This window comes from Odocoileus virginianus, chromosome 11, assembly GCF_023699985.2.
Source record: "Odocoileus virginianus isolate 20LAN1187 ecotype Illinois chromosome 11, Ovbor_1.2, whole genome shotgun sequence".
Taxonomy (NCBI): Eukaryota; Metazoa; Chordata; class Mammalia; order Artiodactyla; family Cervidae; genus Odocoileus; species Odocoileus virginianus.
The window spans coordinates 15,052,467-15,493,240 of record NC_069684.1 but is presented as its reverse complement, the minus strand read 5'-3'; the positions used below and the strand labels follow the sequence as shown (position 1 = coordinate 15,493,240).

At 41.8% G+C, this 440,774-nt stretch overlaps 4 protein-coding genes, 2 long non-coding RNA genes and 1 other non-coding gene across 10 annotated transcripts; 1 reads left to right on the top strand and 6 right to left on the bottom strand.

The window, feature by feature from the left end:
* Nucleotides 1-30,056: 30,056 nt before the first annotated feature.
* ARPC5 (actin related protein 2/3 complex subunit 5) lies at nt 30,057-39,489 on the bottom strand. The gene is made up of 4 exons (XM_020898489.2): nt 39,113-39,489; nt 36,779-36,851; nt 34,361-34,537; nt 30,057-31,446 (listed from the first exon to the last, which is right to left on the bottom strand). The coding sequence occupies exons 1-4, from the start codon at nt 39,253-39,255 to the stop codon at nt 31,384-31,386; spliced, it is 456 nt and encodes a 151-aa protein (XP_020754148.1). The 5' UTR covers nt 39,256-39,489; the 3' UTR covers nt 30,057-31,383.
* Nucleotides 39,490-39,684: 195 nt separating this feature from the next.
* RGL1 (ral guanine nucleotide dissociation stimulator like 1) lies at nt 39,685-311,906 on the top strand. 3 transcript variants are annotated; one of them, XM_070473949.1, is made up of 19 exons: nt 39,685-40,119; nt 146,576-146,739; nt 183,248-183,358; nt 225,952-226,160; nt 242,345-242,422; nt 261,463-261,647; nt 265,849-265,973; nt 267,826-268,041; nt 271,721-271,824; nt 275,067-275,151; nt 282,110-282,199; nt 285,944-286,030; nt 287,733-287,765; nt 289,900-290,021; nt 292,979-293,068; nt 297,700-297,886; nt 301,642-301,896; nt 306,661-306,775; nt 309,443-311,906. In XM_070473949.1, the coding sequence occupies exons 2-19, from the start codon at nt 146,608-146,610 to the stop codon at nt 309,628-309,630; spliced, it is 2,412 nt and encodes an 803-aa protein (XP_070330050.1). In that variant the 5' UTR covers nt 39,685-40,119; nt 146,576-146,607; the 3' UTR covers nt 309,631-311,906. The 3 variants fall into 3 exon arrangements, with proteins under 3 accessions (XP_070330050.1, XP_070330052.1, XP_070330051.1); XM_070473951.1 differs by lacking the exon at nt 183,248-183,358; XM_070473950.1 differs by lacking the exons at nt 39,685-40,119; nt 146,576-146,739 and adding an exon at nt 182,181-182,286.
* Nucleotides 49,921-59,694, bottom strand: APOBEC4 (apolipoprotein B mRNA editing enzyme catalytic polypeptide like 4). Its single transcript, XM_020898490.2, has 3 exons — nt 59,605-59,694; nt 59,070-59,404; nt 49,921-52,452 (listed from the first exon to the last, which is right to left on the bottom strand). Exon 3 carries the CDS (start codon nt 52,420-52,422, stop codon nt 51,319-51,321), a length of 1,104 nt encoding a protein of 367 aa, XP_020754149.2. The 5' UTR covers nt 52,423-52,452; nt 59,070-59,404; nt 59,605-59,694; the 3' UTR covers nt 49,921-51,318.
* On the bottom strand, nt 164,590-169,324 carry LOC110140191 (uncharacterized). The gene is made up of 4 exons (XR_002314677.2): nt 169,244-169,324; nt 165,788-165,856; nt 165,449-165,674; nt 164,590-165,360 (listed from the first exon to the last, which is right to left on the bottom strand). It is a non-coding gene; the product is annotated as an uncharacterized lncRNA (long non-coding RNA).
* Nucleotides 172,104-182,162, bottom strand: LOC110140192 (uncharacterized). Of its 2 annotated transcripts, XR_011490272.1 has the most exons (3): nt 181,835-182,111; nt 176,138-176,246; nt 172,104-172,483 (listed from the first exon to the last, which is right to left on the bottom strand). It is a non-coding gene; the product is annotated as an uncharacterized lncRNA (long non-coding RNA). The 2 variants fall into 2 exon arrangements; XR_002314678.2 differs by lacking the exon at nt 176,138-176,246 and having other exon boundaries at nt 181,841-182,162.
* LOC139037568 (U6 spliceosomal RNA) lies at nt 245,443-245,546 on the bottom strand. Its single transcript, XR_011490454.1, has one exon. It is a non-coding gene; the product is annotated as a U6 spliceosomal RNA (small nuclear RNA).
* Nucleotides 311,907-321,310: 9,404 nt separating the features above from the next.
* Nucleotides 321,311-433,493, bottom strand: COLGALT2 (collagen beta(1-O)galactosyltransferase 2). The gene is made up of 12 exons (XM_020890211.2): nt 432,890-433,493; nt 364,583-364,693; nt 361,777-361,894; nt 359,742-359,876; nt 354,998-355,202; nt 348,563-348,682; nt 341,404-341,480; nt 337,832-337,938; nt 331,554-331,686; nt 331,221-331,348; nt 325,881-326,087; nt 321,311-324,222 (listed from the first exon to the last, which is right to left on the bottom strand). Exons 1-12 carry the CDS (start codon nt 433,150-433,152, stop codon nt 323,946-323,948), a joined length of 1,881 nt encoding a protein of 626 aa, XP_020745870.1. The 5' UTR covers nt 433,153-433,493; the 3' UTR covers nt 321,311-323,945.
* Between the last annotated feature and the right edge of the window lie 7,281 nt (nt 433,494-440,774).

The window sequence follows — 440,774 nt, the reverse complement described above, 5'->3', positions numbered from 1 at the left end:
CATGCACACTCGTTTCTGTCCAGTTTCCCCGTCCCCACCATGAGCCTGTGGATGAACTATTGTCTAACCTCTTGTCACGCATCCATCTATTCGCTACAGAGTAGCCAAACTAATTCTTTTTCACAGCATAAACACTTTATATCTTTATAATCTATTTCTTTTTAAAGACATAAGGATGATTGCTTTACAGTGTTGTGTTGGTTTCTGCCGTACATCAACATGAGTCAGCCATAGGTATACACGTTTCCTCCCCTTGAAATATGTACATTACCATGTGGGAAATAGACAGCTAATGGGAAGTGCTGTATAGTGCAGGGAGCTCAACCTGGTACTCTGCGACAATCTAGAGGGGTGGGGTGGGAGGTGGGAGGGAGGGTCAACAGACTAATCTTTTACAAATAGAGGTTGGCCCACATCATGCCCCTACTTTAAAACCTTCAGTGCCTTAGTTATTACTCTTAGGATACAAACCAAACTCCTTCCCACGCTGCAGGAAGGATCCTCTCTACACACCGCGCCCCCTCCCCTCCAATCCCTGCCACACCATTTCCCATCCGTCCCTCCCTCACCCCTTCCCAGTGTTTCCATGCAGCGTCGTATTGTCAAATGGTTTCCTCTGCTTGGAATGCTCTTCCCGCAACCCTCTGCCCAGCTGGTTCGGTTCTGACTCGTCTTTCACTCCCTCAAGAAGGCCTTTCTTAATACATGACCTTCCTGGGTTCACCCTTTCTCTCTCTCACAGCACACAGTTCTCTTGGGTCACGGTGTTTGTCATAATTTGTATTACAATAGTCATCGATACTATTAGTAGATGACTTTCTCAACCACATTTCCTTCCCCATTTTTCCTTTGGTAGAACCCCCATTCTGTTCAAGTCTCCACTCTCTGGAGGCCAAGTGCCTCAGGAGAGATAAACTCCCAAAACTGCCCCGAGGAGTGGTGTTCTGACTGGTTCAGGCACAAGTGTGAGATAGAATTCTAGTTAATAAGACATTAGGAGAAAGGTGCTGAGGATTTCTGGGCAAGATTATTTCCCCTACTGATTAAAAAAAACACACATGGGAAGAAACAAGACACAGTCTTTATTTTTCTCCTAGACAGTATTATGAAGCTGCGCCTGGAACAGTGGCAGCTATCTTGTGACCATGAGGAAAACCAGCTAAGAATAAGTCATTGTTTTGAGGAAAAGAGAATGAAAAACTAAAAACCTGGATCCTTAATTATGTTGATGAGCTCCTAAGTTAATTCTGATTTTCTCAGAATTCCTTTGTTGGTGAGATAAGTCTGTTTATTGTTTAAGCTATTTGAATAGTGTCTTCTTTTTTTTATCATTTGAAACATTCTGACAAACATACCACTATATTTTCGATTTTTGGCACAGCACTTAATATAGTAGGTGTTTAGAAAACTCTTATTGAGTAAATTAAGACACTGGTTGAATCTCACAGTTTTAGCTCAGTGTTTGCAAAATTGTTTCAAAGTTCTGTATAAGCAAGATTTGTATTTGCTTTGCCCACAGATCATAAACTCCTGTTGGATGCACTCATTCAATGGGAAGCTAAGAATATTCCTAAGGCTTTCCTTTTTCTGGAGGGAAGGGCCCCTGAAATTAAACACATTGTTCTCGTTATTCCTTGGCAGTCAGCAATTACTTTCTTCTCCCTACCCACGCTGGTATTCTTGCCTAGAAAACCCCATGGACAGAGGAGCCTGCCAGGCTACAGACCATGGGGTTGCAACGAGTTGGACATGACTGAGCATGCATGTATGCCCCACTTTTGGAGCTTAGCATTTCATCATTCAACTTTTTCTAACTTTTTTGCGGCTTCACTCTCAAACTCCCCAAAGGGTGGAAACAGGTATCAGTTCTCCCTCATTCTTTCACGGTCTAGGCACATAGCAAGTGTTCTGTAGACCACTGATTGGTTAAACGAATCAAAATGAAGAAACTGGAACCCTACTTGAAAAAATACTTTTATGGAGTTTGTCATTATCACCCTTATTTGCATAGAGTGCAGTACATTTACAATAGTAGGGAGAGTGTGTACATCCTGTATCCTTAAATCTAACATCAGTAGATACTGATATTGGGTACGAGACAGGGACGCTTCAGGAGGTTGGTAGGGAGACCTCGTTTATTACATGTGAACTTGGCCTGAGTTTCACAGGGAGGACACAGAAAACTCAGTGTGGGTCTCCTTAGTCAGCAAGGCTGGTTGAAACCCTCAATGCTAAAAGGCTTCCTTCTCCAGGAAGACGTCATAAGTTAGTCCTATCTAGCCTACCAGGTTAGTAGGTTATTTCTGCATAAAAAGTCATCACAAACTTAGTGACTTACAATGATACACATTCACTCTCACGGGTTTCATCGAGCAGGTGTCTGGGCATGGCCCGGCTAGTCCTCTGCTCGGGTTCCGCCAGGCTGAGATCAAGGTGTGGGCCGGGTTGCATTCACCTGGAAGCTTGACTGGGGAAGAGTCCATCCCTAAGCTTCCTCCTATTGTCGGCAGAATTCACTTACCTTGTAGCCGTAGAATATACGAGGCTTGCTTCTTCAAGACCAGCAATGGAGAGAGCATTTCCACATCGCCAAGTCTCTGATTCTAGACCCCTTTTTAAAGGGCCTGCTTGACTAGGTTAGGCCCACCCAGGATAATCTCTCTTTTGGTTAAAGTTAGCTGTTTAGGGTCTTTGATTACTTCTGCAAAGTCCCTTCACCTTTGCATAGTCTGTGGGTAAGAAGCAAGTCTCAGTCCCGGCCCACACACTGGCAGGGGATTACACAACGGCATCTTAGGATTGGGGTCATTTTAGGATTCTGCCTACCACCACTATAGAGTTCCAGTCTTCTCCTTCCCTGACTCACCAGCTAGGTCATTATTCCTGCCCTGTGCTCTCATAGCGGCTTCTCCACCTCCCCAATCACGTGTTCAACCACACCTGATTGTAATTACTGTTTAAGTGGCTGTTGCCCAGCTGGGCCGTAAGCTCCAGGAGTAGAGGACCTACATCTGAGTTTTCCAGTGTTATCTTTTGTGCCTATCACATAATAGATTCTCAAATTTATGTGCTAAATATCAGTGCTGTGGAAGGTGTGTTTAAAGTCACTGTAATTTTTTAGTTTGGATGGTTACACATACCCATCTTATCATCCAGATGAGGACATGCATAAGGCTACTCTTTTAAAGCATCCTCATATTAAGCACACTAGACATGAGGATCATTGCCATCTTTGAACTTTTATACACAAGGTACCTGGGCTTCCCTGGTGGCTCAGCGGTAAAGAATCTGCATGTCCATACAGTAGGCAGAGGTTCGATCCCTGGGTTGGGAAGAGCCCCTGGAGAAGGAAATGGCAACCCACTCCATTATTCTTGCCTGGGAAATCCTCTGGACAGAGGAGCCTGGCAGGTTACAGTCTATGTGGTCACAAAGAGTCAGACAGAGCTGAGCATGCACAAATACACCACAAATTTGAAAAATTGAAAAATGAAAAAGAGCCTTGGCTAACAAAAAAAATGAAAAATAGATGTTCGCCCCTCGCCCAAGACTCTAAAATGACAGATTGCTACAGAGGGATGGGAGATTCTCAGAAATCAACACAACCACCTAGTACACAGAGATCCGAGATGAAGGAAATGGAGAGGCATTGGGATCCCACAGGGAATTCTCTCCAGAGGTCAGACACACACAAATGATAGATGACGTGGCTCCTGGCAATGAGAAATCCAAATGCTGGCAGCGATCAAAGAAGGTGTACGGGGAAAGCTGAAGCCCAGAGTGAGTTGAAGCTGCAAAAAGCACTAAGGATGACACAAAGAGCTTAGTGTCAGAGGATGAACAGAGAGGCTCACTGCTTGGTGCAGATGACGTCACATCAGCAGATGTTGGCAAGAAAGCAGAATTCTTCAGCTCCGACTTTCTTCCTGAGTCACACAGGGAATGAAGACCCAGACAGAGGATGGTGAGGAAGCTGACAGCTGGTCAAAGAAACTCCAGTCATCTAATCCAGACTCACTGAATCCCAGGAACAGAAAGATTTCGTTTGTATGATCCCTAAAGCCTTGTAAGTTGAAGCACCATAAAGACTGGGATCAATGCTAGAAAGCCAGGATGAATGGGTAAATGTGATTCTAGGTGTCTAAAAGTCATAAATTCTTAAAATGATACCAAAGACTTACCAGTTGATCCCTGGAAAGAATTCTAAAATATAGATTATTGAACAAAGGCACTTAGAAACAAAAGGGAATTGGAATTTTAGGAACGAGAATGAGTTTACTAAGAACAAGTTGGCCCAAAACAAACTCTTTACTTTTTTTAAGAAGGTTTTCCTGATAGGTGAACCAGGATGGTGCATATGCAAATATAAAAGGGTATTTGGCCAAGATATTCCCTAGACAAAGTAATTTAGATGATTTAGTTGGCCTAATTTTATGTCCCTAGAATCTTCTTGAGGTATCAATGTCAATTTGTGCTTTTAACCTTTTTATAAACAACTTGGATCAGATTTACAAGTGACTCAAAGCTTGGAGAGACTATCAACATGTAGAATAACAGAATCAGAATTCAAATATTGCCTGACTCATACTGAATCACAAAAACTCCAAGTTGTAATTTAACGGGAGACATGTAAAGATTTACTCCTACGTTTGAAGATTCAATTGCCCCAATATAGGAAGGCAATTGTTCTTTAAGAAAGATCTATTTGAAGATGTCTAACCATTTGAGTTGACTGCACACTCAACATGAGTCAACAGAATTGCATGGTTGCCAAAACAGCTAATGCAATCTAAACTAACAGAAGTGCAACCAACTCTTGTGTCAGCTGGCTCTTGACTCAACCACCCACCCAGAAACCCGCATGATCTCTCTGTTGACCAGTGCAGGAGATGGCACCAGTTCTCTGACTCGGAAGATTATTGTACACATCCTCTCCTATCCACAGTGCCTGCTTCAATCAGAAGGGCTCCCATTCTGACCTGGCTGGTGTTCACGTCTTTCTCCAGATTGCTTGGCTCAGATAAGAAGACACTGTCTAGAATGCCCCCCATTTCATCCAGTCCTTTTCCCCATCTGATCACATTTCAACAGCCAGAGCAGACACAGCTCATATTTCCTTCACAAGGGACACAATTCCTCATCTCCGGGCTTAGCTTCTTTCCTAGGCCTCAGAGCAGTCAGCAACAGGGACTTGATCAGTATCTAATGACTCAAGAGCCTGGCTTAATGAAGGGCTTCTTCTGTGTCCTTCTGAGTATTCAGGTTGACACACCTGTCCAGGAGTTCACCTGCTTGACATAGGTCTACCAAGGCCATCACTCCATTCATGTGAGTCAAATCCATCAGAGCCATATTCCCCAAGTAAGGATACATGCATACCGCCCATGGCTCATGAGATGATTTTAGGCAGTATGTAGACAAACAGTTCTATCATCATAATTATTGTATTATTTTAATTCACTAAAACTTTTGGACAAGTAACATGCTCACGTGGTTCAAAATGAACAAATATGAAAAATTATTCTGATCACTGCCAAACACTTCCCACCCACCAGGAACCACTTGAGTTAACTTATCGGCATTCTCTCAAAAGAGGTTTTAAGTATATAGAAATGTAAACCCCTGCATGCGTGCATGTGTGCTAAGTCACATCATTCATGTCTGACACTGTGACCCTGTGGACCATAGCCCACCAGCCTGCTTTGTCCATGAGATTCTCCAGGCAAGAATACTGGAGTGGACTGCCATGCCCTTGTCCAGGGTATTAACCTCTTGGTCACTCCCCTTTTATGCACATACCATTTGATACACAATTCTGCACCTTGCTCTTTTCTCTTAATATTAAGGACTATTTTTCCATATCAGGACATAGAGCACTTCCTCCCTCTTTTTTTTTTTGTTTCCTCCCTCTTTTATGACTGTGTAGTTTTCCATCTTCAAACCGGTTTCCCACTGAAGGACAGACAGGTTGTTTATAATTACGTCCTCTCATGACAATGTTGCAATGGATATTCTTTTGTACTGTGTGCATCATTTCACACATCTGTGAACATATTTAAAGGACATATTTATAGAAGTAGAATAGATGGGACAGAGAGTTTATTTTAATGTATATTAGAGAAAAAGTATAGCTAGCATACCAAACCCACAAATTCACAGCTACATTTTATAACGAGGCAGTTTTTTAAAAAAGTGAATTAATGAAAGAAAAATGCCATAAATAAGAGCATAGGTGAAATTAATATATGGCTAACAATTATGGAAGTGATAAAGAGCTGGAATCTGATAAACACTGACCTCGAGTGGAACTATCAGCTTTCTTGGACAGAAGCCCCTCAAATCTCCATTTCTTGCCAGCTTCAAAGGCAGAGGCAATGCACAGAAGTGGGGAGAGCTCTGGAATCCAGAGACCCGGGTTCGAACCTTGACTTTCCTCTAGCTGGCTGTGGGTCTTACAGCCTCTCACAGCCTCCGTTTTCTTGGGTGGAAAGTGTGTTGTGGGGGAGGAAAGATAGCACAGTCAAGGGTTTGGGCCACAGTGCCTGCTTGATCAACAGAGGTTGATATTATTCAGCTATTTTGAGTGAATTTGGGAAAGGAGACGGCAGAATCCTTGTTCTGCTTTGCATGTCTCCCTCTCAATAATCCTCTACACAGACATTGATCAGGGCAGTGAGAAGTGAAACCATGTACAATGTATAATAGGATGTATGACCTGTGCAGTCACTCTGAGCCCCAGGCTTGAAAGGTTCCCACGCTAGGTTTAATTCTCCGCTGTCACCATCTTGGAGTGCTTAATGATTGTGAACAAGAGGACACATTTTCACTTTGCACAAGGCCCTGCAAATTCTGTAGCCAGTTCTGCACATACTGTCAGTCACACATGGCCTCCTCCCCCTTGCTGCCACCCGTGACAGATGAGCTTCTGTGGTTCCTAAATGTTACTGGGGGGAGCCCATCCCACTGGGGCATCTACAGAGGCTAAAACCCCGCTGCTTCTCTGGGGCCTGGGTGACACTTTCTGTCTTAGTCCACCATCCGTAACAGACTTCTCAGCACATTCCTAAGCATTCCTCCAGGGGCAAGTGTTTGGGAGCCACTGTAAGTTCCCCTAGGTTTCCCAGGGGACGTGAGCTGGTCAGAGCCAGGGTTGAAGATGCCTCAGCGACTTCTGTCCCATCTACGCCCCTAAGTTCTATAGAAGCACTCAGGCACGGCTGGCCCTCTCTCATCCTGGGTTTTCACCAAGAAAGCATTGTGAGGTCAGAAATCCTGGATTCAAACCCCAGCTCTGTCTTGTACTACCAAGCCAGTTTTCCTAAGTCCTGCCAATTCTCAGAGCCTCAGTTTCCACATCTGCAAAATGGTTCTAAAAACAGTGCCTTAGAGACTGAAATGAAATTCCATATAAAAGTGGCACGCAGCTGCTCATAGGCGGTGGGTGCTTTCGGATTTCCAGGTTCATGACAGAAAAATAAACGAACAACCTTTGTTTGCTTCGTGAGGTGCTGATCCCCTGTTGTGACATTCCCACCTCCCACTCCAGGCTGCTGTGAGCAAAAGCATCTCGGCATGCTGGCACCTCCTCCCTGCCTGGACCCTTGGACCCCCAGTCCCACTTCTGTCCCAACTCTAAGCGATTTGCTCTCAGCTTCTAGTTTGCCGGCTCTCAGCTCTGTAGCTGTTTCCGCCTTAGAAATTCCTAGCACACGAAAGCTTTGCAGAATGCTTTATCATGCCAAGGTACAATCAAAGCCATAAAACTCATGACACTCTGTCCAGTGTCATCAGAGCCTGAGAAAGTCCCCTTTTATACAACATGGTGGACTTCTTGCTTTAGAATGTATCATAATTTTCCACTGAACAGAGATTTTCATCCTTCGTTCTCTCCCTCTTTCCACTGTCTGCCTATGAACTGTAGGTGAGACATCTATTTCTTGCAGCCACTGTCCTTCCAGATCCTCTCTTGCTTTTCCCTTCCATCTCTGTCTATTGGGACACAAAATCCTGGAAGGAAGATGAGGGAATAAGGAGTTTTGAAGGCTGGAGACGTGGTTCTTATCTGGGCAACAAAACATCAAGAATCTGTTGTATTTGAAAAAGAATAGATACATGTATATGCGTAACTGAATCACTGTGTTGTACACCTGAAAACTAACACAACATTGTATATCAACTATATTCCAGTATAAAATAAAAATGAGAAAAAGAGGCTACTGTAGTATCTCAGGCAAGAAAGAGTAATGTTAAAGCAGCTGCAAGAAGAGGAAGGGAGGGAATAAATGCCAAAGACAATTTGGATCTGCACATGGAGACAAAGAGGAGGAGGAATCCAAGATCAAGGCGTCCCTGGGGTTTTCAGCCAGCCTGATTGGGAGGCTGGTGTCACGGTGGCTGCCACAGGAAGTGGAGGAGACAGAGAGGTAATTCATCCGCTCCCACAGGTTTATGCAAATAACTCTCAGAGCCTGCTTCTGGCCACACTGTCTCTGCGAAGCATAAATCTGAGATGGGCTGACACAGCTTAAGAAAATGAGGGTTGAGATTTAGAGATTTCCTAGGTAAGACAGGTGGAATCAATGCAGCGTCCAGTGAGCCAGGGTTCAGGGAGGCAGGTAAGAGTCTGGGTGATGCAGTCACACACGTCAGGAGGTGAAACTCTTCAAGGAGGTGGTGAAAAGAGGCTGAGGGCCGAGGCGAGGGCATTGGCAGAGCTGGGGCCTTGCACAGAGCGGCAGAAGTCGGGTTGTGAGGGGCTGAGGAGACAAGGGGAGGCAAGGTGCCAAGGCCGTGCCTCATAGCATGCGGGGCGTGTCCTAGCCCCTCCACCAAGGATCGAACCCGTGCCCCTTGCCGTGGAAGTGCAGAGTCCTAACCACTGGGTCTCCAGGAAGCCCTTCCACACATGGGTTTGATGCTCTGGGCAGGTAGGAGGAGTGACATTGTCCTGGGACTTCCGCCCACACCCCCTTGCCCTAGGGTTCGTGAGCCCCACCAGATTCATGAGTCTTTCTGAAACCCTGCTCAGCGTTTAGTAACACCACTCCCATGATGAAATGTTTTGGTTTTTTTTATCCTTCTTCTCCTTGCTGCATAAGCTCTAGCTGCCTTCCTCCTGAACAGAACTGAGTAGCTAAATTAGGCTAAAGAAACCCCAGCCCATTTCCACAATTGCACCAAATAGGCCAAGAAAACACCCAGGGTTGCAAAGAAGGGCTTAGTGAGAAGCAGTCAGGATTCTGACTTCTCCAGAGCTCACCTGCCCCAGGGGCTGGGTGGGTGGGGGGGCATCATGGTCTGAGACAGACTTTTCCCACAGGTACCTCCTCCCCTCTGGACTCAAGAGTGAGGCGCCAGGCTTCTAAAGCAGTGTGGGTGTGGAGGAGGGGTGATGACAGAAAGACAATCAGGAAAGAGCGTGCTGAGTCCAGTGACCCACAGAGAGTGTACCATTCTCAGATCTTTGTCAGAAGTGGAACAGGACCCGCCTAGTCCCTTCCACCACCTCTCCTTCCCAGAGTGACTGCCTATTTGCCACTGTGGGTCCCCAAAGATGAGTCCGAATCCACATTTGCCAGCTTCCCCCTGAGGACAAATAGGCATCTAATTGCTGTGGTTGCAGAGGCCGAGATCCTGCAGGGAGAGAGGAGTGCCGGCAACTAATGCGGTAATAATCTAACAGTCAATCTCTACTGAGCTGTTACCATATGCCAAACAAGTTCAAGCCCTTGGCTTGCATCCTGTCATTCACTCCTCACCAAAACCCATTGTAGTAAAAGAAGCCGAGTCTTAGCCTCAGTAGTTTGTTCAGGCTTACAGAGCTCATCAATGACCAGGATTAAAACCCAGGTCTGTCTGACTCCAAAGGCAATTTATGCTCATTAAAGAAGGCGGGGGGGGGGGGGGGGGGGCTTCCCTGGTGGTCCAATGGTTAAGAATCTACCTTCAAATGCAGAGGTTTGATCCCTGGTTGGGGAGCTAAGATTCCACACGTCGCAGAGGCGACTCAGCCTCGGCATCACAACTACTGAGCCCGTGCGCTCTGGAGTCTCCCCCCACAACTTAGAGAGAAGCCTTTATGCCACGGCAAAGATCCCACGCGCTGCAGCTAACACCCGACACAGCCAAAGAGAGAAAGAAAAAGGAGGGAAAGAGAAATAACCACCGCAGGGCATCTCGCCTGTTCTGGACGCTGCTGTTCAGTCGCTTCAGTCGTGTCTGACTCTTGTGACCCCGTGGACTGTAGCCGCCAGGCTCCTCTGTCCATGGGATTTCCCAGGCAAGAATACTGGAGTGGGTTGCCATTTCCTTCTGCAGGGGATCTTCCTGACCCAGGGGTCAAACCCAGGTCTCCTGCATTACAGGTGGATTCTCTACTCTCTGGGCCACAAGGGAAGTTGAGGTCATTCGCCAAAGTCAAATGGAGACAAGCTCTTAAATGAGTAGATTTTCTCTGCTTGGAAAAGAAGCAGGTGAATCCTTGCTCCCTTGGGCTTTCATTTTAACTCTGGAAAAATCTGTATCATCTGCTGAAGCTCCCACTGAGCTGTTTCCAAGCCCCAAGCAGGGACTCCTCAGACAACCTCTCTCTTTGAGTTCTGCTCCTAGGATCTCCATAGCAACCTGGGTACCAGCTGGAGGACCTGAAACTCAGCAGGGCCCTGGTTACCAGCCCTGAGGGAAAGCAGAGAGCAGGTGACAAACAGGAAGGATCCTTTATCAGAGGACCTTTTTTTTTTTTTTTTTAAAGATACTGTTCTGAGGGTATAAAAAAAATGTGTTCAGTTGACCATGAAGTTAGCTTTAAAAATCAGATTCTTTTGCTCAATTCTAGGTAAATTATTAACAAATTGGCTGTTGGTTATATTTTTAAGTCAAATGTTCATGTTTTAAATTTAGCATTTCAAGGTCCAGCAATTCACTTTCATTTTGTTCAGGCAAAATGTCACAATACTAATACCCCCTGAATTAGCTCTAAAACAGCTCAACTGCACTGTAATCATTTTCTTATCTGTCTTTATACTTGTTGCTTTAACTGAGAAACAGAAATGGAGAATTGAAATCCAAGGTTGAGATCAAGCTTAGGGAAGTCTTTAAATAATGAGGAAGCCCCAGTTTGCATATTCCGGTGAGCTCTTAAGCAAAGGTTGTCTCCAGATCCTTGCCCAGGGTGGGACGAATTGCAAGCGCAGCACTGACATATATACACTATTGCGTATAAAACGGTCAGCTAGTGGGAAGCGGCTCTATAGCACAGGGAGCTCAGCTCGTGCTCTGTGATGACCTAGAAGGTGGGATGGGGGTGGGAGGGGGGCTCAGGAGGGAGGGCATACATGTACACACATGGCTGTTGACTTCGTTGTACGGCAGAAACTAACATAACATTGTAAAGCAATTATACTCCAATTAAAAATTAAAAAATAAAACACTCTACATGTGACTGGGGGTGATAAAAAGAGCCAGAGTAAAAGACAGGAACAACACTCATTCCTTTGAAAATACGCTCTACATAGTATAGACTGGACACATTCCCAGATGAAAATGTCGTCTGTGTAAGGTCTTAGGACTCTGAACAAATGTATTCAGATGGATTCTGCTTTCCTCCAAAATTCAAGTGTTTCAGCCGATTGGTTGCTCCGATGTGCCATCTTCCATGGACCAAAGGGATTTCTTCTCTTTTGGCTGTCTTTCAGCCACCTGGCTTTCAAGAAGACATTCTCTACTTCTTAGAACATGAGAAGTGATAACACCTGTCTAGACCGCAAATGATTCTTCTGGGTCCAGTTTGCAAAATCTTGAGCCTGTATTTGATGATTATCATGATTGCTCTAACTTCAGAAACGATTTCCGTGTAAGCAGCAGAGGTGGGGTTTCTGCACTTCAGCTGATTACTCCATGCTTCCGTTCACCAAACGCCCATCTGGGGAGATGAAACCCTAGAATCTTAAGTTTATTTGCTCCCTGTAAACTTGAAAAAAAGCCCATCTGTTACCTTTGACGGTTGGTCCTCCAGTTTAGCTCTTAGAACTAAAGCTCCCACGTCAAGGGTGAACCAGGGGGATGTTCCCACTCCAACTGGAGGGCATTGCACGGCTGGGGTGTGAGGCAGGGAGGGGGTCAGGTGTCCAGGGGTGGATCCAGGCTGTGGAAGCCGTTATTCACAGCATTTCTTTTTGCTTGACCCGCAGCTGGCCATCAGGCAGTTCTCAATGACCTGAACGCTGTCTCCCTCAGCCAGTTCCTGGGAGTCCCTAGAGTCACAGTCAGAAATGAGGAAGTAAAAAGGGCTGTGTAATGAGCCTCATTGTCATACGGTTCTCTTTTCCTAATTTGGTCAGGCAGGCCTGGGCACAGGAGCCTGGGAACCATATCTGTCTTGGCAAGGGTAGAAGGGGAAGCTAGTGCCTTCTATTTTCCCATTTGGTATCTGAGGTGACATTCTGGATGAAAATCTCCAGAGGACAAGAGCTGAGCCATAACTATCCTCTTTGTTTGTTTCCCCTTTTCTCTTCTTATCTGTCCTAGTTAGGACACACATGCGCTTTCTAGGCTTGGAATATGCATCTTCGTGATACAGAAGGCAAGCAAGAACATCCATTCCAAAAAAATTATACTTTAGTGTCAAATATTCATTTTCCCACAAATAGAGATATCTGAAAAAAAAAGTCTATATTTTTCCAAACTTTCTATGTTTAGCTCTCTTTTTCTTCTGGTGGCAGAAAATGTAATCTTATGAAGTTCCAGGCATACTCAGACACTTCAAGTTTAAACTTACTCAGTTCGCCTCCTCTGAGGTTTTCAAACTTGTCTAGACTCTGTCCTTTCCTCCCTTTTGAAGCTAGCTAACTCTGGTATACCTGGCCTTCCATGCCTCTCCTATCGGTCCCCATCCAACTGGTTTCTCTCCCTTCTTTATCTTCTCCCAGGGGTGGGGAGGTGCAGAGCAGGGGAGAGAGTTTGGAAGGAGTTGGAGAGCCAGTGAGACCTCCCCTCCAATTCTCCAAACCTCCACTCTATCCTTCCGTGTTACTTAGGACCACTGCTTTTGAATTTAAAAGCCAACAATGTGTTGTCTTTCTTCTCTGTCTCCATCATGACAAGTCTCCTCTGACAAAAAATGGCAGCCCCCTGTTTCTACGCTGGAATGTGGGGAAAGGTCACAAAATTAAAGGGGGGGGGTGATTCCATTATTATGCCATCCCTTGTTGTTGTGAAGAAGCTCTTATTCTAAAGTTCCATCCCTTCTACTATTGACTCTCCACAATGGATACCCTACTGTTGAGCAAAGGGCTCAGGGCCTCCACTAGTGGCTCACTTGGTCCAGGCTGGAACCCAGGGCAGAGGATCCCCGGGGTCTGCCCCTCATCCTGGGGAGAGGTGTGCTTGGACGGGCGGGTGCACTGCGGAACCCTCTTTCCTCTTATCCTTCCATTCCCTTCTCTTCCCTTTCTTCTTTCTCTTTTATGCACCCTCCCTCACTCCTTCCCATCTCTCTTTTGAAATAAAACCTACACGTGGAAAAATGCACACGTTCAGTGTACACCTCAGTGAGTGATACCTGTGTGTCATCACCAGAGTGCTCCCTTTTTATAAGAAACGGTGACGGAGGTCTTGCAACTGGGACAAATACAGCATGGATTTGTGCACAAAATGGTCTGACTTTGGGTGCCGGCTGCTTATAGGAGGTTTTGGCTTTGGAGTTCCTTAGTTCCTTCCACCACAGCTCAGATGCCTGGGTCAGAAAGGCTCCACCAAGGAAACTTCCCCGCCCAGAGGCCCTGCAGGGTCCCCTCTGCCTGCTGGGGAAGGAACTTGTCACCATCTGACCTCTGCAAAGTCCCAGATGGGAGTATCAGTGGATCTGTTGTAGACTCATCCTCATCAATCACATGAATGTCCTGTCCCAGATGAGGAGCTGTATCTTGTGGGAGCATCTCAGGGTCACCCTGCTGTGGCGTGGGCTGAGCTGTGGGTGAAGGCCACAGAGCTGCATTTCCTCAAGCACTAGCACGGAGCCACAAAGCAGAATCAGAACCGGACTCAGCTGAGAATAGATCTGAAGTGTTTGTTTTCTTTTTTAATTTCAACCATGATCTTTGACAAATTTTCTTCCTTCTCTCAGATGTTCCCACCATTAATAGGGTCTTGGGTCCCCTCAAAAGTCAATAGACCAATTCATCCAGGTACGTCACTCTGAATAATGCTCACTGCCAGCTTTGGAAAGTTTGAAATTGGTACAAACTTTCTGAACATCACTTTGATTCAGCATTCGACTTCTAGAAACCGGTTCTGTTGAAATATGCAAGTATGCAAATATACCCCCACCACAGCGCATATAGACAGTGCAGCAATGTCTATAATAAGTATGTGAAAGTGAAAGTTGCCCCATTGTGTCCGACTCTTTGTGACACTGTGGACTATACAGTTAATGGAATTCTCCAGACCAGACTACTTGAGTGGGTAGACGTTCCCTTCTCCAGGGGATCTTCCCAACCCAGGGATCGAACCCAGGTCTCCCGCATTGCAGGTGGATTCTTTACCAGCTGAGCCAGAAGGGAAGCCCAAGAATACTGGAGTGGGTAGCCTATCCCTTCTCCAGTGGATCTTCCTGACCCAGGAATTGAACCGGGGTTTCCTGCATTGTAGGCGGATTCTTTACTAACTGAGCTACCAGGGAAGCCCCGTAATAAGTATAATAAGATTTTTTTAAAAGCGAAGCGACCACCAATAGGGCGATGTTTAGATATATTATGGTATATGTGTACAGGATGAGGTGTATATGTGTACAGGATGAGGTCTATCTGTGTGGGCTGATATTAAAAGATGGCCAAGCCTAGAAGACCTGAATAGACATCTCTCCAAAGAAGACATACAGATGGCCAATAGGCATGTGAAAAGATGCTCAATGTTGTTAATTATCAGAGAAATGTAAATCAAAAGACAATGAGGTACCACCACACTCCAGTCAGAACGATCAACATTAAAAATTTACAAATAACAAATGCTGGAGAGGATATGGAGAAAAGGGAACCTTCCTACAGTGTTGGTGGGAATATAGGTTTGTGCAGCCACTCTGGGAAACAGTGCAGAGGTTCCTCAGAAAACTGAAAATAGAATTACCATATGATCCAGCAACCCCACTCCTGGGCACATATCCAGACAAAACTTTAATTCAAAAAGATATGTGCACCCCTATGTTCATAGCAGCACTATTCACAACAGACAAGACATGGAAACAAGCTAAATGTCTATTAGCAGATGAATGGGTAAGGAAGTTGTGGCACATATATACATACATACAGTGAAATACTAAAAAAGAATGAAATAATGCCCTGTGCAGCAACATGGATGCAGCTAGAGATTATAATACTAAGTGAAGTAAGTTGGACAGAGAACAACAAATACCATATGATATTACTTTTATGTAGAATCTAAAATACGATACAAATGAACCTATTTATGAAACAGAACCAGACTCACATAGAAAAGAAACTTGTGGTTACCAACGGAGAAAGGGAAGGGGGTAGGATAAATAAGGAGTTTGGGATTAACATATACACACTACTATATATAAAATAAGCCTCTAGTGTATAACACAGGGAATTATATTCAGTATACTGTAATAAACCATACTGGAAAAAAATTTTTTTAATGATTATTGGTTTAAGCTACTGTGTTTTAATTTGCTATGTGGCAGTAAGTAGCTAATCCATTCTTGGTCATTTTTATTGTTTGTTGTTGCTGTTGTTCAGTCGCCCAGTTGTGTCTGACTCTTTGCGACCCCACGGACTGCAGCACGTCAGGCCTCCCTGTCCCTCACCACCTCCTGGAGTTTGCCGAGTTCATATTCACTGCGTCGGGGATGCTGTCCAGCCATCTCATCCTCTGACACCCTCTTCTCCTTCTGCCCTCAATCTTTCCTAGCATCAGGGACTTTTCCAATGAGTCGTCTGTTTTATTGTGTGACATTCATTTATTCAATCAACATTTTCTGCACTTCTGCTATATATTGTGTATGAGCAAAACCAGACATGACTATTTTCATGGAGTGGATCATCAAATAATAAATATAAATAAATATAAATTACAATAGTGTGAAGTGCTGCACAAGAAAAGGGCTATAGCTATGCAGGGATATGAAGGGAACCTAATTCAGATCAGGTGGAATTAGGAAAAGTTTGCCTGAGGAACTAAACTGAAGGAGGAGTTGGTCAGGTCAACGGGAAGGAGAGGAGAAGAGCATTGCAGGCAGAGGAAGTAGCAGATGCAAAGGCCCTGTGGCTGGAGCTCAGAGATTGAGGACCAGCAGTGAGGCTCAAAGACAGAGGCCAATCCACACAGAGATTTGTGGCCATGTTAAGGAGTTTGGGTTTATACTAAAACCAATGGAAAGCCTTTTAAGAAGTAGAAAAATAAAATATGATTTTGATTTTAGGATCTTTGATTTAAATCTGACTGTGAAGGAGACAGATTGAAAGGCATCTGTGAGAGGATTGTTTCAGTAATCCAGGTATTTAATGTGTTGGTTGCTCAGTCATATACGACTCTTTGCAACCCCATGGACTATACAGCCCACCAGGCTCCTCTGTCCATGGAATTCTCTAGGCAAGAATACTGGAGTGGGTAGCCATTCCCTTCTCCAGGGGATCTTCCCAACCCAGAGATCAAACCCAGGTCTCCTGAATTGCAGGTGGATTCTTTACCATCTGAGCCACCAGGAAATCCAGGTACTGTTACCATCAAATAGCATGTTTACAATTCCCAAGCACAGTCAGTTTTCTTCTCAATATTCTATAGAAAGAGTAACATATACAGACATAATATGTAATGTCATAATATTATATAGACATAATTTTTGGCTTCTCAGAGTCTATCATGTAAAAAAATCAGCAATGGTAGGACCAAATGGGATGACATACAGACAAGTAAGAGAGCTGGAAAATTGAGAAATAACTCCAGCAAAGACTGAGATCAATCAGTTGATTAGTACAGAAAGGAAATATAACTAATATTTCTTGAAAGTTGAATAGATGTCTTAGACATTTGACACTCCTTATTGAATTATGCCCCATAACAACTTAATGCTGCAGATGACATTGTATTTACCTTACAGATGAATACACAGCCTCAGAAAGGTTAAGCAACTTGACAGAGATCACATAGCTTGTGGGGTCTGTTTATTTCAAAGTGAAAGCTTGTTTTATTCCATGAAATTACCCGCACTTCCATTTGAAGTCCCTTCATGTAGTGGAAAAAGTTTTGTTTATAACCAGACACTTACCAGATTCCAGGTCATCACTATAATGTATGTTTCTCTAAGCAGAATAATTCTCCAAGCTACCTTCATTAAAATGAAGACAATAATATCAATACTCATGTATTTAGCTTTTAACAAAAGGTGCCTGGTCCTTCATTAACATATATAAGGGACCCCAGTTATATACAAGTTTTATAAAATGACCAAAGATAAATAATCTATGGACTCTGCCATAGAAGAATCTATTCATGAAACATTTTTATTTTCTAAAATGAGAATCCCCTGTTTCTGAGAAATTTTCTTCCCTTATGCTCCATCCATGGAGTTGCAAGGATAGCATGCATTTTAGCAAAATGTGATCCAGCCTATTCCTCACAGCTGATTGGTCCAGAGGTTGGTTCTAAACTCAAATTGGGCCAATCGAATCCTTCCCTGGCACTTTGGAAGCTGAACTGAGAAACAGAAGTCCGTTTTGGTCCGGACATCTGAGCTTCAAGATGAAAACTCACAGCCTTCTGGTGGACACATTTTGTCATGTGACTGGTAAAGGCGAGGAAACTGGTCGGCAATAAAATTAAGAATGGAGTAGACCTGCATACTTACATTTTAAGTATCAGTTTTAGGTGGTAGGTGCATAATGTTAAACAGAACTTTAGCCAACTTTTTCTTGCACAGCATCTGGTAGCACCATTTACACCAATTTCCTGTGAGTGGTGCACGTTAGAACATGACTGTGTGGGCATGAATGCAGTTCCCTGGAGCTGTGATATGAGACACCCCCATTTTTAGTTGGAGATGGGGCTGTAGATAAAGGCCAGGACCAAATCACTCAAGTGGTGTGGTGGTGGTGGTGTTTAGTCGTTAAATCATGTCTGACTCTTTGTGACCTCATGGACTATAGCCTGTCAGGCTCCTCTGTCCCTGGGATTCACCAGGGAAGAATACTGGAGTGGGTTGCCATTTCCTCCTCCAGGGGATCTTCCCTACCCAGGGATCGAACCCATGTCTCCTGTGTCTCCTGCATTGGCAGGCGGGTTCTTTACCACTAATGCCTTCTGGGAAGCTCAAGTCAAGGATATCTTCTGATTTTTATCTGAGGACTAAGAAAATTTGGAGCCAGTGTTCAATCACATAGTGGAATCCAGTATCCGTTAATTTACTTATTTTAATACCGATAATGAACAGAATTCTGGGGCACTGTGCTTTCTGATACCATTCTGTTCCCTCAGCCTGGTATTCCCTGGCTGCTCTTGTCTGTCTGGCAAACTCCTCTCTTTTTGAAAGAATTTACATTTATTTGCTGTTTTTGTCTGTGCTGGGTGTTCTTGGCTGTGTGCAGGCTGCTCTCTAGTTGCCGCGTGCAGGCTTCTCTTTGCGGTGGCTTCCCTTGCGGGCACAAGCTCTAGAGCATGATGGGCTTCAGGAGTCGCAGCCCCACTCCGGCTCAGCAGCTGTGGCATGTGGGATCTTCCCAGGCCGTGGATGGGACCTGTTTCCCCTCATTGGCAGGTGGATTCTTAATCACCGAACCACCAGGGAAGTCTTGGTAAACTCTTACAGCCTTCAAGACCCAGTGGAATGGTTATATTCTCACAGTTTTCCCCTAACATTCAGTCTTGGAGAGGTGTTGCTCCCCATCTGATATTCTACATAACTTTACTCCTTTCTCTATTCTAGCCTGTTTCCTACAGAATTGTAGTCGTTGCTTATTGTGTCTGTTCTCTAGAATCTAGGACCTGAAAAGGATTGAATCTTACATATGCCAAATAGCCCCTGGCATGTAGATATTTGATTAAATGACAGGGAAATTGTACCTTAATGTGAGAAATACTTTGGGTAGTGTTAGCTGCCCATCTAAAGAAAAATACCCTTAAATTACGAGAAAGACAAGCAAGCTAGTCAACTAGGAGCTCTGTGGGACTTCTGCCTGAGGACAAGCTAGTCACTGGGATTCTTAAATCTGCAATTATTAAGAAGGAAAAAAAGATCAATGTTTTAAAATAAAAAATCTGAAATGTAAGATCATAAAAACAATAAAGGAAATTTTAAGAAAATGTATTTTTTAATTTTGAAGCCAGGAAAACTTTTCTAAATATGATTTGAGTGCTAAAAGCTATGAAAGATTAATAAACTCAATTACAGAAAAAGGAAATAACTTCTTTATTCATAGTAAAAACCATCATAAAGTCAAAAGACAAACTGTAAGAAGATATTTGACATTTCTACAACAAATAAAAGGCTCACATCCCTATGAGAAAAAGAGCCCACACAAATCAACAAGGAAAAAAAAAGCCATCAATTGGGCAAAGGAAGTATAGAAATAGAGAAAAGAAAATACAACTGGCTAAATATATGAGCAGATGCTCAACCTTATTTACATGAAAAGAAATGCAACTATATGATACCATTTTTTAACCTATCAGATTTGCGAAGATATAAATGTTTGATTTATAGACACACAGGGAAGATGGGGGAGAGGGGATAAACATTGTCCTACATCACCAGAGGAAGTGTAACTGATGTTCTAAGGAAGGCACTCTATCAAAATTATACATATACACCCTTTGACCTAAAATTTCACTTTTAAAAAATTATTTATAAATAGGCTTGAACATACGTAAAATGGTTTATGCAGTGTTGTACGTCATTAATTCATCCTAGTGTCATTTATAAGTTCAAAAGATCAGAAACCACCTAAATCAGAAAGGAAATATTTAGGTCACTTACAGTACATTTATTTATATGATAGAATATTACACAGTCAGTTATAAAAGAGAATAAGGAAGTTCTTTCCATATTGACAGGAAATTATTGCCAAAATAGTTTCCAAATTATTGCCCTGGTGGCTCAGACAGTAAAGAATCCGCCTGCAATGCAGAAGACCCAGGTTTGATCCCTGGGTCAGGAAGATCCCCTGGAGAAGGTAATGTCAAGCCACTCCAATTCTTGCCTGGAGAATCCCATGGACAGAGGAGCCTGGTGGGCTACAATCCATGAGGTCACAAAGAGTCGGACACAACTGAGTGACTAAGCACACACAGACATACTTAACAAAAAAATCAAGGTGCAGAACACTGTTTACAGTATGCTAGTATTTATATAAGCAAGGGGGGGGGAATATATGGGTATTTGCTTATAAATGCATACACTATCTCTGTAAGGATGCCCAAGAATTGAGTACTATTAGTTGATTGTTAAAAGGGGAACTAGCGTGGGAATGGAAAATAACCACAGTACATCTTTTTTTTGCCTTTTGGATATCGAATCATACAAACAAACTACTTATTTGAAAATAAGTAAAAAATTAAAATGAAAAAAATGACAAAATACACTGGCTTTTAACTCAGCCACCAAATAGAAGAAAATCTTATTTACAGGTATTTCTGGAGCCTTGATTCAATTTTTGGATAAACAAAAGAAGGCATGGTGTTATTCAGCAGCACTGTCCACTTACAACATCCATGACCCCTAAGAGCTAACATGATTAGATAATCCTAGGTATAGAATGGAGAAAGTAGCATGGAAACATATACACTACCATATGTAAAATAGATAGCCCATGGGAATTAGCTGTATGATTCAGGGAACTCAAACTGGGGTTCTGTGACAACCTAGAGGGTGCGGGATAAGGTGGGAAGTGGGAGGGAGGTTCAAGAGGGAAGAGACATATGTATACCTATGGCTAATTCATGTTGATGTGTGGCAGAAACCAACAAAATATTATAAAGCAATTATCCTTCAATTAAAAATAAATGTATTTAAAAAGACAGCAGAAAAAAAAAAGAAAATCCTAGATATAAACAGAGTCAGAAAAGTGGTATAAGTTCATGCATACGGTTTCATCCCATCTTAACCAGTGATGCCAGAACGGAGCTGTTCCATGAGAATTCCGACGATGCCACTGGAATTCTGTCTTGATTGGATCTAGGCTATTTGAACCTAGGAGGGATTTACTCTTTGCATAGCTTTCAATTTTTTTCTTCTAATATGTTCTCCTGTTCAGGCATCCTAGGACCCATCCACAGAACTCGGGGATATCTTAGTCAAATGATTTGGCTCAGTCAGTATTATACAACTGATAACACCTGCTGAATATAAAATATGTCAAAGGATTGTGGAGAATTAGGGAGACGTGGCTACTGTGACTCTAGGAAGGCCATAGAGTCTGGTAGGAAGGTCAAGAGGGTGTCCTGGAGAACATTAGCCAAATGCTGGGCTAGGAAATAAGCAAGTCTTAGAATGCTGGCCTGTGAAATTCAGGTGAGTCATATACCATTCAATTTGTATTTCATGTATCCAGCCTTCAGGCTACTGTCTCGTAGCAAAAGAGATGTAAGCATAGATAATTGATGTTTATTGTCTTTAAGCATCCAAGTAACATAAGTGATGAAGAAAAATGGAAATAAGAGTGAACTGTGTGTCCTGCGGGGCTTGTGGTTCATCAGTGTAGGGATGCAGCGCCACCTTGAGGCGGATATTATGCTGTAATTCCGGGTGTCCCAGGCTTCTGTAGCTTGACTGGCTGGTGTAAGAGGCACCTGCGTTTTAGCTCACAGAACATTTTAACACAGGAGTTTTCATGTATTCTGTCAATGATGTTGGGCTAGGCAGAGAAGGGGTAGGGCAAGGATCCATGGCAGGAATATGAAGGAAAGAAACTTTGTTTAGAGCACCCTGTTTCTAAACTGTTCTGAGCCCCAATCAGTTTGTTTTCTAATTGGGCTCATCCTCCCATTCCCAATCATTTTGGTGTGCTTTTGTATATTTTTTTTTGTCTGTAAGTCGACGTTATTCATAAATCTAAAGAGAAAATAATGTAATTAAAACTTTGTCTTAGATTTTGGGTTATATGCTCAGTTACTGGCCAAAGCAATCTATAGAAATAAAAATCAGCATTTTTGCAGTTTAGAAAGAAGCATTTCAAGTATTCGGAGCCATTTGGGGAATTGTGGGAGGGCATTACTTAACATGCCTGAGAACTGAATATTTATTTATTAGAAATGATTCTGAGAGCATGAGCATTAGATAAACTAAGGAGAGAGAGAGGAGAAAGTGGAGGAAAGCAGTAGATGCAGGGACTGGAGAAAGAGAAGAAAATAGAGAAGTAAAGAACTAGGGAGAGGAAAGGCTACAACGCAAAGGCAAACAAGAAGTGGGGAGAGTGGGGGTAAATCACAGCGGGTCAGAGCTTACCCAAACCCAGCTGACCTGTGATGGTGCTGTGTGATGCTGGGAGACATGTGACGGCAGCATGCACGAGGAACGCAGTCAAATGTTTGTTATTGGGTTAGTGCCTGGTGAATGGCGGCTTGGTTCCTGATGCATGCCGTCTGTGATCATGATCCCAACTTCCTCAAACTCAGAGTTATCTCAGGAATTTCCCATTCCTCAGGATTCCCATATAAAAACTCTAATCTGAAATCTTTAAACTGGATTGTGAAGGCACTCCAGAAGTGTGGACAGAAATAAGCTTGCAATTCAGGGTACTTCCAAAATGGAGCACCAGATGATTATATTGAATGTGGACAACATGGATCAATTAAGCAAATAATTTTTAGTTTATGACCAACAATCTGTTTAACTTGACTAATGAAATGACAGTTGTAGCTCTGCTTCTTGCTAAATGGAATTATGATGAAACTAATGAAAACAGAAGCTCATTAGTTAAAAGACATCATCTAGGGATTTCCCTGGTGATCCAGTGGCTAAGACTCCATGCTTCCAACACAGGGGACCTAGGTTCAATCCCTGGTCGGGAAACTAAGATCCCATATCACCACAACTAAGACCCAACATAGCCAAATTAAAAAAAAAAAAGACATCGTCTATGAAAATACAGAAAACAGGAATCTAGTGGGAAGCTGCTGTGTAGTATAGGGAGCTCAGCTTGATCTCTGAGATGACCCAGAGGAGTAGGGTGGTGGGGGTTGGAGGGAGGTTCAAGAGGGAGGAGATATATGTATCCATATAGCTGACTCACTTCCTTGTACACACTATCATAATATTGTAAAGCAACTATCAGTTCAGTTCAGTTGCTCAGCCATGTCTGACTCTTTGCGACCCCATGGACTGCAGCACTCCAGGCTTCCCTGTCCATCACCAACTCCCAGAGTCTGCTGAAACTCATGTCCATTGAGTCAGTGATGCCATCCAACCATCTCATCCTCTGTCATCCCCTTCTCCTCCTGTCCTCAATCTTTTGCAGCATCAGGGTCTTTTCCAATGAGTCAGTTCGTCACATCAGGTGGCCAAAGTATTGGAGTTTCAGCTTCAGCATCAGTCCTTCCAATGAATATTTATGACTGATTTCCTTTAGGATTGATTGGTTTGATCACCTTGCAGTCCAAGGGACTCTCAGGAGTCTTCTCCAATAACACAGTTCAAAAGCATCAATTCTTTGGCGCTCAGCTTTCTTTACAGTCCAATTATACTCTCAACTATACTCCAACTAAAAAAATACTGGGTGAAGAGCAAGACATAAGAGAAACTATACACTTTGAGGAGCCTAACTCTCAGTCACTTTTCTCTTTTCTAGTGGAGTTACATATGTTATGGGAATTGGCCTCTGCCTCATACTTTAGGAATCATCAAAGGCAAGTAAAACTCACAATGAAAAAATAGCAATGCCATGCTTTGTGTGCTGCTGAGTATGCCTCTAGCATTGCAGCACTTCTCCAAATCTCTCTTCTGATTTCTATGATTGTTAACTTCTGCATCTTTGAAGGGCTCCTGAGGAGGTTTTGTCTCTCAACAGTAACCCTGGAGCATTAAGATTTGAGATGTCCAGAGAAAGCTTATTTGTCCTGGAAACATCTGCATTCCCCAAGCACCAGAGCTGTGTAAGAAGTGGGGTATGACTTGGGAGTCAGGCAGATCTGAGTAGGAATCCAGTTCCTACAGACTGTGTATCTTTTATCTATTCCCTAAGCTTCAGTTCTGAAAATAAAATATGATGGTACTGACACCTACTAAGTACTCAATAAAGGGTGGCTTTTGTGTTTCAGTCTGCCTACTCTCATGGGCTTCCTAGGTGGCCCAGTGGAAAAGAATCCGCCTGCCAATGCAGAAGATACAGGTTCGATCCCTGGGTCAGAAAGATCCCCTGGAGAAGGAAATGGCAACCCACTTTAGTATTCTTGCCTGGAAACTTCCATAGACAGGGGAGCCTGGAAGGCTACAGACCACGGGGATGCAGAGAGTTGGACAAGACTGAGCGAGCGACTGAGCAGAGCACAGCAGCACCAGCTACTCTCACTGAGAACCTCGCTTTGGAAATTAAAAGCCATGTTGCCACCCCACACTGCGAGCGCTATGTCTTTGGTTTCCTGCTATTTGTGCTATATCTGTATTATATTTCATACGTTTCATAAACTTGGGTAACTCTGGACCTCAAGGACCTTTTCGTAGGACTCTTAAAGTTGTTTCAATGTTTCAGACTACTTTGAAATGAACTAACATTTTAAGAAATGATGAAAAGGATATAATTATGAAAAGGATATAATTATTCATTTCCATTTTTATACATGAAACTATTTTATACTTTTAACTTAAGATGCTGTTTTTCTTATAAAATTTCCCATTCTTTTACTACTATAAAAGGGGTGAGGGACTTCCCTGGTGGTCCAGTGGTTAAGAATCTGCCTGCCATTGAGGCAGGCTTCGATCCCTGCCAGGGACACGGGTTCGATCCCTGCTCCTGGAGGTTTTCACATGTTGAGGGGCAACTAAGACCTCACGCCACAACTACTGAGCCCACACTCTAGAGCACGTGCTCTGCAACAAGTCACCAGAGTGAGAAGCCCCCGCTTGCTGCAACTGGAGCAAGCCTGCACATAGCAATCAAGACCCCGTGCAGCCAAAAATAGATAATTTAAATTTAAATAAAGGGGGGAGGGTAAGACTGAGTGACCATCAATGTCTATTTCAGCTAAAATCATTTTTTTTTAAAGGCTCGTGACTTTTTTGAATGCCTCATGGAGAAGGCAATGGCAACCCACTCCGGTACTCTTGCCTGGAAAATCCCATGGAGGGAGGAGCCTGGTAGGCTGCAGTCCATGGGGTCATGAAGAGTCGGACTCAGCTGAGCAAATTCACTTTCACTTTTCACTTTCATGCATTGGAGAAGGAACTGGCAACCCACTCCGGTGTTCTTGCCTGGGGAGTCCCAGGGATGGGGGAACCTGGTGGGCTGCCGTGTATGGGGTCATACAGAGTTGGACACGACTGAAGCGACTTAGCAGCAGCAGCAGCAACATGGAAGTACTTTACCAAAACCTAATCCTCTTAATAAATAAATTTCATAGTCTATAACATTATGTTAAAACATTAAAACCATAAAACAGCAACAGTGAAACCTACTTCAATTTTCTTATCTTTCTACTCCTTCCATTTCAGTTGGACCTGCCCCTTCTGCCCATGCAAGGCCAAGTTCAAACTGATCTGTCTCCCTTTATTCCAATCCACCCTGATCTTGCTACTTCAGATTCAATACAGATTCAGTGCATCTACAAATACTGTATACCAGTAACAGGGCACTGGAAATAAGAGGAATTGGAGAAAACAAAAGATGTTTAAATTCCCACATGTCACAGCCAGAGATGAATTTATCGTGTAGTGAAGGGTAAGCCTCAGGGTCCCCGACTGCATGTGCCCCTGCCAAGACCCTATTTCAATCTTAGGATTGTAATTCATATATTCTTTTCCTTAAAGAGAGCTCTTCCCTAGAAATCTGGATCAGTCACCTCTGGCCATAGTACTGTAAAAAAAAAAAAAAAACCCACCACTTTTACTACTCCTAATAATATTCTTGCCTTTTCTCTCAGAGGATTAGGTTAATAAACAAAAATACAGAAAAAAATACAGGAAAAAGAAAAAAAAGAAAAAGAGGAAATCCAGCATATTCACGAAGGCAGGCCTTCTCAAAATTGGGGAAGTGGTATTGGAGCAGGAGAAAACCACCAACCAACCAAGCAACTCCATCCTTCTCAGCTGGCCCCCCCGCGCTGCCTGGGGGCAGCTCTCCAAGGACCACTCAGTGGGGAAAGAATGCTAGCGCACCCCTAGGGCAAAGGGGCAATTCAAGTCAAGAGAATTCACAGGCGCTTTTAAACTATTTTAAGAAGGGTCAGATAAACAACGTCACCCCAAGGAGGGGCCGAGGCGCTGGGGCTGGAAAGGAGCCAGTCTGCAGGGAGTCGCATGGACACAGCCCACAGGGCTGACTGGGCCCCGGGGAGCAGAGCAGGCAGGGTGATGAGGGTTAAGAGCCTGCTCCAGAGCTGGGAAGACCCCAGCCCCTTTACCTATCGCCTAGGATTGTTTTCAGGACAAACGGATAATGCCTGGACAGACTGTGGAGCAGTCGCCAAGGGCACAGGTTCTGGAGCCAGCCCAGGTTAGAATTCCTGAGAGCTGATTGACCATGGGCAGCTCCATACCTCAGTTTCCTCATCTGCAACATGGGGGAAATCACACCACCTATGTCATAGGGCTCTTACGAGGACTAAAGGAGATAATACACTTAAAGCACTTTGAGCCAGACTTAGCATATGCCTGCTGGCTAATAAAATTCTTAACATCAGCCCCTAGTGATCAAGCAAGGTATCTGGTTACTCACTTGAATCAAGACGCTGGCTCAGAACTGTCTGCTCTCCAGTCTGCAAAGGAGGCGTGAAAGGTCTTCCCAGTGTCATGTTCTACTGGGAGAAATCAAAAGCCCAGCTTGCTTGTCAGATTTTCTAACTGACCCCAAACTAAGATTAGCATCCTGATGTGAGGATGAAAACACAGGGCAGGTGAATTAAATGAGGCAGACTGGGAAAGGTCTAGGGTAGGATCTCTCAAACTTGAAAAATGTTTTCTCCTCTAAAGAGAAAAAGGCTCACAGACAGAACCTCTCTTACCCTGTCAACTAATTAATCCTTATTATAATAATTATACTGCTACTCACATATACGCAGATAGAAAACTAAGATGAAGCTCCTTTAAAGCTCGTGTCATAGATTTAAAAGCAAAACAAAAATTACCAAATAATACATTCAAATTAAATAAAGGAAGAAAAAGTAACACTTATTGAACACTTAGTATAGGCTTGAAAATTATGAAATTGCCACTATTCCATCATCTTGCCCTACAAAGATAGCAGTTTCATATGGTTCAACCAAACATGTGAAGGCACTAAATGCTTTCTGTAATTCCTACAACACTATTATTACCTCCCCATTTTCTAAAAGGTGAGAAAACCGGAGCACCAAGAAACGAGGACCTGTTTTTAATTTTAATTAAAGTTTTTAATTTTAAGTTTTTAATTTTTAAAAAATTGTCTTTAAATTAAAAAAAAATTTATTTGGCTGTGCCATGCCTTAGATCGTCATTGCAGCACACAGGATCTCGTAGGTGCTGCATGTGGGATCTTTGTAGTTGGGGCAAGCAAACTCTTAGTTGTGTCATGTGGGATATAGCTTCTTGACCAGGGATCGAAGCAGGGCCCCCCACATTGGCAGCATGGTGTCTTAGCCACTGGACAGCTGGAAGTCCCCAGGGACACATTTTAAAATCTTCTTCAGAACCGGCAGGTGCCCAAGAACACATTTGCAGAAGCCCTAGGGATGAACAGACACCTCTTTGGGAAGCTTTGGCCCAGCGGGCACGCAGCACACTTCTAGAGGAAGCAGCAGACCCAGAAGAGTTTGTTCAGGCAGTGAGTAATAGAAGGATGACGTCAGGGACAGCATCTCCTGCTGGAGGGAGTGAGTGAAAGTCGCTCAGTCACATCCAACTCTTTGTGACCCCATGGACTATACAGTCCATGGAATTCTCCAGGCCAGAATACAGTAGTGGGTAGCCTTTCCCTTCGCCAGGGGAATCTTCCCAACCCAGGTCTCCCGCATTGCAGGCGGATTCTTTACCAGCTGAGCCACAAGGGAAGCCCAAGAAAACTGGAGTGGGTAGCCTATCCCTTCTCCAGCAGATCTTCCTGACCCACGAGTCGAACTGGGGTCTCCTGCATTGTACGCGGATTCTTTACCAACTGAGCTATCAGGGAAACCCCCTAAAGCTGGAGGGAAGGGACCCCAAAGACCATTTTGCTTTCATGTCTTCTTGCCTTTGTCTGGGGTGGGACAGGCAGTTTTCCCGGCTGGTCCTTCCAGAAAGACAGGTGCTAGCCCTCCTTGGGATCAATAGCTAAGGGGCATAATACTAAATTATATGACATTCACTTTAGAATGCTTAAATCTTACTTTCCAATGAGGCCGAAAGCAACTTGTGAGCAAGATCCAGATGTTACTCTTCCACTATGTCCTTTGTGATCCTGGGGAACATGGTGCATGCTTTAAAAAGACTGTTAATTTGTCCCATCTCCAGATGGATTTCACCTGTGTGTTGATGGATTCCTCTAACACATCATCATACTTAAGATAAAGTGTGACTATTACCTAAACAGTGATGTTACTGTACAACTAACAAATGGTTCTTGTTGTTGAGTCACTAAGTTGTGTCTGACTCTCTTGTGACCCCATGGACTGCAGCCCACCAGGCTCCTCTGTCCATGGTTTTCCATGCAAGAATATGGGAGTAGGTTGCCATTTCCTTCTTCAGGCATCTTGCCGACCCACTGACTGAACCTGTGTCTCCTGCACTGGCAGGCCGATTCTCTACCACTGAGCCACCAGGGAAGCCCCAACAAAGGATCTGTGTGCCATTTTTTCCCCCCTTTAAAAGTGGCAAAGACAAAACACAGAAAAATAGTTAAACCACCGAGATTGAAGTAGAAGGGCATAGGTGCTCAGAGTGCCCCTTAGCATTCATCTTTTTCCCACAATTCATATTACCTCTCACTTTTCAAGATGGTGCTTTGTCATTGTCAGCATCACTAGGGCTGATGTCTAGCTGAGACGCATCAGTTGAGCCACTTGTTTCCAGCTGGCATGCATTCTGACTCCATACCTATGCTGTTCTATTTGCTACATAGTTTCTCTCTCCTGAGAAAAGGTCTTGGCAAATTTTGAGTACAATCATTCTTGACTATAAAATAGGTAACTCTGGAATTTCCTCCAACACTACAGTCATGAAAGAGATGTTAAGGATTTTATGAAAAAGTATTGTAATCTGGACTTCCCTTGTAGCTCAGTCGGTAAAGAACCTGCCTGCAAGGCAGAACTAGGTTTGGTTCCTAGGTTGGGAAGATCCCCTGGAGAAGGAAATGGCAACCCACTCCAGTATTCTTGCCTGGAGAATCCCATGGACAGAGAAGCCTGGCAGGTTCCAAGTCCATGGGATTGCAAGAGTCGGACACGACTTAGTAACTAAACCACCACTGTTGCAATATCACTTGTTTTCATTTAAAGTTTGTATGTGGTTGTTATACCTATTTGACCACCTGTATTATCTATAGTTTAGTGTCTCTTACTCATTGCCCTCTGAACTGCTTGTAAATTTCTAAATCTTTGATGTAGGAATCTAGTCAGGTGCAGTGGTAAAAGAGAGAATGCCTTGAGTAGCTAAAGACAGTAGATGATTGGTGTAAGAAAGAGCTTGGGAGCTGGGAGTGGTGTTCATCAGGCTTCCAGACAGCTATGGAATCACTCCAGAGTGAGCGATTATAATAATCACTTCATTAATATTTATTAATAATTTTCTCCTCTTCTCTACTATCTAATATTTGAATAAGGTAGTCATATAAACCTTCTATGCAAAATTTAGTTTTTGTCAAAGAGTGTAATAACCTGGTGGTAAAAAAGGAAATCTTTCCTCTTCATTAACTATGCCTTCATAAGTATTAAAGTAAGACAAAAATAAATTATTCAACACTGACAATTTATTTTCTGAAGATTATCATTTTTACAAAACAGAACAAAAAGCAGGTATCAAAAACAGCAAAGAGTTTACAGAATTTCTGCACCAGTTTTCACACAGGTCAGTGGTTATGAAACTGGTGTCAGATGTAAATACTAGATATACTCTGATTTCCTGCTTGGTCATAAGCATTCAGGTGGTTTGTTTTAGAGCTACTGAATAATAATAATTTTTCATAAGCACCGGTCATTTTTTGAGAATCCATTTGGTTTGTCCAACAAAGTAAACACTTTTCGATGTGTGGTATTTTGTTTTTTTAAAAAAACACTGACCTAAAATACAGAATGTGTGTGTGTTTGGATCTGAACCAAATCCTCTGAGGTCCCAATTACCCTGAAGAACACTGAAGAAGACATTTATAGGACATATTAAATACTAGTTATATACCTCATGATGTCAAAGGCAGCTACTGTAAGTTTAAAGAAAATATCTCTTCATTCAGAGGCTGCCCAGAGTTTGAACTACATCATAGTTTCCACATCTTTTCTGATTGGGAGTAGTTTCCCCAAATAGGGTCATATTATTGGAAAACAAAGTTTATGCTCGTGCCAAACAGGCTCTGGCATTTTATAGATACATTTGTGTAGAGCAAGATTCGTTGCTCTGTACCCTGGGTGACCACACAGAAATCAAGAGGCCACGATTACTGGATGCGGAGAGGAAGAAGATGACTTAAACGCACATCACTTGGAGGGAAGCAGAAACACAGCTGGACTTGGTCATGGTGTTCAGCCACCACTTGTTCCAGAAACACATTTCGTTTAAATAAGGGAAGTTTGGTCCAGTTTTGCAATGTTAATAGCTGACAGTCTCTCAAACATTTTTTTTTAAAATATATATAGATCATTTCCTGGCTAGCAATGAGTTAAGAAACTGGCCTCCAATTCTGATCAAATTTCTCACTATTAGTCAAAGCCAAAAAACCCCTCCCAAAAACAAACAACAAACAGAGGAAAACCCAGCCAACAGGGGAACAACTGCACAATTAAAGTTGAGTGTAAATTATGCTATGTACAGACTGGTATCCACGGCACTGAAATCATTCTGAGATCATGACACACTCCTGTTGAAATCCTTTTTATCTCATCCCAATTTTCATTTAGGGCAAACTGATATGTATGTAATTTTCTTCTGTATAGATATGAAAAGGAAGCAAGAAGGCAAAGCTGAGAGGAACAGATGCTGCCTGCGGGGACAGCGGTGGCATTTGGTTGTTTTGGTCTTGGTACCAGCAACTCCCACCCCATGGGAGAAATCCAGTTCCCGCCGGACTACACGGTTTTCCTTGCAGTCAAGACTCGAACGATGGACCCCACTCCTCCAGCAGCAAGCGCCTAAACACAAACCAAAATGTCAGTGTTGACAGAATCGTAAAGGCTCAGTTTTCATACCAAGTAAAACATTTTTCTTCAAGGAAGGGCGTGTGCAGCAACTGATCTTGGATTTGCTAATTTTTTTAACAAGTATTTCTCAAGCACCTATTATGAGCCAGGCACTGTCCACGGCACTGGGGACACAGTAACAGCAACAACCGAAAAACCTTCCGAGTGCCTGCTCTCAGGCACTCACATTCTCCTCAGATGCTAGCTGACATTCTGGTGTGTCAAATAACAGTATGTTCTTAGAGATCTGCAGCATGATGTTCTTGCCGAAAACAGGTTAGGGCTGGGGTTAGGGTATAAATTTAAATATAACCATGTATTTAAATTTAGGACATTTCATTCTGCTCTTATTCTTAGCAGTGCCAGAAAGAAATTCAAACTGAGTTCGACCATACTAAGCTCCAGTTTAAAGCACTCAGCGTTTGTCAGATTTTTCTTTTCTTAAGCTAAGAAAATACTACTTAATAGCTAAGAACTTAGAAACTTTGACATTACCTGGAAAAATTGGAAGTTGTGATTAAGTATTAGGAATTTGAAGCTCTGGTTTTCTTGTGGTCAAAAACACTTACTGAAACACCTGTGTGTATTGCGTACTGTGCTAGAGGCTGGGGGTATAAAAGCGAACAAATACAGCATCGAGACAGGGAAGAGACAGACATATACACAGGCTATTTACATATAATGTATGAAATGACAGAGCTAGGCTCTGGGTGCTAGAAAAGCACAGAGGAGGGCCATATACACAACCTGAGGGCACAGAGGAAACTGGAATGGTGAGGTTACGGCTTCCTGGAGAAAATGACACATTAAACGGGTAAGCAGGTGACAGGCTGACATAAAAGGATAAGGAGGCACTGGGGCAGAGTGAAAATCATAAGCAAAGCTACAGAGGTGTGAAATATTATGGTATGTCCAGCTGGAAACACATTACTATGCTTACTGCTACAGTACATGGGGAAGAACCACATGGAAGAGGAGGCTGGACCTGGGAATCTGGACTCAGTTCTGCAGGGGACGTAAAAGGGTAGATCTGGACATTAGATCATTCTGGCAACTGGGTGGAGAACAGATTTGAGGGAGGAAAAACTGATAGCCAGGAGACCCTTTTACAAAACCCTGGCAACAAACTGAAAGAGGCCGAGGACAGCTGCATCAGAGATGGCTGAGTGGATAATCTGAGAAGTATTTAGGAGATAAGGCTGGCAAAAACTGGTGACTGTTATGAAGAAAAAGACTTAGTACATGCCTCAGTTCCCCATGTAAAAAAGGGAAGTAGTTAGCATTCCTCCGTAGTATTTTTATGAAGATTAATTAATTGAGTTAACATTTATAAAATGCTTATTGAGGATAATAAAGATATTTATATATCTCATAGAGTTGCTTTAAGGATCACATGAAACAGAAACTAAAAGTATAGTGGCTGTGCAAAGCAATTATACCCCAATTAAAAAAAGAATACAGTGGCTGGTGAATAAGAAGTACTCCATGAACAGAATGACTGTATGAATTATTCTCATATATATACTCATAGAGTAAAAGGGAACTATTCATAATTATGTTGGAAACAGGCATAAACTGGGGCTGTCTTGGGAAAAGTGAGTTATAATAATTCTATCCACAAAGGTTAGCTCTTTTTATTTGACAGTGTATGAGGAATGAAGTGACTTGATCCAGGTTAAATAGCAAGTTTTGCTACCTGTTCATATCTTATGTTTTCACTCAGATATCCAGACAATAGCTTCTGAAAAACTAAGTTTTTGGTAACTGTAAGATGTTAAAGAATATACACCTTATCTGTGGTTGATTTTATTCAAATATTACCAATATAATGTAAGAGCTGGATATTAAAATTACCTCACCAATTTTTCACCTAAAGCTAAAAATCCCCCATAGCCATTTTTTTGGGAGAGGAGAGACTGGGGGGATGGATAGTGTACCAGCATCTGCTTATACTGCAAAGCAAAATGCAGGAAAACAGAAAAAAAAATTAAGAATTCTTGATCCTACTCCTGATTTCATTTTTTAAAACTGATAAAATATGTAACATAAAATTTGCCACACCAGCCATCTTTAAATGTAAAATTCAGTGGTATTATTTACATTCAAATATTGTATAGGCATTACCACTATCTATTTACAATACTTTCCCATCTCTCCAAACAGAAATTCTGTACCCATTAAGCAATAACTCTCCAGTCTCCCTTCTCCCCAGGCACTGGTAATTTCTAATCCATTTTCTGTCTCTGAATCTGCCTATTCTAGATATTTCATATACGTGGAATCACAGTATTTTGTGTCTTTTTGTATCTGGTTTATTTTACTTTGCCTAATGTTTTCAAGGTTCATTCATGCTGTACCATGTATATAAACTTTTTCTAGTCAAATAATATTCCCTTGCACGTCTGTGTCAGATTCTGTTCATCTGTTTGGGCATCCCTGATGGCTCAGTGGTAAAGAATCCACTTGCAATGCAGGAGATGTGGGCTGATCCCCTGGAGGAGAAAACAGCAACCCACTCCAGTATTCTTGCCTGAAAAATCTGATGGAGAGGGGCCTGGTGGGCTACAGTCCACGGGGTGGCAAAGCTGTGCATGAATGAGCAGAGCGGCTGAGCATGCATGCACACGTGTTCGTCTGTTCCTGGGTGCTTGGCTTTTCCACCTTTTGGCAATCGTTAAATAATTCAAATCAGCATCTCAAGACCAAGGCTAGTAAGCCTAAATCTAAACTTTCATTTCTGTGCATTTATTTGTAGTAACAACCAATGTATAACCAAAGAGTCAAAACAGGTATTTATGCTAGAGATTGTCAATGTTATTTTCCATTACAAAGGAACCAGTCATACAAAGTGTAATCCATAACTTACCTTTTCATGCCACTGCAATAACACAGCACTGCTATTGTCAGAGGGGCTCTCAAAGCCTTTATAAATATACTTCATTAGGAGATCCACACCATTCTTGTCCAGGGATTGAACTGCTTTTTCAATATCGTTAGCTTTAAAAGAGATGAGCACCTTCAAGACAATGCTGCCTGCTCGATCCTGAGGGTAAATAAATCACAGATCATTCAGACTCATTTTTGTGTTGGGCAGTTTCAGTTTTTAGAACGGCTGCACTGCGAATGTGACACTCGGGTAAAGACCTGAAGAAAGGAAGAGGAAACCTTGGGTGTATCTGAGGCAAATATTTCAGACAGAGGAAAGAGTAACTGCTGTTAGTGTGTGTTCAGTATGCCCAAGGAACAGCAAGAAGACGGAGGGGGGTGGAGCGGAGTGTAGGGCAGGAAGTCAGAGAGGTAGTCGGAAGACAGAACACGTAAACCCTGCAGGCCCTTATGAGGACTCTGGCCTCCAGTCACAGAAATGAGAAGATGTTGGAAGGTTCTAAGAAGAAGAGTGATATAATCTGACTTACATTTTAACAGGACCGATTGGCTGTCATGTTGAAGACAAGCCCGGGGCAGCAGGAGCGGGGAGGGTGGGGAGAGCAGGAGACAGAAGCTGGGAGACCAGTTTGGAAGTTAACCTCGCTAAGACAGACCAGTTTTGGCTAGCTTGGGAGCAGCGGAGGTGGTCAGAAGTAGACAGAGTCTTGATATATTTGAAGGGAGAACTGAAAGGGTTTGCTTACAGATAGATGTAACAAATTATCAACTTATTAAATCAATATATTTCACTTGATTAAAAAAAAGACCAAAAAAAAAAAAAGAAACTGAATTACAGTTCTACCCTGAAGCATTCTTCAGAAATAAGTTATTAATAAATAAAAATTTAAGTTTCTAAAACTTATTTTTCACTTCATTATCTATAGTCAAGTGACTATAGATATTAGAGTGATCTTCATTTATAATGATCTTTTTCTTTGATGACAGACTGCCCAGGAAGCCAAATACAGGGAACACTTAATTTCCCCTTTCAACAATGTTTCTCTTTCTATTCAACACAAAGTGATCCTTTCCACATTTCTGCCAGGTATGATCTTACAGTATGCTTCTACCACCTGTTGCTATCTTCAGTTTAAAGACTACGCAATTATCCTGTTTAGAAAAATATCCTTGTATGGAGAGCTATAACCTCCCACCCACAAGTTCTGATTAAAAAAAAAACACCCACATAAAAGCAGAAGGTGGTAAAACTGAAATTTCAATGACGTTACTCACTTTTAAAAACCAAAGAAATATTTCCTCTTATAAAAGATTATGTTGCCTAGATAATAATTATGCACTTACCTAAGTTATTATTTACTAGTATTTAACTAAGGAGATACTTGGGGCTCCTAGGATGCGTGAATGGCTAGGGACAGTGGGGGGTCAGTGCTCTGGGTGTGGGATTATGGACGATTATATTTTTATTCCCCCATATTTCTGAGTTTTCTACAATAGTTAACAGAATTAAACATCAGAATTTAATCTGGGCTTTAAACAATTAAGTAAATAGGTTCTTAAGAACTACTGAAAGACAGTTAAGAGGTAATGTAATTTTACTTTTCTGAAGAGTAGTATGGCAATACCATAGTAGCCTTAAAAAAATGTGCAGTCTAAAATCCAGCTATTCACTTCCAGAAATTTGTTCAAAGGAAACAATTCAGACTTTACCAAGAATTGTTCATTTCAGTACTATTTATGACAGGAAAAAAGTCAATAAATATATGATCAAAGGTTATATATAACTACAGGATTATCAATATACAGATGTTAAAAAAGATATTATAGAAATAAACTTATTACCAAGTAAAGCTGTTCATATATGCTGCTATACAGATGAAAAGCAGTTTATAAAATTCCATTTTAATTAAAAGAAAAACTCATAGAAACACTGTAAGCATATAGCAACAACAAAAAGTAATAATTATCTATGGGTGTGGGGTTATGATTACTTTTTTATTCCCCCACATTTCTGAGTTTTCAATAATATTTAACAGAATTAAATATTAGAATTTAATTCTATGAGAATTGTAGAATTTTTAAAAATCTTTCAAAAGCAAGTAGCATGTGTTTATCTTGTGAACGTTTCACTTGTTCTTCAAGTCTTTGCTCAAATTCACCCTGAGTGGCCTCCTCTAAAAACACACAGATCTCTCCGTCATTAGAACTTAAGTTTACCTACCACGAAGTGTTATCACAACTCAATGTTGAAGCACTAATTTCTTATATAGATTTTCCACCTATCACACTACATTGTAAGCTCTTCTGTGTCAAAGATGGCAAACAGTTAAGACACTTTGGAGGGTTCTGGTAAGAAGACTGAGGTACCAACAGAGATCGCGTGTTGTCTGTGACTCACCTTCACGGCCTGGCTCTTGGTGTTGATGGGGGGGTTTTTCAGAGCTGCCTGTAGGGCAGCTGTCATGTTCCCTGTGATGGAGGTTAAGGGGATAGCGGCAAAGGGCAGCCCATAGGAAAGCACTGTAACTCCCAGGAACCACTGGTTCTTAAGATTTGATGTCATGCATAGAAAGAAAAATTACTATGGTTCAATACTGGAAAATTCAACATGTTTGTTTCAAGTATGTTAATCAAAGGTAAAATACTGAAAATGAAAGAGAGCATTAAATTTTTAAAAAATAAGGCAAAAACTGTTTCACCCTTGGCTCTAATTATTAACTGAACACCTTAATAACCTTTCATCTTCCAGTAAAACACATGTGCAAACATTATCCAGGGTGATATTTTAAAAAATTCTAAAATATGTATCAGAATTATTTAGGCCCCCAAATGAAACAGCCTGTCCGCCTATCCTTTAATTAGAATTATATTCTATATTAATTGAAATGCTGGTAGAAAAGTGCTGGCAATCTGAATGATATACATTAGCTACCAATCTGAATGAGATACATTAGCAATCTCTCAATATTGATGATAAGCATTACAGAAGATAAAATGATGACCTGTAGGTGGCAGCTTAATTTTTCTGTTTTTTAATATTTCCTCTCATATTTTATAAAGGTCATTCAAACTGCTTTAGGCCACACCTATTAAATTTAGTCCTGCTTTGAAAGCACCAGTGAGTTAGCAAGAATGAGAAACAGCAGGCCAATCACACTGTCAGAATGTACAGTCACTGCCCTAAAAGGAAAACCTCACAGAGTTCACTTGTTCCTCCATCTGTAGTGCCTGATCAGGGCTTGTCTCTTCTTGTTTCAACAAGAAGAGACAGTATCTTTATGTTTCAAGACGAATTGATTTAAAAGCAGATCCACTATACGGATACAGCAATACCACTGAAGAGTCATCACACGTCACCTAAAAAAAGTTAGTCTCACAAAACATCACTTATGCATCACGAAGAATGTTTTTACACAGAATAATCTTCACCACTTACGTTCTAAAGAAAAAGGTCTGACTAAAAAAACTATGGTTGGTGGCGGGCTGTCATTTTCAAGGCTTAATGGACTTCTAGAGAAGCATGCCGTTTGCAGATTGGCTCACTTATGAGACCGCTCCCCTCCACCCCAATCACTTCAGTATTTTAAATAATGCAAAACAGCAACAGCTGATTGTGAAAGTCAAGGCAATCAAAGAAACATCTGTATGTTGATAAATGTTTAATGCTGTATTTTAGGTGCCTGTAAGACCAGCTGTGGCTGCTACCAAATATTTTCATTCCTGTATTTCCCCATTTAATTTAATAGGCCACTGATGAGGAAAGTCTAAAGGGCCTTCCTAATCTTATGAATACACCCAAGAATAATTAGAAACGAGCGAATTCAGTAATTGAGAATCTCTAAAACGACTGCCTTGGTTATTGCAACATTTACATTTTTCCGAAAAAAGATCTGATGCAAATACTCCTTCAAAGTTATGAATATTCAAATATGCAAAACCCACACCAGGAACTGACAGCCACATTTTAACTTAACGGAAACGATTCCAGCATTACAAAATGATTCGGTTCTGTACAAATGATTCACCTTCTCCTATGTTATTCTTTGGGGTTTATTTAAAATATTTCCAGGGATTCTCTACATGCATTTTCCGTCTAGCAGGTAAAACGCTTCCAGCTTCTTTCTGGGCAGTTTTGTACTCATTCCCTTTCCCCTGGTTAACCAACTGTGTGCAACCTGTATTTTGTCAAATCGCTTCCTCTTAAAAAAAGAAAAGAAAAAAAAAAAAAAAGCGCCCACAGGCTTAAAAAGACATACAGAAGGGCCTCAATTCTGCAAGCCGCCCCATCTCTCCCGGCGTGAAATAACGCTGCCACAACAAAACCACCACCACAATAAAAAGAAAATCACTGAAGAAAAATGCCCGCTCCTCCCGACCGGACGTGGGTACTAATGAAAACCCGGTAAATACGACCTGAGGACCACTTAAGCGCTCTGCAGCTGCCCGACAGACCAGCACCAGAGCCGCGAGGGCGCGGCCGTCCTCCCAGGTCCCCGGGAGGCGAGAACTCCGGGCGCAACCTGAGGAGTCGGGGGCGTGGACGGCGCGCTGGGAAGGCAAGTTTCCGAGGGCGGGACCCGGGGGTCTCGGGAGAAAGGAAAAGCCCTCCTGCCCACTCACGACAGGGAGCCCACGGAGGCGGGGATCCCCGCCCTCACGCCCTGCCCGCAGCGGGGTCCCGGAAGAGGAGCCGGGTCGGGTGGGGCGCCGAGGCCAGCGAACTGAAGGATATTGCCGCAGGCAGGAGTCCACCTCGCCCTCGTCGGGCCCGGCCTGCCCGTCGCCCCCGTCTTCCTCGTCCACGAACTTGTTCTCGTCGTACTCATCCACATCCACCTTCCGGAACCGGGCCGACGACACCGTGTTCTTCGACATCCCCGCTCCGGACCGGCGGCCGAGGCCTCCTGTCGACGCTCCCTCGACCTTAGCAAGCCCAGCCCCAGCTGGAAGCCGCAGACTGGCGGCTCCACTTCCCTCTTCCGCTCAGAGGCGTAGCCGGCAGCCGCGTCTCGCGTGGTTCTGGGCCTGCGCGCTGGCCGCGCTCCTTCCTCCTCAGGCTCGCGCCTTCCTCGACCCTCCTACGCCGCCCCCACGCGCCCCACAGCGGGGCGCGCCGGGGCGGTAGCGCGCTGGACGCAGCGCGCATGTGCGGAGTCTCTGCGGGAAAGGGACGGGGCGGGGCGACAGAGGCGTGGGCGGGAGGGGGCGGGGCAGGAGGGAGGGCCGAAAGCGGTGCCGCCGGCAGAGATAAGAGGCGATTGGTCCTCCGGGTGCGTCACGTGAGCCCTAGGGGGTTTCCATAGAAACGCTTCTCTGCGGTCCAGTGTAGGGGGGGGGGTCTTAGGTTGGCGGCGATGGGCGCTGGGGGCGGGTGGCCTTGGCTTTGCTGCCGCCGCCGTCAACAGCCTGTCATCGGGGTCCTGCCTAAGGTCCGGCTGGCACGGACTTGCCCGTGAGCTGGGATGGATTGGTTGCCGGACCGAGTCTCCTGCAGTTGGCAGGAGTATGGGGCGGAGTGATGCACGCCCAGTCGCTCAGCATCGTTCGAGTTGTCAGAGACCTCGCTTCGGACCGTGTACTCCCCGTGGCTTCGTTCCCGAGCCCGGAAGCCCCTTTCTCGGGTGTGGAACTACGCTGCGCGGCCAGCTTGAGTTCCCCAAGGACGGAGTCGAAAGGTCACATCTTATCTGTCAGTGCTGTGTAATGGCAAGCGACTGCACCTGCAGAACTCGAACCTAGGTATCATAAATTAGGGAGGAGCGGGAGGGGTCTGGGTAGGGGCTAGGGTCCGGTGGCAGGACTGGGATGAGCCTGTGGAATTTGGGGTAGGGTCAGCCATTGACATCTTAAAATAAGTGGTTATTTGGAGCAAGAATGCTAGAAAAGGGTAGGGACGAGTTACACTCTGGCTCTGAGGCGAAACTAAATGTGTAAGGATTAGTTCAAACAAGATCTTTAAGATTTATCTTTATGGCTTAAGATTTATATGATCCTCCTAAAGGCCAGCTTTTTATTGTATTTGACACCCCCGTTTCTGCGAGCAAAGCTCTCACTGAGCAGGTAAGAGCTCTAAAGCACTAAATCTGAGGAAATGGTAGTTGGGTGGTGTGTCTAACACTGAAGTACAAATATTTGCAAAATGAAATTAATTTGGATATTTATCAGTTTAGTTTAATTCCACCTCTAGCTGAAGGCTGGCTGCTGCCCTGTTAAATACCTCAATCCTTGGTTTCCTGTGCTGTAGTTGAAAATAGCACTAGGTTTAGAACCAGAAAACCTTGGCTTGAGTCTTGATTCTTTCTTCCACTCATAACTTATTGATTGAGGCAGGTCATTTAAAATTCTGAATGTCAAGTTCCTCATTGCTAAAGTGGGGCTAATAATGTGTACTTAACAATATTGTTCTGAGGTTTAAACACAAGAAAGTGTTTGAAACTCTAAAATTGTGCATCAATGCAAATTGCATGTTATCTGTACCATTGATTTTGGCAGTAGTCTTATAAATTGCTTAATGATATATTGTGTTATATCTTGCCCCTGGAAGACATAGAAAAATTCTGGAGGGCAGAGACTGTCTTATTTCTTTTCTTTTTTCGAATTGAAGTGCAGTTGATTTACAATGTTGTGTTAGTTTCTGGTGTACAGCAAAGTGATTCAGTTATACATACATGTTGTATCTTCTTTTACATCTGACATAAAACTGAGCGTGCAGAAGGTACTCGATACAGACACTCAATTATTTATCGATAAATGAATAAACGTGAAAAGCAGTACAGTTTGAGGGTCACACTGAGAATAATGAATCAGAAGGAAGAGGAAGAGAGATCTCAAAGTCAAACATTTGTTGGACATATATACATATGTGTGTATATATAGCTGTATCTGTATCAATTTGTATCTATGTACATATGTATGCAGAGATAGATAGGTAGACAGTTAGATGGTAAGTAGATACCTCCAGAATGGAATGCACCCCTTCTTCTTGGGAGGAAGAAGCAACATGGCATTTTCTTTTCCCAGTTAAATTACCCTCAATAAGATTATCATTAAGTGATAGAAGTGACATTTATTGAAATCACCACTCAAGTTATGAGCCAATACACTGCTAAAAACTCCCTCAAGGGCTGTCTTAAGACAGCCAAGGAAAATTTTCTACCTGTTGGCAATATTTATTTTAAAAAGTCTTATACCAAAGTATCAGATCATTACTATGGTGAATGGCATTACATAACCTAGAATAAAGATTAAAAAATTTTTTTTCTGAGTTTAAATCTTTGGTGACTTTAGTAAGAACTGAATAATATACTTGTATATTGTATGGTTGTACTTTTTGTCTTTGTAAATCACGATTTTCTTTGAAGAGAAAATTGAACATTAGAAGCACATTTGAGAGCAAATGGAAACAAGAATTCAAGAACTAATACATCCCTTCTCTTCCATTTCTATTCTAAATAAGTAGGGCTTATTTAGGAAATTTCTTTATTCTCTTTTTTTAGAATTGGAAAAGAACACGGGAGTGGAAATCAACTTAAGGGAATAGTGAGGGGAATTTTAAAACTCAAGTTGTTCAAGGGTATAATTGTTTTGAATTTTTCTGTGTGTTAAATGTGTTAAGTATAATTAATTAGTTCTTAGTCACATAATGCATATTACATTTCAGATATAATGTTTAAAATGTCCTTTTCCAGTGCATATTTTTTGTTGTCTCACAATGATAAATACCTAGTCCACACCTCTCTATCCAATGAATTAATCTGACAAGTTAATTTTGGAATTATATTTAGAGGTTGAGATTTTTAATTATCTTCCCACCTTCATTAGCTAATAGTTAACTCTATATAAAGCTTTAGAGAAATTTCTTTGTGTGTATGTAAGTGTATGTGAAGAAACCAATCCTTCATAATCTCTTAATTGGAAAATACATTCTTCTACTTGCAAATTCCAAATTTTTATTGTTGATTGTGGCACTTAATTCATTTTAAGTAATATTGTTTTTCCTACTTTAACTTTTCAAGTGAGTGCTTATTCCTGAAATAAAGGACCCATATGGTTTTAAGGCATTTTATTTATTGTACACGTAGCCTGGTTTGGTTCAATGCTAAAGTAATACTGAATCTGAATTTTCCCAAGATTAATGCTGCAGTGGTAATATATGCCTCCTTCTGATTTCCTGTGATGAAGGGTCTTTTTAGTTAGAAAGGATTTTGATAAAACTATCCAGTAACAGATCTCTCTTTTCAGATATTTTAAACCAAGTACTCTGCCTGCTCTGTGCTTCTTTCCCCCACATTTGTCAATATTTATTAATTTACAAACTAAAACATTGAATCCGGTACACTATTTTTTTTATTTGAAGTGGAAGGGACTTCAGAGTTAATCAAATATGTTGCAAGTATTATAGATAGAAACTAAATAATTTTCAGTTCTGGTAATGATAGTTTAATACCATTGTTCTCTAGCAGCATAATTATTACAATGTAAAAAGATTTTTAGCATTTTATCCATAGATTATATTATGTTTTAACACTTGTGCTTAATATCCAAATGAGCTGGTTCAGTGTTGAAATACCAACCTTCAAATCTTCAGGTTTTTGTGATTAATTTTAGCTTTATATAACCTTGTGATTACACACTGAGGTAGAGTAGATAGGGTGAACTATTTTGTGATAGGATTTTTATTCTTCAAAGATTAAAAACATTTTAAAATCTGTACTCATGTCTCAGGCAAAAAATTTAGTGCTAAATCAAAGATTAAACCTTATTTGTTAAACATCCTTGTGAATGGGACTCTTTCTATTAACATTTTTTTAAACCTCTTCATGATAATATAAAGGAAAGCTATCAGTTTTTTGCCTGGGGAATCTCATGGAGAGAGGAGTCTGGCAGGCTACAGTCCATGGAGTTGCAAAGAATCAGATACAATTGAAGTGACTGAGCATGCACATGGGTTTAAACATTTACTTATTCTCTATTGCTTCCCATTACTGAGGTCTTTTATTAATGCTAACTATTGTTTTAAATCCACATTTATTGTCACAATATAAATCATAGTATTTGAAGTAATCATAATTTACCTATTTTCCAATATTTATATTACTTTTATTTTTCTTATCTTATTGTACTAGCTAGACTCTCAAAATCAGTGTTGAAAAACTGAATAGTAGGCTTCCTTGTTTCTATTTTTAATGGAAATGTCTTTGTTATTTCACCAGTTTTTATTTCCATTTCCTTATGATTTTTAGGAATCACAGCTGAAATTACCAAATGCTTTTTCAAGAGATCTAGTGATAAAATCTTATAGGTTTTGTTCTTTTAATTTATGAATATGATTAATTGCCTTTATAGTTTTTCTGTGCTAAATCATTCCTATTAGGTTGGTGCAAAAGTAATTGCAGTTTTTGCATTGTTGAAATTTGCCATTTGATATTGGGATACATTCTAACTAAATGTGGTTATGTTATACATCACTTTAATGTGTATTTCTCTCTGTGTTTTTTTGCTGATGACATTACTTGCTGTTTACTTTATATTTATTTTAGACTATGGAAATAATGTTAGACAAAAAGCAAATTTGAGCCATTTTCTTATTTGAGTTCAAAATGGGTTGTTAAGCAGCAGAGACATCTTGCAACATCAGCAATGCATTTGGCCGATGAATTGCTATGAACATACAGTGCAGTGGTGGTTCGAGAAGTTTTGCAAAGGAGATGAGAACCTTGAAGATGAGCATGGTGGCTGGTCATCAGAAGTTGACAGCAATGAACTGAGAGCATCATTGAAGCTGATCCTCTTTCAACTACTTGAGAAGTTGCTGAAGAACTGAACCCTGGTCATTCTACAGTCATTTGGCGTTAGAAGCAAATTGGAAAGGTGAAGAAGCTTGATAGTGGGTGCCTCATGAGCTGACTGAAAGTCAAAAAAATGGTTTCCAAGTGTTGTCTCCTCTTATTCTACACAACAACAGCAAACCATTTCTTGATCAGACTGTGACATGCGACAAAAAGTGGATTTTATATGACAATCTGCAGTGACTCAGTGGTTGGACCGAGAAGCTCCAAAGCACTTCCCAGAGCCAGACTTGCAGAAAAATGTAATGGTCACTATTTGGTGGTCTGCTGCTGGTCTGATCCACTAAAGCTTTCTGAATCCTGGCAAAACCATTACATTTGAAAAGTATGCTCAGCAGATTGATGAGTTGCACTGAAAACTGCAGTGCCTGCAGCTGGCACTGGTCAACAGAAAGGGCCCAGTTCTTCTCTGTGACAATGCCTGAACACATGTTGCACGACCAGTGCTTCAGAAGTTGGGCTGCGAAGTTTTGCCTCACCCACCATATTCACCTGACCTCTTGCCACAGATTACCACTTCTTCAAGCATCTTGACAACTTTGCAGGGAAAGTGCTTCCCTACCCAGCAGGAGGCAGAAAATGCTTTTCAAGAGTTAGTTAAATCCCGAAGCACAGATTTTATGCTACAGGAATAAGCAAACTTATTTCTCATTGGCAAAAATGTATTGATTGTAATGGTTCCTATTTTGGTTAATAAAGATATGTTTGAGCCTAGTTATAATGATTTAAAATTCATGGTCTGAAACTGCCATTATGTTTGCACCAACCTAACATATTTCAAGAATAAACTATTTCATTACTGTTTTAATTACTTGTTAGATTTGGTTTGTTTATATATATATTTTAACATGATTTCAGAGTCTCTATGTATAAGATTGGTCCACAGTTTAATTTCTTTGTGTTACCTTTGTCCACTTTTGATATTAGGATTAGTCTAGCTTTGTAAGGTGATTTGAGAAGATTTCACCATTTTTTCTATGCTCTGGAATAGTTTGAATAATAGAAAATTACCATGCTGTTTTTTCTTTAAAAGTTGTAGAATGTGTTTGCAAAATTATCTGGGCTTGCTCAGTTTTATGTTCTGTGGTTATTGACTTGTTTGGTTTTCATTTTCTAAGTAAATCATGCATTTCATTTAGATTGGCAATTTATTGGCAAGAAGTTCCACGAGATATTTTCATACAGTTATTTTAATGTCTTCCATGACCACAGATGTACTGCTTTTCTCATTGCTACTATTAACTATTTAAGCAAAATATTAAAATCAGTCAACTTAGTTTTCTTTTCCCCCACAACCTGATTGTCACAAATTCTAGTAACATATCTTTACTTCGTGTAGAAAGTCGCCATCTCACGCTTGGAGGGCTGATAAAATTTGAAAGATTCTACAATTTCTATCTGTTTCTACTGTCTATTCTTATTGTGTTAATATTTTATGAACAATAACAACTTAATGAGTGTTTACTGTGTTTTAGACACCTGGTAAATAAGCTCTTTAGTTATACCTAGTCAATAAGCTCTTTATTTTTATTATTTAATCTAGGGCCTAGGAGTTAGTGTTCCCATATTATAGATGAAGAAACTTAAGGCTCAGAGAAGTTTTGTAACTCAGCCAGTTATGCTCAGCTAGCAAGTGGCAGATAGATATGGGAATTAGGTCTACTTTCAGTAAGTCTTAATTCTCATTCTACTACTTACCTTTGTGCTAAAAATAAGGATGTAGTTAAATATCAAGAGTCTAAATAAACCCACACAGTAGTTTGAAATGAACTACCACAAATTGTGAACTTTAAAAAACCTGTTATTATAATGAATTTTTTGAAAGATATTTGGTTTTCAGATATTCCGTGAGCCTTCACTAGCTTATCTCAGTATTTTGAGACTAGACATAGAGACTATTACCTAATATTTAGTCTGTACAAGTACAAAAGATGACCTTTTTTTTTTTTTGTATATGGAGAGATCAGTAGATGTCAATTAGTAATTCCACTTAATTTTTTAAAAATTGTGGTAAACTAAATATAACATACAATTTACCATCTTAACCATTTTCAAGTATACCATAAAGTAGTATTAAGTACATTCCTACTGTTATATAACCATCACTACTATCCATCTCTAGACCTCTTTTCATCTTGCAAAACTGAGACTCTTCTAAACAATATTTCTTCATTCCACCCTTTCTCTAGCCCCTGGCGACCATCCTCTTTTTAAGGTGGTAAACTTGATGACTCTAGGTATGCCACATAATCGGAATAATGCAGCATTTCTCTTTTTGTGATTGGCTTATTTCACTTAGCTTGATGATGTCCTCAAGATTTGTTTTATGTTGTATGTGTCAGAATAGCCTTCCTTTTTATGGCTGAATAATACTACATTATATGTATACAGCACACTTCATTCATTCATCTCTGATGGACACTTGGGTTACTTCCACCTTTAAAAAAATATTTCTGCATTTATTTTTGGTTGCACCAGGTCTTCGTTGCTGTGCTCAGGCTTTCTCTCGTCGCAGCAAGCAGGAGCTGCCCTTCATCGCGGTGCATGGGCTTCTCGTGGTGGTGGCTTCTATTGTTGTGGAGCACAGGCTCTGGACACACGGCCTTCAGTAGTTGTGGCATACGGGCTTAGTTGTTCCGAGGCACCTGGAATCTTCCTAGACCAGGGATCTAGCCTGTATGCCCTGAATTGACAGGTAGATTCTTATCCACTTTACCACCAGGGAAGTCCTTCTTTCACCTTTTGACTAATGTGAATAACAGTGCTTTGAATATGTGTGTCATGTATTTTTTCTTTTTTTCTGAGACCCAGTTTTCAATTCTTCTGCATTTATACCCAGAACTGAAATCACTGGATTGTGTATATGTGTGTGTGTGTGTGTGTGTGTGTGTGTGTGTGTATAAAACCAGTTCTACTTAATTCAAAAGGGTATTAAAGCAATGTTCCACAGCCTAAGGCCTTTGATTTGGTACATTCCTGAGAATCAAGGACATCCAAGGTAAGATAATCTCAGGACTTAACATTTGTTAAGAGGTCCTGGATAACAAGGAATGGGGGTGGGGAGAATACCAAACTCTGGGGTCTAGAACCTAGAGAAGTTCTCCACCCTAGCCCACCCAGCCTACCTAGCTCCCAGAGTCTAGAGGATGCCCATTGGTGCACTACTTTGAGCAGGATACAGGAAAGCTGTAGGACCAGTACTAAATAGATACTGATTTTTCCAGCCTTTATGGTGCATCCACATTGTTTTTATTTTGAGAGGCATTAAAGCATAGTGATTAAGAACATGGGTTCTGGAGGTAGATATTCTAGGTTTGACTCTCAGCTCGACCTTTACTATTTGAGCAATTACTTAAGTTTTCCTTGTCTGTAAAATAGGTACTATAATATTAGCTACCTCATAGGATTATTGGGAAGAGTAAATGAGTTAATTAAGTATTTAGAAAAGTGCCTGACATATAGCTCTTAGTAAATGTTAAGTAGTAATAATATTTTTATTTTTTAATATAAATTTATTTATTTTAATTGGAAGCTAATTACTTTACAATATTGTAGTGGTTTTTGCCATACATTGGCATGAATCAGCCATGGGTGTACATGTGTTCCCCATCCTGAACCCCCCTCCCACCTCCCTCCCCATCCCATCCCTCTGGGTCATCCCAGTGCACAGCCCTGAGCACCCTGTCTCATGCATCGAACCTGGACTGGAGATCCATTTCACATATTATAATATACATGTTTCAATGCCGTTCTCCCATATCATTCCACCTCGCCCTCTCCCACAGAGTCCAAAAAACTGTTCCATACATCTGTGTCTCTTTTGCTGTCTCGCATATAGGGTTATTGTTACCATCTTTCTAAATTCCATATATATGCATTAGTATACTGTATTGGTGTTTTCTTTCTGGCTTACTTCACTCTGTATAATAGGCTCCAGTTTCATCCACCTCATTAGAACTGATTCAAATGTATTCTTTTTAATGGCTGAGTAATATTCAATGGTGTATATATACCACACCTTTCTTATTCATTGCTCTGCTGATGGACATCTAGGTTGCTTCCATGTCCTGGCTATTATAAACAGTGCTGCGATGAACATTGGGGTACATGTGTCTCTTTCAATTCTGGTTTCCTTGGTGTGTATGCCCAGCAGTGGGATTGCTGGGTCATATGGTAGTTCTATTTCCAGTTTTTTTAAGGAATCTCCACACTGTTCTCCATAGTGGCTCTACTAGTTTGCATTCCCACCAACAGTGTAAGAGGGTTCCCTTTAATAATACTATTTTTAATTATACAGGTTACCACGTGGCTTTCCTTAAAACCTTTGGAAATAAATAACGTTCCATTCTGTAAGTTATACTTTTTGGATTGTATGCACTATGAATCAAGAAAAGATATCTAATAGCATTTTAAAGAGGTATTATTGCTCCCAGGCTAGCAGTATTTGATTGTAGCCTGATGAAATATTAACATCTATAGAACATCAATACTAGTTGTGATAAGAATTGGTTATAGAGGTTTATGTTTTCTCTCATAGCCTTGACCCACCTAAGGTCTGTCCATGGGGCAGATGTCCTTGTGCATATCCCATCATTTCATTCCAAGTGGTAGATGTCTGTCCCTGGTAAGCAAAGTCTGACAGCACTAAATATTTGAATCACATTATGAATTCCTCTAATACACCTTGTGATTATAGTTTGGCTTCTCATGTGGCTTATATATATGGAGAGGCTATATAGGCTGCAAAGCTTGGATAGCTGGTTGAATATCCAGTTGTAAATCTCACTGGAAATCAATTAGCTTTCTGCTTTTATATGTAAATCTTGGAAGTTTTGTTAATCTAGGTTTGCCCCTAATTTATAAATCCATTTTCTCTGTAATGACTGAGTACATGGTTGAGCCTGCAGTGGTGAGACCCAAGCCCTCGACCGTGTTCAATTCACGGAGGAAATGCTCCCCTCCCCTTCCTGCACCGCCCACCCACCCTCCAGCCTGACTCTCATCAGTTTCTTGGGATCTACTCCCCTGCCTTGCTTAGGTCACCACACCACTAGCTCCTTTAATTCATTGGCTTGAATTTTCCTTATTGGGATTACCATAGATGGGGTGGCAGTTATAATTCTTTGCTACCACCTTTGCCAGTTTGCTGAGGAAAGGTGGAGCATTCTGATCTACTATCCACAAACCAGAATCCATTGTGTGGTGAGCAGGAAGACTTGATCATCACACTGTAAAAGTTACATATTGTGATAGCCAGGCTCATATTTGAAATAGAAATCCATTATAGATTTCACTCTGTTTCTAACTGGATCCTTTGTATCCTGACTGATGCTGTAGTCTTCTTGACCACTTTGGAGGCAGCTTTCATAGTAATTAATTGAATCTATTTTTTTTTTTGGAGGAGCCCACAAGGCAGGAAGTTTCAGAACTGGGTCCCCAGGTCCTTCAGACTTGCTGATGTTATTAGCTGAGTCACCTACCTGCTCTATCTACTTTTATAATGATCAGAGCTCCTGAATTTCTCATATGCTGGGGTCTTTTTTTTTTAACTCTACATCCCAAACTGTAGACATATGAGTTCATGATCTAATAATAAACTTCAACAGTACCTCTTTAAATAATAATTACTGTATACCTACAATATAATTATATTCTAATAAATCTATTAAAAATTTCAGGTTAACAGTACAAATTCTTTTTAAAATTTTGTGTTTATTTTCATCACAATAGAGATTTCTTTTCTAAACATTTTTGTTTTCTTTTCTTTCTCCCCCTACTTCCACTTTCCCTTTCTCCTCCTGCATGGGGTGCTTTAAGTTTTTTCTTCCAATGACAAAACTGTCTTACTAGACTAGAATTAATTTTTACACATATTAAGAACATATTGTGTAGTAAGTTACAAATGAATGCACATTTTTCTTGTAATGCATTTCTAAGAGGGAAGTGAGCAGCAAATATAATTAAACATAAACAAGGTACTTTAATGTACATGCTCAGAGGATTAGTCAAGGAGCACTTCTTAGAAGTGTGTTTGGAACAAGATTTTAAGAGAAGGGGTGAGAAAAGGGAAAGTAAAACAAATTATGCTTTGGGAAGCTATATCAGAAAAAGGGAGAATGGATCCTAACCAAAAAAAAGATATTCATTGCAGTATGGCTAAGCTGGCGCCTGGCTGGAATGGAAAAGGAATGTTGGGAGTGGCAATTGGTTAAGTTACTGGAACCGTAGATTCACAGACTTCCTCTCCACCTTTTGTCTGAATACTGTGCTAAACCCTAAGGGAAAACCAAAGAGGAGAGACAGTGTGACCTGCAGGAACTGATACTCTCGCTGATGCGACAGGGTGGCAGGAAGGTAGAGGAGGAATCTTGAAAGTCCGTAGAGTGGCTTGGATTTTATGTGGTGTGTGATGGAAGGCCTTTTGGAGACTCTCATGTATTATCCCACCTTTATCATCTGCTCTGGAAAGAAAGATCAAACTGAGCAGGTGACTGGTTTCAAAAATCAATTTTGGTAGCTATAGCTAATCAATTAGCTAAAGAACTTTTCTCCCCACAAACTATTTTGAACCACTTTAGATAAAAAAGGAAATGAACTGCCTAAAATCTTCTGTCCGTGGTTAACAATTAATGGAAAATCACTGGTTTGCTTTTGCAGGCAGCACTTAATGTCAGTAACTCAGGCTGTTTTCCAATTTTGCAGTAAATTTTTTATACCGAAACCAATTTAGGAAGCTATTTAGTCCATGGGCTTTTTCAGTGGAAAGATGATGTGGGTAGTGTATAATAATGACATTTTCTTATCCACATCAGAATATTAGCAAGTTACTAATGACTCCATTTTGATACTGTCAATTTCAAACTAAAGGAGAGAGATCAAGTTGCTTATGGAAAGATCTTGGGTTATGTTAAAAATAGTGTAGCCTTGTAATAGTTGAAATAATAAATAATTCATGTTTTGCTTTTAGTGTGTCAGTTTATCTCCGTCTTGAATCAGACCTAAGAGAGAAAGTTTCCAGATTTCTGCTGCCTATCTAATAAAGTCCTCTGGTAGTAGTTTGGTCTCCTGACCAGTTGTCGAAATGCAAATTTTAGTTTTTCCCTTTCTTCTTCCTCTTTTCATCTGCTTCTTTGCTACTTGCAAACTGTCCTGTGATTTCTGCTCTCTTCACTGGCATGCCAATGGGAGACTTTCTGAGATCACCGGTTTCCTGGAATGATATTTGAGGCATATTTAAATGCCTTATGCTATTCCTAGGTTTATGTGGACTTGGTCCTACGTGGATTGGTGGTAGGTCTCTGTAAGGCACCAGCACGAATACGACAGGAACCCTGGGGTCTAGGGTCAGATTGGGTGGCAGCTGTCCGCTTGGCACTTGAAAAGACTGCCTGGGAAAGACATTGTTTAAGGGGTAGCCCTCCAAAGCTGCCTGAGCCGTTATGTTCGGATTCTCTTTTGCCTGGAGAAGAACATCGGTGAAATATGGCTTCACCCCTGTTATGGCATTGATTTCATGTGCGTTGTGCCTGTCCGCCAGAGCTCTCCCGGTTAAAATGGGCTGGAAAACAGTCGCTCCCTGGACACCACTCACAAAGTTGCTGAGGAGAGAATGCCACATCCCACCACTTATCGGGCTCAGAGTGACCTGTGGCCATAAACTGGCCAGGCTCCGGAGAGCTTCGCGGTTCCACGCCGAGGCAGGAGATTCAGCCTCCGTGTGATAGAGCTGAGAAAAGTAAATACTAAGAGTGATGTCTGGATGCTTTGCCAGGAAGTTATACATCTTGCTGATGCAGCAGTGGTTGGCTTCATTGCAAGGGGAGTTACTGGAATACAGAATAACATGCCTGATGCGGTCGTTATTGTGAACGGCAGAGTCAAGGTAACCGTTCACCTCAAATAACATTGATTCCGGGTGGGTATCGTTTCTAGTGCAGCTGCTGGCATGACCCTTTTGCCCCAGGCTTCCAGAAGAAGTTTTTAGCTCATAGAACGTGAGGTGTTTCGTTGGAGGATATGTTGGCCCATAAGGGAATCCAAAAATCTGATAAAATTCTGTGTAGGGAACTCTTGCTTCTTCACCTGTCCAAATATGGTAAGGACAATTAGAGCAATCGAGAGAGAAACTCAACCAGTAATAAGGTTTTACTATCGTTCCATGACTGGCCAGGTATTCCTCATATAAGGGCTCCATCGTTAGTTTTATTGTCTTCTAGCTGCAGCCCTAAACAAGGAAGAGAAATGACATATAAAACCAGTGCAGGAAAAATGAAAGACAACGCTTTAATTTGCCGAGCCATACTTTTCTTCAGAGGAAGTAGCACAATAACCATAGTAGCATCTGACTCTAAAAGATAGTGATTCATTGTATATCAATAGTGAAAGGTCAAGATACTAATCCTGAGAATTAAACAAATGCTGGGGGAGGAGACAGAAGAGAAAGACAGAACACCTTTACCTGTTTGATAGATTCTGAGGCAGAAAAACAAATGGGTTAACAGTGCAAGTTATAGAAACAGAGTTCAGTTCAGTTCAGTCTCTCAGCCGTGTCTGACTCCTTGCGACCCCATGAATCGCAGCACGCCAGGCCTCCCTGTCAATCACCAACTCCCGGAGTTTACTCAAACTCAGGTCCATTGAGTCGGTGATACCATCCAGCTATCTCATCTTCTGTCGTCCCCTTCCCCTCCTGCCCCCAATCCCTCCCAGCATCAGGGGCCTTTCCAATGAGTCAACTCTTTGAGAAACAGACTACCTTATTTCAAATCTGGGCTTTGCCAGTTACCAGCTTTGTTACTTTTGGCAAGTTACAGAACATCTGGGAGCCATAGCTGCTGCTGCTATTTTTTCTTTTTTTGTGAAATGAGGATAAAAATAGAACCTGCCTTGCAAGATTATCTTGTGGATTGAATGATGGAATAAATAAAAAATGCTTTATTATGTGTCTGACACATATTAGGGACTCAATACATATTAGAGATGGCAAGAGTGTCAACATTTTAAATCAGCGAACTAAAATGGACTGGAATGGGTGGATTTAACTCAGATGACCATTATATCTACTACTGTGGGCAAGAATCCCTTAGAAGAAATGGAATAGCCATCATAGTAAACAGAAGAGTCTGAAATGCAGTACTTGGATGCACTCTCAAAAATGACAGGATGATCTCTCTTTGTTTCCAAAGCAAACCATTCAATATCACAGTAATCCAAGCCTATGCCCTGACCAGTAACGCTGAAGAAGCTGAAGTTGAACAATTTTATGAAGACCTACAAGACCTTTTAGAACTAACACCTAAAAAAGATGTCCTTTTCATTATAGGGGACTGGAATGCAAAAATAGGAAGTCAAGAAACACCTGGCAAATTTGGCCTTGGAATACAGAATGAAGCAGGGCAAAGGCTCATAGAGTTTTGCCAAGAGAATGCACTGGTCATAGCAAACACCCTCTTCCAACAAAACAAGAGAAGACTCTATACATGGACATCACCAGATGGTCAACACCTAAATCAGATTGATTATATTCTTCACAGCTAAAGATGGAGAAGCTTTATACAGTCAGCAAAAACAAGACTGGGAGCTGACTGTGGCTCAGATCATGAACTCTTTATTGCCAAATTCAGACTTAAATTGAAGAAAGTAGGGAAAACCACTAGACCATTCAGGTATGACCTAAATCAAATCTCTTAATGATAATACAGTGGAAGTGAGAAATAGATTCAAGGGATTAGATCTGATAGAGTGCATGATGAACTATGGACAGAGATTCGTAACATTGTACAGGAGACAGGGATCAAGACCATCGCCAAAAAAAGAAATGCAAAAAAGCAAAATGGCTGTCTGAGGAGGCCTTACAAATAGCTGTGAAAAGAAGAGAAGCAAAAAGCAAAGGAGAAAAGGAAAAATGTACCCATTTGAATGCAGAGTTCCAAAGAATAGCAAGGCGAGATAAGAAAGCCTTCCTCAGTGATCAGTGCAAAGAAATAGAGAAAAAGAACAAAATGGGAAAGACTAGAGATCTCTTCAAGAAAATTAGAGATACCAAGGGAACATTTCATGCAAGGATGGGCTCAATAAAGAACAGAAATGGTATGGACCTAACAGAAGCAGAAGGTATTAAGAAGAGGTGGCAAGAATACACAGAAGGACTGTACAAAAAAGATCTTCATGACCCAGATAATCACAATGGTATGATCACTCACCTAGAGCCAGACATCATAGAATGTGAAGTCAAGTGAGCCTTAGGAAGCATTACTATAAACAAAGCTAGTGGAGGTGATGACATTCCAGTTGAACTACTATTTCAAATCCTAAAAGATGATGCTGTGAGAGTGCTGCACTCAATATGCCAGCAAATTTGGAAAACTCAGCAGTGGCCACAGGACTGAAAAAGTCAGTTTTCATTCCAATCCCAAAGAAAGGCAATCCCAAAGAATGCTCAAACTACTGCACAATTGCACTCATCTCACACACTAGCAAAGTAATGCTCAAAATTCTCCAAGCCAGGTTTCAACAATACGTTGAACTGTGCGCTTGCAGATGTTCAAGCTGGTTTTAGAAAAGGCAGAGGAACCAGAGATCAAATTGCCAACATCTAATGGATCATCAAAAAAGCAAGAGAGTTCCAGAAAAACATCTGCTTTATTGATTACTCTAAAGCCTTTGACTGTGTGGATCACAGTAAACTGTGAAAAATTCTTAAAGAGATCAGAATACCAGATCACCTGACCTGCCTCTTGAGAAATCTGTATGTAGGTCAGGAAGCAATAGTTAGAACTGGACATGGAACAACAGACTGGTTCCAAATAGGGAAAGGAGTACATCAAGGCTGTATATTGTCACCCTGCTTATTTAACTTATACACAGAGTACATCATGAGAAACACTGGGCTGGATGAAGCACAAGCTGGAATCAAGATTGCCAGGAGAAATGTCAATAACCTCAGATATGCAGATGACACCACCCTTATGGCAGAAAGTAAGAAGAACTAAAGAGCCTCTTGATGAAAGAGGAGAGTGAGAAAATTGGCTTAAAGTTCAACATTCAGAAAACTAAGATCATGGCATCTGGTCCCATCACTTCATGGCTATTAGATGGGGAAACAGTGGAAGCAGTGGCAAACTTTATTTTTTTTGAGTTCCAAAATCACTGCAGATGGTGATTGCAGCCATGAAATTAAAAGATGGTCACTCCTTGGAAGGAAAGTTATGACCAACCTAGATAGCATATGAAAAAGCAGAGTCATTATTTTGCCAACAAAGGTCCATCTAGTCAAGGCTATGGTTTTTCCAGGAGTCGTGTATGGATGTGACAGTTGGACTATAAAGAAAGCTGAGTGCCAAAGAATAGATGCTTTTGAACTGTGGTGTTGGAGAAGACTCCTGAGAGTCCCCTCGACTGCAAGGAGATCCAACCAGTCCATCCTAAAGGAGACCAGTCCTGAGTGTTCATTGGAAGGAATAATGCTAAAGCTGAAACTCCAATATGTTGGCCACCTAATGTGAAGAGCTGACTCATTTGAAAAGACCCTGGTGCTGGGAAAGATTGAGGGCAGGAGGAGAAGGGGACGACAAAGGATGCGATGGTTGGATGGCATCACTGACTCAACGGACAAGAGTTTGGGTGGACTACGGGAGTTGGTGATCGACAGGGAGGCCTGGCGTGCTGCAGTCCGTGGGGTCACAAAGAGTCATACACAACTGAGCGACTGAACTGAACTGACACATTAGCTCAGTAGTAAAAGTGTGAATCTCCCAGATTGTCTAGTTGGTTCTGGTTTATAAGAGTCCAAAGATACAAGCATGGGTTTTGCATTTTGTTCATAATATTCTTTGTTTCTTTTCTGACTATGAAAGTATCTAATATACTGTATGGATATTTTGAGTGTGCTTGCATGTTAAAGCAGCTATTTCTTCTAATCATTGGCAATAAGTAGGAGATGGTTATCCTTTGGCAGGGACTAGGACCTTGGGATCTATTTTATTTAATGGTAGAGACTTCTTGGAGAAGGAATGCTTGAGTATTCTGTGGGTCATGGACCCTCATTCATTGATATTTGAGAGTTTTATTTCTAGTAGGTGGGCCTTGTTAGAGAATTTTGGAAACTTTACAGTTCTGGAGAGCAAAGATGATCCTTCAGAATATTGCAAATAAATAATTTCTTGGACGTTAAGCCCTCAAAGTTGAAATTTTAAGTAATGATTTTTCCTTTACAAAAATATTCCTTCAGTATTATTGTTCTCATGCAGCAATGAAGGGAATTATAGAAACATTTTAAAGTAATTTATTTTGCAACTATTACATGTTTCTACAAAAGAAACTCTCCCAGTTTTGTTAATTATTAATATGCCCTTTGTCAGTTTAAGAAGGGAACATCAGTATCTCTTTCTTCTTCAGTCTAACGCTCTCCCAACTGAGCTATTCCGGCTGCCTATCAGTATCTCTTTATGGTTATATTTTGTACCTTTTCAATTCCTGGTGAAAAGGTAATACCTTTTTATATGCTTATTGATCTGTGTACTTATTCTTCTGTGAAAGATGTATGATTCTTTACCACTTTTTGTTTGAGGTTTTTTAATGGATTTACAGTAACTCCTTATGCATCAAGAGCATTAGCTGTCATGTTTCTTGTTAATATTTTACCTGCTTTATAGAGCCTTTTAATTATGCTGGTGGTATTTTTAATTGAACCAAATTTTACATTTTATGTGGTCTAATTAATGTTATGATTTTTTTAACTATTGTATTTAGAAAAGACTTCTGCATCAAAGAGGAATTTAAGTATTCCCCATATTTTCTTCTACTATGTATGGTTTTTACATTTACCACTTTGTCCAGGCGGCACAATGGATAAAGCAGAAAATTTAAAAGGGACAAACTGACCATTGCAACAAAATTAATTTCTCACTTTTCAAAAGTTAATTTACCACTTCAGAAATATTTATTAGAGCCTCTCCTATAGACGCACTGTCTTCTCAACCCAGGTCCCCTCAGTCATTGCTGTGTTTGATACGGCCTGATCTCCAGGCTGAAACCTGCAGAGGTCCTTTACTAATCCTTTCCTGGGCAGAAAATACAGCGTCAGTCCAGCTGTTGATGGAATGTGACTTTACTCATGTCACCATTAACCTAATGGCTGGTATCTCTGCTCTGACTCTGGGCACTACATACGCTTCAAATTCCAGATTTCTCCTGACCTCTGACACATGTTTGCCTCGGATGGCTCCTTAGGGCCATCTTAGTGCCATTTTCCTGCTCCAAGGCTTCTTACACCCTGCCTAGGTTTTCCCTGGGATCCTGACTCTCCTTCTGATTAACCCTTGGTAATGGACCGATCACCTAGAACCTGACACCGTCTCCTGCTTGACCCTGAGCATTATTTTCTCCTTGGATCTGCGCCTCTCTCAGCCTTACACATGAGACTGGACCTCTCTGAATATCAAAACTTGCCGAAACCAAGCCCAAAGTCTCACTTTCTTTTGAATATTGTCTGCTGAGTGTGGTCTGCCGTTGGGTGGTACACCCAAAATCCAGGTTATAACTCAAATTACAATGTCAGCTCACCCACAGAAAATTTACAGATTGATTTGTCTAAAACATTATGGAAGCAGTACCAAGAGGCCCTTTTCTGCTTTTACTTTTTTGAGGGGGAAGGGAGTGTGAAGATAACTATATGTAATAGTCCCAGAATTACCCTTCTTGTAAGGAGAGGTCTTTGGGTTTTCAAGATAAGGGTGATATGGAAAGTCCTGATTGCTTTTCTAAGCATCCTTCCTTTGCATCCCTCCCTTAGGCTATCTTAGCCACGAATGATGCATCATTACTGTCTTAAAGGGGATCTTGAGGACTAGTGGCTTTTATAGGTAATGACGGGAGTTTTGGAGTCTCATTCTTGCCGATGGCTTTCAGGGCCAACCAACTGTGGCTCCCTATTGGCTGCTGCTGCCAAGTCGCTTCAGTCGCGTCCGACTCTGTGCGACCCCATAGACAGCAGCCCACCAGGCTCCCCCGTCCCTGGGATTCTCCAGGCAGGAACACTGAGTGGGCTGCCATTTCCTTCTCCAATGCATGAAAGTGAAAGTGAAAGTGAAGTCGCTCAGTCGTGCCCAACTCTTCGTGATCCCATGGACTGCAGCCTACCAGGCTCCTCCGTCCATGGGATTTTCCAGGCAAGAGCACTGGAGTGGGTTGCCATTGCCTTCTCCCTATTGACGTGTCTTCACTTTTTCAGATCTTTAATCACCCTTATCTGAAGGAGAAGCAGGAAAGAATTCCTGCCCACTTTGAACTCTTGCAGAATTTCTGGTTTATATCAGCAATTTGCCACTGACCACAGACCGTCTTGTCGTGTTAACCTTTAGTATCTGGCCTTTCATTTTCCCCTAACCAGGTTGAGACCTGCCCTGTTTAGCCCCGGACTACCTCAGGAACCTTGATTGGTTCATGGGCCGGGTTGGCTAAGACTTGTTTCCCCACCATCCTGTGTCCCTATCACCCACTTCTCTTCCTTCTGCTTTGTCCGCACATGAGAGATAAATGCATGCCGCCCTCAGATGAGCGGATCTAGTGGCGGTAGGGAGTGGAGAGCTGCAGAAGCCAGCTCCCGGTCTCCACTCCTTGTGAGTGGCCCCCTGGGCTATGGCTGTGGGAGGACTGCCTTCCTTAGTTTAACACCAGTTAGCCATACATGAGGACAGTCTGCTTTCTCGTCACTCAGCCAGGATTTAGTGAGTACTGGTAAAGCACAGTTTGCACCGGAGTAGTTGGGAAATGGAGTCTGCCCTTCCCAATCTGTGCGCAATCTGTTAGCAGCTAAAAACAAGTGTTAGCAGTTATAATTACCATCATTTTGTCTCCACGCTTGGATCACATTCCAGGTGTTCTAGGAGTTGGTCCATTTCCTCTCTTTCCCCCTTCAAGTCTCATGCCCTGTTTCAAGTAGCTGTTTCAGAGGGCAACTGTGTTGTGAAGATTCACCTCCTGTATTGGTTCAGAACTGTTTTTGCGGTTTTCGTCCATTAGTTCTTTGAACTTGGCTGTCCCGAGTTAGAAAGACCTTGCCGAGGTGTGGCTGCGTCTAAGAACACTGTTGAATCGGTGCCATGGTAACGTTTGCAAAGCAGCTACTGCTAGGATACGGCTCTGACACTTATTACCTTATTTGCATTTCAAGCCACCTGTTCCGAAGATGAAAATATACATGAATGCATATTCCATTCTGGATAAAAGTGTAATATCTTACTGTTTAAGTGAACATGTTGGGTTTTTTTCCCTCTCTCTCTGGCTGTGAGAATCAAGTTCTGAGCTCAGAGCCTTTGTTCTGATCTAAAATAAGAGCCAGGCTTGGGATGTGGACAAGATCTGTTGGTTTCGTTACCTGTGGTGGTGCCAGGGCCCCTCCTTGGGAGGCTCTCCCTTCTGTGAGAGGGAGGCCGCTGCGAAGGGAGCAGAGACTTGACTTCCTCAAAGGGAGGCGCTTTCTACTAATAGCCCCGCAGCGCCTGGCGCAAGGAGGAGCTCTATACTTTTGTCAAACCTGGGTTACTACGTGCTAGCGGTTTCCCTTCTCTTACACATTCCCTGGGATACTCTTGCTATTGATACGCTTGTGGTTGCCTCCAGTGTTAAGACAAGCTTTGCCCCTGGATCAGCTGGAAGAACATCTCGTCGCTCTCCTTCCTTCCCCTCCAGCCCCTCCATCTCCACACCGTCTCCTAGGACACTAGACGTGTTGACAGTAATGACTCATGTGCTCACCCTCATTATTCCCACCCTCCTCTCCCGCAGCCCACTTGAAGGACTGTGTGGTGATCACTGTCCTGTATTTCCATTCGTTGCCACCCAAAGTCCTTAAGCATGTATCACTTCAACCGCTCAGTCATGTCCGACTCTTTGTGACTCCATGGACTGCAGGACGCCAGGCTTCCCTGTCTGTCAGCAACTCCTGGAGTTTGCTCAAACTCATGTCTGTTGAGTCGGTGATGCCATCCAACCATCTCATCCTCAGTCATTCTCTTCTTCTTTAGCCTTCAGTCTTTCCCAGCATCAGGGTCTTTTCCTGTGAGTCAGTTCTTCATATCAGGTGACCAAAGCATGTATACTATGCTAAAATATATGTATGTATTTTTTTTTTTTAGTTCTACCACCTTATTGCTACCAACCCATCTCCCTCCACCCTCATTCACACATGCTCAGTAACCCCATGGACTGGAGCCCTCCAGGCTCCTCTGTCCATGGACTTTTCCAGGCAAGAATACTGGAGTGGGTTGCCATTTCCTTCTTCAGGTAAAATATATGTATGTATACTACATTAAAAATAACTAGCAGGGATGATGGAAGCACCCAGAAGGCTTCGTACAGCAGCATCACCGCTCAGGTCTGTTTTTCATGGTTAAGCTTCCAGTCTCCACAACAGCAACAGTCCTTTCCCTTCTCCTCCTCTTGAGGGCTCCTTCTAGCTTGAATATTTTATGTTGATCTCTGTGTCGTTCATGGGTCTTAAGCATATTCATTCCCTCCTCAGCTGGCTAATTTTCAGTGAGATTTTCTTTCGTTGGTGCTTGTTCACTCTATTGAATCTCATTCCTTCCACATCATTGGCCACTGGTCTTGCCTTTCTGTCCTTGCTTCTTGCCTCTGTTTTTACCTCCTAACTCAATGAACTGGTAAATATAAAACCAAAAGTTGATCCTCTAGGTTTACCTTTTATTTGACCTCAGTAAGTGATATTCCATTTAAAAATATTACCTTAAAAATGAGCCTCTACCCACTAGTGTATTTACCAATTGCATTTTAGGGTAATTTGAGAAATAGGCAATCCCAATTAGGCAGTCAGTTTTTAAGACAGCTCTAGTGAGGTGTAGCTGACAAATAAAATTGTGTATATATAACTTGATCTTTTGATGTTCTTGTACATTGCGAAATAATCATAACAATAAAGCATATTAACATATCAGTCATCTCACATGTGTAAGAGATCGTGCAGTGATTGTCTTTCTGTATTTGATTCATTTCTTTTAACATAAAGCCCTCCAGATTCATCCATGTTGTTGCAGATGGCAGGGTTTCCTTTTTAAAGGCTGGGTAATATTCCATTGCATGTATATACCACATTCTTTAACCATTCATTTGTCGATGGACATTTAGGTTATTTCCATATCATCACTGTTGTGAATAATTCTGCAATGAATATAAGGGAGTACAGATATCTCTTTGAAATCCTGACTCCAATACTTTTGGATAAATATCCAAAGGGTGGGATTGTTGGATCATATAGTAGTTCTATTTTTAATTTTTTGAGGAACCACTGTATTGCCTTCTTATAATGGCTGTATCAGATTACATTCCCACCAACAGTAGATGATGTTTCTCTTTTCCCCATTTTCACCAACACTTGTTATCTTTTGCCATTTTGATAATGCCATCCTAACAGGTGTGAAGTGATATTTCACTATGGTTTTGATTTGCATTTCTGTGATGATGAATAATGTTTGAGCACCTTTTCCTACATGTGTTGATCATTTGTATGTCTTTTGAGAAATGTCTCTTCAGGTCTTTTGCCCCCCCCCCTTGTTTTAAGTCAGAATGTTTTGTTTTTGCTGTCAAGTTGTATGAGTTTCTTATATATTTTGGACATTAATCCCTTATCAGATATGTTGTTTGCAAATATTTCTTGCCGTCCTGTAGGGTTTTTTTCACCCTGAGTTTCTTTTGTTGTGCAGCAGCTTTTTAGTTTGATACAGGTCCACTTGTCTATTTGTATTTTTGATGCCTGAATTTTTGGTGTCACATACAGAAAATTATAGCCAAGATTAATATCAAGAAGCTTTCCCCTTATGTTTTCTTCTAGTAGTTTTACAGTTTAAGCTTTCACACGTAAGTCTTTAATCCATTGTGAGTTGATTTTTGTTAATACTATAAGTATCCAATTTTGTTCTTTTGCATGAGTCACCATTTTTAAGTTACAGTTTTTAAAATACCTGTTTGGAAAACTCTAAAGGAGACTGACTTTGCAAAACTTCACTTAGATTGCACAGAACGACTTTTAAAACTGAATTTAATCACAGAGAAACAAAAACCTTGATCATAGGGTTTCTGCTCACAATTATTATTGCTGAGTTGAGATTTACAGGAAGGAAGGAAGGTTGTAGAAACATCTAGATTCCCAGATAGACTTCTTTCTTCTGTCTTTGTTATTTTGCCATGTTTCATCTTTAGTCAGATGAGTTATGCGATATATTATCTATATAAAGTAATATGAAATTATGATGAAAATGCTTACAGAGGCCGAATTCTTCTCCATTGATATATGTAATAATATACTTTTACTTAGTTTAGTTGTAAACAAAGATTTGTTTCTAACCTGTATCCTGGCATCCCAGTTTGGGATGTATCCAAGATGGCTTATGTATTGCTAGCTGCTGCTTATAAGGTGACATTTTTCTTTGGATGGCAAGAAGTAAAGTAATCTCTATTTTATTGCTAAAATATTTTACTTTTATTTGAATGTACTGTGCTCAATTAATTCATTGCTTTCATTGCAGTTTGGTTGACACTGAATAATAATGCCCACATTCATATAGCAGTAACAGACTACTTAAAACTACTTAAAAAAGAAAGAAGAAAAAGAGTAAGCATGATATAAATAAGAGCAGAGTATTCAGTAGATTTAATGAAGTTCACTATAGAATTAGATGGGATGAGAGAAATGTTAGGGTTGAGAGGAAAGAGATATATATATGTATATATATATATATATATCACATATATATATTTGTATATATTTATACATACACATATATGGGTTTCCCTGATGGCTCAGATGGTAAAGAACCTGCCTGCAATGCAGGAGACCCTGGTTCAATTCCTGGGTTGGGAAGATCCCCTGGAGAAGGGAATGGCAACCCACTCCAGTATTCTTGCCTGACGAAATCCATGGACAGAGGAGCCTGGCAGGCTATAGTCCATGGGGTCACAAAGAACTGGACTCGACTGAGCTAATATATATATATATATATATATATATATATATATATATAGCCTCTCAGGTGGCGCTAGTTGTAAAGAACCCGCCTGCCAATGCAGGAGACAGAAGAGACGGGTTTGGTCCCTGGGTCAGGAAAATCCCCTGGAGGAGGGCATGGAGGAGCCTGGTGGGCTGAGCTACAGTCCACAGAGTCACAAAGAGTTGGACACGACAAAAGCGACTTAGCACGCTGGCACATACATACGTGTATAGCAAAGGATGAATCTTCTCGTTTGGGGTCATAAGAAGAATGGCCACAGGGTGGCAGCACAGTCTTAAGAGCAGGAAACTTTCTGCTGGACCCACGGTTAGTTTGCTAAAACCACACTGTGTGTGTGTGTGTCCCAACAGTTTCCCGCCCCGCGCCCCCCAACCTCGTTGAAAACTTTTGATTTTATATTGGCGTATGGTTGATTAATAATGTGTTAGTTTCAGCCGTACAGCATAGTGTGTGCGCGCATGCGCCTAGTGTTTGACTGCGACTCCATGGACTGTATCCACTGTCTATGGGATTTTCCAGGCAAGAATACTGGAGTGGGTTGCCGTTTCCTACTCCAGGGGTCTGCATCTCCTGCATTGCAGGAGGATTCTTTATCGCTGAGCCACTGGGGAAGCCCATATGCTATACAGTAGGTCCTTGTAAAACCACATTTTTTTTTTCTCAGAATTCCTCCATGTTGCTTTCCCCATAATCCTAGATAAACGTCAACAAAAGTTCAGAATCAAAGGTCACTCCTAAAACTTAAACTGAGGAAAACTGCAGGATGAAGCACTATCTTTACTCCTAGAGTCTGTAAGCTATTTTGGCCTAAGCTTTTTGATGTCATATCCAAGATATTACTGCCAAGAATAATGTCATGAAGCTTTTCCTTCTAGAGATTTATAGTTTCAGGCATTAAATTTAAGCATTATACTGGAGTGGGTAGCCTTTCCCTTCAGGCATTATACTGGAGTGGGTAGCCTTTCCCTTCTCCAGGGGATCTTCCCAACCCAGAGGTTGAACCCAGGTCTCCTGCATTGCAGGCGGATTCTTTACCAGCTGAGCCACAAGGGAGGCCCAGGAATTACTGGAGTGGGTAGTCTATCCCTTCTCCAGTGGATCTTCCCAGTCCAGGTGGATTTTTTACCAACTGAGCTATCAGTTGGTAAATAAATAAAGCCCCTTTATTTATAGAGTCTATACAGAGGCTCTGGAAAATGGTTTCCAACTATCTGTGAGGAAGGTCCAACTTAAGTTACTAAATCATCATACACTAATAATTTTGTAAAATTTGATGAAAATTATTGTATTAAAAAAGAACAAAAAACATTGAAATCAGAAGATTATTTTAAAAATAAGTAGTTCAACATATATAACCAGATCAACATATACAAATTTTAAAATTATGTTTTAATAATTATAAACAGAACACTTGTCTCTTTTTGCTATTTTTGCCTGAGCTTGTGATGTCATATCCAAGAAATTATTGCCAAGAGTAATGTCATAAAGCTTTTCCTTCTAGAGATTTTATAGTTTCAGGCTTTAAATTTAAGTCTTTATAATCTATTTGGAGAAGGAAATGGCAACCCACTCCAGTATTCTTGCCTTGATAATCCCATGGATGGAGGAGCCTGGTAGGCTACGGTCCATGGGGTCGCAAAGAGTCGGACACGACTGAGCGACTTGACTTCACTTCATTTCTTCAATCTCTTTTGAAGGTTTTGTATGTGTGTATGTGTATGGTTTAAGGGTCCAATTTCATTCTTTTGCTTGTAGATATCCAGTTTTCCTAACATTATTTGTTGAAGAAATTATCTCCTCCCCATTGTAAAATCTTGGGCATCCTTGTCAAGATTACTTTTTTATTGGCCACGCCATGTGCCGTGTGGAATCTTAGTTCCCTGACCAGGGATTGAACCTGTACCCCTTGAATTGGGAGTGCAAGTCTTAACCCCTAGACCACCAGGGATGTCCCCAGGATCATTTGACTGTGTTTGTGTGAGTTGTTTATGGGCTTTCTAGTCTGTTTACACATAGTTGGTCTATGTGTCTATGTAAATATAAACAGAACAATCATCACACAGAAGAAAAGGAAAAAAAGAGTTACCAAAACTACATGTTGTTTATTGAAAGTATATGTATAGATGATTAATGTATATAGATGGTTAATATAGAGAATTGCTATTACTGTATCCTACAATTGTATTAAAACATTTATGAAGGATATAGTGAATCTCTATATTCAGTGTCTTATACATGTCCATTTTATTTCCACTATGTATATCCATTTAAAAGGTTTTCACTGTGACCAACTTGCTTCTTGCTTGTTACTTTATCTAATCTAGGTTGAGCAGCTTGCTCAAACTCAATGTTTGTTTTAATAGCATCATAATAGAGAAAGCCGGTTTCTAGAGGTATGCTAATAGGAATAAAGAAAGAGGTTTTAAAGCAGTTTCACCACCTGAAGATACTCACTTTTAAAAACATTTATTTACTTATTTAATTTTTGGCTGCGCTGGGTCTTCATTGCTGGGTGGGCTCCTCCCTAGTTGGGCGAGTGGGGCGCTGTCTAGTTGCGGTGTGTGGGCTTCTCATCGTGGTGGCTTCTCCGGCTGTGGCGCATGGCTCTGGGGCGTGTGGGCTTCAGTAGCTAAGGCACGCGGGCCCGGTAGTCGCGCTCTCTGAGCTTTAGAGCGCGGGCTCCGCAGTTTCGATGCACGGGCTTGGTTGCTCCGCGGCACGTGGGATCTTCCTGGACCGGGAGTGAACCCACATCCCTTGCATTGGCAGGTGGATTCTTTCCCACTGAACCTCCAGTGAAGCTCTAAAGATACTCATCTTTAATGCTTTTTAAAAACAAAGCAAGTGATGTAATATTTTAAAAATTCATTGTCAATGCTTCATCAGTGGCCAGTTCCAACAATTTATCCTGTGAAAGTGAAAAGTGAAAGTGTTATTTGCACAGTCAGGTCTGACTCTTTACGGCCCCAGGGACTGTAGCCTGTCAGGCTCCTCTGTCCATGGGATTTCCCAGGCAGGAATGTTGGGGTGGGTTGCCATTTCCTCCTCCAGGAGGTCTTCTTGACCCAGGGATCAAACCTGGGTCTCCTGCATGGCAGGCAGATTCTTTCCCATCCAAGCCACCAGGGAAGCCCTGTAAAATAATATTAACTTTAAACTACCTTTCAACGAATGGTTTCTGGTTCCATGAATTTCCTGTGCATAGATCTTGATGGAGTATAAAAATTTTAAGCATTCTATCAGTTCTGTCAGGTGTTTCGTAATCACTTTGAGTAGACGAGCAATATCAAAATCATTACCTTCTGTATGGATAATAGTTGTTAAATTATGAAACATGACATCATCTGTGAAAACTGTCCTTTTATGCTTCTAATGTTTATTTTGACTTTTCAGTCATCTACTACTGGAAAATATGGTGCATTTCTTCCTTGTTTGGAAATATTAAGATTATTAACTTGACAAATATATTTCAGAAAAATAGGGAAGTCTGGCTGTCTAAAACATATCTTTACAAAACTGAGCCCAAGCATGTTTCTTTTCTATTAGTAACTCTTGAGTTTCTTCAATGTGCAGACATTCTCTACAGAACTTTTTTCCTAGATAACCAGTGTACCCAGTATACCATTACAGTTGTTTGTGATTGGCTTCCATATTATCACATAAAGAGAATACTCTCAAATGGAATACATTAGCTTTTATGTAATTTATAATTTTTATTATGTCACTAAACACATTGTTGAGTTTGGCTGACTTTTCATAGTAAGATTTTCTTTTTTTTTTGCAGTGCAATTTTTAAAAAATTTTACTGGAGGATAATTTCTTTACAGTGCTACGGTTGTCTCTGCCGTACATCAACTCGCATCAGTTATAATTATATATATATCTCCCCTCCCTCTTGAACCACCTTCCCACCCGTATCCCACCTGCTTAAGTTATAGGGTGCCAGGCTGGGCTCCCTGTGTTATACGGCAGCTTCCCACTAGTTATCTATTTCAGAGTGTTTAACTGATGCTTAAAATAACATAGCTAATAATCGGTAAATCTGGGATTTGAGCACTCTAAAATTCTTCTCTTAATACCACAATCTCTCCATCATATCCTACTTTTTAGAGCAAAAAGAAAATAATCTCAATTTAATGACCTAGCCTTAAGATAGGGAAAAATCATATTTCAAAAGTGAGACAATGATAAAGTCAACAAAGAGAAGAAAGTGTAGGAAGAGCATGTCATGAGAAAATGATAAGTATGTGTGGGAAAACAGCTGAAAACGTTTTTGGCAAGAGGAAAGAAATTTTAAAAATCAGCTTTATTGAGGTGTAATTTACATATAATGCACCCATCTCGAGTGTACAGTTTTATGAGTTTTGACAAATGCATGTACTCGTGTTACCATCGTTACACTAAAAATGGAGAACATTTCCATCAGTCCCAAATTTCCCCCGTGTCCCTCCCTTCCCCATCAACCACCCTCCTTCGTGGCTCTAGGGAAGTATCATCTCTTTGCCATTACTATAGACGAGATTTGTTTTTTCCAAAGTTTCACATAAATGGACTCACGAAGCATGACCTCTGGGCCTTTTGCTTATTCCTTAGCATGATGTTTTTGAGATTCACCCTCATGACTATGTATATCAGTAGTTTGTTCCTTTTTAATACCAAGTAATATTCCATTGTATAGATATACTATATAATTCATTTATCTGTTGATGAACATTTGTATTGTTTCTAGTTTTGGATGATTATGGAAAAAGTTTCTATGAACATACATGTCCAAGTCTTCATGTGCTTCGACATGTGCTTCCTTCTTTTGGACAGATACTTAAAAAGCGGAATTGCCAGGTTGTATGACAAATGCATCTCAAATTTCTAAGAACTGCCAAACTGTTTTCCAGAGTGGTTTGTTATCTGATATTCCCACTGGCAACATATGAGCATTCCAGTTATGCCACATGCTTGCCAACACTAGATATTGTCAGTGAAAGGAAATGCTTAACATTATCAGTTTAGAAAGACAAGTTCCTTTTTTTAAAAAAAATTATTTGTTTATTTGGCTGTGGTGGCACACAGGATCTCTGTTGCATCGTGTGGAGCCTTTTATTGCGCCACATGGACCCTCTAGAAGTGGCACGCAAGCTCGAGAGTGTGTCGGCTCAATAGTTGCAGCGCACGTGCTTGGCTGCTCCACGGCACGTGGGATCTTAGTTCCCCGACCAGGGATTGAACCTGCATCCCCTGCGCTGCAAGGAGGATTCTTAACCACTGGACTATCAGGGAAGTCCCATAGAAAAACGAGTTTCTTTTAAGCTTATCATTTGACGAGAAGGGAATGAAGAGCGAATAAGATTCTGTAGTACTTCTGTTACTTCATTTGGATAGTTAATGCCCAGTGAATTTCCAACAGCACCATAATTATCAAGAAATTTGATACTTATCACTGCTTTCATCTGCTGCTGTCCCTGTCCCTTCCAAATGAAGTCACTGATAGTGCTGCGCTCAGTTCAGTCTTCTCCTTCAGTTAGGAATGAGTATGTGGCAGCTGAGAAAAAATTCTATGATCTTAGGCTCAGTAGAGGATAAGGTGAGCTCTGAAAATGCTCCAAGCGGTTACTGTTGAGAAGCCTATTGAATCTAATTGTTGTTTCATTATTGATATATATTTTTTCTTTATAATATTGTTTTGATTGTTGTATAAGTTCAGGTATATAGCATTGTAACTCGACATCTATATACACTATGAAACGATCACTATCACAAGTCTATTTACTATCCATTACCATTCACAGTTGACGTCTTTCACCCATTTCTTCCACCCCCCAAGCTCCTTCCCCTCTGGTAACCACTAATCTGATCTTGTATCTATGAGTTTGTTTTTATTTTATTTTGTTTGTTCATTTGTTTTAGTTTTTTGGGTTTCACATAGAACTGAAATCATATTTGACTTATTTCACTTAGTATAATACCTTCAAGGTCCATTCATGTTGTCACAAGTGGCAGAATTTCATTCTTTTTTATGGCTGAGGCCTATTCTAATGTGTATATATGCTACATCTTCTTTATCCATTTATTCATTGATAAATATTTAGGTTGTTCCTATATCCTGGCTATTGTATATAAATCTGCACTGAACATAGGGGTGCATATACCTTTTTGAATTAGTTTTTTTGTGTGCTCTTTAGATACCCAGAATGGAATAGCTGAGTTATATGATAGTTCTAGTTCTTTGAGGGACCTGCATACTGTTTTCCGTAGTGGCTTCACCAATTTATAGTCCCACCAATACTGTAGGCTTCCCTTTTCTTCATATTCTCTCCAACACTTGCTATTCTTTGTCTTTTCAATAATGACCATTCTAACAGATGTGAGACAACGTCTCATTGTGGCTTTGATTTGCTCTTTATAGGTAATTTATCTTTTCTCTGATAACTTTTGAAACACTTTCTTTGCCTTTCATATTTTATAGTTTCCAGTGTGATGTATTTAAGGTATAGATTTAGTTTTACATATCCTGCTTGAAACTCAAATTTGCTAATTTTTGCTTCCCATTAATTCTGGAAAATAGCCATAATTTCATAGAAAATTTAATACATACTTTATTTGGAAATAGTTTCAAACTTAGAAAAAAGTTGCATAACTAAAGATAGTAACAAGGAACTATCCTAGACCTTTTATCCAGATTCACCTGTTGTTAATGTTTACATCATTTGCTTTGTCACTGTGCTCCTTGATATTGCCTTTGTTATCTCTCTCCATCTCTGTCTCTCTCTGTATTTTTTGAAGTATTTTAGGTTATTCATTATTTTTTAAAATATTCCTCTCTTCCATTTTCTCTTCTTTTGTAACATAAATTAGGAACGTGCTGATCTTATTTATCTGCATGATTCAGGTTGTCTGTTGTGATTCTAATTATTCGTCTTTTAGTGCCACACTTAGGTATTTTCTCCAGAACAATCTCCTAGATCTCCCCTTTTCTCTTTGTTGTTATTGTTTAGTCACTCAGTCGTGGCTGACTCTTACTTTAATCCCACAGACTGTAGCCCACCAGGCTCCTCTGTCTACGGGATTTTCCAGGTTTAATACTGTAGTGGGTTGCCATTTCCTTCTCCAGGAGATCTTCCTGACTCAGGAATCAACCCACAGATCCTGCACTGCAGGCAGATTCTTTCCCACTGAGCCACCAGGGAAGCCCTCCACTTTTCTCTACAGATCTGTTAATCTGCTGTTTAACTCACTTGTTGAGTTTCTAAAATAAATGAATGTATCCTTTCTAGAATTTTATGTTTTCCTTGTATTTTCCTCCATTTTATATTTTTGGATTTTTCATCTTTAATTATTTTAATATTATATCCGTTCAGTTCAGTTCAGTTTAGTTGCTCAGTCGTGTCTGACTCTGCGACCCCACAAATCGCAGCACGCCAGGCCTCCCTGTCCATCACCAACTCCCGGAGTTTACTCAAACTCATGTCCATCGAGTCAGTGATGCCATCCAGCCATCTCATCCTCTGTTGCCCCCTTCTCCTCCTGCCCCCAATCCTTCCCAACGTTAGGGTGTTTTCCAATGAATCAACTCTTCGCATGAGGTGGCCAAAGTATTGGAGTTTCAGCTTCAACATCAGTCCTTCCAGTGAACACCCAGGACTGATCTCCTTCAGGATGGACTGGTTGGATCTCTTTGCAGTCCAGGGGACTCTCAAGAGTCTTCTCCAACACCACAGTTCAAAAGCATCAATTTTTTGGCTCTCAGCTTTCTTTATAGTCCAACTCTCACATCCATACATGACCACTGGAAAAACCATAGCCTTGACCAGATGGACCTTTGTTGGCAAAATAATGTCTCTGCTTTTTAATATGCTATCTAGGTTGGTCATAACTTTCCTTCCAAGGAGTAAGCGTCTTTTAATTTCATGGCTGCAGTCAACATCCGCAGTGATTTTGGAGCCCAAAAAAATAAAGTCTGACACTGTTTCCACTGTCTCCCCATCTATTTCCCATGAGGTGATGGGACCAGATGCCATCTAATATTATAATATAATGGGACCAGATGCCATATAATATTATACAGTCTATAACAAATAATTCTGTTATCTTTAAAGTTCTTGGGGAGTTAATTCTGTTTTTTGTTATTTCTGCCTGTTCTTGGTGGATTGTTCCTTTGGGTGTTGTCAAATTTTGTTTTCTCAGTCATGCTTGGTGGGGATCTTGTGTGGCCAATGTTGAAGCTATATCTCTCCAGAACAGTGGTTATCAATCTTTGCTACTCACTGGGATCACCAAGTGAGTCTTTAAAATTAGGATGGCAGGTTGAACCCCAGTCCAGTGAATGCAGATGCTCTGAATGTGAGGCATCAGTGTTTTTAAAGCTCTACAATCAAGGTTGAGAACCATTGCTTTGGAGAGTGTTTGCCTTCCATTTTTACAGGAACTATAAATGTGTTTCCCAACCCTGATCACTTTAATTTCTCAGCTCTGGGTTCTTGAACACAGAGTAATTTTTTTTAACGGTAGAAAGACATTTTTAATAAAGAATATCAGCATACCAATTTGATTCTTTTTGTTTTATTTTCTAATTTCATTGAAAAATAACTGACAAATGTATATATTTGAAGTGTAAAAGGTGATTTCAATTATGTATACATTGCAGAACAATTATACAAGATCAAGCTAATTAACATATCCATTGCTTCATGTATTAAGTTAATTCTCTATTTCTTATGGTGAGAATGCTTAAGATCTGCTCTCAGCACCTTTCAAGCATACAAGTATACAATAGCATATTATTAACTATCATTACCTTGCTGTACATTATTAGATCCTCAAGACTTATCTAATAACTGAAAGTTTGGCCCTTTGACCGGCATTTCCCCATTTGCTTCTCCTCCTAACTTGGTAATGTAACAGAGCAGGACAAGCACAGCCCTTAGCAGTCAGCCGCTGTGGTGCCTCCTTAGTCCAGCACCCTGTTACTAGGCAACGAGTCTTGCTCAGCCACTGGTCAGTGCCTCAGTGGTCCCTGCCCACAGACAGCCGGTTGTCAACGAGCGACTGTTGGTTGTCCTGCTCAGCTGTCGGGCAGCACCGCAGTGGGTCATGCCCACAAGTAACTGTCAATGAGGGACCAGTCCAGAAGCAATTCAGCCAGCTGTCAGGGATGTGGTGGTCATCAGGTGGAGAGTGAGGTAAGAGACAGATTTAGGACTTCTCCTGGGGGTCGTCCAAGAGAAGGAGGAGGGCTCCTTGGGTCAGTGGGTGAGCTGGCAGGCCCAGGGAGCAGACTGGGGCTTCTGTCCTGTAGGGCTCCAGAGCCTTCACTGACGCCCTCCATTAGCCTTGGTCCAGGCCTTGAGGCCGCGGTGAACCTCTCCCTCATATCTGTCTCTGTGACCTAATAGTAATGGCTGTCTGCATGGTCACAGTCTGTGAGACCTGGTCTCCCCCATTTGGGCAGCCTGAGGAGACTGAGGGCCTGAGACTGAGGAGACTGAGGGCTGGGCAGGGTGTGGGAACCTGGCCCTGAAGTAGCTACCAATTGAGATCTGCCTCTTCTTAACCAGGACCTGGGAACTTGGAGGCTGAAAGCTGTGCCTTGGGACCGTGCCCTTTCTTGTCAGGCAGAGAATAACTTTCCTTTGGTAGAGATTTACAGGAACTTCGTTAACCTGACCATGACCTGACCTCAAGAACAAAGGATCTGACACCAAGAAGTTTGCAACAACTAACCACACTTGCTCCCTCATCTTTTGCTTTTAAAGGGGTTTGCTGACAACTTTCAGTAACTTGGGGTCATTGGGGCATGAGCCACCCATCTCCTTGTATGAACCTGTAATAAATCTCTCTGTTCCAAACTCTAATGTTTTAGTATTGATTGGCCTCACTGTGCATCAGGCACATGGACTTGCAATTCAGTAACAGTAATTGCCATTTTATTCTGTTTCTATGAAATCAGGTTGGTTTTGTTTAGGTCCCACTTATAAGTAATACCATACAGTATTTGTCTTTCTCTGCTGCCTAGATTATTTCACCTAGCATAATGCCTTCCAGATTCATCCATGTTGTTGCAGATGGCAGGATTTCCTTTTTTATCACTGAATTAATATTCCATTGTGTAGATATACCACATTTTCTTTATCCATTCATCTTTTGATGGGCATTTAGGTGATTTCCATATCTTGGCTGTTATGAATAGTGCTACAGCCATCATAGGGATGCAGATATCTCTTCCAGTCACTGATTTCATTTCCTTTGGCTATATACCTAGAAGTAGTATTGTTGGATCTTAGAGTAGTTCTATTTTTAATTTTTTGAAGAACCACTCTCCTGTTTTGATAGTGGTTATATCACTAATAGTGTGTAATAGTTCACTTTTCTCTACATTCTCACCAATGCTGGTTAACTTTTGTCTTTCTGGTAATTGCTATCATAACAGATGTGAGATGATATCTCACTGTGGTTTTAATTTACGTTTCCCTTGAATGCTGGGAAGGATTGGGGGCAGGAGGAGAAGGGGATGACAGAGGATGAGATGGCTGGATGACATCACCGACTCGATGGACATGGTTTTGAGTAAACTCTGGGAGTTGGTGATGGTCAGGGAGGCCTGGCGTGCTGCGGTTCATGGGGTCGCAAAGAGTCGGACACGACTGAGCGACTGAACTGAACTGAATGATTAGTGATTTTGAACACCTTTTCCTGTGCCTTTTGGCTATTTGGAAAAATGTCTATTCAGTCCTTTACCCATTTTTAATTGTTTAATTTTAATTGTACCCATTATTTGCTTTTTTCTATCATTAAGTGTGTGAGATCTTTATAGTTTTTAGATATTAACCCCTTATCAGATATATGGTTTGCAAATATTTTTTGTCTTTCTGTAGGTTGTTGTTTCAATTTACTGATTGTTGCTTTTGCTGTTCAGAAGCTTTTTAGTTTGATGTAGTCCCACTTGTTTATTTTTGGCTTTTGTGCCCTTGGTTTCTTACCCCCAAAAATCACTGCAAAGAGCAATGTCAAGGAGCTTTCCCTATAGGTTTCCTTCTAGGAGTTTTATGGTTTCAGGCTTTACATTTAAGTCTCTGATATTTCACACTAACTTTATGAGTGGTGTAAGATGAGAGGGGTCCAGTCATTCTTTTGCATGTGAATATCCAGTTTTCTTAGCACTATTTGTTGAAGAGAATGCCGCCCTTCATGCCCTTACCGTTATGTGTTCTTGCTGTCCTTTTCTAAGGATGGATGCATAGGTTTATTTCTGGGCTTTCTCTCATGTGCCAATGCCATACTCTTTTGGTTGCTGTAACTTTGTAGTATAGTTTGAAATCAGAATGTGTGATGTCTCCAGCTTTATTTGTTCAAAAGTTTGCTTTGGCTACTCAAGGTCTTTTGTGATTCCATACAAATTTTAGTATAGTTTTTCTATTTTCGTGAAAAATGCCAGTAGAATTTTGATTGGATTGCTTTGAATTTGTAGATCACTTTGGATGGTATAGACATTTTAACAATATTAATTCTTCTGATCCAAGAACACTGGGTTCCCAGTATTCATGTGTGTTTTCAATTTCTTTCATCAGTGTCATATAGTTTTCAGTGTACAGATAATTTGCCTCCTTTGTTAAAGTTATTTTTAAGTATTTTGTTACTTTTCATGTTATTGTAAATGGAATTGCTTTTTAAATTTCCTTTAGACAACTCATTTTTTATGTATAGAAGCACAAATGATTTTTCTTTGATGATTTTTAATCCTGTTACTTTGTTGATTTCATGTCTTAGTTGAAACAGGTTTTTTTTTGGGTGGATTTAGGCTTTTTATTATTAGATCATCTCATCTGCAAACAAGGATAATTTTACTTCTTAATTTCTAATTTGGATGCCTTTTGGTTATTTTTCTTGTCTAATTTTGGCCATGACAGAGTAGTACTGTGTTGAAAAGAAGTGGTGAGAGTGGGCATACTTATTTTTTTCCTGACCTTAGAGAAAAGGTTTTTAACTTTTCACCATTGAGTAGGATGTTAGCTGTGGGCTTGTCATATATGGCTTTTATTACGTTGGGGTATATTCCTTTTATAACTAATTTGTTGAGAGTTTTATCACAGAAGGACATGTATTTTGTCAAATACTTTTCCTGCATTTATTGAAATAAGCATATGATTTATACCCTTCAGTCAGTTCAGTTCAGTCGCTCAGTCATGTCTGACGCTTTGTGACACCATGGACTGCAGCAGACCAGGCTTCCCTGTCCATCACCAACTCCTGGAGCTTGCTCAAACTCATGTCCATCGAGTCGGTGATGCCATTCCAACCATCTCATCCTCTGTCGTCCCCTTCTCGTCCTGCTCTCAATCTTTCCCAGCATCAGGGTCTTTTCTAGTGGATCAGTTCTTCTCATAAGGTGGCCAAAGTATTGGAGTTTCAGCTTTAGCATCAGTCCTTCCAATGAATAGTCAGGACTGATTTCCTTTAGGATGGACTGGTTTGATCTCCTTGCAGTCCAAGGGACTCTCAAGAGTCTTCTCCAACACCACAGTTCAAAAGCATCAATTCTTTGGCACTCAGCTTTCTTTACAGTCCAACTCTCACATCCATCTGTGATTACTAGAAGAACCATAGCTTTGACTAGACGGACCTTTGTTGGCAAAGTTTAATACGCTGTCTCGGTTGGTCACAGCTTTTCTTCCAAGGAGCAAGTGTCTTTTAATTTCATGGCTGCAGTCACCCTCAGCAGTGATTTTGGAGACCAAAAAAATAAAGTCTCTTAATTCTGTTAATATGGTGTAGCACACTTATTGATCTGCATATGTTGAACCATCCTAGTGTCCCAGGGATAAATCCCACTTGATCATGATATATGACCCTTTTACTGTGTCCTTGAATTCGGTTGCTAGTATTTTGTTGAGAATATTCACGTCTATGTTCGTTAGGGACCTTGGCCTGTAATTTCCTTTTCTTGTAATATCTTCACCTGGCTTTAGTATCAGGGTAATGCCAACCTCCTAAAATGACTTTGGAAGTGTTCCTTCCTTTCAATTAGGTAATATAAATTTGATCCTGTGTTCGGGGAGACTCTCCCTGCCCCAGTCACCTATGCTGAGATAGACAGATTCCTTGTCATCTCTTTACTGAGAAAGGAGCCATTTGAGGGCTTATAGGGGTAAGCAGGGACTCTGATGCACTTTTTCATATTGAACAAAGCCAAGTCTTCGTCATCTACTTCCAGATGACTGTGAAAACCCAAGCTTCCTACTTATTCATATCAACAAGCACTTTCTTGATAGCCTGAATGTCAGTGCCAATGTAACCTCTCTACGTTTATTCAGCAGGTCCAGGTTCTGAGTGTGAGTGTGTGTGCTTAGAGCATAGCATTGCTGGAAATAGAAGTCTTGCTCTGTGAGTCTGTCCTCCAGGGTCATGCCCTGCCTATCCTTGAGTTCATTCTCCTGTCACCAGGTCTGCCTGAACTGAGTGTGAATTTGCTTTGTCTTTGAGCACTGTACACTGGGTTTGCAAGCATCTGCCTGGCAGCCAAACTGCTGGAGCTTGTATGCGTTTCTCCAGACTCTGCCTGGCCTCGTCTTGGCTTCTTCTTGATCCAGTTGGTCTGTGTTGCCAAAATCCCGTCGTGCTTTGAATTCCAGCCTACCTGAATTATGTCAACCTTTATTCTTTTTCTTCTGTTTCCAAGTCTCTGTCTTCATTGGCTTGTCAAAGTTAGGTCTGGTGTCAGTTTATTTCTTGGATTCGTCTTTCCGCAGAGGACTCTGTCCCTGATTTGAGAGTTTGTAGTGTGGTTTACAGCAATGTGGGAATGGGTCCAACTCAGGGTTTGGGGTTTTTAGGATGCCCAGATGGGCTTAGCAGCAAACCTCTAACTTTCTACTTCATTTCAAAAGCACTTAACCGGAGTGTGTAAATTTCAAAGACTTTCTATTACATGTTGGTAATATGTGTACCTATAGTATTAATTGAGAATAAATACTGAATTACTCATTTTGTCAGAAAGAGGAGTTTACAGTTGAGGATATCCTTTTGTTTACTTCTATTTGCTTAATTCACGAGTAGCCATCTCCCTGTGTTACCAAATGCAACCAGCTGTGGCTGGATTGTGACTGTTGTGGTCCATGCGCCCTTTTCCTCCGAGACCTTCTGAGGAAATCGAATTTGGTGAAAAGCGTCCACTGAGCTCTTGGTAGTATTGGATAGATCATTTACCCCAGTTTAGCTTTTCTTATTTCTTTTAGGAAGTCCTGTGGAAACCTCAATCTTACTCAGAGAACAACCCCTAGCCATGTACCAATGGTGTTAGCGTTCGATTATGAATGTGGCTCTAAGTTTTAAACAAAGTATCTCATGATGAGAGAGCACTCTATGCTAGTAATAACCCCATGGAATCGTGGGTTGTATGGTCAGTGAAGTCTAATAGAATTTTTAATCTTCATCAGTTGCACCTTTGGGGTTCACATGAGTGTCTTCCCTTCCACTGTTTTGTTGTTACTTAGATTTCTCTTATTACTTTCTCTCTTTCCTTTCTTGGCAGCATCATCAAAAGGAGTTAGCAGGGTCTCCCGGAAGTGACCTTTGAAGATTGTTGCAGTGTATATACCTGTCAGAAAGGATTGACCAAACCCTGCTGAGAGCTATTTTATGCATCAAGTCCTGAGGCAGTCTCTGCTCTTCTCTTCTGATCTGATCATCCAGAATGATCTGAAGGAAAACCGGCAGAGCTCGTTATAGAGTCCAGAGTAATTTTCAGATGTAATTTTTCTTGTTTTTTCTCAATGCAGGGTATTTAGGAATCTTGCACTCTTCGTGTAAGATTTTTTTGTTGGCATTGGGAAAGTTGGGTTTTAGACTTTTTTTGGGGAGGGGGAGGTAAAATTCTTTAATTTACTTAGGAAACACTTATATTCTATTTATTTTTATTTTTCTTCTCCCTCTTTCTGTTCTCTCTTTCTCTTTTTTATTCTTTCTTCCCTTTGCCTTCCTCCCTTACTACCTCCCTCAGGGAAAGAAGAAGAAGGAGAAGGAGAAGGGGGAGGAGGAGAAGAAACGGAATAGAATAGAAAGTATCAGAGTGTATCACAAGTAGTAAAGTTTTCATGAAACTTTTGTCTTGATTGCATACTTTTTAAATTATATAATTAACAACATATGTGAACTAGATCTCAAAAAGCTAAAAAAGTTTGAAAGCTGATGAACAGAATGTGTGTAAAACAAAAATAGAATGTGTTTAACCTTTCTTCCCTACGATCATCATATGGTTGAGCCATTCTCATGGCCTACCAAATCTTTCTTAGCTAAGTATTTCTTTTTACTCATCCATGTGTATCATCATCTCATGTCTCTTTGCCATCTTTAATACAATCTAATATGCCTAGTTTGTATAAAAAAACATGGACCTGGAATCACAACAATGTCCTTAGATATGCTCGGACTGAAACAGAAGCAAGCAAGACTATCCATTGCCTGGTTCAGTGCATTTCAGTGCAGTCCGAGGTTATCTGAGAGCAGCACATACCCAGAGGCCACTGGCTTTGGTGTCTGTCTCTTCAGTTACTGTAAATCTTAGGGCAAGCTAAACAGTAACCTTGAGCAAGTTATTTAATCTCTCTGTGACTCAGTTTCTTTTTCTTCCTACCTAAGAAACTGTTGCCTAACCCAACACCACAGAGATTTGTCTCCTTTATTTTCATCTAGAAATGTTACAGTTTGGGCTCTTATGTTTATATCTATGATGTATTTCAAGTTAATTCTTACAAAAGATGTGAGGTAAAGTTCAAGGTTATTTTTTTAAAATATATATATATATATTTATATTCATGTTGATTCAGCACCCGGAAGGAAGGCTATTCCTTCCTGCATTGAACCTTGGCACCTTTGTTAGAGATCAGTGGCCATGTATGTGTGGATCTGTTTCTGCACTTGATACTCTATTCAATTGCTGTCATTTAACAAGTATTGCACTGCAGGTGTATTGTAAGCCTTAAAATCAGGAAGTACAAGTCCTCTGAATTTTCTGCTTATTCGAGTTTACTTTGGCTATTCTAGGTCCTTTGTATTTCTATATATATTTGAGAATCAACTGATTATTGTCTATAAAAAAGTTATGGGAACTTTGGGATTTCACTCAATCCACAGATAATTTGAGGGAGTGAGATTAATATTTTAAGAATATTGATGTGGCTCAGTTTCTTCACCTACATCGTCATTATCTATTCTATGAAGTAGGATAATGATACTTCATAATATTTCTGTGAGTCTTAAAGGAGTCAGTATATGTAAAGAACTTAGTGCCAGGCATATAGTAAGCACTTAGTGAACTAACATTTTTAAACCAATTACAGCAAATTGTTGATCTGTTTAAATTATCCTCAACTCGGATGTCCAGAGCTTTTGGAGTGTGCTGTAAATAGTGTGATTGTGTGTCCCAGTTTGCTGAGGGCAGCCCCAATCTGCACCTGTTGTCTTAGTGCATAATTAGCAGTGACCCCTTTTACTCTTAAAAGTGGCCCAGATAGAATCTCACGTCTGATTATGCTAAGCTATCTATTTTTGTAGTATGAATTAATGTTTTCCCCAGTTACATGCCACTCTATCATCTTCTCTAAGTACTTGGTTAGTTTTGGATTTATGTTGAAGACCTTACTCTTTTTTTCTATTGAAACTGCACCTCAGTTCTCTGCCCGCTACCCGTCTTTCCCTTTCTGACAAGTGGCAGAACAGAGATTGGAACCACAGTGCACCTAACTACAAAGACTATGCTTTTCCTTCTGGGTGCAGTTACCCAGGTGCAATTTGGGCCATTGTTCTGTTCCGTGAAGACCTTTTGGTTTCTGATTAAGTCATTCCAAATATTTATTAATCCCCTTAACTTCATATTAGTCACACACTTTTAATTCATTCACACAAGTATTTAATGAACTCCTACAGGGTGCCAGGCCCTGTTCTAGGAGCCAAGGACGGAACAAGGGGCCAGCTGACAAGTCCCTTCTCCTGGGGAATTGACATATTTTAAAGGCTGCTGTGTGGCCCAATCCAGGTGAACTGGGGTTACCAGAATAGGACTGACCAGTCTAGAGACTGGTCACGAGATACTTCCTTCTGGATTAAAATTATGTATCCAGCAAAAATAGCATTTGGTACTCATTTAGTAGATAATGAGTCTGTTTGTATTACCACCCAATTTGAATTTTTTCTTCTTATCCAAAGTATAACATAAACCTACTGTCAGAGGCTTTTTCTTGCTATGTAATATCTGTCATATTTCCTAGATGTATTAGCCTGCTGTGAAAGAAGGAAGTGGTGTTGTTTGGACTAACTCAACCTTAGTGGTGGCCCCATAGTATTCTTTAAGTAACCCTATATTTTAATAGTCTGTTTAGAGTCCTGTTGTGTCTGCATAACTTGAAATCTCTGTCATTTTGAAAATTGGGACTCTCCTTCTTTCTGCTAGTTTCTTCTCTTGTTTGCTAAGATTCCTTGAAGATGTTGGCACAGTGATTCGCTAAGTTTTTTCCATATCTTAGAATATAACATGGCCAGGCCAGGAGACTTAAGTTTCTTTACAGAGCCCGATGCTCTTTTCTCTTTAAAATCTTACTCATCATTGGTTTCTGTTCTTGCTGTGAATACATTAATGAGATTCTAAAGTTTAGATACTGTGACAGTTGCTGTTTATAAAGCCCTCATTGTGTGCAAAGCACTATTGCAAGCATTTTACACACCTATCTCCCTTAGTCATGTTGTATCACGATGACATAGGGATTATCTCCATTTGAGAGAATAGAAATACAGGGCCACGTAGGGAGTGAGGTATCGGGCAGAAACTTGAACCCAGTCCGTCACGTCAGGGTGGTTGAAGACTTGGGAACTCTTAGGGCTAAAATGTGGAGAGGTTCTTGATAAAGTAGCCTTCTAAAAGGGAAACTTTATATACACACTAATATATATGTAACAAATAACATGTAAGAATCTACTGCGTAGCACAGGGTGCTCTATAATGGCCTATATGGGAATAGAATCTAAAAAACGGTGGCTATGTGTATACGTGCAACTGATTCGCTTTGCCGTACAGCGGAAACTAACACAACAGTGTAATTAGCTATACTTCAGTAAAAATTAATTAAAAATAAGATGGAAGCCTTTATTCTAACGTGATAAAATTGTATTTGTAATTTATCATTTTGTTGATGATTCATAGTCCTTATTTAGAATATTATTTTACTTGCCTAGAGATGAAGCTATTAAAGCAGATGTGGATGAGGTGAAACTTTGGGGGGAAAGGAGTAATAATTTGAGGAAGATCATCCAGTTTGTTTTCTTATAAAGCATCCACAGTGTCTGTTTGCTTTTCTTCATAAAAATGAAACGAAGAGTATGCGTAGCTGTCACATGACCGTGTAGGCAGTGAAACACAGTTTGCTTTCTGTGGGGCACCAAAGACCAAAGTGCTTTCTTTTAAATTGTTTACTCTCTATAGATTCATGTTCTTTTCTGCTGTGATACCAGGATCAGTGAGTTAAATTTTCATTGGTTTGTATCAGGCTTACTTCCAGAAAAGATTTGAGGTGATATCAGGGTCTGTTGACTTGTTAGTGATATTAAAAATACAGAAATAATTTTCTGTATTACTGATGTTGTTTAGTTGCTAAGTCGTGTCTGACTCTTTGTGACTCTATGGACTGAAGCCCACCAGGCTCCTCTGTCCATGGGATTCCCCAGGCAAGAACACTGGAGTGGGTTGCCATTTCCTTCTTCAGGGGATCTTCCTGACCCAAGGATCTAACCTGTATCTCCTGGGTTGGCAGGCAGATTCTTCACCACTGAGCCACCAGGGAAGCCCTGTTACTGACATTTTCTATACTAAATAGTAGGCCATGTATAGACTGGGACCCACATCTCTTCTGTGCCCTGACACATTACTAGCTCTGAGCACTCTTCATGGCTCATGGCCACGTTAATTGAATAAATGAATGAACTGGTGAGTCTGCATGTCATGTTTAAGAGATTTTCAGTATCACTTGTATTACTTTTGTTGATGGTAAATTCAGAAGCTACTTTGTATCTCTTTGTAAAAGAGTAACTTTCTTAAAAAAAAAAAGAAGTTGTGATGTTTCAAAGGTCAAGATGATTTCCTGAGACTTTTGATTTTTGAAAGGTTTTGTTATCTTGGTGAAGATCTAATCCTGGCCCTGGCTGTTTATCTGAACAACAGAAGGAGTTGAGAGCATTTGCAAGGGTGGGGTAAGAGCCCTGTCATTGTCACCATCAGCCCTCCCTTTCTTGCCCAGAATAGGTACCGACGCTGCCCGATGCTGCAGGAGTGGGCCACTGGCCATGTTGACACTTCTAGTTTTTAAGTGGAAAGACCAGGAGACTTCAGTCCCAAGGTGGACAGAAGAGCCTTTATACAAAGATCCTGAGACCAGCATAGAGGTGAAAGGCTAAACCCATAATTTGCTCCCTGCCCCTCCTGCTCTTAGGATGTTAGTGGCAAGTTGTTTTAGCAAAGCCGAACACTTGAATCTTTCCTTTGGAGAGCCTTATTTCTTTCCACTTAAACTATAATTGTCATCTGAAAGTACACCAATATTTGATTTAAATATTTACATTTATAGTTATTTATATGAAGTTTTATATTTAAAACCTCATCTAGAGAACTTGATTTAGAGTAATAGCAATTTGGGAAAGGTTTAGAGTAGAGAACATCCTAAATTGGCCAAAGGCTTTTTTTCCCCCCTCTTTGATATGTTTAACATTTCTTTAATTACTCCAGAACTTGAATGTTGTCAGTAAGATTCTTAAGTTTAGCATAAAACCTGGAAAATCAGCTGCCTGGTTATGAATCAGCAGTGCCATCTAGTGCTTACTACCTTGAATTGCAGTCAGAAGTGCTAGCGAGGGAGACCTTGAAATTCTGCTATATGTTCAGTGATGGACATAGAATGTGAAAATTTCTCACCTTGCTAAGACTTTAGGTTTATCTCATTAGGAGAGGTATTCCTTTAAATTCAAAATAGCACAGATTACAGTTTTCTTTAAGGCCCCCTTAGTGCTGAATTTTTAAAAACTTAGAGTGACATTACAGTCAGACATGATTGAGCGCCTAAACAATAGAAGCAAAAGTGACTTTAAAATGGATTTTTTTCTTTTACTAAATTTTTAAAATCAATTCTTATTGGAGTGTAGTTAATTACAATGCTGTGTTAGTTTCTGTACAGCACCGTGAATCAGCTATACGTGTACACATATCCCTCTTTTTTTGGATTTCTATCTCATTTAGGCTACCACAGAGTATTGCATCAAGTTCCCTGTGCTGTACAATAGATTCTCGTTAGTTATCCATTTTATACTTGCTAGTGTATATACGTCAATCCCAGTCTCTCAATTCATTCCACCCTCTCCTCCCCCTTGGTTTCTGTATGTTTCTTCCCTATGTCTGTGTCTCTCTTTCTGTTTGGCAAATAGCTTCATCAGTGAAATCACAAGTGATATTATACAGCGCTTGTTTTTCTATTGCTGACTTACTTCACTATGTATGTCAATCTCTAGATCCATCCACATCTCTGCGAATGGCATAGTTTTGTTCCTTTTTATGGTTAAGTAATATACCGTTATATATATGTACCGCATCTTTACCCGTTCCTTTGTTGATGAACATTTAGGTTGCTTCCCTGTCCTGTCTACTGTAAATAGTGCTGCAGTAAATATTGGGTTGCATGTATCTTTTTGAATTATGTTTTTCTCTGGGTGTATAGATAAACCTAGCAGTTATAATTTCATACGTATTGTATGAAATCTTTTCTGAATAGCAGCTCTCTAAGGTGTTCTAATAAAACCATGGATTATAGGTTAAGTTGAAAAAAATCTATAACATAAATAGGGTAAGCAGATAAGTAAACAAAGGCATGGCAGGAATATAATCAGAAAATAATCTTGCTTCCTCCATACTTATTGTATGGTAGTACAGTAATTTTGTCTGCTACTTTTAAAAGTGCTTTCCAATAGTTAACAAATACTGATGGGTTCAATCAGAAGAAAGTTCTTGTTCGTTAGTATTATGTTTATAATAAGTGAATATTAGAGATCTTTTATATTTCCTGAATAATTATGTTTTAAGACCTTAGCACTTGTAAGAGTATTCATTTGATTTTTGTTTTACTTTATCAACACACATTAGTTTACAGTTTAGCAAGAATCACCATTGAGACCAATTTTAACAGTCCTTTGGTAATTCCAGTTTTCTTATTAGAAGTGTCTCATACTGGAAGCTTTTTGAAAATAGTTCATGAGTTGCTATTTTTTTCCCCCATTAGTTGTATATGTCATCAGTTCAGTTCAGTTCAGTCACTCAGTAGTGTTCAACTCCTTGCGACCCCATGAACCGCAGCACACCTGGCCTCCCTGTCCATCACCAACTCCCAGAGTTTATCCAAACCCTTGTCCATCGAGTCGGTTATGCCATCCAACCATCTCATCCTTTGTCGTCCCCTTCTCCTCCTGCCCTCAATCTTTCCCAGCATCAGGGTCTTTTCAAATGAGTCAGCTCTTTGCATCAGGTGGCCAAAGATTGGAGTTTTAGCTTCAGCATCAGTCCTTTCAATGAACACCAGGACTGATCTCCCTTAGGATGGACTGGTTGATCTCCTTGCAGTCCCACAGACTCTCAAGAGTCTTCTCCAACACCACAGTTCAAAAGCATCAATTCTTCAGTGCTCAGCTTTCTTTATAGTCCAACTCTCACATCCATACATGACCACTGGAAAAACCATAGCCTTGACTAGAAAGACTAATACATGTTCATGATAAAATTGCAGGTATTAACCATTCTCTATAAACTCAACCCCTGGAAATAGTCACTGTTAATAGCTTGGAGTACTATTTTCAATTGCTGTATTTTTAATTAAAATCTTTTCTCTTTCTGGTGGATCAGAGGTAGGGGTACCCTGTGTCTGCTTTCCTCAGTGGTACTTTCTTCCAGGGGATTTGCTGGCATTTTTTTCTGCTGAGGTAACTGGTAATTTATTACTATGGTCAGGAGTTTTGTTCCTGGTTTTGCTGTTTCTACCTTGTTATGTATTTCAGTTTCTTAAGAGCTTGACAGCAACATGTATTTGTGTAGTGCTGTGCAGATTTTTTGGCCTGTTCAAAGGTATATCAACCCTGCGTGAAAAGGTTGTAGAAAGGTTGAAGACTTTGCCCAAGTTGGCTAATGTGTGGCAAAGGCATAATTTGAATGCCTTCTGATTACTCATGTCCTGAGGTGAACTCATCTGATCCTATAACTTTAAATGCTATCTGAATTCTGATGGTTCTCCGATTTGTATTTCCAGCCCTGACTTCTCCCCTGAGGTTCAGACTTGTATATCCAACTGCTCTCTCTTCCTCCTCACCCTTCCCTTACTTCTTTCCAACCCCCTCCTGCTCCCCTTCCCCCTGCGTTCTCTTCTTCCCCTTCCCCTCTCCTCTTCCTCCTTCTTCACGTCCATTTTGATGATCTCTCAAACTTGACTTCACAGTAAAGAGGATCCTTGCTGGCCCTACGCCTATCTTGTTTCTCTCAAGGTCTTTTCCATCTTAGCTAATGGCATCATTAGCCACTTATTTGCTCAAGCAAAATCTTGAAATAATCATGTTTGTCTCTTTCTCAAGCTTGATATTGAAACTGAGCGGGACCTGTGGGGTTCCTGGGCATGGAAACCTATCGGTGTCCCCCATTTCTTATTTGTTAGAAATAGACTCCAGCCTCCATGACCTTCCCTGAGTTCCAAAGGGCAGGTCCAAACAGCTGCTAATCAGGGAAGAGAGGGGGACGTGGAGACAAAGGAGGAGCAGTCAAGAAACAATAGTGAAGCCTTGGGGCAGGGCCCTGGTTCCACCCTGCAAGATACGCAGAACAACGTCTCTGTGCCTTTAAACTCAAAAAAACCCCAACAAATGAAAAGTGTTATTATTCTTCATTCCACATTGAAGGAACCAGAGAAGTTCATCAAAAGGAGACCACCTGGGACCAGATGAAAAGAGTGCAGCCCCTGCACACACCCTAATCTTATCAGCAGCTCTACTCAAGAACCATTGCTGTTCAACTCCTCACCCAATTCTCCCAGGATGGGACACATGGTTTTCAAGAGCAGGAGCCCACTGTGTCCCCCTTTGCCTGGAAAAGCAATAGAACTATTCTTTTCTACCATCACCCAAAACTCTGTCTCTAAGAGGCCCAGAGGCCAGAGGCCGAGTTTTTGGCATCAAATCCATCAGTGCCTGCAAGACATGGCCTGCAAAACCTGGTGGTGCTAGTGGTAAAGAATCCACCTGCCAATGCAGGAGACGCAGATGTGGATTCGATCCCTAGGTTGGGAAGATCCCCTGGAGGAGGGAATGGCAACCCACTCCAGTATTCTTGCCTGGAGCATCCTATAGTCGGAGGAGCTTGGCCAGCTACTGTCCATAGCGTTGCAGAGTTGAACACAGCTGAAGCAACTTGGCATACACGCAAACCTATTTTTTCATCAATGTCGGCTATCACAAGTTACTTGTTCCAACTGGTTTCCCTGCTTCCACTCTGTTCTCCATTACCTTGTTTAATTATTTTACTGTGCTTAACAGTATTAGATAATTATTTGTTATGGATTTGTTGCCTGTCTCGCTTTCTCTAGAATGAAAGCATCACAAGACAGAAACCTGTTTTGTTAACCACTGAATCCCCAAGGCCTAGAACACTGCTGGCAATAGTGAATTTCATGTTGATTGAATGAGCAAATATGTGAATGAAAGGAAGAAACCTGGTGCTTTTCAGTGGTTGAGGATTCAGGAAAAATTATTCCCTTGCTAGTTTTATCAGGGCTTTTTGGTAAAGTATTAAGAGACTTTAATAATGTGTCCTTGAGCTTTATATTCAAGTCTTATAATCTGAAATATTTGATTTCATTTGAGCCTTGGTGCATGCATCTTGTGCTCCCTGAGATATTTGAGAGGTTTTCTGTGGAAACCTAAAAATGAAACCGATTATACTATTTTCTGGAAAAGGCCTGGCCCAATAAATGAAGGGGAAGAAACTGTTGCTAGTTGAGAGAAGCGCTCAGTTTGCCCTTCAATAGAGAATCAAAAGAGAAAAAAGAAAAGTGACTGCAGAACATCTTTATTTGCTTTGGATTGCCCTTCTTCCAGTAAGGTTAACTTTGAATAAAGAGGAAATTGATATTGGGCTGATTAATAAATTTTTAAAGCTGGAAACTTAAAGGTCTAAAGATCCTGAAATGTTATATTAAGGAAAAACCAATGACTCTATTAAGAAATGCAAAGCAAAATGAGGGAAAGGTGGGGAAAAATTGATTGGTTATTCTATATTTGGTATAATGGAAAATATTTTTTTGCTGCAGCAAGATCTGGGCTTTGATTCTAATCTTGCTGCTAGCTGGCCACATATACTTGGGCACATGGCTTCTGGAATCTAAGTTTGTTATCTCTGTTGGAGGTTTAGTATGATTATATGTGCTGAATCTTGGGAAAGAATTCTTAGAAGTAAAAGTATGATATAAATACAATGCATTGGTATTATTTTTAATGCTAAAATGCTTTAATGAGATATAACTTATAAGTATAAAAGGTACAAATTTTTAAAAACTTGTTTTTCTTTTCTTCCCCTTTCAATTTTAGTGAGATACAATTGATACACCTGTGACTCAGTGGTAAAGAATCCACCTGCAATGCAGGAGATGCAATGCAGGAGACACAAATTTGATCTTGTTGGGTTGGGAAGGTCCCCTGGAGAAGGAAGTGGTAACCCACTCCAGTATTCTTGCCTGGAAAATCCTATGGACAGAGAAGCCTGGCAGGCTACAGTCCATGGGGTTGCAGAAGAGTCAGGCATGACTTAGCAACTAAACAAGAACTGTGTAAGTTTAAGGTATACAGCAAATTATTATTGCACACATCATCAAATTATTATCATAGAAGTTTAGTGAACATTCGTCATCTCATATGAATACAAAATTAAAGAAAGAGAAAAAAGAAAAAAAATCTTACTTCTGATGAGAACTCCTAGGATTTACTCTCTTAACAACTTTCATGTGTAACATAAAACAGTGTTAATTGTATTTATCATGTTATACCTCCCTAGTACTCATTTATCTTGTAACTTGTTAAAGGAGTTTGCACCTTTTGACGCCTTTATCCAGTGCCCACTCAAGCCATCTCCACCTCCTCCACCTACCCCCCTAACCCCAACCCCCACTTCTAGTAATCACACATATAATCTATTTTTCATGAGTTTGTTTGTTTTTGAGGTATAATTGACCTACAGTGCTATCATTGCACAACATGATCACGTAATAAGTTTAGCTATGATTTGTCACCATACAAAAATATTCCATGGTTATTGGCTGTATTCCCCCCCCTCACTGTATATTTCATCTCCATTACTCATTTATTTTGCAACTGGAAGTTTGTACCTCTTAATTTCCCTCATTGATTTCTTTCTTCCCTTTACTTCTCTCCCCTCTGGTGAGTCCTCAGTATCTATAACTCTGTTTCTGTTTTGTTTGTTCATTTGTTTTGATTTTTAGATTCCACATATAAGTGAAATGATATGGTATTTATCTCTGTCTGAATTGTTTCACTTAGTGTAATACCCTCTAGGTTCATCTGCATTATTGCAAATGACAAGATTTAATTCTTTTTTATGGCTGAGTAATATTCTATTGTATAATATCTACCATATCTCCTTTATCCATTCATCTATGATGGCACTTGGGTTGCTTCCAATTTTGGCTGTTGTGAAAAGTTCTGCAATGAACTTAGAGGTCATATGTCTTTTTTAATCAGTGTTTTTGTTTCCTCCAGATAAATACTTAAGTTAGGAGTGGAATTTCTGGATCATATGGTAGTTATATTTTTATTATTATTATCAGTATTTCATCCTTCTAGTATGATATCCAAGTCTTCACTATTGCTATTTTCAGCTCTGGGGTGCTAGAACTCAAATGGCTATGAAGATGCCAAGATCTGAACTCAGAGTTTCATGAAACAACTTAAAATAGTTTAAAATGACTTTTCTGGGAAATTTTTGGTTGCTTGTTTATCTGATGTTTATGTGCATCTGGATTAACAACAGAAACAACAAAAGCACCTTTTATGTAGCACCATTCAGTCAGCTCAGTTCAGTTCAGTCGCTCAGTTGTGTCTGACTCTTTGCGACCCCATGAATCGCAGTACGCCAGGCCTCCCTGTCCATCACAAGCCTCCGGAGTCTACTCAAACTCATGCCCATTGAGTTGGGGATGCCATCCAGCCATCTCATCCGCTGTCGCCCCCTTCTCCTCCTGCCCCCAATCCCTCCCAGCATCAGGGTCTTTTCCAATGAGTCAGCTCTTCGCATCAGGTGGCCAAAGTATTGGAGTTTCAGCTTCAGCATCAGTCCTTCCAATGAACACTCAGGACTGATCTCCTTCAGGATGGACTGGTTGGATCTCCTTGCAGTCCAAGAGACTCTCAAGAGTCTTCTCCAACACCACAGTTCAAAAGCATCAATTTTTCGGCACTCAGCTTTCTTCACAGTCCAACTCTCACATCCATACATGATCACTGGAAAAACCATAGCCTTGACCAGACAGACCTTTGTTGGCAAAGTATTGTCTCTGCTTTTTAATATGCTATCTAGGTTGGTCATAACTTTCCTTCCAAGGAGTAAGTGTCTTTTAATTTCATGGTTGCAGTCACCATCTGCAGTGATTTTGGGGCCCCCCAAAATAAAGTCAGCCACAGTTTCCACTGTCTCCCCATCTATTTCCCATGAGGTGATGGGACCAGATGCCATGATCTTAGTTTTCTGAATGTTAAGCTTTAAGCCAACTTTTTTCACTCTCCTCTTTCACTTTCATCAAGAGGCTTTTTAGTTCCTCTTCACTGTCTGCCATAAGGGTGGTGTCATCTGCATATCTGAAGTTATTGATATTTCTCCCGACAATCTTGATTCCAGCTTGTGCTTCTTCCAGCCCAGCGTTTCTCATGATGTACTCTGCATATAAGTTAAATAAGCAGGGTGACAATATACAGCCTTCACGTACTCCTTTTCCTATTTGGAACCAGTCTGTTGTCCCATGTCCAGTTCTAACTGTTGATTCCTGACCTGCATCCAGGTTTCTCAAGAGGCAGGTCAGGTGGTCTGGTATTCCCATCTCCTTCAGAATTTTCCACAGTTTATTGTGATCCACACAGTTGAAGGCTTTGGTGTAGTCAATAAAGCAGAAATAGATGTTTTTCTGGAACTCTCTTGCTTTTTCGATGATCCAGCGGTTATTGGCAATTTGATCTCTGGTTCCTCTGCCTTTTCTAAAACCAGCTTGAACATCTGGAAGTTCACAGTTTACGTATTGATGAAGCCTGGCTTGGAGGATTTTGAGCATTACTTTACTAGCGTGTGAGATGAGTGAAATTGTGCGGTAGTTTGAGCATTCTTTGGGATTGCCTTTCTTTGGGATTGGAATGAAAACTGACCTTTTCCAGTCCTGGGGCCACTGCTGAGTTTTCCAAATTTGCTGGCATATTGAGTGCAGCACTTTCACAGCATCATCTTTTAGGATTTGAAATAGCTCCACTGGAATTACATCACATCCACTAGCTTTGTTCTTAGTGATGCTTCCTAAGGCCCACTTGACTTCACATTCCAGAATGTCTGGCTCTAGGTAAGTGATCACACCACTGTGATTATCTGGGTCGTGAAGATCTTTTTTGTACAATTCTTCTGTGTATTCTTGCCACCTCTTCTTAATATCTTCTGCTTCTGTTAGGTCCATACCATTTCTGTCCTTTATCGAGCCCATCTTTGCATGAAATGTTCCCTTGGTATCTCTAATTTTCTTGAAGAGATCTCTAGTCTTTCCCATTCTGTTGTTTTCCTCTATTTCTTTGCAATGATCACTGAGGAAGGCTTTCTTATCTCTCCTTGCTATTCTTTGGAACTCTGCATTCGAATGGGAATATCTTTCCTTTTCTCCTTTGCTTTTAGCTTCTCTTTGTTTCACAGCTATTGTAAGGCCTCCTCAGACAGACATTTTGCCTTTTTGCATTTCTTTTCCATGGGGATGGTCTTGATTCCTGTCTCCTGTACAATGTCACGAACCTCTGTCCATAGTTCATCAGGCTCTTCTGTCTATCAGATCTAGTCCCTTAAATCTATTTCTCACTTCCACTGTATAGTCATAAGGGATTTGATTTAGGTCATACCTGAATGGTCTAGTGGTTATCCCTACCTTTTTCAGTTTAAGTCTGAATTTGGCAACAAGGAGTTCATGATCTGAGCCACAGTCAGCTCCCAGTCATGTTTTTGCTGACTATATAGAGCTTCTCCATCTTTGGCTGCAAAGAATATAATCAATCTGATTTTGGTGTTGACCATCTGGTGATGTCCATGTGTAGAGTCTTCTCTTGTGTTGTTGGAAGAGGGTGTTTGCTATGACCAGTGCGTTCTCTTGGCAAAACTCTATTAGCCTTTGGCATGCTTCATTCCGTACTCCAAGGCCAAATTTGCCTGTTATTCCAGGTGTTTCTTGACTTCCTACTTTTGCATTCCAGTCCCCTATAATGAAAAGGAAATATTTTTGGGTGTTAGTTCTAAAAGGTCTTGTAGGTCTTCATAGAACTGTTCACCTTCAGCTTCTTCAGCATTACTGGTTGGGGTATAGGCTTGGATTACCGTGATATTGAATGGTTTGCCTTTAAAACGAACAGAGATCATTCTGTCGTTTTTGAGAGTGCATCCAAATACTGCATTTCGGACTCTTTTGTTAACTATGATGATTACTCCATTTCTTTTAAGGGATTCCTGCCCACAGTAGTAGATATAATGGTCATCTGAGTTAAATTCACCCATTCCAGTCCATTTTAGTTCACTGATTCCTAGAGTGAGGCTTTCTATCCTTATTATAAATTTCTGAGTATCCTCTAAGATATCAGATATGAAGTGTTCTTTGGATATATCAGGGGAGAAAGAATGAAGGTTTTCGTGTCTTTAAAAGCAATTATAGGCTCAGGTCTCTGAAAAAGTATTTAGTGCCAGGAATGGCACCTCTGCTACCATCTGATCTTGACTTAAAAAAAAACTTTTTAAAGGCCAGACTGTTGATGTGTTTGAATACCATTAGTACCTATTTCTTAAATAAAACTAGTTTAACAGTGTTATTAATTTTTCTTCTTAAAAATGGCAGGAAAATGAGCTTGAAGCAGTATTATTGCATGTGCTTAAATGAGTCTCATTTCCAGATATCAGATAGCATGTTTTTAAGTGTTTTGGAGAAAAGTAATTTTTTTAAGTCCAAGCAGATTGTTTTGTTTTAGAAATACTGAGGATGCAATATGTGAATCATATTTGGATTTTTAAACAGGATATTAAACTTCACAGTAAAAGTGATTCCATGGTTGTTAAAGCCCAGGGAGAGGTTTATAAAGCCAGCCGACAGAGAAACTGAACTCACTTGGAGAAGTGAATGATGCAGGAATGGAAATATTGAATAAATGACTTTAAAACCATTTAAAAATGTTCTTTTATCCCTTGAAGACAGACAGATCATTAAAATTAAAATTGTCTTAAAATTTTTCTCTATAAAACTATGTAACCTAATAGTATGAATGTTGAGTCAGTCACATGTATTTTTTTCCAAATCCATAATTTGAATTGGATTTCCAAGTCCAGATTTCTAAGCTTATGTAGCATTTTGAAATTTGTATTTGCTAGGCATTGCACCTTAGTCAGTCTTTAAAAATAAATCCCCATTAAGTTCAAGTAAATAATCCTGAAGGTGAAGTGAGCTGGCCTTATTGAAATGTGAGTGAATGTGAAAGTTGAGTTGACTGACTAAGGCAAGTGAGGAGGGGATTAAAAAAGGAGTGTCATTTCCACGTGTTTGTTGCTTTGCATTTGCTCTTAGTCTCCTAGGAGGCCTTTATAATTCTACCTCATCTGTTAAATTCACACTAATTCTTTCAACATCCATTTCTAGCGTCCTTTTCTCCGCTTTGACTTTATTAACAGCCCACTCCACTTCTCCTGCTGCCGGTGTGAACCTGTTACCGCATGTAGCATACCCTAAATCATTGGCTTACTTCGCTGTCATTTTTTGTCTCTCCAGCACCTTGCTCAGTGCCTGACACATAGTAGGAACTTAGCACATGTTTGCAATGTACATTCAAATGGATGAACAATGTGGTGAGTAATAGCCCCTGAACTCTGTGTAACCTAGATGCTGTTCAAAGAGATGTGGCTCTTGGCCCTATCCTTCTCCTCTGGCAAAGTAGTGGTGGTAGGACAGAGGCTCCCTGAGGATAAGCAGATAGATGGGTTGATTATTCAATACATATTCACTGGGCTTCTGGCACTATTTCAAGTGCTTCAGGGGAAATTGCAGAGATGTAAGATACGTTATAACTACTCTCAGGAGTTTACCAGTTAGCTTTAGAGGTATGGCTTACCTATGTGAATCATTTAGAGGGAAACAATGCTGAGTTATAAGGAAGCCAGAAAAGGTAGAAAGCCTTGTGAGCTGGAAGAGTTGGGAAAGTTAGGGGAGACTCAAGTTAATTTGAGCTCAGTAGTACTCACTGAAGGAAGGGCTTTGAGGTGTTGTCATGCCTCGGGCCAGGGGAGAGCTGGATGGTTGACTGTGTGGAAGCGAGCTGGTGAAGCAGAGTTTACTCTGGGGACTACAGACCATTTGTACATCCATGGGTAGGCTTCAGAGGTGCTTTGAACTCCTGAAAAAATTTGCAAAATGTTGTTTTTATGTGTTCAGGCAGTTTAACAGTGGTAAGATTCAGCTTTTAAAGATGTGGGTGTAGAAGTTTTAAAGAATGCTAAATTTTGTAATTTGCATTGGAAATACATTTTAACAATTTGTATTTTTGTGAGGTCATAAAGAGAGGGGGAAGGGCTTTCATGGTGCCTCAGATGGTAAAGAATCTGCCTGCAATGAGGGAAACCTGGGTTCAATCCCTGGGTCGGGAAGATCCCCTGGAGGAGGGCATGGCAACCCACCCCAGTTTTCTTGCCATGGACAGAGAGGAGCCTGGCGGGCTACAGTCCATGGGCTCACAAAGAGTCGGACACGCCTGAGTGACTAAGCACAGTACCTAGCACAAAGAGAGGGGGACAGTACTTAGCACAGAGAGAGGGGGAGAGGGAAGTATTCAGAACAGGGGAGAGGATGGAAAGAGAAAGAGGAAGGAGATTTGGTCTTATGCTTGAAGAGGCAAAATAACAATATAGATGTTATTATTTATTTATGATATTTCCCTGAAAGTGTATCAGTATCTATGCAGCATCTTTAGCTGATTATTAGAAGAAATCATCCAAGTAATGAAAGCTAAACTTCTGGGGCCAACACTGTGTATTTGAGAAGAATCAAATACTGAACTAAAAGTGAATGAACATTTATACCATTGTTGCCCAAATGAAAATATATGAAATTCAAAGGTAAACAATGTCATAAACTTGGTCAAGATTTTTTTGGTTTTATTTGCCAGGGTTTTCATCAGCTATTTTTTCAAAAAGTTATTTGAAAAATTATTATTTAACTATTTAACTTCTTCCCCAGTTATATTGGGAAATTATTGACACATATCACTGTAAAAGGTGTACAACATGATAGTTTGATTTACATATATTGTGAAATGATTACCACAGTAGATTCATCTAAGACCCATTTTCTCATACAGATACATTAAAAAGAAGAGAAGAAAATTTCTCTTGTTATGAATTTACTCTCTAAACAAGTTGCCTAAATATCATACAGCAGTGTTAGCTCTATTCATTATGTTGTTCATTACATCCCTAGTACTTACTTACCTTGTAGCTAGAAATTTGTGCTTCTTGACCACCTTCGTCTAATCCTCCTCTCCCAGTCTCTGTCTTTGTTCTCTCTTTTATGAGTTTGTAGTTTGTTTTTTTTTTTTTTAACGATTTCACATATTAGTGAAAGTGGAACAACATAGCATCTGTCTTTCTCTGTCTGACTTGTTTTACATAGTGTAGTGCCTTCAGGGTACATCCATGTTGTTACATATGGTAAGAGTTCCTCTTTTTTTCCTGGCTGAATTATATACATGTGTGTGTGTGTGTGTGTGGTAATATTTTTTATCCATTCACACATTGATGGACACTTAGGTTGTTTCCCTGTCTTGGCTATTGTAAATAATGCTGCTATGAACACGGGATGCAGATTTCTTTTTGAGTTAGTGTTTTCATTTCCTTTGGATACATTCTCAGAAGTGGACTTGTTGGATCACTTGGTAGTTCAATTTTAAAAATGATGAGGATCCTCCGTACTATTTCCCACATTGGCTGCACCAATTTACAATCCTATCAACAGTGCACAAGATTTCCCTTTTCTCTATATCCGTGTCAGTATTTGTTATCTCTTGTCTTTCTGATGATGGCTATTCTAACAGGCATGAAATGATATCTCATTGTGGTTTTAATTTGTAAATCTCTAGTCACTATTGATGTTGAGCATCTTTTCCTGTATTTGTTGTTCTTTCATGTATCTGAAATGTCTGTTCAGGTCTGATGAGGTCACCTCATCAGATATATGGTTTACAAATATTTTTTCCCATTCTATAGATTATCTTTGCACTTTGTTGATGATGTCTTTTTCTGTGCAGAAACTTTGTAGTTTGATATAGTTCCACTTACTTATTCTTGATTTTCTTGCTTGTGCTTTAGGTATCATATCCAAAAGTTCATCACCAAGACCTATGTCAAGGAGTTTTTCTTTTCTTTCTCATTTATTTTTATTAGTTCTGATGACTATAGCTTTATAGTACAGTTTAAAATCAAGTATGGCTTTACAGCATAACTTAAAATCAAGATACGTAATTTGTCTTGATTAGAGCCCCTAGTCCTAATCCTCCTAATTTGTTTTTCTTTCTGGGAATTTCTTTGCCTATATGGAGTCTTTGTGATTCCATATAAATTTTAGGAGTGTTTTGTCTACTTGTATACAAAATGCCTTTGAAATTTTGATAGAGATTGCATTGAATCTATAGATGGCTTTGATAATATTGACATTTTAACAATATCAAACCAATTCATGAGCATGGGATACCTTTCTATTTATTTGTGTTTTTTTCAATTTCTTTGATCAATGTCTTAAAGTTTTTAGTATAGAGATCTATCACCTCCTTAGTTAAGCTTATTCATGAATATTTTATTCTGTTTGATGCATTGTCAGTGGAATCTGTTTTCTTCAGAAAATTTGTTGTTAATGAGTAGAAACTTATTTTTGTAAGTTAATTTTGCATTGCATTTAACCTTTTGAATTTAAGGATTTTTCTCTTAATGCAAAAATCTGCATTTCTTCATAAAAATTGAATATAATGAACTTGACTTGGTTATTTGCCATAGATAGAGATTCTTTTAATATTACATGCTCAATATATAGAGAAAACATTGAGATTGAAGCTCTCTTTCAATTCTCTTTCAATTTGAGGTTAACATACTGACCATGTCAGGCACAGAAATGATGGATTTACATTTCACTATCAGAAACATGCTTTGAAATGATAGCTCCATCATGTCACAAGTGTGAGTTAATGAGGAAGGAAAGAGACAGGTGAAAAAAAGAAGTCTATTCATTTGTTCTTTGGCTTATTCCCAAAAGAATTGCAATGAAGAATGTTTCATAATTATTGGTTTATAGGATTCATAAGAGGTTAGTAATTGAGGAACAAAGAAGCTGTAAGTTTGTGTAAATAAACACAGCAGGACATTTTTCTCTAGTTGTCATTACAAAGTTAACTAATTTGACAATAGTTTAAAAAGATAGTGCTGTTGAGAGAGGAAATAGATATATAAATCTCAATTATATCTAAATCATCAATAAGCCATATTTTTACATAGAATTCAGTTTAATTGGAAGAGCTGAGCAATTTGATGATGCTAGGAACTTATTAATTCAGATTTATAAACCTAAAAATGCATAACTAATGTTAATTTAATAATGTTGGATTTTAATAGCCTTAAAGTATTTTTTTTTTGCCTTAAAGTATTAAGAAAGATATATAAATTCACAGATCATATAGTTTTATAAGCAATTGTTCAACCCGTGAAGATTCAACATAAAGGGCCACTTCAGCAAATGTTCAAAATGTATTATCATTTCTATTATAGTCTAAACCTATTAAAAAAGATCTGGTAATAATATATTTGTATATATATATTATATACTGTTAAAATTATAAAATAGTATATATATTTAATATATCATGTATTATGGATTATAATATAGTGATGTATAATATACTTTTGATTTCTTAATATCTTGTACTTTCAGAAAAGTTGTATATGTAATAGATGCATGGATGTGGACATTTCAGATAACTGTACAGCAAGCTGGGGATGTAGTAACTTCAGAGCTTGCCTCTTGCTGGAGATCAGGTTGGATCGAGAAAGTGTATCCATCTAATGGGCCACTTCCGGGCTTGGGGCTTGAAGCCTGGAGGTTGGCCCAGGTGAAATAATTAGAGTATCCCCAAGAACAGAGTGTGCAAGAGTGGATGCAGTCAGTGTCCAAGAAGCAGCAGCAGGTCAGAACTAGATAAACCATATACATTGTCAGTTATGAATGTCAGGCTGATTAAGAGGAGGCATTCAAGAGGAAGATGGATGAAAGTTCACAGGAGGGTGAGAGAAGGTCTGGGCTTTTGTGAACAGGGGTGGGTTTTCTGGGCTGCCTTATCCCAGGTCGATGGTGGCTGAAATTAAAGATAGCTTCAGATGGCTCACCTTTCATGATTTCATGCTTATTAATATAACTTTACATTTTATTTTAAATACATTTTAATATGAGTTAAAATAACTGCTGCAGCAAGATACTCAACTTTCAAGCTATAAATAGTAACATTTCTAGTTTGGGAATGTGCAACAAAGAAAATATTAACAATCTATTTACAAAGAATGAGTCAGCGGTTGCTGGATTAGGAGTCTGGGAAGGGTGTTACTGTTCTGTATCCTGATAGTGGTGGTGTTTCTGCAGCCCCATCTGTGTTACAATTCATAGAACTGTACACCAAAAAAGCCCGCTTTACTGTATGATAATTAAAAAAAATATGAAGCAAAGCACAAAATGCTAATGGAGAAATCAAAAGATCTTTTCAGTATACAAAAGGCAAACAATGAAGCTCAGTACACCGAAACAGTCCTAGAAAGCCGTGGAAGCAAAGTTCCTAAAAGTGTATAGCTTGCATGCTTCTTAGGTCCTTAGGTTGATGAAGGGTACTATTCAAAGTTGTAACATGGAAGCTGAAAATTATTTGACCCACTAGGTTTTCTTTTATCTCTCTCTCTTTTAATAGACTGTCCTCCCTCCCTCCGTCTCTCCTTTCTTTACTTCCTTCCTTCATCTCCTTCTTTCTTGAGTTAAGCTCTTGCTATCTGACGTGGTAAAGAGGTGCCCCAGATTACATGGTGGAGAAGGAAATGGCAACCCATTCCAGTGCTCTTTCCGGGAAATTCCATGGACAGAGGAGCCTGGCAGGAGCCATACGGTCTATGGGGTTGCAAGAGTTGACCACCGCTGCTGCATATGACATGAAAGTGATATGAAGTGAAGTGGGAGGAGAAGCTGGCTTAGTTCTGCTCCAAACATCAGGGTGGACATTTGGGCCAGGAAAAAATGGAACTAGAAATGCTGCTGCTCACCAGAATGCACCTGTGATATCCAACCCGACCTGTAGGCCTCCTTAGTTCAGACAATATTAAACGTTGTTCTAGAGCTGAGCATGTGGTTTGAGTTAGAGTTGCTTCAGACTCCACAAGTTGGCTGCAGCCCAGAACTGACCAGAGGGCCCTTGGAGCAGGTCTTACGCTGATCTTGACCTGATAGTGTTCTTTGGGTTGGACCTCCCAGGATTACTCTTGTCCAAAGCTCTCTTTCTATTCCTTTGAAGGAATAAATTGGTGTCTTGGGTCTGGAACAAATTGAAATCAGTCTTCTAGAATTTTGAAGGGCTATTTGAGGCCAGGAACAGGACTACATGGGCTCTTCCCTCTGTATTCTCTCTTTAACTTCTCATTTGCCTGGCAATTTGAGTTCTGATTTTCTGAATGGGTGTTCCTCTGGTCACTTGCCCAGGAAACAGCTCTGATGAGGGACCATAGGAGTGTTTTATATCTCTTGGGAAAGGAAAGGTTAAATTTTGTTTCCAAGAGCGCTGGCTGCATGAATTCTTGGACGCAGCCTTCCCTAGGAGAGTGCAGTGGGGGAAGTTTGGCGGGAGCATATAGCTACACAGAGGAGGCAGGAGTGAGCTATGCGTGCCGACTATTTACAACAGCTTCCGGAGTCTGCTAATACCAGACTGATGGAGTAAAAGATTACTTGGAAATTCTCAACTTACAGTCTTTACATTAAACACTGGTAACCACTTTTTTCTTTCCACCTTTCCTCTTAAGTTATTCTGGATTTTAAAGTTCTAGTTATGAGATAAAGTCAACTGAAATTCTTGACATTTTCTAGCCTGAGTCACAGCCCTTGCTTAAGATTATTTCAACATAAAACATGTGTCTTTTAAGTAGTTTGAAAATATATGGTAGTACGTTGCTAGTAATAGATTTCTTGGAGCTGAATATTTTGGTACAGGGTTTGTGATTTGAGTTTACCATCTGATTTATATATTCTGTGGTCTTTTCATAATTCAGGTTTGCCAATCTGGGTAGTTCTGGCACTGTGGGGGCTGTTGTGCCTGACTTAATTACGTATTTAAATAGAAGGCTAGAGCTAAAGCTAAAAAAACAGATGGATTTGGAAGAGGAGATTGTCCTGTTTTGAGGTCAAGTGTAAAGCCAAGAAATCGCTGGAGCCACTCTGACAGGGATTTCAGGAAAATAGGCTTGTAATATTTCCATTTCTCTCGGTTTGCAGTCTGGCGCCAAATGTAGTAAGATCAGCCCTTTTTCCAAAGGTCTCGGTATTTCTGCAGTTGTTTTCAGAAAGTCTCAAAAATGAAAATCAAGGAGTCCACAAGATCTCAAATATCTGTACCCTAAGCAGCAAAGCTTTTGGATGATCTAGGAGGGAAAGAGTCGATGCCATAGAAGTGAAGGTGTGGGTGACATAGTGCATGTGTGGAGGCTGCTCTTTCAGATAGGACACCGTGCTGATGGCATCTGAAAGCTGCAGAGTGCATCGGCTCTATAGCAAGTACGCTGGAAAGCCCTTTAGAAGAGTTTGCACATGTTATGTGTACCTTCTATTACTTTAGATCCTTTTTGTTCTATTCACTTGGGTCAGCTGGGCCATCTGTCAAGGTCAGTAAACATTTCAAACTTTCTAACTGGTCCAGTTAGTCTAATGTTAGTATGTCACTTACCTTCGTTACTGAGAAACTGTACTTTAAAGCATTTTTAGTGAATCCTTCCAGTGTTACCATTTTTGGTCTATAGAAACAGAAACTAGGGTTTAGAGAATTTATGTGATTTGTACAAATCACATAAACAGAGCGCTGGATCATAAGAACTATAGAAGAGTATATTTTATATTATTAGCTGCCAACTTTCAAGTGGTTGAAGCTCTCCATATATGTAGGTGATGTATCTAAGGAAGTTTGAAACAATAGTAATGACCACTGTATTGTATCAGTGACTTTTAAATATTTTTGGCAGATGAAACTTATACAGAAACCCAGTATATTAAGCTATAGATTCTATTCTATTAGCATGAATTTTTCTTAAGTGTTGAGTTTTCTAATAACTACTTACTTTCAACTCAACCAGTAACTGTAACAGACTATGATGAACACAAATACTTAAAATATGAATTTATGTAGTCACTTGGAGCCTCAGTAGCTGATATGTTATTTTGTCTTATTGATTGCTCAGCATTGAAAAAAAAATCTTTTAAGAGTTAAATTTCTTCAAATGGGTGTGATTTTCTAAACAGTTAAGAATAATTTTCAATCAGATTGACGTAGAAGCTTCAAATCACTGTATAACTCTAACCTAAGGCAGACTCACTCTTCCCAGTCTCTCTTCAATCCAGTCCAAACCTATCTACTGAAGCTATACCTGTCAAGGTCCCTAGACCTCTGTATAGTCAAATCTATCCATAAATTCCTGGTGCTTGCCTTGTGGAAGGCATCAGCTGTACTTGATAACCTTGATCGCTCCCTCCACTCACCTTCCAAGTCTGCACTCTCTCCTGGGTTTCCTCCTGCCTCACTGGCCACTTAGCAGTTTTCTTTCTGCTCCCTCCTCTTTTCTGCCCTGTAGTTTTGTGTGTGCTTAGTCACTTCAGGGTCCTCTGTCTGTGGGATCCTCCAGGCAAGAATATTGGAGTGGGTTGCTGTGCCCTCTTCCAGGGGATCTTCCTGACCCAGGGATCGAACCCGTGTCTTCTGTGCCTCCTGCATTTTAGGTGGATTCTTTGTCCACTGAGCCACCCAGGAAGCCCGCCCCGTAGCTTAGAGACCCCGAACCAGCCTCTCCCAGCAATGGTTTCTCATCTGAACCGCACAACACAGCAAACAATGTGAAAGAATTTTTTCTCAGTTTTCTCAGCTATTGTTGTTCTAGATGCATAGAAGGGAAGTTAATTTGTTACATACAATGGGTGCCTTAGGGAATTATCTTAAATTTTTCACAACCTCAGTTCAGAGGGTTTTCCAGGCTCAGTCTACACATGTTAGGTATCTGATCCAATTGCATGGCTTTAAATTCCATCTACATGTTGGTGACTCCCAAATTTATACCTAAATTTATACCTAAACACTCTACCTAAACACTGAAGGACAGAGTCTTTGATCCAACATCTATTAAACATCTTGTCTTAAATATCTATTTATGAAAAAACTAATCAATCATCAATTCAAGAAAGAAATGGAAAATTGTATTTTCACCAACCTGAAAGAGGAGACTGAAAAAGTTGGCCTAAAGCTCAACATTCAGAAAACTAAGATCATGGCATCTGGTCCCATCACTTCATGGCAAATAAATGGGGAAACAGTGGCTGACTTTATTTTTGGGGGCTCCAAAATCACTGCAGATGGTGATTGCAGCCATGAAATTAAAGTATGCTTACTCCTTGGAAGGAAAGTTATGACCAATCTAGACAGCATATTAAAAAGCAGAGACATTACTTTGCCAACAAAGGTCCGTCTAGTCAAGGCTATGGTTTTTCCAGTAGTCATGTATGGATGTGAGAGTTGGACTGTGAAGAAAGCTGAGCACCGAAGAATTGATGCTTTAGATCTGTGGTGTTGGAGAAGACTCTTGAGAGTCCCTTGGACTGCAAGGAGATCCAACCAGTCCATCCTGAAGGAGATCAGTCCTGGGTGTTCACTGGAAGGACTGATGTTGAAGCTGAAACTCCAATACTTTGGCCACCTGATGCGAAGAGCTGACTCATTTGAAAAGACCCTGATGCTGGGAAAGATTGAGGGCAGGAGGAGAAGGGGATAACAGAGGATGAGATGGTTGGATGGCATCACTGACTCAGTGGACATGAGTTTGGGTGGACTGTGGGAGTTGGTGATGGGACAGGGAGGCCTGGTGTGCTGCGGTTCATGGGGTCGCAAAGAGTTGGATATGACTGAGCAACTGAACTGAACTGAACTGAGTGTTATAATCTGGGAGACAGGCTTTCAGAAATCTCTGAGGACTGTTCCACCAGTTGGACATCAAAGCACAGTTATATATGTTTTTGAGAAAAAGGGCTGTATGTCAAAGCAACATACTAATCATTTACATAATCCAGCAAGAGTAGCAGGGCCTTGTGACTCCCTACAGGATCAAGAAAGGAATGTTATCTCCTAAGGATTTACCTTGCTGGAGCCAGGAGGAACTTCCTTTTTTCCCCCTGGCAAGTAGGCATTCCAGTATCTTCTAAAAGAATATAGTTAATGTATAGTGCAGATGCAAAATGCACACTAAAGGGGGAGGAGGTACTGGCTCAAATGGCAAAGAAACTTTTATGTTAAATTACTCTCATCCTGCCTTAAAAATGATTTTACAGAACCTCAGTTCAGACAGGTTGCCAGGCTCAGTCTACAGGTGTCAAGTATCATGACCTTAAATTCCATCTTCCTGTTGCTGCTGCTGCTGCTAAGTCGCTTCAGTCGTGTCCAACTCTGTGCGACCCCATAGACGGCAGCCCACCAGGCTGCCCCGTCCCTGGGATTCTCCAGGCAAGAACACTGGAGTGGGTTGCCATTTCCTTCTCCAATGCATGAAAGTGAAAAGGGAAAGTGAAGTCACTCAGTCGTGTCCGACTCTAAGCGACCCCATGGGCTGCAGCCTACCAGGCGTCTCCATCCATGGGATTTTCCAGACAAGAGTACTGGAGTGGGGTGCCATTGCCTTCTCCAATCTTCCTGTTGAGAAACTCCAAATTTATACCATCAGCCTAGACCTCTATCTGAACACAAGGTAGAGTGTTCTGTCCAACATCTATTTAATACCTTGCCTTTTAAAAAATTAAGTATTTATTTGTATTTATTTGGCTGCACTGGGTCTTAGTTGTGGTACGTGGGATCTTCCATTGTGACATGGGGGTGATCTCGTTCCTTGACCAGGGATCAAACCCAGCTTCTCTGCACTGGGAATGCCAAGCCTTAGCCACTGGACCACCAGGTAAGTCCCTTAACACCTTGTCATAAATATCTAACCGACACCCCGAACCTAGCATGTCCAAACACAAAATCTCATTTTTCTCTCTAAAGCTGATCCGTATTTTATAGTTATCATTTATCAGGTCCCAAATTTCAGTCATCCCTGAACTTCTTTCTAACTCACACCTTCTAGCCAATCATTCTGCAAATCCTCTTGTATCTTCCTTCCAACTACATCCCCAGTCTGACCAATTTGTCCAGCTTTTACTTCAGCTGCCTGGACCTAAGCCACATCATCTCCCAAGAGCTGGAAATATTTCAGTAGTCTCCTGCCTGGTTTCCCTGCTTTTGCCATGAGACCCCTATAGTTTATTCTAAACATAGCAGCCAGAATGATCCTTGTGATATCAGTCTTCTGCTCAGAACCCTTTAGATGCTTCCCCTTTAATTCATGCCAAAAAGTTAAAGACCTTATAATGGAGTGCATGATCTGTATTGCCCCTCCCCTCAACTCTGCCCCAATCTTTTTGGTGTTCCTATAGTATATTAGGCAACTTCCACCCTAGGGACACTTCCGTCTTCCTAGACGGCTCTTCACCCCACCCCCTCTCATCTCCTTGGCTTATTCTCTTGCTTCTTTCAAATCTTTGCTCAGATGACACCTTTCTGGTGAGGCCTTTCCTGACTAGTCTTTTAAAAGTTGTGAACCCCCTCATCACTCCCTATCCCTATTTTATTTCTTTTTTCCTCACCATTGTGTTTACCACTTTATAATATTCTGTATGGTCTGCTTGTTTATTTTTATTGTCTATTTCCTCTACTAGTGTGTAGGCTCCTTAAAGGGAGGGATTTTATTTGTTCTGTCCATTGCTGTATGCTGAATGTCTTGAACAGAGTCTTCACAGAGTGGATGCTCAAGAAATGGTTGCTGAATGAATGATATGAATGATGGCAAGTGTTTAATGAGAAAATATGTGATATATGGACTTTAATCACTCTAAATTCTCCTCGTAGTACACAAAATACCCCTTGGTGTTAAACAGAGCTTATTATGAGATGTTCAATAGTATCATTAAAAAATACCAAACCTCAAAGCTATCTTTTAAATATATTCAGAGATTCAGAACAGTCACTGGTTTTATATGTTGAGGCCAAAATTGAACTTTTAATTGCATGCTGATGCTTCCTCTGCAGTCCTAAGCAACCATGCGTTTCAACCCTGCATTGCCAAATGCATCTAATTGAGTATATGAAAAATATCAGCAAGATTACAAGTACTCCAGTTTCATTCTCTCTTTTCTCCACTCTGCTCTGTGTTGTGTGGGGGATTCTACCTGGGCATGTTTCTGACTGGGTTGTGTCAGTAGGAAGCACTAGGGGATGATGGGGTGTATTCCCCCTCCCTCTCTGCTTCTTTGCACTGGCAGCATCCAATTCCACTGGGTCTGCAGCTTCCATCAAGCGGCTTGAGCCCAGGATTGCACTGGAACCAGCTCACACCTGCTCATGAGGGGTAGTTTTGTTCATTTCCCATACTTCTCTGTTCAGCGATATCACATTGATGACTTAAGCTTTGGTGGGTGCATCCACACCTCAGAAATTGCAACCTTTCTTCCAACAGGAAAGTGAAAGTGAAAGGTTGCTCAGTTGTGTCCAACTCTTTGCGACCCCATGGACTGCAGCCCATCAGGATCCTCTGTCCATGGAATTCTCCAGGCAAGAATACTGGAGTAGGCTGCCATTTTCTTTTCCAGGGGATCTTCTGGACCTAGGGATCGAACCTGTGTCTCCTGCATTGCAGGCAGATTCTTTACCATCTGAGCCACCAGGGAAGCCTCTTCCAACAGAGAGCTACGAGAAACATTCACCAGCATGTTTCTGTGGCCTCGCCGGGGGCTCTGGTGGCAGCCCCTCCTCCTCTTGTTCCTCCAGTCTAGCAGTGGGCACGGTTCCAGCTGTTGCTAATCTCTGGATCACACACTTCTGTAAGAAACTGTTTAGGACTCAAGTGCCTTGATCACTTTTATAAGGAATTCCGTGCATTAAATTGCTTCCTCTGTAGAAATAGGAAATTGTTTTCTTGTACTTGGACTGATAAAATATCTAGTGTAACCATGCTACGTATGTGTGAACTCAGAGAATCTTTGGCAGCAATACAAAACAAAAATGGTCTCCTCTGAAATATTTGTATGGATGCTTTGCTTCGGAACAGGAAGAGATTTGACATTCATGCTCTCATTTGGTTGAATAGTAAAGATTTTAGCCTTCTTATTCATTGCATATGTTGTGTGCCCATTTCTGGATACTGTGCACTGTGATATCTGGCCAATAGTACCGTTATGTGTGAGGCAATGCAACCTGGTCCTCTAATACCTCACTTCTGGGTCAATAGCCCAGGATTTAATAGGGTTCATTGACTGTTTTTTCCTTACATGTGCTGCTGTAATTTGCCCTGAATGATTTTTTTAAAAATGTATTCTTTTATATGGGTCATTTCTAAAGTCTTTATTGAATTTGTTACAATATTGTTTCTGTTGTTTATGTTCAGCTTTTTTGACCCTGAGGCATGTGGGATCCTAACTCCTTGACCAGGGATCAAACCTGCACCTCCTGCATTGGAAGGCGAAGTGTTAACCACTAGACTGCCAGGGAAGTCCTCTGAAAGATGTTCTAAAATTCATTTATGCTACTGCTCCAGACCGATAAAGCACCCTGGAAAGCATATTGTAATCTCATCTGTGGTCCTGCCACTGGAGCCTGTTCCAAATTTGCCCCTGGCCACGGACTTGGATTGTATCTTCATCTTTTATCTCTATGCCCACCTGACAAAGTGTCTAAGAAGTATTCTTAACCTTATCTTTGTGTCTAGATCAGCATATTTTATTCTGAGTGGAGTAAGTGAAGAATTGCCATGAGAAAGATATCCTGATTTTAATATTATCATCTGCAGAATTCTGCTCAAGTGTGACATAAATTGTGTTAGGTGCAACCTAACCTCTTCTCCCCAGCTGGAGCCATGGGATCTCATGTGTAGGCTTCCTCCGCTTCATTGCCCTCACTGCTGCTGGTCTGCCTCTGCTGTTAGCCCTGGTTTGAATATTCAAGCATTTACTTTGTTCTCATGTGCAGTCACTGTACTCTGTGTTTTATAACAGACCTTCTGACTGTCTTGGTTCTTCCCTCTTGGTTCTCATTTACTTGCCCATTCATTTGTTCCTTCCTTGTTTTTACTTCTGTTACCAGAGCCTAAGGATCTGCCCCAAATTCCAACCTGAAGTCTGGGTTCTACTGTCTGTTGACAGACTTCCTTGAAGCTTATGGTGTGTGTTCCAGATCTTCTCAGGAGTGTCTGCCAATTCTTTGCTGTTGTGTTGTGCCCACCTGTTGAGTCAGTATTTCGTCTCCTCTGCCTTCACCACTGCTGGCTGGACCATTATATGTTTGTTGGATGTGGTGCTTTGCCTGCCAGACTGAACCTCCTTCCTTTGCACAGGATGATACAGGATGATACCTGTTCTCCCAGTGGCTATGACCAGACCTACATTCTGAGCCCTCCTCCCACTCCCATCCCTCACCTGCTCAGATCTGAACAGAGTAATAGGAAACTGGCCATGTAGTTATGCCCCAGTGATAAAGCAAACTGCATCACTAATCACTGGCCTTTTTAATTATGAGGGCTGGCTGTATGAGGAGAAAGGAATTGTAAGCCTCTGATGGTGGCTTTGTCAGGTTAGTACCACTGGGTCCAGCCCCTGAGAGAAGCATCATGACCAGCTTTCAACTTTGCAGTATTACTTTGGGAGCATCTAGAAAATACTGTTAACATGGGTCTCATATGAAGTATTTCTATCTTTGGAAAATGGACAGAAAGCTGGTTTTAAGAATCTTACAACATTTGGGGAAACTGAGGCATGGATTAATCAAATGTTGCTCCTGAAATCACACAGGGATTTGTTGAACAGATTCTAGGTTTTGGTTTTGAGGACCACCAATCCACTAAACCAGAGGCTCCCAACCTTTTGAACAAGAAAGGATGATTTTTTTGTTCTCAGAAGCCTTAACATTACTTAATACTAGAGCTGGCCTGGAAGTGACCTTGGATCACCTGGTTATTCGTGTGAACCCTCAGTTTTGAGGTGCTCATGATGAAGTTCATGAGAGAATAGAAGGTGTGCTCCATTTCCCTACTTTTCTTTCTCACCCCTTGTCACGTAATTGGAAGAAATGCAGTGAAAGCAGGATTGAGGTCTGATCTACCAGGGAGGAAGGACCTCAAGATCTGTCTTCATCTGTTGTGCAACCAAGTTGAGTAAATGGACACATATAATGGACACACGGCAGTGGGGTTAAGGTAGGGGACAGTTTCCTGCCCTTCTGTGCTATTGCCTTCAATAATGTTATGCTCTTGCTCTTCATTTTTCCACCTCCTGTTTTTTTCTTTTCTTTTTCCCCTAGGATCAGTGGTAGTGGCAGGTGAATAGAAGGAAAGCAGAATCCTCTTGCTTGTCTGACTGCTGCTTACCCTGCTCTCTCTTGGTCCTCGATGCTCTCCATGTGACATGCTTACCCATGTCTTCTCTCTTGTGTGGGCTGCACTTTTGCCTCCTTTTGGAAGCCTTTCACCGGGGACCTCTCTGCTTTAGTGTTCTTTGATGTCTTCCTGGGCTCCTGTTTCTGGAGGTCAGCCCCTGTTTAGGGAGGTCAATTCCCTAACAACAGCTGTTAGGGAGTCAGCTGTTTTAGACAAGGTCCCCTCAAGATGTCTCAATTCTGGTTACCCTTTGTGATGCCAACTTGAATCCTAGGAAACTGCAGCATCTTCTTGTTGAGAGGGTAGCTTGCTGCCCTTCCCCTGCACTCTGCTTTTGCCCATTGATTCTAATCGGCCTCTTCAATGGGAAACGAGCCCAGGCTCCGTGTCCAGAGACACTCAGATTCCAGGGGACATCCATCAGTTTCTCCCGTGAACTATCCCTGAATTCAGTTCAGTGATGATTTGTTAGTGGAGTCTGCAGTCACTCCCAGCCTCAGTGAGCGATTTCCTGGGAGTCCTCCAGCTATGCCCCCATCCGCCTTTGCACTTACTGGATGGGTTGGGGTGTGTGGCTGTGATGGGGAGCACTGCAGAGAGGAGTGAAGTGCTGTTGTCCATTCTTCCTGGGTCTCTCCAGCTCCCTCCTGTGGTTACTGAGGCTGAATGGTGAAAAGCTAGGCGCCCCTCAGGCTTCCCCTTGGCAAGACTTGGAACGGAATCCATTCCACGTCCTATTGTAATTATCTGGGGAATCCTCTCCTTTATTCAATTAAACCCATGGTGCTCAGTGGATTCAACAAGCATCTTTGCTACCGGCTGCTATGCCAGGTATGTCGTTAAGTGTCTCTCCAGTATTCACCATGTTCCCATAACTCTGGGAATCAGGGGGAGGGGAGGGAGCAGTGGGAGGAGGCAGAAGAGAAACAGAGGACCTTCATAGTGGATAACTCTGCTGGCAAATAGATATACCATTCCAAGTCACTTTATCTACCCAAGAACCGAATGGTTCGTCTCAGATGTGAACTGCTGTGTGGTCTGGTATGTCTCTTGATTTTCCCGTCTATCAAACCAGTAGCAGCACAGATTTACATGGCAGAGCTGTTCTGAGAATTAAAGTACCTGTACGCATGTAATTAAAGTGACCCTAAAGTAATTTTCAAACTTGAAGAGTTGTGGGAATGGGGAAAGTACTTACCAAGAGATCCAGAGAGGGGCTGTACTTGAACTGTCAGCCATTCCTGGGGCAGTGGTCATTTTTTGGCAGGAACTGGCCTGAGAGGGGCCTTGACAGACCTTGTGCAGAGCTAGTTTAAGAAAGCCTGATTGACGCATTAGTTATTATTTTATCTTTGTAACGCCATGGTGTGAGGCCTGGGACCGCAGGAAGGAGGCCATGAGGTAGTTCCTTGACAGCCTGCCATTGTCAGCTCTTTTGGGAGGAAGATGTCAGTGCCTTGAAGGACAGGCTTAGGCTGTTAGTGGTTCATTTTTGGTTCAGCTGCACTAACTCCTGCTGGTGGTATAATACTTTGATTTTGGAATTCTCCACATATGACTGAGTGATGGTGTATGTTTATGTGCGTGGGCATTTATGTGAACAATTCCCATTCACTTACCTCATGATTACTGGTGGGTCACCTTCTTCATAGGATTCTGGGGGTTGCTATTACACAAATTCTGCTAGGATGACCTGGTTTTTGGGTAAAGAAGTTAACACAGTAAGTCATATAATAACTTCCACGTCTCATGTTGCAAGGGTTAATTGGTAGCAAGGGTGAGAATGTTCAAGGACCATACAGTTGTGCTCATTTCACATGCTAGCAAGGTTATGCTCAAAATCCTTCAAGCTAGACTTCAGCAGTACATGAACTGGGAGCTTCCAGATGTATAAGCTGGGTTTAGAAAAGGCAGATGAACCAGAGATCAAATTGCTTGCATTCATTGGATCATGGAGAAAGCAAAGGAATTCTAGAAAAATTACTGCTTTTGCTTCATTGACTATGCTAAAGTCTTTGTGTGAATCACAACAAACTGTGGAAAATTCTTAAACAGGTGGGAGTACCAGACCACATTACCTGTCTCCACATTACCTGTATGCAGGTCAAGAAGCAACAGTTAGAACTGGACATGTTACAACAGACTGGCTCAAAATTAGGAAAGGAGTATGACAGGCTGTATATTGTCACCCTGCTTATTTAACTTACGTGCAAATTACATCATGCAAAATGCTGAGCTGGATGAATCACAAGTTGGAGTCAAGATTGACGGGAGGAATATCAACAACCTCAGATATGCCATTCCAATGGTAGAAAGTGAAGAGGAACTAAAGAACCTCTTGATGAGGGGGAAAGAAGAGAGTGAAAAAGGTGGCTTGAAACTCAGCGTTAAAAAAACTAAGATCATGGCATCTGGTCCCATCACTTCATGGCAAACAACTAGAAGGAATAAAAATGGAAGCAGTGACAGAGTTTATTTTCTTGGGCTCCCAAATTACTGTTGATGGTGACTGCAGTCATGAAATTAAAAGCCGCTTGCTCCTTGGAAGAAAAGCTATGACAAACCTAGACAGTGTATTAAAAAGCAGAGATATTAAAAAAAAAAAAAAAGCAGAGATATCACTTTGCCGACAAAGGTCTGCATAGTCAAAGCTGAGGTTTTTCCAGTAGTCATGTATGGATGGTTGAATGGCATCTCTGAATCAGTGGACATGAGTTTGAGCAAATTGCAGGAGATAATGAAGGACTGGGAACCCTGGCGTGCTGCAGTTTATGGGGTCACAAAGAGTCAGATACGACTTAGTAAACAACAACAGGGGCAGTGAAGGATGGGATTCTGGTATGGACCTTCATCTCAATTCCTACAGTAGAATGAAGATGTAAAAATCAAGATTTTTGGTTCTATAACAAAGAAATATTTTGTGTCATTCTTAGAAGAGGAACAGATTGGGCCATCCCAGTTGAGCTTTAATTCTGCCACTGTAAATTATGAAGATCCCAGGTTTCAAGCCTTAGAGATGTTTTCTCCTGTTTAACAAACCCGCTGTCAGTCCCAACTATCAGTTGGCAGTGAATAGTCTGCAGTGCAGCCCTGACCTGTGTGGCCTTCCTCTGCCTTGGATAATTGGATAACAACAGAATGGATGGAGGTTTTTAAAAGAAACTTTGTTGCTTTCTTTAAATCTAAAAATGTAGTGCCCCATTTTTTTTAGTCCCCCATTTAAAAATGACCTTTTATACTGAAATTCAAGGACAATAGGTAAATTAGCCACTAAAATGTGATTTCCATGAATGCAAGTATTTTGCACATTTTGTTCATACTGTGTCCTCAGGCCCTGGAACTGAGCCTGGTATATAGAAATTTCTCTTCCTGTAGTCCCGTTCAGTAGGAATGGTCTTTTCTGGCTTCCTCTCTCTCTCTCTGACCTGCCAATCCAATCTGCCCTCATTGTGTTAGTCTCTTTGATTTGCACATTTCTAACTCTTTTCTCTTATTCCCATTTCAACTGCCACTGTTTTACAGATGCTCCTTTTACCCCTGCTACTTTAATAACTTCAAATTTGTTTCCCTGACACTGAGTTCCTCAGTTTCATCTGCTGCCACCAGATGAAATCTTTCAAAGGCTCCTCGCCAACACTAACTATAACTTTTAATCTCCATAGTATGTCAGAAAACGCCCTTCCCCTCTGGCCTCTGCATATCTGCATATATCAATCTTATCTTCCTTCCACCGGCTCCGCTCTTCCACCACTTCTGATGACCTGCTTTTATCCGAATGTGTGATAATTGCTAACGTCTGTAGCCTTACACACTTTGTGTAAGGGTCTGTCTCCAGAATGAACCTTCTCCATCTCAGGCCACCTGGCATGGTCTTTTCTCAGCCTGGAACATGTCCCTCCATTTTGCTCTTTGGTCAGCTTAACCTGACCTTCTCACAGAAACCTCCAATGTGCTCGCAGTTTAGTTGAGCTCTCCTGCTTTCACTCTCAAAAAGAATCTTCTTCTGCTTCAAGGCACCTATCACAGTGGCAATGATATTATTCATGTGATTATTCACTTAGAGACTAGGGCAAGCCTGTTTACTATTGTGATTTCAGTATCTGTGGTTGCAGCTGAAAGGATGAATATAGATGAAATCATTCAGAGAGAATTGAGAGTGAGAAAAGACAGCCAAGACCGAGCACTGGGGAACAGCAATGTTTAAGGAACTGTACATGAAAGCAGACCCCATGAACAAGTCTGCGAAGGGGCACTGCAAAAGGTTAGAGAACAGGGAAGAGCAGTGTCATGGAACCAGTGATGAAGAAAATGTCATGAAAGAATGAATGGGAAAGGACCAAATGCTGCTGAAATTTGCAAAAATAAATACTCAAAAGCACTAATTAGATTTATTATCTAGAAAGTCACAGGAGATCATAATGGAATAATTTTGATGGAGTGGTGGCACTGGAACCAGATTTCAGGGAGTCGACTTAAGAGAGATGGAAAGTGGGGTAAATGAAATGCATATTGTTGTTTTTAAAAGCTTTTCTCTGAATTGAAGGAGGAAGATTCATGGAGATGGTTAGAAGAAAATATAGAATTGAAAAGGGATTTTAAAAAATGTTTGTGAATTACAGGAAGGTGTAAGTAAAGATGGATGAATGGAATATATAAGCAGGACATAGTATATTTGGAGATGGAGAGTTTCACAGAGGTCATGGAGTGTTTTGAGCACATTTACAGGAATGAGCTTTGAATAAGAGGAGGAATGTCTTTGCTCGTGAGGGTAGGGTATGCAATGAATGAATAAAACAATTTGAAAGATTAGAGTGATATGCACGTAAATGTGTTTGTAGTTTGGGAAGCAGATAATATGCCAAGGGAATTACTGCACTGTGATTTCTGTAATGTTATGAAGGAAGGAGCAAGCTCAACCTTTCTTTTCTATAGAAAGATGATTAACACCATGATCAAGTGGAATTTATTCCAAGGATACAAGAATGGCTCAACATCCACAAATCAATCAGTGTGACATACCACATTAACAATATTAATGTTAAAAAGAATATGATTATTTCAACAGGTAGCAGAAAAACATTTAACAAAATTTAATATCCATTTATAATAAAAACTCTCAACAAAATGGCGTAGAAGGAATGTACCTCAACGTAATCAAGGTCATATATAACAAGCCCACAGTTATTAATTATACACTATTCAATGGTGAAAAGCTGAAAATCTTTTCTCTAAGATCAGGAACAGGACAAAGATACCCATGCTTGCCACTTTTATTTAACATAGTAGTGGAAGTCTTGGCCTGAGCAGTTAGGCAAGAAAAAGGAATAAAGAGCATCTAAAGACCCTATATAACCAAAGCAATCTTGAGAAAGAACAAAGCTTGGGTTATCATGCCCTTTGATTTCAAACTGTATCAAAAACCTATAGTAATCAAAACAGTATGGTAGTGGTATTAAATTAGGTAAATAGATCAATGGGACAGAATAGAGAGTCTAGAAATAAACCCAGACAATCTATGACAAAGGAACCAGGAATATATGATGGAGTAAGAACAATCTCTTCAATAAATGGTGTTGAGAAAACTGGACAGTTGCTTGAAAAATAATGACACTGGACCATTATCTTACAGCACACACAAAAATTACTCAAAAATGGATTAAAGACTTCAATAGAAACCTAAAACTATAAAATTCATAGAAGAAAACATAGGTAATAAGACATTGGTCTTGGTGATAATTTTTAAAATCTGAAACGAAAAGGAAAGGCAACAAAAGCAAAATTAAACAAGTGGGACTATGTGAAACTATAAAGCTTCCAAACAGCAAAGGAAACCATCAACACAACGAAAAGGCAGCCTACTAAGTGGGAGACAATATTTGCAAATCATATATTTGGTAAAGACTTAATATCTGAAATAGCAAGGCAATTAAATAGCAACCAAAAAAATTAGATTAAAAAATGGGCAGAGAATCTGAATAAACATTTTCCCAAAGAAGACATACTGATTGTCAGCAGGTACATGAAAAGATGCTGTACACTATTAATCATCTGGGAAACGCAAATCAAAATCACGATGAGATATTACCTCACACTTTAGAATGGCTGTTATAAAAAAGACAAGTGTTAGCAAGGATGTGGAGGAAAGGGAACCGTTATGCACTGTTTTTGGGAATGTAAATTGGTACAGCCACTATGGAAAACAGCATGGAGGTTCCACAGACAAAAGCAGAACTACCATATGATCCAGCAGTTCCACCCCTGGGTATTTGAAGAAAATGAAAACACTAACTTGAAAAGATATATAAATTTTCATGTTCATTGTAGCATTATTTACAATAACCAACATATGGAAACAGCCTAAGTGTTCCTTGATGGATGAATATATATTACTCAGCAATGAAAGGGAAGGAAATCTTACCATTTGCAACACCATGGATGGATCTTGAGGGCATTATGCTAAGTGGAATAAGACAAAGAGAAATACCATATGATCTCACTAATATGTGGAATCTAAAAACAAAACAAAACCAAGCTCATAGATACAGATAACAGCTTGGTGGTTGCCATAAACGGGGGTTGGGGGTGGAAGAGGGTTAGGGGTTAGGGTTAGGGTTAGGTGAAATTAAGGATCAAAAGCTACAAACTTCCAGTTGTGAAAGAAAGAAGTCATGGGGATGTAATGTACAGCATGGTGAGTAATACTGTATTGCATCTTTGACAGCTGTAAGAGAATATATCTTAGAAATTCTAATCACTAGAGAAAAAAGTGTGTAACTATGTGGTGATAGATGTTAACTAGACTTACTGTGATCAGTTTGCAGTATATACAAATATCAGATCATTACGATGTTGAAACTAATATAATGTTATATGTCAATTATAGTTAAGTTGAAAAAAAGGAAGAAGGAAGGAAGGAAAGAAAAAGAAAAGAAGAGTTCATGAACCCAGAACGAACTTAGGTTGCAGGGTTAGTTTTATTCCTGTGTTATCCAGTCTCACGTCCTTTCTGTTTTGAGAGTTTATGGTTTCACTTGAAGGGATTGTGGATGTTGGAGAGTTGTGCCTGTGAAAAGCCAAACTTGGACTTACAAAGTAATTCTGTGATTAAGAACACAACTTTGGCTGTCATGTGAATCTGGGTTTGAATTTTGGCCCTACCTCTACAACTTCTTATGTGACTTTATACACCTTATTTAACCTTCCTAAGGCTTACAATTCAATGGACATGAATTTGAGCAAACTCTGGGAGACAGTGAAGGACAAGAAAGCCTGGCGTGCTGCAATTCATGGGGCCACAAAGAGTCAGACGCAACTTAGCAGCTGAACACCACCGTCAACAAAGGCTTACTTTCCTTATTCTAAAAGTGGGAATACAGATACCTGTCTTGCAGTGAGAATTTCTTAAGGTAACACATAGTCAATAATCAATAATGAGATTTTTAAATTAGAAGCTTGACAAGGGTTTCGGCTCCTTCCTGTTATCCAGTTCTCTTTTTCTCTCTTTCAGTTTTATGTTTGGCTGCACTAGGTCTTGGTTGCTGCGCACGGGCTTTCTTGGTTGCAGCAAGTGGGGACTGCTCTCGAGTTGTGGCGTGCGGGTTTCTCATTGCAGTGGCTTCTCGTTGCAGGGCGCGGGCTCCAGGGTCAGCAGGCTCAGAGGCTGCAGCACGTGGCCTCTAGTGGTCGCGGCACGTGGCCTCAGCTGTTGCGGTGCACAGGCTTAGTTGCGGCAAGGCATGTGGAACCTTCCCAGACCAGGGATGGAATCAGCGTCCGCAGTAGTGGCGGGCAGATTCATGAGGCAGTACTTCAGTATTTATGGGAAACGGAGGATAGATAGACTCCATAGTCCTTAAGTTATATTTTGAATGGGCTTAGTTGTTTTCTCTCTAAAAAAGATTTCTCTCTGAGTTGGTCTGGATCCTGTACAGAATCTGTAACATATACCAAAGCATCTCAAAAAAAAAAAATCTCTAACCTGTCTAAAAATGCATTCCAAGTTCTAAGCAACTAGTGTTATAAAAAAAAAAAAGAAAAAAAAAGTTTGTAAATTAACCTATGTATAAGTGGGGACTAGTTGTATGGTAGTGATGATATTGGTTTTGTTGAAAGATTGTGGGGCAAAGAGGATTGGGGAAAAAATCTCAATCTGCAATAAAAATAAAGATGTAGTGTAGAACGTTTTTTCTTAGCTGTTGTGAGTCTTGAAGTTTGGAGGACTCTTATTTTCTATAAAGACATCCAGGGTCATAGGCAATCGTATGTTTGGTACTCTAGTGAGAAATTCATCTTTACATTTCAGAGAAGTGGAAACAAGCAAACAGGGCAGAGGTTATTTGGTCAGAAAAATTCCCCAAGAGCAAATTTTAGATAATTGAATACTATCGGATGAAGTGCTGAAAAAAACTGCTTATTTCCTTAAAACTACTTATTGTATTATTCAGATACAAATGACTTTTAGATTTCTTGACAGGTTTTCATTATATTTTGGCAGTGAAGTACCAACTCCACATTCATTTATTACTTGTTCAATGATTTTTACAATTTCTTCAGATATTAGTTGATTTATATCATTTGATTTACAGGTTAGCAGTTGTATTTTTGGTCCTATATTGTGCTATATGGAATTACTATACAAATAATTGATACTTAAAATATGTAGTGGTTTTTTTCAAAAGAAGCATTTACATATCGTTCACGTTCAGTCATGGATGTGATTAGGATCCCTGATTAATCTACAACCCAAAACAACTAGGAAATTGGACAAAATATATGTTCTCAAACATCAGACTATAGGCAGCATGATACTGTGATTTCTGAGAAGGAAAGCAAATGATGTGAATTCAGTGACTGTTGTGGGCTTCTCCTTCCAGACTATTTCTGGACAATGGTACATGGAGGGAGAACAAAACAGAAACCTACATTTTGATGAATTGAGATGACAGAGATTAAAATTTAGGTGGGCTGAGGCAGCTAGAATTTGTGAGACACAGACTATAGGAAGGGAAGGTGTTATGCTAAGAAAGAACTCCAGAAATGTGCCTATGGGTTCCCTGGAGTCTTTGGTAGCATAGAAATCTGCATAACTGTAGGGTGAGATTTCTGGCAAAAGAAGAGTTTTTCTGTACATGTAAATTGAACAATTCCTAGAGATCACATAGGACCAGGAATAATTTAAGTTTTAACCAGTCATAGCAGAAAGACCCCATTCCACACATGGAACATTTAGTAGAGACCTTGTAAGACTTGGGTGTTAATAGTTTGGCTAAAATAGCTGTAAAGGATAATCTAGACTCAGAAAAAGGCTTAAAAATAAGCATCAAACAAATGAAACTAATCTGCAAGAGACTTAATCTTATGTCAGAGCAGTGGTCAACATTTTTAAAAGGAATTTAACGAAATCTAGCTCTTAACAATGAAAAACTCACAATATTTCAGTTCAGTTCAGTTCAGTTGCTCAGTCGTGTCCAACTCTTTGCGACCCCATGGACTGCAGCACGCCAGGCTTCCCTGTTCATCACCAGCTCCCAGAGTTTACTCAAATTCATGTCCATCAAGTTGGTGATGCCATCCAACCATCTCATCCTCTGTCATCCCCTTCTTCTCCTGCCTTCAATCTTTCCCAGCATCAGGGTCTTTTCCAGTGAATCAGTTCTTCGCAGCAGGTGGCCAAAGTATTGGAGTTTCAGCTTCAGCATCAGTCCTTCCAATGAGTATTCAGGACTGATTTCCTTTAGGATTGACTGGTTTGATCTCTTTGCAGTCCAAGGGACTCTCGAGAGTCTTCTCCAACACCACAGTTCAAAAGCATCAATTTTTCGGTGCTCAGCTTCCTTTATAGTCCAATTCTCACATCCATACATGACTACTGGAAAAACCATAACTTTGACTAGATGGATCTTTGTTGGCAGAATAATGTCTCTGCTTTTTAATATGCTGTCTAGGTTGGTCATGGCTTTTCTTCCAAGGAGCAAGGGTCTTTTAATTTCATGGCTGCAGTCACGATATGCAGTGATTTTAGAGCCCCCCCAAAATAAAGTCTCTCTCTGTTTCCATTGTTTCCCCATCTATTTGCCATGAAATGATGGGACCAGATACCATGATCTTAGTTTTCTGAATGTTGAGTTTTAAGCCAAACTTTTTCACTCTCCTCTTTCACTTTCATCAAGAGACTCTTCAATTCTTCTTTGCCTTCTGCCACAAGGGTGGTGTCATCTGCATATCTGAGGTTATTGATATTTCTCCTGGCAATTTTGATTCCAACTTATGCTTCATCCAGCCCAGCATTTTGCATGATATACTCTGCATGTAAGTTAAATAAGCAGGGTGACAATATACAGCCTTGATGTACTCCTTTCACAATATTTGGCATCTAATAAAAAGTGACTGGACATGCAAAAAAGCAGGAAAATGTGATCTAAAGCCTGGAGAACAATCAGTCAACATAAACAAGCCCCCAGATGACAGAGGTTATAAAGCTAGTAGACAAAGACATGAAAACAGGTATTATAAATGCACTCAATACAGTTATTGGGGCCTTTCTGGTGACTCAGATGATAAAAAATCTGTCTACAGTGCAAGAGACCTGGGTTTGATCCCTGGTTGGGAAGATCCCCTGGAGAAGGGAATGGCAATTCACTTCAGTATTCTTGCCTGGAAAATTTCATGGACAGAGGAGCTTGGCGGACTACACAGTCCATGGGGTTGCAGGGTCGGAAACGACTGAGCAACTTAATGCAGCATTCAGTTATTAAATGGAAAATACAGACATGATGAGAAAAGGGAAATATAAAAAGAAAGTAAAGGGAACTTTTATCTGAAATGAAAAATTTGCTTGATAAAGGGATTAACAGCAGAATACATGAAATAAAAAATGAAGATAAAGCAATATAACTTTTTGAAGACATTGCAGTAAAACCTAACCATAATGAAGCTTACACATAGAGATTTTAAAAATAAGAGTAGGGAATTCCTTGACAGTCCAGTGGTTAGTACTCCATGCTTTCACTGTCATGGACCAGGGTTTGATCCCTGATTGGGGAACTAAGACCCCACAAGGTCCGTAGCCAAAAAAATTTTTCTAAAAATTAAAAAATAAACAGACCTGTGGGGAACTAGCATATTGAATAACAGGTAAACTGGAGTCTTTAAAAGAGAAAGAGAGAGAGAAAAAAAGAACAAAAATAATATATGAAAGCATAATGACCAAATATTTTCCAAATTTTATGAAAAATATCAACTAAGATCTTACGGGGGTCTATGAATACACAAAAGCAGGACATATACTGAGAAAACTGCACCAAGGACCTCATAATCAAACCACAGAAAGTAACTGATTCTGAGAAAAATCTTAAAAAGTAGATACAGGGGGAGATGGCACATTATGTACAAAAGAACAAAAGAATTACAGCTGACTTTTCTTTAGAAACTTGCAAGTCAAAGATGGTAATATATCTTTTAAGTGTGGGGAAAAAGTAAGTTTGTCAACCTAGAATTCTAGACCTTTTCAAATATGAAATATACAATAAAAACTTTTTTCAGACAAAGAAAACCTGTGGGATTTTGCGGCTGACAAAACTGAACTACAAGATATGTAGTTCTTCAGGCAGAAGGAAAATGATACCAGATGAAAATATGGATCTGTACAAAGGAATGAAGAGCTCTAAACATGGTAAATATGTACATAAATATTAAGGACATTTTTATCATTTAAAAATTTCTTAAAACATAATTTGATCACTTAAAACAAAAATAATAACAATATATTGTGGGAATTTTAACATGAAAAAGCAAACTGTGTGACAATAGCACAAAGAATGGGATAAGAAAGATGAAAATATATTATTGCAGTAGTCTCACATTATAAATAAGATAGTATATGATGTTATTTCAAGGTAAACATAAATAAGGATGCATATTTTAAACCCTAGATGAGCCTTAAAAAATAAAAATATATTATAGCCAACAAACCAATAGTGGTGATAAAATAGAATTAAAAGATACTGAGCCAATCCAGAAGAAAGAAAAATAGGAGGAAAATACAAAGAATAGATGAGACAAATAGCAACATGATAGCAAAATGACAGATTTAAATAAAATCATATCGGTAATTTCATCAAATATAAATGGTCTTGATTCTATAGTAAAAAATCAGACATTGTTAGACAGGATAGTAAAAACCCCTACTATATGTGATCTATAAGAATTATATTTAAATATAAAGAAACAAAAGGAAAAGGTTGGGAAAAGATAAGGCTGTTTTAGCTATGTTAACAGTAGAAAAAAATAGACTTCAGAATAAGAAATATTACCAAGGATTAACAGGGATATTTCACAATGATTAAAGGGATCAATTAATCAAGAAGGCATAATAAGTGTGTATGCATGGGATAACTGACTTCAAAATGCATGAAGAGGCAGACAAATCTGCAAAAAGAAAAAACAAGTCTATTATTATAGTTGCAGATATCAGCATGCCTTTTCATAATTGACAGATCAATCAGAGAATAACTAGAGACATGGGAGCTTTAAACATTCTAACCAACTTGAACTAACTGACATTTATTGGATTCTCCACTCAACAAATGCAAAATACACATTCTTTTCTAGTACACAAGGAACATTTACCAAAATAGACCATATGTCCAGCTGTTAAATAATTCTCTAGAAATTTAAAATGATTGAAATCATATGTAGTATGTCCTCTGATCACAAGGAATTAAATTAGAAATAAGTAATGAAAAAATATCTGAAAAATCCCCAAATGTTTGGAAATTAAGCAGCATACTTATAAATAACACATGATTCAAAGAAGAAATCACATGGAAGTTAGAAAATATTTTGGACTAAACAAAAAGAAAACTGACATTATTGTATAAAATCTGTGAAATGTAACAAAGGGAAATATATAGGTTTAAAAGTTTACATTCAGTTCAGTCACTCTGTTGTGTCCGACTCTTTGCGACCCCATGGACTGCAGCACGCCAGGCTTCCCTGTCCATCACCAACTCCCGGAGTTCACTCAACCATGTCCATCAAGTCGGTGATGCCATCCAACCATCTTATAGTCGTCATCCCCTTCTCCCGCCTTCAATCTTCCCAGCATCAGGGTCTTTTCCAATGAATTAGTTCTTTGCATCAGGTGGCCAAAATATTGGAGTTTCAGCTTCGGCATCAGTCCTTCCAATGAATATTCAGGACTGATTTCCTTTAGGGTGGACTGGTTGGATCTCCTTGCAGTCCAAGGGACTCTCAAGAGTCTTCTCCAACACTGCAGTTCAAAAGCATCAATTTTTTGGCGCTCAACTTTCTTCATAGTCCAACTCTCACATCCATACATGATTACTGAAAAAACCATAGCTTTGACTAGATGGACCTTTGTCGGCAAAGTAACATCTCTGCTTTTTAATATGCTTGGTCATAGCTTTTCTTCCAAGGAGCAAGTGTCTTTTAATTTCATGGCTGCAGTCACCATCTGCAGTGATTTTGGAGCCCCAAAAATAAAGCCTGTCACTGTTTCCATTGCTTCCCCATCTATCTGCCATGAAATGATGTGACCGGATGCCATGATCTTAGTTTTCTGAATGTTGAGTTTTAACCCAACTTTTTCACTCTCCTCTTTGACTTTCAAGAGGCTCTTTACTTCTTCTTTGCCTTCTGCCATAAGGGTGGTGCCATCTGCATATCTGAGGTTATTGATATTTCTCCCAGCAATCTTGATTCCAGCTTGTGGTTCATCCAGCCTAACATTTTGCATGATGTACTCTGCATATAAGTTAAATAAGCAGGGTGACAATATACAGCCTTGACATACTCCTTTCCCAATTTGGAACCAGTCTGTTGTTCCATGTCCAGTTCTAACTGTTGTTTCTTGACCTGCATACAGGTTTCTCAAGAGGAGGGTCAGGTGGTTTGGTATTCCCATCTCTTTAAGAACTTTCCACAGTTTGTTGTGATCCACACAGTCAAAGGCTTTGGCATAGTCAATAAAGCAGAAGTGGCATGCTGTATAGTCCATGGGGTTGCAAAGAGTTGGACAGGACTGAGCCACTGAACTGAACTGACTGAGATGTTTTTCTGGCACTCTCTTGCTTTTTTGATGATCCAGTGGATGTTGGCAATTTGATTTCTGGTTCCTCTGCCTTTTCCAAATCCAGCTGAACATCTGGAAGTTCACGGTTCACATACTGTTGAAGCCTGGCTTGGAGAATTTTGAACATCGCTTTACTAGTTTGTGAGATGGGTGCAATTGTGCGGCAGTTTGAGCATTCTTTGGCATTGCCTTTATTTGGATTGGAAAGAAAACTGACTTTTTCCAGTCCTGTGGCCACTGCTGAGTTTTCCAAATTTGCTGTCATATTGAGTGCAACACTTTCACAACATCATCTTTTAGGATTTGAAATAGCTCCACTAGAATTCCATCACCTCCACTAGCTTTGTTCGTATTGATGCCTTCCTAAGACTCCCTTGACTTCGCATTTCAGGATGTCTGGCTCTAGGTGAGTGATCACACCATTGTGGTTTTCTGGGTCATGGAGTTCTTTTTTGTATAATTTTTCTGTGTATTCTTCTTAATATCTTACATTGGAAAAGGATAAAACTCTGTGACGAGTAACAATGTAAGCTTCTACCTTAAGCTAGAAATATAGGAACAAATTAAACCCTTACTCAGTAGAAAACAAATAATCAATGATGTAAAAAAAAACAGAAAAAACAATAAAGAACATCAATTAAAACAAAGGTGATTATTTGAAAAGATTAATATAATTAATATTGGAAAATATTGGAAAAGACCCTGATGCTAGGAAAGAAGGGGGCGACAGAGGATGAGATGGTTGGATGGCACCATCAACTCAATGGACATGAGTGTGAGCAAACTCTGGGAGATAGTGAAGGGCAGGGAAGCCTGACATGCTGCAGTCCATGGGGTGGCAAAGAAGCGGACACGACTTAATGACTGAGCAACAATACTGATGAAGGAACCAAAAGGATATAAATATTACCAATATCAATAATGAAAAAGGAAGTATCTCAAAGATCTTATACACATTATAAGGGTAATTAACAGTATTATAAACCACTTGATGTTAATGAACTCAACAACCTGTATGAAATGGACAAACTCCTTGAAAGACAATAAAAATTATTTCAAACATTGATAGAGAACCTGAATATCAATCAAAGACATTAATTCATAGTTACTATCCTTCCTACAATGAAACTTGTGCATTGAGATCGTTTAAGTGGTGAGTTGTATGAAATATTCAAGGCAGAAATACCACCAACTGAACTTAAACTCACTTTGAAAATATAGAAGAAGAAACACTTCTCATCTCATTTTACAGGGAAGCAGTATCCTGATATTAAAGTCAGACAAAATATTAAAAGAAAGCTACAGACCAATATTCTTCAAGTTCATGGGTCAAAAATTTTTCGCAAAATATTAGCAAACCAAAAATGATACATATATAAAAAGCATAATACACTATAACTAAGTGGTGTTTATTTCAGAACTAGAAAGTTGATTAATATTAAAAATTAAAAAAATCAGTTAATGTACTTCACTTCATTACAGTGGAGGAGAAATACTATTTGGTCCTTTAAATTGATGCAAGAAAAACATCTGAAAAAATTAAATATGTATCCGTTATAATAATCTCCCAGAAAATGAAGAATTGAAGGGAACCTCCTCAATCTGATAAAAGGCTGATGATTTAACATCTCTACAAATATACTAAAGTCACTAAATTATGCACTTTAAATGGCTTAATTTTGTAGCATGTGAATTATACTCAATAAAGCTATTTTAAAAACCTATTAATATCGTATCACTTAATGGTGAAAGCTGAATCCTTTTTGCTCCAAGATTATGATAAGGACAGAACCGGTATGGACCTAACAGAAGTAGAAGATATTAAGAAAAGGTGGCAAGAATACACAGAAGAACTATACAGAAAAGATCTTCATGACCCAGATAACCATGATGGTGTGATCACTCACCTAGAGCCAGACATCCTGGAATGCAAAGTTAAGTGGGTCTTAGGAAGCATCACTATGAACAAAACTAGTGGAGGTGATGAAATTCCACCTGAGCTATTTCAAGTCCTAAAATATGATACTGTTAAAGTGCTGCATTCAATATGGCAGCAAATTTGGAAAACTCAGCAGTGGCCACAGGACTGGAAAAGGTCAGTTTTCATTCCAATCCAAAGAAAGGCAATGCCAAACAGTGCTCAAACTACTGCACAATTGTACTCATCTCACACGCTAGCAAAGTAACACTCAAAATTCTCCAAGCCAGGCTTCAACAGTATGTGAACTAGGAACTTCCAGATGTTCAAACTGGCTTTATTTATTTATTTTTTATTTTTTTATTAGTTGGAGGCTAATTACTTTACAATATTGTAGTGGTTTTTGTCATACATTGACAAGAATCAGCCATGGTTTTACATGCATTCCCCATCCCGATCCCCCCTCCCACCTCCCTCTCCAAATGATCCCTCTGGGTCTTCCCAGTACACCAGGTCCGAGCACTTGTCTCATGCATCCAACCTGGGCTGGTGATCTGTTTCACCCTAGATAATATACATGTTTCGATGCTGTTCTCTTGAAACATCCCACCCTCGCCTTCTCCTACAGAGTCCAAAAGTCTGTTCTATACATCTGTGTCTTTTTCTGTTTTGCATATAGGGTTATCGTTACCATCTTTCTAAATTCCATATGTGTTAGTATACTGTAATGGTCTTTATCTTTCTGGCTTACTTCACTCTGTATAATGGACTCCAGTTTCATCCATCTCATTAGAACTGATTCAAATGAATTCTTTTTAATGGCTGAGTAATATTCCATGGTATATATGTACCACAGCTTCCTCATCCATTCGTCTGCTGATAGGCATCTAGGTTGCTTCCATGTCCTGGCTATTATAAACGGTGCTGCGATGAACATTGGGGTGCATGTGTCTCTTTCAGATCTGGTTTCCTCGGTGTGTATGCCCAGAAGTGAGATTTCTGGGTCATATGGCAGTTCTATTTCCAAAAAATATTTCTTAAAAAATTTCTTAAAAAAAAATCTCCACACTGTTTTCCATAGCGGCTATACTAGTTTGCATTCCCACCAACAGTGTAAGAGGGTTCCCTTTTCTCCACACCCTCTCCAGCATTTGTTGCTTGTAGACTTTTGGATAGCAGCCATCCTGACTGGCGTGTAATGGTACCTCATTGTGGTTTTGATTTGCATTTCTCTGATAATGAGTGATGTTGAGCATCTTTTCATGTGTTTTTTAGCCATCTGTATGTCTTCCTTGGAGAAATGTCTGTTTAGTTCTTTGGCCCATTTTTTGATTGGGTCATTTATTTTTCTGGAGTTGAGCTGGAGGAGTTGCTTGTATATTTTTGAGATTAATCCTTTGTCTGTTGCTTCATTTGCTATTATTTTCTTCCAATCTGAGGGCTGTCTTTTCACCTTGCTTATAGTTTCCTTTGTTGTGCAAAAGCTTTTAAGTTTCATTAGGTCCCATTTGTTTATCAAAGAGGACACAAACAGATGGGGAAATATACTGTGTTCATGGATTGGAAGAATCAATATTGTCAAAATGGCTATACTACCCAAAGAAATCTATAGATTCAATGCAATCCCTATCAAGCTACCAACGGTATTTTTCACAGAACTAGAACAAATAATTTCACAATTTGTATGGAAATACAAAAAACCTCGAATAGCCAAAGTAATCTTGAGAAAGAAGAATGGAAAAGGAGGAATCAACCTGCCTGACTTCAGACTATACCACAAAGCCACAGTCATCAAGACAGTATGGTACTGGCACAAAGAAAGAAATATAGATCAATGGAACAGAATAGAAAGCCCAGAGATAAATCCACGAACCTATGGGCACCTTATCTTCGACAAAGGAGGCAAGGATATACAGTGGAAAAAAGACAACCTCTTTAACAAGTGGTGCTGGGAAAACTGGTCAACCACTTGTAAAAGAATGAAACTAGAACACTTTCTAACACCATACACAAAAATAAACTCAAAATTGATTAAAGATCTAAATGTAAGACCAGAAACTATAAAACTCCTAGAGGAGAACATAGGCAAAACACTCTCTGACATAAATCACAGCAGGATCCTCTATGACCCACATCCCAGAATATTAGAAACAAAAGCAAAAATCAAACTGGCTTTAGAAAAGGCAGAGGAACCAGAAATCAAGTTGCCAGCATCTGCTGGATCATCAAAAAAGCAAGAGAGTTCCAGAAAAACATCTGCTTCTGCTTTATTGACTACATGAAAACCTTTGACTGTGTGGATCACAACAAACTGTGGAAAGTTCTTAAAGAGATGGGAATACCAGATGACCTTACCCACCTCCTGAGAAATCTGTATGCAGGTCAAGAAGCAACAGTTAGAACTGGACATGGAGCAACAGACTGGTTCCAAATTGGGAAAGGAGTATGTCAAGGCTGTATATTGTCACCCTGTTTATTTAATTTACATGGAGAGTACATCATGCAAAATGTGAGGCTGGATGAAGCACAAGCTGGAATCAAGATTGCTGGGAGAAATATCAATAACCTGAGATATGCAGATGACACCACCCTTACGGCAGAAAGTGAAGAGGAACTGAAGAGCCTCTTGATGAAAGTGAAAGAAGAGAATCAAAAAGTTGGGTTAAAACTCAACATTCGGAAAACTAAGATCATGGCATCTGGTCCCATTGCTTCATGGAAAATAGATGGGGAAACAATGGAAACAGTGACAGGCTTTATTTTCTTGGGCTCCAAAATCACTGAAGATAGTGACTGCAGCCAGGAAATTAAAAGACACTTGCTTCTTGGAAAAGCTATGACCAACCTAGACAGCATATTAAAAAGCAGAGACATTACTTTGCCAATAAAGGTCCTTCTAGTCAAAGTTATGGTTTTTCCAGTGGTCATGTATGGATGTGAGAGTTGGACTATAAAGAAAGCTGAGCGCCGAAGAACTGATGCTTTTGAACTGTGGTGTTGGAGAAGAGTCTTGAGAGTCCCTTCGACTGCAAGGAGATCCAACCAGTCCATCCCAAAGGAAATCAGTCCTGAATATTCATTGGAAGGACTGATGCTGAAGCTGAAACTTCAATACTTTGGCCACCTGATGCAAAGAAGTGACTCATTTGAAAAGACCCTGATGCTGGGAAAGATTGAAGGCAGAAGGAGAAGGGGATGACAGAGGATGAGATGGTTGGATGGCATCTCCGACTCGATGGACATGAGTTTGAGCAAGCTCCAGGAGTTGGTGACGGACAGGGAAGCCTGGCATGCTGTAGTCCATGGGGCCACAAGGAGTCAGACACAAGTGAGCAAGTGAACTGAACTAAACTAAAATGAGGATGTTCACTGTTTCCACTTATTCAGCAGTCTACTGGAAACTCTTACCAGTGCAATAAGGAAAAGAAATAAAAAGGTATCCAAATTAGCTATAAGTAAAACCACCTTTTTTTTCCTGTAGATGACATGATCAAACATGCTGCAAATCCTCACAAATCTATCAAAGGAAAAAAAGAACCTGGGAGAACTAGTAAGTTATTTTGGTAAAATTTCAGGATACAAAATTAGTGTGTAAAAATCAATTGTATTTATTTGTATATTATTGTTAATTTGTATATTAGCAATAAGCAAATAGAAAGTAGAATAATAACTAAGACATCATTTGCAATAACATCCCCAAACATAAAATACACATGAAACCTGTACTATGAAAAATGGAAATATTTCTATGAGAAATTAATGAACAAATGGATTGATTTACCTTGTTTAGGGCTTCCATTGTGGCTCAACTGGTAAAGAATCTGCCTGCAATGCAGGAGACCTGGGTTCAATACCTGAGTTGGGAAGATCCCCTGGAGAAGGGAACAGCTATCCACTCCAGTATTCTGGCCTGGAGGAGTCCATGGACTGTATAGGCCATGGGGTCGCAAAGAGTTGGGCATGACTGAGCCACTTTCAAAAGGAATCCACCTTGTTTATAGCTTGGAAGACTGAATATTGTTACAATTTCAACTCTCTCCAAATCGATTTCTAGAGTCAATGAAATCTCAGCATAATCAATATTGTTTTCGAGTCAATATTATTAAAATGTCACTTCTCTCCAAAATGATTTATAGATTTAATTAAATCCTAATAAAAATCCCAGAAGGCTTTCTTGTAGTAAATTTCAAGCTGATTCTAAAATTTATATGGATATCTAAGTGCCTGGAATGGCCAAAAAATTTTGAAAAAGAAGAATAAAGTTGGAAAACTTACTGATCTCAACATTTACCGTAAAGCTATAGTAATGAAGACAGTGTGTATTGGCATAAGTTTAGACACATAGATCAATGAAACATAATAGAGAGTCTAAAAATAGGCCCACATATGTAAGGTCAATTGATTTTCAATAAAGATGCCAGGGTAATTCAATATGGAAAGGATTACTTTTTCAACAAATGGTCTGGAACAACTTATTATCGACATAGAAAAAAATGAACCTCAACCCTCTATCATACACTAAAATTAACATGAGATGGATCATAGCCCTAAATGCTAAAACTACAAAGCTTTTAGAATAAATTTTGTAACCTTCAGGTAGAAAAAAAATTTCTTAAGACACAAAAGCATGAATATAAAATGTTTGAATTGGACTACATTAGAATTTAAAGCTTCTGTTCATCATAATGTACTAGTAAGAAAATGAAAATTCAAAGGCAAACCCCAGACTGGCAGAAAATATCAATATATATCTGACAAAGGATAGCTTTCCAGAGTATATAATTTAAAAAAAAACAAAAAACTCTTGTGACACTGGTAGAACCAATAAAAAGTCTGCACAAAAATGGACAAATCGAACAAACTCTTCACCAGAGATGACAGGCAGCCAATATATTCATGAAAAGATCTCCCCATCATTCATCATTAAGGAAATGAAAATTAAAACCATCACATGATATCACTACACATCCATTAGAACATTAGAGGAGATATAGTTAAAATGAGCGACAATACCAGCTGTTGGCACACGATGCACCTGGCACTCTGATACACTGCTGATGGGAATGTAAAATTTTACGGCCACTTTGGAAAAGAGTTTCGGCAGTTTCTCATACAGTTAAACATATATTTACCATATGATCAAGCAGTTCACTCTTAGGTATTTATCCAAGAGAAATGAAGTCATATGTGCACATACAGAATTGTTCATGAATATTCCTCTCACTTTTATTTGATGGAATCCAAACTGAGAACAACACAAATGTCCACCAACAAATGAATGTACAAGTGAAATCTTTAACAATGGAATGCTATTCATTAAAATTAGTAAACTACTAAGACACAACAACATGGATCAATCTCAAAACAAGTATAGTAAGTGAAAGAAGTCAGACACAAAGGTGCAGACATTGTATGACATTCAGTGTAATGAAACTCTAAAAAAGAAAAAAATGTCCCATGTATTTACAGAAAGCATATCCCTGACTCCCTGAATACAGTGATAGGGTGAGATCAACTGGGGAGAAGACTGAGGCAATAATCTTTTGGAGTGATGGCAGTGCTCATTATTTTGATTTTAGTGTTGATAACCTGAGTGAATACATTTGTCTAAAGTCATTGAATGCACCCTTACGGTGAGAAAGCGAAATTGTACCCCATTAAAATTGTGTTTGTTTGAGGTACTTGCTCTGTGTTTGAGGACCAAGGTCTTGGACTCAGTGTAGGGAAACTTCATAGGTGTGGACAGTTTCTCCATTGTATGAAGCCTTTTCTGTACTGGGTACTGTGTCAGGCGTTCTTGTGACAAAAGCATTTCTATTAAAACTGTGATGGAACACAGTGGGTTGAGGGAAAAATAAGAAATGAGGAAGGATAGGATATCCGTGGGTTGATTTCGTCAACAAATACTTACTGACCATTTTATATGTGCCAGCGTGGCCTAGGTGGGGCTGCCCAGGCAGCTCAGTGGTAAAGAATCCACCTGCCAATGGAGGAGATGCAGGAGACACGGATTCACTCCCTGGGTCAGGAAGATCCCTTGGAGGAGGAAATGGCAACCCACCCCAGTATGCTTGCCTGGAAAAACCCCATGGACAGGGCTCCAGCCCGTGGGGTCACAAAGAGTCAGACATGACCAAGCAACTGAGTATGAACATGCATGTCATAGGTACCCAGCACATAAAGGTGAGTATACATGGTCCTTGACCTGTAAGAACTCACAGTCTACTACAATGCAAACTAAAGTACAGTCTTATAAATGCTGTAATAGAAATACAACCAACTTACATGGGATGTGCAATCAACTTCCCAGTGGGTTCGTCACCAGGAGGTGACATGTGCATTTGTTTTTAAAATGAAATCCCCAGTGGTTAAGGTCAAATGCTTTGGAACCACACAGATATAGATGGGAATCCTGGGTCTGCTGCTTCCTCCTTCCCTTGTGTTTCATTCATGTTGCTGTACAGCAGAAACCCACACAACAAAGCAATTACCCTCCAGTTAAAAATAAATTTAAAAGGTAACAACAAAAACAGACTTACAGATATAGAGAACAGACTTGTGGTTGCCAAGAGAGATGGGGGAGAGGAGGACTGGGAGTTTGGGATTAGCAGATGCAAACAATTACATATAAGATGGATAAACAGCGAGGTTCTACTGCATAGCACAGGGAACTGTACACAGTATCCTGTGATAAGCCATATGGAAAGGAATATGAAAATGAATAACTGTATGCATAACCGAGTCACTTTGCTGTACGGCAAAAAAACCCACAACATTGTAAATCAATTATATGTCAGTAAAATTTAAATAAAATAATAAAAGCATGCAAATAAGTGAGAATCCAAATAGCGGGCCATGAGGCAATGGCACATATCAAGTATGATAATTACAGTGTCAGGCATGTATGCGCTCCAGTAGGTGATTGGTGTTGTATTAGGAAGGGTGTAGGCTAAGCTGCTCTAACAGAGACCAAGAAAAGGTGAGGGGAAGAGTATTTTGGGCAGGAGTTGTCTATCAACAAAAGCATGAAAGCACTGTCTGGAGAATGTGAGAAGTCCAGCCATGTAGAGAGTCTGGGAATTGAGCAGGGCAGAGGGGAATATATGACTTGTCGGTCAGGGTACAGTTGGACCATGACATAATGTGTTAAGAACCTTGAACTCTATGCTGTAATGGTGCATTCTTGTTGCAGGTTCCTAAGAAGGCCAGTGATCTAATTAAAGGTTTTTAGGAAGTCTACTCTGGTGATGGTGTAAAGGATGACTAGCAAGAGTTAAGGGCAGAGGGTCTAGCAACTTGGTTATTGCATTTGTTCAACCAAGAGATTGTGAAAGTATGTATCAAGGTGGTGGCTGGCACACAGAAGGTTCTGATCTGTCTTTAAAGAAGTAGTCAGTAGGACTTGGTGACTCCTTGAGGAAGGAGCTTCGTGACAGGGACCAGTTGAGGATGAGTCTGAGATTGCTAGCTTGGGTGTCTGGATGGATGGTGTTGAAATAAATCTCTAGACCCAAGATGGAGTCTCTTTTGCCTGAGGTGCCTTGTCATCAAACCAAACGTTAGATAACTTTGCGTCTTTGTAAATGCTCTGCTAGAAGAGAGGTGCAGTGTAACTGTCTTCAGTCATCGAGTCCCCAAACACCAGACCCCAAGCTCTCTTGGGGCTTTCTCACCCCAAACATGGCTGGCTATATTTTTTATTTGTCTTTTCCTTGCTTCTTATTCTTTACCCTGTAAAAGTTTCCTGCCTTCTGCCTTACTTTGCAGTTCTCTGAGATTGTCCACTTCCATGATGTGTTAAAGTTTGTTTGTATCCCCTAAATAAAGCTTGTATCTTGCCATTAGTGAATACAGGAAACCCACGAGCAAGAGAAGAATTCTGTAGTGAGTTAAGAAGTATGGACAGTGGATGCTGTTTTTGTGGAAAGCAGTGATTTTGAAAGTGTTTTGGTTGAAATTAGGGGGAGTGTCCTCCAGTATATGTACAATTATTTATCAGTTGTATACGTGCAGCATTGTTCTAACATTTGTGTGTACTATAAAGCATAACAGATGAGATGAAATAAACATGTAAATCCAAGTTATAATCTATAGTCTTGGGTACCAGGTCAGGGGTGTGCAATTCATTTTAGACCCACTGGGGTATAAGAGCCATTGTCAGGCTTGTTTGAAAGATTAAGACCCTTCCTTTCTCCTCCTTTCTGTTTTTCTTTTTTATCCCCTGAAATAGGTATGCAAGTCATTACCCACTCTGAGCAATATTTGTAAAACTTTCTCTACATCTGTGGTGGCATTGCCCTAGAAGTTCCTTATAGTTCAAATGAAGCAAGATTTAACTATTTTGACACAAACTTTCGCTATGTTACAAAGCATTTCCTCCCTAAAAACTGGATAAGACCAAGAGACAGAGGTTCTGGTAAAAGTTCCAAACTGGCCCTGGTCCTTGCCTGGTTTGTCCCGGCAGAGAGGACCAACTAAGGACTATTCGTCTCACTTCACTACCGCTTCTCTCTAAGATGATGGAGAAAAGGAGAGTGAGGGAATTTGGCTCAATAACTCAAACTAAAGCACTGGGGACACTTATATTTAAGACTAATGTCACTGCCAAAGTGCTACTCAAATGTATTGAAAGTCCTGCCTTTCTATTTCAAGTTCTTTTTTTGTCTGTGTGAGACCAGTCTGTTGCACATGGAAGGCGAGTGTTGCCAGATTCTAATTTGGAGAATAAAGAACTTATTTTTGACTAATTGGTCCAATAGGAACTGGAGTAAACCTAAACAGATCTGGAGGTCTGTGGCAAGGAAACAGAGGGGAGAGGGATTTAATCAGCCTTCACCTAGGCAGCCTATTGATAGACTTCTAGGCTGACTAATGTACTTGTATCTCGGGTAAGACTTTAAAATTATTGATACTTAGACCTGATTTCATAATATTTCATTCTCTGGATGATGTTATACTTACAAAAACAACTAGCCTGGAATTCCTTTTTAGGGCGCACAAGCGGATAAAAAATAAAACCCCACACTTTGTGTCCAGACTAAACTGGAGAAATGGAGTAGGTGTATAGAAGCTGTGACTCTAAGCCCACTAAAGCTGCACTTGTGTTTAAGTCATTTTTCAGCCCACGATGATGTTAGTAATCATTAAAAATCTCTGGTATCCCGAGCCACTGTCAGCTATAATCGAATTGGAGCAATGAACCTGAGCTCTGCATTTACTTCAGCTGTAAATCATAAACCCATCACCCTCCCGAGCAGAGGCAGAGAGAAATCAGTGGGTACCCTAATAGGGTCCATATGCCGTTGTAAAGAAAGTCTTAAAAAATAATTAGGCTTACAGATCACCATACTTTTGCAGCAAAAATGTACATATGTGACTAAGAAGTGAGAGATCGAACAACGTCAAAGTTTGGCTTCTGTTTTCTGCCATTTTTTAGAAAAAGTGGAATAATTGTTTACTTAGCTCTGAAAGGGCAGGCCTGGGGATGTTGTGACAGGCATCCGGGATTGGAGAGGAGCTAGCAGAGTGGGACATGAAGGGTGGTAGGAAGAAACAGGCTCTCAGCTTTGTAGATAAGGAAGCACACATTTCAGATAACCCTCTTGGCCTTCCCTCTTCTACCGGAGTGTAAATAGTTAGTGTTTCTCTTTAAACATTAATGTTACAAACCCAAATTAACATAGCCACAATTCTGTAAAAATTATCATAGGCCATTGTTGTTGTTCGGTCGTTAAGTAGTGTCCAACTCTTTGCAACCACATAGACTGCAGCATGCCAGGCTTCCCTGCTCTTCACTGTCTCCTGGAGTTTGCTCAAACTCATGTGCCTTGAGTTGGTGATGCCATCCAACCATCTCATACCTTGTCACCCCCTTCTCCTCCTGCCCTCAATCTTTCCCAACTTCAGGGTCTTTTTCCAATGATTCAGCTCTTCCCATCACGTGGCCAAAGATTATTATAGTATGCAAAAGGATGCTTTGCTCTCAATCAGACAGATCTGCTTTCAAATTCTGCTGTCTGACCTTGGGTGATTCACTTCACTTCTCTGAGCTTCAGTGAGTAGGGGATTCATACTTGACTCACCAAGCTCTCGGTGTAATGCCCTTGTATATATCTATCTTCTAATGCTTAACCTATTGTTTCGAAATAGGTCTCTTTCTCTTTGAATGGTTGTGAACTTTCCAGTGGTTCAGATTAAGAACTCCCAGCATGAAGCCACCTAAAGGAGGACACATGCTTATTTATCTTTATTTCTCCGTGCCTCATCCACACCTGGCACAATGATTAGGCTAAATAAGTAAAATGTTGGGGATTTCCCTATCCCTCCTGTGCATTGTATCTTGTGGGGTGAGGTTTAAGCAACTTAACTGTCATGTCCCTGGAAATTTGCCATCTAGTTGCAGTTAAGTCAGTTTGGCCCATTGACTCCCTCAGCTAAGAAGTCAGGGATGCTAAATTGAATATTGGCACAATTGCTCTTTGGACTAAGAGGTCTGAATCCGAGATGAACTTTCATTCAGTTTCCACTTTGGTTTATTGGAAATGCCAAGGTCAAGCTGTGGCAATGAAAAGAATGGAGAAAGTAAAAAGTCCTATAAAAGCTGAAGGAGGAAAAAATAAAAGAGAAGGAAAAAAAAAAACACAACTGCAACCCAGTTGGAATGAAATGGTGACCTAGAATGAAATAATCCTTCTTCCCCTCAGACAGATGCCTCGGTGGATTTCGTACTGAATCCAAAACTAAAACTGAAACCTAACTGAGTGTTCAAACCTGCATTCCTTCCACCCCTCATTTCTTGGTATCAAAGTGGAGACATTTCACGAGTTCTGCTATCACAAACTGTATGTGTGTGGGAAAGGGGCAGATAAAATGGGCCAATTAGACTGCAGCCACATCTATCAAAACTCTAACCCTTCACCTTGGTGAAAATATAATCTAGGATCAAACACAGAAGCCCTGCAGATGTACACAAGCCATGTGATGCAGCCTTTAAAAAGACTGTGACGGATGGCCGCTGCTTTCTGAAGGCCTAATGAGAAATCCAGGCTTGGCCCTGCTAGGAATCTTTGTAATCTGCAATCTTAAAGAAAAAAGTAAGTTCTAATTCAGTAACTATTTCATATATCCCAGCAAGATCCTCCCTCCAGACTGAGTCGAAAACATTCCTGACTCTGTTGCTATGCAAAGCAGTTTTCCAATACGTCTTGGAAATCTGCTTGAGATTTGAGAGTGGAATTTGGTTTTCAGTGGCCTCATTTAGGCTTGAGATCTTTTGGTTCACTCCAAAATAATGTGAGAGTTCTATTCTTCTTGGGCTATGGAGGGTAAATTCTCATCTAAGATACACATGAATCCAGGATGCATCCTCTATGACACACCCTTATAGAACTGATGTGAAAAGCAGAAAAAAAAGAAGAAATAAAAGAAGTTGGAGTGTCTTTATAAAAAAGTTCACTAAGAGACTCTGAGGGCTTCCCAGGTGGCACTAGTGGTAAAGAGCCCACCTGCCAATGCAGGTGGCCTGAGAGATGCAGTTTCAGTCCCTGGGTTGGGAAGATCCCCTGGAGGAAGGTATGGCAACCCACTCCAATATTTTTGCCTGGAGAATCGCATGAACAGAGGAGCCTGGTGGGCTACAAGTCCATGGGGTCCTAAAGAGTTGGACACAAGTGAAATGACTTAACATGCACACACGCAAGAGACTTTGAAACAATTGGAAATATGGAAAATCATCGAAAATAATGATTACCTCTTTTCTAATACACATGGAACATGACCAACGCAACTGCATTTACTGATGAAAATGTCACTGTGCTATGGCAACTGCCAGCCTTTGGGAAGCTCGTGTCCAAATTCCATAAGAAATAGCTTTGACTTTCTATTGTGTTCACTCTAGGTGACACAGGTCACCCAGGGATAAGCCCACAAGATCTAGGTGAGAGTCTGAGTCGAGAAGCAGCATCCCTAGTAGTTTCTCCTTCTTTGTCTTTGTGCTTCTGTGTTCATCAGGATCACTGAGTTTTTGGTGGCACTTCGGATAGGTCGGGCATGTTACATCACAAGTGCAGGCCCAAGAAAGCTGAGAAGAAAGTAAAAATGTGGGTCACTGGTAGAAGTCATCCTAACAGAAGGTACACAGGTCCTTCCCTCTCCCATGCTGGATGAATATTTGTTGTTGTTGTTCAGCCATTCAGTCATGTCCAACTCTTTGCGATCCCATGAACTGCAGCACGCCAGGCCTCCTTGTCCTTCACCATCTCCTGGAGTTTGCTCAAGCTCATGTCCATTGAGCTGGTGATGCCATCCAACCATCACATCCTCTGTTGTCCCCTTCTCCTCCTGCCTTCAATCTTTTCCAGCATCAGGGTCTTTTCTAATAAGTCGGCTCTTTGCATCAGGTGGTCAAAGGATCGGAGCTTCAATTTCAGCATCAGTTTCAGCATTGGGATGAATATTGAACCTGTTAGTTTGGCCTTAGCCCCATTATGGGCGTTTGTTTCTATCTCACAGGTCAAGATCAAGGAAGGAAGAAAATAGTTAGATGGAAATGAAGATGCTCCTCTGAATATAAAGTCTAGCACTTAGTCTAGCAAATTGGTGTCTGGGGTATTCAGCAGGACTAACTGGATTTAATCATTGCTTTGTGAAACTAATCAGAGTGGGGCAAGGTTATCTGAGCTAATGAAAGAAGACTTGTAATTAAGAATACATGTTATATGTAAAACTCATGGTGGCCTTGCTGCTTAGAGATTGAGAAAAGAGGATAAGGATTGGTCTAGTGCCAGCTCACTATACATTCCTCTCCCAGAAGCATTTTCTTGAAAGAGATTTCCCCCCATCGGGACCTGCCATTATCCTATGGTCTAGTGAAAGTGACTGTAATTAAATAGATTAGACTTCTGTTTTTGGTAAAGTAAAAGATTGGGAACAGATCACTCTTTAACCTGAGATGTGGAAAGGCCAAACTACTTGGAAGTTAAATGATTTTGTGCATTAACTGATACACTCCATGGATTTCCTTTCCTGAATCTAACATTTCAAAATTTAACATTCCTCCTGTGAGAAGCTCTGTTCTGAATCTTTTCAAGAGCTCCGATTCCTGGGATTCAGATTTTTCAGCATTTACACGGTGTTATTTTGTAAGTGGGCTTCCCTTGTGGCTCAGCTGGTAAAGAATCCACCTGCACTGTGGGAGACCTGGGTTCGATCCCTGGGTTGGGAAGATCCCCTGGAGAAGGGAAAGGCTACCCACTCCAGTATTCTGGCCTGGAGAATTCCATGGACTAAGTGGAGCATTGACTATTAAGGGGTAGTAGTAGTGTAGTTAGTGTTCCCAGGTCGCTTAGTGGTAAAGAATCTGCTTGCCAAGGCAGGAGACCCATGTTTGATCCCTAGGTCGGGAAGATCCCCTGGAGAAGGAGATGGCAGTCCACTCCAGTGTTCTTGCCTGGGATAGCCCAGGAACAGAGGAGCCTGGCGGGTTACAGTCCACCGGATTGCAAGAGTCAGACCCCACTGAGCGACTGAACAACAGCAAAGCAGCGTAGTGCCGTGGTGAGGATGCAGCTCTGGGGTCAGGACGGCTTGAGAGAAACTCCAAGACTAGTTCGCTCATCTCTCAGGATCTGAGCTTCTCCGGAGCCTGCTCTGAGGCTCAGCTGATGCTTGCAAAGTGCAGACCCAGTGCCTGGCAGGGTGAATGCTGACTTCAGTGTGATGGTGGTGGTGGGGCTGGTTAGCCCTGTTGTTGTTATTGTTGGGACTTAAAAGATAGCTCTGACATGAGTCAGCTCAACTTTCTCCAACTTGAAGATAACAATTAGCCCGGGACTGTTGAACTGGGTGACGCTCCCTTCATGGTTTTTGTGTTTTGCCCTCATTCAGCCAGTTAAAGCTGGAGTCCACAGAACTGTGAAACATGGAGCCTGGGACAGTCACGTGACTTACGGTTTTATCCCATTTTCAGCTTTCAAGTGACATCATCGCTGAGCTTTTTATTGCTATAAAAATGCAGGCCGTAAACAGTTCAGTCCCTTAGACTTCTCTCTCTCCCTTAGAACGCTGGAGGGCTCTTTGTGATCTGAGCCTCCATTCTGTCTAGGTGTCTTCTCCCTCCCCCACGTCTGTCTTTGCAGATTTGTTTCCAGACTGGCTCTGCTGAATGGAGACCAGGAAGGGAGCCCAGCTGTTTTCCTTGTGTTTTCTCTCCATGCTGAGCAGGAATTGCTGAGCAAAGAGCAACATTTCTCAAGGGAAGTTCATAAGGGTAGTACAAACTCAGTCTGGGTTTTCTTTCTTCTTTCTTTCTTTTTTTTTTTGAATTATTATTAAAAACTTCTGCCAAACACTATCAGTGATAAGGGAAAAGTACAAAAAATTTGAAATGCAGTTGAACCAGCCTTTACAAAAATATCAGTCTGAATGAAGAAGGAAGGCCTTGCACTTCTTTAATTTTCTACATTTAACAAGAGACAGTTGCTGTCAGAGAAAGTCACTCCTGACTCCACAGACAATTGTGCAACTTTGCCCAGTATTCAGTGAGACGGTCCATAATTAAAATTCCTTTGGAAATGGTTGCCCAATGATTGACATTTGTCCCAAAATACATCATAATGGTAAATGTGTAATCTTGGACTCCAGTGAATTTTTTTTTTATGGAAAGAAAAGAAAATAAACTTAAAAAAATATGATTGAGCTTTTTTAAAAAAAACAAGTTGAAGCAGCATAACAAATTTATGTTCAGTTTTGCTGTTAAAAAAAAAAACTGGCAGTCCAGCAGGGGAGACCAGATTAAGCTGAGGAAAGCAAAAGAAAGCAATATGCAGAATATAAGTGAGTTGCCTTATACAGACTAGAATGCTGTTGAGGTTCCAAAGAGGAAGAAATAATGAAGATCTGTTTACCTCCTAATGCATGGACATACACTGTCACTTCAAACACAAATAACTTTTAGTATTGCTATGAAATGTTTCAACATGCCCCCTTTCCCAGTCCTAGGGAGCTCTCGCTATGCCAGACTTCCTGGAGACCTTTCCATCTGATGTCTGTCTGTGCCCCAGTCTCTATTTCCCCACAGAAATCCCTGATTCCAGACAGCTGCTGCTTTCTGTCTTTTCAAATGGCATAGACTGGTGCGACCACTGTGATGCACCCCCACAATTGGGAAGGCTATATCTTAATAACTTCTTGGATCCCCCCAATCTGTAAATACCTCAATAGCAATCATGAGTAGAAAAATCTACCACCAAGACATCCTTAGATTTGGGTGCTAAGCATTGGTGAGCACCCCCAAACACCAGCTTTAGAAAACCTCAGCAAACTTACAGTTGACTACATGACTGAGAATTTGGGGTTGTTCCTGTGTAGAAAAAAATCAGATGTTCTATCTGTCAATACCAGGGGCTTCATGCTCTTTTTTGACTTCTGAATAACTAATGCATGCCTAATGTGGGAATAAGTGAACAATATGTGAATGACCCTCAGAAATCACAACTTTTCACTGTTTTGTTCAGTAGTGTAGATTGCTGAGCTCTACTGGAAAAGCAATTCGATGCATGTTAGTTTTGCTTTCTACATTTGTGGGGAGGTGAGTGTTTTGTCTCTGTAATCAGTCTCAGCAACCTTGTAGTCTGTCAATTCACTTTATTTTTATTTTATTTGGCTGCTTTGGTTTTCTTTGCATCATGCGGGATCTTTGATTTGCAGTGCATGGGCTCTCTAGTTGTGGCAGATAGCATCAGTTGTTGTGGCGTGCAGACTCAGGAGCATATGGGCTTTAGTAGTGGCAGCACGTGGGCACTGTAGTTGGGATACAGTGGGTTCAGTTACTATGCAGCATGTGGGATCTTAGTTTCCTGACCAGGGATCGAACCCATGTCCCCTACATTGCAAAGCAGTTTCTTAACCACTGGACCACCAGGGAAGCCCCTATCTGTTTATTTTAAAGAGGAGGAAACTGAGGCTGAGGAGTGAAATAGTTACTCAGGGTTCATATAGAGAATTACTGTGGGTGAATAATTTGAACCCAGATCTCCTGACTGGAGTTTCAGTGCTCTTTGTATGATGCTATTCTAAATCTTTGATTAAAACTAAGAGGCAGACTCATTGAGAGATAAACTTTTTAGGTGGAAGAGTTGTAAATCGTAGGAGATAAAGATAAACTTGTCTTATCTGAACAGGACCTCAGCTCTTTAGAAAGAGGCATAAGGATGAGAGAAAGGAGGAGGAAAGACATGGCAGAAAGACAAGTGATCCTGGAAGAGACTGGAACAGGGCAAATGCCATACTTTTTCAAGAATTAGAAGAAATCTGAGCTGAGTTTAAAAAAAAATCAAAATTCTTCAGGGAGAAGTAAGAGTTTATGTGTATAAAGGGAGTAGAACAGAAATATTGTATTATTGATATGAATGATGGAATCTGCAGGGGCAGAAGAAAAGCATGGCCCTAATAGGTAAAGAGAAGAAACACCACACTGTTGCAATAAGGTTCTGAATATTAAATACTTTTTTTCCTTCCAAAGATATGTGAAGAGGAGAGGTCGTAGGAAAAAGAGAATCATTTAGAGAGAACTCACACATTATTTACTATCATAAAGTGAAAGAAAATGAAGTCACTCAGTTGTGTCCAACTCTTTGTGACCCCATGGACTGTATAGCCTACCACGTTCCTCCATCCATGGGATTTTCCAGGCAAGAGTACTGGAGTGTGTTGCCATTGCCTTCTCCAATTGTAGGATGTCAAATAATGAAGTATTGATTGATTTATCAAACTCCAGCATAGGGGTTAATAAAGTAAATATAGGTTTCAGTAAAATTGTGCCCTAGCACTTACTTGAAACTCAACATTAAAAAAAAAAAATAAGATCATGGCATCTGGTCCCATCACTTCATGGCAAATAGAAGGGGAAAAATTGGAAGCAGTGAAAGATTTTATATTCTTGGGCTCCAAAATCATTGCGGACAGTAAATGCAGCCATGAGATTAAAAGACGCTTGCTCCTTGGAAGGAGAGCTATGACAAGCTTAGATTGCATGTTAAAAAGCAGACATATCACTTTGCTGACAAAGGTCCACATAGTTAAAGCTATGGCTTTCCCAGTAGTCATGTGCAGATGTGACAGTTGGACCATAAAGAACGTTGAAAGGAAAGATTACGTGTTCAATCGTGTCCGACTCTTTGTGACCCCATGAACTGTAGCCTGCCAAGCTCCTCTGTCCATGGGATTCTCCAGGCAAGAATACTGGAGTGGGTTGCCATTTCCTATTCCAAAGGATCTTCTCAACCCAGGAACTGAACCCATGTCTCTTGCGTCTCCTGCATTGGCAGGCAGATTCTTTACCACTAGTGCCATCTGGGAAGGGAATTGATGCTTTCCAACTGTGGTGCTGGAGAAGATTCTTGAGAGTCTCTCGGACTGCACGGAGATCAAACTAGTCAATCGTAAAGGAAATCAATCCTGAATGTTCATCAGAAGGACTGATTCTGAAGCTGAAGCTCTAACACTTTGGCCACCTGATGTGAAGAGCCGACTTACTGGAAAATACCCTGATGCTAGGAAAAATTGAGGAGAAGGAGGCAGCAGAGGATGAGATGGTTAGATAACATCAATGGACGTGAGTTTGAGAAAACTGGGAGGTAGTGAAGGACAGGGAAGCCTGGTGTGTAGCAGTCCATGGGGCTGCAAAGAGTTGGACACAGCTTAGCAACTGAACAACAGTAGAGCATTCACCCAGGCTTAGTTGTTCTGAGCAAAGGCCGTGTGTGACTGTATAGGTCATGCCTATAAATCCTGCCCTGGTCAGAAGTTAAGGTGGGAATAAAAAGGGAATGGCATGGTCTATTTTTTCATGATATTTCCCCTCCCTCTATCTATTCCACTGTTACCCATGATTCATCAGATGTGATCACCTCTCAAGGAACACGGTTATGCCAGGTACCTAAGACAGTGACACTTCAACTCTAGTCCGTGGGGAAGGGGTGTGAGAGGGAGGTCTCATTCCACCAGTGAAAGGTAGGGGCCAGGGGTTGAAGCCCTTCTGAACTGACCTAGGAGAGAGTGTGTGAACTTGGGAACTGTACAACTTTCTAGCAGTGACTTAATCTCTCTGAGTCATATGTTTCACTGCTGTGAAATGGTGATGTTTACCCTGAGGCATTTTTGTGTGGATTTGAGATACAATAAGTCCCCAACATATGAATGAGTTCTGTTCTGAGAATGTGTTCATTAAGTCCAATTTGTTCATAAGTCCAACAAAGTTAGCCTAGGTAACCAAGTAACACATCTACCACATCAGCTATATAGTATTGTACTGTAATAGGTTTATAATACTTTTCACACAAATAATATATAAAAAGCAAGCACAAAAAATAAAGAAAAACATTTTTAATCTTGCAGTATGGTACCTTGAAACGTACAGTACAGTACCAGCTACATCACCACAGCTTTTACACTTGCTTCCAGACATTCTGGACTTGAAATAAAGTTACTGTATCACTGCACTCTATAAAGTACAGTACTTTGTACAGCAAAGTACAGAAAAACACAGCCACTTGTAGAGGATGTACGCACATGACAATGTACCCCAGATGCGTGAACTAGCTTATGTGATTGGACATGTGAGTGCAAGTTTGCATCTTTGCAAGTTCACAACTTAAAGGTTTGTATTCAGGGAACATACTGTAATGTGAAAAATACCTAGCAACGTGACTAGGAGGCAATGAAAGAGCAATCTATGTTATTCATAGGGTCGTTTTGTGCATATGAGCGAGGAGATATACTGAGCATGGTGAAAAGGCCTCACGTCTCAGAGAGGGTGGCGGAACTCAGAATGCTTGAAGAGCCTCGTAAGAGCTGGCTGCCTCTCTGCACCCATCCTCAGTACCCAAGTACCTTGGGATGGTTTAAAACTCAGAATTGCAACTTCTTCCCAAACAGGGTAAGGGGCAGTCTGTAGGAAGTCAGTATGCAATAGTCGGGTCAGTCTCCAATACGGAAAACGTGCCAACTTACACCTACACTCTGGGGATGAGACAGCAGCTGTGGGCAGACAGTCAGGTAACAGCCATGGGGTCACTGGGCTCTGTTACATTTACGGATGTTCCTTTGTTCCCCCTGAGGTTCTGCAGTCTGTCTAGTTTATCCAGGTACCTTTCCATGATATACAAATGGTACAGCCCCAAAACCATCTGCTGTAGTTTTTCCACTTTGTTCTGATTTATTATTTGTTGTTTACAGTATTATCTCCAATAACAACAATGGAATTTCCTTCCCTACTAATTTGGCCTGTTTCCATTTTCACTGTTTATTTTAATTTCCTTTTTTTGGAACTGAAACCCCCAGATGACTCTCCCTTGTTTATTTCCTTGCACGTATGTGTCAGCATCATTTATGTTCATTCAGAAGAACTTTGTTCATTAATTGTCAAGGTTATGCTTCCTGGTTCCTGGTGGGAGTATATTGAGTGCTTCATGCTTCTCAGTACTGCACAATGGTTTTGGTTGTTTTCCTCATCACTGCTCTCTGCCAGAAGATTGCTTGCTCTCCATGGCTCACAGATGGAGCATGTGAGGCAGAGAAGTAACTTGGTTGTAGAAGACCCTTCTCTCGAATTTTCCGACCTATCACCCCTGCCCAGCTTATCAATGCCATTTCCGTTTACTTTTATTTTAAATTTAGTTTTTGACAGGAGGATAATTGCTTTACAATGTTGTGTTGGTTTCTGCTGGTTTATGAATCAGTCATAATTGTATATATATCTCCCCTCCCTCTTCAGCCTCCCTCGTCTCTGCCATCCCACCTTTCTAGGTCCTCACAGGGCACCAGGCTGGGCTGAGGAGCTTCCCGCTAGCTAGCTATTTCACACATGATTGTGTATATGTGTCAATGCTATTTTCTCAATTCATCGCACCCTCTCCTTCCCCCACTGCGTCCACAAGTCCGCTCTCTACACCTGTATCTCTGTTCCTTCCCTGCAAATAGGTTCATCAGTACTATTTTTCATTTGCTTTTATTTGGGTAGTAGGTTATGTGAGCTTAAGACCTGTTTTTTGCAGGCATGCTCAATTCCTTGAAGACATTTCCAAGAAAATGACTCTGTTGTTGGCTAATAAGCAATTGCTGCTTGCAGAGTTACTGCCTAGGGGTGCAGGATGAATGTTAGACTTAACTCTTTCCTATGAGGAGCTTACAGTCCACTAAGTCAACAAAAGTTAAAGAGAAGAGGTTTAACTCGACTTGTAATCTGTTATTTGAATATATTAGATCTGCTGCCTTAATTTTACTGGATTCTCATGATTTACTGAATTAATGAATCCATCAAACATATATTTAGTACTTACTCTGTACATGACATCGTCTCTAGTGTTTAGATGCTTAAAAGACCAAAAGGTAGAAATAGAATTGAAAGCAGATAATTTAAAGTGCTGTAAGTGACATGGTAGAATTCTGTACAGAGTATATACAGAGAGATACAAAGGAGGAAGGGTCTTTATTCTCTTGGCATAGTGGGTGGAGGGGAGGTGACACAAACAAAGGCTGAAAGAGCCTGGGTGTTTTTGAGATCCATAAGCACTTTATTTGGGGCTTCCCAGGTGGCCAGTGGTAAAGAATCTGCCTGCCAATGCAGAAGACATGGGTTCGATCCCTGGATCAGGAAGATCCCCTGGAGTAGGATGGCAACTCACTCCAGTATTCCTGCTTGGAGAATTCCATAAACAGAGGTGGTTGGCGGGCTACAGTCCATGGGGTTATAAAAGAGTCAGACGCATGCAAGCACTTTATTTACTTAGCTGTGTCACTGGGCCTTAGTTGTAGTATGCAGGATCTTCATTTTCTCCTGTGGGATCTTTCTAATTGTGACCTGGAGGCTCGGCAATTGCGGCTCATTGCCTTAGTTGCTCTGCGGCATGTGGAATCTTCCAGGACCAAGGATTGAACTTGTGTCCCCTGCATTGCAAGGCAGAGTATTTACCACTGAGTCACCAGGGAAGTCCCTATGAGCACTTTAAACAACAGAGACAGTGGTTGAGGAGGCTGCCGGGCGTGGTAGGAGGAGGAAGGTGGAGGAAGTCTTGGATGCTGTGTTACAGAATTTGGACTTTAATCTCTGGGAAAAGATTTTGGTAGGTGGAACATCATTGTCAGATTTGCTTTTTAGAAAAATTACTCTGAGAAGGATGGGCTCGGGAATGTGAATATAGGGGTAAGGAGATTCCTTAGGGCAGTATGATGCTGGGCAGGTATAACGTGATTCTGAACAAACCAGTGGCAGGTGGAATGTTGTCAAGGAAATAGACTTTATAGAATTGGCATCAGTTTTTAAATATTGTCTCTAGAGTGACTGCTGATGAAACTGAGGCTCAAGAAGTTAACACAGCTAATAAATATCAAAGAGAACCTCCTCTTTGCTTCTGCTGCAGTTTAGAAACATGATTACTGTGGCATTTCACACATGGTGTGAACACTGCATGGTGACCACTTGTTTACAACCCTTTCTGTCCGGAGACTGCAAACTTCTTAAGGTTAAGAACCAAACTGCCGAATTACTTGTGTCTGCCTCGCATGGAGACTCGAACAAACAATATTTAACAGATGTTTAAAGAGTTAAACTCCTGACCCCAGAGCCAGTGCTTTCCCCACATGCCCCGCATGGCATGGAAATGCGAAAACATCATTCAGGCTTGTCTTTGAATGCTCAGTTTGACTCTTTGCGACCCCATAGACTGTAGCCCACCAGACCCCTTGTCCGTGGGATTCTGCAGGCAAGATTACTGAAGTAATCCTCTTTCAGGGGATCTTCCCGACCCAGGGCTAGAACCCTCTCTATGTCTCCTGCATTGGCAGGTGGATACTGAGCCACCCAGGAAGCCCAGGTGTGTCTTACATCCACCCATTTCCATCTCTTCTACTGAGGGACCAGGGCAAAGTGACAAGCAGATAGAACAGGCGAAGGATATTTTTACTTTGCTTTAAAGTTTTATCACTTTGTCCATTATCAAAATGCTTCCCTTTCTCCAGAAGCCTGCATTAAAATGCCAATCATGGATAGCTAAAATATAAAAAGTGGCCATAAAATTTAGTGTCTGTTATGATACTATTTTTGATGGTCTCACTATCCGCAAATCAGGCATGATAACTTGCTCTGCCGTCTCTTTGTTGCTGTTGTTGTTATGCAGTGTTTTAACCTGGACCCCACTTTGTTCGTCCACACAGATCCGTAATGCCCCCTGCCTGGCTCTTTCAAGATGGAGGAGAAGGCCTCGGGAGAGCCTGCACATGTGGTGTCTAAACTCAAACTTCCCACCAAGGTAGAAAGCACAGGGCACTGGCTGGTGGAAGATCATGCTCGGATATGGGAAGTTTTAAAGACAGAGGAGGTAAGACAGCGCTAAGCGACACCGTTGGTGCAATTATGGGTTTTCTTAGATTTGAGATGCTCATTCTTGGTGCAGCTGTTATCATAGGCCAGCTTGGCAGTTTTTTATTCAAGGGCCATAGGCTTAACCACAGCTAGAGAGTAAGAAGTCGGGGTATGTCCCTTGGACATTAATAACTCCACAGCGATTCATTCAGCCAAGGGAGGTAGCCCTGACAGATAGGACTTAAAACATGCAGATAGGCATTTGTCTTTGTAGACTCCTACCACACATACATGGGAAATCAAATTGTGGTGAGAAAATTGATTCCTCAGGATCAACTAACACATGTGGAATTATAGAAATTCATTCTTTGACAGTGTGAGATTAAGTATTAGTTAGGGCTCCTTGGTTGCAAGCAACAGGAATGGACTCTAAAGAAACTGGCAAATTATTGGAGGATATTGGGAGGTTCGCAGAACTGATGGGAATTTGGAGAACTGTGTTTGGAAATAGGACAGGAGCCAAGTCAGCAGGAACTAGTCAGAGCCCTACCCCTGCTATAACTTCCAAACTGGTCTCTCCCCTCTCATTCTCGCATTTCTCTGCTCAAAATGCAAAACAATGGGAGAGAGGGCCTCACTGCCAAGCTTGGTCACATGTCTTTCTGTTGGTTATTCTGTTAAGAGGAAAATAATCTTTCATGAGAAATCATTATTCCAGGGCCTCAGAGCACTTGTGTTGGGTGTCCAACTCTCTAATATTTGCATTTTGTAATGATTCCAATCCAAGAGCGTAGTATAATAGCTATAGTCTTAAACATGTGAAATCCAGACGAAGAAACTATAAATTCTTTCTATAGAAATACTAGCACAACAGAGTTTTGGTTTTTGTTCCTTAAAGCAGTAAAACTCTGCAGAAAGCTGTTTGAAGTCTCTGTGTATGTCCCTTAATAGGGTCAAGACTAGGATTAGAAAGGGAGGTGCTGAGGGCACTGAATTTCAGGAGGTGCCCACTCTCAGGTTTGTGTCCTGCACTTGCACAAGCTTGGAAGTTAATCTATCCTTATATTTTGCATGCTAGGTGCCTTGCTTACTCACACTAGTCCTGGCCCTGGCACCCAATTCTATTTGCTTTCCTCCTTCCCCAAAGGTAATCACTATCCTAAATTTGGAGTTTATCATCCTTATGTGTATTTCAGGGCTTCCCAGGTGGCACTAGTGGTAAAGAACTTGGCTGCTGATGCAGGAGACACAAGAGACCTGGGGTCGATCCCTGGGTCGAGAAGATCCCCTGGAGGAGGGCACGGCAACCCACTCCAGTATTCTTGCCTGGATAATTCCATGGACAGAGGAGCCTGGGAGTCTACAGTCCATGGGTCGCAAAGAGTTGGACGCGACCGAGTGACTGAGCACACATGCAAAGTTGACACTAAAAAATGGGAAATAAGTGGGGGAATGGCGTTAAATCAATCAATAATTGCAATGCTGTGTGATGAGTGTTGTATGTAATCAATATGTCCCTAGGTGTTTTCAGAACCTACAGCAGGGCGCATTAATCCTGCATGGGTGTGAGTATGCTCATGGAGGTGTGGGTGTCAGGGAAAGAAAGCTTCTCAGCGAAGAAGTAAGGCTTGAGTTCATCCTTAAAGGAAAAGTAGAAGTTAACCCAACAGAAGGGATTTTAGAAGAGGAACCCCAGCAAATATTCCCAGAAGAGGGAAAACTGTGTAAAGGGCAGTGTTATTAATAGAATGTCCTGCAGTTGGGAGCGTCTGCAGCAGAAGAGAAATGGCAAGAGATGAAATGAGAAGCACCAAATAATGAAAAGCTTATACACTTCACTCAGAAATTCAGGAATTGTTTTGTGGGCCTTGGGCAGTCAGTAAAGGGTTTTAGGCAGGGGTAGTAACACAGATTTGTCTTCTAGGAATCCTGCTCCGTCAGACATGTGAAGGATGGCCTGGACCACTTCAAAACCTCTTTCAGCCACTTTGATCTCCTTCTCTGTATACACTCGGCTAGTCAGTGCTCAACTGGGAATTATTTTGGGGTATTCTTTTTTCATGATGGTGATTCTCTCTTTCAAGCTAGGCTGTCTGTCCTTGAGACCACGTCCATTAGTTTTATTTAGACTTCACTTAGAAACCCTAAAGCACTCACATACTGCTGTACACAGTTGAAATAAATACCTGATGGTTAATTGATGAATCATTTTCATAGCAATTACATGACCATGTGATCATGATTTCATAGTAACATGTTGTTTCTATAAAAGTTAACAGCAACGAAAATGCTGCCATCTCTGGTACAAAGGTGATTTATTTCATTCGCCATTGGGTCGTAGTCAGTGGTGGGGTTTTGTTTGTTTGTTTGGGTCTTTCCTGATTGAAATTGCACTGACTCATTCATCGTGCACTGCTTATCTGTGCTGTGTCTTACGTTTGTGAGGAGCCTGCCAAGATAAGCAATGTTCTCTGTGGCTGTGAAACAGAGATGCTCTCTATGTGAAATTCAGCTAGTGAATGCCTGTATGGAGACTGGACATATGACCTCTCGCTCTCAATCCAGTTCTGGAATGGGGCCTCACATTGTAACATCACATTCTTGGAGGAAGAAATAGTATGTGTCATCACGCATACTTTGGAGATTAAATCATTCTCATCTGAGGGACAGGAAGAGAGAGAATTAAAAAGAAAGAGAGAGAGAGAGAGAGAGAGAAACTGGATGACTATTTGGACAAGCAGTGGGTGTGCATTTTATTCATCTCTGAAGAGCCAGCTCTTTGCTGACCTTAAAGAATGTGGTTCAAAGATAGCACTAGACTTCTTTGTGATTCTGAATGGCTTCCTTTTTTCTATCACAAACTTTAATATGAGGCAAATGGATAGACATGTCCTGCCTGGGAAGTTAATATGTAAACATGGTTTGAAGTTTTTTTACTGAGATCAATGAGGTAGACATTATCATCAGTAGTGAGAAATGGAATAATGAAACCAAATATTAATAATATTCAACAGGGGTCTGTAAGGGAGGGAGAGAAAGTATCATTTGTTAAGCACCTACTGTGTGTCAGAACTGTCCTTGGCACTTTTATATTCAGCAGTATATTCAGTTGTCACAGTCATAGGGATATTTTTATAGAAGCTTGCTTTTTTTTTTGGCTGCACTGGGTCTTCATTGCTGCGCCTGGGCTTTCTCTGGTTGCAGTGAGCAGGGTCCACTCTCTCGTTGTGGTGCATGGGCTTCTCATTGCAGTGGCTTCTCTTGTGGAACACGGGTTAGTTGTCCTGAGGCATATAGAATCTTCCCGGACCAGGAATTGAACCCATGTCCCCTGCACTGGCAGGGGATTCTTCACCCCTGGACCACCAGGGAAGTCCCATAGGAATATTTTGCATAAGGATTTTGAGGATTAGAAGTTAGGGCGCATGCTCAAAGATACATAACTGGTAAGTGGCAGAGTAAGATTCAAACTCAAGCTTGTCTCTCTTCATTTATACTCTTATCTTCTCATGAAGCTGTCTACCAAAATTGTTTGAATCACCCGGATTCTACATTTGGTTTCCCTTCCCAGACTTCAACTCATTCTGGCCAGGTCGGCATCGTCAGCGTAATAAATGGTCCCAGTCCTGCTCTCTTAGAGCCTGGCTCGGCAGTGTCTCATGGGAATAAACAACGACGTGCCCATTGAGTCATAACTTTCTTTTATTCCTCAAAATGTTTTTCCCAGTGTGTGTGGCTGGGTTTCCATCTCAGTTTTCCCACATAGCATCACAACATCTCATGGAGACTGCACCCTGCCCTTAACTCCATTCCGCTTGAGTGAAGCCCTAAATCTCTGCTAAGTTTGTCGTAGCTCTTTTCTTCCCTGCATAACTGAATTCTTTTCCATGTACTCCAAGCTATTGATAGGGGCCCAACTGTGTAAACAGTCTGATTGTTTGGAACCTGGGTATTTCCACCCATTCCCTGAATTACTGTTGCTTCCTTGGACGGTAAAGCCCACCAGAATCACCTCAAAGTTTCCCTCTGCCCTTGAGATGCTGTTCACCAAACACCCTGCTATCACCACGGCACACAGACCTACCATCGGGGAAGTCTCTTCAGCTCCAGTCTTCCCACCTTCTATCTTCTTATTTTTAACCATTGGCTCTTGTTGCCAGAGCAAAGTGCATGCAAAGTGCTTAGAACGGTGCCTCCTACATAATAAGCAATAGATGTAGACTTTTCTTATTATTGAATGAATCAGTGAAGGACAGAGGAGTATAAAATGTCACACCCTATCGGCCTGCCAGTTTTACACCAGTCGCTTTTTGACCTCTGCCATCTGAATTCAAGATTGCCCCCACGTTCTGGAAGGCCCATACTCCAGGATTCTTTTAGTGTTTTTTTAAACAGCTGCTGGGTTTGAACTGGTAGACACAGCTGCCTGACTCTAATGAGACTACCCCCAGTGAGGTTCCTATGGGTGATCTTCCCAGGAGGAAAATAACCAACCCCAACTAAACAGCACTGTGTTGACATACACAAATCATTCTGGGCAGTGTCCAGATAAGGGTGTTTCAGACCCACTCAGTTCCTCCTTCTCTGCCCCGAGCGTGTGGTGGGGCGATACCAGTCAGCAGTGTGCTCCTCAGGGATGTCTTCCTGGAAGGCTGTGGGCAGGCTGGGTTCTCAACCTTCTGTTATCCTACCTGCTGACTTGGGTGCTCAGGTGACCATTTGCAGGAGGAAAGGCCAGGGCCTTTTAGGAGGATAAAATTGATACATAGCTCTCTCCTGTAAAAATCTGTTAGACATTTGCAACCACTTTAGCCCGTTCTCTTTGGCTCCCAGTTTCCCAGGTCGCGCTAGTGGTAAAGAATCTGCCTGCCAATGCAGGAGATGTGGGTTCAATCCCTGGGTCAGGAACATCCCCTGGAGGATGAAATGGCAACCCACTCCAGTATTCTTGCCTGGAAAATCCCGTGGACAGAAGAGCCTGGTGGGCTACAGCCCATGGGGTCGCAAAGAGTCTGACATGACTGAGTCTGCACATGCCTTTGGCTCCCAGTCCTAGAATGAACCCTGCCTGTCATATTAGATGGAAACATTTCTTTGTACTTTACTACAGAGAATAAAGAAAACTCCAAGTGAATTTGAGGAGGGAGGGAGGAAGGAAGGAAGGGAGCAAGAAAGAAAAAGACCGGTTTCTTGAGGGCTTGGAAACCACTCCTTCATGGAGCTTGCGTTCATGTGGGTCTAAGCTCCCCAAGAAAAAGTGTGCAAAACAGTTGTGTTTCAGCTCATTGTTTTCCAAAATGTGCTCGCTGTAAACCTCAGGGTCTCTTTTTATTCGCTCGAAAACACCATTATTGTCAGGACAAGCTTGGCATGAGGCAATAAAGAGGCAGGGGGTTGGGGGAGAGGAGCTCACAAACTGAAATAGTGCCCATGAAAGGGAAAGAATTGTCTTCTGTCCTTTAGGCTTATCTCCCCTTCGAGGGCACAAATATGAAGAAGAAACGGTATTTATTTAAGTTTGTCCTTGGATTACGAATGTAGGCCATCTGGGGAGAAGCTGCGCTGCTTCCCACAGCAGTGAGTAGCTAGTCCAAAGGCCCATCCTCTTTCAGGGGCCCAGGAGAGGAAATAGTGGAAAACTTTTGCTATAAATTCTTCTCCTATGACCTGACATTTGAGAAATTTACCTGGTTGACTTGATGAGAAACCCCGGCCTGTGAATGTCAAGACACATAATCTTTTGTGATCTTTTTTTTTGGGGGGGAGGGGGGTGGGGAGGCATGGGGGTGGGGTGGGCTGCACTGCCTGGACTGTGGGATCTTAGTTCCCCAAGCAGGGGTTGAACCTGGGCCCTCCGCAGTGAGAATGCAAAAGAATCCTAACTACTGGACCAGCAGGGCATTCCCCTGGAACCTTTATAGACGGAGAAAATTTCAGAAAGGTAGAGATTTACATGAGGTCACTGGTAGGGAAAGGTTGTTGTTGTTTAGTCGCCAAGCCGTGTCTGACTCTGTGCGACCCCGTGGACTGTAGACTGCCAGGCTTCTCTGACCAAGGGATTCTGCAGGCAAGAATACTGGCGTGGGTTGCCATTCCCTTCTCCAAGGAAAGGGTTGGCATGCTTGAAAAACTTGGACTCTGATACGGGGACATTGGTGGCCCCAGCGCATCTGCACAGGACGCTGTAGCCTCTGATGGGGGTGCCCTTCCTTCCTCTTTGCCCAGCGAACTCCTGTTCACCCTTCAGACTCTGGCAGTTTCCAGAGTCTGACGTTTCTTTGACCTCCACAGTCTGTGTTATGTGCCCTTGTCAATTTTTTTCTTAATTTTCTAAAAACTACTCTGTGTTTCCTGCATGTCCATTTATCACATTATATGGCAATCATTTATTCTTTTCCAGTATACTATGAGCTCCTAGTCTGAAGAACTATGTCTGTTTTATTCAGCGTTATATCACTACACTCTTGAGACATTTGTTGAATGAATAAATGAATGAACAAAGGAATGGACAGAAAACCAACTATCTCACTGGTTGGTGCTTACTCTGAGAAGAGCACCCAAGTGATAGAACTTCTGGAAGTTAGTGGGGTTTCCTCTGCCGTCATGAAAGGAGGAATCCAAGGCCCAGAACCATATGATTTACTCTGTGGCTTGTACTTGCCAATAATGGGAGCCATTAGAATTTTACTGGATTTCTGAGAAATCAACGCCATATGTGTCTAGTAAAAATACAGTGACAATGAAAGCAAATAGCCTGATGAAAAGAGTCCTCAGTAAGCAGAATAACCTCTCCACCCACTCCTGTTTACCCTTATGGCCATATTGTGCTTACAGACTCAATGTTGCCTCAAAACATTCATTTTAAGTAGGTTGGATGCAGTGCAAGGACAAATCTGAATTGTTTCAAAGTAAAAAAGTTGATCAAGGAAGCTAAAAATGGCAAAAAAAGACTTGAAACAGTGTGATGGAGGAATCATGCTCTATCAAAGTGGGAGGTGAAGTTATGTTTAAGGAATCATGGAGGATAGTAGATAAGGGAAAGCAAGAAAGAGCCAGGATTTCAATTGGGAGTCTAGAAGTTTTATAATTTATTAAGAGAAGTCAAAACTGCTGACAATACAGTTACAAAGTGAGTGATTGCCAAACACCCCTGCACTTACTGGAAGAAATGGAGCAAGACCCTGGATACAAAGTATCCACACAGAGACAGGCTGTCCCTTTGGGGCAGGGAACGCTCTGTCATTCATTTTCTGAAAGGGGGCAGGGACCACAAGAAAGAATGTGCCGGGGCTTAACTGAACCCTGTGCGAGCTCAGATAGTGAAGAATCTGCCTGCAATGCAGGAGACCCAAGTTCCATTCCCGGGTCAGGAAGAACCCCTGGAGAAGGGGATGGCAACCACTCCAGTATTCTTTCTTGGAGAATCCCATGGACAGAGGAGCCTGGCGGGCTACAGTCCATGGGGTTGCAAAGAGTCAGACACAATTGAGTGACTTTCACTTTCTTTCATGTGAACTACAGGGCCACACACATGCTGACCGTTCAGCAACCATTAAGAATTTGAACTGAGAGCCAAGAAGAGATATTAAGTCAAATCATTTACCCCTAGGTTTCATGTTTTTAATCGTTAAGACAAAAATATAGGACACTGTGGAAATCATAAGTGACAGTAAGTTTTAATTTTGTTTTATTTATTTTACTTTTTAAAGTTTTTATTAGTAGAGAGCTGATTTGCAATGTTGTGTTACTTTTAGGTATACAGCAAAGTGGTCAGCGATTTTTAAATATGACCCTTAACTATCTAGTCACTTTGCAAAGATTTCCCCCACCACAACCACAACATTCCAGGCCTTGTAGGACCAAGGTGAATTTTCAGGGGCCGTCTAATGTGAGCATAGCTTGTCATGTGTCATCCTTCACCTTTGGCAGGGACAGGAAGGTAGTCTGTTCAGCCTTTAAGTGCTATTTTCTCTTTGCCTAGATGGTTGCATGTTTCTTTTGCAATGGAGAAACTTCCTTGGCATTATATCACCACTTAATTTATTCATAGCTGAATTAACCAAAATGCTTGTGAAAGCAGTGCCCTGGTTAACTTAATTTTCTGCTAGTTTATGAGATAACAGTACACAATCCATAGTAGGCACTTAATTGACATTTTTTAAATGAATTGGATGAATAATATATGTGAAAGTACATTCCCTGGCTCAAAAAGTGCAGGTGCCTTCCAGGTATAGATAGGACTGGAGGATCTAGACAATAAAGGACAAAGCCGCACGAATTTTGGATTTAGTTAGTATTTGGTTGAAACATGGTAGTAACATTTACTGGGTGTATTATGTTGGTCAGTAGCTAATCTTCTAAATCTTAGTGGCCATTATTAATCTTCATTGAGTGAGTGAAGTCACTCGGTCGTGTCTGACTCTTTGTGACCCCATGGACTGTAGCCTACCAGGCTCCTCAGTCCATGGAATTTTCCAGGCAAGAGTACTGGAGTGGGTTGCCATTTCCTTCTCCAGGTGATCTTCCCAACCCAGGGATCGAACCTGGGTCTCCCGCATTGCAGGCAGACACTTTACCATCTGAGCCGCCAGGGAAGCCCTTCATCCATAAAGTGTGGATAATAATATTCAGTTAGGATGGTTGACTATGCAATGTATATAAACCTAGGGCAGTGACTGGCACATAAGTGCTTAATAATTTTGTTTCTGTTTCTCTCTCTCTAGTTAACTCAGGATTGATCACAAAATCATTGGAGTTTTGGCCCTTTGAAAGCAGTCTTGAATAGACTGGAATATATAAAACTGTTAACATTTGTCAATTCCAGATGGTGGTAATATGAACACGATTATATATTTGTATCTCTTGGCATCTTTTACAATTCTAAAAAGTGTCAAAACAAAAAGGTTGAATAAAATGACAGCTCTCTTAAAAAAAGAAAACATCTGAAATAAATTCATTCCTATCTTATTAAATATAAAAGTCATTTACTGAGTCATTTACTCAATAGATATTTGTTGAGTAACTGCCACGTATAGGACTGATATAACCCCTGCGTCATGGAGCTTATAGTCTAGTGGGGAATATAGACTTTTTTCTCACAAAGGCACCATAGATGTGATTTAAGGCAATTAAAAGAAAACACAAGCTTGTAAAGGAATACATGTGAGGCATATTTTAGCTAAATTTGGGAGGTTTGGAGAAGCTAAGAGTAGTGAATGATGTGTAGGAGTAAGTGACTTTATACAAATGAGACATGGAAAATGGATGAGGTGGACTATTTCATTATGGGGGTGGGGAAGGAAGTCCTTCGAAGGTGCAGAGGGAAAAGCCTGTACGAAGGCGTAGAGGGTGGGGGATAGGGGAATGAAGAGTAGTTCAATGTGGATGGAAGATAGGATTCAAGACAGAAAATGTTGGGGGTGATGAGGCTTGAAAGGAGGGCATGAGTCAGATCACGAGGGTCTGTGAAAGCATTGTGACTCTGGGGGAGAGTTTGTCCTCCAAACATGAGGACCCCCACCTGACACTGTTGGTGGGATCTCCATTTTTGTACTAATGCTGTTGATGCTTAGGAACTAATCATTCAGTACTTAAAGACTGATGGGAAGAGGGAGGCAGGAGGGGGGACTGGGATGGGGAACACATGTAAATCCATGGCTGATTCATGTCAATGTATGGCAAAAACCACTACAATATTGTAAAGTAATTAGCCTCCAACTAATAAAAATACATGGAAAAAATTAAAAAAAAAAAAAAAGACTAATGGGATGCTGTGTTTTCTGGGGAGCCTGAAATTATGTTGCTATTTTTAGTGCACAGAAACTTTACTCCTAGTGAGTGAAATAAGTATAGAAGATCTGTCTCCTATACATTTTCAACCTAAGAACTTTCATAGATGGCTTGAAGCTGTCCTGAGCTAAAGTACACCATTTCTGCCTGCCATCAACAGGAGATGGTTAGCAGTGACTTGTTTTAATGTCCTCCTGGACTGACAGTGAAACAGATGTGAAGGCAGCCATTAGGAACCTAATTTATAAGTAAATGAGCTTTGTAACAAAAAGTTAGTTATAACATATTTTTCTTAGACTGCTGATGTCCTCTTGCATCAGATGAATCACGTTGTGTCCCTGATCTTGAGGTTAGCCAGAACTTTTGAAACTAATAAATGATTTTACAACTTGGAAGGTTTTTCTCTTAACAAAACTAACGGCATTTGTTCATTATCCTATGGAGCTAGGAAGAATGGAATTTGGTTTGACGAATCTGGAACACAGTCGCACTGGGACAGAGATGAAGAAGGATGATTTACCTTCTAATGACAGTCATTCACATGACCTGATCACATTCAGAGACAGGACCGTTACACATGGTTTCATAATGGAAAGTAAATGGGCCAGACAATTCAGTATGCACAAACCAGCTGGTGACCTTGCCAGTGACTCCTCAGGGAGTGAGCTGATAGGAAAACTGATGATCTGAGATTGTGATTTGCCCAAAGTTGCAGAATAACATCATTATACGCTAATTCCCAGCTCCATGCACTTGGTTTTTCACAGATATTTAAGAGTCTCAAAGACTCTAAGCTTTGCAAACTCTAGTTACATGATAAAACTTTTGATGCTCTTATTTGGGAGCATACTTTTTTTTTTAGGTCTCCTACTTTTTTCTTTTTCTTTTTTAAATTGAGGAATAGTTGCTTTACAATGTTGTTAGTTTCTGCTGTACAATGAAGTGAGTCAGCTATATGTAGGAGTATACTTTTTTATTGTCCCTTGAATTCTTCATGGGAAAGTCTTCCCTTCCTTGAGCTCCCTGCCCTGACCTGGGTTTTCCTTTCATTAACATTGAGAGAATTGACCTTAAACTAGGGAGTGGGATGTTTGAGGGGGCAAATCATCTACTAGTTTGTTGTACGTGTTCAAGAAGAATCTTTAAGCTACACCTCTGGGTAGCACTTTTCTTTGCTCTGGTTGTGTTATTTTTCTTATTTAATGTAATCAGTAGTTCAAAGCAGGATCTATTTATTCTTGGCTCAGTTTCCACCTTGCTGGTTATGACTTTTAGATATATATGTGGAATCTTGTTCTCAGAGGAAGATCTAAGAAGGCTCTGTTCTAAGTGTGGGTTAACCACCATCAGGCACAGCTGGTGCAAATCAGCGTGATGCAGCAATAGCTTAGGGTTATTGGCAGAGCCTGTGTTTAGAATTATATAGTAGAGAAGAAAAGGGGCTCTGTCTATTGGATAGAGAAGAAGGGAAAAGCTAGGGGAGGGAGAAGGGGGGATATCAAAGATAAACAGGAGAGGGAAGACATGAAGAGTAGCAGTTTTCCCAGTGACCTCATAAACAAGTAGGGAGGGGAAACTATACACTGTGTACAGTTTTATTGAGTACAATGATGTTATATACCATCCTCCATGGTTTGCAGGGAATGGGGGCACCTTTATATTATGCTTCTGTCCTTTGTCAGGGTGGACAGAAAAACTGTAAGGCAGCTCAATAGCCTATGGAGAACTGGGAGAGGTTCTTGAAAGAAGTTGGGAAGAATCCATGGTAAAACCACATGTCTCAGGTTTTGGATCAAGATTCACATAGTCAGGGCTTCTCTGGTGGCACAGTGGATAAGAACCCTCCTGTCAATGCAGGAGACATGGTTTGATTCCTGCTCCAGGAAGACTCTGCATGTCAAGGAGCAGCTAAAGCCTGTGTGCCATGACTGCTGGAGCCTGCCCCTTCTAGGGCCCATGAGCCATAACTACGGAGCCCAGGTGCTGCAACTACTGAAGCCTCCATGCCTAGAGCCCCTGCTCCCCGCAACTGGAGAAAGCCTGCACACAGCAGCAAAGCCACAGTGTAGCCATAAAAGGAAAAGGGACTTATGTGGTCAGCATAAGTCTCTCTGAGTAGGGTGACATACGTTCTCAGGTCACTCCCAACCTCCACGGATGTAGCTGTATTCTTTTCTTGAGGCCTGGCTTCAGTGCTCCTTTGAAGTCAAATGAGCAGTGATAGATGGAGTAGTTTCTGAACGAGAAGGTCCTGTCCTGTTCCAGCCCCCTACCTCCACCCCCGGCAGGATCCTACAGCTGGCACCTTGGATCTGGGAGCTGCTGTAGACTCTTTTTTCAGTCTTTCAAGGGACAGCTGTAGGTGACCAGAAGGAAAACAGAAAAAGCGAGACTCCGTTTTCTCCTCAAGGACAGATTCCTACCAGTAAGGGATCTGCCTGTTTTTCTGGGATCGGGGTTTAAAAATGGTGAATTTTATTTGTAGTATTGCAATCTTCATGGCAAATAGATGGGGAAACAGTGACAGACTTTATTTTTGGGGGGCTCAAAAATCACTGCAGATGGTGACTGCAGCCATGAAATTAAAAGATGCTTGCTGCTTAGTAGAAAAGTTATGACCAACCTAGACAGCATATTAAAAAGCAGAGACATTACTTTGCTGACCAAGGTCCATCTAGTCAAAGCTATGGTTTTTCCAGTAGTCATGTATGGATGTGAGAGTTGGACTATAAAGAAAGCTGAGTGCCAAAGAATTGATGCTTTTGAACTGTGGTGTTGGAGAAGACTCTTGAGAGTCCCTTGGACAGTAAGGAGATCTAACCAGTCCATCCTAAAGGAGATCAGTCCTGGGTGTTCATTGGAAGGACTGATGCTGAAGCTAAAACTCCAATACTTTGGCCACCTGATGCAAAGAACTGACTCATTTGAAAAGACCCTAATGCTGGGAAGGATTGAAGGCAGGAGGAGAAGGGAATGACAGAGGATGAGATGGTTGGATGGCATCACCAACTCAATGGACATGGGTTTGGGTGAACTTCGGGAGTTGGCAATGGATAGGGAGGCCTGGCGTGCTGCAGTCCATGGGGTTGCAAAGAGTTGGACATGAATGAGCAACTGAACTGAAATAAATCTATTATTATCTTGAGATCAGAGAGCTTGCAGTTGTAGATGTGCTCAGATTTCAAGGTATGTAAGATGGCTCTCAATGTTAAATCTGGGTCAAGGTGAGAGTATGAGATATGTATATATTGACTTGACTGCTTTGGGTCCTAGTGGTGGCACATGGGATCCTTGATCTTCATTGCAGTGTGCAGGATCTTTTAATTGTGGCATGTGAGATATATATATTTTTTCTTTTTCTTAGTTTCAGCACGTGAGATCTTTAGTTGCAGCATGACAACTCTTAGTTGCAAAATGAAGGATCTAGTTCCCTGACCAGGGATCGAACATGTGCCCCCTGCATTGGGAACACAGAGTCTTAGCCACTGGACTACCAGGGAAGTCCCAGTTCTAGATCTTCATCTGTGTTTCAGGTACTGACGCATGTGGTATTTCAGATATTGATTATGTTTGTGGATTGTGTTGGGAACTTCAGAAGCAAGGAGCTAGATAGAAGTGTGAAGAAAAATAGATTGGAAATTCGTTTCTTTTTATAAATGGTGGAAAAGCATAAGTGCTGGGTTCTGTGAACCAATTGAAAAAAAGAAGGTATTTTATCCTTAGTATATGGGTGAAGAACATATTTATGAGGAAAGAACTAGAGCAATTTGAAGAAATACGAATTTATAAATAAAGTAATTAGCATGAAAAATGTTCAGATCAAATAATGACTGAAATGTTTAGTTTACTTTTTAATATAAAATATTTAAAGAGATATAAAGGGCATAGAGGGGTGCCCCAGTGGCTCCGTGGTAAAGAATCTTCCTGCAATGTAGGAGACACAGGAGACTTGGGTTTGATCTCTGGGTTGGAAAGATCCCCTGGAAGAGGGCATGGCAATCCACTCCAGTATTCTTGCTGGGAAAATCCCATGGATAGAGGACCCAGGCATGCTATGGTACGTGACGTCACAAAGAGCCAGACACAAGCGAAGTGACTGAGTACCAAGGGCATAGAAGTTTATAAAAACTCATTTCGATTTCAGTTTCCTCCCTAAGGGAATACCTGTAAACAAGTAGAACATTCTGTATATACTAAGTGAAATAGTTTTCTCAAATTATTTTAGTGGAAAAATGGGTTTATAGTATGATACCTTCTTCTTAAAGCAAAAGTGAGCTCTTACAAGTAAATAGCTATGTTCTGCCTGATGACCAGTCTAGCAGTTGTGCAGATCTTTGAGGTCTGTTTGGTGTTATTTTTCCTGATTTCTTTGGAACAAATAACAGGTGATGTAATTTTAATATTTTTGGTATGCTTCATGTCACTTTTCCAGAAGCATGGTGAATTTGAACTCAGACATCTATTTTACTTTGGACCAGTCTCCCTTGTCATCAGGGGCATCCATTTTTGAAACAGATGTTTGGGTTGAGGGATACAATATATGGTCAAGAAACAGATCAAAGCTAACTGGCCCTCAGGGTAAATAAGCTCATGACCTTGGCCTTTTTAGCCCTATACTGTAACTAGCTAAAGTAACCTGGCTTGGGGGAAGTCTACGTCCCTGAAGATGCTCCAGCATTTAGAAATTTTCCAATGAGGCTTATGATGCCGCTCTCTACCTTCTTCTGCCCTGGTGATGAATAATTGGATGGGAGTGACAAGAGGGGAACATTCTATGCTTACCCTGGGACTGGTGGTCCATCAGGTAGAAAATCATGTTCAAGTCATGCTTGCTTTACAGGGTTTATATCTAGACCAACGTCATAGATATTTTACTCAGATACATAAGGACAACCTTACTCTGTAATGAAAGCCATTGAAGGAGGTTTTGGCCAATAGAAAACCTCCATGCATATCACAAGCAAGACTCATGTGGCAAGTGAGCCTTTCAGTGCGGTGGACCCTACTGAGTTTCAGTCTTTTCTGTTTTCACTCTGTCTGGGTAGACAGTGGCATACGCCACAGCAGCCCAGACTGTGCAGTGGGTTAATGAAGCTGCGGTTCTTCCCCAAGGCCAAGAACACAAAAGAATATGCTGTTCAGTAGAAAGGGAGCCACCAGCAGCTCTGGAAGGTGTGTGTTCTTGAGGCTGGTTTACAGTCCTCCTACTTCAGCGTCTACCCTTTGTCAACATTCCCTGTGAACACCTCTTTCACCCTTCTGATTGGAGTCGGGAAGGGATGAGAGTGTTCCTTCCAAGCCTTTCTAGGTAGCTGGGACAACATTTTGGTCCCTTCTATTCTTGGGCAAGTGCTAGTTCCTCTTATCAAAGTCCCTTTTCCAAAGTGAAATAAGTGGAAAAATTAAAATTCAATTAAAAACCCAGATGAGGCAATTCTTCTTCTTCTTTCCACTTCCCCCTCCACCCTAATACACAGCAAACAGTTTTTGCAGAGGCCAGCTTCTCCCTCTCTGCGGACCAGAATACTTCCTCTTTAGCTGAGTTGGCTGAGGGCATGATCCATCTCTCAGCCAAGAGCCTCTTTTTTTTTTTTTTTTTTTTGGCTTTGCTCTTTGGACACATACCCAATTTCTGTTGAAGATACTAACTTAGAAACTGTTTCAAATAATAATAGAATGTTTATTAGTATTTTCAACAATGGAGAGTACAAAGAAGACACCTACTCTGATTCCTGATCTGTCTCCCAAATGCCACCCTGCCCGGTTAAGCTCTTTCTCCAGCCCATCTCAGGTCCTTTACTCAATGTCTACCACGGCTAACTATTTCCCGAGATGATTTCCTGCACATGCCTGAATGTAATTATGTGCTCCTCTCCACATACATATGTGTATTTGAACACATAAGGAATCACACGATACACACTGTACTGTACTTGACTTTTTTCCCCCTTAATAAAGTGTTATGGAAATCTTTCCATATTGACACACACAGATTCATCTCATTCTTTTGACTAATCCATTATATGGATATGATATTTTTATTTAACCAGTCCCTCTACTGATGGATATTTTGATGTATTTTTAAAACCATGCCAAAGTAATGCTTCAGTGACCATCCTTGGACATAATGTTTTGTTGAAGTGTTCCGTGTATATCCACTGGGTAAATTCCTAGTGGTGACATTACTTGTTTAAAGGGGAAGTGTGTTTTTAATATTGATATTACCAAATGGTGCTTTAAAAAAGGTCAGGCCCATTTACACTCTCAAGATTATACAAATCTATTTTGAGTAGAAAGAAAAATAATGTTTTCTTAGACTTGTGTAGCTGGTTTCTGTTTTTATTCTTAAAGTGCTTTCTGTACCTTAGCTTCTGGAATCTGATACATAAATAAGTGATGCTCACAGCTCAGCTCCCTTGTCTGCTCTTCCCCTTGAGGATCTGTCACGCTCTAGAGCCGATCAATAGAATAATTCTTGTCCCAAGTCATTAATTTTCCACTTGTGTTGGGTCAGAAAAGGATGTGGCTTCTAGTTACGAGGGCTGTGATGGCATTCTGTCCACAGGGTACCTGCCACAAGGACACCAGGGCTCCAGTTCCAGGTAAAGCATCTAAAAGATGGGGCTTGACCATGTTATCTCAGGGCTTCGCTAGTAGCTCAGCTGGTAAAGAATCCACCTGCAACTCAGGAGACCCCGGTTCGATTGCTGGGTCGGAAAGATCCCCTGGAGAAGGGAACGACTTCCCAATCCAGTATTCTGGCCTGGAGAATTCCATGGACTGTATAGTCCATGGGGTGGCAAAGAGTTGGATATGACTGAGCGACTTTCACTTTGACTTCACATGTTAGCTCAACCCAGACACATGGAGTTTTGAGAGCTTCATCATCAACATCAAAGCCATCAAATCTGTGAGGCACTAGAGAATCTTCTTTGATGCTTCTAAAGGACACTGAGCACCAATAGCTTCATCAGGAAAGGGAGTGCTTTGCTCAGACACAGAAGCAGTGAGGAGTGACTAAGCACTGGAAAGCCTCTGAAGCATGTTTAGTCACTGTTAGATGCTTCTTCATAAAACCTGGCATTTTGATGTCTGCCTAGCATCTTAGGACTCCAGACCATCGGGCCTTTGGACGTCCTGGCCTGGGATTCAACACTTATATATGTTTATAGTTGAACAGGAATGTTAGACCGGAAAGCCACTTGGGTGTCTAATATTGCAGGATAGGCACCAGTAGAGATGACATTGTGGTTGGTGGGTTCTACTTGGTAATGTACTCTGCCTCCTGTACATAGATCCGGTGAGATAGTTGTTACATTTTATGAAGAATCTGGAGTCCCTCAGTGGAAAGCTGGAAAACAGGCATGAAGTACTTGTGCACAATGTGCTTAACTCTCCCCCATCATACCATGTCATAGACATTTGGCAAAACAGTCTCCATGTCCGGCATGTACTGCCACACAGGGAACAAGAGGCTGACTGTTATCCAGGGAGCGAGAACTACCTTTGCCCATTTAACAACAAACAGAAACACCCACTCTTGGCAGTCTCCGTTTCCTGCTTGTGCTGGTGGGAGGCTGGTCCCACGATCCTTGGGTCCACGGATTTCTTTCTATCCCCGGGGAAAGCTGCTGTACTGCCTTTTATCACACTTGTGGACCTAGGAGGTGCCAAGGAGGGACTGCAGGGGTCTGGACTGGGTGGCTGAATTTATTCCAACTCTGTTTTAGGAAACATCAAGACTTAGGGCGGGAGAGTGGGGGCTCCCAGATGCATTTGGGGTTGAGGGGGAGATGCAAAGAGATAACTCTAAATAGAGAGGCTATATAGAATAATATTGTATATTACTTAAAGGGACTCTCAGAGAATTTCCTTAATGTCTATAGGGACAGGGGCCCGTATCCCCATGTTTCAGGAATGATATTAAGGATGCTAAGCAGGCACTTGACTGTGTATGCTTGCTCCGTTATAATCCTTCATGGACTGTTACTCATTTTGCAAAATGGAGCCAAGTCCCTCTTTCCCTCCTTCCCTCTCCCCTAGCTATTTTGCTTTGCTAAGTAATCAGACATGGATCTTATTCCCAAGCCATTTATTTATATTCTTGGGGAGATAAGACATTTGCAAGAAGGAAGAATGTAATAAAAGCCATACTGGAAATCCAGATAATGAACTGGAGGAGTTCAGAGGAGAGGGCTGTCATTTCCAGTCAGGATGGGGAGGAGATTACAGATTGTCATGTTTGGGGGCTTAATATTTAGTAAGAATCCCTCAGGAAATGGGGATGGAATGGGAGAAGGCCCTTTCCAGGCTGAGTGGTTGGATGGAGTGAATCAGGGAGGTCAGTAAGTGTCGTGGGGCATGAATGGCAAATGACAGGGAGATGATTTTGACTGGAGTAAAGGGTACACAAGCTTAGGGAGGAGGAAGTTTCAGTGGTGGGTGGGTGGAAATTTGCAGGGCCTTGACGGTTAATTGTTATAGCTCAAGACATTGTTAGAAATGGCTGGGTTCACTACCAAAGACAGAGCAAGCTGGCAGAGGCTAGATCTGCTGGGGGGCTGGGGTAGGAGCTTTGGGGCAAGTCTAGGCTGCAGACAAGGTGTTGGAAGGGAGACTCAGAGGAATATGGCAGCAGATGACAAGGTGGTCACTCTACTTGCCTGGGTGAGTGGAGCTGATGTTGGGAGGTGGCTGACAGATCTTGAGGCTGGGAGGTGCTGGTACTAGAAAATCTAGCACCAGGTGGCCCTAAGAAATGTCTTCAGCAGGGAGGGAATAAGAATGTCGGTCAGCAGTCAGCAGGCTCCAGCCGCTAAGCTCAGGTTCATGGGCAGACTTCCAAACTCTGGAAGGAGGAAAAAGTGGAATGGAGAGTGAAATGCAAGGCCCCCACCCCAGAGGGACCAGGCAGACTTCCAAGCCAGGAGTCAGACCTGGAACACAGGGGCCTGACTCTAAGGAGGAGCAGAAGTCTGATGCTCCATTCCAGAGCGCTGAGCTGAGGTCTTTTCATTCCTTCTGCATAAGGTTATGACTGGTCTTAGATGCTGGGTCCACAGATGGGAGCAGAGAGGCCCATCAATGTGGATGGGAGGATGCAGATGCTGGAGGAAAGGCAGAGTCTGCTGCTGGCTAAAGAGTCTGAGCTTTATCTGGTGGCTAAAGAGCAAAAATGAGGTAAAATTAAAACACAGGGATATCTTAAGTAGAGCTATATTTCAGGAAGATTCATTTGATCCTAATGAGTCAAATGAACTAAAGTAAGTTCTCACCTGTAACAAGTTTCTACTTCCTGAGTACTTCTCCCACATGTTCACTTCTCTCCATACCTCTTTCTAGTACTGTTGGTTAAAGAAACTGGATTATTAAAATTAATTATTAATTTCATCTGTTCTGTTATTTTTTAAAGTGGTTCCTAGAAAAGTTAAAATTCCCTAAGTGGCTCACACATATTTATGTGGGGGCCGCGCTGCTCGAATCGTTTATACTGCAGTCAGACCTGTTTAAAATGTGACTCTTCTCATGTCACTCTACTGAGTGATATCTTTTCATGGTTTCCATTGCTCCAGGACAAAGCCCAGATTCTTTCACAGGGCTCCCAGGCTCTTCGTAATCTGACTCTTATCTCTCAGCAGTGCCTTCCCACTGCACTCATCCTTCAGGCTGTCAAAGTATATTCAGTTGTATCTATGAAGTTACTTTCTTCCCATTGGCATCCATGCCTTTGTTCATGTCATTCCTTTTCCTGAACTAAGCATTCTCCCCCTAGATTCAGTTCAGTTCAGTCGCTCAGCCGTGTCCAAATCTGCGACCCCATGGACTGCAACTTGCCAGGCTTCCCTGTCCATCACTAACTCCCAGAGCTTACTCAAACTCATGTCCATTGAATCGGTGATGCCATCCAAACATCTCACCCTCTGTTGTCCCCTTCTCCTCCCACATTCAATCTTTCCTAGCATCAGAGTCTTTTCCAATGAGTCAGTTCTTTGCATCAGGTGACCAAAGTATTGGAGTTTCAACATCAGTCCTTCTTATGAATATTCAGGACTGATTTCCTTTAGGATGGACTGGTTGGATCTCCTTGCAGTCCAAGGGACTCTCAAGAGTCTTCTCCAGCACCACAATTCAAAAGCATCAATTCTTTGGCTCTCAGCTTTCTTTATGGTCCAACTCTCACATCCATACATCACTACTAGAAAAACCATAGCTTTGACTAGATGGACCTTTGTCGGCAAAGTAATGTCTCTGCTTTTTAATATGCTATCTTTTTATATGCTTGGTCATAGCTTTTCTTCTAAGGAACAAGTGTCTTTTAATTTCATGGCTGCAGTCACCATCTGCAGTGATTTTGGAGCCCCCCAAAGTAATGCCTGTCACTGTTTCCATTGTTTCCCTATCTATTTGCCATGAAGTGATGGGACTGGATGCCATGATCTTAGTTTTCTGAATGTTGAGCTTTAAGCCAACTTTTTCACTCTTCTCTTTCACTTTCATCAAGAGGCTTTTCAGTTCTTCGCCTTCTGCCATAAGGGTGGTGTCATCTGCATATCTGAGGTTGTTGATATTTCTCCTGGCAATCTTGATTCCAGCTTGTGCTTCATCCAGTCCAGCATTTCTCATGACGTACTCTGCATAGAAGTTAAATAAGCAGGGTGACAATATATAGCCTTGACATACTCCTTTCCCAATTTGGAACCAGTCTGTTGTTCCATGTCCAGTTCTAGCTGTTGCTTCTTGACCTGCATATAGATTTCTCAGGAGGCAGGTCAGGTGGTCTGCTATTCCCATCTCTTGAAGAATTTTCCACAGTTTGTTGTGATCTACCCAGTCAAAGGCTTTGGCATAATCAATAAAGCAGATGTAGATGTTTTTCTGGCACTCTCTTGCTTTTTCGATGAATGAACGGATGTTGGCAATTTGATCTCTGGTTCCTCTGCCTTTTCTAAATCCAGCTTGAACATCTGGCAGTTCATGGTTCTCACACTGTTGAAAATGTTCACGCTCATTTTTGCTTCCCATTATAGCCTCAGCTTTAGCCATCCGTGACTCCTTAACTCTGGATTAAGAGCCTCTCAACGCTAGGGGTCTCACCTCGTGCTCCCTCCAAAAAGCATTCACGCGTTCTTTTCACAAGGTCCCATATCCTGGTCTCTCTCCTTCCTCAGATGGTAAGTCCTCTGAAAGCAGGGGCTCTGTATTGATCTTGCAGTTTGCCCAGCACTTAGCACAGTACTTGGAGCATAATGGCTGTCTGCATGATTGTGTGAATGAATGAATGGAGCCGTTGTGCCACGTCTGAGGAAGCTGAGCCAGGATAGGGGCACTGGGCATGAAAAGGGTAAAACACTCATGAAAGAACCAGTGAGGACGTAATTCTTGACGGCTGGCAGCTGTGTGGATGTACCTCTGATTACTAGCGGGTATGGGAGTGGCTACCCACGCTGATACTCTTGCCTGGACAATGCCATGGACTGAGGAGCCTGGACGGCTACAGTCTACAGGTGGCAAAAGAGTCAGACACGTCTGAGCAGCTAACACTTGACCTTTTTTTCATGAAGAACTAATGTACTCCGTGAGGTGCCGTAAGTCCTAAAAACATACAAGCAAGAATGCAGACAAATGTTCTGGAAATAAAAATGTATTCTTTTGAAAGTGGCATGATATTTGGAGTCAAAAGACCTGGCTCAAAGCATTTCTATTGTCTTTGCAGTCGTGACATTTCACTTTCTTAAGTCATAAAAGGAGATAGTGATACCTCTACTTTCAGGAGTCGTGAGGATTAAGGGAACTAATACATGTAGAATCATTCTGTAAACTGCAAAACGACAGAAAGCGTTAGTGATTACCAATGCAAAGATATTTGTATCTGTAAACAGATGACAGTCATGCTTCAGTGAATAAATTATACACAATTCTGACCTACGTCAGGGATGTAAATATCAAACCATTAGAGCACAGAGGAACTTGGACAGCCTACACTGGGTAAAGTTACACTTTTCCATTCACACGACTCGTGGAATGCTCTGGTGAGACAGTGAGCCAGAGGGGCGATGGGTGAGTGTGGGTGTGTGGTGTGAGGGGGCTGGGTGGCCTCCTTCCCTCTGTCTAGTCTGGGATGGCCTCACATTCGACTCCAAGCTTGAAGGTGTTAGTCGCTCAATTGTGTCCCGACTCTTTGCGACCCCATGGACTGTAGCCCGCCAGGCTCCTCTGTCCATGAGATTTCCCAGACAAGAATACTGGAGTGGGTTGCCATTTCCTTCCCCAGGGAATCTTCCTGACCCAGGGATTGAACCCGGGTCTCCTGCATTGCAGACGGACTCTTCACTGTCTGAGTCAGGGAAGCCAAGCTTGGGCTCACATTTTTGTTTTTGTTTTTTCAATCTGTCTAATCAAGTACATAGACATTTATGCTCATCTTCCTGATACATTGCCCCTTTTAGCCTTATGAAATGTCTCTTTCTCTTGTGGTGCTCTGTGCCTTGAAGTCTACATTTTAAACTTTATTTATTTATTTTTGGCTCATGCCCAAAATTCTTCTGCTCAGATTTCTCTCGCCTCTCCTGCTCTGCTTCCCTCAAACCCTTCCCCTCCCACCTAGACATTCTGTTCATCCTTCAAGTCTCCGTCAGGAGGCTCACAGCATTCACCATCTCTAACGTTGCTTTTTCCTCCCTGGAAAGAGACCTCACTCTTCTTCTCTCTCATCCCCTGGTCAGGGGTCGCACCTGCACCAAGGTAGACTTGCAAGAGGTCCTTCCAGCCAGCCTGTGTCCCCACCCCCAGAGAGGGACTGGACTGTCCTCTGTGCTCAGATGGCTGTTCTAAGCAGAACAAACTGTAGCATTCTGATTTGGAATTTGGAGTCTGTATGGTTTCCTGTTGTTTGTTGTTTAAGTCGCTTCAGTCTTGTCTGACTCTTTTTGTGACCCTGTGGACCTCTGTCCACATGACCAGGCTCCTCTGTCCATGAGATTTTCCAGGCAAGGATAGTGGAGTGGGTTGCCATTTCCTCCTTCATGGGATCGTCCCTACCCCGAGATCCAACCCGCATCTCCTGACTGGCAGGCGGGTCCTTTACCGCTGAGCCGCCAGGGAAGCCCAGGAGCTCACAGGCACACCCTTTCCTCTCGCCTGCTGGCGTTGCCTCCCTGACTCGAGACCTGGGACCAGGATGTGCAGTTAGCACCTTATGCATAGCGTGTGCTCTGTTAAAGTCCTTAAAATAGTTAATTTACCTGACCCTTCCCAGAGAATTATTTGAGGGATTATGGGGTTATATAAAATAAAACAAAAGCATCCTTCATATTTCCAAGGGACATGTGTCCAGTTAGTATGCTGTGTTCAGCCATGTCCGACTCTTTGTGACCCCGTGGCCTGTAGGCCACCAGGTTCCTCCATCCATGGGATTTCCCAGGCAAGAATACTGGAGTGGGTTGCCATTTCCTTTTCTAGGGGATCTTCCTGACTCAGGGATCTAACCTATGTCTCTACTATGTTATACTGTTGATCCAATTAGCGCTACTTCATTTTCAGGAAAAATGCGTAGTCCCCGCATATTTGGCACGTTTGATGAACTAGGCCATGCCTAGGGTTCTATTTGATCTGTGACCCCTCTGAGTCCCGGGCCTGCCCCTATTCGGCCGGCTCTGCCGGGGCTGTTTGCTCTTCCTCCTTCATCCACTTCTTCTCATACTTCTAAGTCCTTCTCAGCTTTCAGAGCTCACTGTGGGGGTCATTTTCTCTGGGAAGCAACCCCTGAAATCCTGTGGGCTCAGCCTGTGTACTCCAACAGCATCCCTTCTCTCTGCACTTAGCATCCTGTAATGTGCATGGTTTGTTCTGGTTCTCCCTCTAATCCATCAGCACCAGGAGGCAGTCACCAGGACTGTCTTGTTGAAAGTTATTTCTGCAGTGCCTAGCACAGTGCCTGTGATGTAGTGAACACGCAAATATTCATTGCACAGGAGCTCATAAATGGGTAAAAGAATCCCTTTGAGAGCCCAGAACAATTTCAGAATCAGAGTACATGAGAGTTAGTCTTCGAATATTATGATCTAGCCTTTGGCTAAGTGACTTCCTACTGATTTCTGTTTAACAGGTATATTAATTAGAATGTAGGTCTGGCTACTTGTAACAGAGAGCCAAATTCACAACAATTTAAACACAAAAGACTTCTAATTCTCTCCCACAAAATAGTCCAGAGACAGGCTCTGGAGATGGCAGCTCTGTTCTATGAGACGATAGTCAGAGTCGGGCTTCTTTGGTTTGATCTGATCTCCACCACCCCAAGACGATGCACTTCACATGGTTCATGGTCACGACAAAATCCTGGGTGGCCCAGTTTAGTCCTGGAATCCTAGGAACCTGGAACTGATTCTAGGATCTCCTGGACCCTCTTTGGACAGCTAGAGTCTGATACTGATTTATAGGACTGACCATGTTGAGGCATCTCCCTCTGCTTGCCCATCCTTTGCAGGTGGCGAGGACCAAGGACTTAGTTTGAGTTGGGCATGCATGCCAGGAATGCCAGCTTGTCTCTATGCTAAGGCCATGAGCCTTCAGCCAAGGGTGGTGTGGTTTTCTGAGGTACAGGGCACACTGACTTCACAGCAAGGCATCCTGACAAGCTCCTTCAAATAATGTTAAATATATCATCTATTTGGCTATAAGTAAATGTATATTACTTATTTTGTTCTCACGTTGCCGTATAACTTACAGTTGTATTGTCATTTCTTTACAGTGCCTTTCTGTTGAATTTATGTGATTCTGGAGAGAAATCATAAGATTTTTATGATTAAGGTTCAAGATGAAGGCCAATCTACTCTATCAATTCTCTCATCCTATAATACATATACACTCACTCAGTTCAGACATACATACAGACACACACCTCACCCAACACCCCACCTCCCACTGCATGCATCCAAAACTCCCCTCTTCCACAACACACACACACACACACACACACACACACACACCACATTATCCCATTATCTCTGGATGGAAAGGGAAGAAAAACCAGTGTAGGCAGCTTTCTAGAGCATCTGCTATTCTATCTAAAAGAAGTTGAATCAACCAAGGGTTATGACTTCTCCCCTTCTCCTGCCCTGAACTGAACACATTTTCATTCTATAGACCTTGCTTCATGTCCTAGACAAAACAGGATTAAGTCTGAGTTAGTAGCAGTTGATTCTGCCAGTTTAACAGGGAAATAACAAGAACCAAAGATCTGTCTAAAACTTGTTCCTGGCAAAGGCAATATTTGAGATACTTTCTGATCTTTAAAGAGACATCTAATTGATATATGGCTCACAAGTAACTCTCTAAAACAGTGAGATTTACTTTTCTTTGTGCCTTTCTGTGTGAGTAGTTACCACACTTGCAGCATTTGGGTTAATTATGATGAAAGTTAGATTTCCATCATATATGTTTTTCTTTTCTTTCCACCTTCTCCAAAGTTCTCCTTTAAGGCAGAAACTTTCCATTCTTGGTTTCATCCAAAAGACAAATATTTCTGGGAAAACACCACATTTAAGCTATTCAGCAATTCTGGTGTTATATAACTGACCACACTAGGACTTTCAATTAACTTTGGTTACATTTTATTGAAGCGTGTTCACAGGCTAGAATAACTAGTGATAATTAAATTAAAAAAAAAACACCTTTTCTTTGTCTTTAAACAGGGAAAATCCTTTTCAAATGTGTGCACCATCTTGTGATGATGACAGAAAGTAAATCTTTAGTCATTTGAGGTATTCTAAAGTCCATTGACTGTATTCCAAGATTGATTTTAGTATGTTTGAGAATTTTTAGTGGCAGTAAGCTTTCCTTTCAGCGTTAGTTTCCATAAAACCCAAGCTTTCCCGGTTCCCCTTCCCCCTCTCTCTTGTCTTCTGTTTACTTTTGCTTGGTCATCTTCAGTTGTAGATGCATTTTGAGATTGTTTAGACTCCGCATCTCTTCACCTGAGGGAGAATTACGTGTGTTAGTGATTTCAAACAATTTCCTATACGTACTAACTTGCAACTCACTTTCTCCATTTCTAATCTTTATCTTTCCTTCCCATCACTTCAATATCTCTATTTTCTTTCTCTCCAGAACTGATGATCATATTTTCACCCACTACAAAACGCCCCTCCCATTTTCTCTTTGTTTTCATGTCTCCACCACAATCCCAGTGTCCCACTCTTTAAAACTTGCAGGTCTTTTTTCCCCTCCTCATTTCCTTGCAACATGCTGCCTATCCTCAAATTGCAACATTTATTTTTCCAGAATATCATTCAGACTCTTTATTTCAAAACACTTGTCTCAGCCTAGGTTGATTATTTGGCAAGTATATGACTGTAATAGCTTCCTATCTGATGACCTTACCACTCCACCTTCTTACCTCTAAGCCATCCTTTGGACAAGTATTAGAATCATCTTGTTCACACTCTTACCATTTCAGTTAAACCAACTCTTAACCAAACCAGGAATCTCCACCAACCAACTTCTTTATTTAAACTTCATTTCCTTGGACTACATTAGCCACTTTTGTAAGCAATTATTATCCTCTGAAGCTTCCATTCTTTCTACTGGAAGACTTCCTTTTCTTCCTTCCAGTACATCTTGCTTTTTTTTTTCTTCAAAACTAGTGGTAACGCAGCCTTAATAAAAACTGTAATTATCTGCAAGTCCTTTAAGGGCACTCACCACCTGGCCCCTTTTCTCAGCTTCCTCTCTGAGACACATTGCTCAATACCCTGCTCTCTAAATCTGTACCTGCTAATCTGTGGTTTTGTAAAGTCATTTTATTTTTTCCCTTTATGTTCTTTTTCTGCTTCTAGAATATAAGCAACTTTAAGGTAGAGATAATATCTAAGATTTATTTATATTCAGTTCAGTTCAGTCGCTCAGTAGTGTCTGACTCTTTGCAACTCCATGGACTGCAGCACGCCAGGCTTCCCTATCCACCACCAACTCCCGGAGTGTGCTCAAACTCATGTCCATTGAGTCAGTGATGCCATCCAACCATCTCATCCTCTGTAGTCCCCTTCTCCTGCCTTCAATCTTTCCCAGCATCAGAGTCTTTTCCAGTGAGTCAGTTCTTTGCATCAGGTGGCCCAAGTATTGGAGTTTCAACTTCAGCATCAGTCCTTCCAATGAATATTCAGGACTGATTTCCTTTAGGATTGACTGGTTTGATCTCCTTGCAGATCAAGGGGCTCTCAAGAGTCTTCTCCAACACCACAGTTCAAAAGCATCAATTCTTTGGCTCTCAGCTTTCTTTATGGTTCAACTCTCACATCCATACATGACCACTGGAAAAACCATAGCTTTGACTAGACAGACCTTTGTTGGCAAAGTAATGTCTCTGCTTTTTAATATGCTGTCTAGGTTGTTCATAGCTTTTCTTCCAAGGAGCAAGTATCTTTTAATTTCATGGCTACAGTCACCATCTGCAGTGATTTTGGAGACCCAGAAAATTTATACTTATATTTATTCATATTAAATTTATATTTATTTACTCAGCAACAATTACTAAGTGCTTGCTGAATTTATAGCATAAATTTATCTATGTATCTCTTTGTTGATAGGTCAGATATTTATTGAGCGTCTACCATGTGTTAGGTACTGTGTGAGGTCCTAGAATACAATGATGAGAAAACTGACATTACCTCTGCCTTCACAGAGTTTGGGGGAAATGGATATTTATCAAATAATCACACAATTTGATGGAAAATTACAAATGTGATAGAACAGCAAAGGGAGAAGGTGCCATGAGAGCACATAATAGGGGGATTTAGCCCAAATGGGAGAGGAGAGGAAGGAGGAATGTCCCCCAAAGAGGGAATCACATGAGTAAAGGCTCTGTGATGGTGGGGAGCCAGATACGTTCAAGGCATTGAAAGACCACTGGGGGTGGAGGACTTCCCTGGTCCAGTGGCTAATAGTTCATGCTTTTAATGCAGGAAGCCTGTGCTTTTTTCCTGGTCAGGAAACTAGATACCACATGCCACAGTAGAGATTGAGGATCCTGCATGCTGCAACCAGGGCCTGGCACAGCCAAGTAAATAAATAAGAAAGAAAGACTGAGGTCGCTGAGCCCAGAGAGTGTACAGAAAGTGAAGTGGAAGGGGCCAACCTGGGCAAGAGTTTATGGAATATGAAAAGGATTTAGGTTTTTATTCTTAGCAATGGGGAGCTACTAGAGGGATTTAAAACAGGTAGCTGGTAGAAATTTTTTGTATGACTCAGGGAACTCAAACTGGGGCTCTGTGACCACCAAGAGGAGTGGGATGAGGTGGGATGTGGGAGGGAGGTCCAAGAGAGGACATATGTTTACCTATGACTGATTCATGTTGATGTATGGTAGAAACCAGTACAGTATTGTAAAACAATTATCCTTCAATTAAAAATAAATAAATTGAGAAAAAAGAATAGGAGGTGATGGTTTGGTGATTTTAAAAGATTACTCTGATACCTGCGTGGAGGTAGTTTGAGGTAGGAAAGGACACAAAGTGCAGTATTTTTCTGTGCCATATGGAGACTTGATGTTGCTCACTGACTGACCAGTCTGGTTCTTTGTATCATGAAGTTTTTGCTTCAAGCTGCAAAATCTTGAGCGACTCAATCCATAGGTCTGATTTTTCATGTAGTCAGTGTCTTGTAGCTTTTGCAACTTGTTGGCTTGACACCATTATCACCATCAACAACTTTAACTGAGTATTAACTGTGGTGCCAGATACTGTGCCAAAGACTCCTTTAATTCTCACTCTGAGCCAATGAGGAAGGTGTTTATATCCCTGTTTTTTTTTTACAGACTTAGTGATGAGACCGTGCCTCAGAGAGAACTGGATTGATCAGGACTCAAATCTAGGTGTCTCTGACTACATGTTCTAGCAGCTTTATTTGGGTTTTTGGTACCACTTCAATATATTATGGAAGAAAGGGGTTCCTTTAGCCCTGAAACAAGATATGATTTGGCTCATCGACCAGTAACTTCTTCCAGAGTCTTGGTCAAAACCCATCTTGGCCTCAGGTCATCCATCTCCCATTTTGTAGAATGTTGTGTTATGTATCACAGAGACCTGCCATTATGTCTGAGCTGATTGTTCTATGTTTTGATCTTTTCAACCATGTGAACACATTTCTGGATGTCCTTTACAGAAATCTGTAATTAGATGAGCTTATAATGCTTATTAGCCCAACTTACAAACAGTATTCCAGTAACCAACTTCCTCCTCAGGAAAGCATCATCAACAATTATGAATAACCACCCACAACTGGTAAACTATTAGTTGAAAAGCGTTTGTCATCATGGCCAGAGGAGTCTTCTGCCTTTGGCCTGCCATCTGTCAAGTGCTATTTATGTTTCTTCTGTCTCCATTTTCTAACCCCTGAGGCAGCCTCTTCTTTTGGTTGTAGTAGGTCCATCTAAAATTGACTTGTAATTTGCTTGCTTAAATTAAATAACTCCCTAATAACAGAGCATAGAAAAAATTTAACTCCTACCTCATAGTATGTCCGTGATAATTAGTAAAGATAACTTTGGGCCCTCAGAAAATAGTAACAACCCTCTACTGCTTTGAGTGTTTGGAGGACTGGTCATCTTTAACCAAGCATGACTGGTTCCTTACCTTTTGCAAAGCAAGGTTGAAAGTTCAAGCAAAGAGTTGGTGAATGGAGCAACCCCAGTTAGCAGAGCTGGAAACAACCATAGCAGGATGCCCGGCTGATGGTGAAAGGCTGAAGAAGGAAAGTTAATGAGCAACATAGCTTATAAGCCTGAAGACTAGGGGGAAGCATTTCATAGGGATGTTGAGAGGATTAAGTGGTTTACATTTGGACAAACCTTTGATATTGTTGGGGGAAGGAGTTAAGAAGAAGTAAAAGATTTATTTGTTTATGTACCTCACCAAAAGTTTTTTTTTAGGGACCTATAGATAGCTAAGCTTCCCAGGTGGCTCAGTGGTAAAGAATCCTACTGCCAATGCAGGAGGTGTGGGTTTGATCCCTGGGTCAGGAAGATCCTCTGGAGTAGGAAATGGCAACTCACTCCAGTATTCTTGCCTGGAGAATCAGTCCCATGGACAGAGGAGTCTGGTAGGCTATAGTCTATGAGGTCAAAATGAGTCGGACACGACTGAGCGACTGAGCATGCATGCGTGGAATGCTAAAGGTATATACAGTGAATAAAATGGTGCAAAGTGGCTATTATCAATTCTGTTCAAAAGTGTGAAAATTTTTCAAGCTCATCTGTTTAGGTAAGGGCTTTAGGAAAGCAGAAGCAATATGCACTCAGCAGTCTTAATGTGTGGAAGGAGAATCCTGACCTCTCAATTATTTAGCTTTTTTCACATAGCTGTTGTTATTATTACTGTTGCTGTCTTAGGACTGTTTTCCTCTATATTTTCAACTGGGCGCAGGACATCACAGTCCAGCAGTGAGTTTGAAGACAAAGCTGTGGCCTTCCCCTTTCTATCTTATGCTGATATTGTCATATTTAAGACAAGTTTTTGCCCACTTATTTCCAAGTACAATGTCTATTATACTTGCACTGTTCTGACTCTTCTGTCACATAGTACAATCTATTACCTAAGCAGACATCTAAAGAACATGCAGATTGCAAACTAAATGCAGTAAATGAACACAGAATTACACTAAAGGGAAAGAGTGTGGGGGTAGGGAGAGAAGAAGATACATTTTTATTCAAGGCCGCCTGTGTTCCAAAAGCACTCTCTCAGGTGCTTTATTTAGCATAGTTTATTCTGTTAGCTACTTTATATAGGATAGTTTATTTAACACTCACAATAGGCATGAAAGGAAATATGAGGACAAGGCTATGAGAAGTGAGGGTCAAACTCTAGGTTGAGATATAACAAGTGTCTCATCATTTACCCAGGCACATAAGTATTACTCCATGTCAACCTACATACATAACTATACTGTCACAATTTTTATATTTTTCACTTTTTTCTTGCAGCCAGAGATGTAGAGTAAAATCTAGAAAAGCATGATGTCATAGAAGCCAATGACTAAATAAATGAATAAATGGAGTATATAAACTGTATTTCCATTTCTTGATAGAGTCTCTTAAAGAATCTGCACACAAGCTGCTTATGTTTGCTCTTACCAGTTCTCTATTTATTGGCCCTGAGCAAGAAAAAAATTTTTTTCTTTCTCTCATTTGGGGTTCTTTCATACCTCTTCCCTTTTCCTGTTATATCCTAAGAATCTTCTATTGCTCCTGACTTCCAGTGATCACCAAATATGGTGACATAAAACTATTCCTAGCAACATCCTAATGCTTTAAGAATAGGTATTTTCTGATTTCCTTCCCCTCCCCTCAACTAACAAATTTCAAGTGTACAGTACCTGTTAACTCTAAACATAATACTGTACAGTAGATCTCTAGCAATTTTTCATCACTGAAGAGCAACTCCTTATTTCCCCCTCCCCTAGCTCCTGGCAACCACCCTTCTACTGTCTGCTTCTACAACTTTGATTAATTGAGATATCACATGTAAGTGGAATCATGCATTATTTGTCCTTCTGGACTGGCTTATTTAACTTAGCATAATGGCGTCTAGGTTCATCTGTGTAGTTCAGTTCAGTTCAGTTGCTCAGTCATGTCCGACTCTTTACAACCCCATGGACTGCAGCACGCCAGGCTTCCCTGTCCATCACCAACTCCCAGAGCTTATTCAAACTCATGTCCATCGAGTCAGTGATGTCATCCAACCATCTCATCTTCTGTTTTCCCCTTCTTCTCCCGCCTTCAGTCTTTCCCAGCATCAGGAATGAGTCAGCTCTTTGCAGCAGGTGGCCAAAGTATTGGAGTTTCAGCTTCAGCATCAGTCCTTCCAATGAGTATTCAGGACTGATCTCCTTTAGGATGGACTGGTTGGATCTCCTTGCAGTCCAAGGAGATCTGTGTAGTTGCATGTGACAAGATGTCCTTCTTTTTCAAGGCTGAATAATATTCTGTTTATATATATCACATCTTCTTTATCCATTGATGCACTGACATACATTTACATTGTTGCCACATTTTGGCTATTATACCCATAGTGCTGTACTGAATGTGGGAGCCCTCAGGTCTGAGATCTTGATTTAAGTTCTTTTGGATAAATACCCAGTATGGAATTGCTGGGTCATATGGTAGTTATATTCTTAATTTGTTGAAGAACCTCCACATTGTTTTCTGTGAGGACTGTACCAATTAACATTCTCACCAGTAGTGTCCAGGTGTTTCTTTTGCTCCACATCCTGGTCAACAGGTGTGGTTTTGTTTTGTTTTAAGTAATGGCCATCCTAAGAGGTGTGAGGTGATACAATATCTTATTTGGTTTTGCTTTGCATTTCCCTGATGATTAGTCATGGTGAGCTTCTTTTCACAGAACTGTTGACCATTCGTACATCTTTGGAGAAATGTGTTTTTTTTAAAGTCCTTTGCCCATTTAAAAATTCAGTTATTATTATTTTTGCCATTGAGTTATAGGAGTTCCTTATATATTATGGATATTAACTCTTCATCAGATGCTTTCTGCTAATATTTCCTCTCATGCCATAGGTTGCATTTTCATTCTGTTTCCTTTGCTGTGTGGACGTGTTTTAGTTTGATGTAGTCTCACATGTCTATTTTTTATTTTGTTGCCTCTGGTTTTGGTGTCATAGCCATGAAATCATTGCAAACACCAATGTTATGAAGCTTTTCCCTTATGTAGTCTTCTATGAATTTTATAGTTTCAGGTCTTCTGCCTAAGTCTTTAATTAATTTTGAGTTGATTTTTGTGTCTGATGTTAGATATGTTCAATTTCATTCTTTTACATGTGAATATCCAGTTTCCCCAGCACTATTTGTTGAAACTTATCAGAACTAACAAATGAATCAAGTAAAGTTGCAGGATATAAAATTAGTACATGAAAATCAGTTGCATTTCTATACATTAATGATGAACAGTCTGAAAATGAAATTAAGAAAACAGTCCCACTTAAAAAAGCATTGAAAAGAATAAAATGCCTAGGAATAAACTTAACCAAGGAGATGAAAGGTGAAAAGTACAAAACACTGCTGATATCCTTTAAACAAAACTTGACTTGTTCTTTTAGGACTATATAAAGTCATAGGTAGATTAATCGAGTAAATAAATTCAGACTTAGTTATAAATGGCTTACTGATTTATCCTCCCCAGATACTGATCAGGAGTATTTTAACCCAAAAGTATGTAATAAGGTAATACTGGCTGAGCTGCCTGCAGGTGGAATATTTTAAAATAAATATTTAAAAATTGTAAACTGTAACACTTGGTTGTCCTGTCTAGCAGAAAACCAGCCTTTTTTTGAGGATTAACAATTGGACAAAATCATGTACATTATTGGGTGTAAATACAAGCAGTTATTCTTGGGAAATCTCTCTGAAATTATTTAGTAAGAAGACATCATTTTAGATTTCTGCACATTGCATACATATAACTTTTCAGTGAGTCTGGGAAAATGCAGTTTGGGAGGAAGTGTGATAATAAGGGAATGGAGCTTTTTTGATCATGCCCTAGGTGAGTTGTATACATATTCCATTTAATCCTTTTTCAGACTCTATGAGGTAGATGTTCGTCCCATTTTGTTATTGTTCTGGTTTAGTCTCTAAGTCGTGTCCAACTCTTTTGTGACCCCATGGAGTGTACCACCAGGCTCCTCTGTCCATGAGATTTCCCAGGTAAGCATATTGGAGTGGGTTGCCATTACCTCCTCCAGGGGATCTTCCTGACCCAGGGATCGAACCCATGTCTCCTGCATCAGCAGGCAGATTCTTTACCACAGCCATCAGGGAAGGCCTTGTCCCATTTTACAGATGAGGAAGTGAAAGCCCAGGGACGTAGCACCCAAGTTCACTCTTAATATAAAACCAGGATTTGAGGCTGCATCTGCTGGAAGCCTCTTTTCTCCTTACTCATCAGGTAGCCTGCCAGGGAGTGGAGAGGAGGCTGATGAGATCTGAAACTTGACTGGAGCCTTGTGAGTTATGAGCTGCCTTGTCCAAGAAGGCTTCCTGGGAGGGGCAAGTTTGAAGAAACTTCTTAATATCCCTGAACTAGAAAACATTTAAGGAGTCATCTCCAAATTCACAGCCAAAAATCAGGTTAAAGTAGTTGTGAAATTAATCTGATGGGTTGTTTAACTGCCCCCAGGTGTATCTTGTGTTCTTCAAGATCACCAAATAGGGGTGGGCCTGGAGTGGCTTAAGAGGCAGATGGTAGGTCTTCCACACCATTTTCCTCTGGACACTGGGGACACTATGCTGGTGGTCACTGAAACGTCTAGTTTACGTGGTTTGGTAAAAATAGAAATAATCAAAGTTCAATAAAAAGAGCATCCCTTCTGTCCAATAGATTCTGGTTGTTTGCGGGGAACTTTGCCGAGTGACTTCGAGAAGTTCGGAAGTGTCCAAAGATCTTCTTATTTTTTCTGGATGCACCCTCACTGTCATTTATTTTGCTCTCCTGGGAACAGCAGTACACTGGGTTCTCTAGCTTTTCAGTTCATAATATATTTCTTATTAACCAAAGCCCAGCCTTATGCCTTAGCATGGCAATTAGTGAGAGGTCTTTCTTTTAAAAAAATTTAAAGGCGATTAAATTCATTTAGGGGAGAACAGTATACAAGACATGAGCTTTAACCTTTTTTTTTTTTTTGCAATTGGCACTGTCTTGTGCCAATGTTTGATTATATTATCATCTGGAATTTCGCTGTTGATTTACTTTCCCTTAGGACAAAACTCCCTCCGGCAGTGTCCTCTGAATGGCTCTCTCCCCGAGGTTATCATCCCACTGTGTCCCGACATTACAGGCAACTCAACCCATGGTGACGACTCACAGAGACTCAGGGAACCTCCCGGGCCGCCGGTGGCCCAATTTGCACGCTGTCAGTCTCAGCAAAACCGTCTCCTGCTTTGTCTCTTTGCCTCCCACAGCGGCCAGTTACAGTTGATGAGCCTTAAACTATGGGGGGTAGAAAGACGTCCAGAGCCATTTCCTGTTGGTGGTGTGCTGATTCAGGACAAGCGCAACCCTGGGGCGTGGGTTTTGGAATACCCTGTGACCAATTTCTTTCTTTTTTTTTTTTTTTTTTTTTTTTTTTGGTTCTTATGAAAAACTTCCTGGCTTCTAGTACTGCCGTTCTCACTGGGGTCGCCCTGATTGAATCTAAATTCCAAAAGTAACAAACAGATAATAGACGTTTATCCGACCCCCTCCTCCCATCCCTTTTTGCACCTCCTCCCCCTTTATTTCTTTGAGCAAAGGAAGGAGAAACACGCTTAGATCCCCATACCGCACCCGGACCTTTTGGGGGCACCTGGTGGCCAATCAGGAAAACCTGATCCTCGGGAAAGGGTGGCTGGCTGCCGATCACCTTCCGAGCTGGAGAAATCACGGCGTGCTAACTTTATCCGCGGGATTGCAGAAAGGGAGAGTGTGCTCCCGAGCACAAACAGGAAAGCCTGACATCACGGAGCGGCGGGGTGGCGTGGGGAGGAGTCTGCGGCGCCCTCGCTCGCCGGCTCGCTGGCCGCGCTCCCTTTGTGGCCGAGTCGCGCGCACCGGCGGCGGCGGGCGCGTGTCTGTGCTCCGTGCGCGGCGGCCGCGCGGGGCCGGGGTTTGGAGGCGCCGCGGCTGAGCCGCGGCGGAGCCGCGCGGGGATCGCGTTCGCCTGGGAGCGGGGCGCATCATGCCGCGTCCACACACCGGAGAGAAAACTGAGAATGAAATTGCTTTGGCAAGCTAAAATGGTAACGAGAACTCTCTGCCTTCTCCCGACGCTGCTCTGGTGGGGAATCCTCCCGCTTTCTCTGGGCGGGTTTTGGACTCCCTCGCAGTGAACGGAGCCATCCGATCCCAGACTTGGGAGCTCAGAGCTTTCTCTCTCGGCTTTCTCCGCCTTCCTCTCTGCGTGTCTTCTCCCTTTAAACCATACTTATTTTTCTCAGCAGTTGCTTTTGGTGTATCTGGGCTGATGTATGTGGCAGCAAAGGAAAACTTTTCAGGCAAGAGGTCTGTGAGTCTGGGTGAACCGCGGAGCGCCTCTGAGTCCCAGCGGCTCTTTAAACACAAACTTCAAGTTTAGAGAAACCCAGGGGGTCGCTGCACACAGCCGATGTGTTGCTTTTTTCTGCACTTGCCAGGTTATTTGACGGAAATAAAATTTTTTTCCCCTCCCGCTAACTTTCTGGGTTCCCAAACAATAAGAGGAGAAAAAAGACTTGCGAAGTATTTCGTTCCAAAGGAGCGAGCACTCTTAGCATTTTAAACACTTGTTTGTGGCAGAGTTTAAAATGCAGTTTGCTCCAAGAACGGAGCCACTTATAAAGAGACAAACTTTTTCTGCCAGTGAATTCTCTTTCCTTTCATTTAAGGAGGAAAAGTGAGCCAGGACTAAACTTCAGTTTCGTTAAGAAAGAAAAGACTTTAGAAAGCTATTTAAGATACGTGAAGGAGTCTAGGAAAAATAAATGGAAAAGCCCTGGGCTCTTGATAGCCTAGGAAAGGGCCGGGGGGCCAAGAAAATCTCAGCATTCCCTCTGCCACAGTGTGTCTTATGTTGCTCTGATTGTAATATTTATTTTGAACAGCCCATCTTATACCCTGAGTGCTGTTGTAAGCAGCAAAGCAGCTGGCATAGATTGTGGTTAGTGGAGAGGGGGAAAAAAAAACAAACAAATTTTTCTTTTTCTTTGTCCTGTCTCCTGGCAGAGCTCGATTCAGGACTGGGGTGAAGAGGTAGAGGAAGGAGCTGTTTACCATGTCACCCTCAAGAGAGTCCAGATTCAACAGGCTGCCAATAAAGGAGCGAGATGGCTCGGGGTGAGTAAAGCTGGGGAGACTGTGAGCCTTGGACTTGCAGGGCCTCTTGTTCTGTGAATATCATTATTATTTAGCAGAGGCAGGTTTTTTTTTTTTCCTCCATTTCTTCTCTTTTGGCCTTAAAAAGGAAACTGCCAATGACCAAGTGTTTGCACTAGACATACTGGTCTGTTTTTATACTTATTCTTTTCTGAAGCGTCTCCCTTAGGTTTGTCAATAATTCAGAACGTCGTAGAGACACCTTGAGGTATTTGGCAAATGGAGTGAGGGCGGGGTGGCAGAAAGTAACGCAGAGTAACAGGACCAGAAGATAGCACCGCATCACCCGCTGGCATCCTTTTCTCTCCGTCTCCCCCGCTTTTGATCCTGACAGCCCTTCTCCCGCTCCTGTTCTTGTACCAAGTACCCAGAATGCTCAGGGGCGCTGATACTCCAAATCGGCCTCCTTGGGGGGCGGCGCATTTCCCATGGTTACATCCTTTACACGGTACTTAGTGTCCACCTCTTCATGTGTCCAGTGTTTGGAGGGCTGGGGCTTTGGAGAAACACTGCTTCCATAAACAACATTTTTGCCCCCTGCTGAGATTTTAAAGTACTGGGTGAGATCATGTGAGTTATTCATTATCTCCTAATGGATCCTTCAGCATATCCCAACTAAAGGGGATGTGGGAAGCCTGGGCAGACATCATCATGTGGAAGAACGAAGGAGTTCTTCATCTGCAGGTAGAAGGAATCCTCCGAGAACAGTGAGAGGTGATACAGAGAGCCCTGAGAAAGAACATAGCGTAAGCGAACAGAGAGGTTGGAGTGTGGTTTCCCCAGGCCTTATTCTGGTCATACTCAGGCTTCACAGCTGATGGGCTTGAGAACAGTGAAGATTATGCACCGGCATCCAATCTCTAATATCTTTGGGTTTCAGAAAACTCAGGTTGTTTTTTTAATTTTTTTTTTTTAATTTGAGCAGCAGTCAAAGGTCAGGTGCGAAAGAGGACAGGAAACACAACGGCCCAGGGCTTTAAGACTAGAGGCAGCATGTGACTTGCAATTCCTGGAGTTCAAGGCAGGATGGCCAGCAGCAATGATTTCCTCTTCCGTGGGTCTCCTGGGCTGCTGACACAGGCATTCATTGCTTTTGGGCTTCCCCAGCTGCTTCAAGTCAGGCTGTGTATTTGGGGTTGAAGTACCACCCTCTGGGGCGGTCAGTTGTTAGTTGCATCTGTAGGTATGGCCTAGAAAGGTAGGAGCCTTTCCTTTGAAAGCCTGAGGTCTTCACTTATTAAGCAGGTACCTTACTCGGGATATGATTTTGAAATTAATTAGGTGTATTACCAGCAGACCTGATAGGAAAAGCAGAACTAGAGTTCTGACAAGTCATCACTTTATTTTTGGTGGTTGCGTGTATTGCATTTTATTTAAATGCAGTATTGATGTGGTTTGGCCCAAGTATTTCAAAATGATTCACAAGCTTCTGAAGCAGCTGCCTTCAAAAGGGTTATTACATTTTCTGATGCCAGGTTGTTCCTCTCTTTATAATGAGACTGATGTTGCTTGGACAACAGCTTTAGTTTTTGGCCAAACACAATAGCCGTGAATGAGTAAGTCACGGGAAAATGGACAGGTTAACTCTGTAGGTCCCAAACACAACGAGTTATGGTTCGTTTAGATGTCCCCAGTTATTTGGTAATTCTCACTGACCATTGTGTTCACGGGACTTCTCTTCTCTCCACCCCCTCCCAGAGTCCTCACATTTATGCACAGCTCGGAGTTGGTTCATCCCGGATTTAGCAGTAGAGCTAAAATACCAAGAGGGAAATATGTGAAAAGATTGCTTCTAGTTGATGGAGGGATTTGTCCCCTCCTCCCATTTCAACAAAGTATGATTTGCTGTGATCACCCCCTGTGCTCAGGAACCAGTTCTAGGAACTCTCCCACCCCAATCCCCCTTGTTTTCTTGTCTTCGGTGTCCTGTTGGGAAGCACTGTTTTTGTCCTTGGAAATTCCAGACTTAATTAAATGTGACTCAACCAATTGAGCCATAGCAATTACAAAGCTTTTCTCTTTAGGCCTGTGAGTGGCTTCTCTATACTTGTTTTTCCAGTCACCCTTTCAGAATTCTTCAGAGCAACCAGTTTTATGTATTGACTTATTATTGACCTATAGCAGATGTGCACTCCGGTGTTAGTGGTCCCGTATGCTACATGATGATTTGACATTTGCACGCATTTATGACATGATCCATGATAGTCCTAGTAAGCCTTTGTCCCCATACAAAGTCACTGTGATATTATCGACCGTATTCCTCACATCAGAGCACCTGGGTTTATAGTGAACCAGAGATGGAGATGAGGTGAGCTCATGTCAAAATATGACAATGGTTCATGAGGAAAGGTGGAGTTGTGATTATCTCTTTCCACATGAGGAAACTAAAGTCAAGAGAAGTTAAATTGCTTGCCGGGGTCACACAGCTAGGAAGTAGAGGGTGGATTTGAACCCAAATGTTTAGTTCCTTGCTGTTGGGAGCTACCTGGGACCTGAAGGCTGCTTCCATAGTAGTGGAAGAAATATTGACTCAGAAGAACAAGGATGCTTTAATATACTTTCCCCCTACGTATTACCTGGTTCAAGACTCAAGAACAGCTTTCTTTTCTTTATGCTTTGAGTGATAACTTGAGCTGCAAATTGAGATATTTGCTGTGAGGATGTGTTTCTTGTTGATAAGCTCTCCATGTTGGATGTGTAAAGTGTGGGGCACCAAAGACGTACGAGTTTATGTAGCACCTGAGGGGGGGTACGACTCTCACTACAAGTCTATAAGGCTAATTAGGAAAACCTAAGTGACTGAGTGGGCTTCCCAGGAATCTGCCTGCCAATGCAGGAGATGTGGGTTCAATCCCTGGTCTGGGAAGATTCCCTGGAGAAGGAAATGGCAACCCACTCCAATATTCTTGGCTGGGAAATCCCATGTAGAGCCTGGTGGGCCACAGTCCACAGGGTCCCTAAAGAGGCTACAGTCCACGGGATCCCAGAAGAGTCGGAGACGACTTAGCATCCGAACGACAACAACAAAGTGACTGAGTGTAGTTTTTGTAGTTTCTAGTACTCTGATCACAAAACAGAATAAAGATCCAATTTGGGAAGGATAAAAAAAAAATTACACATCCTCAGATGTGAAGTATCATACAATCCAAAACATCGAGGACATTCTTTATTTTGTTTGTGAAATTTTGTGTTCAGTTGCTCTTTTGAAGTAACACTCTGTCTTCAGTTGTAAGTATACAGTCAACTATGGCCCAGGCTGGATTTAGGTGCATGCAGCTGCAACTTTGCTCACTGACAGTGAAGTTATGCCGGGCAACTTTGAAAAACCAAATATTATTGAAATACTGATCCAGTTTTCTCTTTACAGTAACATCTTAGGCTGGGATAATTTTACCCAGCTATAACCCTCAAAGAAAAATGGTTCTGATTATGTCAGAGAATCATAAAATCTCAGGGCTGGAAGAGACATTAAAAATAATGTATCCAACTGTTCGATTAAACTTATAGAAAAATTTCCAGTAATTTTTGGAAGAGCAAATAGTGAAAAGTTATTATTCTACTTTGGTCCCAGTGTCATGGTCATACATTGACAATGAAATGTAGAAACGATTTAGGAAAATATCAGTATTCTCTGGAAGCAGGAAATGTCCCATTTTAGGAGGAATATTCAGATGGACCGAGGAAAGGGAACCACTGTTAGGGGAAGGGCTTCAGTGTCCAGAGCCCATTTTGCTGTCTTCAGACTATGGCAGGCTCAGGGTCCAGGGAAATCTGTCAAACCCAAGGTTATCTCAGAGTGGGGGTATTTGTTTCACAGGCAGGATTGGAAGAGTGCGGTCATCTCTGCAAGGTCTGTGGGGAGTGGAATGGTCAGCAGATAGTCACATGGCTTTTCTCGGTTCTGGGCTTCTGTGGCCCCGTGTGTGGGGCCCCAGTGCCTCCCTGCCCTTCGGCCCATGTTTATCACACTATCTCCCACAGAGGCCCTTGTTGGGTTGAGTTGAAATATTTGATAGCTGGGAGTCTGTTAAAGATAATGAAATGGGACAGGAGAAAACAGAATGCCTTTAGAAATAAAAGGAGCTAGAACTCTGTTCTAGTTGCTCGTGGGTTGTGTGAGTGCAGTGGGAGGGTAAGCACAGTCAGGCTGGGTGGAGACGTTGACCTCAACCTGAGTAGACTGTTGGGGTTGAGTCTACCTGGTGTTGGCACTACCCTGCTGTCAGTAGTGCCTTTAAATGGCATACAGTTCTTTGCATTTTCCGCTCACTTCACTTCTGGGAAGCTCCTCTGATCTCCCTGGCCTGGAGGATGCCGCTTCCGCATGTCTCAGAGGCATTCTTTATCTCTCTGTCATGCATTTACCTCTCTCTCCTGTAACTGTTTGTTTGTATTTCCCATTAGACTCTAAGCCCCGTGAAGTGGGAACTGTGACCATCTAGTTGGCAGAAACTCAGTATTTGTTGAATGAATGGATCAAGCTTCATGCCTTCTGGGGAGGCAGATATTATCTTGATAAATATGAAGGTATGGTTGCTCCTGATTTAAAACCAAGTTAGCATGAAGATACTAGCTTACAAAGAAGAGGGGTGTGTGGAAGTGAGAAAAACTAATTAGCTATGATTACAGCTGTCTTACATCCTTTTTATAAAAAAGCAGGGCCCAAACAAAGATAGTGATTATTCATTTTAACAACAACAACAAAAATCATGGCAGTGAATTAACTTGCCTTTTAAAGCCCAGAGGTCCAATTGTATTGAGTGTTGAAGAAAGAAAGGTGATGCACAAGTTAGAAAGTGTTGGCAAACATTACCATCATGTGTGGTCGTATGGTCGGAGGGCTCAGGAGCGGGGTTTTAGAATTTTAAGGAGATAAGCCTTAGAGAGGCCCTCAGTTTATAGTTTGTCATCATTGTTTTCATCTAGGAAAACAGGCCCTTGGGTTGCCTTATTCTGATATATCAGAATGTTTAATTTAAGCTTTAGAAAGTAAATTCCAAAATTTAGCAACTATCTGTAAAAGAACCAACTGGTATTTTTCATTTTGACCATGGGAACTTGTTTCTTAAATAATCCAATATTATGGCAATCCAATATTACCACCCATCAAGAAGATATGGTAAATTTCAGTTGTCTGAGCTATTGTTGTTACCTGAGTCCTTTCACTGCTTTCAGAATCTTCTGGAGTCTGTATTAGGAGTATTTAGCACGTAAGCCAAGAATATCCATTTCAGTTCAGCAGTTCTGGGGACAGTCAGCCAAGTTCAAGATACATGTCTGTCCCCAGCAAATGCATAATAGCTAGTCATGAGGCCCATTAACTCCTTGTGCTTACAGTATACGTGCGGGCTCAGTTGTGTCCGACTCTTTGTGACCCCTTGGACCATAGCCCGCCAGGCTCCTCTGTGCATGGGTTATCCTGGTAAGAATACTGGAGTGGGTTGCCATTTCCTCCTCCAGAGGATCTTCCTGACCCAGGGATGAACCTGCGTCTCCTCCATCTGCTGCACTGGCAGGCAGATTCTTGACCACTCTGCTGCCTGGGAAGCCCCATAGTATATGTGCCGTTAAATTAATGTTATAAACATATTTCATTCTCATTTCTGTCAAATTTTAAAGAAAACTTTCCTGGGGTTTTAAATTGAGCATGGAAAGAAGAGCAGCAAAGTCAGTACCCCGCCTTTCCCTTTAGCTCTTAGCTTGGATTCTCCACTGCCCCATCCCACTTATTTTGGTTTCCTTTGCCCATGGCATGCATACATATCCTTGTATGTATCCCCTTTCCACATAATCAGAATCCTGTAGTGACTGACCTCTACACATTTGGCACTAAAATATGCAGTAATAGGCTAAAATAAATAGAATGTTTAAATTCCTACCCAACTAGACTTTTTAACAGGAAAGAAAAAAAAAGATGTCTGTGAACGGACCAAGGCAAGCACTGGTGAAATGGGGGAAGATAGGGAATGTAGCTTTGTTCATGAGAGACGCTCAGCAGGCTCATGTCTGGGTTGCTGATGGGTGTGGCTGTCCCCATAGAATTGATCTGGAATCTGGAGTCTGGGCAGTTTCTGGGTTGTTTGCTAGTGAAACACCCACTGTGAACTCCCTCGCCGCTGTTGCCGCTCTGCGATTCTGTCATCTGCATTGGAGTCTGCTAACCTCCCGTTTAAACTGAGGTTTAACCCCATTAAACCTTGGGAATCCAAAGTGATACAAGACACACTCCTTATTCTTCAGGAGATTTCAGGTAGTAAGGGAGACAGAAACGTAAGCTAATTACCATGTATTGTGGTCAGTGTGACCAGTGCTGTGTAAGACATCTGCATTGGGTGTTAGCGGAGCCGAGAAGGGTGGTGTGTAGATCAGGTGGGTGTGGGCACTCCTGGAAGGCTGCACGGAAGAAGGGTCCTTTCTTGGTGAGTTGATGGATGATTAGGAGTTAGGTGAGGATGTAGGGGGCCCTGGAGGCAGGCATTCCAGCCAGAGAGCACAGCGTGGGAGAAAGCGTGGGGGCCAGAGATGAGAGCCCCGTGTGAGACTCAGCCTGGGGAAGAGGGAGGGGCACCTGGGCGGGCAGTGATGGGAAAGGACCCCAGAGAGCAGGGCTGGAGCCAGGTCTGTGCTGAGCTGTGGAATTTGGTCCTGAGCGCTGGGTTGTCATCACTGAAGGGCTTTCGGCAGAGTGACTGGGTCAGATTTACATTTTAGAGAGATGACTGACAGCTGAGGGGTGGACGCCAGGGGAAGGAGGCTGAAGTGGTCATGACTTGAGGAAAGAGATAAGGACCTGGGTGAAACTGGGGCAGTGGAGCCAAGAGGGTGGGGTGTATTGGGAGGACTGATGCTGAAGCTGAAACTCCAGTACTTTGGCCCCCCTGGTGCGAAGAGCTGACTCATTGGAAAAGACCCTGATGCTGGGAAAGATTGAAGGCAGGAAGATAAGGGGATGACAGAGGATGAGATGATTGGATGGCATCACTGACTCAATGGGCATGAGTTTGAGCAAACTCTGGGAGTTGGTGATGGACAGGGAGGCCTGGCATGCTGCAGTCCATGGGGTCGGACACGACTGAGTGACTGAACTGAACTGAAGCATAGGGAGAGTGGGGGGAGGAGAGATTGACTTCCAGAGTTTTGAGTAAACTCTGGAAGTTGGTGATGGACAGGGGAGGCCTGGTAGGCATGGATCTTAGCCACCTGGGGTTCAGAGAGCAGGTCAGAAGCCTTCTGGCTTTCTGGGGTCAGCGGCACCCTCTTCTCATTGGATGAAATGTCCCGGGGACTTCAAGGCAGGCTTGCTCCATGTAAACACTAGCAAAAGTCCTGTCGGCACGGCCCGAAGACCAGATCCAGGCGTGCCTGCTGTGTCCTGTCCAGAGGCGCAGTCTCGGATCTGGCTTATGGACGGGGGGCAGCAGGCTCTGCTTGTTTCTCAGATTCCAGAGTACTTTGAAGAGCTTGTGGTTTCTGTGTGTTTTTTTTTTCCCCTTCTAAAGTCTTCTGTTTCCTTACAAACTAAACAGATTGAATCTGTAGGCCACAGAGAGAGAATAAATATGGAACCCACAGGACTATGATTACAGAGTTGTATTTTAGACAACGGCAGTTAAAGTTATAATTGTGTTGTTAGAGACACAAGAAATTTTATGGTTAGGTGTTCTGGTCTCTCTTTCTCCCTGCTCGATGTCTTTAAACTCTTTCTATTTATTCTGGCTGTTGGCATGGCCACTCTCAGAGGCTCCGTCTGATTGCTGACTCCACTCATACCAAAGAAGAAATTTGGTAAGATCTAATGCTTCCTTTTGGGGCTTCACTGGTGGCTGAGACTGTAAAGGATCTGCCTGCAATGCAGGCGACCTGGGTTTGATCCCTGGGTAAGGAAGATCCCCTGGCGAAGGGAGTGGCAACCCACTCCAGTATTCTTGCCTGGGAAATCCCATGGACAGACGAGCCTGGCAGGCTACAGTCCATGGGGTCACAAAAGAGTTGGACATGACTGAGCGACTAAACAGTGCTTCCTTAGTTTGCCGCCTACCGCAGTCCCAATCTTTCTCTCTTATACACATGCACAGACATGCACACGCTCTAAATTGAAATGTCCTTTGGTATTGTATTTTCTTAGGATTTGGTGCATCTTTCTAATGTCATTTCATGACCTCTTCTATGTAACTGATCAAAGCCTGACTTTGGTGTCTTTGCTTGGTTTCTCTTATGTCATTCTTGTGGTTGATTAAGTTTCTTCTATATAGGAACTGTCCTCAGTTTAAAAAGGATATAAATGAGAGGAGGAGGGAATAAAGGTAGGAAGAGATTACATTAGGTGGAATCTACCTCCTTGGATAAAATCCCGTTAGTCTTGTGCAGAAAGAGAGAGGCATGTCTTTTACTGCTCATCTTTTGGGCTTAACACTGTAGGAATACCTGGGCCTTTTCACCAGTGCGGCTATGTACTGTGTTCCGATGAATGGGGTTTTTGCGTGGCTTGGTTCCTCAAAGCCGTCTTTGTGTCATGCTGTGTATGCCTGACTTCTGAGGATAATGATGGTGGTGGTTGGGAGTGGGATGGTGTATTGTTGGTGGTTCTGTATATCCTTCCACCCTCACAGAATCATTACCCTACATTTTCTAGAGTTTAATTGCTTGTACCATCTGTGGTCCATTCATTTGAATTCATTTCCACACAGTTAATCTCATCCCATGTACACTCCTCCAGACAGTCTTTGTTTGTTTGCTCTTTTCAGCAAGGAATTGAGCAATTTAACTTTTCCCCCTTTGTTTCATTTCCTGCTGATTTTAGTACCCTTCCTCATCTTTTATAAAAGCAAAGCCAAGGCTGGGTCCTTCCAGCTTCATCATTCTAAAGATAATCTGAAGGCCACAGACAAACTTTTTCTGCTAAAAGTAGGATGTCTTTGGTCAGTAACATCAACTGAGGCTCTTGGCAACTCTCTTGGAAGCAACTGTTCCTTAGACAGATGCTGTTCTCCTGCCCGTGACTTCTGTCACTGCTGGTGACAGAGCTAGAAATCTGTGGACGATTTCTAACAAGAGTGCGTGTAAAGGATGTAGGTAAAAATAATTGAAACTAGATTTGACATTGGCTGAAAATGAAATGCTTTGTAGTCCTGGCTCTTTTAATTAAAGTTGCAGTCCTTGAAATTCTTTATGGAGATAACGGATCCTCCCAAATAGAAAATTCAGGAAATCGGAAGCATTTGGTTAGTTTGTGAAGCACAGGAAAACATTTGCTGTCTTCTATCCAAATATTGACTCCCCCTAGTGACACAATGCAATGAGCATATCTGTTTTACACGCGACTTACCCAGCGGTGAACAGGCCCCAGAGCCATCAGGTCCTGGCCGGGGAATCAGTTTGGGTTTTTTTTCCCGCTGGCTTGGAGCCTTTGCAGGAGATGGCACCTCCTGCTTCCTCTTTCTTTTCAGGGTTTTTTTTTTTTTTTTTCCAGCAGGAGCACCAGTTGAGGGCGGTAACTCATGCCCTGGTCATGAGTCTGTGCTTTGGAGCCAGACAGACTTGAATCCAGAGGTGGCCTCTGCCCGGGTGTGGCAATGTGAGCTTGAACTCTGAAGTTAACTTCTCTCAGCCCAAGTTCTTCACCTGGAAATGGAGGAAATTAGCAGTCCCCTCTAGACAGAATTATGAGAAGGCAGTTGTGTAGGTAAGGTGCTTGGCACTGAGCCTAGGATATGGTCTGCCCTTCCTCACTGAGTCGTGGGGCTCCCATGAGGACCCCACTGTCTGGGAGCCCTTTTGAACCCCACCATGGAACCATGTAGAGTTGTGGGTGCCCCCCGATGCTTGCTGTTGTATAGAAACCAGACCGCTTGACTGAGACACGGTCTTAGAGATGCTTTGTGTCCCTGACATCCCTTTCTCATTTTGCACATCTGGGAGGAAGGGCTGTGGCAGGGTTTAGTAATCCTTGTTTATTAGAAGTAATGTGCATCACTGTGTTTTCCCTGCCTGGCTGCCTGTGTGGTGAAAGACGATTATGGACTGGGCTCCAGTATTTTGCATTTCAGATTCCTTCAGTTTTCCTCTGTAGTTAATTTGTCAGTGCTCTGATTTTTCATGCTTTAAAAATATTTTATGACTTAACAATGGGCTATATTCTGTCTTCTACATTTGCTATTTCCGCCTGAAAAATGGGAAGGTAGAAAACGATTTTTTAAAAAATCGCCTGGTAAACATGCTAATCATTCTTCATTGGACATAACGTGGAATGTGAATAAGTTGTGCTTGCACAAGTTAGAATAAAGATTAAATTTCTCATTGGGCCACATGTTGTGAAGTCAGTTAATGCAGTACTGGAGCCCCAGACTGGGAATGCACTAAATTTCTCCTGAGGTTGTGAGTTTTAGAATATCACATGACCATATAAATCTTCACTTTCCTGATCTGTGAAATGGGAATACTCCTTCTGCCTTTGGGTTTTGTGAGGATCATATGAATTAATGTATATATGCTAAGTCACTTCAGTTGTGTCTGACTCTTTACGACCCTGTGGACTATAGCCTGCCAGGCTCCTCTGTCCATGGGATTCTCCAGGCAAGAAGACTGGAGTGGGTTGCTGTGTCCTCTTCCAGAGGATCTCTCCAACCAAGGAATTGAACCTACATCTCTTATGCCTCCTGCATTGGCAGGTGGGTTCTTTACCACTGGTGCCACCTGGGAAGCCCAATGTATATAAAAGTACTTTTAAATATGTAAATGATTATACAAATACAAGGATATTCTTATTGTTACCTGAAGGCTGTTTTTTTTCCTCTCCTTATCACCTAAATGCTTGACGGGCATATGTTCTGTCGCCTTTCTTCCCTCATCCCAGAGGGAATCTTTTCTACATTTTTTTCCTCCCGTTTGCTAATAACCTAATGATACCTTTATGTTCAGCAAGTAGTAGTGTTTTCTCTGCCACAACCACTGTTACTGCTAGTACTGGTATTCTAGGTGCTTTGAAAGTGCAGACAGGGCTTCTCTCAATAGACTGGATTTGGAAACACCCCAAACTCACAAGATTGTAGACAAATGCAGTAAATATCCTGCACATGAATACCTACTTTCTCTTTCTTATTTTCTCTCTAGTAGGATTTTGTTTGTTTTGAGGTAGTGGCTGTTGCTTCTCTCTCTCTCTCTCTGGGATACTTTTAATTTGTTGCAGAGAAGGACAGTAAAGTTAATACACCAAGGAATGGAAAGTGCTTCCAGCCTTTCAGAGCTGCTGGAAAGTCAGTGCTTGCTTTGAGGCCAAATCCTGATGTGGGACTTGAACTCATGACCTAATAATGCCAGAGGCGAAGTGTTGCCAACCAGCCCACACCAGACTCTCAAAAGATGCGGACATTTAAAATACTTCCTTTGAGTTGTCCCATTGTTGCCTTCTGGGTTCTCTTCTCTCTTTCAGCCTTTTCTTGCGGCATTCCTGGCTTCCTTGTTAGGAGTGCAATTTTAGTTTTTAGATCTATTTTTTTTTTTCTCACTGTCTTTCCATTTGCTTATGACAGTCTCTTCCTTCTTGCTTTCCATTTCTCCTGGGTGAGTTCCTTGTTTTGTTCCTGTTCCTTCCTGCCCTTCCTCTGGACTAAAAATAATCTCCAGGGTCCCTGGCTTCTTGCCCACAAACTTGACCTTCCTGCTATTCATCTAGGGTCCCCCGTGAGTATCTTAAGATCCTTTTCTATGCTCTCGAGATAATCAGACTCCTGCGTCCATTCTCTGTTGTTTACGCCTCTTCTCAGCTGACTTATGGGGCTAACTGACCTTTGTACCCAGGGCAGTAATTGAAAACTGAATCTCTTGTACAAAGATGCTGAATAAGCGATTTGCTCACGTTAAAGTGTTACTGACAGACACTGAATTTTCTCTGCATGTGCTGACTCTGTGGGTGGTACAGAAGGAGAAGGCATCTCACACAGTGATCGAGGTGCTTGTGGAACATCCGTCTCTGCGGAGCAGTGCTGTCACAACCAGATGAGCCCAGGAACCAGCGTTTTCATCCATCATGCTGCTTGTGGGTACCCCAGGGGTACCACCTGGCCCCCACAAAAGTGTTTCTCAGGGAGCTCAAGCTGGTTAAAGTGTTTCTTCGTGAACATTCTTTGGTCAGAGTTGAAGGATTATGATATTCTTTACAAAAAGTGACTTTCTGTCCAGTGTTGACCTAGACAATCCACAAATGAGTGTCTGCTCTAGGGATAAAGGCTTGTAAAACTTTAGATGACTGGGCTGAAAAGTGCTGATGGCGGCAGCTCCTGTCTCAGCGCCCAACCCTAACCTGTTTTGCTAAGAGTTACAGCAGCAGGGCGCGTGATACTTTTCTGTGTGGCAGATGAAGGCTTAAAAGGTTTTTTTCCATCTGTCTGTCCTTCCAGCTCCCTACGTGGGTTATGTCGCCATGAAAAGAACTAGCCCTACTTTTCGTTGAGAATACAGAATACAAAGCTGTGGATTTCATCACCCGTGGTGAGGTCCACGTTTATATGCAGCGCTGTCTTCCTCCTGACACTGCTGATGCCACTGTATCGGCCTGCAGTGCTTTTCTGTTCACAGATTGACCAATAAACGACTTATCTTTCAAGTCCCAGCTCAAATGCCATCTGTGCTCTTCTACTTTCTCCCTCTTCTGGAATAATTATCCTTTTATCTGGGTCTTTTTAGCTCTTTACCAAAAGCTCAATTACAGCACTTATCACACTGTATCCTTTTTTTTTCTCAAATGTTTCTCTTTACCCTGTTCATTTGAGTATCTCAAGGGCAAAAGGTGGGACCATATTTAATTAATCATCACATTCCCAGCACATGGAACCATGTCCACGCCCCAGACAGTACCACTTAGTAAGCATCTTGTAAGTCGTTTGACCTAAACTTTAAAAAAACATGTATCTTTGTGATCTTTTTTTTTTTTGGCCATTTGATAATGATGTAAATCTCATTCTTTGAATCAAAAAGGAAAATATTGAATAGGTAAGCTAGATCTGATTTATATTTTATACTTCAACGAGTGACACAAGAGAAAAAGAACAATGCTGATTTTGCCTTATTTTTGTCATCATTGCTTCTTCTACACATTTCATGGTCTTATGAAATTGATTGAACTATTATGGAGAACCCTGTAGATAGAATGACATGGTATTGCAAGTTAACCCACAAGGGCTTCCCTGGTAGCTCAGATGGTAAACAAACTGCCTGCAATGCAGGAGACCTGGGTTTGATCCCTGCGTCGGGAAGACCCCCTGGAGAAAGGAATGACTATCCACTCCAGTGTTCTTGCCTGGAGAATCCCATGGACAAAGGAGGCCTAGTGGGCTACAGTCCATACAGTTGCAGGGAGTTGGACATGACTGAGCTCACACTCACACACCCCAGGCTTCTTGGTGATGTATAGGTTTGAGTCATGGGTCACGGATAAACCTCTGGGAACCCAGTTCTGCTTTGGATTCTAAAGTTATTTTACTTACATTGTATTTTTACTTACAATGTATTTTCCCATATTTTATTTAATCTCTTGTCTGAGGGCTGCAATTTTTTTCAAACTTGTATTAACCTGATATCAAACCACTTTGGCTTTGTTCCGTAGAACACATTTTTGTAAAGGGACCTGACACCCTCCATGCTCCTGGCCACTAGGGTTCTGCAGGTAATGATAAGGCTGCTTCTCTGAGATTTTGGGGGCAGGCTTGTTATGTGTGGCACTTTCTAGGGTGTGTGTCTCTTACCAGAATTCATTGACAAGAAGGGATTTAAAAGTAAGTGAGGTAAATTATACTTCATTGCATAGCATAATAGTGTCTGAAGACTTGTTTTCATTAGTAAAACTCAGCTCTCTGCTGTCACCCGAGTTTCCCCTGCTCTGTGGTCTTACATTCTTAACTCTTACATTTCGACTTCAGGCAAAATGTAAAGCCTGTGCTGGAAGTTTTCAGAAGTCCAGCTATTGTTAAGTGTTTCCCTTTGGACCATCCCGGTGCAGTTGGCTCTGTCACGCTCAAGTTTTCTGACTGCTCCTGGTCCTTCTTGCCTTTTATACAAGCAGGTTATCCTTACCTTTTTCTTTTTAATAGGGATTCAGTGGCCTGTATGTTTGCTTGGGAACAGAAGGAAGAACCTTTTTAAAGCAGTATTATTCTTGAACGAGTGATTCCACAACATGATCCATATTATTTTTACAAGAAGAGGAAAAAAAAGATCACCCATAAATTTTACCGCAGTAAACTTTCACTTTTTATCTCCTGTTCTTCAGTTCACAGGCACACATTTCAACATAGTTGCAGTCATACTATTTATTCAGCTTTTTTAATCAGCAAGATATGTTTTTTTTTTTTTTTTCCAGAACAGATTCTCCAAAAGGTACTTTCTGGTTTGAATCTTATGTGACATTTGTGCTATTTCGGATGTCACAGACAAAAGAATGCATTTGGACTTTGAGGAGTTTCAGAGTGATACTACTGCTTATTACTGGTGAACAAGCTGCCTGTCTGTTCTTCTTCCTTGTGAAATCTCCCATCTGTTATCAGAGCTTTCACGAGGAGCCTGTGAACACAGTGTGAGATGAGGACATGTGAGCAAGTCTGTCGTGCATTCAGCAGGCTTGGACGGCTCCCCTCCTTTCTGCGACGGGGCACCGTCGTGGGGCCTGCTGCCCTGGGGTGGGTGTGTGGCACCAGAACACTTACGGCCGCACTATGCAGTGTGGTAGCTGCTGGTCTCAGATGCCTGTACCGTCCATGGAGTTCTCCAGGCCAGATACTGGAGTGGGTAGCCTTTCCCTTCTCCAGGGGATCTTCCCAACCCAGGAATCGAACCCAGGTCTCCCGCATTGCAGGTGGATTCTTTACCAGCTGAGCCACCAGGAGAGCCCCCTGTGCCTGTGGGGCACGGGAAATGTGATTAGTCTGAACTGCAGTGTTCTCTGCCTGCAAAGTCCACATCAGATTTCAAAACCTTCATTTGATGAACGCACTGTAAAAGAACTCAGTCATGTTCTATAGCGGCCACATGTTGAAATGATAGTATTTTGATATAATGGGTTACATAATATATACTGTCAAGATGAATTTCACCTGTTTCTGTTCGCTTTTTTTCTTTTTTTTACTAGCAACTTTAGAATTTTAAGTCGTGGCTGGCGCTGTCTTTCTATTGGACAGTGTTATTCTAGGGCCTTACATTTCAGAATGCAGGGTGTAGTTTATGAGTGGGTTCTGAAGTCAGTTTAGTGGGTCAAAAATCAGTATTCTAAAATTAGAACAGAATGACATAAAAATATTAGAATGGCATTGTTGTGAAACTTGTTTTAAATAGGTGCATGTAGGTACTGAGTCATATGTAAGGGCACCTTTCCTTTTTACTTTGAATCATAGCTAAAAATTTTGAAGCTCGTTGTCCTGGTGGTGTCCAGCTTAATATAGTGCGTCATCAGGAGGCCTGGCCTGCCTTGTAAGAGGGCAGGTTGCTGTGAGCAACACCATATAGATTTTAGGTCTGGTTGGTTGCAGCTCTTCCAGAACAGTTCAAGGAGAGCAGACCCAGCAGGAGGTGGGCCTGAGCCTGGGTGCTTCTCAGGGGACCCCCAGAGTGAAGGGCAAACTAAGAATGGTTCCAGTTCTGTCGACTGGCATCTGGACCTGTGTTCTGAGCACTAACATGTCCCTGGAGCCCCGGAGTGACTTTCCTCTGATGAGTTCTTTCTTGAAGATGTCTCCAGAATTGCCTCATGGGTGGAGCTACTTTCTAAGAAGTAGGGTGATTTCTTAAGGACCTTGGAGCCAGGCTGGGTTAGACAAGGGATCTCTTTGACCTTTAGATCCTCCACCCACCATGTCCTGTTGAAATCAGAAGAGGCTGTACTCTGCTGTAGGCTCACACCATCCTCTTCCCTCTTGACAGAAGAAGTCATGGCCTTACAGTATGCAAGATGCACAGTCACCAGGGCTGTGTCTTGGACTGGGTTCTAAATAAAGGACACTTAAAGCCACAGGGGCAGGAGGGAGAAAAGGCTCCAAAAATGAAGTTTATGGGGTTACTGGGGCCTTGTGTTTATTCTGACAGTTGTAAAAATTCTTTGGGGCTGACCCATTTTTCCTTTCTTAATTAAAAAAAAAAAAAATCTGGCAGGCAAGAGGAAGAAATGTAAAACATGTGACTAATACTTCAGCTTTTTCTCCTGGAGCCAGATTCTTTAAAATTATACCTTAGATATGCTTGATGTTTTGAAAACAATTGCCCACAAAAGCCACCAAACATTTGTTTCTGAAACTTGTAGGCTTAGATGGCATTCATTTTCAGTAAAGAGTCCAAAAGCACAATATTTAGTAGTTACTGAACTGAAATCTTTGGAGATTTCACTCTGGTCAATCAGATTACCCCAGGAACTGGCAGAGGGCCAGGCAGCCTTTTGCCTCTTGCTTGAGTATTTCCAGCCCTGTTGGTAGTTACCCAGAGTCTGTGAGGGAGTTAGACTAAACGACCTCCAAGATCCCTTGTAGATGGAAAGTACTGTGATCGCAGTGTGGTGACGTACTGAATTGGCAAGCAGGAGCTCTGTGTATGTGAACCTCTTACTGTTCTGTAGCCATCACAAATAGTTCATCCTTTCATTCGTTCACTGATTCATTCAAACTTGAGCCCCTACTATATGCCTGGTATTGTTCTTGGTCTCTCTAGGAAGCTCATGGAATTTTCGAGCACTTGTCACAGTAGATTTGAAGGTCTCTAAAGTTCAGTTCCAATCTCTCTCATGTTATTTCCTGTGTCTCACCTTCACACACACCACGCTTAACCTCACTAGGCTACATTCCTTTCCTAGCTCCCCGCCCCCGCCACCCCACCTCATTGTTGCCTCTATCTGAAATGCCGTCTTTTCCCTTAATCTCCAGTTCAAATCCCAGCCATCGCTCAGATTCCAACTCACATGCCATTCCTTCCGCAAATCTACTTTGGTTTCCCCAGTAGTGGTAAGTTATCCTTTTCTGAGTTCTGTAGCACTTTGTACTGATCTTGTGATACCACATGTAATCATACCAGGTTGAACAGTATGAGATAACCCTGTTAGTTAAAAATGGTTGAATATTGTCATGTAAAATGGCAATTATATGGTTCTTTCTAATATGAGGAGTGTTCATGTATGGAACTTAAATTAGGTCTCTTTACACACGTACTATGCTCATGATTCGTTTAGCTAAGATACCTTGGTCTTTTTATTTTTTGTAATATTAAACTAAATCACATTTGACTTGTACTTGGAGAGGAGAGTTTTAAAACTGTTTTAAAGTAATTGATTGATTGATTAGCTTTGGTTGCACTGGTCTTTGTTGCCGCTCTCACGCTTTTTTCCTAGTTGCCTTGCGTGGGGGCTACTCTTGGATTTAGTGCGAGGGCTTCTTACTGCAGTGGCTTCTTGTGCTGCAGAGCGTGGGCTCTGGGGCTCCGGCTTCAGTATTTGCGTCTCAAGAGCTTTAGGGTGCGGGCTTAGTAGTTGTGGCATATGGGCTTAGTTGTACCATGGCATGTGGGATCTTCCTGGACCAGTGATCGAACCTGTGTCCCCGTCATTGGCAAGTGGATTCTTAACCACTGGACCACCAGGGAAGTCCCAAGAGTTGATTTTAAAAATATCTAATTGTAGAGGGTGAAACAGATCGCCAGCCCAGGTTGGATGCATGAGACAAGTGCTCAGGGCTGGTGCACTGGGAAGACCCAGAGGGATGGGATGGGGAGGGAGGTGGGAGGGGGGATCGGGATGGGGAACACATGTAAATCCATGGCTGATTTGTGTCAATGTATGGCAAAAACCACTACAATACTGTAAAGTAATTAGCCTCCAACTAATAAAAATAAATGGAAAAAAAAAAGTTAAGAGCCAGTAAAAAAATAAATAAAAATATCTAATTGTAGAAAATATTTATTTTTTATTAAATCTAATTTGGTTAGACTTTTAGCTGGTATTTCCCAGTTTTTATGTTTTAATTTTTTTAAACAGCAGGTTTATTTATTTTTCTTTTCTTTTAAAATTGCTTGACCATGCCATGCAGCCTGTGAGATCTTAGTTCCCGGACCAGGGACTGAACCTGTACCCCCTGCAATGGAAGCACAGTCTTAACCACTGGAGAGCCTGGGATGTCCCATATGTCCAGTTTTTTTTTTAATTAAAATTCTGATTCTGTAAGTCATAGTTATCTGGCCTTCCCTGATGGCACAGTGGTAAAGAATCTGCCTGTTAGTGTAGGGGACACAAGAGACTCAGGTTCAATCCCTGGGTTGGGAAGACCCCTTGGAGCAGGAAAATGGCAATCCACTCCAGTATTCTTGCCTGGAGAATTCCATGGACAGAGGAGCCTGGCAGGAAGTCACATGAAGTCGCAAAGAGTTGGACATGACTGAGCACACAAGTAATTATCCACTTCATTTGTTAAAATGATTTAATCAACATGTCCAAAGACAGAACTTTTGTTACATAAATAGAGACATTCCTCACTCTTAGCTGTGTGTAGTGTGCTCAGTCAAGTCTGACTCTGCATCCCCACGGACTGTAGCCTGCCAGGCTCCTCTGTCCATGGGATTTCCCAGGCGAGAATGCTGGAGTGGGCTGCCCTTTCCTACTCCAGGGGATCTTCCTGATACAGGGATTGAACCCGAGTCTCTGTGTCTCCTGCATTGGCAGGCGGATTCTTTAGCACTGTGTCACCTGGGAAGCCCACTCCTAGCAGGACTAATTGACATTACTTCACATTCAGCATTCCCTGACTATTTGATTGGAATACAGACCTAACCAGTTCTACAGCTGTTTAACCCATTGGGCTCCATCGTATCCATAAAGATCTAAGGAGAGAGTTAGTGGGATGGTTTTTTGAATCTGTGGACATCATGTTTGTAGCATTCCTTTTTTCTTGCCTTGGGTCAAAATAGGGTGGAAAGTTAGTTTGATCTGATTTTGTTTTTCTCAGTGATTTCATGTGGGCGCCAGGTGATCATTGCTCACATGCCATGTGGGATATTGGCAACAGTGGTTTGTAGGCAGATCAGTTCTTTGTTTCTAGTCTACCTTAAATTCTCTCTGAAAGGCGGTGTTTTCTTGTTGCCAGGCTTCAGACACTTGTATCTTTCTCTGCTTCTGTGAGGATTCCATTCATCAATATTATGATCACATCTGCTGGTTCTTTCAGGGCTCTTCATGCTGTTTGTCTGGCTCTGGAGACATGAAGTCTCTTAAAGAGCTAAGTGCTTTCTTAGTATTGCATTCTCTATCGTGGGCTCTAGTTTCCTCTTCATCATGCTGGTCCTGCCCTTTTTCCAGTTAGAAGATCATTTTCCTTGATAGCGAAGATGGGGAGTGAAGCAGTTCTCTTTTCTCTCTCTTATCAGTTAAAATTACTACACCTATCAGCAATGAACTGCTCCTTCCTCATTTTGCTCCTCATAGAGCTGAAGAATGCTCTTCAACTTGACCTTCGCATTTTCCTAAGACTCCGTTCTTATGACTGCTGACTTTCATGTCACCATGCTTTTAGCTAAGTATATAGCCTCCATTATGTGGCCTTCTTTCTGTCTCTAATAATTTGGGGAACCTGTAAAGCCTCCTTGATTTCATTAAACTTTTATTTCACATCTGGAATATTTGTCCTACTGTTTCAGGAAGGTGGACACCGAGAGTGGGCTCTTGTCTAACACTTGGAAATGAGTTGTCTGAGGAGACACACGTCCTGACAAAGCAAGAGATTTTATTGGGAAGGGGCACCTGGGCGGAGAGCAGGAGGGTAAGGGAACCCAGGAGAACTGCCCTTCCCGTGGCTTGTAGTCTAAGGTTTTATGGTGATGGGATTAATTTCCGGGTTGTCTCTGGCCAATTATTCTGACTCAGAGTCCTTCCTGGTGGCACAAGCATCACTCAGCCAAGATGGATTTTAGCAAGGAACATTCTGGGAGGTCAGTAGGACGTGTGACAACTCCTTTTGACCTTTCCTGAGTTCTTCCGCTTGGCGGTGGCTTGTTACTTCCGTGGTCCTTACCTGGACCTCCTGTCGTAGAATAGTTACCCGGCCAGGCTGCCAGGCCAGGGTGAGTGGTTTCAGTCTTTGTTTTCCCTAACACTGCCTTTCCTGATTCCTCTTTTCTGTTACAGAAGGTTTATTGTTGTTATTCAGTTACCACGTTGTGTCTGACTCTTCCCGACCCCATGGACTGCAGCACACCAGGCTTCCCTGTCCCTCACCATCTCTCGGAGTTTGCCCAAGTTCATGTCCATTGTACTGCTGATCCCATCTAACCATCTTGTTCTCTGTTACTCTCTCCTACTTCTGCCTTCAATCTTTCTGAGCATCAGGATCTTTTCCAATGAGTCGGCTCATCTCATCAGATGGCCAAAGTATTGGAGCTTCAGCGTCAGTCCTTCCAATGGGTATTAGGAGTTGATTTCCTTTAAGATTGACTGATTTGATCTCATTGCTGTCCAGGGGACTCTCAAGAGTCTTCTCCAGCACCACAGTTTGAAAGCATCAATTCTTTGGTGCTCTGCCTTCTTTTTGGTCCAGCTCTCACAATGGTACGTGACTACTGGAAAGACCATATCCTTAACTATGTGGACCTTGTCAGCAAAGTGATATATTTGCTTTTTAAAACCCCACCTAGGTTTGTTGTAACTTTCCTGCTAAGAAGCAATCGTCTTCTAATTTTATGGTTGTAGTCACTATCCGTAGTGAGTTTAGAGCTCAAGAAGAGGAAGTCTGTTCACCTGCTTCCACCTTTTCCCCTTCTATTTGTTACGAAGTGATGGGACTGGATGCCATGATCTTAGTTTTTTTAATATTTAATTTTAAGCTGACTTTTTCACTCTCTTCCTTCACTATCATCAAGAGGTTTTTTAGTTCGTCTTCACTTTCTGCCGTTAGAGGGGTACCATCCGCATATCTGAAGTTGTTGATATTTCTCCCGTAATCTCGATTCCAGCTTGTAATTCACCCAGCCCTGCGTTTCTCATGATGTGCTCTGTGTATAAGTTAAATAAACAGGGTGACAGTGAACAGCCTTGACGTACTCCTTTCTCAATCCTGAACCAGTCAGTTGTTTCATACAAGGTTCTAACTGTTGCTTCTTGACCTGCATACAGGTTTCTCAGGAGACATGTAAGATGGTCTGGTATTCCCATCTCCTTAAGAGTTCTCCAGTTTGTTATGATCCACAGAGTCACAGGCACTAGTGTAGTCAATGAAACAGAGGTAGATGCATTTCTGGAATTCGCTTGCTTCCTCTGTGATCCAGTGAATGTTGGCAATTTGATCTCTGGTTCCTGTGCCTCTTCTAAACCCAGCTTGGACATCTGGAAGTTCTTCATTCACGTAATGTTGAAGCCTAGCATGCAGGATTTTGAGCGTAACCTTACTAGCATGGGAGATGAGTGCAGTTGTCCAGTGGTTTGAACATTCTTTAGTACTGCCCTTCTTGGGAATTGGGATGAGGATTGACATTTCCAGTCCAGTGGCCACTGCTGGAAAAGGGTTATAAACTGAAGCTTTAATACTTTGGCCACCTGATGCGAGGAGCTGACTCATTGCAAAAAGACCCTGAAGCTGGGAAAGATTGAAGGGAAGAGGAAAAGGGGATGACAGAGGATGAGTTGGTTGGATGGCATCACCGCCTCAATGGACATGAGTTTCAACAAGCTCTGGGAGGTGGTGAAGGACAGGGAAGCCTGGCCTGCTGCAGTCCATGGGGTCTCAAAGAGTTGGACCTGGCTGAGCGACCGAACAACAGCAACTTTAAAGAACGTTGTTTTCCTGATGTTTGGAGTTCTGTCTGACACCTGTAGGAGGACAGAGTCACTTTCTCCCAAGGTTCCTATAAACCCCACAGCAGGCACTGTTCATCAGTGATCACGATTATGTCTGGAGTATTGTTTCCATTTCCTCCTGTCAGCAGAGCAGATATATGCCTAGAAAAAAGCTTCAGTAGCTGTTGGCGACCACAGTGAAAAGAGGCCTCAAAGATGAGTCTAAGACTGTTGGTGTCGTTGAACTAGGAGAATTAGTGATGTCATTAGGAGAAGTGGGATTTGGGGAAGGAGAACTCCTTTATGGTGCTGATAAAGCAGTGCTGTCGTGATCATTTCAATCTCAGACATAGGGCACTGGAGGGGTTTTCCAATCAGAAGAGATTTGGGGTTAGAGAAATACATTTGGGTCTCATTCACACATAGGTGAAACAAACAGTGAGAGCAGAACCACATGGAAAGCAGAAGATGGGTGAGGACCAGACTTGAGTAAGGTCATCTTCAGGAGACAAGAAGGCAGAGACCAGTTGGTGCAGAGGTCAGAAAAAGTGTAGTTAGAGAGGTAAGAGGGAGAAAGAGGCTAGTTCATCATCCCAGAGTACAAGGGAGGCCAAAGTTTTAACTTAAGAGGCTTACGTGAAAGGGCTTCGCAAGTGGCTTAGAAGTAAAGAATCTGCCTGCAATGCAGGAGACCCGGGAGACATGGATTTGATCCCTGGGTCTGGAAGATCCACTGGAGGAGGAAATTGCATTCCACTCCAGTTTTCTTACCTGGGAAATCCCATGGACAGAGGAGCCTGGCAGGCTATAATCTATGGGGGTCTCAGAGTCAGACATAGCTGTGTGACTAAGTATGCACGCACGTACTCTAGAAAATAAGCAGAATAACACTCACTCACTTTTGGTTATTTCAACTTTCCAGAGCATACTTAAAAAGTGAAAGGTATTGAAAAATTTCTCAGAGTAGCCCAAATAGCTCTCACTCCATAGGAAAGAGCATCATCTTTAATATATGCCACGTTAATTCCTAATACATAACAGAGTAGCTTATTCACATACAGTGATAATATGGTTTTCTTTTACAGTTGAGTAGATGTGGCAAATTTGAAGGGAGTGGGGCTTTCAGAGGCCCCATTAATAATAATTAATGACACATTAATAATAACAAACGGACAAACCAGTGAAAGGCTATGTTCAAATGTCACTGTCCAGTGAGGCCTTCCCTAACCACTCATTTAAATTGTAAGCCTCTCTCACCCTGGAACTCCCCCACTTCAGCCTCCCCCTCCTTGTCACTTAACCACTGTCTAGCATGCTGCTTCGTTTATAACTGATTGACGGATTGATTGCTTCTCTCCTGTGTTAGAATGTGAGTTCCACGAGGGCGTGGGTTTTGGTCCTCTCCTTCCAGCAGCACTGTCTTCCCAGGGACTAGAACAGTGCCTCGCAGAGAGAAGACACAATGAGTATTTATTTGTTGAATAAATGAATGAGAGCTAGTGATGGTTAGATACCAGGCACTGAACTATGTGGGATCAATTATTTTGGAATAAGCCCTGCTGTCTGTCAGTGTTTCTGGGGGTGCATATACAATCCCTTGTAGCATCGGTGGGCTCATGGAGCTCTGAATGAAAGTTTAAATCATGCTCAGTATATTCTTTTTCTGAAGGCAAAAAACCAGAGGCATTTCCATTGAGTTAATAAAACTTTTAGAATATTGGTGTTTCAAAGATCTCTCACTGAGAAAACAACTCATTTTATGTTGAGCATAAAATTTCCCCATGAAGGGTTGCTATTACATGATTTAAATGTACTGGTTTGTTAAAAATTTGATTCCCGACCCCCGCCCACCTCCGCCCTGCCCCCTTGACCTCATTCATACCCTGAACAGTTTCCTTCCAGGTCTATTGGAAGGCAATGTTAAAGGTATTGCCTCCTTCCTTACCAGTCTGAGTCCTCTGACCAGAAGGTATGGAGTTAGTTAGATGTGGGGCTACAGAGAAGTATGTGATGACTAGACTTTGTTGTTGTTTAGTCGCTAAGTTGTGTCCAGCTCTTTTGTGACCTCATGGACTGTAGCCCACCAGGCTCTTCTGTCCATGGGTTTTCCCAGACAAGAATACCAGAGTGGGTTGCCATTTCCTTTCCCAGGGGATCTTCCCAACCCAGGGAAGGTGCATCTCCTGCATTGGCAGGCATATTTACTACTATGCCACCTGGAAAGCCTAGACTTAAAAATAACTAAATTAGAAACTCTCACTGATTTTGCTTCCACACTGACTACTATTGCTTTATTTTATGATACTGGTGGTCTGTTTGTGTCTCTCATGCCTTTTTGGCAAAATGAATCAGTAAAATTGGCCTCCTGTATTTGCGGGTTCCCTGTCTGCAGATTCAGCTAACTGTGGATGTTAAGATATTTGAGGGGAAAAAAACTTCAGAACATACTGGAAAGCAAAACTTGAATTTGCTACTTCAGCAGCTATTTACATAGTATTTGCATTGTGTTGAAAGTGAAAGTGAAGCTGCTTAGTCATGTCCAACTCTTTGTGACCCTATGGACTGTAACGTACCAGGCTCCTCCATCCATGGAATTTTCCAGGCAAGAGTACTGGAGTGGGTTGCCATTTCCTTCTCCAGAGGATCTTCCCGACCTGGGGATTGAACCTGGGTCTCCAGCATTGCAGGCAGAAGCTTTACCATCTGAGCCAAGTATTTGCATTGTATTACAACTATTTAAATAGTATTTGCATTGTATTAACTATTGTATGTGATCTAAAGATGATTTAAAGTGTACGGAATGTGTGTGGATAATGTGTAGACACTACCATATATTGTATAAGGGACTTGAACATCCACGGATTTTTGTCATCCTCCTGGGAACCAATCCCCTTCGGTACCGAGGGATGCCCGCATTTACTTCTAAGTACTAGGTGTTCATCAGATTACATATGCATATTTGGAAAAAGCTATTGCGTTGTCCAAAAAGTTTGTTGGGATTTTCTGTAACATCTTATGGAAAAACTTTTTGGCCAACCCAATACACTTCTCCCCAGTTAAGACAGTGCTGCAAAGATAGCTCTTCAGTTCAGGCCACCTTCTGTACACATTTTACATTTTCATTTTACCTTCTACTTCTTCCAGAAGCATTTTTTTCTTACTCCCCTCTTTCATGATTTACTTTGGATGCAACAGCTGGGTACACAGTGTCCATGGCTCAGTATAATTCAAGTTTTTTAATCTTACAAGTTATAGAAGTGACCGAGAAGAGCTTTTTAAAGTGATGGGAAGTCCCCTCACTTTAATTAGACGCGCAGGGAGAATGGAGTTATGTAATAGGTATTCAGGCAGCTTCATTCATTACATAACATAATGGTCACTCACAACCAGATACTTAAATCCATCTCACATTCAGAACCATTGTGTCCCCTTGCAGAGACAGTGGTTTCTTTGTTTGCACCAAATAAGCAGCTAGTGATTATTAGCTTAGCTATTAAGTTAAATCACATTCCTGGAAAGGGAAATGTTGCAGTTTTTTTTTTTTTTCCCTTAAAATGGGAGAGGAGAGTGCATTTTTGAAAATCCAGACATACAATTACTACTGTCAACATGACCATTACACCTCTTTGACAAGAGAAGTTTATGTTTTGTTTGGTTAAGACAGTTCTAATTTCCCAGAGCCCCGTGACCTCTACTCTGGTTATTTGAAACCTAAATATTTGTGTGCAAATAGTTTGGTGACGTGGAGCAGCTATGTCCGATTTGCCTGTGATGGTGTATTTTCCCTCCCGGTACCCCACAAGGGGAATTTTGACTTGTTGTTGAGCACAGGGCTTGAGAGTTGGTGATTCTTTCATAGAACCTGATGTGGAGTTCGCTCTCACTATTTGACGTGTGTGGAGTGAGAGGCAGAGGGTGGCACATGGGGGACCTTCAGAGAGCAAATGGACATCCGACCTGCTGGAGCCACTGTGGCCCTGCTTTTTGAGCACGGCTTTGGAGTCCGGATGATCTGGGCTGGCCTCTGGCCTCTGTCAGTTACTATGAATGGGGCTGGGTCAGTAGTTACTTAGCCCCTTGAGCCTTTAGTGTCCTCACCTATAAATTGGGATTATTGTGAGAATCAAATGCAGTTGTGTATATACAAGAGCTTTGAATATTAGGGCCACACAAAAGATAACATTATTCCCAGTCTGTACTTGTCCAGTCAGAATTGAACTTGTGTAGTAACACTGATTAACTTACGTGTTCATGTACTCTCATCTCCTTCAGTCAAGAGCAAATCAAAGTAAGTGTATGTTCCTTCTCTGAATAAAACTAATATCAATCAATGACTATGGAAAAAGAATAAAATTGACCCCTTACTACAGGTAAGGGAGAAAGGGGCTAGAGTGGTGAGTGGTACCACCAAAATTTTAGAACAGGGAACTGATGCCCAAGTAAAACAGGTGATTTTACTTCAGTCCTGGTTTATTTCATTTGATCATCATTGGAAGTGCTTGGCATTATTGCTGTGCTTCTTAATCATTAATGGTTATCATAATAATCTAGGACTAAAGGCAGATTCCCCCAGTTATAGGGATTTGCTCATAGAAGGCTGGAGTTTGGGTTCATGAATCTGCTTTGGACTGGTACCTCAAGTGACTCCGATGCAGGTGGATCATGATCTATAGTATGAGAAATCTTTGGCAAAAAAGGCAAAAAGCCTTTGCCTTTTCTGGTCATTTTTAAATTGAATCCCTTCTTATTTCCTTCAGTTCGTTCTTCTCCTTGTGGCTTAGCTGGTAAAGAATCTGCCTGCCATGTGGGAGACCTGGGTTTGATCCCTGGGTTGGGAAGATCCCCTGGAGAAGGGAAAGGCTACCCACTCCAGTATTCTGGCCTGGAGAATTCTGTGGACTGTGTAGTCCATGGGGTCACAAAGAGTCAGACATGACTGAACAACTTTCACTTCATTTCATTCTTCTTGTAGCTCCATGTTGTATTTGATCATGGTATACCTCCCTGCTTAAAATCTTTTAATGGTTTCCCATTGATAGTAGGTTCAAGATCAATATTGTCCTCCTGGCTAACCTCATCTCTTGCCACTGTGCTCTGGCTCCTTCTCTCTGGCCATGTCAGCTTCTCTGTCTCCTCCACAGTGCCAGGTTCCTTCCTTTGAGGCATTGGCATGTAGTTCCCTCACCTGAAATGTTCTTTCATGCTCTGCCTGGCGGACACCTCTGATCGCTCTGATCTCTTGTTTCCTTGGTGAAACCTCCCCTGATCACCACGGTGGAATCTGATCTTACTGTGTGTCCTTTTAGCACCTCTCTATGGAGAGCAGTGATCTCTGTTGGCATTAGATCATTAGTTGTTAAATTATCTATTTAATATTTGTCTTCTCTGCTTGAATATTGGCTTCATGTAGATAGAGACATTTTGTATTCACTTCTGTATCTGCAGTATCTTGTAAGATAGTACCTTGAATTTAGTGAGAGCTCACTAAATACTCTGGAATAAATAAATGAACAAAAGTAGGATTTGTGGTAAAGATGCACTGCTCTAGACCTCCACTGAAGAAGGTTTAATGTTTGGAGTTGCACGTTAGTCTTGTTATAAAGTGGAAAGCACCCTTAGCATTCTAGATAGAACACGGCATTAGAACACTTACTTGTTTCAGTAATAAACACTATAAATTCAGAGGCCTCAAACAGTATTCTTAGTGTTTAAAGCTTAGAACCTGGCATGGGAGAAAGAGGAGGTTTTATTTATGCAAATAAAATCCTTACTTACTTTATAGCATGTCTTCCATGCAGAAAGGATTGGAAGCTTCATGGTAGTCCAACACCTCCTAAGTAAACTTGCAATGTATTTACATTTATATTATGTAGCTGCTTGATTAGCTTGTGTATTCATTTCCTCAGATACTCCCACTTGGAGTTGTAAGAAGTCAAAACAAGAGCATATTCCCACTCTCTGTTTTCAAAGCAAGCAATTGGTTTGGTGGCATTTACATCTGGTAAAACAATGAGGGCAGTGTCAGTCTCAGAGAATGAGAGATCCTTGTTACGTTATGTGTACTTGAATTCAGCATCTCAATCTTGATGGGAAAAGAATGCTGGAGGAAAAAAACCCATGACTGCAGTAATTTTTATAATCATGATAGCCAAGTATGGAATTAATTGGGGTTCAAAAAAAGCCGATATAGTCATGTTGAGAAATTCACTTCAGTTTTTAACCACTGTGAAGAGATAGAATCAGTTAACTTTGTTTACCTAAAAGGTTTAGCTCTGAGGACAGAGTTTTGCAATCTTTAGTCAATCTATGACGTTTAGTCGGCCTTTCATTCAGATTTTTAAAGAAGTTGCCATTTAATTACAGCATTAATTTGTTTTTCACTCATTATGACAAACACTTACTAAGCACTTGCTGTGTGTTAGACATTATCCTATACCCCAGGGATATAGTAGTGAACAAGACAGATAAGAACTCTGCTTCTACAGAATTTATAGGCAGCAAACATGCAAACAATTAAGGGCTATAAAACATTTAACCTAGATAACATGATCTGGCCTGATGAGGGAAGATGGGTAGTGTGACACCAGATGGATGGTCCAGCAGTTCATCTGAGGAGATAGCACCTGATCAAAAGCAGTGATGGACGGGGAAGGACCCACCATGAGATGATCAGACTGAGCAGCATTAGCATGTTAGGTAGAAGGAGCAGATGCAAAAAATCACTAGGTGTGAATGAGCTTGCTGTGTTTAAAGAGTTGAAAGAAGACTGGTGTGGCTGGGACTTAGAGCGGGAAGCAGATGGTTTTGGTGGTGAGGTCAAGGGAGTAGGCAGAAAGGGCCCTGTGGGCCCCGGTGGAGTCTGCATATTATTTCTACGAGTCATGGGAAGCCAGTGGGAGGCTTTAAGCAGGGGAGTGACACGATCTGATTTGTGTCTTTAAAAGATTGCTGGGATTGCCATAAGAACAATTTAAAGAGGTATTTACTTTAGCTGTTCAGCTCAAAGGTGATGACCAAGCATTGTATGCTTTAATTGTATATGGACAGGCTCTTCTTGTGTATATATACAGACTTTTTTTTTTATTTGACTGAATTTAGAATAATCAACAAAAAGATTACTTAGGGAACATAATGTCATTGGATAGATTCATTAGATAAAGAACTCATTTTTATCTTAAAACCATGTATTTAGTATTCTTGAAGTGCCTATTGATGTGACTATAAGCTAATTTCTGGAGCTATAAATATGAATATGCCTTTAACCAATTTATGGTCTAGTGGCGGATACCTGTAAGTAAACAAATGCTTACAACATACTATGAAAAGTGTGTTTGGCTGTTATGAATGAAGCTGCTATGAATGTTTCTGTCCATGCTTTCTGGTGGACATAATATTCATATCTTGTAGGAATAGAATTGCTGAGTCATGGGATAGGCATGTTTAGCTTTGGCAGAGACTTGGGACTTTATTCTGAAATTAGGATTTGTGCTTTAGAAAGATGATTTTGGTGACACTAGTCTTAGTCTGAGTTTCTTCAGTTGTGTCTGTCTCTTTGCAATCCTATAAACGGTAGCCCACCAGACTCCTCTGTCTGTGAAATTTTCCAGGCAAGAATACTAGAGTAGGTTGCCATTTCCTTCTCCAGGGGATCTTCCTGACCCAGGAATTGAACCTGAGTCTCTCATGTCTCCTGCATTGGCAGGCGGGTTCTTTACCACTAGCACCAACTGGGAAGCAAGACTAGAGGCAAGTGAAACCAGTTAAGTACTTGTTACACATACCCAGTTAAGAAATGAGGTCTAAATTAAGGTAAGACAGTGAGGATGGGGAAGAAGAATAGAATGGAGACATATTCAGGGAATGGGACACATTGGATTTCAGAGGTGAAGGGGAGATAAGTTGGGAATAAAGATAATTTGAGGGTTTAGGACCTGGATCATTAACAGAGTCAGAAGTTAGAGAAGAGTTGAGATTTTAGAGGAATAAAATGAAAGTTTATTTTTGGATACATTGAGTCAGAGTTCCAGGTGAACATGTGGTAACCAGAAATTCAGGTCTAGAATTTAGAAGGGAAGTTAAAGTAAGAACTGGAGATAAAGATTTGGGAGTTAGGATAGTATTTGTCAGTTCTAGAAGGTCTTGTAGGTCTTCATGTGTCTTTGTATTAGTTGCTTAGTTGTGTCCGACTCTTTGCGACCCCATGAACTGTAGTTCATCAGGCTCCTCTGTCCTTGGAATTCTCCAGGCAAGAATACTGGATTGGGTTGCCATTTCCTTCTCCAGGGGATTTTCCCGACCCAGAAATCGCGCCCATGTCTCCTGCATTGGCAGGTGGATTCTTTACCACTGAGCCACCAGGAAAGTCCCACTGAGCTACTAAATACCCTCAAGTGTATTTAGGAAATCACAAAACAATTAAATTAGGAAGAGTTATTCTAGTTCACTGCTGACATAAACAGAGGGCATTAACAAGTATTTGAAAATTAATTTGACCTGGAACCAGAAACTTAATCTAGTTCCATGCCTTCCTTATTGTTGAAGCTCAGAGTTGCAAGAGACTTTTATTCCCATTAGGGCCACTGCTTATTTATCTGCATTTATTTAATCTATTAAATATTCACTAGCATTAAGCTCTACACAGGAGAAGGCAGTGGCAACCCACTCCAGTACTCTTGCCTGGAAAATCCCATGGACGGAGGAGCCTGGTGGGCTGCAGCCCATGGGGTCGCTAAGAGTCGGACATGACTGAGCGATTTCACTTTCACTTTTCACTTTCACGCATTGGAGGAGGAAATGGCAACCCACTCCAGTGTTCTTGCCTGGAGAATCCCAGGGACAGTGGAGCCTGGTGGGCTGCCGTCTATGGGGTCACACAGAGTTGGACACGACTGAAGCGACTTAGCAGCAGCAGCAGAAAGCTCTACACCTCCTATCCTTCCATGTCACTGAATGAAAAAATTCACATTCATATTGTAACCTCTACTGTTAAGTTTTTAGAGTATAGTCCTTGATTTCCTTTATGGATTTCCTTAGCCTCTCATTTGGACTCTTTGCGTAACGGGAGCTCTTTTAATAACCTTTTTTAACTGACCGACATCAAGAGTGAGTCATGAGCAATGGGAATGTTTTCTTTACCACCAACATGCCTATTTTTTTACATATATTTTTGGCACATTAAAATCTAGTGGACAAAATGGTTCCATTTTCAAAAGTTTCTGTTTGCTTAGGAAAACTGGATCTGTGTTTTTTCCAGGTATTTGTTCTTTCTATCCTCTGCCCTTTCCTCTATATATTTGTAACAAATACTATATATTTGTATTGTGTCAGTATTTACAAAACTGCCACTCTTTGTGGCTATACCACATAATCAATCATATTGTCAGTTTGCTTTTGTTTTCCTCTCTTTCTAAAAATATAAGGAGATTGTTTCATGACTAGATACATTTATAAGCCTAGCAGGTAGGAAAATTAATAATCTGGAAATCAGATTATTTATGAGTATTCCTCCCTCCCCCTGGGATCCTACATTGTATTATCCAGTCACTTCTCATGGAACTTACTGACCTTGTTCTCCTGGCTTGTTTTGAGCCCTTTAATAAAGTCCTTCATCTTTCTTAGACTTAATTTACCTATTTAAGAAACTATAATAATGAGGGGGGAGTTTTGTTTTCCTCCAAAGAGGGTATTTAATACAAAAACACTTTTTTTTTCATCTTTAGATGTTAAAGATTTCAGTCAATGTCAGAAACTAAGAGAGATAATATCAAGAATATCTGATGTATTAAGACCTAATTTTGGTGAAAGTAATTGGGGTAGGGAAGGAAAGTGAAAACAGATTTTAGTATTACACAGATATAAGTTGGTGCAAAAGTAACTGCTGTTTTGCCTTATTGAACTTTGCCATTTGATATTGGAACACATTCTTAAATAAATGTAGTTAAGTTATACATCATTTTAATGTGCATTTCTTGCTTTATGTTTTTCAATCATGAGTTATTACTTGCTGTTTATATGTATTTTAGACTATGGAAATGATGTTAGACAAAAGAAAAACTTAAGATTTTGTGACTTTGGTCCGGGTGGGTCTATGTTTTTCTAAATAAAATATCATCAGAATTAAAAAAAAAAAAATTTTTATTTAAAAAAAAAAAAAAAGCACATTTGAGCGATTTTCTTATTTGAATTCAGAATGAGTCATAAAGCAGCAGAGACAACTTGCAACATCAACAACACATTTGGCCCAGAAACTGCTAATGAATGCACAGTGCAGTGGTGGTTCAAGAAGTTTTGCAAGGGAGACAAGAGCCTTGAATATGAGGAGTGCAGTGGCCAGCCATCAGAAGTTGACAGTGACCAACTGAGAGCATCACTGAAGCTGATCCTCTTACAGCTACATGAGAAGTTGGGCAAGAACTCAGCGTTGACCATCCTGCAGTCCTTTGGCCTTAGAAGCAAATTGAAATAGTGAAAAAGCTTGATAAGTGAATGCCTGATGAACTGATCCCAAATCAAAAAAATTGTTGTTTTGAAGTGTTCTCTTCTCTTTTGCTACATGACAACAGTGAACCGTTTCTCGATCAGACAGTGATGTGCGACGGAAAGTGGATTTTATATAACCAGCGATGACCAGCTCAGTGGTTGGACCAAGAAGAAGCTCCAAAGCACTTCCCAAAGCCAAACTTGCACCAAAAAAAGGTCATGGTCACTGTTTGGTGGTCTGCTGCTAGTCTGATCCACTACAGCTTCCTGAATCCTGGCGAAACCATTATGTCTGAGAAATACACTCAGCAAATCCATGCTGCTAAGTCCCGACTCTGTGTGACGCCATAGACAGCAGCCCACCGTGCTCTACCATCACTGGGATTCTCCAGGCAAGAACACTGGAGTGGGTTGCCATTTCCTTCTCCAGTGCATGAAAGTGAAAAGTCAAAGTGAAGTCGCTCAGTCGTGTCCGACTCCTAGCGACCCCATGGACTGTAGCCTACCAGGCTCCTCCACCCATGGGATTTTCCAGGCAAGAGTACTGGAGTGGGTTGCCATTGCCTTCTCCAAGCAAATTGATGAGATGCTCTGAAAATGGCAACGCCTGCAGCCGGCATTGGTCAACAGAAAGGGCCCAGTTCTTTTCCACAACAATGCTTGACTGCACATCACATAACCAATACTTCAAAAGTTGAATGAATTAAGCTTCAAAGTTTTGCCTTTCCACCATATTCATCTGACCTCTGGTCAAGCATCTCAACTACTTTTGGAAGGGAAAATACTTCCACAACCAGCAGGACACAGAATATGCTTTCCAAGAGTTCATCAAATCCCAAAGTACGGATTTTTTTTTTTGTTTGCATAGGAATAAGCAAACTTATTTCTCGTTGGCAAAAATGTGTTGATTGTAACGGTTCCTATTTTGATTAATAAAGTTGTGTGCCTAGTTATAACAATTTACAACTCAGGGACTGACACTGCAATTATTTTGCACCAACCTATATAGGTGGTGTTGGTGGTAAAGAACTCTCTGCCAATGCGGGAGACATAAGAGACTCGGGTTTGATCCCTGAGTCGGTAAGATCCCCTGGAGGAGGACATGGCAACCCACTCCAGTATTCTTGCCTGTAGGATCCCATGGACCGAAGAGCCTGGTGGGCTCGGGTCACACAGAGTCAGACATGACCGAGTGACTTAGCACAGCACAGCACACAGCATATGAGATTTTTTTTTTTTAAGTTGGAGGCTAATAACTTCACAACATTTCAGTGGGTTTTGTCATACATTGACATGAATCAGCCATGGAGTTACATGTATTCCCCATCCCAGTCCCCCCTCCCACCTCCCTCTCCACCCGATTCCTCTGGGTCTTCCCAGTGCACCAGGCCCGAGCACTTGTCTCATGCATCCCACCTGGGCTGGTGAGCATACGAGAGTTTATATGTAGAGTCCTGAATAGTTCTTGTAACCATTCAACACACCTTCATTTTCTAATTTTATTTCTTACAACAGTCCTATGAAGTATGGAGATTCTGGGCTATTGAGTGACCTTAGGTGTACACATAAGGAGACTGAATCCACAATACTGTGTCACTTTGCATGTTAATGCATCACTCTGTAATAGAAAGACATGCATGCTAAATCACTTCAGTCGTGTCCAACTCTTTGCAACCCCATGTTCCACAGTGCCCCAGGCTCCTCTGTCCTTGGGATTCTCCAGGCAAGAATACTGGAGTGGGTTGCTCTGTCCTCCTCCAGGGGAGCTTCCCAAACTAGGGATCGAACCCACGTTTCTTACGTGTCCGGCTTTGTCAGGCAGGACCTTTTCCACTAGCACCAACTGGGGAGCCCAATGGAAAGACAGGGCTGGTTTTGTATCCAGACTCTGTCAGTTACACTAATTGACTGACTAAAGTTGGATGAGACCTCTCACTTCTCCAAACCTCAGGATCCTCAAGTCAGGGTCCTCAGAGTTGGACACGACTGAGTGACTAACAGTTAGTTAAGAGATTCTTTAATGTGATCTACAGAAGAATTAAATTAATGACTTAGTTGGGAAACTTCAGGCAGCTGCCACCTTCTGCTCCCTCAGAGACTGGTACAGGAACACTTTACATCTCACCAGGAGATGAAGCACTGTGGAACTGTCTGTGGGATTTACGGCGGTCTGGGAAAGCTTCTGGGCTGTGAGGAAGTGTTTCCATTCAGAACAGGCTTCATTCACAGGGAATATTGGGTCACACAGAAGCTCACTACCCCCTGCTGACCTTTTCAGACAGAGATTGGCCAGACTGCACAGAAACAGAATGAATTCCAGAAGGCCAGGGCCCCTGTTAACCTGTGACCTCAGAATAAGAGGACCTTGGGCATCTGAGGTCTGACAGTGAGAGCAAGGAGTTGTGAATTTTGCAGGTTCACTCTGGACACAAAAGCCTGTGTGACGATCTGTGATGTAATTTGGCACATGCTGCAGTGACTATTTTAGTTCAAACCTCCCTCCCCACTGTAACTCTAATTCCTTGAACTTCTCAAAACAGCATGTGATTTCTTTACTTCGCAAAGTCTTTGACCAAGACATTGAAGCTTTAAGTTTTTGCCTTAGGTCCCAAAGTAAATTGGCCTCAGAGATCAAAATAGAAGCCAGGTTAGCTCACAACCTCTTCATTAGCATCCTGAGCTTCAAGCAGCAAAGTAGCGTGTAAAAGTGAAATTATTTTACTTGAAAAATGTAGTCAGCACACTCCCTTGAATCCACTTAGTTTTTGAATCTGTACTGGAGTGGGTTGCCATTTCCTTCTCCAGGGGATCTTCCCAACCCAGGGATCGAATCCAAGTCTCCCACACTGCAGGCAGATGGTTTACCCTCTGAGCACCGGGGAAGCTCATCTGCCTGCTTAAAGATTCCTTAAATCCTTAAAGGAAGACAGCAGTGGGCGTTTGCATCAGAGAAGATCCAGTCTGTTATGGGTTAACACCGGGTGGAAGAGATTCACAGCCAGGAGGATGACCATTTTTTATGGGGATGGAAAACACAACTTCCTGTTTCCCCTCAGAGAGTTCCTGGACTCTATGGGGTGATCTAGGAAACCCCGCAGAGACAGGATGGCGGAAGGGTCTGAGATTTCTGTCGGATAAAACACTGGTCCTTGTTTGTTATTACAGCTCTCAGCATTTTCCTGAGGATGCAGCGTGCTCATAGAAATCTGACCACATTCTAACATGTGGCTTCAAGTGAAGTCAACTCTTGGGGATCTTGTAATTTTTTTTTTTTTTGACAGCATATTAATTTGTCAGGTGCATATTCCTCCACCTCTTCTCCCTTCACATTTCTGCTTTTTTCTTAGTTCAGAGGCATAATTTTCTATCCTCTATGAGGTCAGCCTTGATTGGAGTGGTCACAGAAAGACAAAAATGTTCTACGGGTGTGAAGTCTCTCCTGAATTTACCATTGGCATAATCTGAGAGGGAGTCCTAGGTAGTGGTGCGCTGATAAATCACCTCTTCAGACTCAAAGCCCCGACTTGTAGATAGTTTGCCAGTTTCCATGGTGTAGCTGTTTCCACCACGGCCGGATTCACAATACCAACATGATGTCAATACCAACATGATGGAACATGGGACTGAGGAGTTTGTACAATCAGCTCCTGCAAGCGGGACAGGCTGGCTCCAGCACGCTGCTGGCTAGACCTCGATAGATTTGCGTAATTAGATGGAAGGTGCATGAGTTGGCATATGTGGGCCTGGCAGTGGTTTTTCTCCTGGGTTCTCTGCCCAGAAGTGCTACCGCAGATCAGGTGAGTGTAAACTTGCCACATGTGCAGGTGCATCTTTCAGTCCTGGACATCTTTGCTTTTGGAACCCTCTTAATTTGGGTGTTCTTCCAGAGGCTGTCCTCCACCCTGGATTCTTTTTGTTCTACACAGTCTGCCTGGAGAGTGAAGCGGGTTTATTTGTTGTAACTTGTCCCTGTTGTTCAGTCGCTAAGTAGCGTCTGATTCTTTGCCACACCATGGACTGCAGCACGGCAGGCTTCCCTGTCCTTTACCATCTCTTGGACTTTGCTCAGACTCGTGTCCATTGAGTCAGGGATGCCATCCAACCATCTTGTCCTCTGTCATCCCCTTCTCCTCTTGCCTTCAATTTTTTTCAGCATCAGGGTCTTTTCTAATGGGTCGACTCTTTACATCAGGTGGCCAAAGTATTGGAGCTTCAGCTTCAGCATCAGTCCTTCCAATGAATATTCAGGGTTGATTTCCTGTAGGATTGACTGGTTTGATCTTGCAGTTCAAGGGACTCTCAAGGGTCTTCTCCAGTACCATAATTTGAAAGCATCAATTCTTCGGCTCTCAGTCTTCTTTATGGTCCAACTCTCACATCCATACATGACTACTGGAAAAACCATAGCTTTGACTATACAGACCTCTGTTGGCAAAATGATGTCTCTGCTTTTTAATACGCTATCTGGGTTTTTCATAGCTTTTCTTCCAAGGAGAAAGCATCTTTTAATTTTGTGGCTGCAGTCATAGCTCTGACATATTTCCATCTTAGACCTCCTTACCCAGCTCTTGGATTCTGACTGCCTGTTGGACTGTATACCATTGGAAAATCCCAACAATACTTCAAATTTTACATTTTTTTTTTCTTTCTTGACCATAGCACACGGCATGCAGGATCTTCGTTCCCCAACCAGGGATCAAACCTACACCCCCTGCAGTGGAAGCACAGTGTGTTAACCACTGGCCCACCAGGAAATTGCCAAGTTTTTTATTTCTAAAGTGGAATTCAGTGCAGTGCCTCTGCCCCACAGAAGACTGACTTCCCCTTCTCAGTTTCCTTTCTTGTGGGTGGTATCCTTTTCTTTCCAGTCACTTTCAGATGTTGCCTCTACGTACAGTCCCTCTTGGTTCTTTCATGCTATTTGCATGTCTCCTCACCATTTTACTTGTGTTGCATTGTAATGGTTTCTCTGTGTCCATTTTCTCTATCATATTGAACATTCTGGATGTTAGAACTGCATGCTATTTGCCTTTGTATCTCTGCTGTCTTGCACAGTGCCTGACACATTGTACCATTTACTCAATATGTGGCTGAATAAGTAGATGACTAATGAGAGATCCATTCTGTACCCTTTGTATGTATATGACATAGAGTTGCCAGACTTAGGAACTAAAAAAATACAGGATGCCAGGTTAGTTTGGAAATTCAGATAAACAACAAGTAGTTTCTTCAGTATGTTGTTGTTGTTCAGTTGCCAAGTTGTGTCTGACTCTCTGCATGAGTAGGTCCTAAATACTGCAGGTAACAATTATGTTCACAAAATTATTCAATTATTTATTATTTTTTTCTAAAATTAAAATTTAGCTGGGCATTCTGGCAACCCTAACCTAGCAAAAACAATGTTAGCTGACACCCAGAACAGAAGTTCATGCAACACAGAAGTTCACACTGAGCTTGCCATCACATGCCTTAGGGTTTTGTATGGACTCTGCCTTACATCTCTGAATGTCCTATGTGTAAATAGTTCTCTTTACTCAGATGCACTGGGCTGCTCCATAACGTTGTGCTTTATGCCATTACATAAACATAGTTGTCCTTTGCATGGCAAGCACATTTAATCTCTGCTTGTTTAGGCAATGTGGACAAATGATCAGAGTTTGTGAGTCATCTTATGATATTTCTTATGCTGTGGTGCTTTCTTATTGTTTCTGGGCAGTGGTTTCAGGACATTTGAATAGGGGATATAAAATGGACCTTTGGTGTTCTGAGATGAATGTACAGAGAGGAACATGCTGTTAAAGTCCTGTAAAATCTTGGCTCTGGGTTTTAGATTTTCTTGGGGAGTTATGACTGGAAGAGTTCTCACTATTTACATTTCTGCTCGTGCCAGGATGCCCGAGAACTGATGTACTAAAGATTAAGCATAGCTTGGAGAAAGACTTAATACTGTCTCCAGTCTAATGAGGTTGTTTACTTAACACGTTCCCTGTTAAAGTATCAGATGACTAAAGGATTATTTTGATTGAAGGGATTTTTTTTAAAAAATTAAAAACACCCAAGTTGTGAACAGTTTATGTTTTAGAAGGCAGAAGAGTCATTTCTCAATGACTGGAAACACAGTTGAAATATGGCACATTTCATCTCTCACATTCTTTCTCCTGTCCCCCTTATGTCAAAATCGGTAATTATAGAAATTCCATGGCTAGGACAGTTGGGCAGGGTTTTAGATATTTACCCCATAGGAGTCAGGCATATTCTCCGAGGAAATGCTGAATTCTAATGGCGGACGGATTGGCCAAAAAACAATCATGAAACATTTTTGTGGCCTCAGTATCGTGATCTTGTCAGTAAAGCGATGGTCTCTGATTAAATCCAGATTGGGCTGTTTCCTGTTAGCGTGCTAACCCAGAGGGCAGGCTCAGCCCTCCATGCCTTGCTCTCTAAGTCTGAGTTATTAAACACTTGTCTGCCAAGACTTTCCTCACTGCCTCTCCCCACTATTCTTTTAAACTAGAATTTGAAGATGTTGAGTTATCACAAACAAAAACAGACTCTAAAGTCTCTTAAAAGGGTCATGTTGCTCTTAAACATTTTAGCTTTTCCAGTCTACCCATAGGCGTAGGGTATTTTTGTGTGTTTCACTTTTGTATAACTTTATTTCAATTCCAGTAACAAGCAGATAATTACAAAATTTTTATATCATAAAAATGTACTTTATTTGTCCTTGTGTGCATGCTCAGTCGTGTCTGAGTCTTTGCAAACTCTGTAGCCCTCCAGGCTCCTCTGTCCCTGGAGTCTTCCAGGCAAGGATACTGGAGTGGGTTGCCGTTTCCTACTCCAGGGGAGCTTCCCGACCCAGAGATTGAACTTGTGTCCTCTGCATGGCAGGCATATTCTTTTACCACTGTGTCACTTGGGAAGCCTGTACTTTATTGAATATTGGCAAATTAAAGCTCATCTTCAAAAATCTGGCCTTCCCCTTGCTAGCGAAGAGATATTAGGGTACTTAGCAAACGTGCAGAAAATAAGATTGAGCAAGTGCTCTGACACTGACATGTATTGGTTTTTTTTTTTGTGAGAACGACTTTAGGCATCAGAGCAATTCCTGTACTTCATTTTATGCTATTGCTGTTGATGCTCATTTGTTGCAATTAGAGAATAACTCTTAAAATCTAAATATTCAAAATATTCTGTTAGCTATTCCGTTAGCTCAGTCATGGTTCTTCCTAATGTACAGATGCAAACACTGAGGAACAGAAACCGTTAAAGGCATTTATGGGGATCAGGCATGTGTGTTGAGATTTTCTTCAGAGTAGAAGGAGTGAAAGGAAGCGACTGGGTTAATGAGTAACATGAATCCATTTCCAAGGGAGAGCATTGGCTTCCTGCCAAATCTGCTTTCTGGCAGGAAAAGGGACCCACTTCATCAGGGTCTTTGACAAGCATTTTTCTCTGTGTTTGAATTTTTGGCCACATCACTGCTTAGGGAAAAATTAGTTCTCTTAAACAGTAACTACTTTTAATAAGAAAAGATATAGCTTTAAAGTGGAGTTTGCATTGTAAAATACATATCATCAAATTACAAGATTTATTGGTAAGGGAACCCTGACATTGTCTGTCACAAGGTAAGGAAGGTTGATTTAGAATTAGAGCTTGAATATCCGTAGAAACTGAAAAGCCATTCCTTTTATTGTTGTTAACATTTGCCATTGAGGTGTATTTTTTAACTTCTGCTTTTTAAGTGATAATTATTTTGATCAGATCTTTTGAGTTGACAAAGTAAAAAAACACAAAATATCCCTAAATTTTGGTGGTATTAAGAAAGAGATCAAAGGAATATAGATGTTTGAAGGTAAAAGTTAATTTTATAATGTCTTGGTTTTTTTTTTTTTTAAGTGAAAAGTGGCAAATGTGAATTAAGTTACAACTTCATCACAGTGACTTAATAAGCTAACATTTTCCAAAATACATTCATCCTAATGTTCTGCAGGGTGCTCTGAGACCAAAGGGAAATCCATTAGGAAATGTCAGATACCATATCCTTCTTTGGAGTTTCATAGCACGTTGGCGTATTAAATACTGTAAGAAATTCTATGGAAAAGAAATATGTTGGGCTTTGTTTAACTCCATAGTTCCCAAATTTGAATGCAGAGTGTTTTGTTTTGAAACTAGTGTTTTACAGCACACATTTAGGCCAACACTGTACCAAGTAATTAAAAATGTAATTAGACATTGAAACCATGTATTTTCTTCATTGATTGTTTTAGTTAAAGTTAACTGAAGCTCTTGGAAGACAGATGGATATTATCAGGCTTGTTCTAAAACTGCTTATAGAGTGATAATGAATAATTGTAAGGCCATGATCTGAGTCCATTTGGTAGTTTTGCCTGAATCAGAGCCCTTTCCTTTGTAAACTAAAAGTATCTTTCGAAAATTAAATAAAGAAATCAAGGCACCCGCTGCATATGCTAGAGTCCTATGATTAATTCCTGCTGGCAGTTAGCCATGATGACATTAAGCTGTTCTAAGCCCTTTCTAAAAGTGATGGCCTTTACTTTGGTTTTGCGGAAAGCAATCTTGCCTGCTAATTTCCTTCCAGTGGTTTAACTTTTGACAGGACAGGTGAAGAAATAGCAAACATGTGACTTTGTAAGCACAATGTCATCATTTAGAGTTTTCAGTTCTCTCTTTTTGCTCCCCTTTGTCACGTGTCTGATTATTTCAATTTAGGAAAATCTGATATAAAACAATCCACACTTAAAATTGAGAGACATTGCCTGGCGATTGTCTGTGTCACTTAGAATGATTCTATGCTTTAGAACAAGTTCCTTTCTATAGGTCATCTTCCCTTATGCCTATGAAGGACAGGTTGAACTCTGAAAATTGCATCACTATATAATTTGTTCAGCACAGATTTATTGTAGAATATAAGGCACACTTGGATTTTTCTTCAGTTTATTTTTCTTCCCCTATATTCAGTTTTAAAGCTTTACAGATTTTTATCACTAATCAGTTTTTAATGTGTTATGGTTTGTGTCTCCAAGGGGCAGTTATACCTACCAGTACTATTCACAGTCACTTCTTTCTCATGTGGTAGCTACTTTTCACAGGGAAATATTTTCTCTTTGTTGTTGTTGTTCAGTCACCAACTGGTGTCTGACTTTTTGTGACCCCCATGGACCACTGCCTGCCAGGCTTCCATGTCCCTCACCATCTCCCAGAGTTTGCCCAAGTTCATGTCCATTGAATCAGTGGTACTATCCAACTGTCTCATCCTCTGTCACCCTCTTCTCTCTTGACCTCAATCTTTCCCAGCATCAGGGATTTTCTAGTGAGTCAGCTGTTGACATCAAGTGGCCAAAATGTTGGAGCTCCAGCTTCAGCATCAGTCCTTCCAATGAGCATTCGGGGTTGATTTCCTTTAGGATTGACTGGTTTGATATCCTTGCCATCCAAGGGACTCTCAAGAGTCTTCTCCAGCACCACAGTTCAGAAGCGTTATTCTTCAGCACTCTGTCTTCTTTATGGTTCAGCTCTCACATCCATACATGACTACTGTACTGTACATTGCTAGTCTCTAAAAGGCAGGGGTCATGCACCTACCTACTGTTTCTATTACTCATCCAAGATTAGCTGAGGCTTGCTTGGTACAACTGCTGTTCAGCCAACTCTGTTGATTAATGATGATATTGAATGTGTTTTGCCTTCCATGGACCAAAGAACAGCAGATCATGGTCAGATTTCCCTAGATGTTTGTGGAGAACATACTCCTCCCATGGCTGATTTTTTTTTTTTCCCTCCAAACTATCAACATACTGTCATCTGGCTCACACAAATCTAAAAATTTAATAAGCAGCTCTCCAAAGTCAGTAGGATCAGTGCCAGCACCCCATTGTAGGAGCTGTCTTTGAGAATGAATTTGAAAGCTTAACTGTGGAACAGTGTAAAGGGAATGATTGATAGCATTTGCTAAACTCGATCCCGGAGTCATAAGAAAACATTCTTGACAGAATATGCCAGCAACGTAGTTCTTGATAGGGAAGTGAGCAGAAGCAAATGATGAACTAATCCCTCTGCTTGTGGGACCACAAGCAGGTGCCACCCCGGTACCCCGACCCATCCCACGCTACTGCACTCACAGGTGAGAGGACTGAAGCCAGCCTTTCCTGACTGGTGGGGAAGTTAAATGAGAGCAGGGGAAAGCATGACGGGCCACGCTGCAACCAGTTCAGTGTTCTCACTCTTAGTTTAGGGAGTCGTTTCTCCTGATCCTAATCTTGAGTTTATCATACAGGTTGAAGGGGACCAGCTGCCTCCGGGACACACAGTCAGTCAGTATGAGACGTGTAAGATCAGGACCATAAAAGCTGGCACCTTAGAGAAGCTCGTGGAGAACCTGCTGACGGCTTTTGGGGACAATGACTTTACATATATCAGCATCTTCCTGTCAACATACAGAGGCTTTGCCTCCACTAAAGAAGTGCTGGAGCTGCTGCTGGACAGGTAAGAATCTGAAGGGGTGTGCGAGGTGACAGAAATGTCAGGCTGTTTGCAGAGTGAAGGCATGAAGTTCTTTTTTTAAAAAACTTTAATTGGAAGATAATTGCTTTACCATACTGTTGTGGCCTCTGCCACACATCAGCATGAATCTGCCACACATCAGCGTGAATCTGCCATACATCAGCATGAATAGAGCATAGGCATATGTGTGTCCCTTCTCTCCTGAACCTCTCTCCCACCATGTCCCCCACCCCAACCTTCCAGGCTGTCACAGGGCGCCGGCTTTGGGCACCCTGCGTCATGCATCAGATTTCCACTGGCTCTCTATTTTACATATGGTAATGTACATGTTTCAGTGCTGTTGTCTTAAATCATCCCACCCTCTCCTCCCATTGTGTCCAAAAGTCCTCCCCAATTAGGTAGGTAGCAGATATGAATATTTTAAAAATAGAGGTAATTCATGTATATAGTAAAAAAGTTCAAGTGATTCAGAAAATTCTGAAAGAAAAAGTAAAAAATAAAACACAAAAATTTCTGTTTACCTAAGTCCCATTCTCAGGCCCATTCTTCCTAGGTAATAACTGTAAACTCTTCCTTTGGTATTACTCTCAAGCTTTTCTGGGTATTTAAACATAAATGTATGTTTATATATTTGTATTTATATATGATATTTATACATATTTATAGTATGAATAGAACCACAGTACACAGTGTATTCTGCAGCTTTTTTTTTTTACTTATCTGTATCTTGGAGATTTTTTTTTACTCAGTAAAGTCTTTAACATATATAAAGAATTTAGAACAGTGGCTGGGATATTGAAAGCTCAAGAAACATAAGTTATTGTTATTTTAAAGTCAGCACGTGTAGGTAGATACTGTGTTCTTTTTAGTGACTTTATGGTATTTATTGGATAGAATGTTCTGTGTGTGTGCCCAGTCAGTTGTATCCAACTCTTTGTGATCCCACGGACTGCAGCCACCAGGCTCCTCCATTCTTGGAATCTAACAGGCAGGAATACTGGAGTGGGTTGCCATCTCCTCCTCCAGGGCATCTTCCTGACCCAGGGATAGAACCGGTGTCTTCTGCATTGGCAGACACCTTTACAACTCAGACACCTGGGAAGTCCTATGGATTTACAGTTAAGCTCTCTCTAGTTTAGTTTGTCTTTAAGCTTTTGAGCAGTGCTGCAAAGAGTGACTATGAGTATATATTTCTTAAGTATAAACACTTGTCTGAGAATTCTATAGGATAATTTCACAGAAGAGTGACTGATGGGTCAAAATATATAAGCATTTAAAAAATATATATTTTTCTTTATTTATTTGGCTGCACTGGGTCTTAGTAGGGCTTCCCTGGTGGTCAGATGGTAGAGAATCTGCCTGTGATGCAGGAGACTTGGGTTTGATCCCTGGGTTGGGAAGATCCCCTGGAGAAGGGAACCTACTCCAGCAACCTACTCCAGTATTTTTGCCTGGGAAATCCCATAGACAGAGGAGCCTTAGTAAGGCATTCCAGATCTTTAATCTTCATTGCATCATGCAAGATCTTTTTTAGTTGTAGCATGTGAGATCTAGTTCCCTGATAGGGATCGAATCCAGGACCCCTGCATTGGCAGCCCGGAGTCTTAGCCACTGGACCATGAGGGAAGTCCCCAAAATATATAAGCACTTTGAAATGTGAACAGTGTTGCTAGATTGCCCTTCAGAAAGTTATGCCAACCAGTCTCCTGTCCACAGAGAATGAGTGTCGCTTTGGTTTCCCTGTATTCTGGCCAACTGTGAGTAGTATTTTCATCTTCATCATTGAAACCATCTCTACTGTCATCTCTCTGTTGGAAAGGAGCTCATTGTTTTTATCCTTATGTTTCTTAACATTTATGAGTGAGGTTTAGCATGTTTTGAAATACTTATTGGTCATTTGTAGGGTTTTTTTATGAACCCAATTTTCATATCTTTTATTTATTTTTATTTTGGATTATTGTTACCTAATTATTGATCATCTAATTATAACTCTTTGTCTAATAACAAAGTTAGGTTTCCTAAAATGTGTGTGTACACACGTACATACATACATACATACATATATATATATATATATATATTTTTTTTTTTTTTTTTTGTCTGAGTTGCACAGCATGTGAGATCTTAGTTCTCCAACCAGGGATCATACCCATGCCTCCTGCACTGGCAGCTTGGAGTCTTAACCACTGGACCACTATGGAGGCCCCCAAATTTTTTGCTTATATTTGTTGGAAATATATTTTTTTCTAATTTGTTCTTTGGTTTTAAAAGTTGTTTATAAACATTCTTCTTATGAAGACATTAAAAAATTTTTTTATGCAGTCATTTATCAGTCTTAAGAAAGGCCTTTAATAATCTAATTCTGTTACAATGTGAATAAGGTATTGATAACAGTGAGTTTTTCTCAAGATATTTTCTTCCTAGATACATATAGAGTGAAGTCACTCAGATCAATGGATGTTCTTATGTTCACATTCAGAAACATCCACAAAATGTCTTAACTGGATCAGTGCATAATAAAGCCGAGAGAGCTTTGGACTTTGACATCAGTGGGAAGTTCTGTAGGCTTTTTTTACACAGCAGTAATTAAAATATTAAGCATGGTGTATAAACCTGTGGGATTAGTGAGTCATTTCTTTCATAGTCTCATAGTTGTTAGCCTCACACCTATAAATAGAACCTGAAGAATTATATGCATTTTCTTTCCTCTGTTCTGTATTTATAAAGAGGATGCAGTATGCTAACTGTTGGCAGGCAGTATAAGGAAATAGGTCAACACATCAAAAACTCCTACAAGTTTTCTTTGGAACTGGTAACCTCTTCTGCTTATGGGGTAACTCCACTGATAATAGACCACAGATGTCTATCGTCCATGAAGGAGTGCACATGAATTCCAGCTGCTCATCATAAATAGTGGACATACACACAGGAACTAGAGTGTTTAGTCTATGACTCATGTACATCCAGCTTTTATGTGATGATTTTTAAAAATCTTCTGTTTGTTTTCCTGTCATAGTGGGTAGACATTTTTGGATTGTTAAAATATTATGACAATTGTTAAATAACAGAATCAACATGAATTGAAATTACATTTAATTCAAACTATCATTTAAGGTATAATCGAATGAAGAGTTAAGATATATCTTGAACCATTTAGGTGGGCCAAGGCTTGACCTTGAATTTAATCTCATAGTCAGATCTTTTGATTCTGACATGAGTGGAATCAACACGTACTGAAATGTCTTTAAAATACCCTGTGCTCTGCAAGACACCATATGGACGAAGCAGAAATAGGAGACTTGGTAAGTTCTCACCCTTGTGATGAATTTACTGTGAAGTTGCTGGTGTTTAACCTCTAGGACCCTTCACTGGGAGTACCCTCTTCATAATTGATATTCATAATTTTATTTTCTTTTTCTTAGAGAAAACCCCTCAAATGACATAAGGTAGCCCTGCAAAACATGGATCCACCCTGAAAACTTAATATTTTACTGCAAAAGATACTTAGAAAACAAGTAGACAACTGCATAAGATGGTATAAAAATGAAGCTCTAACATGTTACACAGAAGTTGAGAGAAATATATCCTACTTATTTTGCTTGCTCTGCAGACTTTGGATTTGTCCATGTATATATACAAACTTCATGAGTGGTTCTTCCTCACTCTATTTCCTACTCACTCATATCCTATGGCCAAATGTTAATCTCTGATTTTAACCAAAAAGCAGATTCTGCGAGACATTGGGATCTTAAATTGGTTGTTGGGGATTTTAATGTCTGTAATTTGGAGGTAAGCAACTAAGTTGCATATATTTACCTTTTCTGAAGATAAGCTGAATAAACTGTTTTCTTATTAGTAAATTGTGGTCAACTTGTTTATGGGTCTCTGATGTTCTGCTTTGTTTTTTTAAAAATGATTTCTCTTGGATTCTTACTAGCAGATTACTTATCCTTTGTGAAATTAACACTGAGAAGTTATTATAGGATGTGCTAATCCTAACCAGCCCAGAATGGATTGAAGGCAGATGCTGCGGTATTTATTTCCCTCCAGAGAAAAGCGTATTTGAAACCAAACTGATTTTTCTTAAGACTTCCAATCAGGTGGCTTTTATCATATGGAACTGTTTGCTTTCTGTGACTTAAAAATATTTGTGATAGTTGTTTTGTTTCATTCTAATAATACGAGCCTTTGTGATTGACCAGTGGACAGTGGTTTGCAGTCATATATGGCTAATTCCTTGTGTGTGCCTTATCGCTTCCTTGGGAGTTATCAGCAGTTAACAAGAAATCCTGTTTTCTGTGCTTCTCACTGTGGCTAAGAGTTAATTCTAAGGCTCATTGGCTTCCTTTTAACCTAAGAAAGTTTTTGAGTGTGGTTTAGCTGTTTGTGTTTGGGCTTTATGGCTCAGATGGTAAAGATTCTTCTTTCAGTGCAGGAGACATGGGTTCAGTTCCTGGGGTGGGAAGATCCCCTGGAGGAGGGCATGGCAACCCACTCCACTGTTCTTGCCTGAAGAATCCCATGGACAGAGGAACCTGGTGGGCTACAGTCTGTGGGGTCACAAAAAGTTGCACATGACTGAGCGACTAACACATTTACTTTCGCTTCAACTTTAAGCATACATTTCACTTAAAAATATGTTTTCTTCCCACCATATCATTAAAATAAAGTAAGTTAAATACTACTGAAAACACCTAAGCTCAAATTTAGGGAGAAACCTACTTCAGATAGTGATCCTCACTGAGAACCATGAAATATCTATACAAACATCTAGATTTTTCTTCAAACAGCTATCGCATTTGCTACTTTTAGGTTCTTTCTTGGTCATTCTTTCTTTCTCTGATATCAGAAATGAGCAGACTGCTAAGGACAAGAGAAATGGGGTGAATCAGGTTTCCAGAAACTTTTGCTAAGCCGCTAATGGCACTCAGGTCACAGTTTGAAAAGGATTGAGTGATAATCTGAATTGCCCCTTCATTTTGAGTGAATTCTCCCAGTGGGGGACTTCTGGAGGATAAAGGTTGAATGGCTTCAACCTTTGAATGGCCATCCCATAACACTATGCTTTTAAAACCAATCTGACTTGGGTTTGCTGGCTTAGGTCACCAGAGAGGAGACTAATTCAGTGGGTCTTTGAACTTATTTCTTCTTCCCATGTTTGATTGCCATGCATTTTCAGACTTTATCTTATTTAGTTCATTGATCGTTACCTGCATGTATATAATGAGAAAATTGAGGCTCAGAAACTTTCAGTCACCAAGAAGCAGAGCTGGAATAAAAACCTATCTCTTTCTGACTTGGAAGCTCTTTCCAAACATACCAGATCACATTATATGTCATTTGAAAATGTTAATGTCATTTCTAAAGAAAGGGATGATTTGGGTATCCAGCTCATATCCTTTTCTCTATTATCTCAGTTGATTTTCCTTAGTGATTTTGCATTTCCTGAGGGATACTTCCTTGACACAGTTGTGAGCAGCTCAGTTGAATATCCATGCTCCTTTTCATTCATCCACTAAAATGAGATTTATCAGGTGTTTTAATATCTACCCTGTACTGTGCAAGGAGCTGTGCATATAATGGTAAACAAACCAGTCATAACTCCTGTCTTCTTCATGCTTCATGGCTGAGGGTAACTTAAATAAGCATACACATAAATGTGTATAATTAAATTAAAATTGATACAGTCCTTGGGAGGTAAGAGCTAGGTTCTGTGACAGAGACAGTAAGAGAGCATGGAATGAGAGAGGAGGGTATTATCAAAACAAAACTTGATGTTGGCCGGTGATATTTTGTTGTTAGATAGGTCATGGGCTGTCAAGGTCCCTACTGATAGGGACCATGTATCTGGAGTATTTCTGTTCGTTGTACTCAGCCAAACCCCCTGACCTGAATCACTCTTCTTGGAGGGGTAGGAGTATAGCAAGTGCAGTAACTCTTATGCAAGGAGGACTTATGCAAATACATCACTATGATGGTGATAGTAATCTTAAATCCGTACTTTATGACACATAGAGTAGTCACAGCTTCCTGTGTAAAAGCTGATGCACCAACAACTCAGGAATGGAGTTGCCCAACCAATGAAACCAGTTCCTCCACAGCAGAGAGAAAGCGATCAAATATAAGACTTGAAAACATTTGATTTGTTTCCGTAGATTTCATCAGAAGTGCCACCAAATAGGTTTCCCTTTCATTTCTTTTCATGCTATGTGATACCACTTACATGTGGAATCTAAAATGAACCTGTATGCAGAACAGAAACTTACTCAAGGACGTAGAGATCGGACTGTGGTTGCCAAGAGAGAGGAAGAGGGATCCAGTGGGACTTTGGGGCTGGTAGATGCAAACTATTGCATTTAGAATGGACAGACAGCAGGGTCCCACTGTACAGCACAGGGAGCTGTATCCAGTCTCCTGGGCTTAACCCTAAAGTGGAAGAGAATATTTTAAAAAATGTGTATATGTGTAAAACTGCATCACTTTGCCTTATAGCAGAAACTGGCACAGCATTGTAAACCAACTATACTTCCGTTAAAAAAATAGACTGTTTTCAAAGAAGGTTTAGGTTCACCACAGAATTAAGTGGGAAAGTGCAGAGATTTCCCGTGTATCTTTTGCATCCATACATGCCCCTACTGTCGACATTCTCCACCAGAATAGTATTCTTACTACAATCACTGACATATTGTGTGTGCTTAGTTGTTCAGTCTTGTCTGACTCTTTGCAACACCATCGACTATAGCCCGCCAGGATCCTCTGTCCATGGGGATTCTCCAGGCAAGATTACTGGGGTGGGTTGCCATGCCCTCTTGCAAGGGATCTTCCCAACCTAGGGATCGAACCCAGGTCTCCCACACTGCAGGTGGATTCTTTGCCATCTGAGACACCAGGGAAGCCCCACTGACACATTTATTATCACCCAAAGTCCATAGTTTACATTAGAATTCATTCTTGGTGTTGTACATTTTATGGATTTGGACAAATGTATAATGATACGTATCTATCATCATGGTATCATACAGAATAGTTTTGCTGCCTTAAAAAATCCTCTGTGGTCTGTCCATCATTCCCCCCCCCCCAATCCCTGTCAATCACTGATCTTTTTACTATCTCTATATGTGTGTATGTGTGTGTATGTGCTCAGTCATGTCCAGCTTTTTGTGACTCCATGGACTGTCCATGCGACCCCGGTCTCCTCTGTCCATGGAAATTTCCAGGCAAGAATACTGGAGCGAGTTGCCGTTTCCTTCTCCAGGGGCTCTTCTTGACCCAGGGCTCAAACCTGCATCTCTTATATATCCCGCATTGGCAGGCAAGTTCTTTACCACTAGTGCCACCTGTAGTTTTTGCCCTTTTCAGAATGTTGTATTGTTGGACTCATACAGTGTGTAGCCATTTCAGATTTGCTTCTTTCACTTAATAACACACAATTAAGGGTTCTTTATGTTTTTTCATAGCTTGATAGCTCATTTCTTTTTAGTGCTGAATAACATTCCACTATCTGATTGGACCTGTAGTTTAATTACTCCCTCCCTGATGCTGGGAAAGTGTGAAGGCAGGAAGAGAAGGGAGCAACAGAGAACGACATGATTGGATGGCATTGTCGACCCAATGGACCTGAATTTGAACAAACTCCGGGAGATAGTGAAGGACAGGGAAGCCTAGCGTGCTGCAGTCCATGGGGTCGCAGAGATTTGGGCATGGCTGAGTGACTGAACAACAGCAACACTTACTGAAGAACATCTTGGTTGCATCTAAGTTTTGGCAATTATGAGTAAAGGTGCTGTAAACATCCGTGTGCAGGTTTTTGTGTAGACATAAGTTTTCAGCTCCTTCGGGTAAATACCAGGGAGCAAGAATTTTGGATCATGGGAGAAAAGTATATTTATTTAGCTTTGTAAGAAACTATTAAACTGTTTCCTAGAGTTTCTACACCATTTTGTAGTCTCATGAGCAGTGAATGAGAATTCCTGTTCCTCCACATCCTTGAGAGCATTTGCTGTTGTCAGTGTTTTGGATTTTGGCCATTCTAATAGGTGTGTAATGGTATCTCATTGCAGTTTTAATTTGTAGTTCCCTAATGGCAAATGATAGTGAATATTTTTTCATATTTGGACTTGTCATCTGTGTATCTTCTTTGGTAAGATACAAGATTCTTTTGTATCTTCTTTGTCTTTTCAGGTCTTTTGCCCATTTTTAAAAATTCTGTTGTTTGTTTTCTTATTGTTGAATTTTAAGAGTTCTTTGTGTATTTTGAATAACAGTAATTTATCGGAGGGGGCTTTTGAAAATATTTTCTTTTAGGTCTGTGACTTGTCTTCTCATTGTCTTCATACTGTCTTTTGCAGAGCAGAGGTTTTTAATTTTAATGAAGTCTAGTTTATCAAATTTTTTCATGATTTGTGACTTTGGTCTTATATCTGAAAGATCATTATCATATCCCAGGTCATCTAGGTTTTCTCATATTTTTTTCCTAGAAGTTTAATAGTTTTATGTTTTACATTTAGGTCTGTGATCTATTTTGAATTAATTTTTTGAAATGTGTACAGTGTTCGTCTAGATCCATTGTTTTGCACATCAGTGTCTAGTTGTTCCATCACCCATCATTTTCTGAAAATACTACCTTTGCTCCACTGTGTTGCCTTAGCTCTTCTGTCAAAGATCAATTGACTGTATTTGTACAAGTCTATTTCTGAACTTTATTCAGTTGATCTGTTTGTCTATGTTTTCATTAATACCTCACTGTCTTGATTACTATAGCATTATAGCAAGTCTTGAAGTCAGATAGCATCAGCCCTCTGACTTTGTTCTTCTTCAATGTTGAGTTGGCTTTTCTGTAGTTCTTTTGCATCTCCATATAAACTTTAGAATCAGTTTGTCAAAATCCACAAAATAACTTGCTGGGAGTTTGATTGTGATTGCACTGAACCTACAGATTGAGTTCGGAAGAACCGTCTTGACAGTATTGAGTCTTCCTATGAACATGGAATCTCTCTCCCATTATGTAGTAGTTCTTTGATATCTTTCATCAGAGTTTCATAGTTTTCCTTATATAGACCTTGTATATATATTTTGATTTTATACCTAAATATTTTAATTTTGCAGGAGTATTGATGTAAAAGGAGTATGTTTTTAATTTCAAATTTCACTTGCTTATTACTGGCATATAGGAAAGTGATTGACTTTTAAAAAGATTTATCTATTTATTTTATTTATGACTGTGCTGGATCTTTGTTTCTAGTTGCAGCAAGCAGGGGCTTCTCTTCATTGTGGTGCGTGGGCTTCTCATTGCAGTGGCTTCTCTTGTTGTGGAGCGCAGGCTCTAGGCACACGGGCTGAGCCACAGCCTGGCACTGTGTTGTTAATAATGTATTAATTCATTTTAAATCTAAGGAAACCCCTGACTTGTAAACAGCTTCTCTGGTTGTCAGGGTGTTGCCTGCTCCTTGCCCCCAGTCCTAACCTGTTTCTTTGGTCAAACTTCCAACCTTCCTTGTAGCCGTGATGGCTGTAGTGTGCTTATAAGACAGATCTGCAGCTGATGGTTTAGAACTGTTACCAACCACAGGTGGAAGGAGGAGGCACTGAGGAGCCACCAGGCTCTCTGGGGGCAGCAAGTGGGCCAGAGAAGAGAAATGGGTGGCCAGGCCTTGGAATGGAAAAACCCCAAGAAACCTGACGGCAAGGGCGCGAAGGCCATCAGACTTGAGAAAAGACTTGATGTGTGAATGAGAATCAAGTTCTAGCAAGAGACACCTTTTTGTTTTCTTCCCCTGGCAGAATAGGGATAATAAAGTCCTTGACTTTTTTTTCTTGGTCTCCCATTCAGACAATTGTGGGTCAGGGCTGGGGGTGAAGATATTGTCAAGGAGAATTTTTGCAGTATTTCATAACTGTCAAGTGGAACAGAAATACTAAGTTCTTTGCGCTGTTAATGTTGCCTTAACTCTCAGGGACTAACATGAAGATACTGTGGTGAATCGAAGGGCAAGGAAGGTGGAGGGCCCTTCACGGAGGACTGAGGATCTTTCTGGGTCTTCTGGCTTTTTCTAATCATGGGAAAACTTTGCCTCAAGAACCGGACCTCGTGTGTGAATGCACGCTGCCTGGTTCTCTGTCCAGCGTCGCTGGCCTCTTCCAAGAACGAGGAGTTTTTACCTCGTTGTCTCTGACCTTTGTCTTCTCCTTGAATAAGTGGCTTCATGATGGTAACAAGACTGTTCCACGGTAGGCTTGGTGGCCGTGACCCAGTACTCGGGCCACACTTGAGTGGAGAGGTGCCCACCGTGGAGGATATTATTCAGGGTGATTAGAAACATCCCCCCCAGCAGCTGCTCTGCGGTGCAGAGGCCACCGCCCTCACTGAGGCCTCGCTTGGTGTTCCCGACATCTGCAGGCTATTTCTCCGTGTCATTATCCTGAGTCAAGGTCAGCTTCTGAACATTTTCCTCATACCTGACCTGTGTTCTTGTGGGTCAGTTAAAGAAAAAATGCCTCAGATGTTCCCAGGCTGGGCTTGATGAGAAAAGCAAAGGCCCCCAGAGGTTCCTGAATCAGTGGCTTCCTGTGCGGTCTACCCTGCCCTGACTTCCTCCTCTCTCTTCTCTCGTCATCCCCAGTAAGTGGCTTCTGCCCTCTCCTCCTCTCCCTCCCACTCTTTGATTCGTGATAGTCGAGGGCATGATTTAATTCACTTAGCCAGTGTTTAGTGAGTGTCCCCCAAGCGCAGGCACTCCTCCAGGCTCAGGGCAGGTACCAGCAAGTGTGATAAAAGGTGAAATCAAATCCCTGACCGTGGCCGGCTTGGCCCTCGGGTTCTGCCCCCACCGCCTCCACGCTCACCTCCTTCTCTGTTTCTGCTTCATCTCTTCTGCTTCTGTCTCACTGGCCTTCTTGAGCACATAGTTTCTCAAGCACATAGTCCTGTCACTGCCCCCAGGGCATTTGCATAGACTCTCTCCTCCTCTTAGAAGGCTCCATTCCTGGAGATCTCTGTAGCCTGCTCCCTGACCCTTGATAGATTTTAGTTCATTGTCATGTTCACGTGGGGCCTGCCCTGGACACTCGTAGGAAGCTGCCACCTCAGGCTCTCCAGTCATGTCTGAGCACCTTTAGCTTCTTTTTTTTTCTCCACTGCACTTTTCACCATCTCTCTATTATATATTCACTATTCACTAGTTTATTGTTTATCTCCCCCCCGCCCCATGAAAACAGGGGTTAGGGTTAATTCACTGCTGTATCCTCAATGCCCAGAATAGTACCCAAACATAAGGCTTAACAAATAATGAGGACTAAATGAGTGGAAAAAAAAAAGAATGATTAAGTGAAAAACCCAAGGTTTCCAACCCTAAAGAATTTATCATTTGGTGAAGGGATACATAAAATAAACAAACAAAATAACTGTGGTTTGTATGATAGGGTGGTGGCTCAGAGGCTGGGCTCTAGAGCCTGACTGTCAAGGTTCAAATCCTTGTTTTACTGATTAGCTGTGTCTTCGAGGGCAAATGGCTTAAGCTCTCTGAGCCTTATTTTCTCATTCATTAAATAGGAAGAAGAATAATTCTATAATATAGGATTATGTGCTTAGTCACTCAGTCGTGTCTGACTCTTTGCAACTCCATGGACTGTAGCCCACCAGGCTCCTCTGTCCATGGAGATTCTCCAAGCCAGAATACTGGAGTGGGTTGCCATGCCCTCCTCCAGGGGATCTTCCCAACCCAGAGATTGAACCCAGGTCTCCTGCATTGCAGGTGGATTCTTTACTATCTGAGCCACCAGGGAAGCCCCATATAGGATAATCATGAGATAATCCATCAATCCAAATGAAACAATCCATGTAATGTGCTTAGCACAGTGCCTGGCCTGTAGTGAGCTCTCAGTAATTTTTAACTGCTGTTATCAAGGGATCACTTGCCATAATCAAGTGGAGCCTGAAATGTTCTTTAGGATTATCCCCATCCTGGTCTGATGTTGCTGAGACTCTTCTGTTAGGGAGTAGAGTTTAGAAAGCTGCCCCCCGTCCCACCCCACCAGAAGGGCTGTCCCGGGGTTAATGTTATCTTAAGATTTCTCTGAACTACAGGTGTCCCTGGTCCTCCTTTCAAACACACATTAAACATTTTTTTCTGCCCAGATAGGCTCCAAACAATACATCCATTCCCCTTGGAAATAACTGTTTCCTGTTTAAATATTAGCAACCAGTTAAGCATGAGTTTTTTCTCTTTTTCTAGTCATTTCTAGGTAACAGTAAATAATTTATACTTTAGAAGACATTCACAATTCTTTCTTTTGCCTTGTGACTATAGAGTAAACTGTGTCAGAAGTTATTCTGATAATTTGTATTTTAATTTAAGTTTTTTGAATTACCATTTAAAGAAAGGCAGTTTCTCAATGGTAAGCCTTCTTAAGAGGTTGGAGCTTTGATCTTAAATCCTAGGGAGGTTTTGCAGAAATTGGAGGTGACATTGTTGACAGGTTTGTCTGTAGCAACTCATTAATTAAACACACACACACACACACACACACACACACACACACACACACCCTTTATTTACTCCCCTGGAGTAAATGAATTGAACTTGACTTTGGTTTTTGATGGGAAGCTATGAGAGGGTCCAGGAAACATCAAAGAAACACTCTTAATCTCATAAAACTAACTCTTAACTCTCAAATGACCTAGCTTGAACATTAAAGAGAACTTATTTCCAATTCTGGTCTAGTTTCTATTCTGTAAGATTTAATTCTTCTTAATGATGAGAAAAGTGCAGGGGCAAATAATTATCCTCTCCCTAGTCTGTTAAATTCCAGAGGGTTGTTGGCTTTTTAATTTTATCTTGCTTCTAAAGGTCTCCTCTGTAAAACTATATACATACATTATTTTATATTATTTTGCATTTTATACTGCCTATGCCATCAAGATCTTTAAGATCTTATTTATTACTTTTGCATTTTAATTTCAGATTTTCTGTAATGATACCAGCTATCCTAAAGCTTTTTTATCCTCCTAGATTGTTAGAAATGAAGGCACGGACAGGTTAAGACATGTGTATAAGTAAAAAGTCACATGATGCTTTTATAGAGACAATTTTGAACCTAGTTGTTAGGAAGTTCATCTTCATGTCTGCTTAGAGAACCCCGCTAGAAATAGTCATCAACATTCCTATTGGTGCTAGGCACTGTTTTAAGCTCTAAAGAGACAGAAGTCCTGCTCTTATGGGGTTTATGTTCTCATGGACAGTTAACATAACAACTATATTAATTGTACAGTATGCTGGAAGGTATTCAAGGCTGTGGAAGAGAATAAAGCAGTGGTGTTAGTGTTTCTTTTACATAGGATGGTCAGGGAAGGCCTCACTGATAAAGTGATATTGGAGTTGAGGCCTGCAGGAGCCCAGGGAGTGCGGCATTAGAGTGGGCCTGGGAAGCAGTTGACAGCAAGTGCAGAGATTCTGAGGCAGGAGGATGCCTGATGTGGGGAGGAGCCAGTGAGGTCAGAGGGGACTGAGTGAGTGTAGGAAATGTGGTCAGAGATATCAAGTGGCAGGTCACTTAGGGCCTTGGGAGACAGGTAAGACATGGACCTTTTCTCAGGGTGGAGAAGAGTGGAAGCCGGAGGAGGGTTTTGAGCCGAGCAGTGGAATGAACAGCATCACTTGGCAGAAGCCAGGAGAGGAGTTAAGTGGTTGTTGCATTGATCTCAGCCAAAGATGGCGGCAGTGTGAGCCAGAATGGAAGTGATGAGAAGTGCTAGGATTCAGGATATGTTATAAAGGCAGAACTGAAAGGATTTCCTGTGGGTTGGGCAGAGGAGTTAGGCATGCTGCAGCCTTGGAGCCCAAGTACCTGGACCATGTGTGCCAACACACGCGAGGCTTGTTATTGATGGTTCTCATTGGTCTCTGAGTTTTTACCAACCAATCATGCTGGTCCTGATTATGAGCCTCTCGATTCTCTGCTGGTGGGGAGGAGTATCTATTCTGAGCAGATGGTACTAGGTTCACTAAAGAAAGAGAACTTTGCTCACTCACCATTGTCAGTTGCTTAGTCCATGACCCGTCTGACTGCACCTGTGGCATCATCTGGGAACAGAACTGTGATGGGTGTTCATGTTATCCCAACTACCCTTTCAGTTATGGGCCTACAAACTGTAGAGAAAGAGCAGCTGAATATGAGACGCTTAAGTAAAGACATGGGATAGGAAGGTTAGGGGATTTTTAGTATAAACATCATCTCTGGAAAGAATATCAGGAGCAAGAGAATGTGTATCTTTCCCTTGTAAAGGCTTTTCTGCCCTTTTGTTTCTATCTCTCAGAGCTTCTAGTTGGTGCAGTGTTTCCAGGATAACCAGAGAGAGAATTAACGAAGGCGCACAGAATGTGACGAAAACAAAATGCCACATTTAGTCACTGAGGGCTGGGGGGCAAGAGTTGATGGGTCAGTCTGGTCAAAGGGGTGGCGTGGCATGGTGGCCCCCCACTTCACTGCACTCACCTCATCTTTCCTACTTAAATAAACCACAGAGTCAGTTGTAAGGGAACATGAGGACAGGGTTCGCTATGATGGTGGCCAAAGAGAGAGCCAAGAAATCCCGCTCTGTTTATTTACTAGGAACCTCATTCCCCAGCCCTGCCTTGCTCACGGGGGGCCTGTATTAGTCTTAATCTGCCTGGTTCTTATCTCAGGGAAAGCAAAGGGTAACCCTGGGAGCCTCTAAATAGCAGGTGCAGAATGAAGAGGAACAGGGAGGGCGGAGGCCAGTGGAAAATATCTTTGGGAGGCCAAGAAGTCCATAAGGCTGATGAGCTCGAGAAAGGAGCAGGTGGAAGGGAGGCGGGGGGAGGCTAAAGCCTAAGGGCGTACACTGGAACCTCCTGGGATAGGGCGATGGGGAGACCAGATGGACTGGCATTCGGTCAAACCAGATGGCGGGCTTTTATGTTTTAAAGGACTTGTAAATCCTCAGAACGAGGAACCATAAGGGTCCTGGGGCCCTTAATCCCATTAGTGGAAGACAAAAATGTGCTCTTTAAAAATGTAAACCCTGCCAGTTATAGAATTTCTGTTACCAGAACTTTGGGACAGATCGCCAGCTTGTGAAACTCCAAGGAATCTCCGAATGCTCCACTGGCGGGAAGAGAAACTGCAGAAATAGTCTAGGTGTTCTAAGTGAATAACATAGGCTACTCCTTAAGACTTTGAAGTGAATTTACTAAATGTATACTCTGAGCCAAATGGAACATGATATTTCTGTATGAAATAGACTTGCATTACCTATGGAGTTGGAAGGACACCTAACAGTGTGACTAGGGAGCAATCCATTATTGAGCAGGTTTTGAGTTTGCAGTGAGAGAGATTTTAAAATTTAAGCACCGGTTGCTTTGCGCCCCTGTGTCGCCCTCCCTAAGTGGCTGGGGAAGCCTGGACCAGCCTCCAGGTACACACTGCTGCTCTCATTGTTGTTGAGACATGAGGATTCTGTTCTTCTGTCCTTGTCCCTATCTCAGCCTAACCTGAGGGTTCAGAACCATTCCCGTAATGCTGCTTCAATAGAACTTATCCTCAAGGAGACCAGACTCATACGCAGAGCATGGAGTGATCAGCTTGTGCCCACATGTGGTGCAGGCATGAAGGCTGAGCAAGCAAAGCCACGTGTTCCTTCAGTGGATACAGAGAGGGGCAGGGGTGGGGGGTTGATGCTCCAGAACTCAGGAGGAATCTCCCATCTGTGCCTCATGTAATGACTGATTCTCCTGCTGAGAGGAAAAGCCCAAGTTCATCTAAAATATTCAAAGAAACGTTGAGTAGTAAGAGAAAGTTTTAAGTGGTGTGATTCATCGTTAAATTGCTTTTCTGTTGGAGTAAATATATGTGTGTGTGTATATGCATACAGATAGAAATTCTGCATATATATGTATATATATATATATATATGGAAAAAATATATATATACATATATACAAATATATATGTGTATATATATACATATATACACATTAAATAAATATAAAAAATACAGTATCATTTTTGGATGCTATTTCACAAATGTTACTTTCTTTAAGTACTCCTGAAAAGTATAACTCTTATCTTGTAGTTGAGATAGAATACAACTTTCTGGCACCACTGTGTTTTCTGTTTACATATTTGTGTGTTTGTTTTTATCTATAAAGGTATGGGAACCTGACAAGCCCAAACTGTGAAGAAGATGGAGGCCAAAGTTCATCAGAGTCCAAGACGGTGATCAGGAAGTGAGTGTGCCTCTCCTCTGCATTACAAGCTCTCTGTCAGGACTTATTATCTTAAAAGACTATAATTTAGTAGAGTTTTAAAGTCCCTTTGGAATGTTGTCATGGTTTTTTTCCATAATGCATAAAGTCATAGAATTATTTTTTGACCATCTAAAATGATATTCATTTATTCATCCAGTAAAAAGGTATTGATCACCCACTGTTTGCCAGGCCCTGTGCTAAGGGATGCAGCTATAACAAAATAAGTAAGTCCCAGTTCTTACGAAGGTTATGTTTTAGTAGAGAGAGAGAGACAGAGAATCCACACAAAAATGAATGAAGTAGTGCAAGAGGGCTAGATTCCAGTGGAGTTTGAGTCACACAAGGTGTCAGGAAAGGGCTTTCTTGTCTGATCCAGACACATTGGAGCAGAATCCTGAATATAGTGCAGGTGAGGCCTTGTGAATGTCCAGAAAGGGAGACTATGGAAGGGGCCCTGTGGCAGGAACAGTGTTCAAGAAAAAGTAGAGAGGTGGATGAGACTGCAGCCGCTTGAAGGAAGTGGCAAGTGCTGGGGCAGGAGATCTGGAGGGTAGTGGGGCCCCTCGTCACATGTAGACTCAAGGGTCTGGGGAAGCATGTTGAATTTCATTCTAAGGAATATAAGAAAGACTTATAAGGCTTTAGGAGAATAGTGGTATGGCCTGCCTTATTTAAAAGACCTCCTCTGACTCTGTGTGGAAAATAGACGATGACACTGGAGACGGGGCAAGAGTGGCAGCGAGGAGCCCGGTTAGGACCCTCTCACGGGTTCAGGCAGGGGGTGATGGCAGCGCAGACTCGAGTAGTAACAGCAGTCGTCCTTGTCCTGGGAGTAACAACAGGTGGGAGTAACCGCCCCTGCAGAGCTCTCGAAGGTGTTGCTGAAGGGATCACAGATGCAGTGGATGCGGCAGGTGAGACGGAGGAGGCACGGACGCCTCCATGGGTTGTGTGTGAGCGCCTGATAGACCAGAGCCCCGACTTCGTGAGACGAGAAAGTCTGGTGGGAGGAGCTGGCTTAGAGGGGAGCTTGTGTCAACAATTTCTTCTTAGGTGTATTGATTTCGAGGTAATTGGGTGAGTCTAGTTCCCCGGGAGAAGTCTGGACTGGTAGACATTTGGGCATCCTTAGTTTATACATGGCGTTTAAAGCTATGGGGCCAGATATGACCTCGTGGAGTTGAAGGGTAGATAGAGAGGGGAAAAGTCCAAAGACTGAGGCTTGGTTCCCTCCAGTTAGGAAAGTGGAGGGTCCAGCAGAAGAGACTGGAAAGGAACAGGCATGGGCACAGAGAAGAAAGAAGCTGTGTTCCAGAAGGTTAGTACAAAAGGGGTTTCAGAGGGAGAGTGACCAACTGTGTCTAATGCTGCCCAGACGTCGAGTGAGAGGGGTCTGGGAATGACTCCTGCTTCTGCCCCACTTCGGTCTTTGGCACCCTTGACAAGCGCCGTTTTGGTGAATGGAGGTGTGGGTCAAGACAGGATCGAAGGGGAGGAAGTGGGGAAGGCAAGTCTACTAATTCCCCTTGGGAGTTTCGTTGTAAAGGGGAATAGAGAAATGGGGTGGAGGAAGAGGCAAGGCATGGTCTTTTTGTTGTGTTTGTTTACAAAGAGGGTTTATCCTGATGAAAATGATCCGGCAGCCACTGAAGAAAAATCCATGATGCAGGGGTACAGGCTGCTGAAGGAATGAGGTTCTTGAGTTGCTACTGTTGTGCTTAGTCGGTCAGTTGTGTCCGACTCTTTGCGACCCCATGGACTGTAGCCCACCAGGCTCCTCTGTCCCTGGGGATTTTCCAGGCAAGAATACTGGAATGGGTTGCCATGCCCTCCTCCAGGGGATCTTCCCAACCCAGGGATCGAACCCAGATCTCCTGCATTGCAGGCAGATTCTTCACCAGCTGAGCCACCAGGGTTCTTGAGTAGGTGGCTATATGCCAGGGTGCTGAAATCACTCATGGTTTCATTTTACGATCAAAAGACTGGGGAGGTAATCCGATGGAATTTTAAATTCTTCAGAGGGTTGGATGACGGACTCCTTTCTCTAGGAGCCAGGGATGGAAAGATGAGGAAACTGGGTACTCTTTTAACTCTTGAGTTAGGTTTCAGATAGTTTCTTAATTTTATTGGTTGGGCCATACATAACCTTCCAGAAAACCAAACACACCAGTGTAGGTGTTTGAGTGCCGGGTGCAGGGTGTGGTGAGCAGAACTATTACCTTATTCCTAGAAGGCTTGGGGATGCTTCCTGAAAGAGGTGATTTTTTTTTTAATATTTATTTTTGGCCGTGCTGGGTCTCTGTTGCTGCACACAGGTGTTCTCTGGTTGCAGTGAGTGGAGGCTCCTCTTTAGTTGAGGCAATGGACTTCTTACTGTGGTGGCTTCTTTTGTTAGGACCACAGGCTCTAGAGTGTGGGCCCAGCATTTGTGGCACATGGGCTTAGTTGCCCCACAGCAGGTGAGATCTTCCCGGACCTGGGATCAATCCCTTGCCTTGCAAGGTGGATTCTTGACCACTGGTCCACCAAAGAAGCCTGAAGAAATGACATCTGAAGCTGGCTTTGAAGGAGGGCGAAGATTTGGATGGTGAGCCATTTAGGAAGAGGGGGCAGTGGGACCAAATCAGGGCAATGTTATATGCATGACATTTGGAGGAGCACCACGGAATCGGGGTGGCTGCTTCACTGTGTACATGTTGAGTGAGGGTAGTTGAGCTGAAGCTCTCATGAAAGGGTTGAACTTCTCACGAGTTTGGACTTTCCCTGGTTAAATGGGCAGTCAGCCCTGAAGTTTTCGCAGGAGGGAAGCAGCATAATCAGATAGGTAAATTGAGGGGATGGATTAGGCTGGATTAGGCTTATGATTTTCTTTTTTTTTCCTCTTGTATTTTTTTTTTTTTAGTTTATTTTTTATTGGAGGATAATTGCTTTACAGAATTTTGTTGTTTTCTGTCAAACCTCAACATGAATCAGCCATAGGTATACATATGTCCCCTCTCAGAAGTACGGAATGCTTTGCAGATTTGCTTGTCGTCCTTGCTCAGGGGCCGTGCTAATCTCTGCATCATTCCAATTTTAGTGTGTGTGCTGCCGAAGTGAGCACTCCTCTTGTATTTCTTTATTACGTTGTCGTTGTGCCCAGTCTAAAAGCCGCTGCCCAGCCCTAAATCCTTCGTGACCACGTGCTCTCCACTTCTCATCCACACATATTTCCCTGTTCACTGATATGCATGGCAGACTCTGATTAGACTCAATGGTTAGTCCCACATGAGACCTAACAGCCTTCTTACTCAAAGTGTGGTCCATGGACCAGCCATCTCAGCATCACCCGAGAACTTCTTAGGAATGTGGAATCTCAGGCCTCGCCTCAGATCTAGATTAAAATCTATTCTAACAAGGTCCTCAAGTGATTTCTATGCCTTTTATTAAAGTTTGAGGATCACAGGATTAGAGGGGTTTTGTTACTGTTAATTTTGTTTGACCATGAAAACCTATGGAAATAACAATTTTTAAAAAAGGAAGGTTTTTATAATGAGTGCTTTAAAACATACATGAAAGAAGAGATACTGTACAGATTGAGTGGCTAGCTTATCAAATGTAACCTTGACCTGTGACCAGATTCAGAAATAAGCATGTTGTCATCTATGTAGTTTGGAATCTCATCATATCTAGAGCTACCATTTAACTAGCCACCTGAACACTCTGAGGGGAGTAACAATATGAAAAATATCCAGAGCTTTTCTGTTTCCCAGGGGGTGTTTTGAGATGAAATAGGTTTCTGGGAAGTAGCAGTTAAAGAAAATTGATTTGTACCCTGGATGTGAAGAGTCGTGCTCAGGCTTTTAAAGACCTATTATAAACCTTCATTTGGATTCATTGTACACCAGGAACAGTAACCGTGGGTGAGACTCCAGGATAAGCTGTTTTAAAGGGCTTTACAGTTTTAGGCATATGAGGCCTTAACAAAGAGCCTTCACAGAGAGCTCCCCTGAGGGGTCCATCATCCGGGGACAATGGTCTTTTCCTAAAGCCTCACAGTGAATTGGTAGAAAGTTCTTGACCCTCTTCCTCAGACTGAGTTGCCTTTAAAAAAAAATTATGCCTGATGAAAATATGCCACTTTTTCATATAATGGGTCGCTCTGTCCTACAAATACCAGAATGTGAAAATCCCTTCTCTCTGCTGACCTCTTTCTTCTTTCCATTTCCCTTTCTTCTGTCTGTCTTATTGCTTCCCCTCCCCCATCGCCCCCCACCCCGTCCACCACTTCTCCTTTCATTATTTTTCATCTCACTTCAGCATTATCTTTTTGTTCTATTTTTCACATGCTACCTGTCTGATCATTTCTATAACTCAGTAAGCTCCCTGCTTTGTCTTTCTGAGATGAATTCAGAGAAGTAGCTTCTCCATTCCACTTGTAACACATGGGAAGTTGGTTGATTATCCCAGAGCTGTGGCAGTTGACGTGGAGCAGGGACTGAAGACACCCCAGTGGCTGATTGATGTGTGGGAGATCCAGCTACATGGCAGTTCTCAGTGAGGGAGTTTTGCCCCCAGAGGACATTTGGCAACATCTGGAAAATTTTGGGTTGTCTCAACTTGGTGGGGAGATGCTCTGGCCTCTAGTGGGCAGAGGCCAGGACTGCTTCCAGACACGCTGCCATGCGCAAGACAGCCCTCTTTCCCCTCTACAGCAAAGAATTACCCGGCCCTGAACATCAGTGGTGCCTGGGTGAGAAACCCTGCTGCACGGCGACGAGGCTGTATCCTCAAGTGAAAACGGTCTTTATTTATGGATATCTAAACATATGTGAAAATAATGCCACACTTGTCTGGAAATTTACTTATTCATGTCCCTTCTTTTTTTTTTTAAGTATGCAATAATAAATCTTTGCTATTTTTAATGTATTTTTTATTTTTATTTTGGTCACATGGCATGTGGGATCTTAGTTCCCTGATGAGGGATCGAACCTGTGCCGCTTGGGTTGGAAGTATGCAGTGTTAACCACTGGACCGCCAGGGAAGTCCCTCATGTCTCTTCTTATGATCGGTGAATCCAGTGCTGAGGAGGTTGTGGAGCCAGCTTTACGGAAAATGACAGGCCCCGGGGAACGAGACTGGAGGACTCAGATTCAGGTCCTCATCCGTCACTGTCACCTGCCACCCATCTGACCTATCACTTCACCTCTCTCAGTTTCAGTCTCTTTACCTGAGAAATGAGTGCTCTGAGATTCTTTCAAGTTTGATGATGCCTAGAACCCCCACCTCCACCCCCCAGGCTCCTCTGTCCATGGGATTTTCCAGGCAAGAGTACTGGAGTGGGTTGCCATTTCCTCCTCCAGGATCTTCCCAACCCAGGGATTGAACCCGGGTCTCCTGCATTGCAGGCTGATTCTTTACCACCTGAGCCACCAGGGAAGCCCAGGATAATTTATCTAGTTTTCTTCTCATCTTCTTAAAAATGAAAGTGAGCACCAGTCCAAGTTCGATGCATGAAACAGGGCACTCAAAGCCGGGGCACTGGGACGACCCTGAGGGATGGGATGGGGAGGGAGGTGGGAGCGGGGTTCAGGATGGGGACACATGTACACCCATGGCTGATTCATGTCAATGTATGGCAAAAACCACCACAATATTGTAAAGTAATTAGCCTCCAATTAAAATAATTAAATTAATTTTAAAAAATGAGCATCAGAAACAGAGATATGATCCAAATATTATATTGATTGATTGAGAGGTGCCCTTGACTGCTTGTTTCTGTTGGAAAGACTATGTAACTTGTTTTGATAAAAATAGGAAAGAAAAAATAGACAGCTTCTTTGGTTTGCTTGTTATTAATCATGACATCAGAACCGCTCTCTATGATCATGATAAAGAGATGGGCTAAAGCATTGTGTTGTGGGGTCAGACAAGGAGCAGCAAAATGCCCATTGTTTTCCTTTGCTGTGAATCTGTGTTCTTGTGATTTCAGGTGGGAAACAGACGGCAGGAATTCAGTGACACTCAAAGAAGTAAACATCCTGTTTTAGGACAGATGTCTTTAGTTTTGCAGTCCAAGGGTGAGGGGGGTGGTGGTGGGGAATCACTACTGGGCTTAAATATGAGAAGGAAAATACTCAACTATTGTTTGGTTTTTCAGTTTTTAATGTAAAGCATAGAGCAAGGCTTACATTTGATACAGGTTCCCAAATCCCAAGATAACAGTCTTTACTGTACTTCTGAATATGGATGGATCTAATCAACCTTTCAAAGGATGAAAGAACTTAAAAGAAGGCAAAATGTGGAAATACAGATGAAACAGTCACGATGAAAGATTGGTGTCTGGTGTCTTGGACCACAAATGGCTAGTGTTCTTCATGAATTTCAAAAAGTATCTGAATGTGCTGTGACTTCTAATCCTGAGTATGCCCGGTTTAGGCTTTGTGCAATATCAGAACCTTCTATGTTATCTGGCTAAATTGAGAATTCCTTCAGTTGCAAGGAATTCAACTTCCAAGGCTTTTAGATGCTAGAATCTTTGCACACAGGGATTTCTGATGTTAGTACTAGAATGATATAAATAAGAAGTCATACTATGTTTATTTCTATAATCCCTAAACTTGCCACTGTTTGGGAATAGGGAAACTCACTTCCTATGACAGAAGAAAACACGTTTGCCTGTATTCATTCTCCTTCCTGCTGACATTTTTCATGATGAAATGCTATCTCTTTAGAATAATATATAAAATCTGAACCAGATGGAAAAAGGAAGCTTTCCTTAGTTCAGATTTATGATAGTCATTGAATTCAGAAGTGAGATTATGAAGAAGTAATATTAACCATATAGAGCCTTGACACCATGAATCCTCATTCTCTGAAATATATTTGATATTAGAATATCATACATAGGCATGCTTAACTTTATTTAAAGAGGTTTAAAACTCTCTCTTCAGGAATCTTTTTTATTCCTTTTTAAAATGACTTCTATAATTAATGTTGAAATAGTTTTTGTTTTGTTTTCTTTAATTGACTCTCATCATTTCCCTCCTGGAATGCCATGTTTTATTTCCTAAAACTCTGTACCTTAGCAATGGTTTAAATGGTTGAAATCATTCTACTTTTGTATCCACACATTCAGATATGATTGTCATTCATGTAATCTTTTCCCAGAAGTTGTAAATAGTCACATCAGATTTTAGTTACTGGTAAAGATTTTAGTTACCATATAAATAGTAGCAATCTAAGATATTGGAAATGAAAGAAAAGAGAGATGAGTTCAAGGAATTTAGCTGTGATTCTTTTAATATCTGGGAAACTTTATAGTGAAAAGTATTACAAGATCTTCTCATTGAGTTTGCAATCAATATTCATTCCATCAAACTCAACTAACCCAACAGACCAGTTGAAATTAATCTGAGTAATTGTAACAAAAATGGGGCAAAGGAAAAGGGGTAAAAAACAGAGCAAAAATAAGATTTAAAACTCTAATCTTGGAAGAATTAAAGACTATAATGTGAAATTAATATTTTTTAAAAGTAAAACCAAAGAAGAAATGGAGGTGCAGTACATCAGATAAAAGAGCCCAGTGTTATCTTTAAAACATCCACCCTGGACAAAGAAAATTAGAAATGATAGTTTTAGAAGTCACTGAAATCCTGAATCAAAACTGTGTGTTTAAGGGAAGAGTATAGGCTCCCAAGCAGAAGTTAATACTTTTCTGACAGTGGAGGAATGAAACAACATTGATCATCATTGATTCAGAAAGAAGAAAAATTGGCTGCCTGAGAAAACTCCTAAGGTTCTCTACATGTCAGAGAAAGGCAAACAAAAGTCACAACCAGACTCTGTCACTCCGTCACCCTGCAGGCTCAGAGGTGGTGGAAACGATGACACCACCGTCACCGCCTGGCCACTGCCGCTGGCTACAGTTGGAGGTGTGCTTGCTTTAGTGCAAAGCTATCCACATTTTGTATTTTCTTTTACTATTACAAACATGCTGTGAGATATTGTCCTGATTTTATAGGTGTGTAAACTGAGGTTTCAGAACAGTGAGGCACTTTGATTAAGATCAAGCAGCTAGTTAATGACACGTCTGTTATTTGATCTCAGATCCAACTGACTCCAGGACCTGGGTTTTTCACCATTTTGCTGTTGGGGCTGCTGTTTCTAAAAGAGTGTTGGAGTCTCTGGTGTGCGTGAATCCTGATCGGTCGTCCCTCCTCACACATTGCAGTTGTCTCTGTCACAGTAAAAGGGCTGTAGACACTAGGTACAGCATCACCTTTGCGACAAATGCTTTAGCTTGTTAGCATTCTGAGATTGTACAATTTGGGATTATTTCCTCATTTGGCTTGGCTTTATTATTCAGTGAACACCCTGAGCAAGGGCCCCAAACAGCTGTTAGAAATGTGGAAGTTAGGCTTGTTTCCTGGGGAAGGAGATGGTTTGCAGGATGTGAGGAAAGAAGGACTCCATCTGAGTGCCTGTTTCCTGTTCTTGGTGCATCCTAGCATCTGTCATCCCCAGCGGAAACTCCATTCTAATGGTGAAAAGTGTAGAAGGCCTCAGCAAGTTTTTTCATTAGAGGTCTATTTATAGCATAAAAATTCCGGTCTCAGACTATGAGAAATCAGAGAATAATGAGTTACTGAGGTCCCTAAAAAATAATTTTTGGTGATCGGCTGAATCTCTTTCTAATAATAATGGCCAGAATTCATTGGCTGCTTCGTAGGAGTAGTTCCTGTGTTAAGTACTCTGTATCCTTTCAATATCCTCCTAGTAGCTCCATGTGTTGTTCCTGTTTTACAGATGAGGAGTCTGAGACACAGAGAGACTAAGGAGCATTTCCAAGGTCATACAATGAATAAGTGAGAGAGGGATTTAACCCAGGCCTTAACCTCCGTCCTGTGTGGCCCCTACTTCTTTCCCTGTGATGCGAGTGAGACTATTTCTCTTAAGTACTTAGGTTGGACCCTCTTGTTCATCTCCGCTCCCCCCACTCCCCTTTGGACATTTTAAATGTTTTAAACAGTTTTAGATTTATATGAAATCGAGCCAGTAATACAGAGTTCCCCATATACCTTCCTCACAGTTCCCCTTGTTATTAACTTCTTACACGAGTATGAACATTTGTTATAACCATTGAACCAACACATTGTTCATGAAAGTTCATAGTCTAGTCACAGTTCCTTGTTTTTCTTTTTACCTAATGGCCCCATTCTATTCCAAGACCATCCAGAACACCACATTACCTGCAGTTGAAATATCTCCCTAGGTTCCTATTGACTGTGACAGTTTTTGACTTTTCTTGTTTTTGATGACCTTGATAGGTGAGGAGTACTGGTCAGGTATACTTTAGGATATCCCTTTAATTGTGCTTCCCAGGTGATGCCAGTGGTAAACAATCTGCCTGCCAATGCAAGAGACACACGAGATTCAGGTTCAATCCCTGGGTTGTGAAGATCCCCTGGAGAAGGGAATGGCACCCACTCCAGCATTCATGCTTGGGAAATCCCACAGGTGGAGGAACCTGGTGGGTTACAGCCCGTGGGGTCACAAAGAGTCGAACGCAACGGAGTACACACACACATAGCACCTCTTTGTTAGAATTTTTCTTGTAGTTAGATTGACATTTTCCCTCCTAGTTAGACTGAAGTTATGAGGTTTTGAGATAAATGTCACAAGAGATAAAATACCATTCTCATTACATACTATCAGAGTGATTTATAATGGTTGATGTTGTTCTTGCTCATCTGGATGAAGTAGTTATTTTTCAGGTATCTCACAGCAAATGTCTCTTTCTTCCCCCTTGCTTTCCATTCTGTATTGGTTGGAAAGAAGTCATTATGCACAACCCTTTTGTTTTGCTCCCCTCTTTTAGGGTGGAGTATTTACCCACCTTATTTGGATGGGAATTTGTTCCCGTAAAATGGGAGCAACACATGGAGCTACTAGGAGGATATTGAAAGGATACAGAGTACTTAACACAGGAACTCTTCCTATGAAGCAGCCAGTGAATTCTGGCCATCATTATTAGAAAGAGATACAGCCAATCACCAAATTCTTCTGCATGCGAGATTTGTCTTCTCCATTTATTAATTTGAACTTCCCTGGTAGCTCAGCTGGTAAAGAATCCACTTGCAATGCAAGAAACCCCAGTTTGATTCCTGGCTCATGAAAATCTGCTGCAGAAGGGATAGGCTACCTACTCCAATATTTTTGGGCTTTTCCTGGTGGCTCAGCTGGTAAAGAATCTTCCTGCAGTGTAGGAGACCTGAGTTCTATCTCTGGGTTGGGACGATCCCCTGGAGGAGGGCATGGCAACCCACTCCAGTATTCTTGCCTGGAGAATTCCACTTTTCCATAGTCTATGGGGTTACAAAGAGTCGGGCACAATTGAGTGACTTTCACTTTATTAATTTATTCAGTCTTTTGTTTACACCAGCATAGATTTGTGGATATTCATTTATACTGTGGGATACAACACAGTGCTACTTTTTGTATTTTGTTGCTCAGATTGTTTCAGCTTTGATCATTGGGAGCTCTTCTGTTTGACTCCTGTGTCCCTTTCACATGCCCCCAGTGTTGTGTTTGAGCCCATCTTGTAAGATGTTCTGGACTCACTTTGTATGTTTCCCATCCCAGTCTTAGAATCAGCCATTTCTTCAAGGAGACCTGTTTTATTTTTTATTGGAGAATGATACCAGAAACCAAGCTCTGGGTCTGAGATGTGCTCATTGCTCCTGGGGTGTCATTTCTTTTAGGCCTTCTCAGCTGACATGGCTAGGAAATATATGTGTATATTAATTATGTGACTATATATGTCTGTACGTATCCTTACGTATAACCATCAATACGTTACGTTAAACATGAATTCTTACTGATGTCTTCAGCTCCAATCCTTACCACATGGACCGTTCTAGCCCTGTCCCCTGGCTTATTTGTAAGTTTCCTCTCCAGCAGTGAGAAGGCTGGCTTCTACCCCCTTTCCATTTACTTATTCAGTTCCACAGTCTGTGTATAGCACTGTCAGATTCATTAACTCACCCCTGAGGAAAACAACTTCTCAGCTAGAACCCAGTGATTATGTGCAGCTCCTTTTGCCTTTAGTCCTTGATCTTACAGACTGCAGTTCCTCTTTTTTAAAATAACAGAAATAGCTCATGGTTTTGAGCACTCACTATGCCCTAGGATCTGTGCTGAGTCCTTCATATGTGTTATCTCTTGTAGGACTCGCTCTGTGAGGAGGGATCTGTTATTACATCTACTTTACAGATGAGGAGCCTGAGGCGTAATGAGGTTAGGTTAGTCTAACCAGCCAGTGGGTCAGTCTGACTTCTGGAGAGTGTGTTTAGCCGCGTCGGCTATGCTGCTCATGAAATATAGGCATTTAGGAGACTTCTTCGTTTTGTCTGACAGAGTGCAGTCACTGATGTACTGAGGAAGGTTTGGTGATATAGGGGTAAGTCTCTGCACAGCAGTTCTCTCCAGTTTCTGCAGATTTGCCTTCAGATGCCAGGGCTTGCACGTGTAGTTTGGGAACGAAAGACAGGTGTGTAAACACTTGATTTTGCGTTATTGGTTTTGAGCTCATCTCCTCCTACTCTTGGCCCTTTCCCACCCATATTTACCCTGTGTGTCCTTCCTGTCACAATCCCTTTCTTCTTCCTTCTTGCCCCGGAGCTCTTTCTCTTCTTTTTAACTGCCCCATGGCCCCTCACTGGCTTTTCTGTCCTCTGTTGCCTTCAGGTGCGTAGCCCTGACTCTGTCTTTGTTTACATTTGTTTCCCCGGGTCTCTCTTAAGTTCTCTTTCACTTTCCCTCCCAGGGTTCTAATCCCTGCTCACCGCTAGTACCAAAATGTACGAAAAATGTACAAGAAAGTATTGCAAGATTACCTTGGTGAGTACTGGTAATCTTTCCATCCTTTATGTGCTTTTTCAGGCAAAAACGGGGTGGGGGGAGTGGTGGACAAAAAACAAAACCTCTCTGCACCTTCCTTTGTTCTTTGTCCTCAGGAAAACCATCTAGCTAGGGGTCTCAGAGGCAGACTCTAACTGGCAGCCTTCCCGGAAAGAGAAGAAAACTGTTTTGTGACCGGGAGAGCCAGGTGGAGGGTCGAGCTCAGGGTCAGTGTCAGGGTTACTTGGCTTTCATTCCCTGGCGGGCAGAGTGCATTGGCTCCCACCAGAAAGGGCTGGCAAAGTCCCATGCTCCACTGCTTCAGAGGCCACCCTCTGCACGAATCTTTTTACCTTTTTGTTACCTATATTAGGGAAAGATCCACTTCTTGGAGAATATCCTAAAATAGAAAAATGTTTTGCTGCTTTTAAAAAATGTTTCCATGTCTTATTTTCTGCTGATGATTAAGTAGCAATAAATTATTATCTCACCTAGATTTCTGGGGAGAGAAAGCAACTCTAAATGACCAGAGTTATTCTTTTTATCATAATAATCCTCTTTCTTGGCTTGGAAGTTTCACATCATGGGAGCAATGACTTCATGCCTAGAAGTTTTTTTCATTAAACCTTTTGCCAATTCTAGAGTATTTTACTACCTGTGGGATTTTAAAATGATTTAATGCATTTACCTTAAAATCCCCATATGCATTAAAAATCTGTGGTTTGAGCATAATAGCAGCCTAATGCTCACCTCAGTCAGCCCTCTTATTCTGCATTGCATACCTGAAGGTCCCTGAGAGTGATTAGAAGTTTTGTACTATTTCCTTATACCTCTCACCTAAGACATTTGTCCAGTGTCTTCCAGTCAACTATTATTAAGTGTGATTTCTATTTGGCTAAGAAATTGAATGAGTATAGCAAATCTCATCATGCTCCCTTTCTCCCCTCTTTCCCTGTTCTTTAAACAGACCTTCCTTACGACTCCTAGAAGTGTTTTGCTTTCTCTCACCTCAGGACCTGTGCCTATGCTATTACCCCAGAGCCTTCACTCTGCTAATCCTCCCTATCCTAAGGTCTTTTAACATCATTTACTCAGGAAGACACTCTCTGGAGCTCTGACCACGTTCACGTTCTCTAAAGGCAAATGCCCTCGACTCCCCTATCGTGACATTCATTACATGAATAGCTTTTGTGAATATGGAAAATAAAGGATAGTCGACAGATATTAGTTGGATTAGTGAATTCATTTTCCCGAGGGAAATTTTTTCTTTCATTAGAAGTAAAAGTCTTAGAAGCCGCCTTCAGGCCTGGGCATGACTTCCTACCCTGCAGACCATTGTAGGATGGAAAAAGTTCACATACTACAAGGATTTGCTTCTTGCCAAGAATGCCTGAGGTAGAGAAAGCGATCCTGGTTGTCTGCTCTGCCATCAGATCTGGACCCCTCCCACCCCCAACCCCATCCTTCTTAATCAGACACACACTTTCCCTTGGGCCTGAGGAACTTTGCTCTGTACCTACAAAGACTACTTTGGCAAAGAAAGTCTTGTCTGGCTTTTCTCTTTACTGAGTTTAGGTCATGTCATAGTCTTTCCATTTGGCTTCAGAAGTTGCTTCTTCAGTCTTCACGGATCATTGAAGAAGCATGTCTTGTAGATCAGTGGTCCCTAACCTTTTTGGCACCAGGGACCAGTTTTGTGGAAAACAATTTCGCCCTGAACAGGGGAAGAGGGGGACGGTTTTGGTATAATTCAAGCACGTTACGTTTATTGTGCTCTCTGCTTCTGTTATTATTGCATCAGCTCCCCCTCAGATCATCGGGCATTAGATCTTGATTGGGGACCCCTTTTGTAGTTTGTGTTATGCATTATGTTCCTGAATTGGTCTGTCCTGAGGAGGATGCCTCAGGGCTGTGTGTGCCTGGGTGTGTACACGCGCATGTAGCTGCTCACAGTGATTCTTTCAGCAGACCTGGAGCCACAAGTGTTGTCGAAGTATGGTTTGGATCCCGTGTCACACTTTCTGTTTTATGTGGCAACTTTTTTGAGTTCTTTCCATGAGTACTGATTGATTTTCATTGAGCCATACCTTTCTTAATCCCTCCCTTTTGTGACTTATGGCTAGTAGTCTTAAGACTGCAAACAGTCATGTTTCTCTCCAGATATCTCAGTATCCGTATTGGCATTATGTCATTTGAAACTCAGCCAATCAGTGTCAGGTTGATGATGGCAGGTGTTATTGTCTCCCTCCAGGTAAGGGTCAGTGGAGCTAAGTGACTGGTCCAGCTCCCGTTGTTCATAGGTGGCACAGTGAGGGTGGAAACCAGGTTTTTCTTCTTGAATCTCATATTCTGTGTCCAGAGCCAAGTAGCTTCTCTAGTTTAATTGTCACACCTTTCCTGTAAGTTTTTGACTTTTAACCAGGGCTTTTCTTTAATTATTAAGGTCTCTACATCTTTCCAACTAACCAGTTCTGGTTAGAATGCACATTAGATCTTAGGAGTAGAGCCAGGAAAGGTAAGGTGGAAAACCCATTGGCCAGTAACCCTGTGGTCTCTGTCATGATATTGTGACGTTGCGTTCCTTTTTGAAATTTTCAAAGTTTCACATTTTATCTGCTTCTTAGTCTATCAAGAAGAGAGAGTTTCTTCCCAGGACTGGCAAACACAAGGTTGCTATGAGCTTTGGGCTCCTGTGCAGGCCTGTCCAGATAAGCCTGCCTCCCCGGGATGCTGATAAACGCTCTGCTGATAGGAGGGCAGGGGTCTGCCTTGTGTTGTACTGTGCTGTCTGTGTCCCTCTCTTCTTCCTCCTCCGCCTTCATTTCTCATCTGTGTGAAAATGCTTTTTCTAGCTGATTCAGTATCTGGGTTGGCAGTGAACTTTCAAAGCCTTCTTGGGCTAAACTGTGGGCAGGGTACAGTCACAAAGGGTGAAATGAGTAGATTACCAGAGTTAGTAGAAAATACCAGTCTGAGAAGGATGAAAACATACATCTAAAGGCAAGTCCAGTGGATTAGGGTCCTTCTTGAGAACTTGGCCAGACCTTCTGGGGCTACAACTTGTTATGGGAGTAAGTTCTATATAATGTGCCATATAGGAATACACAGGCATGTAAACAAGGATTTGCATTTTTTTTAGTTGTAATTGTGAGAACCTAGCAATAACTTTGACTATCAATAACCTAACAATAACTTTGACATGTGGATCACAACAAACTGTGGAAAATTCTTCACGAAATGGGAATACCAGACCACCTGACCTGCCTCCTGAGAAATCTGTATGCAGGTCAAGAAGCAACTGTTAGAACTGGACAAGGAACAATAGACTGGTTCCAAATTGGGAAAGGAGTACGTTAAGGCTGTATATTGTCACCTTACTTATTTAACTTAAATGCAGAGTACATCATGTGAAATGCTGGGCTGGATGAAGCCCAAGCTGGAATCAAGATTGCCGGGAGAAATATCAATAACCTCAGATAGGTAGATGATACCACCCTTATGGCAGAAAGTGAAGAGGAACTGAAGAGCCTCTTGATGAAAGTGAAAGAGGAGAGTGAAAAAGTTGGCTTAAAGCTCAACATTCAGAAAACTAAGATCATGGCATCTGGTCCCATCACTTCATGGGAAATAGATGGGGAAACAGTGGAAACAGTATCAGACTTTATTTTTTTGGGCTCCAAAATCACTGCAGATGGTGATTGTAGCCATGAAATTAAAAGACGCTTGCTCCTTGGAAGAAAACTACAACCAACCTAGACAGCATATTAAAAAGCAGAGACATTACTTTGCCGACAAAAGTCCATCTAGTCAAAGCTATGGTTTTTCCAGTAGTCATGTATGGATGTGAGAACTGGACCATAAAGAAAGCTGAGAGCCAAAGAATTGATACTTTTGAACTGTGGTGTTGGAGAAGACTCTTGAGAGTCCCTTGGACTGCAAAGAGATCCAACCAGTCCATCCTAAAGGAAATCAGTCCTGAATGTTCATTGGAAGGACTGATGCTGAAGCTGAAACTCCAATACTTTGGCCACCTGATGCGAAGAACTGACTCATTGGAGAAGAACCTGATGCTGGGAAAGACTGAAGGCATGAGGAGAAGGGGATGACAGAGGATGAGATGGTTGGATGGCATCACTGACTTAGTGGGCATGAGTTGGTGATGGCCAGGGAGGCCTGGTGTGCTGCAGTCCATGGGGTCGCAAAGAGTCAGACACTACTGAGCGACTGAACTGAACTGAACATTAACTTAACTACCTGTGCACTAGTGGAATACCTATATTAATTATGGCATGTGCATGCAGTGGGCACTGTGTAACCCTGAGAAACAGTGAGAGCTGGAGGCAGTGGATAGAGAGGTGTGTGTATATATAGACGTACTATTTGTGTGAAAAAATCCATGGTTTATACATATTTCATCTATTTAAATATATGTATACATATACATAGAAAACCTTAGAAGGATATACTCCAAACTATTAACATAAAGTCATAAGAATAGGATAGAATTAGGATGAAAGGGGGTAGATATTTTATTTTAGTTTAAACACATTAATAATACTTTTCCAATAAGTAATCAGTCTTGTAGCTTTAAAACTAATAATTATGATGGGTAAAGGAGTTAATGACATATTGTTATCTTTAATGTCTGTCTTTTTCTGAAATTTTGCATTTCTGCCTTGGGTTTTCTCTTAGGATATGAACCTCTGAGGGTCACTGAGTTGCTGGTCTCACTCTTGGTTGGATGCTGGTTTTGATTTTTAATTGTGTGAATGTGGATTATCATTCTTCCATGTCTGTTTTTCATCAGTGTCGTTGAAAGAGTATTTTCTCACTGACATATTAAAGAATAGTGAATTGTAGTACTAATTCAGTTAAACCACCCTTCTTTTGGGAAGTGCGGAACTGTTCTGCGAGAGTTAATATAAAGGACGCAAGCATCAGGCTTTCCTAGATTCTGGCTGTCACCCCACCTGTGTGCCTACCCCAGCTCTGGGCTCATTGCTTATCAGCAAAGAAGGGAAATTGTTCATAGAAAAAGTCATCTTCCTTATAAAAATGAAATATTAGAATTCTGCTTCATCATTTTCTTCTTCAATTCATGATATTTGGTTTTGGTGAAGAAAGGAGAAATAACATGTGCTGTGTGTGGGCTTAAAAAAATTGAAGTCTGTCACTTTTGACCGGGGGAGTTAGGGCTTCAGCATACGAATTCAGAGGGACTCAGCATTCATAACATAACATAATGTATTGATAACAAGTAAACCAAATATGGAAGGTTCACTGGCTACTAGCTCATTAATTTCATTTTACTTGTGCTTTCAGTTAGCCCCAGATGCCAGATTAATTTCTTCTAGCTTTTTGCAAGGGAATTAAACTTCTGTTTCTCTTTTCATTCAATCTGGACTAAAGATTTAGAAAATATTAAATTATTTCTAATGTTTGAAATGCCAACTTTAATGGTTCTCTGCCATTTATTTCTTCTGTTACTATGTGATTATAGTCTTCATGTCCCTATTAGTAAAACAGTGGTCTCCACAGTAGTGAAAAGAGTTAATTTATTTTTCTTCTGGGTTTGTACTTCAGTTCCAAAAGTTAAGCATTAAATTGTCTTTAGTTGCATTTATGCCTTGATCGTTGTCCAGGTCTCTACTATGAAACTGAGACTTGTGAAATTTAGATGCACCTGTGAAAGCCCAGCCTGCAGTTCATATATATGGAGCATAATGTCTTTTAGTTTCTTTACAGTTTGTTGACTGAGCAAGCAATTTGAAGTATAATTAGATGATAATTTTAAAATTTGGAAAAAACCCCTACCCCTACCTCAAGGACTTCCCTGTAGCTCAAATGGTAAAGAGTATGCTGCAATGCAGGAGACCAGGGTTCGATCCCTGGGTCGGGAAGATCTTCTGGAGAAGGGAATGGCAATCCACTCCAGTATTCTTGCCTGGAGAATTCCGTGGACAGAGAAGCCTGGTGGGCAACAGTCCATGGGGTCGCAAAGAGTTGGACACGACTGAAGCGACTCATACACCCAAGCGACTTCATAGTCACCAGGTCATTTTATCTTCACCTACCTTGAGAGTGTTGTGGTTGTTTTAATCACTCAGTTGTGTCTGACTCTTTGCGACCCCATGGACTGTAGCCCACCAAACTCCTCTGTTCACGGGATTTCCCAGGCAAGAATACTGGAGTGGTTGCCGTTTCTTCCTCCAGGGGATCTTCCTGTCCCAGGGATCAAACCCATGTCTTTTGCATTGGCAGGTGGATTCTTTACCACTGGCCACCTGGGAAGCCCCTGTAAAGAAAGTAAGCTTGTGTAATCAGTAACATGTCTGGAGGGAACAGAGCCCCCCAAAATGACTCTTTTTTGGGGCCCTGGTCCTTGTTTCACCCTAGGTGGACTCTGCTGGGCTGCCAGAGGAGGTTCCCTTCACAATGAATGGCCTTGCTTATCAAGTATTTCTCCTTTACCTTTTCCTCTGCCTCAGTCTGCTGCTCATACTGTTTCTCCCACTTGAAACACGTTGTCTCTGGGCATTTGAAAAGTGAAAGGATAATGTTGTGAGGGCATTTTTGGTGCTTTGCTGAAGCCATGGTGATCTTTGTAAAATTAAATATACACGTTTATTTTTCCTAAACCTTACGCCTTCCTTTCATCAGATTTCTAGCCTGCTGTCAGTCAGTTACTTCCTAAAATGTTAGCACAGTAGATCTTGTGGTCTCTGACTTGAGTGAATCCAGAATTGGAAACACATAATCTTGTTGTATACAGGATTACTTTGAAGTTGCTTCAGGACTGACTCAATATTCTCCTGTGTGTCTTTTTTTCTTTTTTTTTTTTTTGCCCCGTATAGGTTTTTCCAAATTTATGGGCCTGGTTTTTTTTTTTTTTTCTTTTTTTTAAACTTGCCAATCTTTTCCCCTGCTCCCAACCATCACTTAAAATAATGAAAGGTAGTCAGGCTGTTTTCAAATGCTTTAACTTCACTGACACTGGTGGAAACTTTGAGGTGAACTATCCTTTGATCAACGGCCCATGTTTTCCTGAGGCCTGGCTGGGGCGGGCTCTGGTGGCCAGGACTGGCGTTGAGTCTCCATAGCCAGTGGGGTGCAGTGACCCTCTGTTTCTCTTTCCCCAGTGCGATCGCGTCCATCCTGAGGGCCTGGCTTGACCAATGTGCAGAGGACTTCCGAGAGCCCCCTGACTTCCCCTGTTTACAGAAACTGCTGGATTATCTCAAGCAGATGATGCCAGGCTCTGACCCAGAGAGAAGAGCACAAAATCTTCTTGAGCAGTTTCACAAGCAAGAAGTAGAAACCGACAGTGAGTACTCATTTGATTCCAGGGCAGAAGCTAGATCCTGATCCTGCAAACCTCCCGCAACGACAACATGCTTTCCCTACGTGTTAGGTCGGAGGCCTTGGTTTCCCTCCGGACAAGCTGACGGGATGGGTGGCCTGTGTAAAATTCTTAAGGTTATTGAAGTCCCAATTATAGACTGTATAGAGCTGGAGAACGGAATCCCCCTGGAGAAGGGAATGGCAACCCACTTCAGTATTCTTGCCTGAAGAATTCCATGAACGGAGGAGCCTGGTGGGTCTACAAGTCCATGGAGTCACAGAGTGCCAGACACAACTGCGCGGCTAACACTACAGAATTTTAGAGCAGAGAAGGGGATATTCAAGACCACCTAGTCTGACTCCCTCATTTTATGGCTGAGGAAACAGTGGCTCCGGGAGGTGAAGTGATTTCCCAGGGTTCCTTTTGCTGCCGTGCAGAGGACGACCTCCTTGATGATCTTTTGCCTTTCCTTGTCACTGCACAGTCTGCTGAACTTGAATCCGTTCTTCATTACCTGCCTGATCGGTTCCTCCTTCTGTCAAATGAAAACCCATCACAGACAACCACCCCCATTCCGCAGGCAGGGAATTAAATCCAGTCCTGCCCCTGCCCTCACGAAAGCTTGGGAAGCTCAGAAGAGATGTTTCTCCTTCAGCTGGAAATATCCCTGCTCTCTGTCCCCTGCCTGAGGCAGATCTTGCATCTCCAATGGACTCTCCCAAAGGAAGTCTCTGTGGCTGTTTTTTTCCTATCTGAGGAACCGACTGCCTATTTTCAAGGACAGAGCAAAGGCCACCACTGCAGGTTCTGGGCTGCTTGGAACCATCAGGCTTTGAAGAAAGTCAGAAAGAGGTTAGGACAGGCTTCCAAGCGGTGACGTTTTGTCCCCTCACTGGCTGCATGGCGATGGTTGCCATGGCGGCTGACCCACTTGGAGCTTCTGACAGGCATTTCCCTGAAGTGACGCCTGATTTCCTCAGTGAGGGAAAGGAAATGGTTCCTCAACACCGATAAGGGAAGCTGCGTCAGTGCCAAGGAAAACAGCCTTAAAATTCCAAACAGGACCTGTTGACTTTTTTTTTTTTTTTATGGACAGGGGACCAGGGAGGGGAAAAATGCCATTGCATCATTGGACGCTGACTGCCAAGTCCTCTGTATCTCAGATGACTTCATCTGCTGGGAATGTTTGAATACCAGGGGCGCCCCTCCAGCTGTGGGAGCTCTGCTCCCCTCAGGAACCCCCCTTCTGCCTTCCTGCAGGGATGGATGTTCTGTTAGTGCCCAGCTGTCCCCACGGGGGCTGCCCCTGGTTCCCGGCCTAATTGGGGAACCAGTGGGACCAGTGGTTTGTTGTTTGTAACAGGCACTGGAAGGCCAGCTCCTTTGGCAGGCCGAGGCAGGGGAGAGCGAGTTTGCCTGACATTAGAAAGGCTTTTAGGCAATCCCAGGGGTGAATTTTTAATCAAGAACTCTCTGAACTGTCTGTTTATTAAGTACAGGAATCATTACCGAAAAAGAGTTTTAGGAGCTCGGTTCCCATATGCTTCATTTTACCCAATTTCATGCCGGCAAAAGCAAACAGGCTCTCCTACATGTTTTTCAAAAGTGAAAATTTTGCTTCAAGTTTTTGCCTGCTTATCCCTGGAAAAGAGTCAGAAGCAGAAACAGTGAGAGCATGGAGGAGACCCCGGAGAGAAAGGACCTTGTAACCTTCAGGCACCACAGCGTTGATCCAGGGCACATAACAGGCTGCTGTGAGTGTTGGATGAATGAGAAGATCACGCCTTAGCACACTTACTCCTTGCCTGAAGTTGGCCAGCCTCTGCACTGCTGAGCAGCGAGGATAGATTTGTATCCAGTGGTTAGCAAGAGGATTGAGAGGCCCATTCTGAACCTTTGGGAATTCAGATGTCTTATTCCTCCACCCAATGAGAGAGGGCCTGAGTTGTGTGGAGGAAAAGTGGTGAAATCATGGGGTGTTAGCTTTAGCTCATGCCTGTTTGTATCCCAGCCTCCAGGGGCAGGCAGAGGTCCCCTCCTGCTCCCCCACCTACCCGCCTTGTAACCAGCCTCATTCACATTGGTACCTTCAACTCCAGGGTGAGGCAGCCAGCCTTAAATCCTCTTGTTGTTGTTTAGTCACTCAGTTGTGTCTGACTCTTTTGCAACCCCATGGACTGTAGCCTGCCAGCCTCCTCTGTCCATGGGATTTCCGAGGCAAGAGTGCTGAAGTGGGTTGCCATTTCTTTCTCCAGGAGATCTTCCCAACCTGCAGATCAGACCCATGTCTCCTGCATTGCAGGCAGATACTTTACCGCTTCATTCCCCATACCTGTCATCAAAGTTGGCAGATTCCCATGTGGTTCTCTGAGAGGGGCAGTGATGCAGGATCCACTGAGCACTCCCTTACCCCTAGGAAACTAAGAAAGTGAACATGTTATTCACTCAGTCATGTCTGACTCTTTGTGACCCCGTGGACTGTAGCCCTCCAGGCTCCTCTGTCCATGGGATTTCCGAGGCAAGAATACTGGAGTGGGTTGCCAATCCCCCTTCTTCAGGGGATCTTCCCGACCCAGGGATTGAACCCGGGTCTCCCTCATTGCAGGCAGATTCTTTACCGTCTGAGCTACCAGGGAAGCCCAGGAAACTAAGAAAAGACCACCCCAATTTGATCCAAGATGTCTAAAGTCTTTTATTTTGCAAAGGCTTACATTGTAAACATCCTGGGGGAGTAGTAACACCCTGATTTAAACATCTGCTAAGATCTGTGTATGCAACTAGATTTTTCCTATTGAGAACAGGTCTGCCAGACAGGAGAACAGGGAATGTGGTTGGGAGACAATTCAGGAATTGGGGAAGGTTTCCAGGACGGAAGGCTAGAGGCTCAAGGTAAACTTCTTCCAATTGCACAGTCTTTGACAGTAGAGACCCGAGATCCTGCCCCAAGTGCTGAGTGCTTTTGCTTTTGGAGTCCTAGGTAGTGATTTTTTTTTTCTTTTGTTTCTTCAGTCTGTGTCCTATTAATTTGTAATTGATGGTCTTATGTCTAACAAGGCTCAGGTGAATTTAGTTAAAGGCTGTTTTACTGCTTCATGCATCCTTTATTTTTTATTGGAGGATAATTGCTTTACAGTGTTGTGTTCGTTTCTGCTGTACGTCAGTATGAATCAGCTATGTGTATATGTATAACACCTCCCTTTTGAGCCTCCCTACCACCCCACCCCCCATCCCACCCCTCTCTAGGTCATCACAGAGCCGAGCTCCCTGTGTCATACTGCAGCTTCCCACGGGCTGTTTTACACATGCTAGTGTATATACATCAGTGCTGCTCTTTCAATTTGTCCCACTCTCTCCTTACCCCATTCTGTCCACATGTCCATTCTCTATGTCTGCATCTCTGCTCCATTACTCAGCGATAAAAAGGAACCAAACTGAGTCGGTTGTAATGAGGTGGATGAACGTAGAGCTTGTCATACAGAGTGAGGTAAGAAAGAGAAAAGCAAATATCATATATTAATGCACATACATGAAAGCTAGAAAAAATGGTACTGATAAGCCTATTTGCAGGGCAGGAATAGAGTTGCAAGCATAGAGAACAGATATGCATACTTAATTTTAGGTGGAAGTTGAAAGCTCCTCAACGTTCTGAGAATTCTGAGGACTTCTTGAGAGTTCTGAGGACTTCATCAGTATTTCTGACACCAAAATGGCTTATTCTACTCCCCAGAGCCTGTCTTGCCTTCATGTCCTTTCCTTCCAGGCTTCTGATAATTACTGGCCCAGTAATTAAGAAATGAATAGATGGGGTTTAGGAAATAGTTGGATTAATGCTTGAGCTGATCAGAGGGATTTGAGGGTGCCTAAATTGAGAGGGGGACCCCTGAATGTAGCCCCACTTTGCTTTTTCTAGCCTTTGTTCTACTTTGTCCTTGACTAAAGATCCTGTGGTTTGTCAGAGTGACAACATGGGACCTCTGGACTCAGTAAAACCTCTAGGGACAAGCCGAGAGAGGGAAGACCTTCATTTCACTCCATTTATTATGCTTGCTCTTCTCTCCCTGTGAGTTTTCTAAGGGTCAGCCCCCTTCTTCCTAAATTAAATAAGTCCATTTTTGACTCTGTAAACAAGGTCATATACAGCGGCACCAGACTACTGATTATTTTTTCCCCCACCTGTGAACAGATGGGTTTCCCAACAGCATCTCCTTCAGCCTGGAAGAGGAAGAGGAACTGGAGGGCGGCGGGTCTGCGGGGTTCACGTGCTTCTCAGAAGATCTCGTGGCTGAGCAGCTGACCTATATGGATGCAGTACGTCTTCTCTTTGTGCCTTTGACGTGCTTCTGCTTTAAACATGGGCAGTGACAGGACTGGTGGCCCCTGGGAGGGCAGTAGGGTCATGTGAGTTAAGTCTTTTCAAATCCCCAAGAGAGGTTGTGCCAGTAAATGCACAGGGAAGATGTGGTTTGAATCCATCATCTGAATAATTCAGGCCTCAGCTCTTCTTACAATTCTGGGTGAAGGCGCTTTTCACTCGGCGCTCCACACCCAGAGGGAAAGGAGAATTCTAATCCTAGGGAAACAAAATCTATCCTGTTCCATGGGTGTTTCTCTCCCTTTAGACTCATGCATACTTCAAAATCTGAACTGTTTATTTGAAGGATTGTAAAGGGGTCAAAGTATAAGTTAGGACAAAATAAATTCACCGAATCCACATGCAACTCTATCTGGCAGCTCGTTTCCACATGTGCTTCCTGGTCTTTTGAAGTCTGAGTATTTTTGTTAGCTGTACATATTTGGTTTCATTAGTCACATTTCATAGCTCAGTGTTAGCTGGTTAAAGAAAAGAGGGCCATTATCAGGGATCACAGTGGTTTCAGCTCTTCCACTCTTACCACTTTGGAGGAAGCAGCGTAGAAAGTGGCTGTGAGTGTCCATCTATTTAGCATGCAAATAGACTTTACTCTCAGAAGTAAATCAGAAGGACTTTTAAAAAAATTTTTATTTATTTATTTATTTATTTATTTATTTATTTTATATTGTAGTGTTTTTTGCCATACATTGACATGAATTAACCATGGATTTACATGTGTTCCCTTTCCCGATCCCCCCTCCCACTTCCCTCTCCATCCCATCCCTCTGGGTCTTCCCAGTGCACCAGCCCAGATGGACTTTATAAAGCAAATGCTGGCACATTTGCTTTTATACAAACCCTCTCACATCTTGTATTGAATTGTTGTACAAATGAGAATCAGATTAGTTCAACAACTTTGTTGTTGTTTCAAAAACCAGTAGTGTAAGAGAACGATGGAAAACTTCATTGGCTATGACTTTTAGGCAAAAACCTGGAAAAGAAAAAAGTGAAAGTAAAAGTTGCTCAGTTGTGTCGGACTCTTTGCAGCCCCGTGGACTATGAACTCTCCAGGCCAGAATACTGGACTGGGTAGCCTTTCCCTTCTCCAGGGGATCTTCCCAACCCAGGGATCGAATCCAGGTCTCCCGCATTGCAGGTGGATTCTTTACCAGCTGAGCCACAAGGAAAGCCCAAGAATACTGGAGTGGGTAGCCTATCCCTTCTCCAGTGGATCTTCCCAACCCAAAGACCTGGAAATCAGGCTTCAGATCCCTCTTTCCTCCTTTTCCTGTGTGACACTGAATAGTTTTTCCTTTTGTTTGTTTCTCACTTTCTTCACTTTAAACGATGGGAAATAGTGAACTTGATGAGTGTCACTTCTGTGAGTCATTTTTCAGGTAGCCATTCATATTCATTATACACAGTTCATGATTGTGAGTGTCCAGAATGTACCATGGATATGATTTTGAAGTCAAAGTAATCTTAACCACTTCTTGGTCAGAAGTAGGTTTTTAACCTGGATTTTATTCCAAGACAGAAAAGTCCAAATGTTTTTGGTCATTTAAATTTTCTGTTGGTCATCGTGTACCTTGTGTTCAGTTGAGCAGATTTAGAAAGAACATGGGGGCTTTTCTGATCAGTTAATATATTAATTATTTACTTTTGTCTGTTGAAATGGATACCATGAGGCAAATCAAGTAGAAATGAGCGATTTGTCCATTCACAAAATACCAAGTTACAGTAGATGGCATGCTTTGCCCTATGAAATTGTGTGCGCTGTCCTTAAAGTCAGTTCCTCTCTTCTTCTAGCAACTATTTAAGAAAGTCGTGCCTCACCACTGCCTGGGCTGCATTTGGTCTCGAAGGGATAAGAAGGAGAACAAACACTTGGCTCCTACGATCCGTGCCACCATCTCCCAGTTTAATACCCTCACCAAATGTGTGGTCAGCACCATCCTGGGGGGCAAAGAGCTCAAGACTCAGCAGAGAGCCAAGATCATCGAGAAGTGGATTAACATTGCTCACGTAATTGTGTTTTTTAAAATATCCTTTGGGCTTAGCAGACATGGGAGGCCATGCCATCATGCTGATGTTCCCATCTGGTTGAAAGGCAGTCAGAAAACCATATGTGAGGGCCCACTGGGTTTTTGTTGTTCTTATCGTGGTCCTTCCAAAGTAAGGGAAAAACTTGCCTTTCTTAACATGGGAGTTTATTTTTCCTCTTTAAAAATACGGGTCCCTTGCTTACTTGCTGCTGCTATGGGCCCCTGTAAGCGCTGCTGCTTCAGGATGAAGCAGAATGTCTGCTTCTTCACAGACTGTTGGCTCTGCCCTGTGTTCAGTATATGTGAACTGATGGTCTCAGTGTCAGATAGACTGCTCTTCAATGCAGAAAGATTACCCCACCCCCTTCCAGGACCTGGACGCATTCTATCTTCTGCAAACCTGAAGAGCTAGTACCTTCTCAGGATCTCACATCCCTTTTCTAAAGGACTGAAATATACAGATTCCATATTAATCGAGGGCTTTTCTGAGAGCCTTATATCTGAAGTTGGAGGGACAGAGTCTGTTCTTGTGACTGAATTGCAATTCTGCTGGGTGTCAGTCCAGTGTGCTGGGTCAACTGCATGCATGTCATATGACCTTGACCTTCATTTATCTGCATCTTATTTCCTGATTGAGAAAAGGTGAACAGTAGTCAGTCAGTCAGTCAATCACCACGTATTTCATGAGCCCATAAATGCTTCTGACTTGCAGTTTAATGTACTTTGAGGACATAGGTAGGCTAAACACAGTTAATTTGGTCCTACAGGAGCCTAGTCTAACAAGGAAGCTAAGAGATAGTGGAGTCATCTCAGCCTAGGAGTGGAGTCATACGACATAAATGCCGCAGAAGTGGGGGAGGGAGAAATCCATCCTGGCTGCAGGTGATCCAGGCAGATTTTCATGGACAGGATGATATTTGAATTTAGCTTTGAATAACTAATAGGATTCGGGGTATTTGAAGACTGAGGAGGATTTATTTATTTATTTTTTGTCTAGGCAGAAGAAATTACATCAGCAAGAGCTATGTAATTAACAGCAATTTTGACAAATAATTTTTATGCAAATATCCTCTATTCTGGGCTATATGGGGTCAACTCTAATGAAAACACATTTTGTTTTCTACCCCATTATTTATTTTTCTCATTGAGCCCCTATCTGTGGGCCTAAGACTTAAACTTTTACATTCTCTCTCTTTTGTTTTACATTCCCTTGTGGTCTTTGGTTAAACACCAGAGCCATAATTGTGCCAGAGAGTTTCCTTTATTTTAAGTCTGTAGGTGGTCTGATACTACAGATTTTTTTAGTATATGGGAAAATACTGTATGGAAGAAACAAAGTTTTACACAACTTAGACTTCTCTTATTCTGAATTGAGCTTATTTATCAGCAAGTAAGAGCCACAAAGGAAGTCCTGATAGAGTATGATAGAACATGAAATTTATCTACTTAGACTGATAGGAAAAAATACATTTTTTGGCTACAAATGCCAAAAGAAAATAGTCTGTCTACTTTTAAAGTATTCAACTGCTTAGAAAATCTGTGGTAAGCATATAGTATTTGTATACATAACAGAGTGGCTCAAACAGTGACTTTGGTCCAAATTAAATACCAATTGTGCATTTATGTGATAGTAAGAAGTACAAGTTGTATAATTTCAGGTATATTCCAAATGCCGTAGCATGTGCTTAAAAGCCGGCGGTCTTCAACTCTTTGTGATGCATGAAACCGTGTCTCTTGAAATTGTGTAGGTGACTTAATAAAATATAAGACTCATAGGTGTTTTCCAGTCAAGATTTATTTTTCCTGAATTAATCATAGTCATTTTCTATTGAGAGGATGTTTGAAAAATGATAATTTTACATGCAGAAAATATTTCTGACCTAATATGACTGTTTTGTTGGACTGGCCTTACTGCTACATTTTTGCATCAAATCTCCTCAAAGATCACTCCTTTTTTAGCAGTGGGGCCAGATGCCTCTTGTATTCCTTTAAACTCTTAGCTTAAGCCTCTTTCTGAATAATGTGTTCCATATGTTTATTACAATTTGCATGAAATAGCTGGGCCCGAGTTCTTTTATTTATTGCAAGTTTCCTGATTTTTAGAACATAACTTTTGGATTCTGAACCTTTGTTGAACCATGCTCTCATGGGCTTGGTTTCTAGACTGTAATTCAGCGCTCCTGCTCTCTCTCTTTTACTCACTCTCTTTTTAAATAAAAAGAAAGCATTGAGGCATTTCAAAAGAGTGGGCATGACTTTTGTAAAGAGCTTTGGCATTTACTCTAAGAAAATCTTGGGGAGGGGGGTTGCTGGTTTGGCATAGTAATTTTTTTTAGTTCTTATCTTTTTTTTTTTTTTTTAAAAAAAGCTTTTTATTTTCTATTGGGATACACCCGATTAACAATGATGTGATAGTTTCAGGTGGACAGCAGAGGGACTCAGCCATACATATATGTGTATCCATTTTCCCGCCAAACTCCCCTCCCATCCAGGCTTGGCATAGTAATTTTAAGCAGCCAGATGTGGGCGTACTAAGTTAAAGAATGCCATTTTCCCTTCACAGTCAGGACTAGCGTGACTTTGTGAAATGTTCTTTTAAGCAGTATGCATTTATGCCCAGCCACTCTGGGACCTCTTGCCTCAGATGTTCCGCATGAAGCCAAGCCCATGCTCACACGGCGTACTCAGTCGTCAACAGCGGATGTTTTACACTCCCACATGCCTGCAGATGAAGCACCTCCTTGGACACAAGGCACATTCGCTCTCGCCCAGGGCTTCCGCCTTCCCCATCCTGGCTGTGAAGGGGACCCTCTTCCTGACTGTTTTGCTGTGCCTGCCATTCATTCAGCAGGATTTTGACTCCAGGGTCGCTGCCTGCTGATGCTACAGCCTCTGAATGGTAGCTTAAGTTTCAGGTTCTGGGAGGCTTTCTCCTTCCCCAGAAAATGACATCCAGAATGTTTCCTGTTCCCTTTCTATTTTGTTCTAAAACGCTGCCAAAATGAATTTTCTTTTAAAAGCCCAAGTTATTTTGGAAACATTGTAAGTACCAAGGTGTTTCTGAATGTTTATGATTGAGGCACAAGCCAGTTGGAACTCGAATGAATGTGTATAAAAATATTCCCTCTTGGCTAAGGACGTAAGAGCCAAAGTTCAACGTGTGGTGAGTTTTTACTGCCAAGTTGTATACCCCTTTCCAGACAAGGGTTGGTCCTGAGATGTGTGATAGCATCTGACCTTGAAATGGCTGCGACCCGGTTCACTTTGTGGGTCTAAAGGTTACGGTCATCTTTCATGTGTGTTTTTAGGGCATCTGTATGCTTTCAGCAGAAGAAAGTTTGCTTTCTCTAGCACAGCTCTGTAGGCTCACCGCCATTCGTGTTTTTACTGGGAAAGCTGGAAACTATAAAACTGTAACAACAACGCAAAAAAATATATTAAAGGGAGAAAAACAAGCATTCGGTGCCAAAATCTATAAAGCGTTTCGGTGACTGGGGTGGGAGTGTAAGGAGCCACTTTTTGATGTTCAGTATTTATACAGCTGCCTATTTAGTGGGAAGAATTCATAGCAGCTGTGATACTTTTGAAACAGGAAACCACCAACTCACTGTATTATTGATATTTAAATGCCTTGTATGTTTTAATCACTCTCCATACAGGAATGTAGAATCCTGAAGAATTTCTCCTCCTTGAGGGCCATCGTTTCAGCGCTGCAATCCAATTCCATCTATCGTTTAAAAAAGACCTGGGCTGCGGTCCCAAAGTAAGTTCCCAAGCGTCTGCTCTACTTTGTTTGGCTGGACTGATTAGCTGCTGCATCAGTGGTGTGGGTCCCTCTACCTTCAAAGTACATATTACATAACAAGAGAAACATCATTGAAAGCCTCTGTGTGTTCCAGGCAGGGTGCGTTTTACACATCATCATTAATGAGTTTTGAGGCAGGGCTGCTGCAGAAATCAGCCTCACCCTCGAAGGGTGCCAAAGTCAAGACGGTTGGCTTTGGGGGTGATTTTAAGGATGTGCGTGTCATCTGGGCTTGGAAGGATCAGCTCAGCTCGCAGACGAGTGAAGTTACAGCAGCTTGCCAGTACTTCCGGTTATTTGTTCAGCCACATTCCTTCAAATCCCTAAGTCGTTCCAAGCTGTGAGGGATAATGTGTGCACAGAGGACATTAGTTCTTGCTGTTCAACATGAATCCATTTAGTTAGTTTCTGCTTCCGCCTATGACATGCTATCTTAGTGTTGTTAAAACCCCCCCAAGTATTCCTTCCTAGGAACCTGACTGAAAATGATTAACCTCCCACATTCTGTATTGGATTTTTCTTCATGTTTCTTGCTGTAACCTTTGGAAGGGTGAACAATCGAATGTCCTCATTGTTTCACTGTCGCTCTTGTCCCTTGTCCAGAGCTTCACTGGGCTCTACCTTTTGCGAAGGTGGGAAGGGGAGTAAGGAGGCAGTTCTGGTCCCCCCGAGAGTACAGATTGAGAAGCTGAGGAGTGTGTCATGACTACAGACCAGGCCAGTTACTTTCTCCCTCCATTTGTATTAATTGCAAAGTCATTCCATAACAGGCAAAAATGCCTAAATTGTTTATAAACCGCAAAAATGCCTATACTGTATGCAGCACAGTCTATACTGTATGCGGCAGAGTCAGTTCCAGACGGGAGAGAGGCCAGCTGGCTCCCAGGAAGGCCTGCCTTGTGGGTTTAGTAGATTCTGTCCTTAGAGCAGAAGGTCTCGGTACTCAATTTCATCAGCTCACTCAGAGTCGATTAAGCCTTAAGTGTTCATTGATCAGTCATGTCCGACTCTATGTGACCCCATGGACTGTAGCCCACCAGGCTCTTCTGTCCTTGGGATTTCCCAGGCAAGAATACTGGAGTGGGAAGCCATTTCCTTCCCTAGGGGATCTTCCTGACCCAGGGATCGAACCCAGGTCTCCTGCATTGATGGCAGATTCTTTACCGTCTGAGCCTCCAGGGCAGCCCTAAGCCTTAAGGGACTGACCCTACCAAACTCTCTAGAGACCCAGGTTGGTAAACCAGAGTTTCATAGTTTTATGCTGAGAAAGGAGTGCTGGAGTATTTAAGCTACTGATAAGCTCACATCCTCCATCAGAGGAAAGGCGGCCTAGGGGAAGTCACATTACTTGTTACGTAACTCTTAGAAGCGGGTGATCGTAAAGCCTGGTGCTGCAGAGATACAGACACCCTGCCACTTGGTCTCCAGCGCTCACATGCTCTGTTATCTATCAGGAGAAAAAGTGGAGCTGGGACTTTTCAAAGTCCAGTGTAGTTTTCTCGATTACCACTCTTCTCTTGGGTTCTTCTCCCCTTCATGAGTTTGAATGATCAAGGCGACACTGTGTGTGATAGATGGGTTGATTGGAATCCTCTGCACAAGAGTTTTATGAAAGATACGGACCATATGAAATCAACAGATGGTGGGCCCAAGTGAAATATGATGGGAAAATCAGATGCATACAGAGTCCCCATCCTCGGCACCCCAACCTCCCCGTTCCCCTCATCACTGCTCCCCACTTGTGGTATCAGAAACAAAGGGATGGTCTGGGGCTAAAATGCAGCCTTGTCCCACTTGTAGCCTTCTCTTTTAGGCAGTGAAAGGTAACCTGTCTTTCCTTGGTGGTTGATAAGTAGAATACTGTGGAAGTCACTTATCCAGTCAAAGGTATCTTCCACAGCACATTTGAGGCTAAAACACAAGATAAAAAATGATTGGACTTGTTTCTTAATCTCCTTGGTTATCATCAGAGGAGGTCCATCCTTCCAGCTGGTTTCTGTATTTAAGAAATACCGCAGAACGAACCTCAAAGCCCCGTTCTGTACAATACGGTCATCTGGTTTGTTTCTTTATTGGTTGGTGGGCTCATGTTTTAGCAGGAATGCTGCAGAAGTACCACCGTTCCTGAGAGAAGTCACTTTTGTATCAGCTTTATATAGTTTCTGTCGCAAAATTAAAGGAACAGGGTTAAGATATTTTATCCGGTTATTACTTTTCCAGTCGCCCTTTACGTTAATAGCTTTCAGTGGACAGAGAAGACATCTATTTACTTCTCTTTATTTCAGCACACATGTAATTAAGTTCTTAATGATTTTTTCCAAAATATTAATAGCTTTTATGGTTATGCCTTAAGAAAATGCCAAAGAAAATGGTTTTCTTTATTCTAAGAGTAATATTACACTCATTGTAAAACACATAAATTCTTTTTTTTTTTAAATTGGAGGATAATTGCTTTAAAATGTTATATTGGTTTCTGCTGTATAGCAACATGAATCAATCATATATATATATATGTATGTACACACATATATATACATACATACATATATGTACATGTGTATACACACATATATGTACATATATATATATATATATATACACATCCATTCAGGAACCCTGGAGGGGTGGAGAGAAAAGCTTGAGGCCTGTGGAGACATGCTGTATCAGGGAGGGGCTGGGAAAGAGTAGGTGCTTTACATGTGTGATCATGCAATGTGATCTGTACATTTCCACTGTGTAGATAAGAAAACTGAAGCTCAGGGAAGTTGAGCAGCTTGTCTCAGATCACTTAGGGCATGAGTGGCAGAGTTGGGATCAGAACCCAGCCCCTCTGACTCCAGAGCCCCTCCTGATTACACCATCCACTCTGACTCTGAGAGTAAGAGCACTGGCCTGTGAGTCCAGAAACCAGGGTTCTATACTGCAGCTCTCAGCAGTTAGCAGCAGAAGCTTGGGCAAATCTCTGACCCTGACATCTTCATCTCTCAAATGAGGAGACTGGCCAAGACGAGTTCTCAGTTCCTGTGGGGCTGTGGGTGTGTTGCTAAGAGGATTTTTTTTTAAACTTGCTGAAGAGAACTTGTCCCAGTTGTACAACTTAACACCTCCTGTGTAGCCAGAGGTCCTCAGGAAAGACAGTCCAAAGGTGTTGAGCTTTTGCTAATCTTCATTCGTTAATATTTTCTCCATCCCTTTTCTAGGGACCGAATGCTGATGTTTGAAGAGCTTTCAGATATCTTCTCAGACCATAATAACCACCTGACCAGCCGGGAGCTACTGATGAAGGTGAGGATGTGGGGTTGCACCCTGCTCTGGACTTTGCTCAAGGGAAGAAGAGATGTTTGAGGGCCCTTTGGCTGCCTGCAGTCCCTTGAGAGAGCCTCAAGGAACTCAAGGGACCTCAAGGGGCTGGAACACAGGACTTCGGGTTTTTATGCCAAATCAAAGAAACCTGGCACTGAGAAAATTCAAAGTCCTGCTCCTTGGCTTCACTGGGATGCAACCAGATTGTGAAACTTGGCATTGCTGCCTGTAGCCCCTGAACAAGCCTCCCTGCAAACACCGAGCGCTGCTGGGCCTGGAATATCCTTCTCAGCAAAACATTTTCTCAAAGGGCAGGGGCCAAGCCTGCAATTCCACATCCTTTATTTGCACTAAATTGCGCAACCTGTCTGTCAGCAGTATTTATTGAACACCAGATGAGTGCTGGCTGCTGGACAGCCGGCTAGGTAAAGCTGCAGCTCAGCTCATCTTCTTTCTCTAGATGTTTGATGAGTGCCTCATGTTTATAAAGCATTTGACTGGCCTCTGGGAGTATGAAGAAGACTTAACACAGACTGTTTTCAGGAACTCACCTTCTGGTGGGTAAGTGTAGACACTGAACAAGAATGAGTAGTCAAAGAAAGGTACAAATGATAGGTTGTGAGCAGTCATCAGAGGGGAGCAGATAGTATCTTCACAGCCTTTCTGTAGATTCCATCCTCCTCATTTTGCAGCTAGCCAAGGCTCAGAGACGTAAGGATACCCCTGAAGTTCCACCCCTAGAGGTAGTGGAGCTAGAATGTGAATCCAGCCTGGTGAGACCCTAAAGCTGCTGCTGTCATCACTTAGGCATAAAACTATTTCTTTTGACCAGTTGGGAGTAGGTGGCAGCGTAGGTCACGTGAAACTTCAGAGAGAAGGGAAGTCATTCATTTAATATTGACTGGGCATTCACCATGTGCCCAAATCAATCTCTGATCTTAAGGAGACTACGGTCTCATGGGGGAGGGTGGTTAAGTGGGCAGTTATTAAAAAAACAAAACAATATGTTACCCTTTTGCCCTGAACTGGGCAATTAGAGGATTCTTATCCTTAGTCTCCTTTTCTGTGAATTGAAGGCAATAATAGTACTATTTAGTCTACTACTGATCTCATAGAATTGTTTTGAAGATTGACTGAAATCACATATTTGAAAGCACTGTGCAGCTGTCAGTCATTTTTAGCATTTGGCAAACCATCTACCAAAAGTGAAACCAAATTATGCATGACAAGTGAAAAGTATAAACTATAGATGTAAGCTTAGCATTGACACTTGGCGTAGGAATGAGAGTCTAGTGGGGGTAGGTTTACTTAGAAAAGGCCTCAGTGATAACTGTCAGGTTAGTCATTCCTATAGAGGCATTTGTTATGATCTTCCTGTCTGTCCTTCTCCTAACTCCTACTCTTCCTCCACGTCTCCGTGAAGACTACATTTCTGCTCAAATCCTTCCTTGACACACTCAGGTCTGATTAGGCCCCTTCCAGTGTGCTCCAGAAGCCCATCTTGTCCTAGCTCTCATCACGTGCCTCGTTAGACTTGCCTGTGAATGTCATCTGTCTCCCCGCGGGCCTGTGAGCCTCTTGCAGGCAGGGGCTTCTCCACTGTTATCTCTCTAATGCCTAACACACTGGGCATGTCACAAGTGTTCAGAAATGATGTTGGACTGCACGCCCTGATGGGCCTTCTCATTCACATGACTTTAACCACTTGCTTACTGTTAGCTCTGCTTGGCATAGACAGTGTGTGCAGGGTAGGGTGGCTGCTGTCTCTGGATTCAGCCCACCTGATGTAGCCCACATACTACACCATGCCTGGTTTGCTGAGGTCATGCTCCTCCCTGCTTCACATCCGCCTGGATTTGCAGGCTTTAAATGGAAACTCATCTGGCTGGAAGGAGATGCTTAGTCGTCTCCCTGTCAGTAATACAAAGCTAGACTTGGTGGAGCCACACAGTCAAATCCCAATAGCTCTGAGTCATCTTTCCAAAGTAGATAAATTGAATACTGTGCAGCTCATTGCCCGGTGGCCCTCTTCTGGCTGAAACCGTAGAAGCAGAGCTACATCTAGACATTAAAGATCCCATAAACCTTTCTGAAATGTACAAGTTTACCTCGGTGCTCTAAGTTAAATTTCTTGTATATGGCTGGAATCCCAAAGAAATGAAAAACTTGGCTATGAATTCATGTGGTCTGTGCATTATCATTAATGATAGTGGAATGTTTTGGGCAGGTCATATGTCTGTGTGGGTCCCTTTCCAGTCATCTTTGTTTATTATTCTTCATATGAAGCATATCATTCTGGATGTTAATTCTCAGCACAGTTGTAATAAAATGAAATCAAGGTACTTAGGTTTTCAGAAGAACCATGCCTGGCCTCTGTTTTTAATATGCTGGACGTAAACTGATTTGAACTGAACTGAATCTTAGTCTTGAATGGCCTTTCTTCTGCTCCTGGGCAGATGTAAGGTGCTACCTCTATAATACTATGGCTGAGACAATATCATAATTAGCAAAAATCTATGGTTTTCCTTTAAATTGTTGGAGGCAAATGTTTTTATTTTACTCAGAGATTTGTTTTCAACCTGTTACTCTTACGATTTCTGAATCTTGGATCATTCCAAGCAGCTTATCTATGGAGTCCACATGTTTCAGTATGACAGGAAAGCAGAACACTACCAAATCTTCTTCATTCCTGGGACTCTTAGTAAGAACTCTCCTTGGTTGAATTGTTTGAAGCAAATGCTAGGCCCAAGCATTTGGCTCTGGTAGACATGTCTGTTTAAAGACTGAGGTCAGAGTTGGGGTAGAAGACTATAGGGCTGGGAAGGCCTATTGCATATAATTACTGTTAACTCCTGAACAGTCATTTAACTGGCAGTGGAAGTGACAAATAGATTTAAGGGACTAGATCTGATAGAGTGCCTGATGAACTATGGACGGAGGTTTGTGACATTATACAGGAGACAGGGGCCAAGACCATCCCCAAGAAAAAGACATGCAAAAAAGCAAAATGGCTGTATGAGGAGGCCTTACAAATAGCTGTGAAAAGAAGAGAAGTGAAAAGCAAAGGAGAAAAGGAACGATATACCCATTTGAATGCAAAATTACAAAGCATAGCAAGGAGAGATAAGAAAGCCTTCCTCAGTGATCAGTGCAAAAAAATAGAGGAAAACAACAGAACGGGAAAGACTAGAGATCTCTTCAAGAAAATTAGAGATACCAAGGGAACATTTCATGCCAAGATGGGCTCAATAAAGGACAGAAATGGTATGGACCTAACAGAAGCAGAAGATATTAAGAAGAGGTGGCAAGAATACATAGAAGAACTGTACAAAAAAGATCTTCATGACCCAGATAATCATGATGTGTGATCACTCAGCTAGAGCCAGACATCCTGGAATATAAAGTCAAATGGGCCTTAGGAAGCATCACTATGAACAAAGCTAGTGGAGGTGATGGAATTTCAGTTGAGCTATTTCAAATCCTGAAAGATGATGCTGTGAAAGTGCTGTACTCAATATGCCAGCAAATTTGGAAAACTCAGCAGTGGCCACAGGACTGGAAAAGGTCCATTTTCATTCCAATGCCAAAGAAAGGCAATGCCAAAGAATGTTCAAACTACCACACAATTGCAGTCATCTCACATGCTAGTAAAGTAATGCTCAAAATTCTCCAAGCCAGACTTCAGCAATATGTGAACCATGAACTTCCAGATGTTCAAACTGGTTTTAGAAAAGGCAGAGGAACCAGAGATCAAATTGCCAACATCCGCTGGATCATCAAAAAAGCAAGAGAGTTCCAGAAAAATATCTATTTCTGCTTTATTGACTATACCAAAGCCTTTGACTGTGTGGATCACAATAAACTGTGGAAAATTCTGAAAGTGATGGGAATACCAGACCATCTGACCTGCCTCTTGAGAAATCTGTATGCAGGTCAGGAAGCAACAGTTAAAACTAGACATGGAACAATAGACTGGTTCCAAATCAGGAAAGGAGTACGCCAAGGCTGTATATTGTCACCCTGCTTGTTTAACTTTTATGCAGAGTACATCATGAGAAACGGTAGGCTGGATGAACCACAGGCTGGAATCAAGATTGCCGGGAGAAATATCAATAACCTCAGATATGCAGATGATACCACCCTTATGGCAGAAAGTGAAGAAGAACTAAAGAGCCTCTTGATGAAAGTGAAAGAGGAGAGTGAAAAAGTTGGCTTAAAGCTCAACATTCATAAAACTAAGATCATGGCATCTGGTCCCATCACTTCATTGCAAATAGATGGGGAAACAGTGGAAACAGTGGCTGACTTTATTTTGAGCGGGCCTCCACAATCACTGCAGGTGGTGATTGCAGCCATGAAATTGAAAGATGCTTTCTTCTTGGAAGGAAAGTTATGACCAACCTAGACAGCATATTAAAAGGCCGATACATTACTTTGCCAACAAAGGTCCATCTAGTCAAGGCTATGGTTTATCCAGTAGTCATGTATGGATGTGAGAGTTGTACCATACAGAAAGCTGAGTGCAGAAGAATTGATGTTTTTGAACTGTGGTGTTGGAGAAGAGTCTTGAGAGTCCCTTGGACAGCAAGGAGATCCAACCAGTCTATCCTAAAGGAGATCAGTCCTAAGTGTTCATTGGAAGGACTGATGTTGAAGCTGAAACTCCAGTACTTTGGCCACCTGATGTGAAGAGCTGACGCATTTGAAAAGACCCTGATGGTGGGAAAGATGAAGGCAGGAGAAGGGGACGACAGAGGATGAGATGGTTAGATGGCCTCACCGACTCAATGGACATGCGTTTGGATAAACTCCAGGAGTTGGTGATGGACAGGGAGGCCTGGCGTGCTGCGGTTCATGGGGTCGCAAAGAGTCAGACATGACTGAATGACTGAACTGAACTGATGGAGAGGGGTCCCCTGCCTATGTCCGGTCGAAGAGGCCCCTTGAGGCCTAGGAACAGGATAGATGAGGGCAGCTGTCTTCTGCCAAAGATGGTGATAGGCAGTGAGACTCAGGAGAGAAATTTGCACCAGAGAGAGAGAAGGACAGAGGGGGAAAGATACAAGAGGAGAATGGAAGGTTGATGGAGGGCAAGATTTGGAATTCTTCGAAGCATGGTGATAATGGGGATCATGGGACAGGATGGTATTTCCAGATACCTGAGTAGAGCAAAAAACAAGATGACTTTGTCGGAAAGAAGAAGAGTCATCAAGAGAATAGAAGCAGGAAAAGGAGGCAGAGGAGAGGCCCAGAGCGATGCAGTCACTGTGCCCTTGAAGAATCTCGAGAAGTTTCACGGGATTGGTGGTGTGAGCCTTGCAGGACAAAGGACTAGGGCCAAGGCAGAACACTGACATGGTGGATGTGACATATAGTGGATTTCTGTTGACACCTCATCTGGGATAGCTGGTGTTAGTCATCAGTCTTTTTAGTTACCTAGCCAGGAGTGGAGCCTCACTCTCCTAACGTCATGAAATCAGCAAATCTTCCAGCTCCCAGTCCCATATCTTTCTCCTCCCCACAAGGAGGTTGTCCTCAGTGCTCTTTTAAGCTCCCTCCTACTTCTGTGATTCTCAGGGGTCTCTTAGCTTTTCAGAAATCTTTCTCAAGAATTTTAATGCACCTGCAGTGATGTCCGTACATTAAATGTCTGTCAGTGATTAAGAAACTGGAAGGGAACCAGGAGGGCCTACTCCCTGGAAAGAGATGGATATCTGCATTTGAGTCAGGAAGAATTGATTTCTCACTCCAAACAGATTCTCAAGGATTTGAGAGGACTCACAATCACCCAGCAGAGGAAGTGGCACATTTTAGGACACTTTCATTCATCCCCCAGCGAAAACTATAAACAGGAGATCGTTAAACTATACCTCTTCTATTTGTCATTTGTAATAGGGAGACTGACAGTCAGTAAATAGTCACTATGGGTTTTGTCCCTAGAGATGTACCTGGACCCAGGTAAAGGCTGGTGAATGATATAAGATGCTGATGCCTCACTGTTACTGGAAAGGCCAGGTCACTGGAAAAGGTCCACTTGTAGTCGGACAGTAGTGAAAGGTCACATGCTCTGGTTATATGATAAACCCAGGGAAAACTGACGAAGGGAAACCAGTGTGGAGTTAGGCGCTCCTGAATTGTGAAATCTGCCTTCCATTCATGCAGTTCCTGGAAAATGAGAACTTAACAAGACCCCAAAACCCACAAAACCCAAAGCAGTTTATGTTCAGTCAGCAAACTGGAGATTAGTCATTATGTGGAAGAGTTTGTTGTTACAGCAAATGGGAGGAGAGAAAGGGTCGCCATCTGTCCCCAGGCGCCAGGAGGAAGGAATTGATTTTGTCGGCGTTCCAAACCTAAGAGGCAACTTGGAAGGAAGGGTTGAGGGAGAGAAGGGGGAAAAAATGTATGAGGGTCTGGCTTTCATAGATCAGCGCAGGACTTCCTCAGAAAACTTCCGGTACAAAAGTTTCATTTAGCTAAGAAATACCACAGAAATAGTCTCTTTTCTTTCACAGGATGCTGGCACATGCCTTTCAGACCAACTTCAAGAAATCACAAAAAGTACAGAGGAAGAGATGTTTGTTTCCAGACATGTGATTCCTTGCAGTGAAATTTGGGACATGTAAAAATTGTCTCCATTTCTGGGAATTCCCTGCCTTATATTAATGATTGATTTTATAAAAATTGATTGGGGGCTCTTCTTACAAAATAGGGGGAAACAGGGTAAGACATGGCCACCAGGCCCTCTCAAGAGCAGACCGCTTGCCGCAGGTCAGCTCGGTGTTTGCATAAGGCAGTCCAGCGCCTGTGGAGGCCTCTTCATTTCACACGGTGTCCACATAGTTGTGTGGAGGCTCTGCCCCAGAAACTAGGTGCCCCTTCCCTTCTTTCTAGCATCTTCCTGCATCAGTCTCCTCTCTTGTGTGTGTCTGTTTCTCAGGAAGGAACCTCAAAATTTGCAAACCTGGACAGCAGCGTGAAAGAAAACCAGAAGCGGACCCAGAGGCGGCTTCAGCTCCAGAAGGACATGGTATGGAAACCCCTGGGTCTCCCCGAGGGCCAGCCATGGAGCCGCCCCGTGGGGGTGGCGGGGCTCCCACTTGGCACCAGAACCTTCCATCTGCAGGGTGCCCCTGCTCTCAAAAAAGTTCTCGTGCTCTTTACCTCGTCTGTTCTCAGCAGCCCTGGGAGGTCTCAAGGCAAGCCATTTTCACTGCCACTTGACCCCGCAGGAAATAGTTTGGACCGAGAGTCCCAGATGACGTTTGTTTTGGAACTTTCTTTTTTTCCTGAAAGTGATGGCAAGTCTGTGGCAGGTAGGCTTCTGCCCCATTTGCTGTCTTATTTTATCCACTCCTGTACTTAGGAGCTTCTGTGAACTGAGACCTCCTGCAGTGCCTACTGTAATCAGCATTTTTTTGGCCATGCTACACAGCATGCGGGATCTTACTTCCTTGACCAGGGATTGAACTCGTGGCCCCTGCATTGGAAACAGAGAGTCTTAACCACTGGACCCCCAGGGAAATTTCGACTGTTTTCAAAGTCCCAACTTTGAACACACAGTAGCCCCAGGACCTGGTTGTTGGGGAAAGAGAGTGTCAGTTCCCAGGACTTGGTCCTTGTACTCAGAGCTCTTTTCATTTGTTCCAAACCCTCTAGTCATTTTCTGGATCTCTTCACTGATGCCAAGTACTAACCAAATCTTTCTAGTTTTTCAGTATTCAAAGGCGCATCATATCTCCTTCCTTAAGACTAAAAGATGACTATTGACATCATTGGCTCTGCTTTTAAAACTCTCCTAACTTTGAGCAGAGAAGGGGAAAACCAAAGAGAGCAGACTGGAGACTGACAGCTCTAAATATTTTTGTCTCTGCTTGAAGAAGATTTTTCTCCTTCTTTGGAAGGCTGGTCATAAATCAGAAATGTTGTTTTTGAGTGATGGGCCTCTTCTGTAGCATAAAGCCTGTAAAACATTCACAGCACTTCAAACTATTTTGATGGTTCAAAGACAAGTTAAAAATAGCTGTTAAGAGAAGATTATTTTGGTTCAGGATGAGACCTCATACACATAATAGGGAAGGACAAACTGCAGCTGACAGTAAGTTCTTGAAGGACAAAACCTGCCTTGGTGTGAACCTAGCGAAGCAGCTCTGACCGAGGAAACAGCCAGCCACGTGCACATCAGGCTGCCTGGTTTCACCCTGGCGGAGACTTTGTGTTCTTGCTAGAATTTCTGTAAGTGCCTTAATGGACTTTGGGACAAGGTGTGTCCACGGAAGCCCCTTTTTATTTTCTCTTCAAAATAGTGCCTTGGTGGCCTTATGGAGTATAGGAATGATTTCCAAGGAAATTTGGTGAAATTAATATAGTACGTATATACCTGGAGAAGGGAATGGCTACTCACTCCAGTATTCTTGCCTGGAGAATTCCACGGACAGAAGAGCCTGACAAGCTACAGTCCATGGGGTCACAAAGAGTCGGACACAACTGAGTGACTCACTTTTTTTTGGTTGGAGGATAATTGTTTTACAATACTGTGTTAGTTTCTGCTGTACCACACCATGAATCAGCTATGTGTACACTTATATCTCCTCCCTCTTGAGCCTCCCTCCCACCCCCCATCCCACCCCACCCCTTCCCAGCTGGGCTCCCTGTTACACTGCAGCGTCCCCATAGCCATCTGTTTTGCACATGGTACTGTGTGTATGTCAATGCTACTCTCTCAATTTGTCCCACCCTCCTCTTCCCTGCTGTGTCCACAACTCCGTTCTCTACGTCTAAGTCTCTCTTCCTGCCCTGCAAATAGGGTTCATCAGTACCATTTTTCTAGATTTCATACATATGTGTTAATATATGATACTTGTTTTTCGCCTTCTGACGTAACTTCACTCATATGACAGACTCTAGGTTCATCCACATCACCACAAATTTAAATAAACTTTTAATTTTAGAATTTAGAGAGAAGTTCCAGTTAATACATAGAGTTTTTCCAAACCCCTCACCCTTCCACTACCACCCCAGTTAACATCTGTAACCATGGCACACCTGGCAATACTAGGATATCGACATGGGCATCCTGATGCTCACTGAAAGCCAGACTTTTTTTTTTTTTTTTTTAGTTGGAGGCTAATTACTTTACAATATTGTAGTGGTTTTTGCCATACATTGATATGAATCAGCCATGGATTTACATGTGTTCCCCATCCTGCACCCCCCTCCCACCTCCCTCCCTATCCCATCCCTCTGGTTCATCCTAGTGCACCAGCCCTGAGCACTTGTCTCGTGCATCAAACCTGGGCTGGCGATCTGTTTCACAATTGATAATATACATGTTTCAGTGCTATTCTCTCAGATCATCCCACCCTCGCCTTCTCCTACAGAGTCCAAAAGTCTGTTCTATATATCTGCGACTCTTTTTCTGTCTTGCATATAGGGTTATCGTTACCATCTTTCTAAATTCCATATACATGCGTTAGTATACTGTATTGGTGTTTTTCTTTCTGGCTTACTTCACTCTGTATAATGGACTCTATTTGTCTGCTGATGGGCATCTAGGTTCTTCCATGTCCTGGCTATTATAAACAGTGCTGCGATGAACATTGGGGAACACATGTCTCTTTCAGTTCTGTTTTCCTCGGTGTGTATGCCCGGGAGTGGGATTGCTGGGTCATATGGCAGTTCTATTTCCAGTTTTTAAAGGAATCTCCACACTGTTCTCCATAGTGGCTGTACTAGTTTGCATTCCCACCAACAGTGTAAGAGGGTTCTTTTCTCCACACCCTCTCCAGCATTTATTGCTTGTAGACTTCTGGATAGCAGCCATTCTGACTGTGAAAGCCAGACTTGACTTGGGTTTCACCAGTTTCCCCCTGGCATCATCTTGCTGTTCCAGGATCTAACCCAGGGCTCCCCACTGCATTTAGTTGTCACCCTAGTCCCCTCTGCTCTGTGACAGCTTCTGAGTCTTTCTCGTTGGTCATTACCTGACAGTCTTTAGAAAGACTGTCCTAGTGTCCCTAGAATGTCCTGTGGCCAGGGGTGTATGTTGTTTTCCTGGTGATTAGACTGAGGTTAAGGGTCTGGAGAGGAGTATCACAGATGTGAAGTGTCTTCTCATCATGTTAAGGAATGAAGGGCATCAATGTGACATTGATGTCACTGGTGACTTTAGCCTTCATCACCTGGTTAAGGTAGCATTTGGCAAGTTTTCTAGTTTAAAGGTACTGTTTTCCCCTTTCCTTCCTGTTCTCTTCAGAACCGAGTCACCAAGCCACTTTGCAGTGACGCCCCAGCCTCCTGCGGGCACATTCCCCCCATGGGCCACGGCCACGCCTCGGCCTGGGGAGGCCGTCCTTCCCAGGGCTGTTCTGAACCCCCAGGGGTGTCCACACGCTGTGAGCGAGAGCAGAGCTCCCTCCGACCTTGTGTCGGCGATGTGCAAACCTCAATCCACCTAAACCATCTCCTGCCTTCAAGGCTTGGTTTTCATGACTTTGAAAGTCACCAAGTTACCTTGGTGATGGAGTTCCCGGTCAATTCATAAAGGAATTTTAAATTTTTCATTCATAGAGGTTAGCACTAGTGGCCTTAAGAGAGGCCTTGAATGATCCTTAAGTACTCTCCAAATGCTGTCGAGGCTCCCCTGGCCGTTCAGAGTGCTGCCTCCATCTGCAGATGGGCACCCTGCAGACCGCAGCAGACATAGCGCCCTTGGGGCCGGTGTGGAGCAGACTTGCAGTAACGCAGAGACCGTTTCGCTGTGCTTGCTCTTCAGGGTGTGATGCAGGGCACTGTGCCCTACTTGGGCACCTTTCTGACCGACCTAACCATGCTCGACACCGCCCTCCAGGACTACATCGAGGTGAGTTCCGGGCCGGTGGCGCAGCTGCATCTGTAGCCTTCTCACTGGTTGCCCAAGAGAGAAATACACTCTTGTTCACATCAAGTGGGGCTTCCCAGCTGGGGCAGGGGGTAAAGAATCTGCCTGCAATGCAGAAGATGTGGGTTCAACCCCTGGGTCGGGAAGATGTCCTGGAGGAGGGAATGCCAGCCCAATCCAATATTCTTGCCGGGAAAATCCCATGGACAGAGGAGCCATGGGGTAGTAAAGAGTCAGACGTGACTGGGCGACTGAGTGCATGCACACACACACACACACACACACACACACACACACACACACCAACTGAGGGCTCTTCATGAACATGGCATTGTGCTAGATGCCACGAGTTATACAGAGATGAGTGACTCCAGCAGTGCCTCACAATCTCGTGGAAGGTGTATTTCAAAGCAGGCAGTGATGGATGGGAATAGTAAGAACTCAACCAGAAATGAAGTGGGAGAAGAGGGGAAGCCTTGATTGATTCCTTAGGCACAGAGGTCATGGCTTGGCATTATGAAGGAGTGGGTTGGAGCTTTGTCAGTGTTTTATCAAAAGGGAAGTCACTTCTATATAATATCATTAACAGAGTTAAGTTTCAATTCTCCAGCCCTGCCAGCCTCTAGTCTCAGTGGGCTGAATTTAACTTTTTGATCATGGGTCGCTCCAATGGTTTTGAAAGTTAAAAGTCAAATCCTGCCCAGTGTTGGGTAGGACTTTGGCAGGTGGAGCTGAGGGAATAATATGCCCTCACGTTCTACCTGCTGGGATAGGAAGTCAGTCAAATTCATGGGTTTTCATGTATCTTTTTTTGTTTCATATTATTACCATCCCTCTCTCTCTTTTTCTCAAAATGGGAAATGAAATGCAGCCTAGAAAAACCAGCTGCTTGTTAGTAACAGAATATTACATGGAGAAGAGATTTGATATGTGAAATGATACTTAAGGATTTCTCATGTATTTCTTTATCTCACATTCCTGTTATCACGTGCAGTCAGCTGGCGTTTTACTCTATCATAGTTAGGAGTAGCAGTTATCTTGCAAATGCCCACCTCCAATTTCATTATAAATGTGGACATGCTCACTCAGAGAGCAGTGTTCCACATCTGTTCACATCCTCTGCCTCAGCTTATCTCAGGAAGCACTGTCAGAGTTAGGGGAATTTGGGGGTAGTGACCAATGCTTTAAAAGTTAAATTCAGCCTATGAGAAGAGGAGCTGGGGGGCTGGAGAATTGAAACTTAGCTTTGGTGATGAGGTTATGCAGAAGTGACTTCCCTTTTGATAAAACATTGACACTTTGGTTTCCAGTATGAGTCAATGACCATATATTTTTGTTGCTTTTGGCCAAGAAAAAAAAGTGTGATGGAACATTTACCCAAGCTTTTGTCTTTACTGGCTCTGCAAGTATATTTGGATTCTGTGTTGTTACTCCTTTGTCATTACGTTTTAGTTTGTTTCAGGCATTGTAAGAGAAGGCTGTCCGCCTATATCTTGTCCTATGATAAAGAAATGTTTTTCCTTAAGCAAATGATGCTTCTCTTCTTCCAAAGTAGCCATAATTACTGTCATGAATAATTGTGACTTTATTGTCCGTTTGATCTATTTTAACAAAAATCTAGAACAAAGAGGGCTATGTTTCAAAGTAGCTTGGTTTGTCATTCTTTTCAAAAAATTTCTTTCAGGGTGGACTGATAAACTTTGAGAAGAGGAGAAGGGTAAGTAGGAGTCTTGGCTGTGGTTTCCCATTTTACTTCATCTGTACTTGGCATGCTCTTATGCCTTATTGCCCAAGAGCCCTTGTGAGGTAGATTTTATCATTCTCAGTTCAAGGGTGAAGAAACCAGGATTCTGATGAAGTAACTTGATCAGAGTCACCTGGTGGCACACCCAGGGTTCAAATCCTGTCCTGTTTCTCCTGAGCCCACATTTCTTCCTTTACCCCCTCATCATCATCATCTTTACAATCAGCCTCAGCAATAACAGGCTTATCCCATTAAGAAGAAAGTGTTTCATAAGAGTATATGATATAGAAGGGTTACTAAAGATGGTTAACTCTGGTAGGCCTATCAGAGGAAAGGAAATGGTCTTCATTGTTGCATTTGGATAATTATTCTTTTCCTTTCCTATCAGCATAGGAAGGGGCGTTCAACATCAATTTGAATTTTTCTGTGGAAAGTAGAATAGTTCTGTACAAAGAGAGAGAAAACAGAGCTTTGGAAATTTGCTATGGTTTTAGTGTTAAAATGGTATATTTAAACAATCCCAAGGAAAATGAGTGAGCAAAATAATAACATCACCCCATGGAACGCTCGTTGTTCTTTAGTTATTCACTCATTCTTTCATCCCACAAGCGTTTCTTGCAGACCTAACACTGGATGGGAAAGTGGGATAGGTTTAGGGATTGCATCAGAAAAAGCCCAGAGCTCCCTGCCCTCATGAAGTTACAGTGAAGGAGGTAGGTAGGCAAACAGGCAGTTGTCATGCACCCTGATAAGGGCTCATGAGCAGAAGTAGTGGGTATTAGAGGAGCATGTAAGAGGGGCATTTGTCCCCAGCTTGTGGGGTCGGAGAAACTTCCAGGAAGAAATGACATTGCAGTTAAAACCAAAGTTTCAGGAGCTAAGCAGGCTGAACTCATAAGTAACAAGAGATAAACACCACCTGAGACAAATGTACGTCTTCTGTCCCTGGCAGCATATGATGATGAATGCTCCTTGCGGATGCTGAGGCCAAGGTGGGGGTCACTGCATGGGAAGTTGACACCTATGGAATCTGCCAGTTGTTGAACTGCTTCTGTCTTGTGACCATCAAAACCAATTCAGTTACTGCCTCCACAGTTATCCATCTTTGTCCTTTCTCTTCAGAATAACCCTCGAGGGGAATCTCTTTCATTTTAAGACTAACATGTTAAACTTTTGAAAAGTTTGATTATAAAACCTAAAGTTAAAGCATATACTCATTGCTGACTTTAAAAAAGTCTTTATTGAAACATCTAAAGACGGATAAATAATTTTGGATATAACTGTACACTTGCTTCTCTTATGAGCTTTAAAAGACTGAGTTAAATGATTTACTAGAGTAGTAAAACCCCAAGGATTCAGGAAATCTAAACATTCAAGTTTATGAGGCTCTGGCCTAGTTAGATATTCAACCCTACCAAAACTTACTTATTGAGGGCATAAGGGTTGAAGAAGATGGGAATGGAGAACTTGGGAGCTTCCTGACTCAGAGTAATTTTTTTCTTCTATATTTTAGAAAGTAGAATTTAAAAATACATTTTAGAAGGATTCAGCCTTAAAAAAATAAGCTTTCTGTCCCAAGAATGGAAATGGAAAAGAGAAATAGGAAGTCACTATGACTTCAGGTCATACCTAGAACGGGTCGCCTTGGGAACTTACTTTATTCATGTAAAAGGCTTTTTCAAAAAGAAAGGGTACAAAGCATAGACAAAAGCCAGTGAGTCAGAATTCAAATGTGTGAGTTATCCAGCTGTTTTATTTCTAAGGCAGGCAATTCTTTATAAGCTTCCTCGATGATTTTGTCCATTGTTTATCCTACTGCGGTATGTTTTCATGTACAGAAGATGTATATTTCATTGGCTTTTTAGTTCACTCTTTGGTGCTCTGAGGGATTCCTTGGTGGCTCAGATGGTAAAGAGTCTGCCTGCAATGCAGGAGACCTGGGTTTCATCCTTGGGTCGGTTTGATCCCCTGGAGAAGGAAATGGCAACCCACTCCAGTATTCTTGCCTAGAAAATCTCATGGACGGAGAAGAATGGTGGGCTACAGTCCATAGGATCACAAAAAGTCTGACACGACTGAGCGACTTCACTTTTACTTTCTGCTTTAGGAATTTGAAGTGATTGCCCAGATCAAGCTCTTACAGTCTGCCTGCAACAGCTATTGCATGAGCCCAGACCCAAAGTTCATCCAGTGGTTCCAGAGGCAGCAGCTCCTAACAGAGGAGGAGAGGTAGGCAGACACATTGTCCTTAGGGGTGGAGCTGCAGTGTTGGTCAGAGGAATACCGCATCTGGTTACTCACTTGGCCATTTATTCAAGCAGCAACAAGGTTTTCAAAGGATAATGGTGTAGCAGAAAAAACTGAACTGCCAGCATCAGAAAATGTGCTTTCAGATTCTTGGGCTGTACCATTCATTTATCTTTGTCACCTTGAACAAGTCACTTATTCTTCCCAATCTTCAGGATGCTTATCTGTAAGATGTCTGTTTGAGAGAATTAAATGTAATCTTCTTTGAGACAGCATCATTGCCATCACTATTAGTCACTATTGGTAATTGGTACTAGCTTTGAGGGAGTGTTCAAGGGGGCAGGAGAAACAGACTCATGAAGAATTGAAATAACTGCAATGGGTAATTGAAGTGCTGCAGGACCCACTTGGCCAAGGATGGGGGAAATGGGGAAGAGCTCATAAAGGCATTAACTTCTGGGCTAGGCTGTGGAGGAAAGAAAAGATTTTTCCAGGAGAACTGGAGAAGAACATTCCAGACAGAAGAATGTGAGCAAAGGTCGGGTGGCCTGACAAGCTTGACATTTGGAAGAATGGTTAGAACACTGGTGTGTCTGGTTCATGAGTGGACAGGTTTCAAAACAGAGGTTGATGAGCTTGGACAGTACACTAACTGCTGTGCCTTGAATGCTGGCCCATCGAAGATGGGTAGCTTTACCCTATAGCTCAGAGGATTAGAGTTCACAGGCCTCATCCAGCCTACCAGCTGTTTCACATACTTAAATGGTTGAAAAAGAAACAACAGAAGAGGACTATTGTGTCATGGGATAGTTATTTGAAATTGAAATTTTAGTATCCCTTGATAAAGTTATAAGGGCTTCCCCGGGGGCTAAGTGGTAAAGAATCCTCCTGCCAATGCAGGAGACACAGGAGATGTGGGTTTGATCCCTGGGTTGTGAAGGTCTCCTGGAGGAGGAAATGGCAACCCACTCTCATATTCTTGCCAGGGAAATCCCGTGGACAGAGGGGCCTGGCAGGCTACAATCCGTGGGGTCACAAAAGAGTCGGACACGACTGAGTGACAGCACACACACATAATAAAGTTGTATTGGAACACAGCCCATTCATTTCCCTCTTATTCATGGTTGCTTTCATGCTTTCAAGGCAGAGTTGAATCGTTGCAACAGTTACCACATGGCCTGCAAAGCCTAAAATACTTAATATCTCGTCCTGTACAGAAAACATTTTCTGACCCCTGCTGTAGAACAGGGGATTTCCTTGAAAGTTTCTCATCAGGGAAGGTGAAGTGGACTACAAAACAAGTATTTTGCCAATGAGGAAATTGAGGTTTAGAGAAGGGCTGTAATTTGCCAGAGATAGACTTTAGATTCAGAGTCAGGTCTTCCTGACTTTACAACCTAAGCTCTGAAGGTGGTTGCACAGTGTTCTGTAGATCCTGTAAACTCCATAAGCGTGCTGCCTCATTTCATACGCAGATGTTTTCTGAGGTCCTTGGTAATGGAATGGATTGGTCCTGTTACATTAAAACCTTTGATTAAAGGGGAAAAAAAGCTCTTTGATTCAGAGTACTCATCAGTTAATGAAAGTTTTATCTTTGCTATGTATTGAATAGAAAACAGAACATTGCCTCTTTCTACGTTTTCTGGTCTGGTGATCAGTATATATGAACTTCGTCTCTGTGCATCACATTCATGTATGGAACATTCACACCATGGCCAGTGACTTGAATCAGAAAGTTCAGGGTCAGAATATCAGCTGTGGAACTGACTTTTTAATGATTAAAGGAATCTCATTAAACATATCCTATTTTTTTTCCCTTGTGATTTATAAAAGCCCTGTGTCTAAAGTTACTATTTGAATAATGCCTATATCAATGAATACTTCTGCTTGACCAACTACCTGGATATATCTCTAGGTTTAAAAAAGTACACAATATTAGCAACTTATCAAGCTAATATTTACCACTTACCTTCTTCACCTGAACTTCCCAGGTGGCGCCCAGGTAAAGAACCTACATGTCAATGCAGGAGACGTAAGAGGGCGCAGATTTGACCCCTGGGTTGGGAAGATCCCCTGGAGGAGGGCACAGCAACCCACTCCAGTATTCTTCCATGGAGAATCCCAGGGGCAGAGGACCCTGGCAGGCTGTGGTCCATAGGGTTGCAAGAGTTGGACATGACTGAAGCGATTTAGGATGCATGCATGCTTCTTCACCTAGCCAGAACCAAGTACATCTCCTAACTAGAGCTACGAGCTTTCCTAAGAGACATTTCAAGGCAGACATACATTCTTCTTGTGCTGATGGAAGTTATATCTGCCTGGCATATAGATGTCTGAATCTGGAGCATTTTTAACTTGGGATGTTTTGGCAGTTAGAAATGATATTTATATATATTTTTTATCAATAATATAACTACCTATGTCTATTTATTAAAGATTAGATCATTTACAGATGTCTCTTTCATTTCCTATAGATAAACAGTAAGTTGAGTATACACACACACGTACACACGTGTGGGCACACACACACGCAGACACACTCAAAGTAGTGGGTGGTAGCTGGTAATGGGAGAAGTAGTGGGAGAAGAAATGATTCTTTCCCTGGCCCAACCGCAGGCTGAGAACAATCAGGGAAACAAAAGGAGTCAGCTTGTGATGCAGCCAGAACCAGCAAATCCATGTGTTTTGAGTCGTGCAGAACTAAACAGCCTCAACCTGTATACCAGTGGGCATTTGAGGGGAGGAGGCATAGATGTCAATTTGTAAAATCTGGTTGTTAAGTCAGTACCCTCTGACCTTTGTCATAGAACAACATAGTCCATCCATATCTTGACTTTGAACAGTCAGAGCCTTCCTCTCAAAGGAAGCCAGTGAATCCTGTGGATTTAAATCTGTTCACTTCCCAAGCTCTGTCCTCACAGGCTCCCCTCTCTCCCCAGCTACGCCCTCTCCTGTGAGATCGAAGCAGCTGCCGATGCCAGCGCCACATCACCCAAGCCTCGGAAGAGCATGGTGAAGAGGCTCAGCCTGTGAGTACCACCCTGGGGTCCTGGGCCAAAGGGGGTCCCTTCAGAGCGGGAGTGGGGAGGATGTTCAACAAAGTTCCCCTGAACCCGTTCACTCACTTGTTAAATCGTTAATCTGTCTGTCACGACTTCAGTACATTTCCTAGGTCCTTTCTTTCCCACTCTTCTCTCTGGCCTGAACCACCATTATACCTGCCTGGACCACACTCCAGCAAGATCTTACTGACTTCTGGCCCCACCCTTGCTCCAACAGTTGTATTTTCCACCCAGTAGTCTGGTAGTGTCTTTAAATGTACCCCAGATTGTATCACTTCCTTGCTTTAAAACGTCTACGGGTCTTGTTTTAAGGTAGCACCTGAATCCCTTATCCTGTTTCGCTCAGCGAGTGTGATCTTCCCCAGTCTCTGGCCACCTTCCTCTGTATGGAATCCCCCTTGTTCACCACGATCCAGCCTCACCCACCCGCAGCCCTCCATTAGGCTCCCTAGGCTCCGTGCACACTAGATGCACCACGTGTTTGCACTGGATGTTCCCGTGGCCTGGCACGTGTCCTCCCCAGCACTCGCCCCTTCAGATGCTGGCACAGCATTACCTCCTTAGAGAGCATCTTGTCTGATGCTGCCATCTGCCCGGGTCACTCCCAGCCATGCCTGTTGTCTCCTCCAGTAGAACGTAAGCCACCTGACAGCAGGAACCTTCTCCATCGTATTCATGGCTGTTTGTCCAGCTCAGGGCCAGGCGCAGCTAACTTCGTCACGCCTGTCTCCCTCTCAGCACAATCCAAAGTCTTCACAATGGCTCTCAAGCCCCTTCAGGACCTGAAGTATCATCCCAACCCTGTCCATTTGTCTCACCCCGTCTGTCCTCACCTTTCCCCCTCACTCTCTGCACCACAGCACCTTCCAGGCTGCCCTGAGCACATGACGCACACCCATTTTTATTTGCTGTTTCTTCTGCTTAGAACACTGTTCCCCAGATAGCCAAATGGCTCGGTCCCTCACTCACTCCGAATCTGTGTTGAAGGGAGCCTTCCCTGACCACCTTATATAAAACTATAACCTGTCCACGTTACCTGCCCTTGGCACGCTCTCTCACCATCACCCACTTTGAATTTCTCCACTACATTTACCTCCAGCTGACATGCTATATTTGGATGTATCTGTTTATTAAATAGAAGGCAAACTCTATGACGGCAGACATTTATGTGTGTTTTTGGTTCATTGTTAATCCCGGAAATTGGTGCCCAACACATAGTAGGTGAATAATAAAAGTTTATTGAATGAACAGATTGAGTCATGTGCCAACACTGTTCTGAGAACAATATATGTATTTCTCATCCGATCCATAAAATAACCTACTAGGTTCTACTATTATGCTAATTTATTTTTGGCTGTGCCACGAGGCATGTAGAACTTTATTTCCCCAACCAGGGGTCGAACCTGCACCCCCTGCATTGGAAGCATGGCATCCTAACCACTGGACTGCCAGGGAAGTCCTGATAACCAGTTTTATAAGCCAGGAAAGTAAGGCACAGACAGGGTTAAGAGTATGCTAGTTATTGTCAGATCTGGGCTCAAATCCAAGATTTGGCTCTAGAGCCAGGGTTCTAACCCTTTTACTATCTGCCTGGTGGCGAAATACCTTCTGGAGAAAGAGGAGAAGGAAATAGGAAGTAAGAAGTGGAGGAGGGGAGAAGATGTGGGGGGGAAGGAAGAAAAGGTGGAGAGAAAGAGTGAGGAGAAAGGAAGGGAAGGAAGAGAGATGTCGGTATAATTAGACCCTGTGCTTTGAATGTGGCAATTTTTATGGAAGAGTCTTAAGAGAACCTAGTCTCTGTCTTGAAGTTGATCTCATAGACATTAAACTCTGAAAGACATTAATTAGACTAATGAATCTAATGACAGCTGGAGAGACTAGTTCAAGGAAAGAAAGATTATCATTTGGTTAACAAATTTGTCCTTCCTTTCTGAAGGTGTATACCGATGTCTGATCCTTTCACTGACACAATCTCTTGGCCAGGAGTTTCGCTCTTCCCCTCACAAAGCCTCAGTAGTGCTTGGAGGTCCAAGAAAGGAAGCAATGTGGAAAATGGGGCAAGAGGTGGTGGGATGGAGTTGAGACAGAGCAAAGATATGCTTTTTTACGTCTTGGAATTTAAGCTTCTAATTCTTCAAATTATTTAATAAAAAAAAAAATCAAGCCTATCCTCATTGTTTCTCCTCTTGTTATTTTACATAGAATATGTTAGTCGCTCAGCAGTGTCCAGCTCTTTGTGACCGCATGGACTGTAGCCCAGCAGGCTCCTCTGTCCATGGGATTTCCCAGGCAGGAATGCTGGAGTGGGTAGCCATTCTCTTCTCCAGGGGACTTTCCTGACATAGTCAGTGCTTATTTGGGTTTGGACCCATTTGCTAGTTTCTTTACATACCGTTCCTTCTTGCATCTTATGCCTTCCTTCCTGTTGCTTATTGATGGTAAATAGTCCTTGTCTGAAAAAGTCTTTGTTTTGCCCTCACTCTTGGAGACCTATGGTACAGAATTTCAAGGATGACGCTTATTTTCCTGCAGCATTTCAAAGCTATTATTCCGTATCTTCAGACCTCTGTTGTCGCTTTTGAGATGTCTGCTGTGTGTTTAATTTTTGTTTTTGTGTATTATGCCCCCTGCCCTGTTGCTTTTTTTTTTTTTTTTTTGCAAGTTGTATTAATGTATTCAATAAACTTTTACAAAATATTTTATATCATATATGCCCACATAGACTATACATACTAATATAAAATTAGTAAAACAGTATCATTTCTATTATTAGGTGAATGTTGCCCGGTTGCTTTTAAGAATTTCTTTTGTCTTTAACACACCACTGTGCAGGTTAAGTGAGGATTTCGTCTTATTTACCCTATTCTGGGTGTTCTTCCTGGATCTGAGGATTCATGTGGCCCGATTAGTTCTGGAATCTCTTTAGACTCTCCAGACATGGTGTCTTTTCCATTCTCTCATTTGTCTTCTTCTGGGACTCTCCTTACATACATTGCAGGCATCTCTTCCATTCTCTGTGTCTTTTAACCTCTTTTGTTATTCATGTCTTTATATTTTGATGCTGATCTCTGAGGATTTTCTTCAGACCTGTCATCTAGTTGGCAGTTTTTCTTTTCAATGTTTGTTTAATCCTTCCACTGAGTTTTTAAATTTAAATCACTACCTTTTTGTCAGAGTGCCTTGCTCTTAACCACTGTTTCAGTTTCTTCTCATATGTTTTTAATGTTTTTCAACGTATTTGTTTTATAGCTTGGCTTGTGGTAGGCACTCTAATTATTGAATGAATGAATGAATAAATTATTAGTTTGTTTCTGACAGTTTTTATAATCTAAAGTTCTTGGGAGTCTAGTCTTGCTGTTTTGGGACTTCCCTGGTGGTCCAGTGGTTAAGACTTCACCTTCCAATGCATGGGGTGTGGGTTTGATCCCTGGTCAAGGAGCTAGGATCCCACATGCCTAGAGGCCAAAAAAAAAAGATCATATAATCCTCTAGACTTACTGTTTGTTATGCTCCTTTCTTTGGATAGGTTATTTCCTTGTGTGTATATTGTGAGCTCTTCTTCACCAGGGAATTCTCTTCAACCTTTCCTTCAGAAAGTTTTTTTTTTTTTTTAATGCTAGTTTCTTCAGAAGGATCACTGGCCTGAGAGTTCCTAGTTCTTAAATCAGCTAAGTAGCGAATCTGAGTGAGGTGCTGGCTAAAATCACATGTGATTTAAGGGAGAGATTTTTTTCCTACCCAAGCTCAAGCCAACAGATAAATTTCCCTGCTGTCTTCCTATGTCAGTAGGAAGATTTTTTTTTTAGCCCATCTTTTTACTAAGAGTATAGGTTGAGAATTGAGAATCCTGCCTCTGTATAAAGGATGTCAGTACTAACTCTCTACGTTACATAAACAGAAGCCCTCGTCTTTGGACCTTATGTACGTGTTAGAACCCATGTGCTGAGTTTGCCAAGGCTGGCACCTCCCACTCGCCATCCAGAGCAGCTGCAGAGTTAGCTTGCACGTTCTGGTTTTCAGTTCCCTTTTCGTTTCTAGCCTGCAGGGATTTTCCTGACTATCTTGTAAGCCCAACTTTGAAAAGAATTTGTAATGCTTCTCATCAAGTTGTTTAATGATGAAGGGGTTTAGGTTATTTTAGTTTATTTAGGTTTATTTAGTTTAGTTTTAGGGATTATTGGAGAAGAAATCTTCCTGCTTGGTTTCTTGTCCAGCACAGGGCCAGCCTTCTTTTTTAGCCTCTTGGAGTTCATTTTATGATGGGAAGTGAGAGGAGTGTGGCCACAGCACTTTGATCCTGCCAAAGTGGTCCAGGAACTCTCAAAAAATGGAGAACGATTGACCCAGGAAGACCTCAGATTAATAAGGTCCTTCCTCCAGCTAAGCAATGTGTGTCCTTTGAGGTTAGAAATAACCTATTGGGACAAGATGTTTACTGCGATCTATTAGAAGCTGGGTAGCAAATCTTTCCTAAGATAATAACAACAGGGCACACAAGACTGAGAAGACATCAAGGACTTACTAACACAAAAATACTTGCTTAATCACGGATTCCAGATTTTTAAGAGCCCGAATGCCTGGCATTATGCTTTCTGCAGGCTGTTTCTGGGGTCAGACATTATCACCAGTAGCACTCCCACCAAAGAGCAGCCCAAGTCTACCGCCAGCGGGAGCTCCGGTGAGAGCATGGACTCCGTCAGCGTGTCATCCTGCGAGTCAAACCACTCGGAGGTGGAGGAAGGCTCCATCACTCCCATGGACACACCTGATGAGCCTCAAAAAAAGGTACATCCTTAACCTTTTCCGTAATTCCTGATGCGGGCACCTGACCCAGCATTTGCCACATGAGGAATGTCTGTTTTCTGGTTGATCTCGCTAGAGGATTTTGCAAGTCATGTTTTGAACCAGGTGTTCAGTCTGGGGACTTACTCCTTAGAGAAAGTGTCCAGAAGTGATAAGGCTGTTGGTTCCCTCATCGAGCCTTTGGAACATCGTTCCACACCTACATCCAGAGGCAACTGAAGGACTGTGACTTGTAACGTGCGCTCCCCTTTATTTGGGAGATGGAGAATTGTCTTTGAAGAAGCGAAAAGTCAAGAGCCAAAGGTGTGTCGGTTTCTCGGTGTCATACCTTGTCTCAGCCAGGCTTGTCCCACAGAAGCACTACAGAGCAAACCACTCCAGACTCGGTGCCCTCAACCAACAACCATTTGTCCTCTGTCCTGCGTCTGCAGGTTGGTTGGTTTGGCTTGGGCTTGGTCATGATTTGGTCCAGGTCTTCTCTACCTGCCTCTTGTGGTTTTTGGAGTCACCCAGGACCTGCTCTTAGCATGCTAAATTTGGATGAGCAAGAGGGCATTGCACGTGCCTAATAAGCCTCCGCATGGGCTCTATCTACCAATATTTATTTTCCAAAGCAAAGTTGTGTGGCCCAATTCCACATAAATAAATGAGTGGGGAACTATACTCCACTTCCGGTGGGAGGAAGTGTGGAGTCACAGGGCATGGGTGCAGGGGAGGGTGAGGAATGGGTAACAGGGATACCATCTACCGTGTCCCTCAAAAGGGAGAGTGATGAGAGGTGATAAAGGAGTTCTCAGGGAGAGTCTTCATGTCCATGGCTGTAGAAATAAGTGAAAAGAAAACAAAAAGTCCATGTGCATCTCCTACACACACCTGCTTCAGTCTGTTGCTCAAGGAGCTTGGATGAGAGATGTCAACTTGGACGTGACTAGAACTTGCCCCATTTGGGGGAGGATCTTGCCTGGCTAGACTTGCTGTGTAAGTGACTTCTGGCCCCTTAGTTTATGCTGAGGCCAGCGAGGTAGAGTTGGTCGCAGTCTCTTCGTTTTGGTTAGGTTTGCCCTTCTGTAAGGGGATGTGTGTGCTGCTTCATGTTGTGATATAAGCACCGGCAGCAAAACTGGAAACTCTCAGATGACCTTGTCACTAAAGGAGTCAATCCAGGAAGGGCTCATTAGGCCTGAGATGACTCAGATGCTGCCCCAGTGGGATTTCTCACCTTCCTGTTTTGAAATCTGGAGACACATCTTTAATGCTCCAAATATTGAAGGAAAGCTCTGCAAACACCCACGGACTGGCTGTTCTCTCAGGCATGTCTGCCTCATCAGGGATGGAATCATCCTTCATGACTTGACATTCAGCACTGAATCTGTCAGAAATCTGGAGTGAAGTGTCATCACTCACCTTGTGACAGGTTCTTGGGCTTTGTAGGCCCCATTTCCGATGGACTTTGATGATGGACGTTGTGCAGCAGTGACAACTATTGCTGTGGGGTTTCTGCCTGTGCAGGAAGGACATGGAGTCACGTTTGCATCTGTTGGTGCCATGGACGTACCCACAGGTCCTGGTCCTCCCTTTGAAACTGTGCAGAAGCCCAGCGTGTGTCCTGTGCACACCGCTTGCCGCGTTCTTTTTGTCTCCTCCCTTACACGCTGGCTCTTTATGATTTCTTGCACAAGTCATGAATTTTAATTCTTTGGCTGAACCTTTCTCAGAGTCAGAGATTTCTCTAGGTTTAAAAATGAGTAATTGAATTGGATGCCAAGTAATTGCTGGGCTGCAGAAGCCCAGGATGTTAACCCGAAAGGCCTCAGTCCTGCTCAGGGCTTGGCTGGCCCGGGAGACCTCCGTGGCTCCTCCCTACCCTGAGGTCCGGCAGCCCACCACACCCTGCCTTTCCCTTTGGCTACACTGTGAGGTCGCTCTTTTGAGTAAAGTGTAATTTGCATTCCTTTGTCTTGGTTCCCCTGATTATGATTTCTAAACATTCGCTTCACATTTGCTCCGCATTACTTAGATTCCCAGGAAGAATTTGGGCTCATGAGGTGGTCTGTTTAATGGTGCTATAACCCAGGCTCTTCAAGGCGGTATCTTGAATGTAAATATCTTTAAAATCATGAAAAAATCTAATAAAGGAAAAAAGATTTATGTGGAGGAAAGGGAAGGGGGAGAAAACTGAACCAGTAATTGGAAAATGGACCCTCTTCGCTACTGTGTGGTACACCTGCAAGCAAAGCCAGGCTGTTAAATTATTCACCACCAGTTAGTCCTCAAATTGAGCCATTAAGGTAATTCACTTGGGAAGCTAAGGAAGAAAAAGTAAACCATATTATGATAGAGCTTCAGTTAGACTTCTGCATACCAGAGTTGTCATATCAGCTGACTGGCTCTAATTAAACTAATGATGCAGTTGAATTTAATGTACGGTTATGCAATAGGAAAAAGTTCATAGGAAATAAAATAGAGTAGACTTCATTTTACTTGGAGGCCAGATAATCAGAAAACCAAATTTCTGTACTTTGTTTCTATGGGAGGGTAGGTGGGTATGAAAGACATTAGTAAGTTTTCTATTTTTTAAATGACCTCCAGATTATCTTATTGGATTAATGTGGTATAATTTAGCTTAGCTCATTGAGAAATTATTTGTAATTTTCTATAATAAGAATTGATATTTTAAATGATTCAATTAGTGGTGTGTGTTTTTTTTTTTTGGAACACCACCTAATGAGTTGGGGACATTGTCTTTCTTTGGTAATTGGTGTTGCACATATAAGAACTCTGTCATGAATCAGAAAAACACATTAACTTTAGTATATCATTCCTTAATTATTCTTGATATGCGACATGAAAATGTGTACAGTTGGTTCTAGAAACAAATGTGGTTAGGGTAGGCTGTGTTCCCTTGGGCAAGTCACTCTGTTTCTCTGAATCAATTTCTCTCATATTGATAATGCTCTGAGTTTTGTTCTTGAGATAAGATACCTGAAAGCTCATCACAGGCCTCAGTGCTGAGCATCCCTGAGTCTGGCGTACTGTGTTCTTTCACCATCTTATCATGGACTGGAGACGGGGGCTTGGTTACGCCCTTGCTATGTGAACCTGGTCGTGGGAGCCAGGAAACTTGAGAGCATGTCCTGATGGTGCTGTCAACACTGTGGCCTCAGGTTCCTCAGCAGCAGAAAGAGAGTGGGACCAGGCGATCTCCAGGGCTATGTTCCATGCAGAGCTGGATAATCTGTGGTCCTTGTCTTAGAAACGTCTAAAAATACAAGCCATTTCTCTCCTGCTCTGAAAGCCAGTGGTGAAGTAGAATCACAGTAGAACTGATCTCTGTGGGCAGGTCAAACATTCTTCTTGCTCAAGGCAGAAGGATTGGGCTTTCCTCCTGCCCTGTCGTCTTCCGGCTTCTTTTGGGAGTCTGTGTTGCCTCTAGTTTCTGGTATTTGCTGCCATCTACTGGTTAACCCCCTTCAGAGCAGCTAAAAGCTCGGGAAATGAGAGGACCGCCTTGCCTCCCAGGTTGCAGAGTGATTCTGCCCTGGGTTCTGAATCATTGACAGGCCTCTACCATGGGAGTGCTTCCAGCAGAGATGAGACCCACGTGTGCTGTGGATTGTTGTAGAGCAGATAACTGAAGTTTATTAGTCTCAACATTGACCTCTGCTTTGCAACTTAGCGCACTGTTGGCCAAGGTTCTAACAGTTCAGTTTCCTTCTGGGGTGTGCTTACTCTTCCAGCTCTCCGAGTCCTCCTCCTCCTGTTCCTCCATCCACTCCATGGACACAGCTTCCTCAGGGATGTCGTCCTTGATGAACCCCCTCTCCTCCCCTCCGTCCTGCAACAACAACCCGAAAATCCACAAGCGCTCTGTCTCTGTGACATCCATTACCTCGACAGTGCTGCCCCCCGTTTACAACCAGCAGAACGAGGACACCTGCATCATCCGCATCAGCATAGAGGACAGCAACGGCAACATGTACAAGAGCATCATGGTAAGGCTCTCGGACCGCCACCCCGAGGACCACGTGCTGTGTCCGGATACGCACGTGCGTTCCTGCCAGATGCATCTGTGCCATGTGAACCAATGCCAGAGTCTCCCCGGATATAGGCCAATAGCATGTTCTTTAAACTTTTTATTTTATATCCAAGTATACAGCCAGTTAACAATGTTGTAATAGTTTCAGATGCGCAGCAAAGCAATTCAGTTATATACACACACATGTATCTATTCTTTTTCAAATTCCTTTCCCATTTAGGTTGGTATAGAATGTTGAGCAGAGTTCCATGTGCTGTACAGTAGGTCCTTGTTGGTTATCCATTTTACACATAGCAGTGTGTACATGTTCCTCCCAAACTCCCTAACCATCCCTTTCCCCCACCCTTCCCCGCTGGTAACCATAAGTTCCTTCTCTAAATCTGTGAGTCTGTTTCTGTTCTGTAAATAAGATCATTTGTCTCATTTCTTTTTAGATTCTGCATATAAGGGATATCATATGATATTTTTCTTTCTCTGTCTCACTTGCTTCACTCAGCATGACAGTCTCTAGGCCCATTGATGTTGCTGCGAATGACATTATTTCATTATTTTTAATGGCTGAATAATATTCCACTGTACATATGTATCACATCTTCCTTATCCATTCCTCTGTCGATGGACAGGTTGCTTCCACATCTTGGCTTATATAGACTAATAACATATTTATATAAAAATGTGCATATCAGCAGTGTATATAAGATACAATTTTTTATGTCTTAAAAGTTGCTAAGCCTTATTCCTCCAAGTCATTGTCACCTTCTTCAAAACTCTCAATTGGGGTGACTACATAAATGTATCCCAGGGAGGACGCCACTGCTGCACACCTCCTTGGAAGTCTTCCCAGGGACTTACATGTTCACATGTCTAATTGAATTGCCATGCATCCTTAGCAATGTCCTTGGTGGTAGCAGTTTTCTCATCTAGTCACTTGGAGTCACATACAGTACAAATGGATGATCAAGCTGGACGTATAGTTTGTGTCCACAAGGAACTATACTTACAAATAAGTGAGACTTGCCTTTTTGAGCTTCTTGTAAAAATTGTGTGTTTCTGAGCATAGTCCCTAAAATGTGTTTTAAATAATGGCAGTCTTTTCGGATTACAAACCATGCCTCTCCTGGTATTAACCTTGGGTATGTAAGGTCTGATGTGTTTATTACAAGAGCAGACTCCTTATCTTAAAGGACATAATGTATTGAAAAGCAGACTGATCTGGAGGCACTGTCTTTGAACATCTAAAGAAAAGCTTTACTAAAGCGTTCACTGAATAAACAAAATGTTTCATGACCATTAGTTGTGTAGTAGTCTTTGGACCAGGCTTTGGGAGTAGGGAGACAAATGATACATTTCTGTCTTTGAGGAACTTATAATGAAAAAGGAGATTGTAAAGCACTTTTCAAAACATATTAACTATTCTAATAGAGGTCTGATCAGATTTTCCCAGGGCCTACAGGCCACATGAAGGCATTTGTGTTAATCCTGCAGGCAGTTGAGTCTTACTGAAGGCTTTTGTATAGCAGTCAGATTTGCTCTGTAGAGAAGTGACTGGCTTTGTGGAGATCTCATGCTGGAATACAGGTGGGTAGATTAGAGATGAGGGAGAAAATTAGAAGCTGCTATCATATTCCATGTAGGAGGTGATAATGGTTTGAAAGAAGGTCGTGTGGCTGGAGATGATATGGATTTTTGAAAAATTTTTGTAAGTTAGAATTGTAGAATCTATCAATTTAGTTATCAACTTTTTGGTTGCTTTTGTGGGGGAGCGGAAGAGGAAGGACTAAGCTAGCTCGATGGTGGTGGTCCCGTCAAGTGTGATGTAACTGCTGGAGGAGGAGGTTTGGGTGCACTTACATTGGAGGTCACCACAGGACATCCAAATGGCGTGGCCTCCCTGGTAGAGAGTCAGAAACACAGGTTGGTGCAAGGCTGATGCTGGGGTCAAACACTGGGGGTCGTCCAGCCCCACGGGGTGGACATGGTCTTGCAGGGGAGGGGGGAAGGCTGAGACGTAGCCCATGTGGTGGTGACAGAGGGGCTGATAAAGGAGTATCAGGGTGGAAAGGGGAACCGCCAGGCAGCCAGGGTCATCGGTGTTATTGTAGTATTTTCAGGGTAGTTTATTCACATGGCTTCTCTCACATTGCCATCCAGGGAAGTAAGTGCCCGCTGTGTAACCGCGGTATCTCTGAACTGAAAGGAGCTGAGAACTGAACACATGGACATGGTCAACGTGGATGAATCTCTAAAACACCCTGTTGAGCCAGAGAAATCAGATATACTGCTTCCTGCAAGGGGTCTGATGTTTCAAAAACAGGCCTGACTTGGGGCATTAGAAAACTAACCTCAGGGAAGGGCACAGGGAATGTTTTGAGTTCCTATATAAGGTGTGTGAACAGGAGACATCCAGGCACCTTTCAGTATTGTAACCACCAGCCGTGTTCGACAGGTGAGCGTTGAAATGGGAGAGTCCAAACTGAGATATGCTCTGAGTGTGAAATGCACCCAGGTTCTGAAGACTTAGTAACAACAAAAAAAGAATGAGGATGTAAAATATCTTATTAGCAATTTTGTATTGATTATATGCTGCTATAATATTTTGGGTTTGTTGGATTAAATAAAATATTAAAATTAATTCCCCTTTTGAAAAAAATTCAAATGTAGCCACTGGATGTTTAAAATTACAAATGAGGCTCGTATAGTATTATCTATGGGATAGTGCTGGTTTAGTATATCAGCGTAGCGTTATGTGGCTGAACTCAATGCTATCCGTGATGATCAGTTCTCCTGTAGCTGGTACAAAGTTACAAACCCTCAAGGAAAGCCTTTGGCCATCCCATCCGTATGGACACACCTGGGGAGGCTTAACATAAAGAAAATAAGGGTAGCCTGGCTTCGTCCTTAAGTAGGTTCAAAGTTGACAGCTGAACCTAACATTAACCATGAAAGTGAAAAGTAAAAGTGTTAGTTGCTCAGTCATGTCTGATGCTTTGTGACCCCATGGACTGTAGCCCACCAGGCTCCTCTGTCCATGGAATTCTCCAGACAAGAATATTGGAGCAGGTAGCCATTCCCTTCTCCATGGCTTCCTCCTGACCCAGGGATTGAACCAGGGTCTCCTGCATTGCAGGCAGATTCTTTAATAAGGATGTGCCAGATGTTTTGGTGATACACACTTGAGGAGGGTCTTTATCACTTACAGGGACCCCATTGTAATGCCTGTTATTTATTGTATCACAAATACAGCTGCTTCTCCAGACCAGAGCGGGGCCCATGGGCCCAACATCCTCAGGCTCACAATGACAGTTTCTTGGAGGAAATCAGACTTCTTTTTTTGGCTCTCTTTCCTCCTGGGGAGAGCAGCTTTTATTTCTAAGTAAGAAAATCTGTGTTTTCTCTAGCTTTCTTTCAAATTTAAAAAAATCAGCCAAGGGATAATACGAAAGTGAGCTCTCCCTTTTCCTGTTTCTCTGAGCACCCTGAAAATAGCTGACTGATGGGCAGAGATGAAGGGGAGACTTGGGCTGAAAGGAGCTTGTACTTTGAAAAATGTTAGATTTATTGTTTGTAAACACTCAGAAGCTAATTTTTAATTGAAGCAACATTTACATACAATTATATAGATCTGAAGTGTTCTATTCTTTGGATTTTTATAACTATAATATATATATATTTATTTAACTACCTTATGTGTGTGTATATATGGTTATATATATATATATGTATGTAACCACCATCTATCTATATATATGTAACTGTCATATATATGTATTTATCTATGTAACCACTATATTATATATGTATGGTTATATATATATATGTAACCACCACTGCAAGTCTAGATAAATAACATTTTTCATCCACTCATCCCTTCTTCATTCCCAAATTCCCTTATGCCCCTCCAATCCTGCTTTAAGCGTAGCTGAGTATGAGTTTAACGTTAGTTTTCTGACCCCGCAGGTTAATTTGGCCTGTTTTGTGAGAGCAGACTGCTGCAGCCTGTTGTCTTCTGGGTCTCCTTCCTCTGGCTGTCCGTGACATGTGTGAGATTCATCACTTTGTTGTGTGTTTCATTTCCCTTTAGCTGTTACGTCATGCTCTGCCCTGAACACACAGCACTATCTCTATCCTCCCCTGTTCTCCTGTCCATGGAGATTCAGGTTGTTTTCAGGTTGGGGCTGTTATGACTAAATCTGCTGTGAAAGTTTGTACAGAAGTCCTTTTGTGGACACACGCTTTCATTCCTCTTGGTGAATATCTAGAGGTAGGCTTCCTGGGTTGTGAAGTCAGTTGTACTCTTTGAAATGGTCAGTGTGTGGAACTGTGGCCACGTCTAACCCACAGGTTGTCACCGGTGCTCAACAGGTAAGGGTAATCTTGACCCAGGACCGACAGCACTGTGCATTTCCCACTTCCCTCATACACATTCTTCCATTGGAACCTCCACTGGAACTGGCAAGGCACCCCGGGGTGTCGCTCCTGTTTTAATGGGGGAAGACACTGTGGCTCTGCAAGAGGAGCTGATGGAAAGAGTAGATGATCTGTCCTCTGAAGGTAGAGCCGGAACTGGAATCCAGGAGGGCTGGCTCCTGGTCCTTGCTCATTTCACTGGGCCATTTCTCTTGGGAAGGCACAAGACAGCAAGATGAAGATGGTCAGGAAAACTCTTCCAGGAAACACACAAAGTTAAATGCTTTACACACTCTTTCATTTGGCTTTCCAGTTGACGAGCCAGGATAAAACTCCCGCCGTGATCCAGAGGGCAATGTTGAAGCACAATCTGGACTCAGACCCGGCCGAGGAGTACGAGCTAGTGCAGGTCATCTCGGAGGACAAAGGTAGGCAAGTGTTCCTCTTCAAAGCAGGTTGCCCCAGTGTGAAAGGACCCTATGTGGATACAGTGTCTGTTTTAAATGGAACCAAGTTGGGAGTGGGGTGGGTACATTTACTTACTTGTTTATGTAATTAATCTTTTATTAACTATCACTGGAATAGAGTTGCTTTACAATGTTGTGTTAGTTTCTGCTCTATAGCAAAGTCAATCAGCTATATGTATACCTGTATCCTCTCTTTTCCAAGTGGGGGTTTTGAATTGCCCAAGAGTGGAGTTGTGTGGGGAACCATGCCATCACCTCACTTGTTATTAATTCTCTCAGGCTGGCCCCCCAGCAAACCTTGTTTTTTCTGAAGTTTTGCTGAGCATGCCTCCCACCCATTCTCTGTAAATTTCTTGTCGAGCATTTTTGTAGGAAGAGGTCCCTCCTTGTGTGTAGGCGGAGCCTGTCTGGTCTTTGCCGGCGGCCATCTACCTCCATTACCCAGTTACATGTGTCCAGGTTGTATGTGAACCTGAAATGTAGCAGTTCCTGCAGTGACTTCTCATTGTTTCAGTTAACCGTTTGTGAGAGTTCAGCCTTCAGTTGATCCTTACTCACGACTGATCTTCAAGTAGCCAAAGCTCCTGATGGCAGAACTGTGGAAGGTTCTTGACCTCACGCTTATTGAAGCAAAGAACCAGTGAATATGAAATGCAGCAGTTTGGCGAGGAACCCATTAACTAAAGAAATCTCCTTCATGGAAACTCTGGGCAGATAATCCCCCTGAATGTATCAGTTTGTTAATCTGAATTGGGGTTGTCTTTGTTGAAAGGAGGGGGCAAACTGGTAGGTGACTCCTCTATGCCACGGCACATCCAAGAACGTGACTCAAGCAGAATAAGTCTGCTTTCCAAGTGCAGAAGGAACAGCTGGTACTGTTGACTGAGGCCAACCCTGTTTGCTGACTGACCCAACGCAGGTATCTCATTGTGGGACTGTTCCCCAACAAGCATTCCCCCTATAAAGGGAAAGAAAGAAACTCTACAAGGTGGGGATTTGGAAAGGGAGCAGCTACTCGTATCCCGTTGACCCAAAAAATCACCCAGGACTGTCATCTCGGGCCCAGATAAGAGTGGGCCAAATTAGAATAATAACATTTTCCAAGCAACAAAAAGCCACAGCCTCAGAGAAAACTTTTTCCCACTGTCTCTTGGAAGTTTTCTCATTTATCCGGCTGAGCCCAAGGTTGTGGGGCAAGCCTTTCTCAGTTATATCTTTTAGTGTAGTTACTGTTAAAAGCCTCAGCCTACAAAGTGGTCTCTTGGGTTTCACCACCCACATTGCCCCCAAGCCAATGCCAAGGTGAGGCCCAGTGGGCCTGAAGATCCAGGAGCCCCGCAGCACAGCCAGGGCCCAGCTTCATTCACCACTGGGTGGTGGCGGGTGGGCGGCTTGACCTCTCAGGGCCTTGGTCTGTAATTAGTTAAACGGAGACAGTACCCTACTAGCCCCTCATGCATCATGGGGAGATGGTGACAGGAAATAACGTACCGAAAGTGGACAGTATTCAAGATACAGTACAGATATATATATATATACATATATATGTATATAGCTGTGAGGTAGGTTGTTACCGACCTCAGGAATATGTGGGCAAGAGACTGGGGACACTTTCAGGGAATTATTCTTTATGAAACACTTGTGCAAAATGTAGCAGAGTCCCTCAGAACCTGACTGCATCAGTCTTGGCAGTGGAATCTCAGTGTTTGACGCTAATGTTAGTTTGACTTACTCCAGTTCTGCAGTCACACATCTCGCCTAGCTGCCTCCCTTACTCCACTGCTACAAAGCTAGTTTTGCACATTTTACCTTTTTAATTCCCTCTTGGTTTTTAAAGATATCCCTTCCGCCTGAGTGCTAAAGAGTGTATACCTTCTGTTTAAATTAAAAATGAATTTAAATAACTTTGCTCGATAACTTCATATTATACTTGGAGCAGTCCTTGTTCAGAAATTACAGTTATCTAGTTGGAACTCATTGAAATAGACAGTTGTTTAAGTTTTAACAGATATAGCCTCTCTTGTCTGGTTTCCCTTTAACATTCAAATGCAAGCCCTTAATGAAGCAAGCTCTCAAATGGTGGAAAATACTGACTTGGTTTGGGATTAATTTAAAAATGTTTTGATGTTCCAAGTAAAGATTTCTGGAAAGTGCTGTAGATTTTCTGTCTTTTCCCCCATGTCATCGGATTCACTTAGTCTCTGAGAAAAACTTCACGTTGGGTAGAAAATGAGCCACGGAAGGCTGGAAACCCCGGGCTCTGCTCCCAGTCCTGCCGTTGACTAGCTGTGCACTCAGGGATGTCTCTCAACTCCTCCAGGCTTCTGTTTCCTACTCTCCATCCTTCCGGCTAAAACATCCCACATTTGAGCATTTTGTTCACGGCTTGAATTTCCAAGATTGGATTCACACTTAAGTTTTTAAAATTGGGATTGGGAAATTGTTGGAACCAATTTGGTGTGACAGAGTGGTGGTCGTTATCCAGCTCCGTTCACATTCCAGGAACAAAGGACTATAATTGCAGCCATGAGTCTGGGCAAAATTTCCATCTGCCATGGTCAGCGCTGGGCTGGCCTACACAAGCTGACCACCTTCTCTTCCCTCATCTCTCTCTTTTTTTTGTTTTAGAACTCGTGATCCCAGACTCAGCAAATGTCTTCTATGCCATGAACAGCCAAGTGAACTTCGACTTCATCTTACGCAAAAAGAACTCTGTGGAAGAGCAAGTAAAACTGCGTAGCCGGACCAGCCTGACGTTGCCCAGGACAGCTAAACGGGGCTGCTGGAGCAACAGACACAGCAAAATCACCCTCTGAAGGCAGAGACGCGGGGCCCCTTGCTTGCCAAAGGCAGGGTGGGGCTGAGAATAGGCCGTGGTGATCGCAACTACCACCCAGTGTTAGAGGATCGTTGGTGAAGTGGACTGAAGTTTGTTGAGCACCTCTGGTGTACAGGGCACTACGATAGGCATCGTGGGGAAATCGGAGATGAGCTTGACACAGAACGGATGACCAATTCACTGATTCTCTTTGACCTGAGATTGAAATGCAAAATTATCCGCATTTATAAATCTATATGTATGTATACGTATTTGGTATGTGTGTGTATATATATAAATATGAGGGACTTGTGGGATATTCTGGACTACGGGAAAACAAATTTGCACAATGGCCTGGGAAGTCGAGGTCACTTTTGACAGGGAAACAGAAGGAACTGAGAACCTTGTCTCTCACCTCCCAAGTAAATGGAATCACTCCTAGGATTGCAGAGCGTCCTTTGTGCCAGTATTATAAGTCCAGCCTATTTTTATAAGGGGAGAGGATTACTTTCTCAATCAAGTGCCACCAGAGAAGAACCACTGCAGAGGTGGGAACTGCCGCAGGCCGAATGAAGGGCCACGTCAGACAGGGTTTGGATGAGCCAGTGGCTTTCACCTCTGCTTGCATCGGCCAGTGCACCGGCTTCCCCGGGGAGGGCGGGGAGCAGCTTCGGAGGCCCCTCTGAGCCACTGAACCAGCCGTCAGGACGCCTCTGGAGGCAACGCAAGCCCGTTTTGATTTGGTAACTGCATCGTGTGTCTCCCATCCCCTAAAGAACATATCACAAGCATTTCTTGCACACGTAGCCATGTTCTTTGGTAACTTATCAACCAGAAAAGAAAGCTCAGAAGGATGATGATTCACTTGGACTCTGATCTGTCTCAGAATGCCACTGCTTCATTGTTTTTTTTCTGATTGCCTTTTGCATGTGAAACTATATGTTTGCAGTCTTTTGCCATCTGGATCGTAGTACCTCTATATATTAACGTGCAATTTGTTCCTCAGGTGTAGAAATCCCTACTGCAATTGACTATGTCTGATCATTTTGAGACCTGTGAAAGATTTCTGAACAGCCATCGTTCTGTGAATAGCCCCCTGGAGATGTTCCCAGCTGAGAGCAGTGTCCTTTTTTACTAACTTTTACAACCTTCCTGTGCCTACTCATGGGGACAGAAGTGGGGCTTCGGCATACTGTCCAGACCATTTCTAGTGAGGTACACACATTCTTCCAGATGGAATCATTAACTTTCCTTTTCAGGTTCCCACACTCTGTATCCCAGTGTCACTGTTAAGTGACACTTTTGCCTTCAGTAGCACCGTCATCCTCTCCCTTCCAAATCTGAGCTGTGCTGGGGTTTGAGCTATAAAGCCATAACATGTGGGATGTTGACATGTGTAAGAAGCACTTTTAGAATGTTGTCCTTTTTAAGAAAAAAAAAATCTCAAAATACCAGTTTTTATTCCAAAAATAAAGAACAGACCCAAATAAGAAGTGCAGATTGTAATGTAGACCTTTTTCTTTCTTTTGTTCACCACCCCCCCCACCCACTCCCCACCCCCTGTCCTGTAAAGAGAGCTCCCAAAGGTTATGTGTGATTCATGTTGTGTAAATAGTCATATGAAATCTTCAAGAAGCACCAGGGAAGGTCTAGAGATTTGTGCCCTTGGACCAAAGAATGAGAATGAGCCAGGAAGGCCTCAGATTTCCTGTAGGTCTTTCTAGGTCAGAATGTACCTTGTAAAGACTGACTGGTATCAACTAGTTGAAAGCATTTTTTTTTTTTTCTTTTTTCCTATTTGCGAGGCCGGTCTGATTTGTGCTTCTGTGCTTGGAGGAGGGATGGCCAGGGTGCTAGACATCATGGAGATGAAAGGAAATGTATCCTCAGCCTGAATTTCTTGGCTTGAAGATCAAAAAGAAAATGTAGAACTGTCAGCCTGGTTTAGGGTGCAGCTACCAAGATTTACAAGTTACGCCCGTGTGCTCGCCTTGTGTATTTATACTGTATATGTAGAGTCTAGATTTATATACTGCAATGTAATATATATATATATATTCCTTTTTTAAAAGACAATGGAAGTTACAAGTAGATAAAACATAGCTTCATTTATTTAATGCCACTTTAAATGTCTTAAATTTGTTTCCTGGTGGACTGCCGGGCAATGCTTTTAGCTGCTGACATGCTTGTCTTTCTGCCTCTCTGTCATCTGTTTACCTTTTGGTTAAGTTAATAAACTGATTGGGACTTGGTTGGCATGTGCTGCCAGACTCAGAGGGATTGTATCTGGAGTGTTGACCTGGTGGATCTGGGTTTCAGATGTGTCAGTAAGCGCTTTGGGAGCCCACTCTGGTCAGGCTCGAGGGAGCAGAGGGAGAGCCAGTGGCCCAGTTAGGAGGGGTCCTCGCCACCGTCAAGCATCATTTGCATTCAGGGGCAAGAATGACATCTTAGGAAATCGCTGTCAGATGCGATGGCTTGCTGGAGGGTATCCTTAGGGGTAGTTTGGCTGGGACACTGTATAAAATCAAACTTAGGATCCAAGGTAGGACTTTGCCTTCTTTCCAACAGCCTTTCCTGAGTCTCCAGTTGCTACTGTCAGCATAGTTCTTGAAACCATCCTTGGTGTTCCAGAAGCCGGGACGGCCTCTGTGGAGGAAAGAAGGAAGGCCTTCCCAAAATTCAATCACACCTAGACCAGCTTCATTCAACAGATGCCCATCGGCATTCCATCATATCATTCCCCAAGAAAGGGATTCCTAAATAGATCCAGATTATCAAGTTTTCTGGGTCCCTGTGGGATATAGGAGACAGCCAAGTAGGTGTTATAATAATTGATAATATGGGCAGGAAAAAGGGAGGTTTCTATTTCTGGCACTAGGTGACTATATTGTCAAGATTATCTGAGAAACTGGGTTCCCTTGTTTTGTCTCCCTTTAGAAGCAGCTTGAACCATGAACTTCCAGATGTTCAAGCTGGTTTTAGAAAAGGCAGAGGAACCAGAGATCAAATTGCCAACATCCACTGCAATTTGATCTCTGGTTCCTCTGCCACAAGCTGGAATCAAGATTGCCGGGAGAAATATCAATAACCTCAGATATGCAGATGATGCCACCTTTATGGCAGAAAGTGAAGAGAAACTAAAAAGCCTCTTGATGAAAGTGAAAGAGGAGAGTGAAAAAGTTGGCTTAAAGCTTAACATTCAGAAAACTCTACTGGAACTGCACAAACTGGCCACAGAAAACTAAGATCATAGCATCTGGTCCCATCACCTCATGGGAAATAGATGGGGACACAGTGGAAACAGTGTCAGACTTTATTTTGGGGGGCTCCAGAATCACTGCAGGTGGTGATTGCAGCCATGAAATTAAAAGACGCTTACTCCTTGGAAGGAAAGTGATGACCAACCTAGATAGCATGTTAAAAATCAGAGACATTACTTTGCCAACAAAGGTCCATCTAGTCAAAGCTATGGTTTTTCCAGTGGTCATGTATGGATGTGAGAGTTGGACTGTGAGGAAAGCTGAGTGCCGAAAAATTGATGCTTTTGAACTATGGTGTTGGAGAAGACTCTTGAGAGTCCCTTGGACTGCAAGGAGATCCAACCAGTCCATCCTAAAGGAGATGAGTCCTGGGTGTTCATTGGAAGGACTGATGGTGAAGCTGAAACTCCAATACTTTGGCCACCTCATGCGAAGAGTTGATTCATTGGAAAAGATTCATTGGAAAAGACCCCGATGCTGGGAGGGATTGAGGGAAGGAGAAGGGGACGACAGAAGATGAGATGGCTGGATGGCATCACTGACTCGATGGGCAAGAGTTTGAGTAAACTCTGGGAGTTGGTGATGGACAGGGAGGCCTGGCGTGCTGCGATTCATGGGGTCACAAAGAGTTGGATGAGAATGAACTGAACTGAACTGAGAAGCAGCTTGGTGACATTTTGTCTGAAGGAATACTGTCTTAAAATTTCCTTCTTTGGAGTCTTTTCAAATTTGCTGTGCAGCACAGGATCATTAGGAAGTATGCAGTCTTGCTCTGTGTCCTGATTTCAGTGGTCTTGAGAAGTTTCCGCAGCACCAACCCTCTTTTTTCTATAGAGCTGCTGCAATGGCCCCAGTTGCCTCCTGTATCCACAGTTCCACTCTGAGAAGTTATTTCCATTGTGTTGTGCATGGCTGTTTCCCCTAGGATCTCTGTTAAAATGAAATAACTTTTGGAAGGGATGGCTAGGCTAGGCTAGTCTAAACTAACAAAGTGTGAAATCTCAGTAACTTAGGATAGTTTGGTTTTCAACATGTCATAGGTATTGCAAATCGGGCAACTCTCCTTGGTGGCTCAAGGATCCAGGCAGCTTCTATCTTGCAACTTAGTGCTATGGTCTCAGATTTTTTTTCCTTCAAAATCACAGTGATGGTGGAGAGAACTCACAACCATTCCTGACTGCCTTAGTCCAAAGGGACTGTGTCGCTTCCATTCACAGTCCGTTGGCCAGTCAATGGCCCCAGTCTAAGTGCAGGGGAGGTAGGAAGATGGAGGAGGACACTTGGAGTAGATGAGCATTTCCATCTCTGCCCAAAGGAGTGCTGTCTTTTCACTAGGGTACATGGCTTTGTTCATTATCCACAGTCACCAAAAAGTGTTTGGAGGCGATGGTAGAGAGGACTTGAGATGGGGGCTGCACAGAGCCAAGAAGGGTTGAAGACAGAGCGGTGCTCAGAGGAAGAAAAAGTATTAATACAAGAGTAATTTAATTTTGTTTAGAATTAGCCTTACAGAATTTATTTTTAACATGTGGTCACCACCAATTTTCATGCTTCTAATGTAGTCCCTACTCTGACTAAACTAGGAGCTCCTTTATAGATGTAGTTGTATGTCAAATCTTTTTTTTAAAAAAAATCTAGGAAATTTAAAATGTTGAAATATAAACTGTGAAATCAAATAGAAGCCAGGCAAATTTAATTAGACTCTGAATTAGAAAACCACCATTTGGTGTGGTTTCTCAGCATCTCTGCCTAGAAAACTGTGTGGAAGTAATTCACTATTTAACAGTTTGAGGTATTTAACATTTTCTTAAGACTTGGAAGGCATCGTACAAATCATACAGTCAACACCCTCATATTACAGATCCCCTGGGCTTGAGGCTCAGAGCAGTTAAGTCACATGCCAGAGGTTGGGGCAGGGCTCTGAATGACCAGACTCCACTATGTGGGTGTCACATGGGTCAGGGCTATCCTGACATATTCCCCAGAACCTTCTGGAGCTGGAGAGAATGCCTGGGGGGTCTGCTGGCTCCATACCCAGCCTTCCAACCATGTGAAGTTCCACAAGCTGCCTTGGTTAGATGGGCATCTGGTTTGTACTTTCAAATCTCCAAGGAGAGACCTGCAGCTGGTCGGAGCACTGCTGCCTTTTATTCTGAGCATCATTCCATCTCACAGAAGGGGAAACAGGGCTGTAAGATTACATTGCAAGTTAGCTCCCACCTGGGATCCATGATGCACCCACAGAGTGGGTGAAAAGCACCAACTGAATGAGGCATTAAGGGAGTGGACACCAGTGATCAGGACCGAGTACTCTATCACAGCCTTCTCAGAAGAAATCACGTTTAATCCTACCAGTGTTTCCTCCCAACAACAAAATGTTCAGAGCAACATTTTGCACTGCAGTCAGTCTCTCACAATGGTATCCATCAAGCTGAAGAAAGAAAAAAGAGAATGAAATTGTTTCTAGATTGCTCTAGCTATTAAAAATAATACCAAGGCACCAGTTCAAAAGGGAAGAAGCATTTTAAATGAGACTGACTGCTGCCTTGCCCCCAGATGTCTATTTCTGATCCTGATTTATACAACATCTGACATCCAAGCCTCAGAGAATTGGCCTGATCAGCTGAAAAAAATTCAGTATATGAGATTTACTAGGTGGGAAGTAAACATTGGAGTTGGAGTTGTAAGCTTCTATGTGTGTGAGAGAAAGAGTTGGGGAGAGAGCAAGCAAGAAAGCAAGCAAGAGATAGAAATATTAGATATTAATGAGAAAACAAGAAACGAGACAGACTCTCTCCCCAGAAGCTTTTCATGCATGCAGTTTGGTGTGGGTGGGATCTCACTGCCTGGCTCTGACTCCCAAGCCACTTAGTATTTTATCTTCAGCAAGTCTGTTAGCTATTGCCTCATCTAAAAAGTGGGGATGGAAGACAGCTTCTATCTCTTGAGGTTCACGTGCTATTAAATTACACAGTGCACATAAAGGACTTCTCTCTGGCGCTGACTGCGGGAGTTCACTGCTGGTATTCCTGGGAAGCCGCCTTGCTCAGTGAGCAGCCATGTGGGGCACACATGACACTCAGAGGTGGGCCCACAGATGCCTGAATGGCACCCTGGGAAAATCGAGCCTGCGGCTGCTTTTGGCAGAAAGACTGACTCATGGAGTTGGAGGGCAGCCAGAGGGCTCCTGTAGCCTGCTCCACAGCCCTGCTCCAAAGAGAGAGGGGGCAGGGGAGTGTGGGTCTCACCTACCGCAGCGCCTCCTGGTGGGGCTGTGGCAGCACAGCCTTGTTGGACAGGCTGGAAAGGGAGCCGCTGGCCCCCAGGAAGCAGCTCTGAGCTGGAGCATTCCCCTCCTGGAACCAAAGTGACTTCCATCAGGGCCCCCACCTTCCTGGCTTCCCTCTGCAGTCAGGGGGAAGCAGCCCTGAGCTGGAGCATTCCCCTCCTGGAACCAAAGTGACTTTCATCAGGGCCCTCACCTTCCCGGCTTCCCTCTGCGGTCAGGGGGAAGCAGCCCTGAGCTGGAGCATTCCCCTCCTGGAACCTACAGTGACTTCCATCAGGGCCCCCACCTTCCTGGCTTCCCTCTGCAGTCAGGGGGAAGCAGCCCTGAGCTGGAGCATTCCCCTCCTGGAACCTACAGTGACTTTCATCAGGGCCCCCACCTTCCTGGCTTCCCTCTGCAGTCAGGGGGAAGCAGCCCTGAGCTGGAGCATTCCCCTCCTGGAACCTACAGTGACTTCCATCAGGGCCCCCACCTTCCTGGCTTCCCTCTGCAGTCAGGGGGAAGCAGCCCTGAGCTGGAGCATTCCCCTCCTGGAAGCTACCGTGACTTTCATCAGGGCCCCCACCTTCCTGGCTTCCCTCTGCGGTCAGGGGGAAGGAGCCCTGAGCTGGAGCATTCCCCTCCTGGAACCTACAGTGACTTCCATCAGGGCCCCCACCTTCCTGGCTTCCCTCTGCGGTCAGGGAAGGACCATTCTCCCACCAGAAGCTGAGCCCCCCGTTCCTTTCTCCTCCTTCCTGTCTCCACCTGGACCTGGATCTTCCCCTGCAGGATGGGGCTGTCTGCTCTGACCCTCCCTCTGTCCAGGGATGACTCACATGCAGGACAGAGTTGTTGCTGTTCCATAGGCCTCAGGGGGCCCAGGCATCCCACCGTTCCTTTGCAGGTTGTCCAGCTCACTGCCACCTCACCTGTGCACTGTGGCTGGATCGCAAGTATTAAAGAGTCATTTTAAGGGCCAGGGTCGCCACTTCCATTCCAAGCCTCTTTTCTACTATTTTGTCACTCTGGTTCCCTGCCCTCGCCACCGCCCCCTTTCTGGCCTGTGTGCTGGCCTTACTTCTCCACCAACAATGGGGGTGAGTCTGTTTTCTTATCCCCCTGGTCTTGTTCCTTTCTCCTGGACTCAAACCCCTGTGCTGTGCCCTGCCTCTTTTCTCTCCCCTTTAATGCCCTAAGGCCTGCAATCCTCTTCTGTCCCCTCCCTGCTCACGCTATGGGCATGGTTTCCTCCTGATGTCCGTTCTGAACAGTAATATCCCCTTCAAGTCTTCACAATTCATGCTGGCATTTTACAAAGTAGTTAAAACCCTTCAGACCACACCATCAACACAGACATCTCAACTCCTATGTGAAGGGCTTCCCCAAACTGTCCGTTCTCTTTGGGAGAGGACACTTTGTTACGAGTTATTTTCTAAGGTCTCCAAAGAACAGGGAGAGAGGGCTGTCCAGGGCACTGAAAAAAATCACATTCCCCCATGAGCAAGAGCCCAGACTTATTCCCCTAGAAGAGGAAGCATCAGAGAAGCCTCGTCTGGACCAGCAGGGCCACGCAGCTGGTGTTCAGACATGGAGATTTGGTCAAAGTGCCCACAGCTGAGAAACCAAGCTGAAGAAATGCCAGGGAGGGGCAGAAAAATAAACGCAGTGAATTAAAAATAGAGACAAAACCAGTTCTCAGAGATGATTCTTCATTCTTTCCATCCTTTTTGAAGACATGCAAGAAGGTGGCTTTGGGCTGTGAGCTGCCTGCCTAGTGTAGCAGAATGATCTTAAACTAAGATCATCTCCATGTCAATACACCTGTGGGTATAAGGCCCTTCTAGGCAAATTCACAGACCAATGAGGAAGCCACTTTCTGGCCCAACAACAAATTTTAATGGAGCCATTCCACCACTTGCCTTGGAATCCCATCCGGTATTTAGTAATTCTGTCATATTCCTGAAAGCACACTTAAACTATTCTTGCTGCAATTTGAGCCATTTCCTCATTCCAGGCACATGATAAGAGAAGGTACCATTTTCTCTTCCTGCCAGGAAGCCTGCACAAGCCTCTAGCCCAGCCTTACCCACAAGGGGGAAGACACCAGAAGCAAGAAATATACAGTCCTACAGCATGTGGAACTGAGCCTAAAAAACACAAGTCAGAACCTATCCTGAGACCAGCAGGCCCCTGGCTCTTGAACGCCAAGAGGGGAGTGTACTGCTGGGTCACATAGGATATCCCATACAGAGGGCTGCTTCACCAAGGTTGAGAAGCATGACTAACCCTCCACATGCACAAAAATACAAATAGAAGTTTAGATAAAATGAGACAACAGAGGACTATGTTCCAGACAGAGGAACCAGATAAAACCCCAGAAGAACAACTAAGGGATTTCAGTTCAGTTCAGTCACTCAGTTGTGTCTGACACTTTGTGATCCCATGGACTGCAACTTCCCTGAGAATAAGTTCAGAGTAATGATTGTAAAGATGATCCAAGAACTCAGGAAAAGAATGGATGCATGGAGCAGAGTTTTAAGTTTTTAATGAAGAATTAGAAAAAATAAAGAATAATCAGAGTTGAAGATATGATAAATGAAAAATACACTGGAAGCAATCAATAGCAGAATAAATGAAGCAGAAGAATGCATAAATGAGCAGTAGACAGTGGTGAAAATCACTGCCATAGAACAGAAACAAAGAAGAAAGAATGAAAAGAAAGGACAGTCTAAGAGACCTCTGGGACAACCTCAAGCACATCAACATTCACATTATAAGGGTCCTAGAAGAAGAAAAGAGAGAAAGTGTCTAAGAAGATATTTGAAGAGATAATAGCTAAAAACTTCCCTGACATGGAAAAAGAAACTATTGGAAAAGATACTATGCTATGTGGGGAACCAGAGGTCATAGGGAAAAACAGAAGTGTCTTCAGGGGACAGTGATTCCTTAAGCAAAATATCATAAAAGACACTCTGCTCCCATCAACTTCAGACATTCACTTGCACTGCTGAGCAATCAAGGGTTCTCTTTACTACAGCTTGAAACCTTTACCCCAGAACATCATGGAATTTCCCTTTCATCTACAGATCTTCACATCACCTATTCTGGTAAAGTTCATTTTGTAAAACTGTGGGCATTCTTGAAAGCTAAAGGAAAATATACTGTTTGTACACCAAGGGATGCTTTTAACTTGCTATTTAAACAAGCCCTATGCATGGGGAACAATTAATAGCTACATTGTCCTGCCTACCTCTAAGAAGGAAGTAGCTAAAATGAGGCCATTCATACAGAAAATGCTAAATCTTGGTAGGTGGGAGGGATAAATTAGGAGTTTGGGATTAATATATACACACTACTCTATACAAAATAGATAACCAGAAAAGGGACCTACTGTATAAAATAGGGAACTATATTCAATATCTTATAATGAAAAGAACGAAAAAGAAAGAAAAAAAACCACACATATGTATAACTGAATCACTGTGCTATACACTTGAAACTAACACAGCATTGTAAATCAACTACATTTCAATTAAAAAACTCTTAAAAAAAGAGAAGGCACAATTTCTAGGTAATCTGTTGTTAACACATTGTACTAAAACCCACCATCATTATTTCTCTCTTTTCCAAGCAAGCAAAAACAAAGCCAAAAACAATGTATTGGTCACCACTGACCAGACTCTCCAGCCTTGTTTCAGCAGCGCCGCCTTGACTCAGGGCCACCACCAGCCTACTCACAGGGGAGTCCCTCCCATGTCCACTGCTCTCTCCTCACGCCTCCCCACCCTCTGACACATTTAATCAGAACATCTCCACAGGATGGAGGTTCTCTCTGAAATAACAAACACCACCACCAAACATAAAACTCCGGTGAAATGATTATTTCCAAGGCTGCCTGTGCTGTGCTTTCTGACTATATCACCCATAACATGCTATCTTACCAAATGACCAGCCTCACTTTCACTCTCACTTTGCCATTAGTTAAAGCTTTGGTGAATTAACTTGTCAGTCATAGAGATCACTTACTTGGAAAGAATGTCTCAAAAGCACAATGTAGAAACCTCTTGGGAAGACTCATCCTTATTTTACAGCTACTAATTAGATGGATTTGCTCCAACTAGAAGTGAAAAGATTCCCAAGTGTGTAGCTGAATGGAAATTTTGTTTCAGACACCAGCCTTTGACTGGAAGTCTCTGCATTGTCTGTCAGGAGAAAAACCAAATGTAAAATTCCCCCAGAAACAATGGCCTCTGCATTCATGAGGACAGCCCGGCGTGGAGGGGCAGCGGCCATGCCTTGCCATCATCCGTGGGTCTCAAGACTGTTACCTGTCAACAACTCCCACACATAGCTGACTTCCATCCTGTCCCACTCCCCATCACTCCGCAGGAGGCCCTTTCGCAGCCCCACACCGTCACACTGCCTGAAAACCTCCCCGCCCTCTGTGCCCAACTCTCCTCCCTCTCCTAAACTCTCATTCATGCTCCCAAACCCAACACAATGGTCACATTCCCAGCAAAGCTGCTCCCTCGATGCCCCCCTCCTTGGCACAAGCAGGTTCCGTGGGTTCTACGGTCACCTTTGTTTCAGCCTCTGAAAACAACCATCCGGCTTTACACGGCAGCTCTCCTGGACCACAGACCTCACAGCAGTGGGCACCTTTCTAGATCTCCGAGCGTCTCGGTGCGCAGCACAGGGCCTGAAACAAGCTAGTGCTCAGACCTGGATTCTGAGGTCCGGGGGGAGCTTGACCTGAAATTCAAAGAGGTCACTGAGGCCAACATGGGTTCTCCGTTTTTGCCCCAAGATAAAGCTCTTTGGCCTGGGACAGGCATCTCAATATCTTTTGATGAACAGGCTGATCAACAACACAGAAATGCAAAATGAATTCTCCCTCATCCTCCTCCCACTGGGGACTCCTGTCTCTCTGTACCTTAGAATGCTCTCTGGCTTACCCGCCTCTTCAGCAGTCTAAAGCACCCCCCCCAACTGGCCAGGAAGGCTGGTGACTACTCTCTCTTCTTTGCCACAACAAAGTGATGATTATCTCTGGCCCCCGACATCCTTGGGCCAGGGCAAACCTGGAAATTCCAGCAGTGTGGGCTGTTGACCAGCGCTGGAGGAACCAATGAAAAATCACAGGGTTGCACATTATTTTTTAATTTCACAACAAGCTCTAGAAGGCAAGTCATTTATCACTTTCCCACTCTGAAACAACAGAGCATCAGACAGTAGAGGAGGCTGGGATGCCCTCTTGCTTCCCAGAGTCCCTGCAGCAGGCCCCGGTGAACAAAGCAAGGCCCGGCAGTGTGTCCTTGCAGATGGCAGACACTCAGTCCACGCTCAGCAGCACCAGCACCGCTGAAGTCAAGGTTGTCCATCCAGAAGATTCCACCTTGCATCTCAAGATCCAGAGAGGGTTTAACTTCCAGAGGCAGACAGCAGGTGCCATGGCTGGAGGCAAAGTCCTCTGACACTGCCAAGGTCAAATGTCTTGACTTAAGGCTAGACGAGAGGGAGGGGAAGAGTAATGAGGTCAAGGAATCCCTGGACTGCTGAACTGGCAATTTTTTTTTTAAAGAAATGCTGGATCTGCAATTCACAAAGTTCATGAAAGAACATTGCTTGGGATTCTAGACCTGAGTGAAGAGAAACAAAGGCTGGGCTGACAAAGCCAGAACTTTATTCACAGTAGAACAGTCCTAAGCTAAAATTCTAGAATTTATGAACAACGTCTTTTAAGAATAAGAATTCATAAACCCACCAGACCAGCTGACAGGAAAAAAGAAAAAAACACCAATGTTCTCTATTAAACAAAACCACACAAAAATTAATTCAATCTGCCTTCATTTCCACTCCTAATACCTCAGCCACCTCCCATCCCCTTTACAAAAAAAAAACAAACATAAAATTCATGCACACTTGCACGCACTCAAATATTCAAGCGAAATACAAAATACCCAAGGAAACCTTAGGAATCACTAAGGGTTCTTCACTAGTTCTCCAGATGCTCTGTTCCTCTAGACAAAGAATCAAGTTCTGACCGCCATGTCTAAGCAATAAAAACAGAGTCGGCTGAGATCCCCCTCCTCCGTCTCCTGGCTCACTGGTCAATGCAGAAGAACCAACCACATGTCAAGAGGGAAGGCCAAGGCTGGCGTTCTGCTGGGGGAAGCTGCCTGGCTGTCCTGCAGCTGGGGGCCTTCATGGGGAGCAGTCAGCAGTACCCTCATGGGTACACTCAGCAAGGCCGCCCTGGGGCTCTGTTCCCAAGCATGAAGCTCAGAGTCCAATACCCAGGACACAGGGAGAGGAGCCGGTGTGGACAGGATGCTTGGGGCGGGGATTTCTGGAGACTTAGTTTTACTGCTTGTGGGCATGAGAACAGAAACCTAAAGCAAACCATCATAAGATATCACAGACGGCAGCACTGGAAGAGATGATGTAGGCCAACTCTGCATTTTACATAAAATCCACTTATGGAGAAAGCAGAGAGTTGGTCTGCCCAGAATCGTGACTCTAAGAGCTTCCCTGGGTGTTGGCCTACATCAATTGATCAGTCCATTGTTTCTAGCCAAGGTCTCTCACCTGAAGTGGAGAATCATTTGTTTCCAGAAGGTTAGATTCTCCCATTCAACAGGCCTGGGAAATGCAGAAAAACCAGGTTCTAGAACCAACCAGTCTACACTGACCACTTCCCAGGAGTGATGAAAGCCTGATGCATCTGTTTCTTTGCCTTATCCTGCAGACTCTCCCCAATCCCCCAACATTTTTTAAAAATAAATAATTCAAAATAGAATGAAAATCTCAGGCAAGGACAGTTGCCGGCCTGAATATGTGCTCTGTTTCTTAACAGACTCATGAAACTCATGCCTGCAGTTCACTCCCAGGCTCAGGGTGGATGGGAGAGTCTGACCTGCTGGGGCAGCACATGAACCCCTGGGACAGCAATTATAGACCAGTGCTGGCCTCTTATATATTAAATTCATCTTCATAAATAGAGCATCCCAACTCAAGTGACTATAATAAAGAAGGCCAAAGCTTGAGTGTTTTCTTCAAATAGCTACACACACCCTCAACTATCTATGAAACGATATTCAATATATCCACATGGCAAACCAGACAGCTCTCAATGAGAGCTTCAGTTGTCATGATAGTCAAAGGCCAAGTCTCAGACAGACCCAAATACCCACTCCCTGTTGGATAACGGAGACTAAGATGCAAAGCTCACTTTGCAATAAGGCTCATGACATATGTCTTTAAAGAAAAAGCCCGATTAATTTGATTTTTAAATTATTCAATTTCTGCCCTCCAACCCCCCACTACCAAACTTGGAACATGCTCAAATTTTCAAGGTCATATCTATGACATAAAACGGGCCCACCAGACCAATAGATATGGTCCAGTTGGGTAGGCTGCCGGGCCTACCCATTTATTGATGTGATAGCGTTGGTGATCACCTTTCCCTTGAGTGAGCATCTCTGAGCTATGCCATTCAATGTTAATGTGGGAACCAGTATCACATGGGTAATGAACTGAAGGACAAGGTGTCTGGGTTGAAGTTCATCCTAATGGTGGCCAGAAAGCCTATCTTCTAGCCATCCTAGGAGATTTGGGTTTAGTTTCCCTATTTTCTTCCCCTGTCAAAAAATATATCAATTTTGATTAATCACATTAGACCACTTTGGTTAGGTCACCATAACCATTAAAAGAAACTGGAGCAAACAGATGATTGGCCCGTTAGGAAAACCCAAGTGTAGTAACCCCTCCATGGAGCCTTCATAGCTCATCTCTTGAAGGTGCAGTGTCCAGGGAGGCTGGTGGTGGCAGGGCCTCTGTGTTCTTTGCATTGCGGTGGATGCGACTTTGCTTCCGGGACTTCCAGGCATGTGTCCTGTCCCAGTCAGTGGCCACCGTCTCATTGTCCCAGATGGTCGAGGTCTCCGTGTCACTCAGATACCCTGGCTGGCCTGTGTAATGCGTTGGGTAGATGAGCAAGGGTTCTGCAGAGAAGGCTTTCAAGTCCCTGGATTCGTAATGCTCCATGTACTCAGCGCTGAAAACAAGAGGTGGACAAGTGGGTGAGGGGGCAGAACACTTACAGAACAGAGGAAAAGGGTCTTGCTTGTTACCTCCTAAATTCTCATGGATTTGATTATTTTTTAAATTGCGTCCTTTGTGGAAAACTTCAGCCTACAAACACAACAGAATTTTTTCTTAAGGCTTTCAGATGATGTAAACAAATACACAAAGAAAAAGGTCAGGGTATTTCTGTTAAAATTTGGATGGTGGTTTAGTCACTAAGTCATGTCTGACTCTTGCAACCCCATGGACTGTAGCCTGCCAGGCTCCTCTGTCCACGGGATTTCCCAGACAAGAATGCTGGAGTGGGTTGCCATTTCCTTCTCCAGGGGATCTTCCCCACCCAGGAATCGAACCCAGGTCTCCTGCATTGTAGGCAGATTCTTTACTGACTAAGCTACAGGGAAGATTCAAATTTAGACAGAGTAGCTTAAAAATGAATTTCAGGTCTTGTTCTAAAAATTAAGGTTTAAGCTCTGTTGGGCCATAATAATAAATAAAGTGATCACTTTGTAGAAAATGCTTTGATCCTGGATTAGTGAATGAGATGGCTGGGAGCTGGAGTGAAGGTGTGAGTGACGTGGTGTAGGCTTGGAGGCACACCAGCTTGGCTTTGCAGTCCAGCAACCTGTGAGTGTAAATGAAGGGACAAGGAGCTCTCTCCCAGGGCTCTCTGCTGATTACATGAGGTGACATCTGCTCAGCAGCTAGGTTTCAATTTCCTTTCTGTTAAGAGGATGATGGTTGACCTCCATGTTTCTGTCAGGTAGGAGAGATAAAATTGGTCTCTGACATGTTGTCCATTTTTACCGAGAACAGGAGACAAAATGGGCAAGATGCAGGACAAGAACATTGAACTGCTACAAAGAAGACCATCTAGGGAGGAGACCACTCAGCAATGAGAGGAGCCAAAGTTAGAACCTGGTCTCCTGCTCCATTAATGAATTTAGGAAGCATCGATCAAGCAGCTAGCATGGGTAGAATTTGGACTAGACTCTAAGGGCACAGAGATAAAAGATGGTTCCTGCCTCAGAGGTTCACAGGTTCCTGGGGAGACTGACACACAAACCCACCATTTATCATCTTCTTGATACAAGCACTAGGTCTAACTGAACTACAGTCACTGATCACCACACTGTCTTCTTCTGGGGACGCCCAGCTCAGAGGCCATCTCCACTTTCCCCGAGCCTCTAACACATCTCTGTGATTGTAGGTATCACAATATATCACAATGACTAGCTTGTGAGTCACTGCCTGGCCAACAGTATACACAATGGACTAAAACAAACTGAAAAATCTGAGGTGCTTAGGAAGATGACCTTCACCTTGAGGTGTATGGGTTTATGGAAGTAAGAAAATCAAAGATAAGAGGACCGAGCATATTATGTGCAGTTAAGCTACTCACTGGGTATTAAAGAGGACTCCTATGCAAGACTCACCATTTCTGCCTTATATCCCCTGTTTGTAAAAGGGGGTAATCACTCAAGTTGGCCTCTCTTGTCATGATTATGGGAAGATCATTTAGGAAAGGAGTATCCCTTTTAAAAATACCAAGTATTACCCCAAACCAAGTAGCATAATTCATGAATGAATTATGCTCAAGGGACAGGCAGACAGTTCAGGGCAACTCACACAGGATGCTTGTTGTACATGATTGGCAGAAACTCATCCACTGGTAGCATCTTCCCAAAAGGATCTGCTCCAACCAGCTTCTGTGCTCCTTCCAGAGAGATGACGTAGCCAAGAGTCCAGTAGGAATAGTCAGCTTCAACCAGATTAACCACATTGGGCACAGCTTTCTCTGGTTCTTTTACTTGCATCCTCTTCCTACCAATATAACTAAAAGGAAACGGGTGGAGGAGAAAATTCCAATTTGAGTATTAGACATCCATAAGAATGGAGCACAGCTTTGCAGACACTTTTGAAAGCTTGGACCAACTGTGTCTTATTTCAATGTATCACACCACAGGGGCACAGCACATCAATCATGGTTGTCACCATCTTCCATCAATCAGGCCATTTTTGTTGTTCCACTTATCAATAGCCCAACTGTCCTTGCCTGGCAGGCTGTTAAGGCCTGAAAGTTGAAATGTAGAGACTAAAAGATCTTTCAGAAGTTGGAGATGAGATGGTGGAGTAGAAGGACTTGAGCTCACTTCCTCTCACAAAAACACCAATATCACAACTAACTGCCGAATGACAACTGACAGAAAAGACCAGAACCTACCAACAAAGATATTCTACACCCGAATACAAAGAAGTCCAATGAGATGGAAGGAGGGGCACACTGGTGATAGCATCAAATCCTCTACCCACCAGGTGGATGATTCACAAAGGGGAAAAGTAATTATTTCTCATAAGTTCTCCCACAGGGGTGAGAGTTCTGAACCTCATGTCAGGCTCCCCAGTCTGGGGGGTCTGCCATCAAGAGGAGGACTCCTCAGAGCACTCAGCTTTCAAGGCCAGGGGGCTCGATTGCAGGAGCTCTGCAGGAATGGGGGAAACAGAAACTCCACTCCTGGAGGGTGCACACAAAGTCTCATTCACAGCAGGACCTGGGCAAAAGCAGTGACTTCAGAGGAGTGTGAGACAAAGCTACCTGATGGTCTTGGAGTGTATCCTGGGGAGGTGGGGGAGTGGCTATGACTTAGTGTGGGGACAAGGACACTGGTGACAGAGATACCAAGGAATACTCACTAGTATGAGCAAATGAATATAAATACTATTAAAATAATATTTAAAGGAATAAAAACATGATCATCTCAATATATTCAGAAAAAAACTTTGACAAAATTCAACACCCATTTTAAAGAAAAAACAACAACAACAATAACAAAACTCTCCCGAAAGCAGGCATAGAGGAGACCTACCCCAACATAATAAAGGCCAAATATGACAAACCTACAGCTAGCATCTTTCTCAAAGATGACAAACTGAGAACATTTCCTCTAAGATCAGGAACAAGACAAGGCTCTTCACTCTCACCACTTTTATTCAACATAGTTTCAGAAGTCCTCCACAGTGATCAGAGAAGAAAAAGAAATAAAGGGAATCCAAACTAGAAAAGAAGTTAAACTGTCACTGTTGCGAATGGTATGATACTATACATGAGAAATCCTAACAACGCTACCAAAAACTACTAGAACTCATCGATGAACTTGGTAAAGTTGTAGGATGTGAAATTTTTCAAGTTTTTTTACTTAGAAAACTAAAATAGAACTGCCACATGATCTAGCAATCTCATTCCTGGGCATATAACCAGAGAAAACCATAATTTGAAGAGATACATGCACCCAGTGTTCATAGCAGCACTATTTATAATAGCCAGGACATGGAAGCAACCTAAATTTCCATCAGCAGAAGAATGGATAAAGAAGATGTGGTACATATACACAATGGAACATTATTCAGCCATAAAAAAGAATGAGATAATACTATTTGTAGAACCATGGATGAACTTAAAGATTATCATACTAAGTGAATTAAGTCAGACAGAGAGACAAATATCATATGATATCACTTACACAGAGTCTGAAAAAATGATGCACACAAACTTATTTACAAAATATAAGTCACAGACTTAGATAACAAACTTATGGTTACCAAAAGGATAAGGTGGGGGGGGATAAGTTAGGAGGTTGGGATTAACACATACACACTATATGTATACAATAGATAATCAACAAGGACCTACTATACAGCACAGGGAACTACACTCAAGATATTTTGTAATAACCTATATGGGAAAAGAATCTCAAATATAAATGAATCACTTTGCTATATACCCAAAATTAACACAACATTGTAAATCAACTATACTCCAATATTAAAAAAAAAATTCTTAAAAATTTTGTGACAAAGAGCAGATTTTTTTCAGATCATTTCCCAAAGGTAGTATAGGATTTTCAGCTGTGTTTATAGAGATTGGAAGGGGACAACAAAGACCAGATGTGAGAGTCCCAAGTTTGCTTTCAAGTCCCTAGAGTTTCAGTCTGTTGACTTGATATTTTCTGCACAGCTCTCCAAATGCTGGTGGTAAACACAAGAAAGAAAATGCTTTGGAAAAGATAGAGTCCAAAGTGAAAGACCTAGGAACCCAAGAGTAGCTCAAGAGTGCTTCCTCTGGGGAAGGATGAATGTCAATACTTGTGCAGGTTGCTTCCCCTCACTCATCTCTGCCCATGCTTCTCCGGGATTCGGTCCTCCATGAGCTACTTCTGCAACACAGAATGTACCCTCAACCATTCTCTCCATCCCCAGTCTACCCATGGATCTGTGATCCATTGCTTTTGCCTAGAGCCTAGTTGTTTCTGCTTGCCTGGACCAAGTTGAGGAGGTCTGGCTTTCTGCCTGTCAGAGAAAGCTGAATTCCTCTATTTTGCTCTAAAAACCATCTCTTTCAATATTTAAGCTATCCTCCTTGTTGAAACATCCTAGGATATATAGAATAAGTCTATGTTCACCTTCAGTTCTTCTGGAGATATATATAGCCAACTCTTAACCACAGCCTCTTAAAAACAAATAGCCTGAATTTCTTTCATGTATCAAGTAAAAGAGAAAATCCTACTGAACACCTGAATTGTGAACAGAGTGACTGAGGAATTAAGCTTATACTCAACTTGCTATACTAAATTTAAACTGTAATTTTAAAATTGAAGATGTGTAAAATATTTTTTCTCTTCTTCAAAATGTATTATTTTGGTAGGGCTACAGTTTACTTCAACAGTTGAAAATTTAGCATATGGACTGAGGTGTGTTGTATGCATTAAATACATATTGGATTTTGAAAACTGAATGAAAAAAGAATATAAACTAATTCATTAATAGTTTTAAAATACTGATTATATGTTAAAATAATATTTGGATATGTTAGATTAAATAAAATGTATTATTAAAATTAATTTCACCTATTTTTATCTTTTTAATATGATTGCTAGAAAATTTTAAATGATGTGGCTTCCCAGATGGTGCAGTGGTAAAGAATTCACCTGCCAATTCAGGAGGCACAAGAAATACAGACTTGATCCCTGGGTTGGGAAGATCCTCTGGAGGAGGAAATGGCAACCCACTCCAGTATTCTTGCCTGGAAAATCCCATGGACAGAGGAGCCTGGTGGGCTACAGTCCCTGGGGTAGCAAAGAATCAGATATGCCTGAGCACACACAGAAAATTTTAAATGATACGTCTCACATATTTTTATTGGACATGCTGCCCTAGATGATTTCAATGGCTTGTTCTATTTTTCCCCGCTTACTGTTTCCTTTTTCTGGAGAAATTTAATATTGCTGTCATAGACAGCCTATATGCTTTCATATTTTGAGTTTAAACACATTTGCTTTATTCATTTTATAAAGTGAGATGTGAAAAATTGGAAACAGCTATAATTCTTTGTGATTAGATAACAGATTTCAATGGAACACTTGCACTTGATCAGTGATGGAAATTTAGAAAACATCTACCCTGCTCTGTCCGCTGTATCCTTATCAGAACAATAACTCTTCTTTCCTGGATCCGTTGGTACTCTTTCCTGAGAAATGCATCAACCAAACTACAAGTGAACAAGGACATATGTCAATTCTAAGCCTTAGACTCCCCAAATCCAGTCCTCTGAATCCAAGGCTTAAGTGAAAGTTGCCTTTGTACATGTCACATAAGCATGAAATAGCTTTCAAGCTCCATGCCTGTGGGGCCTTAACCACAGGCTGCAGGGCCACAGACTCAGAATGCTTGAGGTGAGAGAACTCCTAGAGGATTCTAGAGACAATGATCAGAAGAGACAGTGCAGAATCTCATCACATGACTGGTACCCGACAGGGAGCCAGTCCCTTTATTACATAGTCCTGGGTCTAATTCCCACGGTTACTTGAGCCATTACTAGGTTTCCTCTGAGCTCTGAAGGGTACATTTTCTAATAAGCAAGTATTCCACCCGAGAGCATAGTTAAGTTTCCCTCCGAGGATGGGAGGAACGGGGACAGCTTGTGGGCTGCAGCTGCTAAAGGAACAGCCTCTGATATGATGAAATCGCCTTTGACACACAGCTGGCAAGTGAATATGACGCTTGGGAACTTTCTGCCTCATCGGAGAGAAGTAAAAAGTGTCATCTCATTGTAAAAACAAAATGAGAGAGAGAGAGAGATCTTAGTTCCCAGGGAGAGCGCGAGAGCGAGCGCGCTCAGTTCCCAGAGGTAGCAGGCAACGAGCATTAACTAAAGGTCAGCTCAGAGCCAGGACTCCCTTGGTGAGTCTGGTTTTCCTAAGAGCCTCTGACCCTCCAAACCCAGCTGTCAGTGTTCTTCCTGTTTGTACAGATCCCCTCCCCAACAGGTGCTCTCCCACTGACCTTCCAACCCCTGCCCCCCACACACATACCATCAGAGACTGCAGAGGAAACCCATCCTCTAGGGAGCTGATGCTCAAGTGTGACACAAGTGTGACCCGTGTGCCTGGCACGGGTCCTCCGTGTACACGCTCTATGCACCACGCCGCTTCATGGGTGGGTTTCTGCTGTGTTTTCAGGTAAATGCTCATTCTGAAAACCCAAGATCTGCAGGCAGATTCCAAGTCTCAAAGAATTTACCATACTTTCTCACCCCAAAGAGTGTATAGATGCAAAAGTGAAAGTGTTAGTCACTCATTCATGTCTGACTCTTTGAGACTCTGCCAAATTCCTCTGTCCACGGGATTCTCCAGGCAAGAATACTGGAGTGGGTGGCCATTCCCTTCCCCAAGCAATGTTCCCGATCCAGGGATCAAACCCAGATCTCCTGCATTGCAGATGGGTTCTTTACCATCTGACCCACCAGGGAAGCCCCCAAACCAGTGGGTATCCCCTACCTACTTCTTGTTTCTGGGAGAGAAAGCCAGGCAAGTGGAAGCTTGAGCCCCACCTCCTATGAGTTGGGGCTCTCAGTGCTGAAAGAACTGAAAGATTCTCAGTGCTCTTAGAAAAGCTTGTTGTCTTGTCACTCACATCAGTTCCCAGTCCAGCTGAACTCGATCAATGTCATCCATCAGCTTCATCAGCTTCTTTTTAAACTGATGTTCAAAACGCACGTCGTCCTCAATAACAAGAGTCTTCTCCAGCTCCCGGTCAATTACCTGTAAAGGTCACGGGGAAGATACCCTATGAAAAGTTGGTACTTATTTATCTAATCAAAATAGGTATTAAAAAGTCAAAAGTATGGTAGCATAACACATAATAGCTCGTAACTGGAATCTCGGCAAAGGTTCATCAACAGTAAAATGGTCCCACTCTCCTCCCTTCTCATAACAGAACTGCACATCTGAATGAAGCATTATTCACCTCTTTCCAGACAGAGTAATGGCTAAGGAAGCAGCCAATTTCACCCCTGGTTAGAGGCCTGGAGGAGTAGGGATCTCGATATCCAGGCAGCATTTCAATATTCAGGGCCTTCAGCTGGCTTGTGTTGAGTGCCCTGGAAGATAGAACACGGCCCTAAGTTAACACATTGAGAGGTCCCCACCGCAGAAGCCAGGAGGGAGAGGTCTGTGTATTCCCCGGGGCCTCTATGCTCACTGAGCAGGGCCCCTTGGGAGCAGTGTCTTGAAGCACTGCGAGCTTTGTGAAGACAAGATGAGGTCTTACATTTTTGTGTCCCTCACAACACCCAACGTAGCTCTAAGTGTCACCAGTTTCTTGGCACCTTTGAATCCGTATTTTCCTAATGAAGGAGAGTGGCTAATAGAAACATTCACTTCAGTTCAGTTCAGTCGCTCAGTCGTGTCCGAAACATTAAATACTATTAAACACTGGAAGGAATGAGGACAGGAAAGAATCATAAGAGGGATTGTACACATGTGTACATCTTTCCTTTGGAGCTAAAAATTAAAATGCAGAGAGAGTCATGTCAGCAAGAGAAGTGACTCACTACAAATGAAGTATTCTCAGTAAGATTGAGTTAGCTGATTCTCATCTGAAACCGTGGAGGCCAGAAGGTTGACATATTCAAAGTGCCGACTCAGAGAGACTGTCAACCAAGAATGCTGTATCCAGTCAAGCTAGACCTCAAAAATGGAAAAACCAGGGTGTCCAGATAAACAAAAACAGCGTTCCTAGTAGATCTGCTCTACGAGAAATGTGAAAGGGAATCCCTCAGGCTAACATGAAAGGAAACCAGAGAATAACTCAGATCCACATAAAGAAATGAAAGCACTGGTAAATGCAAGTGCAGGTGTTTGCATCTGTGCTAAGTCACATCAGTTGTGTTCGGCTCTTCATGACCCGATGGACTGCAGCCTGTCAGGCTCTTCTGTCCATGAGATTCTCCAGGCAAGAATACTGGAGTGGGTTGCCATGCCCTCCTCCAGGGGATCTTCCCAACCCAGGGATTGAACCTGTGTCTCTTATGTCTCTTGCATTATCAGGCAGGTTCTTTACCACTAGCGCCACCTGGGATAGGTAAACATAAACAGTGTAAGTATTCTTTTGTTCATAAGTTTTTCCCTTATCTGATTTAAATTATAGCTGCATAAAACAATAAAAGCAAATAATGTATAAAGAGCATATAAAGAAATAATTAGTGTGACAACAGAACAAAGGAAGGGGAAGGAATAAAGCTCTATAGGGGTTAAGTTTTTCCATAGTATTGAAGTTGGTATTTTTTTATTGAGATATAATTGACATATAACATTAGTTTCAGGTGTACAATATAAGGATTCAATATTTTGTACTTTAACATCTTAATTCCTTTGTTTATATTTCTGTATATTTTTAGTTATTAGTGATTGCCCTACAGATTATAATTAACAATCTATAGCCATCAAGTTCATATTAATAGTAGGGTCCTAGAAGAAAACAAGAGGATAAAACTCCTTGACACTGCTTTGGTGATGATTTTTTTAATTTGACACTGAAATTAAAGGCAACATCAGCAAAATACACATTCTTCAACTCTATGTGCAGCATTCTCTAAGAAAGACCATATGTTAGACTATATAGACCATAAATAAAGCCTCAGTACATTTTAAATGGTTGAATTCATACAAAGTATGTTCTACAACCACAATGAAATTAAAAATTGATAGGAAACTTGGAAAATTCACAAATATGTGAAATTAAACAATATACTCCTTGATAGCCAATGAGTCAAAGAAACCACAGAGGAAATGAGAAAATATTGTGAGACAAATGAAAATAAAAATCGCATACCAAACCTTACAAGATGCACCTAATGCAGTACTTAGAGGGCTGGTTACAGGTACAAATGTCTATATGTTTTAAAAAAAGAATCTTAAATAATCTGCTTTTCCATTTTAAGAAACTGGAAAAAGAGCAAACTAAATGCAAAGCAAGCAGAAAGAAGGAAATAAATGAAACAGGGAATAGAAGAAAAGACAAAAACAAGACCAAAAGTTGATTCTTTGGGAAAGAACAAAATTGATAACCCTTTTAGCCAAATAAAAAAGAGTAGACCCAAATTACTTAAAATTAAGAATGAAAGAGGGAGCAATCCCTACTGGTCTTGTGGAAATAAAGAGGCTTACAAGAAAATACTATGAACAATTATACATTAACAAATTAGATAACCTAGATAAAATGGGCACATTACTCAAAAGAAACAAACCAACTCAAGAAATAGAAATTCTGAATACCTATAACAGTTAAAGAGGCTGAATTTGTAAAGATTTAAAAAAAAAAGTTCCAAAACATGGTCCAGGACCAGATAGTTTCTGTAAAGAATTCAAAATTCTGCCAAACATTTAAATTAACACAAACCTTTCAAACCCTTACCAAAAATTGAAGAGGATGCGCTTCCCAACTTATTCTATAAAGTATCATCCTGATACACAACCAGAAAAACATCACAAGAAGACAAGAGACCAATATCCCTTCAGATAAATAGAAAAATCCCCAAGAAAATACTAGTAAACAGAATCCAGCATCACAGAAGAGGGATTACACATCATGACCAAATGGGATTTATCCCAGGATTCTAAGATTCATTTAACATGTGGGGATAAAAAGTGACACATCATTATTAACAGATGAAAATTCCATGATCATCTAAATAGACATAAAACTTGACAAAAATCCAACTGTATATGGACTATTTATATTCCCCCAAGTTCACATGTTGATAAGGAGGTGGAGCAGTAGATCCCAAGGGTAGAACTTTCGTAAATGAGATTAGTGCCCTTATAAGAAAGCAAAAGCTTGCTTTCTCCCCTCTCTTTGCTCTCTGCCATAGGAGAGAACAGCAAGAGGACAGTGATCATGCTGAGTTGCTAAGCTGGGTCTGACTGTGACCCCGTGGACTGTAGCCCACCAAGCTCCTCAGTCCATGGGATTTCCCAGGCAAGAACACTGGAGTGGGTTGCCATTTCCGTCTCCAGGGGATCCTCCCGACCCAGGGATCGAACCTGCAGCTCCCGCATTGGCAGACGGATTCTTTTACCACTGGGCCACCAGGGAAGCCTGCAGGAAGAGGAGGAAGGGGTCTCTCACCATAATCTATCCATGCTGGCACCCTTCTCCGGAACTTCCCAGTTCCTGGAACTTTGACAAATGTTTGTTATTTGAGCCACTGGATCTATGGTCACTTATTCTAGCAGCAAATAAACTAAGACACCATCACCCTTTCAAGATAGAAACACTCAACCCAATAAAGGCCATCTGTGAAAACTCTAGAGCCAATTATCCTATTTAATGGTGAAAGACTAAATGTTTCTCCTTAACAACAGGAACAAGCCAAGCCTGTCCACTCGTATCATTTCTATCCAACACTGTACTTGAGGATTTAGCCAAGGATTACCCCCACGACTTTTTGTTCCTCATCCTTATTCGACAACATCTTGCTGCTCATGGGAGTTTCCTTAGCCTCTGGCTCGCTCAACAACTGTTGGGTTGCACCTCCCAAGACTGCAAACCTTGTAATTTAGCTAGCCTTGAGACCAAAGAAAGAGCCCAGAGACATTAATGGTTTATTGGACAGGGGGATCTTACAAGTCTGAAGCCAAAGATCCTGGAGCATGTCACTCTCTTGTGTACAACAGACAAGAGGCCAGATACTGCAGCAGTCTTCACTACTTGGCTGAGAAGGAGGCTACCATTTATAGGGGGTATTAACATCACATTGGCTCATCAGTTACCAAGGAAACCAATGACTGGGGCAGGGGCAAGCATGTAGGCAGTTACTGATTAAGCCCTATAATTAAGAAGATTGGATAGTCATGTGAGTGAAAAAAGGCGTGGTCAAGTAGGAGATGTACAGAGAACAAGAGAGGGGTCGTCTTGAATGGCCTGATCATACTTACACACAAACACATTATTAGAACTAATACATGAGTTCAGCAAGTTTGTACGAAAAAGATCAGTATACAAAAATCAACTATTTCTATGCACTTAGCAATCTGCAATATAAAAATGAAATGAAGGAAACAATTCCACTTATCATAACATCAAAAAGAGTAAAATACTTGAGAATAAATTTAACAAAATTAATGCAAGATGTGCAAGCAAAAATTATAAAACACCGATCCAAGAATTAAAGATCTAAATGAATGGAAAGATATTCATGATCATGAATCAGAAGGCTTCTTATTACAAAGAAAGAAGTACTTCCCTCAACTAACCTACAGAGTCAATGCAATTTCTATCAAAATCCAAAATTTTGGTGGAAAATGGTATGCTAATGCTAAAATTTATATGGAAATCCAAGAGACCTAGAATAGCCTAAACAATCTTGAAAAAAAATAACTAAGTTGAAGGACTTCCTTACACATAAGAAGCTACTGTGAGGAATAAGGATTGGCATACACATCAATGGAACAAAATTGAGAATCCAGCAATAAACCCTTATATTTAATTAATTTTTGACAAGGTTGCTAAGACAATTCAGTAAAGGAAAGAATAATCTTTTAGCAAATGGTGCAGAGACAACTAGATAACTGTACAAAAGAATGAATTGGAAACAAAGAATGAATTGGATCCCTACCTCACATCATATAAAAAACTAACTTAAAATATATCAAAGATCTAATGTGTAAGAGATACATATAAAACACAAAACTATGAAACTCTTAGAAGAAAAGATAGAACCAAGTCTTGTGGCTTTGGATTTGGTAATGGATTCTTAGATATGACACCAAAAGCACAATCAACAACAATAATATAAGCTGGACGTCATCAAATTAACTTTTGTGTTTCAATGGACACCATCATGAAAGTGAAAAGATAGTTCATAAAATGGGAAAAAATATTTGCAAATTATACATCTGATAAGAGACTTGTATGCAGACTATATAAAGAACTCTCACAGCTCAACTAGTTTTCTTTGGTCCATGTGGTCTATGAAGGAGATTGGGGTTATTAGAGGTATTTGAGACTGTGGTTCCCAAACTCCAGTGCATCCAAGAATAGAGTTGCCAGATTTAGCAAGTAAAACACAAAAATATCCAGTCAAATTTAAATTTTAAATAAACAGTAATTTTTTAGTATAAGACCCACGCAATGTTTGGGACAAATTTAACTAGATGTCCTCTATTCTACATGGCAATCTTACCCAAGAATCACTTTGAGGCTTTTTAAGTGCCGATTCCCAGCCCAGCCCTACAGATCATCATTCAGCAGCTCTGGGACTTAGGAAGCTGCCCTCTTAACCAGCCCCCAGGGACTGTGACATGGGTGTCCAGGCCACACTTTTGAGAAACACTGATGAGATTCTCTAAAAGAGTCATAAAAACTTCCACAAGAGCTTTTAGCCATACTCCTTAGAGTCATTCATACCCCAAATTCACATATAACATGGAATAGGAGGTTTTGCAAATATCCCTGGTGGTTCCAATGGTAAAGAATTTGCCTGCAATGTGGGAGAGCAGGGTTCACTCTCTGGGTACAGGAGATCCCCTGGAAAAGGAAATGGCTACCCACTCTAGTATTCTTGCCTGGAGAATTCCGTGGACAGAAGAGCCTGGCGGGCTACGAGTCCATGGGATCACAAAGAGTAAGACACGACTGAGCGACTAACATACTCCTTGAAATAAGAGTGTCAAAGGGCAAAGCAAAGCAGACAACATCAACAACAAAACTCTTGAAGGTATCCAACCAGGTACTGTATGTAAGTTTCCTGCCATGTTCCTGGAAAAAGTGATCAGCCCAGGCAGACTGTGGCATGCATCTCGTGCAACAGGACACACAGACTGTTCTGAATTTTTTCCATTTATTTCTTCAGGTCAAGTCACACAAGGTAAGATGCCTTGCTCTAAATCAGGCTCTGAATGCAACTCTAAACGCATTCCTTCCAAGGCACTACAGGGCTGGAAACCACCACGACCACGGCAAGAACCCCCAGAGACAGTGGAAAATCACGCCCAGGGCAAGCCTTCAGCATAGTGAAGACCAGAGAGCACAGGATGATGAGTGGATTTCTGCTCTACTCAGTGAAATTAACATATATAAGCTGCTATGAGTCATAAAGTTTTCCCAAAATAGGCTGCACTGTGAAAGCATGTCTATCTCGCAATGACTGCAGATTCCTCTCACTGGGACTAAACCTCAGTTGGAGAGGGTGCATCTCCACTCCAGCCACAGCAGCAAGGGTTCGAGGAGAAAATCCAACTCACTTTCCATCCACAGCCTCCACAATCTTGACCTCAATCTCCTGTTCATACAGGGTGCGTAACATCCGGTCTCGCCTGTCCTTTCTGCGCTTGAGGTTTATCATGAAAATCTAATACAAGAAGAAAAAGGGGAAAGAAATACAGATTACTCAGGTTTTATTGTAGGCTGCTGAAAAGCAAAGAAAGTATAAGCAGCAAAGTTTTAGTTAGAATAAGGAGTGGGAAAGTTAGGGGAAACGGAGGAGGAGATTTATTTGTATTTCACATCAGGTCAAAAAGTTATTCTTCAGGAGGCCAACGGTGAATTAAACCCAAAACAATATGAGACCAAGGGGAAGGAAGAAGTTTGGTAAGTGGCTAGATTTATCAAGACCTAAGTCTGCTAAGTGTTGGCGTTGGTCCAATCCCTATGCCTCAGTTTCCTCATCTGTAAAATGGAAATAATACTGGTCTTATCACCTGGCTACAAAATATCAACAATTCTTGAAATTTATATTCTGTGTAGAAAAGTTTAAAGTCATTCCAAGAGTAAGAAAAATCTAGTCTTAACAAATTCCTTTCATTACCAAGAGTTCCAAATTGAATTATTAAGATCTTAATTTACATAGCTTCTTTACCAGAACTCTTCAACTCTCTTAAGACGTTTTCTGAAAAAGTCTCTTTGTAAAGAAAAAGGACTCTGCCCTTGGGGATAGCTCTTTAGGGAGAGTCATAATTTACACATTACATGGATCTGAGGGATGTCTTAAAGAGACGACACATACTGGTCCATGAAGTCCCCAAAATGTGCATTCAGATCGTCCCTCATGAGTGCTGGGTCTTCCTGCAGCTCCTCCCCGTAGCCCTGAAATTCCTGATGACTGCACTAATAGACCTATCAGGAGGCCACTACTGGGAGTTACACAGACAAGGAGGCTGGTCTGATTATTCCCAGATTTAAGGAGCCACAGAAGAGCCCAAAGCCTCATGAAAGTTGTTACAGGTAACGAAGGGCTTTAATAAGGTCCTTTTCTATAAGCAGTAATAAACTTACTTTGTACATTAAACTAGTCCTGCAAGAGAGGGAGACTTCAGTTGCCAGTGAGAAATACTGAAATAGCGTGGGAAAGGAGAAGCCTGCAGGAATAAGCTGGACAACACTGGCTTCATCCTAACGACCCATCTAGATGACTTTGAGGAAGACATCTAATGTTACGGGGTCCAGTTCCCTTGTTTGTAAAAAGAGAGAGTTGAGAAATCTTATCTTTCAAGGCCAATACAGATTAAACTGTCTATGTGGTTTATGATAAAGTTTGCTTTATGTCTAGAATAAAGAAGAAGTCATGTCATATAAGCAGGCTGTAGTTTTGACTTTACTGAGGGTTAAGCCATGGTTTACACAATCATTCTGAGTGGAGTATCAAGATGTTATCTGTTTTACCAGATCAAAAGCTGGATTAAGTAAAATTTCAACTCTTCCTTATAAAATATTCTCACTTCCATCCACTTATACAGCTCTAAGAAAAGTACGGATGGGGGAGCAAGATGTCTTCTTTGAAAAAATCATCCATCTGAATCAGAACGAAGTGGATTAGGTACATACCATGATTTTATTACCTCCACTGTTTATCTAACTGGGCAATCCTTTTTTAAAAAATAATTTCTGTGGTAACTCTATTTGCCCTGTGACTTGGGATTTTATAACTCAATGAGTTGTGTTCATTTATATGTCATTTTCTTCCTGTTTAGAATCCTACTGTGATGGGAACACATTCCATCTCCTGATTTTAAGGCTATGGGAAGGAAGAGGCATTTCCTCGTGTGTACACATGGTGACACCTGAGGTCACTCCAGGAGAGCAAAACAAAACAAAAAATGAACAGAAATACAACAAAAAGTCCCCTCAGACCCAAGACCTCAAGTCTGGGAAGACTTCAGTAAATAATAATCCCATCCGGGGTCCTGCCAGGACAAGCGCAATAAAAACTGCAGCTACGAAGGGAAAACACAGACGGCTTGCTCATACTTCGTGAATAGTAAACAGATAAAACGCCACCCAGCCAAACGCAGCCCAGACACCCCAACAAGGTCACAGAGTGCGGGGAAGGTTGAAAAAGCCCTGAAATCCCTCTTTCTACTATTCTGTCTCTGTTCCAAACAGAGAGATGACTACCAGGGGTCAGAAGAGCAGAGTCCCCATGTCTGTATCTCCATAGAGTTGGCCTTTTTCAAAAGGATTCTGAAAGTGACCCAGTCCTTCCAAACGGAAGACCAGGGCTAGAAGATCCTGCTTTTGTCCCATGGTATTTGCTCTGATTTGATCCTCATTGGAATGTGTTTATAAAGGGAAAAATGAATATATGTAAAGACCCTTGGGTTCTTTTACCTGGAGACCTGAGAGTTAGTGAGAGCTGCAGAAAAGGAGAGCTGTAGGTAATATGTGTAAGCCAGTTCAGTATCTGGGGTGGGCCAACCTTTCTGAAGCCCTGACTGTTTATCAAACTATCTACACTTTAATTCTTCTCTACTTTAGTCTAATTCATCTCTATTACACTTAAAACCATCTAATCTCATCTTGCCCTCTGTGGAAATAGCATAATAGTTTCTAACTCCTTTCCAATTAATATTCATGAAATATTCCCTTCCATTTCTGAAATCTGCCAACAAATAAATTTTATAGAATAAACCCCAACTTCCAGTTCCAGCAGGAATTTAAGATGGCTGTACTTTGGAGACCCATATGACATAGTACAGGGAGATAAACAAGGCAATTTCTTTCAATGAATCAGTGGCAATGAGCATAGAGCACAAAGTTTGGCTTATAACATATCACAGATTCATGGAAAAGTTCCATCGTAGTTTGTGGATTCCCAAGGCACTGTCCCAGCCTCCAGATCATCAAGTTCCTGAACATAGATCAGCAGTTATGTGACATGAGGGACCCATGAAGGATTCAGTGATTTTGGAGTCACAATTCTGGTTCTGCTGAGCATATCACTAAGACAGGCATCTTATTACATGTCTGCTCAATCGTTATACAATTAAAATGTAATAATAAATATAGCCCTTGGAGCATTATTATGAAGTTCTTGCCTGCTACAAAAACAAATTTTAGTATGGGTTTCTTTTTTCTCTTTTGCTTTGTCCTCTAAACCCTGCCCTCCAATTTTTCCCACGGAAGAACAGCAAAGACAAAATAAAGCAAAGAATGTTCCAGAATGGTTTCCACTTACTCAGAATAAAGTTAAAGTCCTCTAATACCTAAAACATATATCTTCTTTACCCTACCCTTGAATCTTGATAAAACATGGCAATATCTGCTCTTAGAAAATATTATTTTCATGCCTAATTAGTGACATCTTTCTGACTCAATGATTAATTCACTTTTACCATGATGCTCCTTTTTTAAGATAAGTGAATAAGGCACAATAAAAACTGAGAACCTTTTCCAAGACCTCGGTTTCTTTTCAGCAGTCAAGCTGATCTGGCTGACTCTCAGACATGTGCCCAGGCTTGTTGTTCTGATACAAACATATAAGCATGATGTACACATGCGCACACATACAGGTGCACACAAACACAGACACCTTGCCTACCTCATCAAATCCCATCTTGTCTGGATATTTAGGGACAACTGAGACAAACTGGGAAGGTTCCATTGGAGGACCGTCAACTGGAAGACACAAGAAACATGCAGAGTGCTTTGTTAGTGAAAGTTTCAGAGAACAGCATCCTATTCACAGCCTGACCTCTAGAAACACAACCTGCATGGTCAGGGTAGGGAGTAACTGCTCAGTAGTTTTCTAGAATTAAGTGGCTACACAAGAACCCCACTGGTCACCGTGCTGGTTTTGAGAGCACTTTTTTTAATGTAGATTGCAGCATTTGCTCCATTTCCCTTAAGACCTATTTTTAAGAATATTTGGAGGGTAATTTCTAAAATTTTTATTGGGGTATAGCCGATTAACAACACTGTGATAGTTTCAGGTGGACAGCAAAGAGACTCAGCCATACATATACATGTATCCATTATTCCCCCAAATCCCCTCCCATATAGGCTGCCATATAACATTGAGCAGAGTACCATGTGCCATACAGTAGGTCCTTGTTGGTTATCCATTTTAAATATAGCATGCATACCTGTCCATTCCAAACTTGGAAGGACATTCAGGGTAATGATTAAGGGTGAAGGCTCTTGGAGTCAGATGATGTGGCTCTAAACTTTGGTCTGTGAAGGTCTGGAGCAGATAGATGACCTCTCTAAGTTTGTTTCTTTCTTTGCGTGTATAATCACGATAATAAAAGTGCATATCTTGGAGTTTTATAAAATTTAAATGAGACCTACATGCAAAGCACTAACCACAGTAAATCAACACAGTAAATGCTCAATAACTTCCAGGTACTACTCAAAGTGGCCCATGATGAAAGAACTCAGGAATAGGCTAGACTTTTTCTAAAGAATGCTTTTTTCCCTATACATTTAAAATTGTAAAACTCTGGGACTACTTTTTTTTTCTTCCATCCAGGCAGGTTTAACTATAGGTACTCAAAAGACTGTTTATTTTAACCCAAACAGGCTCCTCTGTCTGGAATTCTCCAGACAAGAATATTGGAGTGGGTTGCCATTTCCTTCTCCAGGGGATCTTCCTGACCCAGGGATCGAACATGCGTCTTCTGCATTGCAGATGGATTCTTTACCATCTGAGCCACCAGGGAAGCCCCTGACTAACACATACCTCCAAGGCTCAAGCCACATCCCAGAACTTGGTACAGGGCTTACAGGGAAGTTTCCAGATGGGAGGGTGTTGCATCTCAAGTGATAAAATTTTCTTTACTTCATACTTCGAAAAAGCTTTATTTAGAAAGGCTTATATGTACATTTTAAAGGTTGGAAGTAATATAGATTAAAGAGCCTGAGACGGTCTTGAAGATTTTTGGTATGCACAAATTCAAAGTACTCACTTGGTTTTCCTTGAAGACATAGTACAAGGAAAATGCTACATGAGAGCAGGTAAATGGGTTGTTTGAAGAACTACTGTTGATGGCCATTGTACTGTCCACCAGTATCCATCCTTTCTATTTCAGGTATGTGAAAGGGGCTTTTTCACCTTGAGGTTAGTCATGGCCATCTGAGTTGCTGCTATTCATATCTACAAATTCTCCTCCCATGCTCCCTACTCAGCCCCACCACAATAATCTCAGTAGCCAATGTTGATATGGAGAACACAAAAATTTGAAGCAGCCTAGAATGAGGTGCCAACACGTGGAAATGAGATTTCGGCATTCTCTATGAGATATCCCAGCATAACTTCTGCTGTCCTGATTGAGATACTGTCCAAACAGTATTTTTTGTTTCACTCACCCTTTATTGGGATATTAAAGAGAAACCATGACATCCAGTTTCTCTTATGATCAAGTCATGTGAAACTGTAGAAACTAGTGAAACAGATTTCCTAAGCCAAATACAAGAGTTGATCTTATTATTTCAAACCTGACCCTTACCATTACATTTCTATGAGTACACAGTGAGTCTGTTTCTGTTTCCATTAGCAGCCCAGAATATTTTGGTTCTTCCTGCTCCACCCAGCTCCATTAATTTCTTTTAAAATCAACAACTGTTGATTGGAGGGTCACCATGTACAGGGTTAGGTTTTACGAGCAAAATATCTTAACATACCAACTCCTTCAGGTTCATGTTGTTTGAGGAGCTGTCTAGCCCTCGCTCCCTGGGCCTTAGACTTGAGAGGAGGGTAAATTTTGGTCTCCCTGTTGGTCTCTGTTGGTCTCCATTTGGGTTGCCTGGTTTTAACATTTCAGCTGGAGTCTGCTTTTAGCCACTTTGCTTCCATCAAACATGGGTAGTCATTGTGTGCACAGGACAAGTATCCCCCCAAAAGCCACAAATGGCTGGTCCTGAAAGCCACCATTGAGCAGAAATATGAGACACAGGCCTGGGTTTTGTAGCTGAAGGCAGAGTTAAGCCATAGGGAAAAACAGGAGATGATATTAATTAGACCTAAAAGGTAACTATAAAAAAGAAAAAAGGTGACTATGTGGGGAGAAGGTATGCCTGTTTGCTGTCATCAGACACCCTAGCTTCTGTTCTGGGTCATTTCTGACTCCATCATCCATAGTTAATTTAGTCCCTCATTGAATCCCTTCCTATACATTTCCTCAGCATACTACCAACAGTTGGGATGTGCCTCATTGGTGCCCGAATTGTTTCAAGATTTAGGAATAACAATAATAGCTATTGGTATAGCTATCTTATTACCAACTGCACTATGGGCTACACTCTTGATATATGTATTCACATTTATTTAATCTTCACAACATGTTCCACAGGACCTTGCTTCCCACCAAGAACACTGAGAGAGAAATTCACACTGTTATGTTGACTGAGTGACTTCAAAATTACAACCACAGATGTCAAATTGGCACTTGATACTGCCAAATGATGCAATTATGCTTCCACAGTAAACTTACTTTCCCACTCTCTGAGAGGTCTATCTTATGCCTTGTCCTCTCTCCTGAAATCTTCAACATCTCTCTTGAGCTGATGACTGGATCACACATGTAATGGAGAAAATGTTTAAAGCCCTGTTAGACCCATCTTTCCCTTCCACATCAAGTCTACAAACCCAGCTGCCTCTCTGCCTACATACCCTGCCTTTCCGTCTGCTACACCATCCCTGTTCTATCTAGAACTTGTTTTCTCAATGGCCTTAAATTATCTTCTTTTCTACATCATTAAATTCTCCCTATGTTTTGGACTTTTCTCATTAGCATACAAACAAGTTAAAATCTGATCTTAAAAAAAAAAAAACTTAAAAGACAAAACACAATGAAACGAGACAGGCTCTCCCTTGATTTTTCACTCTCTTACAGACACTACCCTATTTCTCCATCTTCCATGCCAACAAGAGTCCACTTCCTCATCTCCCCACGGGTGTCTCTTCAGCCCACTCCAATGACTTTTGTCCTCATCATTGCACTGAAGTAGTTCTTATCAAGGTCATCACAGATCTCTGTCTTCAGAGAACCAGTGATCAGTTCCCTATCCTCATTTTACTTGACTTCTCAAAAGCAGCTGGTTCCTTCTTGAAACACTTCTCAATTTCTTCTTCCAGCTTTCTGGCTGTTTGTCTCCCCCAGGGATCTGTCCTCCACCCTGTCCTCTTTTTTTATGCTCTCTAGCCAAGCAAGTTCACACTGTCCCATGGCTTCGAATATCTTTTTATTGCTGATAACTCTCAGTGTCTGTTTCCAACTGGAGTCTCTTCCCTGAAGTCTAGACTCACTTATTCAAATGTCTCCTAATCTCTCCATTCAGATGTCTAATATATATCTTAAGCTTACATGGCCACAACTTCCCTTCCAAGTCTTTCCCCATAAAGACTCTCTGATTTCATTAAATGATACACTAGGCCAAACTCCTGGAGTCATCTTTGATTCCTTTCTTTCCTTCATGGGCTGCATCCAGGTCTCTGTAAGTCCTGTTGGCTCTACCCTCAAGATATGTCCTAAATCCACCTGCTTGTCATCACCTCCCAGCTACAGTTTGCATTCCAACCACCATCATTTCTCACCAGGAGAGATATACTGGTCCCTTTACATGCCAGTATCCACACCACAGCATGAATGATTTATCTAAATACATAAAACACTTCATGTCACTCTCTCTCCCCCATCCACATGGAATCCTATTACTCTTAGAATAAAATCTGAATCCCTTACTGTGGCCACAAGGCTCTGCATGGTCTAGAGAGGGTTGAGGACAGATTCCAGGGACCAGAGCAAGGGGATGGTTTAAGGATGATTCAAGAGCATTACATTGATTGTGCACTTTATTACTATTATGTCAGCTCCACTGCAGATCATCGGGCATTAGATCCTGGAGGCTGGCGACTCCTGCTGTGGAGGAAAAGAAGAGAGGGCTCTGGCCAGCCTCTCTGAGCTGACATCTACTTGGAGTCAAGACAGATAGTCATACAATGGGGCTGATAAGGGAAGACACATCACCAAGCATTGAATGGAGTCCTAATAACAGGAACACTCTCAGTCTTATGGAGTTGATGTCTATTCTTTTATGTGCTCCTCTCAACCCTGCAAAGTCAGTGTTCTTATCCTTACTCCACAGATAAAGGAACTAAAGCTTTTAGAGGTTGTTCTTTCTGCTTACATGACAGAGCCTGAGTTCAAGTCTGTGAATCTAACTTCATGTTCAGAGCTCTTTGCGACACAGGTTTTATTCATTTGCTCATAGTTTCATTGTCTGGTCATGCATTCAGCCAATATTTGTCTGTTACCAATTATATATCAAGGACTGTGCTAGGTGTTTGAGATAGAAGGCAATAAGATACTGCCCTTGGCCTCTGGGTCTAGAACACAGAGGAGAGGCAGGCATACTGAAATTAAAGAAATTCACAAAAGAAATTCCTAAGGGCTGGTTCTAGAAATACTATGCCAGTGAACCAACTGATAATTCAAATTTCATTCCCCCTACGAATACTGGTTCCCCACCCCCCCCCAACATACATTATCTCTATCACTCTCTGTACTTATAGAAAATAGTAGTGAGCTCTTCTTTCTTTTTGAAAACTCAGGGGTATTGAGACTAGGAAAGACCAAATGGCTTGCAAATGATCATGTGCATCAGCAGCAAAGGCTGTAATGCGGGGATGCTTTGCTCCCCATCCCAAGTATAGTCTATGGTCAGGCTTTGCTCATTACCACCAATATGACCCTGCTATGCTGGGCTGACTGATGTTTTGCAAACACAGTCCTGTGTAAATACAGTAGGAGACCTTGCTATTTAAAGGGATATTCTGATGAATCTTTATAATTATTATTGTCCTTCTTACCTTCTGGTCCTAACTATGTTTCTTAAAAGAAACATTTCTGTTCTTCTCTGTGTCCTTGATTTTTAATTACTTCTCAACCACTTTAAATTCTGAGCCAGCCTTTTCTGAAACCATCCTTTTTATGGAAATTAGCTGAAAAAACTCATTGGACTATTTTTCAGTCCTTATCTCAGTTGAACTTCCTTCTATATCTCATGTTCCTGTTTTCCTAAAATTCTATGATATCACATTATCTTGCTGATGAATCCCAACTTAACATCTTTAGACTTGATAGAACTTAAGTGTCAGATTCATCTCTCCATCTATCCACTGGGCAGTTTATTTATTTATTCAACAAAGATTTTCTGGGTACCTCCTAGGCAGCAGGGGTGGGTTATGTCTTGAGACTAACATGAAACAATGAATTTATTGCCTGGGGGTGAGGAGCGGGAAACAGATATTCACAGGCCACTCCAGGTTTTAAAATGAACTCATGCTTTTTCTTTGTATATGTCTTCTTAAATCTACATGTGTTTAACATTCCTACAGTCATTCCAGACACTCAAGTCAGAACTTAGAAGTTTCCCTCGGTCCCTCTTCTGCTCATCCACAAACCTTTGGCTAAGTCTTTTCAAGTCTATGTCATAAGGTTCATCTGTACTCTCACTGCTCCTGTCTGAGCTCAGATCCTCACCACCTTCTGCCTAGTTTACCATGTAATATCCAAAATGGTCTCTTCGCTCTGACCCGAGTCCAGCACCCAGTGCCCTAGGCTGCAGCTATACTTCTTTTACCAAGAGAGTAACCTTTCTAAATTCAGATTTTAACCTGACGTTTCACTGCTAAAATCTCTTTAAAAGCTCCCTTCCCTTCAGGAAAAGTCCAGACACCTTCTTATACGTTAGAGGTCTTTCTAACTGAGCTCCTGCCCACCTTCCAGCCCTGCTTTCCACTGTGCCTCCCAGTCACACCCACTGCCCACATACCCACATCCCACACGCTAGTGATGAATAACAGAGTTTCCCAGCTACTGCGTGAAGATTCAGTGCAAATGTTCCCTCCTCTGCATAGCCATTTCCAAGATCCTCCCCCAGGCAGAGTATATTTGTTACTTTCTCCTTTAAACACCACTGCACATTATACATAATAATTAGTGGAGCCCCTCATTATGGAGCATTTACCAGTTCTGACATCATGCCAGACTCAGAGGCAATATGATACAGTGTTTAAGAACCTGAGTTTTAAAGATAGCACTATTGGTTCAAATCCCAATCTGTCATTTATTTAGCAGAATGATCTAGAATAAGATACTTACATGTGCTACATCCCAATTTTTTCATCTTTAATAGGAGGATAATAAAACCCTTTTCATTGAGTTATTATAAGGATTAATGAGACAAAGTACAAAAAATGTTTATCATGATCTCTGCTACATCATAAGCTATTATTAAGTTGAAGTTGTAACTACTGTTTTTGTTAGTATACTTTTTATATATATCATGGAGAATTGGCCCCCTAATCCCAGATGTTTTATCTTCATTTCACAACTAAGGAGGTTAGATTACTTGCCTAAAGTCATATACTTAGAAAGCAGCAAAATCAGAGTTTAAATCCATACCACAAAACACTATGATAGCCATTATAACATGGTATGAAATGGATTTACTGTATACCCAGCTCTCCACCTGGATGGGAAGCTCCCAGGGGGCAAAGTTCCCTGGGGGCAAAGACACATTTCCATATTTGTATTTCACATAAGGAGAAGTTTGAAATGAATGGACAAATGAACAGCTATGTTTCAACCAAGGCAGACTATGAGAGTCCAGTCCTGGGAGAGCAGAGATGCGGCTGATATGGACATGGGGGCAACAGAACACAAGCCGTGGCTACCACCAGGCCCCGGGTCACTCACTCATTGCTTCTATCTGCACGTGGATGAGGTTCTCGATGTCCTCCTCCAGGGTCTGATGGGCCTTCAGGGGGATGGGCAGGTAGCCGTAGTGCTCTCTGTTGCAGAGGTACATCTGGATGCCTGAGGACACAAGAGAGGGACAAAAGCGGCCAATCAGAAAACACACGTCTGGGGCTTCCCTGGTGCCTCAGGGGGAAAGAACCCACCACCTGCCACTGCAGGAGACACGGGTTCGATCCCTGGGTGGGGAAGATCCTACATGTCACGCGACAACTAAATCTGTGCACCCCAACTACTGAGTCCACGCTCTAGAGCCCGAGTGCTACAACTACTGAAGCCCACGTGCTTAGAGCCTGTGCTCTGCGACAAGAGAAGCCACCACAATGAGAAGTCCGCACACTGCAAAGAGTAGATCCCGCTCACCACGATTAGAGAAAAGCCTCAACAGCAATGAAGATCCAGCAAAGCCAAAAATAAACAAATAAATAAAATTTAAAAAAGAAAATACACATCTTCATTCTACAATGACCATTAAGGTAAAAGAGACCAGACTGTTTGGCACTGAAATTGAACAAGTAGTTGTTTCGGGCAGGGTATGCAGACCTCAAAAATGCTCCTTTATTAAGAAAGTATAACACAGTATTGGAGGCAAGATAAAAAACCTGGGCCACTCTTCAGCTCAGAGGAAATTGATTTTTTCTCTCTGAAGAGAAAGCATCCTCATGGCCCGGAAGGAACACTAGAGGCACAAAGGGATCAAAAAGGAGGCAAGGAATTCCTGTTCCAGAGAACAGAATGGAACACTGTGATCCATCCACAGGAAATAAAGAGAAGACGAGGAATAAAAGCCACATTTGATATGAAAGCAAACAGGAAAATCCCATAAGGCTGACAGATTATTAAAGCTAACTCTAGGCATATGCAGAACAAAAAATAAAAAACAAAGGAAACTTAAAATTTTCCATGAGTCTCCACGGCTTGATTTGTCCTCTTAGCCCACATGGACTTGGAGTTGACCAACAGACATGAAACTTCTGTAAAAGAGTCAGCAAGGGACAAAAGGAAGCCTGCATTTCAAGAGCTGGTAAGAACCTGCAGTATGACAATACCAGGGTCATGGCACAGCCCTCTTGCTTTCAACACCTGTCTTCGCTGCCCCAGCTGGCTAACTCCAAGAGTTACACAGAATCTTGGTTCAACCAGAGAGCTGGGGATACTGGAATCAAAAGGGCCTTGGAGAGATCCAGCAACTGACCGTCCTGACAAACGAAAAGATTGCTTAAGTAAATAGATGAACCTGCCAAGCTCTGGTCCATGTGTCCAAGCTTCTGATTTGTTAATTTCTATAATCACCTATACTTTCCAGACAGAGAATTACCTGCATAGAGACTTCTCTGTTTTGTGCAGATGACATTTCCTCCAGTTAGCTACATCACCTGTCAAATCAGGTGAGGCCGTCTCACAGCATTAGCAGGGAAGAACAAAAAAAGAAAAGAGTCTTTCTCCTCCCCATGACTGAACCTGGTTCCCATCAAGGCTGGACCAGTAAGCCCTGTCACTTCTCTTGCTTTCACCAGGAGAACTCACTAGTGCTACTGTTTGCTGACACGAATGTTTCTGAGAAACTTCAAACTCAAATGGACCCACTTGCAAAGCTGTGATGAATTCAGGAAACAGGAGGGAAATGATTTAATGTTTAGGTTGCCTCTCGACCCTAATTAGGGAAATAATTTTACCATTCAACTTTCCAGCTTTGGTTATAAAGGAGAGATGGGACCTAGCCAAGCTATCCATCAAGTGTGAGGAGACAAGAGAGGCAGTTTCAGACACGCAAGGTCATGATATTTACTTGCCATCACACTTCCTCAGACAGTGGCTGGATGATGTGGAAGAAGGAGAAGAAAGAGGAGTAGGGGGAGGAAGGAGAAGGATTATAAAAAAAAGAAGATGATGATGATGACGCAGGACATAGTGAACAGGAGAACCAATAAGAGAAGACGAGAGAGTCGCAGGTCCACAACTGTGGCTTCTCTCAGATTGGGGAACATTGGGGAGCTCTAGGAGAATGTTCACACACACGCACAAAGAATGTTTGCTGAAATCTGACCACTCTGAGAGGAGTTCTAGACAATTAGGGATTAGCTTTGGGTTGTATTAGCAATAATAAAACTAAGCAAATAAAAAAGGCAATTGTTAAAGTCAGATATGAAAGGAAAACTACCCAGTCAATAAATGGAATTTGGTTCCCATGATTATAAGAACCAAAACACTGACCATAGCTCTATCAGTACCACACAGCTATCAAGAGAACGGGGCCAGACTTCCCTGGTGATCCAGTGGTTGAGAGTCCCCCTGCCAATGCGGGGGACATGAATTCAATCCCTAATCCAGGAAGATCCCACATGCCACGGGGCAACTAATCCCATGCGCCATAACTACTGAGCCCACACCCTACAGCCCAAGCTCCACAACAAGGGAAGCCATGGAGATGAGAAGTCGGCACACAGCAACTGAAGAGTAGTCCCCAGCTCGCCCCAACTAGAGAAAGCCCATGTGCAGCAACAAAGACCCAGCACAGCCAAAATAAAGTAAATAGTGACAACACAAAGAGGACAGGGTGATGGGAAGAATGCTTTTGCACAGAGCGGGCAGAGGGAGGGGACAAAACTAACTCCTCTTCAGTAGTAGAGTCAATTTGCATGCATGCCCAGTCATGTCTGGCTCTTTGTGACCCCATGGACTGGAGCCTGCCAGGCTCCTCTGTCCGTGGAATTTTCTAGGCAAGAATACTGGAGTGAGTTTCCATTTCCTATTCCAGGGGATCTTCCTGACCCAGGGATTGAACCCGTGTCTCTTGTGTCTCCTGCATTGGCAGGCAATTTTTTTTTTTACTGCTGTGTCACCTGGGAAGCCCAGTAGAGTCAACAGGCACGGCCTAAAGCAAAAACAGAAATTCGAGAAATAGCATTACAGGAGCTCCCTGGTGGTCCAGTGGTTAGGACATTGGGGTCTCATCTCACTGCTGAGGGCCTGGGTTCAATCCTTGGTCAGGGCAACTAAGATTCCACAAGCCGTGCAGCATAGCCAAAAACCCCAGAAGCTTCATTATAAGCATGCTATTTAGAAAGCTGGATGTGACTCTTACACTTGTACCACCATCTGAAAGAGTGAAAAGTGTTGGTCTTCTAAAAGGGGGAAATGGCACAGGATGGTGACTGCTAATTTTATAATAAACCAAGGGGGACTATTTGAACTTGATGAGACCATGTGCCTGTATAGTTGGATAAGGATACAAAAATTTGAAAAGGAAATGTGCTGATAATTACATAAAATCTATAAAAGAATCTGGTATTCTCAGGTGAAAGTTACTTCTGGGGCAAACAATCTTCTCTCTAGGAAATAATGGGGAGAGATACTACATATTGAAGGCCTATACTTCTCTTAGGAAGGTAGCAAACATTTTCTTGCACTCATATAGTATGTTAATGTTGCAAGATTGATTTACCTACCTTTATCCTTGGTGATGGAAACTCAGAGTCTGAGAACCTGTGCTCTCCCCAAGGTCACCACATAACTCATGAATGCCAAATCTCTGTCCCTAAAAAGCCAATGCCAAGTATCTCTCCACGTGCCCAGGGTCTGGAAGCCAAGTCGCAGAACCAGTAGTCAGAACCAGTCTCAGAATCAGAACTCTGGACTTCCATCCCTGCACACAGGAGGCCCTTTTGCTCACTGCCCATGATGGGCAGGAGCAGCTCTGCCTGCCCATCACCCACATCTCTTGCCTCTCTGACTCACAGCAGACATACGGTGGATGACTGGCTGGCGCCAAAGATGGTTACTGTGGCCACGATATACAGCCCAGCTCACTAGCCACAGCGGGAGGTGAACTCCTGACCCTGGTTTCATAGGAGCCACAGAGACTTGCCCATGACCCCTGTGCTCTTTTCTTGGGCTGGATGGGCAGCCACACTCCAGCACCCTTGGACTGCTCTGCTCATTCATCATCCACGTGTGGCAATGTCTGGAGTCGGAGGTGAGAGATTAAGGTTCAAGGTTTGTGGTTAGATGGTCCTGCCTGGGACATGTGGACCTTCTCTTCCCTTCTGGACATTTACAAAATGATACTCCAATGGATGATCCATAGCTGGGGAGCTTCATAAGAGTGAGAACAAAAGAATATATATCATCTTTCATCTTATTCTTTCAAGAGAGAAGGAAAGTGTTTTGCTTTGAACATAAGACGGAAAGAGCTTAGAGACACTCCATGGACTGTGCAGGACTTGAGGCTCATTTAAATCTCATCTAAAAATACTCCAAGCTGAGCAAAAGTGCTACCTTAGAACCACATGACTGTCAGGAAATCTCTGTCATTCTCCCAAATGACAGTCATTCTTTCCTGTCTTGACTCCTGCGCTGTTCACAGTTTATACCACTAATCTGACCCTCAGCTTTCACTGCTTCATAACTATTACTTATGTTTCCTCATGTAAAGATCTTACCTTCCTTAGCTGTCACAGAGTCTAACACAATGCTAGATAGAGCAGGAGAGCCTAGAGGACTGATCCTCTCCCCTTGCTTTTCTGCCTCTCCTCTCCCCACCTGAATCACCCAACAGTTCTGCACCTCTGCACCTGCTTTCAATGTCCTGGGTAGGCCCATGGGAATCTGACCAATAAAGCATGAAATCCAAGTGAACAGGCCAAGCAAGGGACATAGCTGAAAAATTCCTATCCAGCCTGGTGTCATTCTTCCAACTCCAAATCCAATTCTTGGTTTAAAAGATATATCATAATAATTTAGTGCCAGGGTCACAATAATGCCTTGTGCAATGTTTATCAAGGAGGCCTTTGTTAGGCATGGATCGTTATTGTAATTGTTAATAGCTCACTTTCTTGAAACATCCTTACTTTAAGCTCTTAAGCCAAGGCACTGGCACAAGTTGAAGGATTGGGAAGGCCTTGAGTTTGCTTCCATCCTGGAGAAAGCTGAGCCAATTGCAGGCCATGTGGAAAGAAGCAGTTACCATTAACCTTGACACAAGGATTTTCACAAAAACCTCCAATCTACATGAGGATAAGAACCTTGCTTTTTTGCCCTGACACAGTCCTAAAAAGTGTCTGCACCTGGCCAAAGAGTCTAAATGGCTCTAGCAGGCAAGGGGAAAAAAGCCAGCATTCCACATTTCCACCAAATATTCTCATTTCTACCAAATTTACAACTGATGAGTGGGACACCTATGGCTTCCAGAATGGCCTGGTATGAGCTGTAACTTGAATCTATATTAATATTCTCACCTGCTAGCAACCTGCCTCAATCACCTGTGGTCTGTAGATGATCCCATCCACCTTGACTGTATGGCCACATGAATTTATACACCATTCTCCTGGTTTCTAAACTCACAGTTCCAAGTGGTTAAGTGACACATTTATGGCTCATTGATAATGGGACCTGCCCTCTGTCAGGAAGGTTTGAATGATCCTTAGAAAGCTTTGCTTTCGGGATATCATGTATCTTTGTGTTGTCCTGCTTTAGTGAACTATATCCTCTCTGATTGCTTGTGCAAGTGACATAAAAGTAATAACTTATTTTCCTACTGACTTTTCTTCCTCAAAAGTCTACAAAGGTTCATGAAAGAGTTAAGTATGGCTTTGTTTTTCCTTTCATGAGGACTGTAGGAGAGACAGCTAGCTGCCTCCCAAAATCTATCTTCTCCTTCTTATAGAGAGAGAACTGGGGCTCTAGACTGCACAGAATAAAGACAATATTCTGAGCCTCCTTTACAGCTAGCTGTTGTCTGATGACTAAATCTGGCTACTGGACTATGCAAGGTAGTGATGTGTTCAACTTCTAGATGGTACCTTTAAAGGACAGCAGAGTGCCCTCCCCTCTCTGGTTTTCAGTTGATGACTGAAATATTACATCCATAATGATGAGACATCTTGGATCATATGATTAAGGGGTTAATACTTCACGGAGAGCAGAGAAACAATATAGAAGGAGCCTTGGTCTATGAAAACTTTGTGGAACACAGTCACTATACTAGCTCACTTATTTGAGAAGAAATAAACATTCTTAAAGCCTGGGTCTTTCTAGTGCAGTTCTGGATCTCTGTCACAGTTTTCTAATTAATAAAAGGACTTCTTTAATGAGCAGAGAATGCAATAGCACCTTTAAGAGCCAATCACTTGCCTACGGCCACCACCACCACCACATTTTTTTTTTAAAGAGAGAGTGGATTCTTGGGTAGGGGCGAGCTCTGGCTTTTGGTCACTGGTGCTCATAGAGACAGCAACCCAGAGGGTGCTGGTACAGTTACTGCAGAAACCTCTAACACTACCTCAGTACTTAGAGAGTTTTATTATAAAATGCACAAAACAAAGGAGCTGGTCATTTGTCTCCATGGTGGCAATACAACATGCATCCAAACAGTACCTGCTTGCCTGCTGGAGAAGGCAAAGACAATGATGTCATCAAAGGTCCAGGTGTAGTCCTGGTGCGGGGGATAGAACACCAGCTTATCAGAGGCTTCCTTCCTGAGGTCAATTAGGAATGTGGAGTGGACCATGGGGACCGGAAAGCAGCCCAGCCTCTTCCATTCTCTAATCTGAAGATAGTCTGGGGTCCGTTTATAGAAGCCCTGGAAAGAGCAGATGGGTGGGTTATTTCCTCTGATCTGAGGAATTCCCCTTTCCCAACCTTCCATTAGGTGGACTCCTAATGGACACCAGTACCAGTCCTGGAGCAAAGTCACCTTCTCTCTTTTTATCTTGGTCTAAGAATTTCCAACTGAGCTTAAGAAATGCTACTTACATTAAAAAAAAAATCCTAAAAGGGTCTTGTTATCAGAAACAGTTTGGTTTCAGCACATCTCTTCACTTAACAGTTTCATAAGAGTATACTTTATGTATATGATATCACTGAATGTGTATATGACGTCATTGAATATATGTATATGATGTCATTGAATATGACATGTGAGCAGTCAGAGGTGGTTGAGCAGAGCAGTGGAAAGCACATGTTCTGGGATCTGACTGCCTAAGTTCAAGTTCTGCCTCAGCTACTTATTGCATGTAGGTGTTGGTCAGGCCACTCAGACTTACTGTGTCTATTTCCTCATTGTGAAATAGGAATGATGGCACTATCTATTCCATGGGGTTCTCTGCCAAGTAAGGAAAAACCTGAAAAATGCTTAGAATAGTGCCCAGCACCAAGAGAGTATTGATAAATATTGGCTATTATTAAAATTACATTACATTGGCTGATTTAAAAAAATTTTAATTCGAATATAATTGCTTTACAATGTTGTGTTGGTTTCTGTCGTGCAACAACATGGATCAGCTAGGTGTTGTGTGTTAGTCACTCAGTCGTGTCCAACTCTTTTCTAGACTGTGGCCGGCCAAGCTCCTCAGTCCACGGAATTTTCCAGACAAGAATACTGGAGTGGGTTGTCATTTCCTTCTCCAGGGTGAATCGGCTCTATGGATACATATGTCCCCTCCCTCTTGAGCCTCCCTCACTCCCCATCCCACCCCTCGAGGTCATCGCAGGGCACAGAGCTGAGTTCCCATGCTATACAGCAGCTTCCCACTGGCTCTCTATCTCACACACGATAGCGCATATATGTCAACGCTGCTCTCCCAATTCGTCTCCCTGTTCCTTCCCACCATGCCCACAAGTCTGTTCTTTACATCTGTGTCTCTACTTCAGCCTTGCAAATAGGTTCATCAGTAGAATTTTTCCAGATCCCATAGATATGCAATACTGAGTATTAATATATGGTATCTGTTTTCCTCTTTCTGACTTGTTGTAGTTGCTGTCATGTCCAGCTCTTTTGCAAGCCCATGGACTGCAGCCCACCAGGCTCCTCTGTTCATGAGATCTCCCAGGCAAGAATACTGGAGTGGGTTGCCATTCCCTTCTCCAGGGGATCTTCCCAACCCAGGAATCAAACCAGCGTCTCCTGCACTGCAGGTGGATTCTTTACCGCTGAGCCACCAGGGAAGCCCTCCTTTCTGACTTACTTCAGTCTGTACTTTTAACTAAACATGCAGTACTTAAACATATAAATGGGGCCTTCTTTCAATGCAATTATTTATTCACTATTCTGGTGGAGCTGTCACTGCTACATGCTTTTGGGGGATTCCTCTTTGAAAGTTCCCTCCGGGCAAGTACATAGGATGACCAATGCCCTTACTCTGTGGTTCTGAACACACTAGTTTGGAGTAACCCAGCTTGCTTTCCCTCCAAGCTCAACTGTTCATTCAACAAACATCTCCTGAAAGCCTACCGCAATCCAAGCTGTGTGAGATGTTGGAGACATAGCAGTAAGTCGACAATCCCAGCTTCAGCCCATACAGGTGCAGAATCCACTGGAGCTCTACACTCCAGTGGCACCAATGATGTAAACTGACTATTGCGAAAGCTCAAATCCATTCCAAAGAAGATGAAGATGAGTCTTGACAAAATATACTTTAAAGCATGTAGAAGCTTGGAAAGGCATTTTAAAATACATTTTAGGCAACAGCAGGCTCGTGGAATGAGTGTAAAACTTCATAGGGCCAGCACTCTGAAGGGCATGATACCCATTACTTGCACAAGTTCTCGCATACTCCTTCATCAGTCACATTACTTGGGGGTCACACTATCTGCAGTGGCGTCAGTACCCACATGGTAGGCATTGCAGCCTCTTCGTCATTTCTTTCAGTGTCCAGACTAGTGTTCTAGTCCAGCTAATGCTCACACTGACCACGTGATAAGGTAGAAGGATCACAAATGAAGCCTCAGAAGATACGTGTCTTAGCATCATCGTAACCACCTAGCTGATCAATCTTACCCCATGCTTCACCTCTTCAAGCCTAAGTTTCTCCTCCTGAAAAGAGGGGGTAAAAACTAATCTGTTGATCTCCCAGGGTTGTAGAAGGGATCACATATGATCCGGTCTATGAAGATACCTTGGAAACTGTAATGCATTAGGTGAAGGATTATTATTTCCACAATTTTTTATTAGCCTTTAACAAAGATTACTTAACATCTTACTAGTATTCTTACTAGTATTACTAGTATTCTTCCAAGGGATAGAAGAATTCTTCCAAGGGATAAAGGGAAAACTGGTTCGTTAGAGGAACTGCCTAAGAACACACACCAAATACAAAGTTCTAGACTACTTAGGAACAATATTCTCAGACTGAGGAGCTTGGAAAATTCATGAGGATGAATCACGGAATACCCTGGGGACAGGGAGGAAGGAAGCAGGGAAGGAAGGGGAGAAGGAGACTTCATATGCTTCCTGCAGAGAGGTGGAGGCAACAGATGCGTCTCTTTTTCCACATAAACTGAATATTGTTGGTAATCATTCCTACTCAGTGGCCAGACACAACCGAGGTCATGTTTTGAATGTGTTTAAAGGCACTGGACACCGAGGCCTGACTTAAGCTTATGAAGTCACTGGCTGTTTCTGTTCCTGCCCTTGCAGAAGCCTGACTGAAGACGGCAGAAAGCCACAAACAGACATGAATAAGAATTTCCCTAAAATTGCCTAGATTTTAGTTTCACCGTGCAAAGTAAGTGAGCTTTTAATATTAAAGCAAATAAGACAACAGAAACCGGAAGGCCACAGTTATGAGGATAATCCACTCTTGATGCTGGTGTCAGTGCATTACTCATTAAAAACACCCTAGAGTGATGCTGCCATGTTAAGTGCTGCAGATTATTAACTGAGAATGTATGAACTTAAATTCAATATAATATCTTCTCCTTAAGGAACTGATTGGCTTTTCTAAATATGAACTTAATGTGTCTCTGAAAGAGATGTGGATAACATACACTCAAAATCCCTTGGAACTGCAGCAAATATTTGTAACAAAAGAACAATGCCCACTCTAGTTGTGTGCAAGAGCCATGGACTTAAATTTTCAGGGAGTTTGCAAGGCAGTTGTCATGTTGATAGTTTAAAAGCTGCAAAAACAAAATCATGCTAATATCCACCATTCTAAGTAGACCACGAACAGCAAGCTTTGCATGTGCTTAATAATTATATCATGTGACTGTACTTCAATTTACTTAACTTTCCCCTCAGCTTCAACAATATTTGCACGGTGGGAGTACTGACACCATGAAAACTGGCAAATGCTAGCAATCAGGGGTTTTCCCTACAGAGAGCCACCACTAAGCATTTACCAGCACACCATTAGCCTCTTTCTTCATCCCAAACCAAACCAAATATAAAACAGGGACTGAAAATTCAGCTCTTTGAGCATGAGAACACACCTAATATACACTTTTTCCCTTAGAGCATCTTTAGCCTACATTGATATATATTACATTTATCAGTTTATCTCTCTTAATTTATTAACTAAAGAATCAGAAATACAATCAGCCATAAACATTCACTGCAACACCTCTCTAGACTTTGAAGATTTTTACAATGGAAAAGAGAGATGATGGAAATTTAAAATATTGTTTTTAACTTAAATTTTGTAAAAACATCTACCACAGTAGTTCCAATTATTCAGTTTCTTTGGAAATAAATTTGGCAACATATCAAGGGTCATTAAAGTGTTTAATACTCTTTAACTCACTAATTCCACTTCTTAGAAGTTGTCCCAAGGAAATAATATTAAATGTGGAAAATTTTATGTTAATCATGATGGTTATTATAACAGTTAAAAGTTGCAAATAACTTAAATGTTTTTAAACTAAAAGAAAGGCTAAGTAAATTGCATAATAGCCACTTGATGATATAGTTAAAAACATGTAATCTGTTATCTATGATGTTAGAATGGGAGCAATTAACATGATGTTTTTTAAAAAACTTTTTTTCTATTTCCAGTTTTTTACAGTATTCTCATGTGAGTTTTAATGACCAAAAATATTTAACTTTTTGAAAATCTCTGAATCAGGGAGAAGTACAAATCCCAGTAAGCGTTACTGGTTAATTTAAAGCTTCTAATCCTAAACTCATTAGAATAATGTCTTCACAATTCATTAATACAGAAGAGCTCTTTGGGTTCTGGCATTGGACATGGATTTACCTCCTTTCCTGAAAATTCTTGCTCTAGTAACACAATGATATGCGTGTTTCAAAGGAGAAAATCAGAAAAAGATTCACGGGGTTACTGTTGACAGGTGACTGCCTTGTTAAAACTCATAGTCTTAATTTGCTAACCAGCAGACTTGCCTGAGGTGTGATTCCGCACCAGAAATTAGAGTACAGGCCCCGAGACTCCAGCATGGGAGCCACAACGGTTTTGTTTTCTGCGATCAGTAGATTGAGGGTCTGCGGATTAGTCAGGAAGTTGTCAACATCTATAAACTAGGAAAAGAAAAGGACAACATCAGATGAAAAGGTACTTTTCAGTAATGGGTATGGAAACTTGCCCATGACATACAGAACCAGCTATCCATGGTTTTGTTATGGAAACCCCTTGGGGCTGAATGGCTTTCATTCAGGCAAAATGCATCCAGTCTAACTTCCACATGTTTAGCTATGCATAGGCATCAAGCAATGAATTGGTGTTATCGTTGGGCAAATACTAGACTGGAACTCAATGACACCTTGATAAGTATAAGATACGAATGGGTCTCAAGCCCTTAAAAGATTTGTTTGCATTTATTGTGTGCTCATTCTAAGTGTAAATGAACAGACCTACTTAGATTGTCTACAGTAATGTCAAACTGGCCCCAAATGAATCCATGAATGCTCTCTTAATGCTGCAATTAGATTTGTTTGTTTGTTTAAAGTATATTATATAGTAGTGAAGCTATTTCCCATTCCCATCAGAAATCCGTGTTAACACATTCATTTACAGGGACAGTGTAACTGTTTCTATTATATAAAATAATCACTCTGAGCTGTACACTTTAAAAATTAAGATGGTAGAGTTTATGTTATGTATATTTCCCCACACACAGAAAGCAAAACCTCAGATGCTTTCATTCCTTTGATAGTCAATCTCTTCACCCAAAATTTTGTGGCTCAGCACTTGTACACTTCAAAGACATTTAAACAGCTATGCTATGTTAAATATCAGCACAACTGCAAATTCTATGAAATTATCCATATTGAAAGTGGAAGTGCGATAAACTACTGGGCTGATTTCTGTTGTGATTGAGAGGCTGAAGGAGGTCAAAAGGGTTCCCTTTAGGAGTCAGAGAACAGACGTCCATTAGTTTTATGAAACATCACTGCCTTTGTTTCATTGGTCGTATTTCTAGTGTTGTATTGAAAAAGGCTTGCCAAAAGAATTAAATGGATTTGTGGGGGTGAGCAAAGAGGAAGAACTTGGTTGCCATAAACTTGTGGGGAAAGAAGACTCTGTCAGTTTTCAAATGAGAGCAGGGACTGCAGCTCCTTACAGGTCAGGGACCTGTCCTTTCCAACGGAGACCCAGGTTCCTGGAGGACAAGGATGGGATAGAATATGGATTCCTAATCATCAAGGCCAGCATGTTTCTGGACCACTCTGGAAGTTCTAAGGAAAGTAATGGCACCTCTTCATGGAGAGAAATTCTCCAGGAGGGTCCAGCATAATTAGGAGCAACTAGGAATCCAAGCAAGAGGTGCTGGTCCCCAGACACTCAGGAGCCAAAAGGAACAGCATTTCAGGACTGTTAATTTGACTATTTTTATGTAATTAATTTCTCATATCCCCGAAACTCTTCTAAAAAGTTAAGACCTTTAAAAAAAATTTTTTTTTAATGTATTTATTTGGCTGTGCCGGGTCTTAGCTGCGGTGTGTGGATCCTTGATCTTTGTTGTGGCATGCAGGCATGCAGGGTCTTTAGTGAGATCTAGTTGAGCTTCATGCTGCAGCGATCAAACCCCGGGCCTCCTGCATTGAGAGCTCAGAGTCTTACCCCTGGACCACCAGGGAAGTCCCGAGAAGTTAAGACCTTTTATATTGCTTTACCCACAGCATTCCCTCTGAACTAAAAAGATTTAGGGTTTTTCATGTTTACTACAATAAAGAGATAGAATAATTCAGAAGCTTATTTGCTAACTCACTAAAAATGCATGTGAGGAATGGGTCTGAGATGAAATCCAGGTCTCCCAATATTAAGTTCTCCAGATTCTTTCTTGTGCCTTTATTAGAACATTGAGGAGGAGAGGCCTAAAAAAGGACATTTGATTGCTCCCACAGTCTTAGATTATCGACAATTGATTTGGACACATTCTAGATAACAGTTGTCAAGAAATTAAACATCTGTTTTTACCAGAATGTAGTCTGACCATTTTTCCCTCGCAGTTCGAAGGGCTGCCTGTCGTAGTTTCATCACGTGGGCAAAACGGGAGGCAGGCCAGTGCTTTGGTCCAATTTCATCAGGGTAAGACCTATAATAATAATTGTGATGATGATGATGGCTAATAATTATTGAGTGCTTATATATTGAAGGCACTATGTACTAATCCATTTTATCTTCCAGTAGTAACCCTAGGAAATCGATGCTGTTATGGTTATCATTATCCCCTTATTACACGTAAGAAATTGGAGCAAGGAGAGATTAAGTAATTTGCTGCTTCCCATACACAGGAATCTTTATATGAAACACTAGGCTGGCGAAAAAGTTTGTTTGGGTTTTTCTGTACATCTTATGGAAAGGCCTGAATGAATTTTCTGGCTGACCCAATATTTCAGTTCTCATTAGAATTCACTATCTTTATGATGTAAATGCTACCACTCTCGCCTCTTCACAGCCGAGGAAACTGCTCAGAGTGGTTAAGTCATTTCCTTAACATGACGCCGTTAATAAGGGCTATAGCCAGAATTTGAATCTAGGCATAACCCCAAAGCTCATATTCCTAGACACTTTCTCATACATTCAGCCATCAGGTACATTTGAAAATGTTACAGCATCAAATTAGGAGCTTCCCGGGAAAAGCAAAGGTTTATTTTCTGTGGTCAAGTCTCCGTAAAGGACTCTACAGAGTCCAACATGTTGATCTCCCCCAGATGGAGTGAGATCAGGGAGCAAATACACAAGGCTGGAATGTCTCTCAACACCCGTAAGCTCACCAGGACTCATCCACGGACATGGAGGCATCTGGGCTGGCTCACCCTTAAGAACCTTTCTGAAAGCTCCCACCTGGTACGGACATTGATAAAGTCACAGGGGCCCCAAACTGGCCACCACTTCAGGTCCTTGTAGCTGTGTACTGGCAGGACATTTGCCTCAGTAAAAGAGAAACCACAAAAATGAGACCATAACCATACAAATAAGATGAAAAAAACTGTTTATTACACAGGAAGTCTTTGAAATGTTTTCCCCAACCGTTTCTACAAAAATCAGTGGAATTCCTGTTTTTTTTCTTTTTCTGAATATGTTGCCCCTAAAAAATACCTTCTCTGATATTTCTCACACTGACCTTGGCATGCAATATATTAGTCAAAATCTGGCTATGGAGAAAATTACCAGGATGCAGGAGAGGTACATAGAGTTTTTCTGGGCCACTCTAACTGGGCTAAATTCCATTATAAGTAACTCCAAAAAAGTTTTCAGTGTCCACATTTGATTGTTAAGGTTTGCTCCATCTATAGACCATGTGCTGAGATTGAGATATATATGTAGATACATATATATGTACATGTAATAAAAAATATTATACAGTGAGAGACTAAAAGAACAAAAATTTGTTCTGGAACAGCATTTATTATTTTTATAATACATATGCAGCTTCCAATAAATGACTTATCCTGGGAAAAATTTCAGCAGCTCAATTCATCCCACTTCTACAGATCCTTAATCTAGAACTATGGTAGCCTGGGAAACATTTAGAGTAGTAAGTTTGAAATATATTTATTCATATTCTCATTCACTCATTAGTTTATTCAACAAGTATACATTTAGTGCTTACAAGAACATAGCACTGAGTGAAACAAAGTATTTGTACATTTTAGCCCCTGTGTAAAAAATAAAATAACTTAGGAAAAAATGCATGAATTAGATAGTCAATGTTTGTTAAGTTTATTGTTGTGCCAAACAAGATGCTACAGGAAATAAGCAATACAAGTATTGAGAGAAGGTAGACATTTGTAACTGGAATGATAAGCTACAGCTTTTGGTAGCAGGTAGAATTTGGGATAAAGGTTATCACAAAGAAGGGAAGGAAAGCCTGGGGTTGAATAAAATAAAAGGGACATCTGGATAATGCAGTTTTCTTTTAGGAAATATTTGTGTAAAGATATGGATATTTTAAAAGATTCATGAAATATTTCAAATCAGGCATTTGAACTTCATTCTATAGGCAGTGGAGAGTCACTGAAGTTTTTTCAACAAAGAAATGAAAGGCCATCATTAATATTTTAGGTAGATTGATTTGACAGTGTGGTATACAGTATCATTTTGAAGATAAAAGCAACTAAGAAATTGCTGCAGTAGGGTCTTCCCTGTGGTTCAGTGATTAAGACTCTGCACTGCCAATGCAGGGGACGCAGGTTCAATCCCTGGTCCAGGAACTAGAATCTTGCATGCTGTGCAGTGCAGCCAAACAAACAAACAAAAAAATTGCTAGGGTAAAGACTGGAAATAATGTAAATGTCCATTAGTAGGAGGATGGTTAAATAATTATGGTTCACCCATCAGTGGGTACTCTGCAGACACAAAAATAATGAGATATTCCTTAACTGTTGCTATGGCACAATACCCAACATACGATGGGTGAAAAAGCAAGGTATAAATAAGAAGTATACAAACTTCTCACTATGATCCCTCAAGTATAAAAGGTTAATACTCGAAGTCTGAATAAGTAATATCAATATTTTAAAACATACACTACTGTGTTACTACTGGAGAACGAATGAGAGTCTGAACTTGGCCGGTAGCTGCATGAGCAAAGAGGAAAAGAAATACAAAGATCTGTCAAAGGAAGAAATAGCAGGTCTTTGTAACTTACTATCAGATACAGAGACAAAAGACAATGAAAAATCACATGTGTCTCTAAGACTAGAAGCCTAAGTGACCGAAAGCTGATTAAGCGGGGGAAGGGTAAATAAAAGCTCACAGAATGTTTTCTGCTACTCACTCAGGTTCATCCATAGGCCTCCACTCCACATAGTGATAGGCTTTCTGCACATTTTTCAACCACTCCCTGAGTATTTCTGTTGTATTATCCACATTGTGGTCAGTGGCCGCCCTGCATGAGAGAAAGCACCACACAGTTCAGGTATTATGTCATCCAAAGACAGAGGAGGAAGCCAAAAGACTCCAGATAAACTGAAAGAACGGCCAGTTCTAGACACCGTGTACATGAAAATGACTCCCTCGTGTTCCAATCTAGACAATCAATTTCTGAAGCGAGAGATACTACGGCTTTCAACCATCTCTGTGTCATTAGATCCTTAAGCAGGACTTGGTCAACAGTAGAATCAATCTAAAAAACAGTATATGTGTAAAATGAATGGGTTAGTTAACTAATATTCTTGGAAAGTTTTCCCATTTGTTTTAATTGGAAATTAAATGGTTTTAATTTAATTATCCAATTTTTAGGTATCTACCCTTTAACTTCATAACAGCAACTCTCAATTTAAGCAATAATTCAGTTGCATTTTCAAGTCCCACAAAATTTTTAGTCAATGTTGTTTTAATCACACACAGTAGAGGGGAAAGTCACAATAACATTTTTTAGTATAAAATTCAAAGTCTAAGGTATCTTCACCTGTTTAGTTCAGATAACTCTACCATCACTTACACAAGATAGAATACCTTCTGAAGTTTACAATGTATGTAAAATCTGTTTCTGATCTATCTTGAAAGTTTAACAAACTGATTCACTTAAAAAGCAGTTTAAGTCATTTATAAAACAAAAATATTTTCAAACAGTCTCACAAAACAAACACATGGTATGAATAATATAATATATCAAAAACAAAGCTATTCAGAACACCCCAAAATGAACAGATATGCCAGTCAATTGGAAAAGAAAGAAGGAAAGCATGGGTTGCAATCTTTACATCAAATAAGGCAGAATTCAGGCCAAAATTATTGAACATGACAAGAAAAAAATTGTAATAATAATAATGCTAAATAATGTCATTCACATCAACCATATAATAAATGTGCATATCCATGTACCTATATATAGTACAGGGGTTGGCAAACTTTTCTTTAAAAGTCAGACAGTGACTATTTTAGGCTTGGAGGCTATATACTCTAGGTTGTAACTACTTAACTCTGTCATTGTAGCAGTGAAGCTGCCATTCATAACACATGAATGAATGAGCATTATTGTGCTCCAGTAAAGATTTGTTTACGAAAATAGGGAACAGGTCTACAGGCTGTGGTTTGCCAACTCCTATATAGCAGAAAGTATAGAAAGGTAAAACAAGCACCAATAATAAGAGGTGTTAATATACTATTTTCAGTTAAAGAAATGCAAAGGGGAAAAAAGTAAATATGTAAAGAATCTATGGAACACAATAATAGAGATTCTACTTCTTTCTCAAGTGCACATGAAACATTTACAAAAATTGACCAACAATTACATTATGAAGAAAGCTTTACAAAATTGGAATAATATTTATAGCATTCTCTGATCACTTCATAAAATAAAAAATTAGTAATAAAACCTCCAAAATTCCGTTAAAACTTTCTATTAAACAACTATTACGTGAAAGAAGAAATACAAATCAACTTTAGAACTTATGAAGATAAATAATAAAAACACTAGAGATCAGAACTGAGGGATACAATTAAAGCAGTGGTCAGATAAAATTCAGTTTTTTATCCTTGAATCAATAAAAATTAATGACTTAAACTCCTACTCCAAAAGCTAGAGAAAGAGCAACAAAACAAACAAGCATAAAGATAAAAGTAGAAAATCATGAGGTTGAAAACAGAGAAAAAGCAGAACTAATAAACAAAAGAAATGTTACTTTTTTAAGTAAAAAAATCAACAAAAGACAATCACTAGTTAATATAACCCAGACAACACAAAAATTAAAAATAAGAAAAGACAAAGATGAAGAGAATATGATTGACATGAAAGAATTTTTTTAAAAAATCATATGCAGTTAATTCATATAACTCGATGAAAAATAAATTTGAAAATTAGATATAATCAGTTAATTCATATAACTCGATGAAAAATAAATTTGAAAATTAGATATAATAGAAGATGTCCTAGCAAGACGCACGTTAGCAAAATTGATTCCAGTAGAAACATAAAACTTAAAGAGAACAGTTTTCTTGGAAGAAACAAAAGAAAACACTAGACCCAGATGGTTTCATAGGGAAGTTCTACGAGATATCTTAAGAGTATGTGTGCATGCGTGCGCACTCAGCCATGTCCAACTCTGTGACCCATGGACTGCAGCTTGCCAGGCTCCTCTGTCCATGGGAATCCCAGGCAAGAATACTGGAGTGGGTTGCCATTTCCTCCTGGGGGTCTTCCCAACTCAGGGATTGAACCCGAATCTCCTTTGTCTCCTGCATTGGCAGGTAGATTCTTTAGCACTGAGCCATCTAGAAAGCCCATCTTAACACTTAGCTACTTCTAAAGTTATGTGGCTTGTTCCAAGTCCTTTTAATAATGGAAGTGCAACAGTGATACCTAAACCTGATAAAGACACAACTACAGATCAGTTATCTTTCAATGAATATGCTACAAAAATCCTAAAGCATTAGTCAAAATTCAACACTATTTCTGATTTTTTAAATAAAAAAATAAAATAAAATTTATTGAATAAAATTCACTGAATAAAATTAAAACAGGATGGAAGGGAGGAAGGAAGGAAGAAATGGAGGACAAATGGGAAAGGAAGAGTCATGGGAAAATAGAGGTATCTGAGACACTTAAGTGAGAGTAAAAATGCTTATACTTCATTGGCAATTCAGAAGTTCCTACTGGGAGGGAAAGCTATTGGCCTTATCAGCAGTGGTGGTTCCCTGGGAGCACGGCCTTGACAAGAGCAAATAAAGAGATGTAAACAGTGGTCACTTCTTCCATTGATAGCAACCCAGTACACAGGATTTTGTTAAACTCAATCTATAACGGTTTTCATTCTTCCTACTTGAGCTTTTGGGAGTCAGAGCTGCTCCAAAAGTAACAAGTGAAATCTTTAAGAGAGGATGAGAAATCTTTAAGAGAAATATTCAAGAGGAAAAAAAAACAACTGTTAAGCAAAGCATAGTGAAAGGCCGTATTACACAGGGAATAAATTTCTGTAAAACACCAAGTAACATGATGATATATAACTTATGTCACAAGGTATAGAAAAATGAAGGACAGAGGGGTATGACTAACATTTGAAAATATTATTTCATAAAATGGATATCTGAATGAAAACTATCCTTATTCAAAACATTATTCAAAAAATAGAGGATCAGGAGGTAAAGCCAATGGCCAATTCAATCTACTTTCAAGTCTTTTCTGGAAATTAGATAAGAACCAGCTCCTTTTTTCGAAACAAGATCGAGGAGGGAGAGACCCACAGGGACATTCTATTTTCTGGAGGGAAAAGAGGTGATGTGTGTAGCTGATAGTATTGGGGGACAAAGGCGGGGGAGTACAAGTAGCTGGGAAAATGGGCCAGGAAGCAACGTGGCGGGGGAGACACAGACCCTGTCCAGCTTGCAGCTGTGCCGAGAAGTACAGCGTATCAGCAAAAACCGCATCCACAGTCACACCCGGCCACAGCCACCAAAGGCCAGCACAACATCCGGCATCATAGCCAAGAAGGGCACTAGGATTGTCAAACCACTCCATCTCACGGTGGACGGGGCATATGTAGAGCAAGTCCTGAAACTGAGAACCCGCTCTAATGCACATTCTTCTTCACTCAAAGTATTATGGGTAAGAGTAACTTAAAACAAAAACAACCCCCAAAATCTTGACTGCAGCGTGAGCCAAAAGTTTTAAGAATTCCATGTTACTTCCAAATGCTTACAGTGTAGGCAACATCAGACAGCATCTACTTCTTTCCTTGACTGTTGTTTCTGCATTACATGGGACTGACATTCTCTTCGCCCTCCCTACTCGTTGATGCATTTCCTCCTAATTTTTTTAACAAAGGTTTCATCATATGAAATTTACTTTCCTGGTGTACAGACTAAACAACTCCAAACTCTGCCTAAGTATCCACTCCTGCCAAACATCCTGAGAAATTAGCTGCGTGGAGTCTGCAAAGATAGATGTGTCTAATTAAAAGTAGAGGCAGAGACTTTGAATACTCTCCTGATTAAGTTTTAAATATTTCCTATACGGTTACTTCCCCCAATTGTTCAGATTCTCTTTGTTCTCAGGTTTCCAAGGAAATGAGCAAGTCCTCCCACTGTGGTTGCAGGTCCATCCACACCCGTCTTTGATGCACACGGCCAGTCTCCTGCCTTGTCCCAGAGGAACGACAGAGCGGCCAGCTCCAGGCCACTGAGGGGGGCTTGCATTCCGCCCCCTTGAGACCTCCGCCCTGCTCCTCCACTCCCCTGGTGAAGGCAAATAAACAGAAATCCAGGCAGACACTTCTAACGGCTGCTTTTTAATTCCTCTGATGAAAATGTGTTTCCATTCAAATACATAATCATGAAAGCATGCACTGGTGTCTTCAGAGGGTTGGAGAGAGAGAGACAGAGCAAAGACCCAGATGCAAGCTCCCTGAGGAGACTTGAGGCCTGAGTTAAAGGTTCTATTTTCAGAGCCCTGTAGAAAATGTAATGGTGCAGTGCCTGACCCGTACAGCCCCACCAGCTGCAGCACACACAAAACTCTGCAGCTAGACGGATTTATCCATCAAGGACACAGAGTGTGCAGGAGAAGCCGAGGTTTTCTCTCAAACCCACAGCTCGTTCCAGTCCCATGGAAGATGAGTCTGTCATCTACTCCCAATGAGAGCAGGAAAAGTACCCGGAGAGGTAATGGACATCGCTAGAAGATTCTTTGAAGAAAGCAAGGAATGATGTGAAGATATACCTGGAGAGGTGACCTACAAAGTGATACACAGTGATTAGTGATTTCACCAATCAGACTGGAACACCACTGTTCATGAACACAAACAGGTACTGGCTGGAACACCAGGCTCCTGGGAAGCGAAGCCTGTTCAATCTTGGCCTCAGTTCTCCCAACCAGAGTAGACAGTCACATTAAATCATCTCTCTGGCTCCCAATGACACAGCAAGGAGAGCTCAGCTCTGGAGCTGTGCCAATCCTCATGTAATTAATTTTCTTTGAAGGCCTCATTGGGAGAGCGACCTGGAGTCCCAGGAATACTGGAACCTGCCAGCCACTAAGAGGTCTCCCTCCTCCACCTTCAGAAGAACCGTGGCCCTGATGTGGCTGTGATGCTGATGGTTGGTCCCCTCTCTGTCCATTAGTCTTTGCTGGCTTTCTCTGGAACTGGTGGCACCTGAAATGGAAGAGCTGGCAGATACAGGGGCAACATCCATATGGCCTCAGGAGGGGGTCTAGGTCACGGCTCACCATCAAACTGCAAGTCTGCTTCCTCTCTTCTTCCGCTTCTAGTTCCTCTTGCCTCTTCCTCTTCCCTACCTGGGCCTTGTCAGCAAAGGCCCATGAGTCTTGGATTCAAAGTCAGATTAGGACAGCAGTAAACACATACTGCAGTCTCCCCAGGTGGCTCAGTGGTAAAGAAGCCATCTGCCAATGCAGGAAATGTAAGAGACAACGGTTTGATCCCTGGGTCAGGAAGATCCCGTGGAGGAGGGCATGGCAGCGCACTCCAGTATTCTTGCCTGGAGAATCCCATGGACAGAGGAGCCTGGCAGGTTACAGCCCAAAGGGTCACAAAGAGTCAGACACGACTGAGCAACTTGGTACGCACACATGCACATACTGCAAATTCAGTCAACAGCATGTCTAGGGGTTTTCTTGGCTGATGAAGTCCCCAGGCCAGCAGGTGCATGGTCACTTGTTACAGGGGAAAGCAAGAGCCCCTGCAGCAGACCAGCAGATAAACAAGTCTGCACAGTGACCAAGCCTTCCTATTTGGCTGCGGCCAAAAATAAAACTGAGGTTTCTTTGGCGACGTCTAAACACACTGACTTTCCTCCTTGTTTTAGAAGGTCAGTTTTCATTCCTCAGTCTTGGCTCCTAAACAAGTAGCCAATTTGAAATAATTGCAACTGGCTCATTTCCTTTTATAAGAACTACTGAGGTTGTGAGAGCTAAACTCACATTACTAAGTGTGGGGCCACTGGAGCCAGATTAAAGATGCAGACTGGACCACTCTGCAAGTGGAACACAGACACTGAGGACATGGTACTCCTGATCACCTCCATCTGCACTGACCCTCAGGGAATGTTCTTAGCTTTCCTGCCACCCCCAGAAAGTGTAGACTTCCAATGCTACAGAGCAACAGGCCTGCAGTCAGTGGGGCAGGAGGAAGGCAATGCTGTGCAGTGATTGATCTTTGCTGTCTTGGAACCTGCAAGAGGCTCAAGGGAGCTGTGATGGAATGAACAACAAAGTTAGTCACCACCTGGACCATTCATGCCATGACTAGCGAGTTGGCAAAAAATGAATTTTCCAACTTGAGACTTCAAAATCTGAATTGCCCTCTTAATTGCCTTATGTATTCATCCAGCAAGGAAGACTCATTGGTATAGAAAATAAAGAGCTCCATCTACAAATAAAATTTCACTTTTAGAAGCAACTAGTGAAATTCATTTTCAAGAAAGGGCATGTCATCAAGCCCCACCACTGTCTCTGCTCTTGGGGACAGGCTCACCAGCTGCTGTCCTGCCAAGGTGGGAAGAGACATGCTTGGCCACTTGGCAAAATACGAAGATGGATTCTAGCCTCCTGGCTACTGTGTACCGTTGTTTAAAAAACTAGACTCTGTCTGCTGGGTGAACTAGCTGTGACTATATTTCAGGATACAGATAGGAACTGGAAGCTGGGAATTTCTTCCAACAAAAGTCTTCTCCTAGATCCTACCAAATCAGTTAGTAGCAATTCTTTCTAATGAACTAACAAATCAGGAAAATTCACTTCTTATGAAACCCTCCTCACCAACAAATAAATATTTATACTGTCTTGGTGTCCTTCCTCAGTATGAACCATTCAGTCTCAGAAACAATCATAGGCATTACATCTAAAGACTGAGTAAGAGTGATGTAAAAAGCAATGCTAATTCTGGAAAGGGAGTCAACCAAGTAACCAATCGCACTCCTAAACAGCAAGAAAGAGGCATGGTTAAAATTTGCAGATTGACCAGGTAATGGTGAATTCAAAAGCCCATTATCACTTTAATAGAAGCAGGATGAACTTAATTAAACATATTACAAATAGACTATTTCTTGATACTTTCGATCGTGAGCTAGATTTTCGTCTCTTGGTGTTAAGAACCCCTCACCCCCGTATGTCATACACTGTCCCATTTTGAGCTTCATGATTAGCTAAGATAGACATTCTTTTTATTTCTCCATGTTAGGGCTTCCCTGGTAGCTCAGCTGGTAAAGAATCCACCTGCAATGTAGGAAATCCCGGTTCGATACCTGGGTCGGCAAGCTCCCCTGGAGAAGGGATATGCTACCCACTCCAGTATTCTTGCCTGGAGAATCCCCACTGACTGAAGAGCCTGGTGGGCTTTAGTCCATGGGGTCACAAAGAGTCGGACATGACTGAACGACTGAGTGCACACACACACATAGATGAGAAAGCTGAGGATGAGAGGTTATGTCTTGCTGAAGCCATATATATGGTGGGGGTTAGAGCCTGAACTTTTCCTTCAGGCCTTTTGATACCCCTCCCAACACTAGCTCACACACCCCATCACACACACCCACAGGCAGTGATGCCCACCTGTTAAACTGGAAGGAGTTCTCTGCCTGATGAAGCACATTAATCAATGTGAACATCTCAACATGAAAGGATGACAGGAAATAAAACAAGAAAAATGGGAAGATTCATTAGTTCCCTATAACCTTTGCTGAAGTTCCCTTTGGCATAATCTTCCTTGGAGTCAAAAACCTTGGCATTTCATGAAAGCATCAGTGGCAGCATCTGAGACAAGATAAATGTTTCTCATTTCTCTAAGGACCCTTTTTCCTGTTTTTCTTCTTTCTCCTTTGTTTATTCTTCTTCCCACTCCTTTTCACCTACTCTTTATTTCCTCTTTTTCTTGCTGGATTTTCCAATTCTATTAAGTTTTCTTAATTCGTGGCTATGCCCTGAAGAAATGGAGTTACTAGTGAATTGTTCTTCAATGAGTCAAAAACTAAAGTTCTGATACTAAAGAGAAGATACCACCTATCCAGGGACACATTCTCCAGGAGTGCTGAACCGCCCACCCCGAGACCTGTAACCACACGTCGATCCCTGCCCATACTCCCAACACTGCACCTGCTCTTGTACTGCTCCTGTCCTTCTCCGTTACCTGCCCCTCTTCCCTGTGGACAGCACTATTCCATCACCTAATAGAGTTTACCATGTAAAGCAGGCACTAATCATCAGTTTAATGAATGGATAAATGAACAATTGCAGGAAGATGTTCCCCAGTCCAACCCAAGCACAGATCGCATACAGGAGTGAAATGGGCCCAGTCTGAGGGGACGGTGTGAAAGGAGAACTGTAAGGCAGAGACACACGCAGACTCCCTCTGATTGCTGCCATGCTAGAATGTGTGCCCAGAAATGCTAGACTTTCCTAAGAAAAGCCAGATATTCAGGTTTAGAGATAAAAGCCTCTTTTAACCTATTAGGCTGAAATGCCATAAATATATTTCAGCATGGGAGGCGTTCTGTGGAAACCAGGGACCCAACACAAAGACCACATTATCTCAGCTCTTAATAACCACTGTCCATCCATCTGCACATGCTCAGGGCACATATTTCAGTAATTAAATATTTCAGGTATGGTTGGGAGGATAGCAGTAATATCACTGTCCTGCTTCCACATATTCAGCAAGCATCTTCGGGGACAAAGAAAGACTGACATGCACAGGTTGAGCAAGGTCTAAATAACTCTCTCAGCCAGTCTAGTAGCAATAGAGTCACTATTAGAAAAAAGAAAAAACACTGACACATATGGTAAGCACACAGGTATACTTGCACAACGCCATCTATAACATCTTCCCAGAGCAACTAAGGCATATTCAGTCCTGCTCCTATTTTTAAATAATAGCTTTATTGAGCTATAATTCACACACCTAGTATCACCCTTTGAGAGTAGATAATGCAGTGGTTTTAGTGTGCCCATAGAGCTACGCAACCATTACTGTGATCTAATTTCAGAACACTTTCATCACCCCAAAAGAAGCCTTGTACCCGTTAGCAGCCGCTTCTCATCATCCTCTCTCTCTAGCCCCTGGTCACCACTAGTCTACTTTCTGTTTCTATGGATTTGCATTTTCTGGAGATTGCATAGAAATGGAATCATTCAACTGTGACCTTCTGGTATCTGATTTCTTCCTTTAGCATGATGTTTTCAAAATCCATCCATGTTGTAGTATGTATCAGTACTTCATTCCTTTTCATGGCTGAACAATATTCACTGTATGGATAGACCACATTTTGTTCATCAATTGACCAGTTAATGGAAGTTTGTTGTTTCACTTTTTAGCTATTAAGAACAATGCTATTAACTTTCACGTATAAGTTGTTGTATGAACATGTATTTTTCATTTCCCTTGGGACTGTTGCCCAAATTTTAATTATTATGGAAAGTGAGGAAAATAGATTTTATTTTATTCTTTCTCATTTTTGGAGAATCCACTATGTTCTGAGCACTAAGCTGGACATTTCCTATCTATATCTCTAACTCTTACTGTAATTCTCAAGGTAGGTATTATTAACCTCATTTTACAGGGTGAGGAACCTGAGATTAGAGACTCTCTCTCAAAGCTTGCTCTCTTTTCACTTCCACTTCATCACTGATAGGTATTCTTCTTAATTTCTGAAACCCTCAGTTTTCTGTTCCAATGCAACAAATAGAGACCCTTTACTCTGCTATATGAATGTCCTGACTGTAAATGACAGGAACAGATGCAACCCAAGAACATGGTGCAGTCACCAGCATGCAAGGAGGGCCAGCTCTCAGCCAAGGAGCTAGGAGGGGCTGTTGATATAAACTGTTGGTCCCCAGCCCTGGTGGGGAAATGCCCTAGCCAAACACAGAGACATTAAAACATCACATCATGAGGAACTGGAGCCAGGGTGACCACAGAGAAAGTCACAGCCCAAGGACTGGGTGGGCTCAACGAAGCACGATGGGAGATCTCAGGACCAGGATCCAGTTTCCTTGTGAAGAGGAACACTGGCTGATCTGGGCAAAACATGTAAAGGAAAGCTGGGCATTTGAGTGGAGGATCATGAGAATGCTGAAAGAAGGGGCCGTGTTCTATACAGAAAGGTTTACTTTGATTCACTCATTTCTTAGAGACAACTGCAGTTAAAAACAACAGTCAATATTTCAGTCACCCAGGGAGCCTGAGTTACTTGCTAGATTATATAACTAACCACATCCTTAACCAAATAAAAAAGTATCAAGTCAGAAGACATGGCTCTTCTGCCAATTAGCTCTCTCATCTTTATGAATTTACTTGAGCTCCAATTTTTCCACCTGTAAAATGGAATAAAAACACCTGCTGTTCATACCTAACAGTGGGTTATTGGGAGGAGACAACAGCACCTGCAGTTTTCAATAACTTATTTTGAAATCTGGCCTCTCCCTAACCATCTCCCCCCCCACACACACACACACACACTCAAATAAGAAAGTGAAAGTGTTAGTTGCTCAGTCGTGTCCAACTCTTTGCGACCCCATGGACCACAGCCTGCCAGGCTCCTCTGTTCATGGGATTCTCTAGGCAAGAATACTGGAGTGGGTTGCCATTCCGGTCTCCAGGGGATCTTCCCAACCCAGGGACTGAACCCGGGCCTCTGGCACTGTAGGCGGATTGTTAACCATCTGAACCACCAGGGAAGACCCGAATAAGAAAAAGGACAGCCGATTCAACAGCTCCTGAGATGCACGATAAAATCCAACACAGGCATTTAAGTTAAAGAACCAGAATCACCACACTCTACCATTGTTTATCAGTCAAAGAAGTCACTGTAAGGCGAGTGCAGAGAAAAAGAGAGTAAGCTGGGCAGTCAAGCAAGAAAAGCGAAATTTATTAGAGGGAAAAGAGAGGGTGACTGCCTCTTAAGGAGAACTGGCATCTCCCCTTTCTGACGGTGTCCTTCTTATACCCCACCAATGAAGAATTCTCTGAAGGGGTGGCTAATTTTTAGCCTGTACGCGAGTCCTGTGGTCAGGCAGCTGGAGGTCTGGAATCTAACGGTCTGGCAGCTTTGAGAAGATGGGTGCCAGTGAGAAAACAGGATGCCATTTGGGCAGTTTGGTCAGTCTCACGGATCACTGTACTTTTATTCCTTGTTTGCCAGGTCGACATAATCACCATCTTATCAATCAGACCCCATGTGGGCCCTATCAGTCATATGCCCATTTAAACACGGAAACAAGCAAAGAACAGCGTGGCAAAGACTGCTAACTGTCTCAGTATCCGTTTTTCCTCTTCTTCCCTAGCAACAGAACTTTTAGCTGAGCCCATGACCATCAGTTTGAGACGAAGATTTTAAGTACCATGATGCAGGTCAGTTGTTTGTTCCGGTCACTGCTCTGTGCCTAGCATTTGAGAGAGGCTTGGCACGTAGTAGGTGCACAACAAATATTTGGTGAACGGTTGGTTTCCCGTAAAACTTCTAATAAGGAATGCAAAAACACATGTATAGTGCTCTCAGTCCAACAGACACCTCTGTATCTCCTAAGCACCTCCTCTGTGCCAACATCATAGCACATGCTGGAAAACAACACAGTTTAACGAAAAACAGAGGTGTGCAGATGGTTTCTGACTGAACAATGGCACACTTTTGTGATGGTGCTAAAGCATTTCCCATTCTGTAGAAACCATACTTCAAATTCTGAATTTTTAGTTTTCTTAAGGAACCTCCATATGGTTCTCTATACTGGTTATACCAAGTTACATTCCCACCACAGTGCAAGAGGGTTCCCTTTTCTCCACACCTTCTCCAGCATTTATTGTTTGTAGATTTTTCTGATGATGGCCATTTTGACTGGTGTGAGGTGATACCTCATTGTAGTTTTGATCTGCATTTCTCTAAGAGTGAGCCGTGTTGAGTATCTCTTCATGTGTTGATCTCTTCCTGGGTTGGTGATAAGCCGTAAAATACTCTCTTGTGATGCTGGGCAGGGTCGGCAGCTGCAGCTCCCAATAAGCCACGGGATCAGGAAGGTAAACAACTGATACACTGACAGCCATTCTGTACAGAGACAGCCATTCTGCTTTTCACTTTCAGGCCAACATTCAATCAGTTACATGTGCTGGTGGCAGTTTAGTCACTAAGTCGTATCTGACTCTTTGTTACCCCATGGACTGTAGGCTTCTCTGTCCCTGGGATTCTCCAGGCAAGAATACTGGAGTGGGTTGACACTTCCTTCTCCAGGAGATCTTCCCGACCCAGGAATCGAACCCTGGTCTCCTGTGTTGCAGGCAGATTCTTTACTGACTCAGCTACGAGGGAAGCATTCAAACTTCTCTTATTGAGTAGGCTTTGTGTTAGAAGACTTTGCCCAACTCTAGGTTCATGTAGGTGTTCTGAGCATGTTGAAGGTAGGCTAGGCTCAGCCGCAATGATAGGTTAAGTGTATTAGCTGCATTTTCAACTCCAATATTTGCAATTTATGGTAAGTTTACTGGGATATAATCCCATCATAAATCAGGGACGATCTGTACAAATAACTGGAATTGAGCGTGATATCTGCAGTGGTGGATGTATAGCAAGGTTTCCAAGTGCCAGAGAGGAGAAAGCTGCTGGTAAGCTGTGGGAGGAGGCAAAGGATGAGAAGCCTGAACAGGGATTTGAAGAATAAGCAGGCATCTAGAGGGAGCTGGAAGGTAGGCAGAACATTCCAGACAGAGGAACACTACATGTGGAGGCAGAGAGGTATGAAACAGTATGACGTGTCTTCAGAACTATTTGTAATTTTTTTGATCTAGGAGTCACAGATCAAAGGAGTGAGATGGCGGCTGAAGGTTACAGATGACACAGCTGTCCCTCATGAAAGGGATAAGTGTAGGAAGCAGTGAAGATGTGTGTCCCACTTTCCTGGGTCCTCAGCATCTTGCCCTGCTAGAAAAGATAAACTGATGAATAATTATCTGAAATAACATATTTTGCTTGATTGTGACAGGTATTGCCTTTAGCATGAGTCTATTCTTTGAATTCCTCAAAGGAAATGCTGAAAATACATACAAAGTGCTGGTTCACTTTATTCCATTTCCATGCACAGGATGGCTGCCACACATGATGGGTTTTCTGGGAAGGAGTGATTTCTAAGATTCTGACCCATTTTCTTCATAAATTCATTTATACTTCTCAGACCACATGTACAAATTTTCTCACTCAAAATCTGCCTGCTGCATAATAAACAGTTAGATGTGCTTGTTGAATGACTAAGAGAATAGGTGTTCACATAAATTGATGACAAAATAAAAGCCTTGTTTCTGTATTTGCATGTCTACCATGTCTATCATGCAAGCAAAAGAAGCAGCAAATAGAATAATATGAAACTCATATTAAGCAGTTTGATTTTTTCAAAAGCTTTCAACTTTTTCCTTATAGTACTTGTTTCCGCATTGAAAAAGTTAAGCTAGAAACATGAACAGACAGAAGTGTTTGATTTGCCAACTGACTCCAAGGCTGTTTTTTTCCCACAGAGTCACCTAGAATGAGAACTTGGCTCCTGCTGATGAAAAATTTCTGCCCCGTCCATCGCTATTACCCAATACCTGTTGTCTTGGTTCCAGTAATAACACACCCAGTCAGCTCAGGAGGGAGAGAGGAAATGTTTGCCTTGAATTTACCTGCTTTGCAAAGTTGTAAGTCTGGCCTTCCCACATTGCTTATTTGGGGTTTCTTTCCAGGGGGTGGGAGGGGGCAAGAGGCAGGGACTACTGTTTGGCAGGTATTGGATCCACAGTCATGATCTATATTCACTCATGCAAACTGAAGAGTACCAAGACACATTTTTGAGGCATTTCAAGTTATTTTACTCTTATTTCTGGTGTCAGAGGCAAACAGGAAGCTATTCTGATGGTATTTTTTCCAATCTCTTTTATGGAAAACTACTGTCAGAGGGAAGGAACACTCTGTGCTCCTAACATTTCCAGGATCCATATGGCTTTGTAACACAAATACATGGGTCCTCAATGAGTCCCTCCTACCTTTATTACTCATTACACTTCTGTAGGGAAGAGGCCTACGTCAGCTGAGGGCTCATTACCACTCAGGCCCTGAACTAGAACCCAGTATTGCAACATCTCATTTAAACCTCACAACAACCCTATGAAGCAGCATTTCTTATCAACCCATTTTACAGATCAGGAAAATCAGGTCCAGGAAGGGACATATCATGTCCCAAGTCTCAAAAGCATAAGAGAACCAAAGTCAGACAACGGGACTCAGATGATTGTCTGTCCACACCTAAGTCTTATTTTGAAATTGTACTTGGAGTGAAGTTTAAAACAGAAGGAAATATTTTACAAAAGGTAGAGAGTATATTGTAGCTTTGTCTTCAAAGTGCTAGATATATCAATAGACATCATGTGATTAGCCAAATGGCTGCAGCCATGGACATTTACATCATTTTAGAGCCCCCAGGGGTCACTTCACCTCTTATCTTCAGGTCTTAGGAACAAACATATCCAACCAAATGCTCATAATTTTGAACAATGCCTTGAAGAGCAAGTGACACTTGACAATGATTGATTTCTTTAATGCTTCTCAAAGCTTTATGCTAATTTGGTTATCTTCTCTCTAATGGAGAGGCTTAAGGATCTTTGCCTTTCTTGTGAATGGAGACACTGGATTTAAGGAAACACAAACTTTTTTTTTTAACTTTAATTGGTTATGGTTTATTATTCCTTTAATATAGCATTGGATTTGATTTGTTAGTATTTTATATAGCTACATAATCCCTTACCTAAAACCCTTTGGGTGAAATGTGTTTGCAATTCTTATTTTATTAAACTTGAAGAAGGTAATCTGATGCATATACTGTGAATGTTATGTAATAACCCCAGTGGAATCTGGGGAAGTACCCTGTAACCAAACACATTAATATTTAACAGCCAAACATAAGAACGCAAAACAAGTCAGATAAATAAATGCTAGAAATAGTCTCAAGTCACGAATGGCTGCAAAGAAACTGAGGTCAGATTTTCCGTCTTGGGATGGATTCTCCAGCAGTGGGCCTCCAGACAAGGGGTGAAGATGATGGATTAGGAAGTGTTCCCAGGAAAAACAGATGGACCAGTGGACAAGTGTGAGCAGAAAGAGAAGGATGCCAGTGATGTCCTATGGAGGGTGACCTTGGCTCCATGTCTCAGGGGGGTCCTGGGAGCCAGGACTCTTGAGCTGTCCCCATGGGACAAGGGAACTGCACCCCACAGTCATCAGGGTGCCTGGAATGGGTGAGAGTCAGAACAAAGGGAGGGGAGTTTGGATAGCACTGGCCAGCACCACCAAATGAATTAAAAAACAAAACAAGGTTTCAGAGTTTTTTCATTTTCAGAATTCTAGATTAGAAACTGTGGATCTGTAGTCGTTTTGGTCTCAGTATCCCTAAGTGATGCTGTTTTGTTGCTTCCAGTCTTGGTAGCTGAGTCTTTCCAGTTGCTTAAAATGCACAGGGAAACCTTTTCCGGTTTTCTGGGCCATGGAGTAGCTTATAAAGCACCAGAACCGTTGGTTCTATGAAGGCTATTCAGAACGAACCTGGAAGCCAACCATCATGCCACAGGTTTGGGAGGTAATTTTGACAAACAGTGAAGTTTTAAAATAAGGGTTATTGATTTAGTCAGGCTAGTTCTTGACTTTATATTTCCCTGAAAAACAATGCCTTTCATTGTGATTTGGTTTCCTGGTGTCATTTTACAGAGCAGTCGCTCGTATTTTTTGTAACACAGAATCAGTGCAGTTACTTATCTCTTCTTTACACTGAGTTAAGTTAAAGCAGAGATTTTGTCTAATTCATCATGGGACACAAGCTTTTTAAAAGCCTGCCCCAAATTTTACCTGGTGACTTTGGAAAGCAGGATAAAGATCCCAGATTTTAGGCTTCCAAGGTCTTCCCTGACTTTCCCACATGGGTCAGATCCCTGGGTTGTTAGTTCTTTCGGTACCATATACCTCTTCTTTCTAGTGCTTATCGGAGTTGCAAATCTATATGTATTTCTATAGTATTAATTATTTCTCATGTCTGGTCTATACAGAGATGTGTCTGTCTTTGCCCATCCTTATATCATCAAGCCTGGGACAGCACATGGCATCGGCACTGATAAAGTGATGCTCACTGAATAACTGAATGCAATCCTCACCTTGTCCTCACCCTCAGTTTTAATCACTAAACATGTAAAATGTGGACACTTTACCTGGAAAAGTAAGTCACACAATCAGACAAGACTGGGGAAATGTCTTTTGGGGCATTTCAGGCCTGCTTTCATTAGCCTTATCTGGAAAGTCTCACTCTCAAGTGGGCCCTGGAAACAGGTTGGAGTCAGATGCTATTTGGTACTGGGCTGTGAAAGGCTCTGAAGAAGCCCAATAGCCTGTCCAGGAGGAAGTGGGGGAAGGTCATCCATTGCTTTGAACCAGTCCCTGGAGACATTTAACCAGGGCAGAGTTCAAGCAAATGGAATTGTGGTTATGGTAAATATGGCAACAGGTGAATCATTCTTCCCGGCTTTCATTAGGGTGTATCCCTTAAACCAGATTACAAAACCAGCAGCAGGACTTGGCACCCACTACCATAAACAGAGTTCAGCTCCAGTCAGTTCAGGGAGAAAGCTGCAGCTTCCTTTTCGACCTAAAAGAGGGTGCGATGGCTTCCCCAGGGCCAAGGAGCCAATGGTAGCTCTCACCGCCCTTCCTTCCCCAGCCTCAGGTCAGGCCTGGTCTAAGGCAAGCTTCAGTCTCCAGTTGCTGCCATGTTCTCTTGGAGGCATCATGGGGAGGAAGCCAACAAAGCCCAGTGTTCAAGTTCACTTCCCCCAGAATCTTCTGACCAACTTCTCAGTTCAATTTTTCTGTAAATTACCTCACTGCCACTGGTGAAACTTTCATCCCTACATAGTTGATAGAGAAAGACTTAGGCATCACTAGAGCCAGATTTGAACTCACTGACCCTGGTTTCTTCAGCAGAGGATCAGAGCATAGCCTGAGAAGAACCACATTTTTTTCTGGACTACTATTTGTAAAAAGACATAACAGCAGCCTTTAGGTGCAACGCAGCATTCAAGATGAGGATGTGGTAAAATGAGGCACATGTATTTTTTCATTTAATTCTCACAACATTCTAGGAAACACATTCTCCCCACTTTATGGATGAGAAAAGTCACAAAGTTAGTAAATGATGAACCCAGGATTCAAGTCTAATTAACCTGGAAGTTAAAGGTGAATTTTCAAAAGCATGGATGAAGAGATTTCCTTGTGGTAACATCTCAGGGGTAGGAATAACAAAATACCTGGCATAAAATCAAGAATTTTATATTTGTTCAGGTTTTAAAAAATAGAAAATAAAGTCAAGTATATCTGACTATACTATCCATAGATAGATCCCATCCCATCCAGTAGGCTGTGTATTGACTGAAGTGGCTTCTGGAATCCTTCAGCTATTAAATTCTGACTAAATTATGTATATCTATATGCCATTGTTTCATCTGTATTGTTCTAAAAACTAAGAAACACCACACAGAAAGAGTAAACCTAACAGAAAGAAGTAAAATGGAGAGAAATAATAGTACTGATATGTACCTTCAATAGTCATATTTTTGAATATATAAAATTTCCAAACTTACATAGCAAGACATTGTAATTATAAGTAGCTCATCAATAAAAGAAACATAAACTGTAATCCAGTAAAAGTCATTTGGTTCTGATTCAATGGGGAAAAAAAGCCTTTTAAATATCCAAAGAATCTTAAAGAAATCTAATTTATTTGCAAAAATGATTTTTGGACCTCAACTCTATAATGAATGATTCCAAATATATATAATTATGTCTGAAGAGAGATGAAAAGCAATCTTAAAACCTTAACAAAATAGAACACAATGAACTCAGAAAAAGAAATACTGATTTGTCTTAGTGAGGAAGTGGAAGGGATGAAGAGAAGGGCAGGAGAAATTCCCGAGCATCCTCTGCAGAATGTGAGCACCCTGAGCCTCGGGGGAGCACTTTGAGCAAGTGCTCGAAGGCTTCATGTATCACTGCCGTGCTGCCAGCTGGTGTGTAGGGGTTTTTTTTTTTTATTCTTTTGTTTATTTATTTATTTAGGTTTGACTATTTATGGGCTTCCTTGGTGGTTCAGATGGTAAAGAATCTGCCTGCAACTCAGGAGACCTGGGTTCGATCCATGAGTTGGGAAGATCCCTTGGAGAAGGGCACAGCAACCCACTCCAGTATTCTTGCCTGGAGAATCCCATGGAGATTCTGGAGGGCTACAGTCCATGGGGTCACACAGAGCTGGACATGACTGAGCAACTAACACTTTCATTTATTTGGTTTGACTTTTTGGTTTGTTTTTCTAAAGAAACCCTTTGGATTTTCCTCACAGTTGTGCTGCTGTTAACGCCACAGTTTACTTATTTGTTATTGTTTAGTCACTAAGTCATGCCCGACTCTTTGCGACCCCATGGACTATAGTTCAGCTGGCTCCTCTATCCACGGGGATTCTCCAGGCAAGAATACTGGAGTAAATTGCCATTCCCTTCTCCCGGAGATCTTCCCAACCCAAGGATTGAACCCTGGTCTCTTGTGCTCTAGGAAGATTCTTTACCATCTGAGCCACCAGGGAAGCCCATAAATAGTCAAACAAAAATAAATAAATAAACAAAAGAAAAGCATTAAAAAACAAACAAACAAACCACACACCAGCCTCCTGAGAAATCTGTATGTAGGTCAAGAAGCAACAGTTAGAACTGGACATGGAACAACGGATTGGTTCCAAATCGGGAAAGGAGTACGTCAAGGCTGTATATTGTCATCCTGCTTATTTAACTTATATGCAGAGTGCATCATGAGAAATGCCAGGCTGGATGAAGCACAAGCTGGAATCAAGATGCAGGGAGAAATATCAACAATCTCAGATATGCAGATGACACCACCCTTATGGCAGAAATCGAAGAAGAACTAAAGAGCTCCTTGATGAAAGTAAAAAAGGAGACTCAAAAAGCTGGTTTAAAACTCAACATTCAAAAAAGCTAAGATCATTGTATCTGGTCCCATCACTTCATGGCAAATAGATGGGGAAACAATGGAAACAGTGAAAGACTGTTTTCTTGGGCTCCAAAATCACTGCAAATGGTGACTGCAGCCATGAAATTAAAGGATGCTTGCTCCTTGCAAGAAAAGCTATGACAAATTTAGACAGCATATTTAAAAAGCAGAGACATTAACTTTGCTGATAAAGGTCAGTATAGTCAAAGCTATGGTTTTTCCAGTAGTCACATGTAAATGTGAGTTGGACCATAAAGATGGCTGGACGCCAAAGAATTAATGCTTTTGAACTGTGATGTTGGAGAAGACTCTTGAAAGTCCCTTTGGACTGTGAGGAGATCAAACCAGTCGATTCTAAAGGAAATCAATTCTGAATACTCATTGGAAGGACTGATGCTGAAGCTGAAGCTCCAATACTTTGGCCACCTGATTCAAAGAGCTGACTCATTAGAAAAGACCATGATGCTGGGAAAGGTTGAGGGTGGGATGAGAAGGGGGACGACAGAGAATGAGATGGTTGGATGGCATCACCATCTCAATGGATATGAGTTTGAACAAGCTCCAGGAGATGTGAAGGATAGGGAAGTCTGGCATGCTGCAGTCCATGGGGTGGCCAAGAGTTGGACATGACTGAGTGACTAAACAGCAACAACAAATTACCTGAATACATTTAAGTGCCTTGTTTTCATTTATACTCTTAACTGTACTTTTAATGGGGCTTTCTAATTTGCCATCTTTCCTTAATATCTTTATGATTCTTGCATTTTTTCTTTAAGAAGTATAGCCCTTTTATTAATTTTTATTCTTATTTCTTGTCCTTGATCTTCAATCCCAACTATAATACATGTATATGTGTTTTGCTCATTTAGCTATCTGCTATCTAATGAAACTAATGTTAGGTTTCTTTTATTAATATTTTAAATCTCAGAGTATTCTTTTCAGCCCTGTCCTAACTAGTTGGACATTCCAATTCCTAATACAGTGTTGGCCCATGAAAGACATATGTGATCCCTTTGGGCAAAGGAAAGAAAACCTGCCTGAGGAACAGAATGCAGAAAATTTAAGATGGTAATGTTTAGAAGCGTCTAGAAGCTAAGTCTATCTAATGATAAAGTGATTTAAAGGTATAGAGAGTGACTGGGTTTCAATGTTCAGTAAAGGAATCCCAAAAATCAGGACTGATGAAGCAAGTGGAAAGAAAACTATGAAGATGCAATAAGGAGATTGAGCTCAAACCACAGACTCTGGAGCTCTGAGCAAGGAAGGATATTTTCTGCCAAGTTCTCTCTCCTTAGACAAAAATAAATGTTTTGACTTCCCTGCAGGCTCACTGAATCCTTCACCCTGTGAACAAAGACTAGCCTGCCTAGAGGCCAGGACCTCTCAGCTGATGTGCTGCTTATCTGCCCTGAAGCCTCAGGGCACCAGTGTCCTTTAAATACAGACAAGGATGTTAATTGGAGAAGACTGCGGCTCTCTAAACTGAGAATACCTGTGGAGAGAAACTGGAGGATGGCTTAGGACACACAGCATGTATCTGAGATCCTGAAGAAAGCAAATACACGCAAGTTGAAAGACATGATCTAGCTGAAATATGCCAGCAAAGCCATCTGAACCTGGGCTTCTGTTTGTTGGGAGATTTTTGATTATTGCTTCAATCTCCTTACTAGTAATCATCAATTCAGATTTTTTGTAGCTTCATGATTCAGTCTTAGAAGACTGTATGTTTCTAGGAATTTATTCATTTCTTCTAGGTTGTCTAATTTGTTGGCATGTAATTGTTCATAGTAGTTTTAAGAACTTTCGTGGTATCTCTTGTAACATCTCTTTCATATTGATTTTGAGTTCTTTTTTTCATGGTGAGTCTGGTTGAAGGTTTGTTGGTTTTGCTTATTTCTACAAAGAGCCAGCTTAGTTTCTTTGATCTTTTCTATTGCTTTTAAATTCTCTATTTTGATCATTTCCACTCTGATCTTTATTATTTCCTTCCCTCTACTATTTTTGGACTTCATTTGTTCTCCTTTTTTAAATTTCTTTGGTTGTAGAGTCAGACTGTTTTTTTGAAATTATTTTTGCTTCTTGAGGTAAGCATGTATTGCTATGAAAGTTCCTCTTAGAATTGCTTTTGCTACATCCCATAGATTTTGCTGTGTTACAGACCAAAAAAAAAAACACCCCACATCAGTCTTAGCGATGTTTTCGTGGATTTGACTCCAAAGGCAAGGGAAACAAAAGCAAAAATAAACAAAGGAACCACATCAAATGTAAAAACTTCTGCATTGCAGAGGTAACCATCATCAAAATGAGAAGGGACCTACTGGGAGAAGATATTTGCAAATCATTTACCTGACAGGTGGTTAATATTCAAAATATGTAAAGAACTCATACAACTAGACAACAACAACAAAAAGACAGTCAAATTAAAAAAATGGGCAGAGGATCTGGACATTTAAAAAATATATATATATATATGTATATATATATACACACACACAGATGTCCAATAGGCACATAAAAAGATATTCATTATCACAAATTGTTAGGGAAATGCAAATGAAAACCACAACAAGACATTACCTCACACTTGTCAGAATAGCTGTTATGAAAAAAACAAGAAAACAAAGTTGGAGTGGATGTGAAGGAAAGGGAACCCTCATACACTGTTGATGGGAATGTAAATTGGAACAGATACTACAGAAAACTCAAAAAATTAATAATATAATTACCATATGATCCAGCTATTCTGCTTCTGGTTACTTACCCAAAGAGCACAAAAACATTAATTTGAAAAGATACATGCACCCCTATGTTTACTGCTGCATTATTTATGATAGTCAAGGTATAGATACAACCTAAGGGTACATCAATGGAAGAATAGATGAAGATATGTGTTATATATATATATATATATATATATATATATAACATAGATATATATATATATATGGCATACTACTCAACTATATAAAAGAATGAAATCCTGCCATCTGTCCAACATGGTTGGACCTTGAAGATATAAGACTAGGTGAAACAAGTTCAATGGAGAAAGAAAAATACCATGTGATTTCACTCATATATGGAAAAGACCCTGATGCTGGGAGTGACTGGGGGCAGGAGGAGAAGGGACGACAGAGGATGAGATGGCTGGGTGGCATCACTGACTCGATGGACATGAGTTTGAGTAAACTCTGGGAGTTGGTGATGGACAGGGAGGCCTGGCGTGCTACGATTCATGGGGTCGCAAAGAGTTGGACACGACTGAGTGACTGAACTGAACTGAACTGAGTCACAAAGGGAGACAACACATATTCAGTTAATGAATGGATGAATAAGCAAGTACATGAAAAAATGAACTCATGGCATGGCAATGGTGAACTGCAGAAATACTTCTATAGAACAAGAGACTTGGATCTGGCTTCAGCCAACTTCATGTGGAATTTCAAGTAAATACATTTATATCTCTGTTTTCTGTAGAATTAACAGATGTGTTATGAAGATAAATACAAAATATAGTTTCATTGGACAGCATTATATAAAGCTAAGAAATGACTGTCACATTTCTTACTGCAAATTACATCACACAGAAGTGAATACAACATATGCTTAAAAGAGTAGTAAATGCACCCATGTGCCCCCTTCCTTGCTTAAGGGGTATTAAGAAGCATTGTCAATACCTTTGAAGTACCCTATACGCCTTTCCTAGTCACTCCTCCTACATCTCAACCAGTAATCTTTAGTCCGAATTTTTGGTTATTAATTCCCCTGCTTTTCTTTATTTTCTTTATATTAATAGCTTTACCACAAATGTACGTAACCCTAAACAAAGAATACTCTAGTTTGGACTATTTTTTAACTTCATATAATTAAACACACTCTATGTGTGTTTTGTATGGCCTTATCATTGACTTTTATATTCATGCATGTTGATATTTATACCCCTAATTAATTCATTGTTAGTGCTGTAACTCAGTGATCTACTGACTGTCAATGCACACTCAGGATTTTCCAGATTTTTGCTGTTAGAACTATTGCTATATGACCTTTGTAATATGTATTTCTGATATGCATGAACAATAGTGTGTTTAGGAGCAGAATTGCTGGGTCAGAGGTCTGAGAATGTTCACTTTTATTCACATTTATGTTCACATTTCCTCCCAATGAGGAAATGCCATATTGTTTTCTAAGTAGCTGCACGAATCCACACTCCTCCCCTCAGCAGTATATGTAAGCTCCTGTTACACACCCAGCAATATTTGGTATTGCCAGCCTTTAAAATTTTGACCAACCTGGCTGGTAAGAAATGATATTTAATTGTAGCATGTATCTACATTTTCTTTATTACTTATCAGGAAGTATTATGTTTCATATACTTATGATCATTCATACTTTCATTTTGTGAATACCTGTTCACAGTTTTTGCCCTTATTTCTAGTGGGCTCTTTGATTATTCTTATTTATTCATAGGAATTATTTGTTTATTCTCAATACTATAACTCTGTCCATTGTAAAAATAATTTCCCATTATTTTTAGGTGTTTTTTGATTTAAAAAAGGCCACCCTCACCTCAACTGGTTCTTCTGCTTTAGGAATGACATATGTATTCTTGGTATCCTTTGCGATTTCAGATAAATTTTATAATCAGCTTCTCAAGCTCAGCTGGTAAAGAATCTGCCTGCAACACGGGAGACCTGGGCTCCATCCTGGGGTTGGAAAAGATCCCCTGGCAACCCACTCTAGTATTCTTGCCTGGAAAATCCCCATGGACAGAGGAGCCTGGCAGGCTACAGTTCATGGGGTCTCAAAGAGTTGGACATGACTGACAGATTAAGCATACAAGGTTCATGAGAAATCCTCTTGGGAATTTTAGAAACAAAAGCAAAAATAAACAAATGGGACCTAATGAAACTTAAAAGCTTTTGCACAACAAAGGAAACTATAAGCAAGATGAAAAGACAGCCCTCAGACTGGGAGAAGATAATAGCAAATGAAGCAACAGACAAAGGATTAATCTCAAAAATATACAAGCAACTCCTCCAGCTCAACTCCAGAAAAATAAATGACCCAATCAAAAAATGGGCCAAAGAACTAAACAGACATTTCTCCAAGGAAGACATACAGATGGCAAAAAAACACATGAAGAGATGCTCAACATTACTCATTATCAGAGAAATGCAAATCAAAACCACAATGAGGTACCATTACACGCCAGTCAGGATGACTGCTATCCAAAAGTCTACAAGCAATGAATGCTGGAGAGGGTGTGGAGAAAAGGGAACCCTCTTACACTGTTGGTGGGAATGCAAATTAGTACAGCCACTATGGAAAACAGTGTGGAGATTTCTTAAAAAGCTGGAAATAGAACTGCCATATGACCCAGCAATCCCACTTCTGGGCATACACACCAAGGAAACCAGATTTGAAAGAGACACATGCTGTTCATCGCAGCACTGTTTATAATAGCCAGGACATGGAAGCAACCTAGATGCCCATCAGCAGACGAATGGATGAGGAAGCTGTGGTACATATACACCATGAATATTACTCAGCCATTAAGAAGAATTCATTTGAATCAGTTCTAATGAGATGGATGAAACTGGAGCCCATTATACAGAGCGAAGTAAGCCAGAAAGATAAAGACCATTACAGTATACTAACAAATATATATGGAATTTAGAAAGATGGTAACGATAACCCTATATGCAAAACAGAAAAAGAGACTCAGATGTATAGAACAGACTTGTGGACTCTGTGGGAGAAGGCGAGGGTGGGATGTTTCAAGAGAACAGCATCGAAACATGTATATTATCTAGGGTGAAACAGATCACCAGCCCAGGTTGGATGCATGAGACAAGTGCTCGGGCCTGGTGCACTGGGAAGACCCAGAGGGATCGGGTGGAGAGGGAGGTGGGAGGGGGGACCGGGATGGGGAATACATGTAAATCCATGGCTAATTCATTTCAATATATGACAAAAACCACTGCAATGTTGTAAAGTAATTAGCCTCCAACTAATAAAAATAAATGGAAATAAATAAATAAATAAATAAAAGCACACACACACACACACACACACACACACACACACAAAGAAGAAGAATCTGGAAAAAAAAAAAAAAAAAAAGAAATCCTCTTGGGGTTTTCACTAGCAAGAACTGCATTAAATCTATATAGATCAGCTTGTAGAGAATATCCTCATTGGGTTTTCCTATGCACAAATATCTTTTTCTCCACATTTATTTAGGTCTTTTTTGTGTTTTTTTAATAAAGTTTTAGAATTTCTTTATAAAAGTGTTTTTTGTTACCTATTTTTGTTAGGTTTGTTCCTCTGTATCTTACATTTTTGGTTGCTGTTATAAATAATATCTTTTCTTAAATAGATTTTCCATTAGTTGGTGGTACATATAATTCAGTTGACTTCTGTATGTGGACTTTGCTAAATTTTTCTATAAGTTCTGATAACTTACCTGAAAATTCTCTTGGGTTTTCTATGTAGTCATATCATTTTGGAATGATGATGCTTATTTCTTCCTTTTTAATCCTTAGCCTTTTATTTCTTCTTCTACTCGTATTACTGAGGTCAGAATCTCCAGAATAATGCTAAATAAAAGTGATGATACTGGTACCTTTGTCTCATTTCTAATTTTAAAGGAAATGCTTTAGCATTTCAACATCAAATATCATGGTTGCAACAGTCTGCTTTGGTGTTTGGTTTTTCTTGTTGCTTTATTTTGGTTTATGGGTAGCATCCACTGGGTTGAGAAATTTTTCTTGCCTTCCTAGATGGTGAAATATCATAAAATTTTTCTGCATCTATTGAAATGAACATATAGCTTTTCTCCATTAATATGTTATCATGATAAAATACATTTACAGATTTTTCTTGTGTTGAAATAATTCTACATTCTTGATGTAAACCCAACTTAGACATGACAAAAATATCTCTTTGACATCGCTGGATTCAGTTTGCTAGTGCTTTGCCTAGAATTTTTGCATCTGTGAGCATGGTTAAGATCTGCCAGTATCTTCCCTGTCTGTATTGCCCTTCTAAGGTTTCGGTATTCAGTTATGACTTCATAAAACAAGCTGGAAAGTACTTGCTGTTTATCTAGAAACTCAAAGAGTATAGAGAATGTTGGAATTATCTGTTCATTAAGTAGCTGGTAGAACTAATCTTGAAGAATCTTCCAGGCTTAATGGTTTCTTTGCAGAAACATTTTAAAACTACTGACTAAATTCCTTTAATGGTATACAAACATAGAGGATTTTTCTTTCTTCATGAATCATATTGCTGCATTTTTCCTAAGAACTTTTAATATTTTACCTAATTTCTCACACTTGTTAGTATAAACTTATAGTATTTTGTACCTTTGTTCTTACCATTAGTTTTAGTATTATTTATATGTCCTCTTTTTCACTTCCTAAACTGTTTTCATGATCAGTCTTGTCAGATTTTATTGATTTTTAAAATTCTTTTTGTTGTTTAGAGGCTCAGTCATGTCCAACCCCATAGAATGCAGCATGCCAGGCTTTCCCATCCTTCACTGTCTCCCAGAGGATAATTGTATATTGGATTTATTGATTTTTTCACTGTATCTTCAGTTTTTATCTTATTAATTTCTGTCTAATTTGTATTGCTTTGTTCCTTCATTTCTTGTAGGGTTTATTCTATTTTTTCCCCTAGTGACTGAATTTCACTACTTGGCTTATTTAGTAATATTCAACCTTAAATGTCTTCCAAATTTTCATTATTATTTCTTCCTTGACCTTTGAGTTATTTGTAATTGTGATTTTTGTTTTCAAAATACAGGGCAATTTTTGACATATCTTTTTGTTGATATCTATCTAGTTGTGCTATAATCTGAGAATGTCCCATACAAGGGTGTCTGTGTAATACCATTCTGTTAAATGTTTTGAAGCTTGCTTTTAGCCTATATTGGGTTTAATTTTTGTAACCATCCCATTGTGCCTGAGGAAGACTATCCATTCTGCAGCTACAGTAGGTTGATTTTTTTCTATTTTTCCTCTCCTGACTTATTTTAGGATGAGATATTTTGCTCTTACTTCATTAATTTCTCCTCCATTGGTTATTAGTTATCATTGGAATACATGTATTTAACTTAACAAACTTTTAATTGAGCAACACTTCATCCTCTGCAAACCAACACAAGGACTAACTGCAATCACATCCCATCCCGAACTAAATGTTATTGCTCTACCATGCTAAGTGGCTTCAGTCATGTACAGCTATGTGCAACCCTATGGACCGTAGCCCGCCAGGGTCCTCTGTCCATGGGATTCTCTAGGCAAAAATACTGGAGTGGGTTGCCATTTTCTCCTCCAGAAGATCTTTCTGACCCAGGGATCAACCCCTCATCTCTTATGTCTCCTGCATTCACAGGTGGGTTCTTTACCACTAGTGCCACCTGGAAACCCATATAGTATAATGTAGTTCTGGCTGAGGAACCAGAGATCAAATTGCCAACATCCACTGAATCATCGAAAAAGCAAGAGAGTTCCAGAAAAACATCTACTTCTGCTTTATTAACTATGCCAAAGCCTTTGACTGTGTGGTCACAACAAACTATGCAAAATTCTGAAAGAGATGGGAATACCAGACCACCTGACCTGCCTCTTGAGAAATCTGTATGTAGGTCAGGAAGCAACAATTAGAACTGGACATGGAACAACAGACTGGTTTCAAATTGGGAAAGGAGTACGTCAAGGCTGTATACTGTCACCCTCCTTATTTAACTTATATGCAGAGTACATCATGAGAAACGCTGGGCTGGATGAAGCATAAGCTGGAATCAAGATTGCCGGGAGAAATATCAATAACCTCAGATATAGAGATGATACCACCTGTATGGCAGAAAGCAAAGAGGAACTAAAGAGCCTCTTAATAAAAGTGAGAGGAGAGTGAAAAATTTGGCTTAAAACTCAACAATCAGAAAACTAAGATCATGGCATCTGGTCCCATCACTTCATGGCAAATAGACAGGGAAACAGTGGAAACAGTGACAGACTTTATTTTGGGGGGCTCCAAAATCACTGCAGATGGTGACTGAAGCCATGAAATTAAAAGACACTTACTCCCTGGAAGAAAAGTTATGACCAACATAGACAGCATATTAAAAAGCAGAGACATTACTTTGCCAACAAAGGTCCATCTAGTCAAAGCTATGGTTTTTCCAGTAGTCATGTATGGGTGTGAGAGTTGGACTCTAGAGAAAGCTGAGCAACGAAGAATTGATGCTTTTGAACTGTGGTGTTGAAGAAGACTCTTGAGAGTCCCTTGGACCTCAAGGAGATCCACCCAGTCCATCCTCAAGGAGATCAGTCCTGGGTGTTCACTGGAAGGACTGATGCTGAAGCTGAAACTCCAATACTTTGGCCACCTGATGCGAAGAGCGACTCATTGAAAAAGACCCTGATGCTGGGAAAGATTGAGGGTGGGAGGAGAAGGGGACGACAGAGGACAAGACGGTTGGATGGCAATACCAACTCAATGGACAAGAGTTTGAGCAAGCTTCAGGAGATGGTGAAGGATAGAGAAGCCTGGCACGTTGTAGTCCATGGAGTCGGACACAACTGAGTGACTGAACAACAACAACCACTTTACAAGGTCAACAATTTGTTAAAATTCACCCACATGTTTAACATTTTCCTTGCTCACTATCCCTTTCTGTATCTTAAATCTTCTGTCTGGTATCATTTTCCTTCTTCCTTAAGCACAGGCATTTAGATACTTCTTTAGTAAGTGTCTGCTTATAGAAAATTCTCTCAGTTTTTGTCTGCAAATGCCTTCCCTGACTCTTCTTGTTGAAAGGAAGTTTTGCTAGTTAAAGAATTTTAGGAAGTCAGCTTTACTTCAGCATTTAAAAGATATTCTTGCTTTGATTGCACTCTTAAAGACTCAGCTGTAGTATGTTGCTCCATTTTAGTGATTTATCTGTTCTCTCTGTTGTTTCTAAGGTCTCAGCTTTCTAAAAAAAAAAAAAAGAAAAACATTTTGCAGCTTATGATGTATCACATTGTGAATTTCTTTTTACTTATCCTGCTTGGGATTTACTGGAGTCTACATCTGAAAACTGGTGTCTTTCACAGATTCTGAAAAATTCTCAGCCATGTTCTATCCAAAGATTGCCTCTCCTCTATTCTCTTTAAAATCTACTCCTGAATTCCAACAAGCATATATTAATTTTCTCATCCTTTCCTCCACATGTCTAAACCTCTGTTTCATACTTTTCATCTCTTTGACTTTCTATGTTGAATTCAGGATAAATCTTCAACTCTATTTTCCAGTCAATGCACTTTCTATTATACTATACTTGATCTTCATTTCTAAACTAAAGCATCATATTTTTTTCATTTCTAGAAATGACTCATATATCCCTATTTCACATTTTCTTATATACAGAGAATCACATTTTTTCCAAAGCACTTTCATTACAGGCCAATTCAGTTCACATTATTTTTAAAACTATTACTGAACTTAGTATATGAATCTCTTTATTATTAGGAAAGTGAGTTGGAATCACATAGATATATTCTGTCCCCATGAAACGCTCTGCTCTAGAGCCTTCTTGCCCCTGAATCTCAAAGTCATTGCCTAAATCTTTTTAGGTCAAGTCAGAAGTCTAAACCTTTAGTGATAGTCGGGAATATGCCACAAGCCTGCAAGTTTGAGCTTTATGCTTCCCTGGTACAAAACCTCATTTCTTTATAAGTTTCCTTCAGCTGGAGATTTTGAATGACAAAGTTTAAACTCTCTAGCTATGCTACCCGATGCTCCTTTTTTCCCTCCTCCTTCTCACTCTGGTTTGAAGACCACAATTTCCCCATTTCGCTGCTGAGGAAGCAGGCACTCCTCCACCAGGGTTTTGGGATGGAGCCCAGTGCTCACTGCCTGCAGGTCCCAGGCTCCACAGGTGGCGCTCCTACCGCCGGCCAGAGCTGGAGAAGGTGAGCCGGACAGCAGACAGGGTCCACTGGGCCTGGGGAGGACGGCTGTCAGGGGACTGCCCTGCAGGCTGCGAGAAGAAACCTGGGTTGGACTCCAGGCCTGCAAATAAACTCGTGGCCATCTGAGACATTCCCTTTCATGACTCAGCCATTCCTCATGAAAGGATGCACTGTGTCTGAGAAGGAGGCTAGATGACCTGGAAGAAGGCACGGCAGAGGAAACTGCGGAGATGATGAAGCCATTGAAATCAAGGTGCAGGGCAGCTGTTAAAGGCTGCTGCTGCTTCGTAGGGACAGGAAGAGAATGTTCCATTTAAAGAACAATCATTCATGAGAAAGTTCATCTTTGTGTACACAATGAAACACCACGTAACAAAACAGGACCAAAGCACCTTACTGGGATCTCAGAGAAGGCAGTAACATAGAACAGGCTGAGTAAATGTTGAGGTTGTAACTGGAAGCCCTATTTTAGTTTGGAATAGCAGAAAAAAGACTTAGGTCTGAATTCTCCTTCTATACTTTCTATTTTGGGGACCACAGGCAAGTGTCTTACCATTTCTAAACTTCAGTTCCCTTATTTGAATAATGGGCATAATAATAATTGTCTCCATGAAAATCAGAGATGATACATATAAGGAAATGATACAGAAATTGCTAGTTACCTCCTGATATCAATTCTCCCCTTCTTTCCTGGTAATAAGAACTATGATTTCATCTGGGCACAACCCTACTTAGAGAAAAGGATACATTCCCACAAGTCACACGGCAAGGGTTGCATAACATTGGGCTAAATATATATATATATATGAAATGATAATATACACTGATATATAAGAAGTATTGAATATGATTCTCATGAAGTGCTCTTAAAGCAAGGGAACTTGGTGGCCTTTGTTCCTTCTTACTGCCTGGAATTTGGATGAGATGGCCAGCAACCATTTAGGACTAGATAAAAAAGATATATTTGTCTTTAATTCAAATCAAAATAGAGACTCAGAGTAAAGAGTTGGAGGAACGCTGGGTTTCTAACAATACTATTGAATCACCATATTGACTTTGGACTCTTTATCTCCAAACTCCCCTATGGGTGAAAAGGATTTTCTCATTTGTTTAAATCAATATTATTTTGAGTTTTTATATTAAATGACACTCAACCAAAACATAATTCTGATGCAAAAAATTATGTATCATATCGACCAACATTAAAATTTCACATTTTTGACCCATCAGTCCCACTCTTAAAAATATATCCTATAAATGTACTGAGATATGTACACAAAAGATACAATCAAAAAGATGTATTGCAAAAAAAAAATGTATTGCATCACTGCAGTATCAAAAGACTGGAAACAAACTACATGTTCAACTGTAGGTGACTGGTTAAGCAAATGATTTGTATTCAAGCAGTATACATTACTATGAAGCTGTTATCTTGTAAGATTTATATGGAATAATCTTCAAATGGCATAAATTCCCATTTAGGGGAGAAAAAATAATATATACTATGTTTTCCAAAGATAGCTGCAGCAATATCTCCCATCTCATGACATGACTGTGACAGTCCTCCCATCAAGATACAGGGCCTAATTTTCCTCCTCTTAAATCTGGACAGCAGAAGTGACCCTTTGTGACTTCCAGGGCCAAGTCAGAAAGGTGAGGCAGTTTTCTCCTTGTCAACCAGAAGACTCGCGCCCAGAGCCCAAAGTCCCCATGCAGAGGCCACCGTGCTGAGAGGGAACCATGCCACATGGGGGGGCCGTGAGCAGATGCTGTGCTGAGTGGTCTCAGTCAACGCCACCCTGTCCCGCAACCAGACACTTGAGTGAATACGCCTCCAGATGATTCCAGTCACCTACCCTTCAAGTCTTTTAAGCTGAGGATCCAGGTTTCATGGAGCAGGGAAGTCACCCCTGCTGTGCCCTTTCTGAATTTCTGAATCACAGAGTTTGCGCAGCAAAATTGTTGTCTTTTTATCATGAAGCTTGGGATGGTTTGGTGCACAGTAATAGCATGTTTTTTTGTGTATAAAAATTTTCAGGAAGACGATACACTAAAGCCATTAACCTTCATTGTTTCTGAAGAGTGACACGGGGATCTAGCATGGTGAAAAGACTTGGGTTTCACTTTTTCTTATCATTGCAAATTTTCTTTTATCGTGTGCATGTATTATTGCACCTTTCAAGTACGTATTAAAAAAAAAAAAAACATTTATTAGGAAGAAACCAGAGACAAGCAGGTCTGCCAGCTCCTACCAGCAACAGGACTTGAAAAAACCCCAATCTCCATTTAGAACATGCACTAAAAAGTCCAAAGAAGATGAAGATAATATTACAGGCATTCCAGTTTTTAAAATTAGGTTACATGTTACCAACTTTAATAGAATCTCACAATGATACAGTCCTATCACTTTTTTCCCGCAAGTTATTAATAAAAAAAATTCCCCCCATCTAGCCTAGCGCCTAGGATCTAAAATGGCACTATTTTAATTACAGATTAAGGTGCATGTTGAACACAACTTTCACTGCACATCTTCCAAACAGCAACCCCTTTCCCATCTAACCACAGGAGGCGCTGGGCAGTCGGATAAGAACTTTAGATGTCAAAGGTAGTCAGTCCTTCTTCTCCAGTCCTTGCAGGGAAGTGTGCATTCTGAGAACCCATACAAGTGCCCTGAAATCTGGTAATGCCAGAAGAAAACCAACCTTACCCATCCACTTTGCTGAACTGTAAAGTTAAGAGAGAAAATGGGATGTAACTAGTAATTCAGAGGGCAAAACGATACCAGGAAACAGAAATCATAAACCAAAACAACAGAAGGACTTCCCTGTGTTCTACAACTTCCTTAGGCATTTTAAAGTGTCCTCCTGCATCTTTAATTTTACAAAACCCTTTTAGGCGGAGTTGTAACAAGAAACAACCAGTTCTCTATAAAAATTACTCAGCAATTAAACAGCATACATGATACAGAATTTTCTAACTCTGTAATTTCTAAATAGGAAAAATGGATGATTTGCAAATGTCCTAAGGGACAGATTGGGGCTCTGTTGACATTTAGAGATTAGTGTTCTGGGAGTTTTTATAGAAAAATCATTTTACTTTGCTCTATTACAAAACAATTTTAGTACAAAGCAGCAGGAAGCCAAGTCCCCAGGAGGAGGTGGGGTGGGCGGGAGTTGTTCACTGTGATTGGGATCAGTGGTTAGTTCAGGGACTGACTCTGAATGTGTTTAAAAGACTTCCTCATATAAGGCATGCGTGTGTGTGCTAAGTCACTTCAGTCATGTCTGGCTCTGTGCAACCCGACAGACTGTAGCTTGCCAGGCTTCTCCATTCATGGGATTCTCCAGCAAGAATACTGCGGTGGGTTGCCATGCCCTTCTCCAGAGGATCTTCCTGACCCAGGAATCAAATCTGCATCTCTTATGTCTCCTGCATAGGCAAGCGGGTTCTTTATGAAAATCATTGGGAATAATTACTATTTTACACCCAAAGGAAGCTGTTTTTTCTACTAACAAGAAGGTAATTCCCATGTTGAGAGCAGGAGCCACCTGAAAACAGAGGGCCAGATGGAATGCTGCTGGAAAGTGTGAGCAGATGCTCAGCGCCCTCTTTGCCTGTAACCAGGGTGGACCTACAGCAAAACATAGATGAGCATGAAGTGGGGGCTTCAGAAACACTTTCTGAATGAATGAATGAGTATCAAGGAAGCCTCTAACTTCTTCAAGCTTCCCTGAAGACACAAACCCATCATCAATAACTGTCAAGTCTTACTGACACTTGATCCTTCACTTTCCCACCAGGACCTCCAGTTCCTACAGAGCTCCCCCTGACCCAGGCACCCCATGGGAGCTGGTTGTCTTTATCTCTGCTAGCTGGTCATCTGTCACTGCCCAGGTATAGGACTTCGCTGGTGGCTGAATGACCAGGAGTGACATACTCAGAATTTCTACTTAGCTGCCCATCCTGCCTAGAACTAGTGTGATGGGATAACTTTATTTTTTTATTGGAGTATAATTGCTTTACAATGTTGTGTTAGTTTCTGCTGTAAAACAATGCAAATCAGCCATAATTATATATATATCTCCTCCTTCTTGGACCTTCCTCCCATGCCCCCATCCCCACCCCACCCCTCTAGGTCATCACAGCACGATTGGCCAAGCCACTAGCTAGCTATTTCACACATGGTAGCATGTGTGTGTCAATGCTATTCTCTTAATTCGTCGCATCCTCCTCGAGTGGGATAACTTTTCTCTGGGAAGCTTTCTCAGCATCTGGTACAGCCCCCTCCCCCCCCCCCTCCCCCCGGCCTCTGCCTGGCCATCTCTGTCCCACACAGCCTGTGCGGGCCATGCAGATCTGATCCCTGCATGCTGATACAACTTGAATTACTTCCCATGAGACTCTGGGTGTGAATCATCGGCTCTCTCCTGCCCCAGGCCTATTGTCATGGACAGAATGTTTGTGTTCCCCCCAAATTCATATATTGACATCCTAACCTCCAGTGTCAGAGTGTAAAAATTCTAAGTGATAAGAAAAATGCATGTTTTAGTTTATCCGACAGTTTTTCTTTCTTTCTCTGTAATGCACAAAGTCATGGTGTATCCTAGATTTGATAAAATACCACAACTTAAAATACCAGAAACTGAAGCAATTATTAATATAATTCATACTTGCAACAAACCATGTGGCTTTTACTTTAATCTGCTTATAGTCTTTCCTCCTTAACACACCGCCACTCTTTGAAGAAGAGTAGGAACAGAAGCTCATCCTCTTGGGACAGGGGCTGCTCTGCGAACCAAGACCACAGCTCCATTCGGTGTGGTCAGGTCCACAGGGCCACAGGCTGCCAGGGTCTTCCTACAAATATCTTGGAAACAACCCCACTCTGCTAATCTTTCATCTTTCCTTTACCAAAGTTAGCTCATCCTTCCCCCCAAATCTCGGAGAACTACTGAAGTAGAACATATACCCAGATCCATTTTTATCTAACAAATACTCAGCACCTGCTATTGCCAGGTCCCAGGCTCCACCCTGAAGACACCGTGGGGCTTCCTGCTAACGAGGAACTTAAAAATCTACTCAGGCAAACTACCAACTTCAAAAGGAAAAAGTCACCATACAAGGGAGATACTGGACACACATTAACCCAGTGATCAACTTTATCACTGGAAAGGAGCAAACAGACATCCTCCTCCGGATGGATCCTGAAGAAATCTGCCTAATGCAGTATTTCAGCCCAAATGCCTAAACAGAAGCGAATCATGAGGAAGCATCAGAGATACCAGACTGAGGGATATCTTATAAATGGCTGGCCTGTATAATATTTTAAAGGTCAGGGACATGAAAGATACGGAAAGGCTGGCATTAATATTTACTCAGATTAAAGGAGATGAAAGGGATGGAATGACAATGCAACAAATGATCCTGGGCTGGAGTCTGCTCTTAAAAAGAAAAGAAGGAAGAAAGAAAATTCTGTAAAAGTCATTATCAGAGCAATTCAGGAAACAGAAATATAGACTATAGATTCAGGTAGCGTTGTATCAGTGTTAAACTTCTGAATTTGATATCTGAACTGCTGCCGATATGTAAGAAAATATTCTTGTTCCTAGGAAAAATACACTGAGTCAGGAGGCATGCAAACTATCTCAAATACATAGAGAAGGAGAATGACAATGCAAATGTGACAAAGGATCCGTTTATAAGAATTTTCTGTATTATTCTTGCAACTTTTCCGTAATGCTTTAAACTACTTCAAAATAAAAAGTAAAAAGCAGATAATCCACACAAGTCTTTTGTATATGCTTGTAAAGTTGTCACACAATTAAAAAGAACTCTATTCTTAGTTGCTACATGATGCAGCAATCCCACTCCTGGGCATATATCCAGAAGAGACTAGAATTCAAAAAGATACATGCATATCAGTGTTCGTACCAGCACTATTCACAATAGCCAAGACATGGAAGGAACCTAAAACCTGGTGGTTGAGTTGTTAAGAATCTGCATGCTGATGCAGGGAACTCAGGTTCGATCCCTGGTACAGGAAGATTCCCCGTGCCTTGCTGCGGAGCAGCTAAGCCCGCACACTGCTGCCCCTGAGCCTGCGCGTCTAGAGCCCGCGCTCCGCAACAAGAGAAGCCACCACAATGAGAAGCCCGCGCGCCCCAACAAAGGGTAGCGCCCACTCGCTGCACTAGAGAAGGCCAGCCTGCAGCAGCAAAGACCCAGCGCAGCCAAAGAATAAAATAAATACATACATCTTTTAAAAAGTCATTGACAAATGAATGGATAAAGAAGATATAGTACAAATATACCATGGAATACTTCTCAACTGTAAAAAAAGAATGAAACAATGCCATGTGCAGCAACATGAATGGGCCTAGAGATTATCATACTAGATGGGGTAAATTAGAAGGAGAAAGACAAATACCATATGCTATCACTTATACATGGAATCTAAAACGTGACAGAGATGAATTTATCTACAAAACAGACATAGAGAACAGACTCGTGGTTGCCAAAAAGGAGAGGGGGTAGAAGAGGAATGGATTGGAAGTTTGGGATTCGCAGACACCAGCTACTAAATAATAGGATATACAACATATATATATTTATATATATGGAGAAGGAAATGGTATATATACTTTATATATATATATATATATGACTATATATATATATTAAATATAGGATAAACAACAAGGTCCTACTGGATAGCACAGGGAACTATATTCAATATTCTGTGATAAGCCATAATGGAAAAGAATAAGAAAAAGAATGCATGATATGTATATACAAACTGAATCACTGATGTACAGCAGAAATTAACACAACACTGTAAATTAACTATACTTGAATAAGTTTTTTTTTTTTTTTAAGAACTCTATTCCTAAACTAAAAAAAAAAAAAAAAAATCCAATGAGAAGTATAGACAAGTAAGCTTGCAAACCTTGGGGTCTGGAGTTCCAACACATTAATCTTGAGAAATGACCCCAATGAAGTCAAGATCAGAGAGGGAGTTGTCAGCATTAAACATGATTAACTAAATGTGAATTAAGAGCACAAGAAATTCCCCTTTGTTTCAACATTCCTGAAATTACATTTTACTAAGAGATTGGCATTTTCATAATCAACATAATTCCCTCAAATCCGTTTTGGAAATAGGTGAAGTATAAGTAAATTAACAGATGTATGATTCTTATCTTGGTCTCTTTCTCAGCCACATGCATTGCATTAGCCAATTATTTCAGAAACATCCAACCAGACTAAAAATGGCAACTCTTCAATCTACTTGTCTTACATTCTGCCCTCCATTATGAAATCCCCTTCCTTTCTCTAAAGATCAAAACATCAGTTTTTTAGTTTCTTTCAGATTTTAAATGGAAACTTATGAGTAGATCATCTTGGGGATTATATTCGAACTGTCAATGGAAGATGACACGACATTTTTTCCAGTCTCCCAACATCCAGAATACTGGTGGTGACAATCCAAGAAGTCAATATAGTTAAAAAACCAAACAGATTTTGGCTTAAATTTAAAATTTGTGTTTATTACGGTATTTTAAAATATGACTTCTCTCCCTGCTTTTTGGACATAATTTATGTTCATTCCACTCTTGCTCATATTCTCTAGTTCACAAGAACAGTAGTTATTGTAGACAGAAAGGAAAATGACAGGGCAACTAAAAATTTAAGCTTAGAGTTGCCAAACACTCTGCTTTTGACCAATTGCTGGAGAAAGAACTTCAAGATTCCTTTGGAGTTGGGCCTGTCTTTACTCCAAAAGTGCTGGCCACCTGTCACAGAGGCACCCACAGAGGTTGGGGGCTGATTTGGGGCAACTGAAACAAAGGATCATCAGCTTCCAGGAGATGAATTGCAACCGCCAAGCAGGGAGCCAGTGATACCCTACAGCCAGGGGAAGCAAAGACAACAGACCAGTGGGGAGGAGGGTCTGGTTTGAATTTTCCGTGGCACCATGCAGCAGCTCAGAGAGGGGCCACAAATTGGGAGAAGGCCATGGCTTGACATATAATCACCCGTGGCAGCAAACCTACCGAGGAAGCCGGTGGTGATCCAAGGGCTACTGCAGCCTTGAAACAATTCAGAACTGGTCAGAACAATACCATCTATATTTCACTTCCCTCTTAGTGCACGTCCCCACCTAGAGCTGAACACAGAGATACTGTGAACCCTTCCAAGTGAATGCTTGCTACGCAAGTGTCGACCACATGGTTTGTTTTGAGAGCCTATTTAACCGAAAGCTGGAATCCGGGCCAGAAAAGCTTTCATTTTGGCACCCCTTCTCCAACATAGCTTCCCTGACGGCTTAACTGGGAAAGAGAAATTATCCAGAAAGAAACAGCAGACTGGAGACCATTCTGCTATTCACTATCTCCTGTCTCCTCCCAACCTCCAGTGACCTTCGAAGCTGTCTGATGCACAGAGACCCAGGCAGCCTCCGTCTCTACTAGCAGCTCTGATTCAAGATGCCAGCCAGTACGTGCAAAGCCAACTTCCTCATTCCAATGGGCTGTCATGCTTTTTGATCCATGGTCAGAGATGACTCTAATTAGTAATCCAAGGTGTCACAATCTTACACTTCCTTTTGGTTTCCAGTGTAATTTATGTAGTTAGGATCCTCATGAGATTCTCTCGCCTCATTTTTAGAATGTGTAAACCCTATGTGTAAAATCCGTGTGTCAGGCACAAGCAGGCAGCATCCTGATCTATTAGTTGATGTGCTCCCAGACTGTTACATAAACCAGTAATAAAGATGACCTGATCACTATGGTTTGGCAGGAAATGCAAACTGAACAAATTCCCCCCACTTACACTGGCTGGGGGCACAGAATCTGCCTGCCTGCCAGTGTAGGAGCCACAGATCCAACCCCTGGGTCGGGAGGGTCCCCAGGAGGAGGAAATGGCAACCCACTCCAGTACTCGACTGGGAAATCCCATGGACAGAGGAGCCTGGAGGGCTGGGGTCAATAAGGCTGCAAAGAGTTGGACACAACGGAGCTACTGAGCACACACACTGGCTCTTAGTATAAAACACTTTATTATAACTCAGAATACTGCTATCTCCAAGAAGGCTATAAGAGGAGAAGGGCAGAAAAAGAATGCTATTTCTTTGTCCTTCCTCATGCCTACTGAGGATACATTTCTCAGATTCTGCTTCAAAAAGAATGAAAAGTAGAATAAAAAGGAAAAAAAGAGAGCAAAGATTCCCTCAAACTTCTGAATCCAGTCCATCACACCCACAGCATACAGCATTTCTTTAGGATGGTGAGTACAAGTGTTTCTTGTTTTTGTTTGTTTGTCTGTTTTTGTTGCACTGGATCTTCCTTGTGGCACAAGGGGTTCCTGTGATGCACAGGCTTCTCTAGTTGTGGCATGCGGGCTTAGTGGCTCTGTGACATGTGAGATCTTAGTTCCCCAACCAGGGATTGAACCTGTATCCCCTGCATCGGAAGGCAGATTCTTAAACCACTGGACCACCAGGGAAGTCCCACAAGTAATTTTTTTAATCCACTATTCTTACAAGCATTTTTGTGCAGGTGTCTCTATAAGTATTTAAAAATATCATAAAATGTTATCTGCTAATACAAACATAGAAAAAGAATCTGCTTCATCAGAGATTTTGCTAGTTATGAAATCAAAAGGAAACTGTGTGTGGCATCCTACAACATCTAGGGTTATTAGAGGAGAACAATGAAAACACCATCATGGATACATTTCAAAATTATTTTTATTAAAAGCGAGAAAAAAGATTGAATCTAATTTACATAATGAAGGGGATTACTCTTTGAAACAATGAATCACTGTTTTTACGGAATTTAGTATCATGACCGAAAAACTGTATGTTTTCAGTGTGGATGTGGGAGACAAAGAAATGTGAAATTCATCCTCACCGTGTACTTCAAAATGCACTCCATCTCCATCATCAAATAAGCAAAATAAGAGACAGGATCCTACAAAAGAGAAGTCTATTTCTCCTGCCTCTGGGAAAAGAAGCATATAATCTCAGTTTGGGTCCCAACTTTGTAACCAAACAAGGCCCAAAGGACCTGGGAGGAAATGCCTAGTTATCTTTGGGGGGCCCAGTATTATAATAAAACATAAATAGATAAAGTCAATATTAATGAAAGAATCTATTAAAATAACTTATTTACTCTTTGCTGAATATTTATTGAGCCCCTTCCCACTAGGCACCTCCATGCCAGAAACCGAGGGTACAATCAGAAGACAGGCCCTGTTAGCAGAGAGGTCATTAAAAACCTTTACAACGGACTTCCCTGGTGGCCTAGTGGTTAAGAACCGACTTTCCAATGCAGGGGATTCGGGTTCAATCCCTGGTTGGGGAACTAAGATCCCACATGCTGCAGGGCACTAAGCCTGCATGCCACAACTAAGACCTGATGCAAGCAAAAATAGCAAAAGTAAATATTAAAAAAGGAAACCTTTACAAGAAAGCTCTGGAAGACACATGAAATCATACCACAGAGGTCTTGCCCAGATCACAGCCCCTGGGAGATCCTACTAGAAGGTGATAAGGGCGGTTATAAGCCTTGAAAAATAGGCAAGTAAGAGTGGAGAGGAGGCAGTCTGGATCCAGCAAAGTGCATTAACAAAGACCCAGAAATCAGAGAGAGTTGTGGTTCCCTGGAAGGCAGCTCAACAAGATTACATAGTGAGACAGAAAGGAGGGGTGAGATGAAGGCGGCTGGAGAAACTAGCAGAAGCCCTGTATCTTGAAGGGCTTGGTGGGCCATTTTGAGATATATAGACTGTACCCTCAAAGGCCACTGAAAGTTCAGAAGTAGCATAGCCTGCTTTTATTTAAAGAAAGATCATACAGCTTACAGTGTGGGTCATGGATTGTTGGGGGTTGAGACTGAGGGCAGAGCAATCCATTAGGAGATGTGAGAGGCCAGTGACTTGAACTAAGGACATGACAGAGAGGATAGGAAAAGGAAAAAAAAAACTACGAAGGATTAAGAAGCAGAGTGTGACAGAATTTAACTAATAACTTGATGTGAATGGTAGCAGAGAGATCCATGTTTCTGTTGTGAGCAAACAGTGCATGGTGGGAGGCACATGGGAGATGGAGCGGTATGAGAGGGTAGTGAGTTCAGTGTGAGATTTACAAATTAGAGGGATCTATGGACCATCCCCATGAAGATGACCAGGGGGATATTAGGTGTGTAGCTCTGGAAAAATGATCAGGCACACAATTAAGAGTTGGGGAGGGGGAGTGGTCATCAACACACATATGGTAACCAAAGCTACAGGAATGGACAAGACCACTTAAAACGAGGTTGTCCAGTGAGAAAAAGGTCCAATCTAGATTTTTTGAGGAAAAATGAGGTGAGGAATTCCACTTTTGAGGAATATGAGGTGAGAAAGAAGTAAGCCAAAGAGAAGACAGCAAGTAAGAAGAAAATTAGGAGAGAGGAATTATGGATCCAAGAGAAGATACTGCTATAAAAAAGGAAAGTGTGGTCCATGTGATGGGATGCAGCAAAAAGATCACTGTAGAGAAGTTGTCAAAGTGTGACTGGATTTAATAGTAACTGTATTGTTGGCGATCTTGGCAAGGAAACTTTCAATGGAGAGGAGGTAGTGAAACCAGATTACAGAAACCAGAAGAACAAATGCAGGTAAGAATGCAAAACTGGCAAATTTTAAACCATTCTCTCAAAACACTTGAGGGTTCTAAGTCCTTGAGGACTTGACGCTATTGCATCCTCAGGTCTAATACACAACAAGCGAGAAATAAACATTCACTGAATTAATGTTAAGGGGAAGGAGATGAGACAAAAGGCTACTGGGAGGACAAAGTCAAGGAGGAAGATGGAATCCAGAGCAGAAATTGAGACATTTACTTTAGGAAGTAGAAATATCTCTTCTATCAAGATAGGATTAAAGGAGACAAGGAAATTGAAACCACTGTCATGCCCCGGTGGTGCTAGTGGTAAAGAAACTGCCTGCCCATGCAGGAGATGTAAGAGATACAGATTTGATCCCTAGGTCAGGAAGATGACCTGGAGGAGGGAATAGTAACCCACTCCAGTGTTCGTGCCTGGAGAATCCCATGGACAGAGGACACTGGCAGGCTATGGTCCATAGGGTCACAAAGAGTTGGACATGACTGAAGTGACTTAACAATATGTGTCATCAAATGGCTTCTATTTTCTTGATGAATTAAGAAGCAAGGTGATGTGCTAAAAACGTCAATGGAGATGATGAAGTAAGCAGATTTAGAAAAGTGGAGAGGAGAACAAAAACCAACTGGGAAACAGAATGATCCACTGGGCCCACTTGAGGGTAAAGAGCTTGAATCATGTGGCAAAATTAGCATGAGCGGGTGTTGGAGGATTAAGTAGAGAATGACCATGACCCCAGGAAGACTGATGTGGGATTGGGCTTTTTCTAAGTGAGTAAAACAAAAAGACAAGGGTGTCTGAGGTATTTGCAACTGGGCCAAACTAGAAGGAACTGAAGATGGAAGGGGCAAGTAGGAACAATGAGGTCTTAACAGGGGACAGAGATCAGAGTGTAGAGGGCATGGCAGAGTGAGAGTTGAAGCCTCCTTATCGGGGGAAGCTGTTAGTCGCTCAGTTGTGCCCGAATCTTTGTGAACACATGGACTGTAGCCCACCAGGCTCTTCTGTCCGTGGAATTCTCCAGGCAAGAACACTGGAGTGGGTTGCCATTCCCTTCTTGAGGGGATCTTCCTGACCCAGGGATCAAAGTGAGGCCTCCTGTGTTGCAGGCAGATTCTTTACTGTCTTAGCTACCAAGGAAGCCCTATGTAAGGTAAACACATATCTAATCCTGGTGCTTTTCTAAATGGCCGTTAACTCGGAGCCATAACCAACCTCTGCCACGTTGTCCCATTGCCCCTCCAGGCTCTCAGAACACTGCCTTGTTCCTGAACCTCCTAGGCCTCTTCTGTGATTGCTGGGTTTCCAGAGGGTAGACAGAGGCAGTATTTTACTCACTTTCAGAGCAAAATTCTTACCATTAGAAAGATTATCCACAACATTGGTAAATGAAGAGATAAAAGTATACCTCCCTATCTTCTCATTTGGTGAAATGCAGAGTTTTTGTGCATTTTCCCTGCATAGGTACGTGTGGGACACTCTGAGTTCTGAAACCCACACAGCAAACCCCCAGCCCTGGGCCACGAACCAATATTGAAAATTAGACAAGAAGCTGCAGAAGGAGCCATGTGGCTGATGTGAAGAAGTGAGGCTTCAGGAGCAGATATAAGCCACTGCTCACAGGGAACCTCCTGAGCAAGTAGAGGATTCAGCAAATTAAATATGTAAAACTATGAAATATCCTGAGTCCCAGCAGCAGACATCACAGATGTGCATGAAAGTCAAACAGAAATTCTAACTCATTATAATTTTTGACAGCACATTAACTTCAGTGAATATGCTGAAGATCTTAAAATGTCAGAGGTGATGCTATGAAAATGAATGCTTACTCCAAACCTCAAACTGCCATAGGTGGCTTTATTTACAGGCACAGGGTGATTTCTGAGGCCATATGCAGTTAATAAAATGTGACAAAATGGGTTTTTTATGGACTAAGTGACTCTTAGTTACTACATTTATCTCAGAGTCAAAATCATTTAAAAATTTCCACCGTGACTACAAATTATCAGTCACTAAAATTTTTATCATTCACTGAATGACACCAAAGATCCAGAAGCAAATTATATAGCAAGCCTGGAGTAGGGTGAGTTGTGCTGTGAATTGCCCAGAGGTGTGGCAAAGCAGACGGACAGAATGTTTTCAAAGCATTTTACTGGGGACATGAATGTGGGTGTTGAAGTACTATTTATAACTCTGAATTTGGGGATTTTTTTTTTCAGTAGTGAGATTTCAGGGTTAAATAAGGATAAATTTCACCAATTCAGAAAGCCCTAATATGAAATTTAATTGAAAGAACAGCTAGTTTGTGAGATAATCAAAGGAAAAACAAGGTTCGCAGGGACTATTTGTACCACTTCAGTGGCAGAGTTGTAGAAAAGGGTAGGAGCTGGGTTTGAAGTCTCAGGGCTCGGGAGGGACTGAATCGAGGTTCTGTGGGACTGGAAGCTTATATAACTTGGGGAATCCACTTTAAGAAAAGGAATACAAGATTCCAAGTGCAAAATTAAGTATGAAAGTGAGTATTTACTTAGAATGAGAATTACTATATAAGTAATTATAACAAATAATAATAAATTTGTTTTATAATTGTCATTATAACAAATTTTCAAAGGCTGAGAAATGCCACAGACATCCAAAATGCAGAAAAATATATGTTATTAACTACCTGAAATACTTCTATAAACTTACTTTCTTGAATTTTTGTTGAAATGGCTATCATCAAAAAGTCTACAAATAATAAATGCTAGAGAAGGTGTGGAGAAAAGGGAACTTCTTACACTGTAGGTGAGAATGTAAATTGGTGCAGTCACTATGGTTCCATAAAAAATTAAAAATAGAGTCACCATATGATCCTGCAATCCCACTCCTGGGCATATATCCAGAGAAAACTCTAATTTGAAAAGATACATGCATCCCAGTGTTCATAGCAGCACTATTTACAAGTAATCTAAATCTCCATTGACAGATGAATGGATAAACAAGATGCATATTGTTCCATTGTGTATGTGTGTGTGTATATATATATATACATTCAACCATAATACTCAACCATAAAAAATAATGAAATAATGCCATTTGAGGCAACATGGATGGACCTAGGGATTATCATACTAAGTGAAGTAAGTCAGACAAAGACAAATATCATGTGACATTGCTTATATGTGCAACTTGAAAAATGCAAATGAACTTATTACAAATAGAAATAGAGCCACAGATATAGAAACAAACAAATTTATGGTTGCCAAAGGAGAAAGGATGAGATGGATGAATTAGGAGTTTGGGATCAATATATACACACCACTAAAATAGATAACCAACAAGGACCTGCTGTATAGCACAGGAAACTATACTCAATATTTTGTCGTAACCTATAAGGAAAAAGAATCTGAAAAAGAACATACATACTAAATATATAGATAAGCATATAGACGTGTGTGTGTGTGTATGTGTGTGTATGCACACACCGAATCACTGTGCTCTACACCTGAAACTAACACAACATTGTAAGGCAACTGCATGTGTGTGCTAAGTCGCTTCAGTCATGTCTGACCCTTTGTGACCCTGTAGACTGTAGCCCGCCCGGCTCCTTTGCCCATGGGATTCTCCAGGCAAGAATCCTGGAGTGGGTTGCCGTGCCCTCCTCCAAGGGATCTTCTCAACCCAGGGACAGAACCCACATCTTTCATGCCTCCTGCATTGTCAGCAGGTTCTTTAAAACTAGCGCCACCTTTTTATTATTAACAGTGTAGAAAGCTTTCTCATTATTTCACTGAGCTGCTGACAGTTTTGAGTGTCGTTTCAAATGGATCCACCAGATTTTGTGAGGCCAGGATGCCTTCTATCTGCCACGACACAAGCTGAGGTGTTGCGATGCAGAAAGCTTGCATGTACTCAGACACTCTCCAGAGAGCAATTCTAATATATTCTGTTCCATGCAATTCCCACTGAAAAAAAGAAAAGCGTCCAATAGTTTTACAATTATATTCAATTATAGTCACTGTATTATCAAGTATGTTTCTGATAGAAGAGAAGTTTAGTTTTGACCAGGAATTAATGAGATAAATAAATCATCAGTTTAAAATTTTTCATGCCTGATGACTGAAAGTATTTTCCAGAGATAAGTACCAATCATTGTTTCTCCTCTGCACCTCACTTACTTCTGAGATCAGCCACACAGCAGAATCTTTGGTCCATTATCTGGGTATAAAGTGGACCACAGAGTAATAAACTACATACAGAAGTGACCACGAACTATCCCACTATCCCAAAACTAAGTTCATCCCCCTTAATTAGATTCCAGATAACCCCCTGCCATTCTATCACTTCCTGAAACAAGGGGAAGAAGGATGGAGAGCAAGATGCCTAAATGGTCCTTGGACCACTGCGGATGAAATATTTTCCCTTTGCGCATTTCACCCAAACAGATGAGAACACATTGCAAGGCGCCCTACAGGAGGACTGAAGCTTAAGCCTGCTCAAATTCCAAGTCAATCTGCCTCTGACCAGAGTCAGGTCACTGCTCTGCCACTAAGCCCATGGCTCTGGAAAAATCTCAATTTGTCTCAACTTCAGTTTCCCCTCTGTAAGATGAGGCTGCCACTAACAGTAGGTATTTCAGGGGGTTGTTGTGAGCTCTGAATGAGTTAACTCACAGAAAGTGTTATCATAACACTCAGTGCACTCTAAGTATTTAATAAACATTAGTTCTCAGCCTTAAGTAAAGGGTAAAATACTGCAGGGTACCATGTAAGATAATGGGATTTCCAGGTGGTGTTAGTGGTAAAGAACCCACCTGCCAATGCTGGAGATGCTAGAGACGCGATTCCATCTCTGGAAGATCCCCCAGAGGAGGGCATGGCAACCCAATCCAGTATTCTTGCCTGGAGAATCATATGGACAGAGAAGCCTGGAGGGCTGTGGTCCAAAGGGTTTCAAAGAGTCGGACACGACTGAAGTGACTTAGCATGCAAGCATATAAGATAATAAATGTGTGCTTAGGAGACCATTTCATATATCAACAACAAAGACAGTAAGCAGACACAAGCACCATATATTAATTTTAAATGATTTCTCTAAGGATAGCAATAGCATCACCCTAAGTCACCATGTGTATTTGAAAACAATGAAACTATTTTAAAAATATATATTTGGGAGATTTAATTTTTACAAAACAAATACTTCTTCCCATCTCATTGTCATTGAACTGAAGGATGGGTGATTTGTTCACTACAATATTATAAGGGCAAGAAGGATGTTGCTGTTCTGGTATTAATTATTCTAAGTGGTGTGCTATATTTCCTTTCCTAGGAAGCATATAAAGAATTCCATTCCCAGAAATCAAGGTTTCAAAACATCTTCAGAAGCAAACAAAATGGATAACAAACCTTAACAATGATTTCATTCATAGGAAACTTCTCATTGCTAATAACATCAAGGAAGAGTATAAACCTTTCAGACTACACACATTCTTCATTTTACCTTCAAACTCTAGATATTCAATAAAGTATACATAGAATTACTGTACAGATTTTCTAAGTGAAAAAGCATAAGCTATTTTAAATCCCAGTTTGACACAGAGGCCCCTATAAAACCAAATATGTGACCTTTCAAAGTCATAAGTTAATATGCTGGAAGATGCTCCAGACAGCAAGGATCAGAATAAATTAAGAAGGAATTATTTTCTGCCAGTAGCAAACATCAAGAGTGCCAAATGTAGGGGAGATAGGGAAGCTTTTGAAAAACAGAAAAGATCTTTGTGGAATCATACATCTACTTAAAGCAAACCAGATGATAATCACTACTTATTAGAGATTAAATTTTGAACCATCTTAAATTTGAACACGTGAATTTGAATGGCTCAAGTCCCTTCTCACAGTCCCCATAAATGTGCCTCTCTCTTCTGAAATAAATATATCATTGCTCTCTGCTCTGCTGTTTGGCTTCAGAATATCAACTCACTTTATGGTTGCACTGTATGGGAGGCAGAAGAAACGTCACTGACTTAAGAAGCTAAATCTTAAGGGGTGACAGGCAGCACTTGTGAGGACTTAGGTATGAGACAGAAAAATCCTGGCAGTTATCTTATTTTTCATGAAGAAACCAGAGCTGAGCTTTGCCAAGCAGACAGCTATGAGCTCACTGGTCTGAAATAATTACTCATTGAGAATTTTCCCCAGGACAGAACTAATGGGTTTATGCAGAAAACATAACTCGAATATTGATTTACAGAGTTTTTCTTTTTAAATCAGTAATCAGTAGCATTTGCCTGTAATTGAGCCTAACAAAGTTCTTGGGTACACTGATTGGCAAAATAGGAAATTAAAAAGGAAATCAACATTCAACTACAACAAATTGTTTTAAATTCACATTCTTTATGTCTAGTGGTCTCGTTCCTGTTTCAGGAGACGAAGAAATCAAAGCCTCAAACAATTGAAATGGATGAAAACATTTTGAAGAGGCTGAATATTCCACAACTACAACTTGGAAATTAAGCACAAACTGAAGCACACCCAAAACAAATTGCTCTTTTTGGCCGAGAGCCGACCTGAGAAATGTTTTTTGTAATCAAGGCGAGATGTGCTGTGATGGTAACAGAGGGACCAAGGACCTCAAAAGTGGACTGTGTTCAAGTGATTTCCGTGGGAAGATACGGAGCAGGATCTAAACACCGATCTGCAGTTTTGCAAAATTGTGTTTCATGCCTCAAGAACACAAGTTACAGCACTGCAAGGAGTGTGTGCGCATGTGCTCACTCACTCGGCCATGTCCAGCTCTGCAGTCCATGGACTATACCCTGCCAGGCTTCTCTGTCCCTGGAATTTTCCAGGCCAGAATACTGGAGAGGGTTGCCATTCGAAGTTTATGTACCTAAAACTCAGTAAGGCATGCTCTGAGGCATTCTTTCTTCTTTTTTAAGCTGTATTTATTTATGTGGCTGTGGTGGGTCTTTATTTCTCTAGTTGCAGGGATCGGGGACTACTCTCCAGTTGTGATGCTTGGGCGCTAGAGCGCAGGTTCAGTAGTTGTGGCGCATGGGTTTAGCTGCTCCACAGCATGTGAGATCGTCCCAGGCCAGGGATTGAACCTGTATCCCCTGCATTGACAGGTGGATTCTTAACCACTGGACCACCAGGAAAGTCCAGCACTTTCTTTCAACACTCCTACTCTGTGGTTTAAATAAGAGATCTATGCAGAACTGCCAATGTCCAGCATTCTCTTGTTTTTTAGATTCTTTGGATGGATGTTTAGAATGTTTTCACTTCTTATTTGGGTTTTCTGTTGTGTTTAGTTTTACTATGTCATTTTAAAACAAAGCACTTTTTAAGAATACTGCCCCCTGAATCCCATCAGTAATGGCATTGCCATTGATGACAATACGGAAAGGTGCAAAAAAGTCTTTGGAGAACATTTCACTGTGTAATCAAGATGTGTATGTGTGGTGCATGCTAAGTCACTTCAGTCGTGTCTGACTCTGTGTGGCCCTATGGACTGTAGCCCACCAGGCTCCTCTGTTGGTGAAATTCTCCAGGCAAGAATGCTGGAGTGGGTTGTAATGCCCTCCTCCAGGGGATCTTCCTGACCCAGGGATTGAACCCACATCTCCTGTGGTTCCTGCACTGCAGGAAGATTCTTTACCATTCACCCACTGGGGAAGCTCAATCAGGATGCAGGGGGTGCTAAAGTAGCGAATTTGCTGACATAATACTCAAAGGTTAACGACACATACTTATTTCCCAACTGGCGAGGGTTTAACTGTAAGTCACACAGGTTGATACACACATGGTTGGATAGCATGAACATGAACTTGGGCAAACTCCAGGAGATAGTGAGGGACAGTGAGGCCTGGCATGTCACAGTCCAAATGGTCGCAAAGAGTCAGACATGATTCAGCGACAGAACAACACATAGGTTGCCTAGCATTAAAAACATTATACTATTGTTGATGATATTGCAAACCGATCATATTCCCTCCCCCAAAAAAGAATGGAGTGCCGTTTAGACAACAAATCTGACAAAAGTCCAAAACAGACCAACCGATCAGCCTTCTTTTCCTCCAACAAGTATAACCTTTCTCTAATTTAGGAACCTGACTGGCTCCCCCTTTTCTTCTCCAGTCCTACCCTCTCTTGATAAGGTGGTTCCTTCTCAGATTCAGGGCGTGGCTCAAATAGCACCCCCTCAAAAAGCCCTTCTCTGACCACTTTATATATGAAGCACTCTCCTACCCAACCACTTCATGCATACCCTATTATTCTGATTTACTTTCTCCTTAACACATCTTTTAAAAGCATCTGGTTTGTTTTTGTTGTTGCTGATCATTGCTCTCCCCTAGTATAGGCTCCATGGACCCAGGGTCTATTTCTGTACACAGTATCTCAAAAAATGACAAAGCTGATGTTCTTTACTTGTAGGTCAGGAGTTTAGGACATCTGCACTCGGAATTTCTCATGGCCTTATAAACAGATGTCACCCAAAAGCTGGACTGGGCTGAAAAATTGACTACCTGGAGGATTCTTCACATGGCAGCAAGCCAATGCTAGCTGCTGGTTGCAGGCCTTAATTCCTCTCTGCGTGGACCTCTCCTTGGGACTGCTTCAATGACCTCATGGCATGGGGGGCAGCCCCCAGGGCAAGCAATCCACATGACAATAGCAAAAATTGCTATGCCTTTTATGATCTGACCTCTAAAGTTATATACTCTCACTTCCACCCATTCCACTGGCCATGGGGGACAGCGTGGGAGGAGACTGGTATCAACCACAAACTGGCACTTGACTAGAGAATCTGCCAGCGCCTGAACAACAACAACAAGGGCATTTGCCATCTGCCTCTGCAGAGATTGAACTCTGCGCTGCTGCAGCTGACAACCTTCAACACCCCCTGAGGGGGACTCAGGGTAGTGAACGGGGCACTCTGTGCTCCAGGGAAACTGGTGGGACAGGTCTTTAGACAGTTAGATATTTTCTGGATTCATGATCCTAATGCTTGCATCTCTTCATAATTAGAAAAGCTCCTCGCGACTAGCAGAAAACCTTCAGTCAAGTTAAGTGCTTGATTGCACTGAACTCCCCGTTCACCAAAATCTTATATACTGACCTTGCCCCCACTACCTCTTTGGAGCAGCGTCTCAGAGCTCTCTGAGACGCTGTCTCCTCGGTTGCAGTCCTCATTTTGCCCTGAAATAAAATGTCACTTGCAACTCACACATTGTATATCTTTTTAGTAGACACTGGGAAGTAGTGGGCACCAGGAATGAGGCATGGATCATGGGGAACCACCATGGAGGTCAGTCACCACACTGCTGGTTATAGTCAGTTCACTATTGAAATAGCAGGCCTTTAAGGTAAGGCAAGCAAATATCCATACGTCTCATATTTTTACATATTACTTCAATATTTGTGTGTGTGTGTGCATGCTCAGTCGTGTCTGATTCTTTGTGACCCCATGGAGTGTAGCCCACCAAGTTCCTCCATCCATGGGATTTCCCAGGCAAGAACAATGGAGTGGGTTGCCATTTCCTTTTCCAGGGGATCTTCCCAACCCAGGGATAGAATCTGCGTTTCCTTGTCTTCCTGCACTGGCAGGCAGATTCCTTATTTAAAACACTTTAAAAGAAATAAAATTTTCTACTTTTCTATGGAGCCTGAAAAAAACACATGAATTTCTTCTTAGTAAAAGAATTAGATGTAAAGAATCACAAAATGGCTACTGTTGTCTCTTTCATTTTTGGTTTAATAATAGGTTGCTGGTTTTATTTTACTATCTACTTAGTTGGGGATGTGCAGTACTCAAGTTCTTTGAAGTGTAAAAGTGAGATTAAAGGCCAAGTTCAAACTGAACCGGGAGTTCAAACAGCATTTGAAGCAGGTCCCCAGACAGGATCTTGAGCCCGTGTGTCTTTTGAGACAATGATATATGCAGTTCTTCCACCAAAAATGACCTCACTTGTTACCAGTTGATTTTTCAGGGGTCTGGAAACCACAGTGTATTATTTTACCACCCAGGGTGAAATTAACAACAGACTGTAGCCATGTGTAACATGGCTACATGAGAAGATCCCTTGATCTTCTCAGGGATCAAGGCCAAGGAAGGTAAATATAGCTGTGTGGTTGTTGTTTTTTTTTTTTTTTTTTTTTTATGTTGCTGAAAACAAGAATTACCTGTCTGGATTTTTTAAATTCATAATCATTTTTTACAAGCTGATGTGAAGAATAGCTTCTCCTAATTATTTCAGATAAGACTCTTGCATTTCTAATATTGCTCATTCTATAAGAATAAACTGATCAATCTATAATAAATTAACCAAAACTACCTAGAAAAATGCTACTTTAAAAAAAATGAAAAGCAAAGAGTTGGAAAAGAGAAAATGGAGCCAAATCCAAGATGTTAATAAGAGTAGTAAGTAAAAGTAGTGAGATTTAACTAGAATGAGAACCCCAAAAATCTGCTATGGAGAAATGATTTTAGAAGATAAAACATAGACTTTTTTTTTCATCTGCTGCCCCTTTTGACATGCAAAAGATAGAGCATTCTTTTTAGAGAAACTATTTGCTTTCTAGCTCAAAGTTATAGAATGTCAACGCAACTTGTTATCTAAAACTTGACAGCTGATACACAGATTAGGTGTGGGGTGGGGGTCAGTCATGTCCAGCTCTTTGCAACCCCATGGACTGTAGCCCACCAGTCTCCTCTGTCCATGAAATTCTCCAGGCAAGAATACTGGAGTGAGTTGCCATTCCTTTTTCCAGGGATCGTCCCAACCCAGGAATCAAACCCGGGTCTCCCAAATTGTGGGCAGATTCTTTACCATCTGAGCCACAAAACCACACCTATTAGGGGAAGCCACACCAAATGTCAGATACCCAATTACAGAGAAGAGAGGAAAAACTTCAAACTCCACTTCAGAGCAGAAACTTACCCTCTGTGCCTTAAGTCACATTTACTGTTATACTAGAAGAAAAACTCATTAGCACGTTTTATGCTACCACGCATGAATCCCAGTGTAACAAAGGCATCCTAGAAAATTCTTTCTCTAGAAACTCAAAACAGCTGGTGCTACATGGTTGAGAATGCAGGCAGCTAGCTAACAGTTTGAGAGTATCAGCTGAGTAGACAAGATCAGAGAGAGCTGATAGAGGCAGCCAGAGAGCAGCGCTTTCTCAAGATCATTCTGGTTCAGCAGACGGACTGCTTTTTCACTCAGTTCAAAAAAGGAAGAGTTTCATTTTAGACTGAACCCCAGGAATGTAAGTCCAAGAGTCACCAATGAGAACTCTCTCTGGAAAAGAAAGCCGTTGCCTTCCTGATTTGATCTTTCTATAGTCCAGACATGAGAAAACCAACCTCTGCTTCTATGTTAAAGCATCGGCAAGGGTAGTCACAGCTCCAGCCAGCTCCATGTTACAAGGACCTTTCACAGGCACTCATGCCTCTGGTCTTTGGAGGTGTCAGCAGAGACTGATTTTCAGCATCTCCAAATGACACCTCTGTGAAGTAAAGCCTCTCTCTGGGGAGGCGCTATCACTTCAGTGTAATAGCCCATTAGCCTGGTGACACTTGACTTGCATTTCCAGGTTCTCCTAACCCCAAAGTGCACATGCAAGCTAATTCCCTCACATGGTAGACTGAGCAAAAGGCACAGGCCTGCACATTAGCCAGCAGCTTTTGCAAAGAACAAACATGTATAATGTTTCCCATCACAATGGCAAATGCCAAACTCCTATTTCTGCCTTTTCAAAAAAAGAAAAGGTGGGGGGGAAGGGGGACACCTTCTAAGGAAAACCTTCACTTACTTATTTTGCACGCATGAGAAAAGTCAATATATACACTCATGCCACAACTATTTCACACCAGATGTCCACAGCAATGGTTTTCCCAGCTTTCAGATCTGGAACTATCTCTTCTGACATAATTCTCTGGGTTCTTTTTCTTCTCAGCACAGCCCTTCTTTCGGCTGTTGTTGTTCATGAAAGAAATGGCACTTTCTTTCAGGATAGAGGTTATACTAGATAGCTGGAGAGTCAGAGAGAGAAAGAAGTAGGGAGTAGGGGGAGACAAAATACATATAATATATACCTCTATATAACATATTTACTTCCTATCTATCTGTTGCAGGGGGGATATTTTAAGGAACTGGCTCATGCAGTCATGGATATTGGCAAGTTCAAAATTCGTAGGGTAGGCCACCAGACTGGAGACTCAGGGGAGAGTCAGTATTGCAGTTCAGGTCCAGAGACAGCCTGATGGCATATTTCCTTCTTGCTGGAGGAGGCCAGTTTTTTGTGTTGTTCATGCCTTCAATTGATGAAATGATGCCCACCAACATTACGGAAGGCTTTACTCAAAGTCCACTGATTTAAATATAAATCTCAGCTAAAAACACCCTCAAGAAACATCCAGAATAATGCCTGACCACATATCCAGGCACCACTGACACATAAAATTAACCATCCCAAAGGGCAAACAAATTTTATAATTTGTTATAGATATGAACCATCAGTCTATTCAGCAATGATATGAGACAAGGCTAAGTCAAAAGTACTGAAAAGTTATATCTAAGTACAAATTTTGAAAAAGGCCCAAAAAGCATCTTAAATAATGTGGCGACAGACTAAAGGTGTTTTCTTTTTCATGGTATCAGCCGGGGAACTGCAAATTCATAGCATGCTGTGGCTAGAAAGGTCTTTAAAAATCAGCCTGCCTGGCACTGGGTATAGATGAAGAGACCAAGGCAAGGTGAAGAGTTCAAGAAAATCTGAGAATGGGGTGGTGCATGGCATAGGTGACACAAAAGAGCAAACAGCTAAGAAACCGGATAAAACTCACACTGGGATGCCTTATGTGGAATGTTTCTGAGATCAAAATCACTCTCCACTGCCTAAACATACAACTTCTGGGCAACACCAAGATAGAGAGAGAGAGACAGCTGAGCAGGGTGCTGGATGATTGGACCAAGCTGACCTGTTATCAAAAGCTGGCCTCTGTGTATCCAAAAGACAGGCCATCCAGGCATGGATAACTAAGAGTTCAATTACTGCCTTTATTTTGATAAGCTCCATGGGAAAATGAGGCTTTGGCCACCACTATGCCAACATCAGCAAAGACTGGCTAGTGGATCTGAGGTTTCTGTGCTTCCCAGAGGGACACTTAATAATCTGTCTCTCATGGGGTGGGGGTGGGGGTGAGATTCAGCAAATATTAGTGAGTTACTCTCCCTTCCTCCTTAGATAGATGTCAGCAATGGGTCCCTTTAATTCAGAGCATTTGCACAGGCCTTGAAAAAAAGTTATTAAGATTCAGCACCATTATGAAAGGGGCCTTTGCAGAATCTAATCTCTGGGAGACAGCAAACTGGCCCAGAAGTGGAGCTGTGACCTTCAGTCACCTGTTGGCCTTGCTGCAATCTGATGCCTAAGAAATGGGGATTCAGTGCATCTTTGATGCCCAGTCAAGGCTTTGAAGCTGTGTCAAGACCACAGGACAAAGGCAGCACTGTTTATGCAAATCTAGAAACAAAAGAAGCTAGACTCCAAAGCCATTAAAAGCAACATCAGAAATGCAATCCCCAGGGGTGATTAGAGGTCCTGCACCAGTGTGAAACAGAATGCCTGAAAGTGAGGCTGGGCAGCACACCAAAACATACACTGGGAAGGAATCCTGGGCAGCCACAGTCTGCCTGAATGTGCTTTGAGGCCTTGATGTCCGCAGTTCCTTGGCCAAGGGGCAGCCTCTGTGTGCCGCAGGAAGGAAGCCGGGCCGCCACTGTTCTCCACCTGGGGCACACAGGCCCGTCCCGAGAAGTTTCAGTTTGTGCTCTCAAGGCCAGCCCTCTTGCTGCCACGTCCCCTTGGCAGTTCGGTCATCATGTGGCACAGGCCTTCTGCAGGAGACAGCTCTTCAGGGGAACACCTTTGGGCACCGTATACAACAGGGTGAACGCTGGTGATAAAGAACCCTCCTGCCAATGTAGGAAACTGAAGAGGCAACAGGGCAATCCCTGGTTCAGGAAGACCCCCTGGAAGAGGACATGGCAACTCACCCCAGTATTCTTGCCTGGATAATCTCAGGGACAGAGGAGCTTGGTGGGCTATAGTCCATAGGATGGCAAAGAGTTGGACACAACTAAAGCAACTTTCATGCACACAACAGTGTGAAATAAAAATGAGCTTCTGAGAAAACTTAAGACTTTTTTTTAAGGCCACTCCCCAAAAGATCAAAAATTCAGCTGAGGGTCCAGGAAACATCAATCGTGCAGTGTTACATTTTGTGAAAATTCTTTAGATTTCATTACTTCCAAGAAGGGGCTTCCCAGGTGGCTCACCTGCCAATGCAGAAGATGAAAGAGACATAGGTTCGATCCCTGGGTCAGGAAGATCCCCTGGAGGAGGGCATGGCAACCCACTCCAATATTCTTGCCTGGAGAATCCCATGGACAGAGGAGCCTCTTGGGCTACAGTACATGGGGTCACAAAGAGTCAGACACGACTGAGTGACTAAGCACTTCCATGAAGGGGCTACTGATGTCAGATCAGGAAGGGACCCCAGAGAACATCTGTCTCATCCAGGGGTTCTCAAGTTTGGCCACACAGTCCCATTCTCTGGGAACTTTTCAAAATATGTCACTTGCCCTAATCCTAGCGCAAAGATTCAGACCTAAGTGATGCCTAGGTGGGGCCTAGGTATCAGTATATTTTAATCAAATGATTCTAATAAGCAGCCACATTTTAGAGCCACAGTTCTGGCACTTCTCTCTTTTGTTACAGAGCAGAAACTGAGGTCCAGAGAGAATAAGGGCTTGTTCAAAGTGACACAAGTGAATAGTACCTCCCTGTCCACTCACAGAATTGAAGTGAAAGTCGCTCAGTCGTGTCCGATTCCTTGTGACCCCGCAGACCATACAGTCGATGGAATTCTCCAGGCCAGAATACTGGAGAGGGTAGTTGTTCCCTTCTTCAGGGAATCTTCCCACTCAGGGATGGAGCCCAGGTCACCCACATTGCAGACGGATTCTTTACTAGCTGAGCCACCAGGGAAACCCACAAGACAACATAAATTAGAAAACGAGGACATCTGCACACTGGGGGAGGGGTGGGAATGAACGAGGCTGCTTTGGGCTGGAGGCCACGGTCCTGGAGTGGCCAGTGCACTTGGCCTCACCTTCCTTCCCAGGTGATCATGATCTCCTTGGCAGGAGGCACTGAGCTGTGGGATGCAGCTCACATTTCAGAGAAGGGGAAGGACTTGAAAAGAAAGTGGGATACATACACTTGAGGACATTTACAGTGTTACCTAAAGGACATGATAAAACAAGGGTGTAAACAGTATGAGATGTAGCAACTGAGTTGTGATCGTCCCCAGAGATGGCTGCCTGTGGGTGAGGTTGTAATAATGCTACTACACCAACCCTGAACATCCCATTGTGCAGCAGTGGCAAACTCAGAAAAATCTTTGGCATAGCGGACTCGAATAGCGTGAATTTCCGAAAAGTTCTATTTTGGTTTCATAACCAGTGCAGATGCCAGGTTAGGGACTTTTTAATGTCATAATATTAAGGCTGAACTTCAACTCAACTGGGCTTCCCTGGTGGCTCAGATGGTAAAGAAGTCGCCTGAAATGCAGGAGACCTGGGTTCAGTCTCTGGGTCGGGAAGATCACCTGGAGAAGGGCATGGCAACCTACTCCAGTATTCTTGCCTGGGAAATCCCACGGACAGAGGGACCTGGCGGGCTATAGTCCACAGTGTTGCAAAAGTCAGACACGACTGAGTGACTAACACTTTTCACTTTTCAACTAAGCTTATTTAATAGACTCTTTATTCTTTTCACACATGAGTTTTAATGGCATGCCAAAGAGAAAATCAAAGGTAAGAAAATTAAATACCAGCACAAAAGAAACAAGATAAGGGGATATGGGTCCTGAAGTGGGTCACATGACTACCACTCATTAGAAAGAAACACAGTGGTTTGATTTCCCTCTAGACTATTAAGAGATGTTCATCAGTAGACCTGACAGCTTTTCTTCTATAAACCTAAATACTTCACGAGCTCACGATGTGAGATAAGTGAAGTTGCTCAGTCGTGTCTGACTCTTTGCAACCCCATAGACTGTAGCCTACCAGGCTCCTCAGTCCATGGAATTTTCCAGGCAAGAATACTGGAGTGGGTTGCCATTTCCTTCTCCAGTATGATGTGAGATAACTGAGCAAATAAGAGGGTTGGAAGGAGTGTCATTTTACATCAAGTCCCAGTGCAAGGCACTTCATATAATGGGCAATCTGAGGCACTCCCTTAAATTAAAAAAAAAATTTTTTTTTTTTTTAAATAGCCACTATTGGAAGGAGGGAGGACATGTGCTTGACTCTGTAAGAAACACAAATGATGCTGCCTGGCAGAGCCTCTTCTTCGTAATCCTGTACATTACAATTTCTCTTAATAAGAAAACCCCTTGGCCTTCTTGATTGCTTAAGCATCTGGAACCTGGGGTTTAGAAAAGTCCAGCATGTGCCAACTTTCCAAGCTTTGAAAATCCAATGGCCTGTACTTTGGATGCATATACAGCCCTCAGTCCCTCCATGAGGGCCCCTTATTCTTCACAGGGCCTTCTAGGCACTCATCTCCTACAGTTCCCAGAGCCAGAAGTACATATAAATTACTTGTGCACATGTTTAAGATACAGATTCCAAGCCTGAGGCTGGGAAAGATTAAGGGCAAGAGGAGAAGGGGGTAACAGAGGATGAGATGGTTGGATGGTATCACTGACTCAATGGACATGAGTTTGAGCAAGCTCTGGGAGCTTGTGAAGGACAGGTGTGTTGAAGTTTATGGAACTGCAAAGAGTTGGACACAACTTGGTGACTGAACACAGAGTCTAACAAGATTGATGAAAAGCAGAGGGGAGACTTGTGATTTTCTAAAATACTTTAGCATCCTGGCTGCTCTGAGCCTTACAGGCCAATTCTACAAAATGTATCTGAAATGCAAGACACGGTCTGACTGTCTGAATGCACTTCCACCCCACCTGCTTCCAGCAGAGGGAACGCAGCCCTGGAAGAGCTGCATATAAGCTTACTGTCCCGCGGTGCAGCGATGACATGAAAAATCCTGATTCCACTTGGCAGCAACTTTCCACTATCTTGGCGGGTCTCAGCCATAATCACTGTGGTGTGTGGAGCTTGGACAAATTACGGGGCTGGCTGGAAGCCAAGAAACGAAAAAGCAGTCCAGCAGTCCAGCAAGGGACTCTGTGTTCGAAATGCCATGGCTCCAAATGTCCATGACCATATTTCTCACGGATAGCCCAGAAATTTAAGTTCCACTGTTGGAGCTTGTTGGAAATCTTGCCTTTCCCAAAACCTTGAAAAGTGGCAATTTCTCACTCAACATGACTTTTAGGGAGAATGTCAATCAACATACAACCACACATTCCTCTTTCTCACAGAATCATTTCTTGCCCTGTAAGAACAGGAAAGTTGGACATGGTCCACTGTCCTCCCCACCTCCAAAATGTATACAGTTGCTCTCAGAAAGCAAGGCAGCTGGAGAGTTAAGAGTTCTACTTCTTTGTTGTCTAAAATGGAGGCACTGTGGGCTACCGCCGTGGTTTTCCTGGGCTTGACAGCTATCTGAGTCTATCTGGGCTGCTCTAACTAAATACTACGGACTGGGCAGTGCATATACAGCAGAAATTTATTTCTCATAGTTCTGGAAGCTGGAAGTCCAGGAAGAGGATGGCAGCATGTTCGGGTTCTGGTGAAGGCCGTCTTCAGCGCTGTAGACTTCTTGCGGTGTCCTCACGCGGTGGGAGAGAGAAGGGAGCTCTCTGGAGGCCTTGTATGACAGCACTAATCCCATTCTTGCTTCACCCCCATAACTGAAGCACCCCCCAAAACTCCCCACCGCCTAACACAGTCATCTCTATGGGTTAAGGGTTTCAACATATGAACATCCATACAGATGTTCAACATATGAACATCCATGCAGATGTTCAGATCATGGCAGTGGCCAAAGTGGGGAAAACTCCGTTTAAGGAATTTCCTCTCTCTAGCCTGATATGTCCCTCAATAGACTTTGAAGTGATCCAACCTAGGAGGTAAGAAGAATGCTTCCAACATAGCCAATTTATCCCTTAAACTAAGTACTCAGGAGACTGCTTCATCAGGGCGGCCTGTCCCCCACCCCCGGCCACAGCCTGCTGTCATCTTCTTAGGGGTGTGCAGCCTAGGATCATTACTTATGCTATCATTTACTTTTTTTTTTTTTGAAATGTACATCTTCTAAGTGGTTTTGAAACATCAATCAAAAATACTGGAGCAAAGGACTTTGCATTATGTTTGCAGAGGAACAAAATCTCATCAGCTAAACCAGTTAAATCAGGGGGGAGGCATCAGCTTGCTAAACCTGACAAAAAACTAAAATAATTACAATTACTGCCTCAATTAAATGAGAAGGGTTACAAAATCATAAATTTAGCCTTGGCAGGACGTCATGAAGCCATTATGGGAAGTCTGAGTCTGACAGGATTTCTGTACAGTGCTCCTAGGGAGGAAAAGAAATGCCCTCCAGCCAAATCTAAGGTTTAATTCATGCAGGAGACTTGGCTAATGTCACCGACCACAAATGCTCTGTTTTCATGGCTCTGAATGGCAGCAAGTTCCAGGGAATTAATTACAGCCACTCCTATTTATATTCTGCATGGCTTTTCAATTACCACCTATAACGAGATGCTTTTTTACCTTTATGAACATTCACACACAGCATTCCAACCATGGGAATGGAGAGCCAAGGGAAAAGTAACGCAATCCTGATCATTTTACCACTAGGTCACTCGCTGGCAGCTTGCCAAGCCTTCTGGTTCTAGAAAGCGCCACTACTTGAGCCCTAGGGATCCTGAGAAGCCTGAGCAGAGAGCAGTGGTCACCACCCAATTGCCTACAGGGGTCAGGCAAGCCACATTCAAGAGTCAGACAGCAGGAGCCAATCACAAGTGCACACAGGGTGGGCCTGATGGGGACATGACTGCCTGGACAAAGTCCAGGGGACAGAGGCTAGCCAGTCCCACAGTTGTTGCTGTGTACAATTTTCAGGGGAATTCCCCAGTGGTCCAGTGGGGACTCTGCGATTCCACTGCAGGGGGCACAGGTTCAAACCCTGGTCAGGGAACTTGGATCCTGCATGCCATGTGGTGCAGCCAGAAAAATAAAAATATAAAAAACAAATTTAAAAATTAAATAAAAGAGAAACAGTCAGGAAAGAAAATGCTTGAAAAAATTGTCAGTCGCTCAAATGTGTCCAATTCTTGCAACCCAGTGGACTGTAGCCAGCCAGGCTCCTCTATCCATGGGATTCTCCAGGCAAGAATATGGGAGTGGGTTGCCATTTCCTCCTCCAGGGATTGAACCCGGGTCTCCCACATTTCAGGTAGATTCTTTACCATCTGAGCCACCTACGAGGGCTCTAACAGATTTAACTTAAAAAAAAAAATCAGCAATTTGATATGCTGAGAACATGAATGCAATTAAATGAACAAGTCACTCCTTTGAGAATAAAAATGTCAAGACATATACAGTATACACATTTTGTAATTCCTGATGAAATAACAGCCATGATTTAAACACTTACAGTGCAACCTCTTCATGGTAACTGGTAACCTCAGATGGCATCTGGGGAATAGAACTAACAACCGGGCTATGGGCTGATCATTTTCTCTCAAACATTAACTCGACTGTATATTGTTACATGCTTTGAAGAAATGTACAGAACTGAGCCTTATAATAGTTCTACTATACTCCCTAGATAAGCCTTATAATGGACCTACTATAGTGTGTCTTAGACTTGAAGACAGTGCCTCACAATCATAGGACCCATGAGGACATGTAAGTCCTGGAAAAAGGACTGAGGCACAACCAATAGCCTTTCTGATTACAAAGCTTTCATTGTTCATTCCTCTGACCACCGAGACAGTCAAGGGAGAGGGCCACAGGGAGCGTGCTTATGTACCTGGAGTCGCAAAGAAACTCAGCAGTAGAATCATAGGGAGAACCGAGTTGAAGACAGATACGTGAAACCAAACCCTGCTTAGAAAAATTGCATGCTCCTTTAAACCAGGAGCAATACTGACTATAAAACACTCAGCATTATAAAATGCTCAACTGAGCAACAAAGGGTTTAAAAATCTAGAAACCTGTTATTGCATCCCAACACTTATTCATTGTATAGTATACTGGGGGAGCATCCCTTAACTACCCTGTGCTTTGGTTTCTGCACCTGTGGAAGTCAATTAATAAAACAGATCCAGGACAATTTAGGCATCCATTTTTACTCTGCAAGCAATTTGTCTGAACTTGAGCAAAAGGATAGGTGACTTCAGTTTTTACCCAAAGGAAGCATGTAATTCTGAGGTCCAATCCTGTTTTGAAATTGTAGGATGGGAGGAGGATTGATAGTTTTCTCCAACTATTTGGAAGAAAGTTGAGTTTATGTGTCAATCAAATCCAAGACCACTAATTAAAAAGGCTGAAAAGCTGACCCTCTGTCTTACCAAAATAGTGCCATCACCATGCATATGAATAATGCTGTCTTATTCATTTGTCACGAAAAATCCTTGATAAATTTTTCTGTTGCTAAATAGCTGAGATCCTAGCAAGTGACCTGTATATTTATGTACGACCCATATATTTAGTCTCATTCTATTCCTATAAAATCTACCAACACAGAACAGAGTTTAGTAACTATAAAGTGCCTAAGCTAACTGATGAAATTAACAAGACAGCGGAAGGGAACCACCGAGTCCTTGTGTCATTCAAGCAGAAGGGGCCATTCTTCTTTGGAAGAAACACTGGCACTCTTATCTTTCTAAGTTGGGTCAACTGACAGAAGCAAAAACTAGAACTAATTGGTCCTTTCTTGATCTTAAACAGACCATCTGTACTCAGTCTGAGACATTAACTGCCTGAATCGCATCCTGGCTCCACCATGCACTAGCCTTGTGAGCCCGGACAAGTTTAAATTCTCTGTGCCTCAGTCTCCTCCTGTGTAAAGTGAAGACAGTGATGACAACTTCGTGCCTGGCTTGCTGTCAGGAGTATATCAGTTATCATACCAACGTGTTTAGAACAGCCCTTCCATAAATGTTAATTTCCATTATGCTGAGAATTTTTGTTGTAAGGAAGGAAATAAACAGAGCTTGAACATATTTTCCTCTTTAAAATTAAAGAAAAGAGAAAAGAAGAGAAATGTAGAGCAATGAGACCAAAAGGAAAAGACGTATAGGAAATAGCAACTATTATCTATTTAGTAGCATATGTGTAAAAAACATTGTACTACATTACCTCATTTGTTTGTTACAATAACTCTTTGCAAGCATGCTAAGTTGCTTCAATCAAGTCCTACTCTTTGTGGCCCTATGGACAGTAGCCAGCCAGGCTCCTCTGTCCATGGGATTCTCCAGGTAAGAATACTAGAGTGGGTAGGTATTCCCTTCTCCAGGGGATCTTCCCAACCCAGGGATCGAACACTTGTCGCCTGTGTCTCTGGCATTGGCAGGTGGGTTCTTTACCACTAGTCCCACCAGGGAAGCCCAATAACTCTTTGAGGAATGTATAATTATTAGTCATTTCCAGATGAGGCAGCTAGGCTTAGAGCTCCAATGATGTGCCCAAGATCATACAGGAGATTTGAGCCCTAGTCTATCTGACTCTAATTTTCATACTCTCCCCTCCAAACCAAACTACCAGGCTTGGGGGGAAAAGGGCAGGGGGAGGAGGCGAGGGTAAGGTGAGGAAAATAAACTAATGGATAGAAGTGGATTCAAGTACCATATATGTTTTCAGCCATGAGCTGAAACTTCCATCTAGGAGTAAAAAAAAACACTTAATGTCAAGACGGTAATGAAAAAAAATATGACATCATTCTCACTGCTGATGAAAACTAGCATTAGTAGTAGTTTGGAACATTTTATAAACCACACTTAATATTTGAATATCAAGTTCAACATTCAACAAAATGCTACTGGTTGGGCATTAAAATGTAGATATAAATCCAAGCTAATCCCCAAATACTGAACAGATAAAGCTCCATGCAAAACGTCAGGCTCAGTGCCCTGAACAAGTAGAAGTTTGTCACTGTCAGTGTTTATGTCAACAGCAACATCTCTTTTTTTAAAAGCCATATGATGGTTTCCAAGTTAGCATACACATTACTTTTCAAAACTCTACCAAATGAAATGCCCAAACTCTTCTGTAATTACACGATGGTTACTGCCTTGTGACTGCATACTGTGAATCCCAACTGTCTTCCCACAGGGAGCAGCAGACTCTCCAAAACACAAACGAATGTATCTTTTGGGTCCAATGTCTTTCCTTGGGCCCAGCTCCATTTTTCATCATCATATTACTGGGCACTGTCCCCCTTAATCATAGGTTTGGGAAGGGGGGGATGAGGTCAGCCTTCCCGCTACTGCTAAGGCCACTATTCATGGCTCCACTGAACTGAAGAGAACCCGCTCATGTGCACTACCGCAGGTCACAATGCCGACCAGTTCCCTTCATCTCAGCAGAGCAGTGATCTCCATTAGCCCAGCGCAGGTTTTAATTAGAACACAAGGATTATCTTAGTTATCACACAATTGTGATATCTGATGGAAAACAGTTTGGTGGGGTTTTGAGATCAGACAGGTAAATGGTGTGACAAGTTCTCCCTTTCACTGATACAAAGTATCTCTAAAATATAAACTTTTCTTAATTCAGTTGAATACAAATAAAGTTGATGCTGAGATAACTGCACTCATCCTCTGAAAAACTTTTCAGGTCAATTTGTTGGTTCTCAGTGCAGATCTGGTCCAGAACTTTAGCTGAGAGAAAAACACCACACTACTGGGAAATCTGAATATGATCATTGAACCAGGCTCTTAAGTACTCATACAGGAAAGAAATCTCATCAGATACTCCTCCCGCCATTGTTAAAGGTAAGCAGAAGAAGGAGAAGAGTGAATCTGCATAGAGTTACTAAAATAAGATGAATTCGAAGCTGGCAACCCAGTCTCTACACTCAACATGGTTGTGTTTTATAAAGTTCTGGCCATTTTTGATGCTGCCTATTTTTGACATCAGCATGTGTTGGCTCTGCAGAGTGGATACTAGTCAATTTGCCATCTCAGAGTGTTGAGTAGTGTGTGGGACTGGGACTGGAGTAAGTAATTGGTAGAAGCCCCTCAAAGCTGCAGCATCCTGAACTGAGTTACTGCCTCTCTGGAGGGTCATTACCCATCACCTTCCCAGTCAAATAATCTTCTAGTGCTAGCCATGAAGTCAGCAGCTCCAGGGTACAACGCAACGAGTTTGGAGATTTGCAAAATTTATACCTGCCACTCACTTTCTCTCCCCTGACAGGAGGCTCTGGTTAATGTCCCAGCGCCTTTTCCTTTTACTCACTGCTCCCTCTTTCTGGAACCCTCCTTCCTTCCCAGGTTTTTTGTGGATCCTACTTGATCTTCAAAACTGAATTCAAACTAAGTGTCAACTATCCTAAGAAAAAACAATCTTCCATGACACACAACTGCCCTAATCTGATTTAGAAGTCTTTTGTCACTCTCCCAATAGCTACAGAAGCCATTCAGATCACCTTACACTGCCTAGGATTAAAAAAAAAAAAAACAAACCATATTTATCTGTGAGGAGCCACATCTTACTCAACCTTTTCCTGCTTGAATAGGGCATGGTGTCTGGTTCTCACAAAAGCAGGTGATTAGGAGCACATATTTACATGCTTGTACAACTTCTTTTGTACCTTGGTTTTCTCATCTGTAAAAAGGTATAATAATAAGACATGCCTGATGGGGTTATTGTGAAAATGAAACCAGAAAATGAATTGTAAAGTGCTCAGAAGAACTGTGAGCTCTTATTATTAAATATCTGTGAAATTAACAAGCCAATATAATCTTCACTAAGTTAGTTACTTTAGACACAATATCTTCTATGAAGTGGAGATAATCTCATTTTTCCATAGGATGGTAGCAAACGTCAAAGGAGATAACACAGCTGGTGACAGTACTTTGAAAGCTGTAAAGGACTATTTAAAAACTGGCATTTTATTATTTTTACTTAATAAATTATATAACATCCTAAGCCAGAACTCAAAGAAGAGTCTTCAGTGGCTGGCTAATGCAGGGGTTGCCCAAGGCCTTACCCAAGTTGTGGGTTTCTTCCTTAACTTTCCAACATTGACCATAAAGGTACAGTCCCATAAACCACGAACAAGGGTAAGGGAAAAGAGATCCCTAAAGTCTACGCAGAACTGGAATGCTCTCTATCTAAGGAGAACACCAACATCCATAGAATCTGGAACATCCAAGGAACTGAGGATGTACAATCACTGCTCAATGATTCTGATCATATCACACAATCTATGGAATTTAAGAGCCAGAAAAAAATTCTGAAATCACTTATTTTAATTCCCTCATTTTACTGATGAGGAAACTGATATCTGTGAAGCCCAAGCAACTGGCCCCAAATCAAGGTCAAGTTAGTGACAAATCAAGTCTCTTAATGTGTAGCTTATAGGTTTATATACATTTTGTTTATGTCATATTCCCTTTATCCTTTTGGAAGTGGTCTTTATAAACAAACTAGGGTTAAAATTCCCGTTTTAATCATTTATTAACTCTGTGAGTGAGTTACTAAACTGATTCAAATCTCAGTTTCTTTGTTTGTAAAATAAGGATCATAGTACCTCTTAAAAGTTTGCATGCCTGTGTGCTCACTCAGTCGTGTCTGACACCCTGTGATCCCAAAGACTGTAGCCCGCCAGCCTCCTCTGTTTGTGAAATTTTCCAGGCAAGAATACTAGAGTGGGTTGCCATTCTCACTCCAGGGGATCTTCCTAACCCAAGGATCAAACCTGCATCTCTTGCATCTCCTGCACTGGCAGGCGGATTCTTTACCACTGTGCCAAGTTTACTATATGATAAAAGGGGTACATTGGATAGCAAAACCTGTGCCTCATACTTCCGCACTCACTAATTTCCTAGTAACTATTGGGATGTTCTTCAAAATTAAACAACGCATAAAGACAGGCCATACTGTAAAACATCTCTTTTGAAGAAAGCATCTGAGAACTGACACTTGTGAAATTTTCTTTTGGTACTGAAATGGTTAAAAAAAATCCTCTGGTTTAAAACCTTGCTGCACCAACGTTCGCACTCTCCACATAACACGCCCTCCGTGGCGGCCGGCACGTATACTGGGGTGTATAGTGAGGCAGTGTATAGCACAGTGCGGTACTATATCTCACGTTTGCTTTCTCACCTCTGCCCTTGCCCACCAGCTACCCTTGGGCTGCCAGTTCCAGCTACTGCTTTATCCTTCCTTCTCCCTTTTTGATCCACCAAGGCTTTAAGGATATCTTGTCTGTGGACAGCTCTCTTTATCAACACAAGACAGAAACAGTTCCAAAGTGACCAAGGCTCTTATCTTTCTCCGGAGACCAAAGGCCTCTTGCCCATGTATCTGGTGGCTTATCTCCTTTGGTCAGCGTCCACCTCCTCCTCCACAGGCTCCTTAGCGGCTCACCTGGGCACCAAATTCTCACCCTCCGATACCTGCTTTTATACAAAGATGTGGGGACAGGGCCAAGTTCTAAAGTTGAGATGGGCAGCCACCCCCACTGATGCCCTGACCCTCCCCGCAGCAAGCACCGGGACCAGGCCCGGGTCGCTATTCTAAGAGCATCAAAACTTAGCTGTTTGCCTTCCTGAGGCTGCTCAGTTCCCAGGACGCAGTACCCCCAGGGCACCCGGCGATGTTTGCGTCTGCGACGGGATTGGGCCCAGGCAGGAAGGCAGGATGCGGGGACTGGACAGCTTGGAGCGCTCAGAGGAGACAGCATCCACGGTGGTGGCGTGGTTAGAACGCAGCGGGTTCCACCTAGCCTTAATCTCTGGTTCCTGACCGCTTCTCCCCTTTCCCCTCACACCCGGGGAGAACCCGGAGCCACTTTTCCCAGCCTCAGAGATAAGAGCCCGGCACCTGGAAGCCAGGGCGGCGAACTCCAGCCACTCCGGAGTCCCCCGGTTGCCAGCCGCAGTGACGGACCACGTCGCGTCCCAAGCAGTCGGCGGCGACGACGGGCACCTTTATTCCCTCACTCCCGGACAAGGAATGAGAGGTGGGGAAAGAAGCAATCTTCGCGAGTGCAAAGGCGGAGAAGCTAGCAGTTTTGCGGCGTCTCCCCAGCCCTATCTGGGAGAGGCACGAGGTCACCCCGATTCCTACTGTCCCGGGGGAAGTCCGGGCGGGCTGCTTCTCCCCAGTAGCACCCGTTGCGCACACAGACGCGCGCGTCCTTCCCGACCGCAACCGCTGATCCGGCCAGGACCCGGGCAGGCAGCGAGGGGTGTGCGCACCACGTCTCCCGCGCGTCGCGAGCGGTCCCCCGGCCCCCCAGCCCGGCGCGGCCGGCTCACCAGATGGCCATCCTGCTCTTGGGGTAGTCCAGGCGCTCCAGGCAGCCGAGGAAGTGAGGCAGCGTGTGCGCAGCGTTGCGCGCGAGGACGACCACCAGCACCGTGGGTCTCTGCAGGGGCGACTCGGGGAAAACCACCGCCTCCTCTTCGTCGTCCTCGGAGTCCGCCTCGGCGGCAAAGCGCGCCCGGCAGCCGCCGCGCAGCAGAGTCCAGGAGAGGAGCAGCAGCGCCCAGGCCAGGGGGGCGGCAGGGCGCGCGGCCATGTTCCGGGCCGAGGCGGGCGGCGGGACGACCCGGCGCGGATGCCCGAGGCCGGCGGCGAGAGGCGGAGGGGAGGCGGCTGGCGCGCGCGCACTGGCACGGCCTCGGCCGCCGGGACCCTCCCGCTGCAGACGCTGCCGCACCGCCCAGGCCCCGCTGCGGGCGCTCCGGAGTACCTGCGGCCGCCGGCGCTCGCCTGGACTCAGGCTCGCAGACAGTCGTGTCGGTGCGGCTGTTTGTCCAGAGTCCGGCGGAAAGTTCCTCTAGTTCAGGTTCAGCTTGTACTGAGGTCTGTGGCTTTCCCCAGGGCTGTGAGGTGTGGCCGTGTCTGCCAATGGGCGTGTGAATGCGTGTGTGTGTGTGTGTGTGTGTGTGTGCGCGTGTGTGTGCGCGCGCGCGCGCGAGCGAGCGTGTGTACATAACGGTACAACTCCAAGAAAATTTATTCTGCTTTTGCAAACCGCAGTCTAAAGTCCTTCACAGTGATGCAATGTACTCAGTTTTTCATAATGCACCTATTGACTAAATGGGTAGAGTTCTAAAATGGAAAGTCACCCAGTGATTCATTACTATGATAAACAGGTTTTGTGTGTGTTTTTTTTTAACTTCCACGAAGGCAGAATATTTCTATTTCCTCACCCTCAAGTGCTCTTTAAATTCATTTTTGACTGAGTAGTCTCCCCAGTAAGATCTAGTTGGAAGACCTGGAGAATTTTAGAGCCAGACCGAACCCTTCAAATTAAAGGAAAGCTCTTCATGGGTCTGACCTCTACCTGACAACTCAGGGTCCTGAACTTCTGAAAGGGTGTCAGGTTAAGGACCAGATTCACTTAAGATGGTTTTTTTTTTCCTTAATGACCCAAGCTGATAAATTGTGACAGACAGGGAAAATCTGTACATGCTGGAAGAGAAGGGAGGATAAGGAAGAAAGAAGGAAGGGTAGAAGAAGAATGCAATTAGCAGGTAAAGTGAAAATGCTAGGAAATATACCATCAAAGGATATTTAATTTTGAACACAATGGAGGAAAGCTAGTAAAGAAGTTCTTTACTGGATATCTTTTTGTGTGGAATTCTTTTTTGGAAGTTCTTTGCGTGTGGAAGTTGGAGCTAAATTTTTGTCTCACGTGTGTCACTTATTCTTTGTGTGACCTTGGAGACTTGACCTCTCTGGACATCAATTTCTTCCTATATAAACGCCTTTTAAGTTCTTGCCTTATTTTCTCATTCGACAACCGTTTATGAAATTACTAAATGTCTATCATTCGGGTGTTGAGTGTTTGAATCTTTCTTCTCCAGAGAAAGGGGCAGAAGTGTGAATCCTTCTTCTCCAGAAAAAGGGGCAGGTGTCCTGCCCTTTTTATCTGGCTGGGTCAGAGTTGGAGGAGGGAGTCTTGGCTGAATCAACAGGGCTAGTTTTTCCTGCACCAAAATACCTTTTGGGGGGCTTCCCAGGTGGCTCAGTAGTTAAGAATCCACCTGCCAATGCTTGCCAATTGCAGGAGGCATGGGTTCAATCCTGGGTCAAGAAGATCTCCTGGAGAAGGAAATGGCAACCCACTCCAGTATTCTTCCCTGGGAAATCCCATGGACAAAAGAGCTTGGTGGGCTATAATCCATGGGGTTGCAAAGGGTAGGACATGACTGAATACACACACACATTGTTTTTTTCACTACTTGGATATTTTTATTCCCTTGTCTTAGCCAGCCTAAAATCCTACAACATAAACGTTCATTCAAATTGACAAGTATGCCAATTTTAACACTAAAACACTTGAGACAAGAATATTAGGCAACAGCTTTGGTATTCCTACATTTGTGTGAATTAAATCAGAGTTCCTAATCTCAATACCTAAACTGAGGTACACTATAGGAAGCTTTGATGAAGGGAACAGAATGGGATCCTTATATGGAGCATGGCACCCTTTATGACAAAGCAAGTTCTGTGGATTTCTGATATGTGGGCTTGAGGACTCCAAGTCCAAGTGGGAAAAGGATATGGAGGGTAGCGTGAGAAAAAGAGCAGTGGCTGAAATGGGAAGGGATAAAATTAAACTGTGCCACTTTCAAAGTTTTTTCTAAGCTCTGGCCTGTATCCAAGAACTACATAATAGTTACCATAGAAAAATGATTTTCAATTCCAAACACATTTATACAAATTTAAAATACATTCTTTTATCTCATTTAAAAAGACTAGATATGTTTCTTAAATTGTCTTCACTTATTTGTTCCAACATTTTCTCAGTGCCTACTGTCCCAAGGCACGGGTGCTGGAAATCCATGGATAAGTAAGATATATTGAATGAATGAATAAATACCATAAACTGGTAGGATAAGGAAGGGAGTGAGGATGGTTAGGAAATGCCTCATTAAAGAAATGCCTTTGAACCGAGTATTGAAAAATGAGGGGCATATTTTAGGAAAATGATAGAGGGTTGAGAGAGGTTGGAATTTCAGGCTGATGGAATTATAAAAGCCAAATAATGAGAGAGAGCACAGAGCATGAGGAATGGCAATGAGAAGAGCATGACTGGCGGGCAGTGTAGGAAGTGGGAAGAGAGAAGTCTGGACTACCACATGACTTTTATATAATTACATATATAAGCTTTTACAGAAAAACTAAAAACTTGGTTAAAATGGAAAAAAATGAGGTAAATATCTGATGTATTGTTGGTTTACACAGTGCTTTCAAATGTCACCTAGAATATATGAATATATGATATTGAATGGTCACAACCATATGGCAGAGTTGCAGACTCCAGGTGATTAAAGTCTCAAAAGCAAAATTTTAGTTTAACTATACAGATTTTCAAACTCAGTAATTTTGAATTTATATGGTTAAATATCTTATTTTAAATGGATAAAAACTATGCTATTTTATAAACATATAAAAACATACTAAGGACATATAAAAGCATATAGTTCTTCCCAGGTGGTGCTAGTGGTAAAGAACCCACCTGCCTATGCAGGAGACATAAGAGACATGGGTTTGATCCCTGTGTCGGGAAGATCCTCTGGAGGAGGAAATGGATACTCCAGTATCCTTGCCTGGAGAACTCCATGGGCAGAGGAGCCTGGTGGGCTAAAGTCTGTGGGATCGCAAAGAGCTGGACATGACTGAGTGACTAACACACACACACACACACACACACACACACACACACACTTAATATCAAAGAAAAAAAACCAACCTGGTTAAAAACTGGGCAGAAGACCTGAATAGACATTTTTCAAAAAAAGACACACAAATGGCCAATAGGCGCATGAAAATGTGCTCAACATTGCTGGTTATCAGAGAAGTGCAAATTAAAATCACAAAGAGATATCATCATGAGATGGCTGGATGGCATCACTGGCTCGATGGACATGAGTTTGAGTAAACTCTGGGAGTTGGTGATGGACAGGGAGGCCTGGTGTGCTGCGATTCATGGGGTTGCAAAGAGTCGGACACGACTGAGCGACTGAACTGAACTGACCATCTCATACCTGTCAGCATGGCTATCAGAAAGTCTGCAAATTACAAATATTGGTGAGGATGTGGAGAAACGGGAACCCTAGTACATTTTTTGTGGATATGTAAATTGGTGTAGCCTTTGTGGAAAACAGTATGGAGGTTTCTCAAAAAACTAAGAACTACCATATGATGAAGCAATCTGACTCCAGGGTACATATCTGAAGAAAATGAAAACACTAATTCAAAAACATACATTTACTCCAATGTTCACAGCACCATTATTTACAATAGCCAAGATATGAAAGCAACATAAGCATGCATCCACAGATGAATGGATAAAGGAGATGTGGTATGTATATATATAATGGAATATTACTCAGCCATATAGAAGATAATAGTTTGCCATTTGCAACAACATGGATGGACCTGGAGAGTATTATGCTTAGTGAAATAAACCAGACAGAGAAAGACAAATATTGTATGTGATCACTTATATGTGGAATATAAATGAACATAACAAAATGGAAACAGACTCACAGATAAAGAAAACTAACTATAGATTACCAGTGGGGAGAGGAAAGCGGGGAGGGCAAGATAGGGATATGAGATTAAGAGGTTCAAACTATTATGTATGAAATAAATAAGATAAAAGTATATACTGTACAGAACAAGGAAAATATCCATTATTTTATAATAATTTTAAATGTAGCATAATGTATAAAAATATTGAATCACTATATTGTACATCTGAAACTAATATAAAATTGTAAATCAGCTATAATTTTAAGAGGGACAAAAAGAAGAAATTAGAATTTATGGTGCAATTAGTGATCCAGTTTCCCTTTATACCTACATGTGTATATGTGTACATACATACACATATACACATATTCACTGCCTCAACTCTGCATTACATCTGTAATGTCATCTCTGTCCATATGTGCATGACTTGCTACTTGATTCCATTGGTTTATTTATCTACCCTTGTAGAAATATCACATACTCTTAATTATAGACCTTTATAATAAGTTCTCTCAGTTTGTTCATCAGAAGGGTCTTAGTTATTTTTGGCCCTTTGGGCTGCCGTCTATGGGGTCGCACAGAGTCAGACACGACTGAAGTGACTTAGCAGCAGCAGCATGCTCACATTTCAGAATCAGTTTATCAAGCATTAGGCAAACCCCTATTGAGACTGTGATTGAAATAGCTAGAACTTACAGATCAGTATTGTAAAGTTGGCAATTTCCTCCAAACTGATCTATAAATGCTATTAAAGATCATTAGAGAAGACCTAAATTAATGGACAGACATACTTCTCTAATGAGCTTCAGTAACATTTATTATGTTCTCCATAAAGGGTTTGCTCATCTTTATTCTAGGTACCTTATTTTTGTTGTTGTTTTGTTCCAAATGTAAGTGGTATTTTTAAAAATTAAATATACTATAGCCTGATTCTTAAAATGGGGAATTTAGATTGCGTTTTTAAATTTATGAGAAATGGAGAGAGGATATTTTGATTATTCTAAATTCTTTTCTATATGTATGAGGTTCTTCAAACAAACTCATGCATATGAATAGTAAAATATCATAGCATCTTAAATATTTTACTAAAAGTATAAACATCTTACCTATTCTCTGGGAAACAGAGAATGGGAAATTACATGCTTTGTGTACAAAAAAAGGAACAACATACATATGAACATTCTTACAACCGATGAATTAAAGCTGATCCAGAATGCTAGCCTGCATTTTTCAGCTTGAGATCACTGTTGTATATAACATTGTGTAAAAATGTTTTCTTTTTAACACATTAAACATTCACATCACAATCAAAAGTTCGGTTTTCCTCTGGAGACTATCTGAATTAATGTCTCGGCCTGGACTTTATAGACTTTTTTGCAGGAATTAAATGGTCTGGCTCAGATATCAAGACGGGAAATCAGTAGAGCAAGTGCCAGATTACACAGAATTTGATATCACCCAGTATACTCAGGAAGAATTTTATTTGTTGTTACTTATCTAAGCTTTTTTCCTAAGCACTTTGGTTCTCTGATATATTAAACCATGGAAGCATTTATAAAAGGAGAAATTCTTCAGTCTATGAGAAGTTGAAACTCTAACCTGCTCTTGGGTGTATTTCACTCTGGATTACCACAGTAGTAGACATTGTTCAGTTCAGTTCAGTTCAGTTCAGACGCTCAGTTGTGTCCGACTCTTTGCGACCCCATGGACTGCAGCAAGCCAGGCTTCCCTGTCCATCACCAACTCCTGGAGCCTACTCAAACTCATGTCCATTGCATCGGTGATGCCATCCAACCATTTCATTCTGTTGTCCCGTTCTCCTACCAGGCTATTTAAGTATTCCCAGATCTTTTTCTTTCTTTCTTAGCTACTCCAAATCACCAAGATTTATTTATAAATAAGTTTCCATTGCTTAGTATGGAAGCCAAGGGACAATCTATTCTCATTCTTCAACTCTCTGTAATAGACAGTGACATTAAAAGTCAGAAACATTTAATATTCAGCTTAAATAGATCACATTTTTTCTAACAGAACTTCATTTATTTGCCAAAGGACAGCATTAACCTGTTGCTTTTTTTTTTTCCAGTTGATATATCTTTCTGTATACTTTTAGGATTCTCTAACCTCTCTGCCCCATACATCTTTTTTTTTCTTCCCCTTAAGTTTAAAATCTTCCCCTGAAGATGTCTGAACCTGTTCACATAATACCTAGTTCCATTGGATCTCCTTATTTATAAAATTTCCCCTTTCCTCATATGAGCAACAGAATGCTCCTAAATGCTTCTAAATACCATCACCTGAACTGATTGGGATCTTTAGAGGAGAGAGAGAGAGAAAAATCTACTTACATCTAATTACTTGAATTACTGTCAAGGAACCTACTAATTTCAGAGTTATTTGCTTCTTTAGGGCTTAGCAGCTGTTTGAAGAGGTAAAGGTTAATAAGTTCATTCAAATGTAATACATTCTAGGGCAATTTATGAATCTTCATGTGTGGTTTTATATCACAGGATACACTTCTCTCTATACATAATACATTTTTTAATGCATTCAAGCTTTTTATCTGGCTTTCAACAGTTTGACTTCAGCATGGACTTCACTGTGTCTATTTTACCTGGTATTCATTTAGTATTTTGTACCTGTAAATTTCTTTCATCAAACTTGGGGAATTATTAACTTCTTTATTTTTTTCTATTCCATTCTCTTTCTTTTCTCCTTCTAGTATTTCATTTACATATATGTTGGATTGTCTGATATCACGTAGCAGTTCTCTGAACTCTTGTTTATTTTTTTTTTTTAAATCATCTTCTCTTTGTTGTTCACTTTGGATGTTCACTTGGATGATTGCTGTACCTTCAATTCATTTAATTTTTCCTCTGTAATTTCCATTTGGCTGTTAAATTCACCCAGTGAATTTTGTATTTCTGAAATTTTTTTTAGTTTCAGAATTTCCATTTGATCCCTTTTTTCGTTTTCTCTAATGAGGTTTATTTGTTTGTTTGTCTCCTGAGAGTTTTATTCACTGAAAACATGTTGTGTTTTACTTCACTGAGGATAGTTAAAATAATTACTTTAAAGTTTTCATCTGTCAGTCTCAACATCTGATTCATCTCAGGGTCAGATTCCAGAAAATGTGATCCACTTTCTTGATTTTCATATGTCACTAGTTTTGAATTGTATCTTGGACTTTATGAATGGTGAATTGTGGATGTTCTGGATTGCATTATTTTGCTATGATGAGTATTATTTTCTTTGCATTAGCAGGTGATTCTCTTGACTAAATATAAACCATAAACTCTCTTTCTTGGGGGACAACTCTAGTCTCAGTCCAGATCTTTTGTTTTTAACTGAACTGCTGGGATTTTGTTCCAGGTGGTTCAGGATCTGTCAGAGATGAAAGCAGTGTTAGGGGGTCCTTTCTCTCTGGCTCCTACCCTTTGGGGATTTCTTGATCTCTTCAGCTTTCAAAGTTTCCTGGCTTCACTTTTTTGGTTCTCCAGATAAGAAAAGCTGAGAGTTTCCCCACATGTGCCCCTGCTGCTGAAGAAGCTGCCTCGTGGACTGTACTTTGTTGTTGTTGTTCGGTCACTAAGGCCTGCTGGACCCTTTGCGATGCCATGGACTGCAGCACACCAAGCTTCCCTGTCCTCC

Coding starts and splice junctions, on each gene's coding strand:
- APOBEC4 (XM_020898490.2), bottom strand. CDS start 52,422: ATGGAGCCCTTATATGAGGAATACCTGGCCAGTCATGGAACGATAGTA.
- RGL1 (XM_070473949.1), top strand. CDS start 146,608: ATGGAGGAGAAGGCCTCGGGAGAGCCTGCACATGTGGTGTCTAAACTC. Junction 261,648..265,848: donor GCAAGAAGTAGAAACCGACA/GTGAGTACTCAT, acceptor ACCTGTGAACAG/ATGGGTTTCCCAACAGCATC. Junction 301,897..306,660: donor ACATGTACAAGAGCATCATG/GTAAGGCTCTCG, acceptor TTGGCTTTCCAG/TTGACGAGCCAGGATAAAAC.
- ARPC5 (XM_020898489.2), bottom strand. CDS start 39,255: ATGTCGAAGAACACGGTGTCGTCGGCCCGGTTCCGGAAGGTGGATGTG. Junction 34,538..36,778: donor CCAAGAGCCAGGCCGTGAAG/GTGAGTCACAGA, acceptor ATTTACCCTCAG/GATCGAGCAGGCAGCATTGT. Junction 31,447..34,360: donor TATTGCAGTGGCATGAAAAG/GTAAGTTATGGA, acceptor GTTTGTGTTTAG/GCGCTTGCTGCTGGAGGAGT.
- COLGALT2 (XM_020890211.2), bottom strand. CDS start 433,152: ATGGCCGCGCGCCCTGCCGCCCCCCTGGCCTGGGCGCTGCTGCTCCTC. Junction 341,481..348,562: donor CGTGCAGATAGAAGCAATGA/GTGAGTGACCCG, acceptor TGTGTCTTCCAG/TTGACGGTCCTCCAATGGAA. Junction 331,349..331,553: donor ATTACTCTGTCTGGAAAGAG/GTGAATAATGCT, acceptor TGACCTTTACAG/GTAATTGACCGGGAGCTGGA.